The sequence below is a fragment of the Sus scrofa genome, chromosome 1 (genome assembly GCF_054392235.1).
Source record: "Sus scrofa isolate SSC_HxYL_T2T_F1_AM1 chromosome 1, Sscrofa_HxYL_maternal_Yorkshire_Landrace_v2.0, whole genome shotgun sequence".
NCBI lineage: Eukaryota > Metazoa > Chordata > Mammalia > Artiodactyla > Suidae > Sus > Sus scrofa.
The window spans coordinates 115,831,759-116,299,793 of record NC_139383.1 but is presented as its reverse complement, the minus strand read 5'-3'; the positions used below and the strand labels follow the sequence as shown (position 1 = coordinate 116,299,793).

Genomic DNA, 468,035 nt, shown 5'->3' with positions numbered 1-468,035 from the left:
GTCTAAAGTGTGACTCTTGGAGTTCCCGTCTTGGCTCAGCAGAAATGAATCCGACTAGCATCCATGAGGACCCAGGTTCAATCCCTGGCCTCGCTCAGTGGTTTAAGGATCCAACATTGCCGGGAGCTGTGGTGTAGGTTGCAGATAAGGCTAGGATCTGGCGTTGCTGTGGCTGTGGCGTAGGCCGGCGGCTACATCTCTGATTTGACCCCTAGCCTGGGAACCTTTGTATGCCACAGGTGTGGTCCTAAAAAGACACACCCAAAAAGGGTGACTCTTCATGTTTGTGTTTATGTAATTCCTCTGCTTATGTTAGAAAGCCTGCATTATGCGCAATTTTCAGCAGCCCAAATTCTCTACAGGTAGCCCCGCCCAACAGAGCTGCCTTGAGCTGTTCATAGCGCCCTCTGCCAAACACAGCGCTGGCTCAGTGTGAGGGGCCAATACCAACCCCTTCCTCCAGGGAGCTGCCTTCTACCATTGACATATAATTTTCTAGCGGGTGGACTCTTTTTAGAAAACTACTTTTTAAAAAACTGAACATAGGGAGTTCCCATTGTGGCTCAGTGGTTAACGAATCCGACTAGGAACCATGAGGTTGCAGGTTCGATCCCTGCCCTTGCTCAGTGGGTTAAGGATCCGGTGTTGCCGTGAACTGTGGTGTAGGTTGCAGATATGGCTCGGATCCCACGTTGCTGTGGCTGTGGCAGAGGCGGGCGGCTATAGCTCTGATTAGACCCCTAGCCTGGGAACCTCCATATGCCGCGGGAGCAGCCCAAAGAAATGGCAAAAAGACAAAAGTAAATAACTGAACGTGGAAAAAAATCTGTTTAATAAATTAACTGAACATGGTATTATTGTACAGCTGACTTTTTCCCAGGATGCTAAAAAGGAGATTTTTCTGAATTTCTTGGTGGTAAATTTGGAATGGGGGGGGTAAGTCCATTTCCTAGCCCAAACAAATCCATGGCTGGAGCTACTATAAAGCACACAGAGAAGATGAGGCCATCAGCTCCTAATGGCAAGAAGTTTTAGGTAATAAGACATCCGTGAGTTCTCTGGTGGCCTAGTGGTTAAGGATTTGGTGCTGTCACTGCTGTGGATTGGGTTAGATCCCTGGCCCTAGATGCAGATCTAGGTTAAATACAGATGATCTGCATGCCCTCAGCAAGGCCAAAAAAAAAAAAAAAAAAATTCAGAAAGCACATTCAAGGGAAGGGAACTGGGCTATAAAAGAATCCTGATAGTGCTAATTTGGCTGGTGCTCCAGTTTCCAGAAATTTCTCTCCCCTGATGAATGGAGTATGTGTGCATTTGAATCAATGAAATTACTCCAGGTTCTGAACACTTGGTGGTAACCATGATGACATTTCAGCTTTGAATGTTTTAAAACTGAAGTGATGAGACAAGCAAGTGGAGCCATTTGGTAGAAATCTAGAATGTGGGAGTGGCTTCCACGACTGAGTTAGGGGTGTGAGAGAGCTGATCCAGAAATGGGAGGAAGCAGGAAACATCTCTTCCTGTACCCCATGATCTCACTCTAAACCTGAGTAAGGAGACACCCCACAGATTAAGTCTGTGTGTGAGAGAGTAAGAGAGACAGATTAGCCTGTGGGCACTAAGAGTCAGAAGGAGCAGCCAGAGCCCTGCCTGGGAAGGATGGAGCTGGGGCACTAGAGGAAAATAGTCAGAGATCTGGTTAGTAAGGTGGCCAATGCCTGAGTCCACAAGAATTCCCGCGTGTGGCCTGGAAGACAATGCCACATGTGGCCAGGGGGAGGTTTGCTATACACAGGCATTGGGTCAGTGGCAGTGGCAGGAACTGAACCGAGGGACGCAGCCAGTGGTACCTTAGGGATGCGTTCCATATACTGCCATCTACTGCCTGTGGTTGCATCGGTTGCACCAGAAGTCCGCAAGAGGGCGCTGTGCGATGAGTCTTGCGGACAATTACACAAGCCCCAGAGTTTCTGACTCCTCCCACCCGGCTGTCCTTAGTGCCCTTTGTGGTCGCATTAGATAGAGATCACTTCCTAATTTGTCCAGCTGCTCAGTAAAGCAAGGTTGGGTCTTTAAGGCCACCCCTTGGGGAAAGACCGGGACATGCTGGCCATCCTATACCTGCCCTCAGCTCTTACAGATGACACACAAATGCTAAAGAAGCTGTTCAGTACTACAGACTCCCCCACCAGGAACCTGGGATGCTTTTCCGTCCCAAGGGAGAGCTTAAGAGGCAGCGTGAAGCCACAGGACGGGGTGTCCTTGAGGAGAGAGTCTGAGAGCTCACATGACAGTTGAAGGATGCCAGAGTCCCAGGAAGGGAAGCCAGATGTGCTACTATAGGAATGAGAAACAGCCTAGGGTTAAGAGAAAGGGATAAGAAACTTTCTCTTTAATGCAGATAGTCAATCTAGTAAACCAAGGGAAATAACAAAATAGGCTTAGAGATCAAATCATAAAATCCTTGGTTTCCCAACCTCTTCCCTCCAGGCAAGAGAGCTGTGGGATACTAACAAAGGGAAGAGTACAAGCATTTTATAAAGTAACTTGCCTAGCTCCACAGGGAAACTGGCAAGATTGTAAAGCCTCACATATTGAATTGAGCTCACAATTTGACTGGTCTAGAGTGGTCATCGTTAAGGTAAATTTAGAATAAGGGTCTCAAGAACTCTTGTTGGGAAAATAAGAAGAGAAATAAAGAAACAAGTGCTCAAAAAAGAACGATGGTATTGAGTTAATAGAAGGGGCCTGGTTGCTAAGACAATATAGGGAATGAAAGATATCCAAATAGATATTAGGATAGCACTAGAATCGTTCTGCATAAGCCTGTTCTTTTGTTTTTGTTTTGCTTTTTAGGGCCGCACCTATGACACATGAAGGTTTCCAGGCTAGGGCTCTAATCGGAACTACAGCTGCCAGCCTACACCACAGCCACAGCAAAGTCAGTTCTGAGCTGCATCGGCCACCTACACCACGGCTCACAGGAACGCCAGATCCTTAACCCACTGAGTGAGGCCCGGGATCGAACCCCAACCTCATGGTTACTAGTCAGATTCGTTTCCGTTGTGCCACAACAAGAACTCCTCTGTATAAGGCTTTTTAATCAATATATTAAAAGTTGGAGTTCCCGTCGTGGCACAGTGGTTAACGAATCTGACTAGGAACCATGAGGTAGGTTGCAGGTTCGATCTCTATATATATATATATATATATATACACACACACTATTTCACTTAATATTCTTAATTATAGTAAATACTTGGATAAGTATGTTTGTGTTAGATATGATTTAAAGCTATTGTGTATATCCCCAAAAGGCTCACACCCAGAGTAGATCAAGAATTCTCACAGATTAAAAAAGGCAAATAACCCAAAGGAAAAAAAGAGTTGGACACCTTGTAAAAAAGGATATTCAAAGAATCCATAAGCATATCAGTCATTAAGGAAATGCAAATTAAAACCACAGTGAGATATAAACAGGTGACTATCAGAATGGCTAAAACCACAAAGACAGATAATACCAAATGTTAGCATTGATGCAAAATAACTGGAATTCTCATCCTATTGGTGGGGGAGCCATTCTGGAAAATTGTTTGGCAGTATCTACTAAGGCTGAACATAAGCCTATCCTGTGACTTAGCAATTCCACTCCTTGTGGACACACATTCACCAAAAGACAAACTCACAAATGTTCACGGCAGTACTCTTCCTAACAGTCCCAAACTGGAAACAGCTTCAAAGCTGTCAGCAACAGAATGGGCAAATAATTTATGGACTAGTCACAAATGGAAAACCATGTAGCAGCTATTCCTGCATGCAACATGGAGAGCTATCACAACGCCTTGAGTGAAAGAAGCCAGATACAAAAGAGTATATTCCATATGCTTCCACTTACGTAAGTTCAAAACACACAAAACAAATTCATGGTTTTAGAACCAAGATAGTTGCTACCCTTGGAGGTGGTTTGGTGCTGATGACTGGAAGGAGCATGAGAGGGGTTTCTAGGGGTCTGCTCAGTTCCATTTCTCTATCTGGAGGCTGATTATGCAGGTGTGCTCAGTTTGTGAAAACATCAAGTACTACATTTATGATTTATAGATTCTGTGTGATATGAGGATCTAATTTGATCAAAATGTGGGTAAAATGCCAGTATACCATTTTAGCTCACATAGGCTTGGATTTATATTCTGATAAGCCTAATTAATTGGTTTTCTAAATTTCTCATGCTTGTCTATCCAGACTACGTAAGTAATCATTCTTTACACCAAAAATATAAAGCTATATAGACATAAACATGGGGTCTCAACTAAATTTAACTGTAATAACTAGTGTAATACATAAAATTCAGGCAATGTTGCAAACCACATGGAACCACAGAATTACTCTGCTTGCAATACCTGAGTAAAAGTTAGGGTGTGTATTTGATATCAGTAGTGAATAATTTATTATTTAGTGTCAGTTTAAACAGTAATTCTAAGATCACTAACTTTAAGAACTTAGGCACATTAATTAAGAAATGATTTTTGGCTAATGGACGCATTTTAAGAAATTAAAAGGAATAGACGGCAGCCAAGGGCAAGCCTCCCAGGGTTACAACCTCCATGTTCTCACCCAGGCATTAGCTCCCTAGAGGTAGGGCTGTTGGCCCCATTTAACAGAGCAGACACTAAACTCAGGAAAAATAATTTGCTCAAAGTCATATACTTGGTAAGTAAAGGAGCTGGGACATGACCCAGGCCTCTGTGTATTTAATCCAGTCATCTTCCTCCATGAAATGAACATATCCTTAACCTGCCTCACAAGGTTGCTGTAAAGATGAAACAGCATCTTTACTTTATATCCATATGGCCTTTAACTTTATATCCATATGGCCTTCCAGTGTGCTCTACACTATTCTCATGCTTTATATATATTATATAATATATATATTAAACTCATTCTAGTTCACTAAAACAGCATCCTGGGCCTTCCTCCACTGCTGTGGGGAATTGCTCTGGGCAGTGGTTGGCGGGTATGTGTACAATTTAGCCTTTAGCGCCTTTAAAATATGTCAACTTTTTTTTTTAATGGCCACACCCTCAGCATGTGGAAGTTCCCCAGGCCAGGGATGGAATCTGAGCCGAGCTGCAGCTACAGCAGTGCCGGATCCTTTAACCCACTGCACTGGGCCAGGGATTGAACCTACACCTCCAGTGACCTGAGCTGCTGCAGTTGGATTCTTAACCCACTATGCCACAGTGGAAACTCCTGTGTGAACTTTTGGACCAAGTCAAGTCTCGTAAGTCACGCAAAGGAAATAATTAAGGGTGTCTTTGAAAAAATTTAACCATAGGGTGATCACTGCAGTTTTTATAATGACAAAAAAAAATGGAAACACTAATGTTCAAATATAATGGGTTCATTAAATAAATGATAGCATATCAAGACAAACTGAACTGACATGGCTCAGTTTTAAATGGTGTGTGGCATACCCTTCTATGTTATCTGGCTCTGATTCTAAGGGAGTTATTTTACAACTCTGTAAAAGTACAACTGATAGCAACATGAAATATCTCTTGCTTAGGGACACGTAAGTCCTGCCCTGTCCTGTCCTGTTCAAGTGTCTTCCCTCCCCCACTGCAGAAGAGGCTGGGTTTGCCTCTGTTTGCAACATTCACGTCAATATTCTTGATCTACAAATGTCCGTTCTTTGGATTTTCTTTTGAACTGGTTATATCATCTTCCTGATTCTCTCACTGATTAATGAGTTAAATAAAATCTTTACCAAAGACAAAAAAAAAAAAGGAATAGAGACAGAAAAAAATACAAGTTCTTGAACACTGCACAAGTCACTAAAAGATCACAAAAGGCCAAATAAATGTATGATTCCATTTATATGAATGTCCAGAACAGGCAAGTCTACAGAGAAAGAAATTAAGGCAGGGGTAGTTGTTGGTAGATTTGAGGGGTGCCTCTAAAGGGTAACAGGGTTTCTTTTGGGGATTATAGAAATGCTCTGAAATTGGGAGGAGTTCCTGTCATGGCCCAGTGATAACAAATCCAGCTAGGAACCATGAGATTGTGGGTTTGACCCCTGGCCTCGCTCGGTGGGTTAAGGCTCCAGCATTGCCAATGAGCTGTGGTATAGGTCACAGACACGGTTTGGATCTAATGTTGCTGTGGCTCTGGCGTAGGCTGGCGGCTACAGCTCCAATTAGACCCCTAGCCTGGGAACCTCCATATGCTGTGGATGCGACCCTGAAAAAAAAAAAGAAATGCTCTGAAATTGGTTGCACTGATGGTCGCACAAATCTATGAACTTATTAAAAGCCAATTAAATGCACACTTTAAATGACTGAATTGTTTAGTGTATCAAATATATTTAATAAAGTTGTTAAATCATTTTTTTATGTACTCTTGTCTGTATGGAATTACTTTTTTTGTCATATTCAAATTACAAGAGTAAAATCAATGTAGTTTAGAGTTCCATCCACCACTCTGGATCTGCTTCTGTCTCTTCTTCCACAAGGTTGCTCATCAGACCCCAGCAGCCAAAATGGTGACGCAGCTAGAGACCAAGTATGCTTTTCAGGAAGGTTTGAACAGTGCAGGAGTCAAACTGCACTGTTTTGCTCCTGTGGTAGTCGATTTTCTCCTGTAGTAGTTTCTCTCCTGTAGTAGTTGATTTCTCAGCCATGTAGTATGGGCCTTGCAAAATGATCAAGCCTTTCTTCCATTCTCTTTCTGGAAAGAGAAAATCATAGGATTATTTCAATAGATGCAGAAAAAGCACCTGATAAAATTCAACACCATTTATGATAAAAAAAAACCTCTCAATAAAATAGGTATAGAGGGAACAAATTTCAACATAAGAAGAGCCATATATGACAAGCCCACAGCTAACATCATACTCAATGATAAAAAAGCTCAAAGCTTTTCCTCTAAGATCAGGAAGAAGACTAGGATGCTACTCTTGGCACTTTTATTAAACATAGATTTGGAAGTCCTAGTCAGAGCAAGAAGGTAAGAAAAAGAAACAAAAGGCATCCAAACCAGAAAGGAAGGAGTAAAACTGTCAATATTCTTAAGCCACTGCAACACAGTAAGAACTCCAGTCATATGATTTTCATTCTTCATTTTGTTACCGTGTCACAGTGATTTGTAGATGTTGAACCATCCTGGCATACCTGGGATATATCCCACTTCATCATGGTCTATGACTCTTTTATGGCTCTTTTAATAAATTGTTAAGTGATACAGAAAACTCTAAAGACTCCACCCCACCACTGTTAAAAAAAACAGTTAAGTTGCAGGATACAATATCAATACAATTGACCCCTGAACAACACAGGTGTGAACTTCATGAATCCACTTATATGTGACACTTTTTCAGTAAATATGGAGTTCCTATTGAAGTTCAGCAGTAATGAACCTGACTTGTATCCGTGAGGACAGGAGTTCGATCCCTGGCCTCAATCAGTGGGTTAAGGATCTGGTGTTGCCATGAGCTGTGGTACAGGTCACAGAGGCGGCTCGGATCTGGCATTGTGGCTGTGGTGTAAGCTGGCAGCTGTAGCTCTGATTCGACCCCTAGCCTGAGAACTCCCATATGCCCTAGGTGTGGACCAAAAATAAACAAAAATAAACACATACTACAGTACCACACAGTCTTGGCTGACTGAATCTGCAAGTGGGGAGGGCCAGCTATAAAGCCATACACAGATTTTTGACTATATGTGTGGAGTCAGTGCCTGAACCTCTACAGTGTTCAAGGATCGACTGTATTTTATATATATAGTTTTATATATATAGTTTATATATATAGTTTTGTTTCTATACACTAGTAACAAAATAGCAAAAAGAGAAATTAAGAACACAATCCCATTTACAAATGCATCACAAAGAATAAAATACCTAAGAATAAATTTAACCGAGGAGGTGAAAGACCTGTGTACTGAAAACTGTAAGATCTCAATATAAGAAACTTAAGACACAAATACATGCATAGCTATTCCATGCTCACATAATGGAAAAATTAATATTTTTAAAATGTCAATACTAGCAAAAGCAATGAACCGATCAATGCAATCCCTATCAAACTTCCAATAGCATTTTTTTTTTACAGAAACAGAATAAACAATCCCAAAATTTGTACAAACACAGAGAATATCTTGAATAGCCAAAGAATCTTGAGAAAGAACAAAGCTGGAAGCATCACATTCGCTAATTTCAAATAATATTACAAGCTATAATAATCAAAACAGTAAGGTAACTCATAAGACAGACACTAATCAATGGAACAGAAGATAGAGGCCAGAAATACACCCATGCACCTATGGTCAATTAATTTGCAACAAATGAGCCAAGTATACACAATGGGAAAAGACAGTTTCTTTGATAAATGATGTCACATGCAAAAGAATAAAATAAGACCACTATATTTTCTATATTTTTTTGTCTTTTGTCTTTTTAGGGCCACAACCATGCCATATGGAGGTTTCCAGGCTAGGGGTTTAATTGGAGCCATGGCCATCAGCCTATGCCAGAGCCATAGCAACACGGGATCCAAGCCACATCTGCGACCTACACTACAGCTCACAGCAGGCACCTACGTCCTCATGGATGCTAATCAGATTCGTTTCTGCTGAGCCACAACAGGAACTCCAAGACCACTATTTTACACCATACACAAACATTAACTCAAAATGAACCAAGTATTTGAACACAAGACCTGAAATAAAACTCCTAAAAGAAAACACACGTGGTAAGTTCCTTGGTATCAGTCTTGGCAATAATTTCTTGACACCAAAAGCAATGGCAATAAAAGCAGAAACAAACAAGTGGGGCTAAGACAAATTAAAAAGCTCCCATACAGCAAAGGACATCACTGAATGGAAGAAAATATCTGCAAATCATTTTTGATACAAATACCTAAAATGTATTAAGGAAGCATAAAGCTGAATAGCAAAAAAACAATTTAAAAAATATACATTTTTTTCAAAGAAGACATACAGAGGGCCAACAGCTACATGAAATGGTCCTCAACATCACTAATTATCAGGAAAACGTAAATCAAAGCCACAATGAGTTCACGTTTGTTAGAATGGCTATTATCAAAAAGACAACAGGAGTTCCCGTTGTGGCGCAGTGGTTAACGAATCCGACTAAGAACCATGAGGTTGTGGGTTCGGTCCCTGACCTTGCTCAGTGGGTTAGGGATCTGGCGTTGCCATGAGCTGTGGTGTAGGTTGCAGATGCAGCTTGGATCCCGTGTTGCTGTGGCTAGGGCATAGGCCGGTGGCTATAGCTCCAATTAGACCCCTAGCCTGGGAACCTCCACATGCCACGGGAGTGGCCCTAGGAAAGGCACAAAGACAAAAACAAAAACAAAACAAAAAACCAATTAAACAAATAAATTGGACATACATGTATGTCTAATTTCTTTCTTATATATAATATATACATATAATATTATTTCTCACATATATATATTTAGGGCTGCACCTGAGGCATATGGAAGTTCCCAGGCTAGGGACAGAATTTGGAGCTGCAGCTGCCAGCCTATGCCACAGCCACAGCCACAGCAATGCAGGTTCCAAGCCTTGTTTGTGACCTACACCACAGCTCAGGGCAACACTGGATCCTTAACCCACTGAGCAAGGCCAGGGATTGAACCCACATCCTCATGGATACTAGTCAAGTTCATTACCACTGAGCCACGATGGGAACTCCATAAATTTATTATTTTTGAAGGTGGTATTCTTGGAAAATACAGGAGAGTCAACTAAAAAACTATAATAGTAGGAATTTAACAAAATAGTGAGAACAAAATAAATGTAAAGAAAACTTTCATTTATACCAACAACAAACAAGATAAATTGAGGAGAAGGCAGTATAGCGGATCCTCGAACAAGGTAGGGGTTGGGGGTATGATCAACCCCACACAAACAGAGCTGAAAATCCAACATAACTTTATAGTTAGGTCTCTGTATCAGCAGTTCCACAGCCACAGATTCTACCAATCACTATATAGTACTGTAGTGTTTATTGAAAAAAAATCTATATATAAGTGGGCCCATGCTGTGCAAAACTGTGTTGGTCAAGGGTTAACCGTGTTTACAACTGCAACGAAAAAGAAAATACTTAGGAATGAACTTCACAATTAAGACCTACATAAACAAAACTTTAAAACTCTACTGAATTTGAAAGGAATAGTTAAGTAAAAGAAAGCATGTCATGTTCTTAGATAAGACCTAACACCATGAAGAGATGATCCCCCTATGATAATATATAAATGACATACGATCCCTATAAAAATTCCAACAGTTTTCTTCAATGGCCAGACTGACCCTAAAGTTCATGTGAAACTGGGGCACAAAATTAACATAAACACATTTAAAAATATACGAATTACTTCAAACATCTTTTCTGACAACCAATGACATGAAACTAGAAATCAACTGGAGGAAAAGAACTAAGAAAAAACTACTACATGAAGACTAAACAACAAGCTACTAAAAAAACCAACTGGTCAATGAGGAAATCAAAAAGGAAGTTTAAAAATAACTTGAGGCATTCCTGTTGTGGCGCAGTGGTTAACGAATCCGACTAAGAACCATGAGGTTGTGGGTTCGGTCCCTGACCTTGCTCAGTGGGTTAAGGATCCGGTGTTGCCATGAGCTGTGGTGTAGGTTGCAGACTCTGCAACCGCATTGCTGTGGCTCTGGCGTAGGCTGATGGCTACGGCTCCAATTAGACCCCTAGCCTGGGAACCTCCATATGCCACGGGAGCGGCCCAAGAAATGGCAAAAAGACAAAAAAAAAAAAAAAGGAAATAGGACAAACAACAATGAAAGCACAACCATACAAACTATGGGATGCCACAAAAGCAGTTCTTAGAGGGAAGTTCATAGCAATACTGGCTTTCCTCAAAAAACAAGAAAAATCTCAAATCAAAAACCTAAGCTACCACATAAAACAACTATAAAAAGAACAAACAAAACCTAAAGTCAGCAAAAGGAAGGAAATCATAAAGGTCAGAGAGGAAATCAATAAAATAGAGATTTAAAAAAAAATAGAAAAAATTAAAACCAAGAGCTGGTTCTTTGAAAGAGTAAATAAAATTGACAAACCTTTCGCCAGACATTTCAAGAAGAGAGAACCCAAATAAACAAAGTAAGAAATGAAAAAGGAGAAATCTCAACAGATGCTGCAGAACTACAGAAAACCAGAGTTCCCATAGTGGCTCAGTGGTTAATGAACCCGACTAGTACCCATGAAGACACAGGTTCGATCCCTGGCCTTGCTCAGTAGATTAAGGATCTGGTGCTGCCATGAGCTGTGGTGTAGGTTGCAGACATGGCTTGGATCTGGTGCTGCTGTGGCTGTGGCGTAGGCCGGCGGCTACAGCTCCAATTCGATGCCTAGCCTGGGAACCTCCATATACCACAGGTGCAGCCCTAAAAAGACAAAAGACAAAAAAAGAAAAAAGACATACAAAAAACTGTATTTAAGAGAATACTAGGAACAATTATATGTCAACAAATTTGAGAACCTCGAAGAAATGGACCACTTTCTAGGGACATGCAGCCCACCAAAACTGAACCAAGAAGAAATAAATAAATAGATCGATTACTAGAAATTAAATTGAATATGTAATTTTTTTTTTTGGTCTTTTTTTTTTGCTTTTCTAGGGCCTCTCCTGTGGCATATGGAGGCTCCCAGGCTAGGGGTCTAATCGGAGCTGTAGCCACTGGCCTATGCCACAGCCACAGCAACGCAGGATCCGAGCCGCGTCTGCAACCTACACCACAGCTCACGGCAACGCTGGATCTTTAACCCACTGAGCAAGGCCAGGGGTCCAACCCGCAACCTCATGGTTCCTAGTTGGATTTGTTAACCACTGCGCCACGATGCGAACTCCTTGAATATGTAATTTAAAAACTCCCTACACACAAAAGTCCAGGACCAGATGGCTTCACAAATTCTACCAAACATACAAAGAACTTATACTGATCCTTCTTAAACTTTTCCAAAAGACTGAAGCAGAAGAAACACTCCCAAAGATATTCTATGAAGCCGTCATCACCCTAATACGAAAACCAGACAAAGATAACTACCAAGAAAGAAAACAGTGGGGTCAATACCTTTGATGAATAGAGATGCAGAAATTCTCACAAAGCTTTAAGCCAACAGAATCCAACAACACATAAAAAAGATCATACAGCACGATCAAGTGGGATTCATCCCAAATTCACAAGGATGGTTCAACATGTACAAATCAATCAATATCATACACATTACAGAAAAGAAGTCAAAAACCACATGATCACCTCAATAGATGCAGAAAAAAACATTTGACAAAAGTCAACATCCATTCACAATAAAAACTCTCACCAAAGTAGGTAAAAAGGGAACACATCTCAACATCATAAAAGCCATTTATGATAAATCCAGAGCCAATATAACACTCAACGGAGAAAAGCTAAAAGCCTTTGCACTAAAATCTGAAACAAGACAAGGATGCCCACTCTCACCACTGTTATTCAACATAGTATTGAGGTTCTAGTTAAGAAGAAGGAAGAAGAATAAAGAGGAAGAAGAAGGAAGAAGAAGAAGAAGAAGAAGAAGGAAGAAGAAGAAAGAAGGAAGAAGAAGAAAGAAGGAAGAAGAAGAAAGAGGAAGAAGAAAGAGGAAGAAGAAGGAAGAAAGAAGAAGAAAGAAGGAAGAAAGAAGGAGGAAAGAAGAAGAAAGAAGGAAGAAGAAGGGTATCCAAATCAGAAGTTAAAATTGTCACTATATGCGGATGACCATGAAACTATATATAAAAAACCCTAAAGACTCCACACAAACTTGACCTGATAAATGAATTCAGCAAAGTAGCAGGATCCAAAATTAACATTCAGAAATTAGTTGCATTTCTGTATACTAACAATTAAAATATTGGAAAAGGAATATAAAAAGCAGTACCTTTTAAATTCACACACACACAAAATTAAATACCTAGAAATAAACCTGACCAAGGAGGTGAAAGACTTACACACTGGGAACTATAAAACATTAATAAAGGAAATTAAAGAGAATTCCAATAAATGGAAAACTATCCCATGCTCCTGGATTGGAAGAATATTACAATGGCCATACTACCCAAAACCATGTACAGATTTAATGCAATCCCTATCAAATTACCCATGACATTTTTCATAGAACTAGAACAAATCATGCCCAAATTTATATGGAACCATAAGAGACCCAGAATCGCCAAAGCAATTCTGAGGGGGGAAAAAACAGGAGGCATGTCTCTCCCAGACTTCAGACTATATTTAAAAGCTACAGTGTGGTACTGGTACAAAAACAGATATACAGGTCAATGGAACAGAATAGAGAGCCCGGAAATAAACCCATACACCTACAGTCAATTAATCTTTGACAAAGAAGGCAAGAATATAAAATGGGAAACAGTCTCTTTGGCAAGTGGTGCTAGGACAGCTGCACGTAAATCAATGAAACTAGAACACACCTTCACACCATGCACAAAAATAAACACAAAGTGGCTTAAAAGACTTAAACAAGACATGGCACCATAAAGCTGAAAAGAGCACAGGCATTTTATGACATAAAGCATATAAATGTTTTCTTAGGTCAGTCTCCCAAGGCAAAGGAAATAAAAACAAAAATAAAGAAATGGGACCTAATCAAACAAGCTTTTGAAAGGAAACCATAAAAAAACCCAAAAAGACAACCTATGGGATGGGGAAAAATAGTTGCAAATGATGCAACAGATCAGTCACAAGTACTGAAATTGAAACTATCATTAAAAATTTCCAACAAACAAAATTCCAGGACTGGATGGCTTCATAGGCAAATTCAATCAAACAGTGAGAGAAGAGCTAACACCTATCCTGCAACTCTTCCAAAAAACTGGAGAGAAAGGATCTAAAACTCATTCTGTGATACCACCACCCTGATACCAAAACCAGACCTCAAAAAAAGAAAATTACAGGCAAATACCACTGACAAACATAGATGCAAAATCTTCAACAAAATACTACCAAACCAAATTCAGCAATACAAGGCATAATCAAGTGGAATTTATCACAGGAATGCAAGGATTTTTAAAAATTCGCAAATCCATGTGATACGCCATATTAACAAATAGAAGAATAAAAACTTTATGATCAATCATATCAATAGGTGAAGAAAAAGCTTTTGACAAACTCCAACACCCATTTCTGATAAAAACCCACCAGAGGAGTTCCTGTTGTGGCTCAGTGGTTAACAAAGCCAACTAGGAACCATGAGGTTGCGGTTCGATACCTGGCCTTGCTCAGTGGGTTAAGGATCTGGCGTTGCCATTTGCTGTGGTGTAGGTCGCAGACACGGCTCGGATCCCATGTTGCTGTGGCTGGTGTAGGCCAGAAGCTACAGCTCCAATTATACCCCTAGCCTGGGAACCTACATATGCTGCAGGAGCGACTCAAGAAATGGCAAAAAGACAAACAAAAAAACACCAGAAAATGGGCATGAAGGGAAGCTTTATGAAGGCTACATATGACAAACCAACAGCTAACATCACTGTCAATGGTGAAAAGCTGAAAAAATTTGTGGTAAGATCAGGAACAAGACAATGATGTCCACTGTCAATTTTATTCAACATAGTTTTGGAAGTCCTAGCCATGGCAATCAGAGAAGAAAAAGAAATAAAAGGAATCCAAATTGGAAAGGAAGAGGTAAAGCTATCACTGTTTGCAGATGACATAATACTATACACATAAAGTCCAAAAGATGCTACCAAAAAACTGTTAGAGCTCATCAATTATTCCAGTAAAGATGCAGGATGCAAAATTAATACACAGAAATCTTTCGCATTCCTATACACAAACAGAGAAATATCAAAAAGAGAAATTAAGGAAACAATTCCATTTACTGTCACATCAAAAAGAAAAAAATACCTAGGAATAAACCTACCTAAGGAGGAAAGACTTGTACTCTGAAAACTTCAAGATACTGATGAGGGAAATAGAAGATGACACAAATGGAAAGATATACCATAATCTTGGATTGGAAGAATCAACATCATTAAAATGGCTATACTACCCAAGGCAATATACAGATTCAACACAATCTCTATCAAATTACCAATGGCATTTTTCAGAGAACTAGAACAAAAATTGTTTAAATTGCATAGAAACACAAAAGACCTTGAATGGCCAAAGCAATCCTTAGAAAGAAAAATGGAGCTGGAGGAATCAGGCTCCCTGACGTCAGACTATACTACAAAGCTACAGTCATCAAAACAGTATGGGGGTGCAGGGAGAGAACCAGAAATATACATCAATGGAACAGGAAAGAAAGCCCAGAAATAAACCCAGGCACCTATGGTCAACTAATCTATAACAAAGGAGACAAGAATATACAATGGAGAAAAGACAGTCTCTTCAGTAAGTGGTGCTGGGAAAACTGGACAGCTACATGTAAAAGAATGAAATTAAAACACTCTCTAACACCATACACAAAAATAAACTCATATGGATTAAAGACCTAAATGTAAGCCAATACTATAAAACTCTTAGAGGAAAACACAGATCTCCTAAAGCAATGAAAATAAAAACAAAAATAAACAAATGGGGCCTAATTAAACTTAAAAGTTTTCTTATACAGCAGAGAAAACCATAAACAAAATGAAAAGACAACCCAAGGAATGGGAGAAAATATTTGTAAATGAAATGACTGACAAGGGATTAATCTCCAACATATTTAAAAAAACTCATTTAGTTCAATAGCAAAAAAAACCCCAAACAACCCAATAAAAAAATAGGCAGATCTAACAGACATTTCCCCAAAGAAGACATATGAATGGCCAAAACCCACATGAAAAGATACTCAACATTGCTAATTATTAGAAAAATGCAATTCAAAACTACAGTGAGGTACTACCTTATACCAGCCAGAATGGCCATCATCAAAGAGTCTACAAACAATAAATGCTGGAGAGGGTGCAAAGAAAATGGAAACTTCTTGCACTGCTGGAATAATGTAAATTGGTACAACCACTATGGAGGTTCCTCAGAAAACTAAAAATAGAACGTATGATCCAGCAATGCCATTCCTGGGCATCTATCTGGAGAAAAACCATAATTTGATACATACCCCCCAATGTTCACTATAGCACTATTTACAATAGCCAAGACCTGGAAGCAACCTAAATGTCCATCAACGGAAGAATGGATAAAGAAGATGTAGTACATATATATAATAGAATACTATTCAGCCATAAAAAAAGAATGAAATAATGCCATTTGCAGCAACATGGATGCAACCAGAGATTATCATAATAAGTGAAGTAAGACAAAGTGAAAGACAAATACTGTATGATATCACTTACATGTGGAATCTAAAATATGATACAGGAGTTTCCGTCGTGGTGCAGTGGTTAACGAATCTGACTAGAAACCATGAGGTTGTGGGTTCAATCTCTGGCCTTGCTCAGTGGGTTAAGGATCAGTGTTGCCATAAGCCGAGGTGTAGGTTGCAGACGCGGCTCAGATCCTGTGTTGCTATGGCGTCGGCCAGCAGCTACAGCTTGGATTAGACCCCTAGCCTGGGAATTTCCATATGCCATGGGTGCGGCCCTAAAAAATAAAAAAAAACTAAGTATGGCACAAATGAACCTATCTACAAAGCAATAATGGACTCACAGACAGAGACAACAGACATACAATGGACTTATGCTTCCAAGGAGGGGAGAGGGTATGGGATAGACTGGTAGCTTGAGATTAGCAGGTGCAAACTATTACATTTAGAGTGGATACAATGTCCTATTATATAGCACATGGAACTATATCCATTTTCATGGGGTAGATCATGATGGAATGGAATATTAAAAAGGAATGTCTATTTATGTATTACTGAAACTTTGTTGTAGAGTAGAAACCAGCACAACGTTGTATATCAACCATAATTTTAAAAATAAAAATAAAAAAATTTTTTTAGTAGATCAACTTACAATCCATGAACAAGACTCCACTGAGAGGATCCTAGATGCTGGGAGAGACTGAGGCACCTGCTGCAACACAGAGACCAAGACTACCTCATTAGAAGGGTGAGAGGAACAGTAACCTGCTGACTGCTTTGCTTTTCACCAAAGCACTACCCTGAGGGGTCTCTATGACCCTACAGTCCCTTCTGTGGGAAAAAGAGAGCCCAGGGTGGACATTTAGTTCCTTGAGGACTGTGGGTTGTTTCTTGAGTTTCCACTTTAATCTTGCCCAACAGGTATTTGGGGGAATCTATGGGGCTTGTACTAATGGAAAGTGACTGTGATGGAGAAGGAGGAGGATTGCAATCAGCATTCAGATCCTAACTGATGAGTTCCTCCTGTAGCACCAAAACGACAGTCACAACCAGTGGCTTTGCTCATCTGCAGGGCCAGGACAGTGGTGTAGCCTGACCAGGGAATTCAGATCTGTATGGCTTGGGTCCTCAAAGAGCTTTATAGCCCCATGCAAGCTAACCTTCCCCACAGGGGCAGGGGTGCCGAGTCATAGCTAGCATGCTGACTGTAGCTCCCAGTCCATCCATACAAGAAAGACTGATCTGGTTCAACTGTGAGGCTGCTTGGAACTAGCCTGGACAGTGCTAAATCACAGCCCCACCCAGTGCTGCATACAGCCTTCAGCCCACTTGATCAGGGAACCTAACCACAGCACATAGGAAATAGGGTAGAGCATCCTATAGCTCTCCCTACAGGTATACTGGAACAGAGAACACAGCCTGTCTTTGCCCCATCTGCAGGGCAAAATGGTAGCCTCATCTGGCCAAGAATTCAGTGCAGTCTACTGGATTTGGGTTCCCAAACAAGTTGTGAAATCTCTGGAGCCTGTCCTGCTGCCAAAAAGGGGTTAATTCACAGTGCCATCTACTGCTGAGTACCCACGCCGATCATCTAGTAAGCCTGGCCAGAGAACCCAGGCAAATGTAGAGCCTATCCCATAGCCTTGCTTGGGTAGGGAACAAAACCATCACTCCTATCCAAGTATTCTCATCCAAGGGCATCTCCCCTTCCTCAACCCCGAAGCTCAGGCAGCAGCCTCACACAAAAATAAACCCTGATGGTAAACCCCATCTGTCTATTACCAACAAACACACCTAGAAACCCAAACGGAGCTGACTAGTGAAGAACTGTCTCAAGTGAAGTGAAAACTGTAAAATCAGGAAGAGGGAACAGTTAATTCAAGTGAGCAGATAATAACATGAGGAGTCAAGGACCACAAAAAATAAGGTAAACATGACATCAACAAAGAAAACTAATAAAATTATAATAACTGATCCTAAAGAAATGGAGATTTATGAGCTGTCAGAGAAAGATTTGAAAATAGTCCTCTTAAAGAAGCTTAGCGAACTACAAGAACACACAGACAACTAAATGAAATTAGGAAAACATTGCATGAACAAGAAGTTCAACAAGGAAACAGAAACCCTCAACAAACACAAACAAACCCTAGAGATGAAAAATACAGTGACTGAACTGAAGAATTCAATAGAGAGCTTCCAAAGTATGCAGAAGAGCATGCAGAAGAAAGAATCAATGTTCTAGAAAACAGGACATTTGAAAGTGTCCAGTCAGAGGACCAAAAGAAAAAAGAATTTTACAAACTGAAGAAAGCCTATGGAACAAATGAGAAACAATCAAAACAATAACTGTATGATGGGAATTCCAGAAGGAGAAGAGAAACAGAAAGCGTAAAAAAGTAAATTTAATGCAATAATGGCTGAAAAACTTACCAAAACTGAGGAGAGAAATGGACATCTAGATCCATGAAACCCAAAGGAACCAAAATATTCTGAACTGAACAAGGCTACACTGACGTATATTATAATTAAATCATCAAAGATCAAAGACAAAAAAGAAGCAAAGGAAAAGTTACATAAAAGGAAACCCTCATAAGACTGTAGGTGAATCGCTATACCTACAGTAAATAGAGATTTTTCAGGCCAGAAGAGAATGGAGTGATATATTCAAAATATCATAAGAAAAAAACAATCAACCAAGAATTATATATCTGACAAAGCTGTCCATTAGAAATGAAGGGGAATCAGGGAGTTCTGGTTGTGGCGCAGCAGAAACGAATCCAACTAGGAACCATGAGGTTTGGGTTTGATCTCTGGCCTCACTCAGTGGGTTAAGGATCTGGTGTAGTTGCAAGCTGCGGCACAGGTTGCAGATGTGGTTTGGATCTGGTGTTGCGATGGCTGTGGGCACAGGCCTGCAGCTGCAGCTCCAATTCAACCCCTAGCTTGGGAACTATCATATACCACAAGTATGGTGGGTGGGGAGGGAGAGAAAGAACAACAGGTATCATATGATATCATTTATATGTAGAACCTAAAATAGGATACAAATGAAATTATTTACAAAATAGAAAGAGACTTACAGACCAAGAAAACTTCAGTAATAAAGAGGAAAAGGAGGAGGGGAGGGATAAAGAATCTGATATTAACAGAAACTGCTATGTATAAATAAAAAAGTCCAATTGTATAGCACAGGGAACTCTACTCAATATTTTGCGGGTTTTTAAAAATTCATCTTATATATAATAGTTTGCCTCTGCTAATCCCAAACTCCCAAACTTCCTCTCCCCTACCACCCTACTTCTTCCCCTTGGCAACCACAAGTCTGTTCTCTGTATCTGTTAAGTCTGTTTTTGTTTCATAGATATGTAGAGTTGTGTCATACTTTAGGTTCCACATAAAATATCATATATTATTTGCCTTTCTCTTTCTTACTTCAAATATTATAACCCCTAGATCCACCCATGTTGCTGCAAACAGCAATATTTTCTTTTTAATGACTAAGTAGTATTCTACTGTATATAATACATCTATTTTATCCATTCATCCGTCCATGGACATTTAGGTTGTTCCCATGTCTTGGATTTCATAAACAGTGCTGCTATGAACACAGGGGAGCATGCATCTTTTCCAATGATAGTTTTTTCCAGGTAGATATACATGAATGGGATTGCTGGATCATATCATAACTCTCTTTCTACTTTTTTAAGGAACCTCTATACTGTTTCCCACCAACAATGTAAGACAACCTATTGTCCATCTTTTGGTCATCTTTGGAGAAACGTCTTTTTAGACCTGCCTATTTTTCAATTAGGTTGTTTTGTTATTGAATTGCATGAGCTGTTTGCATATTTTGGAAATTTAGGCCTTGTTGGTTGCATCATTTGCAAATATTTTCTCCCAGTCCATAGGTTGTCTTTTTGTTTTGTTTATGGTCTCCTTTGCTGTGCAAAAGTTTATAAGTTTGATTATAGCCCATTTGCTTACTTTTGCTTTTACTTAAATTGCTTTGGGAGACTGGCTTAAGAAAATACTAATATGATTTATGTCACAGAATATTTTGCCTATGTTCTCCTCTGAGTTTTATGGTATCTTATCTTACATTTAAGCCTTCAAGCCATTTTGAATATATTTTTATATGTGGTGTGATGTTTATGTAAACGTCACTGATGTACATGTGGCTATCCCACTTTTCCAACACCACTTACTGAAGAGACTATCTCTTTGCCACTGTTCATTTTTGCCTTCTTTGTCAAAGATTAAGTGTGAGAACACAACCACACAAAATCTGTGGGATGCAGCAAAAGCAGTTCTTAGAAGGAAGTTCATGACAATGCAGGCCTTCTTTAAGAAACAAAAAAAGTCTCAAGTAAGTAGCCTAACCCACCACCTACAAGAATTAGAAAAAGTACTAAAAGCAAAACCTAAAGTCAGCAGTAGGAAGGAGATAATAAAGATCAGAGAGGGGGTGGAGTGCCCGTCGTAGCTCAGTGGTTAACGAATCCAACTAGGAACCATGAGGTTGCGGGTTCGATCCCTGGCCTTGCTCAGTGGGTTAAGGATCCGGTGTTGCCATGAGCTGTGGTGTAGGCTGCAGACGCAGCTCAGAACCCACGTTGCTATGGCTCTGGTGTAGGCCGGTGGCTACAGCTCCCATTCAACCCCTAGCCTGGGAACCTCCATATGCCGTGGGAGCAGCCCAAGAAATGGCAAAAAGACCAAAAACAAAAAACAAAAAAAAAAAAAAAAAAATCACATCACCTTCGCAATAGATGCAGAAAATGCATTTGATAATTTCAATATCCATTCATGATAAAGCCCTTACAAAAGAGAGAATATATCACAATATAAAAGCTATTTATGACAACCCATGGCCAATATAATACCCAGTAGTAAAAAACCAAAAGTCTTCTTGCTAAAATCCAGAACATGACAAGGATGCCCACTCTGACCACTTCTCTTCAAAATAGTACTGGAAGTCCTTGCCACAGTAATTGGACAAGAAAAAGAAATAAAAATATATTCACATTGGTAGGAAAGAGGTAAAACTGCCTCTATATGCAGATGACATGCTACTATATCTAAACCCTGAAGACCCCACACAAAAACTATTAGAACTGATAAATGAATTCAGCAAGATAGCAGAATACAAGATTAACATACAGAAATCATTTGCATTTCTTTATACTAACAGCAAAATATCAGGAAGGGGATGTAAACAAACAGTCCCTTTTAAAATCAAACCAAAAAATTAAAAATAGGAGTCCTCTGGTGGTGCAGCAGATTAAGGATCTGACTACAGGGAGTTCCTGCTGTGATGCAACAGAAACAAATCTACTAGTATCCGTGAGGATGCCAGTTCCATCCCTGGCCTTGCTCAGTGGGTTGGGGATCCAACATTGTGTGAGCTGTGGTGCAGGTTGCAGATGTGGCTCAGATCCTATGTTGCTATGTCTGTGGTGCAGGGTGGCAGCTGCAGCTCCCATTCAACCCCTAGCCTGTGAACTTCCACATGCTGTGCATGCAGACCTAAAAAGCAAAAAAAACAAAAACAAAACAAAACAAAAGAATCAGACTATAGCAGCTCAGGTCACTGCAGAGATGCGGTTTCAATACCAGGCCCAGTGCAGTCAGTTAAAGGATCTAGGATTGCTACAGCTGTGGTATAGGGCACAGCTGCAGCTCAGAATCAATCCCTGGCCAAAAACTTCCATATGCTATAAGTGTGGCCATTATAAAAAACAAACAAAAAACATAAAAAGGTAGCATAAAACTCACTGGTAATGGTATAACTATACACACACAAACACACACATAGACATGCAAAACCAAAGTCAGATCCTATAATATAGTAATGGTGGTGCATACTTTACTTACAATTTTAGTTTCATAGTTAAAAAGCAAACATGGTAAAAATAACCATGAGTACAATAATCTGCTGTTGGTCACACAATATAAAAAATATGTCAACTGTAACATCAACAGCCTAAATTGTGAGGGAGAAGAAAAGTAAAACTTTAAAGTTTAGGAGTGCTATTGATGCTAAATTGTCATCAATAAGGGTGTTATGGTTTTAAGAGATTTTATGTAAAGGGTGTTATGGTTTTAAGAGATTTTATGTAAAGAGAGGACCCAATAACAAAATTATAAATGAAAAAGGAGACACTACAACTGATAACCCAGAAATAAAAAGAATCATTAAGAGTCTACTATGAAAATTTTATTTCGAAAAACTGTACAACCTAGAAATGGAAAAATTCTTAGAAATATACAACCTGCCAAGCCTGGATTTTCAAAAAGAGAGAGAAAGAAAGAAAAATCTGAACAGACCAATTACTAGAGATTGAATCAGTAATCAAAAATCTCCTGATGAAGAAAAGCTCAAGACCAGATAGTTTCACTGCTGAATTTTACCTAACATTTAAAGAAGGATTAATGCCAATCCTTCTCAGCCCTTTCCAAAAACTGTAAGAGGAGGAAGCAATCACAAACTCATTTTATGAGGCCAGCATTACCCTGATAACAAAATTTAAAAAGGACTATAAGAACGGAAAACTATAGGCCAATATTCCTGGCATATAGAGGTGTAAAATTTTTCAATTAACAAAACCTAAATTCAGCAGCACATTAAAAAGATCATTCACCATAATCAAGTGCGATTTACCACTGGTATCAAGAATAGTTCAACACATGCAAACCAATCACTAACATACATTAATTGAAAGAAAAAACTTGTATGACCATCTTGATAGATGCAGGAAAGGCATCTAACAATATTCAACATTGTTCATAATAAAAACTCTTAAAAGAAACAGATACTCCTCAACATAATAAAAACTATATATGACAAGCCTACAGATAACATCATACTCAATGGTGAAAGGTTAAAGGTTATCCTCTAAGATCAGGAATAAGACAAGGATGTCCACTCTCTCCACTCCTATTCAACTTATTGTTAAAAGTTCTAGCCAGAGCAATCAGGGAAGAAAAAAAAAATAAAAGGCATCAGAAATGGAAAGGAAGAAGTAAAATTTTCTCTATAGAAAATCCTAAAGACTCCACAGAAAAAGTTGTATCTAATTAATGAATTCAGTAAAGTTGTAGGATTCAAAATTAAACATTAAAAAATCAGTAGTAGCATTTCTATCTCTAAAAATAAGGAAAATTATTAAATATACAATAGCATCAAAAACAATAGAATATTTAGGATTAAATTTAACCAAGGAGGTGAACAAATCTCTACTTTGAAAACTATGAAACGCTGATGAAAGAAATCAAAGAAGACACTTTGTGTTTATGGATTGGAAGAATTAATATTGTAATTTTTTTTGTCTTTTTATGGGCACACCCACAGCATACTGAAGCTCCCAAGCTAGGGGTCTGTCAGGAGACAGGTTCTACAATCTTTTCTTAGCCTCTCTGTTTCTATTTTCTACACTAAAAACTCCACCTTGTCCTGCTTTACCTTTACCCTATATTCCTGCTTGAAAAACAGTCCAAGTGCTGGCAAATGACTTAAGCTTAAGAACAAAGGCCTGAAGGCATAAGTTATTCAGATGGTCAGCTGAATGGGGACATAATGTGTTGGTCTAGGCATGCCGGACCTGTGCAGACTGGCACACCATTTGCACAGCATGATATGTCCTGTTAAAATGAGAGAAAGAAGAACCTTATGGCCCCCAATGGTTTATAAGCAGTCGTTAGCAGACTGTGCATCAGCAAGGAGAATGAGGTGCAAACCTAGGCAAGGTCAGAATAAAAGCTAAACCATCTACCAGCTATGTGACTTTTAAAATAATAAAAGAACTTTTAAAAATAATAAAAAGAACCATATCCTGCACCTGTAACCCCCTCCTCACTTGATGAAATCCTAAAGAGCACAGTAAAAGCAGTGTGGTTTCTTGAGGTGCCACTCTTGGTCCCTGAGACCTTGAGTCCCCCCCAGTTCCCACTTTTAATCAAGATAAATGTCTCTGTGTCTTATTTCATGTTAACTTTTTCTTAAGTTCCATAGCACCTCTTCTTTAACCCTCACCTGCTGAACTGGTCTTGGCAGGAGTCAAATTGGAGCTGTAGCTACTGGCCTACGCCACAGCAATGCAGGATCTGAGCTGCATCTGTGACCTACACCACAGCTCACAGCAACGCTGGATCCTTGACCCACTGAGCAAGGCCAGGGATTGAACCTGCATCCTCATGGATCCTAGTCAGGTTTGTTACTGCTGAGACATGACGGGAGCTCCCTAATATTGTTAAAATGTCAATACTATCAAAAAACCATCTGTAGATTTGAGGAAATCCCTATCAAGATTCCAACAATATCTCTTATGGAAGTGAAAAAAAAAATCCTAAAATGTATATGCAAGCACAAAAGACTCTGAATAGCCAAGGTATTCCCAAGAAAAAAGGGCGAAGTGGGAAGTATCACACTTTCTGATGTTAAGCTATCCTTATAAAGCTATAGTAATCCAAACAGTATGGTGCTAGCAAAAAAACAGATAACATGCACCAATGGTACAAAATCAAAAGCCCTAGAAATAAGCCCAAGCATATGTAGTCAGATAATATCTGACAAGAAAGCCAGTAATACTCAATGGGAGAAAACACCACTTCCTCAATAAATGGTGCTGTAAAAATTGAGGTCCACATGGAAAAAGAATTAAATTATACTGCTATCTTACACCACTCGCAAAAATTAATTCAAAAAGGAAAGGGATCAAGATGGCAGAGAAGTAAGATGCGGTGCTCACCTTCTCCCATAAACACATAAAAAAAAAACCAAAAAACACACAACCATCTACATGTACAATGATTCACACTTAACATCTACTGAAGGATGGCAGAAGACCTCAGACCTCCAAAAAAGGGCAAGAAATCCTCCTCATAATTGGGTAGAACAAAAAGAATTTAAAAAAGAAAAAAGAGAAAAAAGGAATCAGGGTGGGACCAGCACTCCCAAAAGGGAGCTGTGAAAGAGGAAAGGAATCCTCACCCTAAAAGACCACCTAACTGTCAGGGAGATCAACCAGGACAGAGCAGGATCCTCAATACCTCGGAGAAAAGTGTAACAGACAATGAGAGGAAGGCAAAGCAGAGAGTGACCCTGGTACGACTGTCTGGGACATCACAGCCTAAGACACTTGGGTGGGGACTGGGCACTGAGACTTGATCTATAGAGGTCACTTCCAGGAAGAGGACTACGGTTGGCTGTGTGGAAACAGCCTGAAGGGAATAGGGAGCAGTGTGCCATGGGCTGGGGAGCAGTGCCCCATAGCTGAGAGAGGTAGGAGGAGGCCTGGGGCCACAGGAGAAGCAAGGTGCCACTGGTGGGGATGGAGTGAGGAGGAGGGGCAGGACCGACATAGGAACATCTTTCTCTGCACATGCACAGGGTCTTGGACAGCAGGGTGCCTTTTACATGGGCTATGGGGGTGGGGGCGGGTGCAAATGGCCACAGGAATCTCAGACTCCTTAAGTGGGTGCAGCCTGCCACCACTAAAGGTCTCATGAACAGGCACCAGCTATGGCCCCAGTCACCTGAGGGGTCACCACTGTAGAGGGTATTGCAACTGAGTGCCACCCACTGCCCTCACCCCCACCCCCCAGGAACGCATACCCCAGCTGCTGCCACTGCCAAAGGCTCTAGGAACAAGCTCCATCTCCCTGAGGGTCACTGCCACAATCCGGGGCCCTGAAACCAGGAGCAGCCTGCCACCCCCACCTCCCCATGGGTACTCGCCATTGCCAAGGGCCCAGCAACCAGGCACCTACAGATGCTGCCTATTGCCCCCACTTCCCTGGAAGCACATGCAGGCCATACAACTGCACACCCCTTATCAAGGAGATAAGAGCCTGCACAGACTAAGGAAAAAGACAGCAAGCATCCATGCCAAAAGTAGCCCTCATACCAAAAAAAAAGAAAGAAAAAGAAGAAAAAGAAAAAAAAAGCCCTTCAAGACTATAGTAAGTATTTTTTTCCCTAAACTCACAGAATAAGAAAAACATAAGCAAAAAAAAAAAAAAAAAAAAAAAAAAATGTAGGAGTTCCCGTCGTGGTGCAGTGGTTAACGAATCCGACTAGGAACCATGAGGTTGCGGGTTCAGTCCCTGCCCTTGCTCAGTGGGTTAACGATCCGGCGTTACCGTGAGCTGTGGTGTAGGTTGCAGACGCGGCTCGGATCCCGCGTTGCTGTGGCTCTGGTGTAGGCCGGTGGCTACAGCTCCGATTCGACCCATGGCCTGGGAACTTCCATATGCCGTGGGAGCAGCCCAAGAAATAGCAACAACAACAACAAAAAGACAAAAAGACAAAAAGACAAAAAGACAAAAAAAAAAAAAAAAAAAATAAGCAATCTGAAGAAATACAGGAACAATTCCTAGTTAAAAGAAGACAACTATCCTGAAGGAGCAAAAAGCAAAACAGACATTTGCAGTCTAGCAGCACAGAGCTCAAAAAAGAGGTAATGAAAATAGTGAAGGAATTAAAAATGTCTATCCACTTAGATGAGAAATCTAAAATAATCTATCTACAAATAAACCTATCTACAAAACAGAAACAGACTCATGAACATAGAGTACGGACTTGTGGCTGCCAAGGGGAAGGGGGGAAGAAGTAGGATGGATGGGGCGTTTGGGGTTGGTAGATGCAAAGTATTACATATGGATAAGCAATGAGGTCATACTGTACAGCACAGGGAACCATATCCAGTCTCTTGGGATAGACCATAAGATATGATAATATGAGAAAAAGAAAAAAATATATATACATATATATATATGACTAAGTTACTATGCTATTGGACAGAAATTGACTCAAGACTGTAAATCAACTATATCCTAATTAAAAAAGAAATTTAATTTAAAAAAGATATCAACAGTAATGCAGATTACTTTTTTTTTTTTTTTTTTTTTGCTATTTCTTGGGCCGCTCCTGCGGCATATGGAGGTTCCCAGGCTAGGGGTCGAATCGGAGCTGCAGCCACCGGCCTACGCCAGAGCCACAGCAACGCGGGATCCGAGCTGCGTCTGCAACCTACACCACAGCTCACGGCAACTCCAGATCGTTAACCCACTGAGCAAGGGCAGGGACTGAACCTGCAACCTTATGGTTCCTAGTCAGATTCATTAACCACTGCGCCACGACGGGAACTCCCAGATTACTTTAAAAAGGAACTAGCCACTATAAGGAAGAGGCAAGAAAAATTAGAAAGTTCATTTGAAGAGATGAAAGCTGAGTTAAAGGCACTGAATAGCAGAATGAATAATGCAGAGGAATGAAAAAGTGACTTGGAAGATGGAATAACGGAAATCACACTATCAGGACAGCAGACAGAAACCCAAATTAAAAAAAAATGAAAGTAATATAAAAAACCTACTTGTTAATATAAAGTGTGCCAATCTATGCATAATAGGGATTTCAGAAGGAGAAGAAAAAGAAAATGGGATTGAAAATATATTTGAAGAAATTATGGCTGAAAACTTTCCAAATCTAAAGAAGAAAACAGATACTCAGATACTGGAAGCACAGAGGGTTCCAAACAAGTTGAACCAAATAGACCTAACACAGACATACTATAATAAAAATGATAAAAGTTAAAGATAAGGAGAGGATTCTAAAGGCAGCAAGAGAAAAACAAAGAATTGATTATAAAGGAACCCCCACAAGGCTATCAGTTGATCTCTCTACAGTAACACTACAGACCAGAAGAGAGTGGCAAAGTAAGTTCAAAGCTCTAAAATGGAAAAATTTGCATACTAGAATACTCTATCCAGCAAGATTATCATCTAAAATTGGAGAAATAAAGAATTTCTCAGACAAATCTAAAGGAATAAAGCAATACTAAATCCATTCTAAAATAAATATTGAAAGGTCTCCTCTAAATAGGAAAGAAGCAAAAAGATATAGGATGGAGAAAATCATAATTGAAAAGTAATCACTTAAATAAGCCAGTATACAGATCAAAAAGAAAAAAAAAAAACTATTTGTGAACGCAATGATAAACAGAAGGAATAGCAAAAGGATAAACAAGCAGATATGAAAAAGGACATCGAAATCATAAAATGTGGGAAAGGAGATTAAGAAAATCTAGACTTTTTTAAGAATGTGTTTGAGCCTAGATGACTATCAGTCTGAAGCAAGCAGCCACTTGAAAACAAAGCCTATAAAGAAAGATACAGAAGAACATTATTTAATGATAAAAGGATCAATTCAAGAGGAATTACACTCATTAATATATACAGAAGCACCCAAATACGTACAACAAATACTGACAGACATAAAAGGAGAAATTGATAGGAATACAATAATAGTAGGAGAATTTAATACCCCATTCACATCAATGAATAGATGCTCTAGAAAGAAAATCAAAAAGGCAACAGAGATCCTAAATGACACAATAAAACAGTGAGACTTAATTGATATTTTCAGGACATTACACCCAAAAAAACCCCAGAATATACATTCTTTTCAAGTGCACATGGAATATCCTCTGGGACTGACCACATACTGGGGCATAAAACTAACCTCAACCAATTTAAGAGTATAGAAATTATTTCAAGCATCTTCCCTGACCACAATGGCATGAAACTAGAAATCAACTACAGGGGAAGAAATGAGAAAAAACTGACTATAAGAAGACTAAGCAACATGCTACTAAAAAACCAACAGGTCAATGAGGAAATCAAAAAGGAAGTTAAAAAAATACCTTGAGACAAACAACAATGAAAACACAACCATACAAAATCTATGGGATGCCACAAAAGTAGTTCTTAGAGGGAAGTTCATAGCAATGAAAGCCTTTCTTAAAAAACAAGAAAAAAATCTCAAATCGAAAACCTAGCCTACCACCAAAAAGAATTAGAAAAAGAATGAACAAAACCCAAAGTCAGCAGAAGGAAGGAAATAATAAAGATCAGAGAGGAAATCAGTATAATAGATTAAAAAATAGAAAAAAATCAATAAACCAAGAGCTGGTTCTTTGAAAGGGTAAACGAATTAACAAATTTCTAACCAGACTCACCAAGGAGAGAGAGGAAAACTAAATGAACAAATTAAGAAATGAAAAAAGAAATCTCAACAGATACTGCAGAAATACAGAAAACCATATGACAATAGTAGGAACAATTATATGCCAACAAATTTGACAACCTGGAAGAACTGGACAACTTTCTACAGAAATACAACCCACCAAAACTGAACCAAGAAGAAACAGATAATCTGAACAGACTGATCACTAGAAATGAAATTCAATCAGCAATTTAAAAACTCCCTACAAACAGAAGTCCAGGACCAGATGGCTTCACAGGCAAATTCTACTAAATATACAAAGAACTTAACACCCATCCTTCTTAAACTTTTCCAAAAGACTGAAGAGGAAGGAACACTCCCAAAGACATTCTATGAAGCCATCATCACCCTAATGCCAAAACCAGACAAAGATACTACCAAAAAAGAAAACTATACGCCAATACCTTTTAATTTTTCTTCCTTTTTTAGGGCCTCACATGTGGCATACCAAAGGTCTCCGGCTAGGGTTCGAATCCAAGTTGCAGCTGCCAGCCTGCACCACAGCCACGGAAATGCAGGATCTGAGCCAAGTCTGTGACCTACACCATAGCTCACAGCAATGCTGGACACTTAACCCACTGAGCGGGGCCAGGGATCGAACCCACATTCTCACAGCTACTAGTTGGGTTCATCACCACTGAGCCACAATGGGAATTCCCTAGGCCAGTATCTTTGATGAATACAGATGCAAAAATTCTCAAGAAGGGAGCTCATGTTGTGGCTTGGCAGGTTACAAATCTGACTAGTATCCATGAGGATGTGGGTTTGATCCCTGGCACACAATGGAATACTACTCAGCCACAAAAAAAGAATGAAATAATGTCATCTGCAGCAACATGGATGCAACTAGAGTCTCTCATACTAAGTGAAGTAATTCATAAAAAGAACAAAATCATGCCATTTGCAGCAAAACATGAGTGGAACTAGAAATTTTCATACTAAGTCAGAAAGAGAAAGATAGATACCATATAATATCACTTATATGTGGAATCTAAAATATGGCACAGATGAACCTACCTACAGAACAGAAAAAGAACCACAACATGGACAGCAATGAGTCTAGCAGCAAGGGGGAGGGGAAAAGAGTGGGATGGACTGGGAATTCAGGCTAGTAAATGCAAACTGTTATAGTCAGAATGGATAGACAATGAGGTCCTGCTGCACAGTGAACTATGTTCAATCACTTGTGATAGAACATGATGAAAGATAATATGAAAGAGAATGTATATAGATGAGTGACTGGGTCACTTTGCCAGGCTAGGGGTCGAATCGGAGCTGTAGCCAGAGCCACAGCAACGAGGGATTCGAGCCTTGTCTGCAACCTACACCACAGCTCATGGCAACGCCAGATCGTTAACCCACTGAGCAAGGCCAGGGATCAAGCCAGCATCCTCATGGATCCTAGTCAGGTTTGTTAACCACTGAGCCACAACAGGAACTCCCTATACTTTAATTTTTAAAAAATTAACTCAGAATGGATCAAAGACTCAACTGCATGATCTGAAATCATAAAACTCCTACCAGAAAACACAGGAAAAAGCTCCTTGACATAAGTCTTGACAGTGATTTTTTTGAAATGACACCAAAACATCAAGCAACAAAATAAAAGATAAACAAGTGGGACTGCATCAAAGCAGAAAGCTTCTTCACAGAAAAAGAAAAAAGAAAATCCACAAAATGAAAACATAGCTTTTGGATTGGAAAAGAAGTATTTGCAATCTATCTGATAAGGCATTAATATTCAGAATACACAGGAAACTTGCATAACTCAATAGCACACACACACACAAAAACCCAATTAAAAACAGGCAAAAAACCAGAATAGGATTTGTCCAAAATATAGGAATGACCCGTAGGTACACGATGATGCTCAGCATCCTAAGCATTAGGGGAATCCAAACCAAAACCACAATGAGGTATCACCTCATGCCTATTAGGACAACCAGCATCAACAAGTCAAAAGATAATAGATGTTGCCAAGATATGAAGAAAAGGGAATCCTTGAGCACACTTGGTTAGATTACAAATTGTTTCAGCTACTGTGGAAAATAGTATGGAAGATTCCTCAAAACATTAAAAGGAGTTCCCATTGTGGCACAGTGGAAATGAATCCGACTAGTATCCACGAGGATGCTAGTATCTGACTAGTTCAATCCCTGACCTCTCTCAGTGGGTGGGGAATCCGGTGTTGCTGTGAGCTGTGGTGTAGTTCACAGACATGGCTCGGATTCAGCATTGCTATGGCTGTGGTGTAGGCTGGCAGCTGCAGCTCCAATTTGACCCCTAGCCTTGGAACCTCCATATGCCACAGGTGAGGCCCTAAAAAGCAAAAAAATAAAATAAAATAAAAAATGAAGTGAAATAAAAATAGAATTATCAGGAAGTTGCCTTGTGGTGCAGCGGGTTAAGGATCCGGTGTTGTCACAGCTGTGGCACAAGCTGCAAGTGCAGTTCAGTTTGATCTCTGGCCCAGGAACTTCCACATGCCTCAGATGGGGCAAAATAAATAAATAAATAAATAACTACCAATCCCACTTCAGGAAATAGATCCAAAGAAAACAAAAATGTGTGGAAGCGATATTTTCATCTCCATGTTCACAAGTGGGTTATTTACAGTAGGTAGCCAAGACAGGAAAACTACCTAGGTGTCCACCAAATGGACCAATGAAAAACGAAGTTGTGCTACATATACACAGTGCAGTATTATTCAGCCCCAAGAAAGGAGGAAATGCTGCCATCTGTGACAACATGAATGGCCTTTGAGGGTATTATGCTAAAGTGAAATAAGGCAGGCAGAGAAAGACACTGTCAGATGCTTTCACTCATATGTGGAACTTCAAAAAAAAAAAAAATCATGGAAAAAGAGATACTGTGGTTATCAGAGGTGGGCAGGGGAGAGGAATTGGATCAAGGAGGTCAAAAGGCACGAGCTTCCAGTTACAGGATAAAGAAGAACTAGGGATGCATGGTGACTATGGTTAACACTGCTGTGTAAGTTGAGAGCATAAATCCTAAGAATTCTCATCACAAGGGGAAAAATTATTTTTCACTTATGTTATATCCATATGACACTATGGACGTTATCTAAACTTACTGCAGTAATCAGTAAGTCAAATATATGTCATTATACTGTACACTTTAAACCTGCTGTACATCTGGAGTTCCCGCTGTGGCGAAGAGGGCTAAAATCCAACTGCAGCAGCTTGGGTTGCTGCTGAGGCATGGAGTGTGATCCCCAGCCCAGAGCAGTGGGATAAAGGATTAGGTGTTAGCCACAGCTGTGGCTCAAACTGGACCCCTGACTTGGTCAGGAACTTCCATGTGCCTTGGATTCGGGCATTTAAAAAAAAAAAAAAAAAAAAAAACAGAAACAAAAATTTGCTGTACACAGTACTCTATGTCAATTACATCTCAAAATATTGGGGGAAGGAGATACACATACAGCAAAAGACCACATGAAAAGATGCTCAAATCATTAGTCACCAGAGAAATGCTTGAGGAAGCATTAAAAATGGGCATGAAAAAACTTTTTTGGGTGATGATTATGTTTAATATCTTGATTGTGGTGATGGTTTAATAGAGATATAACATATGTTAAAACATAGTGAATTGCACATTTTAAATACGTGCAATTTGTATATCTTTTATACCTCAAAAGAAGCTGTTTTAAAGCAAAAAGCAAGAAAGTGGGAAGACTTAAAAATGAATTATTTCTTCACTCTTTGAACATTTTTTAAAAGTTCTGAGCCATATGAATATATATTATCTACTTCAAGAATTAAGTAACAAAAATAGAAATAATATTTAAGCCAGAAAAAGGGTAGTATGTGTTGATATTCTTCCTGCTTGTAAGTTACAAATCCTCTCAAAGGACTTCCCTAGCCCACAAATTCATTAGATCAGCAATCCTTAGCTCTTTACTTTGCCCTCTTGGGTGACTGGGAATCCAATGACATGGTGGCTTTTTGTTCATGGTTATAGACTGAGAGCAGTGTTTTGTTAGGCCACTCACATACACACATGTTTTCTTTGACCTCAGAATCTAACATCTTAAGGTCATGATAAATAAGTGGGAACGCCAATGAAGTGTGAGAGAATGTTCCAGATTCAGAGACCAGTACAGATTTGCTTCTATGCTATCCTATCAATTTCAGCTAAGTAATTATTACCTCCGGAGTAAGATGCATAGGAAAAAAATAACTCATAGTTTTTAAATTATCAAAAATTTGGCCTCAGAACTGAATCAAATTATAATATAGCTGTTTACAATAAATATAAAAGGAAGAGAAATTCTAACATGAAGAGAAATCCAAACCTCCCGACCAAATACGGTGGTTAAAAAACCAGGGTGCTCCTGCCAAATTCAGGATATAGGTCACTCACTCCAGATAACCTATTTAGGATCTCCAGTTGGAAAGACTGTCAATGTTCCTTTGGCCCCTGATGCTGTTAAAAAAACAGTAGTCCTTCTCAAGGTATTGTCACAAGCCCAAGAATGTTTCTGTTTCTTCCCGCCAGGGGATTCAAGATATTAGATCTGGATTGTGAAGCCAAAGTGAGAGGGTTCCAGAGCCTACCATTTCTCATCATGAATCAATTCTCTCAAGTGTTAACAATCAACCTTTAGATTAGAGGTCAATTTGCCAAATGAGAATCATCTTGCAGGGTCATTACAAAATGGGTGCTGAGCCAAGCTTCATAATGAGTAAGCCAGCCTATGGAGTCCTATACAGGGTTTCTCGTTACCACCCACTTGGGAACTCTCACCTACCTTCAGATTCCTCATTTAAATTTTGTGTGACCAACATAAACGTGCATCATTAGTGAAGAGTTTAACAGAGGTGACACTAAGGACTCTTTCTAAAGGTATATTTATGGTTCAACTTTTTGGGAAACTTGCCTCAGGATTCCATCACTGCCAACATCTTGAGTAAATGTGAACCTAGAAGAGCTCTTTTCAATTTATTGGGTTTGTCCAAGACCAGACTGTTTCTTAGGATTTTGTGGCTTGGGGTGAAAATACTTTCATGATCTGCTCCAACAACAACAAAAACAAACAAAAACAAAATACACACACAACCATAAACCAAGAAATCCACTGGGCCTCTGAGATCCCCAGAGACCCCACAGGAGCCTCAACTCCTGCTAAACTAATACCATGATTGCTCTTCAAAATAACCTGGGGGAGTTCTCCCTCATTGCTTTCAGAGAACACAATCCCTTGTGTTCTGAAAGCTTCCCACTCCCCCCTCCATTTGACTCTACCTTCAACTTTCAAGACCATTTGACTCTACCTTCAACTTTCAAGACTATCTCAAATCCCACATTGTACCCAGGTCAATTCAAAGAAAGGAGTCCAGGCTGATACGAATTGTGCATTTAGAAAGCTTGAGAGCATACAGCCTGGTGAGCCTACGGGGGGGGGGTTGGGGTGGATCCTAAGAGCAAAAGAAGTCAGGGAGGGTTGCCAGCTGGAGAATGAGAGTTTATGTTTCCAACTGTTCGCCCTGGCTGGAGTATAGAGATTAGACTGGAGAAATAAGGAGGACTGAGAAGACAGGAGGAAGGATACAACAGCTGAGCCCTGAACAACTCAGGGGTTAGGGCACAAATCCTCACGCAGCCGAAAATCAGATTATAACTTTATAACTGACCATCGGTGGAATCAACCAACTGCAGATCCTGTACTACTGCACTAGGTATTTACTGGGGAAAAACCCACCCATCAATTCAAATTTGTGTTGTTCAAGGGTCAGCTGTGGTTACATTGTACCAGAAGGTAAGGACAGGTGCTGAGCCTGGAAAGTTTGAGAGTTTTGAAGGAGGGCCATCAGAGCTCCTATTCAACAGCGTGAAGCAAGAGATGGGTCATTTCTTGAGAGAGTTGGGGCAGTGGAAAAGATCTGCAGAGTCTGAGATACTTTGAAAACTGGCCAGAATTCATTAGGAGTGGGGTATGGGTCCGTCCCACCAGCATCCCTCAGCAGTTTGAAGGCCTGAGATTTGATTTAAGCAGGATCATGGAACAAAAGAACAATGATTAACTAGCAATACTATTTACATCCTAATTCAGAAAGTTCACTAGATGCCAAGCACACACTAGGCATTTCTGTATCTCACATTAACCTCCAAAGGCAGCCTTTCCAGAATATTATCATCACTTTACAGTTGAAAAACCTGTGGCTCAGAGAGATTAAGGAACCCGAGCAGAGTCACTGAGGCAGAAAGAGCCCTGTGTCCTAGGATATCTGGCTTCAGTGCCCCATTAGTCACCCGCCTTCAAGAAAAATGAAGGACACTTTATAGTGTCCTTCATTTTAACTTTTCAGGAAGAGATTAAAGACAAAGCTAGCAGTTTACAAACACGAAAGAGCCTGGGGGCCGCCAAAATAAATTAACGAGCAAACCTAAATGCTTAAATTTAACTCTACAAGCAAAAAGTTACATTTCCAGTTTTCTAAGTTAATAGTGTCACTGTAATGATAATTCCCACTTTTTGTTTGCAGTGTCAAATCGATTTTAAACATTACTGAGATTTTCTCAAACATTACTGAGATTTTCTTCGATTGCTTGACCGCTTCGCTATCTAGGCAAACACTAAGCTTCCCCTCCCCACACCCCAGCCCCCGTTCCCGGCCCTGGGTTGGGGAAAAGTGTCCTAGAAACGCTTACAGTGATTTTTGCCTCTTCTCTCTTCGAAACGTCTTGAGGAGCAAATAACTTTAGTGCATAAAAAAGCGCTAAAGAAGCCTGCGCGCTTGCTCCAAGATAACGCACGGAAAGCTGTGCTCAAACAAGCCTGAGATCCAGCCTCCCTTACTCACAGGGGAGGTGCCGCGCAGAACCGGAAATGTTAAGACCACGTGTGGAAAGGCAAAAGTGCCTGGAGACAACATGGCAACACGGAAGTTGCGGGCCTTGGGCCCCAGCCAGCGGCCCGCTACGGTGGCCCGCGGGGGCCATAACAGGGTTAGGACCGTGATTCGCTTCTGGCTCCCGGTGGAGCGGAGGAGGCTTCTACCCAGAGACTAGAACAACCCTGATGGGCGGGGGCGAAATATCGAGGACCGCAAGAAGAGGGCGCCCCAGCTGGGCGGTCTGAGGAGGAGAGAAAAACAATACCATTCACTGCATGCATTCATTCACTATAAGCACCGACAAATTTCAATTTGTTCTTGGAAGTGACTGTTTCCACGATGCTGTAAGTAAAGTTCTGCTTCCGGAAGGAGGTTGGACTAAACTGTCTGCCCAACAGATAATTAGCAAACGCTTACTGAGTGCAAGCTGTGCTGAGTGCCCTGGAAGGATGCCAGCATGGCATCTTACCTACATTCTGGTAGTGACATGTACGGGCCAGGGACCAGACACAGGGGGCAGGGGCAAGTTCAGTACGGGCTGTGGGTAGATGAGGAGCAAACCACTCTAGGAAAGAGGTTGACTGCTTTGTTTTTATTACTGGGGGTAGAAACTGCAGGAGGCAGGCAGAGGGTCTTGTCTGCAGTTGCCCTGGAGCTGTCGTCCCTTCTCTCACTTCCATTTCATGTGGTCTTCACTGGTGTTAGGAGAGTTTGTCCTTCCTTTGGGCAAAGAACGGTAAAGATTGGAGTTCCCGTAGTGGCGCAGTGGTTAACGAATCCGACTAGGAATTCGTTGCGGGTTGCGGGTTCTGTCCCTGCCCTTGCTCAGTGGGTTAACGATCCGGTGTTGCCTTGAGCTGTGGTGTAGGTTGCAGACGCGGCTCGGATCCCGCGTTGCTGTGGCTCTGGCGTAGGGTGGCGGCTACAGCTCCGATTCAACCCCTAGCCTGGGAACCTCCATAAGCTGTGGGAGCGGCCCAGAGAAATAGCAAAAAGACAAAAAACAAAACAAAACAAAACCAAAAAAAAAAAAACAGTAAAGATTTCTGCCTTCTGGCTTCAGTGTGGGTCATAGACATTTCAAGTGCTTCACAGAAATGAAAATACCTGGAGAACTGTTTGAAACCAAAAAACACACAAAATAATCATAATAATATACATTCCACTGTGTGAGAGATTGCATCAAACATTGTCTGACACCTTGCAGTGTGTTTTAACTGCCTCCCAATAGGCTATTCAGCTCCTCTTTTAAGCCAGCTGCTTCTGAGTAACGGGGCTTTTATCGGTCACTACTGTCCTGATAAAGCTGTGTAACAAAATGTTCCAAAACTCAGAGGCAACACAACAATCATTTATTCTCACTGGTCTATCTAGGAGTCAGCTGATCTGGACCAAGTTCAGGTGGGTTTAGTTCCAAGATGTAGACTGGATCCAGGTCACACTTCTATCACCTTCCTTGGACCAGTAAACTCTTCTCCTGATAATGGCAGGGGCAAGAAAACACACTCAACTGTACAAGCACATTTTTAAAAAATTTTTTTCCTTTAAATTTTTAAAAAATTTTTAATTATTATTTTTATTTTTATATAAATGCAATAAATTCATTGAGTAATAAAATTAAAAAATAAAAAATAAATTTAAAAAATACAAGCACACTTTAAACCTTCGCTTTTGTCAGCTTAAAAACTATGGATGACTTACAAGTTGAAAGTTGTTTTACTGGGGACAAAATGAAGACTACAGCCCAGGAGGCAGCATTTCAGATAACTTTGAAATTCTGCTCCAAAGAAGTAGGAGGGAGTGTCAGTACACATGTGATTTTGGAGGGGAAGTACATGCAGCCACACACACACATTTTATATAAGTTAGCTGCTAGCCTTGTGGAGGTTACTGCTAGTTACCAGGAGCAGATGTCACCATGAAGTCTTTTCTAGATATGAGATGTAAGAATTGGGCTCATAAAATCCTCTCCTGAAAATATTTAACTGTCGAAGACCTGTTCTGCCAGTTCTCCCAGAGCACAGAATGCCTCACTCCTGATCTCCACCCTGGAGACTTTCAGGGGGTGTTGAGGGTTGGCAGCCTGCAGTGACTCATGATTCAGTCTGTGTCGAGGCAGGTGGCAAGTACCAATCTCCACTTCACACTTTCATCACATCTGCCCATCTCCCACAGTCAGAAAAAATCCACACAGCCAAGCCCAACATGATTTAAGCAGGGAAGTACATTTTTCCCACACAGGAAAAGGACACACATGTGATTATTTTAAGCAGTAATCTAACTTGACGCAAAGCCCATGGTTACACAGTGAACACCACAGACATTTCTTTCATTGAAAATGTGTTCCCTGATTATAGCAGATGTTATGTACTGTGGAGATGGGCACGGCATTCTGTAAGTCCACAGATGCTGGTGCTACAGGCAAAAGGGGCACATCCTTAGGTGGACAATGCCTCTACAATTGAGAGGCATATTGCTGCCTCCTCCAGGGAGCAAATGTAATCTGCCAGCTACCAGCTGGCCACCTGGTCCCCCCCAAAGATTAGTATCTTAATCTTTGGTCCTCAAAGTTGGCTTCTGCTGCTGTCAGCCTGGGTCTTCAGCGGTGGTAGTCAGCCAGCCAGATCAGCCTCAATGAAGGGCAGTCCATGCAGCTGAACCCACGCATAGCCACCATCCCATTGCTAAATGGTCTCTTGGACCAAGAAGCTCTGGGAGGTCTGGGGGGGCAAGGCCAACCTTCACGGTTTACAAACACCTCCTCCGTACCTAATGCCTTCTAATGGGCATTTACAGGAGCAAGACGTCTTCACATTCTGTGCCTGTCCAGAGGAGTCCACCCACATACTTCCCCTGCCCAGACTGCACCTAATCTCCAGTCTTATTCTCCTCCAAGTCCCTGACCAATGGGTCAACCTTTTAGCCAGTGTCCATCAGCCCCTCAGGTCATCTCTATTCATGGAGGAAGCAGAAAATCATCCATCCATCAATGTTGTAGCAACTGAGATTTCCCTTTGCCACTATCTTTTCAGAGCCACACCCAAGTGAGGCTGTAATAAAAGAGCTGCCCACATCTGGCTTATCCCAGGATATCATGCAGATGTCAGGAGCTGGACAAGGAGAATCCAAGTCTGTAAGTGTGGAGAGAGGAAGTGGCAGCAAAGCAGTGGAGGCAGGTGCTATGGGAATTCTTGTGTACCTTTCTCTAGTCGTCCAGACCTGCTCAGGCCCCATCCTATATACACATCTTCCTTTTCACCACAGAATGTTTCTCTGTACATGCAATTTTATGAATCAGGTAAAACTAAATTCACGAAGGGCAGTTCAGATGACAGTCTGTTCGTGCCCCCTGACAGGTCCTGTGAACTTCAGTTGAGGGTGCAGCCAGCCTGCCATGAGGGAGCTGGAGGAATAAGTACCCTGACCTCACTCCATCCCTCCAGGTGCCCCTCCTGGGCTGTATCTGACCAGAAGCCAGACAGCCCATCCATGTGTCCACGTATGTCAGCTTCTGGGAGCTCTGAACAGGATGAAGAGGCAATTTTTGTCTGGACAGGCTGTGGTATGCAGCTCCCAATAAGGCCGCCTCAAGCCCCACCTCCTGTATTCACCCTTGTATAGCCCTCTCCCATACTGCACCAGGGCTGGTCTGGGCCACCAGAAAAATATAGCAGAAATGATGAAATGTCATTCATTACTTAGGTTATTAAAAGGCATTACAGCTTAGGTTTTAGTTGCTATGGCAGGCAGCTTCCCAAGATGGCCCTGGAATCCTCGCCTCCTGGTTTATGCCCTGGTGTAAAACCCTTTCTGTGAGTAGAAGCTGAAGCAAGTGACTTGAATATAATGAACAGAATGTGGGGAAAGTGGTGGGATATGAAGGACCATGGCTTCCCTGTGGTTGGCAGCCCGATAGGGGGCCCAGCTGGCAGGAACCACAACCTTCTGCCAAGAGTCAAGAGTGAGCCTGATCCTCTCCCAGTCACGCCATCAGCTGACTGCAGCCCCTGCCTACAACCTGGTTCAGGAGAGACCCTGTGTCAGAAGAACCCCCAGCTTAGCCGCTCCCAAATTCCTGGCCCTTAGAAACCATGTGAGGCAATGCATTTGCTTTGCAGCAGTAGATAACTAATACGTGGGCAGACAGAAGCCATTCAGCAAAGAGGAAAAGAGGAAAATCTATGAAACAGGGTGAAATTCTCTTAAAGTATCGGGTTCATATTTTTGATAGACTCTGAAGTTATGTACAGAGTTTAGAGTTTCTTTAATTACAAAAATATGTTTCTTTGACAAACTGGTATTCCACTAAGTTGAGAATGATGATGTTAGCCGCCCTTGTTTAGTGGCTATGACTGCTGGACAGTGAATTTAATCATCTCTCACAAATAGGGAAATTTAAGCTCAGACAGGTTAACTTAATTATCCCAAGACCCACAATAAAAGGCAGAACCAGAATGGTTTGAAGCCCTAGTTCTTTCCACATTGTTATCATGGCCTCCCTAATAGTGATGTCTTGTAACTTTAAATAAAAATAAACTCTATAGTACAAGTGACAAATACAGAAGTAGATTCATTCATTGAAGTTAGAAAGTTAAAGCATCTTCATATTTCAAAGCAGGCAATGAATGGGAAATAGGACTTAGCTGTGACTCTTAGCCCTACCTCCATCTCAGCTCATTGCTGGCGCTCAATATATTTGATGATGACATTAATTCCACCAGCATTCTACTATCTGGGATCTGGAACGAAATCCTGAGTCTGGTTTCCAGGAGGGCTCTGCTGAGTCCACAGGGACAGAAGGTGGAGGGCGGACCTAGAAGATTCAGCAGGAAAGATGGAGAGAGGAAGGCCCGAGGGAGCACGACTGCACCGCCCATTCCCGGCCGTCAGGATCCAGTTAATCCGCTGCAGGGGGGGTTGTCCCTGGGAGCTTCTCGAGGTCGCGGACGCGGTGGGGAGCCGGGTGGGGGATGCGAAAAGGGGCGGGGCGCAGGATCCGGAAATAGCCTCTGCCCGGCCCAAAGATGGAGGCCGCGGCGTCGATCGCCCACATCCTGAAACCTCCTGTAACCAATGGAGCAGCGACCCTTCGGTGACTTACTGCGACGACTTCTGCACTACGTTACATGATGCAACATCCGAGTTGAGGAAGTCGCGGCGGCACGTTGCGGGTGGTAAGGCGGCTGCTTGTTGGAGGTGATGTCCTTGGACGTGACCAGGGCAACCGCGGGGATGGTGCTTGGTGAGTGAGCTCGGGGACCCCGGGGTGTGTAAGTGGCGCGGAGCTCCCTGCCTGTGGCAGGAACCTTGTTCTGGCTGAGTACAACTCATACTCTTAAAGTCTGGCGCAGAGTGGGCGCCCCGCCACCGTTTACGTGAATGACGGGAGAGGGAAGGGGCCTGGACCTGCTCTGAGTCCACTCTCGCGGGGCAGGCGGGTCCCTTCCCCCCATCTAGAGATCTGGGTTCCTCGTGCTGGGGTGGCGGCCGCTCCGGGCCCTGCGCCATTGGGAGAAATCCCTTAATTCAGCTGAGATTTAGGCACGGCGGGGCATGGCCAGACCACAGGGCAGCCCCCAAATATGTGACTCTTCCAAGAGATCATCAGGAAATGATTTTGGAATGCGAATTATCTTTCATATACACTTGTTTATATTGAGATTTTCTGGGAGACCATATGGTGCAGTAGAAGAAAGTAGAGATTGAGAGGACCTGAATTTGTTATGGCTCATTTAATTAGTTGGGAGGCCTTCTGCGATTTGTTTAACCTCAGAGCTTTGGTTTCCTTTAAAGACCAGAGAAAACTGGTATTTATTTAATATCTGTCTTCTAGCACTAGGATATCTGATTTATGTTTCATTCTCAGTACTTCAAGATGGGTATTGTTTTCCTCATCTTATAAGCCCAGAAAGGTTAATTGAATTCTCCAGGGTCACTGGCTTTTGAGGTACGACATCCAAGTTTCTGGTCTGGTCTGGCCAATTTTACAGCCCTTGCTTTGTTATTGAGGACTCCAATAGCAGTATCACAAATTAAAATGATCAAAGTTCATTTTGAAAAGCCGAATTAATAATCTCTTTTTACAAGATGGATGCCATTGAATAGGGGAATGGGAAAGTAATTATAATTTATTTTGGACCTTGATAATTTTTACCAATCAGATGCTTGTTTTCTTTATAAAGAATGAATAAAGTAGCTGCAGTGTGAGGGGACTGATAATTATTGGCCAAACGAGTGACTTATTCTCATTTTGTAAAACAGCAGAGCTTTATGTCTCGGACCGAGAGGGAAGTGATGCTACTGGTGATGGAACCAAGGAGAAACCTTTTAAAACAGGTCTTAAGGTAGAGTCTCTTTCTCATTAGGAAAAAGACTTTGCATTTATTAATGACTCATGTCAATTGTTATGTGACTTATCAGGAGTGTTATTTCATGCACTAGGTTTGGAAGAGAATTTTCAGAAAATGGCAAGTAAAGACTGGATACAGAAAATGAAGTTTTAGGGTATTAGATGAGCTAAGTCTAAGCTTGTGTCTTCTTCCTTACCATGAGGCACTGCATCTTGGAATTTTTCTCTACAATTAGTCAGATAGCTGTTTTTTAAATTCTTGTAGAACTAGAAGTCAGCTTCCCTCAGTCATACTGAGTTCGTGTCCACATTTCTTCCAAACTGACTCTAAGGATTCTCTCAGTGAATTTACCACTCAATTCCAGGTGTGATCCTGAGCCTTGAGACGACTCAAGACCAGATTTACATCTGTCTACCAAGAAAGGACCCATTTCTCAGAGCAGACACTCAGGAACTCATGAGTTATGAGCCTGAAACCAGGGTGCTAATTTATTAATGAACTATTATTTCTCAGGGCATAGAAGCCTCCAGTGAGTTTAGTATATTCTTCCTAAGGAGACTTACATGGAAAGCCAAAGATGTTTCAGATGGGTTCTTGGAGAGAGCGACTTGGGACATGAGTGGGTAACTGATTGCAACATTGTGGGCCCAGACGTTCCTCTGAAAGTAGTCATGGCCTTGCCTGTTGACTGGAATGGCTGCAGCTGCCACATGAGGAAGATGGTTAAAGCCTTCTCCCAGGACAGCACTAGGAAGACCACTGCCCTGACACCCTTTTTTTATTTTTTGGCTGTGCCCACAGCATGCAGAAGTTCCTAGGCCAGGGATCAAACCCATGCCATAGCAGGAAGCCACCAGGGAGCTCCCTGACACTCTTTTTACTGTGTGACCATGTCTGGCCAGTCCACCTCCTTGTGAACTGTTACACTGTTTGTTTAGGTTATTGTCGAGTGTTCCTGTCCTGGGACCATTCTCCCCTTGTTTAGCTCCTACTCTGTGGTTATGTTTTGGTGTGTCAAACCTGGGTCTTATTTTTAATTCTTAGAAATCTCTTTTTGGATTGTTGGGGTGATTCCTCTGGCTCCTCAGAACTGTTTAGATGGATGCTTGCCAAATGTCGCTGCTTGCAAAAGTGTGTCCTTCTGATTTGGAGAATTACAGTTAGGCACTTTGAATTTCAGTAATAACAAAGAAAGGGTCAGTACAGACTGGCAGGTGATAAATGAATTCTCAATGGTTTACAAACATCCTTACAAAGTCTAATTGTTAAAAAGAGAAGCAGAGGAGTTCCTCTCATGGCTAAACGGATCCCACTAGGAACCATGAGGTTGTGGGTTCAATCCCTGTCCTCACTCAGTGGATTAAGGATCTGGCGTTGCCATGAGCTGTAGTGTAGTTCGCAGATGCGGCTCAGATCTGGCGTTGCTGTGGCTGTGGTGTAGGCCTGCAGCTGTAGCTCCGTAACCTGGGAACCTCCATATGCTGTGGGTGTGGCCTAAAAAGACCAAAAAAAGAAGGAAAGAAAGAAAGAAATGACTTCCCTGGTTTCTCAGTGAGGATTAACCATCTGGATGTGCCGTTAACTCTCTCTTCTGTTGTTGTTAGTGTACCTCCCATTGGTCCCCACAGCCACCTAAAATCTTTTGCTCCTGGGAGTTTCCACTGTGGCTCAGTGGATTAAGGATCTAGCATTGTTGCAGCTGTGGCTTGGATTCAGTCCTTGGCCTAGGAACTTCCATATGCCTTGGGTGTGGCCAAAAAAAAAAAAAAAGTCTGTTGCTCCTAGTCTTCTAGTATGGGAAACTATATACTATGTAACCAAACTTACTAGAATTATTTGGGAAAGGACTGTTCTACTTTAAGCAAAATATTCCTAGTATGTTCAGCCATTCCTTCTACCAACATTGACCCTGGGCTGGTGGGGTCTTTATGCTTTCTTCTTGGCTCTTGATTATGTTCTAAATGATCGAAGTTATGTCATAATTCAAGTGATATTTTGATTTTGAACACTGCAATGTTAAAGAAATGTCCTTTTCCTCCCTCCCTCCCCAAGGCTTTGATGACAGCTGGAAAAGAACCTTTTCCTACCATTTACGTAGATTCACAAAAAGAAAATGAGGTAGGATGAACCCAAAACTCTATAGAATTATATTTTGTGATGAAATTTTCATAAGAAGACAGAGGTGTTGAAAACAATATTTATTTATCCCTCTAGAGGTGGGATGTTATTTCTAAATCACAGATGAAGAACATTAGAAAAATGTGGCACAGGGAACAGATGAAGAGTGAATCCCGGGAAAAGAAAGAGGTGAGTAGTGGGTTTGCTCTGTGAGCATTTTTCAGATTTGGACACCAGAAGCTGTGTTAACCATTTTAATAATTGCCTGATTATTAAAACTAGGCGGAAGACAATCTGCGAAGAGAGAAGAACCTGGAAGAAGCAAAGAAGATTACCATAAAAAATGATCCAAGTCTCCCAGAGCCAAAATGTGTAAGTGTGACATCTGTCATTTCAAATATTGTAGACTTGCCACTTGGGACTGTTCTTTCTGTGTCTGAAGGGTATGCTGCGTGCTGTGGGGAGGTGTTTTTTTTTTGCACTGTTTGTCTCTTCTTTCAGAAGGGAGAGAGGGAAATAATGTTTGAGGGTTATGAGGCTGGTTATTATGGGTCTTATTTTTAAATAAAACTTAGTAATTGTGTGTTGAACGAGTTCTATCCCAACTAAAAGCTAGCAGCCCTGGGATCCAGGCCTGGCCAGGCTGTGTGGTATCGGTCAAGTGATTTTACCTTGCCTTGGTATCAGTTTCTTCACCAGAAAAGGAAGAAATGGATAGCCATGATTTTCATGATTTCTCAAACAGAGAAAGTTTTTTTGTGAAAAATTTTTTTTTTTGAAAGTGGATTATATCTATATTCTTTCTAGAACAGAGCACTGGGCTGTGAATGGACACGGTTAGATTTCGATCAGTTCTTACTGCTGCTGGATTGTCCTATTTTTCTTGCTTCCTTAGTGGTGAAGCTGTTTTCTTGGCCACATCCACCAACCCCTCCCTCTCCTCACCTCTCTCTGTCACCCACCAGACAAAAGGCCAGCCTTGGAGTTTCCACCACTCAGAGGAGCTGGAGGGTCACTGAGGTCAGGGAAAGGGTTCTGCAAGTCCTCGCTAGTGTGAATTCTGTTATTCATTGATTCGATACAGAAAATCTGAAATTCTGGGTGGTTCTCATCGCCAGTTTTGTACCAAGAGAAAGAAGACTTGGATTTTTTTTTTTCAGCTCCTCTAGTCCAAGGAAATTTTTTGGCTCTGACCTGCCATGGAGCAACTGTCTGCAGTTTCACACCATTTGTGAATTTTTAACACTTTCCCGCCATCCATCTAACATTTGTGAAAAAGTTGACCTGTGATAAATGACATGCTGGATCAATTGTTATGTCTTTTAACTTGACAGGTGAAGATTTGTGCATTAGAAGGGTATCGAGGTCAAAGAGTGAAAGTATTTGGCTGGGTCCACAGGCTGCGTAGGCAAGGTAACTGAAGTAGCTGTCTTGTGTCTCTTTAATTTTCAATATCTCTGGTCTTATGTGAAGAACTTAAAAAAAAAATTTAGTTGGTTTTTTGTTTGGGAATGCTAGCTTTTCTTTGTTTTTTAAGTTGAAGTATAATTGATTTACAATGTTGTGTTAATTTCTGCTATATAGCAGAGTGATTCAATTATACGTATATACATTCTTTTTCATATTCTTCCCCATGTTGATTTATCACAGGATATTGAATATTGTTCCCTGTGTTGTACAGTAGGACCTTACTGTTTATCCAGTCTATATATAGTAGTTTGGGAATGCTAGCTGTTTAAAGGAAATAGTGATTTATATCCTAAATTTGTTCTTTTTAAAAAAAAATTTTTTTTAATTGATTTTTGGTTTTTTGGCTATACCCACAGGATGTGGAAGTTCCCAGGCCAGGGATCAAACCTGTGCCACAGCCACAACCTTAGCCACTGCGGTGACAACACCAGATCCTTAACCCACTGCGCCCCATAGGAACCCCCAGATTTGTTCTTATTTATTATGACTGTTAAAACTTTTTAAATTATTTATTTATTTATTTACTTGTCTTTTTGTCTTTTTAGGGCCGCACCAGCGGCATATGGAGGTTCCCAGGCTAGGGGTCAAATCAGCCATAGCTGCCTGCCTACGCCACAGCCACAGCAGTGCAGGATCCTTAACCCACTGAGCAAGGTCAGGGATCGAACCCACAGCCTCATGATTCCTAGTCAGGATTCATTTTTGGGTTAGGGTTAGGGTTTTTATTATTTTATTTTTATTATTTTATTATTTTATTTCATGTCTTTTATTATAAGTGGTTATCAAATCCTTTGTAAAAAGAAATGGGGCTTAAAAAACCAAAAGAGTGATTCTCTGCAGCAGTGTATATGCACTTCCTGCTGAATGTACTGTACTAGGCATTGCAGAGATCAGTGGTGAATAAGACTGAATCCCTCAGCTCACGTGCTTACTGTCTGGCTCTCCCATGATCATGTGGGTCAGGAGGCTCACACAGGGTTTGAAAATACAATGAAGTTAAAATGCTTTACAAATACTGAGTAGTGGAGTTCCCATTGTGGCTCAGTGGTAAGGAACCCAACTAGTATCCATAAGGACACAGGTTCAATCCCTAGCCTCGATCAGTGGGTTAAGGATCCAGCGTTGCCGTAAGCTGTGGTGTAGGTCACAGATGCAGCTCAGATCTTGCTGTGGCTTTCCGGCAGCTACAGCTCTGATTTGACCCCTGGCCTGGGAACTTCCATGTGCCATGGGTGTGGCCCTGAAAAGCAATTAAAAAAAAAAAAAAAAAGCCAAGTAGTGATATTATTCATGGATGCTTTAGAGGAACAAGGACATGTGGGAGGTTTGAACTTTCAACATTTAACCTTGGTGGTTTCTTTATCTAAATTATGAGAAGGTACTTTCAAGTGCCTTGTGAACAGTCTAGCTAAGTATCTCTTTCTCATTTTAGGAAAGAATTTAATGTTTCTTGTGTTGCGAGATGGTACAGGTTATCTTCAGTGCGTCTTGTCAGATGATCTGGTAAACATTTTCTCATATTTATGATAGATGAAAATTAGATTTTTTCAATAGGTTCTTTCATTGTTGGTTTGGGGAATTTTAGGATCTGTATACTTATTTTTACGTTATTGTGGAAAATTTCCAACATCTAAAAAATGGAACAGTAGGAAGAAACCTCGCATGCTCATCACTCAGCTTCAGTAACGTGTTAGTTGAGCAGCTGTAACTAAGTACCATAAACTGAACAACGGAAATTTCTTTTATTTATTTATTTATTTTTTATTTTCCCACTGTACAGCAAGGGGGTCAGGTTATCCTTACATGTATACATTACAATTATATTTTTTCCCCCACCCTTTCTTCTGTTGCAACATGAGTATCTAGACAAAGTTCTCAATGCTATTCAGCAGGATCTCCTTGTAAATCTATTCTAAGTTGTGTCTGATAAGCCCAAGCTCCCGATCCCTCCCACTCCCTCCCCCTCCCATCAGGCAGCCACAAGTCTCTTCTCCAAGTCCATGATTTTCTTTTCTGAGATGTTCATTTGTGCTGGATATTAGATTCCACTTATAAGTGATATCATATGGTATTTGTCTTTGTCTTTCTGGCTTATTTCACTCAGTATGAGATTCTCTAGTTCCATCCATGTTGCTGCAAATGGCATTATGTCATTCTTTTTGATGGCTGAGTAGTATTCCATTGTGTATATATACCACCTCTTCCGAATCCAATCATCTGTCGATGGACATTTGGGTTGTTTCCATGTCCTGGCTACTGTGAATAGTGCTGCAATGAACATGCAGGTGCACGTGTCTCTTTTAAGTAGAGTTTTGTCCGGATAGATGCCCAAGAGTGGGATTGCGGGGTCATATGGAAGTTCTATGTATAGATTTCTAAGGTATCTCCAAACTGTTCTCCATAGTGGCTGTACCAGTTTACATTCCCACCAACAGTGCAGGAGGGTTCCCTTGAACAACGGAAATTTCTTTCTCACCGTTCTAGTGGTTGGAAGTCCAGATCAGGTTGCTGGCACTGCTGAGTTCTGGTGAGGGCCCAGTTCCTTTGCGTCCTCATCCTCACATAGCAGAGCAGAGAGGCAAGGCAGGCTCTCTCCTGACTGTCTGTCCTGAGAGCATAATCCCATTCACGAGGGCTCCACCCTCTTGCCCTCGACTACCCACCTCCTAATACCATCACGTTGCAGGGAAGCATTTCAACATGTGAATTTGGAGGGCACTTGCACATACATTAAGTTCCTAACAAGGAACAACTAAGATAATTTCTGGTTTACTGCTCCCCCCTTTTACCTCCCAGACATCATATATCATACAATCATACTTACATATGCATATCCAAGAAGAAATATTTTTAATGTAACCACACCACCATTATCTCTCTCTCTCTCCCACACACACACACACACACACACACTCCAGAGTTAACACAACTTAAATACCCTGTCACATTTTCCCAATTGATTCATGCCTATTTACAGTTGGTTCCTTTGAATGAGGATCCAGACAAGATCTACATCTTGTGTGTCTAAAATCTTTCTTAGTTTATAGCAGTTTTCCCTTTTCATTTTCTTCCTCCCACCCACCTTGCCATTTATTGGAAAAAACATGGTCATTTTTCCTGTGAAACTTCTCACATTCTGGATTTGGCTGATTGTATCCTAAGGGTCAATTAATATGTTCCTCTAACTTCTCTGTTATAAACTGGAGGTTAGTTCTGGTTGGATTCATCGTCTTCTTTTTTTTTTTTTTTTTTTTTTTGATACAACTACTTCATGAACAAAGCCATATTCTTCCAACTACATCGCATCACAAAGCACTCATAATTTCAGTTGTCTTTATGATTAGCGGTTCAGGTATTGACGGCCTGGTCACTCCTTTATAAAGTTCCCCAAAACATTTCTCCTAATGGTTTTTGTAAGCACTGATGATCATAGCCTATATGGACTCTGTGTGCTCTTTTAACAGTCTACATTTTAAAGAAAGAGAGAAACGAACTTTCCAGACACTTGTAAGAGATGTGGGCTAGTATTGTTTATGCATATGTATGTGTGTAAAGTATGTATTTACAATATATGTGTGTATCTATATATCGATAAATCTTTCTCCCACAAAAATAGCTGTTCTTTATTAATATTAAAAAATGGCCATCTTCTTGTTTTACTAGTTTTGGATAACTTGTTTTTAAATAATTCCCTTTGTGCTTTTCTGTATTTTAATGTAAATGGGAATAACTAAATTTGAACTTGATCTTTTTATAGTGTCAGTGTTACAATGGAGTAGTCTTGTCCACTGAGAGTAGTGTTGCAGTGTATGGCATGCTAAAACTCACCCCAAAGGGCAAGCAGGTGAGTGCCTTCAGTTCCTCCCTGGGTGAATAGGTTGTGTGCTTGTTTGTCTTCTACTGTCTTCATTGGTACTTTTGGCATTTGCTATGTAACTATAGAGATGTGATGCACATGCTAAATTTGGTAGGCTTATTCCTTTTCTGGCTAAATGTGTTTGCTGTACAGCTCATATGATGTAACAATCTCAGGGATTTTCAACACAAAGAGCTTCTGAATAATCTTCATGGCCTAGAATGATTTGCTTGTGTGCTAGGCAGAAATAAAAACTCTGCCCAAGTTTTTCAGGAAAGAACAGTAATCTAACTCTGAAACTTTTGAATAGAATTTGAAAGCCTCTTTAAAAAAATATGTATATATTTTTGTTGTTTGTTCCCCAGCCAACAGACATGTAACCTATCCCAGTTATAGTTACTTGATGGTAATTATAGTCCAAATTACAACTGTGGTTATATTTGTTTACTGAAGAAAGCAAACGTGACATATTAACCACCAGAGGGAGTCCATAGGGTCCTCCTAATACACTAGAAATATTGATAAAAGAGAATCTCCCAGAGATCATGTAAAGAACCTATATTAAGAGTGATTATCTGGAGTTCCCATCGTGGCTCAGTGGTTAACAAACCTGACTAGGATTCATGAGGATGCGGGCTCAATCCCTGGCCTCACTCAGTGGGTTAAGGATCAGGTGTTGCCATGAGCTGCAGCTTGAATCTGGCATTGCTGTGGCTGTAGTGAAGGCCGGCAGCTGTAGCTCTGATTGGACCCCTAGCCTGGGAACCTCCATATGCTGCAAGTGCAGCCCTAAAAAGAAAAAAAAAAAAAAATATGAATATCTGATTCAAGTTCACTGAATTTTCCTTGGAAGTAATTTGATTGCAAAATGGAATGGTTTTCATGATTGTTAACTTGCTGTCCAGTTTTTGGCACCAAGGTAACTATATATTCCAAACATGGCTTCTAAAATGCTTTCAATGGAATTACTAGGGAGAACTTGAATTTTTACTATATGTGTGTTCCAAAGAGAAAGAGCTTTTAGTATAAAAGGTTTGCATTTAAGGAGTTTTTCTATGTGGGTATTACTTTTAAATTATTGGGCAAAGGCTAGACACCTACCAGAGTTTAACAATAGTTAGTCATGGGATTATACTTTATTTTCTAGTTTGTGCTTTTCTATTTTTAAAAAATTGTGTTAACTTACTCTGAAGGAAATATTAAATATGTCAATATAAATTCAATCCTTAGATCTGTTTTTCGAAGAATAAGCTAATAATCATCAGGTTCTTAGAAAATTAGCTTACTAAAAACTTTGATATAAATAAAAGTCTTTAAAACTGCAAATTTTGTGTTTCCTCCCCCCCCCCCCCCTTTTAAAAATGTAGGCTCCAGGGGGCCATGAGCTGAGTTGTGACTTCTGGGAACTGATTGGATTGGCCCCTGCTGGAGGTGCTGATAACTTGATCAATGAGGAGTCTGATGTTGACGTCCAGCTCAACAACAGACACATGATGATCCGGGGAGAAAACATGTCCAAAATCCTAAAAGCACGTTCCGTGATCACCAGGTGCTTTAGAGAGCACTTCTTCGATAGGGGGTACTACGAAGTAAGTGTGCCTTCCTCATCTTTTGCAAATGATGCCTTGTGCAGGTTTTGAACAGTGGTGCTTTACTCACTCCTCCTCTCTATTTGAACAGGTCACTCCTCCAACATTAGTGCAAACACAGGTGGAAGGCGGGGCCACACTCTTCAAGCTGGATTATTTTGGAGAAGAGGCATACCTGACACAGTCCTCTCAGCTGTACCTGGAGACCTGCATTCCAGCTCTGGGAGATGTTTTTTGTATCGCACAGTCATACAGGGCAGAACAGTCCAGAACACGAAGGCATCTGGCTGAGTATGAAATAGTATTTTTGTTTTTGTTTTTAATTTTTTTGAAGAAAATATGTTTAGGGAGTTCCCCTTGTGCCTCAGCAGTAACGAATCTGACTAGTATCCACCAGGACACAGGTTTGATCCCTGGCCTCACTCAGTGGGTTAAGGATCTGGCATTGCCGTGGCTGTGGTGTAGGCTGGCCTGTGGCTCCGATGCGATCCCTAGCCTGGGAACTCTGAGCTAGTGCCTTGTTCCTCAGATACACTCACGTGGAAGCAGAGTGCCCTTTCCTGACCTTTGAGGAGCTCCTGAACCGATTGGAGGACTTGGTTTGTGATGTGGTAGAAAGAGTCATGAAATCGTCAGCAGCAGGCATAGTGCGAGAGCTCAACCCGGTAGGTCTGCTGTTTTATGAAAACGCAAAACTATGATACTGATTTGGAAGGCAGCAAAGTCTGTACTCTCATACCTTTGTTTTTTAGAGATATAATAGCTTGGTGAGCTTTTAAATAAGTGACTAATGTATATATATTTGTATATGTATTTCTTGAGGAGTTCCCATCATGGATCAGTGATTAATGAATCCATCTAGGAACCCTGAGGTTGCAGGTTCAATCCCTGGCCTCACTCAGTGGGTTAAGGATATGGCGTTGCCCTGAACTGTGGTGTAGGTTGCAGACGTGCCTCGGATCTGGCATTGCTGTGGCTGTGGTGTAGGCCAGCAGCTACAGCTCTGGTTAGGCCCCTAGCCTGGGAACCTCCATATGCTGCAGGTGCAGCCAGAAAATGACAAAAGATAAAAAATAAAATAAAAAATATGTATGTTTTTTGAGATATAATTGATATATAACATTGGTTTCAGGTGTGCAACATAATGATTTGATATATGTATATACTGGAAAATGTTCACCACACCAGAGTTGCAACTTTTTTTTCTTGTGACGCAACCTTTTCAGATCTACTCTTGGCAACTTCAGATTTACAATGCAGTATTATTAACTGTAGTCACCGTGCTGTGTACATTTCATCCCCAGGACGTGCCTGTTTTATAATTGGAAGTTGGTACCTTTTGACCCCCTTCACTCATTTCCGGGCTACTATTTTGAAGACTGCGACTGGATAGTAGTCATTGCCAATAATTTCATAATTTAATTTACATAGGAGAAACTTTGTATGTATTTTCCATTTTTAGGAATGTCCATATTGTTTTTTAGCCTGCAGTAATATTTTACAATAATGGCAAATAGTGTTTCTTAAAATGTTAATGGTTTCTTTATATTCACTGTATTTTTCCTTTCTCCTGTAGAACTTCAAGCCCCCCAAACGGCCTTTCAGACGGATGAACTATTCAGATGCTATTGTGTGGCTAAAAGAACACAATATAAAGAAAGAAGATGGAACTTTCTACGAATTTGGAGAGGTATTTCTTTCCAGTCATTGTTTCCATGCTGGTCTTGTGCTCAAGTGGATTGCTACTTCTAGTTAATTAACCAGTATTGCAGAAGGCATCGGCTTGTCATCAAATAAATGATAACCATGGAACCGTCTTGGGTTTGTCTTAGGATCCATGGCTTAATAGATGTAGAATATGCCTTAGAGCAGTGCCTTTTATTTACAATCTTCAGTAAATTTTAGCATCTCATCCTTCAGTAAATTTCACATCTCATCCTTTGTCTCTCCTCTTCCATGACCAATCCCTGGTCTTGACTTACAAGGTCTAATTGCAATTCTCTAGACTGGCTGGATGCTTCAGACAATTGTGAACTTTTTTTTTTTTTTTCTTTTTGTCTTTTTAGGGCCTCACCCACGGCATATGGCGGTTCCCCAGGCTAGGGGTCTGATCGAAGCTGTAGCCACCAGCCTACGCCAGAGCCACAGCAACGCCATATCCGAGCTGCATCTGTGACCTACACTACAGCTCATGGCAGCGCTGGATCCTTAACTCACTGATCGAGGCCAGGGATTGAACCTGTGTCCTCATGGATACTAGTCGGGGTTCGTTAACCACTGAGCCACAACGGGAACTCCATTTTTTGTTTGTTTGTTTGTTTTAGTTGTGAACTTTGAAATCACATGCCAAGCATTGGCATGTATATATATTTTGTTTTGTTTTTCTGGAGAAAAAGAAAATCCTTTTCTTTCAAAAAGTATTCCTTCCCCCAAAACAGTGAATTAAAACTCCTTCCTATGGAGATGACACAAAGAGGAAAATAGCCTTCCGTTAAAATGCAAAGCCAGGAAAGGCTTGGTGGGGAAGGTGGCAGGTGCCCCAGAGACATTGAGCTTGTCTGTCTTGCCAGCCACCACCCTTCCAGCATGTTTTGAGGTAAAGATTGCTAACATTACTTTCAGCCCCCTTCTCTGTGCATTTAATTTCTCCTTACATAGTATTTGCAAATCTGTTTTAGAGAAAAACTAGAATTTTGTTTTGTTTTTAGAAAGAATTTACAGAGAGGACAGACAGTGTACTAGGCCTATATAAATTTTGTTGTTTCATGAGTTCAGTTGAGGACATATAATTACCAAATTCGGTGCTGAAAACTTGAGAACTGTTGTTACTGAGTACTCAGCCAAGTAATGTGACTGAGTGGGAAAAACTCAAGCTTTGGAGTAAGAGGCCCTCCCAAGTGGAGGGAGTAGCTGAAGGCCAGTGACCACCCCACCCCCCACCCCTTCCCTATCTCTGCCCTGGAGGCACCTTGCAAAGCTGCAAGGACTTAATGAGCTCAGTGCCCAGCAGAGGCTGAGGCACAGAAAGCCCTCTGGGCTAGTCATTTACTGTATTGATGTCATCTCATACAGGAAGGCTGCTAGAGTAGTAAGAGGTCCTCAGATCTTTTGGAACATACAGTAAGGCCCCTTTCTCCCTGTTAAATCGTGTACAGGACTCTAGTATGTGAAGCAGTGACAAGCTGAGAGACAGAGCTCTCACTCACCTCCCGTTTCCTCTCTGAATCTCAGGAGGGCACAGGGCTCCAGGGACTAGAGCTTGAAACCACCTGTGCCAAGTGATTGCTAAATAAGCTCCCTCTTGTTTTCATATTAAACAAATCAGTGAGTCTTGTCCAGTTCTCTCAGTCAGTTTTTACTAGGACAGGAGTTTTCGGCTTTAACTTGAATTTCTGTGTGGTTTACTGAAGGATGTTTGAGAGGGAAGCAGAACTTGATTCATCGTCATCTAATTTCCATTGGCTAACTCCTCCAGGTGTGGTGACACTTAAAATTTGACATTGCTTATTTGTCTTAGGACTGTGACTTAACTACCATTGAAGGCATGCAGATTTATTATAATAGGAAAGAAGCAGAGATAACAGGAGAGTTTAAAGGCTGGTGTTATTAATAATATACTCTGTGTGTCGATCATTGATGCTGTGGAGCATTCACTGGTTATCTTATGCTTGTGGGACTGAGTGGACCACATTTGCTTCGACCTAGATAAAACTGGCCACTGAGGAGTTCCTTTGTGGCACAGCAGACTGGCACTGTCACTGCAACAGGTTCATTCCCTGGCGTGGGAACTTCCACATGCTACGGGTGCAGCAGGCCCCCCCCCCCCCAAAAAAAAGCTGGCCACTGCTGGGGGTGGGAGTGGGGGAAAAGGGACTGAGCAGAACCTAATCATGGCGGGGGAAACTTTGGTTTGCTTTGTGTGGGTCTTTATCCATTCCTCAGGCAGCATGGCACAGATACAGGAGGAGACGGTTCTGTTCACAGTTTACCTTAGAGAAACTGTCCCTTACATCATGTGGGTGTGTATTCTGGACTCCATGGCATGAGCAAGATGAAGGGCTGCCAGTGGGTCACAGAACTGCTTCAGTCGTTGCCTTTTGAGCTGCAAATGTTAATGAAGTCTCATTTAACCTCAGGATATCCCAGAAGCTCCTGAGAGACTCATGACGGATACCATTAATGAGCCGATCCTGCTGTGTCGGTTTCCCGTGGAGATCAAGTCTTTCTACATGCAGCGGTGTCCCGAGGATTCTCGCCTCACCGAATCTGTCCGTTTGTGACACAGTATTTGTGGTTTTGCTTTTGAATGGGGTGGGGACTGTCTTGGAATAAGATACAGCTCATGGCAAATATTGCATTATAGATCTGCAATATTTAAAGAAGTAGTTTTTGTCCTCTGAGTGGGTGTAACCTACCTTGTTAAATTATAGAATTGGAGTAATATTTGAATTTTGCATGATCACAGTACTCCGTTAGTTCTGAAATACGTGACTTTCATTTAAACTCTAGAGCAGTGCCATGACTGAGAGCCTGCTAGTAACTGCGTTTTATTTCCTCATTTTTAAAGGTTGACGTGTTGATGCCCAATGTTGGTGAGATTGTGGGAGGCTCAATGCGTATCTGGGATAATGAAGAATTACTGGCAGGTTATAAAAGAGAAGAAATTGACCCCACTCCCTATTACTGGTATACAGATCAGGTATATAAAAATTTTTTAAACACTACATTTTTTTCATTATAATAGTTCTGTATAAGTTGAAATTTTTAAAAAGGGTGGTACTTTGGCACTTGAATGAACTGTATTCAGTTTCTTGGTTATAATAATGTGTCATGAGTATTGCTGGTTTTGTCTGTGGCCATATGGTAACTTAATTTGGAAACCTAAGTAACTGCTGGCTTTGCTTGTTGCTACTGAGTTTTTAGAACTGTGTCATTAGATCCTACCAATAGCTGGCCTATATTTTATTTTCTTCTGATAAACGGAGACATTGGCTTAATTTATAAGTTTGAAATCTACTTTCCAGTGTGGCAAATCCCTGGTTTACCTTTCATACCAAATTATTTTTTCATATGTGGTCCTTGAAGGTATATAGCTTAAGGGTTGACTTTTTAACCATGTTAAGCTGACAGTAGGAAATTTTAAACTATTTTAGACAAGGTTTTTTGTTTGTTTGTTTGTTTTGCTTTTTAGGGCCACATCCATGGCATATGGAAGTTTGCAGGCTGGGGTTGAATCAGGAGCTGTAGCCGCCAGGCTGTGACACAGCCACAGCAATGCCAGATTAGAGCTGTGTCTGCAGCTTACACCACAGCTCACGGCAACGCCTGATCCTTAACCTACTAAGTGAGGTCAGGGTTGGAACCCACATCCTCATGGGTATCAGTCGGGTTTGTTTTTGCTGCGCCACAATGGGAACCCCTTTTTGGACAATGTTTTGAACTAAGCATTTATTCCTCTCTTTTTTTTTAACAGCGAAAATATGGCACCTGTCCACATGGAGGGTATGGCCTGGGCTTAGAACGATTCCTAACCTGGATTCTGGATAGGTATCACATCCGAGATGTATGCTTATACCCTCGATTTGTCCAGCGCTGCAAGCCGTAACCAGCTTCCCCTGAGACATTAAGAGAAGAACACAGTTGATGGAAGGAACAAACTGCCTCTTTAAACAAAAACAAAAAGCCAAAATCTTCCCCTTTTTATTCCACCGAGTTATATCCATTTCTGTTTTCCCTTTGTTTTTTATTCCTGCTACCACGAAAAGCAATCCAAATCATTGGAATATCAGGTGACGTTGATGTCCGTTTAAGAAAAAATACCCATAACAAAGTTTGGGGGAAATACGTGGCATGTAGCTCTGCCGTTATGAATACGTTTCAACATTTTATCCAGTTTTAGGTTATAATCTTTGTCATACATACCACATCTATAATTAAATAGTTTTCATTTACAGTCTGAGACATTCCAGTAACTTAATCTTTCTGCCCTTTTAAGTGTAACTGGAATTCTTTAACTCTATCGTTTTATTGTGTCAGTGAGTCAAAACAAACACTTTGGGGAAAAAATTGACTCTATGCTGTAAAAATCTGCTAGTATTAGGACAGACTATAAATCGTTAGTAAATCATGCTGGAATGAAATGAATACAGTCTTTCACATCAGTTGTTGTCTTTTCTAAATCTGATGGCCACTTATAATTCCAAGACACATGAATTGATTTGGAAGAATTTGTAAAAATATAATCGCCTTGAACAATTTGAGAGCAAATTTTTGGTTTTTGGTACTTCATCGAACAGCATTCTTCCTGGCATTAGTTTAGGCTAGAGAGGCAGAGTGATCCTCACTCTTCCCTGGTAGTTCCTAAGTAATTAAGAATAAATAAGTTCCAAAGTATTTGCAGCTGGAATCTTAATGTCAACTGTACATGGCTGTTTGAGTCACCCCATACAGTGTCTTTAGAGCTAATCTCTGCTACCTTTTTAACTCTCAGGCTTTTTGAATGGCTTCATTTCAGATTTGATTAATTTCTCCCCCAAAATGCATGTCATGTATTCTCAATAGGCTGATTCCCAACAATCAATAAATGAACACACATAAAAACTCTCTGCTGACTTAATTTTTTTAAAACGAACATCTCTGTCTCATGCCTTTTGCATTTTTTTATCTTTATTTTTCACAATTTGTATATGTGAAATTAGATATTACTGACTTTAATAGCTGTTACTAAAATACTTGGTAATGAAAAGAATGATTTTTTAAAATTAGATATGGGTCTTAGTTACATAATTTTTATAATCTTTTTGTGTTATTTTGGGAAAATTTGATTATGTCCTATTTTGCAGTTAGGTGGAATGGTCGATGGAAATGGGGCATGTGTAGTATATTCAGCCTATATCTAAGTTTAAAATACTTGTAAGAATAGGAATGAGCTCTAATTGGATTTACCTAGGCAATTCGTTTGATCAGAATTTAGGTGAAGAGGTTGAACTCAGCTTTAATTTTAATTTTATAGATGGATTGAGAGTTGTAAATACTGAGGGAGAGATGTGGGGTTAGGTGGGGAGAGTGGGACAGGGTTGTAGTGACATCACCCAAGAATCGGAGCAGCAACCCTCATGCATGTGGAGTTTCATTCCCCTCACTCTGATTGTCACTGTAGTCCTGGTGTCACAACCAGTCCCACGTCCCTGCCAGGGTCAAGCTCAGACACCCCAGTTCTGAGTTCCTGCTCTCATGGGACGCATCTCAGCTCTTTCCTGCCTGCAGCCTCTTCCTGATGTGTGGTTCTCACACCAGCAACCCCCTTTACCTTTGGTACTTGTGTGGCTGACCTCTCCACAGTTCTGGATAAGATGGGTACTAACGCTGCGATGGTTCAAATGACTTAACCTCCCCTCTAGAGTTGTCAGTGTCCTGCAGCCATTTCTGGCCACCCAGCTCCCCACCACCTGGCTGCCTCTAGCACTTTCTAAAAATTTCTTGTTTAGTATCTAGAGCAATACAACTCTATCAGAATCACCTTTCTGGAGTTCCCTGGTAGCCTAGAAGTTAAGGATTTGGGATTGTCTGTCTCATGCCTTTTGCTGTGGCTTGGGTCTGATCCCTGGCCTAGGAACTTCTGCATGCCATCGGTGCAGCCAAAAAGACAGAACAAAGCACACCCCCCCCCAAAAAAAAACCTTCCTGCACATCACTTGAGGACTATGAAAATACTGGTGCCTGGGCTTCATCCCAAACCAATAGAATTGGAGTTTCAGGGATGGGCCCAGGATGTATTCTAAAAGCCTGCTCAGGTGAGGCTGTGGCAGTTAGGTTGGCAGTCACTGAGTGGCTCCTTCCCACTTTTTTTTTTTTTTTTTTTTTTTTGCTTTTTAGGGCTCCACCCGCAGCACGTGGAGGTTCCAGGCTAGGGGTCGAATCAGAGCGACAGCTGCCGGCCTACCCCAGAGCCATAGCAATGCCAGATCTGAGTCATGTCTGTGACCTACGTCACAGCTCACGGCAACGCCAGATCCTTAACCCCCTGAGCAAGGCCAGGGATCAAACCCACAACCTCATGGTTCCTAGTCAGATTCATTAACCACTGTGCCACATCAGGAACTCCACAAAGATGCATTTCAAATGACAGAAAGAAGGATTAAACTCCAAAGCTTGAATTACTTTAAACTTAGAATCATTATTTCATTCAGTCCTTTTAAGGAAAAAAGAAAAGAAGTTATGTTGTACTGATCCGGTCATTCATAGTATTTGGTAATTGCTGGTCAATTAAATGATTCAGTTTCTTCTGCTGAAAAGTTTCCTTTTACCTCATGGATTGTCACTAATGTAATGATTACTTGAAGAACAGTATCTCTGAAAAGACATGGATATACTCTGAAGTTTAAGGATGCTGGTTTCTAGTATCAAAATTGTTTGTATTTAATACAGTTTAGCGCTCTGGCTCACAGAAATGTTGGTGTTCAGTGTAACTCTATGTCACTAAAAAAACCATGCTTATATCACTTTATTGATCCTTCTGTTTTAGACATTCTCTACTGCTCTTCTCTGGAAGATTTTGCTTCTTCCTTTCCCTGCCCCACCATTCATGTGTACCTTTCTCATCTCCCCATCTTTCCAGCTTAGTTAAAACATGATTTTGGCTCACCATGTTGTATATTACAATGGCTTTTCCTTTTTTTTTTTTTTTTAATTTTATTTTCCCACTGTACAGCAAGGGGATCAAGTTATCCTTACATGTATACATTACAATTATATTTTTTCCCCGACCCTTTCTTCTGTTGCAACATGAGTATCTAGACAAAGTTCTCAATGCTACTCAGCAGGATCTCCTTGTAAATCTATTCTAAGTTGTGTCTGATAAGCCCAAGCTCCCGATCCCTCCCACTCCCTCCCTCTCCCATCAGGCAGCCACAAGTCTCTTCTCCAAGTCCATGATTTTCTTTTCTGAGGAGATGTTCATTTGTGCTGGATATTAGATTCCACTTATAAGTGATATCATATGGTATTTGTCTTTGTCTTTCTGGCTCATTTCACTCAGGATGAGATTCTCTAGTTCCATCCATGTTGCTGCAAATGGCATTATGTCATTCTTTTTGATGGCTGAGTAGTATTCCATTGTGTATATATACCACATCGTCCGAATCCAATCATCTGTCGATGGACATTTGGGTTGTTTCCATGTCCTGGCTATTGTGAATAGTGCTGCAATGAACATGCGGGTGCACGTGCCTCTTTTAAGTAGAGCTTTGTCCGGATAGATGCCCAAGAGTGGGATTGCGGGGTCATATGGAAGTTCTATGTATAGATTTCTAAGGTATCTCCAAACTGTTCTCCATAGTGGCTGTACCAGTTTACATTCCCACCAGCAGTGCAGGAGGGTTCCCTTTTCTCCACAGCCCTTCCAGCACTTGTTATTTGTGGATTTATTAATGATGGCCATTCTGACTGGTGTGAGGTGGTATCTCATGGTAGTTTTGATTTGCATTTCTCTTATAATCAGCGATGTTGAGCATTTTTTCATGTGTTTGTTGGCCATCTGTATATCTTCCTTGGAGAAATGTCTATTCAGGTCTTTTGCCCATTTTTCCATTGATTGATTGGCTTTTTTGCTGTTGGGTTGTATAAGTTGCTTATATATTCTAGAGATTAAGCCCTTGTCGGTTGCATCATTTGAAACTATTTTCTCCCATTCTGAAAGTTGTCTTTTTGTTTTCTTTTTGGTTTCCTTTGCTGTGCAAAAGCTTTTCAGTTTGATTAGGTCCCATGGCTTTTCCTTTTTCTCACCAACTTTTCATTTTTCCCATAATTAATAGTCATCTTGGTTTTTTTTTTTGTTTTGTTTTGTTTTTTGTCTTTTTTCTATTTCTTGGGCTGCTCCCGAGGCATATGGAGGTTCCCAGGCTAGGGGTCAAATTGGAGCTGTAGCCACCGGCCTACGCCAGAGCCACAGCAACGAGGGATCCGAGCCACATCTGCAACCTACACCACAGCTCATTAACCCACTGAGCAAGGGCAGGGACCGAACCCGCAACCTCATGGTTCCTAGCTGGATTCCTTAACCACTGCGCCACGACGGGAATTCCATCTTGTTTTTTTCTTAATCATTAATTCAATCCCCAGTGATACTCGAGACACCTCGGGTGGTCCTTGGTTATATCTTACCTTAGAAGCTGCTCTCAGGCCCTGTGTACTTTAGTCTGAACCAGCCATACTCATCTTGAAATGGGTTGTCATCCTGGGATCTTACCCCATCAGTAGTTTCCTGAGAAAGGGTGCAAGGACCAGAAGGTAGTTCATTGAGAACTTGCCTATCCAAAAAATGTTCTTCATCTGTCATCACCCTTCAACATATAAAGTCTCCATATAAAATAATGGGTTAGAAAGCATTTTTTTCCCTCAGAATTTTGAAATCCTAGTTTCCAGTGTTATTCTTTTTAGCTTGCTGTTGAGAATTCCCAAGCATTCTCATACCTGGTCCTTTACATAAGACCTGTCTATTCTAGAAGTTGTACCTGTGTTCTGAAGTAACATGATGATATTTTTGGAGACGTTCATCCAGTGCGTTGGGCAATTGATAGGCTCTTTAAACTCAGAAAATCATGACCTTCACTTGTGAAAAAGGTTCTTGAATTGCTTGGTTTTTTGTTGTTGTTGTTGTTGTTGTTGTTGTTTTCTTTTTCTTTTTAGGGCCGCACCAGTGGCATATGGAGGTTCCTAGACAAGGGGCTGAATTGGAGCTATAGCCGCTGGCCTACACCACAGCCACAGCAACCTGGGATCCAAGCCACGACTGCAACCTACACCACAGCTCATGGCAACGCCGGATCCTTAACCCAATGAGGGAGGCCAGGGATCAAACCTGCATCTTCCTGGATACAAGTTGGGTTTGTTACCACTGAGCCATCATGGGAACTCCCTTAAATTGTTTTATTGAAAGTATTTCCTTTTTTGTTTGTCCCTTTCTTTTTACAACTGCTAGTAATCAGATAGTAGACCTCCTTTTATTTATTTACTTATTTATTTTTTGACAGTGCCCAATGGCATGTTGTAATTCCCAAGCCAGAGATCAAACCTGCACCATAGCAGTGACTCAAGCTGTTGCAATGACAACACCAGATCCTTAACCCACTGTGTCACAAGAGAACTCCTAGACCTCCTTTTAAATTTTATCTTTTTTGGGGGGGGGGGCTTGCTATTTTCTGAATAGTTTTCCTCAACTTTCGCCATCCCTGTTAGCATAGTAAATTTAAGGGAAAAAAATATTACTCTGAACTCAGAACGTTCCATCTTTTTTAGTCTTCTATCCAAGTTTTCTTCTTCCTGTATCATCCCAGTTTCTTCCGTGTTTTCTTCTGTTTGTTTGGGTCCGTCTTTTCTCTTAGAAGTTTTCCTCAGATGTCAGGTGATATTTGATTGCTGCCAAGAATTCCAAGTAGGAGATAAAATGCTTGAAGTGTGTGGGCAGGAAATGTGAGCCCTACTGTAAGGTGAGCCTCCTGAGCTGTTGAGTATGGGAGTCCCTGATGTCAGTCTCCTTAAGTCTTTCCTCTTGGGAAAGACTCCAGACTTTTCCCATCTCCTGTGGAGGGAAAGGGGTGAAGAGGGCTATGTGTCTACAACTTCAGTAACTCTAGTTCCCTGCGGAATCTGTCTCATTCTAGCATCTCTTTCATCCCACCCCCAGAGGTACCTGCTATTGCCAATCAGGAACCTACAAGGTATTCTCTCACATAAATCGGTTTTGTTTTGGTTTTGGCTGCACCTGTAGCACTTGGAAGTTCCTAGGCCAGGGAACAAACCCAGGCCAGAACAGCCACCTGAGCCTACAGTGAAAACACTGTATTCTTAATTTGCTGAACCACAAGGGAACTTGCTATCGTGTAAACCTCGGTGGTTCCTGTCCCTGGATGGCCATCTTTTTTTTTTTTATTGCCTGTCTTTTTAGGGCCCCACCTGTGGCATATGGAAGTTCGCAGGCTTAGGGTCAAATCAGAGCTATAGCTGTGGGCCTCTGCCACGACAACAGCAATGCCAGATCTGAGCTGCCTCTATAACCTGCCCCACAACTTATGGCAACACCTTAACCCAGGAAAACTGAATCTTAAGATGGCCGTCCAGGAGTTCCCTAGTTGGGTTTTTAACCCACTGAGACAAAGTGGGAACTCTTGAATGGTATACTTTAATCAAACTTTTAAGAAGACCCCCAAGTGCCTTTATCTGGGTTCAAGTCTCCAACTCCCATCCTTAACCTCACAGCTCTGGGTTTAAGACCCTCTCTCCTCCTTCCTCCCCAGTTCTGGTGCCCAGAGGTGTTCCTTTCATGCTGAGCTAAGAGATGGGAAACAATGCAAACTCCTGGATGGCCGTCTTAAGATTCAGTTTTCCTGGGAGTTCCTGTCATGGCTCAGTGGTAACGAACCTGACTAGTATCCATGAGGACACGGGTTTGATCCCTGGCCTTGCTCAGTGGATTAAGGATCCAGCGCTGCTGTGAACTGTGGTGTAGGTTGCAGTTGTGGCTGGGATCCTGCATTGGGGCTGTGGTCAGGCTGGCAGCTGTGGTTCTGATTTGACTCGTAGCCTGGCAACCTCCATATGCTGCAAGTGCGGCCCTAAAAAGAAGAAAAAAAAAAAAAAAGGAAAGAAAGAGAAAAGTCAGTTTTAAATTTCTATGTAGATGACCACTATAACTTCCTGCTGGATAGCTGTATTTGTTTGTCCTTCCTGCAACGTAAAGCATACTCAGGCAAAAACAAACAAGACTCTGAAAACAGCATCAGTGAAAAGGAACACTCATCTTTGTCTCAAACCGGCTGGCTGCCATGCTCACTAATGTTTCTTTTTTTGGCCTTACTGCTGCTGAAAATCTTTAGTTATCAAACTCTGATCTCCAGTGTTAGAGCAGGGTTAGATCAAGGTTACCTGCCTTTTACTGTCCGCTCTTTCTTCTTCAGTTTCCTTGGCCATATCCCTCAACACCTCTCCCATGAACTGCAGCCACTGTCTCCTATCAGCTCCTCTTACAAACTCTAGCCTGGCCCCTGCTTGCTCAATTATTCTCCTCAGATCACAGCCCCCCAAAGGCTACTCGCCTCTGTGACTGTCATGACCATCAGTGATCCTGTTTGCTGGCCAACAAAGGTCCAAGTCCTCAGCCTTCTCTCCCACCCTCAGGTATGAATGTTTCCCAGAGAACACCTGGCCTTGGTTATTGTGTGTTCTTCTGCTTCCAGTGTGTTCCCCTATCTTCACTACCTAACAAGCCTCCTTTGCTTGTAAAATACCACCTTGATGAAAAAGCATTTCTGTGTCTTCTCGGCCTGAAATCATCCTTCACTTTATCAGGGAAACTCCTGCTTACCTCTTCCTCCCTGACTATAAACAGGTAACTTTACTGGATAAATAGAATAATTCCCTACACACACCCATCCCTTAGCTCAGCATGAAAGGAACACCTCTGGGCACCAGAACTGGGGAGGAAGGAGGAGAGAGGGTCTTAAACCCAGAGCTGTGAGGTTAAGGATGGGAGTTGGAGACTTGAACCCAGATAAAGGCACTTGGGGGTCTTCTTAAAAGTTTGATTAAAGTATACCATTCAAGAGTTCCCACTGTGTCTCAGTGGGTTACAAACCCAACTAGTATCGCCGGCCTCACTCAGTGAGTTAAGGAACCAGTGTTGCCAAGAGATGTGGTGTAGGTCACAGATGTAGCTCAGATCCCACGTTGCTGTGGCTGTGGTGTAGGCCGGCGGCTGCAGCTCCAACTCAACCCCTAGCCTGGGAACGTCCATACACCTCGGATGTGGCCCTAAAAAGCAAAAAAAAAAAAAAAAAAGGTATACCACTCAAAAAGGGCCATATGTTATAAGTGTACAAGACCACACATTTTCATCTAATGAACACATCCTGTACCCAGCTTCTAGAATGCCCACCCCATGCCCAGAAAGGAAGGTGAACCAAGGGCTAGATCCCCTCCCTGCAGGAAGTGGGGCCTTGGGGGGCTGGCCTTTGTGAGAAATCTCCAGCCATGGGGCCCAGAGAAAGACAAGGAAGTCTGCCATCTGGACAGGGAATGAGAACTTGCTGGAAAAAGGCAACTGCCTTGGTTTGTTTGTACCTGCAAGGAGCAGGACTACTAAGCTGAGAAAGGAATACAAACCCCATGTAAGACAATCAGGACCCTGGAATCCTGGCACAAGCAGACCGGAAAGGCTCTGCAGAGACCCTCCCACCACCCTGGGGGCAGGACCCCTCTGGGAAAAAACACTTTCCCAGTATGACCTCACATAGAAAAAAATTAGAACCCTTAGGAGAAAGTGAACACATTTAGTCATGTGATATGTGTTCTAATACTGGCGCAAGAGCTCCACTTTTCTCTCCACCTCAGGCAAAGTGAACCTTTTGAACCCTAAGTATGGATCACTCCTTTAGAGGCTGATCGCTTGATAAGATGAAGTCTTTCATCGCCTACAAAGTCTTACATCAATCTGCCGAAACTCCTTCCCACTCCACCCTGCACACTCTGATCAAGAAAAACAGTTTTTTATTTTCACTGCTCATCCAGGCCTGTTCTAGGGTGAACTGTTCCCTCCACCCCCCAAAACTCTATATTGACATCCTTACTGCTGGGACTTGAAAATGGGACCTTAGTGAACAATAGATTCTTTGCACATGTAACCATGTTTAGATGAGGTCAAGAGGGGGGACTTCATCATCCAATGTAACTGGGGTCCTTCTCGAAGGGAAGATACTGTTATATGAAAGGGGGGCCAAGTAGACGGTCATGTGATCACAGAGGCAGCGATTAGAGAGATGCAGCTGCCAGGCAAGGAAGGCCAAAGCTAGGAAGAGATGGGGAAGGATTCTCCCCCACAGATTTCAGAGGGAGCACCACCCTGTTTTCACCTTGACTTGGCTCTCTAGCTTCCGAACTGGAGGACAATACATTTCTGTTCTTTTTTTTTTTTTTTTTGGTCTTTTTGCCTTTTCTAGGGCCGATCCCGCAGCATATGGAGGTTCTCAGGCTAGGGGTCTAATTGGAGTTGTAGCCACCGGCCTAAGCCAGAGCCACAGCAACATGGGATCCGAGCCGCGTCTGCGACCTATACCACAGCTCATGGCAACGCCGGATCCTTAACCCACTGAGCAAGGGCAGGGATCGAACCCAAAACCTCATGGTTCCCAGTTGGATTCGTTAACCACTGAGCCATGACTGGAACTCCTACATTTCTGTTCTTTTAAGCCACCTGCTCTGTGGTCTTTCAACACAGCAGCCCTGGGAAATGAATAACAAGCCTCCAAGGTGTGGCAGCACTTGCTTCTCCCTCTGCATGCAAAGCTCTTCCACAGAGAGCCTCTCTCACAGCCCACCACCTGCTCACCCGCCACCTTGGCAGAGAGGCCGTGTCCCACTCACCACAGACACTCACAGTTCCTGCTTCTCTCCGTTCCTTTGCCTCTTTTATTTTTCTGCATGGCTCCGAGTCATACCTGACATGTTATGTATGTGATCTCTCTTTTGTTTATTGTCTGCCTTGCCTTCTAGAATGTAAGTTCCATGAAAGCTTAGATAGTCTCCAATTCACTGCTGTAATGCCCAGCACCCACCACGTGCTCACCATAGGTAGGCTCTTCATACACATTTTTCTTTGGTCTTATATCATTATTATTTTAATTTTGTGGATCTTTTAAGTACGTATAAAAAGGATTAACATTTTCTCTGGACACTTTTTGAAATCAAACACATTAATATATCCACCACTGCCCAGTTTTTACAATCATAAGTCCATGTATAACATTGTTGTGATGTCAACCATGTATCAATATAATTGCAATAAAAAGGACAGCCCTTCCCAAACCCCTATTTCTTTCTTCCTTTCTTCCTTCCTCCCATTCCCCCCTTCCCCTTCTCTCCTTCACTTTTCTTTTCTAGGGCCGAATACACAGCACATGCAAGTTCCCAGGCTGGGGGTCAAATTGGAGCTGCAGCTGCTGGCCTACACCACAGCCACAGCAGCGCCAGATCCGAGCTGCACCTGTGACTTATGCCACAGAGTATGGCAACGTTGGATCCTTAACCCACTGAGCGAGGCCAGGGATCAAACCCGCATCCTCGCAGATACTATGTCCAGTTCTTAACCTGCTGAGCCACGATGGGAACTCTGCAAAGCCCTATTTCTTTTCAACAATTATCTCCAGGCATAGTTGTTTCATAAATGAATGAAGTACTGGAGAGCATGCCTTGCGTTTTACTTTTTTATCCTTCACATTGCCTGATACAATGCTTTACTCATGCTAGACTCAGCAAATATGTTCAGATGAATAAGTGCATGATTGAAGCTGGACTTGAGGTTCTGCGTGGTTAAGAGGGGCAGTCAACATGCACATTGCATTGTCTGGATTTGGTGCCCTCTTGGCTGTAAAACAATTACAGTGAACATTGATCAGATTTCCCTGAGTAATCAGAGCTCACTGTTGTCTGCCACAGGCAGCCACTGCTGCTCTTTCACTGAACACTCCCATCCCCCTTGCCCTGTTGTTTTTCTGATTAAGGAGACAGAATTGAGGAATTTAAATTTAGTTTGCGTAGCTCAGAGGTGCCAATCATGGCAAATAATGAATTAGAGGATCTTTCCCTCTCCCTCTTTCCTGAAGCATTGAGCTGAAACCAACAAATTCATTTTCTTGAGAACCAAAGGCCGAACTCCGAGTGCTGTGTGTGACAAGAGTGCTTTCTTCACTAATTAAGCCACCCGGGGTCAGACAAACCCTCGCCTGTGTGGTGCGGGTACCACTTATCTGAACTGGCCTAGAGACTGTGCCTTCAGATTAAGGGAAGTGGTGATAGTTTTGATACAAATATTTAAGCCAGAAAAAAACACATTTATATACACACTTATGTGTATGTGTATATATATATATATATACACCATCATATATGTATATATATATAAATAAATTAAAATGTTAAATTTAAATTAAATTTCATAATTTAAATTTTTATAAATTTCTTTAGCCTTGAAGGGCTTTCTGGATTTCTTATTAAACCCATATTTAGAACTCACAATTTCTGGTTTAAGGACTATGTTTTCTGATCAGTTCTTCTTTTTTCTTTTTTTTTGCTTTTTAGGGACACACATGTGACATATGGAAGTTTCCAGGCTAGGCATCTCCAAAGGGTTTTGAAAAGGGCTCCTATAAATCACATTATAGCTGCTTCCACTTCAAAAGAACATAAAATGTACTCATTGAAAAGCTGTTATATATGATGTTTGTAAGAAATAAGTCTTAGATTAGAAATAACAAATGTCATGAAACTCTCTTTGGGGAAAAAGCATAAAGTTCTGTTTACATTTGTAACCTGAGTCTTCATATGTACATCAAGAGTGTAGTTTTGAATGAGTTTTTAAAAAGTCAATAAAAATAAAAATACAGGTGTGAGGAAAATGTATGGCATGGTGCTAATTCATTTTTTAATTTTATTATATTGATATACTTAATAAAGCATGTTTTGCTAGTTCCCTTCTTTCTTTCTGGCCAGCTACAAATTTAACCTGTTTCAGTGCTGATTATGTGGGCTTTGCACCTTTCTGCCTTGTCACTAATCATCAGCATTTCCCTGGGAGGGGCCAGAAGACTCCTGTTATCTCCACTTAGCAGGAGGGGCATAGCACCCGGGATGGAGAGATAACATTTCCAGAGGCTCCCAGAGGTAGCTGAGGAGAGCCCACATAGCTCAACCATTACAAACTCTTGGCCTTTTCTAGTTCTCTTGCCTTGTCCACTTTTTCCAGCAGAACATTTCAAAATGTAGAGTCTGTTTGTGTAGTTTATTTAAAAGCAGTGGGTTTCAGGAGTTCTCATTGTGGCTCAGTGGGTAAAAATCCAACTAGTACCCATGAGGTTGCGGGTTCAGGTTCGATCCCTGGCCTCACTCAATGGGTTAAGGATTACGTTGCCACAAACTACTGTGTAGGTCACAGATGCAGCTTGGATCTGGCATTGTTGTGGCTATGGCATGGGCCAGCAGCTGCAGCTCTGATTCAACCCCTAGCCTGGGAACTTCCATATGCCACAGGTGTGGCCCTAAAAAGAAAAAAAAAGCAATGGGTTTAGGCTTTAGGTAGAGGAATATATTATCTATGAAGATCACCTCTCTTTTTTATTTATTTTTTGGCCATGCCCATGGCATGAGGAAATTCCCTGAACCAGGACTCGAACCCATGCCACAGCTCTAGGCTACCAGAGAACTCCTGAAGATCACCTCCTTAAAGGGCAAATTAAACTAATATAATTTTCATTCTGAGTTGATTTGAAGATCATGTAGATAATATGAAAGGTAATTCATTTAATTTGACATATTTACACTGAGCTTATAACCAAGGAGGACTAACTTTAATAATAAATAAACTAATTTAATCAAGAGAATACAGAAAACTTTTCCAACCCAATCTAGACTCCATCTTCCTGGAATGTTCCACATGGCATGCCCCCTACTTCCTCAGGTCTTTCACAAATGGCAGTGAGGACTTCTCTGACCTCTTTATTTCAAATTGCATTAGCCTCCTCTCTCTCATCTCTGTTACATCGCTTCTTTCTTTCTAACGCTCATCATCACCCTAAATAGTACATATTGTGATTATTTTCTGACTCTCCCCTAATCCCCATGTAAGCCCCTCCTCTGTTCTATTCATTGCTGTTTTCCAAGTGCACATGATAGATGCTCAATGCTTGTTCAGTGAATGAAAGAATGATGCCTGACACCTTTCTGTTCCAAAGGTTGGTCTTGTACTCTGAGACGCACTGAATTTATGGGTCAGGTGGGCGGGATGTAGGGGTGCAGGTGTAGGGATGTAGGAAAGGCTAAAAATGAAGGGGGTGGGGGCTGTCCCGTGGGCGGTTTGGGGTCAGGTGACTACCTTGTCAAGGTGCGCAGACATCATACTGATAAACTTCACCACACTAGCCTTCCAAGAAGTTGATTTGCTGGGCTGGCCTTCACTTTTCTTAACACGATCACGTTAGCTGTATAATGTTGGCTTTCTGGTCACAGCTGTCAAAATCTGCTGCAGAAAAATTGGATAATTATTCGTGAGTGTCTTATATGAAAGAATTCCTTTTCTCATTCTGAAAACAAAGCAAAAGAGTCAGCACAGTTGTTCTGTACCTAGGCAACGAAAGTGGAGAATTGAGGCAAAAGCATTCTCATTCTATGCGATAGTAACGGTAATGTCAAGAAAGTTCTTTGCTGAGTTGTGGTTGCAGTTCCTGCCTTGGTCAGGTGGCTATGTGCAACCAGGGAGACACAGAGTGAAGCTGGGCGCCAACGCAAGTATTTTTGGTGGAAGAGATGGAAAGGGCGGATAGTACAGTCCTGAGCCGTTTCTTACCCTGAAGACTGCCTTACGGCAGGGCAGGCCCCGGTGAGGGGCGTGCCTCCTCCTGGCCCCGCCCTCGATCCCCGCCCCGGTTCGGCAGCGAATGAGCGGGCGCGCAGCCTGGGCGCAGGGAGTGGCGGCGCATGATAAGGCAGCGTGGGTGGCTGGTGCTGCGCTCTGCGACTGGTCGTTGTCGGAGCCCGTGCCTGGCTGTGCTGCTGCGGGAGGAACCCAGGCCCCGGGCCGAGGCTGCCCCGGGAATGCTTTCAGTCGGCACAAACATGGCTGCGGCCCTGCGATCTGGGGGCGTCCTGCTCCGCGATCTGCGTAAGTGGGGTTGTCGCGGCCGCCGCCTAGGCTGGGGACCCGGTGACGGCGGGGACAGCAGGCAGCTAGCTGCAGGCCCCCGGGCCTGGGAACTTCCAGGAACGACGGCGGCTGCACAGGAAGCTGGGTTGTGGGGCAAGGGGCGGAGAAGGGATCCGGAAAGGGACCCTCCCGTGGGGCTTACTTGACGGCCCTCGGAGGCCGTGGGGAGGGGTCCTGGAGTCCTATTGGTCAGCTGGGTGGCCATGAGGAGTGGCTGAATTTCTCAGAGCCTTAGTTCTTTTCTGTAAAATAAGAATAATGATAGTCACAGAGTTGTGAGGATTACGGGAGGCAGAGTGCGTTAAGGGCCAGGCACAGAAATGGTAACGATGGCAACGTCACCATCATCATCACCGTAGACATCTACCCTGAGGTTCCCTCCCTGGTGGTGGAAGTCACACTGGGTCCACTGCTCCTCTCCCTAGCCCCTGGCGTCACGCAGTGCTCACTTTTGCAGCAGGACCCACTGCGGGGCAGCTGGGCTTAGTGTTTTATACAGGTATTTGGAGAAAAAGCCCCAGTGACAATCCTGCACATATCTGATACAGACGTGAACGTACTTTGCTGACAGAACTCTAGTTCAGACACTCCTGGCTGGGATACTAGCCCTGCAGCACTTCAGCAAGGGATTCAGTGTAGCTTGAACTTTGTTAAACGTAAAAGGAGAAGGTAATACCTCATAAGCTTGCCATGGGGATTAGCTGAATACAGATAACGCCTATAGCACCGTGACAGGCACACAGTAGATATATAGATACCCTCAAAGTGTTCAGTTATTGTTATGTAAAAGGCTGCCACCTGCTAAGATGCTAAATTAGTACCTTTGAATGGTTACTGGACACAGATCTGACTTATTTTTATAAACTCCCTAAATCATCCATTTGGCACCTTCTGAGAAGGCATCCATTCTAAACCTCCATATCTTATTACAGGTGCCTTTGTTAGGAAAATAATAAGGTCCTAGTGTACAATGAGGATCCAGTTGCTAAGGGTAGTGGGAGACAAAAGACATTGTCTTTTAAGAAGAGGAAGCACAGTGCCAGTAATGGAGCTGAAAGAGGTATCCAATTAGTCTTTTCTTTCATCCATCCTTCCTGTAGCAAAGTCTGGACAGGCTTTAGAGTTGAGGTTGTAGAACAATACGAGAAACTTTAAAGGATTTGTTGTCCGGGTTATAAGTAACTAAGCGAAAGGATTAGTTAACCATAGTGGAAGTAGATTTAGAGTTCAACTGAATTATGGACTCTGATTTTAAGATGTAGTTATAGTACTGAAATTATCTTGTTTTATATGAAGGAATTAACTTCTAATTAATTTCTAGACTGTGGAGTTCCTGTCGTGGCGCAGTGGTTAACGAATCCGACTAGGAACCATGAGGTTGTGGGTTCGGTCCCTGCCCTTGCTCAGTGGGTTAACAGTCCGGCGTTGCCGTGAGCTGTGGTGTAGGTTGAAGACGCGGCTCGGATCCCGCGTTGCTGTGGCTCTGGCGTAGGCCGTGGCTACAGCTCTGATTCGACCCCTAGCCTGGGAACCTCCATATGCCGTGAGAGCGGCCCAAGAAATGGCAAAAAGACAAATAAATAAATAAATAAATAAATAAATAAATAATTTCTAGAAAAAATTGAGTAGTATTTCTTGAATTCTTGCAGTAGAAAAGCAAAATTTTGCACTCACTTTGTATTTTTGCATATTAGAAAATTATAAGAAGCTCCCCAGTATAAATGTATATAGTCCTTATTTTTGAGTATTCTTACTTCTTGCTTAACCACATACATTGTGCCATTGTACTTTTAGAAAGTTGGTAGAGTAATCAATTTTTGTTTCTTTGTGCCTTTTTCTTTCCAAATTTTCTACATTAGGCACATATGTCTTTTGTAATTAGAAAAAATAAATCTAGAATAATAAAAAAGAAAATCAGTGTTTAAATTAATGACAGAATATTTTGGCTCCATAACAGCAAAATAACAATTCTTTTCTTAAAGCCTCCTCTCCCCAAGTGTTTATTAATAGTTATAATATAGGATCTTATTTCTGTTCATTTTCTTATTTCATTTTTTTGCTTTTTAGAGCCGCATTCACAGCACATGGAAGTTCCCAGGCTAGGGTCGAATCAGAGCTATAGCTGCCAGCCTACGCCACAGCCATAGCAACGAGGGATCTGAGCTGTGTCTGCGACCTACACCACAGGTCATGGCAACGCCAGATCCTTAACCCACTGAGTGAGGCCAGGAATCGAACCTGAAACCTCATGGATCCTAGTCAGATTTGGTAACCACTGAGCCACAAAAGGAACTCCTATTTCTGTTAATTTTTAAAATGGCGCACATTTTTGTTAGGATCTTTTGAAATAGTCGTCTCCTACATAATAGAAAAAGGCTCTATTAGGTACTTGTATACCTTGTTTTCTACTCTCTGTTGTACCACCCCCAAGCATCCAAAATATTAAATAATTTGGTTTTGGAGAACCAGTTATTCCCATGAACTTCTTAAGTCACGGGTATATTTTTGACTGATTCACCTATTGGGTTTCTCCAGGAATTAATGAAGTTTTGTTTTCTTAGGTTATCTTCTATTCATCTGCGTATCTCTCAGTTTTATAGCTTTTATTGTTTGTAGGCCTTCCAAAGGTAGACCAGTTGTCTGTGTCAAAAGTAGGGTTAGAATGACCTGGTCTTAGATCGTAAGTGGGCAAGTCCTTATTTTTGAGTATTCTTACTTCTTGCTTAACCATATACATTGTGCCAGGCAGTGTTCTTTGGGCTGGACATAGATTTTTTTTTTTTTTTTTTTTGTCTTTTTGCTATTTCTTGGGCCGCTCCCATGGCATATGTAGGTTCCCAGGCTAGGGGTCTAATCAGAGCTGTAGCTGCCTGCTTACGCCACAGCCACAGCAACTCAGGATCCGAGCCGCGTCTGCTACCTATGCCAGAGCTCATGGCAATGCTGGATCCTTAACCCACTGAGCAAGGGCAGGGATCGAACCCGAAACCTCATGGTTCCTAGTCGGATTCGTTAACCACTGTGCCATGACGGGAACTCCTTTTTTTTTTTTTTTTTTAAATTTCCTAATCTTTACAACAGCTCTGCACCTTTGGCCTTATCACTGTTTAACACACGAGAAAAGTGAGGCTTGGAATAACTCGGTGAGTGGCCTAAGAACTGTCACATGCTTATTTGGTCCTATCTGGAATTTCTGCTCAGTTCTCCTTGGCTCTAGAACACATACTGTCTATACCAGACATTGCTGCCTATGTGTTTGAATTTCTCTTTAGCTGTGATCTGGGTATATTCAGAAGTCTCAGTTGTTTCTTTGAATTGTTTTTTAACTCCTTTAGCTAGATTAATACTGATCATTTGGTAGGAGATACTCTTTCTCTAGAGTCTTCAGATCAGGGAGAGGAGTGGTCTAGAAAAGCCTTTGAGAGGTGGTTGTGTTAACCCTATGTCCTGAGCATAAAGGACCCATTATTAACAGCATTACCCTCCTTTGAGAATTTTTTTAACCTCAGAGAAGAGAACCTTGTAAGTAGAGGGTATAGCAATAGTTCAGAAGCTTGAAAAGCTACAAGCTCCCAAGTTATACTAGGAAATACTAATGTACTAGTTGGAGACTCTAGTCTCATTCTTTTTTTTTTTTTTTTTTTTTTTTTTAATTTTTTTTTTTTTTTTTTGTTGTTGTTGTTGTTATTTCTTGGGCCGCTCCGAGGCATATGGAGGTTCCCAGGCTAGGGGTTGAATCGGAGCTGTAGCCACCGGCCTACACCAGAGCCACAGCAACGCGGGATCCGAGCCGCGTCTGCAACCTACACCACAGCTCACGGCAACGCCGGATCGTTAACCCACTGAGCAAGGGCAGGGACCGAACCCGCAACCTCATGGTTCCTAGTCGGATTCGTTAACCACTGCGCCATGACGGGAACTCCCTTTTTTTTTTTTTTTTTGTCTTGTTAGGGCTATACCCGCAGCATATGGAAGTTCCTGGGCTAGGGGTCCAATCGGAGCTATAGCTGCCAGCCTATACCACAGCCACAGCAACTAGGGATATGAGTGGCATCTGTGACCTACACCACAGCTCATGGCAACTGGGTCTTCTCAGGTGGATCCTTAACCCGCTGAGCAAAGCCAGGGAGCAAACCCGAGTCCTCATGGGTACTAGTCAGGTTCATTACCACTGAGCCATGACGGGAACTCCTTTAGTCTCATTCTTATTGCCCCTCCTCCACCCCCTTTTAAGGTTTGCAAGACAAAGTCTTATTATATCACCAGCAGTCAAATTATTTAATGCCAAAGTTCTATTCTGATCCCCCATGGAATCTGATATAATCTCATCGATGTAAAGAATTGCAGACACTGCAGCATGATCTGATGGAGAACCTGGCTACATCACATCATGCAGTTCAGAATTGAACTCGTCTAAAACAAGGAGATGTGGGTTGGTTTGAAACTTCATTTGAGTGGAATTGAACTTCTTTATGTCAATCTTTGCTCTTCCGCTTTGAGTTAATAAGGATTATTTTTTGTTTTTGTTTTTGGTCTTTTTTTTTTTTTTTTTTTTTTTTTTTTTTTGCTATTTCTTGGGCCGCTCCTGCGGCATATGGAGGTTCCCAGGCTAGGGGTCGAATTGGAGCTGTAGCCGACGGCCTACGCCAGAGCCACAGCAACGCAGGATCCGAGCCGCGTCTGCAACCTACACCACAGCTCACGGCAACGCCGGACTGTTAACCCACTGAGCAAGGGCAGGGACCGAACCCGCAACCTCATGGTTCCTAGTCGGATTCGTTAACCACTGCGCCACGACGGGAACTCCTAATAAGGATTATTTAGCTCAAGCTCACGTAATTGGCTCTGTTGGGAATGTGCACAATCTGGATAGTTGGAAATCTAAGTGGCCTGGAAATATCCGCCTATATTTATGCCACTTGATAAAAAAAAAAATAATCAAAGCAATAGTCCCTATGCTCTAGACGCTTAAAAAGGAAAATGATACCGGCACTAATTACATGTGGTAGGCCCTGTGTAGAGTGAGTGCTTATCTCCTGTAATCTTTACAAGGAGGCAGATAGCAGGTTTCACCATTTTACATCTGGGGAAACTAAGGCTCAGAAAAATTGTAACCCAGCCACAGTCTCATTACTAGTAAGTGGCAGAACTGGATTCAGAGTCAGATCAGCTTGTCCACAGCCCGAGTCCCTCACCAGAACACCTTTGACTCACAGATAGGAGGAGGGTAGATGGAGACTGTTCTTAAACTGGTTTCGGACCTGCTGGTTTGAGAATGGGAAACGGAGGTCATGTATATACTGTGAGTATTGTAGGAACTTCTGTCCCACACTGTTGTCTTCTCTGTGGCTTCAGTTCCCTTTTATTCTGTGTTAAGGATGAGTACTCTTCATGCTACGCCTGGGTGTGGCCCACAGACTCCTCAGCTCACATAGGCTCTAAGAACACAGCCAACTCTCGTGGGGCCCAGGACAAGAGGGCAAACGGAGATCTGCGTAGAGCAAGCTAACAGGCTGTGAGATATGTTCTCTTCTCCTATGCTGATAAATAGACCTTTCTAGTGGCCTGGAAGGGTGAACTCTTGAACTCTTCATAGTTCCTCCAGGAACACTGCGGCCCTGAGAAAGTCACCTCAGGCCAGCAAACTTCCCTGCTTCTCTTCCTACTCCTGGCCTGCTCTGCATCAAGAGTCTGGTACATACTCCAGTGTGTATGCCCAAGTTCTCTTCTTACCCCATGAATAGCCACCCAATGACAATCCTTCAGGTCAAAATTGCTTATACTATGGTACAATCTGCCCTCAGGAGGATGGATCCAGGAAAGAGGCCTACTCAGACCTTGGAAGTGGGTGTGAGGCTTCTGGGCCAGGGATTTCTGGGGTTTTGGGTACTGGGAGCCTGAAGAGTCATGGACTCTGGGGGTCCATGAATCTTTGGCTGTGCAGATGGCCTATCCTGAGGGGCAGGGTGCAGTAGGAAGAGGGCCAGAATTGGTCTTCTAAAGAAGAGTCTCTCCTTGTCAGGGTCCAAGGGCAGTGCTGGCGTTCTCAGCATTGGTGCCTTATTGGAGAAGGTTTGTAGGCAGACAGAAGATCTGTGCAACTGCTGCAAATTCACTGGCCTACTTTCCACTCCTGAAATCAGTGGCCTTAACCTTTTCTACAGCCTCTTCCCCTTTCATATGAATGCGATGCTGCCATCAGTAACTTTCATAATACACAATGATTCTCATGAGGAACTGTGTCAAAATCAGCGGCCAGAGCAGGGAGAGGAGGTGTCTGTGGCTTCTAAAAAGGGTCCAGGCAGGTGCTGATAAGCCATCCTAGGGGACACTACCCCATCCCCTCAGAGTGGTCTTAAGAGCCTTCACCCACCTGCAGAGAAATGCTGGGGAAATCACCTCTGCGATAGCATCTCTTTAAATTTTAAATCCAGGAATTATGCGCTGAGGACCTCTTCAAAAGAAATTACTTTCCAGCTAGATTTCATGCTCCCACTTTAATTTTGTCACAGTGGTGTATGGCGGCTCAAGGGCCTGTCAGCCATGGAGGTGCCAGTTGGGTATGGCCGCCGCCGCCGCAGAAGCAGTCCAGCATGCCAGAAGCCCCAAACCTCAAGTTCAAACAGGGAACAGGTATGAGTCTAATTTTAGGTACTAATAAGGTTTTCTCCTTCTTGACGCAAATACCAGTGGATACCAGCTACCTAGGAGGAGAGGTTCTGGGAAAACCCAGTATGTAAGGAATGGTATGTTATTTTCTTGGCTTCCTTTCAATAGCTGTTAAACCACAGATTTCACTCCCGATTAAAGCTGTAATTTTCTTTTTGGCTACGCCCAAAGCATGCGGAAGTTCCGGGCCAGGGATCAAACCTGCACCACAGAAGTGACCTGAGCCACAGCAGTGACAATATTGGATCCTTAACTGCTAGGCCACCAAGGAACTCCCTTTAATTTTTTTTTTTTTTTTTTTTTTGCTTTTTAGGGCCGCACCCGCAGCATATAGTGGTTCCCAGGCTAGGGGTCAAATCGGACCTATAGTTGCCAGTCTACACCACAGCCACAGCAACACAGGATCTGAGCCGTGTCTGCGACCCATACCACAGCTCACGGCAACGCCAGATCCTTAACCCACTGAGCGAGGCCAGGGATTGAACCTGCGTCCTCATGGTTCCTAGTTGCATTCATTTCCCCTGTGCCATGATGGGAACTCCTTTTATTTTTATTTTATTATTTTTTAAATTAAAAAAAATTTTTTTTAAGAAATTAATTTTTTGACACTTTTTTTTCCCCCTTTTGGCTGCACCCATGGCATTCAGAAATTCCCGAGCCAGGGATAAAACCTGAGCCACAGCAGTGACCCAAGCCACTGCAGTGACAACACTGGATCCTTAACCCATGGAGCCACAAGAGAGCTCCGAATTTTGACACATTAAAAAAATTTATTTTTTTTCTTTTTATACCACACCTGCAGTATATTGGAAGTTCCCAGGCCAAGGGTCGAGTCTGAGCTGCAGCTGCAGCCTACACAACAGTTAGAGCAACACTGGATCCAAGCCACATCTGTGACCTATGCCATAGCTTGTGGCAATGCTGGATGCTTAACACACTGAGTGAGACCAGGGATTAAACCTGTATCCTCACAGTAAGTTTTTAACCTACTGAGTCACAATGGGAGCTCCACATTTAAATTTTTTTTTTTTTTTTGTCTTTTTTTGCTATTTCTTGGGCCGCTCCCGCAGCATATGGATGTTCCCAGGCTAGGGGTCGAATCGGAGCTGTAGCCACTAGCCTACACCAGAGCCACAGCAACTCGGGATCCGAGCCACGTCTGCGACCTACACCGCAGCTCATGGCAACGCCAGATCCTTAATCCACTGAGCAAGGGCAGGGACCAAACCCGCAACCTCATGGTTCCTAGTTGGATTCGTGAACCATTGCGCCACGACGGGAACTCCCACATTTAAAAATTTTTGATGAAAATTTTTTTTCTGGCTTTCTTGAGGTCTGATAAATAAAAATCCCACAGGGCTATTATTAAAGGACACAGAATTGGGTACAAACAGTCTGTAAATTATGTGGGAATTTAGTTCTGGAATATGTCATATAATACAAATTATGTGTATGCTAGAAATGTGTTTATAAACCTAACATAATTATACTTATGAAATACATGTCCTATGCAGGAAAAAGGGTAACGAATCTACCAAGAATTTCTGTGGTAAACTGTTAACCCAGTGAACATAATTGTAAATGACATAATATGATTTATAGTTTATTGAAGAAAGAAAGAACATTCCCTGCCTCACCTCTGCTATTTGCAGGTGGACCTCAGTAGGTATGGCGTTGCTGCTAGGTGTCCTCTTTAATATCAGAAGCTATAGCTGTTCTCAAGTCTTCCTCTGGTACAGAGGCAACAGAAGACTCTAAAGGGCCTTTTTAGATGAGCACACAGACAGGAGTAGCCCACTGTAACACTGGGCAGAGTGAAAGAAAGAGAATGGCTGTGAACCATTAATGCCTTGACCTTTCTGGTAGACCCGATGTTCTCTGAGAATTACAGCGCCATGAAAATAGGCGTATTTTGTATTTGCTACTTTTCATTGTGTAATCCTGGGAGTGATGATTGAGGACTTAGCAAACAGGTTTGTTGAGTGTAGGGCCCTAGGGTGGGATCCCAAATCATCTCCTTTCGACTCTCGGGCCTCCTAAAAGATGACCCGTGGGAGGAAGACAGGAGGAACAGATGCTGTCTACGTTCTGGGGCGTGCCCAGCAGGATGCCATTTCTCTGTGCTCCCCACAGCCCCTCTCTTCTCACCTCAGCCACAGTACAGAGTGCTTTAAGTACTTAGGGTTTAGAGTATTTGGTGTAACCTGAAGAACTGCTTGGATGTGGAACCCTGGAGAAAAATGATTTCATTACTATGTTATCCTAGTGGCTAAAGTCAATAATATAAATAGCCTTAAGATTAAATTACTAGCATAAGCAATGAGATCCTGTTATATAACACAGGGAACTCTATCTAGACACTTGTGATGGAACATGATGGAGGATAATGTGAGAAAAAGACTGTATATATATATGTGTGTGTGTGTGTGTGTGTGTGTGTGTGTATATGACTGGGACACTTTGCTGTGCAGCAGAAATTGACAGAACATTGTAAATCAACTATAATAAACACTTAAAAAATTAAATTATTAAGATTGAATTAAAATGTAAAAAGCTCCCCAAATTCTAGTAACTTTATATCATATTTATACAAAAGAAATTGGTTCATTTTAGAAAATATAAACAAGAAAAAAAATGAAAATCTCACCACCGAGTATTTAATATTTACTCAGTATTTGTTTACCATAATGTGACAATACTGTGTATATTATTTTCATAACTTCTTTTTATTTAATACTATGTCTACTGCATAAACATAGAAGGTCTATGTTTTTACTAGCCTGAGTATTTCATTAAATCATAATTTCTTTATCCAGTCTCATGCTATGGGATAAGTCAGTTATTTCTAGTTTTTAAATATTAGAGGTGATGAAGTGGTGAGTGTGTCTGTGAGTCATTCTGATGCCAGACTTGATGAAGGCATTGTGCTGCTCAGTGCTCAGACTAGATTAGACCAGACAATGCTTACAACAAATTTGTCTACCAAGGGCTGGACAGTACAGTTTCAGGCTTTGTGGGCCATTCGGTCTCTTTTGCTGCTATTCACCTTTTCCATCTTAGTGTGAGAGCAGCCGTAGGTGATATGTAAACAGACAAGTGGAACTCAGTTCCAATAAAACTTTATTTACAAAAACAGCCCAAAGTGTGTGTGTGCGCATGCAAATTTGGCCCATGGGCTGGAGTTTGCCAAACCCCGTTCTACAGGCAGCATCGATCCTCTGGCCAATTACCTCTTGGAGGTTTAATGAAGAGCTGGAATTTGTTTCTTATCTTGATGCTGATATATATAGTAGAATAGAATCATTTTATTAATTTATGAGCTCAAGTTTCAGTTATGGACAATTCATAGTTCAAAGGAAGAACCTCATATTTTGAGAGTCTAAGACTATAAATGACAAAATGTTGTAACCTTTTCGAATGAGTTTTCAGTATGTTTGCTTTTATGCTCAGACAAAGGGAACTTGACCGTTCAGACCTTGGTCTCAGATGTGCTCTGTCTGGAGGGGAGATGAGACAGCGACCCTTGACTAAAGCTTTGCACTTCACAGTAGAGAATAGAGGGGTGTTGGCCTAGGGCTTACTAATGCACCATTCATCATGCACCACACAGTTTTGAATTAAGTGCACATGTATTTAGGTATTTTCAAATTGTGTGTGTCTCTCTCTCATGTGTGAGATCAACATGGTTTGCAAAATGTGGGTTTGCAGGGTAGAGTCATGTCCCATTTAAAGGGACTCTTGTTATGAGCTCAGGTGTTATAGATGAAAAGCAGCTCTAAATCCCGTTTGCACATTGATACCCTCTATGGCTTAGGTAAGTCTCTTAGCGTGGGGTTTCTTAATCAGTAATCTGTTAACTGGCAGCAATCCATGGAAAAATGCACTTAATTTATTGTGAGTCACAGCTTTTGAGGATGAAAGGCTAAATCCTGGGAGAACACTGGTGGCCTCGTAGAAAGATTAAGGAATATTACAATTTCACAACATAATGAACCTGGAATTCTCAGGTATCAAAACAAGAAAACTAAATACCAGTTTATTAATTCATTACTGGACTTCAGGCCAGAGGGGTTGGAAAGGTTATGGAAAAATAATTTCAAAGTAGTTACTTGGTTTAGTGAAAGGATGATTAAATTTCTTCCTTTAACAGTGGTTCTGATGGGGGAGGGGGAGGGGGGGTTCCATTCTTGTCCCCTGAGACATATTTGGCAATTCCCAGTGATATTTTGGTTGTCACAGCTGGGGTTGGGTGTGTGCCATTGCCATCTAGTAAGTGGAGGCCAGGGTTGCTGATAAACCTCCTACAATGCACAAGACAGGCCCATAACAAAGGATCGTCCGCCCCAGTGTCAGCAGTGCAGAGCTTGAGAAACACTGGTCTAAGACAGTGATGTGAAAAGTGAACTCTGTTAATCTTTTTTTTTTCTTCTTTTTTTTTTTTTTTGAGAGATTGTGCAAAACTACTGTATTTACAAGAATGGCATACAAGTGAATTCAACAGTTGATGCACAGGCACACTTCATTCACATCTTCAACAACAAAAGGTCTTCTAACGCTACAGAACTGAGTCAGAATGCTCACTTCGACAGCAGCTGTTAAGTATGAAAATCACCCAAGTTACACCAAAATGGGCAAATATGGCCCAAGTAAAACTCTATTGTTAAAGCTGAAACAGATTTAAGGCCATTCAAGTTCAAGCACAGGGTACAAATCTTTTGGAGCCCCATCTATTTGTGTTTGAAATAGGTCACCTTCTTCTAACTTGTGGTCTTAAACGTGTTTTACAAAATTCAAAAGGAAACCACAGAAGAAATCAATACAATAGAGGTTACATTAAATAAGAGTAACATATAAAGCTATATACTTCAGATGAATTAAAGGAAGCCAAAACATTAAAACTATAAAACTTGCTTGTTACTTGTTGGAACAGCCTTACACTAGAAGTTACATAATATATGCAATTATTTTCAAGTAGATTACTTTATGTTGCTCTTAACCTGTTCTTCTCATCAGTGTACCATTAAACTAATCAAAACTCTACACGTGTATATTCCTTTCAGTAGTTGCACACACTACTGCTACCTGCAAAGCCATCACTCTTAAATGATTTAGTGAATGAGGGGAAATAAAAAGCTGAGAAGTAACATATTAAGGGAAAATCATGGGATTAGAAGATTCATGCAGTTCAGCTCTTTTAATCAGCCAGCTAGCTTGCTAGCAACAAGAGATGGATGGTTTCCCTTGAGGAAGGGCCTCTGGAGTGGGAATGTGGTCACCAGTGACCTCTGTCTTATCCGGGGCTGTGGGAGGAAGTTGCTTGTTCTTCATTTTTGCTTTAGCCGTGCTATAATCCCAAAAATCAAAATATTTTTGCCTGTTCCTGTCATGGCGCAGGGGAAGTGAATACAGCTAGTATCTATGAGAATGCGAGTTTGTTCCCTGGCCTTGAGGATCCAGCATTGCCATGAGCTGTGGTGTAGGTCACAGACACGGCTCGGATCCCAGGCTAGGGGTCAAATTGGAGCTGTAGCCACCGGCCTACACCACAGCTCACAGCAACGCCAGATCCTTAACCCAAGGAGCAAGGCCAGGGGTCGTACCTGCATCCTCATGGATGCTAGTCAGATTCCTTAACTGCTGAGTGATGACAGGAACTCCCCTGTAATGGTGTTTTAAATAAACCTCTGCCTGCTTATTTCTCAGCTGCTTTATCAAGAGTGAATGGAAAGCATATCCATACAAGGGAATATTATTCAGCCATATAAAGGAAAAAAGTACTGATTCAAAGTACAACCTGGGTGAACTTAGCATAAATGAAAATTTTATGCTAAGTAAAAGAAACCAGACACAAAAGGCCACACATTCTGATTCTTTTTTCTATGAATAGGCAGATCCAGAAGGTAGATTCGTGGTTGCCAGGGGTGAGGGGGAGGGAGAAGAGAGATTGGCTCTAATGAGCATAAGGGTTTTTGGGGTGATGAAAATGTTTAGGAATTAGATAGTTGTAATGGTTGCCTAACTTGTGTGTATTAAAAACCACTGAGTCGTACAGTTTAAAATGGCAAATTTTATGATATGTAAATTATATCTAAATGTTTACAAATGCAAAAAAAATAAAATAAATGGAAGAAACACTCCTTGTCCTTAACTTGCCCCAGCTGCAGTCTCTTTCACTGCTGTCACATGGCCAGCTCTTCAGGAATACATAAGCCCCTAGTTCGCCCTGGTTTTGTCTCAGGTTTTGACCTCATGGTTCTCTCTAGAGTCCTTGTCTTCTGGTGGCTCCCAGAAGCACAAGGGTAATACCCAGTCCTGCCCTGGCTCCATCTTGCCCCCTGGCCGGTTCAGGAACAGAGGCTCTGGGTGTTAGAGGTTTACATTTTTGATTAGGCCTTTTGTTTTTAAATTTTCCCAGAAGCTGCTTGACTTTCTTTTTTTTTTGTCTTTTCTAGAGCCGCACCTGCAGCATATGGAGGTTCCCAAGCTAGGGGTCTAATCGGAGCTGTAGCTGCCAGCCTACACCACAGCCCCACGGCAACACAGGATCCTTAACTCACTGAGCAAGGCCAGGATCGAACCTGCAACCTCATGGTTCCTAGTTGGATTTCTTAACAATTGAGCCACGATGGGAACTCCTCTTTTTGTTTCTTTATTGTTCATTCAATGCTTGATTCTTTAGCCTGGGACTAATTTGAATAATTTAGAACAATGTTTTTCAGGAATTACCTAAACCCTGGATTTTAGCCGAAGGGTGGAGAGGTGAGTGTAAAGTGAGAACTGTCCTTTATCACAGCAGTAGACCCTGAGAAGGAGTGAAGGCAGGCTCTGGAGGAGGAAGCAGAATAGCAAAAAATAATTCAAGTCAGTAATAATTTAATAATTAGCTAAAGACAAGGGAGTAAATAAGACAGTGAGAGCTGGGCTGCGTTTTCCTGTGGAGGTTTAGGAGAATTATAGGGAAACCCACGGCTTCTCTATGTGGACTAGAACTTACTGTTTGTGCCAGCTCAGGCTAATGACTAAGTACATTTATCCACTTGGGTCCCAAAATAACCTTTTGAAGTAGTTGGTGGACTCTTTATTTTACAGATGAGGAAACCAAAACTTGGAGAGATTCAGGTAACCTATGTATTCATGAGGCAGTCACATGAACAGGTGCTTTCAGCTTCAGGACAATTTTAGATTTATACCTTGATTCTCAGTCCCCAAAGAATGGGGGTCTTTGTTCAGGGCTGACAGTTTAATAAGAATTACATTTGGAGTTCAGGGAAGTCTAGTGCCAGAGATGGAGCTTGGAGGTAAAGGTCTGATTCTTCGACTGTGCGGAGCTAGAGACCTTGTGTGTTTTCAAATCGATGGCCATGTGATGGCAGTGAAAAGATGTGTAAGTTTTTAAACTTTGCACCAGACAGATTAGATAAGAGTTTGCTAGTTGAACCAAGATCTACCCCAGAGGAAAATGAAAAGTGTTAATGAATCAACCGTTACCTCTTGTTTTATGTAGGAAGCCGAAAACTGGAATATTAATGCTCAACATGGGAGGCCCCGAAACCGTCGGAGAAGTTCAAGACTTCCTTCGGAGGCTCTTCTTGGACCAAGATCTCATGTCACTTCCTATTCAAAAGTAAGATGCATGTAAATGCTGGTACTGCCTTGTAACCTGTGCAGTGCATTTTGCCTTACATGTATCTCAGTTCTATAGTTTCAAAAAAATGAAGGTTTTAGTTCATATCTGGTAGGGCATTATTCTTTTCTATTAGATATGAGAAGGCCATGATATCAGAGGAATTGTGGGGAAGAGAAAAAGAAGTCAGTGGGGATTCCCATTGGGCCCCTTCCTCCCCACAGCTCTGGAAGCTGCAGCGGATTTGTACTTGGCCCTCGGGGAAGCAATGAGTATTATTCATTCGTGCTGTGATATGGACTCTTGCTGTCCTTCTCTTCCTTTCATTCTTCCCTCCCTCCCTCCTCCTTTCTATTTACTTATTTATGTATCTATGTATTTATTTATTTTTGTCTTTTTTTTGGTCTTTTTTTAGGGCTGCACCTGCAGGATATGGAGGTTCTCAGGTTAGGGGTCCAATCGGAGCTGTTGCTGCTGGCCTACACCACAGCCACAGCAATGCCAGATCCGAGCCTCGTCTGCAACCTACACCACAGCTCACAGCAACACCGGATCTTTAACCCACTGAGCGAGGCCAGGGATCAAACCTGAAACCTCATGGTTCCTAGTCGGATTTGTTTCCACTGCGCCACGACAGGAACTGCTATTTATTTATTTTTGTCTTTTTGGGGGCCACACCCACGGCATATGGAAGTGCCCAATCTAGGGGTCTAATCAGAGCTGTAGCCACCAGCCTACACCACAGCTCACTGCAACTCGAGATCCTTAACCCACTGAGTGAGCCAGGGATGGAACTGCATCCTCATGGATACTAGTTGGGTTCCTTAACCACTGAGCCACGATGGGAACTCCCTCCTTTCTGTTTAAAATAGGTTTTTTTAAATAAAATTTATACAGGTACATGATAAAAAAATGCAAATATTTAAAAAGTGTTTATAGTAAAAAAACAGGTTTCCCTTTCTCTTTGGACTCCTGCCTCCACTCCCTGGAAGTCAGCACTGTTACATCTGGAAATAGTGTATGTATGGGTGAACTTCCATACACTTATATACAGCTCCTCCTTTTTACTTTTCTTTTTCGTCTTTATTTATTTATTTATTTTGTGTCTGTGCCTGTGGCATGTGGGATTTCTCTGGCCAGAGATCAAACCCTAGCCACTGGATCCTTAACTGCTAGACCATCAGGGAACTCTCTAGCCAACCCATTTTTACACAGATGTGAATGTACTTACATTATTTGGGTCTTTGCTTTTTTTTTTTTTTTTTTTTTTTTTTTAAGCTTAACAATATTTTGGAGATTATGCCATAAAAGGTAATACTCTGGCTCATTCTTTTTTTTTTCAGAATTGTACCAAATTGCATTGTATGGTCATGCCTTAATTTATTGAACTAGTGCCCACCGATGGACATGTAGATTGTTTACAGCATTGCAGTGAATGTTCTTGCACATATCTTTGCTCATGTGGGCAAGTGTATTACAAGATTAATACGCATTTACTTAAAAGGACTGCATGCGTCCTAATGTCTTATATGTCCTACTTCGTATTAGATACAGGATCAAGAGGTGTTAGATAGGAGTTAGCACACAGCCAGGGGCTCTGCATGGGTTTTGGGGGTCCTGAATCTTCAGGGCCTGCTGCTAGAACAACTTGTGGGGCAGAGGTTGCTGCTTCTTAGAGACTGTCTGGTTTTCTCTCTCTAATCTGGACCAAAAGAGCAGGCTGGTGTCAATGACTTTGACCTTCTGTTTTTAAAGCTTGATCTTATATAGGCTCTTCTTAAGATTTTGCTTATCTTCTTTTTTTACTGAGTAGAAAATGTTTCTGAGGTTGCTTAACTGGAATAAAATCTACTTACTGCAATTCCCATCATGGCTCAGCAGTAACGAACCCTACTAATATCCATAAGGACGTGGGTTTGATCCCTGGCCTCAATCAGTTGGTTAAAGGATCCGGTGTTGCTGTGAGCTGTGGTGTAGGCCGGCAGCCAAAGCTCTGACTTGACCCCTAGCCTAGGAACTTCCGTATGCCACGGGTGCAGCCCTAAAAAGCAACAAACAAACAAAAATCCACTTACCTACCTATGTGTTCAATGATTTAGTAAGCTGGGGCCATTCATCGCCAAACGCCGTACCCCCAAAATTCAGGAGCAGTACCGCAGAATTGGAGGCGGGTCCCCCATCAGGATGTGGACTCGAAAGCAAGCGGAGGGCATGGTGAAGCTGCTGGATGAGTTGTCCCCGCACACAGGTATGATGTTTCTCTGCTGACATCCCACTGGGTTTGTCCTTTTGAAGTGGTTATGAAATTCACAACACCACTGGATACCAAATACATTCCTGGGTACCAGCAGCTCTCCATCTGCGGGGGTTCCTCTGTGATGCCCAGCCACTGTGCTCAGTTCCTGTGGTGTTATCCTTTGTCCTAGGCTGCACAGCCTTTTCTGTGATTTCCTTACGTTACAAATTTTAAAAACTTAATTTTTGGCAGATTAGTCTCAAAAGGAAGTTGCCTGTGTGTGTTAAATTGAGCTGGATTATACGGAAAATGTGGCATACCATGGAAAAAGATGTGTATGTCATTGTCCTGGGAGGACGCCTTTGGGTAATGGGTGGAGCCTGGTCTGACTGCTGTTTCTTTCTGTGTGGATGCTGTTTGGCTCAGCACTTAGAGCAGGATTAGCTAGATGTCATCATAGCCATGAGGCTCTAAGCAACTTCCAGCAACTGCTTTCAGCCCTTGGCAATACCATCATCAAGAGGCATTTAAGGGCCTCATCAGGCATGGCACTAAACAGAGCATCGCACACATCTGGTGATGGTTCTCTGAGAACCTCTAACACAAATTATAATGTGCACAATGAAGTATTAACTACATGAAGGAACTCTAAGTGCCATATTTGATTGCATTGAAGACACCATTGATTGTAGGAAGTTCCATGGTTTTTATGTATCATGAAGACGCAAAAGCTCTGCCAGTTAATTTTAAGACAGAGTCTGTTGTGGACCGGCATAAGGTGGTAAAACAAACAAAAAAAATGTGCATCTTAGGACATATGAAACACATTAATTGAGGACAGGTTGGGGTTCAGGATCAGGACAGGAGTGTGACACAGTGGGGACCCTCAAGGAGAGCAGCCCCACAAGGCAGGACCAAAGCGTTTCATTGAGCATCAGCTCTAGTGACTCTGAGGGCCTCCTGTTTGCGTGGCACACGGAACTAAGGGCTCCAGCCCTTGGCAGATCCTCTCACTTGGAAAATTGTTCCATTTGTGCTTTTGAATGTTAGGTTTGCTCCCTGCCTTCACTCATGGCTGCAGGGCATTTCTTATGGTTCAGCCACACAGGACACAATGTATCTTTAAAAATAGTGGGCAAGGGAAACTTGGCTGACCTCCGCTCATACCTGGTGTGTGGGACAGGATAAAAATTCAGGAAATGTGAGCTTTTATTATTCATTGCTGGAATAGGGTTCGTGATCTGATACAAATTAAAAAGCATTAATACACTTCACACCTTCGTCTCAAATGTACAGATCAGGCATTTGAACTATCACATGTGCTAAATGAATGGACTGGAGAATAATGAAATTTTACTGTTTAAAAATCTAATTTTCCCATTTGTACCTTTTTCTTCCCTCTCCATTCTCACAAAGTGTGTTCCACTGGGCAGTGGCTCTGGGAGGAGACGAGGCTGGGCCAGAGAGTCCTGTGTGTGGGGCTCACACTGTCCAGGGGTGGTGCCCACCAGATGTGCTGCTGGTTGATAGCCAGGGAACCCCTTCCTCTCCCCGTGCTGCTGCAGGGGTAGCCAGGAACCTTTGTGAACGCTTGTTAGCTCCTCAGGGTAGACTAAGTTGGAAATAGTGCATTGTTCACTTTTTCTAAAATATGCTTTTGCAGGCCATCTGAAGTTGGACAGTTCAGAAAGCATTATCTCTTCATTCCAGAGTATTTTACTCTCTCTCACTTCCAAGAGTGATCACCGCCCTGCCTTTATCTGTGAGGGCAGCATCTGCACCTCTCTGAGTCTGTAGCATTTGAGGAACTCCCAGATCCCAGGCATTTAGGCTGCAACTTTCAACTACTGGGCAGCTATGAAAACAAGAGAAGCTGGTTGACTGTTTCAATCTGACCATTGTCATGTCTCCAAATAGATGAGAAAGCAAATTCCACTTCAGCCTCAGCTCAGAGCACCAAGAGCTCCTTAAAGATGGACTTGATGATATCATGGTAGTTGGCAGGATTATCACGAACTGTGTGTGTGATCTTTGAACAGTTCAATCAGTCATTTGGAGTTTGTTTACAGGGCCAGGCCCTCTGGTGTGTTTTAACTGTAATTCACCATATTTTATGCAAGAGACTGGAAAATTGGTAGCTTGGAAGGGAAAGACAGCTGAAAATGATTTCATCTGTGTCCCTTCCTTCCTCTTTTTGTGGTCCCCAACTGAAGAGCATCGAACCAGACTGTCCTTGCCATGCGCAGACTTGCTTCTCTCCCTGCCAGCATTCTGCTTCTCTTCTTGGCAACGTGCTCCATTGATTCAGTCCCCAGGGTCAGGTTATCTACAGATATATAAAGCACTCACATGTATACATACAACATATAAACTAATGATACATAGACATATATAGAGATGCACACAATAATTGTATTATCTTTTCCTTCACTTTAACCTTAATGTTTCTTGTGGCAGTTTTATTTCATGTTCTTAATTGCAGCCCCTGCTAATGCCTGGACAAGTAGCATCATCTTGGGTTTATGATTACTAAGTGTTTATAACAGTGTATTTTCAACTTCGTCCCTGAGTATAAATTGGGTATAATTATATGGAAAGATAAGGAAACAAGACTGGGTAACTTTAGGAAACTTTCTGTTTTACGATTTTATTTTATTTGTCCTTTTAGGGCTGCACCTGTGGCTTATGGAGGTTCCAAGGCTAGGGCTCCAATCAGAGCTGTAGCCGCCAGCCTCCGCCACAGCCCCAGCGATGCCAGATTCAAGTCTTGTCTGTGCCCTACACCACAGCTCACAGCAACGCTGGATCCTTAACCCCCTTCGCGAGGCCAGGGATCAAGCCTGCTTCTTCTTGGATACTAGTTTCCAACCACTGAGCCATGACGGGAACTCCCTGTTTTATTATTTTATAAATGCCTAAGAAGTTGTGTGGTTGTGGATGCATTTAAAATAGAGGAGGATAAAGAGGAAGTAAGAGAAGGAACTGGTGAAATGATGGGAGAAGGAACACAAAGACGTGCCCTACCTTGGGCCATTTAGGTGTCAGAACAATGATTTTAAAATCCACTGAGTGCCATCAGTTTAAGTGTTTGTTGTTGTTTTTTCATCTAAGTGAAGAGAATCATTTCAGTCATTTGTTATCAGTGAATTCTTATTGAGTATCCCAGAGCTTTTATATAAACTAGGTGGCCTGGGGTCTGAGGGAACAAGAGGAGGGGTCTTGGGTGCTGGAAGAGGAGGGGGAAGCGTGGAAGGAGCACAGGCTTTAGGATGGGGAGACCCATGTTATAATCTCATCTGGAACATCTGCTAGGTGTGACTTTGGGCAGGTTCATTAACCTTTCAGAGTCTGTTTCCTTATCTGAAAAATGGAATTTAAATGAGAATAAAACCTCCCAATGTCTACTGTGGTACCTGGTACCTAAAATGAGGTTATACTTTATGAATAAATGCTAGTTCTTTCCTCCCTTCTCTGGAGTATCTCTCATCTCAGCCAAGAGCAGAGAGAAAGGCACAGAAGTTTGAGGGTTATTTTCAAAATTAACTAATTTCTTTTTGGCTGTGATGTACAGCAGCTTGATGTGGGATCTCAATTCCCAGAGCAGGGATTGAACCCTGGCTGCAGCAGTGAAAGCACCATGTCCTAACCACAAGACCACCAGGAAACTCGCAAAAGTTTAAGTTTTAAAAACCATGTGCTAAGTAAAGGTGTTTGTATGTGTGTGTGTTGGGGGCAGTGTGCCGGGGGAGGTTGGTCACAGAAAATAGTGATTAAAAATCCGTATACTGGCAGAAGACTGGTTAAGATCCAAGGCACATTCTAAACTTGCCCACATTATCAGCATCCTAGGAAATTAGGTTAACTGTTCTTTGTTCTGGGCACTGCATTATGTTTGGAGTCTATATAAAGATGAATACTCTCTCCTTCTACACATGCTTCCTAATAGCCCCTCACAAATACTATATTGGATTCCGGTATGTCCACCCTTTAACGGAAGAAGCGATTCAAGAGATGGAGAGGGATGGGCTTGAAAGGGCGATTGCTTTCACACAGTATCCACAGTACAGCTGTGTGACCACAGGTAAGGCTTCTCTCCGACGGCAGGGGGTGGTGGGGTGGGTGGGGGTGGATATGGGTCCGGCAAGAATAACCAAGGAACCTCGGTATGGAGGAAAGCATAAATCATTTTTGATTTGAATGGCACATCCAGCCTGTCTTTGAAACAGAAGAGTTCAGTTCAGTCCATTTGAAATCTCATGGTTTACCTGGCCCTTGAGTTATTGGCCAGTCAGCTGAGAATCACAAATGGTGGGTGAAAAGCGGTGCCTTCTAGCGTTAGTGCTTCAGTGCAGCTGTATAATGGATCAGTGATCAACCTTCAGCCACTTTCTACGTTTGTGTAATAAACCTTATTTTTATGGCTACCCTGTTATTCTTACTAACGTACCACAGGTGATTGCTATTTCCATTGGCCAGGCAGAGGTGCACATATGACACTGGAAGTGTTGGTATGAACTCTGGTTCTGCTTCAGTTATGGATTGGTTCCCAGTTAAACCAAAGCCCAGTTTGGGGTTTCCTTTGCACACCTCTCTCAGTAGTCTAGATTTTGGAAAATATTACTAGGTGTTGTTTCCTATATATTTAACTGAAGCTAGTGAATAATCTGTTTTGCCAATCTCTGTACCATTTGGTAAGTCTTCCACTGTCACCCACAAATACATTTGTTTGCAATCTTTTTCAAGGATTGCGGTCAGGACATTTTTATTCACCAATTGCTTTTGGACATTAGTACCTTTTTTTTTTTTTTTTTTTTTTTTTTTTTTTTTTTTTTTTTTTTAGTCTTTTTGCCATTTCTTGGCCCGTTCCCACGGCATATGGAGGTTCCCAGGCGAGGGGTTGAATCGGAGCTGTAGCCACCGGCCTATGCCAGAGCCACAGCAACGCAGAATCCAAGCCGCGTCTGCAACCTACACCACAGCTCATGGCAACTCTGGATCCTCAACCCACTGAGCAAGGCCAGGGACTGAACCCGCAACCTCATGATTCCTAGTTGGATTTGTTAACCACTGCTCCATGACGGGAACTCCTAGTACATATTATTTTTATGACTATAAGGAGAAAACCAAAGGCTACTGGAAGAAATCTTGTAAGCCTGGTGTGTGCCTTAAATATTTGTTCAGAGCACCTGTGAAAATGCCCGAGTTCTCAGACACCCTCAAGAGTTCAAATTGTGATTTCTTTTGGAAATGTGCCTCTCCCACTTTAAAATATCTGATAATGTGTTATTGAAGAATAAAAACAGATTTTATAAATTTCTAAGTTATAGCTTTGCCCAGCTTTAAAAAAATATACCTCAACATGTAAATGTCTGCTCTCAGGATCAAACTTCTTAATCAAAATTAAGAAGATGGTTATTTATATGACAAAGGATTGACTAGGGTATCCTTTCATAGCTGACTCTACTGATGTGTTTAAAACACCAATGTCTGTGCAGTTTTTCTCTAGTACATCTGGTTGGAGGGCAGGTACATTTTCACTTCAGAGACGTGAAAGCCTTTGGGAGGCAAGCTCATTCTTTGAGGCCTCTAGAGTGTCACTTATCTGTTGTTTACTTAGACACATTGTGGCAGAGACAGTATACTCTATGTATCAATCACTTTTTTTTTTTTTTTTTTTTTTTTTTTTTGCTTTTTAGGGCTACACCTGCAGCATGTGGAAGTTCCCAGGCTAGGGGTTGAATCACAGCTGCAGTTGCCAGCCTACACCACAGCCACAGCAACACCACATCTGAGCCTTGTCTGCAACCTACGCTACAGCTTATGGCAACGCCAGATCCTTAAGCCATTGAGTGAAGCCAGAGATCCAACCCACATCCTCATGGATACCAGTTGGGTTACTGCTGAGTAGGATGGGAACTCCCACTTTTTTTTAAAAAATCAGGCAGTTTTTTAGTTATATTTTCCCCTTAATTGCCACTTACAGTAGTTTGTTGAATATTTCTGAGTGATCCAGGAGACCTGCTGTGGCTTCCTGAAGTTCATTTGTATATCTGAAAATGATATTTGCCTGTAAAATAAGGTTTGCAAAGTGACGGTGGTGGCAACTCCTTTGCAATTTCTGGAGAGATGAATTTTGAACCTGGAATGGACTCAATTTGGATTTATCTGATTCATTGTATTCTACTCAGCAAGACGGAACTCAATTTAGTTTTTTGAAAATTGAGTCTTAGCCTGAGAGTACATTTGATTTAAATATGGCTTTGTCCTGGTTAGCATTTTAAGTTGGAGACCTAGCTGATTAATGGTGCTCATATTAGAGAAAGCAGTGTTGTTGGGAAGCATGGCAGTGTTTTGGAGCATCTGCTCTCTGCGAAGACTGAAGAAAGGGCCCCGTGTTAGGGTTAGAGTCATAGGGTTAAGATTTGGCTCTGGTGCCAGCTCCTTTAGGCTGGCGAGGTGGGAGAGGGATGCACTAGGTTGACACCATCTGCTTTCCTTTAATCTTTAAATTTTCATGATTTCCATCGCTTGCTTAGAAATACAATACAGTTTTGTTAGATCACCTGCAAGGATTTGGTATCCATTTAACTTATTCCAGGGAATGATGATAATTTTATAAAGCAGGTAAAAATAGAGAATGCTCATAGAAACCTTGCTAAGTTGCTCTTCCTATCAACAAGCCATTAAAAATGATGGTTATAAAGCTTTTATTGTAATGTGGAAAATATTCATCTCACAACATTAATAAAAATGATGCCCTAAATACTCAGGATGCACAATTGCGCATATACCAAAATTACAACTGTGTAAAACAAAACAGTTGTAAAGAAAAATAATTGGAAAGCGCTACATTAGGATGAAACAATGACTGTATTAGTATCCTGGGGTCCTGGCTAATGTCTTTTTTCCTTTCTTTCCCACTCCCTTCATTTTCTGTAAATGGGGTTGATTACCTTCCTAATGGGAAGCAAAATTTAGCATGCTTTCAGTTGTAAGAATTGGTCCTTGCAAATAACCACTGCTTCTATTTCATAACTGCTGCCATTGTGCTTCTCTAGAGAAGTGGCCTTGATAATCCTTGAAGGCCGTTGGAATTGATTGCTTTTTTAGTGATCTTCATTTGCAAGGTAGTTAAATCTATATGCCTTTTCGGGTATTGAAATGATTGTAATTAAACTGATTCAGTATAGAAGCAGTTACCTACTTTGAACTTGTAATTACTGCCTTTACTAGTCAGTTTTTTATTTTCACCGTAATCCTCATGCATGTACTAAGTGGTCCTTGTATATTTCAGGCAGCAGCTTGAATGCCATTTACAGATACTATAATGAAGTGGGAAAGAAGCCCACAATGAAGTGGAGCACGATTGACAGGTGGCCCACACACCCCCTCCTCATTCAGGTAAGTCAGCTACTGCCTGCTGTCCCTGTCACCCCGGCTTCTGCAGTGGGTCAGGGTCTTAGCCCTGCCTGGTTAGCGGGCATGTTTCTGAGCTTTACTGTTCTCTTACTTACATTGTGTGCTGGGGATTAAAAAAAGATATTAGTCTTGATTTAATATGACAAGAGACAATAATTTAAAGATTAAAGGTTAAACTCTTTTCTTTGGATTAATAGCATTAGTTACAGACCATAGCAGAATTATGTTTTGAGCTTTGGGTTTCACAATGACCCAAAGAACTGTTAAAGATTATGCAAGGGAAAAAAAATTATGCAAGGTGTTTCATCTAATCTCTGTTCATAGATTGAATAACTGAAAAATAGATCCTCTGTTTTCTAAATCCTTTAAAATATCAAAAGGTAATAAAACTACATGTTCTCAGACATAGAATAAATTTAACATTTCAATTGAGAAAAATTTCATATATTAAAAGAAATTTCCAGAGTTCCCACTGTGGTGCAGTGGGCTAACAAGGTGACTGCAGTGGCTTGGGACTCTGCTTGGGTGCATGTTCCATCCCCCGGTACAGTGGGTTAAAGGATCACACCTTGCCCACAGCTGTGGCTTGGATTCGATCTCTAGCCTGGGAGCTTCCACATACTGTGGGTGTGGCCATTAAAAAAATCCAAATTTCCACTACATAGTTTATATTTACAATATTTATAGTAATAGATGCTTGATTTTATGAGAATCCATTAAAACTACAATTCTAAAGCTTTAAATTGGTGGTGTTATATATTTTTTTACCCTTTGAATATGGGAGTGCTATTTCTTATTGTCCTCAATCATACAACTATTATTTGATTCTGTTTGTGGAAGTTTCTCCCTTTGAGTTAGTTTAGGTAAGGGAAATAATCAGTGATTTAGATCGCATCCAGTTTATAATCCATTACTTGGGCATTCTCTGTCAAATTTTGAAGCCTGGAGCACTTAAAATAAATAACCACTAAGTGGCGCTAGACATCGTTAAAAGCTGGGCAGCTTGCCCCTGAGTAGACCGTGTTTTTCCTTAGGCACGTAGGTGTTGTCTAGGGTTAACGCTTCGGTTGAAATCCAGTTTTAAGTAAAAAGTGAGACGTGAAAGGAAGGAGCACCCCTCAGGGCTGGGTGTAGCTTTAGCGGGTTTCCCCCACTGGTCTGCTCCTTGCTGGGTCCAGGCCTAGCCTGGCCTGCCTGCTCTGCTCTGGGGGCCTGCGATTGGAAAGGAGGTCAGCACTGACATGTGGCAGCAGAGAACGGAGGGATCTGCACAGCATCTGCCTGCCCTGATCGAGTGAGTAATTAGATTTGCATTAAAATTCAGCCCTTTGAAAGGGGGGGAAGCAGAAAGATGGAAAGGTCTCTTAACTGAGGAAGTCTCCCTTCATAAAATGAAAGGGAATTTTAGAGGCATTTATCTGCCCTCCTGGATGTGTGATTGAAGGCTCTGAGAGCCGCCTGCCTCTTTCATTCTGCAGAGGGACTGCGCACAGAAAAGACCGCAGATGGATTTTAGATGGTTCAAGGAGCACTTCTGCTCACCCACGGCTCCTCGGTTTTGACGTTGGCTTAGAGTCTGTTGTAAGCCGTGACAAATTGTGTTTCTTCTTATAGTTTTGCAAGATGAGAAAAGGAAAAAATACTACTGAAATTTGGGGACAACAAAAATTTCTAGTTAGATTTTATTAATATTATGTAGATTACATGAAAAGAAGATTTGATGTCTAGCAGAAATGGAAAAAAACCCAAAGTAAATTCAAACTGTAGTTAAAAACTAAAACTAAAAGGCACGATTTTAATCTACATTTCTACTTATCATCGGTAGCAATTACTCAAAACAGTCCTTTTACTGCTGTTATCTAGCTGTTGGACTATTTGGAGTAAATGCATGTTCTAGGCTCCTATGTAAACTTTGTAGTGGCCTCCTTATCTAAGCTTTTGTCTCCAGATAATCTTTTCTGAGCATCCTTAGTCTCCAAACACTGCAGAGACCACCAGAAAATGTTTTTGTTTGTATTTAGTCCAGTCATATTGACTGTATAGGTAAATTATACATTTTTAAAAGGGAGCTAACTCTCTAGGCACTGTCTCATGCCTTAAAGTGTTAATTTATCAAATTTTGAAGGTTCTGGAAAGGTAAATAATATCTCAATATTCAATAGGGAATAATTTGCTCATCCTATAATATCAACCACTGAATATATCAAAATACCAACAAATACAAATTTACATGGTTCTGGTAAATTTGTCTCTTATAATGTTTTTAAAACCTTTTTACTTGGAAATAATTTTAAGCATGCAGAAAAGTTGTAAGACTAAGAATAGTATATAAAGAACTCTTGTCTCTTTATTTAGATCCACATATTATTAACATTTATCCCAGTTGCTTTATCATCTGCATGCTCTCTGTAAGGGTATGCATGTGTATGTGTGTCTATGTATACATAATTTTTTCCTGAACTTTTTGAGAGATATATATACTCACACACACACATACACACATAAAACCACCCTTTACACCTAAACAGTAGGGGTATTCTTTTCCATAATGATGATACAATATTCAACTTCAGCACATCTAACATTCATATTCCAGTTTTGTCCATTGACCCATTAATGTCCTCTGTAGCATTTGCTTTATAACTTAAATGACAGAATGATTAAAGAGTGAGATGAAAGAAAGCCTCTTCAGATCTGGTATTTCAGCACCTATTGATGCGACTTGGAAAGTGCCAACTAGACAAAGGGAATTAACTGAGGAGCCAGGACCTGCGTTCTAGCCCAGGTGCTACAGATGTGACTGAAGGGCCCCCCAGTTGGCCTCCTCCTCCTCCCCCTCCCCCCCACCCCCGGAATTGAATGAGAATTGTACAACCTCTCATCTGTTGTTATGAAGGTTGTTAGGAAGTCCAACTCACTGAAGAAAAGAAAAGGTTGTAAAAATAGAATGGTATTTTCTTATTCTCCTATTTCTGTCTAATGTATTTTAATGCGAGACGCCTGAAAGCCAAACTAAGGGAGATTTAGAAAGACCCTGTAAGCTGTTTTCCTGCTAACGGAGCAAGTGAGAGGCCTTAAAACAACTTCTCCTTCCCATCTGTGTTTCCTTTCCATCTGGAAGTGTGCCCTGTGCCTCCCGAGGGGCAGCAGATCCAGAGCGTTCATTTTCAGTGAGCCATTAGCGAGCTTTAGAAGTTTCCCATCAAATTCCCTAGGCCCCTGAAACTGTTATGAGCCATTTTGATGATGAACCAAAGCAAGAGAGACTGTATAGTTTGCAGTTTTTTTTTGTTTTTTTTTTTTTTTTTACAGAGACAGTTCTGGTGTTTGAAAGCCTCTCTTGAGATTTTTGGTGTTGCTCTCATTTCTAAACTATTTTCTCTTCCTTCCCACTTCCTCTTTATCGCCCTTTCTTGGTGTTTCTGCAGTGCTTCACAGACCACATTCTCAAAGAACTGGAACATTTTCCACCGGAGAAGAGACGCGAGGTGGTCATCCTCTTTTCCGCACACTCACTGCCAATGTCTGTAAGTAAGAACATTTTGTTGGATGACCCAGTGGTAGAGGATTTTGAAATGTGCAACATGGACCCAGCTTCCATTCAGCCTAAGCCTAGTGCAAGGAGGAATTCTTAATTTCTCAAACTGAACTTGGTGCTAATTTAACTAGACTCATTTCTTGAAACCTAATAACAATTCAGACGATAATATTGTGTATAGACGTTGTCTTAATAAATCCCTTTAAAATGATAACCTGAAGATATGTTCCTATATGAGAATTTTAATAAGTGGGCCAGTTAAAAGAAGACTGCTTTTGCCTCTCCTGTTGGAGGAGCTTCGCCTCATGTTTCAGGGTGTTGGAATGTGCACCTCCATATTCAGACTCTCAGCCCCATTCCTTTGTCCTGAAGACTTGACAGGGGCTGTCTGAATATCAGCAAGTGATTAGTTTTTAATTTGCCAAGATTTGGGACCACATTTTGGCAGGCGAATATAGAGTGTATCCAGTTATGATCGGCTTGCTCCATAGTTTCTCACATTACACTGGGTAGTCATTAAAATATGGCCTCTGGGAGTTCCTGGTGGCTCAGCAGGTTAAGGATCTGGCATTGTCACGACTGTGGCTCTGGTTACAGCTGTGGTGTGGCTTTGGCCCAGAAACTTCCATGTCCTCTGGGTGTGGCCATTAAAACAAAAACAAAAATAAAAACTGCATCTGTGCCATAGCTGGTGCAATTTTGGAGACAAGGATGATGGAGCTGGTGCGCCATATGATACAAAGAAGTGCTTGGGATAAGCGGCCAGTTTCATCCGCTCAGAACTGTCATTGTATCCTAAAAACATTGCCTTCAAAGCTGGAGAGGTGGAGAATTACATTTTCTTAGGGGTTCTTAAGATTTTGATTCCAAGGTTGATAGAGTAAACCCAAATTTTGGGGCCCGCTCTTCTGCTTGGTCTGTGCTGCCACCTGGTGGTCGTCAGGGGCGAGCCCCTTGCAGCTTTTCCTTTCCATCTCACCTAAGCCACAGCTGATTCAGCGGCAGGTAGCTCTGGAGAGAAATTTCTCTCTTCTGAAAGCCTGCCTCTCTTGTATTTTAACAGGTCCATATTCTCTTTTCTGGGACCACGCCAGTCCTCTTCACAGGTCCATCCTCTTGCTCCGCCCTCATCCTTTTTCTAACCATCCTGTGTGTGATGAGGCTGAGGCTCAAGTGCCGGAAAGGAAGCTCTTGAGCGGGAAAGGAGGAAACATTTTTGTATGTGAACGATTCCGCATGCTGCTTTCTCTTCTCCTGTCCCCTCGGGGACCAAGCACGCTGCTCTTAGGGGTTTTCTGCTGCCCAGGGTCCTGGTGGTACTGAGGAACACCAGGAAGTCGGGAGGATAAGGACGGGGTAGGGAACATAGTGCGATTTTTGAGCAAGAAAACTTCTTGAGTGCTCTTTTCCCCTGCATTTGCTTCTAATGACTTTTCCCCTTTAATGACTTCTTTTAAAAAATGTTATTTTAGGAGTTCCTGTCGTGGCACAGTGGTTAACGAATCCGACTAGGAACTGTGAGGTTGTGGGTTTGATCCCTGGCCTTGCTAAGTGGGTTGAGGATCCGGCGTTGCCGTGAGCTGTGGTGTAGGTTGCAGACATGGCTCGGATCCCACGTTGCTGTGGCTCTGGCGTAGGCTGACAGCTACAGCTCCAATTCGACCCCTAGCCTGGGAACCTCCGTATGCCGCAGGAGCAGCCCAAAGAAATAGCAAAAAAAAAAAGACATAAAATCACTTTAGACTTACAGAAAATTTGCAAAAATAATACAGAGTTCCCTTAGCTTCTCCTAATGTTGATATCTCACATGACCAGAGTCCAGTGATTGAAACCCAGAGCCGGACAGTGGGGCAATGCTTTTGCCCAAAGATGTCGCCTGGAGTTCACCGCTTATCCTTCCGTGGCCCCTTTTATGCTCTGGATCCAATCCAGGATCTTCTGTGGCACTTGTCACATCTCCTCAGGTTCATCCACTCTGTGACAGTTCCTCATACCTTCTTTATCTTTTGTGACCTTGACATTTCTGAAGAGTGATTTTGTAGAATGTTAGTTATTTTGTAGCACATGCCTCCATTTGGAATTTTCTCATGATTAGACTGAGGTTGTGTATCATGGAGGAAGAATACCCCCCTGGGATGCTCAGTGTGTCATATCGGGGCCACGTGGTGGCAGCAGGTCCTACTACTCATGATGTGAGCCCTGATCTTTAGTCTAAGGTGGTGGCTGCCAGATTTATCCATTATAAAGCTACTGTTTTTCTCTTTGTAAGTAAAAATATCTTAGGTGAGCTACTTTGGGACTGTGCAACTATCTTGTTCCTCAAACTCTTGCCCATGAATTTTAGCCTCCATCTGCGGATATCTCTGTGTTGCTCTAATTGTGACTTTATAGTCCCCTCATCCCTTCCATATTTCTGTTCCTAATAGCTTAACTAACTTGTAGTAATTTCATAGCATAGCTCATCATTTCATTTCAACAATGCTTATTGGACACCTATATTCCAAGCACTGTTCTATCCTTTCTCACAAAATATGGGAGTGAACAAAATAGACAAAAATCTTTGCCTCCACAGAATGTAGGGCTGGAGGGACTGATAATTAACATAATCCATAAGAAAATGGCATCAGATATTAGGAGGTAGTAAGTATTATGGGAAGAAATAAAGCAGGATAAGGGGGTTAGGGAGTTAGTACACTACTAAATATTAAAGCAGTAAAAGTAGAATATCTGTTGAACACTTTCAAAGGGAGTAAGCTGTCCTGACTATGAATAGCATCTCTCATATACCAGCTGTGTAAAAAGCATGGTGTGCAGTCCACTGAGTCTGCAAAGAAAGAACTAGGAGGCACAGATCATACTCTCAAGGAGCCTGGACCCACGTGCTGCTCTCTCTTATCCCATGAGTATTTACCCTTCTGACTCAGTGGTCCCCATAGACTCAGGAGTTGTATACACAGCCTGTACAACACTCTTTCAAATCCATTTCTAAAGTCAGCCCCTCAGGGGACTACCAAGAGTGAAGTCTCATCCCGTGTTGCCTCTTCCTTCCCAGCTTTTCTGTGTCATTTGCCCTGTTTCAGGTGGGGGATCAAAGAAACCCATCCTCCATTGACAGGCGTTGTCAATCTCCCATGAACAGCATGGAAGTAGAATTTGACATATTCCTAAGTACCTTAGAGATGATTGAGTACAGTGTTGTCCTTTGGGCATGAACTTGATCCAGGGAAGTTCTGCATTGAACTCCAATGGCGTGGTCATTAGTGCAGAAGACAAGGGGTCAGCTCCAGTTCAGGGCTCATGCCATCTCACCACACAGCCCAAGGCCTTCAGTCTTGGTGACTGGACACCCATGTCTCTGCTACAGGTGGTCAACAGAGGGGACCCCTATCCTCAGGAGGTGGGTGCCACTGTCCAGAGAGTCATGGATAAGCTGGGTTACTCCAACCCTTACCGACTGGTTTGGCAGTCCAAGGTAGGTGGCTTTCTCATGCCTGTCAGCAGTCAGCAATGTTGAGGATGTCAATTTTAGGACTGAGTTATAAGACAATGAGATTTGGCCCTTTCATGTAGCCAGAATGTTTTGTGACCTGACTGCTCGCATGAGCACAAAGAACTCTGCAAGCAGATAAGATGGAAGGGAAATCAAGTGACTAGTTGAATTCCATTGATTCCGTTGAAACAATAGGTTATTTTTAGTTGTAGTCACAGAAATTGTTTTTAGGTTTTTCCACCTTGTAGGAGGATTCCAGCTTCATACTGGAAATATCAAAACCCATTAGAGCAAGTGTAAAACATTGCCCTTGCTCTTACAGGGAGGGGTGTGCGTGCCCGGGGCGGTGGGCTGTGCTGTGCCATAGGCACAGGGAGATGGGGTCTCTGTCTGCATGCATCCTGCTTTCTCATAGGTTGGTCCGATGCCCTGGCTGGGTCCTCAGACAAGAGAGGCCATCAAAGGGCTCTGTGAGAGGGGGAGGAAGAATATCCTCTTGGTTCCGATCGCGTTTACCAGTGACCACATTGAAACGCTGTATGAGCTGGACATCGAGTACTCTCAAGTTCTAGGCAGTGAGGTGAGTGTAGTCATTAATCCCATTGTGATTTGTCTGAAAAGGAAACTCGCTCCATAATGATCTGATTGTGTCATTCAAAAATATTGTGTGGAATATATGTTTGCATATACTGTGGCCTCACTATTCTGAATAATACTTCATCTGAGTAATGATCTGAACACATCAGCTTAATTCAGTGTTAGTGGGAAAGCACTTTGGTGCCTCTGTGAAACCAGGGGGCTCAGGGATCACTGCAGCCAGCATTGTTTTGTTTAGTTTGAGCTACTGTACTCCTTGAAAGTGTTAAAAACTGCAAGGAAAAATAATTGTCCTTCTCACCAGTTTGGAAGAAGAGAATTTTATTGTTCTAGAACTCTTTTTTTCACCAAATGGTGCCCATCACTCAGGCGGTTACATTGCTTCTGGTTGGGTTTTGAGGCACATAGGAGCCATTGCCATTTAAGAGGAGCGCATGAGATGAACACGGGAGCTGTGTGTGTTGTCATTTTCTCCATCTCTTTCATGGCCTCTCTTAATTAGTGGTTTGCTACTGTGTTGTGATCAATCTGATTATTGAAATAGCAAATACCATCCCGAGAGTCTTATAATGTTAAGATGGATGTAATTGTCACTCAGAGTGGAGAAAAACTATTGTTGACCCATCTTATGGCTTCTGAGGGCTAGCCTGAAACCTGAGTCCACTTCATAGCTTGGTTTCCATGGGAACTGTGGAAGCCTTGGGTGCCAGGAGCCCTTCTCACTCATCTTTGACCAGAACTCCTGGTCCTGGTCATCTGATTTGTGATGGATGGGGGCCTGGCCTCGAAGACACCTCACCCTCTCCAGAACCTGGTGGAAGGGGCAGGGCAGGGGGGGAGCATGGGGAGGGGGAGAGCTTTAGCAGCACCAAACCCTACCTAGGTGTTTTGTATATAGTGCTAGTCATCAGTCACATTGATGAAGGTAGAAGGTACCTAAGTTACTTGTCAGTACTTCGGATAAGGAATTTATGGGCAAGTTGTAATGGCTAAAATGAGATTGTAGGGTTGTCTGTGGATTTCACTTAATAATACCTTCTGTATCCCAGCATGACCTTCTGTAATGGAGACCTTGCTAAAAAGACTGAAGTGCAAGTAGAGTTCATACCAGTGTATTTGGAAAACAAATTTTTATTTGTATTGCATGATAGTTGACATTCGTTCATATTACTAAACTGAGGTCATTCCATAGTAATCAAATGGATTATTAGTGACTAATACATTAGTCTCTATAGAGGTCAGAGAAAGCCTTCTAGCCACAATTAATTTCGTTATTTTGATGGGAGACTATACTGTGTTTAAAACTACTATCTCTAAAAGGTAGTTTGAGATTTTTTGCCCAAAATAGAAATTATCACTTTTTGATTATAAAATAATAATGAAATAATAAAGAGGAGTTCTGTTGTGGCTCAGTAGGTTAAGGATCTGGTGTTGTCACAGCTGTGGCTTGTGTTCAGTCCGTGACCCGGGAACTTCTGCATGCCACAGGTGCAGCCAAAAAATAATAATAAAGACCTCAATTCAGAAAAGTATGACATAGAAGAATTCACTCAGAATCTTACCCCTGTGAGATATGTTAGTATTCTGATAAAAATAAGACCCTCTTTCCCTCTGAGTGTGTGTATCTTAATGAAAATGGTATGCTTCTACCCATTTAGTAAAAACAGTATTTTATTCAAACTGTTTTATAATTTTTTCTAAAAATATATTATGGATCCAAATATAACTAGATCTATATAATTATTTGTGACAAACCTTTGATTGGTATACATTTAAGATGTTTCTAATTTTTTGCTTTCATAAACTGCTTTGTAATAAACGTCACTTACTTTTTTATTTTCCCAATTTTTGTCTTAGGAAAAATTCCTAGAAATGCAGTATAAATGTCGCTGCATGTTTTATTGGCTTGTCCTACAGGAATATATCCTTTAACTCTCCCATTGACAGTGTTGGAGAATACTGGCCAGCACTTGTGATTCTGCTGTTATTTCTACCTGAAGTTTTAGAATACCGTCTCCTTTTAGGTTGAGAACCATGTGTTTGCTGAATCTCACCATTTTCCCCTTTCCAGTCTTCTGACATTAGTGCTACTTAAAAGATAAAGCGACTGAAAAGCCTTCAGAGTTTCAGAGCGGGAAAGTGACCTGAGTAAATGATAATTTAGATATTTCTCACTTAGGGGCATAATTAGCTGGAATTAACTGGATATCTTTGGAGAGGGGGGCAGGGACGGTTGTGGAACAATTTTGTTTAATTTAGATTTTTCTATGTACGAATATATCTAGAAAACCAGCTCTGCATTGGATCCAATCTAGGTTCAGTATACATTAATTTACCTCTTTGGGCACTTGGAATCAAAACATGTATAAAAATTTGCGTAATTAAAGCAACATTCTGCTTAGGTAGATGCTGTAAAAGTATGCATCTGAAGGGTAGAATAAAAAAAGAATGGTAAGCAGATTTCAATTAGTTGAGTATTCTATCAGATACAACCTCAAAAATGGCTTGGAAACAAAGCACCATGGGAAGGTAATGGGATGGGGAAGAAATAGAAATTGAAGAGCAGTTTTATGATAAAGAGGTGAAAATCAACATCTATGCCCAGTCCCAGGGCCAGTTTTCATTTCTGAGAGCAGTCTGGGAATGCTTTGGTAGGAAGGCTTGAGTTGTGTGTGCATCTCTGTGCATGTCTATTTGTTTTTTGTAGCAGTCAGTTTCTTAAAAGAAAAAAAAAAAGGAAAAATAAGACGTGTGTTTTTCCTCCCTTTTCTCATTTGATTCAGTGTGGAGCTGAAAACATCAGAAGAGCAGAGTCTCTTAACGGAAACCCGCTGTTCTCCAAGGTATCTCTCGTGTTACAACCATTTTAGTAGAACATGTCGGAGAGCAGTCCTCTGAGAAACTCTTACAGAATATTGGTTTTCTCACATATTGGAACATTTCGAGTTCCAATTAATTACAAAAATAAAAGCGAAGTCCTTATCCTCTTGCTTTTTTTTTTTTTTTTTTCCTTGAGAGAGCCCCCGTTTTCTCATTTCTATACCTCTAACCGTGGCTGCTATAGAGTCTGCCTTTCAGAGACAAGGGTCAGTAGGTGGGGTAGGAAGGTTTCATTTCCTAAAACCTGATTTGAAACTTTTCTCTGAGCAGAGAATCCTTAGGGAAGGAAAAGATTGTAGAATTTGGTTCAGAGGGTTCCTAAGTCGAAGGAAAATACTCCCCATTGTAGTGCTTGTGTGGGCCGAGGGCGGGGCGGGTTTGGAACTGCGGGGTCCAGCTTCTAACCGGTCTCTGCTCCTCTGTCCGCCCCGCAGGCCTTGGCGGACCTGGTGCACTCTCACATCCAGTCCAATGAGCGGTGCTCCACGCAGCTGACTCTGAGCTGTCCCCTCTGCGTGAACCCCGTCTGCAGGGAGACCAAATCCTTCTTCACCAGCCAGCAGCTGTGACCCGCCAGAGCACCGCCGGGGTCAGATACGTCCCCGGTGGAGGAGGACGCGTTTAGCCATCAAGGGAGGAAGTTACATTAGTGTACGGCCTTTGCCGCAGTTGTCTGATTTCTTGAGGAGAGGACTCAGAAATCCTTATTGAGGGCTTTCTATTTTTATAGGCCAATACAATATGCATTTATACTCCCACGTTCTGGGTAAAGTTATTTGTTTGCGGTGTCCATGAGGCTATTTTTAAAAGGAGTTTGAAAAAATTTATTTTATGAGGCACGCATGTATTTTCATGTTTTGGTTTTATTACGCCCAAAACACCCTGCAGGGATATGGAGAGCCCCCACCTCTGTGGCTGTCAGTGTGAATGAGATCTATTTACAGTCTCACACGTATTTTTTTGAAGTGAACATAGTTGGGTAAATGAACTATAATTTGAAAAAAGAAAGGATACCTAATCTTTCCCTCAGCCTGTGGTTACAGATTGCTGGTCAGGTGATGTGGTTCCTAAGGTGGCTGCTTTGCCAGTGATGTCACTGTTCATTTTGGTCCTTTCGTGTGAACCTCAGTTTCCTTACCATCAGATGGAATCAAGTGTAGATTCCAAAAGCGCTCTGAGATTCCACAGACCCTCAGGGCGGATTACTCGGCAACCTGCGTTTGTCACCGGCTGGCCTCCCCGCTTAGTGGGACTGGGCGGTGCCACAGGAGGGGTCTTCCCCTCCCCATCTTCCCGCCTGCAAGGATGACGAAGCTGAAAACGCTGACAAAGGGCTTCGTGTTCAAAGCCCGTTTGTCCCAGGACTTTAAGGACCTTGAGCATCTTCTTTGTCTTGGTTGAATATCCCCTTCTGCGTATTCGTTTGAAGAATTATTTTTTAAAGTCAACTCTGTTTTGTAACGTCAAATTATTTCTTAATTTTAATTTTTATTATAAAATTTATATAACCATGCTATAGGAAATTTGGAAATAAAGGAAAATAACCACTCTAATGCAACAACTATTAATCATATTATTGTATTTCATATCCGTCTTTTCCTGTAGATGTGTTAAATGCCATTGTAACTTTGTGAGTGAAAAGTTGTTCTAAGAATGTAGAAATCATATAAGATCAGACTTGCATCTTCTACACCTGGATTAAATGGAGTTAAAAATCTCTGATGGATCCATAATGAATTTATAATGATTACTTTCTCTTTCCTTTAAGCCTTACAACTTTGTTCTTCAGAGTGTTTCTCTGATTTTTTTTTAAACCCAGTTCATATGAGTTCCTGTTGTGGCTAACTAGTATCTATGAGGATGTGGGTTCGATCCCTGGCCTTGCTCAGTGAGTTAAGGATCCGGCATCGCTGCCCAGGGCATATGTTGTTCTAAGAAGTGTTACCTCTGACTGTAATTAACCATAGATGGGTAAGTACCTGTGGTAGCATTCTGGAGGTTGAAATCAACAGTTGCTATTTTTAGAGCTAATGGTCTTTGAGAATTGTTATCTTACTTGTCAACTTTAAAATACAAACATTTGCCCTGGTAATAAGCAACGCACTGCTGGCAGTTTCTATAAGCTAGGGGTTACATACAGGCTTGGCTTTAAGTGATGAATCAACTTCTACAGCAGACTTGCAGGAGGTCTGACTGTGAGGCAGTTGAGCTTGCTAGGGTTGTTATAAAGCTCAGATCCCTGTATATTTAGCACAGAAGGAGGGAACTGCAGAATGTGCATTCTGGAACTACTTTTATTTTTATTTTTTGTCTTTGTGTCTTTTCCAGGGCTGCACCTGCGGCATATGGAGGTTCCCAGGCTAGGGGTCTGATCAGAGCTACAGCTGCCAGCCTACACCACAGCCACAGCAATGCAGGATCTGAGCCATGTCTGTGACCTACACCACAGCTCACGGCAACTCCAGATCCTTAACCAACTGAGCGAGGCCAGGGATTGAACCCGAAACATCATGGTTACTAGTCAGATTTGTTAACCACTGAGCCACGGCGGGAACTTGGAACTACCTTTTAAAATTAAAAGAAATTTATCCACTCAAAGAAAATTTGCTTTATATCAGGAGAAATGAAATTCATTGTTAAAATTTAAAAACCCATTATTTTATTTTGTATTTCTTTTTTTGACCAGGCCTGCAGCATGTAGAAGTTCTGGGGCCAGGGATCAAACCCATGCCCAGCAGTGACAATGCTGGATCCTGAACCCACTGAGCTACCAGGGAACTCCCTAAAAGCCCTTACGTGTACATCTGTGGCTTGTTGATGCTGATTGGTAAAAACCCATGACTTTTCTTGGCAGTACTGCAGAGTACACATCCTTGTGCAAGGAATCCCATAAATAGAATGTAACATTTCTCTAGGGTTCTGTCAAATTTTTCTTTATGGCTGAAATTATTGAGAAAATGATGGTTATGTAGGTATGACGAGAAAGTGAGTTTTCTGCATCAAGTGTCTCAAACTAAGTCTGTCAGAAGGTGCAATGTATTAACAGTTGTAAATTTACGTGATGTCATTTTACGCCTTCAGCTGATCTTAAAAATAGACTTTTCTTGGAGTTCCTATTGTGGCTCAGCAGGTTAAGAACCTGACATAGTGTCCATGAGGATGTGGGTTTGATCCCTGGCCTCACTCAGTGGGATAAGGGTCCGGTGTTGCCATGAGCTGTGGTGTAGGTCACAGACACGGCTCGGATTGGGCGTTGCTCTGGCTGTGGTGTAGACCAGCATCTGCAGCTCTGATTCGACCCCTAGCCTGGGATCTTCCATAAGCCGTTGGTGCTGCCTTAAAAGGAGAAGAAAAAAAAAATAGATTTTTCTTTCTTGATTTCTCTCAGGGGGCAAAATACAGTGATTGATTTGGTGGGTTGAGTCTGACTAGTCACTGCATTTTTTTTCCCCTCAGCTAATCTGATAAATTGGGTATTTAATTCGATAAGCCCCCCTCCCCCACTTAAGGTATGCAGGGGAGATCATTTGGTCCACCCAATACCATTGTATTTTTCCCACATAGGCTATTACACTATGAGGGTAAGTGTGCACCACTGATTTGGAGCAGCAATAAGACCTCTCTCCATCCCACAGTGGAGGAAACCCCATGGGTCTGTGGCCCTAGGAACTCTGCTGTGTTCACTCCTCCATTGTGGGGTTGAGGGCGGATGGGGTAAGGAGACAGCTTGTGTAGCTAGAGCTGGGGGGCAGAATTAAAAGCTGGTGGCCCTAAGAAAGAATTGACACCGGTGTGCACATGTGTTTGTCCTGGTGTAAGCCTGGAGCCCTTGACTGCATCCTTGGCTGCATCACTAAGCTCTTTACCCGAGCTGCAGAACCCTTTCTATCAGGATCCTGAAGATGGCCCAGGAACATGCTTCCCAACATTGGGTAGAAATGGGAAATTCATTGAGGTGTTACAAGCTGGAAAAAAAATTCTGAGTTGACCCTAAAACAAGTGTCCTTAGATAAGATCATTCAAGTTTCTTGGTCTTAATATGGGACTCCTCAGAGGAAGAAAACTATCATTTTTCATTATTTCTAAAATTTAAAAAATTAAAAACATTTCATCTAGATCATGTCCCAGACTTTGTGTATATCATTCCTAGCAGTTTTGTTCTAATTGCCTAATAATTAAGATTCCTTTGTAAGGAAGCCCCTTCAGTAACCTCTCCCAGTCCAGGCGGCTTTCTGTCACACTCAGATTCCTTTTTATAGAAGCTAGAACTAGCATCATAAGATTTCGGGGTACATACATTCAGTGGATTAAATCTGAATATCAGATTGCTCAAGAAACCTGAGTTCTGCTTAAATCATTGCTGGTTGAAATATTTAATCATATCATAATTATATTGAAGTTTTATGTGCTTACTTTCTAACATTCTTGATTAATTTAAACGGTGGCACCTGAAAACTTTCTTTTTTGTGTGTTGGATTTCTTCCACCTGGACAGCTGTTAGCTGACCTTTGCCTTAAAAGGCATGCTTCTTTTTGCAAGGCACTTATTTTGGAAAGTATAAAGTGGGCCGATCTGTACGGCACTGAGCTGAATAGTGGGTACTGGTGGGCACTCAAGAGAAATAAGCTGATTCTGTCCGTATTTGCTGAATGGCACTAATATGATGAGCAACAGCAGTGGGTGCCCTTTAGTGGAACCGCAGCTCCCAGTGTGAGAGGAGGCTGAGAAGGGCTGTGGGCCATGGGTGCCCTCCAGAGAACACATCTGTGATCAAGGCTCCCAGGAGAGGAAGAGAAGCTTTTGCTTTTGCTGCGGGAGTCTCATTAAGCCCTTCTACAGGGAAAAGGAAGTGGAAAACAAATGCAGCCGTGATAATCAGTTTCTTACAATATACTCCAATAGTACCGGCTTTGTTGTTTTTAGCTGAAATCATTAGCTTCCATTTTTAGCATAACAGCTACTGGCTAAATTAGTCTGCAGTAAGCCATTAGGAGGGATGTTGGAATTAAAAACATTTTTGGAAAAAAGCCCGGTTGGAACTTTTATCAAAAGCCCTTGGGCAGGAATCGCTGGGTCCTGTTCCAGGCTATTTGACAGCTGTCACTCTGATGTCCAGGTGCCCTCTCAGTACATGCTCCTGAAATGAAGATACACAGGCTGGCTTTTCTTCTTCCCCTCTCCCCAGTGGGATGAAGCTTTACTTTCCTCTCATGTTAAGAAACAAGAGGTTTTTACCCCAAGAATTCATGAGGTATTCTCTATAATTTTAAACATTTTATTGAAGTATAGTTGATTTACACAGTGTTGTGTTAATTTTTGCCAAGGTAGTCTATATTTTTGCTTTTTCCTTATAAAAAAAATTGTAGGAGTTCCTATTGGGGCTCAGCTGGTTAAGTTCACGATATTGCCTCTGTGAGGGATACAGATTCAATTCCTGGCCTCTCTCAGTGGGTTGAGGATCCCATGTTGCCGTGAGCTGCAGTGGAGGTCACAGATATGGCTTGGATCTGGTGTTGCTGTGGCTGTGGCATAGGCTGGCCGGCAGCTGCAGCTCCAATTTGACCCCTAGCCTGGGAACTTCCATATGCTGCAGGTGCAGCCATTAAAAAGAAATTTATATTTGGGAGGGGATTAATTGCACAGGCATACAAGCAGGGATTTCCTGGCCAATTGTTAAAATTTCAGGTTGTTACACATAACAATCATTAAAAATGTTATACCTTGTGATTAAAATAAAAACAAAAGTAGTGCATATTCAAAAATCATTTCGCAATTATTTTACTGCATTTTATCTTATTTATTCTAGAGGTTATTTATATCCATGATGCCTGTGTGGTGAAAATACTATATAATGATGAGCTATTATACCCTGTTTTCCAGCTTTGTTCAGTAACATTGTTTTGGTAGCTTGAAATTGGCTATAGTAGGGCCATTTATACTGGAAATCAGCAAACACTAGCCTGACTATATTGTTGATTACCTTGATTAAGGAAGTGATGGGGAAAATGGTTAAAGTTGTCATGTCTGCAGCCATTCTACTGTGACTAGTGCGAAAGCTCAAGGAAATATCTTCCCATTATGTGGAAACTGTTGTCTGGTTTATCCCAGTGAAGTTTTGACATACATTGAGGTTATTTCACATTTGTATTACCCATTACTGTAAATAAAAACATCAGCATCCATGTCAGAACTACATAGGTTGACTACAGATACAAGAACTTGGTAAAAAAATCAACGAAAGCTTTCTTTGAGAATCAGTTGACTATGAGGAATTTACAGTATTGTGTATTTTATTATGACTTACAAGTTGTATATCTCTATCTTTTATGCTGGTAAAATTTACAATAAGCACACACACCTATACAGAGACTGTCTTTTCAGAGAGCTGGTTGGTGGCCATTTACCAAAACACTGTTGCCTAAAAGGGAACAACTTTCTGGGAGGATGGAGATGGTCTCTGTGGACGGCACACTCGTGTTGTTCTTAGAGAAAGAGAGGCAGTTTGCTCTGTAGGTCACTGTCTCTACAGTGGAGGCTACCCCACAGGGACTAGGTATTTTAATCTTTTTGTCTCCAACAAAATCCCATGGGCTCTTTACTAACAGGGGCCCTGAAACAGGAAAGTGTCTCTCTCTGGATCAGTAGCCGCTGGTGGGCTGGGTGGAGGAGGCTTTCCAGAGGCAAAGGCCTGGAGACTGGGGCTTTGTTCCACTCTGAGTCTCACTCAGCCCCAGGGAATTGTCTGGAGCTCGGACCTCGGGCTGTAGTGGATTCAGGGTGGGCAGTGGCTCTGAGGGCTGCCCTTGTTTCACGGGGGCCTTTCTGTGCATCCCTTCCCCCACCCCACGAGGACCATGTCAGTGGAGAGGACCAGGCAAGTGCTGGTTCTCTGAGCCCAAGGCTGCCCTTTCCCCACAGTGCCAGCGTCACACCCATAGGGCCTCTTGTTTCATGCATCCCATTTTCCTGAAGCAAAGTGATCTTTTCTCGGGGCTGGGCTTTCATTTGTGTCTCTTTCTTTCTTTTCTTTCTTCCTTTTTTTCTTTTTCAGGGCCGCACCCTCGGCATATGGAGGTTCCTGGGCAAGGGGTCGAATCAGAGCTGTTGCTTCTGGCCTGTGCCACAGCCACAGCAGCACCAGATCTGAGCCTCATCTGCAACCTACACTACAGCTCACAGCAATGCTGGATCCTTAACCCACTGAATGAGGCCAGGGATAGAACCTGCATCCTCACGGATACTAGTCAGATTCATTTCTGCTGATCCAGGACGGGAACTCCTCATTTGTGTTTCTTATGTTGAGTCTGTGACACAAAAGAAAAAAAGACTATCAAATGGTGAATTCCAACCTCTTCTATGCCTCAGAACTAGATCAAGATAGAATCAGTTGCTCTGGCAGTCACTTCACCCTCCTGCCTGTCTGGGATGCTCTCTTTTGCCAACCCAGTCCTGTGTTATCCTTTGCTGCAATCCCTCCATCCCCAGGAGGTGGGGACGTCTTCAGGGTTTTATGCCTGATCTGTTCTACCTCCCTACCCAAGCAAGTATCCAGCTGAGCCGTGGCAATGCTCCCTGACAGAGAAGGTCAGCCCAGCCCTGCCTTCGTGGGGACCAACTGTCCCTTTGGGAGCATGCTCAGATGTGTGATGGCAGCTGTGCAACACGAGGTAGCATTTGGAGGGAATGTGGCAGCTCGGCATAGCCACTTTGCAAAGAAATTTAAATGGATTCCCCCAGACTAAGGATGCGCCTCACCGAATGCTTCTGCCTGTTATCTCTGTCTGCATCAGCACCATCTGGACCAAATTATTTCCTGATCAAGTTTCACTCCCAAGTGCAGAAAGAGCAGAGTCCGTTCATGAAGTGCCAGTGGAGGTGGCCCGTGGACTGGGAGCTAGAGCAGAGGCCAGCAAGCCGTCACACTTGCGGGCCCCTCAGGGAGTCTCAGGGCCAAGGCCATGGAGCTGTCCCAGACATGGCATCTAAGTGGTGAGGAGGACGCTCTCCTTGTTTCCGCCATCATTTGGGACCATCACATTTAGAAATTTAAAAAGGACACGACACTAGAGGGCCTTTCTTTATAGGAAACAAATTTAAGTGGCTGCAAAGAGGGTGGAGAGTCAGCAAACTGGCAAGTTTGTAAATATTGAAATAGTTTTCAAAATAATGTCACATCATTTCAAAACAACATTTACATCTTGCAGTAGTCTCTGTAGGCATAATCTTGTTTAAAGCAAGTCTGGATAGTTGACCTTCATTTCAATATATGGATTTCTATCTCTGAGACTATCCAGTGATGTGCTAGAAACTGTATTAATAGTTTATTAACTGGCTCTCTGGGGGTGGGGGAGGCCCTGTATATTGCCCATTTCCATGGTGTAAATACTCCCCACCTCAGTCAATTCCCAAGCTACCTTTGTAATATCACTGATGGTCGAGTTGGGCAGAGATGCCAATAATTGGCTTTTGAGCCAGCATGAGCCAGTTCCATCACACTCCTGATTCTGTTCCTCGTCTTAGACTTTGCTTACCATGTATTCTGGAATGTTCCCCCACCATATACACCCTACCTATTCTGAGCAGACCAGAATTCTGGAGAATCCAAGCACTCATGGAGGAAAAAGCCAAACCAGGAATGAGGCAGGTTACTTTGAGAGCCTTCGGATGCAGCCGTGGATGGGGAGGGCTTGGGGCAGCAGGTCTGTGGACCACAGCCTGGGCAGCCCTTCTCCAGGGAGATCTGTGTGCTGCCTGCCAAGGGGCTTAGGGAGGCTCTGGCTTCTTTGTATCATTCTCTCTCATTTCTTTGTATGTTTGAAAATCCCCAGAATTTCTTGAATACCCGCTCTGCCCACCCAAAAAGGCTTCTGTGAGAGTCAGCTGAGACAATATGTGTAAAACCACGTGGTCAACTCGGAAGGGGTCTGTGTGTGTAGTGGGCTATTATTTAACTAACTTCTATGAATATTTGAACATACTAATTGAGTCATCATTTTAAAAGTTATTTCCTATTATAAGAAATTCAAAAGTAAGATAAATAAAATGAAGGGAACTTAAGAATCACCCATAATCTTTGATGAATCTCATCTCATGTATTTTATGCACATATATCACACACATTAAATTTGTAAAAGTGTAATGTTCCTGCTCTTCTATACTCTGTGTTGCTTATTGAATACTACCTCGTGGACCTATTTTATCTGTCATTACATATTCTTTTCTGGTGTAGTTTTAAATGGGTAAACACAATTATGATGTATGGCTATATTCTAATTTGTTTACCACCTCTTTATAATTGGAAATGTTTGTTTTTTGCTTATATTTGATAAACATCTTTATAGACCAAAATCTTTGGATATCCTCAATCATTGCCTTTGGAAAAATTCCTAGAATTTTCTGGATCAAAGGGTATTTTTGCAGATTTTTTTAAAGATTAAATGAGATCACATGGATAACGTATTTAGTAAGGTGCAATGTGTGTGTTGAAGGCCCAGTAAATGGTAGCTGTTATTGACTTGAGTTATTCACTTGGTTAGCAGGCAATTGCTGTCTCGTTCTTAGTGTGACTTTATTCTGGGAGATGGAATTTTACTGCCTTTTTTTTTTTTTTTTTTTTTTTCCCACAGAGAGAGTGTGATGGCAAAACGGATGTTATCCTCCAGGTTCAGAGCCCTGACAGAGCCTCCGGGAATCAGGGATCAATTCTCTGGTCCAGGCTTTTATGTTCTTTGCAGCTTTTACTCTTGGTCACTTGCCCTGAGAAGGTCACAGGCAGAGGGAGAAGAAACAGGCTATAAAGCTGTCAATCCTTATTCATCTGTAACTTGGCAGAGAGTTTGAATGTTCAGAGAAAGTTTTCAGGTTAAAACAACTTGGGGGATTATATGTGGATTTCACTTGCCCTTTATGGGTCTGCAGGTACCCACGCGGCTGCCCCCCTCCCCCGCCCCCGTCCCTGCATGGCTCTGAGCGGGCTCACACAGGGCAGAACCGTCCATCAAAGCCAGGCAGGCCTCCAGCTCAGGTAACCACAGCACTTACACAATTGTCCCTTTAAGAAAGGTCAGCAGGGAATGTGTTCCTTCCTGTTTCTATGTGTCTAAAGGTTTTCATGTCCACACTGACCCACTGTGGACCTGGGCCAAGGCCAAGTTGCCCATCAATATTTGAAAGTAGTGGTGTTATAAAATTTATGGAAGACGCACGAAAGACAATTCCCTGAAGTGACTGGCCCGCTGAGAGGGGATATTGGCTGAAAGGAGATTTCCCACTTTGAAACAGCACGAGATCAAGTGCCCAGCTGGGGAGACCCTTTATACGCATGGGCTCTGAGACTGGGGGAGAAGGAAATCTGACCTGGTTTCAGATCCCACCTACAACTGTTAATTTATTTGGTTATCTATTAACAGTCTCCTGGCAGCTTACTTTTATGTTTAAAATTAAGTGCTTGATTGATTATTTTCTAGAACAGTGATGGGATGTTGTTCTATACTTAAGCCAACCCATTAGTGGGCTCTCTCATTACTGATCTCTTTCATTCCTTTCTTGGTTCATTGTGTGTGTGTGTGTGTGTGTGTGTGTGTGCGCGCACACGCTTGTGTGTGCACTTGAAGGTTGGGAAGAGTTGGAGGATGGAAGAAAGGAGTCTTTGTTCTGAAAGTGGAGGAAAGCTGGGCTTGTACATATTCCTCAAGCTACTCACCCACAAGGATTTTCCACAGTCCGAGGAGAGGCTGGTTAATCCTCAGCATAATTCACAGGTAGATGTGGAGTCCCAGAAATATTTTTATTAGGATGATTTCATTTTATCAAGAATCTTAGCCTAAGTTTTTATTTTTATTTCTTTTCTTTTTTCTTTTCTTTTTTCTGGCTGTGCCTGAGGCATGCAGAAGTTCCAGGGCCAGGGATCAAACCCGTGCCACAGCGGTGACAATGCCAGATCCTTAACCTGCTGTGCCACCAGGGAACTCCAAACTTTTATTTTTAAAAAACTGTACTCTCCTTTTATCTGCTTTGGAGGCATCTTCAACTATTTCTCTCTTTTTAAGATTTGCTTCTGATGACTGGGAGTCTATTATTTTTTAAATGGGGTTTATTAAATATTAAATAAGTACTAAAAATATTTGTAAGGCAGACCCTCCTGACTCTTGTGCCCAGGCAGTCTTCTTGGTATTTTGGCTTCTTCCTGCTCCCTCAGCCCTGGGGGTGGCCAGGTGGGGCCTACAGTGGCCAGGCCTCCCAGGATGTTCATCTGTGGCTGCCTGAACAGTGCTGTTCCTGTTCCTTGAAGCAGCACATGCAAAGCAGTATCTGGCCTGCACTCTACCTGAGAAAGTTAGGAAATGCTGGAAAATAAAGTGTTGATTCCAATACACATCTGTATCCACAGTACCTAGTGGGAGAAGTAAACTTTGCTGTTACTTTTCTAGGGTGCCCTCAATTGGGTAGATGTTCCTTCTGATTTATAGGTAAGAATAGGTCCAGGTAAGGATGATTCAAACCATCAGCCCTTCCTGCTGGTTTGTCTGTTGCAGACCCATCTTAAAAGGAAATCCAGAGCCCTTCAGCTCATAACCCGAGTGTTCATCCTGACTAAACAAGCAATCTGTGCCATGGACCATACTTTCTTTGTTTTTGGCTGTGCCCATGGCATGTGGAAGTTCCCAGGCTAGGGATTGAACCCACGCCAAAGCAGTGACAACACCAAGTCTTTAAAGTCTATGCCACAAGGGAACTTTTGGACCATACTTTTTAAAAAAAATTATTTACTATTATTATTATTATTTTTAATAGGCAAGAAATAGATTTATTAGGATAGGAGGCTTGTGAGAGATGCAAGTGGGCAGGCACAGAAGCTCCGCCCTGAGGATCCAGTGGGCTAGTTTTATCATCCAAGGGGCGTGGGGGTTGGAAAAACCCTCCTCTTCCTTTCTGGGAGTAGTAGCTCCTCCTTAGTATCCACTAAGGTGTGTATTCAAATCAGCAGAAGGGCAGTCCTCAAACCCTTGTCCCCTTGCTCTTGGTCTGAATCTGAATGCAGGCCTCATACCATCCCCCACCCAACGACCTGAGGCAATTCTCGAACCTCCACTAGTCAGGCCAGCCTGCCTCATGATGATGGCTTTCTTGCGCAATTTATTAATTTACAGTGATCTCCCAATGTCCCCTAAGTTTCCCTCTTTAAATATGGTCCTTATTGAGGCTTGGCTAGGGAAGGAGTAAAACACCTGGCTAACTGTCCCTTTGCTGTTGGGAGGGCTGTAAGCCCTGGTTAACATAATTTCCCAGCCACCTTAAGAGATGAAACAGCATGTGATGAGTCTCTAAAAGAAAGACAATAAACAGCAAAAGAGTCAATAAGAGAGGTTACAATCATGATCTTGGGGGCCGAAATCATTCTTAGCAGAATTTCCCCTTCCATATCAGTGCCCCATATGTAGTCTCCATATCGCATCTAAGGCTGTCTTTTGAACAAAACCTTAAGATCTTCAACAGGTTCACAACAACAGATGGGTTCGTTTTGTTTAATAGAATTATACGTTTAATCCTTGAGATGTGGATCCAAGAAGGATGCCCCTCTATGTTCACTGCAGTGGGAGTTGCTAATATCACTTTGTAAGGACCCTTCCACCTTGCTTCTAATTGATCATCTGGAGACCCTTCTTTCCAGCTTTGATTAAGACCCAATCTCCGGGATCGATGCTGACAGTATTTTGCTGGGTCTCTTTACTGTCTGGCAGTATTCTGTTCCCATAGTCTATTAGAGCCAGTTGTACTTGCCCTAAATTTATGGCATAATATCTAAGCACGTTTGTTTCTTCATCTAACACAAAGTCATTTGTTAAGAAGGGTCTTCTATACATTAGTTCATAGGGACTGAGTCTTAGTTTTTCTTTGGGGGCTGCCCTTATTCTCATTAGAACAATTGGTAGTATTTGGACCTAGTTTTCCCGAGTTTCTTGACACAATTTTGCTGTATTTTATTTTAAAGTATCATTCATTTTTTTCCATTTTCCTTGAGGATTGGGGTCCCCATGCTAAATGAAGGGAATACTTTATCACCAAGGTTTTAGCTACTTGTTGGGTAATCTTAAAGGTATAGATTGAGGTAATCCGAAATGTGGGATTATCTCCTTAAGCAAGTTCTTTGTTACCTCCAAGTCCTGTCCCGTCCATGTGGGAAAAGCCTCTACCCATCCAGTAAACGTTATCTACCATTACTAATAAATACTTGTATCCCCTGGACTTGGGCATCTGAGTAAAATCAATTTGCCAGTCCTCTCCTGGATAGTTTCCTTGATGTTGAATGGGTTTGACTAATGGGGGACAGGGTGGTGCTGTCCTAGGTTTATTTCGTAAACACGTGTCACATGATCTGGTAACCTGGGCCACTACTGTCTTCATTCCTTTACCCACAAATAATCTCCGTAATAAATTCCAAAGGGCTTCACGTCCTTAGTGGGTGGTTTCATGTAAAGCCTAATTACTTTCCATTGCCAGGTTTGTGGAATCATAATCCTTTCATCTGACATGCACCATCCCCTTTTGACTTATTAACCCCCTACTTCTAGACCAGTCTTCTTCCTCCTTAGTATAGTAAGGTTGTGGCATTTCTTCTATCAAGGCTGGGAGGACCATACTTTAAATAAGAGGCATGTTCCTAAAAACTTCTAAGGAAATGGTTTTGCAAGTCTAATTACATATAATGTGTATTTGGGAGGGAAAGGGGTCTAAAAGAAACCACTGATGAGGTCAAGAATCTTTCTTGCACACACTCACACCTTGGCTAATTTGTATCTGGGTTTAGGACTCAGGCTAGAACATACGTGGGGTCAGTTGCCAAGTCTTACTGAGAAAGAGACTAGGATCCATTAGTCAAAAAACAGATGGAACAATGGTCCATCATTGGAAGCTCTGTTAAGGCCAAAGAGCATGAGGTTGGCAGGTTGGGGTCTGGGCTGGGGGTGCCGTTCATTTACCAGGTGGGATTTCAGCTCTCACCCCTCCCACAAGAATGCAGGTTTCAGTTTAACAGAACCTGCTGCTTTGGCCTTAAGACTAAGTAACTGCTCTGGCTTCATGAGAAGGACTGTGTTGCAGCACGCAGATATGGTCAGCACCCTTTGGATCCACACCTAAAAAGGCACACAACTCTTCCGAGAGGAAATCCTTATTCCATCTTGTCTTAGTTTGCAAGGGCTGCTGTAACGTAGTATCTCAAACTGGGTGGCTTAAACACCCTGGAAATTTATTGTGCCCCATTTTGGAGAGCAAGTCCAAAATCAAGGTGTTGGCAGGGCTCTGTTCCCTCCACAGGCTCTAGGGGGAGCCCTTCCTTGCCTTGTCCAGCTTCTGATGGCGCCGGTGTTCCTTGGCTTGTGGCCACATCACCTCAGTCTCTGCCTTCATCTTCCCAGGGCTTCGCCTCTGTCTGCATCTATGACAAGGACATGTGTTGTTCAGCCCACCAGGATGATCCTGGGTGATCCCACCTTGAGATCCTTAACACATCTGCAGAGACTCTTTTTCTCAAATAGGTCCCATCCCAGGGGCTGGGGGTTAGACCATGCCCATATGTTTTAAGGAGGATCCTAATCAACTCCCTGCACCCCTCCCTTCTTGACTTTCCCAGAAACCAGTCCCACACATGCCTCAGGACCTGCCACACTCACATCTTCTCATGAGTAGGCATTGTATGGTCAGAGCATAGAAATGGGGTCTCACAATAAGGTCCTACTGAACAGCACAGGGAAACATATCCAATCTCCTGGGATAGACCATGATAGAAAGAATATAAAAAAAGTATATATGTGTGTGACTGAGTCATTTTGCTGTAGAGCAGAAATTGGCACAACATTATAAATCAACCACACTTCAATTTTTTTTTTTTTTGTCTTTTTGCTATTTCTTGGGCCGCTCCCGTGGCATATGGAGGTTCCCAGGCTAGGGGTCGAATTGGAGCTGTAGCTGCCAGTCTACGCTAGAGCCAGAGCAATGCAGGATCTGAGCCGTGTCTGCGACCTACACCACAGCTCATGGCAACGCCGGATCGTTAACCCACTGAGCAAGGGCAGGGATCGAACCCGCAACCTCATGGTTCCTAGTCGGATTTGTTAACCACTGCACCACGACAGGAACTCCCCACACTTCAATTTAAAAAAAAAAAAAGATGTGAAGGAAAAAAAAGAAGAAATGGGGTCTCAGGGCAGAGGTGCGTGGTTGCAAATACAGGCCTGGAATCCAACAGGACCTGGAACCAGCTCTGGCTCCCCATGTTCCAGACATGAGACCTGAGAAACCAAACCTCTCAGGATGCTGGTTCCGCATCTCCAGGATGAGAGTAAGAGCTACCAGCAGTTCTTGTAAAGATGAACCAAAAAAGCAAATGCTCTGGGCAAGAGTGATCCCTTACCATGGGAGCCACTATTACAGGCTGGGAATGGATAGACCTGGGCTTACATCCTGAGTCGTCCCAACCAGCCATGTGACCTCTGGTGGGTCCCGCCTTCTCTGAGTGTCTAAGCAACAGGTAAAGAGGTGGTGCTCTGACAAAGTGATGCCCAGCTTTTCCAGCCACAGTGACCTTGAAGCCTCAGCCCTACAGAAAGCACCCAGGAGCACTCCAAAGCTCTGGCAACTCTCAGTTTTGACAAGCTTGAGTAAAGTTCCTATATACTCTTAGACTGGACTTCCGAAAGAGCATGGAGAATTTTGCAGCCCATTTAAAAATAACGTTTGCTCCTCAGCTGTCCTTTGGAAAATGGTTTCAGTGGGTTGTATTTCACTTTTCCTGAGAAAGGAACAGGTTGTGGGACACCTGAGTTAAAGAATAGGGATAGAGAATCAACTATTTAGTCCATCCTCCTGTGTTGAGATAAGATTGTCCAGGAACCAAGGAATTAAGACAGGTTGGAGGTTATCCTGGCTCCTGGGCCAAGCCTATGCTGAGCAGACCTCTAGGAAGGCACAAGTGTGATTTGCATTTACAGATGAAGAAATCCAAGCTCAGGAGTTCCCATCGTGGCTCAGTGGTTAATGAATCTGACTAGGAACCATGAGGTTGCGGGTTTGATCCCTGGATTTGCTCAGTGGATTAAGGATCCAGGGTTGCTGTGGCTGTGGAATGGGCCAGCAGCTACACTTCCGATTAGACACCTAGCCTGGGAACCTCCACATGCCGCAGGTTCGGCCCCGGAAAAGACAAAACAAACAAACAAATAAACAAGAAAAAACCGAAAAAGAAATCCAAGCTCAGAGAGGTGAGGTGACCTTGCCAAGGTCACGCAGACCTGGTCTTCCAAACCCAAGAGCAGAATTCTTTCTTCGTAGGGCTCTTATTTCATCTGAAACTGCTTTGGGGTCCCACTGTTCAGGACACATGTTTATTCAACATAGTTGTGCTCCTGTTCAGATGTAGTTAAAAACATGGTTACGCCTCCCAGAGAAATGACAATGTGAGGCAAAGTTAAAAGGAAAGGAGGGAGCTGGATGAGCTAGAGCAGAGAGAAAAGTCTTCCAATTGGAGGGTCTGCGATGAGGATCTGGATGATTCTATATAATGTTTCACTTTCACTATAGAAAAGGAGGGACACACAGTTTATTTGCAAACCAAATCATCATTTAAAAGGTAAGTCATATTTTAGTTTCTTCTCTCCATGGTCTGGTCTCTGAACAGAACTTTGGCTCATACAAGGTTATTGGGCAAAGTTCTCAAGAGCTGTTTCCCAGAGCTAGCGTCTTGGCTGGCTAAGCTAGACACACACACACGTGGGTGTTTATTTTTTAAGGAAATCAAATCTCTATAGTAATGAACAATGGGAGCACCTCCTGTTGGCTCTGTAACTATTTGAATCATATGTCTCATCAATTCAGAAATTGAGAATTCCCGTCATGGTGCAGTGGAAATGAATCCAACTGGGAACCATAAGGTTGCAGGTTAGAGCCCTGGTCTCACTCAGTGGGTTAAGGATCCAGGGTTGCCATGAGCTATGTAGTTCGCAGATGCGGCTCAGATCTAGCGTTGCTGTGGCTCTGGTGTAGGCTGGCGGCTACAGCTCCAATTAGACCCCTAGCCTGGGACTTCCACATACCGTGTGTGTGGCTCTAAAAAGACAAAAAAAATTTCAGAAATTGGTCTGACCTTTGCCCACGGGCAGGTATGTCAGGTATTAAGGGCTGTTGAGGGACAATCTGTGTAGTGTGGGAGGTGACATCTGTTCTGCAGAATGTGACCTGCTTTGTGGGGCCAACATTTCACCTACCTGACAAGTCCTCATCTTTCTTATTGTTTGTCTGAGCCACTGCCTCTCAGCCTATCCTGAGGGTGGTTCTGGCAGCCAAGGAGAAGGCCCTTGGCCTGTAATGGGCCTCACACATCTGTCCATGGCAGGCTTTGCCACTGGGCAGATCTTGCAAAAAGAAATATTTGATTTTCAAATGGTGGAAGGGTATTGAGCAGCATGAGCTCGCGCTTGCTTCTGTGTGGGAGGAAACCAATTTATAAATCACATCTTGCAAATCCTTCCATTCAGAACCAGCTGTAAACTCGTTTCTTGGCTCTTCTCAAGCTTTGATTTATGTGGTGGGAGCATGGGTTTTGTGTCCCTTCTTTTGGCTCGAAGTTTGGATTTAGCCGGCTGCTCCATAAAAATGTTTGGTGATTTGCATGCTATGGGCTGATTGAGTTGCATTCCTCATATGACCATTTTTAGATGGATTGTCTCTGTGGACCTCTGTCCTTTTGTCTTCTGGGGTTCAGAGGTCATATCAAAAGCCTCCCTGCCTGCTGCCTGATGTGACCTTTGAACTCCAAAGGGCACAAGAGCACGAGGCCATAAAATCAGGCACAGATACTAAAGGTGTCATTCTGATTGTCCCCTGAGGACAGGAGTTCAGGGCTGAACCACATGATTCTGGGTGGAGGAAGTACTGAGAGAGCAAAAAAGCAGGGAACACCGCACATCTGAATCTGGATCCACAGCTAGGAAGGAAGTGAAAGAGCCTTGGGGGATGGACAATACCCAAACTGCTAAAAATGTCAGCCACATCTTTCTCAGCCTTTTCTGGAAGGACAGCCCAAGACAGCACAGCATGCCAAATTGGCAGCCTGCTGGGTGTAAGATGTTACTTTTAATTTTTTTTTTTTTTTTTTTTTTTTTTTTTGCTTTTTAGGGCCTTACTCACAGCATATGGCAGTTCCTAGGCTAGGGGTTGAATCAGAGCTGTAGCTGCCAGCCTACACCATTGCAATGCTAGATCTGAACTGCGTCTGCAACCTACACCACAGTTCGTGGCAATGCCAGATCCCAGACCCACTGAGCAGGGATCGAACTCATATCTTCATGGATACTATTCGGATTTGTTTCCTCTGCACCACAATGGGAACTCCACTTTTTAAATTTTAAATTTTTTTTTAGATGTGCCAGTGGCATGAGGAAGGTCCCAGGCCAGGGATCACAACAATGACAATGCTGAGTCCTTAGCCACTAGACCACCAGGGAACTCCAAGATTTATTTTTTAATTGCTTCACCTTAGTCAGGCTCACTTCACTGTGGTCGCCTGCCTTGACCAGCATGAAGGCAGCAGGAAGTTATTGGGAGAGGGTCTGCATTATGGCCTTGGTGAACTTTTAGGAAGGACCACAAAGAGAGGCTGAAATTTGAAGCAGCAGCCAGCATGGCTTGGATGAAAGAGTTCTATATTACCTGCTGTTTTGTATTTTGTATTTTTTTTAAAGGGGGAAGAAGCACTGGCTCAGCATCAAACCTCCCGAGTCTGTCATTAGAAAGGGGAAAAATCTATTTGGAATAATGATAAAGGTCTCCTTGTGGCTAGCTAGCATTTCAGGGCAAACCAAAACAAACAAGCAAGGGAAACGCAGTGGAGCCCTGCAGGGCCCAGGTTGAAAGTGAGAGCTCAGTCTCCTTGACACCAAATAAATTATCTAGAATATTCTAAAACCATAAATAGGCTTCTACTGCTTTATGCAGAGGTTTCCAAGATCTTTCAAAAATGCATGTGAGGAGCATTTACTGTCCACAGTGGCATGGGAAATGTTCCACAGCAGTAGAAAGGAGCAGGGCAGAACCAGGCTCAAAACCCACAGCGGCAAATAAGCTGTGCCCTGGTGGCAAAAAGCCCGGAAATGGGATCAGAAGTGGCAGGAGCAGGGTGGGGGACGTCCTTGGGAAGAGGTCTGGGTTGCACAGAGTGGGACATTGAGCCCCATGACAAAGGTGACCAGAGACATCCATCCCCAGGTGTGGTTCTTATGCCTGAACCAAGTGAAGAGAAGGGATGGATTGTTTTTGCTTTTGTTTTTCTGGGTGTGCCCACAGTGTGTGGTAGTTCCTGGGCCAGGGATGGAAACTGAGCCATTGCAGTGACAACACCAGATCCTTAACTCACTGCGCCACCAGGGAACTCTGGGAAGGGATGTTTTTGAAGGAGCAGAGATATGTGGAAAGCTGAGCTCTCCCTTCAAGGGCACAGAAAGGAATACTCCTGGCCTAAAATTCTGACGGGGACTATGCGTTTGAAGGCCTTAGAGGGCCAGGCTGATACTTGCGAATTTTATGCTAAGTTCTTGTGAGTCAGCTTCAGCTAAGAAATGAGGGGTCTGGGAAGACTTGGGAGGGGAGAATGGGGGGCCTGGGTGCAGCCAGAGGGCACAAGAAGAGCCTGAGGGAAGATGGCTCTTATTAGAATAGTGAGTTTTTTTCAAGCTTGGGAGGGATTTGCAAATGTGGAGACAGAGTGCAGGAAGTACATTTTCCCTGGAGGGACCGGGGTTTGTACTTACTTACTCAAGGCCCTGGTCACTTAGGAATTAGCTCCTGGGAAGAGCTGAGCTGCTGAGAAAAACTCTTATCTGTCTCTACCTCTTGGAGCAGCTATTTGAAAGGTGGGGCCCGGCTGGTTCTACTGTGAACTCACTGTTTAGTGTTTGACGCACCAGTGTCTTCAAAAGGTGGCGTCCACCCAGGGGTGAGACCTGGTCTCCTCTCTTCTCTGATCTGACATCTGCTCTCTGAGAGGTCATAGGGCTCCACCTGGGTCCTTGTGCTTTCTTTCATTTGGACCAGTGGCAGTTTAAGCCCCTAGACTTCCCTGGTTGTCTGATAGAGAAGGAAACCACCTGGTGGAGGAAGGTGCTAAGTCCCAAGGCTGTAGGAGAGAAATGGAGGGAGAATGATTCAGACTGAGGAGAGCTGCTGGAGCAGGTGGGGGGCTGGGCACGTTTTTCACTGTAGGGTGGGGAAGATGCATCTTCAAGCACCCACACAGCAGGTTACCTTGACCCGCGGGTCTGTGATGTGCCCCCTGCCTTCTCCATTCTTTAAAACCCACCTTTCCTCAAAAGACCTGGTTGGATCCCCTCACCTCCAGGAAGTCTTCCTGGACCAGTCAGCCCAGAGTGATCTTTCATTTTTGATCACGTGAAGTACTGTTCATTCAGCATGCATTATGCTTGGTTTCCTACTATCAATTAAATAGGACTGCCCATGGACATATGTATTTCTGTGTATATTTATCTGCATCTAAATCCTTTCTGCAGCTTAATTAAAGGCTCCTCCAGAGCAGGACATCCATCTTTCCTCTCATTCATCCCCCTCTCTAAAAATATTCCTTGGTTAATTGATTTATTGACCTCTTGGATGCAGACACATCTTCCTTTGGTGGACATTCGTTGTGTTAGAAGCTTATCAGGGGGAAGATGATTACAGATTCGCCCCCAATTGCCTGACTGCAAAGCTCCAGGAGTCAGAAGACATGTACAATGTCCACGCAAGTGACAGCACAGTCCCATGTCACTTCCACATAGTGGTGCTCTAGGAGAGCCTAGGGCATGAGAGAGTTCCGTTGTGGTAGGTGTATAGGGTGAATCAGGCTGGAAACAAGGGCTCTGATACCTGGACACCCCCTCAGAGATTCTGATGAAAGGGGTCTGAGTTGCAACCCTGGGGTAAGTGTTTCCTACCAGCTCCCTAGATGGCTCTAACATGCAGTCAGGCTTGGGATCGCTGGTTAGAATGGTGAAGTAAGACTGTCTTCTGGCACCTGTTTGTACCCACACAAGTCTGCAGTCTCTGAATCTCAATTCCAAGTAGTGGGAGCAGACATTTGATTGGCTGAGCTTGGGATCAGAGGTTCATTTTGGTCCCAGTAGCCATGACGGGGTGGTGGTGGTGAAATCATGACTCACCAACCTGGCCATTGCTGCTTCTTTAATTTTGGAGTTTATTTCCCAAGAGTGAAAGATTGTGAGCTGGGCAGACATCCCAGTAGATGATCTGTGCAAGTTCCTGTGCTAGTATGGTATCAAACTCTCCTGCAGTTGTTTTGAGGTCTGTAAGCTTTTCAAAGGCAGAGACTGTCATTTTGGGAAACCTCATGTGCTGATCTTTCTTTTTTTTTTTTAATTTTTTATATTGTATGATGCTTTGACATCTTGGGGACTTGCAGACCAGGAGAAACTGCCCCTCCCTGGGTTAGCTAATTCCTAGAGCTAGGGAACAACTGTCTGCAAGCATGCCTTTGATATGCAAACCAACCAATCCCAAGTCCATATACCCCATCTGCTTCCTTTCATCAGGCTCCAGCAGGCAGTCGAGGACATTATCTTCCTGCCCTAAATTACCCCAGGGCTGGGTACCTGGCAACTGGGGACCCACCGGGGACCACCTCGATAGCCCAGAGCTTGAGGAAGTTCTTTGGTCTAGCCTTCAGACTAATCGTAAGCCTGCTCAGCTGTCTACCTTGCCTCATCCATTCCTTCCCATGAAGACCAAAGACACTTGCCCTTGTTTTCCCCTCATTCCTTCTGCCCACTGACTGACCCTGTGTTCCCCTGTGTGGCCCTGCATAGCATGGCATGGTGTGGTGTGGTGGGTATCCCCATCTTGGGAATTTTAAGTAACAACCTATCTTTTCCTTTTACATTTGTATTCGCCCCATATAACAACCATGCAGAGCATCTTATGTCACACTTTTAGTATCCCAGAAAGTTCCTTTGTACCTCTTCAAAGTCAATACCTGCCTACCCAGAGGTAATCCCTATTCTGACTTCTGTAAGTTTTAGATGTCATTGAACCTCATATAGGTAGAACTCTTTTGCATCTGGCTTCCTATACATCATCATGATATCTCTAAGATTAATCCATGTTGTTGTGTGTATTCATAGCTTGTTCTTTTTTATTTCTGAGTAGTATTCCGTTGTATCAAGATGGAATCTATAGGACTGGCTGAGGGGTATCAGAAACTGTCTTTTCAGGGGAGCCATCTCCCGATCTTTTGGCCTCCCTGAACCTGAATTAAAACAAAAATCCTTAGTATATTAAAAACCAAAGCCAAAAACCAAAAAACCAGCACCTGGCACAAGACCTGTCAGAAGGGGAATGACTAATATTTACTGAATTGAATGAATTGGGTTGGATGGATATATAGATGAATGAACAGATCTTTGAGAATTCAGTGGGGGCATGGGTGTGATATCCTATGCCTGATGTGGCCTGGATGATGGATGCCTACACCTCTTCTCCTGGGCTCTTTACTCTGTTATAAGAAGAACTGTAGGTAATCACAGTGGAAAACAGAATTGCGGGACAGGTGACTCCTTGAAAAATAGCAATCAGATTGAAGACCCAGAAGAAAAGGTGAGTTCATTGTCCGTGATCTTGTAGGAGCCCTTCTCTGTGTTTGTAAATAGAAATGACGAATGAGCATATTCTGACATTTATGTCACTGTGCTAGCCTTTCTGTCCCCTTCTGCTCACATTCTCTCTCTCCAGGATAAAAGGCAGTTAGCACCAAAGAACTGTTTTCCTTCTGGTCAAATCTGGGGAACCTGACAGACTTGATCCTGGTTCATTAGAGCTCCCGATGAGTTATGGGAAGTGGAGGGCAATCGTGACTGGAGCACGGTTAATGAACCCAGGACTTCCAGTGATGGATGGATGGATGGAAATGAACATTAATCTACTCTCACTCTTTCCGATGATGTCATTTTTAACCAGCCCTGAACATCACCCAGTAACCAACCTGGAGCCAGAGCACTGATAATGGGGGGTGGAGTCACCAAGGAGAAATGGGAACCAGATTTTAGGATCCTGAGAGTCAGTCCTGCTACAAGTTCATTTAAATGCCCCATTTAGCTCATGAATTAAAATAAGACAGGGCTAAAACTTTAATCAATCCAGTTCAGCCACCACACTCAGGCATAGGCAGAGAATAAAATGAAGGTCACAGGAGAAGTCCAGGAGAGAGAATTTGACAGTCTGTGCAGATGAATGGGGTTATGCCAAATGGCCTTTGAGATGAAAAGGAGGCCCAGGCCGGCAGTTCATTTAGAACAGGAGTGGCAATCTGTCAATAGCTGGTGCTGGATTCCTGATCCCTGTTTTTCTAGCACATGCAGGGTGTGTGTGTGTGTGTGTGTGTGTGTGTGTGTTTCTCCTGCCCAAGTGGAAAAATAGGTAAGAAACTGCTACAGAAATCCCAAACAAAAAAAATTCTTCTTCCATCATGTTGACCTAATTAGAGATTTGTTTACAATAGTTAGCAACTAATTTCCATGGAAAGTTAATTCATATTTTGATGTTTATGGTATTTCTTCATATAACCTGATTGTTTTAGTCTGAATTCCTGAGCTCAAGGAAGGGGTGGGGATTTTGAAAGCAGTGCCTGTGCCTTTTTTTTTGTTTTGTTTTGTTTTGTTTCTTTTTAGGGCTGCTCTTACAGCATATGGAAGTTCCTGGGCTAGGAGTCATATTGGAACTACAGCTGCCAGACTAACCGCAGCCACAGCAACACCAGATCTAAGCCACATCTATGACTTATGCTGCAGCTTGTGGCAATGCCAGAATCCTTAACCCACTGAATGAGGCCAGGAATTGAACCCGCATCCCCATGGATACTAGTTGAGTTCTTGACCTGCTGAACCACAATGGGAATTCAGCAGTGCCTGTGCTTGATGGGCGAGGACCATGGCATTGTGAATAGGAGGGGACAAGGGGACGCCAGGGCCCAAAGACCAGTTTCCCCTTTGGATTTGGCTTTCATCTTATAGGCACCCCTCCACAAGGTACAGTGGAAACTAACTCTCTCATGTGTCTATGAGAGGCCAGGGCTGGGGAGAGGATAGTGGGAGGCCAAAGTGTGCTATGGAGACCTTGGGGACCTTGGCCACATCTGATGTGATTACAGCCCAGTCATTCCCCCCCTTGTGATGTTCCATGCTCAACACCTTGGCCCTTGATGTCCTAGAACTCAGAACAACACTGGGAAAGGAGGAGGGAGGCCGTGTCTGAGTAGGGCTGCCTCCATCCTGTCTGCCCAGAGAGCCCAACCGCACCTCTCCTCCCCTCAACCTCTCTGATTTCCTCTTTTCACCATCTCCCCCGCAACCCCACCCCTGTCTCTCTCTGCTCTGGCCACACTGGCCTCCTTACAGATCTGTCCATGCCCAGACACGCTGCTGTCTCAGGGCCTTTGCACTTCCTGATCTCACATCCTAGAACGATCTGTGCCCAGATATACTCCTGGTTCTCTTCCCACATTGCCATTTAAATGTTACAGAGAGGGCTTCCCTGATACCTCGTTTAAAATAACACCACCATCCATCATGCTCAGTTCCTGTTTTCTATGGTTTGCAGAGCCCTCATCACCAACATATATATCTACATATATACCTACTGTTGCTGTTTCTTTGTCTCCTTCCCCCGTTAGGATGTCAGCCCCATGAGAGCAAGGACTCCGTCTGTTTGTATGCACAGTGCTTGGTGCCTTCCTGAATGAATGGGCAAATCTGCAAAACCCCCACCCTCGCCCTCACTCTGCTTGTACAGGTGTGGAGCGCAGGGGACTGGGCTTCAACCTGCCCCTCAGGCCTTCTGTCACCGACCTCTGCCTTGGGGACCCGCCTTCTAAGCCCTCTCTTACTGGGCTCCCTCAGCCCAGAGAAACTTTATCTAGCCTGGGGCAGAGCTGTCTGGCTCTGACTGATCACGTATTCTTCCAAATCTATTATTTATGCCTCAACCGTATGCCCTGAGTCCTTCAGGCCTGAGGCTTCTTAGGCTCAAAAGCCAGGCTTTGAAACACATAAAGCTTTCTTCCCCCCTAAAAACTCTCGTCTCTGCTGTGAGTTTCCAAAAGCCTATTTTGTAACGCAGAAGCAAAAGCTTGATTCCTTTAACTGCATTTTGCAATGTCATCACTTTCCTAATGCAGGACTGGTGAATGTCCCTGTGGCCACCTCTATCAGAGGGCAGGCCAAAGGGTAAGGAATAAGGCAGGTAGTTGAGCAAATATTATCTGCCACATACTCTATAGTGGAGGAACGCCTACTAAGTGTTGCAATGAGCTCAGTAAAATCTCTTTAAAGCACTTTCTAATGGGTGCCTAGGAATTAACAAACATAACTTAAAATAGTAAAACCCAGTGTTGCTGGGGACATAGGGAAACACAATGCATTGCTGACACTGCACTCCTTTGTGCCAGGATGTCTAGAGAGCAGTCTGGCGATAGTAACGAACAAGAGCTGTGAAATAGTTAAACTCTGGTAATGCATTGATATTGCCCCTGGTCATCCCATCTGGGGAATATACTCAGTGAGTAGAAGCCAAAAGATACAAATGAAAAAGCATAGTTTGTTCCAGGATGGCCATGGCATTATTTACCAACAATGAAAACAATCCAGGAAAGCAGATGATGCTCTGTTAAGATAATGGGATAGTAGCTATGTCTTCAGGGTAGGATAGTTGCTCTAACAAAGAGTACCAAGCCTTGATGGCTTATCACAGAAGTTTATTTCTTGCCCACATCACAATCCTACTTGGGTTGGTTGAGGGAAGGAGTTTCTCTACTCCATAAAATCACTCAGAGACTCAGGTTCTTACCATTTAGTGGCTCCACCATTTCCTCTCTGCTTCTCATAGATGGATGAAGGGATGAGGGTAACAGAGGATAGAAGGGGAGATTTCATGGACCACATCTGGAGGTTTTACTTCTACGCACATTCTAGTGGCCATAATTCAGTTATCCGGCTACCCCCTAATTGCAAGGAAGGCTGGGAAATATATCACTACATGCCCAGAGTGGAAGAGCAACACGGTTTGGTGAACACAGCAATGACTGCCACTCATTAAAATGATGTGCATGTTGACTATGCTGACACATGGGAATTTAAATAATATTAAACAGGAAAAGCAGAACACAGAAGCACCATTTAGGACTAATTACTAATAAGTATATAATTGCAACTATGTATAGTCACCAACTCAGAAGTGATTTTAGAGCTTTTTAGATGTTTGGGGTCTTTTTATCTCCTGCAACATGAAAAACATGATATGGTAGAAAGAACGGGGGCGGGGGAGGGGATGTAGAATCATGTGACCGGACGTTGAATTCCACTATGCTGTTTACCTTTTAGAGACTTTTTCATGAAAATCACAGATGCTTTTCTCATTTTTTTTTCTGTCTAGAAAATAAATGCCACTCATTGTAGAAAATTAGAGATACACTTTTAAAAGTTTGTAATCAGGAGTTCCCCTTGTGGCTCAGTGGTTAAGGAACCTGACTAGTATCCATGAGGATTTGGGTTCGATCCCCGCCCTTGCTCAATGAATTAAGGATCCAGCATTGCTGTGGTGTAGGCTGGCGGTTACAGCTCCAGTTCTACCCCTAGCCTGAGAACCTCCATATTCTGGTGGGTGTGGCCCTAAAAAGGCAAAAAAAAAAAAAAAAAAAAGTTTGTATCATTTTTCAACTCACTGGTAACCACTGCAGACATGGCTTTCCAGTCTTTTTTTCTAGGCTTCTTTATATATTTGAGATCTTACACTATAGCCCATTTTCCAGCCAGCCTTTTTTCACTTAATGCTATCTCATAAATATTTTCCCTTGCCACTAAAATGATTCTAAAACGTTAATGTCTTTACAATATTCCATTCTATAGATGTGCTGTAATTTAGACAATTCTCCTATTGGGGGATATTATTTCCATATTTTACTGGTATAAATCACTTTTTAAGGATTTTTTTTTCTTTTTTTTGGGGGGTGGGGTTGCTGCACCCTGTGGCATATGGAAGTTCCTAGGCTAGGGGTTGAATTGGAGCTACAGCTGCCAGCTTACACCACAGCCGCAGCAATGCCAGATCCGAGCCGCATCTGTGACCTGCACCACAGCTCAGGGCAACACTGGATCCTTAAACCACTGAGCAAGGCCAGGGATCGAACCCACATCCTCATGGATCCTAGTCAGGTTCGTTAACTGCTGAGCCACGAAGGGAACTCCAGGTATTTATTTTATACACATCTCCACCCACATTTCTGATCACTTTTTAGGAGCGAGTCTTTCCTTAAAGAGGAATTACTAGGTCAGAGAACATAATTATTTTCAAGGTTCTTGATATACATTGTCAAACTGCCTTTCAGAAAGGTCATTTAATTTATATTCCTCTCACCTCATCTCTGTAGTGTCTGCTACTACCAATCTTTCCATATTTTACTAATTTGATAAGCAAAAAGCTGTATCTGGTGGCTTCGTGTTTCAGTTATTTGATTGCTTTTTATGGCTGAACAGCTTTTCTTGTGTGTATTCGGCAGACATATGTATTTTCTCTTTTGTAGATTTTTCATAACCTTTACCCGTTTTTCTAGTTCTTTTTCTTATTGATTTGTATGGATGTCTCATATACTAAGAATATTAACCTTTTGCCTGTCATGTATATCACTCATATTTTTCCAGTTTATTGTTTGCTTTGCTCTTTTTAGACTAGACATTGAAAATCTTTGTGTGGTATATAATCTCTCAGTCTTGTTCTTTGTGATTCCCCACATTGTTTTATGATTCAAGAATTCTTCCAGTTCAGGGATCAGATAAGTATTTACCTACATCTTCTCTCTCTTTTTTTTTTAATAATGGAAGGTAATATAATTTTAACACATCTGCCATTCATTTTATGATGTGAAATGAGGATGTAGATGTTTCCACCAAGAAAACCAATTTTTCTAAAATCACATTTGAATAATTCATTCCTTTTTTTCACTGACTTATTAGCCATGAGGCGCTTATCAAAGTGCGGATCTTAGAATCTGTAAAGTGGAAATAAGCATCTGTCACTCAGCATGCAGAGTTGTCATGATAATAGAGTGGCATAAACCTATGCGGAATGGTTTCTCAAAGTCTGAAATAGTCTATAAATGCTTTGACAACAATAGGCAAGTTCAGAATACCAACGAAGATGATCTGAAATCAAGTTTAGGTCTGCTCCATTGGGGAGCGACCTGGAGTTCTTCCTCCAAAGGAACGTAGGGACCATCGGGGAGAAGCAGCAACCAGCCAGAGACTGATGAGGAGTGTGAGTGCTGGTCAGAGTTGCTTGTCTGATCCTAGAAAGCTAGTTCCCTCAAACAGAAACTTAGGGATGGGAATAGCTCTGAGAGGGGAAGGTTGTGGGTAGGAGGAATGGGGCATCAGAGAAACAGCTGGACATTTTTGTGGTGTTTTATTTCATTGTGCTAACTATTAGATGAAAGTGGTTTTCCAAAAATTACATGCTCCATGTGTTTAATCTGCTGTGGGCAGGTGCACTGCTGGTAAACTCGATCTGCGATTTTTCTGGAACTTTCGTCTCACTGGGTTTTGACAGCGCCCCATGAATGGAAAAAGGCTTTCACTCCTACTTTCCTATGGCTTTGGCTATGGCCATCCCATCCTGCAAATCCCAGGGTTCTAGTGTTCACAGCTGTCCCACATTCCCAGCTTTTCTTATTTGATTTCAAAATAAGACAAAATCATATTGTTCGGTATTCAGAAATCTGTGAGTCTAAACAGGGGAATATTAATTGTCTCCCCCCCCCCCCCCGTGGAGGACAATAGTGAAAGATCTAACATCCACTGCACATGGCCTTGGGTAATTTTTTTTTCTGTCATCTTTAAGGATGATGCACAATGTGTGAATACGACCCACAACTGAGGCCTAATTATGATTCTCCAGTGAGTGCGCTGCATTTTGGAGGAAGTCTTAAGCGAGCACTTAAGCAGTAATGTCTCTGAGTACACCGCTGTGGATCTGGAGGAGAGCTTTGACTCCTGCACCAGGAGCAGACGACTCCCACGCTGCTCCCACAAGCACTTTTATCACCAAGTTATTAGACCATTATGGTCTACGATTGTCTTTTACCGCCTCTGATTTTTTTTCTCTTGTCAGACATGAGGAAAGTGATGTGTAATGTGATCCAAAATGTTCTTGTTTGTTTTAATCTACTGTTTTAATACATTATGGCTTCCTGCCATTACCCTCCTCTGGCAGGGCCCTAGGGCCCCTTGGAGACAGTGGGAACCTGCCATGTGCCAGGCACTTTGGGGCTTTGGTGCAGTGTGAGCATACATGCTCCTGCTGGGTGGGACTCGGAGGGCACCGGGAAGGGAGGTGGCCCACCCCGGGTGACTGGGTGAGTGGAAATGTCCCAAGAACTCTCAGGCAAGCTTTGAATTCCAGTAGGTGCCTGCACAGATTTGGGGTCCATAGCCTTCCTGGATTGAAGTCAAAGTTGCTGTCCCCAAACCCAGCTTGGCAGTGTTACGCAAAGACGCATGTCTCCAGGAAGAGCTTCACGGTGAGATGTTCATGGTTTAGGGGGTGTAGCAAGTGACAATGACACGTAAGCATGAGGACCTCTGGTCTTGGCTCTGTCACTAACTGGGCAAGTCCCTTTCTCTCTAAGGGCCACTGGGGCCCTCATTGCCAAAAGGGCTAATGACCAAGAGACTAAATGACCAAGGGCCCTGTCAGAATTCCCAGCCCTTTCCTGTAGACACCCCCTGCTCTTTCCCCAGGCTCCCCGGTGCTCAGTGAGTATCTTCCATACAGGCTGTGGTTCCTCTTCCATCTCATGAGAAGCCATTGGCTTGAGAAGCCCAGGGACCCAGGGAAGGCCCGGACCAGAGCTATCTGTGCTTCCTTTGCTTTTGCGGTGATTGTCAAGGTCATTCTGGAAAGTTCTCTAGGAGAGATGGCAGAGCCTGGTCCATTCTGCCTGCCAAGCTGGAGGCTGGCCGGGAGGTAGGTCAGCTCTGTTGGCCTTTAGCCACAGATCCATCAGGCCCTTAAAATGAGACAGGTGCCTTAAACCTGCTACTGAATCAACAAAATCTGAGTGCATGGGTCAACCAGTACATTGGCTCTTTTCCTCCTTCTTTGGCCCTGTGAGAAATGCAGAAAGAGTGTTAGGAACCATCGCCAGAACTGAGGGCAGCAACAAAGAGGCTAGAATCCATGTCTCTTCACTCTGAGGCCGGGGTTTTCCCCTACACTGCAGATGACAAAGCACAGACAACTCATATCCCTCAATTCCACCTAAGCACTCTGTAAGGGGACAGAGGGAGGGGAAAGGGTTGGCAGTGTCTCCAAGTACCCCTTAAAAATGTGTCCACTTACGGGAGAGGTCAGGGGATTCACTGGGAGTTTGGGGTTAGTAGCTGCAAACTATTACATTTAGGATAGATCAACAACAAGGTCTTACTCTAGCATAGGGAACTATATCCAATCTCCTGGGATAGACCATGATGGAAGACAATATAAGAAAGGAAATGTATATACATGTATGATTGGATCATGTTGTTGTACAGCAGAAATTAGCACAACATTGTAAATCAACCATACTTTAATAAAAAAGAAAAAGAAAAAAAAATAAAACAAAACAAAATGTGTCCACTTATCTTTGAAAAAGAATATTGGGTTCTACTGAAAATTTCATATGCTTTGGGCGTGGCCAAAGGCAAAGAAAGAAAGAAAACAAGCAGCACACAGGAGAAGATTAACATAATGAAAACCCAACATAAAAAGGGTACCTCAGGAACAGAGAGAATTTTTAAAAATCTTACTAAAATCCTCAGAGAAATTCAAGCTTGTATACCCATAAAACAGGAATAGGCTGGTATAAAAAAATCGCCAGAAAACCAAAAAGAATCAATGGAAATTAAAATTATGACTGCTAACATAAAAAATGTAATAAAATGGCTGAAGATGAATTTGATGAAATCTCAGAGCACAGAGTAAAATGATGGAAAGAGGAAAAATAGGAGAATTAAGAAACAAAAATCATCAGTCCAAAGGATATATCAGTCAAGTTATAAGGGGTCCAGAAAGAAGGAACATAAGGGGGAGAAAATGACAACATAAATTGTAGTACCATTTGTCTAACAAGAAAAACAAATTTTAAAATTCAAAAGGCCCATCAATTTTTGAGCAGGAAAGCAAAAAAAAAAAAAAAAAAAAAGGACTCATATCTTTAGGTGAAGCAATACACCACAGAAATAAAGATTATAGGCCTAAACTGTCTAGTAGAGTAGCCAGCTGTCACATGTGGCTATTGAGCCATTGAAATGTAGCCAGTCCAAATTGAGATGTGCTGCAAGGGTAAAATATATACTGGATTTCAAAGATTTAGTATGAGAAAAATATGAATTATCTAAAAAAAAAAACAACTTGTAAAATACTACATGTTCAAATTCTAATTTGGATATACTGGATTAAATAAAAAATATTCTACAAAATTAATTTTACGTGTTTCTTTTTACTTTTTAAAGTGGCTGCTAGAGAAATTTTTTTGGCTTTGCCTGCTTCCATATGGAAGTTCCCGGGGCCAGGGATCAAACCAGCTGCAATGACAATGCTGGGTCCTTAATCTATTGGGCCTAAGACCTCTTCTATAAACACTGTGGGAGAGAAATAATGGTCTTTAAATTTCTGAGACGATAAGAAGATATTAAATCTAGAATTTAATATCCAGTCAAATTTATCAATTAAGTATGAAGGTAAAATACTTTTCCAATCTTGCTGGATTCAGGATGAATTTAGAATCTACTAAGCAATCTTCCTTAAAAAAAAAAATTTTGAGCATGTTCTCTATCAAGAGTAAGAAGAGAAGAAGTTCCCTGGTGGCCTAGCAGTTAGGGATCTGGTGTTGTCACTGCTGTGGTGCAAGCTGTGGCATGGGTTTAATCGCTGGTCCAGGAACTTCCGCATACTGTGGCTGTGGCCAAAAGAAAAAAAAAGTATAGGAGAGAGAAAAGCAGCTCATGGTCTAAGAGACAGTGGTGGAATTCAAGAACAGAAAGGAATCTTAGGAAGACACCTCTGCAATAGCTGGAAAAACACAGTTCAAATTTAAAACACCAAGTCAAAAACGCTAAGAGGAATTTCTCCAAGAATAGAAAGAGGCAAAACAATTAAGAAGCTGGAGGGAGTTCCTGTTGTGGTATAGCGGAAATGAATCCAACTAGTATCCATGGCCTTGCTAAATGGGTCGGGGATCTGGTGTTGCCCTGAGCTGTGGTGCAGGCTGTCAGCTGCAGCTCCAATTTGACCCCTAGCCCGTGAACTTAGATATGCTGTGGGTGTGGCTCTAAAAAGCAAAAAAAGAAAAAGAAGCCGGGAGCTCTTAGCCCAGTGGGGAAGAAGACAATTTTTTTCTCTCACTGGGAAAAAAGCAGCCCAGTTAGAAATGATGAGAAAACAATTAAAAAATTAGAGAAGAAAGTTTTGGTTCAAATACAAAACCAGCAAAACTGTGGCCTGAGTACTTGATGGAACATATGTGTCCTTTTGACCTTAACCCTTAGGATATTCCCCTATGAAAGATTCAGTGACAAATAGTATTTCATTTTCCATGGATCTAATCACTCTACTGCTGCAGTGGTAGTTGCATAATTACATTTACATAATTATAATTAGAGGGTTACTAGTTTCAATTTTTATAATCAAAAGAGAATACCTAGGAATTCCCTAATGGCCAAGTGGGTTAAGGATCCAGCGTTGTCACTGCTGTGGTACAGGTTTGACTCCTGGCCTGGGAATTTTTGCATGCCGCAGGCACAGCCAACACCTCCCCCCTCCCCCCCAAAAAGAAGACCTAATTTTAATTTTCGAATAGAATGTGCATGTAATAAGTGTCTGTAAAGCTGATGGTTCAGCTGGCAGAATTCAAGTTGAGAGCAGGAGAAAGGAAGGGTGAGGGCAGGAGTGTGGCTTCCCTCATTTTTCTTTGGGATGAGACGAGAGACATCTTGGAAAGAAGATAGAACAAAAATAGAGGATCGTGAACATCGTTTAAAAGTATAAAAGCAACTAATAGAAAAACTGCACATGCTAACATAACCAGCAAAACTCAGAAGAGAGATGAGTGACGATGTTTCGAGCTAAATTCCTTTTCTAGGAGTTCCTGTCATGGTTCAGTGGTTAACAAATCCGACTAGGAACCATGAGATTGTGAGTTTGATCCCTAGCCTCGCTCAGAGGTTTGAGGATCTGGCCTTGCTGTGAGCTGAGGTGTAGGCCGGTGGCTATACCTCCGGTTCGAGCCCTAGCCTGGGAACATCCATATGCTGTGGGTGCAGCCCTAAAAAGACAAAAAAAAAAAATTCCTTTTCCATCAGAGAAAGGGAATTACTTGATGTTTTCTACAGCTGATAAGAAATTGAGGTCTTAAGCATATTGTTTAGAATGGTGGTGATAATTTATAAGAATTAAAAACAAAAGGTTAAAGAAGGTTTCCTCTGAAGTGTGTGACTGTTGGGGGAGGTGATACGGAGTTTGTGCTGTTTGAATTTTGAAACTGCATGTTTTTGAAAAGATACTTATAATTGGTGTTAATAGGTATAAAGAAAGCCCTAATTAAAGAGGAGTTCTTCCCTGCTGGTGACATTTGCTAGCTTGGGTCTTCAGCTAATGATGCATCATCTACTTGTCCTTTGGGGGTCCCTACTCTGCGGCTGAGTTTCTGTTCTTTGTGTTGACACTCCATCATTCTAAATCAACATGTGCACTTAACAGTGCTATTTAAGCCTTAATAAATATTGTATCAACATTTGCAGGAGACAGTATGAAGAGACGGGGGCTCGTGAGACAGGGATTTTTCTTATCGGGGCCACTGTGTGTATATTTGTCAAAGAGATGCACATGAAAAGGAAACAAGTTTTCACTGAGACTTTGGAAAACTGGATAGAGAAATTTACAGTGTCCTTATACATTTCCTTGGGAATGGGAGAAAAGCCAAGGGCTTTTGAGACTCAGGGCTCATCCTCCTGGTCCCAAGTAAATCTGCCTTAATTTGTCTCTTCCCTTTTATTTGCAGCCCCTGCATGTTCTTGGTTGCATGGCCACCCCGAAGCCAAGGCATCTGGGCGCTTCTCAGAGCCTTCCCAGGGGGAAGTGAAGTCTCTGCACTTTCACTTTCTGTGGCTCCAATGTGGGGCTCAGGGCCCCTCTCCCCCACAGAGCACTGCCCACCTCCTCACCCTTCGCCCTGCGTGTATCAGTTCTGTTCTCTGCTGAGGAAATGGCTGCTGACGCTTGGCTAGTTCCTGACCTCATTTCTCTTGATTTTTTGGGTGGCTGCTAGCTCCACTTCCTCCCAACCCTGCCCAGGTCTGACCCTTCCTATTTTCTTTATTTCCTACTTGCCTCTAAGTCTCCACCCGCCCCCATGACAAGACAGGTAAGAGGACGAGAAGAGACTGATGTTGCAAAAATAAGATTCAGCCCTGCTTCCATGCAGCTCACAGGGCAGCGAGAAGGAGTTGTCAGGCTCGTAGGAACACAGGGTACAAGGAAGTATTCAGACCCCTAATCCAGACATAGGTCTTAAAGAAGTAAATAGGAGTTCATCATCCAACCCCACTCCCCCCCCCTCCCAAACAAAAGCAAAAGGTATTTCAGAGAAAGGAAAGAGAGGGAATGGGCAAAAGAGTAAATGGAGCCTTTCAGGTACCTGTGACAGGCACTCTAAGATCAGCCTCTAGGGTGGAGGCTGAATGGTAGGTAATGCCACCAAACCAGGTTCACTTTGCCCAACGGACAGCAAAGCCAAAATGCTGAGGCACCACCGACGTTGGCAGCAAAGACAGGGTTTATATGCAAGGTAGCCAAGCAAAGAGACAGACGAAAGACAGAAGAATAAGCCCCCAGTCTGCATCCCCAAGACAAGGGGGAAGGGGGCTGGGGTTATTTATAGGATAATGGATAAAGACTCAGGGCGGGGTGGTGTGAGGCATGGGGGCTGTGGGGGAAAGGTGATTTGGGAAGAGGTATGATAATCATCATCAGGTGCAGGTGTAGCTAAGCTACAGTCCTCTGCATGTTCGAAAGATCACCGAGCAGACCCTGGTGCACGCCCAGCTGAAGGATTTCGGGGGTCCTATCCAATCTCAACCAGCCGAGCTCCAACTAGACACTGGAACACAAGTCTTATTGCTAAGGTTAGGTGCAGCTTGGAAGATACGTGTCTTCAGACGAGCTCGATTAGGGAAGGCAGGTGAAATGGATTTGACTAATTACCCATGGTTTAAGTAACAGGTGAGGCTGGAGGCGTGGGCAGATTTCCGATTGAGAAAAGCCTTGAAAAACACGCTAAGTATTTTGGACTTTACCCCTGGAAGATTGGAACCACTGAAATTGTGTAAGCAAGGAAGGGACAAAATCAGATTCATGATTTAGAAAAAGTGATCTGTTTGCAATGGGAACAGTGAATTGGAAGGAGGCCGTCCTGGAGGCAAGATTGGTCAAGACCAATCACTTAACTTTCCCCTCATTAACTCTTTTTTTAAAATTAAAATAAAATTTATAATGTGCTAATTTCTGCTGTACAGCAGAGAGCCAATCATACATATATACATATATACATTCTTTTTCTCATATCATCCCCCAAAATGTTCTATCAAGACACTTTTTTGTTTGTTTTTTTGTTTTTTGCTTTTTAGAGCCATACCAGCAGCATATGGAGGTTCCCAGGCTGGGGGTCAAATTGGAGCTGTTGCTGCCATCCTACTTCACAGCCACAGCAATGCCAGATCTGAGCTGCGTCTGCGACCTACACCACAGCTCATGGCAACACCAGATCCTTAACCCATTGAGTGAAGCCAGGGATCGAATCTGTGTCCTTGTGGATCCTAGTCAGATTCATTTCCACTGAACCACTATGGGAATTCCAATCAAGACGTTTTTAAAAGATCTAATAATGAAATGGTGTGAGGCCTTGAACCCAGGCAGTGAGACAGAGAAAGGGGGCATATCTGAGAGAGTTGGAACAAATGGAATTTTCACCAACTAGGGAAAGAAGAAAATGGGTCCTAAGTTGAGTCCCAGTTTCCAGATTGGGCCATGGAGTGGCATGGTGCCATTCTCTAGGATGGAAAACACAATTAGGGCTGATGTTGGAGGAACAACAAAGAGTTGAGTTTTAAGTAGGTTTTCTGAGTTTCAGATATCTATGGAATATCTAATACACCATTAGATAGGTTTATATGAGGCACAGGAGAAAGATTTGGGCTGTCAATAAAGTTTTGAGAGTCATCAGCCAGTGATATCAGCCAGGAAGACTTTATTTTTGTATTTTTTGTATTTTTAGGGCCGCACCTGCAGCATATGGAAGTTCCCAGGCTAGGGGTCAAATCAGAGCTGCAGCTGCTGGTCTACACCACAGCCACAGCAATGTGGTATCCGCAACCCACTGAGGGAGGCCAGGGATAGAACCCATATCCTCATGGATACTAGTCAGGTTTATTACTACTGAGCAACGATGGGAACTCCCCCCCCCCCCCCCGCTTTTTTAAGACTCTTTAAAGAACACTAGGGAATTTAAATGGTTGGTCTGAGGAAGGTGAGCCCAGGGAAGAGATCAAGCAGAAGTGGTCAGGGATGTAGGATGGCCCAGGAGAAGGACCATAAATGTTTCAAAAAGGAGGGCTTGGTTAACAGTGCCAGATGCCACATAAAGGATGAGTAAGATGAGAATTGAAAGGGTCCATTGGGTTTACCAAGCAGGAAGTCTTTAAATTTCTTGGCTGGGCATTTTTTTTCAGAAGGGGAGTCCAGATGGACATCAGATTGCAATGGGTTAAGAAGTGAATGAGCCTTGAGGCAAGAGTGGTTGTAAACTCTTGTTTCCAATGTCTTGATAATGTAGAGATGGAGAGGAAGAGGGTGATAGAGGGAGATACAGAATGGATAGTTCGGTTTTAAAAGTTTTGTTTATTTCTTAGGAAAGGAGAGTGGAGGCAGACATGCAGAAGACAAGGCAGAAGACAGGGCCAAGGTGATAGAGGCAGGACTTAGAGAAGGAAGAAGGGGTATCCAGATCTCAAGGGGATGGTTTAGGCTTAGACAGAATAGGCAGTTCTTTCCTGAGATGAAATCGTGGAAGAATGGAGGCAAACACAGATAAGTTTAGAGGTTGCAAATTTGTTGAGAGAGTTCTTAGAGAGTATGGGTAAAACTGAGAGTAGGGGGTCAGTGGGGAAGTACAGGAGACTTGAGAAGAATGAAAACCTCCTGTAAAGCCTGGGCCATGGTGCAGAAGGGGATTACTAATATTGAAAGCCCCACATCCGTGGTGGCACCAAATGCACTGCTCTGTGATTTTTTTCTTGGGCCCAAGGACCCAAGTAGGAGTAGAGGCAGCAGAGAGTGGGGTGAGTTCCAGGATGGAGTGTTTCATGATATGTGGAATGGAAGCCAGCAGAGGCAGAGGGGTTTCAGAGCTTGGAGAGAGTATTGCTAGAGAGTAAGTTCAGTGTTCTAGACTGGATAGGAAAGGAAATTAAGACGGCAGGAGGCTGCTAGATGGAGAGAAGAGAACAGGTTGGGAAAACCTCCTTTGAGAATAGTGTTTGTGATTATTGTTTAAACTCATTCTCTAGTCAAATCTGCTGAAGAAGGTGGCTAATCAAAGAGGAAGCTGTCAGATTAAAAACAACAACAAAAAACAAGCTCTAATGTTGAAGTAGAGAAGCTGGTTTTCTTTTGTGATTATTAAAGTAGCACTGGAGTGAGTCCTTCAAAACGCCAAACACAGGAGTTCCTGCTGTGGCTCAGCAGTAATGAACCTGACTAGTGTCCATGAGGATGCAGGTTCGACCCCTGGCCTTGCTCAGTAGGTTAAGGCTCCAGCATTGCCATGAGCTGTGGTGTAGGTCATAGACGCAGCTCAGATCCCAAGTTGCTGTGGCTGTGGTGTACACCGGCAGCTGCATCTCCTATTCAACCCCTAGCCTGGGAACCTTCTTATGTCTCAGGTGTGGCCCTAAAAAGACACACACACACACCAAAAACACCCTCCAAACATGTGTGAACCACGGCACCAGCATAGGTATGGGAGTTTTGACCCTCACACTGATCACTTTGTGTGTGTATGTGTGCTATTATGATTTATAATAAAAAATATGTATGTGTCTCTGTCCCAATTCTGGCACAGAGCTCCTAAATCCTTTGGAATTTCCTAAGTGAAGACAGCTCAAAGTTGTCTCTTATGTTAATAAGGTGACTTTTGAAATGCTCCTGAGTGGGAGTTAGTTGCCAGGAGAGCCAACCAAGTGATTAGAGGGTTGGAACATTCATTCCTACCCCAAGACCTCCTGGGAAGGGAGAGGGCTGGAGATTGAGTTCAGTCACCAGTGGTCAGTGGTTTAAGCAATCATGCCTAAGTAATGAAGCCCCCATAAAATCACAAAAGGAGAGTGTTTTGGAGAGCCTTCTGGCTGGTGAACATGTGGAGATTCTTAGAGCAAGGGAGCTCCGTTCCCTTTCCCCGTACCTTGCCACGTGCATCTTTTCGGTCTGGCTCTTCCTGAGTCCAGTAAGTACAATGTTTCTCTGAATTCTGTGAGCCCCTCTGGCACATTAATCAAACCCAAGGAGGAGGGGGGTCTTCAGAATGTGAAATTGACAACTAGTTGATCAGAATAGGTGGTAACTGACTCTGAAGGGGGGCATTTTTGTAGGACTGAACCCTTGCCCTGGGAGTCTGGTGCTATCACTAAGTAAATAGTGTCAGAACTGTGTTAATTGTAGGACATCCAGCTGGTCCTGAGAATTGCTTACTTCTTGGATGTGTGGGGAACCACCCTCCGCAACACTGGAATTTGGGTGTAGAACCCCATTTGCATGTCTTAGAGTGCTTGTTTAAAAACATTCGCATTACTTTCTTTTTCTTTTCTTTTTTTTGTCTTTTTGCCATTTCTTGGGCCACTCCCACAGCATATGGAGGTTCCCAGGCTAGGGGTCTAATCAGAGCTGTAGCTGCTGGCCTACACCAGAGCCACAGCAACGCGAGATCTGAGCCGCGTCTGCAACCTACACCACAGCTCACGGCAACGCGGGATCGTTAACCCACTGAGCAAGGGCAGGGATGGAACCCGCAACCTCATGGTTCCTAGTTGGATTCGTTAACCACTGCACCATGACGGGAACTCCCTCACATTACTTTCTAATGTTATTTAAGCATATTAGGTATGCACCTTAACCTCTAATTGGGTTATGAGCTCCTGAAGGAAAGTGGATAATTTAAAACTTTTTGTGTGGTTTTGTTGGCTAACATAGATGCCGGGCCCTGAAGAGAGTGCTCATGATTATTTGTGAAAGGAATAAGAAGACATACCTGAGAATAAAAACACAGTAAATGCTGGGCTGTCTGGACTTTTACCTGAACAGGGATGCGCTGAGAGTGGGTGTTTTTGATCCTCACTATTGCAGATTATTGAACATGATCATTGAAATTCAGCTGTGGTGCCAGCACATTCAAAAGAGGTCTGATCAATATGCAAAGTTTATGCTGCCTCCAATGACTTCAACTAAGTAAAAATAAGCCTAGAGGGGGAAAATAAACTTTTTTTTCTAAAACTTCACACAGGGAGAAAGCAGAGAGTTTCCCAAGTGTCTGAGAAATAACTGGTATTTCCAAAATGAAGTTTGATTAGGAATGTTGAGAAGCTGAAGGTGGTTGTGAAAAATAATGAGGCAAATGGGAAGCAAGGGTTGCCTTCATCAGGCTCAGAGGGAGTGATAGAAATGCAAATCTAAAGCCCATGCCAGATCCCCTGGCTGGACAGAAACTCCTAGAGGCAGAATCAATTTTACTGTTAGATGACGACTGCATTATCTATAGGTTGAAAGCAGAGGTAGCTCACCTGCAAAGGTCTCAGGAAATGACAGGTCCGTGGATTACAAAATCATGGCTGTTGCCAACCCACCCTCCCTGGCTTTTTCTTTACATCTGCCTGGTTCTGGATACAGTTTTGCAAGCACAGGCACTAATGAGCTTATGATTATATCCTGACTTAGGAGTGGGCAAGGTGAAGAGATGTAGGGCTGGTGGAGAGCAGGCCAGTGTGGGGAGCTCAGCATGTGGGGAGGGCAGGGGCACGTCTGGAGAGGGCCTGAAACCGCAAGAGAAAGGGCATCAAAGGTAAATGCCATCTGCTTCAGAATTTTGCTGAGGGCCTGCTCCACATACACACTGCGCGCATGTGTGTATTATTGATCTGATGATTGCTTTTTTTTTTTTTTTCTTCCTATCTGTGTTGAGGATTAAAGTGTATTTGGGGAAAGTTGTACCAAATTGCTGAGATTGGAACTTTTGGGGGAACTCTGGGACTGTCATATCGGGAGATGAATAGGCAGGTAACTTCTCACAAACATAAGGCTACTCCTTAAAGCTTGGCCGAGCTTAGAAGGGCCCAAAGGCGGGAGGAAAGCAGATCTGTGGCTCTGGGTCACTGCAGGCAAGCTCTCAGCCCTCTGTCTAGAATTGCACTGAGCTGGAGATTCGGAAAAGATGGGAAACTGGCGGGGGAGGGGGACAGGAAAGGGACCCCACTCCCCTCAGCCCACATGTGGGCTGCACGCAGTGATTTCCTTCCAGAGGGTATGGCATGGAGAAGAGGACAAAAAATCACTTGACAGTGAACAAAACTGACAGACACTCTCCTCAGCCAGGTGACCAAGGTCAACATTCACAGTGGGAGTCACATTGACGGTATGAACCCTTGATTTGACGTGATGAGAACAGCACTTTACCTCTGCGGGCTTCCTCCCCCAAACCCGTAACCTTGGTCTAATCAGGAGAAAAACATCAGATGAATCTCAATAGAGGGATCATTTACAAAATACCTGACTAGTGCCCCTCAAAACTGTCAAGGTCAGATCCAGGAATTCCACCTCTGGGTATTTATCTGAAGAAAACAAAAACATTAATTTGAGAAGATATCCGCACCCCATGTTCATCATAGCATTATTTACAACAGCCAAGCTATGGAAACAACCTAAATGTCCCTTGATGAATGAATGAATAAAGAAAATGTGGAATTCTCTTGTGGTGCAGCAGGTTAAGGATCTGGTGTCATCACTGTGGCACAGTTCTTGGCGTGAGTTCCATCCCTGGCCTAGGAATTTCCACATACTGTAGGCATGACCAAAAATAAAATAAAATAAAATAATGGGCTTTTAACAATGAGTTTCATTTCTCCTGATATGAAACAAATTTTCTTTGAGTGCATAAATTTTTTGTGATTAAAAAAACTAATAAAGAAAACATGGTAGAATATTATAATATTGATAGTTATTAGGGAGGTCCCCAGTAGTTCAGTGATCAGGTCTTGGCACTTTCACCATTGTGGCCTGGATTCAATCCCTGGTCTGGGAACTGAGATGCCACATCAAGCCCACTATATACCTTGACCGAAAAAATTTATTAACATTATAACGGAGGAGTTCCCCTTGTGGCTCAGCGGAAATGAATCTGACTAGTATCCATGAGGATGTGGGTTTGATCCCTGGCCTTGCTCAGTGGGTTAATGATCTGGCATTGCTGTGAGCTGTGCTATAGGTTGCAGACTTGGCTTGGATCCTGCATTGCTATGGCTCTGGTGTAGGCCAGCAGCTACAGCTCTGATTGGACCCCAAGCCTGGGAACCTCTATATGCCGTCACTGCTGGTGTAGCCCTAAAAAGATTAAAAAGACAATATTGTAATGAAATATTATTCAACCATGAAGAAGGAAAACTTGCCATTTACCACAATATTGATGGCATTATGCTAAATGAAATAAGTCAGAGAAAGACAAATACGATATGATCTCACTTATATGTTGAATCTAAAATAAAAGTAAATAAACAAGATGAGCTCATAGATACAGAGAGCTAATTGGTGATTACGAGAGGCAGGGGTAGGTGGGGTGGGCCAAATGGTGAAAGGGGTTAAAAAGTACAAACTTTCCCTTATAAAATAAATGTCGTGGGGGTGTAATGCACAGCATGGTGACTACAGTTAATAAATCTGTATTGCATATTTGAAAGTTACTAAGAGTAAATCTTCAAAGTTCTTATCATAAGAAAAATAATTTTGTAACTATGGTGTTAGATGTTAAGTAGACTTACAGTGGTGATCATTCTGCAATATATGCAAATATCAAATCATACTGTATACCTGAAACAAATACAATGTTATATGTCAATTATACCTCAATTTCTTTTTCTTTTTTTTAGGACCACACCCGCGGCCAATGGAGCTTCCAAGGCTAGGGGTCCAATTGGAGCTATAGCTGCCAGCCTACGCCACAGCCACACCAATGTGGGATCTGAGCCATGTCTGCAGTCTACACCACAGCTCATGGCAATGCCAGATCCTTAACTCACTGAGCAATGCCAGGGATTGAACCTGCCTCCTCATGGATGCTGGTCAGATTTGTTAATCACTGAGCCATGGCAGGAACTCCAAATTATACCTCAATTTAAAAAAATGGGGAGTTCCTGTCATGGTGCAGTGGTTAACGAATCTGACTAGAAACCATGAGGTTGCAGGTTCAATCCCTGGCCTTGCTCAGTGGGTTAAGGATCCGGTGTTGCCATGAACTGTGGTGTAGGTTGCAGATGCAGCTCAGATCCTGCTTTGCTGTGGCTCTGGTGTAGGCTGGCAGCTACAGCTCCAATTAGACCCCTAGCCTGGGAACCTCCATATGCTGCAGGAGCAGCCCTAAAAAAGACTAAAATAAAATAAAATAGAATAAAAGGGAAAAAACCTGTCAAGTTCATCAAAAGTAAGGAAAGTCTAACTGCTTAGTCTAGAGGGTCTTCAGGAGACATGACCAAATGTAATGTGGAATCCTGAAGCACAAAAAGGATATTAGGTAAAAACTGAGGAAACCTGAATAAAATATGGACTTTAATAATGTGTGTTATTGATTCACTAAATGTAAAGAATGTACTACATTAATGTAAGATGTTAATAGTAGCAGAAACTGGTTACTGGGTATACAGGAATTCTCAGTATTCACAAATTTTCTGTAAATCTACAACTATGCTAAAAAATAAACTTAAAAAAATTAACGTCCCTGTGAAAAGAAGCAATATGACTGATGTCCTTGTAAAAAGGGGCATTTTGGACTCACTCCCATCCCCATATGCAGAACAAGCCAAGGAATGCAAAACGTTGCCAGCAAACCCCCAGAAGCTTGGGACCAAACATGCCCTGGTGCCTTCGGAGGGAGCCTGGCTCTGCCAACATCTTTGCATTTCTGGCCTCCAGAAGAGTGACATAATAAATGTTATTTTAAAATGTCAAGTTTGCCCTACTTTGTTATGCAACAATAGGATATTCATTTGCACCCCCCCACACACACCCTGAGTCCTTCTCTAGATGACCAGTCATAGTCCAACAGGAAATTGGGGGAAGGAGCAGAGCTGACGGGCCTGCACTGCTGATAACTGGGAGCATGAGTGTGTAAGAAAGTGGCCTACCTCCTTTGACGATTTTGTCTAGGGTATCATAATTCGCTCTCACACCGCTCCTTTTAGGTCTATTCATCGTAGTCTTTTTTTTTTTTTTGTCTTTTTGCTATTTCTTTGGGCCGCTCCCACGGCATATGGAGGTTCCCAGGCTAGAGGTCGAATCGGAGCTGTAGCCACTGGCCTTCGCCAGAGCCACAGCAACGCAGGATCTGAGCCGCGTCTGCAACCTACACCACAGCTCACGGCAACGCCGGATCGTTAACCCACTGAGCAAGGGCAGGGACCGAACCCGCAACCTCATGGTTCCTAGTCGGATTTGTTAACCACTGCGCCACGACGGGAACTCCCTATTCATCGTAGTCTTAACCGTCATGATCATGTATTACCTTAAAAAAATTTTTGGAAAGGTACCATTTTGAAAGAAGTGCTCAGCAACTATTTCCCAGCTTTCTCTGGACCATCAGCCTGCACTCTGCACACAGTGTTCATACTCTGTCCCCATCCCCCGCACAGGCTAGTCTTCAGCACAGCTCTGCCTCCCAGATGCAGGCCAGTCACATCTTTGATATTTAAAGAGAATAGAGCCTCTTAGTGTTCTATTTCTGATCTTCAAGAGTCCTATCCAGCTGTTTTGGGGCACAGGGTAGAAACCGAGTCTTACCATGGAATACCTCAGTCTCTTGCTATTTAAATAATCTGTTTTGGGAAACAGCTGAGTCTTTTAGATTTCTTCTCCTTTTCTTCCTCCTCCCCCAAATGAGTGTCTGGCATTTTTATAGAAGGGGACAGGGGCATGGAGGAACCCCGTAAGTAGATGTCTTAGGGTAGGTTCCTCGGAAGGCAGACTTAGACCCCAAGATCCACATGCAGGTTTAGTGGAAAGTACCTTGGGAGCGACCCCTGTGACAGGGGAGGAAAGCAGGACTAAACCAAGGGACACACTGGCTGGCAGTTTGGGGGGTGAGTTCCACTTGGGGGGATTATATTAGGAAGCCCCTTTGATAGGGATGGAGGAGGATAGTTACACAGGTAGTTGTAGAAGTCCCAGGAGGGGACCATAGATAGAGAGGGAAACCTAGGGAACTTTGGGACACCCTGTAAGTTAATAATTACTCAAGAAAGCCATCAGAAAGTCATGGAATGAAGCAAGTCTTGCTTAACTAAAAAACCACAAATAAAAGCACGAGATATGGCTCAGGCATTATGTGAAAGAAAATGAGGCCTGCATTCAAGTTCAGCAAGATAATGATCCTTGGGACCCAAGACAGAAATTCAAGGGAAAGATGACATTCCAAAGTAGGAGAACCTCATTATATGGAAACCTGAGGTGATTCATCATATTTTTGCATAGGTTACCACCCTTCTGCTGATTTGAATAAGTACAGTGACAGTCCTAGTTTGATCTCATAGGGTCAAATGCCCTCTTACCCTATATGAAGGAGGAGCTAATAATGACGTAAGCCTGATGTCTACCTGAAGAATAAGGAAGGAGGCGGTCTTTTCCCCCTCCCCACTTTCCTTGGATTATAAAATCGTAGCCCACCTAATCCTCAGGGCGGAGCCCCTGCCTGCCCACTTGCATCCCTCATGGTGTCCTATCTTGAAAAATCTATTTCTTGCCTATCACTTTGCTTCTTGCTGAATTCCTACTGTGCTGAGACACAAAGAACCTGAGCCTCAGTAATTCCAGACACCAGGCAACTGATTCTAATTCTAAAAAAACCCTGTGGATTTAAGTTCCCATCTGGTTTGAGTCTCAGGTGTGTTGTTTTCACCTTTGGACACAAATCCAATCCATGTTCTCCAATTCAGCTCTACCAATAGACTTAAAAAATTTAATGTTTGATTTTTGTGTCTTATTTCTTAATTAGTTCTGAACTCGAGGAGAAAACAGGAGAGTTATTTATTGGTTTCCTGAAAATCCAGCCAGAGTGCTGAAGGTGAAGGTAAAAATGACAATAATGATGATGATGATTATATTGAGGACCACATAAAGGGCAAATTAGGTTACTAAAAATAATTCTGTTAGATGTATTTGTACCCACTGGTTTGTACCAATACCAACAACTTTTTCTTTGTGGTTTTAATTCTGCAGCTCTAAGTATCCTTTAAAAATTAATTTTTGAGGGCACTTTAAGTACCCACAGCCAGGAATGAAATCTTACCTTCTTCTGGGTCTGGGAAGTCCCAAATCATTGCTTGTCAGCTCTGTGGGGTTCCATGCATATGTCCTGGAACTCAGAGCTGTGAGGAAATTCTGAGCCATAACCTACAGCATCATGGCTGTGGTCACATCCTGTGGAGACACTGGAAGGACATTTGAACTTTACCCACTTCTGCTGCTTAGCGATCAGGACTTCCTGTTGAAAGGACCTAGGAGTAGGAGCTCCAAGCTGTGACTGTACCAGTCTACATCCTGCCATTAACCCAAGGAAATGCTACACAAATAAGAGATTAGCCTTAGGAGTCAGGCTGCCTCGGTGTGTGACCTGTAGCAAGCTACCTGAACTCTTAACACCTGTTCAATCATCTGCAACGTGGAGATAATTATAGTACTTGCCTCATAAGGTGGTTGGGAGAACAAGATGAGATAAACCATGTAAAGTGTTTAGGACAATGTCTAGCACATAGTAAATATCCATCCCTGTAAGCTGCTATTATTAGATGAGTATGATTAACACAACACTGTAAATCAACTATACTTAAAAAAAATTAGATGTGTATGAAACTCTGCACACTTAATTATTCCATGAAAATAATGATACCTGCACTATTGGTTGCAAGAAAAAAATGAGATGAATAAATAAAGGACTAGAAAAGTATTTTAATAATGCCAGTGTAGGAGTTCCCACCTGGCCCAGTGGATGCGGCATTAAAGGATGCGGCATTGCTGCAACTTTGGCACAGATTCAATCCCTGGCATGAGAACTTCCATATGCCATAGGCAGGGTCATAAAAAATGCCAGCATAAAGTATCATTATTTATATTGAAATTAACAGATGCTCTCCAATATTTTCTAACATAGGATGTGGATAAAACCTGACCTGTGGTTGTAACTACTGTAACTTAGTATAACAGGTCTAAGCATAGATAGTGTGGTGTAATGTATGTGTTGGTTTGTTCAAACTTCAATCTGGGGGCAGTAAGTTGTCCTTATCAAGGACATGCAGCTCTGGTGGTCCCAGAACATTGTTTCTGAAGGGTGTCCCTCCAGGGCAGCCACCACTCACGGCAGTGCTTCAACCGTCCACCTTTCCATCAAGGCTAAGCTCTGCTAATTAGCACATTGGATGCCAGCAGTGGCATTTTAAAGGTGAAAATAGTAGCCTATCATTTTGCATGAGCAATGTGACAATGGGACTTTGGTGACAGGTAAGATTAAAGGCATTAAGATAGGTGGGTTGGAGAACCTCTCCTGCCCTCCCATGCCTGCACAGAATGTAAGGATGCAGTGAAACATTTTGTCTGAACCCTTGGGGAATGCAAGGGAGGCCTGATCCCTGAAGGATCCTATGATCCATCTTTGGTTTAGGAGGTTGCCTGTTGTCTGATGGGCAAGGTCTTACAAAAGCCTGCCTCTGGAATATTGCTGGCTCTCTCTGGAGTGTGGTTGGAACTCCCAACAGAACAGAGCACTCAGGCTTTGTTGTGCTTATGCAGCAGGAATTCTGCATAGTGTTGTGCCTGATTTGCTAAATAGAATTTGTGAAACAAACATCTGTGACAGTTTTGGCCTTGGAATCAGTTTCTTTAAAAATCTGGCAGGGAGTTTTGGGGAAAATAGGTAACCCAAATCTCAAAAGCTGATCTCAAACCTTCAGATGGCTACCATTAGCTACCGGAAAGAACCTAAATGTTGTGCATGATCAAACTGGCTTAGTCAGTCCTTGACAATTTGTATAAATAGTGTTTTCAAGGCCGAACAGGTAAGTATATTCTTCTACTAGTTAAACTTCTATTGTCAAGGCTAATTGTTAAGTAAAGACATGCCTTGGTATTCACGGGTACACATTGCCACAAGGGCCATGATATGGTCTCTCCTTTCATTTGCGGAATCCATGTTTAATAGGGAATTTCATGTGTTTTCAGAAAGGCTTTGAAATTGATAGTTCTGGGCTCAAATCCTGGCTCTGATACTTTGTAATTTAGACCAAGTTACCCACCCTCTCTGAGCCTCAGACTTCTTTTCATAAAATGGTAGCTATCTTTAATAGCTTACATCCATATATAGCACATGACTGATACAATAATTTTGTGACCTAAGCAGAACAGTAACACATTGTTACATTCTTAATCTCTACTTAAGCAAACACACACATTCAGAGAATGTAAGTGACTTGCACATCTTAGCAGGATATTAGAATCTCTAGGAGAGCTTTAAAAAATAGATATGGTAGTAGATTGAAAACATGGCTATAGCCTTTCACTGCTCCTTTGGCAATACAATCAGGCTGTGCTTCCCATCTCTTTCCACTCCTTTCTCTATGGATCTGGGCTGGAGCCGTTGTTATGCTTTTCTTCGATCAGTAGGATACAGCAAAGTAATTATACCAGTTCCATGCTTAGGCCTCAAGGGTAGTCCAAACAAAGGCCATCCTAGATCAGCCTGTCCCCAGCCACGAGTGCTGTGAAGCATGAGTGATCCTAACTGAGACCAGAACAACCCAGCTGAGACCAGTCCAAACTGACAACCAACAGAACAGGGAGCTATAATATGGTTGTTTCTATGTTTTAGTCACTCTGTTTTAGAGTGGTTTGTTATATGGCAAAATCTGATACATAGATACTTGGGGTTTATCTCTGCTGAATCTGATTAGTCTGGGATGGACCTAAGTATCTGTATATTTTCGAAGCTTTCTGGGTAATTCTACTGTATATTCAGAATAGAAAACCACTAGCCTAGATAAAGGCACTTAGTGCTTTATGGACTCTGGGTCGTAAGTATGTTTTCACTTAGACCAAAACTTTACCTAATGGAACTCCTTTGAAGCTCAGGGATATTTAAGGTTTTTTTTTTTTTTTTGACACCTTCTATAGTGTTTAATTACATAGCTGAACAAAACTGAATAAAACTGTCACTAAAAATGAAATAGAAGTTTAGATAATTAAATAATAGATTCTTTTTCAAAGTAATCTTTAAGAAACAATCATTTAGTTTTCATTATAATGTTTTCTTAGTAATGTGAATTTCTATTTTTGAGCATTACTAGTGATTAAAAATTATTATTTGAGGGAGTTCCCATTGTGGCACAGTAAAAAAGTATCCAACTAGTATCCATGAGGACACAGGTTCAATACCTTGTCTCGCTCAGTAGGTTAAGAATCTGACATTGCCATGAGCTGCGGTGTAAGTCACAGGCCAGGCTAGGATCTCATGTTGCTGTGGCTGTGGCGTAGTCTGGCAGCTGTAACTCTGATTTGACCCCTAGCTTGAGAACTTCCGTGTACTGAAGGTGCAGCTCTAAAAAAAGAAAAAAGTTATTATTTGGAAAAAAATACTGACCTAGCACTAGTGACATTTTCTTTCCTTTTCTTTTCTTTCTTTTCTTTTTTTTTTTTTTTTGTCTTTTTGCCTTTTCTAGGGCCGCTCCCAAGGCGTATGGATGTTCCCAGGCTAGGGGTCAAATTGGAGCTGTAGCCACTGGCCTACGCCAGAGCCACAGCAACGCGGGATCTGAGCCATGTCTGCGACCTACACCACTGCTCACAGAAATGCTGGATCCTCATTTTCTTATATAAATATAAATATAAATTCAATTTAAATGAGACTTTAGCATTACATAATACCCAAATTTTGCATATATTTAGTTCTTTTTACAAGTTGAGAGCATTTTTCAAACTGAGATATAATTGACATATAACTATATAATAATTTTTGTACAAAGTAATTATTTTGGTAAAATATCACAACAAGTCTAATTAACATCCATCATCCACATATTTACAATTTAAAAATTCCCTTTTCTTATGATAATAATGCTCAATATTTACTTTCTGAACAACTTTCAAATATAAGATACAATATTATTAACTATAGTCATCATTGTACACCAGGCAGAATTTATTTATTTATTTATTACTCAATGAATTTATCACACCTGTAGTTATACAATGAAAGGTTTTTTTTTAATATTTAAGTTTAAAATGACAAAAATAACTCTTTAACTCTCTAAGTTACAGAAACCTAATAAGCTAAGATATGACCTATACTATAAATATCTTCAAAATTTTTTGACAAAAGATAAGGGACTTTGTAATAAACCATCCTAATTCTAATGCAGAGTGTTTAAATGACTTGCTCAAAGCCATATCACTAATTTGTGGCAGAGTGTAGATTCCGTATGGGGGCTTTGGCTCCAGTTTGTTTTTCTAGATTCTTCTATGGTGACAATAATGTGATCCTCTTTTTAAAAGCACTTATGACTTCATATGGACTCTATATAAGGATAAGGTTAGGACAGTTTATCTCTAAAGTTTTAAGAGATTAGGGTTAAGAATAAGGCAGTCTTTTTTTTTTTTTTTTTTTTTTTTGCTTTTTAGAGGCGCATCAGCGATCTACACCACAGCTCACGGCAACACCAGATCCCTAACCCACTGAGCAAGGCCAGGGATCAAACCTGAGTCCTCATGGATACTAGTCTGGTTCGTTAACCCCTGAGCCACCGCAAGAACTCCTAGACTAAGGCAGTGTTTACAGGGGCATAACTAACCTTCTGTGACTAATAGCATGGACAACAGATTTGATGATTATAAAATGTGCCTTGCATCCTTTCAGAGGTAAGAAGTTGCGGTGTTAGTAAGCAGAGCAACTCTACTATTCTTTATGAAACCACAGTGGGATGCCATAAGGAGAAGGATGCTGAATCCTTTCTATGAAAAGAGAAAGAAACCAACTGAGACATGGTTAATGAATGAAAGCAGTTTATTTGACATTAATTGCAGAATTTACAGCACTACCATTTAATGATAGGAATAAAAATAGAAAGAATCCAGTGTAAGCAATATTGCAGACAAAACATCAGGGTGGGAAATGAGCAAAATTGAAAAGGCAGTTAACATTCAAAGAAATCTTCCAAAGGACTGGGAGCTTATCAAGGGTGAGCAGTCCCCTGATAATTTTGTGTAATCCTCATCCTCACCAGGATTTCAGGGCAGACTGTGAACACATACCCTGTTGACCATCCCTGGGAAATCTTTCAGCACAGTCTGACTTAACATGTCTGAGATAGGGCAAAGTCTGGGTTAGAATATGCTTTGGAAATATAGCTAAGGGTGAAAAGAAAATAAGAATGTGGATTACTAGTGTGGGCATTTTCTTTCTCAAAATAGAAGGGAGTGCAAATTTAGGAGTGTGTTTTCCTGATTTTTAAGTATGAGAGGTGATGTCAAGGAGACTGACTAAAGATAAAAGTTTTAAAGTTTTCCCCTATGATTTTCTTGGAGATAATATCTGTAAAAGCAAGGAAACAGAACAAGAAGAATGTATGTAGCTCTTTGTGATCACCTGTCATCTTGGAATCTAGATAGAGACCTATGCAAGGTACCTGAATTTCTAATAAAGGGCTGAGTGTCTGGAAAAGTTGACCTAGAAGCCACTTGGTAGAGTATAGGCTCTGACAGGGAGGGTTAACCATGGTATAGCCATTTTCCCATGGCTTAATGGGTCTTTTCTTTCCATCTTAAAACTTTAAATAGAACTGGGGCAAATTCTTCTCTCTTTCCCTCTTCTTTCTTCCATCATTTTATAGTTGGCTTTAAAACCATAAAGCAACCAAGAGGTTGGACAAAAGGATTCAAGCCCACAGGCCAGCATGTGAAATTAAAAGGTGTTTTTTAATACCTGAAATGAACACCTGTGAAGTGAGGGCCAAAAGTGAGAAAACAGCCTAAACTATCTCAATCCTGAGAACAAAAAATAATGAAAGAGAAGATATGGGAATTTGTTCTCACTCACTTTGGTGGGAGGATATTCTTCTAGTAAAAATTCATTGACCAATAAAGAACATGCAGCACCTGTACCAATCAACATTAATTGGGGTAGAAATATAAGAATAGGAAGGATCAAAGAAACTGGCCAGGCTCTTTCTCTGCTGTCCAGTAAAACATTTTCTTGGAGAAAAGCAAAGGATGAAGAGGAGAACTAATTGAAATGTTGGTCAATCCCTAATCATCTTTGTCCATGACATTCTTTGGCATCTGAGATCAGGGGAAAAGGGACTGAACTGGTCTAGGATTGAGGGGGGAAAAAAAGCAAGAGTTGGTGGTGACTGGAGATATGGATTAAAGAGAAACCAGCACCAAGAGTATACCTGTATCATCTAAGTCCCTGCCTGCCAAATTCAGTTGTTATCATTTTGTCAACATGAAGGTTGTCCTCTTATTTTCAGAATTCCAATTTGCCAGATGTCTTTCATGGTAAGAAGATTGCTGGCCCCATTTAGACTTGTGTAACACAAAAGGACATAGTAAAGAAAGGAAATAATATTTGGCTTCAAGGAAGTATCTGTTAATGTTATGACTAGATTGAACAGCTAGATGGTCTTCGAAGACTTAACCTTGCTTCCCAGGCAAGTTTACCATAATTAGAACCCCCCCCCAAAAAAAAAACCAAAAACAAAACCAAAAAAATTTCCTAGATAGTAACCCAACTCTTAAGCTAGGTGCCACACTGGGTTAAAGCAAGGGAGGTGGGAGGAAACCCACCAGTTGAACAGCTTTTTGAAGAGACTTTCAAGCAGAGGTAAAGTAGGCATTGCTGGGCCATTGTCTTGTTTGGCTTAATAGCTGTGGTTCAGCCTGTCCTGTAAGGAAGACACTGTGCATGGCCCTCTCAGAGAGGCACAGGGGTCTCCTTTTCTCTCTGTTTTCCAGATCAAAGAACTGGGAATAGCCAAAATATAAACCAGAAAAAAAACAAAAAACAAAAAAAACAGAAAAATCCATTCATACATTCGTTTTCCAAATAATTGTCTGCAAAAGTTACAGACTAGCTAAACTGGGATGCAGAGGAAGAGGAATAAGGGTGATTCTGGTTTGAAACAGCCCCACCAGATAGATCATGGGAACCTGGAGCCTCTGCAGCAGTCAAGGCAATGGCCCAGGTAAAGCAAGCAGATAGGCCACCACAACCTTGGCCAGTGGAGCCCAGCTTGAGGACAGGAGAGTGCCTGGTGGGCAGGCAACAGAAGATTGAGGATTGCTGTTTTCTCTTCCTCACCTTTCCTGTCAGAATGGCCTCTGCCTTCATGCTGACATGTGTTTAAGGCCCAAGGATGTCAGAGAAGTGTTGGGGGCAAGAGGAAGTGAGGTCAGAAAGTTTGGACCCAGCTCTCTTCAAAGCTGATAGTTATGGAGATCTCTTCCTAGAGCCCAAATTTTCTAGCCCATGAGCTTTCATTTCCCAGGCCAGGCCCACATTCTCACATGAGAAAAGAAGTGAAATCCAGGCCCAGCTGAGGTAATTCCATAGTTCTGTGTCTCCAAGGAAAAGGACATCCACTGGCACAAAGCATTGAGTAAAAACCCTTTAATAACAAAATAACATTCACGATGTAGCTACTTCAGTTGTCTGGAAAACTCAGCTTACACTTGATTCAACATATCACTTTCCACAAAATTAAAAAAAAAGAAGGACATAAAATGGCATAACAAAATATACCTCGAGTTTCGTAAGACAAGTCTTCTTGGCAAATCCTACTGAGCCAGACCCATGCATCTCTCGTAATAAAAAGCTTTGGGCACACTCGTGTCTCAGACACTCCTCTGTTTACTTTGGATCGAAAATACATTTGAACTTTGTAGATTCTACAGTATCAGCATTAAGAGGAAGAGTGTACGGATTTGTGAGTGTGAGGAGAACTTGACTGAATCAAACATCGATTTGGTTTATTGCGGAAGAACATGTAAAGCTTTCTGGAAGATTAAACACTATTACAATCATTAACTGTCTTACAAAACTTAGAATTCTTATATCCATTCCCATCTTTGGCAGATTAGTAAAGGGAGAAATAAAAAAAAGACTATATATTACAAAGCTTTCATTATCACAATCTATAAGGCCAAATAAAAATGTTTCTTTGTATTATTAATGAAAGCCCATTCCCAATATATCCTCATTGACAGGTGATAGGAATGCTTTACTCATGGTGATATCCAATATTGTGCATAGCAGACTGCTGGTTTCCCATCGCTGTTTCCCAAGCTGCACTCCTATGCAAAATAAAGTATGTGTGGCAGTTGATTTGGCTTTATGTCAAGCAAATTGATTTGGGGAATAGGTATGAAACTTGAGAATGGGTCTCAGAACCCAAATATAGAAAGAACGAGTTTGCCCAATCTACTGCACGTGAGGCCTCAGATAATTAGGGCGTTTAAACAAAGATGGTTTTCCTAAACTGGGTTTCAAAACTTCTTATACCCCCTTTAGGACAGATGTAACATTGTTGGGCAGGAAAGAGGAAGTTAGAATCGTCTCTCTAGGGAAGAAAAACCATGGTATAGTTACACAGGTGACGCTGTGGGAATGGCCATCTATTTTTGCCCAAATCACCGGAATGGTTTGTGGAGTTTTCCAGGAGAATGGACAGAAAAGTCAGAGAATAATTACTGATATTGATGCTGTTTGAGTGTCTACCTGACAACAAAATACTTTTGTATCCTTCCCAGAAACCAAGCACAATCAAGGTGGCCATTCCCAAGCAATGATCTAGGAGAGGCGAGAACCAGATGAATTTACATCTCCATACACATGGCCAGGTAGGTCTCAGGTCATGAACATAAAGCCAAACTGACTCTTTTTAGTGGAAATTAAAAATGCAGCATTGTTTTTCAATGCTTGTTTCCAAACCCCTCTCGAATGGAGTGATACAACTTGAGTTGGCAAATTCAAACTTGGAATGACCCTTCTCATAAAATTTGACTCATCTTGAAATCCCAACAGAGGTCAAAGTATTTTCGAGGTGAGACATCTCCCAGTAAAACCAATATTACCACTGTCTGAGGCTGAACTGTGCACATTTTCACAGTTTAATGTATACACAACTGTTCACAACCGCTAACGAACAATCGGCGCTCATGCATAAATAAAGTCCATTGAACCAAAGGGGAAGATCTAGTTCAAAATGAAAAATGTTGCTATTAAGACCACAATGCATCACACTGCTAAATTTTTAGCCTCATGCATAAAATTATAGCACTGATTGGCAGTTGCTAATTATAATACTACACTGTTAACACAGAACAATTGTTCAGACCAAGTAGCACAAATGTAGAAAATAATAATTTTTTCTCAACAGAGCAAATGAACACAGATTGTTTCTTCAGCAAAATATGAAACTGTAAACTTTGGGCTCATTCTGCAACTTTCCCCAATCCAGAATAAATAAAATCCAAAGGGGGAAAAAAAAGAACATACATTTTTTTAAGCGCACCTTTTCATCTATTACAAAAGCACAACCTAAAACGTATAAAGCTTTTTTTTTCTTTTTTCTTTTTTTAAATCACAGTTACCAAAAGAAACAGTGAATAATTTATTACATACGCTATAATAACATTACTCTAAACACTATTATCTATGAGGTATATCTGAGAAAATTCGGTAAGGAATTGCGCGGTCTGCATTGCCAACATGCCCAGGTTCATATTAAAGCTTTGGAACCATGAAGAACTAGAAAAGGGAGAACAGGGGAGGCAGAAGGAGACAGAGAGAAAGGACCTTTGGTATTAGTACAAACCTTGTTCTTTGCAGGGTTGCATTGCAAAGCACCACAGTACAATAAGCCCACCAATTTACTGTATGGAGGCCCAGTGGAAGCTGAGGTATTCACAGGAAGGATTAAAAAAAGCACAGAGAGGTCCAGACTGGCTAAATCGTTGCTTTGGTTCAAGCAAGGCACTCGTCCCGTGGTTACATCACACTTTGCAAGTGAAGCATGAGGCTGAGGGGGGGATTACTGAGGAGGGGTCTGCCAATCGGGGATGTTTTCTGTGTTCAGGCTGCCATTGGTCTCTCTAGGTTCCCTCTTCTAGGTGCGTGATGGTCGGAAGGCTGGGGAGGGTGGTGTTTGCTTACAAAGAAGCGCTCTGCTGCTCAGTGACCAGATCTTCTTTGTTGTGTCTCCCAGGTATGTGGAGAATTCTGCTTCCAATAGTAATTTGGGAAGAAAACCAAATCTGTTTGGAAGGTGGGCCTTACACATGTGCTTGGCATGAGGAGTCGGGGGAAGATGGAACTCTGAGCTTGTTTGGACGGAGAGAACTCTCACATGTGTCAGTATAGTGCTTGGAAACTAGAGAAAAGGGATACGTGAGTGTTTCTTAAGGCCTGTCAACCTATCTTCTGAATTCCTCTGCTAACTACACCCTGTGGATGCATGGACTGGATGAGTTGCCTGGTCTCTTCCCTTCTTAGCTTCTTTGTCTAAATGGTCCTTTAAAAGCTCAAAGAGAACTGCAGTGCATGAAACGCAAAATACTAGACTCAATAAAGAACTATACAGGCTAGAGGCTGATCTTTGCGTATGTCTGGAACCCATTTGGTCAAAAGCTGAGAATGACTCATTGGCTAACAGGCAAATCACTCTGATGAATGAATCTTAATAGTGATTTAATCATTTAACGGAATAAAAATAAATTTAAGACTAATTTTGTAAGTAAGAAGGGAAGAGAGAAGCAACTCAAAATATCCATTTCTTAAACTGGCTTATCCCTCTGAAATTTTGGAGTCATCTTTTGTTTACAATGAATAATTTCTCATTATCCAATGATAAAAGGCTTAAACTTCTCTCATACAGTGTTGTCCTAGAAATGATCTATCAATGTGTAAAAGTCAAGAGAAGGAAAAAGCTGAACAGCTTAAATGTCACGTGTGTAAAGGGTGATCAAATTCTCTCTCTCTGACAAATACTGACCTAAGATACTCAGAATAATTCAATCCAACAGACCAAGAATGAACTTTCTCTTCTCACTGAGTTAGAAGATTATATAGATACCACTTTGGAAAGGGGAGGTTCAACAGTGATCACACTGGATCAATGTGTACTTCCAGGGTGAAAACCCTTCCATGACCTCTAGTAAGTCAAGGCTGGCCACTTTTACATGCAACTCAACCTATGTGACTTTATGTTGAGATTCTAACTAGACAGACACCAAAATGCCTGTGAATATTTATATAGAGTGAAAATACATGACAAGCCCACGGTCCTCCTCACTGCTAAAGGATTGCCACCTTCCTCTTTGCCAACACACGGCCCACCACCTGCAGAGGCAGCATTGAGCAAAGGGCACAGCAATGGAGCAGGAGGCAGGAGGCATGTCTGGGCTTCGCCCCTGGATAGTTATTTACCTTCGATAACTACTTCACTCCTCCAGGGCTCAGGGCTGGATAAAAGAGTCCTAAGGCCCCTTCTGGCTGTACTCTTTAATGAGTAGAATTTCTATGGCCCAATCACTGGAAAACTTGACTGTGATAGCTCCAAAGTGGGGACAGAGGTCGTGGCTGGGACTGAAGGCCACTTTCAACGAGTTTCTTCACCAATTTGGAATTGGAATTTAAGGAATTACAGCAGCATCTGAACTCATGTCCTGAATATGTAGAGGGGACAGTGAACAAATGAGAGAAACACAGAAAATATCCCTTTCCAAATTAGCAGCCACCGTCGCATAGATAACTATTTCTTTGGGGTATCTGAGCTGTGGCTGTACATACCATATATCAGAGATAATAGTTAAAATTAAAAAAGAGCACAAGCAAAATGCAGACCGCACAGAGAAAGAAATCTTTGGTATCTTTGGTGTCATCAACACGATTAAAATTACAAATGGAAAAAGTCAGTGAGGTAGCCTTCTTTGGTTCTCACTAGAAATAGAAAGTTTTTCCTTTTTTTTTTTTCTTTTTTCTGCTTTTTTTTTTTTCCTTTTTTGTTTTGTTGTTTTACACACACAGAGTTCATTCTTGGAAGCAGCTAGTGTAAGGGTTTCTCTTTTTGCTGTTCTGATTTTTTAAAATTTATTTTTCCAGTTTCTGTATAGAAGCCCCGAAATCCAAGCTGGTGGAGCAGGGTCTCTCGGCTTATGTTTTCTGAATGCACAGGTTCAGGTTGAATAGTCATTGCTTGTCCACAAACTTTGCTCTGTTGTCCTGACAGCAAACAAACTGCAATGCTGTTGTTTTAAATAAAAAATATAAACTATATAGTGCATCTTTTGCAGATGCTGAATAAGTTAAATAAATAAGTTACAATATGAAGGCTCTGAGGCCCAATAATTAAAAGATGAAGTTCGCCTGGTACCAAGTGGGGCTGCGAACTTAAATTAAATAATTTAATAACTGTTATTTAAACTATTTTCAAAGTTAATTCAAGAAGGAAAAATACCTTTTTTTTTTTTTTTTTTGTAACCTGTATTTCTTCCCTGTCTGTAACAGAATTTCACTGCTTTATAAAGCAAACTAACTTTCAAGGGAATTCTAAAAGGGATTTTGCATCTCTGATGCACCAATGGTTTAGATTTTGATAAATAACCACAAAGAACAAAATCAAAGTAAAGAAAGATGATTAAATAATTACCAAAATCCTATACATTTATGTGCTAAGAGCTAATTTAAATAAGTTAATTACATTAATTGTACTTAGCTTGTTGGGTCATAACCCAAAGAAATAAAAGAAAAAAAAGTTTCTTTTGACTGTCTTCATTTTTTGATGGACAAAATGTATAGCCTCTTTCGATAGCCTAAATAAAAATAAAGTAGGAAATTATAACCTCTAAACTGTCTCATGTTCATAAAGACCATTTTAATTGACAAGCATGAAAAAAAAAAATCACCATTTCCCCCCTCTAGCTGGTGTAACCACAAGACCACTTCACTATCGTCTCAACCCTGGAAACCAGAGCCCACTTTTTCCTTATTAGTTTGCACTTTATTTTGCTATTTTTTCCTTCTTTTTCCTCTCTCTCTTTTTTTTTTTTTTTTTTTTTTTTTTTTTTTTTTTTTGGTGTGTGTCCTTTTTCAGGTCTTTGGATTTAGCTTTAGTTATGAGAGATCCAGAATAAAGCTATTCAACCGAAGTCATCAAGCACATGTGTCATTCTTGCAAAGATGATTAAATAATATCCAAGTTTTCTTGAAAGTTGAGTTTATCTTGGATGTGCCCAAAAGAAAGTAATTCCAAGTGCACAGAAGGAAGATGCTGGGATACTTTTTTTTCTTTCCTGCACTTTAGTTTTCCATGTTACAATAAATAATAAAAACAATGGACATTGCAGAAGTACCACATACATGTTAAATGATCATTTAAAATGTGTTTATTGTAACAGAGGACATTATGGGTGGATGGATGGATGCAGGTGCCTGTGCACGTGTCTGCAATTTACACACTCATAGGCAATGTGTGTTGCTGTAGGGACATACATGAGAAGATATGTTCGAAAGATGTATCTAAACCTGTATACATCCAAGCTGACAGACTCTATAAGGTTTAGGCAAACTTACCTACCAGAGTTTATGCTGTGGGAAATGCCTGCTGCTAATGGAACAGAGTGGAAGACTTCTAGGGAATGAACAGACAGACCTGTGGCAATATCTTTTTCCCCCTATACACCTGTGCCCCACTAAAAAAGAATTAGCTGGTTAATTCCAGGCAACCAAACTAAAAAACCTGTAAGGAAAGCTTAGGCTTTAGCCCTAATCTGCCTCAGTCTCAACAGAGCCTTTTTGGTAACAGAACAATGACCATTTCTGGTCCCCATGGGCTTTATGCACTAGCCTGGCAGTCTCAACTGTTAGATCTGTATCTACTTATGTAAGGTCCTATGTTATTTTAATAATTATTTTTATATTTTATAACCCATTCTGAGACTTTCTAAAACAAATACAGTCTGCCTTTCCCCTGCCTTTGGAAAGAAACAAATCATAGGTAGAAAATAGGCATTAGAACATCCATATTTAAAGTCAATGTCATTAACTTAGGAGATTTATACAGCAATCTGGGTGCACCTTCTTCCTTTAGAGAAGGTTTCTTGGCCTTATTCGAAAGCTAGAATTTCCTGCTGTTTTAGAGGTGACTTGCTCTTAGCTAAACATACAAAATTATTAATCTCTCCAGTTTTACAGGTAAACATCAGAATGTTGTAGGGATACCAGCTCTACCCCTTCTCTGTCTGCCATCTTCCACTCTCTCTTCCTAACAAGTCTGAATCCCAAGGCATCAGCCACAACAACAAAAAATCAACTCTGATCTGTTAGGAACCATGACAGTTATTGTCACAGTATGTGTGTCTGGGCTTTGGGGTCAACCTTGATCACACGTATCTGTCTCTTTTTCTCTGATTTTTGTTTTTTGTTTTTTCCATATACTCCATTATTCTTCAACAACATTGGAACCGAGCCTGTTATTTTTCTCTTTTTTAAAATCTCTACTATACAACCTCCTGATTTCAGAGTTCACCACAAAGGTATACTGTCATGACACTTTAGTAACGATAGTCAAATAGACACTTGTGTAATTCCACCAGCATTTTCAACAGTGGGAAACTGTCCCCTCTGCACCTGGGTGGTAGTGATAATTTCTTAAAAAATCTGTTCAACTTTAACTTATTGGCACGAATAGGTGGGCACCTAGCATAGATAAAGTAAAATGGTCAATCATCTAAAAGGTATTTGATTGGCTTTGAAATATGTTGTTTGACTGAGAAAAATTGTGTGTGTGTGTGTGTGTACCAAATTGATCTTCCTAATTTTGGTTTTACTTTAGCTAGAAATAAAAATCAGCTTGAACTTCCAAAGCCCACGATTGCCAAGAGCCTGCAGGAAAAGAGACTGCAGAGGCAATGCTTTGATTTCTCCAAAGTGTCACGCTGGTTCCTTCATGCCTCATTCTCACCTGTACAACCTACATGCTATTTCACATTTTGGAAAAGCCTTTAAATATTGTGGATGAGTTTTTATTGTTGTTGCTGTTTTCTTTTAGAAAAGAAATATATTGGCTCTTTCTTTAATAAAAATTTCCTGGAATGAAAGATTATAACCACAGTACCAGAATCACTTTGAAAACAAAAGTAAAGCAAATCTATTTCCCTAAAGAAATAAAAGTACTTTCCACTCAATAACCTTTGGATTTCTCTTGCCTCGAGAATGTGAATTTTGGTTCAGAACTGTCCCTTCTCACTGCCCTTTTCATTACTGATGGCTGAGACACACTGGGAATTTTTCTTGGATTGAGGAAATGGATTGTAAACTATAACCAACTCCAAAGAGAATTTTTTTTCCTGAAATTATTAACTTAAAATAGGTTTTTAAATGCTTGAGGACACTTACTTGGTCAAATTCCATTACCTTCCAGTTTTTAGGGGTTTTTTCTTTCATTATTTTTTTTTCAGTCATGCCTGCAGCATGTGGAAGTTCCTGGGCCAGGGATGGAACCTGCACCACAGCAGTGACCAGAGCCATAGCAGTGACAATGCTGGATCCTTAACCTGCTAAGCCACAAGGGAAATCCTTCTTTTAGATTTTTAACAAATTGAATTCTGTAGGGGTTAACTTTTTGCTACATAAATATATAGATACATGCAGGTATTTATATATGTATGTATATATATTTTTTAGAAGCAAGCACTTCTCTCTGTATGGCATTACCTGGTATGAGACATTCATCAAAAGTCCTTGGAAGGAAGTTCTTGCCGTTTTTACATTTGACACCTTCCTCTGGTCACCAGGAACACTGAGAGAGTATGTGTCTATACCTGATTTGACCAGGGTTGAAGTCTCAGGCCACAGAGGCAGCCTCTTTTGGCTCAGACATCTTCAGAGGATGCCAGAGACCCAAATGCTGAGATTAGCATGCCAAAGAATCACTAACCACACCAAGCAGGTTTGGTTCCTCAATCCAATCTCGAGAAGAACAACCATTTCCACTGGCCACGAGTCACAAGCATTCATTTAGAAATACCCAAGGTGAAATTCATTTTTACCAACCCATAGGAATGTTCCCGTGCTGAAATATGCTCTTTTCTTGGTCATTTGACAAAGGAGACATGGAGTATGAACAAGAGACAAAAAGACACAGGGCAAAGTCAAAGGAACATCCCCAGGTAGGAAGAATTATAAAAGCCATGGAAAGTCTCTGTCATGGCTCCATGGCTGCTGCCCTTGCAAAGGGAGACATGCATGGTGGGAGCAAGGAGGTGGCACAATGGACAATGGGGCTCCCAAGGGCAGAACTCCATGATTCTCCCCAAACCCTGCTTTGTGTTTTCTCTCCAGGACTGAGACCCCACTCCACCCCCCAACACCACTGCCTCACCCCAGTGCCAGCTGTGGTTGCACACAGGCTTGTCTAAACGAATTGGTAATTACCACCCTGAGGAAACCTGATCAACCCACTGCAGCAGGAGTTGGACTTCCCATATGAGAAGTCTCTTTGGTGGATCTACTCACTGAGGGGGATCTGGAACACCCTGATGGGACACGCAGGCAAGTTCCTGGAGAACAGATTTCTGGGCTGGTCTCATCTCTGTAACTGGTGGGAATGGACCACCAAGCTTTCCCAGCACTTACAGAAGACGAGCACCCCACTGGCCACGGCCCAGGTCTGTTTGATGGACCTCACTCACCACCTTGATCATGGTTGAGGCATAGAACAGAGATGACTCAAAACACAAATAAAACTCACTTCTACCATGGATTCCTTCATCAACAGGTTGAATAGTGAAACGCTTGAACTGGACTTTCAACCTTTCCCAGGAATTCTTGCAGAAATCCGAATACTCCAAATCATCCACAGCAGCAAATGTGCTCTGGGATGGTAGGAGAAATGAGCAAAATTCTGAATTGAATACTTAAGAAATGAAGCACTTGATAAAAACAAGACATGAATTTGGACAGCAATAATTTGGGGTTATTACCAATGTCAAGTTGAATCTATATATGTATTCATATATTATATATATATCTTTCTTTAGAAATGCAACTTTACAGCTGATTTTTAAAAAGCTAATAGAAAAGTAGAAACTGACAATTATTTTTACATGTTTCCCCCCACCCCCAAATGAAGCCCTGTTAGGATGTAGCAATAACATGAAGACGAGGCTCGTCATTTCCTCTATAAATTCTTTGGTTCTGTGGCTCGGGAGAGGATGTGTCACCAAGACCCCTACCCCTGACCCCTACTCCCCTCTCCTCCCCTGATGATGAGACTCTGAACATAGAAGGAACCAAGACTAAGGGTTAAGCAAAAGAACATTCAAGTGACAACGGTATTCCCCACCCTCTGCAGAGCAGAGAGAAGTGTTCAGTATCCCAACATCCTAAACTTAGAGTCCATGGAACCTCTTGAGAGATTCCATGTTGGGTAGAAAGCCGTAAAACAAAGTTAAAGGGAAACAATAAAATCAAATAAATGACCCTTTCCTTTTGTTGCTCAGAAACAAAATTGATTACCTTTACACAGATCAATGGCGCTATTAGTATTTAAGCCAGGCAAGAGGAGATAATGAACTGAAACAAAAGGTGTGAGAAATCCTCATCTTTGGTATTGTAGCTGTTGAGGTTTCTGTTGCTCTGTTCCGTGTTCTTTTGAAAAACTGCATAGGCACAAATTAAAGACAATCTTCAACTTTAAGATTACCGTGTGAGTTGTCAAGTGAAGCAGCAGCCACGGACGCTTTTCCTTATTTCTATTCCTGTCTCAACCCTTTCTTTAAAATCTGCTTCCAAAAAATGTCCCAAGAGGTCTGTTTGAACACAGTGTGTCTCGCTGTTTTTCTGTTTCTTTTCTTTTTTTTCTGGCGTGCTTCCTTCTTGTTGGTGGTGATTTTCATTGATTTACGTCTTTATTTCTTTATTCATTTTAATGGGACAGTTTTGTTTGTTGCAGAAGTAGGTGCAGAAAAAGTTTCTTTGGTTTCGATTAAGTAATTCATAAAAAAAAGTCAGTCTCAAGTGTCTGTAAAGAATCACTGCAGCGTTTGGCTTGCTTTGAACACCCCCGTGGTGCCCACCTGGGGCCATTCACTGGTAAGTATGCACATGGTGACCTTTGCAATCTCCCAGGGTTCTGTGGGCGCTCTCCTGCTTGTTGTGGGAAGGTGACAGCCAGGAACCAGAAAGCCACTCTGGCTAATGTCCTTGGTGTAGCCGGTCCGCTCGGCCTGATGGTGAGCCAAATGCAAGAGCTGAATGCCATTTGGAGTTGCAGAGGTTTTCTGACTTCTAAAAGTAATCACAGTATTTTTTAGGCTAGAAAATGGCAAGTAATAAATGTCTTTGGTTTGCAGTATTCTGCTTCTTTGGTGTGCTGTGTTTTCCCCAGATTTATTCAGCTGTTTTGTGAGGATGATTCAACAATGGAAGAGATTCCAGACTAGATGACGCTTATGAGGAACACGTGTGGTGGTTTGAATGATTTCTTTTTTCCTTGCTAGGAAACACTGAAAACGTCCCTAACCAATGGGATGGATGAGGGGACAACCCAAATCTGAAAGAGTGAGAATGTATTATGTGGTGATCATATGGACAACAGGAAGAACCAGGTGATGGATGGATAACCAAGAAGGATACGTTAATGATCTAAAAAAATCTAGATCTTTTAAAATGCTGCATTTGCTCCACGTACCGTAACAGTTAAACTGGCCTCCTGAGTGTGCATCTGCATTATGTACAAACAGAATTTGTAGCAAACTGCAAAATGTGCTTGAAGCCATAATTCCCAATGATTCTCTAATGACTTCACAATTGGCGTCTTGAAAATCCAGATGCGGCGAATTTAGAACCTTCCTTAATTCTCTGTTTATCTTCGTTGTGCTTGATATTTTGAGCTCAAGTGAACTGATTTTTTTTTTTTTCCTTTGATGGATCCAAGACCACATGAGGTTTCCAGGAGGTAAGGAAAAGGAAAACATAAACTGGATCAATGTAAAGTTTTCTAAACCATTCAATGAAAAAGATGCCTGAGTTGGAAAAACAGGTCCTCGGATTTTTTTTTTTTTTTTAACTTCCTTATTTAAAACTTGTGCTCAGTAATTGTCATTCTGATGGTTTTTATGTCATGGCTGTGAACGTTAGTGTACTATGGTAGGATGAGGCTAAGCACTTAGAAAGCAAACGAGGTCATTCTTGTTGCTAGATTCTTCTCTTACTATAGCATCTTGGGAGCTCAAACTCAGAGTCCCTACACAGGCCAAAGTCCCACTATTACTCAAGGAAACTCTGACTGCAAGAGGCTGAGAGGACCCAAAGTCGGACTGTTGACATTCTAAGCAATCCTGAGCTTGGCTGACACCACATTGAAACTGACTTGCTCCAGGAAGGCCCCAGTGGGGTTTCCGGGGTGCTTAGCACGCTCGCTCAGAGGACAATGTCCGGTTCGAAGAGATTAATGTTCAGCTTGCACTTGGACTCCATAGCCATTAAAAACAAATAAACAAAAAGAACACCTGGCCTATGATTACAGCTAGAATAGAAGTTTCAAGAGAATTGTGCTTTCAAATCACCAGTGAAGGGCCCCAGCTAAGAATCCGGTGTCTTTTTCCTTTGCCTTTTCTTTTGGTATCTGTGGTCCTCATTTGGAGGCGACTTGTGCCCAACTGAGAGTCCTTCCATCACGCTTTGGTACAAGTGCTGGAGGTGGACGAGGAGCCCCCTGTGCTCAGATCGTCCTGCCACTTCTCCAGGCTGCGGCGCCGGGCGTTCATGAAGAAGTTGCTGACGGTTGTGAGCTCCAGGCCCAGCTGCTGGGAAATGGTGATCTGCATCTCTTTGGACGGGCGTTTGTTCTCCTTGAAAATGGCGAAGAGCGTTCGGCGTTGGAGGTCAGTGAACACCAGGCGGGATTTCTTCTGAGAATTGTTCCTGTCTTTGTTTGGTTCTTGTTCTTTGCGTTTGCACGCTTGAAGGGAAAGAGAAGAAGGACAGAGTCAGTGGGAGCATGAGAACTGGCACCAGAGAAGGTGATCCATTGAGAACATTGACCAAGTCGTAGAGGGGATGTAAACTGTTAAACGCTATCGTGCAAATTGCCCAGCTGTCAATAACCAGCCTCCCCACGTTCATCTCTCATGATGGAAGGCATCGCCTGGTGGGGGAAGGGAGAAAAGAGAAAGCAGCTCTGTCTCACACAGTCTAGTGCTGAACCAGTGCTGTTGCTTTCTTTCACCTGCTACCCACCCCCACCCCCACCCCCACCCCCACCTGCCTCAAACACTTCATCTGGGAAATCAGGTGCTGTGAAAGAACGATGACTTCGAACGACGACTTCCCCAGGGGGGAAGCCTGGTTAGGCAGTTCCTCTTTCAGAGTCACCCGCTAGAATTGTTTACAGCTGAGCTGAAATTACTTTCTGGAGTCAAAACTTGAAAGCACATAATTTTTCGAAATCAAAGCTTCCACTCACAGAACTGAAAAAAATGGTTAAAAGAATGAAATTAGAAGTGACAGAGGGATGGTGTCATCCCAACTCAAATCCTCTTCTTTCAGACTTTTGAAAAACAAAAAAATTAAATCAAACAGGGAGGGAAAAGACTATGAAAAAAATTGGCTTAACTAGTTCTAACTTGGTTGGTCTGAAATGAAGCCACTACAAGGAGATCAGGACTGAGGGTGGCAGAGAACCCAGATTTACCAAGACAGAGTCCTCAGGCCCTGGACATGTCAAGTGGTAGATGCAGAGTCCCTGACGCAGTACTACATCTGGGGTCACACGCAGCCAGGACATTAACGTATGGGCCCCTACCTCTGCCGACCCTACAAGTCGCTAGAAGGCAGGGATCAGGTCTGTGTGATACTTCTGACTGGCTCTTTTGGAGCCACGGACATAAGTGAATGTTTGGGATGCTGACGACAAGTGGTATCTTGACTCCTTCAGGAATTTGTATACTTTGTAGACAGATTGGGTCTCAGCAAAGTGACTTGGAAGGGTTATACAACACAGTGCATACAAATTTAAACAGGAGAACAGGTGTTAAAAGTCACTGAACAGAAACCTCAGCTCATCCAGGGGTGTTGCACAGCCTCAACAAACTAACCCAGGAAAGGCGAGGCAGAAGCAGAGGCCCAGCTTTGGGCATCCTTTCCCGAGTCAAATTCTGTTGGACATTCTGACCCCAGGGTGAGAATCTCTTGTACTGACCTTCCTCTAAGGCTAGCAGTCTGGGAGCCTTCTCATCTTCCCAAAGCCCTGGTTTGTGAACTTTGCTTCTGAGCTTTGGGCCTGGCCATTTTCGACTTCGCACTCTGCAGGGAGCATCGGGTGTGGTGGGGCCACTACAGTTTGAGAATCAGGGGAACATCCTTCAAACTGACAGGTCTTAGGATTTAACCTGAGGACCAACACTCACAGAAAAGCTATTCTGGGAGCTGAACTTCCCCCTACCCAAATGGCCATCCTCCCTGAAGATTGCTATCTGCCATAAAGGAATCACACCTGAAATAACTGAGAAAGCACAATACTTTCAAAGGACTAGAGCAGGAGATCCCTCAAAAAGGAAAACTGTTGGACTAAATAGGCTTTGCTAAACTCTTCCTGATTTTTCCTTCTCTCATTTTATTTTTTTTTAATTTTTATTTGTCTTTTTGCCTTTTTCTAGGGCTTCTCCTGCGGCATATGGAGGTTCCCAGGCTAGGGGTCTAATCGGAGCTGTAGCTGCTGGCCTACACCAGAGCCACAGCAACATGGGATCCGAGCCGTGTCTGCAACCTACACCACAGCTCACAGCAACGCCGAATCCTTAACCCACTGAGAGAGAACAGGGATTGAACCCGTAACTTCATGGTTCCTAGTCAGATTGGTTAGCCACTGAGCCATGACGGGAACTCCTTCCTTCTCTCACTTTAAAAAATAAAAGTAATTTATTACCTTTGAAAATGAAACACACAAAACACACACACACACCTATAAAAACAATCCGTTTTCATCCTAAACCCCATTTCTCTTGGGAGATCTGGACTTTCTCAGTTAAGGGACACTTCCTGTGCAATGGGAACCCAGACAGAAAGGGCTGAGATGGCTTATAGTTACCCTCCCACAGGAATTTCCCAGGTAAGATTTCTTCCAAAGCTTGTCTGGAGACTTCCCCTCTGTAGTGCAACCTTCTACAACAGTCCTTCTAAGCTTCAAAGTGCACAGGAATCATCTGGAGAACTTGTTTCATTCAAATGCAGACTCTGAGGCAGTCAGCCTGGGCAGGGCCCTAGAATCTCCATTTATAATGAGCTCCCAGCTTCTGCTGCTACTGCTGGTCCTTATGGTTCAATTAGCAAGCAACCACCTGGTTTCTCAAATCTCAGAGGAGTACCTGGATGGAATGGAATGCTCTGGAACCAGACATGCCTGGATTCTAATCTGGGCTCCTTCAACTTCAGGATTTGGGACCTCAGCAAATGACTTAACCTCTCAGTCCCCATCTTCCTCATCTGCATAATGAAATAAAGGTGCTCACCTGTGTACAGGCTTACGTGTGTGAATGCTCCCTTCCCACCTTCCCTCTGGCTGGATTACCTCAGAAATCCTGAGGTAGATAAACAGGCAGAAGCATTCTCATTTAAAAATGAAATAAGTAGAAACCTGAGGGTGTAAGTGATTGACTTGAGGTCACATTTCAAGTTGGCTGCAGACCTTGGGCAAGAATCCAGCCCTTGGCTCTCTCTATCCTTCTCCTCTGCAGAAACGGCACCCACGACCATTGGTGCCTTAGAGGGAATCTGTCTGTCGGGCAGCCTCTGGGCCTCTACCCTTGGAAACTCTGACTTTCACTTTGTGGGTCAGGGTTCTGGAATTTGTGCTTTTACAAACCTCCAAGGGTGCTTCTGAGACACAAGAGCTTCTCCATGCAGCTACTTCAGATGCCTGGACTGTGGTTCCCTCTCCCCACCTCCCAGGACACCAGTGCCACGCCTTCATCTGGAGGCTTCTGAATAAACAGGGGTGTGTGGAAATCTCCTGATAACAAGATCTGGGCAAATATCTTCTACCAAGATTGGCTGAGATCCTCTGTCAATTCATACTCTTTGGATTAATATTCAGCCCTAAGTTTTCATACTGATATTGATTATTCTTCAGATGCTTTATTTCTGCTTTTAAAAGAGTGTTTAGACAATACTGATACAGGTCCACGTTGGCCTGTTGGAGTATTTTTATCACTATATATTACATATAGTAATATATAGTATGCTATATATATATATAATAGTATACATATCATACACACACACACACACACACATCTAATTTATGAGACAAATGTTAATGGTTTAATGTTCAGCCACCTGAAGAAAAAGAACAGATCTACAGACCCTGTGGATTCCCAACAGCTTTCCAAAGCCACCAGATTCCACTCCAACAAAATCAAAGCTGTGTACAGCCTGTGGTCTGTCAATGTACCTCAAGCCCAAAAGCCCAAAATAACAAAGCAGCACGTATATAACCTGCCAAGAGTCCTAACAACTGGCAGTGACAACGCCATGATCCTTACACACAAAAGCAGCTGGTCAGGAGCTGAAGGAACGAAAAAACAAGAGGGCAAAGGCCTGCTCTGAAAGTCTAAGAAAGGAGTTCCCATTGTGCCTCGGCGGTAACGAATCCAACTAGCATCCATCATGAGGACTCGGGTTCAATCTCTGGCCTCGCTCAGTGGGTTAAAGATCCGGCGTTGCCATGAGCTGTGGTGTAGGTCACAGACACAGCTCGGATCCTGCGTTGCTGTGGCTGTGGTGTAGGCTGGCAGCTGTAGCTCTGATTGGCCCCTAGCCTGGGAACTTTCATATGCCTCCAGTTTGGCCCTAAAAAAGAGAGAGAGAGGGAAAAAAAAAAAGGAAAGTCTTTAAAAAAAGTAAGACAGAGCAAGTGATCTGCGCTGCTATGAAAGTGGGAACCTCTGAATCTCTTAGACAAGGTGTGAAGCCCGGTATTCCCAGAGGCACAGTCAGAGTGGAAATGGTTTTGGTGTTAAAACATTACACGATAGCGGCAAACACTCATTTCAAAACAGCAAGGGAAATGCCCATTAGCTCCCTACAGCCCAGGAACACATGTTAGAAACCTAGCAGGTAGTGTTCATAGCGGTGTGGGTGGAGTAAGCCTCGGCTGAGACCTTGCCACTCAAAGTAAATTCTGGCCCTGGAGGGTGCGAGGTTAGTCTAGGCTCCTTGGGCCCTGGGAGCTGCCTCTTCTGCTCCCTCTTCTAGGATGGGAGCAGGGAGGGGATGCCATGGGGGGTTGTGTGGCCTGATGGGAGGTGCGGATAAGGATGTGGAAAGCCCTAGCCATTCTTGACCTTTCTTCCTCTCATGGGAAAGTGGCCCCTGTGTGAGCTGTGCAGCTTTGAGAGCATTTCTATTTCAAAGACTGGGAGAAATCTTTGTCTACCTACAATGAGGCTACCTACTGAGGCTCTGGTGCCTCTCCCCCTTTTGGGGGGCAGAAACAATGTCAACTCAGAGGGAGAACACTGGCTGTCTCCTGTGGACCAGGAGAGGTGTACACACCTGGAACTGGCAGGTGTACACAGAGGTGACAACCACTGCCCAAGACAAGCAGGGTCTTAGGTGGACACATTTTTCAAACCATTGGGTTCCCAGGATGAAATAATAATAAGGGCAGCTCAGGTTCAAAGCATCAGCCCACCCCAAGATCTTGAGATGCCAGCTCATCTTTTCCCTGGTGGCCTTTGTGATTTTTCTCTCTCAGAGGGTCAGAAATAGGACAAAGAAAGAGCATCTCCAAGGACGTGCCACTTCCCTGGGGCTGAACTTTCTAAACCTGAAAGGAGAGAAGCACTTCTCTCTACCACTGGTCTTCCCTCCCTGCTCCCCCCATGGTCAGGGTGCTCCTGGGTGTCCTCAGGAGCCCAGCTGTCCTCGGGTGCCTGGGAGGACACGCCACAGCTCTGTCCAGTGCCGGTGCACAGGCACTACAAAGCCATGCAGTCGGGCAGGTGGCAGGCTCAAGAGCCAGAAGTCCTTCCCATCAGGAGGGCAGTGAGACAGGGTGAGGAACCGTACCAGAGACTCGAGAAAAATATTAAGGAGGCCACGAAAAGCGATGCATCATGCTGGGCTTTCCTTTCACGAACGGCCCACAGCCTGGGTGGGCCCTGGTGCCGACCACAAAGATCAGTGATTGTGTGGTTTCTCTGACAGAAAAGGCCCATCTTTACCCATGACTAATTTTCCTCTTTGAGATAAAGGTCTTTGGTATTTGCAAGCTAGGGGGTAGGGAACTGTGGGAAGCATGGGGGAGGGGAAGGCAGGCAGGGGAAAGGCAGGGTGGTGGTGGGGGGCAGGCAGAGCGCCACCCCTGTCCCCTGTCTGCTACCTGCATTTCCCCTTGGTCTTCCCTGGGAGGGTCTGTGTCTGGACACGGGTAGAGTGGCCTCAGCTGTGTCTGCAGGGCATGGGGGGACAGTTACAAGTTGGGACTACACTTGAACCGATGCCCCTTTCCACAGGTACAGTGGCTTCAGCTCTTTAAGAAACCTTCTCATCTTCTTCCTCCCATAACTCGCTCCTCAACTCTGAGTCACAAAACGCCAAGGCTCCTGTCAGCATCTGGGGCTGCTGGTTTTCACACGTGGGTAGCAGGAGGCCACGTGGGTGAGCCTAAGCTGCACCCACATCTGGGCCCCCATCGGCACTTTCTTTCTACCACAACTTTGACAGGAAGGCAGGGCAGAGGTGTGGAGTCCTTTTTTTTTTTGGCTGTGCCCTGGGTATGTGGAAGTATTCAGGCCAGGGATGCAACCTGCATGACAGCAGCAACCCAAACCACAGCAGTGAAAACGCCAGATCATTAACGCACTGAGCCACTAGGGAACTCCGTGGATCCCCATTTTATCATCAGTGAAGGATCACGGACTTGTTTAGGGTGACATGACTAGTGCTGGGGCTGAGAAGCAGGCCTGGAAACCCCCTCCCAGCCTCCCTCATCCTGAGGAGTCGAGAAGTAAGAGGCACCCAACACTGGGTCCAACTTTGGCCTCCCTGCTCTAGAGCTGAAGCTCCCTCGCTGCTGGGATTCTGCCCCATGGACTCAGGCCCCTGCTGAGCAACCTTGACTGTATAGGCCTGAAGTGCTCTCACCTGCTTTGGGGGAATCCGACCCCATCTCATGATTTGCTGCAGAATTTATGAGCACTGGAGGGTTCTTCTGGTTCCTGCACAGCTGCCTCAATTAACAAGAAGGGAAAATATCTCCTGGAAACGAATTACAGGCCTAAGACTTGAAAGAAAAGACTCTGTAGTTTTATTTTTCTTGAGGCAACTAGAGGGGGAAGAGCAAAATAGGCAGGGCAGTTCCCATCCAAGCTAAGGTCAAACCCAGCTCTGGCTGTCACCAGCCGTGTGACCTGGGTGTGATCCCCGTGCTGCCTTCCTCTCCCTTGAGGAAACCAAACAGAAGCTGATGCCTGGGGCCCTTCCATCCTCTGACGATCCGCCTTCTACTGGACCATCCTCTCCCTCTGCCCCGAACCAGTTGACTTATTTTCCCAAATGAAAGGCAAATGCTGTCTTTCTCAGTGACATTTCCTCGATGGTCAGAAGAACTGTGGAGGTTGTCAGTGGCTAGCAGTTGAAGCTGCTATTGTGACTCCATCTGCCTCTCAGTCCCACATGGAGCTGGCGCCTCTCTGGGACATAACTTACCCATGAGCCTAATGGGAAATGGAACCGGGGCTTCTCTTCCCTTCCAGACGGGACGCTTCAGGGTTTGGGAGTAGGGTCTTTAACTGCCGGGACCACCTGGCAGGGGTCGTGAATTATCTGTTGGTGAAAATGGTCTGAGCAGGTGCTGAGTGCGAGTTGGCAGCAGGGCATGTGTGGTACGATCTGGTCTCCTGGGTCTGGAAGCATCCGCCTCCTTTGGTTTGTCTTCTCATCTCCGACCTTTCAGATTTGATTTTTAAACTTCCATCTCTCCCATTTCCTCTCCACTTGTTGCCTCTTTCTCATGACCTTTCTGACCTGTCCCAGTCCTCCAGGCATCTGGCAGTTCCACTTTGCCCCCTCCGCTCCCCATCCTCGTCCTTCCCCTCCAGCTCCCATGACACACCTCCCCTACAGCCCAGCACCATCTCCCAGGTCGACCAGTTAGCCCCAGAGTCCTGCGAAAATGGGCTTTTCCTTACGGCCCTCCTCCCCGGAAACCACAAGTATGTGGGCCAAAAAGAGGTCCTTGCAGAGACCTGTGGGAGGGTGAGGGGGATCCTGGCTCTACCAGTACAACCTGATGTCTGAAAATGCTTGAGGCGGGGCAATGGGGAGCCAAGCCTGAAGATGTATCCGGAAGGAGCACGAGTCTCTGGTGCAGGAAGAGAAGGGTTTTTCTTGGTATGGTTTCTGAGACTACTCTCTCCCCCAGGCTGGCTGCCCTGCCCCCAGGCTCCCCTCCTGTGCTGACTGATGCTGAAGGCCGCCTGCCTTGGCTTAATCAGGTCAGCTGAAGGCTTAACTCCTGCCAGACCGACCTGCCCCTCTTCCCCTTGGGAAGAGAGCCATTTAAATACTCCTCTGTGGCCACTCTGCTCCTCAATACAAATGAGAGCCAGAGAGCAAGCGTGTAGAGCAGGGAGCAGAGGGTACTGAGGCTTACAGGAAGCAGGTGTCCCCAGGAAGCAAGGCAGCTCCACAGAGGCGACCTGAGACAGACTGATTGCTGCAACACTGGCCCCAGTTCTTCCCCTCCCACCTTCCCAACCCCCAGCAATGCCACTCTGCAGCCTCTCCCAGCATTAAGTGGAGTCTGGGTGCCTTTCTGGATCTGGGCTGGTCTGGGGGTTTGCCTTGACCAACTGAATGTGGCAGAAGGGGTAGCTCAGGCCTCAAGAAGCTGTGTGCTTTGTTCATTCTCTCGGAGCTCTGCCTGGCCACCAGAGGCCAAGCCCAGGCCAGCCTGGGTAACCCACCCCGGCCATCTTGGTGCTGACTGCAGTGAAGTCAGTCTGCAGCTGAGACCCCTGCAGTGAAGCCTGGATCAGCAGAACTGCCCAGCGGACCCACAGACTCCTAGGCAAAAATGAACGATGATGGCTTTATGCCATGGGTTTTGCAGTTCTGTGTCAGGCGGCATTCCTGTGGCGATAGAGAGCTGATAAAGAAGCAAAGGACAACCACTGCCTTCCTGCCCAGGTGGTGAGTCAGATGGAGGGTAAGAGTCTCAGCTTGAAGTCAAGACCTGGTTTCAAATTCCAAGTTGGCCACTTATCATTCGTATGATCCTAAGCCTCAATTTCCTGATCTGTCAAATGAGAATATGAATGCAAACCCTTCTGGACATCAAGGAGCTAGCTGTAAGGCTCAGTGCATAGCAGGCTCTCAGTAAATGTAAGCATTTACATTTCTATATGAAGTATTTCATACATACATACATTTGTAATACTATGAAGTATTACATTACATAGATTTCTCTATGAAGTATTCTTCATAGAGAAAGAAGAAAGAAAGAAGAAGGAGGCGCAAGAAGGTGAGGTTAAGAATTCATAGCCTGAAATATCTGCCAAGGTTTACTCAGTAGTACATGAGCAGTCCAGAGGGCTTATGGCAAACAAAAGGTTAAAGATTTTTGTTTTCCTTGTGAAGTTGTCTCAGAGCCAACTGCCAGCCTCAGAGCAAAGGTAAGGCTGTGATGCGTTTTTACATGCGTGTCAGAGATCCTAATAGGTTTGGACCACTGGTGTTTCCTAACATCACTAATTTATGTCCAAATACATTCTACATATGATGGGTATTGTTAGCCCCTAATAAATAATGCAGATGTGCTCTATTCTCCCTGCATTCAGTAAATACTTTCCCTGAATAGTCCAATGTGATCTTGCCAGGGCACTGGGCGGGAGCAGGGAAGGAAATCATCGGGGTGTGCATTTGTCAGTGCCATCACTTAACCTCCAAGTAAATGGGCTTGAAAATGATGCCTAAGGAGAATTATCCCACTCTTTCAGCTGGAGAGCCTGAAGTGGCCCTCTTCCAAGGGCTTGTGCAAACGGGGAGAGTGACCCTCTCCAGCAAGAAGGGCACACACAGGGGCTGGAGTCGGATGGAAAGATCAACTGAGGCAATCAACTGGGCTGTGTGGGAAAAAATCAATCACAAAAGTAAGTTCTTATTTTACCTCCTGTCTTGTTCCAAGAAACCTGGGGGTTTTGAGGTAAGAGGGGAAATCAACTCCCTTTATTTCCCTGGTTTGAAGAGATGGCCCTTTGTTACTGCCAAGATGACAAGCCCATGGGAGAAGCGAAGGTGTCTGGAGGGCCCCCTTCCTCCAGAACTAATTTGCATATCCAAGAGCTTTTAAAATAATAATTGCGTCCCTTGCATTTAAATAGGGGAGCAAGAATAGAAGAGTTACAAACTCTGATAATATGTATCTAATGTTCAGGAAGCCATCAACACTGATAAGTCTTACAATGCATGCTTTTTGGGCCAGCAAAGGGATAGCTACTGGCATATTGCTGCAGGGACACTGAGAGGAAGGGTCCGACACACAAGACTTGGGCACAGGCTCTAAGCATTGGCCACTAAGGGCCAGAGGGTGGCAGGGGCACTGATCACCCATATGGGAGGCAGGAGAGCTTGATGAAGGAGGGGGAGCTGCAAGGGACAAGACCTTTTCATCATTTGATTATCTTTTGCTTTCTAAAATTTGGAAACTTTGCAGTTACATTTTCTTCTTTCTTTTTATGGCTGCATTTGTGACATATGGAGGTTCCCAGGCTAGGGGTCAAATCAGAGCTGTAGCTGCCGGCCTACACCACAGCCACAGCAATGCTGGATCCAAGACACATCTGCAGCCTACACCACAGCTCATGGCAATGTTGGATCTTTAACCCACTGAGAGAGGCCAGTGATCGAGCCTGCATCCTCATGGACATTATGTTGGGTTTGTAACCCATTGAGCTACAAGAGGAACTCCTGGAAACTTTGCAGTTAGATGCTTTGCAGTTTTTTTCTGCTTCTCTGTGATTCCAGACATTACTGAGTGCCAGCTTGGTCCAGATGACCCTGGATCCAGAAGGGTGAACTTAACCCCTGAGAGCTAAGCTTCCCTCTAGTTTCTCCAAATGTCTCTGGCCTGAGTCAGGAAACTTAATGGCTATGTCTCCAGTTTGGGAGCTGGCTTGCATCACAGACCAGATGCCAATCCACTCAGGCAGCAGAGCCAGTGACATCCAGACCCACATCCATTTAGGCCAAGAGCGGAGAGAGGGAGGTCGCATTGAGCAAATGGACTTGGAGTCTGTCTCAGTTGCTGGGTTTTATCCCTCCTTTCACTTCCTTCTAACTGTGAGTGCAAAGATCTGGTGAGAAAAACCTCTAAACCACTTGGCAAATTATCCTGGACAGCCAAGGCACTCTGGGCTGAACAACCAAGATGCCAGGGAGATAGCTGCTACCCGGCTTAGTAGAGCAAATATTACGGATGGAACATGCTGGAGTAGGAGGGAAAGAGGAGAGAGAGGAAAGAGGGAGGAGAGATTAAAAAAGAGAGCAGGGGACCATGCATGCATGAGCTATACCCTTCGTCCTGGAGACTCTGGAAGAGTTACATTCAAAGTTCAGAGAAGCTGGCAGTCCCAGGGAGCTTGGTGTTGCTCAGGATGCTCAAGCCCCACCTCAGACGTCATCTTGACCTGGGACACATTCCTGTCCATCGGGGTATCCCTGTGGTACCCTCTTCCTCCCATTTGGAAAATGTGGGTTATAAGCGATAACTCTCAGCGCTTCCTCTGCACCCCATCCCTGCCTTCATTTGGGTGCTGGGAGGGTTATAAGCAGGTTGGTCATGACAAATGTGACAGCAACTCTCCCAGGTCTATTTAGTGTCACATGAAAGGCAGCCAGACAGCCACCATGCCCAGTTCCTGAGCCTCAAACACATTCTCTGAAGAAGACAAACTTTATTTCCTATCCCTACTTTCTCCTTCCATACAAAGTCACCAAAAGGGACTCTGGAAATGGGTCCTTGAATGTCTGACAACTTGTTTTTGAAGAGGCAGGGCCTGACAAAGGCCCAGTGTGGCCTGAGGGCTAATCCCCAGAGGAGGGCACTGCCCCACTCCTCCAGCAATCTCTCCTTCTCTGCTTCCCCTTCCTAGAAATTCTGAGAGTAGAAGTGGAGCCCAAGAAACAGGCTTCTAGCAGCAGATATTCCAGGCAAGCTGGTAAAACCACTGAGACCTAGAACGGCAGGACTTTAGAGCCCATTTGGTCTTATCCTTTATTTTAGCTATAAGAAGTCTGGGGTTCTTAGAGGTGTCATGACTTGCTCAGCACTGACCACAGAGAGTCAGTGACCGAGCCCTGAGGACCTAGATTCCAGTGGATGCAGAGGAACTCATATCAATTCTAGTCCGTGGGGCTTTTATCTCCCCCTTGGCTAGTAGAATAAATCTTTAGAGGGCACTCAGCCATTAGAATCCCAGTTTCTGGTCATCTATTCTGCCTGTGAAGAAGTCTGACAAAGAAAGCTCCTTAGTTCTGCTGCATAGCTGTATTCCTGCAAGCTATTCAGGAAGCTGTGAGTTGCTAAAACAAATATTTAATTCTGGATAGAACTATCTTGCTTAAAATGGTTCGGAGAACCCAGTATAGCCTCTCCTAATTTCCCACTAAAATCATCTCAAGGACCTAGAATAAAAGATAAAACTCACCAAACTGAACACTAGGACTGCAGTCAACCTGCATGGGGGCATTTCTGAGGAATTTTCACCTAGACACAAGGCTACCAGAACAGGGTTGAAAAATAACATCTGGATAGAAAAAAAAAAAAAAAAAAAAAAAACACCTGAGTCCTCCAACTGTTTAGAAATTCAAATTAAGCAGCCAGTCACTCAGCTTGACAGGTGATGCCTTTAGAAACAACTGGAGTTGGAGTTCCTGCTGTGGTGCAACTGGATCGGCAGCATCTTGGGGGGCACTACGACACAGGTTTGATCCCCAGTCCAGCACAGTGGGTTAAGGATCCAGCATCACTGCAGCTGCAGCTTAGGTAGCAAGTGTGGCTCAAATCTGATCCTTGGCCTGGGAACTCCATGTGCCGCAGGGTGGGGGAGGAAGGAAGGAAGGGAGGGAAGGGAAGGAAAGGAGGGAAGGGAAGGGAGGGAGGGAGGAAAGGAGGAAGGAAGAAACAGTCAGAGTGATGTCAGCTCTCTTCTACCTATGAATTGAGAACTGCAATTGTCAGAAAACAATTGGGCAAAAATTTGAGGGTGGGGTGGGTCGACGAAGGACACCAGTGGTAGTAGATCATATCCTGGGAGGGGTAGTTTCCAAAGAGTGCCCTAGGTGAGCGTAAAGACAAGAGAAGGCTTTAGTGTGTGTTATATTGGGGATTGATGCACTACACTATTTAACTAGCTTGTCAGCAACCTAGGAGTGGATGCAGGAGATGAATCCATGTCAGTCCAGCAGAGCCAGATTATAAGAAAGTTAATTAGATGGTAGGAACTGGGTTAGATACTTCAATTGGCAATTTAGCGTAGGTCTACAAGGGTAGGTGGACCAATATCCAGAAAGGAGGTCATGAGGAAAACACAAACCCTTCCTACTAACCACATCAGGCCTGACTGGGTCTTTTTCATTTGAGAATGAATAAGTAGGACAAAAGGAAAGAGGAAAAATACCGGAAAACAGAAAAACAGACCACTATCTGAAATCAGAGAAAATCTATCTGAAAATACATTGTAGAAACTTAAAGAACATTTTAGAGAATCACTTGCTATCTCAAGGTGTTGCAAAAAAGAGATGGCTTCTATGAAACAGGAACAGAAGCTGATTAAGAAGAAAACAAGACAGAACTCTACAAGTAGTAATATGGAATAAAATAACAGTAAGAAATCAGATGAGAAAGATTAAAAAAACTTGCAGAAAAATTAGAAAAACATAGCATGGAGCAAAATTAAGAACAAAATTGATACAACAGTTGTAATGTTAGAATGTATGCTGTTCAGGTGGTATTTCCTCCAGGGAAGCATTCTTAGTTATCTAGTGACTCAAAAAGTATACCTCTATACTCTTTATGAAAAGAAAACTGAAGATGTCATCCAGCTTCCTTGGAATATCATCAAAATAATAAGCTCAAGAATGTGATATTTTCCTAAAAAAAGACTGGCCAACAGCCCTGTGTGCCTGTGAATACTCCTAAAATCATCCCAAATATCCAAAGGAGTAGCATTACATTAACAAACAGCATCTCTTTGGAAAGGCTATACCTATGAACCTGCAGGAAGGTAGAAGGGTCAGTGAGTCCTTTTGCAACAGGATCTCAATGATGTTTAAAAAAGAAATAATTCCATTATTAATGGTTTTCATCATTATTTAAACAGCATCATCTGAAAAAAGGAAATTTCTCTGGAAGAGTATCTCCCTCTTGCAGAATTTAACACCAGATTCTTAAGTCCAGTTAAAGATGATTACATATATATCAACTGATGAAAAATAAAACAATTACGCCTAAAAAAAAACCTAGAAAGAATATTTCAAAGTGTTAAGTTTCAGGTGAGGTCTGAAAGCACTACTATCATTCAGTAGCCAATGCAATAAAATATAAAAAAAAGTGAGAAGTAGAAATTTAGAAAAGAATGAAGCTAATTGATAAAATCACAAAAACCAACATAAGCTACGTACTCATAATTCGATAGGCACTTTTGAAGTTGTACTAACTCCTTTAATTTTTACAATCAACCCATGAGGTGGTTTACAGTTAATGATCCTGAGTCACAGAGGATTAAGGAAAGTACTTAAGGTTCCAGAGAAAGTAATGGAATTGGGATTCAAATCTGTGTCATCAGATTCCAGAATCCTTGTACCCAACAGATACCCTATACAGCTTCTCTAGGCAGAAATAGAACCCTTATAATAAGTTAAAATGATTTTTTTAACCTAGAGAACCCAAGAGACTCAATATTCAAATTATTAAAACTAATGAGAAAGTTCTGTAAGATGGTCAGTTATAAGATGAACGCACAAACATCAATATTGATCATATATCCATAGACAATCCAAGATGATACATAAACTATCAGAATTAATATAAGAATTTAGCAAGGTTCCTAGACTCAATATACATAGAAAAAAAATCAACTGTATTTCTACATAACACAAAATACCATTTATAATAGGATTAAAAATCAAGTACAAAGAAATAAATCTAACAATAGGTATGCAAGTCTTTGACACAGAAAACTATAAACTTTTTTAGAGAAATTAAAGAGTACGAAATAAATGGATTGGAAGACTCAATACTGTAAAGAGTTTAATTCTCTCCATATTGATCTAGAGAACCAACCAAATCTTTAATAAAAATCCTAGAAGATTTCTCTCCTTCCCTCCCTTTCTTCTTTCCTTTCAGTTTTTGGAATTTGACCAACTGATTCTAAAATCTATATGAGAATGAAAAAAAAAATCAAAGAACAGTCAAGCTGTTCTTGATGAAAAAGAACAGATGGGAGGACTTCCTGTATCAACTAAGATGCTAATGGTAAGGTACTGGGGCAAGGATATACAACAAGACCTGTGTAACAGAACAGAAAGCCTACAGACAGATCTATACACATTGGACATGGGATTTAATGAAAAGACTGGCACTGCAGAACATGAAAATATTCCTTCTAAAAATGGAGCTAGGGTAGCTAGGTAGGCATTGGGGCAGGGCTTAATTCTTGACCCCCTACTTCATGTCATACACACAAATTAGTTCTATATGGATCACAGACCTTAGTGTAAACAGAAAAACAGCGAAGCTTTTTGAAAATAATATAGGGTAATATCTTTATAATCTCAAGAAAGATTTTTAAAAGAAGACTCAAAAAACACTAACTCAAAGGAAAAGATTGATATCTTAGAGCACATTAAAATTAAGAACTTCTATATATTGGAGTTCCTGTTGTGGCTCAGTGAGTTATGAAACTGACTAGTATCCATGAGGATGTGGGTTTGATCCCTGGACTTGCTCAGTGGGTTAAGGACCCCACATTGCTGTGGCTGTGGTGTAGGCTGGCAGCTGCAGCTCCCATTGGACCCCTAGCCTGGGAACCTCCATATACCTTAGGTGTGGCCTTAAAAAAAAAAAAAAAGGAACTTCTGTATATCAAGGCACACAAATGAGGAAGGGGTGGGGGAGGGAGTGAAATATCAGGGATATTTGCAGCACATATGATTGATAAAAGGTCTGAATCCAGAATATATAAAATCTCTTGGGAATCAAGAAAAAGTCAGACATCCCAGCAGGAAAACAGGCAAAGAATTGAATGAGCACTTCACAGAAGGACAAATCCAAACTCTCAACAATTATATTAAAAGACACTCAAAGTTACTAGTAATCCAGGAATTATAAACTTAAAACAACATTTTACACGGCACACTCTCTTGGCCGTCACTATTGTAGTGTATACCAGCCTTACTTCCAACTGCCAGAAACTTCATCTCTTTGTCTAAGGGCCTTCTCTGGATGCCCCACCCTGCTATGTTTGTTATATCGGGCAGGCTAGAAGGGCTGGGGAATTAATGCCCCTATCCAGAAGCTTACCCCAATCAGTGATCGTCTCCCAACCAGTGAATGATGAGAAATGCCAGATAAATACTCCAACATTCTCATTTTCTAGGTGGAGAACTTTGAGGCACACTTTTCATGTACACTCTCAGAGATACTGGGAGGATTAAGCTCCAGTTGCCCACAGTGGGAAAGCAACTCTAATTATATTATAAACTTATTATAAAGCGACTCTTATTTGTGTTTCTTCCCTTCTGTCTTCTTCAATCCCACTAGTGCTTTCTGTGATCACCTTTCATGTAAACTACCTGCACTTGAATCTTTGTTTCAAAGTCTACTTCTGGGGGATCCCAACCTAAGAAAATACTACAGAAACAGATACATGTTCAAGAATTTTCAGAGGATTTGTGTTTGTAATAAAATTGGAAACAACCCAAGTGCCCCAACAGGAGAAATGGATAGGTTATGGCATATTAATTCAATGGAATACTACATAGCTATGAAAAAGAAAGAACTACTGCCTCTATGTGCAGCAACATGTAACAACATAAAGAAAATGTGGAAGAACGAAAGTGCAAGAAAGGCTAAAAAACTGTAGAAACAAAAAAAAAATGAAGAGAGAAAATATGCCCTACCAGATCTCAAGACCTATCATGAAGAAAAAAAAATTTTTAATGGTATAATGTTGAAATGGTAAGTAAAAGCTCAATAAAACAGAGTGAAGTTCAGAAACAGACCCAAGTATATAAGTGAATTTAATATATAATAAAGTGGGATTTCCCATCATGGCACAGTGGAAACGAATCCAACTAGGAACCATGAGGTTGCGGGTTCGATCTCTGGCCTCACTCAGTGGGTTAAGGATTCGGTGTTGCCGTGAGCTGTGGTGTAGGCCGGCGGCCACAGCTCCGATTGGACCCCTAGCCTGGGAACCTCCATATGCTGTGAGTGCAGCCCTAAAAAAAAGATAAAAGACCAAAAAAAAAAAATATATATATATATATAAAATAAAGTACTGTATTTCTAACTTTAAAAAAGGGATGAATTTTTCAGAAACTAATGTTGGAATAAGTGACTATCCACTTAAGAAAAATAAACCTCATGTGACTTAAAAAAATAAATTCTTGACAAATGAAAAACTAGATTGAAGGTAACATCACATTTAATGGTGAGAAACCTGAAGCTTTCCTACTAAGATCAGGTACAAGGCAAGCATGTCCCCTTTCACCACTACTTTTCAGCATCATATTGGAAGTCCTTGCTAACGCAATAAGGCAAGAAAAAGAAAAGGGATATAGATTGAGAAGGAAGACATAAAACTTTGTTCTCAGATGACATTATCACCTATATTGGAAATCCAAAAGATCTGACAAAAACACCCACAAAACCTCATGGAACTAAAAAGTGATTATAGCAAGGTTGCAGGATACTCATTAATATACAAAAGTATATGCTTTCCTAAATACCAACAACAAATAAGTATAACTGGAGATTAGGAATACAATACCACTTACATTAGCACCCAAAAAATGAAATACTTAGGTATAAATGTAACAAAATATATGCAAGATCTATATGAGGAAAGTTACAAAACTCTGATGAATAAAATCAAAGAAAAAATAAATAATTGGAGAGATATTCCACGCCCATGGATAAGAAGATTCAGTACTGTCAAGCTTTCAATTCATCTTGGAGTTCCTGTCATGGCACAGTGGAAACGAATCCAACTAGGAACCACGAGGTTGTGGATTCCATTCCTGGCCTTGCTCAGTGGGTTAAGGATTCGGCATTGCCGTGAGCTATGGCGTAGGTCACAGACGTGGCTTGGATCTGGCGTTGTTCTGGCTCTGGCATAGGCTGGCAGCTATAGCTCCAACTAGACCCCTAGCCTGGGAACCTCCATATGCTGTGGGTGCGGCCCTCAAAAGACAAAAAGACAAAAAAATTAAAAAGATTTCAATTCATCTCAACTTGATCTATAGATTCAATGCAATCCTAATCAATATGCCAACAAATTATTTTATGGATATTGACAATCTGATTCTAAAGTTTGTATGGAGAGACATAAGACCAAGAATAGTCAATACAATGTCAAAGGAGAAGAACAAAGTTGGAGGACTGACATTACACTTTCAAGACTGACCATAAAGCTAAAATAGTCAAGACTGGTGAAAGAATAGACAAATAGATCAGTGGAACAGAATAGAGCCCATAAATAGATGTCCATAAATACAGTCAATCAATTTTTGACAAGGACGTAAAGGCAATAAAATGGAGCAAAGACATTCTCTTCAACAAATATGCTGGAACAACTGGATTTCCATATGCAAAAAAAAAAAAAAAAAAGGAAATCTAGACACAGACCTTCCACTCTCCTCAAAAATTAACTCAAAATGGAATCTAGACATAAATTTAAAATGCAAAACTATTTAACTACTAGAAGATAATATAGGAGAAAACCAAAATGACCTTGGGTACAGTGATACCTTTTTAGATACAACACCAAAGACATGATGTATGAAAGAAATAAATGATAAGCTGGACTTCATTAAAATTAAAAATTTCTCCTCTGTGAAAGACAATACCAAGAGACAAAGAAGAAAATCCATAGACTGGGAGACAATATCTGCAAAAGACCTATCTGATAAAGGACTGTTATCCAAAATGAGCAATGAACTCTTAAAACTCAACAATAGGAAAACAACCTGGAGGGAGTAGGACAGACTGGGAGTGTGTGGTTAGTAGATGCAAACTATTACATTTAGAATAGGATGGCCAATGAGGTCTTACAGCACAGGGAACTATATCCAGTCTCTTGAGAGAGACCACAATGGAAGGTAATATAGAAAGGGACTCTCTCTACATATGACTGGGTCACTTTTACTGTACAGCAGAAGTTGACACAACATTGTGAATCAGCTATAATTTTAATTTTATTTAATTAATTAATTAATTTATTTATTTTTTGGTCTTTTTGCCATTTCTTGGGCCGCTCCCACGGCATATGGAGGTTCCCAGGCTAGGGGTCGAATCGGAGCTGTTGCTGCCAGCCTACACCAGAGCCACAGCAATGTGGGATCCGAGCTGCGTCTGAGACCTACACCACAGCTCATGGCAATGCTGGATCGTTAACCCACTGAGCAAAGGCAGGGATTGAACCGCAACCTCATGGTTCCTAGTGGGATTCGTTAACCACTGCGCCACGACGGGAACTCCGATATAATTTTTAAACAAGTAAAAAAAAAAAAAAAAAACCAACAAGGACCTACTGTACAGCACAGGGAACTCTACTTAATATTGTATCGTAACTTATAATGGAAAAGAAGGTGAAAAAGAATCTCTTTCTCCCTCTCTCCCCCATCTCCCCTCCCATATATAATCACTTTGCTGTATACCTGCAACATTGCAAATCAACTATACTTCAATAAGTAAAATTAAAAATGAGAAAGCAACACAATTAAAAAGTGAGCCAAAGACCTTAGCAGGCACTTCACCAAAAAAGATATACAGATGGTGAATAAGCATATGAAAAGATGCTATATATCCTATGTCATCAGGGAACTATGCAGATTAAAACATTAATCTGATACTACTACATGCCCATTGGAATGACTGAAACTCTAATGTCAGCCCAGATCACTGACAGCGTCAAATGCTAATGAAGATGTGGAACAACAAGAACTCTCATACATTGTTCATGGTATGAATGCAAAATGGTGCAGCTACTTTGGAAGACAGTTTGGCAGTTTCAAACAAAATTAAACATATTCTTACCATTCAATCCGGAAATTATGCTTCTTGGTATTTACCCATAGGAATTGAATAGTTATGTCTACACAAAAAGTTACACACGGATATTTAGGGCAGCTTTATTCATAACTGCCCAAACCTAGAAACAACCAAGATGTCCTTCTGCAGGTGAATGGATAAACAAACTGTGGTACATCCAGACAACAGGATATTTATCATTCAGCACTAGAAAGAAATGAACCGTCAAGCCATGAAAAGACAGGGAGGAACCTTATGGGTATATTATTAAGTGAAAGAAGCCAATCTGAAAAGGCTACATACTGTTTGATTCCAACTATAGGACATGCTGGAAAAGGCAAAACTATGGAGATGGTACAAAGGTTGCCCTGCGGAAGTTGCGGGAGGAGATAAATAGGTGGAGCACAGAGATTCTTCAGAACAGTGAAAATACTCTGTAGGAGACCGTAATGGTGAATACATGCCACCACACACTTGTCGAAACCCAGAGAAGGTACAGTACCAGGAGTGAACACAGGTAAACTATGGACTTTGGGTGATTATGATGTGTCAGTGGAGGGTCATCCTTGGTAAAAAAATGTACCATTCTGGTGAGTAATGTTGATAATGGGAAGGCCATGTATGTGTGGGGGCAGGAGGTATATGGGAAGCCTCTGCACCTCCCTCTTAATTATGTTGTACCTAAAATAGCTTTGTAAAAAATGAAATCTTAAAAAAAAGAAAATCTAAAAATGCTTAAAAATAACCCAAGAAGCAAAATACATAAAGCAAAACAAAAAGATAAATCTGACTGAAAGTTAAACTTTGTTAAATTTCAAAAAAGCGTGGGAGAAAATGTTTGCAGTATGTAAAACAAAGAATTACTAGCATCTGAAAGAAAGAAAGGAAGGAAGGACGGAGGAGGGAGGAAGGAAGGAAAGAGAAAAATCAGTGGGGGGAAGGGGCAAAAGATATGAATAGGACATTCTCAGAACAGGAAACATATATATGACTGGCAGGTACATGAATATATTCAGGCCCACCAGAAATCATGAAAATATAAATTAACCACAAAATGCTACTTTAACATCTATTATGCAAAAAGTAAATATGTGTGCGTGAGTATATATGTCTACACACATATACATATATATAAACTGTTGGCTAAGTGTGGGGAAATAGGTGCCTCCCCACACTGCTGATGGGGAGCCAGTTTGGAGAACAGTTTGGAAATATCTATCAAAATTAAAGCATGTGCTTCTTCACGACCCAGCAGCCTACATCTCAGTGTCTAGAGGCACATACAACGGTGTTCACTCACACTGCTTAGAAAATAAGGCAAACAGCAAAATGGGAGAAACTAATCGCCCATCCACACAGGAATGGTGAAAGCATAATGAAAATGCTCATGCTATAGGATTCCATGCAGCTAACTTGGGTAGGGGGAACCTCAATTTCCTGTAGAAACTGGTAGTCATAGTATTGAATGAAAGAAGCAAGCTTCAGAAGATGCATGCTGAGTGACTCAACTCCTTATTTCTTCTTCTTCCTAGGGCTGTGCTTTCGGCATGTGGAAGTTCCCAGGCTAGGTGCTGAATTGGAACAGCAGCTGCCAGCCTACGCCTCAGCCACAGCAATGCCAGATCCGAGCAGCATCTGCAATCTGCACCACAACTCATGGCAATGCTGGATCCTTAACCCACTGAGCAAGACCAGGGATTGAAACTGCATCCTCATGGTTACTAGTGGGGTTTGTTACTGCTGAGCCTCAACAGGAACTCCCTGACTCAACTTGTGTTAAGGCAAAATAATGCACAAACCTATGAGACAGAATTCATTTCTCTGAGTATATATGTAGGTAAATAACGGCATTGGAAATGCCTGGGTTGGCCAACGCCATCATAGCCATGAGAGTGTTAGTGCTGGGAAGTAATGGAGGAGACTGGAATCACAGAAGGTGGGCAAAAGGGACTTTACCTCGATCATTAACATTCTGAATTTTTTACAAGGAGAAGGTTTTAATGCATTACTTAAGTAATTAAAAGATAATTTTAATAAAAGCAAAATATGAATGTGGTTCTCTTTGAGTGGCTGAACTTTTTCTCTATTTTCCTATATTTAAAAAATTTAAAAAATTGGGAGTTCCTATTGCGGCTCAGTGGAAACAAACCCTGCTAGTATCCATGAGGATGCAGGTTCAATCCCTGGTCTCACTCAGTGGGTTAAGGATCCGGCGTTGCTGTGAGCTGTGGTGTAGTTTACGGATGTGCCTCAGATCCTGCATTGCTGTGGCTGTGGCGGTGTGGGCCAGTAGCTATAGCTCTGATTCAACATCTAGCCTGGGAACTTCCATATGCCACACATGCGCCCCATAAAGAAAAAAAAATTAAGCAAGCGTTATAACATAAATGACAAATAATCTTTTTTTTTAAAAAAAAAACCTGGTAAAATAAACATTAACTAAAATTACTATTTTAACCATTTTAAGTATGCAGTTCAGTAGCGTTGACTATATTCACATTGTTGTGCAACCAATCTCTAGAACTTTCATCTTGTAAAATGGGAAAATGTATATCCACCAAACAATTCCCATTCCCCCTCACCCCCAAACCCCTGGCAACCACCAATAATTCTGTTTCTATGAATCTGACGACTCTATTCCCCATATACATGGAATCATACAGTATTTGTCTTTTTGTGACTGGCTTATTTCACTTAGCATAATGTCCTCAAGATTCATTCATGTTGTGGCATGTGCTAGAACTTCTCTCCTTCATAAGGCTGAATAATATCCTGTTCTATGCATATATCACACTTTATGTACTTATCCATCGATGAATGCTTGGGTTGCTTCCACCTCTTGGCTTTTGCGAATAACATTGCTATGAACATGGGGTACAAATATCTCTTTGAGACCTTGCTTTCAATCCTTTGGGATATATACCCAGAAGTAGGAATGCTGGATCATATGGTAATTCTATTTTTAATTTATCGAGAGATTGCATATTCTTTTCATATCAGCTGCACCATTTTATATTTCCATCAATAGTGTACAATGTTTCCAATTTCCCCACATCTAACACTTCTTATTTTCTGTTTTTGTTTTTTCTCCCCCCTTTTCCTTCTTTTTACGGCCGCACCTGCATCATATGGAAGTTCCCAGGCTAGGGTTTGAATCAGAGCTGCAGCTGGCGGTCTACACCGCAGCCACAGCAACACCAAATCTGAGCCACACCTGTGACAAATGTTGCAGTGGCAATGCCAGATCCTTAACCCCCTGAGAAAGGTCAGGGATCAAACCTGCATCCTCATGGACACGATGTCAGGTTCTTAACATGCTGAGCCACAACAGGAACTCTGTTTTTCTGGGGTTTTTTGATAGCTGCCATCCCAAAGGGTGTGAAGACAAATAAACTTTTAATAAAAAGAGCTGGCAGGCAGAGGCCTGAGGGAGAACCCGACTTCCAGAGGCTAGCCAGTGCCCAGCCACACATCTGCTAAAACCCAAGAAAATGTGTTTTCCTTATTCCTTCCCACGTACAGGTTCTCAGGGTGGACTTCTCTTAGCATTATCCTGTCCTTACCTCAGGTTCCAGAAGAGGCTAAAGTGATGCTTGCCTCCCACTGGGAACTCTGCCCTCTCTGCTGCCCTGGACCCTCTCCAGAGGACTAGTCCTCAGCACAGGCTTCCCTCTCTCCCCGCATCCAGAGGGCAGGGGCGAGGGTGCAGCTGTAACCAGACCCCTATCAGAGCCGCCGGAGATGCGCCTGTGGATCAGAACTAATGGCATTAGGCGATCACTCGGGGAATAGAGCTGCAATTACCCCATGGATGCTTTCTCCGAGATGACCACATGCAGAACACCAAGAGGGGAGAGAGTAATGAATCACCAAGTGAATTAACTGGAAGCCACTCTAATTAGTGTTATAATTTTTCATGAAAACACTAATGAATATGAAATAATGTGGCCATGAAACCACTAGGACAATTAATGCTTTGGAGTAATTTGGGGTCAGGAAAGGATTCTAGAGACTGTTTAAATAGATTTGTGTGTGGAGAATTTAGAGGCCCACGGCTTCAAAATCTTATATTAGTAGATAAGTTGCTATTTCAGGAAAAGCAGCAGCAGAGTGTCTGTGGGTTTTCTTCCTTTCTTTCCTTGCTAAGGCTCCTGGCTTTGGGAACGATGATGCTATGAACCAAAACAGGAGCCCTTCGGGGAGTTGGATGAGAATGAAATGAACGCACAGTGAGTGGATCTGGGGAATGTGAGGAAGAGGCAGGGTCCACGCATATTGAAGCCAGAAAAGAGGAAACAGTACTGAGCACTTTTAGCCTCCTGATGACCTAGATGTCTGAGAAAAGAGTGCTCAGAAATGAGTCTCAAACCTTCAATTGTGATGGAGCCATGAAATGAACTGTTGGCTGAACTGCAATTTTTATATGTAGAATTGTACAATTTGATCTAGAGTTTGTGCTCAACACATACCAACACTTACAAAATGGACCTTGTCCCAGCATGAGTCAGTAAAGATTCTGTCAGAACCTACTGCATGCCCAGCACACTCCTGTGTTCTAAGCATGAGCTTAGCAAAATGCTCATAATTGTTAAGAGAGTTTTAAAAGGACAAGGGGGGTGGTGAGGGGAGAAGAGTGGCAGGAGTAAAACAGTGCTGCTATATATTTAACCTTTTTGCAAGGAGAGTACCCAAAGACCAATGTAGTGTCAGGCCACCGTGTCTTTCATCATAAATTCCATCAGTGAAAATGACATCAATTATACTGAAGAATAGCCGTGTCCATGTGAAATAGGGGGTTATCCTGGGTATAAAGGAAATAAAAGGTAAAAGTGCCAAGTGCAGGGCTAAATAGTGTGGTATCTCATTTGATCTGCATACCAACTAGACGATGTTGGGTCCAACCTTATCCTCATTCTATAGAGAAGGCAACTGAGACTCTCTGTAGTTAATGACTTGTGTGAGTTCACACAGCTAGTAAGTGGTAGCTGGGAACCAAACCCGATCTGTCTAACCCCAAAACTCATGTTCTCAATGACAATGCCAAGCAATACTCTTGATACGTAAAAACTATGGAAGAGTCGGTGGTAACTCAGGACAAACTGGGGTTATGTACATAAAAGTTACAAAGGCAATGTTAATCAATTAATAATAATAGAAATGATAGCAACTAAATTAGCAAGCATTCACTGTGGACCCGTTGTTCTAAGCATCTACATGCATTAGCTCATTTAAGGCTCACAATTACCTTATAATATACTTGCTCTTATTTGAGGCACAGAGATTGCTACAGGCTGAAAGTTTGTGTCCCCCCAAAGTCATATGTTGAAACTCTAACTTCCAAAGATGATGGGAGAGTAGGTGGGGCTTTGGAAGGTATTTCAGTCATGACAGTGGAATCCTTATGAATAGGATTAGTGCCCTTATAAAAGAGGCTCCAAAGAGCTCCCTAACCCTTTCCACCAGGTGAGGATACTGAGAAGTCTGCAACCTGGAAAAGAGCCCTCACCTGACCATGCTGGCACGCCGATATTGGTCTTCCAGCCTCCAGAACCAACTGTGAGCATCACATTTCCGTTGTTTAGAAGCTACCCAGTCTGTGGCGTTTTGTTATAATAGACTAAGACAGAGATAAACAAGATAAAGTTTGAAGACCTTGAAGATTCTAATGAATTCTGAAATGTTTAAAGGCTAATTAACAATGCAACAAAAAGTTCTTCTTTGGAACTTTTTTTTTTAAATATTAAAGCAGAGCTTATGGAATGTCAATTTTCCAATAACAGCTCTACTACCATAGGTTCCATGGCCATGGAATTGAATGGGATGGCCATCTCAAGGACAACCCAGATAAAAGATGAGGGTCTGTTCTTCCTGTTTCAGAGGCAGGGTGGGTGGCGCTGAGATAAGGCCTTTCTCCTGGGTTTTGCTTCCAAATATACAAAACACACAGTTTCCACTGGGGCTGAATCCTCAGACCACTCACCCTATTTGCTTTCAAACTGGATCTGGAATCCTAACCCCCTCTGCTATGCAAATAAGATTTCTGTTTGCCCTAAAGGAAGCAAGCGGCCTTGAGCTGGACTGTGAATTTGTAAATAGGAGTCCCAGGACTCCAGCTAATCCGTGAAAGAAGTTACAGATTCTTTTCACAAAGCTCAGAATTCAAATAAATCAGCCTGCCAAACCTCAGGCACAGAAACACAGGGACATTTTGGAATTACAGGGTGAACGAGTTCAGTAACTAGGGACAGCTTGTCATGAATAACAGGAGACTACATTTGCCTACTAAGGGCATCATTTCTTCACATCCCTGGGAAGCATAAGCACCGGGTATTGATTCACAGGATGCCATTTCATATGTACGCAGAACAAACCCAGCTAAACAAAGTTATCTGCCTGATGGAACTCAAAAATATTTCTCAATTTAATTTTAAACAGACCTCTACGTGAAGGAAATTTAATTAGGTAAGTAATATAGAACACAATGAAATGTCCATCAAAATTGCTTCCAAAGGTTTAAAATGTTTTCCTTTTCAGACAATGTAGTTAGAGCTGCTGAGATATCTATGTTAGTACAATGCCTTGAAAAGTGGGCCTGGGAAATCAATGTGATCACCTCTCTGAATTAAGTATGCGCAAATGAGAGCAACTGAGATCCATATAAATCAGCTCAAGTAGCCCTCTGTGTACCAGACCATTAGGGGACAGGCAGGAGAAGGAAGATGCAAATAAACACATTATCAGAGGCATACTCACTAATGGAAGGCATCTCTTAACACCCACATTAAGAACCAAGACAAAACCCCTCAAGTATTTTTAACACTGCTTATGATGAAAAAAAATAATATAAGCGTGCCAAATGCAGAACCTAAGGTTAAAAACAAACAAACACCCTCAACAAACCTTAGACATTGTTAGAGTCACAAATGCGTAAGTCTCTTGATCTTTTTAATAGCACCTACAAATAGCTTCTCTATTCACCGGAAAAATGAATAAAATGCTCGCATTGTTTGCATTTTGTCGGGGCACAGAATAACAGAGATCTGGATTGGATGGCTTAACTTTTGCAGGCAACTGATTTGGACTTCTGTTCCTCAGATGTTTGATAATTGTTTCAGTGGGAAAAAAATAGAAAAGTTTAAAAATGAAATCTTATTTTAAAATACATGTACAGGAGTTCCCATCATGGCTCAGTGGAAACGAATTTGACTAGTATCCATGAGGACACAGGTTGGATCCCTAGCTTCGCTCAGTGGGTTAAGGATCCAGTGTTGCCGTGAGCTGTGGTGTAGGTCGCAGACGTGGCTCAGATCCCGCATTGCTGTGGCTGTGGTGTAGGCCTGTGGCTACAGCTCTGATTAGACCCCTAGCCTGGGAACCTCCATATGCCATGGGTGTGGCCCTAAAAAGATAAAAAATAAAATAAAATAAAATAAAATAAAAATAAAAAAAAACATATAGAGCTACATGTGGTCATCTGGTGAGGCTGGAAGGCACCTCCTGTTAGGACACCAGAGCTCTGAGACCCTGGGGATCACCTGCATTTACTGAGTGCCTACTGTGTGTCAGGCACCATGCCAGCACTAGAGGGAACGTGAAGGAGAGTACTTTTGAGTCCCTGCCTGCTACCATCTAGACGGGTCCACAGGTCATCCCAGTACAAAGAAACATGGCTTCTAACAAGCTGGGCATGGTTTGTTAACTTACTTAAAGTATAAAATAATAAGGGATTTTGAAATATTTCCACATTTTTTTTCTATTTGTTGACAAATTTGTTGTCTTTATCCCATCCCCACCATAGGAATGACTCTTGGTTTCCGCAAGAATGGAAGTGAGCTAAAACATGTGGTAGGAGGTAGATGGCAAAAAGAACAACAACAACAACAAAAAAACCGAGAACTCAAAAAGCTCCAATTCACCCTCTCCTATACCCAGGCTTCTTGCCATGGAACCTGGTAGTGCCTCCCGCTCTGTCCCCAGGCTCAGCTATGTGGTTTGCTTTTACCAATGAGATGTTACAGAGTATGTTATTGCTTGTGTGTCCCCCTTTTCCATCACAATGAGGACATAACCAGCCACCCCAGTGGTCCCAGAAGAGGATGGGAAACATGGAGCAGAGCTACCCATAGACATATGATCAAGGCAGTCAGACCACAGGTGCATGTGCAACCCGAGCTGGAACCAGCCTAGATCAGCTGAATTCTGAGATATGCGACCAAAAAGTGTTTTTTGCTGAACATCCTAAGTTTTAGAGTGGTTTATTACTTAGCATTCTATGGCAATAGATAACTGATACACAGCACATAATAAAGTTCAATAAAATCTGTACCTAATTTCCTTTCTATCCTCCCCCCCAACATCCAAGGCCATCTTGTCCCTCAGGTCATCACTCTAGGCAAGGGATTCTGTGGAGAAGTCCTAAAGACAGTTCATCGGCCTGTCACCTGACATTTACTTTATACAGATCATCTCTTGTATCATTCTCCAAGATGGACATATTCCCACTTTATAAAGGAGAAAACTGAGATGCAGAGAGGTTAAATGAGAGCTAGTAAGTAGCGGGGTTATAATTAATGCCTGAGCCTGTCTGACTCCAAAGCCAAAGGTCATTTGTTCTGCTCTGGTACCCTGCTGCTACTTGTGTAAGATCAGGTGGAGAGAAAGGAAGGCTTGGTGTCTCCAGTCCCTTCCCAACAGCCTAGGAGAGGAGGACCTGGGTGATACCGTTCCCAGGACCTGTCACAGATGCCCTCTCTCCTTAACCTGCCATCCTGCCTTCTTCTCTGATAGGGATGCTCATACCCTAGGGACCTCCCAAGCTCTGGAGGCAGAACAGGGGCTCCTGAGTCCATGTGGCTTATGGGAGAAAAACCCATCTATTCTATTGTAGATTTTCCTCTCTTCCCCCTCCAGTTCAATCACCTACCTACTCCCCACTCTGCCATTTTGTTGTTGTTGTTGTTGTTTGTTTTTTCATTTTAGGGCTGCACCCATGGCATATGGAAGTTCCCAGGCTAGGGGCTGAATCAGAACTGTACCTGCTGGTCTATACCACAGCCACAGCAATGTGGTATCTGAGTCACAACTCTGACCTATACCACAGCTCACGGCAAGGGTGGATCCTTACCCACTGGCCAAGGATCAAACCCTCATGGGTACTAGCTGGGTTCTTAACCCGCTGAACCACAACGGGAACTCCAACTCTGCCATTTTAACTGACTTTCCAGAGTCTGTCTATGGAAGCCCGAATCTAAGGCTCTACCTGCAGAATGAGTCAGGGAGATGAACTCAGTAGTTCTGATTCCTCCAGGTCTCAACTAGTTCCTCTGGAGGATGGCAGAGGAGGAAGACGAGGGACCAGGAAGAAGGGAAAAAAGGAATGGGGCAGTCTTTGGTGCCAGTCATGTCCAGGTCATGGTACCCCAGCTGGAGAAGAAGATGACCTCTGACTAGGGTCTAAGGCTCTTCAGAGGGGCCTCAGAGCTGCCTCTTTTTTTTTTTTTTTTTTTTTCTGCCCAACCCTGTAAGTCCCTGCCTCTGTGTCAAATGGAAACTTAGCTTGGCTATGCAAGGCACACAAAGGGTAGTCACTTAGGTCAACTGCTTACCAAGCATACCCAATTATCATGCAGCACAGCAATGTAGTCAATTAAAGACATTAAAAAAAAAAGGTCTGGAATGTTTTAATTTTAACGCTGTTCATATATGCATGGTCTTCATAGTTTGTTACTCCTGTAATATGAATGTCAAAACATAACTGTAAAAAAAAACTCCATGCAGTATATAATTTTCACATAAGACATATAGCAAATTATCTTAGTTTAGTTCCTCACTAAAGTTGAGATAATAGGAAAAACCTCTTTTGACTCAATCCTATATGGATATTGTAAAGATGAGAGGATTTATCCACTCAAATCTTAAAATTCCAGTAAAATCAAAGGTGAAAAAAGCTAGTTAATTTACTTCCATGCATTAATTACTTAGTTCAGTACTGTGTAGGCAGAACTGTGTATATCGCTGAAAATTTTTCTTTTTTCTTTTTTTTTTGTCTTTTTGTATTTTTGGGGCTGAACCCATGGCATATAGAGGTTCCCAGGCTAGGGGTCTAATCAGAGCTGTAGCTGCCGGCCTACATCACAGCTACAGCAACACCATATCTGAGCCCTGTCTGCGACCTACACCACAGCTCACAGCAACGTCAGATCCTTAACCCACTGAGTGAGACCAGGGATTGAACCCAAAACCTCATGGTTCCTAGTTGGATTCGTTTCTGCTGCGCCATGAGGGGAACTCCTATCTCTGAGAAATTTTCAACTACAGGGTTTCAAATATATCAAATAACTTTAGGTTCTCATTTGCCAAGAGATAAGGAAATGAGAAAGAAAAAGGATAAACTTAAAAAAATGTTTACCTCTTTTTTCTTTACAGGAAAATTTAAGTCAATAACAATCTAAGGATTTGCATACATCAAGTAATTGCTATTTAAATGCAAATTTGGTTTACTAATGATTATAATGACTCAAAAGGAGAAGACAGTTTCTCTGATTTGCTGATGTGTTTGCAGGCTCTAATAGTCTAGAATAGGCAACATTTTCAGCTTTGTGTGGAAGTAGAACAACCTTTGTTATTTACAAAGCCATTGTGAGCATTGTTTTCTCCATATTAAGCTAATGTGTCATTTCAGATTAACACAGGAATCCATTTTTGGCTGTGTAAGCAGGTATTTCTGTCAATGATCAAAAGAATACCCCTTTTAAAAGATCAGAGGCTAGAAAAGAATGCCAGATATGAGAAAACATACACAACCCCCCCCCCCCGCCCCATGCCTTGAGTGACTGAAATTAGGACTATCCATAAAGACAGGAAGGAATGCATCAAATGATTCAGTTGAAAAAAAAATGAATACCATGGATTCAGCCATGGACCAGCAGCTGTGGGAGACACAAGAATATGGCATCTCCCCTCCAGAGCTAGAGGGAAGGGATACAGAAGAGACCTAGAGAGTGATGTAAGACCCCAGCTTAAGAAGCTGTTATGTCATCTGGAACAGATGACTGCAACCAGAGTTGAGGAAAGGGAGAAAAAAAGGATGGGCTAGAGTTTGCTGGGAACACTCAGAGATGGAGGACCTGAGGTGGCCAGGAAGGATAGTGAGGATCTGGAGAGGAACAGGTAAGACAGTTCGGGTAGGAGGAAGAGAGTGTACAGAGACATGGACTTAGCGAAGAGGGCAATGTATGAGCAGAACAGCAAGGAAAATGACCTGATTCAAGCAGGTTACCTTGGCAGACTAGAGTCAACTGGTAAAATGGGTCCCTACTCTAGTGTTTATCCATATCATTTCACATCCCTCGTGTCATTGGTGATAATTGGAAACTTTAGGTAGGATTTAACCCCACTTCAACATTCCCTCTGAAATTCCTACATACTTGGAGTATCTTAGCTTAGGAGGAAAATGACATTAATGAGAACTTGGTATCATGAAACACGAAATATTGTTCCCAAATGATGCACCAACACTGACAATTCTTCTTCAAATACCATTTACTAACTTGGGGAGAGTAAAATGAGCAGAAGCAGTGTCATATAAAAGTATTCATTAATTTATTCACAGATATATTGGCTGTCTATCATATGCTATACCCAATCTTTGCTTTCATAAAATTTACAATGTGGGGTGCGGGGGAACACTGACAAGTAAGTAAGTGATGCCTATTTGTATTCTATGTGAAATGGGAGGGATAGTCCAAGGAGATCCCAATTTAGGAGACCAGAGAAAACTTCCTAGAGACAAAGACCTCTAAGCCAAGATACAAAATTGAGCTTAAGAGAGCTTAGTGAGAAAAAAAGTGTTCTACGCTAAAGGAATGGCCTGGTGGAAGTACAGCATGTCTGGAGCACAAAGCCAATGAGCTGAATGATGGGAGATGAAGCCGGAGGTGAGCAGGGGTTAGTCCACTCTGTTCAGGGATCTGGACCTTCACAAATGGTCAAAGGGAGCTAACAAAGAGTTTTAAACAATGGTGTACTGTGGTCAGATTTGGGTTCCAGAAAAACCACGCTGTCTCAAGGTTGGAAATGGATGAGAAAAGGCAAGACAAGAGAGGCTGATCAATCAGGAAACTGGTGCTGCCCCCAATGAGGGCGGCAAAGGAAAGGATGGAGATAGATATTTAGGGGGTATAATCCACATGGCTAGGATGGTTGACACATGGGGTTAAAAAGGGAAAGGAGAGAGTCTGAGGTGACTTCCTGGTGTCTGGCTTGAGATTATTACAAGGAGATTATTGAAAGAGAGAGAATAAAAGAGGAGACTCATGTTTAGTGGTGGTGATGGTGATGAGGGAGAGAAGATAAGAAAAATGAGTTCACTTTGAGATAGGCCGAATTTGAGGACATCCAGACAAAGATGATCAGATGCAGAAAGAAATAGGGACCTGGAACTCAGAAGAGATATCAGGGCTGTCCTCAGCATAGAGAGATCACAACCTAATGGATGCAGTCTTCCAAGGGGAGTATTTGAGTGACTAAATAAAATAGCTTAATCCTGAATGCTGAGCTAGATGGACAGAGTAAAAGGAGCCCAGAAAGGAGACTGAGAAGGAATACCCAGAATGCCAAAGAGGAAAATAAGAGAGTACACTATTTCAGAAGTCAGAGGAAGAAAGGGAGAGGAGAGGGTGGTGAGCAGCGTGTGGCATGCCACAGAGAGGCCAACTTAGGATAAGACCTGAGAGGCATTTATTGGATTTGGTGACAAATCCTCAACAGTGGCTTTGGTAAGAGCAGGTTTAGTAAACGGGAGTGGCTGGAACCAGACAGCAAAGGGCTGGGACTGAGGGGGAGGTAAGACACAGACACTGAGTTATAGAAACTCTTTCTAGGTGTAAAGGGAAGAAAGAGCTAGAGCTAAAGCAGGTGTTGGGAGAGCATTTAAAAAAAAAATAGGAGAGTTTGGAGCACAAAAATTCAAATGGGAAAAAGCTAATGAAGAAAAGAGTTTTTTTGGGTTTGGGTTTTTTGTTTTATTTTTTCTTTTTCGGCTGCCCTGTGGTACATGGAGGTCTGGGGCCAGGGATCTGATTTCAGCCGCAGGTGCAATCTATACTGCAGCTACAGCAACACTGGATCCATTTTACTCACTGTGCTGGGCCAAGGATCGAAGCTGTGTCCTGGTGCTACAGTTTAAGCACAGAAAAGGATGGGTGTACTGAGAAGGCAGGAGAGGCAGGGACCCAGAATAAAGTCAAGTAATTGGTTTTCAACAGGAAGAATGTCTCTTCCTTTTCAAATGAAAAAAAAAAAAAAAAAAAAAAAAAGAATTCACTCTCATGCCTTGAATATGAACTGATGTAGACTATGGAATACAACAGGAAGCTTCTGAACCCAAGACTTTAAAAAAAGCTTTTAGATTTGGAAATCTGTTGTTCTGTTTCAGGAAAGCAAAAAGTTTTCTCTCTCTCTATATATATATGTATATATATACACACACACATACATATGTATATATACATATGTATGTATTTGGAGTCAAAGAAGATTACAGGAGAGGTCCTGTTTACATTGTAGTCTTGTCAAAAATATCTTTCAAAAACCACACAGAGCTCACTAGAAAGGAAATGCATTTAGTTACATAAGCTCCTGGAGAGTGGACTGACTTATTTTAATAAGATGCAGTGATGCATATAAAACAGACTTAAAAAAAAAAAAGGCTTTGCTTACTGTCAAATCCATGTTTTACTGGAAAAGGTTTTTGATAATGTAACCCAGCAACTAGTTACATTGAATTTGAATATCATATGACTTGAAGAAACTGTTTTAATCGGTGTTTATCAAATGGATACAAAACCAATTCTAAGGTCTGATTCAAACAATATTCCTGTTCACTTATAGGACAAACATTTAGGTACTTGGACACAGAACATGATTTTTTTTTCAATACTGAAAAATGTCTGGGGCTGGATTTTCTTCCCTTCATCCAAGAGCCACTTGGAATTTAAAGATGCATTGTCACAGGGAGAAAATTTCATTCATTATACTCTTGACTTTCTTTTAAAGTGGATACACTTGTTCCTATGCTCCACCTCCCTGAGAACCACTCTGACAATAAATTAGGCTTGAAATGAAGTTCTCTCACATAAAGCAAAGGTTTTACATTTTAATTAGCTTTGGAAAGTCAAGGGCCATTTTACTAGAAACCTAAAGAGATGGGAATTGTGCCCAATCACAGACCCAAAAGGACCTACATGCCTCCTTTCTCGGGAATAAAAACACGAATAAAGCAGAGCAACTGGCTAAAAATGTCCAGAATAAGGGGTTAGCACCTAATGTCAGCTTTTACCCTGGCCAGGGACATATAACTCCATTGCGTGGTCTCAAGGAAGTGACTCAATCCTTGGCCCACAGAAGCAGTGGAGAGGTTCCTCTTAAATAGAATCCTACCAAGGAAAACTCTCAAGAAATCAAACCTACTTTCTAGATTTATTGGAGGTAGTGATGTTCCATTGTTGGCTCTCCTGGCAACATGATGGCTGATATAATGTGAGAATCTGTTAAAGAAAAGCTCATTTTCAAAAATCACGACTAGGTATATGGTGGGGAAAAAAAATCCATTTTTGTATCTCTGTGTGCAGGGCACCCAGACCATAAACCTTGAAAGTAAATCCTAAATGTGAAGTACTGTTGAGAGCTGCAATCAGTGCATTCAGAAGTCAGGAACATGGAGAAAAACAGTTCAACCCTCCCCCCACCCCCAGTAATGTTTTTTTCTCTTCAAAAGGAAAGGGTCCTTTAGCATCTTTTGTCCTCTTACTGCCACAACCTCCTCTTGCTTTATTATTGCTGATAATCACACACAGATAATCAAAGCCATGGACTGCTAAAGGAAAATCTGAGGCTCTGTTCTGTTTGGGGCTCTGAGATCTAGAGAGCTGGAGCTACTGATTAGGGTCTTGCACACATTTAATCTGGTAGAGGACCCATCTCCCTTTTTTGGGTTGAGATGCAAACTCGCTCAGACTGCAGCTTGGGCGAGCAGGCTCTTGAGCTGTTCCATGGCGCTGTTCGTGGTGCTGAAGCCTGCACTGGGGCGGGAAGGCAGCAACCCACCCACAGGTGCGCTGGGCTGCCAGGGGCTCCGGAAACAGCTGCCGCCCACAGGGCTACAGTCAGCTCCACAGTTTGGCTCTGAGTGGCTTACTTCTCTGCAACTGCAAAACAGCTAGTTCACTTTTTCTCTTCCCTGGGGTTTCACAGAGCCTACCTCTGGCTCCCTGATTTGGTGTCTCTCCTGATGTCCTCCCTGCCCATACTAATTTTTTCACCTTCTCTCCTTTGTACAAAATTTTGTCTTTGCAGGGCACCTTACTGTCGGTACAGCCCTCACTGGCACCATCAACTGAGCCATTTCTCTTACACGCATGTCTGTTCCTCTTCTCTCCCACAGATATTTCTTGCTTTCTCTGCCCCTCCTCTCCCCACTTTCTAACTAAGCAGGAAACTATACAATGTACAGGGTGGGTGAGTCACCTTATCCATCACAGCAAAACTGCTGATTTCTCCTTGGCAACAAATGAAAAGAGGCAGAAATTTCAAGGAAAAAAAGAGTGGTGGTCAGGAGGGTGGAGAATGGAGACACAAATACTACGAACAAAGTGAAGGAAGGTGCTTGGGCCTTGGGGGTGCAAGGCTTACTGCAGTTAGAAGACTCCCAGCAGGTGGCAGTCTAGCTCAAGGTGTTCTTGGTAGAAGCCTCGACTGTGCTTCTGGCTCCACCTCAAGGCTTCTTTCTGCTGAACAACCCCCTCAGCCCTGTTTGGAGATCTGTCTTCCTCTTGATCCAAGCACTTATCCAGATTTTATTCCTGCTAAAAAGCAACGTCTGCACAATTCTGTTTACTGTAATACACAATGATGGAGGGAACAGAAATAGAAAAGAGAGGGTCAGTGGGAGGAATTTTTTTCATGTTGTGATTGATGGTGCTCAGATCAAAACTGTGTAATCATCAATAACATGATTCAGCAATTGGGAAATGTAAACAAGTTGTGCAAATGCTTGCTTTGGTCAAAGCCCCGGGCCCCTGGGGATCGGGCCAAGCTCAGGGAGGGTGATGCCAGCAGGATGCCTCTTCCCTACTACTCCGGCAAAGCTGGCTGCGCCTACAGCCCGACTGGTGTGACCTTTGGCTTTTGCAACACGCATGCGGTTGGGCTGGGGTTAATGGCACTTTGCAAGGAGCTCCAATTGAGTAAACAAAAAATGCCTTGCCCTGGTTCTAATGGAGCACATTATTCTGAGGCCTAAGCCTTCATCCAGGCCCCTGCAGCTGCTCTGCAGGTCAGTGCTACCAATAAAGCAATTAGCCAATGAGAAAACTCTTCTTCCCTGAGGGGGACTCAGGGGTTTTGTTGCAGTTGCTGCGCTTTGCTTTGGGTTTTTAAACAAGCAATCCAAGGTGATGTGAGCCTCTTACATCACGCTCCAGGATGAGGACAGTGAAATTGTGTGTTTGTTGAGTGTGATATTTTAAGGGACTGGTCCCTTGTTCAACACAGCCTGGAGAGCTCACTGGTTCCTGTTCAATTAACCTGAACCATAGCTGAACTCTGCCCTTTGAACTCACTCAGTAGATAAATACATTAGCTCACCTAAGGAATCATTAATATTTTTCAATCACATAAAACAAACATGAATGTCTGAACACAACCCAAGAGATAGCCAATTAGGAATAGTGCATGGAACATGTTGAAAAAAAATCACAAATGGATTTTATTTACAGAACAAAAGGGGTCAAGGAAGAAATAAAACGATCATGCCAACAGTCCTGGAAACAAAGAGGACTTTCATTTTCATATCTGCAAACATGAGGGATACTGGGCAATATTTAATAACTCCCGTTCCATCTACATTGCTTTATTAAAAAAAAAAAGTATCTTACTCCTGGTCTAGTTTCTACACACTTCCAACTCTAAGACCCTTCTCTTTTAAAGTGACTTCAGTGTCCATGCTCATATACAGAGCCCCCAAATTTGCTTTTCTGGGGACAATCTAATTCCCAATTTGCTACAAATGGACCAAAATAACTTTGTGGTGATATTACCGCTTTTAAGTGAACCAGTTTAAATGAATCAAGCTAGTGGCTTGATTGAAATAATTTTACAGTAGAAAATGATGTGTCTCTGATGTTGCTATTCTAGCATATAAACAGATTTTGTTTCGGGGAGAGAGAGAGGGAGGGAGAAGTGGGGGGAAGAGATGCTAAATGCATCTATTTTGTCTTTATCCCTGCATGTCATCTTAGAAGAATGAGAAAAACATCCCCAACCGAGTCATTACACATTTCAGTTTGATTCAATTTCACTTTCCACAATTCTGCCTCCTGACTCCTCTCTTTCAACCCCCTTTTCATTTTTGTTTGGTTTGGAGTGTGGGCTTAATGCCCAGCTATCCTAGATGAGAACACTTAAAGGAATATCACAAGCACGAAGGGTAAATCTATTGAACAAGGGTCTTTAACTATGTGGTTTCCTTAAAGGGAAAGGTTGGATCAATAGGATCAATATGAAAGGTTTCCCTGGCCCTGCATAAAAGGGTAAGGGCTTCTCTTTTCACTGGTTTAACTTTACTCTCTGACAAATGCAAATCAATGGATCTGTGTTTACAACAGATTCCCTAACAGACCCAACTTGGGTAAAGCCCAGAGCCTTGCCCTGCGGGTGGGGAGACCAAGCTTGCTCTAGAGAAATGCTCTACAGCAGAACTTCGTGCTCAAGGCCCTGGGGGTGGAGTAGGCTTTCTGCCCACTGGGATCCTGCTGCTGCTGCCTGTGGTCTTTCCAAAAAGGATAGAAAAAAACGGAGCACCAAATAGGTCTCCCCAAAGATGTCTCAACCCAAAATAAATATAAAGCCCAGATTCCTATGATCTGGTGAGCCAGTTAACCTTGTCTCCTACAACACAGATTTGGGAGGGTGACTACACAGAGGAAGCTGGAATAGGATACCCACAGTTGGAGCAGCCCAATATTTGAGCTCTAGAAGGCTCCCTCTGCCCTTTCTTAGGTGGTAACTGGCTCTCTTAGTTATTTATAAGGCAAACCACTGAAACATGGCTTCTTTTCCCCTTAATTTTACCTTTCCCTTTAAAAATGTGATGCTTTCCAGAGAATACATGATTTCAAGTCAATACCAGTTACAGAGAAATTATTTTTCTTCCTGCAGGAGAAAGTATATGTATATTTGATTACATGAGCCAAAGTCCAATGCTGATTAAATTACGTTGGAGGTGTGCTTCCAACCCAAACAAAGTCTGCTTTCTACAGAAGAGTAATGGATCTTCAAATGGAGAGAGAGGCGCCAAGGTGGAATGCAGTACCTCCCTTCCCTCTGGGACAATTTGTGGGGGACAGTTTTTCGTAATAAATGCCCACAGCTTCTAGGAAACCTGCTCCCCCAGTGAGACTATCCCTGTCTGTACAGCCCACAGTCTTCCTCCACGCCTTGCCCATCTGCACCTTGTCATCAGATGGGCTGAGTTACCCAATCAACCTTACTAGCTCCCCTAGCCCTGCCTCTACAGAAACCTGTGTGCATTCCTCAGTCTTTGCCTGGAGTGAGACCTGGAATCAAAGTCTTTCCCAAAGGCACTGAAGTGCATTAGAGGGGTGGGCTGGATGATGAGGGTTGCTGATGGGCCCACCTTGAGTAGACTTTGTCCTTGACAGCATAAGTGACCCTGTGGGCTTCCTCATAATGGTCTCCCCCACCAAGAAGAGTGTTCCCTGGGAGGAAGCAACTTTTCTTGGGTCAGAAAAAACAAGGATCTCTGAGAGCGTTGGGGATGAGGGCAATCCAGCGTCTGTAGGTGAAGTTTAAGGCCCAGGCTTCCTCAATATTCACCCTTTCCCCCAGGGCCCTTTATCCAGACAATTATTTCTATTTATTCCCTCCTCATTTCCCATCCTTTGGCAAGAACCCAGAAATGAAATCTCTCTGCTTCTCCTCTGAGGTTTTCATTCCTCCAGGGGCACCCGGACATGATACCACTTTTTCTCAAGACAGTTGCTGCCAGCAGCAGCCACCAGATAGTGTGGTGGGGTGCAGTACTTCCTTCCTGAGAACTCAAATCCTTCCCTCTGAGCTTCTGTTAGAAACAGGGTTTAAAGGCCAGAGGACTGAGAGGTGACCCCAAAGTGAAGCTAGGGGTTGAAGACATCAGGAGAGGCGGTCTCTTTTTCCTTCAGGGTTCAGGCCTGGAGCTCCAGAAGGTAAATCCAGCCTGAGGCCCCCATTACCTCTGGGCAGACCTGGGTCTCTGGAGAGAAGTGGGGCCATTCTGCTGCTAGAGACACAGAGAATCTGGGGGGCTCAGTTCCCCCTGCCCTACCCTCACCATTCCCCAGGAACCCAGCCCTGTCTGGGGTTCTAAAGTGGGGTTGGGGGAGAGTCTAAGATCCACTCTTCCAAAGCCCACTCATCTCTCCCAGAAACTAAGGTCCCTTTAGCTGGGGAGGGGCCAGCTGTCTTCCACAATAGAAGGAAACCCCCACTCTCTTTGGTTTCTGTATCTGATCACCTGACCTAGTTTTCTGCAGGTCTTCAGGAGGGGGTAGGACTTGTTCTGACTAGGAATCAAGGAGCTGTATCAAAGCTCTTTTCTTCAAGGAAATCCTCTGGTGGGGAGATGACTTTGATCTCTGGGGAGGACAGAAAGGAAGAACCGCTTACTCTTTGCCACATCTCAAAGCAGAACATGAGATATTTTTTTTCCCTCTCTCTCTCTCTCTCTCTCCTTTTTCTTATTCCATTCTTAGAGAAAGAAAGACAACACTCCTTTCCTTCCGAGTTGAAAACTTCTCTTGAAGGAAAAGCTATGTTTTCTCAAATTGGAGAATTTACAATTTCAAAATACCCAAACAATATGGTTTTCAACTCATCCACATGATCCACCATCCCAGCTCATTCATTCACCTTAGTGTTCCTTCTGGAAAAATAAGCCATTTGGCAAAAAGAATGGTTGGCTGGCGGGGTGTACTGTCTCCCCTGCCAGTAGAAAGGAAGAGCTTTGAAATTCTTTCTTTCCCAATCAATGCAGGTGTCTCAGAAAAGCTCTCCACCTGGGCCAGGCATGAGTCCCACTTCTCCAGCTGGTGGGAAGGGGAAGTGGAGGTGGCTTCCTCCAGTCTGGTTTTCTTTACTCCTGCCCCATCCAGGGTGAAAAACTAGATTCTTCCCTGGTTGACCCAATTAGCCCAGAGCAGAGCAGACCATCCTGAGGGAATGAATCCCAGGTCATTGTTACTGGGGCCTCATTTAATTGTCCAACTAATGCATCAGTATAAAAAGTCTGCGAATGGGAACATTTAACAGGAATGGTCTTTTTAAAATCAAAACAATTAATGTAGGGGATCCTCAGACCAGAAAGCTGCGAGGTTAGTAGGCAGCTTTAGGGACATCGTTTCTAAAGTTCAGCTTGGTCGTTCCCGCATATTGAGAGGGACCAAGTTTCCTAGATGGTTTCTATGGAGGAAAGAAATTGCACCGAGCCCTGCTGGACCAGATGCGGGCCGCGCGGGGTGGAGGAAAACGGCAGGACCCGAGGACTTGGGCGCCGTGCTGTGAGACGCCTTCCAAATACTAACCCCCTGGAGAGCCGTTGACTCGTGGCTGGGAGCGCAGAAAGCGGCACGTGGGGACTGGGGGCGAGGGCAGGCAGCCCCGCAAAGGAAGAAATCCTCGGGTAGGAAGCGGCGGGCGGGGGCCTAGCGCGGGCCGAGCAGCGGTCAGACCCGAGAACCGGCCTGGATCTGGGGAAGCGGTGCGGAGAGAGCGCCGGGGAGCCGGGCCGCTGGCGAGCGCTCTGCTGGGAAGAGGGCGCCGTCGGGCTTACTGGAAACGCGCCGGATCAGGTTCCAGATCAATGAAATCTGGGTCCACACGTTTACGTTATTGTTGCCAGCATTAATGCTCTTTTAATCTTCTAAACATTATCAGCATCGATCTCCCTCCATATACACATTTGTTTGAGAAAGTGACATAACCACACGGTGGAAAACCTGGAATAAAAATAAATGCGCAGCCTCTTGCATCCAGGGCGCCAGGCGGCCTGTGCCACTTCTTGTGCGCGGGTTCACTAGCCTGCCTCGTGTCCTACCGGCTCGCCCCCGCTCCAGCCCACCCTATGCGAATTAGGAAGGTGTTCTCTAGACACCGGGACTTGATCAAGCAAGGAAGGAAGCGAGCTTTTCAATTATTAATCCAACCAGCCAGCAGGAGAAAACCTCATGTATTCCCTACCAAAATGTCTGCATTCGGCCTCTGCGGCTTGGGTCCCGAACTAAACCGCTGTGAGAAATGGGATGAGCCTGGTCGGGGAGCTGCCAGACCCAAGGGAAGGGTGGGGGTGGGGGTGTCTCTGTGGACGAGGTCCCCACCCTGACCCTAGGCTTAATGCTGCTTGAGGACGTCCCAGCACCAAAGAGAGAGTCGCAAAGACACAAGCGGTGCCCCTGGCAGACGTCACGGCTTGCTGCCATGGCCACGCTCTGCTGCTGTGGGCATCAGGGAGCCCAGGCAACGCTTCTCCAGGTTGGTTTAGGGCCCTGTGCTATCTGAACAGAGTTGGCTCCAGGTTGGCCAGTTGGAGCTGCTGCCTAGAGGGAGCCAGACATCCGTTCTCTCTCTGCGGCAAAGTACTGAAGGCAGGCTTGGGACCGGCCGCAGCGGGAGTCCGGATCATAGGAGGCGCAAATCTCCAAAAGGTGTTTTGCCAGGGGGCTCTGCCCTGTCTTCCGGGCGTTGGAGGAGACCACTCCCACCACCAGGGCCTCAATCTTCCTCTGAGAGCCGTCCATCCATTTTCTTGCCCGGGGTTCTCTGAGGCCCGTCCTGCTTCTCGTTAGTGCTTGGTTCACAGGCCTTTTGGGCTTAAAGCCAGAGAGGGTTTGTACTTGAACTCGCTGCTTGCCAGGTCAATAAAAACTTGCCCTGGGGGAGCCAGCCCTGGGGACCAGAGAAAAGGCCCAATCCTGCAAGGTTGCAGTTTCTGCCTCCGCCACACTTTATGAACGAAGTCATGCATTTGGAAACAATTTCTCTGAAATCTAATGTTGAGGCAATCTGAGTTTCCCAGACATCTTCTCTCTTCCCCTTTGAAATGCTACCCCAGGCTGGGGATACACAGAGGCAGTGGGCAAGGAGAGCTGTGGGACATGGCTGGGAGAGGAGAGGAAGGACCATTTCTGTCCTGATGAGGTGTACCTCACCTAACAGTGAGGTTGTGGGTGCTGGCCCAAATCAGACATCTTAATTCTACAGTCCCTTAAACCCCTGCCTGCTTGGGCCTCTGGCAAAACCTGAGAAATAGAAAGGGAACTAAAAAGGAAATATAGATAGATAGATAGGGAGTGTCCTGATCTTGGTGAGATGGGGGACCTGGAGCAAGGTTCAGGCCTGGGAGTCAGGCGCAGCCTCCCTCTGGAGTAACTGGGCTTGTTGATGTGGTGTGGGCCCTCAGCAGCCTCCCAGCGCCATTCCAATCAATACTCCTGGAGGAGAAGGCCTCAGCTTTTCTTTTCCATCTGCTCCTGTCCCCTCACACTCCTGAGCACATAATACCTACTCACCAGTCCCAGCTTCTGTGTCAGCGTCTGAAGAGACTGATCTACTGACTCCAAACTGAAAAGCCTCCTATGTAATAACCACTCAACACACTTGTAGTTGCTGATAAAATGGCCAGATAAAAAGGCTAAAGCTCTTGTGCCTTTTCAGTTCAGGGGTAATAAAACAGACACATATTTGAATGCTTGAGAAAAGTGGGGTCCTTGGCAGGAAATTCCCACTCGCTGAAGGAGGCTTTGGGTGTCCCGCTGAGGAGGCTTTCCAGGCTCCTACTCGGATAACTCTGATGCCTAAAGCCAGTTCCTGAGGAGTGGCCCCAATGGCGGGTGGTGGGGGGATACCACAACCTCCCTCATCCCAGAACAGCTTAAGGTTGTTGTCAGAATGCTTGAAACCTGCCAATAGGCAACATATTACTTTCCACATCACTTTCAGAGGTAGGTAAGCAGAAGGCACATGTTTTTAAAAAGCTCTGTCCTTTGCAGGATAGGCGTGAGGGGGCGGCAGCACTCTGAAAAGGCTTGGAGTGGAATAGCTGTCATCTTGCCATTAGCTGAACCCCTGGCTCTCCTTCCCCAAGACCAGCTGCCAAGTTTCTACAGGCTGCCTGTGCCCAGATAGCCACCTCTTGCTAAGACTCACCCAAGAGGGACTGAGGGCATTTTGATGGGCCTAAGACAAAGGGGCACTACACTGTTGGCAACTGTCAGTAAGCTTCCAGTTTGTTACTCTCTGTTCAAGCTTTCCTAGAAACTAAGAGCAATCAGAGAAAATTGCAGGAGTGGATGAAGAGTAAGCTAAATTAGAAGAAAGGTAAAGTAGGTTTCTAAATCTACGCAAAACTATTCGGAGTCCAGCGATTTGGGGACGCTCTTTGGGAGGAAAACTAATTTTCTTTGGCTTTTCAGATGAACACTGCGGGGAGATTACTAACTGGAGGTGGGACCCCTCCAACAGGAGGCTAAGGCGGAGGCCTTCAGAGTGGAAACGCCCCTTCCCCAAGCCTGGGCGAACAAGATGCCTGTCACATTCCCCAGCCCTGTCCGGCGTCGGCAGAGTGCACCCCCATAAACCGCGCTCGGCGGTGTGAGGAAAGACCGAGGAGCCAGAGAGGAAGCCTGAGTTCTCAGCCCCGGAAGCGCGCTGTGTGCAGCCAGTTCAGATCCACGGGCGACCCACTACTCGCGCCTACGTAAATCACTGCCACCACGAATTGTCCCCCAGATAACCTAGCGTTCCGGAGAGGCAGCCTCAGTCCAAAAGAAGCTGCCCATCTCGGCGGCCTGTAGTCGGGTACCATGTGTCCTTCCCAGTGGGGTACCTGGACACTTTACCCCTCTCGGTTCGCTGCAGGGTCCTGGGCAGCGCCATTGCCACCGGCACCGCTCTGGGTCTGCGCGCACAAAAGCGCGCAACTGTGTGCCAGTCGCAGCCGCGGCTGCGTCTTTCTTTCTGGCTCCCGCCACCCACACAGGAGGTTTCTGCGCTCCTAGAACAATAGAGGGCTGTACCTCGCGGCTCCGCCGCTAGAGGAGGCACAAAGAGCTAAGCTCGCTCCAGAACAATGTAACCCAGCGCGTCGACCCGTCCCCTCTCGCCGGTCGCCAGCCCTCCCCGCAGCGGAGCTAGGCGCACAATCAGCGTCCGCTTAATGCAAAGGCGGAGCCTGTAGCCCATAGCCAAGATGCCTTTAACTAACCTGCATTTTAATTTCTCAGCACCTCTTCCCTCTAGCTTGGGCCTCTCCTGGAGGCCAGCCAAACCTCGGTAAATCCCGGCAAACGCTGGGAGAAGGACCGGCAGGACACTCTCCACTCGTAGTTTCTCCTCTCCGGTCCTCCAAAGAGGTGAATGTAGCAGTCCCAATCTTCATCCTTGTACCCTCTCACTGTGGGCAGTGACACGAGAGCTGGCTCAAGCCCTTTCTTTCGATCATAAAGTCCCTGCGCCAATGTCAAGGCCAGAGGTGGGCTCGGGAAGTGCTGTTGTATTCTGGCCACCCGTTATCCTCTGGGCAAGGCTGTGACTCCTGTCAGTGACCAAATAAGTTTGCCTGATAGGTAGGTAGGAGGAGAGCAAAGAGACCTTTTTCCCTTCTGAAGAGTGAAGTCCCTGCCCTCCTCCCGTCCAACTGCCTCCATATAGGGATACTAGGCAGCTTGGAAAACTGAAATGTATTGTATAAGCAGGAGTTCAAGTGCACGAGGTTTCAATAAAGGCAATCCCCGGTCTCTGTGAGTCTCAGAAAGAGAGGGCTCCTAGCAGACAGCGCACACACGCTTCCCACAACTAGGTAAGGTCGGAAAGGGAGGGCAGAGTTGGCATACTGAGCAGAGTGTGAATGAAAAGAGGCTGAAGGTCGGGCAAGGAAGCTGGGGAGACAAGGAGGTAAGAAGGAAGAGAAGTATGGAAAAAGAAGAAAGAGAAACGGAGGATAGAAAGAAGAGAAGAGAAAGAAAAAACGGAAGAAGAACTATAGTAGAGAAGAAATAGGAAGTGTGGAAGGGTAGAGGAGTGGCTAGGCGCCCTCAGCCGGAGCCACAGGCACCCGGGAACCCTCATTCAGCAGCCCGGCTCCGGGCAATCCTCTGGGCTTACCTGCCAGGCGTAAGGCGGACATGCGCTGGAACTCGGGCTCCTGCAGCCACTTCCACATCCTGCGGAAGGTCTCCCTGCCAGATTTGAGTTTACTCCACGGTTTTGGGTTCCGGAGCAGGTCGGAGAGAGTCCCCTGAGACCGGCACAACACCCTCTGCGCGAAGATCGCCTGTGGGATGCTGTAGCGCTTCAGCTCCGCGGTGATGCGCTGGGCCACCTCTTTGGTGTTGATTTCCTCCAGCTGGCCTGACGTGGCCACCTGCGATCCTGAAGAGGATGAGGGTGGCCTCTCGCGGCTGGGCGCCAGCACCGGCCCGTGGGACTGAGCGTGGCCCGGGTGGTGCAGCCCGTTGAGGTGCGACATCATGGCTGCGGGCGGGGTGCCCAGGCCGCGGGACAGGTGTTGCTCACCGCGGGTAAGCATGGCAGTGTGGTGCGCCTCGAAGTTGGGGCTGAGCATTTTGTCGTGGCCCGGGGGCCCGTAGTTGGGCAGGCTCTGCTGCGCGTTGTGGAGGCCGCCCAGCCCGTTGCCCAGCGGTGTGGCGGTCAGCGGGGACAGGCTCTGGCTCATGCCGGGCATCTCCTTGTAGGGGCTGTAGAGGTTGTTCATGGCCGGGAGCCCGCGCTCGTCGCGCATGAGGGTGAAGCTGCCGCTGACGTTGCCCGACAGGCGCTGGTGGTGGTGGTGGTGGTGGTGGTGTGGGTGGTGGTGTGGGTGCGGGTGGTGGAACTTGTCCGACACGGTGGAGATGGGAGGCAGCGGCTGGAGCGGCGTCAGCGTGGTGTAGGTGTTGCTCATGCCCATGCCGGGCGGGGACGAGTCGCAGGACATGCTCATGGCGTGATGGAGCGGGATGGAGAGCTCGGGCCGGTAGTCGCCGCCGTCCAGTATCGAGGCCATGCTAGTGACCATGGCCGAGCGCGACGCCGCCGCTGCTGCCGCTGCCGCCGTGCCCAGTTCTTGGTGTGCCGTTGGCGGCGGCGGCGGCGGCGGGCCCCGCAGCGAGCCAGCGGCGCCGCGGCCCGCGTGGTGGGGGCTGGGGCTGGCCAGCAGTTCTTGATCATGGCCCGGGCCCCCGCCGCCGCCCCCGCCGCCCCCGCCGCCGCCCCCGCCGCTGCCGCCGCCGGCCGGCCCGTGCAAAGTGCCCAGACTTTCCATTGTCAGCTCCGGGTTCATGGCGCAGCCTTCTAGGTCTTTGGTGAGGCATCGATAGGCGGTGTAGGCAGCCTTCATTCAGTCCATCGGGGCCCGGGGGCGGCGGGGGCGGCGGGGGCGGCCGGCGGGCTGGCAAAGCGCGCGTGGCGGAGCTCGGCCGCGGGAGCGAGGGAGGGTGCAGGAGTGCGTGAGTGTGTGGAGGGGGAGCGTGCGTGAGGGTGTGCGCCCCGGGCTGAGGGCGGGCGGGCGCGCCCGGGGTGGGGGTGGGGTGGGGGCGGACGGGGCGTGCGTGCAGGAGAGGGGAGGGGGCGGGGAAGGAGGGAGGGATCACCGGGCCCCGCCGCTCGGGCCGGCGCGCTGCCTGGCCATGTCCGAGCCCGCTCTGGCGCCGACGTCTTCTGTTTGGGTGAGCGGGAGCTGTCCAGAAGGGCTCTGCCGCTCGCCGGGGCAGCCAACCTACCCTCCCGGACCCGGGGCGGGGCAGTGTCCGATGGGCGCCGCGAGCAGCCACTCCGCGGGTGCGGCTGCCCTGGAGGGCGGGTCTCCTACGCTGAATTGCCAATAGCTGAGGAGGAGGCGGGGCCACACGTTTCATGTTTGGCTGACGGCTCTGTGCCTTTTTTTTTTCCCCCTCTTTTGCCATAGGAATCAAACGTCAAGGAGAGAGAGGGAGGGGGAGAGGGGGTAATGGGGAGAGGGAGGCGAGAGTGTGAGTGAGGGCGAGAAATTACGTTAAAGATGGTACTGTGTGTGTCTTCAGATCTGCAGCAATCTGGGCTAAAGGGCTTTTGCTTCAGTTCCCTTCGCTTCACCCCACAGCTTTTCTCGAAGCGAGTCTTAAAAGACTCCAGCTACGTGCTGGTGTAAAAACAAACCCACGTCTCCAAACAAGCCGCTTCCCAAGCGTCTCTAACTGGGAGCCGGTACTTTAGCCTTTTAAAATTCAGGCGCAAATGTATTCTAGTTCAGGGTAAATTCCCGAGACTGAGGAGTGCATAATCTACAAGGCGAAGGGAACTCCAGCGCCCTAGCCGCCTGCGAGCTGCGGCCAGCAGACGCAAGCCCACCCTCGGCTCGGGCCGCCGTAATGCATGCAAAGTTAACACAATAACATCATTTAATTACCTAGCGAGCCCATAAATCTCTCAGTTATGAGCCTTCAGAAGGGCACTGCTAGATTGCAAAACAAAACTAGAACTCCAGGAGCTGAGGTTTCAAGGTGACCAAATGCTTGCCGCGCGAGCGAGTTGGAAAGAAGTATGTGCGAGTGAGGAGTGGGGGCAGTGTACCGCAGGGTTGTTGCCGTTGCCTGTAGTGAGCAAACTTCTCCTTGGGGCAGGGAGTATGTAAACCACCCAGGACCTTACCCATTACATGCGGATCTTTCCACACACACACACACACACACACACACACACACACTCACAATCTTCTCTAGAATCCCGGGAGAGGAACGCCCGGGATTTCGGCACTGGGTAGATGACTTAGAGGTGATATCTGCATATTCAAACTCTGCTTCTTAAAAGACCAGAGCTCTGGCGAGTTCTTAGAACGCTCGCAAGCCGAGGCTTTGAAAAGTGCGCCTTCGTCTACCCGGGATTTCCGTTGTTTGGTAACCCTCGGTCAGCGAGTGGCGCTGAGTATGGACATTTGTGCGGCCGGGGTTGTGGTGGTTGACGACAGAGAGCGGCTCGGTTTCGAAAGCCTTAAAAGTAACAGATTCTTCCAAAGCAGGTTGAGCTCGGTCTGCCTCCGAAGATTCAAGCTGGCTGAGGTTGCGCAGATGTTGCCTTTGTTTAAAGAGACAGTAATTAAGGACAGGGTGGACATAAGTTTGAGAAGCGTGACCTATTTTCTTTTGATCAGCTGTCAAAAGAAGAGCAGGGGGTATCCTTAAGACAGACCCCTCCAACCACTTCCAGCTGCTAGAGAAAACTTGATAAGAAAACAGGGACACAGTCTGGAATACTGCATAAGCCTTCCTGGCGCTAGAGAAAGGTTTAATTCATTTGTAAAACAGTTCTTAGTCTAGGTGACCTTTTACGCCTGCCCTCCCCTCTCTTCTAGTTGCCGAGCAAAAAATTCCACCCCCCTCCCACATCATCCTGTCACATGAATATACTATTTATAGATCAATAGTGACACTATTTATAGATCAACTTCATTGAGCTCTGGCCAATATCTTGCCAATTCTTCTTTCAAAAAGCTTCTCTCTGTGATTTCGAAGCCTGGGTAAGAAGGTGGACGATCCCCTGCTTTACCGGACATACTTTTCTAGCTATTCATGTTTTTAATGTCACTGCACTAGACAGGTAAAATCACCCAGTTTTCTGTTACTCTGACTTTCCTATTTCTCTGACTCTCTGCTACTATCTCTCTTCCTACTCTCTACTTTATACATGGTGGCTGGACATTTGGGAAACAGTTGTTTGAAATACACATGGAGTTGAACAAAAGTTCACAAAAGTGCAATCTCCTGTTGGTCCAGGAGTGCTCAGAGACTAGAATAGGGCAGGAGAAGAGCAAGGCAGGGGAGGAATCTGTTTGATGTGCCCAGTGCTGAAGGCAGACCCCTCTGCCAGGCTTCAGTCTCAAAGAGTGGCCAGTGACCACAGGGTGAGACGCTGAATAGTCACTGCCTCCGTTCAGAAACCTAAGCATATACATTTCCATTTAAATAATTTTTGAAAATGATAAACTCATTTACCAGGGTAACAAGATAAATCTGCTCCTGGATATTGGATCTCAGAGTGCCTGGGAGCAGTCACGTGCTGGGGAGTTGAAAGGTGAGTTGCATATTCTCTCTGCCTCACTCCCTCCCTTCTCCCTCCTCCCTCCCCCCTTCCCTCGATCAATATTGGCGATCTCGGGGAAATCATGAAATCGTATTGGCTTCTTTGTGTATAATTTCATTGGGCTAGATTAAAGCAGATTTTTCATGTTGTTTTTCTAATAGTGGTTTGAGGCTTTATATTTCAATCCCAAACCCATTTAACATAAAAATTAATGTGCTTGTTTAGTGAGCATCCTAATTTTTATTGAATTGGGCTTTCATGTCCTCCCCCCATTCTTTCTAAACAGAAAAAAATATTTAGTATCTACTTGAAGATAAGTTTAAGCATATCAGTATAAATAAGATTTCAAAATATATTTTGAAATATCTGATTTTTTTCTCGATAGTTCCTTGAGAAAATGAAAAGCAAGAGTTGCTAACTTCTCCTTCTTTAGCACACATGCTCTAGCCTTCAGAAGTTCTGCCTCAGAATTTCTTCTTTTAAGTTACTCTTCTGTTCTCCTCAACCATATAGAAATGTGGCAGCAGGAGTGCTAGTTCATGACTATTAGAATATGTACAAACAGTTGCACCAGCCATTATATCAGGAGCAGGATATCCATTTCTTAGAATACCCCATCTACAGGGCTGATTTTCTTCAAGATCAAACACTTAAATGGGTCAAAAGAAGCCTGTAAAATAAAATGCAGCTTTGACAACAAATGTAAGCTGTTGTACTGTAAAAGGAAAAAAAAATTCCAAATTAGAGTTAGCAAATGCAGAAAAAGACTGGAAAATTTTACTATTGGAGTTTTTCACATGTGTTTTTCACATTAAGGTGTGTGGTTTTTTTTTTTTTTTTTTTTTTTTTTGGCTCTGTGAGGGAGTGTCCTGAACATTCAATTAAAAGAGAGACCTATAAATTATTCACACACAAAAAATAAACAGACCACAAGTAAACCCAATCTGGATAAGGGGCCCAACAGCTCTGTTTTAACAAAACAACAGTAACCACAGCTCAAACCCTGGGGGGGGGGGGGGAGTGCTGCTTATTTTCACCCAAATGTTCAAAATCCTGAAGAAGGTTTTGTGTTGGATGGAACACATTTGTGCTACATCTAGGTTTATAGAGCAATACAAAAAGACATAATGGTGGGTTGATTTGGACTATTTTATTTTTGTCCTTCCCCAAACCATCTGGCGTGTGAGTGTAGGGGTATTGATCAGGATCTGTGAGCTGCAGACCCCATGCCAATCCATAGCGTTTCTGGCAATCAGCGTCGCCCATGAATTGCAGCTGTCTGTGTAGCTCCGGAACAGAAATCTTCAAAAAAGTGCCCCCCCCCATCAAACACATCATCCGTTCAGGGGTAAGTCAATATCATTTCTTTGTCATTCCGTGAGCGGGGATTACGCTGGAGAAAGTTTTTGTTGTCTGTTGTAGCTGCTGCTGCGCCAGCCTTTTTTTTTTTTTTTTTTTTTTTTTTTTTTTTTTAAGGAAAGAGAGCAATTTTCTAGCCTTTGAATTGGTAATGGTTTCCCAGAAAGGCCTCAAGCGTTCGTAGAGATCGGACAACAAACACTGATTCAATATTGTGGGGGAATTTTAAGAGGAGGGGGAAATTCTTATGTTGCTAAACACCAACAATAATAGTGATAATAGAGGGTTCTTTTTAATGACGGAGAATTTTCTCCCCTTTTCTCCGAGTCCCTGGTGATGAAGACACCGCCAGTCTGTGATTACACTTGCAGATGGACGGTGGGTGCTGGTGGCAGGAGTCTCCCGAATTGTGGCTCTGTTTGATATCTCCATTAGCCGCAGTTTTCTTCTGCCTGAAAGGTGTGCCTGTGGTTGAGCGCAGGGAGAAGAAAACTAAAACAGAAGCCTAGCCCCACTAACTCCCTTCGGCCTTTTAGCTCAGAAATTCATTGACACTTCTCAGATTCCAGGTGAATCTAGTGAAGTTTTTAAAAAAGTTTTCTAGATGGTGAGGACTTTTTTTTTTTTGTCCGCTCTGGCTCTGCGTGGAAGTTGTTAAAATCGAAAACGCCTAGTTAGGAGAGCTGGCAGGGGACTGCCCTGAACTTTTAGGTGTACAAAGGACATTTTGCGCCGGGGTTGGGGCAGAGTTGGAGCTTGTTAGCGTTCTTCCCACCCTCAGCCAGCCTCTTAGGAAGAGAAAAACGTAGCCACCAGAACCCTCCCGGCCGCGGGGTTGGGGGCGTTCTTTGAGAACCCCAAGACCGGTGCCTGGATTCGAAGGAGGGGAGTAAGGCTGCGGCGTGAACGCAGCGACGTGGCGGAGCCTGGGCCAGACCCATCCAGCCTCAGTGGTTCGGGCGCGGGGAGTGGGTGGGCTTGGGGGAAGGGAGCGGTGGAGGAGACCCCCACCTCATAGGGCGTTGGCAATTGCAGGTGCCAAAGGGCGGCGACTCTGCAGAAGCAGTGGTGGCCAGAACCTGAGCTACGAGCAGCAAAGCTTCTGGCGCGTTCAACTGCCTAATTTTAACGAAAGTCTGGGACGAGGTCGACCGACTTTGATCGCCGCCGTCCACTCCCCACAGTTTTGTGTCCTCAGGGACACACACGCACACGTTTCTTTCTCCTTCCCTCCCCTCTCGGGGTTCCCCAGCCCCCCTCGCGGGAGGAGTTTGTGTGGGTGCCCCGGCCTCTGATCCGGACCCGAGGTGAACGTCGCTGAAACTGGGTGCCGGGACTGCGGCTCCTGTCAGGGTACTTTCCTTTCTCCGAATTCGGCCCCCCACTTCCTGTTCTGTTACCGAGACTGCTACCTTAGCGGAAGATGGTGAGAGAAATAGTTTGACTCTTGAGGAGAATGAAACTCAGAAAAGTGAAGGGGAATTGGAGGAATCTGTTTAGAGCAAAAGGATTTTTTTTTTTTTTTTTTTTTGGTGGGAGTACAGGGTTACTGGGAGGGTACGGGGGAGCTGGGAGAGTGGCGAGAGTGGCTCTCCCAATTACACATCTTTTTTTTTTTTCCCCCCTAAAAGAATATTGAGCTTTAATCAAGCAACTTGTTAGCCTGAGAACGACGACGAATTTTCTCCTTACCGGCCTTCAGTTCCTGTCCCATGATTTCTCTCCCCTCCAAAGCCCTGAAGCCTTGGTTTTAAGGATCAGCAGTCCCATTTTCTTTTTACAGTGGGTTTCCAAAAGTACTTAAAGTTTTCCTCTCCTCCAATTGTCACCCCACAAAAGAAAAACTGGCGTGAGGTCCTTTTGTTCAGGTCAACTTGGGCGTGAAATCTTTTTGTTGTCCTTCAAAAAGGAAGGCAAAAGTTGCAGTTGATTTTTAAAAGGACAAATTTAACTCTGAAAATGGAGCTGTTTTCAAGTTGCTCTGAGACACTAAGCACGGGCGTCGCTTTTTATTTATTACCTTCTTAAAACAGTCATTTATTTGCTCTGGACGTAACTACTTTTGATTGAGGATTCAATATTGTTTACTCATTAAATACCTAGCACTTCCCCTTTGTATGAAAATGGAGTTTAAAAATCTTTTTGCGTAATTTCAATCGTCTAGCTATCATTGAATTAAAAAATACAGAATATTAAAAAAAAAGATGAAGAGTTGGCCAGACTTTAAACTTGAGAAATATTACTTCCGATTTCAGAAGATAACATTTCTATTGGAAAACTAAGAAAACCAACCGAGGGGTTTAAAATATTTATGCGAATCAGACCATTTCTTTTTTTTTTAAATCACATGATACGTATTTTTCGATTCATCGAAAATCAGCTTCCAAAGACGTTAATAGCCAAGTGACTCTGAGCTGCTCTTTCAAGGTGATAGGAACAGATGTATAACAGAAAGCACGCTCGGGTTATTTTAGGAACCTTTTATCTTTGGAAAATTGCTTCGATGCCAATTTCGAGAAATTTTGTTTTGCTTCCAAATGTGTAAGAAAAAGCGACTCTGGCCGACCTCAGAATTCAGGGGCGGCCGTGGTCATTCGAGGAGCAGGGCAGGGTCCCCGCGGGCCACTAGATCCACCGCCGGGCCTGGCCTGGCCGGGCACAGGTGGTTTGGCTGCTTCTAAGGATGCTGGACTCCGAGGATGTCCTGCCGCCGGGGTTGAGGAGCGATGCCGGCGGCGCGCCTGACTCGGGGGAGACCTGTTGGCCTCGAGGAAGCTGGGCTAGCGCGGACCCGCCCGTGCGGCGCAGAGCCTGGCGTCGAGCCCCGGGCGCGGGGTAGCTGCGCGGGAGGCGGTGAGAGGCTCCCTTGGCGGCCCGCGCCCTCAAGCTGCCCCGGGCCTGCTCTCTAGGCCCGGAGAAGCCCGGCGACCCCGGGGCCCGCGCACAGCCGCTTCCCAAGGAGGGGGCTGCGCGGCCCCGCGGCTCCGGAGGCGGAGGGAGCCGGCCAGGATTGATGTCTAAATCAATGCCGTTTCTAGGCTCTTCTCTCTGCTCCTCTCCATCTTCCTCAAAGGCAGATCGCCTCCTGAGGGTGAATTTCTTCTCCCTTCGCAAAGTCAGCAAGGGGAGAGTGTCCGCAAGAAACCGAAACCGAAGCCCCACACGAGGCCCCCAAAAGGCGGGGGGGAATCTGGAATAAACAACAACGCAGAGGAAAACTGCGAACCTGGGGGCCTGGCCTCGGCGGAGTCTGCTTGTCCCTCCTCGTCCTCATTTTCCCTCCAGGCTGCCTCCCCTAGTTCCCTGCACCCGAGCTTCTGCTTCCCTCGTACACCCCGAATGGCGCCCCGGCCTTGGACGCCCTCCCCGCCATGGCACCCGGCGAGGCCGGTCCCCTGTCCGCCCTCCTAGCTCCCAATAGGGTTCCCAGTTTGACGGAAGGGGACACCCCTAGTCTCCTACGCCAAACCTGGCCCTGCTCCGGCCGGCCTGGCTGCTTCTGATTTAATTATTCACTGATAAATTAGACAGCTGCAATTGTCGTGAAAAATCAGCGGCCACTATTGATTCCCGGAACGAGTAGGGGGTGGGGAGGCCGTGGGGCGCGGGGGAAGGGCAGGGAGTCGGCTCTGGCCCCCGGGTGCCCTCGATCCGGCGGCCTCTCCCGGCCCCGGACCCCTGCCAAGCACGCGAGTCGGTCGGGTCTCCAAGAGCTCAGGCTCCCCTCCTCTCGCTAGGCCCGGAGGGGTCCGGTGCGCGTGGGGCCGCCAGACCTGGTCCCCCTTCTCGGGCCTGCACTGGCCTCCTGCGGAGGAGAACTGAGGACAAAGGGCAGGACCTGGGAGGGGGCGCTACACCAGGGCCCTTGGGGGATGGCCCGGGGTAAGTCCCCAAGCCCCTGGGGGACTCCTCCAGGCCCAGAGCGGCTCCCCGGCCCACGCAGGCATCCTGGAGGCGGAAGGGCGCACTGGGGACGTTTCCGGTTCCCGCACGCCGGGGCCGGGGGCTTAGTGCTGCCGCTTCCCGGCTCCAGGCCCCGCCCGGCTAGAATCCCAGTCTCGCAGGGCCGCGCCGTACTCCGTGCTGCGCCGCGCGACGGCTGGCCGGGCCCCGGGATGCCGGCTCCCGGGACAGGCAGGGCGAGCCACCTTCGGTGGACAATGGTGAGTTCCCGTCGCCGCTGCCGCCAGAGCAACAAGTCCTAGAGGCGTCGAGGCAGGAGCACCCCAAGGGCAGGCGGTAGTTGCCATTTCCCTCCTCTTTGTCCCAAACCTAGTCAGAATGTGTGTCCTGAGGAGCAGTGTCTGTGTGCCTTCAGAACAAGGAGCTGCCACTATGGCATGGAGAATATATGCTAAAGAAACCTTTATGGTTCTGACACAAATATGTAGAGCCTTGATGTGTTCCGATAATGTCCCCCCCACCCCCGCCGCCCCGTATCAGGGAAGTGCTGGCAGCCAGAGACCTACACATTTTATGTTGACTTCTTTGGACATCTTCAAGACATGTGGCTTTCCATTACAATTTGAAATTATTTTTCATGCGACATTTTATAGGAATCACAAATCATATAGGAAAATTGTAGGCTATGTAGAGCAAAAGTGTTATAAACGGTGTAAGGCTCCTTCTTCCCAATGCTTCATTTTTCTCTTTTATTCTAAACCTAAACTCTTTTAAGTATTTGCTGTCTTCCTTTGTTGGAGGAATGTGTTCTTCAGACTTCCTCCTGGAAAGAGTTGAGCGCTGGCTCCCTGGAGATCCGATATTAAGTCAGAAAGGGATCTCTCACTACATTGCCTGCTTCATAATCCATGGGCTGAGTATAGGTCACTGAACACAAAATGGCCTTACCTCTCTTGCTTACTGAGATGGTTTAATGGATTTTGTAATGGTTTTCCAACTATCAGACTGGACCTGGTTTGAGGGCATTGTGTTCACATAAGCCAAATGCAGTATACTATGTCAAATTCTATACCTTATCAACATAAATTGTTGACAAAGTAAGGGAATTTTCTTAGGACAGTTTTGAAACATGTTTAAATGTGTGGAAAGTCTTTAAAATTTTCCGTGTAGTTGATCCTGGGCTTGGTGAAATTTCTGAAAATCCTTTAAATAATATTCTAAATATATCTGCTACAAAACTCTGATATTTGCTCTGGTTGCGGTTTTTAGTATGTCTCCCCCAACCTTGACAGCCCCCCCCCCCAATTTTAAGTAGGAGATTTTGCACAGGGAAGGAGTGAATTACGGTGAATTTCAGCCATCAGTTAAATAGAGATGAAGTGAGTGGAAACATTTTAAGGACTTACAAACTAACTAAAATTACCTAGATTCATATTATTAAAGCAATTCTTTTTGTATTTGGAAGGATGTAGTTTTTGCCTTTGCAGATGCTGTTCCCTCAATGATGAACCCTTTCCATCCTCAGTGCATTAGGTGAATGCTAGCTCATATCTGAAGTTTCAGTTGCCTTTTTTATACTTCCCTTTTGAAATTATTTGCATATTTGGAAATTTGGACTTCCTTTGGAAAATTTTTAACTTCCCTTTATTCTCATACTTCAGTTTTTCTCTCCAGCTCTTACTCTCAACTTCTCTTTTGAGAGTTATGACTTAATCATATTACTCATCACACTTAAGTGATACCACTCCAGTGGTGACTAATACTGTGACATATCATGACATGCTTTGGGAAATGACGTGGAACCCTAATTTAGTTAATTTTTTTTTACTTCACTCTTGGATCAAGTAAAAAGTATTTGTTAAATATTGTAATTTAAATATTGGAACTTCAATGGGGTACAATACTCAGAATTGTGAGAGTTCTTGGAAACTGTAAAGTGTTATACAGAAAATTAGGATGATAGCCAATTGGTTCAGTAATTTATTTGTTCATTTAAAAAATATTAATCAAATACTGTGTACCTATTGGATAATGGTTTGGTTGCAAGCAAGAGAAGCTGCTTTAAACTAAAGTAGAAAAGAACTTCCAAAGAAGAAACCAGGTATAGTTCACAGAAGCAGTAAGAATGCAGGAGATTTAAGCTTGGAATGCAAGCAGTAACTGAGGGAGGGTAGGAGCAGGGACAGTAGCAGAGTCAGGGCCATGCCAGGCAGTAGACTGGCTAGGAAGCCTCTGTTCCTGCTGCCAAAAGTAACTTCTAAGCTTATCTCTGTGTTTTCATTTTGACTCTGGGGGGCATCCTCTCCAGGATCCTAGCTCCCAGAGAGTGAGAGGCAGGCACTACATTCCACCAATACTGCACATTTTAGGGAGGCATTTCAAAATAGGAAGTGGATTTGAATAGTGGGTAGCAGGAAAACCAGACAAACAAAAAACCAAACACACACACACGGAAAACAGACAAAAGCACCCAGAAATATGTTGCCATCTAGGTGCTGGAGATAGCACAAAGAATAAGTTAGATGTGTTCCTTGCTTTTATGAATCTTATATTTTAGTGAAGTGATGGCGATCACTGTTTTGTGTGTGTGTGTGTGTGTGTGTGTGTGTGAATGAGGAAAAGAAAACACCAAAGAATTATTCAGACCCAGTCTTAAAGTAAGGAGCTCAAGTTTCCCCCTATTTTTCTTTTGTTCTCTTTGGGATATAGTTGGATATTGGACAGAGAAAGTTAGAAATTACCAAGTAAGGAGGTGCTGTGTTAGTCCACCACCCTCAATCTTAAGGTCAAGAATGTGGTGGAAACAAGCTCTGGATCTGGAGGCTGGAAGAAGAGCCCTATTTGCCAGTCCCAATCCTATTATCCTATGTGACTCTGAGTTCCCTCCTCCTGTAGATGCTCTCCAAGGGCTTTCCTATACTTCAAGTCTAATTTAATTTGGAAGCCCATTTTTATCAATGGGGTTATTACAAAGACTGGGTTAATTTTCTGAGTTTTTTTTTTTTTGTAGATATCATAAATCAGAATCCAAGTAGTTATGGGGCTTGTAGTCTTTTTTTGGGGGGGGGGAACCCGGGAGGGGCTTGTAGTCTTAAAAAGCTATTTCTTTTTTTTTTTAAATTGAAGTATAGTTGATTCACAATATTGTGTTAGTTTCAGGTGTACAGCAAAGTGATTTGGTTGTGTGTGTGTATATATATGTATATATATATATTCTGAAGGAGATTTTAAGTTTTATGTGAAAAAATTACTTGACAGCGCTCAATCCTTGTTTAAACCTTGTTTATTTCAAACTGGAACCATAGCAGTATTTACTATATCATCAAAGTGTCCTGACTGGAGAGATGTGGGAAGAGTTTCAAGGGTCATGTTTAATGTTAGGTTTGTTACGCAATATAAGCAAACAGCAGCAACCCTAGATATTTTGTATTCTTGGTATTCTGAGAAAAAATTGGGTGTCAATCGAAATAAAACACATTATACAAGGGTTGCTTGCTTTGTAAATGAAACCTCTGTAAGGACCCATTTTAAAAGCGAATAATCCCTTGGAAAACCAATTAATCATTAAATAAATAAATAAATAAATAAACATTGATTTCTGTTTGTTGGGATTGCTTATAGTAGTGAGTGGTTAGGGTGGAGTGGATGAAGTGAAGCAAGCAGTGAAAGAAGTTACATCTATAGGAGTTCATTTATCCATAATGGGGAAGATTTTTTTTCTTAGTTTATTCTTCCCTTCTCTATGATACTTCAGATCCTACCATCCTTTAATATTGAGTTTGTAAACTTTCTGAGTGATGGCCACATTGGGAAATGGAGTTTATATTGCAACCCTAGTACATATATATATATATATACACACACACACACATATTTCAGGAAGGAAAGATATGTATGTATGTATGTATTTATATGGCCACACCCCTTGCATATGGAAGTCCCCCATCAGAGACTGAATCCCAGCTTCAGTTGGGACTTATGCCTCCACAACTGCAGCAATACTAGATACTTTAACCCACTGCACTGGCTGGGGATTGAACCTGTGCCTTCACAGTGACTGGAGCTACTACAGTCAGATTCTTAACTCACTGCTCCACAGTGGGAACTCCAGAAAAGGTATCTTTTAAAATACCCTTTTGTAGTCAGACTTGTATTTGAGATTGATTACTAAAGTATAAAGCCTTTTCTGATGATTTTGATCTGTGTTATTTTTTTCTCTGCCTAGCATTTGTTTTTCTTCCTGCTCATTCAGTACATGCCATCTAAAGCTTGGTATTGTTGTTTATTTATGAGGTTATTGGCTATAGTTAGCACTTGAGGATGTGTTCTTGGAGGGAAGTTTCTAGTGGTAGACCATAGGGCTTTTGATCCTATCTTGTTCAATATTTTTTATTAAAGTCTTTCTGAAGGATAAAAGGGCTGCTCATCAAATTTGTAGGTGACACAGAGCTGGTGGTCATAGCTCATATGTTGAAAGACAAACTCAAGATTCAAAATAAAATATGAATATTGGAATGAAAATCAACGTGATGTAATTGAACAAAAACTGAAAATAGAAGTTAAGGGAATTTCCTAGATTGCCACAACGCATGTGCAAAGATGGGGATAATTACTAGAAATGCAAAATGATACAATAGTATTATGTTGCATAAAAAAAGCTAATGTAGGAGTTCCCATTGTGGTGCAGCGGAAGTGAATCCGACTAGTATCCGTGAGGATGGGGGTTTGATTCCTGGCCTTGCTCAGTGTCAGGGATCCGGCATTGCCAGTGAGTTGTGGCGCAGGTTACAGACGCGGCTCGGATCCCACATTTCTGTGGTTGTGGTGTAGGCTGGCAGCTGTAGCTCCGATTTGTCCCCTAACCTGGAAACTTCCATACACCACAGGTGTGGCCCTAAAAAGAAGAAGAAGAAGAAAAAAAAGCTAATGTAATCTTAGGCACACTAATAGAAATGTGGTTCCCTGTATTCTGGGCTAGAGGTTTATCTAGCTCTAGCTACCTCATTTTAATATAGATATTGATAAACTAGAGATTAGTATAGGATCTCAGGGTGTGAGAGAAGAACAACCTATGCTGTATGGGGGAGAGTTAGAGCAAATGTTTAGGCTGGAGAAGAGGCAAATGGTATGGTCCATGCTTGCCACTTCAAATATTTGCCTAGCTGTCATGTGGTAAAGAGGGCAGAGTAGTTTTTCCCGATCCCCAGGGCAGAGTTAGGACCAAAGGGTAAAAGCGACAGAAGAGCTGACTTTGATGGTAATAATTAAAGTTGTTCAAGGGTACAGCATCTTGCCACATGAAAAGTGAATTCTTTGTCCATAGGAGGATTCTGCAAAGGCTGAGTGACTATCTGGTCAGGAAGCTATTAGTAGGGATCAGCTGAGTCAGGCAGCAGGTTGAAATAGATGATCTTTCGGGTTGAATTCCAGAATTTGAATTATTTAAAAATATTGTGATTTTATATAGATGATTTTAAGAGGTAGATTAATATTAATACTCAAACTTATAGGAGCCTTAAGTATAGACGATAGAGCATTTTCTGTCTCAAAGCTCTATAAAACCAATCCCTTATTTATGAAAAATATAGCGACTTTGAGAAGGGAGGATTTCCCATAGTGTCTGTACCATTTTGCTTTCCCACTAGCAACGTATGAATGATTGGATTTCTTTGCATCTTCGCTAGCTTAAGCATTGTCGATATTTGTGTAGTAATGTCTCATTATAATTTATTTAAATTTTATTTTTTGTTTATAATTTTATTTTTAATTTATTTTTAAAAATTTTATTGGAATATAGATGACTCACAAAGTTGTGTTAATCTCAGGTGTACAGCAAAGTAAATCAGTTATACATTTATCCATTCCTTTTCAGGTTCTTTCCCCAAATAGCTACCACACATACTGAGTAAATTTCCCTGTGCTATACAGTAGGTCTCCCTTAGCCTTCTATTCTGTATATATCAATCCTAACCCTGTAATTTATGCCCCCCCCTTTGGTAAACATAAATTTGGTTTCAAAATATTTGAGTCTATTTCTGTTTTGTAAGTTTTATTGTATCATTTCTGTTAGATTCCACGTGTTAGTGATCTCACATGATATTTGTCTTTGTCTGACTTAGCATGATAATCTCTAGGTACATCCATGTTGTGAATGGCATTATCTCATGCTTTTTTATGACTGAGTAATATTCCATCACACCCTCCCCACCACCCACACACCCACACTCACACCATGTCTTCTTTATACAGTCCTCTGTTGATGAACATTTTGATTGCTTCCATGTCTTGGCTTATTATAGATAGTGCTGCAGTGGACATTGGGACACATGTATCTTTTTGAATTATGGTTTTCTCCAGATATGTGCTCAGAAGCGGGATTGCTGGACCATATGGTAGTTCTATATTTAGTTTTTTAAGGAACCTTCATACTGTTCTCCATAATGTTCTCCAGCTTATGTTCCCACCAACAGTGTAGGAGGGTTCCCTTTCACACCCTTTCCAGCATTTTTTATTTGTAGACTTTTTTTTTTGGTCTTTTTTGTCTTTTCTAGGGCCACACCCATGGCATATGGAAGTTCCCAGGCTGGGGGTCCAATTTGGAGCTGTAGCCATTGGCCTACAGGAGAGCCACAGAAACTGGGGATCCGAGCCACATCTGCAACCTACACCACAGCTCACGGCAATGCCAGAACCTTAACCCACTGAGCAAGGCCAGGGATGAATCTGTGTCTTCATGGATGCCATGATGGGAATTCCTAGAGTTTTTGTTGATGGTGGTTATGACTGGTGTGGGGTGATACTTCAACGTAGTTTTGATTTGCATTTCTCTAATTAGTGATGTTGAGCATCTTTTCATGTGCTTAAGGCCATCTCTCTATCTTTCTTTGGAGAAATGTCTGTTTAGATCTTCTGACCATTTTTTAAATTGAGTTGCTTATTTTTTTATATAAAGCTGTATGAAATGTTGGTAAATTTTGGAGATTAATCCCTTGTTGGTTGCTTCATTTGCAAACATTTTTTCTCAGTCTATGGATCATCTTTTAATTTTGTTAATGGTTTCCTTTGTTGTGTAAAGACTTTTAAGTTTAATAAGGTCCTATTTATTTATTTTTGTTTTTATTTTCATTATAGCAGGAGGTGGACCAAAAAAGATGTAGGACACATATTGTCAAAGAGTGTTCTGCCTATGTTTTTCTCTAGGAATTTTATAGTGCCTGGCCAAACATTTAGGTCTTTAATCCATTTTGAGTTTATTTTTGTGTATGGTGTTAAAGAGTGTTCTAATTTCATTCATTTACGTGTAGCTGTCAAGTTTTCCCAGCACCACTTACTGAAGAGACTGTCTTTTCTCCATTGTACATTCTTGCCTCCTTTGTCGTAGATTAGTTGACCACATGTGTGTGGGTTTATTTCTGGGCTCTCTATCCTGTTACACTGATCTGTTTGTCTGTTTTTGTGCCAGTTTCATACTGTTTTGCTGACCTGACTGTAGCTTTGAAGTATAGTCTGAAATCAGGGAGCCTGATCCCTCTAGCTCCGTTTTTCTTTTTCAAGATTGCTTTAGCTATCCGGGGTCTTCTGTGTTTCCATGCAAATTTTGTTTTGTTTTGTTTTGGTTCTGTGAAAAATGCCATTGGTAATTTAATAGGGATTGCAGTGAATCTGTTGATTGCCTTGGGTAGCATAATCATTTTGATGATATTAATTCTTCCAGTTTAAGAACATAGTATATTTTTCTGTTTGTGTCATCTCTGATATCCTTCATCAGCTCTTATAGTTTTCAGAGTTCAGGTCTTTTGCCTCCTTAGGTCAATTTATTCTTAGGTATTTTATTCTTTTTGATATGATGGTAAATGAGATTGTTTCCTTAATTTCTCTTTCTGATCTTTTGTTGTTAGTGTATTAGAATGCAAAAAATTTCTGTGTATTAATTTTTTATCCTGCTACTTTACTAAATTCATTTATAAGCCCTAGTGGTTTTCTGGTAGTTTCTTTAGGGTCTTCTGTGTATATTATTATGCCATCTGCAAACGTGTATTATATCATCAAAATTTATGTAGTAATGTCTTATTATAGTTTTAATTTGCATTTCTTTAGTGGCTAATGATGTAGAAGATCTTTTCATGTGCTCATTTGCTATCTGTATATATACATTTCAATGATTTCAATGAAATGTGTGTTCACATCCTTTGCCCATTTTCTTCTTCTTTTTTTTTTGATAGGCAAGAAATAGGTTTATTAAGATAGGATGCTTCTGAGAAATGCAAGAGGGCAGGCAAGGAGGCTCTGCCCTTTGCCCATTTTCTGTTTGAACTATTTGTCTTTTACTATTGAGTATTGAGTTCTTTTTTTTTTTGTCTTTTTTGCTATTTCTTGGGCCACTCCCGCGGCATATGGAGGCTCCCAGGCTAGGGGTCAAATTGGAGCTGTAGCCACCGGCCTATGCCAGAGCCACAGCAACGCGGGATCCGAGCCGCATCTGCAACCTACACCACAGCTCACGGCAACGCCGGATCGTTAACCCACTGAGCAAGGGCAGGGACCGAACCCGCAACCTCATGGTTCCTAGTCGGATTCGTTAACCACTGCGCCACGACGGGAACTCCTGAGTTCTTTTTTATTCTATTCTAGATAGTAGTCCTTTGTCAGATAGGTGGCTTGCAAATATTTTCTCCCAGTCTAGAGTTTGCTTTTTCACTCTCTTAAATAGGACCTTTCGCAGAACAGATAGTATTTTTGATGAAGTCCATTTTATGAATTTTTCTTTTTGTAGACCATGCTTTTGATTTCAAGGCAAAGTTTGCTTTGCCTAGCCCTAGATCTATTTTCCCACATACTTCTTTTTTCTAAAGTTTTGTGTTTTTACATTTAACATTGAAATCCAAGGTCCATTTTGCATTATTTTTTGCAAAAGTGTGAAGTTTAGAACAAAGTTCTTTTTCTTTTTATTTTATTTTATTTACTTTGCACTTGTGGCATTTGGAAGTTTCTAGGCCAGGGATTGAATCTGAGCTGTAGCTGTGACCTGTTCCACAGCTGCAGCAGTGCTGGATCCTTAACCCACTGTGCCAGGCTGTGGATCAAACCCATGCCTCAGCAGCGACCTGAGCCATTGCAGAGACAGCAACGGATCCTTAACCCACTCCTATTTAAATGTAAATTTTTTTTTTTTTTTGCCTGTGAATATCCAGTTGCATCAACTTCATTCATTGAAAAGCTATTTTCCTTCATTGAATTATGCCTGCACCTTTGTAAAAAATTAGTTGGACATAAATATGTGGGTCTACTTCTGAGTTCTTTGTTCTATTCCACTGAGCTATGTGTCTGTCTCTCCAGTGATATCACATAGTTTTTTGTTTGTTTGTTTGTTTGTTTGTTTGTTTTTTTTTTTTTTTTTTTTTTTTTTTTTTTTTTTTTTTTTTTGCTTTTTAGGGCCACATCTGCAGCATATGGCGGTTCCCAGGTTAGAGGTCTATTCAGAGCTACAACTGCCAGCCTAACCACAGCCACAGCAATGCCAGATCCAAGCCGCAGTCTGAACCTACACCACAGCTTGCAACACCGGATCCTTAACCCACTGAGCAAGGCCAGGGATTGAACCCATACCTCATGGTTCCTACTTGGATTCATTTCTGCTGAGCCACGACAGGAACTCCTCACATAGTTTTGATTATTGTAGCTTTACAAGTCTGGAAATCAGATTAGTTCCTTTATTTTTCTTTTAAAGTATTTTGGCTCCTTTTCTTTTTCATATACATTTTAAGATAATTTTATCTCTATGTACAAAAAAAACTTACTGGGTTTTTGATAGGAATTGTGTTAAATTTGTATATACATTTGGGAATAATCGACATTTTTACTATGTTGAGCTTTCCAGTCCATGAACATGGTATGTTACTCAATTTATTTTCATCTTCTTTATTTCACCCTGATGTGTGGTTTTCAGCATACAAATCCTATACACATTTTGTTGTATTTTCCTCAAGAGTTTCATTTGTGTATCATTTAATTCATATTGTATTTAAAATTTTGGTATCCATGTGTTTATTGCTATATATAGAAATATAATTAATTTTTATATGTTGTCTTGTCTTTGGCAACCTTGCTGAACTCATTTATTGGTTTTTGATTTTTTTGGTGAAGTTCTTGGGATTTTCTATGCAGGCATTCCTTGTCATTGTCATTTTCAAATAAGAATAGTTTTATGTATTCCTTTATTATCTGTGTAAATTTTATTTCCCTTCTTGTATTATGGCACTGGGTAGAAGATTTCTAGTACTGTGTTGAGTAAGAGTGGTAATAAGAGTGGACATCCTTGCCTTGTTGCTGATCATTAGGGGAATACATTCAGTCATTCACCATTTAGTATAATGTTAGTCATAGATGCTTTTTATAAAGTTGTATAATGTTAGTCATAGATGCTTTTTATAAAGTTGAGGAACTTTGCCTAATTTTATGAATTTTATCATGAATGGGTATTGACTTTGTAAATAATTTTTATGTGTTGATATGATCATGTAATTTTTTTCTTTTGCTTGTGAATGTGGTGGGTTACATTGATTGATTTCCTAATACTGAACTTGCCTTGCATCCCCAGAATAAACACCATTTGGTCATTGTGATGATAGTTTTATTTATAAAATTGTCTGGGCTAAGGGGTGACCAGATAGCTCATAGAACACTATTTCTGAGTGTTCAACATCTAAACATTTAAAAATCAACACATAAAATGTTTGACTGAAAAGTGACTATCAACGTGGTATGGTCTCATGGATTGATTGATGGTTTCTGAACTTTTTGCTCAACAATTACTCTTTTCTTGGCTTGCCATGGCATCTGAAATTTCCATCTCTTTTTACTTCCTTAGTTTCAGCCAGTGAAGACCTTGTAAATAAAAGTGATGTCACACTAAAAAGGCACATATCACCCACAACGGAGACTTCAGCCCTAGTGCTTCGATGATCGATGGTTATATTTTTCCAGTGTGCAGTGGCACCTGAGCAAACAGAGACCACCAAGGGTGTTTCCAGGTACTTCACAAAAGCTGGGGTCAGGTGTGGCTACTGGGATTTATGGGAATCCTTGCCCCAGCTTAGTGAATCATACAGGTCCTTCAGTGTGATATCAATGTAGATCATTAATGTGAAGAAACAGCATTTTATAATGGGGATGATTTTTTAAATTCTGCAGTATATTTCCTCTGTGAAATGGAGACTGGTCATTCAAACACTGAATACCACTTTAGGTAATTCTTATAGAACTGTTACAGTATTTCCAGAATAGCCAGTGGTTGCTCATGCCTCGGGTTCAGTCCTATGGCAGGAACTGATGCTGAACAAAATTCGTGGTCTGGCCTCTGAGGGTTCATTTACCTGGGGTGGGGGGATTCCAAGTTTCACAAAGAGGGATGGTTTCTAGAAATTGATGTGTATTGAGAAGGCATAGATAGGAAGTAAGATTGGAGGTGACTCTAGGAAGGAAAGCTGGGGGTACTAACATAGGAAAGAGAAGAAGATGAGGGGTAAGGACAAAAGTTAGCCTTACTTACAGCAAGGCGTTACAGAGTTTAGGGCTGTTTAAAGGTGAGATTAAGTGGAATTATTGGATTGATGGAGTTGGATTGATCATCCTGATCTGGCTTTTGTAGGAGTGTTTTTTGAATTTTGATCTATGTGTTTCCTTATACTATATGCCAACATTGAAGTGGTTCAGTGACCCATGGATCCAAATTCATGGAATCCCTTTAAGGAGACAGATAGATGGATTTCTAACGTTGTAGCTATTTGGCTACATTCAGGTCCCACTTAAGAATATTACCCGGATTTAAGATAATCCTCAAAGGATTTGGGTTCCATTAAAAATTTTGAGCACAGGATAGATGTAATCCTTGATTCCCCATTTAATAAAATATAAAGGTAAATGGGTGCACATACACACATACACCAGCACCCTGAAGTAACAGATGATTACAAATAACTTGATTGGAATACATTCAGATAAATAGAAATACATTTGAAATCTTTGGAGAAATGTAGTTCCCCCCTCTCATTTTTAATGCTGATGCAAAAAAAAAAAAAAAACCCAAACCAAAAAACTCTCTTTGACAGAATATTATAGAAGCATTTATACTTGCTGATATTTGTAGGGTGCCAAGGCCTGGTATTATTGGTCCGTATCTTGAAAGTCAGGGAAAAGCATCTACCAAGTGGCACACACTGCCCTTATTGCTCTGAAGTTAAATGAAATGGAAGAGAAGGAGCCTGTTCTTAAGAAGACAAGGCCAAGCCTCTGAAAAAAATATAAAAAATTACATATTAAATCTATTGTGTTGTAATAATAATTGCTGACATTTTTGTACCATGTTACAGTTTCAAAGTAATTTTGCAAGCTTCTTTTCATTTGATACTAGCTAGATATGGAGTGTTTACTGTGTGCCAGATACCATAAAATATTATCTCATTTAGTCTTTCTAAGAATCCTCATTCTAAGAAATAGGTGTGTACTATTATCTTTACAGATATGATCCTTGTGGCAGTTCTGATAGTAGTCCCAACAGGCTTTTAAAATAGTTTAGGAAGTTCCTGTCATAACGAATCCAACTAGGAAACCACAAGGTTTTGTTTTCGATCCCTGGCCTTGCTCAGTGGGTTAAGGATCCGGTGTTGCTGTGAGCTGTGGTGTAGGCTGCAGATGCGGCTCAGATCCTGCATTATTGTGACTGTGGCTCAGGCTGGCAGCAACAGCTCTGATTCAACTCCTAGCCTGGAAACCTCCATATGTTGTGGGGGCAGCCCTAAAAAGACAAAAGACCAAAAAAAAAAAAAAGTTTAAGAGATGGGCTCATGGAGGTTAAATGACGTAGGGTTATTTGACCATAATGACTTAGTTTTCTTAACTGTTTCTCATAGTCTAGTCTGCAGTAATACCAGCATGTAAACTTTCTGACTCCAAATGTCCTTAGTGTACTGTCTTTACACCAACACTTTGTTTATATCTTTATATTTAAGCCCAACATTTTATGTTGGTAGAAGCAGGATACTATGCAGAAGACCTGTACTTCTATGGCAGTGGGACCCCAGATGATTTCTGCAGGGAGCTCTGGAGCCAGGCTGGCCCTTCAGCATTGTCCTATATTGAGACATGGGCACCAGACCTTTGATTCCCTTCATAAGTCAGTCATTGGCCATAGGTCATCCCCTTGGAGGAGCCATCATCCTGGATGAGGCAGATCCCTGCAGCTGAGGACAGTTTCTGGTGAGGAATGCAGCTGTGAGTTACAGCACCCAGTCTTCTGAGCAGCTGGGGTATGAGTGTGTTTGTCCTGAAGAGGAGGTGTGGGTAGAGCATCTTAGTGTGCTTGTGCCATGCAGGTCCACTTGCTTTTTATAATACATTTATCCTATCTGGGAACATTTTTTTTTTTTTAAATCAGAATTTGGCTGGTCTTGTTTCCTGGAAACTCACAAATAAGGTTTAGTAGGAAATACTATACCTCTTGCAGCTATAGTTGATCTCAAGGCTGAGGTGATACTTGTAATGATCCTTTTTTACCTTTCATTCTAGACTTCTCTCAACTCTGGCTAACCCCTCTGCTGAGCAAGGTGGCTCACCTCCCAGAGGGTTCTGAACCCCTGCTTACCGTGCCCTTCTTGGGCTATGGCTGCCGTTCTTACCCATTTACCATTAAATGGGGCCGTCAAGACTTCTTGGTGTCAGGATAAATGTATACCACCTGATTGCCGGACATGTTCTTCTCTATTTCCACTGTTCCACTTACCCTTGCCTGTGTGGTTGATTCCTTTGCTTGCTTACTGGTCTCTTGGCCTGAGGATCCCAAAGTAATTGGGTGGCAGGTGTAGCTTAAAGTTCAGAGGGACTCCTACTGTGTCCCCAGGTAAGAGTTTCCCTCCTTTGAGAATTAGGAGCTAGACCCACAGAACCTCTTGGTTCCTGGGCCCCTGTATTCAATGTAATGGGGACACAGAACCACATACTAGTCATTTAGAGCACGTCTGGAGTCCTGGAGGATCTTGTGTCCTCCTTAGAACAGCATCTCCAATACAGCCCCTCAGCCAGGTCACTAAGACATTCCACTGCTCTTTCAGGACAGAGACCTCTCACTAGAACAGTTTGTGATAGGAGCAGCGATTCCCATGATCATGTGCCCCCTGCCACGACACCTCTGCTCTACGTGGGTCCCTTGGTTGAGGTAATGTTTTGTAGAATCCCATGCTGGTGGATCAAACACTCTTGTAGGTCTTTAGATAGTGATACTGTCCGGGCCTTTGGACAGGAATGGTAAATGTGCCTGGAGTGGGTGTCTCTTCTAGGCAAGAGGGGTCACAGCCTTCCCTAGGGTAGAAGAGGTCCAGTGCAGAGGTAGACTTGCCCCTGAATGGCTGGCTGATTTCTTTGAGGGATGATGCCGTATGTTGGATATTGGTGATAATTTGTGCTGGCTCTTGGTAGGCAGGAGCCTGTGCTGTTGATTTCATGCTTAGGTTGCAGCCCATCCAGTCATGGCTGCTAGATTTATTTATGCGTTGTCCCAGCACTGGGGTGGCTGATGACAAAGGTGTGTCAGTTCACTTTGTCCACCTGGTTGTTTCATGTCTGCCCTCTGTGAGAGTTAACCTGTAATACAAAGGTCTTCATCTTTCACGCCCTCTCCCATAGGTCATCCATATGCCTCTTCCCAAACCTCTTTCTCCCTGAGCTTCCAAATTTTCTCCTGCCAGGCCCCTGACTAACCACCTAGGTCCATGAGCTAATGTATATTCTAGCCTCTGATCACTTGTCTTTGCACAAAGTAGAAAACCTGTGTATCACTTGAAGCTCTTCTCTCTTGGGAGATTACTGTCTTCTGGGCCACCCTGGGGTGGGCTGTCATACGGCAGCAGCATTGCCTTTTCTCTTCCACAGCACTAGGTCCTGAGAGACTCCCTCATGCAGCTGTGGGAGAGGTGCTGTTGCAATAGTCCTGGAGGACGTTTGGGTCTGTGTCACTTGCTCACACAGCCCGCATGTGCTCTCTGAACCCACTCATACCTGATTCTTGGTGGACCAATTCCATCTTTTAACAAGTCCCTTTCTTTCTTCCTTCCTTCCTCCCTCCCTTTCACTCTTTCCCTATCCCTCTCCCTCCCTACTTCTGTTCTTTTTTGTCTCAAAATGATATGATGGTACCACGCCATCTGGAAAAGTTCAAAGACCTCATAAATTCTGTATTTCCTGCATTAAGCTTAAGTAATGGCTTATAAGAATAAATGTTGGTACCAGTTGCTTATAATTCAGCTGTATTTAGGAAATTTTGCCATGCTCTAGAAAGAGAATTTCAGAGAAATTGAAAATACTTCTGGTGTCCAAACAGGTAGGGCTGTTTTTGAAGGAGGCAACTTTTTTTTTAAATGTAATTTTGTACTTGAGTGTTTTCATAGTAAAAATTGGAAAGTACTTGGTTTTTGTGTTCAGAAGACTTGAATTAAAACCTTAGTGCCAGTGCCTTCCACAAGTGTGACCTCAGGAAAAGTATTTAACCTGTCTGAGGCTCAATTACTAATTGTAATTAGTAGTACATATTTCATAGGGTCAGGATTAAATGAGATATTCTTTTTTTTTTTTTTTTGTCTTTTTGCCTTTTCTAGGGCCGCTCCCATGGCATGTGGAGGGTCCCAGGCTAGGGGTCAAATTGGAGCTGTAGCTGCTGGCCTATCCCAGAGCCACAGCAACGCGGGATCTGAGCCACATCTGCAACCTACACCACAGCTCACGGCAACGCCGGATCGTTAACCCACTGAGAAGGGCAGGGACCGAACCCACAACCTCATGGTTCCTAGTCGGATTCGCTAACCACTGCGCCACGACAGGAACTCCCAGATATTCTTTTTAAAGTGTTTAGAATCATGCCTGGCTTATAGGAAATACCCTTTAAATGCTGAATAAATGATGGGAGAAATGATTGTTATTTTGAGCTGATATGTGTAGGTACTCACTGCATACCTGTTGTGGAGGAAAGGTCAGGGGGAAGAAGAAAGAGGATTAAGATGAGCTGGAGTTGCCTTGAATGTCAGAGTCTCTGCAAGCTGAGAGGCAGCAGGTACTGAGAATGTTTTGGATCTTGGAGCCATCTAGAACCACCACCCTGAATTCACTGAGGAATTGTAGGTAGACCTGGAGGCTTGTGCAGTGAGGGTGAGAAGGATGAGAAAGACCATTTAAGGGGTGATCTTCTGACACATTTATATTCCTTGAAACTCCTCTTTTCCCAAATTCTATCTTGCATTTGAGGTCCCACCATCTAGACTTTGTCAACATGATGTTCCATCGTCTCCTCAGCCTGCTCCCTGGTTTGCTCAAGCTCTTTTCCTCTTCACTCCCCCCCTTTTCTGATATGTTTCCTCTATTTGGATTGTCTTCCTTTCTTTTGTGCTCATCAGAGTCCTTCTTATTCCATCTTCTTCATTCAGCCTTCTGGGATGAATCCAGTTCATGTGAACCCTTCTCCTTCTTACTTTGTACCAAATAGTCAGGCGACCAGTTAGCACAGGATGGGTCTCTGCTTACCTTATTTATGTATTTCTCATTTCTCCGTGTAGAGTTTCTGGAGAACGGCCATCACACTGCTCAAAAAAAAAAAAAAAAAAAAGTACTGGCTCAACACATATTTATTGGATAATTATCATTTGTCTATTTAGATTAACAGGGAAGCCCTGAGTAGAGGATATGATTCATTTTCAGAGTGTCTTTGGAGACACATGTTACTTCCCTGAGCCTCAGTTTCATAAATTGAGAGTGTTGGGTATGAACACCAAGGTCCTTTTCAGTAAGAAAAGCACATGATTCTGTGAAATACGAAGCAATAACTCATATGATGTCAGATATTTGCATGGCTGGCTTCTTGTCATTCATGTCACCTAGTTATTCTAACATATGACCCCAGCTTTTAATTTTAGATAATGATAAGGCAAGGAGGAATTGCCTTCCTCAGTCCTTCTCCACATCATTGCTTCTTTCTTTCCTCCTTGTTTGTTTATTGTCTGTCTCTCCTCACTAAAATGTGTGCTGCAGGAGGTCAGAGCCGTCTTATTCACAACTGTATGCCCAGCATCTAGTAAGTGCACAGTAGGTGCTCTGTAAATATTTATTCAGCGAATGAATGAGGTCCATAAACTGGATCAATCCAATTATATTTGGACTGTTAGTAGCCAGACTCCTTACCACTAGAAGAGTTCATTCCATATTTCATCTATAAGTACACTTAAGTTGTCTGAGTAAATGGGCTTCCTTGTTGCCTGAAAGTCCCAAGGCAAGAAGTCCCACAGCACTTTTAGCACCTAGGCAAAGTGTCTGACATGTTGTTCCTTTTGACTTTGTGTTAGTGCAGTGGCTTCTTAAAGCCCCAGCTTTAGGAACTATATGTGTTGGCAGCTCTAGCCCTATGAAGCGGATTTGTTTCAGTTTGTGAGTTCTTTGGACCAGTCTTCTCTTCCTTTCAAACCAAGTCTGGAACCACCAATTAGTGAACCCTGTTGATACCTTTCCGTCTCCTACTTGTTGTCTCATACACTGTCTGGTTTACATGGTCTCCTACTAGATTGTCAGCTCATTTGTGGTTTGCTCCATCTACAGTGCTTCATTATTTTCCAAGAAAAATAGTGTTCGCCATTGAACATGGTTGTAGATCTTGCTCTGCTGAGATTCTTGAGCTAAAGCAACTCCATAGATGAATGCTTGCTTGAGGCGCAGGGCTAGAAGAATTGAATTCCTCTCTGAAATTGAGTGTTTGGGGTAGGGTGGTTGTCTGTAAGAGCTAGAACATCTAGGGTAGAAACAAGGGTCAGTCTTAGTCGAATTTAGAACAAAAGCAAGGAGATGTGGGAAGAATGATGAATATTGCGTTGTGCACAATTTTCTCATTTAATCCCCTGGCAAAGCAAAGGAGAAAACCAGTGCTCCTTGATTTAAATGACTGCCAGTGAACACATGGAGCTAGTGACTCAGCACAGACCTTACTGACATCAAAGGCCATGATTTTTTCACTGTATTGTGCAGTGCCCACAACTACACTGCTACACTGGGGCATCTTCCCTGAGTGAATGAATGAATAGTGACCAGGCTTGTTTTCATTGCTTTGTGAGTTCCATTTTGATGCCTCCTTTTCCACTCTACTCTGGAAATGTTTGGCTGCTTAGCTCTCCTCCTTGACTTTGGTGCTCAAGGTGGTCTGTCATTCTCATAACACTCTGGGCCATTTTCACCTTGCATCCTCAGCTCCCCACCTGTCTATACCTTCTGGTCTTGTTCCTCTTCTCTTTAGGACCTTTTCTAGGAAGTTGGAAAAGTAATGTGTGCCTCAATGTTTATGGTGCTCAGTATGTGCTTACCTTCTGGAAGAATTGCTTTTATGTGAAGCTATATCTCTGGTCACAGTTGTTTCAGGGACAGTCGCAGTTAGGTAGAGGAGCTAGACTTTGGGTGGGAGAGAATTCGAATGTCTTTCAGATCATCCTATACCATCCTGCTGCTTATTCTACTTCTGCTGAATGAAGTAGAATTGAGAGGGAAGCTGAAGTGCAAGGAGAGTGTATGTTTAGGGGATGGAACAGGGGACGTAGAGTATTCCATCTGTGAAGGAGCCATCAGCTGGCAGACCGAGACTTTTAAGTTTCCACTGCTGAAGAATGAGAAAAAATTCTCTTCTCCCAACATATTCCCTTAAAGAATTTATTGAATAGAAAGGGAATTTTGTTTTCCTAGCCCTTTAAGACAATGTGGCTCTGTATATAACAATCTATACTGTTATAAGGACCTATCCATCATTAACAGGGAAGTTTAGGTGCAGTTTTTTTGTTTTTTTTTTTTGTCTTTTGTCTTTTTGCCTGTTGTTGTTGTTGTTGCTGTTGTTGCTATTTCTTGGGCCGCTCCCGCAGCATATGGAGGTTCCCAGGCTAGGGGTTGAATTGGAGCTGTAGCCACCGGCCTATGCCAGAGCCACAGCAACGCGGGATCCGAGCCGCATCTGCAACCTACACCACAGCTCACGGCAACGCTGGATCGTTAACCCACTGAGCAAGGGCAGGGACCGAACCCGCAACGTCATGGTTCCTAGTCGGATTCGTTAACCACTGCGCCACGACGGGAACTCCTAGGTGCAGTTTTGACCTCTAACTTAAAGGTTCCAAAACCACTGCACCAATGGTGCTCACTTTGCCCTACTGTCCAGCCCCCTAGGAGTATCTATTTACTGAAGACCAGCCCCAGGAGCTGAAAAGTGTAGAATCTGGCCATTGCTGTTTTCCCCGGGGACAAGAATCTCTCTAATAGTTTCTGGCATCATCTTGAAAATCTCCCAGGCAGCCCATTCAATTGCTTTCAGGCTTTCCCTGCCTTTTTTTTTTTTTTTTCTTTTTGTCTTTTTAGGGCCGTATCCGAGGCAAATGGAGGTTCCCAGGCTAGGGGTTGAATAGGAGCTGTAGCCGCTGGCCTACACCACAGCCACAGCCACAGCCACAGCAACTCAGGATCTGAGCTTCATCTGCCACCTACACCACAGCTCAAGGCAATGCTGGATCCTTAACCTACTGAGCGAGGCCAGGGATTGGACCTGCATCCTCATGGATGCTAGTCGGGTTCATTAACTGCTGAGCCATGGCAGACACACCAGGCTCTTCTTGCTTTTGACTTACACCCCTTAGTCTGTGTTTGGCCCTGGGAAGGAGAACGGGCTCAGTCCTCTGCCTCTGCGAAGCACAGCTCTCCTTACTCAGCCTGCACTTCAGAAGAAAAACCCAAAAGGCAGTACCAAAACAGTAGCTTCTAGATGATGGTCCTTTGACCCACATCCCCAAACACATAAATGTGGGTGACATAAACAAATGTGGATCATAGTTTTTCTGTTGCCTCTGGGACAGAGTCTCTGCCTCTGAGCCTCTGCATCTTCATTTGAAGTTTCTGGCTCTATGTTCAGTGACTCTAAGCACTATGGAAATAATCCCTGCTGTGTGTGTGTGTCTGTGTGTGTGTGTGTGTGTGTTGAGGGGTAGTGTGGGGGAAGTGTTAGGAAGGAAGAGTGCCAGACATCTAGATGATTCTATAACTGACGAAGTTTCCTTTCTGAAGTTTTTGCAAAGTCCTCGTGTAAAGTCATTGCACATACCATAGCTATGGTCACTAAATTTCATTAATCATTGAAGATAGAGTCCAACTTTCAAATGTTCTCTCGCTGGACACAGCATCATTTATATGTTTAATTGGTATTTATTGAATGTTCACTGAATGGACAGTCCTATTACTGGTTCTGCATGGAATGAATTATCTAAGCCACCTGTGAGTTTGAGGTTAACTAAGAGAGAAAGTCAGCGATATCAGTAAAATCATAATAATTTTAGGTCATTCAGTGAGTGCCTACTCATTAGACAGATACTGTATAATCCACATAAACCCCAATTCAGCATTCCTCACTGTAACATCCTTGCAAAGTGGATATTATCAGAGGCTCTAAGACCAGTTTGTGCCAGACTTGGGACTGGAGTCCAGCCTTTTCTGACACATAGCCTTGGTTCTCTCCATGAAGCCACAGCACGTCCCCAAACAAACAGGAGCAGAAACTGGTCACAAGGCAGCAATAGCACTTCTTGTGCTGAAAACACTGAGTTCAGCCTCACTGAGCTTGCACACGTCTCATAGAATAAGTTTAGTCTAAGCAGATATCCTGGAAGAGGGGTCTCCTTGGCTAAATCATACAAGGAAATGAGAATTCAAATTCACAGGGAAATCAGCTTGGGCTTGTCTTGGCTTTGGTTTGCTTAGGGATCAAATGCACCTGATTAATGGAAAAGCTACCCTCGTTCCTCTCCTCTCCCTTTTTCCTTTAGTTAGGAGAAGTCTGACTTAAAGGAGGTGGGAGGGGGTCCTCTGCTTCCGGGTCTTTCTTTTTCCTGCACTGAGGCAGGAAAACCCATTTCTCTTCCATCTTCTTCCTCCCTCTCCTCTCAGACTGGAGTTCCCATCCTGCACTTTGTGGTTTTCACTTAACGAATGTTAATGAGATGGCATTGTAATCACCGGATTTTATAAATATCTCATCCACAAATTGGACCACAAAACCCAAATGAGCCAGCTGAGCATCTGTATTCCATGAGCCTGTGTTTTCCCTACAGTCTTAACCAAAGGACGTAAAACGTGTTCTTGCTTTGAAGCTGTTCAGGCCCATGGGTGTTAGATGCCGAGGACAACTGCTGTTTGCCTGGCCCTAACTCAAGTGGCTTGTTGGGTATGAGCCTTGCACACAGTCCTGGGTGATGTAAGGGATTTAGGCTTGATCAATTATACCCTTTTCAAGTTAACGCTAGAAAAATGAGAAATTGATTTTTTTTTGACGAAACAATATTTTAGAAATTCAGGATATAAAAATGGGATTTGACCTCTCTTATTAAGTCAGCTATCATCATGATGATTACAGTCTACAATTATGCCATATTTTGTATGTCACGGCCTGATGCCATCAGTTTGTCAGATTTGTTCCTGGAGAGGGTAGAGCCATGATAAAGCATCCAGCTGTGACTGCTTTGTGGTGTGAGGGAGAGAACCTGGAAGGATCCATCTTGTTCAGCAAATCTGCTGGAATGACCATCCTCAGACATGGGCTTCAGAATCTCCCAGTCCTGCCTAATCTCTCTGCAAAGATCTAATAAGCTTTAAAAGCTGTATCGAATGCTTTTTTGGGTGTTTCAGGTTTTTACCTGGTATTTCTTATTTTTACACCAAATGCTCCTATTACTATGCCCAAATCATTACCAGTCAATGAGCAAAGAGATAACTTATATTGTAGACATTCTCTTGACTTTCTAATAGGCTAACAGCATTTTGAAGGCAGGGCTAGGCTTTACTCATTTTTGTATCCTCAGCACCTAGCACAAAGCTTGGCCCATGGAAGGGATTCCTGCTCATTGAATATTTGTAAGTAATAGTCTAGCCTTGGAACTATCTGAAGACTAATTCCCAGGCTTCTCCACTATAGTAACATGAAAGAAATCCCAATTATTAAAAATTTGCCAGTAAAAAATGTTGCTTGCTTTGAGTAAGTGACTATTTGCAAGGTGATTAGTTAATCCAAACATTTGAATGATCTGGAAACAAAAGATAAATATAATGGAAGGATAACTTGAAAGATTTTGTTAAAAACAACTTCCACCATACCTTTCCATCTGTGGGAACCTGAATGACTATAACTTTGACTTTCTTAACTATTCTTTCCCAAATACTGGGCCTTTTTTACAATAACATTTATTTAATCACTGATTTAAAGTGTTGTTATAATCATATACTGAGTTCTTGGATCTGCTCTCAGAATTTCTGTTCTAGAACAGAATATGTTGATTTTTCTGTCTATTCATTCACTAATAATACATGTTTAATTATGGTAATTTCTATGTTTTAATATCAGCCAAAGCTAGTCATTCATCCCTAATTGTCTTTAAATAATTTTTTGTTATTTTTTTGCATAGCTATGCTTTAGGCTGAACTTAATAGTCATTTTGTCAAGTTTGGTTGATTTTCCTTGCTCTCTGCCTTCTATTCCCCAAATCTAGTTGGAACTCTTATTGCAACTGTGTTAAATTTATATACTAATTTGTGTGAAAATTGACTGATTTATGATGTTGTATCTCTCAATTTGTGTATCTCCCTCTACAGAGGCAACAATCCAGAATATAGCAGGGAAACAACCAGACTAAGAGTTAAGGCAGGTGAGGTCTAGTGTCTGCCCAATTGTAACTCTGTGCCCATTTATGCCACAGCTTTCTCATTCCAGCTGCGGAAAAACATGAATACCTTTACATATCTGAGGTTTTATTACTTATAAGGGTTTTAATGGTATATTATACATTGTTTGATAAAATTTAGGTACGCTTCCCTCAATTCTAGGATTTTGTGTCAATAAAAAATGAGATTATAGTTCAACACATAGAGGGCTTTTAGTTCTGATTAAGGAGTAGGAATTTATAAGAGATCACTGCTTCTACTTCAGAAAGGTAACTGAGCAAGAAAGCTATAAAATCATAACTGTAAAAACTCATCAGACACAAGTCTCCAACCAGAAACTATTAGAAGTAATAAATGAATTCAGTGAAATTGCAGGATACAAGATTATTATACAGAAATCTGTTCCTTTTCTATATACTAATAATGAAAGAGAAAGCAAGAAAATAACTCCGTTTAAAATCACATTAAAAAATACTTAATAAATTTAACTAAGGAGATGAAAGATCTATACTCTGAAAACTATAAAACACTGATGAAGAAAATTGAAGATTATACAGAGAAATGGAAAGATATCCCATGTTCATGGATTGGAAGAATATTGTTAAAATATTGTTGGAGTTTCTGCTGCGGTGCAGTGAGATCAGCAGTGTCTTGGGAGCACTAGGATGCAGGTTCGATCCCAGGCCTGACACAGTGGATTAAGGATCTGGCATTGCTGCAGCTGCAGCTTAGGTCATGTCTGTGGCTCAGATCTACTCAGTGACCCTGGAACTCCATATGCCTTTGGGAGGCCAAAAAAATAAAATAGGAAAAAGTAATTAAAAAATATTCCTATCACCCAAAGCAATCTACAGATTTAATGCAATCCCTATCAAAATTCCCATGACATTTTTCATGTAACTAGAAAAAATAATCCTAAAATTTATTTGGAACCACAAAAGACTTCAAACAGCCAAAGAAATCTTGAGAAAAAAGAACAAAGCTTGGTGATATCATGCACCCTGAGCCAAAGCAGTGCCAACACCAGATACTTAATCAACCGTGCCACCAGGGAACTCCAGGCAGAACATTCTTTGACATTAATTCATAGTAATATTTTTTGGATCAGTCTCCTTAGGAAAAGGAAACAAAAGCAAAAACCAACAAATGGGAGTAATTAAACTTAAAAGCTTTACACAGCAAAGAAACCATTGACAAAACAAAAAGACAGCCTACTGAATGGGAGAAAATATTGGCAAATGTTAGGGGTTAATATCCAAAATATACAAACAGCTTATATAATCAATATCAAAAAACCAAACAACCCAATTAAAAAATAGACAGAAAGCCTGAATAGATGTTTTTATGAAGAAGATACACAGATGGCCAACAGGCACATGAAAAGATGCTCAACATTGCTAATCATCAGGGATCTACAAATCAGAACCACAGTGAAATATCACCTCACACCCATCAGAATGTCTATCATCAAAAAGTCTATGATACCAAATGTTAGTGAGGATATGGAAAAAGGGGAATCCTATGAACACTGTTGGTGGGAACGTAAAATGGTAAACTGGAACACATAAACTGTGATTATGGAAAATAACATGAAGTTTCCTCAAAAAGCTAAAACTAGAACTATCATATGACCCAACAATTCTAATCCTGGGTGTATATCTGAAGAAAATGAAAACACTAATTTGAAAAGATATATCCCCCTAATGTTCATAACAGCTGTTTATCTACAATAGCCAAGTTATGGAAGCAACTTAAGTGTCCACCAACAGAGGAATGGATAAAGAAGTGATATAACACACACACACACATATATATCATATATATATATATATATATATATATATATGATGGAATATTACTTATCCATAAAAAATAATGAAATTTTGCTATTTGCAACAACATGGATGGACCTGGAGAGTATTATAAAGTGGAACAAGTCAGATAGAGAAAGACAAATAGTGTATGTTATCACTTACATGAGGAATCTAAAAAATGAAACAGACAGATGAATATAAACAAAACAGAAACAGGCTCCCATATATAGAGAACAAACTAGTGGTTACTGGTGGGGAAAGGGAAGGAGGAAGGGACATGATAGGAATAGGGGATTAAGAGGCACAAACGACTATATATAAAATAAATAAGTTACAAAAATATATTGTACAGCACAGGAAATATAGCCAATATTTGACAATAACTTTAAATGGAGTGTAATCTATAAAAATATTGAATTACTGTGTTGTACAACTGAAACTAATATTGTAATCAATTATACATCAATAGAAAAAACAAACTCATTAGACACAATAGCAACCCAAATGTCCATAGACTGACAAAATGTGATATTCACATACAATGAAATATTATTCAGCCTTAAAAAAGAAGGAAATTCTGATACATGTTGATGTAGGCTGCAACTTGGATGTACTTTGAGGACATTATGCCAAGTGAAACAGGCTAGTTACAAGAGGATATATATGAATAATTCTTCTTATATGAATTATCTAGAGTAGTCAGACTCATAGAGTCAGAAAGTAGAATGGTGATTTTCAGGGGCTAGGGTGAAGGAGAATGGGAAGTTGTTTAATGGAAATGGAGTTTCATTTTGGGAAGATGAAAAAGTTCTGGAGATGGATGATGGTGATAGTTGCACCACCATACGAATGTACTTAATGCCACCAGAAAGAAACTTAAAGGAAATACAGTTCAGAAGTAATAATCTGTTTCTAGGAGGGAAGAGCAGGGCAGTGGGAGGGAGATAAGCACACTAGAGGCAGGGATAAGAAGCCAGCTTAGCTTCAGATAACTTAAAAAAATTAAGTGTTTTATTGATCTACAATTGACATACAGTGCATTTCAAATACTTGAAGGGTAAAATTTGGTATGTTTTGACATTATTATATACCATGAAACTTTCACCACAATCAAAATAATGAACACAGTTTCTCCAGAAGTTTCTTTGTGTCGCTTTCCTTCTCAACCCTCTCCCTTCACTCTACTTCTATCCCAAGGCAACCAGTGATCTGATTTAATGTAACTATGAGATTAGTTTGTATTTTCAAAAATTTTGTAAAAATGGGACTAAGCAGTTGAACTCTTTTAGATTTAATTTTAATTATTTTGAGGTTTACTTATATTGTTAAGTGTGTCAGTAGTCCATTTCTTTTTATTGCGGGGTAGTATCACACTGGCTACACCATGGTTTTTTTTATCCATTCTTTTTTATCCATTTTTTATGTCATTGGCTGGCGGACATTTTAATTGTTTCCAGTATTTGCCTGCCACAAGTAGAACTCTATGAGTATTTGTGCACAAGTCTTTGTATGGACATATGCTTTCTTTCTTGGGTAAATGCTAAGGAGTGAAATGGCTGAATTGTAGAGCAAGTATGTGTTTGACTTTCTAAGAAATTGCCAAACCATCTCCCAATGTAGTTGTACCACTTTACAGTCCCACCATCAGTGTATAGGGTACCACTTTCTCTATGTCTTCATCAATGCTTGGTATAGTCAGTCTTCTTAATTTCAGCCATTTAATACATGAGTATGTAGTGGCATTTTATTGTGTTTTAATTTTCATTTCTTTAATGACTAATGATGTTGAGCAATCTTTCAAGTGCTTATTTGCCATCTGTATGTCTTCTTTGTTGAGGTGTGTATTCAAATCTTTTACCCTCAATGAACTTTTAGTGGCCATATGTGGGTTGGTGTGACTAATTAGTATCTTAAGGAGCCGCTGCCACAGATCAGGTCTGCATCCACACATAAGTGCTTTATAATGGCTTCATTGAGTACATGCAGGTAGCACTCTGTATTGGGTTCCTAGGGCTACCATAACAGAGTGCCACCGAGTTGCTTAAACAACAGAATAGAAAACAGAGAGGATCGTAGAGCAGTGCAATAACAGAAGGAAAGAAGAGAGAGAATGGGACAGATGAAATATGTGAAGAAATAATGGCCAAGAATTTTCCAAAATTGATAAAAACATTAATGCACAGATCCAAGAATCATCAAGAATTCCAAGTCAAATCATCCCTAGGTACATGTTAATCAAGCTGTTGGAAAACAAAGATAAAATAATCTTAAAAGTACTCAGAGAAAAAAGAATATATTACATACAGGCGAAAAACAATAGGAAAATAGACTACTTGTCAGAAATAGTGGATTGCAGAAAACAATGAAAGAATAACCTTACAGAGATGAAAGATAAAACATAAGCTATACAACTAGAGTATTTTTTCTAGTGACAGTATTCTCCAATAATGAGGTAAAGACATTTTAGACTGACCAAAGCTGAGAGATCTACACTACAAGAAATGCTAAAGGAAGTTCTTCAGGCTAAAGGGAAAGCATAACAAATGGAATCCTGGATCTTCAAGATTGAAGAGCACCAGAAGAGATAATTATCTGGATAAATGTAAAATGCTTTTTAAAAGTTATAATAAACTATATGCCAATAAAATTTATTAAACAAATTATTAGCTAGGTAGACACAACTCTGTGTGTGTGTATGTGTGTATATTTACATTTCTTTAAAAGAATACAGACTGCTTAAAGCATAAACAAGGATAACAAGCTATTCTGGGGGTATAACAAGTCGAAGTAAAATACATGAGAATTAGCGCACAAGGGTTAGGAGAGATAAAAACTGTATTATGCTGTTTTAAGTTTCTTACAATGTTAGTAGGGTCTTTGAAATTAGACTGTATAGTATGTATCTTTGAAGTTAGAGATACATACTATAATTTCTGGGGTGACAACTAAAAAGACAGTACCGAGGAGTATATCTAAAAAGACAATAGGGGGAGTTCCTGTCGTGGCTCAGTGGTTAGCGAATCCAACTAGGAACCATGAGGTTGCAGGTTCAATTGCTGGCCTCGCTCAGTGGGTTAAGGATCTGGCATTGCCGTGAGCTGTGGTGTAGGTCGCAGACACGGCTAGCATCCCCCGAGTTGCTGTGGCTGTGGTGTAGGCTGGCAGCTACAGCTCCGATTAGACCCCTAGCCTGGGAACCTCCATATGCCACAGATGCGGCTCTAGAAAAGACAAAAAGACAAAATAAAATAAAATAAAAAGACAGTAGGGGATATAAAATATATTACTAAATATTCTTGATTAACATGAAACCCAGATAGGAGGAACAGAAACAAAGAATGGAAGAGACAGAGAACAAATACCAAGGTGAAAGTATTAAATAGATGCATATATGATTACATTAAATGTAAATTATCTGAACACCTTACATAAAAGGTGATGGTTATCAGATTGGATAAAACACACACACACTCATACACACAGTCTGTGTACTATTTACATGGAACACAATTTATTATTTTTAAAGACTTTTAAATGATTTTTATTTTTTCCATTATATTTGGTTTACAGTATTCTGTCCATTTCTACTGTACAGCATAGTGACCCCATTACACATATATATACATTTTTTTCTCACCATTATCCTCCGTATGTTCCATCATAAGTGAATAGATGTAGATCCCTGTGCTATACAGCAGGATCTCATTGCTTATCTACTCCAAATGCAATATTTTGCATCTATTAACCCCAGACTCCCAGTCCATCCCACTTCCTCCCCCTCCTCCTTGGCAACCACTAGTCTGTTCTCCAAGTCCGTGAGATGAAACACACTTTAAATATAAAGACACAAATGGATCAAAAGTAGAAGGGTGGGAAAACATATACCATTCACATTCTAAGCATGAGAAAGTCAGTGTGACGTAATACCAGGAAAGTGACTTCAAGGCAAGAGTCTTAAGGAAGTATTGAGCATTTCTTTAGCATTTCTTATAGGGCAGATCTGCTCAAGATTAGTCCTCTCAACTTTGACTGTCTGAAAATGTCTTTACCTTAATTTCTGGAGAATATTGTCACTAAGTAAAGGATTCTAATTGTACAGTTTTTGTTTTATCTTTCAGTTCTATAAAGTTACTCTCACGGTTTTCTATAATCCACTACTTCTAACAAGAAGTCTATTTTACTATTTTCTCTTTCTATATATATGTGTAATATATATATGAAGAAGGATATATTATAATAATGAAGGGGTCAGTTCAAATATTAAGAAAATTTAATATTCCTAAGTCTGCACATATCTGAAAAGAGAACGTCAATATTATGACACAAAATTGGTCTTTCTAAAAGGAGAAATAGACAAAACTACAATTATAATTTGTGATTTTGTGCCCTCTCAGAAACTGACAAAAAAAGAAACCAAAAAAAAAAAAAATCAGTAACTCTGAGCTTCCTGGATCCGTGGTTTGCATCATAAATTTTGGAAACTTCTTGGTCCTTATTACTTCTAACATTTCTTCTTCATTTTGTTTCTTCTCCTGGTTCTAATTATGTACATGTTGTACCTTTTGATGTTGTCCCACAGTTCTTGGATTTTTTTTTTTTTTTGTCTTTGTATTTCAGTTTGGGAAGTTTCTATTGACCTATCTTCAAGCTCACTGATTCTTTCCTTGGCTGTGACCAGTCTATTGATGAATCCATCAAAGCATTCTTCATTTCTGTTACAGTGTTTTGATTTCTAGCATTTCCTTTTGATTCTTAGAGTTTCCATCTCTACCCATCACCCATTTGTTCCTGCATATTGTCTTCTTTACCATTACAGTCCTTAACATAATCATAGTTATTGAAAACTTCCTGTCTGATACTTCAACATCTGTGTCACATCTGAATCCGGTTCTGATAATTGTTTATTTGGACTTTGGTTCTTCTTTCACTTTGGTTTCCTTGTAATTTTTTCTTGAAATCCAGACATATTGTTTTGGATACTAGGAACTGAGGTAACTAGGCCTTTAGTGTGAAGAGTAATGTTGACTAAGACTTAGGCTGTGATAATTGACTGAAAGGTGATAAGTGGAAATTTCAAGGTTAGTTGAATTTTCTTTCGATCGAAATATTTTATATGTTGTTTTGGGTATCAGAATCATGGAACTGCACACTTAATATTTGTGTACTTTATTGTGTTTATATTTCAATAGGAAAAAAGTGGAAATCCAGCCTGTAGATGTGGAAAAACATATCCACGAAACAGAATTCCCATTGTTTTAAGAACCCAACATAGTGTCCTTGAGGATGTGGGTTTGATCCCTGGCTTTGCTCCGTGGGTTAGGGATCTGGTGTTGCTAAAAGCTGTGGCATAGGTTGCAGATACAGCTCAGATCCGGTATTGCTGTTGTTGTGGTGTAGGCCAGCAGCTGCAGCTCCAATTTGATGTCTAGCCTGGGAGCTTCCAAATGCCGCAGTGTGGCCATAAAAGAAAAAAAGAAAAACACAGTGGTGTTAGCAAAGTGTCTGTAATCATAAAGATACTGATAAAAATGGAGATACTGGCACAAGCCTAGGTGAATAATGTGGGAGAGGGAGGGTGATGTCTAGCCTGGGAGCTTCCAAATGCTGCAGTGTGGCCATAAAAGAAAAAAAGAAAAACACAGTGGTGTTAGCAAAGTGTCTGTAATCATAAAGATACTGATAAAAATGGAGATACTGGCACAAGCCTAGGTGAATAATGTGGGAGAGGGAGGTTCGTGCCAACAAGTCATTTTGTGAGCTTATGTCAGTCACTTCACTTGCCTGGGTTTTAGTTTCCTCCTCTATGAAAAGAAGTGGCTAGGACAGGTAATCAGTAAGTAGGATGATCTTATGTACTGTTCACACCATGGTATTCTTTTTTTTTTTTTTTTTGTCTTTTTGCCATTTTTTGGACCATTCTCGTGGCATATGGAGGTTCCCAGGCTAGGGGTCTAATCGGAGCTGTAGCCACCTGCCTACGCCAGAGCCACAGCAATGTGGGATTGGAGCCGCATCTGCAACCTACACCACAGCTCACGGCAATGCTGGATCCATCCTTAACCCACTGAGTGAGGCCAGGGATCGAACCTGCAACCTCATGGTTCCTAGTCGGATTTGTTAACCACTGAGCCACAACGGGAACTCCACACCATGGTGTTCTTTAGAGGGAGGGGAATCTCTCTTACTAATGAAGCCAGGAGAAAATTCATAGACTGCTCCTATCCTGGGCAAATGGGGATGAATAACTGTCCTATCAGTAAGGGTCTCTAAAATGTCAAAGACCATGCAAGGTGACAGCCTTGGTATCAGCAGCAATCTGGATCTAGGTGTCGGGTTTTTGTGTGATCTCATGATGTATCTGGGTCTGTCAGCACAGCTGCATGCAGGTCAGTGAGAGGAGTTTCTATTTAGAAAGGTCTCCAAGTCTTCCAGTCAGTGGGCTGTTGCCTTCCATGCCTGCAGAATAATAAAGACTTTCTAGTAGAAAGACATTGACATTTCTAGGTTAAAAACTATTGTTGAAATGAAGCTAATTCTCAGTGGGATGAAAAATGGATCCTGCCCTCTCTTGCTCTAATAATATGAAAATAATGGGTCTCCTTTACAACAGTCACCCTTTCTTTTTGATCTTTGGAGGCAACTGATTAACCTGTATTTATGAAACTCATAGAGATTGTAAGCTATTAGGGTCACTTTTGTGCTGCCAAAGTTTTTTTTGTTTTTGTTTTTTTTTTTGTCTTTTGTCTTTTTGGTTGTTGTTGTTGTTGTTATTGTTGCTATTTCTTGGGCCGCTCCCGCGGCATATGGAGGTTCCCAGGCTAGGGGTTGAATTGGAGCTGTAGCCACCGGCCTACGCCAGAGCCACAGCAACGCAGGATCCGAGCCGCGTCTGCAACCTACACCACAGCTCACGGCAACGCCGGATCGTTAACCCACTGAGCAAGGGCAGGGACCGAACCCGCAACCTCATGGTTCCTAGTCGGATTTGTTAACCACTGCGCCACGACGGGAACTCCTTGTGCTGCCAAAGTTTTGAAGGGACTGGCAAGAAAGTTCTAAGAGACTAGGATTCTGGCCATTCTGAAAAATAATGTCATGTTGGTGGAATTCAATTTACTAGAATCCATTCCTAGAGAGAATTCAATGGGGACCATGTATTTGTATATAAGAGTGATAGAGAGTAGCAGATATCCTGAAGGTGACTGGGAAATGCCACCCAAGGTTAGCAAGCCTCCTTAAGGTCTTGGGAAGGGTGTGGAATTCTGGTTCCAGGTCTGTGCTGGGAAGATCAGATCCCTTGGTGGTTAAGTGCATTATCTTCCTCAGTATGACCTTTGGAGGTTAGTAACCACTTGAGAAGATAGTAGAGAGGTAATGAGATAATGTCTTAAAATCCATCAGTGTTCTCTCTGGTACATTGTTCTATAAATCCCAGTACTGCAAACCTAAGATTCTCGGATTCTTCACGGCACCTCTGTAGTTCTTAACCTTTTCTGTGCTGTTGGATCTCTTTGGCAGTATAGTGAAGCCTGTAGGCCATGTTTAATAATTTAAAAAAATGCAATTGGTGTTTGTGCAGTGGGGCAGGGGTTAAGAATCCAACTGCAGCTGCTCGGGTCACAGGTTTGATCCCTAGCCAGGAGCATTGGGTTAAAGGATCCTGTGTTGTTGCAGCTGCCGCATAGGCCACAGCTGATGACTTGGATTCAATCCCTGGCTTGGGAACTTCCATATGCCACAGGTATGGCCATTAAAAAAAATGCAATAATTATATTGTATATTATTATCAAAATAGTAAAAATAAAAATTTTGATATAGTAATATATTTTTCTTTAATGAATTAAATGAGATGTAGTGGCAGCTTTAATACCTATTTATTTCAAAGTAATGATTAACATGATATTTTAAGATATTTACTGCAATTTAATACATGAAAATATCTGGATTTCTATTGGTCACATAATCACATATTTGCTGATTATTGCTAATACCACTGTGATTTGTTGCTTATTTTCTTTCTTTCTTTCTTTTTTTTTTTTGTCTTTTTGTCTTTTTGTCTTTATAGGGCCGCACCCGAGGCATATGGAGGTTCCCAGGCTAGAGGTCTAATCATAGCTGTAGCCTCCAGCCTACGCCACAGCCACAGCAACACCTGATCTGAGGCGTGTCTGAGACCTGCACCACAGCACACGGCAATTCCAGATCCTTAACCCACTGAGTGAGGCCAGGGATCGAACCTGCAACCTCATGGTTCCTAGTTGGATCTGTTTCCACTGTGCCACGACGGGAACTCCTGTTGCCTATTTTCATAGTTGAAAGCAATTTGTTAATTTCATAGAGGTTAGTCAAAATAAAGATGTAATTTATTTTTCATCCAGATTCATGGACCTCTTAAGTTCTATTTAGGGAGAACTCCTATTTCCTAGAACCTAGAACTTTTCAGTGCTAAAATCAGGATGCTCCCATGCACACCAGGCAGTTGGTCACTTAGTGGACCCCAGTTTAGGCTCTGGGAACTCCACAGTAAAATGCAAATTTCCTTCTCAAAGGTAAGATATTATCCCACTATTACATTTTCGTCTATCAGGAGGAATTAGAATGAACTTCAATGACCAGACTTACCAAGTGATGTAGTTCCTTTAAATATACTTTGCTTTAATTTTTAAAAAAACTTAAAAATTTAAAAATTTTTTATTAAAGTGTAGTTGACTTACAATGCTGTACCTATTTCTGCTGTCAGCAAAGTGACCCAGTTGTACATATATATATATATATATATATATATATATATATATTCCTTTTCTTATTTTATCTTCCATCATGGTCTATCCCAAGAGACTGGACATAGTTCCCTGTGCTATACAGTAGGACCTCATTGCTTATCCATTCTAAATGTAATAGTTTGCATCTACTAACCCCAAGCTAAAAAACCTTTTTGTTTTTATTTTTCAGTAGACCCCATTGTGTTTTTACTGTTTCTGTTGGAATGCTGAAAAGTTAATCACTAATTAAAGCATAAAAATGATTGCTTCAAATCTAAGCAGTTGCCGTTTGGTTAGAGTTGTCTGGAAGCCAAGGGGTGGGAACAGAAAAGCCACATAGGCCACTGTAGCCCAGGGTGGAGGAGGTAGATGCCAACAGCGATGCAGGAAGGTGAAGATGCACTTTGTTTCTGATGTCCTTGTCCTTTTCTCAACACAGTCACGCCCAAGGGCCAAGAGTAAAGAGTCATGCGACTTAGATTTTAGTCTTGCATCTATCATTTACCAGCTGTGTGACTTAGCTGTCAGTCCACTCCTCTGAGCCTCTGAAGTTCCTTCCAGTGTTAATATCCTCTGATTGTCAATCTAATAAGCCATTCATCTGGAGCATATCACCCCTTGACGTCCTGTTTCTGGATGGAGGGAAGGAAGCATGCTGGGGTTGCTTTGACCAAGACATTTTCCTTCTCACTCCTCACTTTGAGCCAGATCTCAAAATGCCATTAGTCATGGTTCATGGAGCTTCTGGTTTCTGCTCTGCAGGTCCCCAACAAGGAACACTGTAGAGTATTAATGGGGCATCCCTGGCTTCCAGTGGAGTGAGTTATTTGGGACACCTCTCAGTGGAGATTGATATTCCTGTGTATGGCTATTAAAGTGTGTGGTCCTATTGGTTTTTCCTGTTTAGCTTCTGTTGTTTGGGTGAACAGTTTAGCTGATGGTTGAAGAGGCTTTACTTCGGGGTCCTAGTGCCTCACTCATTACAATGGTCACTTATGGGGAGGGCTGAGCCATAGGCCAGGCCTCAGTATCCCTGGAGGACATTTTAGATTGTGTTCAGAATGGAATCATGGGGTTTTCTGGGTGGGAAGGAAAAGAAATAAAATGAACATTTTTTTCCTCATCACAGAAATAAGTGTTCAATGGAAAAGATTTAGAAAATTATAGAAAGGCACCAATATTTCACCATTCAGGGACAGCCATTGTTAATGAGGGAAATGCCATAATCAAATATCTGATGGGATTTCTGAGTATATCTATTTATGAAAACTGTCTCTACTATCACGAGAACTACATGCTGAAATTAAGTAGTATATGCTGACTCCCCAGAGCTATTTACTTTAGAAGAAAAGCATTAATAACCACAACAGAATATTCTTGCTGGATAGGACAGGCCGACCACAGAATAGTAAATTTTCTGACGTGAGGCCGTTGTGTGCCAAGACCATGCACTGAGCTGCACCGTCTTCCTGTCTCTGAAACCAAATGAGCCATTTCCGCTGATTGAAATAATACAGCCAAGGAGTTGGGACCAGCTGCTGCAGGGGCTTTACAGACACAACTCTAAGAAGAGCCACAGGGAAGTCTGAGCAGTTGTACAATTAACAAGCATTTACCAAGGGCCTCCTATGAAGGAGTCAGAGTAAAGGTCATGAGGAGATATAGGATGTGGTCCTTGTTCTTATGGAGCTTACATTAGTTGGGTTACAAGGTGCAAAGCACAAAATACAAAGCAGAAAGAGCTAAAGGTCAAAGAAGCAGCAAGCAGTAAGTAAGGAATGCTGTCAGTGGTTGGCAGTTTAGGACATCATAGGAGGGAGACTAGATCCCATGTCAGGACAAGGAAGTGGAAGTGGGGAATGCATGCCTACCTGCAGGAGGTAGGCTCTGTAGCTGAATCCCGAGAGGTTAAATGGGAACAATTTCTACATGCCCACCACCTTTTGGTGGCACCTGGTTTTGAAAGTTTAAAGTCTAAGATATTGCATTAATCGAGGTTACATTTTGGTAATACATTAACCCCCAAATCTTGGTGGTATAACAGCTTGTCTTGGCTCAGTTGGACACTGCTGTGAGAGAAAAAATCATGGACAGGTTGCTGAAGATGCCATTTTTCTATGAGGCTATTGGGAATCTGCCCCGCCTAGTTTCCTGCCTCTCTTTTCATGGCCACTTTCTCCCTCTCAGAGGGGCCAAGTCTATTTTTCTTTTTTTCATTTTATTTAATTCCTGGAGCGTCTTCTGTGTGTCCCCAAACTAGAGTCATAGGAGGCCAGACTCTTAGTTCCAGCTCCTGGGGTTATTGTGATAATTCTGTATTTACATGGGCTGTCTTGGGGGTACCATGGGCTTGCTGAGTCATGTCCCAAGGGCCTGTGGCTTTGGGGAGCATAATCACAAGCCTGAGATTATTATGGTTTGTGCATCTCAAGGGCAATACCTGGTTGCAAAACAAGGTGAAATCTGGATTGGCATTACTGCCTCCAGCCCAGGGGCAGATGAAGACACCAAGCTGGGAACTGAGGGGAAGGGGGACTCTGGGGAGTTCATATGTGAGGAAAGTCAGTGTACAGAGAAGGAAAGGAAATGAGGAACTTTTCTAAAGCTGAATGCTGGGACCATTTAAAGGAGCCGCCGGACAGAGGAACAATCTAGGCATTCAGCAAAAGAAAAAAAAAATCCATAGAGAATTACAAAATTCTCTGGACCCTTGTCCCTGGTTCATAGTGCATGGTTTTCTTCTGTAGATAGTATCCAGATCAACCCAGCCCTCCTCCTTTTATTTTTTATTTTAAAATTAAAATTAAATTTTCTTTCTTTTTTCTTTCTTTTTTTTTTGCTTTTTAGGGCCATACATGTGGCATATGGAGGTTCCCAGCTAGGGGTCTAATCGGAGCTACAGCTGCTGGCCTACACCACAGCCACAGCAATGCCAGATGTGAGCCACATTGGTTACCTACACCACAGCTCATGGCAACGCCAGATCCTTAACCCACTGAGCGAGGCTAGGGATTGAACTTGCAACCTCATGGTTGCTAGTCAGGTTCATTACTGCTGAGCCTCTGTGGGAACTCCCAGCCCTCCCTCCTCCTTGTATACCAAAGATTCACTGAACTTACCTCTTCCATCATCTGTTCTCTCTGCTCTAGTGTTTGCTGGATTCATTACATGGTGAATCCTATCTCTTAGTTAGGGCTGGATCCAAAGAGTGAGAATAGACAAGTTGTGTAGTGTTCCCTGGCACGAGAGGATCACTTCTTGGTCTAGAACATCTATGTGGGGGTAGGGGGATGTCTTCCATCTGGGAATCCTCAGCTAGTAACAAGAAAGACCATTTAGGTCATTTAAGCTTCTACATTCCATGTAATTTTGTCTCCTAAGAATGAAGGCTTCACATAGTCATTCTGGTCTTGACATACTTTAATGCAGAAAACTTTCTTGCATGTCTTCCATTTGAAGGATGTAATGCTTCTAAACTGGACGAAACAAATGTTTGTGGCCATTTCAGTTTCTGATTTTCTATTTGACTCTGAAATTTCTCTTTTTAAAGTCATTCAATCACCCTCCTTTACTTTCTTCTACACTTTGTTAAAGATAGTTTTTGTGTTCCATTTCTCAGAAAAATATCTTCAACAAAATTTCCACCTTAGTTCCCAAAAGGTTTTGTTTGCTGATTAGGTCACAAAGGTTTCTGGAAGCTAAATCAGATGTATTAGCCTTTGTGACTAAAGTTGTTTAGATCTATATCTATATATCTGTGATATCTGCTGCAAGATGAGAATGAGTTTTACATTGGTCTTTAAGTGTCGAACAACTGTGTCCCCTGAAACATTTTAGACATTTCTTCTGAACTTATCACTTTGTGTCATAGGTTGATCAACTTTCATATTTTCTTCATATGTTTTTTTTTTCCCTCAATGTGATGTGTGTACCCCAGACAACTCATTCATCCAAGACAAGTATCTCTGGCAAGGACCATCTCCTTGGTGTGGGAAATGAGTTCCTGTATACTAGGAATGTATTTTACAATTTGTCGATGTTGGTGGTGATGATTTGTTTCTGAATCCACTGTTGAAAGCACATGCATTTACTGCTCCAGAGAACTTTTTTTTTTTTTTTTTTTTTTTTTTTTTTTTTGGCTGTACCCGAGGCATATGGAAGTCCTGGGCCGGGAATCGAATCTGAGCCACAGCTGAGACAATGCCTGACCCTTAACCCACTGTACCAGACTAGGGATCAAACCTGTGCTGAGACAATGCTGTATCCTTAACCTGCTGTGTTACAATGGGAACTCCCGATACCAGAAAACTTTATAAAATATAATTTGAGGGCGTAACTTTAACCAACCAATGAAGCTTTTGCAATATGGATTTGTTAACTTTGAAGGGTTGTAATGGAACCTGGAGCACATAGAGTCTGTGCATCGATGAATCGTGTTCTAGTTCTCCATGGCTCTTCTCTATGGGTCCTTGAGGTACTTAGTGGATAGGGTAATATTGAAAACAGATGTGGTGGGTTGAACTGTGGCCCCCAAGAGGTATGTCCACCTGAAATGTAACCTTATTTGTAGTAAGGGTCATTGCAGATGTTGAGATGAGATCATCCTCGATTAGGGAAGACTCTAAATTTCTTATAGGGCAAGTCCTTATAAGAAAAGAGAAGGGAAAAACCACTGAAAATCATAATACCTACCAATGCAATGGAAAGATCTAACCTTAGAAATTATTCTGTATTTTAAGTTGTCTTGATACAGAAAGGTGTTTTCTACAAGCTTTTTAAATAGTATTGGAAAAATTCAACTTACTATGTAGTAGAAAATTTTAATTTTACATGTATAATTGAGAAAGAACATAATAAGTTAAAGTCACTTTAACCAAAGTTCTTGGTCAAAATGCTACATAATGAAATTAAAATTATGTTATTAAAGGGATGGTTCCATCAAAAGACTCGTGAAACTTTTTATAAGGCACAGTTAAAAACACACACCTGCAGAGATAACCTCCTAACAGGTTTATTTGCAAAAAGATGAAAACCCAAGATGATAATATTAAAAAAATTAGCTGATTTTCTGTAAAATTCAGATTTACTTTGATATGCCTTTATCAATTATAATTTTGTTTAAAAAAAAGAAAAGAGAAGGGGATGGAGGTTCCCTGATAGCTCATTGGGTTAAGGATCTGGTGTGGTCACTGCTGTGGCTCTGGTCACTGCTGAGGTATGGGTTCAATCCCTGGCCTTGGAACTTCCACATGCTATGGGCACAGCAAAAAAAAAAAAAAATACACACACACACACACACACACACACACACACACACACACATATATATTAGGAAAAGGAAAAGAGAAGGGGAAACATACAGACTCAGAGAAGGCTGTGTGAGGATGGAGGCAGATTGGAGTTATGTTGGTAAGCCACCAGAAGCAAGGAGCAAGAATTCAAACAATTCTCAATGAGAACTTCCAGGAAGAATCAACCTTGCTGATACTTTGAATTCAGACTTCTGGCTTCCAGAACTATGATAAAATAAATTTTTGTTGCTTTAAGCCGCCAAGTTTGTTGTAGTTTATTATGGCAGGCCTAGGAAACTAATACAATAAATGTTGTCATATGAAGTATTTTACATACAGGAAGGAGCATGTTATTTAAAGGAAGATTTAGCAAACTATAACCTGCAGGCCAAATCTGGCTGCTGCTTGTTTTTGCAAATAAAGTTTTATTGGAACACAGTTGCAATCATTCATTTATGTATCATCTATAGCTGCTTTTGTGTTACAACAGCAGAGTTAAGTAGTTGTAACAGAGGCTATAAGACCAACAGTGGTGAATATATATATATATATATATATATATATATAGTGTGTGTGCATGTGCAAATACAGATTTACTTAAGAGACGGAGAATGATAGGGAGTAAGGAATTCTCTACTTATTTCATTGGCCACCCATAATATACCTGCTTTGAAAATCTATATGTTCAAATTTTGAATTTGCTTAGAATCACATCTCTCCTGTAGAAGTGAAGATACTGATTCTACAAAGTTCAACAAAACAATCGATCTATAGGCTTTGTGTAGCCTCAAGGTAGATTGTTTACTTCAACCTCCTCATTTTGACTTCTTGGACTTAGTGTGGATTGGAAGTATTATTAGGTTGGTAGGATTAAGTAAGCAATAAACACTCTTTCAGAATAAGGAAAAGAGGTATCTATCATTGTATTGAAGGTCCGTCTCTCCCAGACAGTCCTGGGTGCTTCTTATTTGATTAGCAATGAGGCTGTGATTGGATGGGTTTTTTCCTTTGTCTCTTTTTCTTTTTATGGCCGCACCTTTGACATATAGAAGTTCCCAGGCCAGGGGTTGAATTGGAGCTTCAGCCATGGCAACACCGATCCAAGCTGCATCTGTGACCTGTACTGCAGCTTGAGGCAACACCAGATCCTCAGCTCACTGAGCGAGGCCAGTGATCAAACCCACATCCGCCTCATGGACACTGTGTCAGGTTCTTAACCCGCTGAGCCACAGTGGGAACTCTGGGTTTTCTCTCTTGAGGAGAAGTTCTTGCAGCTCCTAAACAAGAAATATAGTAACAGAATTAAGCAGCACACAACACAAGTTTATTTCTGTGCTGTAGCATAGTATATAAATAGGCATTATTTCTCTGTTGAGGACTCATCCACCTTGATGAGGTATGCTTTCTTCCTCAACTTTTTGCCTTTTAAAATTTTCTACTGAAATAAAGGTTTAGAAGTTTGGTGATTGAACTTCTGCTTAAACATTTCTGACTGGCATTGAAGATGACTTCTTTTACAAAAATTTGTCATGCCTCTTGAAAATCCATATCACAGGATTTATACAAGGAAACAATCATGGATGTTCAGACATTCAATTACAAAAATGTTCACTGAAGCACTGTTTACATAATGAAAAATGGCAAAGAACCCAAGCCTAAATTTTAAACAACAATGGAGAATTGGTTAAATAAGTTTTAGTGCTTCTATTCTGCGATCTTATCAGAGAATATTTAATGACATGAAGAACTGTTCTCGATATATTTTTAAATGGAGGGAAAAGGAAAAAACACAACAGTGTGCATGGTTTAGAATGAACACACAGAAAAATGGGTGAAATTTTTAGTTTTTTTAATTATTCTTTTACTTATCTCTTTTTTCTAATACTTTGTCAAAGAATATTTTTATAATAACATTAAAAAGTTAAAGCTAAAATGAGCAGATTGTCCTTTCAAATATTTTCACTTAGATTGTAGAATTCTTAATTGATATAAAAATAACTTTGTCATTTGCCTGCCAGAAAAATATAGAAAATACTTAAATTGTGGCTCACTAGGAAAATACCTTTAGATATGTCACTTGCCCTCCAGAGCCTCTGTTTCTTCATCTGGAAACCAGAACATAGATTTCACTGAATCTCTAAGTTCCTGGTCACCTATGACATTCTGCGTGGTTTGAGATAGTATTCAGAGCAGCCTATTTGTCAAGCTGACTTATCCATAGCACTCAAAATGAGGGACACCTCAGTTGTTGAAGTTGGTATGGGCCATCTTGGGCCTTTGGACCCTGGGGAAGGCCCACGGGAGAAGGAGCCCAACTCTCGCTTAAACCAGGGCAGAAAGCCTACCTCCTTACTATCAGGGGCCTCGGGTCAAGTTGGCCCTTTGAGGAGTGGGTTTTTTTAAATCTTTGCCTTGATCAAGCAGTGGCAATGCATTTTCTTAGGGAAAAAAGTCTACTTTAAAAACGTAATTTATCTTAATTGGCCCCAGGCAAAGAGAGCCTGCAGTAAACTTGGTGTTGCTTTCATGTTTTGCCCAAGTTTGTGAAGAGTTTGTTTTGTTTTAGAACAACTTACTACTTCTCTGTGAGAGGTGGGGATGGGTTGGCAGGCTGGGAGATGGAAATACCAGTTTGTCAAGTAGTTTTCAGAAAAGATAAGAGTGTTACATCTGGTCTCTAAAATTTTTCTTGTCTCCACTGGAAGTCAATGGGCCCATCATTTACTCTGTTTCTCTCCATCTGCCACCTGTATCCCAAACATTCCCTGTAGCTGCACAGGATAAAAGCTGTTCCCCTGTAATGTGTTGAACTGTTTTCCCAAGATGACTTTTAAGTTCCTTCAGGATAGGCATTGTGATTTTGTTCATTTTGAATCCTGTTCATATTCTGCACGGTGTATATATAGTGATCAATAATGACCTCTGATTTGAGTTAAAGAGTTCTGCAGCAAGCCCTCCCAGATGCAACCCTGTTAACTGAAGGTGTGTGTGTATGTGTGTGTGTGTGTGTGTGTGTGTGTGTGTGTGTGTTGGGGGTCCTTTCTAATCATACTGTATTTTTTTTTTTTTTACCTTACACAATTTTCCTTTTGCTTGAAATTAAAATCAGCCAAACACAAGAACAGGCTGTGCTTTGGAGCATGAATATGTAGAGACATTCTTTTTTTTTTTTTTTTTTTTTTTGTCTTTTGTCTTTTGTTGTTGTTGTTGTTGTTGTTGCTATTTCTTGGGCCGCTCCCGCGGCACATGGAGGTTCCCAGGCTAGGGGTTGAATCGGAGCTGTAGCCACCGGCCTACGCCAGAGGCACAGCAACGCGATCCGAGCTGCGTCTGCAACCTACACCACAGCTCATGGCAACGCCGGATCGTTAACCCACTGAGCAAGGGCAGGGACCGAACCCGCAACCTCATGGTTCCTAGTCGGATTCGTTAACCACTGCGCCACGACGGAAACTCCTGTAGAGACATTCTTAATGTTGGAGCATGGATATTGAGAAAAACAATTCTAGGACTGTCTATTCAGTTAGTCCACAAATACTTATTCATGATCCTATCTGAGGCAGCAGAGTCAGAGCAGAGTGAGGACTTTGGTGTCTGTGCTATAGGCACAAAGATGGGAAGGGCAAAAAAAAAGAGTAGAAGTGATACACAGACTCTGGTGTGTCCTTCCATCCATCCATCCATTTGTCCAACAAATATCAGTTAATAGCCTATTAAGTTTCTCACACTCTTATAGGCATTGGGGCATAGTGTGATTAAAACAGGCAAAATTACCTGCTTTACAGAAGTAAGAATTTATAATATAGTGAGAGAGAGAGAAAAAAAGCAATGAGCAAATAAATAAATACTATCATTTCAAGTGAGGAAAGAGAATAATATGAAAAAAACACAGGGTAAGGTGATGGAGGGTGATGGCAGGCGCTAATGAGGAGGTGGTTGGAGAATGATTGGAATAGTGTGAAGATGCAAAGGAAAGAGCCCTGGACCCAGAGTCAGGTTCTCATTTTAACTCTTCCAATAATAGTGCATCAGAAACCAAGTCCTTAAGCATCTTTCTCACCTGATTACTAATGAGATAAAATGGTGTATGTGACTGTAACATTCAAGAGTAATGAATTAATAATGTTATTAATAATGTTAAGACCCATTGCATGATTTGCATTTAAAGGACCTAGGAAAAAGTTGTACATTATGCACGATTAGCATTTGTTGCTAGCTCATAGCTGTAGACAGCCAAGCTCCATCTTTCTAGAGTCCTACAAATCTCCAAAGGGAATCCCTCAAAACACAGGGAATAAAGAAAAGGAGGATGCATTTAATCTCTTCATTGGATACAGTGTGTTAGTGTTGTGTGTGTGTGTGTGTGTGTGTGTCTGTGTGTGAAGGTCTTCTGAATGGAACAGAGACAACCAGCAGTGTTTTCTAATGCATGATAAAACAGTTTATTTAAAAACAACGCATTCAGTACTGTGTTTGGCACAGGAGGCAATGAGGCAGGCACATTCATACTTAACAGGGATATTTGGGGAGCTGTCGAAGCAAATCATTGCATTTTCTTCACAAACTACAGTCACAATATACACACGATTATCTCTACAAAAGAAAAAGATGGTCGTCCTTGTTCACCAAGAAGGCAGGGATTATGCACATGTTCCTCAGTCCAGCATGCTGGCTTCCTTCAGGCCTCCATGGCCTTATCAGTCTGGCAGCTTGTTTCTAAGAGCTGCTGAGGCTGCCTCTCGCAAGAGATGTGAGTCTGAGTCCTAAGGGTTGAAGCATCTTACAAAGAGCAAGAGGTCTTCTCATCTGTCTGGAGAGGAGTAGGACCTTCAGTGTGAGTCTCTCCGCATGAAATGGCATTTCTGAAATGAGTGTATCCGCTGTGTGGGGGAGGGCTCCATAGTTATACCAGCATAAGAAGCGTTTATTTTCCCTGACACATGCTTCTTGCTCATTTCTTTAATAACTTAACATTCACTGTTCTCCTACTCTTTGATCTTTTGGTTCATCGTTATTCTATAAAGAACTTGGTTCCTCATCTTACACTGATATAACATTCTTTAACATGATGCTAAAATGAAATGGTGAAACCAAGTAGGTTAAATGAGAGAAGATAATCACACACATTCTTTTGTCTTAATTTCTGATTTAAGTGGATTATCAACTTACCATCTAAAGAATGGAGGCCACGTGGTGTGGTGTAGAAGAATCAGTGGTTGGGAGACTCAGACCTCTAGCTCCATTTAACTAGCTGGGCAGTTATGTCACTTCCTACTTTGTGAACCTCAATTTTCTCATCTTCATATTGAGAATATTCACCTAGAATCTAGATCCGAGATAATATCTTGAGTTGTGAAGTTCTGCTATGAACTTGGTGACTGTCCTATGTGAGTAAATGATGCTGCATTGTGATACTTCAGTGTTTTTGCTCAGAGTCTTGGGAGAACTCCAGTGCTAATTGCTGATGCTTGGTGTTTGAATCTCATTCCATCAATAAACCTCTCCCAGGGCTCTTGGCTGTAAGGCTGCTTTTCTGCCTAGTACGGGCTTAGTTCTGGATCTTGAAATGTGGTTAAAGAGCATTTCTGTCATTATTCTAAGTCTTAAAAAATGGTCTAGATTCTAGATTTCAGAGGGAAACCTCCCCTTCCTTTTTGCAAATACTTATGATTTTATTTCAGCTACACATGTTGACCAAACCTCATTCCCATTATCTACCAATTTTTCTTCCCTACTTCCCTAGATAAATAAAGGTGTGGGGCTGGTTCCTTAATGCTGGTTTTGCTGTTAATATGTTTGTAATAAAATGGAGCCTACTGTTAAATTCCTCCTGTTTGCAGCTATGGACTTACCTCTTTGGTGTCCAGAAAAGCCAGAGGATGAAGGCCTACTTTGTGCCCAGGCTATAAGCAAGTTGTTCTGAATACAGAAAAAAAAACATTTTAACATATACCTAACTCATTTAAAATAAAGTATAGTGTATTAATTATAGATAAATAGGCTCCTTTTGAGAACTATTAATAAGAACAGAAAACAGAGGTGTACCCTGGACTTTTGAGCATTAGCGGGAAAATATCCAAGTTGAGTTTCAAACATTTACAGTCTAGAAATGTTTTACAGAACCTGTAGAATATTTTACTATAGCAAGGAAAGTAGATTTGGTTCTTTATGATTTAATTTTGATTTTTTATAGGCAGAATAAAAACTTATGACCACTTATTGTGTGTGAGGAATTTAGTACATTTTTTTTCCAGCATTGCCTTCTGGAGGTTTTAATTAACTCACCTAAGAATGACTTTCATCAGAAAACCTTTAATTTTCAAACAAAGCTTGTTCTGTGGCTCACTAGTGTATCTGATTTATAAACTCTCAGGGAATAGGGCTTTCACTTACAGCCAGTGGTGAGGAAGAAGGAAAGCTGTGCTCAATGGCCAGGGACTGCAGTGGCCAAATGTTTGCTGGTAGATTTTTTTTTCAGGGTCTAGCCTTACACTAGCTTAGCTAAGGGCAAGGCATCACATAATGTCTTCCTTTACAGTTTTCCTGGTTGTATTCTTATTTAGAGGTGTTTCTAGCCCATTACAAATTTTCTGAGTGCAAATAAAGTCTAACAGAGTGTATATCCAAGTCCTGGGCATGATGCTTAGCTGAGTGTCCCCCTGGTGAAGTAGAGATGCTTAGCTGAGTGTCCTCCCTGGTGAACCATGGAGCGTCTCCAGGTGTGATGGGTCCAGGTAAGCTTATTGGAGGTCTTGTTCTTTCCTCTGCTTCTCCACAGGCACTGATTTCTGGATGTTTGTGAATTTGTGCTGTGTTGGAAGGTTGAGGAGTAACTGGACAGAGAAAATCAGACAACTGGGGAAATAGCCGATGGAATATATAGGTTATGAGAAAAGATCAGCCAAACATGGTTTAACCTTGTGTTAAAGAATGTTTACCAGGAAGGTCACCTTTAGAAATTAGACAAGCCACGGCTAGTGATTTTCTAAGGTAATGAGGAGTTTGTTCAGAGGTTCCTAGAAGTCACATGGCTAGGAGATATTTTGAACTCTTTAGGGTCCTTAGTCTCAAAGACCCAAAAATATACTAAAAATCTTTAGAACTGATCAAAGTGGAAATTCCTTTTTGTGGTAGAGGGCACTTGAGAGACCCTTTAAAGCCATTGTCAGCTCCTCCTATTTGGTACTCACTGACTTAGGAATTGTCCAGGCAGTGCTGTGCTGGAGTCAGGTCATGGTGGCTCATGAAAAGATATTTTGACGTTTTTAACTGGCTGACAACAAGTTCGTAGTTTGAACTTAACTTCGATGAGAGTATTTACACCATGGAAATTGGCAAGTCCTAGAAATCAGGACTCCACCATTCTTCAGAGCCAATTGTTAAACATTTAGCAGTGCACCAAAGAGCTAAAGCTGTTTCTTAATCCCACAAAAGGGAATTCAAAGGATATCTTTAGTATCTCTGATGATTAAAGTCTCTGCATGTGCACAGCTAAGGAAAGGAGCCTGGCCAAAAATTTATTAGGGTAGTGGCACTTTATTCAACAGAGGCTGGTAAAAGGCAACCAATGCCAACTATCTCTCTTATACTTAGTTGGTCTTAGAATTTTAGCTCCTTGATTTTTCTTTTTTGAATGATTTCATTTTAACCCCCAGAACTTTGCACTTTGGGCATTACCTTGAAGTTGAGAAATCAGACCCATTTAAGAATACTTTAGGCTCTGGGAATGATGTCCAACTAGAATCTGAGTGAATTAACTTCCCTGTTTCTCAGTTTATCTGTTTATAAAGATGAGTGACCTGAGATCTGTCTCCTAGTTTGAAATGTAAAGAGCTGGCCTTGGGGTAAAGTATGTTAAAACCATGGTCTCCACTCTGACTGTCTTCAGGCTTGCATCCTTTCTGACTAAATTGACCAGTTACTATTCACTTACAAATTCGTGACTGGTCAATTTAGCCAAAATAGTTGAATGGCTAAATCACTAAGACTGTGTCTATATGACCATGTATCATGATAACTTCAGGGAATAGATCTGATATTAACTGCATGAGGAGGGATAAACATTAAGCTGCTTTGGTCAACATGCTATATATATATAGCAACTTTACTATATATTTCTGGTTCCCAAATCATGGCCACATCAGGATCACCTGGGAATATTTGTGAGCTGGACTTATTCTAGGACATTCTTAGTCAAAGGTCTGGGGTAGAGAGCAGGAATTATATTTTAAAGAGCTCCTCATGTCCTACAGCTTTGTTTGCTGGTGGATTGGCAGCGTAATCCAGGGCCTCACCCTCTAAGCCCACGTAATCTCAAATCATAGCCAATTAGTCCACGCAAGCTCTTCACCTTGACTCCATTGTAATCAACAACAAGGGAATGAGCTTCACTGAGGATAAAACATCTATTCAAATACATATATCTTCAATAATAAGTCATCACAATAAAAAGAAATTTTAAGAAATACTGCATAATACAATAATGACATTCTAAAATGTTTCCTACCTCAAATGTTATATCGATGTGGCAAAGCAGTCAAAGTGTGAGAGAGACATATTTAGTTATTTTGGTCCTTGATATTGACTCACCTGTGGCCTTGATTAATTGGGCCACAGAGCCCAGACAGGTCCATCAGGTGGCCCAGGGGCTCTAAGTTCCCAGCACCTATGATCTTATATCTGGGCTCTTCAGCCACATATACACAGCTCCAACTCTCTTTATAAGCAAAAGCTTAGTTCCACACATTCAGGGAGAAGTAGAGGCTAAACAGAAACTTTTGGGTGGCACAGTCAAATAACTGGGGGGAGGGGAAGGATTTAAGGACCCAGAATTATCAGAAAATCGCTAAGTCTGTCACTTTGCACATGAAGACCCAGCTCAAATTATTCATTATTATTTGCACATCTTCTTAGCATATCGAACTGAATGCAATAATGTGAAGTCTGCTGTTGAAATTACAATATAGAAGGCATTGACAAATGTATTTTTACTTCAAGAGGCCTCAACTGAAAGGTATACATATGGAAAAGTACATAACCATTCTCAGCATTTACCTTTTAAACTATGCATACCTATTACTAAAATCAGGTTTTATTAAGATGAATAGATTATTAGATGGTATTCCAGCTGTCAACTGGGAACTGTCAGTAATTGAATTGTGATTTACAAGATTTATCAGAATCATGATTTACTAAGAGTATTTCCTCTCATTTGGAGGAGAGGATGTAGGTTATTACCAATGGACTGTTGTATACCTAGGCAAGCATCTCCTTTTCTGTTTTGCATCGAGAAATAATTTTTTTTTTTTGGTGCGGGAAGAATCTTTTTTCCTCTTTTATAGCTTTTCTGTACCTTCTGGGCCCCAGACCAAATCGCTTTTCCTTTGAGCCCATCTTTATTTGATGCTGTTAAGACTAAATGAGGAGTCCGAATTTCTCCACTTATTACCTGTGCAATCTTGGGAAAAATCACTTAGCCTCTGTTTCCCCACTTCTCATCTGAAAAGTCAAGAATTAGGACTAGCTACCATTGGCCTCAAATTAACACCTCTTTGCTGTCTGAAGTGTCTAATAATTAGTACTTTGCCCTAAGTCAGAAGAAATGCTCTTCCATTCGTCAGTTTCCTCACCAAATTAGATTCCTCCTGGCACCCACATTTATGGATAACTGGAGGCCTGGGCACAAGGAGGCTGAGAGGGAGCCTCTCCCTTTGCATGTCCTGGCTGGTAGCTGCATGGTCAGGTGCCTGACATCAAAGTTATACACAGACAGATGGCACAGTGGTCACAATCAGCTCTGCTAGGCACACACTACTAAACACATAGCACTTGTACAATGGTCAAAGACACTGAAGACACAGAAGCAAAGGCAGAGGAGAATAGATGTTTAATCATCAAACCTGGGTGTGGGAGAGATTCTTCGTGCCACACTTGAACCCCATTTCCCCTGGATCTGCATGTCTGCATGTGACATTCAGACAAACTGATACAGACTGAGAGACTCGCATTAAGCAGGTTGCTAAATGTTTGTGGGGTTTTTTTTCTTTGAAACTGTATTGGTCATTTGTATTGGTGTCATGTGTAGACAGACTTGGGGGCTTTAAGTTGACTCTAATAGATGAGGGTGGACTTCGCCATGAGTATCTGAAAAGAGTAGCAGTTCTGACAAAGGATGCACTTAACCTCGAACCAGGAAAGCAAGAGCAATGCAAAAGCCAGAGGTTTGTATCTGTAGATACAATCCATTGCTCTTGACCACACAGGCCTGGAAGTTCTGGCTACTTACACCACTGCCTTTCTAATCTGGACTCACGGGACCCACCAACTCTTTTGGCTGTGACAGTGGTTGTGTAGGCGTAATCTTTGAAACAATCTTTAAAAATGAAAAGAGTTTTTGTATGATCAGCTAGAGGCTGTTTTTCTCTCTGCTGGAACGGTAGGTCAAGGGCATAACTAACGGTAAAAATAATACTAAAAACTGCCACGTATTGAGTCAGTTGACTGCATGTTGAAAACTGGGATAGATCCTTTACCCACACATTGAACTAATTTTTCAATAAGAGGGTATAGGCTGTATACACGGAATTTATAAATTATGAGAATTTTGGTGAGCCACCATGGGAGGACTTGGGATTTTCTTCGGAGATTTTAAAGAAGAAGGAATGGTGGTCTTTTTGGATCAGCCCCAGGAAGCCCTGCCTGGAGACAGGGGATGAGGCTGATCTCTGAACCCTTCTAGTTCTGGGGGACAAGTCTGTTTCCTCAACATTTTGAGGTTTTATGAAAGGGACAGATGAAATGATGTTGGGAGATGACAAAGTCTTCTCACTCTAGGTCAAGATGGAACTCAGAGTGAAGCAAGATTTAAAAATCTCCCTGAATTAAAAAAAAAAATCCCCAAACTTGGCATTTAGATTTATTTATTTATTTATGTCTTTTTAGGGCCGCACCCATGGCATATGGAGGTTCCCAGGCTAGGGGTCTAATCGGAGCTACAGCTGCCAGCCTACGCCACAGCCACAGAAACTCGGGATCTGAGCTGCATCTGTGACCTACACCGTAGCTCATGGCAACGCCAGATCCTTAACCCACTGAGCAAGGCCAGGAATCAAACCTGTGTCCTTATGGATACTAGTCAGTTTTGTTAACCACTGAGCCACGACAGAAAGTCCAATGAGATCTATTTAAATGGTCCACTAATGGAACAATTGACCAGTGTTAGGAATTCTGGTCTTTTGCTCATTTAACCTGCCCAGTTCACAGTGTCTACGTATTTATATTTAGTAAAATCTAATGGGAACATTGGGATTAAAACTCCAGAGTCAGAATCTGGCCCATATAATATTGGCATTAATATTACTTAGCTGTAACCAAATGAACTAACTGCTTAGGAAGAGCCAACTAAACACTCCTGTCAGTTATCCATCTCCCAGTGACCCCAACAGAGAAAGGGGGTCTTTTCTAGGGCCGCACCTGCAGCATATTGAGGTTCCCAGGCTAGGGGTCTAATTGGAGTTGTAGCTGCCTGCCTACACCACAGCCATAGCAACACAGGATCTCCGAGCCTCCTCTGCTACCTATACCACGTACTACTCTCCTCTTTAATGTGGCAGGAACAAGCATGGTGTGGTTTTGGTGCCCATCAAATTATACCACTGGATTTTAAAATGTTTTTAATATCTCCCCTTCTCACTATTTCAAGTATTGAGCTGTTTTAGTATCTCCCATTTTAAACATCTCTTCCCATTTCTCCCCATCTATTTGGACGATTGCCACATATACAACATTGTTAAGATGTGTCACGGTCAAGAACACGTTTGAATCTCTGATTTTTCTTTCACTGGTTAGTATCTGGAGCTATGTAAGCTGCTCTGATTAGCATTCTGGAAAAAATTAGAATAAATAGCTCCCCTTTAGGAGCAGGCAGAACATGAGCATAAGGACTGCGTCTTGTTGTATTTGGTTTGATTTTAGGCAGGATGATACCTTCCCACGGAGGGGCAGTGAGCTGATTACTGAACTACAGCAATTATTTTAAACAGTATTTGTAACATTACAAGCAATCTAGATGAGATTTCTGGAAAAGAACAAGCTACCCCCACCCAAATGTATTATAAATGTGCTTGACTGGCATTTGGAAAGGAAAGAAACTCTTATTAAAATTTAACATCAACTTGGCCAGACTTTGGGCTAAACTGGAAGAACAAAGTGCTGTTCAGTGAAAAGCTGGGGATGGGAGTCATGTGATTTCTACTCCTAAGGCTGAAATAATGAAAAAGAGAATGGCCACCAATTCCTCTGTAGCGGGCCTACACATCTTCAATTCCAAGGGTTTATTTAGTCCCAATTTTGTCACTATACAGTGGCTCTTCCTTTTGAAATGCTTAATTAAAGATCTGATTTCAATAAGAAGAGTGGATAAAGAACCAGTGTCTAAACTTGTCTTGAAGTTCTGAGCAGTGCTGATGGCACAGTGATATGCACAGTGACCTCGCCTCAGCGCTTTTCACAAGGAGGCCCATCCTGGCCAACCTCAGAGCTTCTGCTCTGCTTCAACCCTACTGGTTCAGAGGCCCTGATCATGGTCACAACACTTTAGGGGATATGGGATCTGTAACAACTTCCAAGTATTTTTCATTTTCCTCTATATGTTCCAGGCTCTTAGGCTGACTCCTTGCCTCTATATTCTGAGAGAATTCCCAGCCCAGTGCTTGGGTTAGAATTGTGGGAGGCACTCAACCCAGGCTGGAATATCCTTGCAGATGTGGCAACAGAATAATCTGCCACAATAGCACTTACGTCAACAGATGTGGTGCCACCCCCGACATGGGCTTTCTCTGTGATAGTGAAAGATGCGCTCATTATAGGCCACTCACCGCAGAGGGACCACTCTGCTGGGGAACGGCTGCATGGACTGGTGAGAACTCCTTAAGAGGCATTTCTTATCCAAGTCATCATAAGGGAATCAATCATGATGGGCTCAGTCTGTCATGAATCAACAAAGTTAGCCAGAGCCTTGAACATATCAAGGGCAGATGCAAGATATACAAGCAAAGGTATTTCAGTATGATTCCCAGCAAATATCAAACTTCACGGTGGTGGGGCCAGGGGAATGAATGGTAAGGAGAGAGAGAGAGAGAGAGAGAGAGAGAGAGAGAGATATGATATATGCAAACCAGTTTTTTATATTTTCACTTTGAAGAGTCTGATCCCACCCAGGCAAAACTGAAACCCTGCCCAAATTGGCCAGAGGCCTCGGATTACGAGGACTGTGTCTGAGTAAAGCTGCAGAAACTACAGCTCTAATCCTCATGAAAAAATGGGAGGCAGTTTATTATTAAAATACAAACATGAAAATACTTTAGACCATTTCATTATCAGCATAGTTCCAAATGCAACGTTCCCTTTATCAGTCAAGTTTAAAATCGTGTGGCTTCAAAGCGTCTGTCCTGCTGAGACCCTTCAAAGAGCAGTGCAAAAAAGGGAGAAAAGACACCTTTCCTTTTAAATGGCAGACAGTCCTTATAAGAAATTCTCTAGGGTTCTATTCTGACTATTCAGTGTGACTTGGGGCACTTTTAAATCAGCCATTTGGCACTTTCTGTTCGGAGTTTTTAGGCACAGCGAGACACAGTCAGCTTGGTGAGCCCTTCCCCGTGCATTCGGTATAGCAGCTGAAACTCAGCAGGCAGCTGGTGGGACTCCTGCCACTTGGTGGTAAATTTGGTTCCTTTTTTGTCATAGTAATGGTATGGAAGATCTTCCCTTGTGTTGGGATCAAATCCAAAAGGCCAAAATCCATACAAGTGGATCTCTTCACATATTGCTGATGCAAGGGTGTACATAAGAATACCTGTGCTCAGCCGTTTGGGTGACAAATGTTTGTTTTTCCAGTACCTGTGGAACAATAAGTACAGGTGGATTCAGAGGCCAGTACTGAGGGTTTCAACCAGAGGGGTCAATATGACTGGTTTGGGAAGTGAATTTAACCAAGTAACCTAAATAGTACTTGCTTTGAGTCTGTCTTTTAGACCACAGAACACCTTGGGGTAGGGCCAGCTACATAATTTGTGAGATCCAGTGCAAAGTGAGTGTGGGCCCTTATTTCAAAAATTATTGGGAATTTCAAGAGGGCAGGCAGAGTAGCTATTAATAACAGACGGCTCCCGTGCTACTCTAGAGGCAGCACATGTCTGAAGCCGTCCCTTCCTTTGGGTTGTCCTGTGAGTGGTGTCTCTGACTCAGTGGTGATGCCACAAAAGCCCACCAAAGGGACGACTAGGCTCCCACACAGAAGGCAATGGGAGTGGGGAGGAGGTTGTTTAATCTCAGGGGTCCTCCTCTGTTAGCTCCTCACCCAAACCTGGGGACTAAATCTTTCTTCTTGTGTTGGGAAAGATTGTGGGGACTTATTTTTTTCTACCTTCTTATAAAAAATCATAATCCCTGTTCCTTATCTTCTACCCAGGGGCTCTGAGCCCTTCTCGGGTGTGCCAGGACCTAAGAAAAGTATTTACACACTTCTTGAATTTTGTTTAATTAATTAATTAATTATTTTTAATTTTTTTGCTTTTTAGGGTCACACCCACGGCATATGGAGGTTCCCAGGCTGGGGATCGAATCAGAGCTATAGCTGCCGGCTTATGCCACAGCCACAGCAACCTGGGATCCGAGCCACATCTGTGACCTACATCATAGCTTATGCTCACAGCAATGCCGAGTCTCTTTAGTCCACTGAGCAAGGGCAGGGATTGAACCTGCATCTTCATGGATCCTAGTTGGGTTCATTAACTGCTGAACCATGAAGGGAACTCCAACTTCCTGAATTAAAAAAAAATTCTAGGAGTTCCCGTCGTGGCGCAGTGGTTAACAAATCCAACTAGGAACCATGAGGTTGCAGGTTTGGTCCCTGGCCTTGCTCAGTGGGTTAAGGATCCGCTGTTGCCATGAGCTGTGGTGTAGGTTGCAGACGCAGCTCGAATCCCATGTTGCTGTGGTGTAGGCCGGCGGCTACAGCTCCGATTTGACCCCTAGCCTAGGAACCTCCATATGCTGCGGGAGCGGCCCAAGAAAAGGCAAAAAGGCAAAAAGACAAAAAAAAAAAAAAAAAAATCTAAATATGGTTGTTCTTCCTTCCATATTTAGAGAGTAATTTGAAGCCTTCCTACCTATGCTGCCAAAGAGTTGAGCATGCCGTGGAGTGTATGTATGTGAGTTTATGATGGCTGTACAGGCATATTCAAACTGTTCATGAATCAAGTTTCCATGGACTGCACTTCTTTCAAGTTTTCATTGAACCAATGCATTTGGTTCTAGCCTGAGTGGATGTCATGGCTGATTCTGTGGCCTGCTGAAAGGTTGAGGGCAGTGTGGGCCACACAGGCCGCTTCCTGAAGTTTCTAATATGTCTCCTTCTTCACTACCTGAGGCTTCAAGGGACATTCTCCTTTCTAGTTGAAATCTAAAAGTTCAGTCTAGGTTTTAACTTTTTTTTTTCTTTTTAGGGCAGTTCCTGCAGCATATGGAAGTTCCCAGGCTAGGGGTCAAATTGGAGCTACAGCTGCTGGCCTACGCCACAGCCACAGCAACACAGGATCCGAGCTGCATCTGCGACCTACACTACAGCTCACAGCAACGCCAGCAACGCCGGATCCTTAACCCAGTGATTGAGGCCAGGGATTGAACCTGCATCCTCATGGATACTAGTCGGAATCATTTCCACTGTGCCACAATGGGAACGTCCTAGGTTTTTAATATTCTTACCTAAGGAGTTAGAATGACTTCTGACAATTCTTTTGGTACAGCTGAACTTAAATGGAGCAAGGAGGGAGCAAACTGATGAGGTCAAAAGACCACAGGGCAGGTTGGCAGGAGGCCTGGCTTCTAATTCTGGCTCTTCCCATTTTGGGCAGTGATGTTGGGTAGATGACTCATTCTTTGTACCTGAACTGACTTGTCTTTAAACTTAGGAGTTGGGTTACATGACTTCTTAAAAAAGTAACCATACATCCCAGGAAACTGGAAGTGTCCCAGTTTTTGTCTGTTATCTTTGTTATAATTCTTTAAAAATTGTTTTTCTATTAAAGTATAGTTGATTTAAATCTTTTGTTATAATTCTTAATAGTGCCCTTTTCCTTTCAAAGTGAAAGTTCCAGTTTGGACTGAATTCTGACATCACCCTACCTATTAGATACATACCAGTTGATCACATGATGATTCCTCCCTCTATGAGAGATCAACTACACAAATCTTAAATTTGGAAGACTTTAGAGGACTACCAGTAGTGAATAATCTACTATGGGAAAAAAATATTTAGAATCTTTGTTTACCAGAGCTCCCAGAATCCACTCTAACTTGCAGATTATCTGGACAGTACGTTAAGGCACTGGGGCTTCTCACATAGGGGAGATTAGAGTTGAGGCAGTTTCCTCAGATTATTTAAAGAAAAAAAATTCTGCAATTAATCTTGTTTTTATAAAATGTCCTGCATTATTGTCTCTCAATTCTGACTGCTTCTTAGAATCATCTGGGGAATTATTAAGACATACTGAGTATCTGAGCCTCTCCCTCCCCACCAGACAAATTACACTAGAATCACTTGAAGTAGAGCCCAGACAAGAGTATTTTTTAAATCTCTCCAAATGATTCTAAAATAGAGCCAGAGTTAAGACTCATCAGATTAGAGGAGAATATTGCATTTCTGGTTACTCCATCTTTTTGATTACAAGGGACAACAATGAGTTGATAAAATACTTTCCACATGTTTTGGCACTCAAATCCAAAATTATAAAAGTAGACTGTACAATTTTGATTTATCTAGGTGGTTTTCTAATCTTGGACATCTAAAAACCACCCAAATATCAAATAAAAAGGAACATTTAAAGTCAGTTGCCGCTTTTTTTTTTTAAATCTTGATTTGTCTACTTTAGTCATTGGCATTATTGGGACATAGCTGTCCATTAAAAGAAAATTATTGATTTGTGGTGATTTCCATGACTGCTTGTTAGGCATACCACCAAGGAAGGGGGCAGGAAATAGAGAGGGGAGGCTGATGAAACACCAGTCCCTCCATGTGGTTACCAGCTGGGATAGAAGATTGAACATGTTACCCAGAATGAGTCATTCATTCATTACAAAATATAAGAGTTTGCCCTAAAGTACTAAGCTAACCACAACAACTAACTAATCAGATAGCTCCCACCCCCAAGAGATTACAGTATTGATTTGCCATCTGGTAGGGTATGAGTTAAAGGCAATAAAATATACACACCTGTTGACATGTTGCATTATATTTCCAGGCCAAGCCAATTGGACCTTTAACTGACCTCTGTGTTCAACAAAAAAGTCAACTAATGTCCTGGTAACAGTTGCTGAGGTATGGAAGAAAAATGCAGGGATCCAAAGAATGGCCCCATCGAGCTTTTTTAAACTGAGAAAAAAGTTGTTACGGTCCTGAATGGTCAAAAGATTGTTGTAATATTTTTCCAGGATGCTGGGGTTGAAGGTGGTAAGGTTGGTTTTCCTTCCAACATCTCTTTGGAAAGCTTCCGTAGGGGCGAAATTGCAACGGAAAACAAAATCTGATTTATCTATTTGTTGTCCACACCGGCTCCCTGTCAGGATCCCACTATTTCCAACCACAGCACAAATATTATAATGCTTATTCACAATGGGTGACACGTCTGGAAGCAGTGATCGGAAATTATTGCTAATAGAGAAAACATATTTATGGCTGGAATAATCATAGTGCATCAGTTGTCCAATCCGAACACTATTCTTGGTCAAAGAAAAATTTTTTATTACATCGACATGCTGAAGAATTTCTTGCCTAAAATAAAAAGAAATTCATTAAATGTATCCCATTCAAAAGAATTGGTTTTCCATCTTATGTCTTATGCTGCCATTTCATTCAGACAAGAATCATAGGCACACTGAATCCAAGAAAGATTATACATTCATAATAACTGTGGTCTTTGAAGGGAGAACTGCTTCAGAATTTGCAGACATGTGCTAATCTCTCTGTCAAATTTTGGGTGTAATCCTTTGAGGACTGCAAATGTAGCGACTTACAGTTTCAGCTACCAGATTTTTGGTTTTCTGCTCTACCTGCAAAGTGTATTTGATCAAGGGGGAGGCATAGGCCAAACTGTGTCAGAAAATACAGCAAGACAGTTTACACAGGCCCCAAAGAGCTCACATTAATGCATAAACATTGGTAACTTGGAGTTTGTAACTAGAGATTACTTGTTTGCTATTGGACTGCAGTGTTCGAGGAGTATCAAATATCAACATTGTCCAAATAAGAGCCAAATAGATATGAGTCAGTATAATACTATCTATTATTAAAATATGAAAATGGTCATAGCGGTGGGAGTAGTTGAATATTTAATAGAAATGAGATGATAATCTCATTAATGTCCTTTGAATAATGAAACAGGAATATTTTTCTACTTTATTATATAGAAACACAAATCAAGTTAGAGAAACCTAATCCTTAGGAAAAGAAGCTATTGCAAATCCTGAAAAATGTGTTTATAGTCTAAGAATTCAGAAGATCAACAAGGCAAGGGTGATACTTAGCACTAATTCTGCCTGCTTTCATGCTGAGCTTTGAGTGAAATTAAGCATCTCCTCTTAGTCTTGGCTATTTAAAATATTTAAGAGAGACCGGTTACTCTTCTACTAGGTTCTCCAGCTCTAAGAAATAACATTGACTCTCCTGTGTCTTTTGTCTAAAAAATAGCAGGAATGAAACAAAATGCTTTGCCTATCATTACTTTACTTGGAATTTTATTTTTTTTAATTGTTTCATTTATTAAAATTAAGAGCAACATAAACTGAAAACTTTAATCCAAAAGTTACTAATATCATTCTTTACAAACTGTTATAAAGATATAGTAAGTTCAAAATGACACTGGGAAAGTTAATTAAAGATCACTTAATAACTGGATTGAAAGGAGGAAAGTTTTGAGAAATTGTTCTAACTGGTTATTTGGAACATATGGTCTAGTGTCAGAAGGATTTTTTTTTTTTTTTTTTTTTTGCTTTTTAGGCAGCACCTGCGGCATATGGAAGTTCCCAGGCTAGGGGCTGAATCCTAGCTGCAGCTGCCAGCCTACACCACAGCCACAGCAATGCCAGATCTGAGCTGCATCTGCTACCTACACCACAGCTCATGGCAATGCCAGATCCTTAACCCACTGAGTGAGGCCAGGGATCGAATCCATGTCCTCATGGATACCAGTCAGGTTCAAAACTGCTGAGCCACAATGGGAACTCCCATAATAATATTTTTATTGAGTCAGAAATATGTTTTGGGAAAAGGTATAATGTATTGTACCAATGAAAGTTTTCTGGATTGTATATAAAATTAATATTGGATTAAAACCATAAAAGTTAAAAAAAACCTTCAGAGTTTTAGAATTAACCAATTATTGTCATGGACTAATTTCTAAACAGTGTTTTAAAGTTTTTAACATAATCATATGTATGTCAGCTTTTCAAGTAAACATTTTCATGACACCATGAATATCTGCTGAATTTAATTCCATCATTAGATTAAAGTAGAAGAGTGCAGTAACTAGAAATTCTGTGACCAAAACACACCCTAAATAGAGTGGTAAAATAAGTATTCATAGCCCTAATGAATACACTAGATGGCTCACATTCCATTTAGCAGCATAATAATCCCACTGAAAAGGAAGGGGTAGTGACTTATCTGGGATTGCTAAGAGTAGACCAGAATCATTGGGGAGAATAAGTATATTTGAAAAAATTTCAACCTTCTTCCCTCACCTCAAAACACAGAGGAAAAAAATCCCAGCACACATACACACAAATTCCTTCACGTATAAATGAGGCTGCTACAAGACTACTAAGAATAATGTTCGGTAGCTTTTACAATATGTTAAAAGCTACTAAAGTTCAATGAGAACAGTTTAAAAAAACAAAACCATACTTAAATACCTGTATATATTTGGGCTGAGATTTTCACTAGTAATTTGTTAGGGAAGAAGTGTAGTGTTTTCTGTGTTTCAATGAGACAATACTTTTTTATTTTTTTTTCAAGTTTTTCCAGTGGGGGAATAAAAATGCATTGGGTGTTCTTTTTGTAATTAATCTTTAAAAAAAATTTAAATGGCTTTGGCAGTATTAGTCATACATGTTAACTGTAAATCATGGTGCTCAATTAAGCCTAAGTTAGGGAGGATACTGGAAATATATTTTTTTCTTCCATTCAAATTGGTCTTCTTGATGTTTTCTTTTTATGAGAGGGCACTACATAAATGTAAAAGGGTTACTAACTAGACTTTGTGCAGTTAGTCCAAGAAGTCAGTGCAAATACACCTCAGGTTGGGGGCGGGTGTGTGTGTGTGTAGGTTTTTGTTTTGTATTACTTCGTTTTTTGAGCTCCAGAATTCAAAACATCTTGGATCTTTTTCCCCCTATCCTACCTTTGATGTAAAAACGCTGTCCGATTAAATGTCCACTTAGGTCTGTCTTGGAGTTCGTGAGTCAGAGAATGCGGAAAGGGCACAAATGACGGATCTAGAAACTTCAGCGCAAATTGTGACCTGGAGAGGAGCATGAGTACACAGACAAACGTGCTGGCCTCAGCTAGGGGAAGTCAAGGTAGCCATTAAAGTCCAGCCGGTTGGGAGCGGGCGGTGATGGGGGGCAGTTGGCACGCGCGCACCGGCTACATCCCGCCCCAGAACCCTTTCTCTTTTGCCCCACCTTCTGCTCCCCACCCACGCCCGGGAGGAATAAGGAAAACTGGGGAAATCCGTCTCTATTGTCCATCCCTCCGGGTGCGGGAGAAACCATAAAATGGCCGTCTCACGGAGAGCAGGGGCGGGAGCCGCGCGCTCCGCTAGAAGGTGATGAGCAGAGAGGAGCGGGGAGTCAGCACCGCGGACAGCGGCCGCACCACCCCCTTGCCAGACCCGCGCCGCCCCCGCGGTCCCCGCGGATTGATTTTTGGAGAAAGGGCAGAGGAAACTGGAGACCCAGAGGAAGGAGGGGGGTGGCTTCTTCCTTAACCTCTTCCTTCCCGAGCCTGTCTGATTTCACTCTCTGTCCTCTGACTGGGGACCTCCCGGAAACCGCTGGCCAACTCCACTCCTTGCCCCGGTGGAGCTTTTCTAGGTTTCACACCTCGGGCCTGGCTTGGACCACAGGATGTAGTTTGTAGTTGCCCCTCAGAGGCTCTGCTGGGAGAACTCCTAGGGGGTCACAGTAGGGGCGGAGGCTCTTCACGCGCCTCACTTTGCCTGGAGCCTTTTCAGTCCAGCCTCGCGCCCTGCTTGGACCTGGAGCGAGGATCGGCGGCTCTTAGGAGGCTCGCTTCCCGCAGAGGGCGGGGGAACTGCAGAAATCCCGGAAAGTGGGGGGGGGGGGGGGCGGTGATGGCAGCGGCGGTGGGGAAAGGATGGATGTAGAATACCCCAGGGGCTTCAGGAGAATAGACCCGCGCATCATTTGATGGGGTAGGGGGTGGGGGAGAGAAAAGGAGGAGAGCGCAAGAGGAGTCCGGCGCCTGCGCCATTAAATCGCCCGGGACAGCCCAGAGCCCAGCTGCGGAGTCTGCGGACAGGGCGCAGGTTAGGCACTCACCTCCCGCGTGTCCATCTCTCCATACTCCCTCGCAAATACACGCAAGGCCTCTCCCTCCACCATCGTTCTCCTTAAACCCTCCCCCAATTTTCGAAATGGGGGAAGGGATGCCGAAGAATACGAGAATGCAATCAACACTATTAGGACAACGGCTTTTAGGAGCTTAGGGGGCCGGGGGTGGGGAGTCAGAGATAGGAACGCAAGGACCACGCAGTTATCTTGCCCAAAGTGTCTCGGAGAAGCCAAAACACCAACCCCCGCCCCCGACCTCTCGCCCCCATAAACCAGATACCTGAGGGCGCTCAGAGGCCCGCACTCACCGGAATCCTGCGTGGAACATGTACATTCGGGGCGCCCCCGGGTTGGCGTACTTGGGAGTGGTGAAGATGTTCTCCTTTTTCAGGGACACGTAGCTGATGAGCGATAAAATCAGCAGGGCGACGCTGAGCATGACCAGCCCCAGCACGCTGGCAACCCGGGCCATTTTGCAATTTCTCATCCCGGGCTGGGTTGGGATCAAGAAAAGCGGGGAAATCGGTCCATTGAGCGGCCAGCAGCTCGCTGGCGTATCAGTGTATGTGAGTGTGTGTGTGTTCGCGTGCGCGTGTCAGCGTGTGTGCCGAGGGAGGGGGACCGGGCAAGGGAGCCGCGGAGGGCCAGAGGGTAGAGGCAAGCAGGAGCCCCAGAGAGAAGCCAGGCCCCCAAGGCAGGGGCGAGCCGGGGCCAGGAGGCTGAGCAGGAAGATGGAGGGTCTGGGCGCGGCGGCGTGGCGATGGAGCGGCGCACGGTGCGTCTCCGGCCGCCGGCTCAAGCTCCCCCGCGCGTTTCCAGCGAGGCTGCCATCTCCTCTGCCGCCTGCAAGATAAATGTGATTGGAATAATGTTACAGTTCGATCTAAGCGCAGGATTTAATTAATGAACTCTAATCTCCCAAATAACCGTGGGAGGGGCGGGAGAGGGAGGGATGAAGGGGAGGTGGCAGAGGGAGGGGAATTGAGGCTGGAAGGCTGCAGCCCACGTCAGCGGCCTTCCCCGTTGAGAGTGTGGCCGAGGGGGTGGCTGTGGCGAGACAGACACCCAAACTTAGTTTAATGGGCAATTCATTACTTCATAAATATGTAGTGGAATATAGAGATAAATAACTGGATTTGCTGTCCTGGAGGATACCACCAGCTGGGTGCTTTTGCATGCAGGGAGAGTGGTTTTAGGGGTAGACATTTAAAAACATCTCTCCTCAGCACTGAGCACAGCCCTGAACCCCACAGATCAGCACCCGCCCCAGCACCCCAGCAGGGAAGCCCTAAATAATGGCTGCACCTTGTGAGCACTAAAACCTCTTTGGAACTTTCCAGAATCTCCCCTATCCACTTTCTGCCCCTAAAAGATGGGTAATACTTAGCAGTGTTGTGAGGTAAGCTGTGAATGTGGAGGGCCTGGCTCCTCCTGCCTTGTCCTTCTTCCAGTGTCAGACTTCCAGCACACCTCAGGCCGGGGTCACAGCATGGGCGCGGGTGCCCCAGAGTTGACCTGGGCCTGGAGCAGTTCACCCTGATTTAACTTCCCATTGCCCACTTTTATGACTCATCCTTGTGTCCAGGCCTTCAGGATGGGTCAGCCAACTTAGCCCTGAAGCTTAGCTTAGCCCAGAAGCTGGGGCGTTATAAACCTCTGTCCACTATAAATGCCTAGAACTCTCTTTTGGAGAAGCCCAAGTACTAGGTAAGAGAGGCTGCCTCTAAAGGTGGAAGGAAAGCACACCACCTAACACCTTGTGTTGCTTGACCTTCAATTTGTTTTAGCATATTCACATATTACCTGTTTTAATATCCATTGGAAATAAAAGTTAATTCATTTTTCAGTCATGCTGCTGAATGCTCAGAAGGCAACCCACATGTTTCTTTAGCTCTGTCCTTTGCAGTTAGCTTGTGGCTTCTTCCCCTTAGCTTTATTCTTGGCCTGGTCCTCCCAAAACTGGTCAATAAGCACCAAAGAAGGAGGCTGAAGGTGAGAAACTGGCCTTCAAGAGCCTTTTCCAGTAAAGCAAATTGATATTTTCCAAGGTGGCTATGATTTCTTTTTCTCTTGAACTTCTGGTTTTATGGGCTTTGGTGGACCTGATGTTATGGTCTGTCTGTGGGCCATGAATTCCTCAAAGTGGTGACCTCCTGGGCTGTTAACTCTTGCAGAACTAGGGCCATGTTTTCTGCCCTGTTTCCACATACTACCTGCATCACTGTCTATGGAGAGGCATGCTTAATAAATGTTTGAGGACTAAAGCGCCTAAAGAGCACCCTGTGAAACATATTTCTGGTTGTGGATAGCAGTGCACAGAATGCAACTGCCTGTTTCTAATGGAAAGGTAATTTTGCACCTACTGAAGAATTTTGCACTAACCAGAATCTAAAAATGTGGGTCAAGAGGACATGAATAATTTTTTCTCCATGGGAGTCTTGACTATGTAAAAACTTTAGAGAAGTCCTACATGGTGAATACTTGAACTATATTTTTTGAATAAATCTTTTTTTTTTAAAGAAGGTCATATGAATACAGTGTAAGATGCCAAAAGGAGTTAAGATCTTATGAGAGCTGTCTAAGAATTATATATGTTGGAAAAACTTTTCTTGAACAAGAAGTGGGGGGATACACCATAGAGGCCAGAGTACTGATTACATGCCAGGCTCTGAAACCAGCAGGACAGCACTTCAAAGGCTGGCTCTGTGACCTTGGGTAAGTTGTCAGCATCTCTGGGCTTTAGGCTCCTTATCACCAGAACCAAAATAAAAACCTCCCAGGATTTGGGGGAAGATTAAACAAGACATGTAAAGACCTTGGCACCGCTCCTGGCCTGTATTAAGCAGTTAATAAATATGAGCTAAACAGCTTGGGCAATTTTTAGTGTCTTTCTCTGACCCAATAAATATCCTGCTACAGAAGGCATAGAGAAGGATGTACTTCAGGAGGCATTTTCCTACAGAAAATGGCAAAGATCAAGAAACTCTTTGGTTCTCTTTATAAAATAGCACTGCAGGCTTTCCTAGGACATATGATATGGACTCATTCTGCCTGTATTTAAAAATTGATATATTACCTATGCCTAGCACACCTCTGTGAACTTTCTAAATAAAATCTTACTAGGATGATTCCCATTTTGCATGTGGATCACTGAAGGTCATGTGATGTAAAGGACCCAAATTAGCCAGAGGATAAACAGGCACACAGGAATCCTGTGCCAGGCCTTAAGGTGACAATGATTGTTCAATAATTACCAGAGGGAAAAATCTTGGATATACTGCTTCAAAGAGCAGCTGCAGCTACTAGATATGGTATTTTTCAGGCCTGGGATTATAGCTCCTTAGTAAATTAAAAAAAAGGATATTTTTTTCAAAACATCACTTTCAGCTTTCATTGGAAATCAGACCTCTACAGGAGTATAGGAGGGTGAATACAAGAAATACAGAAGTGAAAGACTCCTTTGACTTAATGTTTTCTAGGGAAGTTGTTATTTTGGACACACATATTTCCCTCGCCCACTTTTTGTTTGCAAAAGTATCTACCTTTTGCAGACATGGCTCTGTTGCCCTGTGTTGTAGTTCCTTACCAATCCGTACCTACCAAGAATAATTTATGTGCCCCATTTAGATGGTTGGATGGGAAGGCTGGGAGGGATGGTGTCTTTTGTTAGATATGGCATCGTTCATTTATTTACTTCTGTTTTTTTTCATCAATCAATTAAATTAAGTGATTGGTTATCAGACATCCTGATGGACAGGCACAGGGGTTATAAAATCTTCCCCCGCTTTTTAATTTTTTTTATTTTTAGGCCTGCACCCGTGGCATATGGAAGTTCCCAGGCCAGGGGTTGGGTTAGAACTGTAGCTGCTGGCCTACACCACAGCCACAGCAATGCCAGATCTTTAACCCACGAGCGAGTCCAGGGATTGAATCCACATCCTCATGGATCCTAGTCGGGTTCCTTGACCACTGAGCCATGAAGGGAACTCCTATAAAATCATTCTTGACCTCCTAATGCTTATGATCTTGTCGGGGGAGAGATGCTTTTTATACATTATCTGTAATCTTTGCCTTGACCTGGTGAGGAAGGCATAATTCTCACTTTATAGCTGAAGAAACTAATGTCAGGGATTTGCTCAAGGTGCAGTCTCTTTGACTTTAAAGCCCACCCTTTCCACTGCTGCTGCATACTGCTTGTGAGCAGGTCCAGAGATGGAGAGCTGGAAATGTGTGCAGGCCTGGAAAGTTTGAAGGCATTGTCCTTTGACAGTGAGAACCAGTTAATACTACCACCATTGATGATGATCATGATATCATCTCACTTTTATTGCACACCTGCTATGTATTGGATATTATACTAGGCATCTTACATAACTAATTTCATTCAATCTCTGTTCAGTCCCTCTGATGATACAATGACTACTGCCATTTCAAGAATGAGAAACTGAGGCTCAGAGAGATTAAGAAACTTGCCAAAGTCACACAGCTAGTGGCTTCAACAGCTTTTACGGTATTCCAGAGCCAAGAGGAAGAAGGTTTTATTTTTTATTTTTTTATTTTTATTTTTATTTTCCCACTGTACAGCAAGGGGGTCAGGTTATCCTTACATGTATACATTGCAATTACAGTTTTTCCCCCCACCCTTTCTTCTGTTGCAACATGAGTATCTAGACATAGTTCTCAATGCTATTCTGCAGGATCTCCTTGTAAATCTATTCTAGGTTGTGTCTGATAAGCCCAAGCTCCCAATCCCTCCCACTCCCTCCCCCTCCCATCAGGCAACCACAAGTCTCATCTCCAAGTCCATGATTTTCTTTTCTGAGGAGATGTTCATTTGTGCTGGATATTAGATTCCACTTATAAGTGATATCATATGGTATTTGTCTTTGTCTTTCTGGCTCACTTCACTCAGGATGAGATTCTCTAGTTCCATCCATGTTGCTGCAAATGGCATTATGTCATTCTTTTTGATGGCTGAGTAGTATTCCATTGTGTATATATACCACCTCTTCCGAATCCAATCATCTGTCGATGGACATTTGGATTGTTTCCATGTCTTGGCTATTGTGAATAGTGCTGCAATGAACATGCGGGTGCATGTGTCTCTTTTAAGTAGAGTTTTGTCCGGATAGATGCCCAAGAGTGGGATTGCGGGGTCATATGGAAGTTCTATGTATAGATTTCTAAGGTATCTCCAAACTGTTCTCCATAGTGGCTGTACCAGTTTACATTCCCACCAACAGTGCAGGAGGGTTCCCTTTTCTCCACAGCCCCTCCAGCACTTGTTATTTGTGGATTTATTAATGATGGCCATTCTGACTGGTGTGAGGTGGTATCTCATGGTAGTTTTGATTTGCATTTCTCTTATAATCAATGATGTTGAGCATTTTTTCATGTGTTTGGTGGCCATCTGTATATCTTCTTTGGAGAAATGTCTATTCAGGTCTTTTGCCCATTTTTCCATTGATTGATTGGTTTTTTTGCTGTTGAGTTGTATAAGTTGCTTATATATTCTAGAGATTAAGCCCTTGTCAGTTGCATCATTTGAAACTATTTTCTCCCATTCTGTAAGTTGTCTTTTTGTTTTCTTTTTGGTTTCCTTTGCTGTGCAAAAGCTTTTCAGTTTGATGAGGTTCTATGGGTTTATTTTTGCTCTAATTTCTATTGCTTTGGGAGACTGCCCTGAGAAAATGTTCATGATGTTGATGTCAGAGAGTGTTTTGCCTATGTTTTCTTCTAGGAGTTTGATGGTGTCCTGTCGTATATTTAAGTCTTTCAGCCATTTGGAGTTTATTTTTGTGCATGGTGTGAGGGTGTGTTCTAGTTTCATTGCTTTGCATGCAGCTGTCCAGGTTTCCCAGCAATGCTTGCTGAATAGACTTTCCTTTTCCCATTTGATGTTCCTGCCTCCCTTGTCAAAGATTAATTGACCATAGGTGTCGGGGTTTATTTCCGGATTCTCTATTCTGTTCCATTGGTCTGTCTGTCTGTTTTGATACCAGTACCACACTGTTTTGATGACTGTGGCTTTGTAGTATTTCTTGAAGTCTGGGAGAGTTATGCCTCCTGCTTGGTTTTTGTTTCTCAGGATTGCTTTGGCGATTCTGGGTCTTTTGTGGTTCCATATAAATGTTTGGATTGTTTGTTCTAGTTCTGTGAAAAATGTCATGGGTAATTTGATAGGGATTGCATTGAATGTGTAGATTGCTTTGGGTATTATGGCCATTTTTACAATATTGATTTTTCCAATCCAGGAACATGGAATATCTTTCCATTTCTTTACATCTTCTTTGATTTCTTTGATTAATATTTTATAGTTCTCGGCATATAGGTCCTTTACCTCCTTGGTCAGGTGTATTCCGAGGTATTTGATTTTGTGAGGTACAATTTTAAAAGGTATCGTATTTTTGTATTCCTTTTCTAATGTTTCATTGCTGGTATACAGAAATGCAACTGACTTGGAAGAAGGTTTTAAATCCGCTCTCTTGGTTATTGTGTCTCATGGTTACTGAGGAAGAGAATGCATACTACCTCTTTTATTTATTATATTTTATTTTTTGTCTTTTTAGGGCCACACTTGTGGCATATGGGAGTTTCCAAATCGGAGCTGCAGCTGCCAGCCTACACCACAGCCACTGGCCTACACCGCAGCCACAGCAACACAGGATCTGAGCTGCATCTGTGACCTACACCACAGCTCATGGCATTGCTGCTTAACCCACTGATTCAGGCCAGGGATTTAATCTGCATCCCCATGGATACTAGTTGGATTCGTTATAGCTGAGCCACGATGGGAACTCCCATGCTAGTTCTTTTAAAAGCCATTTAGTCACAAGGGTGGAGGGAGGTTGGCAATAAAGAAAAGACTAGAGTGATAGATACATCTAAAAAGCAGTGGCCTGCTCTGGGGCTGGGAGAAGGCTGGGTAGGGCTGAAGCTGAGTGTGTGTGTCGGGGAGGTGGGGGTGGTGGGGGAGGATGGAGAGGGTGCCCAGCCCTCCTATGGAGACAGTCAGGAGACAGCATCTTATTCTCACTGTATCCTTTAGTGTCAGCCCAGCACCCAACACAGCTGATGCTCAGTGTGGGAAGAAAGCAAGGAGCTTCTCTGCTCTATGGCATACCTGAGGTCCAGGTTCGGGAGAAGGTCGGTCTCCAGTACTGACAATGGAGAAAGATTGTTCACCTTGATAGGGGTGGGTGCATTGGCTCACGTATTGAAGAGATGTTTAATTAAATACAAATGGAAAGCACAGGAGGGATGCACCTCCCTCCTGCCCTTATCTCCCTAGAGATGCCACTGTTGGCATCCAGAGGTGCTCTGTGCCTTCACAGGCATTGGAGTATGTATTCATTTTTTTTTTAAACATAAATGCTGAGACCGGTTTGAAGTATTTATACAAGGTTCTTATCTGTATCTTGATAAAAGACATTTTGCATAAAATTTTAACATTTCTGATTGCAGTGATTGCATTTTCTAGAAGCTGAGGAATTACTCATTTTGCACCTACAGACTTAAAGCTCAGTGAAGCATCTCTAGGTGAAAGGAATACAAGAACTTCAAATAGCCTTTTCTTCAATGAATAAATAAAATATATTTGGAAAGCTGTCTTAAGGCTTTTTGCGGCCCAGTCCTTAGGAAATGATTTGGAAGGAGCTATTGTGTTCAATCGTGTTAATCTCTTGGGTCCTTGTATAGAATTTTGACTTTTCACATGTTTTCAGCTATTACTTTTTCTTGAAGCTAAGGTATTATACTTGGAGAAGCATGAAAAATAATCTTACAGTTAAGTATTAAGCTATTCTTCTGTCTATTGTGTCTCTTTATTGCATTGACTGTGGGTACAGGAAATCACCTGTGGTGAGAACAGCCACAATACCATTGCCTAGGTACCATCAGGGAAGGTGTTTTAAAAGAAATCTAATTTTAGCCTTCATCTTGAGTTTTGGGGCAGTTTTTGTCCCTTGTGCTTCTGAAACTGTAATTATCAACAACATATCTTTGAGAGCAGGGGAAAAAAAGCACTTTTGTTTGTATAACAAAAACAGTAAAATTTCCATGTAATTTTAAAAAACGCACTACCGCTTGCTGATTTATTGATGAGTAGGGCTTCCACAGAGGAAGTATCCCCTTTTCTTTCTGGACCCCTCTCCTGATTATAAGCACGTGCCTCTGGGTATTGTGTTCACAGAGAACACAGGAAGAGGTCTCTGGGTCTCCCTGTACTGGAGAACGCAGCCCTGGTAGGGCAGTGGGAACTGAGCTACACTCTGTTGATACTATGGACCTGCCTGTTGTAGTGTCATGTTTGCGACCATGCTCTATGATGGTATTTTTATTCCTTTCCCTAGATATGGGGAAAAGGGACTAAGGGGGATTAAATAACTTTGCCAAGTTCCCAGCACCTTTATTCAAAATGGGATTTTAGGAGTTCCCATTGTGGCTCAGTGCTAATGAACTTGACTAGTACACAGATTCGATCCCAGACCCTGCTCAGTGGGTTAAGGATCCAGTGTTGCCATGAGCTGTGGTGTAGGTCACAGATGAGACTTGGCTCTAGCGTTGCTGTGGCTGTGGTGTAGGCCGGCAGCTGTAGCTCCAATTCAACTCCTAGCCTGGGAACTTCCATATGCTGCTGGTGCGGGCCCTAAAATAAAATTCAAAAAAAATGAAAATGAGATTTTAATATCGGACTGAATACCTGCATAGTACCTCTTTTTACCAAACTTGTTGCTTCTATGCCAGAAGCTTAGGGTCTATACGCTGGGGCATGAAAGATGCTTCCTGAAAGGGCGGATGTTTCACACTAAAAAAGGAGCCAAGGTTGTAGTGTCCATTTTGGCTTCTGTATTCCTTTCTCCTCATGGTCACTTTTTAATAAGGATGTTTGAACACGAGGAAAGTGGCTTCTCAATGGATGAGATGGCTGATGTAAACTTGGGAAGAATCCTTTATATCTTTGTTTCAAAATTCTATTTTGCTCTGTCGTTTTACACTTTTATGTGCAAAGGGCTCTAAGTCCTGTTGGAGGTGGTCTAAGATGAGGAAGTGTCTGGCTTTGGGTATCTGTACTTGTGTTTTGAGGAGGGCAATTTTGGTGTAAGCCTCTTTGCAGGTAGAAGAGGTTCAGTGGAGAATATCAGAGGAATTGCAGGCAGATAAAGAATGTAATTCGCACCTTCTCCCTGACAGCAACCCGAGTAGAAGGAGCCTGGGCAGGTTTAGAGGCGAGAGCAGGTAACCAATCTTCCCAGCACATCACTGATGCTGACACCAGTTATCTGACTCCTGGCTTCATTCCTATGTAGGAGTTTTATTCTTGCTCTGAGTTCAAGCCACTCATTAGAAAAAACCTCAACCATTAAGTATATTATTTCCTTGACAAAGAATTGTGTTTCTTTGTATTTTTCCTGAAGGAAACATCAAACAAAAGTGAGTAGTGAGCATGCTGTAACACTATTTTGTCACATCTTTGACCATCTATGATTACAGAAAGCCTCCTGATTGGACTTCAGTCTCTGTAAATAGGTACCACTTCTCACCTGGCAGCAGGTGCTACTTCAAGGGCAATCAGAGTGTGGAAGACTGAGAATATTGGTTCATTTCTTGGAGACCCGGCATGACCTATAATATATATGTAGGCATATCTAGGTTCCTGAAGTAGACCCCGGTTTGGTTGCTGAATTCTACTGCTGGTTTTGGCTTAGATCTTGGACAGTCTTTCCCCATCTGCCAGGGGAGTTAGGCTCTTCTAACCGTGCAGCATTGTCTGTGCTCTCAGACATCTCCCATCCTGTCCTCTGCTTTCCCCATTCTCTGTGACATTTAGGATTGACAGCTAAAAGCGGGGGGTGAGCCCCGTAATATTAAACTTACTTTTAATCTTTACAGCAGCATCCTTCAACTCTTTAGTTTTATGTTGGATGGCTATGTATTTAGCAGTTTTAGGTAGGATTTGCAAGACTGTGGAAACTACATCTATTACAGATCTGGTGCAACGCTGGCTGTGAAAAAGTGAGGTTGCAGACAGCATTAGACCTTTGGATAGTGACTGTGAGCACTTATCAAAGGATGCTCTCTTTGTGAGCTCAGTGCGGAAGGGGATGCTGCTTCCACATAGGTCTTTGCAGTTGATAATCACTATCTTTAGGGCCATCTTTGGGGAAAAAGACTGACAACCACATAAATCTTACATTTTTATAGTACTTCAGTCTTTTTTCAAAGTACTCTCACATCTATTATCCCATCTTGACCTCCCAAGGAAACTGAGTTGGGAACAGCAAGTATTTCTATCCTGATTTCATAGATAAGACACAAAGAGGTTAAATCACACAGCAAGGCAGAAGGAGACGAAGGCTAAGCATCCATGTCTGATGTTAAGACTGCTAGTCTCTCTCTACCAAAGGAAAAAAAAAAACCCTCTCCTTTTTATTCTCTCCAATTTAGCCTCTACTGTTGAAATCTACTTATTTAAAGCAGAGTTTCTCAACTCTACCTGCACATTTAAATCTCCTGAACAACTTAAAAGTAAAACAGATGCCCAGGCCCCATCCCAAACTGATCGCATTAGGATCTTAGAGGTAGCTCCCAGGCATCTGTAAATTTTAAAGCCCCTCAGGTGATTCTGATGCACAGTGAGGATCAAAAACCATTACTAGAAGTTGACCAGTGGCAACCCTCCTGTCAAACCCAGTGGCCTATCCTTCACTACTAGCCTGGAGCTATCCAATGTTAATTTCCTCTTTAAACCCACTCCTCCTTTGGCTTCCATAAGTGACACTCTCTCAGTTCCTTATTTTTCTCTGATAGCGGCCTCCCAGTCTTATTTCTTCCTCACCATCTTTATTTTGTCTTCCCAACTTGCATGATTTCAACCTGCCTCTTTCTCTGCATGGTCACACGGGGTATGGGGAATACTGTGGGGCTTTGTGCCAAGGGTCTTTTTCAAGGGCTTAGATATTAGAAAGCAAGCCAAGCAAGAGGCTTTATTCTTTTTTCTTTCTTTCTTTCTTTTTTTTTTTTTTTTTTTTTTGTCTTTTTAGGGCTGTACCAGTGACATATGGAAGTTCCCAGGCTAGGGGTCAAATTGGAGCTATAGCTGCTGGCCTACACCACAGCCACAGCAATGCAGGATCCGAGCCTCATCTCTGAACTTACACCACAGCTCACAACAAAGCCGGATCCTTAACCTAGTGAGCGAGGCCAGGGATCAAACCCCCGTCCTCATGGATACTAGTTGGGTTTGTTACCACTGAGCCACAGCAGAACTCTCAGAGGCTTTATTCTGATGACTGCTATAGCTCTAGAACCTAGGACAGACATAGGCTTAATAATCAGACGAATGATCACATCTTGAGTGAGTCTCATATCTGTGTATATGTCCTGATCTGCAATTGAATCTTATCCCTCTAATGCCGTGTCTTGGATATGCTACCATCTTAAATCTACCTTCTTCAAAACAGAGCATTTCATCTTTTTCCTTTCTACTAACTAGTCTTTTCAAGTGGTTTCCCAACCATCTCACTGCTTCCAATAGCCTCATCCTTTTCATCCTGTAAATCAGCTTTGAATCTTCTTTCTCCTTACCCTGGCTTTCTTCATGATCTTCCCATTTGGCTGACCCTGCCCTGCCCATGGCTCTGGTAGGAAGCAGTGCTGGGCTATGCTCTGGGCGCTGACTGAACCAGAAGTTGCCCATATGGTGACCAGGGAGAAAGGCTCTTAATTCCCTTGGGACTTGGAGGGAGAACATGGAGAACATTGGAAGAGACTGAGGAACTGCTAGAATGACAGGGAGCCAAATTACTTGGAAACTGAATGGCTTTCTAGGTTCAGTCTGTGTCCTGTGATTCCTTTATAGACATTCAGTTTTCTTACATTTTGCTGGCCTGATATTCTGTTTTGGCAACACTCATGCACAATCAATTATGTCAGTGTTAGTACTAGTATTTTTTCCTTTGAAAGTAGTTTTTTGTTCTGTTTTTGGGGTTTTTTTTTCAATTTGCCTCCTCCTTTCTTTTCATACTACCTAACCAAGGACCTATGTATCTCCTACCTGAACCAGGTAATATTTTCTGGCAGGTGTACTTGAACTCATCTTATTTGTTATTCCTTCTGCCTAGACTTCCTAGTTCTTGTTTAAACAGGTGGGAACTCGTGTTTGCCCCATTGGAAAGCTTTTTCACGATTAAGCAGGAGGAATAGTCCAGCGGCTAAGTATAAGGATGAGTCTGGAATCAGCCTGCTGGGCTCAAATCCAGGGTTAACTAAATTGTTGGCCTGGGAAAAGTTGTTTCACTTCTCCATGCCTCACTTTCCTCACCTTCAAAAGGAAAGAGTAGTACCTATGTCAGAGAACTATTGAAGGGATTAAATGAGTTAATTATGTAACACACTGGGCATGTAGTAAATGTCAAGATATCCTGGCTCGTTATTGACACCTCCTCTGAGAAAGCATCCTGTTCCTGCTCATTCCCCACTCTCCACCAAAAAGTTAGAATCAGGCACTTCTCTGCTCTCATCAGTGATTGAGTTTCCATTATTTTATAAGATAGCAAGCTTTTGCACCCTGAATTTTACAGCGGAATTACACTGAAATTTGGCTAACTTTGTACCTTCTACCAAATACCTCAGAACAATGTGAGAGTCTTGGCTGGTGCCAGTAAACCGGCGCTGTTGGCAAATTCCCCAACCCCCATCCCCTGGTCCAAGACAGTTCTTGATGAGTTTAATCCCACTATGGTAATTCCATTTTCTTGCCACATTTGACTTTGCTCTGGCCAATGAGACACGAAAGGAGGTCTGTGGGAGGAGTTACCTCTCTTTTTAAGTGAGACTTGAAGAAGATCAGACACTCTTCTTCCCTTGGATATTGTCATGTTTGTTGTGAGGTTGAAAAGTTGGCAGCCACTTTGTGACCATGAAGGGAGGTAGCTGAAGAAATCTAACACAGAGGATGATCAGGTAGAAAGGCAGAGGGAACTGGCTCCTTGAGAATATTGCAGACGACTGGCCTTACCACTTCCCCTTACCAGGCCCTCTAGCTATGTGAGAAAACAACTCCTCCTTATTGTTTAAACCAGTTGAGTCTGGGTTTAATTTGGCCAAAGCCATCTTAACGGACATGGTGCTAGGCCGCATTGTTGAAACCTGAATAGTTCAAGGTAATGTGGGTCAACGTGGCAGAGCTAGGGTGATCTCCTAAGCATTTGGACTCTGGGTTCAGAACCTCCCGCCATCTCAGCCACCCCAGCCACTCTGCTCTTGTCCCTACAAGGATGGCTCCTCTCCATCTTCATTGTTAACCCACTCTTGTGCCTGGCAGTTCACTGCAGAGGATCCATGCCCAGAACCCTCTGAGTATGCACACCAGGCAGTTATCCGTGATTTCATATTTGTGCCACGTGCAGCATCACACTAAAGCCTCGGGGCACTGGGGGCCCAGGAACCACACCAGGTCCTGATGAAGTTCCAAGGCAGGGACTGTAATTACCAGGGATCTATGTGACCTGAATGGTCTCTCCTTTCAGAAAGCAGGACACAGTGTTCTGTTGCCGAGCCTGCTGCCAGCAAGGGCTGCCTTCCAGGAATGGCTCCTCTCCAGGGTGTGTGCAGGGAGACATCCTCTGTGAGTGTGGGCCCATTGGTTTGAGATGCAGGAGCTGTTTTCCAAGGGGTTCATCCTGAGAACTGTAAAGTACAGACAACATGGGGCTTCACTCAAGCCTGTCTGTTAGAAATAGTGGCATTTCTTGATGATGAAGAGAACTAAGAACACTGTAAACCAGCTCTAATGGAAAAAAATAAAAATCATTATGAAAAAAGGAAAAAAAAGATGAAGAGAACTTAGGAAGAGTGACCTAGTAATACAAAGGGCAAACTGATATTTTATTGTGTTTATTATGTCAGGCACTGTTCTGAGCATTTTAAACTGAATTTTTACAACTTTCTGCCAGAGCTGCAGGTATTATTCTGACCATCCATCTACATTTCCTGGGGCTTTTCATTCTGCTCCACTCAGGTGGATGCCTGTCACACCTTCTTCTCTCTCCCTAAGCCTCTGCACCTCCTTTCTCATTTTCGTTCTCGCCCAGTAACTTCAAGGAGGAAATGGGAACCAGGACAGAACTTCTGCACCGGCATGTTTCCTACCCCTGATGTCCTGGGTTGACCTGATACCATCTACTCTCCCTCCCTACCCTCCCTCCTGTAACCATAACTGTAACCGTTGGGGAGCTGCAGCCTTGGTTCTCACGCTGGACCCTCCCTGACCTTGCCTACTCAGGAGCATGGTGGGTTCAGCAGCGCTCCTCTTGTGCATCATCAAAACGATGCTCCCTGCTGCTTTCCTCCCAACAGCCTGCCAACATACTTTAATTTCTCCTCTCTTAAAAATTGTTTTCTCTCGACTCCATTTACTCTTCCAGTTGCCACCCCAATTTTCTCTCCCCCTCTTTTACACTGAAACTTCTTAAAGAGAGCTGTCTATTCTTTTAAAAAACTTTACTAAGGGATAATTGACAAATATAATTGTATATTTTAAAGTATACAACGTAGTGATGTGACATACATACACATTTAGAGGGATTCCCAAGATCGAGATACTTAATACACTCATTGTCTCACATGGTGAACATAGTTAACTCCTTGCTCCCCTTCTTTTGTTTTTGTGGTGAGAATGCTTCCAAGCGACCCTCAGTGACTTTCAAGTATACAGTACCTTACAGTTAACAAGGCGGTGTTTTCAGTCCTCCTCAGAACCTACTCCAGTTGGGCTTCTTGCCTTTGCCCTTCCACTGGTCCCTCCCTTGCCAAGTTCACCGGTAATTTCTCTGTTGCTCAATCGAATGGTCCCTGTTTTTTCTTTTGTCTTTTTAGGGCCACACTTTCGGCATATGGAAGTTCCCAGGCTAGGGGTCCTATCAGAGCTGCTGCTGCCATCCTACACCACAGCCATAGCAACATGGGATCCAGGGTCCGATCTGCATCTGTGACCTACGCCACAGCTCATGGCAACGCCTGATCCTTAACCCACTAAGTGAGGCTAGGGATCAAAGCTGCACCCCCATGGATACTAATCAGGTTCTTAATCCACCGAACCATGACAGGAACTCCATTGAGTGGTTCATCTTTAGTCCTATGCTTACTGGGCCATTAGCATTATTTGACAGGTGATCACTCCCTTCTGGAAACATTTTTGTCTCTGGATTCTGGGACTTCATGCTCCTGTGAGTTTTCCTCCCCCGTCACTGATTTTTCCTTCTCATTTCTTTGCTGGATTCTCTTCGTTGTCCTAACCTCTCAACCTCAGGGAGCCCGGGGACTCAGAACTCAGATTACTATTTTCTATCTACCCTCTTTCCCTGGATGAACTCAACTAGTCTTATGACCTTAAATACCTACATGAGCAGACAGTTTTCAAATTTACATTTCCAGCCTGCACCTCCTTCTGTATTCCTGGCCTATTTCTCCTCCATAACACTCAGCACTATCTATATATTTAACTTATTCTTTGTTTATTTTCCCACAGTCAAATGTAAACTCTAGGAGGGCAGGGATAGTTTTTCAGGACTTTTGTATTATGAAACATTTCAGGTATATAATAAATTCCTTGTATCCATCATTCAGCTACAATAATCACCAACTCCTGCTGAATTCTGTATCATGTACAGCATTCCTCTGGATCCACTGGATTAATTTGAGGCAGATTATAGCCATTATACCATTTAATCCATAACCACCTCCATATGTATCTCTAAGATATGAGGACACAAAATATAACCATAGCAATTCCACAGTATTATCAAATATCCAGTCAGGGTTCAAATTTCTCTAGTACTCTCAAATGATTTTTTAAATTGTAGTAAAAATATACATAGCACAAAACTGACCATTTAAATAAGTTTAAGGGTACAGATCAGTGGCATTAAGTACATTTACATTGTGCAACCCCTACCACCATCCATCCCCAGAACTTTTGCATCATCTCCAACTAAAACTTTGCATCCATTAAACACATAGATTTTTTTTAGTAGTGTTTGCTTTTTCCATCAAAACATGTAAGATCCTGGTAACAAGGTGTTCCAGGCTCATAGTTTTTATCTCCCTCTTTATCCCCCCACTTTGTAATTATTGTTAAAGAAACTGGGTAGTTTGCTTTGGATCTTACTGATCGTATTTCCATGATATCATTTAACATGTTCCTCTGTCCCCTGTATTTCTTGCAAACTGGTAGTTAGATCCAGAGGCTTCTTCAGATTCAGGTTTGGCTTTTGTTATTTGCCAGGAGTACTTCATAGGTGGTACTGTGTCAGGAATCACAAGGTGTCTGATCATCTCTTTTCGTGGTGTGAGAAGCCATTGATGGTCATGCCCAGATTTATTGACTCACTAGGGTTTGTAAGATGATGATATTTTATTATTTCTTCTCCATTTACTATCCAAAACCTTCCTGGAGAGTGAAACATCCCCTCATCAACGATTGGGTTACCTTGAGATACAGCTCAGTTAGGAAAGTTGAGTTAAATGTGTTATATATATATATATATATTTGTTTGTTTGTTTTTCAGAATAATACACTTAGCATCCTCATAATGTGGTCATTTAAAAATATCTATGAGTATGAAATCACAAATTTTTACAAATATGATACATTTCAGTCCATGGCTGTTGTTAGTCTTATTGCTCTTCCTCAGCCAGTGGGAGTCCCTTCAATTTGGGTCCCAAAAATCTTTTGACAGGACTTTGGACAGCTGCCTTGTTTTCTAGGGTGACAAGGTGTTCCAGGCTCATCCTGTACATATTCTGCTCTAGACCTGGGGTCTTTATTTGTTTTGTTCACTGCTGTGTCCTCAGCATTTTTGTATATGCCAGAATAGTGTATGGTGCATAGTAGATGCAAAATACCTATTGAATGAATGCATACATCCCCATTTCTATCTTTTCCTTTCTTTTCTTTCTTTTTTTTAAGGGCTGCACTTGCAGCATATGGAAGTTCCCAGGCTAGGGGTCGAATTGGAGCTGCAGCTTCTGACCTACACCACAGCTGCAGCAACACCATATCCAAGCCACATCTGTGACCTACACCATAGCTTGTGGCAATGCCAGATCCTTAACTCACTGAATGAGGCCAGGGATCAAACCTGCATCCTCATGGATGCTAGCTGGATTCTTAACCCGCTGAGGCACAACAGGAACTCCCATTTCCATTTCTTTGATAAGGAGGCAGGCTGAGATAGTAGGGACTTGTTCACAGGCATGCAGCTAGCATGTGGGAGAGCGGGATTTGGACTGAGGGAGTCTGCTTTCTGATTTTGTGCTCTTAACTGCAACAAAAATGGCCAATCACTGGGCCTTAAGATGGGCCAGGATGAAAATTCAAATTGGTCAGAGAGGATACCTGAAGGGATCCCCCAGCGCTGTTATCCACAGAGACTCATACTTACTTTGCACCAAAGTAGACGCTGACATGTGTGACTTCCTGTACACTTTGCAGCAACCCTGAGAGCTATAGTATCTGAATTTAACAGATCAGGTAGCTGTGGTTTGGAGGGTGGTGGCGCTTTCTCTGGGTCATGGCCAGGTGGTGGTAGAGCCAGCACTGGAGACCAGGCCTGATTCGAAGTCAAGGCATGTTCTTCCCATGGTTTCCTGTTTCCAGCAGATTTTGGGACAAGATACTCCATAGGGCAGCCCTTCCAGCATATTGTGTTAACTATTTGGAGACACTTAGCCCCTCTGCTCAGGGCCCTGTCCCACAGGTTAATGCCCTGCTCATCCTTTGGAGGCTAGCTCAGACCCACAATCTCTCAGCTCTTCTGTCCTGGCCCCGTGCTCCATGACTCTCCTACCCCCCCCACTGGCTGCCTCAAGTCTGAGCTCTGGGTGGCAGAGGGCAGTGGCGATGGAGTGCTCTGGAGAGCAGGATCCACACCCAGCCCACCCAGTGCCAGGCACACAGCCATCACTGAGGCACTGAGAACCGCTGCAGAATGTGTAGGCTGACCCTTCAAGTTGAGGGTAAGGGTTAATTCTCGCATCTCTTCTTCCCACTTGCAGGCACATTCATCCAGGTAACAAAGACTTCACATCTGAGATTAATGGCTGAACATGGCATCTCAAACAAAGTTTAAGGAACAAATGAGTAACAGACAACAAGGTTGCTTAGAACCATGGTACCCAGCCTGGGTTGCATTTGATGATTGGCTGGAGTAGAGAAAAAGATTAGACCATTTATTTGTATTTAATGTTTAACTCATCCTTCAAAAATGCTTATTTTTTATATATACTTTATAATGTAGGAATATATAGGTACAGTTGTTTATAATTTAGAAATGTTATTTTATTTTATTTTTTGTTTTTTTATGATTTCTATTTTTCCATTGTAATTGATTTACAGTATTCTGTCAATTTCTACTGTACAGCAAAATGACCCAGTCATACATATATATATTCTTTTTCTTCCATCATGTTCTATCACAAGTGAATGGATATAGTTCCTTGTGCTATACAGCAGGATCTCATTGCTTATCCACTCCAAATGCAATATTTTGCATCTATTAACCCCAGACTCCCTGTCCATCCCACTCCATCCCTCTCCCCCTCAGCAACCACAAGTTTATTCTCCAAGTCCATGAGTTTCTTTTCTGTGGAAAGGTTCATTTGTGCCGAATATTAGGTTCCAGATATAAATAATATCATATATTGTTTGGCTTTCTCTGACTTACTTCACTTAGTATGAGAGTCTCTATCTAGTTACATCCATGTTGCTGCAAATGGCATTATTTTGTTCTTTTTTATGGCTGAGTAGTATTCCATTGCATACATATACCACATCTTAATCCATTCATCTATTGATGGACATTTAGGTTGTTTCCATGTCTTGGATATTGTGAATAGTGCTGCAATGAACATATTGGTGCATGTATCTTTTTCAATGAAAACTTTGTCTGGATATATGCCCAAGAATGGGATTGCTGGGTCATATGATGGTTCTATATTTAGTTTTCTGAGGTACCTTCATACTGTTTTCCATAGTGGTTGTACCAGTTTACATTCCCACCAACAGTGTAGGAGGGTTGCCTTTTCTCCACACCCTCTCCAGCATTTGTTATTTGTTGACTTGTTAATGATGGCCATTCTGACCTGTGTGGGGTGGTACCTCACAGTCATTTTGATTTGCGTTTCTCTAATAATCAGTAATGTTGAGCATTTTTTCATGTGCTTGTGGCCATCTGTATATTTTCTTTGGAGAAATGTCTATTCAGGTCTTTTGCCCATTTTTTCAATTGGATTGTTGGTTTTTTTGCTGTTGAATTGTATAAGTTGTTTATATATTTTAGATCTTAAGCCCTTGTCAGTTGTATCACTTGGAACTATTTTCTCCCATTCAACAGGCTGTCTTTTTTTTTTTATGGTTTCCTTTGATGTGCAAAAGTTTGTCAGTTTGATTAGGTCCCATTGGTTTATTTTGCTTTTATTTCTGTTGCCTTAGGAGACTGACCTAAGAAAACATTTGTACGGTTGATGTCAGAGGATGTTTTGCCTATGTTCTCGTCTAGGAGTTTGATGGTATTTTGTCTTACATTTAAGTCTTTAAGCCATTTTGAGTTTATTTTTGTGCCTGGTGTGAGGGTATGTTCCAGTTTCATTGATATACATGCGACTGTGCCGTTTTCCTAGCACTTGCTGAAAAGACTGTCTTTTTTCCTATTTTGTATTCTTGCCTTCTTTGTCAAAGATTAATTGACCATAGGTGTCTGGGTTTATTTCTGGGTTCTCTATTCTGTGCCATTGATCTTTATGTCTGTTTTGGTACCAGTACCACACTGTCTTGATTACTGTGTCTTTGTAATATTGCCAAAAGTCTGAGAAAGTTATGCCTCCTGTTTGGTTTTTGTTCCTCAGGATTGCTTTGGCAATTCTGGGTCTTTTATGGTTCCATATAAATTTTTGGATTGTTTGTTGTAGGTCTGTGAAAAATGTCATGAGGGAGTTCCTGTCGCTATGCAGTGGTTAACGAATCTGACTAGGAACCATGAGGTTGCGGGTTCAATCCCTGGCCTTGCTCAGTGGGTTAAGGATCTGGTGTTGCTGCAAGCTGTGGTATAGGTTGCAGACATAGCTCAAATCCCAAGCTGCTGTGGCTTTGGTGTAGGCCAGCAGCTACAGCTCTGATTAGATCCCCTAGCCTGGGAATCTCCATATGCCATGGGTGCGACCCCAGAAAAGAAAAAAAAAAAAAAAGTCGTGGGTAGTTTGATAGGGATTGCATGAATCTGTAGATTGCTTTGGGTGGTATGGCCATTTTTATGATTTTTTTTTTCAACTCAGGAGATGGAATATCTTTCCATTTCTTTGAATCCTCTTTAATTTCCTTGATTAATGTTTTATAATTCTCAGCATGTAAGTCTTTCACCTCCTTGGTCAGGTTTATTCCTAGGTATTTAATTTTTGGGGTGCAATTTTAAAAGGTATTGTATTTTTATATTCCTTTTCTAATATTTCATTGTTTGTATACAAAAATGCAACCAATTTCTGAATGTTAATCTTGTATCCTTCTACCTTGCTGAATTCGTTGATAAGTTCGAGTAGTTTTTGTGTGGAGTCTTCAGGGTTTTCTATATATAGTATCATGTCATCTGCATACAGTGACAATTTTACCTCTTCTCTTCCACTTTGGATATCTTTAATTTCTTTTGTTTGTCTGATTGCTGTGCTTTATTTAGAAATTTTAAAATACATATATGTTAAAACTGCACCTAATATTTTTACTTACAGAGATAAATGATAAAAAAAACTTTGGACAGCATTGATTTTAAGAAATTCTCTGCTGGAACCATCAGGAAAATTCCAGGCTTCCACTACTGGAGAAGAGGGGGAAAGATGCAATTATTCTGAGGCACCAAAGATTTGAGCAAATGTTTTTGCAAAATCTGGCAGAAGTTCCTTTATTCCAAGGACCCAAGTAGCTGGATTTGTTTCTCTCTGGAGCAAGGGGTCAGCTCTTGGCTGGATGAGGACCATTGTTTAGTGGGAGGTGCCAGCCCTTCCCCACTGGAGCTGAACACCTTGGTGCCCCTGGAAAGACAGCCTGTACAGATGTTGAGGCTGGTTGCCTGCACACATGGTCCCTTCCACCACACCTTTTCCAGCTACATCCCAGTTTGTAAGTTGTTCTTTTGTTGCTTTGTTCTTTTGTTGCTTTGCTCAACACTCTCTCCCACCCTACCCCATTTTTCATTTCTCCAGCTGTCCTAGGTATTCTCTGGACAGATTTATCTAGATACAAAGGTTGGAGGGAAGAAGCTGGCCAGGGTGCCCTGATCCAACACTGCCCCCAGGCACTGAATTTTGAACGGTTTCAGAAATACACCCCCTCCTCATAGGTGCTGGGAAATGGGGCTCTGTGGGTCTAAGGACAGCAATAGGAAGTCCTCTAAAACTAAAGGAGGTGTTTGGGTTGAAGAGACTACCCAGGCTGTGTCCCCAAGAGATGGCCAAGTGTAAATGTAAAAGTGACAACTGGGGACCAGAAGCAGGTGCAGAGAGCAAGCACAGAAGGTGGATGGGAGGAGGAGTCCTGAGGGACCCCCTGGTTTGCTAATGGTGCTGTATGTACCCTCCATAGGAGGTGTCACATGTGCTGGGGATACTTAAAGCACAAGATGACTGCATCTTCCTGGGTACCAATTTTACTTGAAGAATGGGGGAAAGATTTTCACACTGATATAAATATAGAAAGAGTATGAAATAAAATACAGAAAGCTCATGCATTTTAAAGGTGAAAATAGATTTTTTCCTGCAGCTCTTTTTATGCCTCTTTCCAGACCCCAGAGGACCTGCCTTCCCCATCATCTGCTTGTGGGAAGCACTCCATCCGAACATACATCTGTGAGTCTTGTGGTGTGAAGGGCCAGATGCAGACAGAGGCCACCTTCAGCCCCAGGAGGTGGGCTTGAGTGGAGCCTCCCCGGCCTCCCACACCACAGCTGGGGCCAGGAGTAGAGCCTGGGCATCACCGTCGGTCTTCGCTGGGGAAATCCGATCCCACCCAGGTGTGTGGTTTCATCCTCTCCTCTCTGCAAGCTGCTCTTGCTTCTCAGTGTCACTTGCCCAGGGAAATGGAACTGGAGGAAGTTTCCACTGTATCAGAGCCAGGCCTTTTCTGGGGGAGGGGAGAGTTATTTTGGATGGGGTCAGGGCTGCTTGTTGGGCTATAGAATCGCTCAAGGTCAGAGCAGTGGGGTACCTGATAAGTCCTCTGCCTGATGCCATTGTCATATGGGAGCTTCCTGCAGCCCTGAGAGGCAGTTAGCTGGTTAGTGCCAGAGGTGGATTCACAATAACGTCTTTTTATTTTGTTAATTAAAATTTTTAGACAAAGTTTTCAGTGAACAAACGCTGTGTTACTCTCTATAGACACAATATTGTAGGGTAGGTTTCTAGAATTTATTCGTCTTGCATAACTGAAATTTTACACTCATGGATTAGCAATTCCCCATTTCTCTTTCCTTCCAGCTTCTGGCAACCAACATTTTAGTCTTTGTTTCTATGAGTTTGCTTATGTCTGGTACCTCATATAAGCAGAATCATGAAGTATTTTCCCTTCTGTAACTGGCTTTTTTCACTTATCGTAATGTCCTCAAGATTCATCCATGTTGTCACTTACAGGATTTCCTTCTTTTTAAAGGCTGAATAGTATTCCATTGTATGCACATACCACATTGTCTTTATCTGTTCATTTGCTGCTGGACATTTAGGTTGTTTATAAGTATTGGTTATTGTGAATAGTGCTGTTGTGGATATTAGAGTGCTAATATCTCTTTGAGATCCTGACTTCTGTGCTTTTGGATGTATACCAGAAGCGGAATTGCTGGATCATATGGTAGTTCTATTCTTAGTTTTGGGGAAAACTCCATACTGTTTTCCAGAGTGGATGCATAGTTTTACGCTCCCATCCACATTGTACAAGGGTTTTAATTTCTCTGTATCCTTAACAGCACTTTTTGCCTTTTTCTTTTTTTTATTAATAGCCATCCTAACAGATGTGAGTGATCTTTATCTTGTGGTTTTGATTTGCATTTGTATGGTTTTTTTTTTTTTTGTCTTTTTGCCTTTTCTGGGGGCCCTCCCATGGCATATGGAGGTTCCCAGTCTAGGGGTCTAATCGGAGCTGTAGCTGCCGGCCTATGCCACAGCCATAGCAACACGGGATCCAAGCCGCATCTGCGACCTACACCACAGCTTGCGGTAACGCCAGACCCTTAACCCACTGAGTGAGGCCAGGGATTGAACCTGCAACCTCATGGTTTCTAGTTGGCTTTGTTAACCACTGAACCATGATCGGAACTCCCATTAGCCCACTTTTTAATCAATTATTAGTTTTTTTCTATTAAGTTATAGGAGTTCTTTATATATTTTGGAAATTAACCTTTATCAGGTATATGGATTGCAGATATGTTCTCCTGTTCTGTAGGTTGCCTTTCCACTCTGTTGATTGTTTCCTTTGCTGTGCAAAAGCTTTTCAGTTAGATATAATCCCACTTGTCTATTTTTTGTGTGTGTGTGATCTGTGCTTTTGGTATCATATCCATGAATTTATTGTTAAGATTAATGTCATTCATTTCTCCAAAGAAGATATGCAGATGGCCAACAAACACATGAAAAAATGCTCAACATCGCTGGTTATAAGAGAAATGCAAATCAAAACTACCATGAGATATCACCTCACACCAGTCAGAATGGCCATCATTAATAAATCCACAAATAACAAGTGCTGGAGGGGCTGTGGAGAAAAGGGAACCCTCCTGCACTGTTGGTGGGAATGTAAACTGGTACAGCCACTATGGAGAACAGTTTGGAGATACCTTAGAAATCTATACATAGAACTTCCACATGACCCCGCAATCCCACTCTTGGGCATCTATCCGGACAAAACTCTACTTAAAAGAGACACGTGTGCCCGCATGTTCATTGCAGCACTAGTCACAATAGCCAAGACATGGAAACAATCCAAATATCCATCGACAGATGATTGGATTCGGAAGAGGTGGTATATATACACAATGGAATACTACTCAGCCATCAAAAAGAATGACATAATGCCATTTGCAGCCACATGGATGGAACTAGAGAATCTCATCCTGAGTGAAATGAGCCAGAAAGACAAAGACAAATACCATATGATATCACTTATAAGTGGAATCTAATATCCAGCACAAATGAACATCTCCTCAGAAAAGAAAATCATGGACTTGGAGAAGAGACTTGTGGCTGCCTGATGGGAGGGGGAGGGAGTGGGAGGGATCGGGAGCTTGGGCTTATCAGACACAACCTAGAATAGATTTACAAGGAGATCCTGCAGAATAGCATTGAGAACTATGTCTAGATACTCATGTTGCAACAGAAGAAAGGCTAGGGGGAAAATGTAATTGTAATGTATACATGTAAGGATAACTTGACCCCCTTGCTGCACAGTGGGAAAAAAAAAAAAGATTAATGTCATTAATGTCTCCTATATTTTCTTCTAGGAGTTTTGTAGTTTCATATCTTACATTTAAGTCTTAAGTCCATTTTGAGTTGATTTTTGTATATAGTATAAGATAAAGGTCCAGTTTCATTATTTTCCATATGAATAACCAGATTTCACAAAACCATTTGTTGAAGAGACTGTCTTTTCCCATTGTGTATTCTTGGCATGGTTACTAAAGTAACATCTTGGCCTCTCAATCCAGGGCTGTTTGCACTCCTCCAGTGCCTTTCATTTGAGATGAACTAAAAGGTCCATCTGCTCCAACAATGCCACAATGATTAGAATTTCCTAGAATAGTCTTTTTTTAGAGATTTATCCTAACAAAATAGTGACTTACAGAAAAATATATTCACAAGGATCTTTATAGCAACATTTTGGAAAATAGTAAAATTCAAAGACAAATCAAAAGGCAGATTGGTTTTATCCATTTGGTAGCAACCATCCAATGTAATAGTGTATATCATTAAAAATATTCTTAGAAAGGGTATGCACTGGCTTAGGGCCTCAGTGATGGTTCCAGGGTCAGTCGAAACAGTGGTGTGATCTTCTGGATGCTGGACTGTGGGTGGTTTCTACTTTCTTTATAATTTTCTGTGGTTTTTAAGTTTTATGCAATGGACATTCATTATATTACTTTTGTATTATTTTACCTTTGAAAATAAAAGTGAAATGTCTTTTTGACAGACTGTAGATACTAGTTAAAGAAAGTTGCCAATGTTTTCTATAATTCCTGAGTTCTTTGGGTAGCTTACCTCTTACCGCTAGATGGATTTTTCTTTTTGCTGAATAACACTCTTTGGTGGTTCATGTTGAGAGGAGGTGTGGGTGGTAAAAAAAAAAATTTTTTTTTTGTTCATTTTTGTATACTTAAAGTGTGTTTATTTTTCCCTTACTCTTTTTTTTTTTTTTTTTTTTTTTTTTGGTCTTTGCTATTTCTTGGGCTGCTCCCGCAGAATATGGAGGTTCCCAGGCTAGGGGTCGAATCGGAGCTGTAGCCACCGGCCTACGCCAGAGCCACAGCAACGTGGGATCCGAGCCACGTCTGCAACCTACACCACAGCTCACGGCAACGCCGGATGGTTAACCCACTGAGCAAGGGCAGGGACCGAACCCGCAACCTCATGGTTCCTGGTCGGATTTGTTAACCACTGCGCCACGACGGGAACACCCTCCCTTAACTCTTTAATGATCATTTAGCAGAGTATATAGTTTTAAATTACATTTTCCTTCAACATTTTGAAGATACTATCCTCTTGTCCTATGGCAGCCATTATTGCTGCTGAAAAAGATGGAGGTCAGTTTAGTGAGCATATTTTTTGTAGGTGTTCTCTCTCTCTCCATCTCTCTCTGATTGCTTTTATGATTTTTGTTTTTAATATTCTTCAGTTTCACCATGCTATGTCTCAGTGGAGGTTTCTTTTTGTTTACTCTGCTTGGTGTGTGGCATATCCTTTCAATCTGAGGCTTCATAATCTGTCATCCATTCCTAGCATTTCCTCTTTGGATATTGCCTTGCCATCAGTTCCTCGGTTCTCTTCTTCTAGAAGTCTGACCACTTGCATGTTTGAGTGTTTCAGTCTATTCTCTGTTTCCCATTTAAGACTTTTTTTTTTTCCTTTTGGCTTTTTAGGACCACACCCGAGGCATATGGAGGTTCCCAGGCTAGGGGTTGAATTGGAGCTGTAGCTGCCAGCCTACGTCACAGACGCAGCCACGGAGGATCCAAGCCACGTATGCGGCCTATACTACAGCTCACGACAATGCCAGATCCTTAACCCATTGAACAAGTCCAGAGATTGAACTTGCGTCCTCGTGGATGCTACTCAGATTGGTTAACCACTGAGCCATGTTGGGAACGCCTAAAGCATTTTTAAATTGAGGTAGAGTTTTTATACAGAGAAATGCATAGACATTAAGTATACAGTTTTGATAAATGTATGTACCTATAACCACAACCCCAATTAAGATTTAGAACATATCCATCACCAAGAACATTCCCTATGCCTCTGTCAAGAAATTCTCACCTCATAGACCAGTGTTATGTTTTTTCCCACCATATGTTAGTGTTTCTATTCTTCAAATTCTTATAAATGGAATCATGCAGAATATACTTTTTTGTGTGCAGTCTCTTTCACTCAAAATATTTTTTAAATTCAATCATGTTGTATGTCCCAGTAGCTCATTGCCTTTATTTTGTCAGAGTGATATTTTATTATGGAAAAATGCAAGAATTTGTTTATTTTCCTGCATCATCTGGGGGGAATGAGGTCCATTCTATTGATTGCTTTTTTCCCTTGAATATTAATCATATAGACTCAGAAAGTCATTGAACTCAGAGCCATATCGCTTCTGCCTCTGATTTCCTCACTCTCTACCACCTGTTGGTACCTAATTTTCTTCTCTTACCCAGCTGTTCAGTGTCTCCACTGATTTCCTTTGTCACCTAGTAGGGAAGAACTCTGATTGCATCATTCACTCACATAACACATTGGGGACTGTGGTAGATAGAATAACGCCTCCCTCAAAATGTCCATGTCCTAGTCCCCAGAACCTGGGAGTCTGTTACCTTACATGGCAGAGATAACTTTGTAGATAGGATTCCTTTAAGGTTTTGAAATGGGAGGATTCGCCTGTGTTGCTGGGATGGGTCCAGTGGAATCACAAGGGTCCTCATGAGATGGGGGCTAGCTGGTCAAGGGCAGGGAAGGAGATGTGCTAAAGGAAGCAGAGTCAGAGGAGGTGATGTGATGATGGCAGCAGAGAGACAGAGACAGAGATTGGAAGATGCCCTGCTGGGGCTTTCACAGTGGAGGAAGGGGTCATGAGCCAAGGAATGCAGGCAGCCCCTGGAAGTTAAAAAAAGCCAGGAATGGATTCTTTCCTAGAGCCTCCAGAGAGAGGGCAGCCTTGCTGACCCATTTTAGACTTCGGACCTCCAGAAATATGAGAATAAGTTTGTGTTGTTTTAAGCCATAAGTTTTTGGGGATTTGTTATATAATAATAAGAAACTAGTAGAGGGACGGACTGAAGGTTTGACCTCCCTAGAAATGTTTGAAATCTACAATAGGCCCAAAGGAGCAGGGGATAACTTAATTTAAATGAATGACTCTGTAATGATGGGTTTCAGCCATGCAACATACCTCACCTACCTGCTTCTGGAAAGATCTTTGCCTCTTATAATGTCTGCTCCTCCTTCATCAATGCCATTGCTTTGGAATATGGTCTTATTTCTCTAATAAGGCTCCTTCTACACTGCTGTAGAGCTGGGACAGTTCCTAGCACTGGGGCAGGTTTTAATTTATTGGCCTCAAGACAGACGCAGTGAAGGGAACAGGCTGTGAAAACATGAGAGCTTCTCAACCTAGAGGCAGGAGGCCTTGTGGGGCCCTGGACCCCTCAGAGAAGATGCAGGATTGGTGGAAGGAGGCGCCCAGGTCCGAGGCTTGGCCCAGCGAGGTCTCACCCTATGGCCCTACAGGCCTAGTGAGATCACGTAACTCCTCTAACAAACCGAACAGAGGAACAAGGTGCAGTAAGAAACAAAGGTGATTTTGCTTCCGATTCTTCAGAGATAGCAATATGTCAGCGGCCCCCAGAGAGGCTGAAAGTAAATGAATCAGTGCTAGAAAGTGAAGGATACCATCCGCACTGAATGGTGAAAAGGACTCTGAACAGTATCTTCATTGATTTTTTCTGTAATTGACACAGCATCTTGGTTTGCCTTCGGGCTTCAGAAGGAGAAAATGGGGAGCCTGTGTACACAGCTTCCTTGGGTTGGAATTTAATAAAAAAATTCCCCTGAATGAGCTTCCTTCCCTTCATCGTTTCTCTTTCTCTTTGTGTTGCCTCTCCACTCTTTCCTTCTTTCTGCTTTCTTCCTTCATTTCTTCTTCCTTTCCCACTCCTTCCTTGCAAGTCAGCCCCTCCCTGCAACCCCCCCTCCTCATTTCCTTCTGTACAAGTAAGAGTTTAGACAATAGATGCCACAGTATGGGTACCCTATTTCTGCTGAATGTGACATCCAGGACCTTAGGAGAAAAAAATAACACATTCCATCTTTTGTTGGCTTTAATCTTATCAGGTCAGAAGCTCTTTTTATTTATTTTTTATTTTAGGGCTGCACCAGCGGCATCTGGAAGCTCCCAGGCTAAGGGTCAAATCAGAGCTGCAGCTGCCAGCCTATGACACAGCCATAACAACTTAGGATCCAAGCCGCATCTGTGACCTGCACCACAGCTCACAGCAATGCCGGATCCTTAACCCACTGAGGCCAGGGGTTGAACCCTTGTCCTCATGGATACTGGTCGGTTTCGTTTCTGCTGAGCCACAACAGGAACTACCTCAGTATTTTTTTTTTTTTTTTTGGTGGAAAAATCTCTCTCATCATTGCCATATCTGAGCAATTGGAGTGGGAAGCAGGAGAAGACCTGGGCTCCCTTCAGGGGCTCCCGTGGGCCCATCTCATAGGAGGTGGAAGGATCACCTTCTCGCCTGCTGGGGCAGCCTCACTCCCCAGTCCAGGCCTCAGCCTCCTCCATCTGGTTCCTGGCCATGTTGCTGGTTATGGATTTCACAAATGGGAAAAGCAGAGGTCAGCCAGATAATTTTCAGGAGAGCTTCTCCTAATGATTCCCTCTGTAGGGCAAGTCTGGCTCCTAAGCCAGAGGGAAGAGCTGTCAGCAGATTGCTCAGCAGCCTCTGGGAAGGGCCAGAGAAGTAGGATCTGGTGCTGGGGATGGCAGATCATCCCATAATCTCTCTGTGTAGCAGAGCTGCTGGCCTAAGTGTGCTTGGAGGAATGGAAAGCGTTTCAGACGTTCTATCATAAAGATAGTCCTGCAGGCCCAAAGCTCATCTTGGTGAAGAAGAGTTTCTAAAATTATTTAACAAAAAGTAAAGTGAACCTCAGAGTTTGTGGTTGTTTGTTTTTAAGAGCTGACCTCAAATTGGCCTTGGTGGACCACATGCAACAAATCTTTATAAAGTTCCTGCTCAGTGTCAGGTACTGTGCTTTATATGGTGAATATGAGTCAGCAACAAATCAGATGGAACACCCTATTTTCCAAGAAAATGTAAAACTACCTGTATGCCAGCTGCTGGGGGGTGGGGTGGGGTGGGGTGGGCACAGGAGGGTTAATGGGAGGCTGACCTGGTCAGGGAGGTCAGGAAGCAGTTCCCCGAGGAAGCAGTGACTTGGTGCTGGGAACTAAAATCTGTAGGAAGAGTAGGGGTTAATGAGGGGAGGCTGGCGAGTGGGAGAATGTCCAAGATATAAAGAGAGGCATGGATGAGGCCATGTGGCGTGGTGGCTTCAAAATGAAAAGAAGCCCTGAATGGTTGGCCATTGCCAAGGGGGAGAAAGGTAAAATGTGGACTTGGAGAGTCGGACCAGGGTGAAGATTTTGGTCTTTATCTCAAAAGCATTTGGAGGGTTTGTTAGCGGCTTTAATGTGTGTGTGTGTGAGAGAGAGAGACGGAGACAGAGACAGAGATAGAGATAGAGAGACACAAGAGATACAGAGAGACAGCGACAGAGACAGAGAGGGTATCAGAAGTCAGTGGCATTGGCTGGGGCTAGGGTGGAGGTGGAGAGAAGTGGATAGAGACTGTGGATATTTTAAAGAGAAAATTGGCTGTATTTGGTGATGAGCCGGATGAGAAAGGTGAGTGAGGGGAAAGAATTAATGACTCCCGGGTTTCTGGACTGAGCAACCGTGTGGACAAAGGGCGATGTCATTTGATGATGCAGAGACCTCTGGTGAAGGACCAGTTTTGGGGAAGGGCATGAATTTGGCCTTAATCATGTTGGGTTGGAGGTGCCCTTGAAAAATCTAAATGGAAATGTCAGATTAATGTCCCCATGTCCTTCCTGGTTCTTCCTGGCACTGACTGAGAGCTACTGCCATACACAGTTTCATCTGACACTGCCCCCTACCCCATTATATGCATGTGGGCAGAGAAAGTATTGTTCTCGCCTTTAGATAAGAAAACTGAGGCTCAGAAAGGGTAAGTTGCTTGACTGAGGTCGCACAGCCAGAAATGTGTAGAATTGGGGCCAGTTTCATTTTTTTTTTCTTTTTGCTTTTTTAGGGCAGTACCCATGGCATATGGAGGTTCCCAGGCTAGAGGTCCAGTCGGAGCTATAGCTGCCAGCCTACACAACAGCCACAGCAACATCGGATCTGAGCCTCGTCTGCAACCCACACCACAGCTCACGGCAACACCGGATCCTTAACTTACTGATCAAGGCCAAGGATCAAACTGGTAACCTCATGGTTCCCAGTCAGATTCGTCTCCACTGAACCATGATGGGAACTCCCCAGTTTAATTCTTTTGACTCCATTGTGGGCCCCTTCTCATCTTAACGCACTGCTTTCTAGTGATGCCAGATGAGTAATGATGAGCTTCCTGGTGCTGTGGCAGACTGCCGGGAAAAGATATTTTGGCAAATGCGGGCTTCTGCCTGGGTGGTCCCAAAGTCTGTCTACAAGTGAGGCTGATGCCACAGGACATTCTAAGTGCTAGTGGCAGCAACTGATAGTGTCACACTGCTGCCATAGAATGTTTAGTGTGTGGTCAAATCACATTCAAGATTCAAAATTCAACTAAGAGGACTAACGTTTGCTGTTGCCTCTTTGCTCCTCCCCAGCAGCTCTGTGATATGGGGAGGTGGGTCTCTTGATCCCCATCTTATGGACAGGTAAACTGAGGGACATTAATGCAAGTTACACGTCCAAGGTGGCTCAGCTGGAAAGTAGTCAAGCTGGGACTGAAACTCAGGTCGGTCTGACCATAACTCCATGCTCCTTCAGTGAAGCCCCACTGATTCCTTACGGGCCAAGTTGAACCAGATGACCATGAAGGGACCTTCATATGCTCCCATTTAATGATTTGAATCATGAAAAGATTGTTAGGGAAAAAATAACACCAAACATGGTTCTAAGGTGAACGGGTTGTTGCTTTATGTCATTTTTCCTTGAATACCAAGGGTCACCTCTGTGGTTGTATGGAATACTAATGCCTGTTTTCCCCTGATCATATAAAAAAAATCAGGCTCCAAATAAAGCAATAAAACAATTCTTATGGAGCTGTCTTAACAAGGAGAAACTAGTCTATTCTGCTTCTTTTTCCTTTCTAGCAGCCCACTTTGAGCTTGAGGGGAGTAGGTGGGGGAGAAAGGATTTACTAGGGAAGATTTAGCAGCAGCGTAAGGACCAGAAGCAGGACAGGTATCAAGCACCCCCTTGGGGTGGGGAAAAATTTCCCTGGCCCCTTATACCTTTCTCTTGGGACTTCCTCTTCCCTTTCCTCTTTCCCGAGTGTGGCCCCCAATCCCCTTTCTCCACGATGTGGTCAGTGCCTTGCATCAAGGACTTGCTGCCCCAACCACACATTACAGTTGCGAGGGGGACTTTAAAATACATGTAGATACTGGGCAGCATCCCAGACCAATTGATTCAGAGCCTTTGGCACTGGGATGGGTGATTCTAATGTGTCCCCAGGGCTAAGAACCACTGCTCGAATGTTTGTGCCCCCAAAACTTTCTTGGTATTTTGGAGGAGAGCTAATTCAGGAGGTGGGCATAGGAAGAGGAGCAGTGAAGGTGACTGAGGCTGAGTTCCAGAGCTGCGGGTGTGTCTGACGTGTGACTGATGGCAGGGGAGGATGTGCCAAGGTGGGGGGTGGTCAGGGCTGTTTCAGGAGAGAGAGGGAGAGAGTGGGGGAGACTGGGGAGCAGGGAGAGCTGGTCCGGTTCTGAGGAGCCCAACTGGAGTCATCTTAAGGGGTGATGGGGGGATGAGAACCTGCCTGAAGTGAGGAGGAATCGGGAGCTGAAAGAAAAATAAAGCAGCACTAGGAAGGTTATGCTTCTCTTTCAAGGAAGTTGGTGGCAGAAGAAAAGAATTCTTGAAGCAGTAGCAGGTTGTGGCCCAGGTGACAGCAATCTTTTTATTAAAGTGGAGAACTTGAGCATGTTTATGTGTCAAGGTCAGCACCCAGCAGTAGTGAGGAGGTTTGGAAAAGGTGAAAGTGATGGACAAAGATTCTTCCCAGGCTGGGATCTGATTTATTTTGTTAATCTTGTTACTTCTCTGTGCCTCAGTTATCATATCTCTAAAAACAGGATAATAATAATAATAGCTGCTTCAAAAGGCTGTGGAGGGCAGTGTGCCTGGCACATAGTAAGCATGATGTGATATGTCCTTGCCATCATCTGTCCTCCTGCCCTCCTCCATCACATTCTTTGTTTGCACTCTCTCTGTCCCAGGACACATCCACCTGGGCTCATCATGGCATGGGGAAGTGGTACTGCAGCCCCCTCCCATCCTGGATGGGATGGGTGGTCTGCATGTGCTGCAGAGCAGAAGAGGACAGTTTAGCTCTCCTGCCTCTAACTCTGGCATTTGGATTATTTCCTTTATAGTCTTTAATAGCCATGCTAATTTTGTCACAAAAATATATACTTGGTCCTTGCAGCATATGGTGCGATGACAAAACTCTCAGTGTAGCAGAGTGATGGAAAAGGCTCATCGCCAGGACTTTTCATTTAAAAGGTGTTTTAGATGTGGGTAACAGCACCCCAGCCCTCAACTGGCTGTCAGTTCCCATGTCCATCCCTGCGTGGGGCTGTGGGGAGAGCTCAGAGCTGGACACCAGACCACCTGGGTTCCAGCCCTTAACCTAGCAGCAAGCAGCTGTGTGACCTCAGGCTGGTGGCTTCACATCTCTGGGTCCACGTGACTTCCTATGAGGGCACTGAACCTCAGTTTCAGTGGTGGATGCCCAATTCTTGACCTTCTTGGCTGCTGTTGCTGCTGCCATCCCTCCCAGAGGTCAGGGGGCCTCACATCTCTCCACTGAGACTGCTCAGCAAGGCCAGTGGTGGCCACGAGAGGAAGCCATGAGGAAAGGCAGGGCAGGATTTTAGGGGATCACAGAAGGCCTAGCTACATCCCCAGTGGGCACCTTCTCCTCAGGGAAATCTATTTGTACTTGATTCCTTTTGTTTCAAAGGTGAGGTCTGCGGAACGGGGCATCCTAGTTCAAGTCCTTCCCATCTCAGCAGGAGTCTATGTCAGGTGCTTTCCTGAGAGCACCAGAGCCTTGAGGGAAAGGTCTGGCAAGTGGAAAGCTGGTCACAGAGAGGGGAGAAGGGGGAAAATGACTTGCTTGTGGTTTGCTGGAGGAGGTGTGTCATGTCTGTCAGCTGTGCCGTGACTGTAGCTGTCTTTTATTATGTTCTGGGTTGTGCAGCCCAGTGGCTCAGAGCTGGGCAGATGGGGTTCGCCGTTCCAGAACAACTTATGAGCTGAAGGATCTTGTACCATTTCTTAAAATACTGCTCTGCACCTTGGGTTCTGCATCTGCAGCCTTCCTCACAGTGACAACAACAAATATCTGGGGGGCACTCACCATGGACTGGGGTCTGTTCTGCACCCATTCAGTCCTTGCAGCCCCGCCGTGTTTCAGCTTGGTTATTATCCTCAATTTACAGACCAGGAAACTGACTCATTCAGAGAGGCCACGTGACTTGGGGCAAGTCAAACTGTGGCTCAAGGTCAGGCTGGGCTGCAAACCCAGGCAGGCTGGCTCTGACCTGAGCTCTGAGCTCTTGTGCATACCACCCACCTAAAGTCCTGGCACTGATCTCATGCTGTCCTCCTCCTCCACTCACTTTCCCACCACATTGGTCATTCACCAACTCCACACTCCTCTCATTCCTTGAAGACTTTGCCAGGAGGCTGGCCATTATGCTTGCCTGTCTTGCTGCCTTAATTCCTGGTAGATGATCCTTTCTGCCTTAGCATACCTGTTCCTTGACCTCCCCAGCTTCCAGTCCATCTCACTCTCCACCCTGCCGTCCTCCCGAGTTGTCCCCTTGACTCTCAGTAACTATCACCCGTCCCTCAGTTCCACTTACCTTATTCTGTAACCCTAAGTCACATCAGTTCACATCACACCCTTTGTTCCCCGAATCTAATAGGTAGCCCTCACTCAGGCCCTGCAGCTGACTGGGGCTCCCACCTCCCACCTCTCACTGTTCCCCATCTCCCCCCACCTCCCTCTCTCCTCACCCATTGTCAGTTTCATGGCCCATTGTTATGTTTACATTCGTACATACATGCTCCCCTGGTTAGCTTCTCTTTCAAAATTCTAACCCTGGTGAAATCCAGCCGTCCCCTTGCCCTGCAGCTATGTCCATGCAGCTGAACAGGTTGGGAGAAACATACACAGCCTCTGGCCTTGAACCCACAACCGCGAACTTCCAGTGAACAATTCCACTGCATCTCTTGTGTCCACTCACACTTTCACATTTGACTAATTTCTACTTCCTCTCTCCTCGAAGCTTCCCCATGGTAGTACCAGTTGATGAACTTGGCTTGCTATTGCATTGAGAGGATGGAAGCCATCAGGAGAGAGTTGGCACACACTGCCACCATCAAACCCATGTGCCCACCTCATCTGTGTCCAGTGTGAAAAATCAGATACAGAATGGAGACCAGACTTGAAACCCCCTTAGCAGACAAAACCATTTCAGCCACATACGCAAAACTAAATCTAGCTTATGACTTTTTTTTTTGTCTTTTTCTAGGGCCTCACCTGTGGCGTATGGAGGTTCCCAGGCTAGGGGTCCAATCGGAGCTGTGGCTGCCAGCCTACACCATAGCCACAGCAACATGGGATCTGAGCCACATCTGTCACCTAAACCACAGCTCACAGCAATGCTGGATCCTTAACCCACTGAGCAAGGCCAGGGATCGAACCCTCGACCTCATGGTTTCTAGTTGGCTTCATTAACCACTGAGCCACGATGGGAACTCCTAGCTTATGAACACAAGCAAAACCTAACTTAGGTTATTTATTTAAATTCTTCTGATCATCATAAAAAAAAAAAAAACTTGGTTGTTTCCCTGAAATGGTGTGAGATACTCATTTCTAAACAATTGCCTGCTTTCCCCAAACCCAGATTGTAATAACTCATCCTTGTAAAGGTTAAACCAACTTCCTCATTTTCACTTTATAAGCCATACCGTAAAGAAACTTGCCATCTTCCTAAAATGGTATGAGATAATCATTTTAACCAATCCCCTGCTGCCTGGAAAATCCCATTGTAATAACCAATTACTGTAAAGGTTAAACAGCTTTCTCATTTCTCATTTCTCATCACGTGCTAAGCCACCCTGTGATGTCACGCCTCTGAGTTTCACATCAGTTTTGAATTTGACGGCTACTAATGCACGATCTATTCTTAAATGCACAATAAACTCCTACTGAATATGGTTTTCTTGAACTGGTGGATTTAATTTTGCTATTTTCGTTTTTTGACAAATTCTGACATCAGAAATGGGAGCCAAAAAAGATCACCTGTGACCCAGGGGCCAGTGAGCTATGAGGGGCTGGTTCCCACAGAGCCTGTCGAGGTCACTTGCCAACCTAAAGTTGGAGGGCAGGTCTCTCTTGGATCTGAGCTTTGCTCCCTTTTCGTTTTAAAAGATCTGACTTTACTGTGCATAGCTATGTTTTGTTTGTTGAAACTTCTTGGTAAGTCATCCTTTTCTTTTTCTTTTTTTCTTTTTTTTCGTTTTACGGCTGCACCTTTCCAGTGTGTTGTATTCTCTCAAGGGTTTAATATACCTTTTGGCAGCTACTCGTGAACCAAGTGGTATCCCTCAGCATTAGACAACTGGAAGAACTCAACAATAACCATACAAATGATGATAATAACAGTGAGACAGGACTCTCTGTCCAGATGATTCAACTAGTAGAAACAGTGACTATGATTTTCTTCAGCTTGGCTATATGAGAAGTGGTAACTTGAGAGTAATGCTTTGCTAGTTGCTCATACTCTCAGCCTGCTGAGAGAATGACCAGAAGCGGGGAATTATTAAATTAAATACAAAATGATGGAGTTCCCATCGTGGCTCAGCAGTAATGAACCCAACTAGTATCCATGAAGACATGGGTTCAATCCCTGGCCTTGTTCAGTGTGTTAAGGATCCAGTGTTGCCGTGAGCTGTGGTGTAGGTCACAGATCCTGTGTTGCTGTGGCTGTAGCATAGGCTTGCAGCTACAGCTCTGATTTGACCTCTAGCCTGGGAACTTTCATATGCCACAAAATGTGGCCCTAAAAGGACAAAAAAAAAAAAAAAAAGAGAGAGAATAGACTTGAAAATTTCCTGAGCATGGAAAAACCATGTAAGGCACCTAAGCAAAACTAAGTCAAGTTTATTTAGTGAACTAGGTGTAACATAACTCAGGTTATTTTCTGTAAATGTCCCTGATGATCACAAGAGAAACTTGAGTCATCCTCCTGAAGTGGTATAAGATACTTTTAACCAATCCCCTGCCATCTTGAAACCTCTATTGTAATGACCAATTATTCCAAAGCTTAAACTACTTCCTCACTTCATAAGCCACCTGCAGCATAGTGCCCCTGAGTTTCATATCAGTTTTGAATTTGAAAGCTCCCAGTTGGCAAACTCTTCTTATATGCAAAATAAGCTCTAACTCAATACTAATCTTTTCATCTGGTGCTTTAAATTTTGCTGTTTCTGGGTTTTTGACAACAGGAACTTCTGCTTGCCCTCTTTTTGATGTGGACGAGCAACCTCTGCTCCTTTTGGTCCTAAATCTCAGCTTTTGCACTGCATTCCATCATCTCTCTTCTATTCAAGAACATAGTTCCTGAAATTATCCTTCTCTCTCCTGCATTATTAAAATTTTCCCTCTTTACTGGGTCACCCATCATCATGTAAGCATGCTATAATTTCTCACATTCTTACTAAAACACAGGACTCTTATCCATTGCCTCATCTTTCTACTCTCCTTCATGGCAAAAACTCTGAAAGTTTGTCTCTACTTGCTGTATTCAATAGCTTTCCTCCATTCTCTGTTGAATCTACTATAATATGACTTTTGCCTCCAACAATCCAAAGATATTTCTCTCATCATGTTTTCTGATGACTTCCATGTTGCTGAGACCATTGAGCAATTCTCAGTTCTTATTTTATTTGCCATAGAACTAAAGTCGTATCTCCTTTACTTAGGGTATCCTTCTCTCCTATGTGGCATGTTTTCTTCATTTGAGTCTTTGGCGCTTCATTCTTCTGGCTTCCTTCTTACTTTGCGGACTACACTTTCTTAGAATCCTTTGCTGGTCTCATCATTCCTCCAACCCCCAAATGTTGGCATGCCCCAAGGCTCAGTCCTTGGACCTCTTGTCTTTTCTTTTCTTTTTTTTTTTTTTTTTCTTTTCCCACTGTACAGCAAGGGGGTCAGGTCATCCTTAGATGTATACATTGCAGTTACAGTTTTTTCCCCCACCCCCTCTTGTCTTTTCTATCTTCTCTCTGCCTCAATCATCTTATTTGGGGTCCTCGCTTTAAATATCTTCCATATGCTGATGTCTCATAAATTTCTATTTCTAGCCCACTTCTCATCCCTAAGATCCAGACTCATATTTTCAATAGCCATCTCTATACCTCTCTTTTCATCTTCAGAACTGAACTCCTGATCTTCACCTCCAAACTTGCTCTTCCTTTATGTTTCTTCATCTTAGCTTCCACATGGAAATTGCATCTTCCAAGGGTCCAGATCAAAGCTTTTGGATTCAGTTATGATTCTTTCTCTCATGTTGCACATCTAATTCATCAGCAAATCCTATTGGTTCTATCTTAACAGTCTATCCAGGATTCAAAATGTAGATGCCTAAAACCACATGAAGATTCCTGGCCTCTCTGTTTTTCTCCTACTACTCTATTCTGCATCTCAGTCAGAGTAATCCTTTCAAAATGCAAGTTAGACTATCTGACTTCTCACTCAAAAATCTTCTAATAGATTTCCACCTACCTTCAAGGCCCTATGTAATTTGTACTTTCAACTGCCTGTTACATCTCTGTTTGTAATTCCCCTCTCGTTTTTTTCTCTATAGCCGTATAGCTTCCTTGATGTTCTCTAATCATACCAAGAATGCTCCTACCTCAGTATTGCTATTTCTTATACCTGAAATTCTCTTTCCACAAATATCCACATGGTTTGCTCCTTCCTTCCTTCTTTTCTTCCCTGCTACCCTAATTATGATTGCTAGCCTACTTTATTTTCTCCATAGTGCCTATAATCATTTGACATTCTATATATTTTACTTATTTGTCTTATTATCTGTCTCCCCAACCAGGATGTAAGCTCCAAGAAAGAAGAAATTCTTGAAGTTTTGTGTGGGTGTATGGGTATATGTGTGCATGTGTAAGTGTCTGTGGGTGTGTTGATCTCAAGCACCTAGAACAATGCCTCGCACCTAGTAGTTGGCTCAACAATGATCTTTTTTTTTTTTTTTTTTTTTTTTTTGTCTTTTCTAGGGCCTCACCCTTGGCATATGGAGGCTCCCAGGCTAGGGGTCGAATTGGAGCTACAGCTGCCAGACTATGCCAGAGCCACAGCAACGCCAGATCCAAGCTGCATTGGTGACCTACACCACAGCTCATGGCAACACCAGATCCTTAACACACTGAGCAAGGCCAGGGATCGAACCCACAACCTAATAGTTCCTAGTTGGATTCATTAACCACTGAGCCATGACGGGAACTCCTGGTCTATTTAATGAATGGAGAATCAAGACAGATTCTTCTACCATTGACAAGTTGTTAGATTAAGTAATATAGAGCTTGTCACATATTAATGCTTAATAAATAGTAGCAATTATTATTAATCTCCATTTCATCAGGATGAAAAGAAGCAACTATGATGGTGATCATATCCTATATTGACTGTAACTTTACATTTTTGAGGAGTTTGGTTAAAAGTTACTTGTGTGATCAGGGCCATAGGCTATATTTTTAGATATAACCTATAGCCCTTGAGGATAGATTATGAAGAATGGCAAGAACTAAGCCATATTATAAAGGTTAAGAAAACCTTGAGAAAAGAGATTCATGGGGGGAAAGTAAGTTGCCCAATTTTACATAGTAAGTGAGTGTGGTGTGGTGGAATTAGAAACAAAGTTTGTCTGAAGCCAAATTGTGTTCACCGACGTCATGCCCCTCTCCAAAGATTTAGAGACATGGATTTAAATGCCAGGGAAGGAGAGTAGGGAAAGTTTTGGTTAGCTCATGGGGTCTTTTTTTATAGACTATATAATTTGTCTTCTGAAACTTTGAAGCATAATAGGCATGTAGTCTAATGACATTGAAGGTGATCTCATATACCAATATGAGAACTCATATACCAATGTGAGAACTAAATGCCTTTTCATGGGTATTTCTAGTGCTAAGACTATGGTTCTGTCCTTTTGGTCATGAGAATAGGTTGATAAGATAAGAAAGAATTTAGACAATCAATCTATTGGCTGTGCAGACTCAGTGTACTCTGATGTGCTTGCTGTATGAGTCAGTTACTAATGGAATTCATTTGGTTGTTTCTTTTGTGGAAACTTGATGAGTCTTCTGAGTGGTCCTTCCAGACAAAAGGAGAAATTTGAGGCAAGCAGAACTCTTGATTGTCCTTGGTGTCCTACAGGAGCCAGTCCACAGTTGTCTGGAGACTGGCCCTCATGAGAGAAAGAGGCCTGGATCAGAGGCACAGCTAGATAAGTATCCCTTTTCCAGGTTACCTGGATGGCCCTGGGGAATCCCAAGGTACACAATGGAGGTGGTTCAGGGCAGCTAATTTATGTACCCCAGAAGAGAGAGGATGTATAGATGAACAAATGAAACCCCAACCAAGAGCAGAAGCCAGCTCATAGGCCAGGCAGTCAGGAGAGTTCCCGTTCTGGGACCTATTCATGGTAATCCCAATTGGAATTCTGAAAAAGACCAGGAAAAAAAGCTGGTCTGTATAGAACTTGTGTCCCTCCTTGACAGTTGTGAGGCCAGAAGCCCTATCCAATTCATCTAGTGTGATGCCCAGCATACAGTGGGTGCTCAGGAAACCTATAAAAATGAATAAATTATTCAGAACTGTGTCTTTGCCAGAGAGCTAGAGAAAGTGAGAGATTGGAATGCTCATTTACAAGGCGGTATTGGGATGCAGAGGGATTGTCTCTTTGAAGCTGGTTTGGGGTAAGGGTAGTTACATATCTGAAGGTATTTTTTTTAAAAGCCTATTTAGCCAGAGCCTGTTTGTGTGCTGGGGTGTGAAACTCTATGAATGTATTATCAGCAGGGCCTTAGATGGGTTGTGTGATTTGCTTTGGTTAGAAACAGGCTCCTTCTTCACACAATCCCTGGGGGCAGAGAGACCAGCCAGACCACCTGCTACTCTAGTGATCCACACACATACATCCCCAATTAATGCAGGCAATGTTTTGGTCTTTAAAGGAACAGTCTCAGCTTTCTCTAAAGGTGCAGTGTCCAAAATGGTAGCCTCTAGCTATACGTGGCTGTTAGCATTGGAAACGTGGCTAGTCCCAGTTGAGATGTGCCTTGAGTGTAAAATAGCCAACAGGTATTTAAGGCTTGTGATGCTATAGTAAGGCCAGTAATATTACAAACGAAAGAGTGTAAAATCCCTCATTAGTAATTTTAATATTGTGTAGAAAATGAAATGATAATATTTTGGATATATTGCATGAAGTAAAATTTTAAAATTATAATAATCATTATCCTTTGAAATGTGGCTTCATCAAAAAACTTTAGATATGTGCTCACATTGTATTTCTGTCATCTTTAGAAGATACTTTATCAGGGAGCCCATTCCTAGAATGCTTGTTTTTCATTTAGGTCTTAAAGATATTATAAACTCTAAATAGGGGAGAGGAAAATGGGATCCTACATGGGAAAAATGCAAAGACCTGATACCACAAGGTGTATTTAGCAAAAGAGAGTAGACCAGTTGGCTACAAACCTACCCCTAGCGTTCCCTGTATTTGGTCTTGTTCTCTGAGGACTCAGGTGTCAGTTTCACCATCATTTCAATGTCCTGGGAAAGAAAGCACGATGATGACAGCTAACATTATCGAGCTGAGAACTTACTGTGACTGTTCTGGCTGTGTTCTATTGCTGAGAACTTGCTGTGCGCCTTGGGCTGCACTAATGACTTTATCTGACTTCTGCATTAATGAAGTAGGCACCTGACTACCCCTATTTTACAAATGAGCAGAGTAAACAGATGGTATGCAGAAGGATGAAGACAGTGAAAATTACGGTGAGGGACCAAGAGTAGTTGCAGGTGCTGCCCAGTTCCTGGCTTGACCAGTAGGTAAATGCTGGAGCCTCGCCAGGTGGGGGATGGAAGGAGGGACCGGTTTCCTTGGTGTCCTCCCAGCAGACGCCTGGCAGAATGCTGTGTGTAGCATGTGCTTATTAAACATTTGTCCATTCACCACCTGAGCCTTCTCCCTTCCCCCTCACTTTAATTGTGCTCTTTCTTGTTCCTGTCATCTCTTCCCAGGAAAGCGTCTCCGTTTTTCTTGCCGTGTGGTGAACAAAGGATGGTCGTTAGAGTCAGATGGACTCAGGTTTGGAGCCAAGTCCTGCTATGTACTGGCTGAGTAAGTGGGAGGAATATCCCAGTTACAGTTTCCTCCTTTGTGAGATGGGTGGAAGTAACACCCACCTCCCAGGCTGTAATGGGGACTTAATGTCATGTTGAACATAATGAAACTACAGGCATACAGAAGGTGCTAGAAAGTATTAGCTAATGTCATTATTTGTCCTTTCCTTGAGGAAACCTCTGGCTCTTTATTTTCCTGATCGGAGTGGCTATGTGAGGGGGTGAGACCAATGGCCTGGGGGCCTAGGGATTAGAAAGGAGTGACTTCTGTGCTCAGGTCCACTGGGATGTCCACCTCAGGGCAATTCACTTCTTCTTCCACCTGTAAACTCCTTGAGCAAGACCGAAAGAGAGCCAGTCTCTTGGTCTCAAAAGAGAATTTTTTCTTATGCAATTCTTTCTATAAATATTTTGAGGGCTTTTTCTCTTTTAAATATCTATGTGTAATTAGTGATAATTAGCGGTCTGGGTGGCTGCCTTTTGGAAACTGACCTGCTTTGCATGTGCACATAGCAAAGAGAGGGCAGAAGCCATGTCAGCAACATGGTTTCAAATGTGACTTTCCCCTGGCCCTTCATTGTCAGGGTCCTTTGACCAGCCATTGACCCTGGCACTGGGGAGCTGACTGAGGTTACTTTCTTCCATTGGGGGGAATGGGGATATTGGGGGCCAAACCTAGCCTAGGGCTATCAAACCTAGACTTCCTTGGTTGCTGCACTCACGTGCAAGATGGCTTTGGGCAAATGTGTTTTCCTCTCTGGATCCTGTCTAACAAGGGGGTTCCGTCTTAGGATCTCAGCTCCCAAGCCCCTTAGGGGGAACTCCAGAAGGCAAAGCCGTGTACTTCCTGTCTATAGCTGGGTCCCTTGTGCCTCACAATGTGTCTAGCATGTAGTAAGCACTCAATACATGCTTGTTGAATAAATGATACTCAGCAGTCTCAGCTGAGACCATCAATAGATGCTGTGGATCCTAGAATATTTCTTGGGAGAGATGAGTAATAAGGGGATTTAACAGGCATGAAAGTTGCTTTGGGCAAGCTGAGTGGTTCTTACCATTTTTCATCTTTCTTTTCCCTATGCGATATTCATACTCTGCCTGAATCTACACACTGCATAATATAATAAAAGGAGAGATAATAGTAAAACTGGTGAATTCAGTCAAAAACTCCTGAGTATACTGAAAACAATAAATAGGCTGTCTGTGTTTAGTTTACTTTTTTGTTTGGTATATAAAAAATACTACCCTACTTGGATTCAAGAGAAGGAGCCAGAAAATGCTTAGTAAATTGTGTCAGTTTGTATTTATGGAGCATCTCATGCACACGCTGAGTTGCCATGGGCTGTGATTATTTGGTTGACAGACTTGCGAGAGAGATTTCCTTCTCTGCGGCTCACAGACCCCTCTCAACGTGTGTACCCCCTGAAGGTGGGCAAGAGTAGCTGAAGGGACCCGTAGACTTTACCTGTGAGGTCCATTAACTCTCATCCCTTAACCAAGCCAATGCCTACAGACCCTGCTCAAGGCCATTTGGTGGACAGCAGGCCCATGGAATCCTCTTTAAGAGGAAAGGGGGCACACTGGAATGTTTGGTCCAGGAAATTGCTCAGTGTACTCAGCTCCTGATGAGTCATAGTCATTAGTAACCTAGGATTGAAGGTACAAGGTATCCAGAGCGCAATAAAGGGGACCCTGAAGTTCTGAGCACTCTTATGTTCAGCTCTCTTCAAGCAGGTTGGGTATTGGGACCCAGGCAGGCATGACTCAGCAACGGGGGGCAGATGAAACAAGGCTTTGGCTTGAGGAAGGACCATAGGAGGGGCCCTGAAGCCCATAGATTTCTCTGTGGCTCTCCCTCCCACCCTCCTTTCTGCTTCCTCGATTCTCTGAATCTCTCTACACACACACACACACACACACACACACACACACACACACACACACACCAGCCACTCGGAAGTCTTGCCAGACCAGAGCAGAGAGACACACACAAAGATGCACAAAGAAATGACACAAGCAGAAGGGGCATCATCGTAATTGGGTGATTTTCATCCTAACCCCTGTCTGATTTTACTTGCTATTTATGGTCATTGTCACATTTAATCCTTTCTATTTTCTAAACTGCTTCTCTCTGAGAGTCCAGGAGGGATTGCTTCTCCCCAGCCTCCTTTCCAGCTCCCAGGTGAGCTCTGGGCAGTGCTAGGACAGGGGCCAGCATAGGATGTCGGCATGGGATGTGGGTGCTGCTGGCTGCCGGTGCTCTGCGCTCCTGGCAGGCACTGTCATTCTGCCTGAGGCTGCTCAAAAGCTGGAGCAGTGGGGCTGCAAGAGCGATGACTCTCTAGAGCCCAGGCTGCTGCTGCAGAAAACTTAGTCCAGTCCTCTTTTGTTCTGAGTGAAAATGAGTCCCTGCCTTGGGCATTGGATGGACGCTGTAGTTCTGAAGTGTCTGAATCTGCCCCTGAGAGAAGCAGAGTAGCTCTGTGGAGCTAGGACTGGGCTTTGAGCCCAGGACTGGCTTCGGGAACTTTGAGCCAGGCCTGTCGCCTCACTTGCCTCATCATTAAGGGAAAAGGATGGTCTAGATTGTGCCACAGTCCCGAGAGACACTCCATGAAAATAGGGCTCAGGACCAATGCAGTGGACAGCACAGCCCATTCTAGCGGTAGCCAACACTTATACTGGGCTTGGTTTTGGTATTAAAACGTATTAACTCATTCAGTCCTTGTGAAGCAGGTGCTATTGTTATTCCTATCTTACAGATGAGTTACAGAGAGGTTAAGGGATGTGCCCAAGGTCACACAGCCAGTAAGGGACAAAGCTGGGGTTCTTGCCTCCGGATTCCTGCTCCTCACCATTGTGACCCTCCACGCATATCGCAATTGTGAGACAGGGCTCTGAGAAGTTTCGTAGCAACAAACCAGTTTAACTTTGACCCAGCAATTCCCAAACTGATTTGACCAAAGAACTCTCAGGAAGCATCAGCATGATGGCTGAAAGCACAGAGTCAAGAGTCAAATGTGACTGGGTTTACATCTTTCTCTTCTACTTATAACTGTTGTGACTTTGGGCAGTGCTCCACATCTCAAAACATGGTAAAATCTATGATGATGATAGGGTTGCTGGGAGGATTAAAGGAACCAATGCATGCAAAACTCTGCAGAGTGCTCAGCTTATTGTATGTGTGTCAGCTTTTATGATAGATAAATAGATGATAGATAGATAGATAGATAGACAGACAGACAGACAGACAGAAGATAGAAATTTTCCTGAGTTTCACATGCTGCTGTTATGGGTCAGCCTCTGACCTTTGTCCTCTGTGGCTAACTTTCCATTAACATTTTGTGTTCCCCTTTCAGAGAGCTATTGCTGAAAATTGGCTGACCCACCAGATATATATCATAGGTCTCATCCCCTTTCCATCTCTGAGGGGTGGTGAACTGACATTAGGCCAGTGGGACGTGGGAGAAGTGATGGGGCCTGGACTGTGTAAACTTCCATGGGATCCTTGCCCACCTTTTCCTGGGTTGCTGGGTGGGTGATGGAGCCCTGACTAGCCCTGAAAGGCATGTATTAGAGACAATGGAACCCTGAGAGCCTGGGGCCCTGAATGACTGTATGGAAAAGAGTCCCACCCCCACTCCTGCTGCCCAATGGCTTTAATGTGAGCAAGAAGTAAACTCCCACTGTGTTAAGGCACTAAGTCCAAGTGTTTTGTTACTGTAAGCCAGTGCCCCTAATACATATTCATATTCCCTCAATCAGTGACATTCCCCAACCTTGACTCTAACTCAAATTTACCTCTATTTCAAGTCCTCCTGACCTCCCTGATCTCAGTGTGCCCTGTCCCCTGCATTTCAGTACCTTGTGTTGTCACACTCAGGTGGTTCCCACTTTGTTACACATGGGCTCGTAGCGCTAATTGACAGAGACCTTGTTTGGTACTCATTCTGCATTTCCCAAAATGCCTAGCGTCAAGCCCAGCAAACAGTAGGCACTCAATCAATACTTGTTGATCGATTTGAGAGAGGCTGGAATGATCCATATCAAACTCCAAGCATCATCTGGGAGCTCACTGATTAAATAAATGAATCTTGCAGCCTTTCTTTAATGCCGCCAACCCAGCCTTTGCTGCAGGGAGTCTCCTGTCTGAGCCTCTAGCCTGCAGAGCCCTCCTTGTCGGCCGGTTCCTGGCTGACTTCCCAGGACCCAAGGCGCTCCGGGCCTTTCTCAGATGGCCAGGACATCCATCAATGACCCATCGACTGAAGGTTATTCTTTGTTCTCTCTGATCCTTCCTGCTTAAAAAAAAAAAAAAAAAATCCAACCCACGGTGGACCCCTTTCTCTAGGGCTCTTGTTTCTCTTTCTCTACCTATCCGGGGAAGAATGGGCTAGAGGTAGCTTCCAATTGCTGTACCTGTACTTTTATATATCTATATATCTATCTGGTCTATATATACTTATGTTCTAAAGTTTTGTGGAAGTGTCATGACGGGGCTGTGGAAGCTCAGACCCAGGACTAGGGGCTTGAACATTGGTTAGAAGCATACTTCAAAGTGGGCGTTCCTGCTCTAATACTATAGCTGCTGACAGGTTAGTGAGAATTCAGCCACCCCAGGTGGTTGAACCATGGTGATCAAAAATGTTTTAGCATCACTACACTTAGTATCATTCATATACTGTATTTTTTCATTACTTTCTGTAGAGCAAGAAATATTTGTGTAATGAAAAATGAGAGAATATGGATAAGCAAACCAGCTTTTTTTCATGTCACTTGAATTTCTGTGAATCAAAGATAGTTCACTCTGCATATTTTAGTATACATCTTTTCCAGACTTAGCGACACCAAAATATGTATTTCTAATATATGTACTCTACAATACTGTTTTATAAGTTGGCTTTTACATAACATTTTTCTATCTTAAATTTAACAGTACCATTTTAAATAACTTCATATTGTTGCATCTTTTAGAAGTGCACCATAGTCCAGAAAACTATCGTTATCTTTGTTGGATATTTGAATATTTTCTGTTTGTTTTGTTTTGCTATTATAAATTCTTTGATAGACATTCTTATAAGTTTGCAAGCTTGGGATAAGTTTTCCTTAGGATATACTCATAGATGTGGAATTACTCGGTCAAAGAGAATGTAGAGTTTAAAGGTGTTTTATACCTGTAGCCAGAAAGGTCACACCAATTTACCTTCCCACCCATTCTAGCTAGTTTGAAGTTTATTCAGTCAAATAGGTTTGTATTATGTGGATACAAATGGGAGACGTGGGATGGGGAGAAAGAATTTAAACAGCTAATGTATTTTTCAAACTGTTTATCTTAATTCAGTCTGCTCTGGTTGAATTCTGCTACTCTTTAGAACAGACTTGTGGGTTTAGATCCAGTTTTTGTCTGATGCATGCCCATTTGCATGAGGGTAAAGGAGATGGGCTGATTATCAGCATATGCAATGGACACAAGCCCTGGGATCTGGAAAGCCCTGTGTTGTGTGTGGGTGGAGGAGGTGTCTGTGTTCCTCCTGTGGTTCGGAGCCTTTGAGTCAAGGGCTGGTTGTTTCAATAGGGAAAAAAAAAAAAAAAAAAAAAGAAAGAATTCTCTTTTTAAGATGCTCAAGGGACAGAAAAAGCAAGGTGAAGTGTGGGCTGTTTTATCTTGCCAGGAGAATGTTGGAGCAGGAAAGAGCTACATTTGGGAACTGGCTTTTTAGAGTGTGCAGATGTATTAAAATTTTTCTACTTGGGGGTTCCTGTCATGGCACAGCGGAAACAAATCCGACTAGGAACCATGAGGTTTTGGGTTTGATCCCTGGCCTCTCTCAGTGGGTTAAGGATCTGGTGTTGCCGTGAGCTGTGCTGTAGGTTGCAGATGCGGCTCAGATCTGGCATTGCTATGGCTGTGGCGTAGGCTGGCACTACAGCTCCGATTTGACCCCTAGCCTGGGAACCTCCACATGCCACGGGTACAGCCCTAAAAAAAACAAAAATTTCTTTTTTCTACTTAATGTGTCAAAAAAATCTCTTTTCAAAGTAAAAAATAGAAACAGGTCATATCTCCCCCTCCCTCCTCCCTGCCACGCTCCCTTCTCTTGTCTGCCTTGGACTCCCAGGCTGCCAAGCTGCGGTTGGATGGTGAGAAGGCTGGTCAGCATCGTGGGTGAGCACAGATGCTTTGTAGCAGGGAGCACCTCTGCCTGTGGACAAGACCCTTCACACTGCCCAAGCTCATTTGTCCTGATCAGCTTGGCCCCCAAGAAAGGGAAGGAGTTGGCTTATTAATGAATCCGTGAGTGGGATCAATTCTGGAAGTAGGGTGCCAGCTGTCATTCGGGGAGCAGAAGCAGAAGTAGCTTCTGGTTCAACCTTGTCCTGGGAGGTCCAGTCAGCTGTCCAGATTATGGGTGTGTGCTTCTCCAAAAATAGGTTTGAGACAGTGTCACACAAGGGGAAGAGAACTGGAGTGGAGCCAGGAGTCCAGTGTGGTGACTTTACCCAGGTTAGTCAACTACTCTGAATCTCAGAGTCTTAGCATGTCAAATGGTGATGACAGGGTTCTTGGTGAAGATCAAGTGGGCTAATCCTTCTCCGCCCACTGACTCTGTGATAAAAATAGCCCTTGAATTTCCAGTAGAAGTTGTCTCACCCATCCTTCCCTCTTTGGTACACTTCTAGCACACTGTTAATGTAGATCTTACCACACTGAGTGATGACAGCTTCCCTAGTTTGTACTCTTTGCCTGACTATTATGTCGACTAGGGGAATGCTAGTGGCCGCCAGGAATAAAACTTGAGTTTTAGAGGCTTAGCACTATAGAAGTTTGTTTATCAATTACTGGATGGATGAGCACTGTCTTGTAGGAATTCATCAAATCCAGGTTCCTTCTGTCTTGTGGCTGTTAGCCCCTAGATCCTTGGAGTCATATACACATCCATCCAGAAAATGTGGGATGGATGTATGGAGAATGCACGCTTGCTATTTAACTATCTTGGCTTCCAAGTGACTCATGTTACTTCTTCTTACATTTCATTGGAGAGAACCGGCACCTGGTTCCACCCAAGGGCAAAGGCAGCTGGGAACTCCAGTTCTTGGCTGGGCAGCTGTACCAGAGACGACCCTATTCAATGAAAGGGCAAGTCTTAGTCTTTGGTGGATGGTTAACTGTCTCTTCCACATCCGAGATCCCTGTTGGGACAGGATGTTGTCCTCCCCTTATGTCTTAGTACCCTGCATTGTTCCTGACACAGATGTCCAGTCCAGTCACCTGCATCATCTATGTACTTAATTTTTATAAATTTATCTACAGAGAGAAAGAGAGGGAGAAAACCATCAAAATCACGTCTGTGATTTTATTGACCAACCCCAAGCAATGGGTGGACAATTAGAAAGGGGTCTTCCAATTACAGACTCTGGGTCATACCCTGCCCGCTGCCTCTTTTTATAAATGAAGCTTTATGGGAACATAGTTATGCTCATTCATTTCCTTATTGTCTATGACTGCTTTCCTGACAGTGGCAGAGTTGGGTGGGTACTTGTGACAGAGACGGAAAAGCCTAAAATATTTGCTATCCAGTCCTCTTCAGAAGAAGTTTCCTGACTCCTGCCCCTGAGACTATAAGATGGTAGACCTCAATCTGCCCTTCTCGTTAGTTTTTGTTCCCTTGAGCCCTCAGAGAGCAAGCATCTCCTTGTGCCAAATGTGACTATCCATCTGATGGATACATGTTTTTAATAGTGTCCAAATGCCAACCAACCACTTGGTGAATGCACAGACCTCTAGTATGGTACTTTATAGGTTATTTAAGGAGTTTTTAGGGTTAATGTTTATCTTACACACTTTCTTAGAGCTTACTGCTGCTGCTTCTTCTTCTTCTTTTTTTTTTTTTTGGCCTTGCCTATAGTATGTGTAAGATCCCAGGGATCAAACCCATGCCACAGCAGTGACCCAAGCCACTGGATCCTTAACCTGCTGTGCCACAAGAGAGCTGCAGAGCTTCCTGCTTCTTATTAAATGTAACACTACTGTAAGAGATGTTAAGTGTATGCATAAGTGAATACCACAACTGTTTGGAAAGTTAAGTGGATCCTACAAATCACAGCATTACAGTTCCTTTCATTTCTTACTTATTGTATTTCAGGAAACAGAGAGAACCCCTCTCTGAATCCAAGGAGAAAAACCTCTCAACCCCAAGATGTTCATTAGGAGTTTATATCCTGCTGGGTTTGCAACTGATTGTCTCTCTCTTCTTGGTTAGTTCATTGTCATAAACAAAAAAGAATAGCTTAAAAAAAAAAAAAGAATAGCTTTGAAAAAAAAAAATGGGAACATTATAGATACCCTGTCCTGCAAATAGTGACAAGGAATTTGACATCTAAATACTTGCCATAGTGACAATCTGGACACTTTGGCACCTTATTGGCCTCCTTCCCTCTCTTTGCTCAATTTTCTGCACTCCCACTGATGCTTCCTAGGATCAACTCCCAAATAAACCACTTGCACTCAAATTCCTGTCTCAGAGCCTGCTTCTGGGAAAACCAAACTAAGACAGTTTCTTCTTTTTAAAATTTATATCATTGCTCAAACTGACCATGGACTCTTGGAGGTAGAGAAGGAAAAGAAAGAAAAATTTGAAAAAAATTCCAGTTTCAGACTTTCCCAATTTTGAAGCTTTGCATGGAGAGAAACCAAAGAAGTATTCAGGGAGAAAAAGACTAAAAGACTATAAAATCAGACATCCTCAAGTTTGAGAACACTTATGGAGCACAGTTGTGTTAACAGTATAATTTGGAGAATTTCAAAATTATTCTTTCAATTAGAAAAATCACATTTCCCCTAATAGTAGAAATAGTTACTCAACAAGATTTTAAAAATTACCACAAATAATCCTGACATAAATCCAAGACTGAGAATTACTGCTCTATACATTTAAGCCCATGACATTAAAATGACATCATAGTAGCTAGTGTTTACTGTTGGTTTCTCTGAGCCAGGCAGCATGCCAAGTCCTTTGCCGATGCTGTCTCATCTATTTCTGACAGCAACTGCTGGGCAGGATTTTTTGTTATCTGCATTTTATAGATGGTAGGCCAATATCAAGAGAAGTTAAGGAATTTGCCTGAGATTGCACAGTCCTTGCTTTGTGTCTGAAATTCAGGCTGAAATTTAGCCTCATGTCTTCCTCAAGTACCATGTGTTCATGTACTTTCTTTTTCTTAGTCAATTTGCTAAAGATTGGTCTCCTCGATATACCAGTCTTATTATTATATTGATTAACTTATAATTTCATTTTTTTCCTTTTACGCATCTTTTCTTCTACTTACTTTGGATTATTTGTTGTTTTGTTGCTATTTCTTCCTGATTTGAAAGTTGAGTTCATTTATCTTAAATCTATATTTTATATTAATAAACTTGTTTATTACTCTTCATTGACTTCTGTGTACCACTTTGGCCACATTCCATAAATTTGGTCAGGTAGTGCTTTTGTTGTTGAGTTATAGTTTGTAATTCGCTTGTATTTCCTCTCTAGCTTGGGAGTTACTTAAAAACATGTTTTAACATTTTAAAGTGTCAGAAGTCCAGAAGTAGCAAAATTAAAACCACTAGATCAGTAAAATTGTATTTTTAAGAGTTTATTGTACATATAAGAATAGCTCCTGAACTGGGAGCTTTCAATTTCAAGACTGACATGAAACTCAGAAGCATAACTTTATAGGATGGCTTATAAAGTATAAGTGAGGAAGCAGCTTAACTTTTACAATGATTAGTTATTACAATAGGAGTTTCTAGATGCAGGAAATTGATTAAAAGTGATTATCTTGTGCCATTTTTTTGAAAGTGACTTAAATTTCTGTTATGCTCATCAGAGAGATTTACAAGAAATAATGTAAGTTAAATTTCACTTATTTAATAAAAAATAAGCTAGATTTAATTTTACTTACATGGTTTAAATTGCCTTGTTTGTGTGAAGGTTTTGTTTGTTTGTTGTTTGTTTTTGTCTTTTCAGGGGTGCACCTGTGGCATGTGGAAGTTCCCAGGCTAGGGGTGGAATTGGAGCTGTAGCCTTCAGCCTACACCACAGCCACAACGACGCTGGAACCTTAACCTACTGAGCGAGGCCAGGGACCAAACCTGCCCACATCCTCATGGCTGCTAGTCGGGTTTATTACCACTGAGTCACAATGGGAACTCCCTGCTTAAAGGATTTTTAAGGCTAGTCTCCATCTTATTTTATTTTAACACAAGTATTGATATTTTTTGTAGTTCACTTTTTGTTGTTGATTTCTAATGTCTTGCATTGTGGTCTGTGAAAATACTCTACATAATGACAGTTTTTCCTTTTCAGTCTGTAACAGAAAAAGAGAGATTCCAGATTTTCATCTGAGAGATTCCAGAATTTTCATCTGGATGGATGGGAAAGCCATGCCTCCATAGATTTTACCTAAAATTGAGGAACATAAATTAGCCATGTTAAAGAGTGGAGGGGGTGGCTGAGGGAGATTATGGGAAGACTAAACCTTTCTCCCTGCCCTCAAACCTGCCAGTGACGTAGATTTAATTGTCTCTGTATCTCCTTCCTACCTATTGTATTATCCAGCTTGGTGACTTGATTAAAGTATGTCTTTAACATATGTTGAATTGAATAGTTACACCCATCATAAAATAATTAGCCTTATATATTAATAGAAGAAGTATCAGCAGTGAGAGCAAGAAGAAACTGGAGTTCAAGGTGACCAGGTGTGTCATCAGGTGCATGAAGGAGGAACTGAGACCAGACCAGGGCCCTGCAGGATGATTAAGGTGAGGCAAAATGGAGGAGAAGGGAAAGTGTTTCTAAGGCAGGAAGACGTACCATCAACCTGTAGGCAGTGAGAGCAAACGAATCATGTTCATTTGCATGAAGGTGGAGAGATAACAAGGAGAGGTTTTTTTTGTTTGTTTGTTTGTTTGTTTGTTTTTTGTTTCTAACAGGTAGTTTGCAGCAAAGAATGCTTTAGCATAATGGGAACCCTAGGTGACTAAGAGGATAGGGCTGGCATGTTTAGGGATTTAAAATTTAGAACAAGGACTTTAGTTTCATGTGGAAAGTGGAAGTCAATGTTGGAAAGGCCCGGTGAGTGTTTTAAGGAGACGAACCCATCAGTGATGGGCAAGATGAGTTAGTAAGGAGAGAATGGAGTGGTAATGAAGAGGATAGTGTGAGCTGGGAAATGTTTTGAAGGAAGAATCAACAGGAGTTGGGAAATAATTGAATGAGTAGTCTGAGAATAGAGAAGAGTCAAAGAAAATACTTTGGTATCCAGCATGGTAGGCTGTGAGATGGTAATGACATTCAAGACACAGGAAAGTAAATTTGAAAGGAAGACTATGAATTTGTCTTTAAATATGTTGAGGTTGAGAACATCCAGAAGGAAAGGTTTGAAAGTCATCAGACTGTAAAAGAAAGAAATGGTAGAAAGGCTGCAGAGAAAGCTGCAAAAACCAGGGGGAAGGAATTTCAAGGAAGTGTGTTTGGAGGGGGAGGCGTTGTCAAAAGTGTCAAATGCTGTAGAGAAATGAGGGCAGGTGGTAAGATGAAGCACTTGAGATTTGACGTTAAAGAATAGAGTTTTAGGCAATGTTACTGACAATCAAGTTGCAAAATTATGGAAGAATAGGCAGCAAAGCAGGGGAGGCAATGGACCTAAGGTAATATCACCTTGTCTAATCACCTAGTTCCTGTCACATCTCCAATAGCTTTAGACAAAGATCTTAGGAATGGGATGTCCTTGGGGGAATGAGTAGCTGGAAGAGGCGAGGAGATAAGCCTGAAAAAGTGCCATAGAAACCAAGAATGAGTGCTAGGACTTTGAGACAGGTCACAGGGAACATGGCAGAGAACAGAGGGCTGTAGGCCATTGCACAGTTGGGCTAAGAGGAGAAATGTATCCACTGAAAGCTTCCAGATTGGTAGAAAATGGGTCATCAGGAGGAAAAATGATGAAAGGACAACATTGGGGCCAGTGTGGAGGGCATGGACTCGGCAGGCTGGGTGCCCAGTAGCAGCTGGTGGACTCAGGGACCACCTCATCTTTGGAGAAATGGGGTGAGAAGGTGAGGCAGCCCTCCCCGCCATGGCAGCAAGAGGTGTGGTGATTTGGGGGTTCTGTGGTGGTCAGAAGTCACCACTCACACCTTGATGCTTTGCACTTGGGAAGGTTTCTCTCTTGGAAGGCCCCATTGGCTCATTAAGATTGGGGCAAGAAAGTTAGATTTTTTTTCTTTCAGGTCACTCTTAGCACGGGTGTTAGGCTTTATGAGCTGCACCTCCATCTGAGGGGAAATCTCTCAGGATTCAATATTTATAGTTCAGGAAACCTAGGGTGCTTCCCAGAGGGACTAAGTGGAGGTAATGTTAAGTCCTCGCTGCAAGGGGTCTGAAGGGAGATGGTCAGGTTTTTAAGACAGGGAGGCCTTTGCTCCTCCGACTGAGTTGCTGGGGTGACCCAGGCCTGTCTGTCACGCACATGCACTCACGTTGCAGGCATAAGCATGCTGGCTTGTGGTAGGGAGGACCTGGTTCTAGATTCAGCTTGCTGCACTTGGCTGAGTCATTTACGCTCTCTGGGCCGTGGTTTCCTCACCTGTAAAAGGGTGGGCATGGCAGCAATATGGAAAAGTAACCTGTTGAACTTTTTATCAAGATAAAGGTCTCTGTGTCACCAACGGCAAGGAGAATGAAGCAGCAGTCTGCCTTGTGGGAAGGCTCTGTCCTGCCTTGGAAGACTTGGAGTCTAGGCCCAATTCTGCCCTTGTCAATGACAAGTGGCAATCCCCTCCCTCAAGCCTGTCTGTCTGACTTAGAATAGAGGGTACAAACTATTGTTTAAAAATGCACAGGACTACTTCGGGTCATTTTGTAAGAGACAAAAAGCACATGGCTTAGAAGCCTGGTGGAACTTAGCTCTCAGATTCCACAGGGCAAAGGCTGTATAAACACTAGGAATCCTTGCATCGGGGGACTGGGGCCTATGGAAGGAGACCCCTGTGCTTCACAGGACAAAGGATTTGAACATCATTATGTGACTGGTTGGCCAGTCATGATAGCTGCGGGGCATGTCAGTGTCAAAGGAAGAGCTTTGGATTTTACTTTTTTATCTGGAGAATTTTCCTGCCAGAAAAGCCATACATTGATGGCTACATAATAGCTTGTGCATGTATACATGTGTAGAGGGAGTGGGGGAAGGAGTGTACATTTTTAAAGAGGATGCTCTCTACAATCACATATCTTGAACTTTTTCCATTTCTATGATGGAATCATTCCAACACCAGGAAAGACATCTTCCCAGATTCTGTGTCCCTGTCATCTATCACCCCTTGTTCTTTCCTCCCCTTCATGAACTCCTTGAAAGCCTCAATCACATTTGCTATCTCCGGTTCTTTATCTGACACTCAAACCTCACCCACTCCCAGCTTCCACCCCCATCACACCACAGAAATGTTTCTCACTAAGGTCTCTGTGCAGCTAAGTTTAAAAGACATCTTTCCTTCTCTTAACTCCTCAGCAGGATCGAACACAGTTGACCTGTATTGGATCACACTTTCGCCAATGCAGTAGGCTATGGTATTCTTTCTCTTTGTCTTAGCCATTCTCCTTGTCCCTTTGGGGGCTCTCTAGTCACTAAATGATACTGTTCAAGAACTACCCCCGCCTCTCATTCCTGCCTCACATTATGCTCCCTCCCTAGGCAATTTCATTTATGTCCTTGGCTTTCATAATCCTTTAAATGCCAACTGATACCCAAATTTGAATCACAGCATGATCCAGCATGCCCACCTCAGGGTCAGAATGGCTTTCCATTTCTGTGCCAGTGCCCCATGAAGGCCATGAAACAAACAATTCTATATAAAATCAAATTATCTCTCTTTTCTATTTAAGCTAGCAGAATGGAGTTGGTACTTTTCATCAAGATAATGCAACCTTTAATGTTAGGGAAAAGCTTAGCCTCACTCTGAAGAAGACTACAATGCCATTGGAAAGATCCAGTATGTGTATGTGAAACAATGCATCCCAAGGCAAGCTGTGAAGAGTTTACAGAAGAGATGAGGCCATGAGCAATATTATGGCAAAAATAACTAAATACACTAAATGAGGTGCTGGAGTCCTTCCGTTTGCACAAAGACCCCTATTACTCAGAAAGAGAACCCAGCATTCGATAATATTCTATCAGGAATCATACCATCACCAGCTCTCATCAAAATAACACATGAACAGCTCATCTAAAAGCTATTTAGCAGAATCACTCAATATTACATGCGAGGTTTGAAGATACCCACTTTGAAATTCCTCCTTTTAATCACGGACTGAAAGCAACGAGATGTAGGAAAAATTATTCTTGCCTCAAATTAATTAGGAGCCTCTCTGTTGAAAGCTTTTTCAATGAAAGAAAAGGAAAAATAATTAATACTGCAGAAAAGATGATGTTGGAAGAGGGCTATGTATGAATGCAGTGATGATTTAAACCACTTGATGCTTGCAAAGGGCCCAAGGGTTTCTTCTGGGATGCTGGGCATGGACCAATCAGGAGAAGGATTCCTTCTACCTCTGAGCTAGTGGCTCTGAGAGCCTGTTAGAAGTGGGAGAAACGATGTTGTAGCCATAGATTCGAAATTGTCCAAATTGTCCAAAGGTTGATGCTGGCAAAGAAGCCTGGCTGAAGGCAAACCTGAAGCAGTGGAGGCTTCTCGAAGCTGTTCCTTCCCTGCTTTGACCCCCACTATATTCTGGTCTCAGAGCTCTCTCATTAACCCCTGGGACCCTGGTCCTATTGTGGAATCATTATACCTGGCTGAACCCCCACACCTTCCGTCAACCTTCTTCCTCCGTCGCAATGCATTTGTCCAAGGCTCCATCTCCTCACTCCCTAGTTGTCTGTGTTCTGTTACCTTAAATTGGTTTTTACTTGAACAGTGGCCTCCAACAGGTAACAATGTAGCCCAAAAGAGTGGCCTACAGGGAGAAATTTTAGACCACCTGACAAGTAAATCCCCTGTAACCACAGCACATCCAGAGTTGGGGGAAGAGTGTTGACCTTGAAGTAGAGCAGTCTTGATTCCAGGTGGGAAGTCCTACCGCATCCTTGCTGGGAGCACTCAGCCTTGTTGCTTAACCTCTGTGTGCCTCAGTCACTTCATTTGTGAAGGATAGACAGTGGTATCTACTACTCAGGGTTGAAGAAGATAGTGGGGAGTTCCCATCATGACTCAGCGGTTAATGAACCTGACTAGCATCCAGGAGCCTGACCTTGCTTAGTGGGTTAAGGATCTGGTGTTGCCATGAGCTGTGGTGTGGGTCGAAGACATGACTTGATTCCCGTGATGCTGTGGCTGTGGTGTAGGCCAGCGGCTACAGCTCCGAATGAATCCCTAGCCCGGGGACCTCCATATGTTGAGGGTGCGGCCCTAAAAGACAGACAAAAAGACAAAAAATAAAAAATAAATGAAGAAGATAGCGCTAATGGGCTCAGCCAGTGCCAGGAACAAGGTTGATGCTTTTTAGCCTAAGTTGTAATTGTGTAGACCACTGACCTTGCCTATGGAAGTGCCATTTTTTATAAAAATTCTCCTGATCTGGTTGATGGAAGAGTAATGATGGGGGAATGATGGTTCTGCACCAGCCAGGTGCCTGCAAGCCCATGCAGCAGTTGGGTGTTCATGCTGGCTGCCAGGGCAAAGAGAGTCCCAGTTCCATGTTCCAATGGAAGAGCCCTCACTGATCCAGGAGTTAGGATGACTGGGTTCTAGTTGGTTCCGCCTCAAACTGGCTGTCTGGTCTAGGGTAAGTTACATTTTCCTCTGAGAATGAAATGAGCAATGAAACGTGAAAGCCTTTGGAAAGTGTGAAGTGCTCTGTAAGTGTTGGCTGTGAAGAACAATGTTTCCAGTTTGGCCACACAGAGTCTTGAGGGAGGTCAAACCATGTTCAGATGCACTCAAGTTCACAGCCTAGGAAGTAGAGGAGAGGGTAGACTGCAAGGATTGTCCACAGAGAGATGGGGACTTTTATTTTCAGGAGATTTTGCAGAGATTATTTCTCAGACCTGAATTAGGTACACATTCTCTTCTTCCTATAGACATTTCAGTTCCCATAAGGAAGTTCCATGCAGTTGCTTCCCTTGGATCAGGAAGAGGAAGAGGAAGCACTTATGAATAGCTTAGAAAGGATACCCTTGCCCAAATGCCAAGGTATAATTTTAAAATTTGAGATGTAATTGACACACAACATTATGTTGGTTTCAGATGTACAACCTACTCATTCAATATTCTATATGTTGAGATATAATCACCAAAGTAAGTCTAGGTAACATACATCACCATACATAGTTATAGGTTTGTTTTTTTTTTTTTTCCCTTGTGATAAGGAATTTTAAATTCTATTCTCTTAGCAACTTGCAAATATGTAATACGGTATAATTAACTACAGTTGCCATGCTGCATATTAATCCCTGTGGCTTATTTGTAACTGAAAGCTTGTACCTTTTGATTCCCTTCACCCATTTCTGACCCTTTCTAAAGTGATGGGGGTCATGGGGTGGTTTTAAAATGATGCCTCTCAGTCAGCCTTGGAAGAAGAACCCAACCACTGTGGATTTTCTGGCCTAAAAGTCTTATTCTCAGACATGGATATTAGCAGGAATTCCAGAACAAGAGGAAAACCCTGCTTCACATTAGGTCACCAAGTTTCTTTGCCACCAAGTATTGGGATAGCATATTTGGTAAGTAGGGAGTCTTATGATGTCATTCACACTTACTTAACCAGAGGCCCACAGGGGTGTATTGTAATTGTGTCACACAATGGCCTGGCTCAACACCAGCAAAACCACCAAGATGAGCATAGACTGAAGTATTGAAATATTTTCCTGCTTAGCCATTTCTGTCCCATTTCATTAATATTTGGTGGACGCCAGCACTAAGTCGGTGATTACAATCCATTGGGGGGAAAAATGCAAATAACCAGAATGCTGGGCAGGATGGGAGATGTGCTAAAGCTGGGTGAGAACGTCAGTGCTGTGGAAGTGCAGAGGAAGAAGCCAGGAATTCAGACGGGGCAATCAGGAATGGTTTTGGGAAGAGGAGGCATTTGAACTGGCCTTGAAGATGAGTCCAGTGTGACAGGTAGAGCAGGTGGGACATGTTTAAAGGTGTATGTGGATGAGAAAACCTGGTCCAGACTGATGATGTAATAGGGGCCCAGTCAGTAGTGACAGGATGGGTGGGATGGAGGAGGAAAGGGGATTGGAGAGACAGCAGAAGGCAGGGCTTGGGCAGGAGTCTTGAGACAAAGAAGCTCCCTCCAAGAGGGACCTTGTCTATTTGTTCATCTCTGGGTTTTTGGTTTTTGTTTGTTTGTCTTTTTAGGGCCACACCCATGGCATATGGAGTTTCCCAGGCTAGGGGTCCAATCGGAGCTGTAGCCACTGGCGAAGACCTAGCCACACCTGGCACATAGTGGATGTTCAATAAAAATGTATTAAATATAAAAATGACGAGGTGAAGAGTTCTGAGCACATTTTCATGCTTTAAGATAGTGGCTGTGGAGAGTTCCCGTCATGGCACAACAGAAATGAATCCAGCTAATCCATGAGGATGTGGATTCGATCCCTGGCCTCATTCAGTGGGTCAGGGATCCAGCATTGCTGTGAGCTGTGGTATAGGTAGTAGATGTGGCTTGGATTCCGAGTTTCTGTGGCTGTGGTGTAGGCCGGCGGCTGTAGCTCCAACTCCACCCCTGGCCTGGGAACTTCCATATGCCATGGGTGCGGCCCTAAAAAGAAAAGAAAAAAAAAAAAAAAGAAAGGCAGTGGCTGTGTTGGTGCAAAGGGATGAAAGAATCATGGTGAGGTCTCCAGGGTGGTGGACGTTTGTTATTAATTACCTCCGTCCCAGCTGGCCACAGGGCTCCTCCTCCTTGGGCAGAACCTGTTTCTTGTTAGCCAGTGGCCCAGTGATTAGTCTACAGTGGGGGATATGCCTCAGTCGAAGCCAGTGAGAACCTTCCCTGGAACTTTTCTTGCCAGAACTGTCAGCACCTGTCCGTTTCCACTGGGATTGCTAAACCAGGGGCCCGGGAGTGTAGGGCTGCCAGCAACTGTCTTGCCTAGCATGGCAGGGGACTGCAGTCAGGCAGCAGGACACAGAGCTGAGAGACGGAAAAATTGAACCTTGACAAGCCCGGATCCTGAGTCTGGATCCAGTTGTGCCTGAAGTCTCCACAAGGCTACATTTTTCAAGTCAATAAGTCCCCTTTTAGCTTAATTCACTTGGAGGTGGAGCTTTGTCCCCTGTAACCATGGGGGTCCTAAGGAGGACAATTTACTCAGGGATGATTTCCACAGTCTTGACAATGGCTCCAGTTTGACAGCAAGACTAGATAGACTGAAATCTACTGCAGAGGCACTTTACTGGATGTTTAACCAAGGGGCTCTGTCTTAACCAAAAGTCAGAGTAAACCCAGTGGTGTTTTCATTCACATGCTGTGTATGTTTTATCTTTGCCCCATAAATCTACACAGTGCCAGGGACCCGGTAGATGTGGTGATGAGATGGGAAGTATGATCTTCTGGGGGTTGTTATTCCTGCAATTCCTTTGTTTACTTTTTACTTGTCCCCATTCCTGTTCTCCATCTTCACCCCGAGGAGGCAGAACCTTCTGGGTTGGAGGAGGGGAGAAACTGATGGGAAAGAAGACAGGGTGTTAGGTTCAGAGTAGGGAAATCACCCTTCCTTCATCTTGAACTCCCTTTTAAATGTGGGAACCTGAGGGTGGAAAGGACCCGTGTGAGTCCCTTCTAGGATGAAGCCCAGGGACTCGGCAAAGCTGAGACAAGTCCCCAGCAATCAGGGTGGGGTAGCGGTAGAATGGAACTGATGGTGGGATAAAGCGTGTGCAGGCAGGAGAGGGCCAGAGCCATCCCTAGGTTTCCTGTGGGAGGGTGAGAGTGGGCTGGTCTGTCCGGGGCTTTCTTGTGGCCAGAACCAGCAAGGATGAGCAGAGCATCCATGACTTGGCTACAGAGAAGCAGAGGATGGAGATGGATCAAGGCTGGGAGGAAGTGGTTCCCACCCCTACCGGGCAGCATCGACCTTGCACAGCCCCGTTACAGCCCCCTCCCCTGGAGCTTCGCTGCAGAAGACACCAGGGAGGGCGGGGAACCCCGAATGTGACATATTTAGGCCTGAAGTGGTAGAGACATCACTGACCTTGAGAATTTTCCTGAAATTAATAAGACTTGCCTTTCTGGTCATCTGGTAGAAATGAGTTATGGAGAAATCCTGTTAGAGGAAGAACCCCTGAGTTTATGATTTAGGAAATTTGTACCTGTTACATACACTTTTCGGTACTAATCTTCAGTAAAGATTAAGCTTTGGTAAAGGTCAAATCTTTAGTAAAGGGCATATAGGGTTGACGAGTGGCAAGCTCACCAACAAGGACCCCCTTCTCTGCCTATGCACCGTGGCCAGCCCTGCATGTTTGGCCATCTTTGCTGTGCAGGCTTCTGTCTAGTGAGCTGCCATCCTTTTCTGGTGAGGGAGTAACCAGCTTGCTTGCCAGAGCCCACAGCCGCTTATTATAGGAACCAGACATTTCTGAGGAACCCTTAAACCTTTGCTAGCTCTAGCTCTGATTTCAAAGGATAGGTTTGCCCAGGATTGATTCATTTGTAAAATGAAAACATTCAAGACCTTTCAAGCAGTGGTGCTCAAATTTCAGTGAGCATCCGAGTGACTTGGTGGGGATGGGGGCATGGTGTTTGATGAAATGCAGATCCCCAGGCCTGGCGCCGGATTTAGATTTTGACGTAAGTGATTTTTGGAATGCGTTTTGAGAAACAGTCTTAAAGAGTATCATATACCCTTTGGATTTCCTTTAAGGCACTCAGAATGGACAACTAACTCATTCAAATCCTCTCCTGTGGATCAATTCTAAAGGCAAACCAAAGTTGTTAAGTGTATGGTGGGGGGATCATGTGAAAGGTAGTTTCTCTAGAAAGTTGACAGCAACTAGGAGGAAGACGTGCCTGGAATAGACATGACATCTTAATCATCGGTATGGAGGAGCTGTGATGCCAGACTATAGAAAGCTTAAATAAAACTGTAGCTCTTTTTCTTTTATTAAAGAAAGAAAGCCCAGGAGTACAATAGCAGAACAAGAACTAATTCGGGAAGCTTGCTGGTATGATATTGTCAATCACACCAGTGATGTGGATAAAAGCTTTTAGCACATGAATAATTTCAGTGAAAGGGCTTTATCGCTTTTTATTTGCTGGGCATTTACAGGAGAATAAACATTCTGGTATATATTATATATGGAGTGAAAGTCAGCAGCAAATGAAAGCAAAGACCCGGGACCCAGTTACCAGAACAGACTCTGGTTGCTTAGCAACCAGGCAACTGGAGAATTTTCTCTCCCTTTCTTTCTTTTGTTTTTAGATTGCAGTAACCTTTGATCAATTTTGGCTCCACAACAAAAGCCTTGGATATTTTGCGCGAAGGGTACCTGCTAATTTGTAGTAGAGGGACATAGACCATGACACCACTTTCTCTTTCCAATTTCATGTTAAACAGCAAAACAGTCTAACATTCCTTTTAAAAGTCTTTAGTGCCAGTGGGCTGGGTCCCTGATGAATCAGAAGTTACATGATAATTGCTTCCAATTACTCTCAAAGATGTGGCTGTCTGTCATTTCACTTGATTCTTCTGCTCCCTGGTCAGCTTTGGAAGCCTAGTTCTTGGTTCTAAATCCAGTTCCCAAGAAGGAGCATCTGAATGCCCAAGTTCTAAATCCTTGGGAGACTTCAAATGGCCATTCCTTTCAAAACCGTCATGGAATTAGGGAATACTGTACTGGAAAGGGCTTTATGAACCGTCCCTCTGGTCCTTTCCTTTTTTGTAGGCTCTTTCTACTCAGTCTCACCAGGCAACTTGCCAGTGTCCACAGGCCCAGCTACTATCCACAAAAATTCCCGATTCTTCTCCCCTTCTGGGAGCTTTAAAGCCCTGAAGAGCAAAGAAGGTACAGATAATGGTCTGATGCAATTGTCTGCCCAACACAGAAGGGGAATATGTGCCAGTTTGCATACAGCATGTCAATACAGCTATTCCATGGAATAGCACAGTTTCTGGCCTCCAAGAATCAAATCTCACAAAAGTCTGCTGTCAGTTTGGATTCTAGAGGCCGAGTGTATTTCAGTGAAATTAACTTTTCTGAATCCGTCATCAGTCTAGGACTGCTCATAGGCCAATAGCACTATCTCCCTAGTAGGAAAGAGATATGGAGGAGGTAGAGGGGGAGGAGCAGAAGTTAGGGCAGGTGGGGGCCTGCATTTTGAGCTCTGTGGCTCTTCCTCTTCAAGGTCTTCTTTTGGCTCCAGATGATGGAGATCATGTGAGCAGGGCAGTTATTTTCCTCCTTAAAAAGGAAGGTAAAGAGTAGCTTTGCAGCTGTAGGTGCTCTTGGTCTTGGATCAGCTATGGAGTATGCTTTACCTTCACCTAGTTTTCTGCTCTGAAGCCCCCCCATCCGTGTTTGTCACCAGTCACTTTACAGCAGCTCCTTGTCCTTGGCTGAAAAGAGGATGAGCAGTGCTCATCTGCCCTGCAGATCCTCAGAGTCTGAGCTTGTTCTTGTTAGGCCGGGGTCCACAGCACCTGTCACTTTTCTCCTTGTCCTCAATTACTGCCACCTGAGCAACTGCCTGGGCGGGGAAGCACTTTGAACTTAAACTGTCTTTGTGTCTGCGCCTTGAGCCCAGCCTAATTGCGATTCTCCACCTGCTTCTGCATTCCAGGAAACCTCTGGGAGCCCTCAGGTAGCTCATTTAGAACCCAGAAAATCCCAGAGAGGCCAGCCCCAAAGGCAGAGTCCTGGGGAAGAAGAATCTGCTGTTCCTTTCTCTGTGGCTTGCCGCTGACTCCCTAACGAGCTGATTCCTGTTTCTGTGAGCAGATTAACATGGGTGACACTGCATTTTGATTATCACCACTTCCTAAAAGAGGATTTAGGATCATGAGGCTACGGTTGCTAAAACACCCCCCGCCCCCACCTCCTCTAGCTGCAAAAGGAGCCAAACACCAGAAATAAATAGGTCAGTGGAACAGTCAGGCTGTTGAAAGGCTCACAGACTCAGAGCAGTCACAGAGGGACCTGGTTTTGAGTGGTTGAGTTAAACATTTTATAGCCAGGACCATTTCATTCTAAGGCCTGAACATTTATATGTGAACCTAACCCAGTTGCCAACAAGAACTCCTCCTAATGCACTCTTCATGCCTGGCTTGATGCTAGAGCTGGTCAATTCAGTGTGAGGACAATTTAATTTAGTAAATAGTATCAACCAAATTGGTAATTCTGTGGTGCAGGGGCAAATCAGGAGCCTGGCTGACTCAATTCTTGGCTTCCCCCCAAGTTGAGTTAGAATCATGTAGAGGTCACCCGTTAGCCTTTGGATCTTTATCCTCAGTTATTAATGGTACACTTGGGCACAGGAAGTCAGAGAATTGGCATAATGGAGGAAGGGGGCAACTTAGAAAATGACAGCAGAGATATACATTGTCTGGGGTTCAGAGACCTAGAAATCTCTATTGAAAAGTGAGGTGGGTATGTCATCCGGAATATATATTCTTTGTCATTTTTGCTCCATCAGCTGTTGGAAATAACATTTTCTTAAGGAACTTTCATGGGATTAACCCTTTGGGTGGAGTAGGCCAGTCTTTAATGCAGGTGTTACCTTTGGGTTTTAACCATTTATACAAACTTTCAGTTTGGGAAATGGACATCTGATTAAGATATGACTCAAAAGCTTGGCTTGATTGACTACAATTCACATCAAGAAAAGTGAATAGGTGCCACGGAAACTTCCACAAAGCAACTCAATAATTGAAAGGAGAATTTGGAGACCCAGCACAGGGGGCCTGCAGAGGAAATTCCTAGATTCATTCCATAGAGCCCAAAACTTTGGGTCTTGGCACACACCATGCCAAGGAGGAAGAGGCCTTTCAGGAGGGTGCTGGACAACCCAAGGGGGTTTGTGAAGAGTGGCTTGCCAGCCCCGCTGGGTATGAACCAGACACTGCTATCATTTAGTTTGTCTATCAACCATAAAGAACTAGGGAAACAAAACTGCTTATGGGATGTCTTTTCCACATCCAAATCCTCTGACCTGAAGGGGAAAAAATGTAAGGAGGAATTAGGGCTTTTTCTGGTCCCCAAATTTCTGGTTTCAGATATTTCCTGAAAGGTGGGAGGAGAGTTGTCCCCAGGTCTCAGAGGACATTTACAGAGAACAGGTGGATCTCCCCAGAGCAGGGGTAGGCAGGGCACTTGTCACAGGAGAATGACACCAGCCAGGTCCTCAGGCCACCTGTGAAGACTTTGACCAGATCATCATGGAGCTGTGTTCTACCCGCCGGCCTCCAGCAACTCCTTCCTCTCATTTTCCTGCATTTCCCCAAAAGACGGTGGTCTCATGTATTTGCAACTGGACATTCCAGCCTTATCAGAGAGCTGGTCAAATGTTTGTCTTTTATGGACCTAACATTTACTTATGGCGCAAGGCTAACCATAGCACAACCGTCTCTCAGTTAATGCAATTGCTATTCCTTTATGAAGCTCCTAATTTCATCCTAGACTCTGGAATCAGCCTGCCTGAGGCTGAATCCTCCATCAGCTACTAACTGTAGGTGAGTTAACCTCTTTGTGCCTCAGTTTCTCTGTCTGTTAAATGGGAAGTCTTAGAATTTACCTCACAGGGCTTATCTCAAATGATACAATACAGGTGAAGGACTTGGAATAGAGCCTGGAATATGGTAAATGGTCAATAAATGTGCCTTAATATTACATGACCTGATACCGATGGACACTGAGAGTGTTCCTATATTAACTGGGGAAGGAATAGAGAATTACTTGACTTCTTTTAACACAACTCCACTGATCCTCCTCACAGCCCTAGTTATTCTCCTTGGTTATAAAATAGTTCCATTACCTCTTTTAGGACCTGGTGATGCATTGAAAGGACCCACAGTGCGAAGACCACTTCTTGTAAAGCCTAGCAGTGGGGAATAGAACGCAATCATTCGGGAGTCAATTAAAGTAATCTTTGAGACCCCCTTACAAGCCAGCTTGGCATCACCGTGATGTGATGCTCAACTAGCCTGGGGGCTGGAGTGGACTCTGTGGTGCTCTGTTTTGACTCCTGCATCCTGAATCCTCCATCCCCCCAAATGGGAGTGTTTCTGCTAGAAGTCACTTTGGATATTGGGAACACTTTAATCCCCAGAGGGATAAATCACAGGACTAGGGAGGGTTGTGGAGAGGGAATGGAAACAACTGGGGAATTCAACTGGGGAATTAATTCTCACAAATTAATTTCTGAGACAGCTGAAGTTTCACCATTGAATGCACATTGTTTCAATCCTTGATTTTTCAAAATCATCCCGAGCCTTTTAAGTCTTCTTTTGGCTTTGAAAAGTCCAGTCTTGCAGCCAGAATCAAATGTTTACTGAGGATCATGTTGGACTTAAGGTGCTCTGTTTTCAGTGCCAGTGCTCACCCTGCTGTCCTGCAGATCCAGATGTGGTGACTTCTCTGAGTTTCGGACCTGCAATCTGTAACGCTGAGATAACAATAGGGCCTGCCTCACATAGTTTAAATGTAAAGTGCTTAGTGCAGTGCCTGGCACGAGGTGGTTACTATGCCAGTGTTTGCCACTGTAACTATTAAACATTCTTTTTCCAGGGGAATAGCCTCTTAACCAAAGATTCAAGTTAGGTGGGTTCTGGTTAACTGAGATTCCTCTATAGGTAGGCAAGTCTTAAAACACAAGTCTCCGTTTCTAACAAAGGGAGGTAACGATAGAGCATGACGCAGTAGGATTCGGAAGTACAGGTGTATTTGGGTGAGAGGCTTCTTTCCAGGAGAGTGTTGTGTCTATGCAGACATCCCTTAAATACCAGACCTTATTTTATCCCCCCAGGCTTGGGTGGCAGGGCAGGTGATGCCACAACTCGGGAATTGTCTCTTTCCCTTTGCTGGGTTTGTGTAAAGAGGCAGTTCTTTTGCCAAAAGATCATGTCCCTCAAAACTGTTTCACTATCTGCAGCTACCTCCAAATTGGCCAAAGGCTGGGAGCCTGTTGGAAGACAGAGTTTAGCCCAACAGGAGAAGACGGCAACTCTATGAAAGTCGGTGGCTAGGGCCAAGCCAGAAACAGCTCCATGTTATACAGTGTCCAGGGCCCGTATGGCTGCCTTCCAGGCTCAGTAATTGCTATTAAGGAGGCTCAAAAAGGTGAGCAATCAATGCCTGCTTATTTATGATACCCTTGTCCTTGCCATTCTTATTATTATTGCTGTGCCTAATGTATTCTGGTCTGCTCATAATTATTCCAGATGTCATCCTTTATATATTTAATTGTTAAGAAATAAAATTTTAATTAAAAATTGGAACTTTTAAATAGGGACCTAATATAGAGCAAACTCTCATGGGAAATAAGATCAAGACATTCATGGATTTTTCAACCTGAGCATGGATGGCAGTGAATTACAGAGACTCTCTTTCCTGCAGTTCAGTGTCTTCTGCCTTATGGCAAAGAAGGTCAAAGTAGATTGGCATCCTGATGGGAACCAGAGTTTTGTGATTAAATATGCTATCAAAGGCTGTGTTTTCTAGTGCTGTGAAGCCAGGGAATTTAAAAACAAGTGTTAGAGCATGTAAACAACTCTCTATCAATTGAGGAGATCCAAGCTATTGGTCAGTGCTATTGAACATTTTCATTGTTTCATTGTTCCATCTCTCTACAAAGAAGTAAAGAAATCTATGTAGGAAACAAAATCTTAACTAATTAGTAAGGCCTGGCCTTCCGCCCCCCATAAACTCATTTATCAGATATGTTCCTATTTTAGCCAGTTATTTTAAAAAGCAAATACTCTTTATCAGACATGTCTCTATTTTAACCAATTACTTTATTGCATTTTTATTACAAGTGCAAAGGTTAGGCAGAGTTGATGCCTGCCGTCTACATAGCCCTTAGTCACAGCAAACACTGCTGGTCAAGGAACTTTGGAACCAGGCTTCTTATTGTCCAAACTGTCATTAGTGCCTAAGTAATTATTATAAATGTCTTTTATATGTCAACCATTATGTTGAAAGTCTTCCCAAGTTCAAGCACAGGGGTGGGGTTGGGGGGCAGAAATCACCTCCACCTTGGATTCCTCTGATAATCTTGAAAGATTATTTTTTTCCAACACTAAATGGATATGTATAAAGTGGTCTTTTGTGAAGTAAACCTTATGGCACTACCAGGTCATAAATAGAGATTGATAGAGGCTCAAGTATTAATTATGCATTGTGTTAACTTGAGCTAAAAGTATCCATTTGAATTTTAAAGTTTATTGAGCTATTTGTCTAGTTTAACCAGTCTTTTGCTCATTCCAAAACCACTTACACAATGGATTTCACAGTCTCAGACAGGAATGGAAAGAGGGGACACAGGGAAAATAAATGGACATAGATATTTTAAGGGTTTCGAGTGCTCCCAATGTTAATTCAGAGAATTCTTGCCCTGAGTTCTAATCTCCCTCTGGTTTTGTCCCAACTTTGTAGAATAGGCTGAGCCCTGTGGACCACTGAATAGACCATCTTGGGTTACTTTGGGTCAGAATGATGGAGTTCTGGTGGGTTTTACCATGGCTAGTTCTGTGGTACTGGGTTAGTCACAGCACTCTTTTTTTTTTTTCCTTTCTTTTTCTTTTTTTCTTTTTAGGGCCTCACCTATAGCATATGGAAGTTCCCAGGCTAGGGCTTGAATCAGAACTATAGAGCCAGCCTGAGCCACAGCCACAGCAATGCAGGATCCTCAACCCACTAAACAAGGCCAGGAATCAAACCTGCATCCTCATGGGTACTAGTCGGGTTCCTTACCACTGAGCCACAATGGCAACTCCTATTACATACAGCACTTCTTCTTTTTTTTTTTTTTTTTTTTTTTTTTTTGTCTTTTTGCCATTTCTTGGGCCGCTCCCGCAGCATATGGGAGGTCCCCAGGCTAGGGGTCGAATTGGAGCTGTAGCTGCCAAACCTACGCCAGGGCCACAGCAACGCGGGATCCGAGCCGCGTCTGCAACCTACACCACAGCTCAAGGCAACACTGGATCGTTAACCCACTGAGCAAGGGCAGGGATGGAACCCGCAACGCTATGGTTCCTAGTCGGATTCGTTAACCACTGCGCCACGACGGGAACTCCCCATACAGCACTTCTTGAAGCCTTATTTTTCTCATGTGTATTTCAGAGGATCTTACTGGATGAGTCTTACTCCAAGTGTGGCACATTAGCTACAGTGCTTGTTGAAAATGAGGCTTCTGGCCGATGATGGCTGGGGTAGGGCCTGAGAATCTGCATATTTAACAGCCTCAGGCGCTGTTCATGTGCTCAACCTGAGGAGCCCTGGCTAGCTGAGCCCTAAGGCTCCCTGTGTGCTTGCAGTCCGATGCTGGCGGGGCCAGGTGAGGGTGGCTAACACAGGTGCTGGTACAGTGGTTGGGGCTGGCCTTGGCTGGTAGCAGGTTGCTTGATGAGGAGTTAGTATCAGGAGACAGGGGGACGGTCTTCTGGCCTGTGGTCGGGGCGGGGGGGTGAGAACTCAAAGTTCTGGTGGCTTCCACTTTCTCTTCCCTGAAACTCACCACCTTCTCCTACTGGGTGAGTCTGGGTGAGGCCTCGGGCAACTGTCTCCACATTTTGTTTGGCTCCTTATAGACCAAGAGGGTTTAACGATCAGGTATCCTCTCCTGAGACATCGTTCCCAGAGCCCCAGTGCAGCCTTTCAAAAAATCCACAGTACCACAGTTTCCATTTTTTCAGTCAGCTTAGATGTCCCGTTGTCTAATCTTGGTTTGGCTCCTTCTAGATATTTCTGGTGAAAACTTGCCTCCTGTAGAACTTAAATGGGCTCCTGTGTACACACATTCATCTGTTCAGTTCTGAGAGCTCATTGTCAAGCCTGAAAGCAGATCTCGACATTGCTGAGTTTCTGTCCTTCCCAGATCTGTTCTCCCAACCTCTTCTAATCCCCGCCAAACCCAAGCAGTCAGCCCGAGAACTAGGGATTTTCAAATTCTGACCTTCTTCAAAGGCTCAGAGATATTCCCAAGTGTCACTTTGGAGGCCTCAATCCATAGAGTAAGCAGTGAAAGAATCATTTCCCCTTGGAATTAGCCATGAAATGGAGGGGGTCTTGTTTTGGGAGGGAATTTATTGCTAACCATGTAATTATGGCAGAATGTGTATTAGGTTTTTTTTTTTTTTTTTTTTTTTTTTTGCTTTTGCTTTCTAAGGCTGCATCTGAGGCACATGGAAGTTTCCAGGCTAGGGGTCTAATCAGAGCTACAGCTGCCGGCCTATGCCATAGCCACGGCAACACGGATCCGAAGCCGTGTCTGCAACCTACACCATAGCTTACAGCAACACCAGATTCTTAACCCACTGAGCGAAGCCAGGGATCCAGCCAGCAACCTCCTGGTTTATAGTTGAATTCATTTCCACTAACTCCAAAGAATGGTTATTAGTAATAAACTTCTCAGAGTGTGTTTTAGGACTTAGAGTTGAAAGAAATAGTAACGACATCTCCATTTCCTCCTTCCTGTCACAGTAGCACTGACTGGCCTGGGAGGGGGGTCTAGTCCACTCTCAGCAGGTCCAATGCAATCCTGCCCCGGGTGTGTTCCCTTAGCCTCAGCCTCTGGGAGCCAGGTGTCTGCTTCTGCAGGCTGAATTTGGCTGTAAATTATGTTTTGTTTTCTGTCAGCTGCCTGACAGCTAAAATCATATTTGCTGTCAGAGGTGACAGAGGCCACAATGGTGATGTATTAAAGTGCTGCAGAGTCTATGGGGGTAGCAGTGGGGGAGGGGGGCAGCGGTGGGAGCTGGCTGGACAGGTTCCTCTGGCCCCTCTGTTCTTCCCTGCTTCCTGCAGTGTGTGGCTGGTGCATGAGGGCACCACCAAAGAGATACAGTCTCATCTGAGTCATCAAGAACATGGCCAGCTTCCCTACGGATCTCTCAACAGGCTTGAGACATTGGTGAAACCCTTCCTCTTAATTGCACTGTCTGACAAAATGCAAAATCCATCACCATAATTACTTCCAAGCCCTAGATTCCAAAGTATTTTGGCTGTATTCAAATGGATATTTAAACTCAGACAACAAGCTTAATTTTCCCCAAATGACTGATAGTGTTTGGTCATTGTCCCAAGCCCACCCCCGCCTCCACCCCATGAGGATGCCTGCTTTTGTCATTGCTAGAGGCCAGAACAATGTGATAAGCCCAGATTTATGGCTTCACTACTCATCAGATGGAACCAGCATTCTCTTGCTAGTCTAGCCCAGCCCCTTCTAAGCTGATCTCTGGCTGCTTCTCCTCCATGTCTGTCTAGACCCATCCCCTCTCCTTTTTCTGGATGCCTACTGGAGTCACCTTACAAGTTGGAATCCAGCCTTCTTCTAAAGCATTACTGTTGGAAACCCCTCACCCTAGGGGGCAGCTCTCACTTTCTCAGCCCCCGCTGAGGACCAGCCCTGGTGTAGAAAACTGCACCCCCAGCCACAGACGCCCAGGGCACAAGAGGTCCAATGGGAGAACCAGAGTTGGCACTGAGGCCAGGCCCCCTTCCAAAGCCACCTGTCTTCCTCTGCTCCAAAGGTCACAAGGGATGAGTCCAAAGGTCTTTATTTTGAACAACAGGCACCTTCGGTCTCGGGTTGGCTTCACAGGTGTGTAGCCATATGGTCACCCAAGGCCCCATGCCCAGAAATGCCTTGTGCTTGGGGGTTGATGATCTGTGGTTGCCAAGCCTTGAGATTTTTTACTTATTTTGTTTTTGAATTTGTGTTTTGTAAGCGAAGTCCGATGGGGCAATGACACATGTGCTGCCTCTGGGGCCTCCCTGCACCCCCAGAAAGGTTGTCAACTGCCTGTTTCCCAGAACCTGGCACCCCAGGCCCTGCGTAGCACCCCCTTCCTCTCCGTCACTGCCTGGATGTTGCCAGTGGAGGCCCAGGTGCCCCTGCTGCCCTCAGGCAGGGCCTGAGTATGGATGCAGGGAGGGTGGAGGTCAGGTGTGTACCTTTGAGCAGCTTGGGTTGGTGGTGGCCACCCCGCCCTGGGCTGGCAGGGCCTCTCATTCACCCCCAGTCCAGGTCCTTAGCACATCCCAGGGCAGCAGTTGCCAACCTCGGGAGGTTGCCGATTTGTGGAGAGTTGGGAAACCAGCCTGTGGGGTGGACAAGATAGCCTTCCTTGCCCCTGGTAAGGGTGCTGCATTTTTCTCCTGCATTAGCCTAGCTGGTGATGTGGCTGGCTCTGCTGAGGCCCCCAGGTATATAGAAGCAGCACTATTAGGAATAGAACATAGTGGTGATGGGGGGCCGTGGGGTGAGGGCTCCTGGGGGGAGGGGTCCCAATGCCTTGGCCTCACCCAGCTGAACTCTTTTGGAAATGTAATAGGTCCTGGGTTTCCTATTTGGAAAAAAGATATAAGGCCATGGAAAAAGAGTGTCTCCCTACAAACCTCACAAACCAGAGAAGCAAAGCAATTGCAGTTACCAGATGGGAAAGGAATAGGTATTAGGTTTCAATTTCAAGACACAGAATTGTGTCCTTTTGATTTTTTGGTTTCTGCACAACAACCCAAGGAGGTCAGCGTGTGTCAGCCTCTGGACCTGCAAAAAGTGACCATAATATTCACAAATGTGCTTGTCTGCTGTCCCAGTCAGGGTCAGATCAGACCCTGATGTTCTCATGTGGCGTCTTGACTGGTGTCTTGGAGTGTCACAAACTCCAGAGTGTCAGGGCTGGAAGGAAACTTATCCATGCATACCCTTGTTTTCAGGAACTGAAGTCCAGGAAGACGTGCTTTTCTTCCTCACATACTTAGGAGGAAGACCCGAGGTCTCACAGCTCCTAGTCCTGTCTCTTTACCTGAATTAAAGGGGCCATTGTAGTGAGAACTGGCACTGAGTAGTCAACATGCCCTTGGGACAGAGCGAATCCCTGCATTCAGACCTAAGCTCATTTGATTTTCACAAAACCCCTCTGAGGTAGATTTTTCCAGGGAGGCTCACCAAAAGGGTATTTAACTTGGGCATATCCAGCTGTGTATTAGTTTCCTAGGAGCTGCCATAACTGCCATACTGCAAGCGGGCAGCTTAAACAACAAACATTTAGTGTCTCACAGTTCTGGAGGCTGGAAGTTGGAAATCCAGGGAGGTGTTGGCAGGATCGGTTTCTCTTGAGAGTTGTGAAGGAGAATCTGGTCCAGGGCTCTCCCTTAACATCTGGTGGTCTCAGGCATTCCTTGGCTTGTAGACGGCCCTCTTCTCCTTGTGTCTTCATGTCACCTTCCCTGTGTATGTGTCTTTGTGTCTAAATCTCTCCTTTCTATAAGGGCACCAGTCATATTGGGTTAGGGTCCATTTAATGACCTCATTTTAACTGAGTGCCCCATAAAGATCCTGTCTCCCTGTGAGGCCATGTTCTGAGTTGTGGGTGTGGGGGGTTTGGGACTTCAACATTCTTTTGGAGGGACAGGATTTAACCCATAACACATTGGAGAGACAGAGAGAGAGAAAGAGAAGGAGAGAGAGAAGGAGAGAGAAAGAGAGGGAAGGGGAGAGAGAGAAAGCGTGGGGGAGGGAAAGAGAGAGAGAAGGGGAGAGAAAGGGAGGGAAGAAGAAAGAGAGGTTGAGGGCAATTCCACCATGTCTCCACTGCCACACAGATGGCCGTGTGGCAGAGTGAGACAGGAGACACCAAACCCTTTTCTCCCCAGGTTCAGTTCCTCAGTACCTTCCAAAGTGTGAGCATCTCACTGGCAAGAATGGAGTTGTCATATTTTGGGAGAGTTGTGTTTCACGTGACAGACCAGCTGCAGACCCTCTTGATGACCTGAGGAAAGCCTGACCTGTGTTGTGAGCCATGCTATTTTATCTCCAGTGTGGAGAAAGGACACTCTGTTGCTGGACTGTGGACAATGTAAGGGGTTTTCAAGGGATGGTCTGACCAATATCGAGTCCTTCCTTAGGCAGCAATCTTAGAATTCAACCCCAATAAAACTCAAACACTGCTGCCTTGTCTCCAGTGCAAAAATGGTGTCCAGAAACTCAGAGGGATTAAATAAGGTCCTTCCTCAGGATCAGGCAGCCAGTACATGGCAGAGCTTGAGTTTATAGCCATTGTGTCCAGGCCTGACTGGCCCCAAAGTCCATGCCTTATCATCCAGAGTTTGCCACTTGCCCAAGGGAGTGACTGCATGTCCCCTCCTACCCTGGATTCGAGGACCCAGCTCCTGGGCTTGAGGCTGGGGCGAGATTTGGAAGACTCTGTTTTCCCTTAGAAGAAAGAATGTTCGTTCTTTATTCAGACTTGCTTTTTTTCCCAGAGATCACTGGGTGTCAGCGGCCCCACCTGGAATGAACCCTGCCTTCCTTCTCTTTTGAGATTTTTTTTTCCTTGCTTTTTTGGGGCCGCACCCGTGGTATATAGAGGTTCCCAGGCTAGGGGTCGAATTGGAGCTGTAGCTGCTGGCCTATACCACAGCCACAAGCAACGCAGGATTGGAGCCATGTCTGTGACCTATACCAGAGCTCATGGCAACGCTGGGTCCTTAACCCACTGAGCGGGGCCAGGGACAAATTCACGTCCTCATGGATATTAGTCGGGCTCTTTACCTCTGAGCCACAACAGGAACTCCCTCTCTCTGGGGATTTAAGAGTAGGCAGAGACAGTACCTTTGTAATGGGCTCTAGGGAACAATGTTTTCTCCAGAGATCAGTTCCATGACTAAGTTCCCACAAAACCCAACATTACTAATCTTACTCAACATTACTAATCCTACCCAACATTACTAATCTTACTCAACATTACTAATCTTACTCAACATTACTAATCTTACTCAACATTACTAATCTTACGGGTCAAGGAGAAGAAGCTGCTGACCAAGAACTCAGCTTGAAGTGAAGGCAGAGGGAGGAGAGGTGGGAGAGAAGGCGTAACAAAATCCAGATCAAACCCAGATCAGCTATCAGGAATGAAGCCATGAGACAGAAGGTTGCAAATTTTGGGACCTATGGAATGGAAAGTGTTTAGATGTTGATTTCAAGTACACGTTTATTTTCCTGATCTCTCTGTAGGGTTTTCCTAAGAAATCAATGAGATAAAAATGTTAAACCAGAGGTTCTGTTGTGGAGTGGAGATGAATCGGACTAGAATCCATGAGGATGAGGGTTCGATCCCTGGTCTCGCTCAGTGAGTTGGGGATCTGGCGTTGCCATGAGCTGTGGTACAGGTCACAGATACGGCTCTGGTCCCATGTTGCTCTGGCTGTGGTACAGGCCGGCAGCTGCAGGTCCGATTAGACCCCTAGCCTGGGAACTTTCATATACAGTGGGTGCAGACCTAAGGAAAAAAAAAGTTAATCCAATCCAGTCCTTGGTTTGCTCTTGCTTCTTTCCACTGTTCAGGTTCACAAAAGGTGAGAGTTAGTAGGTGTGTGCACCCTAGCAGTGCCTCCAAATTCAGTCGTATGACAAGGCAACTCCTCATCTGCAGAGAGCAGCCTTTGCCAGGCTCCTCACACACTGACACTTGGAAGGCCCTGCGGGGGCCTGATGCCTGCCCTGTGGCTTGCTGGACTTCTCACCTACAGCCCTAAACACATACCCAACTCTGTACTCACTGTCCACATTATCTGATAGCCTCTTAAGTTCCACAGAGCAAAGGCTGTAGGTACACAGGAGGCTCAACAAATGTCCATGGAATAAATGAGTGTCCATGTTACAGATGATGAAAGGGGGTCACCAAGATAGTCAGTAACTTTCCCATGGTCTTACAGCAGAACCAGAGCCAGTGCTGGGTGCCTGCTGGTTCAGTTGCCTTTATTCTTCCCCATCCTGCTTCTGTGACCAAGGCCCTCTCTCCCTGCTGCATGGCCCCAGGGACGGCCACACTGAGTGCACATGCTCTTCCTTCCCTTGTTTGGCTCCAAATCTGCATCCAGGGTAAATTGCTTTAAAACCCACTTCCCTGACAGCAAAATGGCAGCCAGCACCCCAAGAAGTGTTAGAAGGAGAGTGGAGAGGAGGCTGGGAGGGTGCAGGCAAGGATTTGGTGCCTTGAGTGTTTTCTTGACTGTGCTGATGGTGGCCTCTGTGAAGCAATCATCAGAACTGGTGTTTGCTCAGGCTTTGAATTGAAGAGGATCCCAGACAGTGGCTAATGGAGCCCCCCAGGCCAGGGTGTCCCACGAGGCTGGGATCCTTCCAGTACCAATCTAGCAATGACCAATCCCTGTTCTAGGGGAAAAGTGCTGGCCACGTGGAAGCAGTGTTTTAAACTCAGACAATGCATGAAACATGCAGGAAATGGAGACTTGGTGCCCTTGGGAGTCATTAGCTAAGGCTTCCTCTTGGAAAGTGATGGGGTAATGTGTCCCTCAGGCTGGGTAAACGGGCAGCTCAATTCCCTGCTGGGGGTGATGACAGCAGTGACAACAATGGCAGCCTGTCCTCATAGAAGGGGACTCAGGCTGCAAACACAATGCCTTGAGGACTGTCCCCAGAGGGCATAGGAACCAGGTCCCTCGGAGAATCCTGGGAATAGGGTGTCAAGTGGTATGTGTCTGTGGCATCACAATTGGCATCCAGGATCCCCAGGTGAAGACAAAAGTTCTGAGCAATTCAGGGACCAGGATATCCCAATGACCCATTAAGAGATGGCCAATGACTTGACCACCCCCTGACTCTTACCCCAGAGCCCACTCCCCGCAATTTCCCCTCCTCAGTCAATACCAAGAAACAACTAAGCAGTTAAAGTGAGAGAAGGAAGAAGAGCTGGTAGGAATTTGGAGTTTATTGGTCCAGTGGAGATGCAGTGATTTGCTCCTCTCCATAGTGGGTAGGAAAGGGGTGCCCCCAGACTCCAGGAGTAGGGACTTTGAGAGGGTCCCTCATGGAGATTGGGCATGTTTGAACGAGGGGAGCCTGACACCTCATCTCCTGACTGCTCATCCCATGCAGCAGACCCGCTGCTCTGACCCTGTCTGATTGAGGAGGGGTGAAGGGACCCCGAGAAAGATGGCAGCTGGGCAGAGAGCCGGCGGCAACACAGCTTCCTGAACACCTGTGGTTTGGTGAGGTTTGGTGAGGCAACAGTGTATGGTTGCCTGAGGGCCAAGCAGATACGGTGGGAGGGAGCTAGATTTGAGCTATTCACACAGCCAAGAGGCAGGAGCTGCCTGGGGTTAGTCCTTCTCTCACCCTAAAACCCCCTCAGTGACTCCCACAAGTGCCCAACAAGGGGCCTGTCACCAGGGCGGATGAGTGGTACGTCGGCGTTGGTGAAGAGAGACCTCTCTGCCCTCATGCATCAGAGGAGGTGGGGCCCAGAAGGTCAAGGAGGAGAAAGAAGGGAATGGGCAGACCAGGAGGCTGAAGTGGGAGAGAAAGGAAGAAAGGATGACACATCCTTGTCTCAGAACAAAATACTGGGGCAGGGTGGGTGTGAGTGTCACATTGGATGAGATCAAAGTTTGACCTGGATTAAATTGGAGTGGATGGGTCTTTTTAATTAATTGAAAGTAATTGGGAAGCTACCCTGAGGCTGCACCTGTGAAGAAGTGATGGTGTGAAGGGGGGCGGTGAGACAGGACTGGGCAGAGGGAGTGATGGAGCTGTGGGGCAGTTTATCCCAAGTTGTGGATTGAATTGTGTCTCACCCCAAATTTATATGTTCAAGTCCCAACTCCCAGCATCTCAGAGTGGGACTTTATTTGGAAATAGAGTTGTTGCTGATGTAATTAGTTAAGATGATGTCATCCTGGAGTAGGATGGGCCTCTAATCCAGTATGAGTGGTGTCCTTCTAGAAAGAGCACCATGTGAAGATAGGAGTTACGATGCCACGAGCCAGGAAGCTACCAGAAACTGGGAGAGATACCTGGAGCAGATCTTCCTCTATCACCTCAAGAGGGAGTCTGGCCTTTCTGGCATCCTGACTTCTGACTTCTGGCCCCAGATCTGTGAGACAATGCATTCCTATTGTCCTAAGCTGCACGGTTTGTATCACGGTTATGGCAGCCCTAGGAAACCAATAGAGCTGATGCCATGGCCCTTGGGGTTGTCCCAGCTGGTCCTGGGGGTCGTGCCTTTGAACCTCCTCATCGACCACTCAATGGGTCTGGGCTGCCCGTGCCCACCCCCCATTCTCCACTCCCCCCCCCACCCCCGGCCTCCAAGGGGCATAAACTGGGGTGAGGCAGATCCCTTCACTCAAGGGTGATTCCTGCAGAGGTGCTCAACTCTTGAGTTACCAGCAGCCAGCACTCCTGCCAGAGCCAGGACCAGGGTGAGAGAAGTGAGGCACCTTGGCCCAGGATGTAAAATGTCAGGGGGTGCCAAACCTCCGCAGCCAAGATAAATAATATTTTAACATCAAGTTATTTGGAATTCCTATCGTGGCTCAGTGGTTAATGAATCCAGCTAGGAACCATGAGGTTGCGGGTTTGATCCTTGGCCTTGCTCAGTGGGTTAAGGATCCGGCGTTGCCATGAGCTGTGGTATAGGTTGCAGATGCAGCTCAGATCCCACGTTGCTGTGGCTGTGGCATAGGCCAGTGGCTGTGGTGTGGGCTGGCAGCTGCAGGTACAATTGGACCCCTTGCCTGGGAACCTCCATATGCTGTGGGAGCGGCCCTAGAAAAGGCAAAAAAAAAAAAAAAAGATTATTAAAAAATTACAATGAACACAACCATGCGCAATGAACAAACATCTCTCAAAATTTTTAATTAAAATTTTAAATCAGTGGTATTGATTTGTCCTCTTGCCGTGGACTGCAGAATGACTGGGCATGGCACTGCTCCTTGCAGCTAGAGAAAGGAGAGCATGGTCCTGGAGGCGACATCTGGATGGCATACCACACTACGGCCACTGTACCCAGGAAGAAGGAAAGCCAGGTTTAGGACCTGGGTAGTCAGACTCCATAGCCTGGGTGCTTAACCACTGCCCTCTACTGCTTGGAGGCATCCTAGAGGAAGTATATAGAAAGAAAGGAATGATGGAAGCCGTAAAGTTACAAAGTCTGTGGTGTGGCAAAATCACATCTCCTCATTGTTCTGTGAAGTGCCAACAGGGCCACGAACAGCTGGATTGTAGTGTTCTGGGCCCCACGTCTATGAGCACGTGGCCCCTTCTGGACTCAGAAGAGATCGGAGTCCACCTTAGCTGCTGAATAACTGTGTGACTGACTATACGGTCCAATCAAGGTCATGATGTGCAAGGACAAGGACGTTTGCTCGTCCTCTCCTGCCATCAATCCAGCCTTTTGAGTGATGGAGGGGGCTCCCGCCTAGCATGTTCTCTGCTGCTTTAATGACAAATCCGGTAGGTTTTATGTCCCGTGTGCTGCTTCTCTGAACTCACAGCAGATAGGCTGCAGGCTCAGAGGGATGGCTGGATGGTGTCTGTACATTGACCTCTACCCTTCATCCCAAAGACTGTCTCCCCAAGGCCACCTGAGTAATTCACTCCTCTCCTCCCCCGCCCCTGACAGAGCCTAAACCCGGAGACAACCTTCCTTTGCCCAACTGTTATAAATTCCCATCCTAGCAGATCTCAGGCTGATTGTTTGGGCTCTGCTGTCTGTCTGCAAATGAGACTCCTCGCACATGATGGACGGCTCCACGTTTGGGACCTACACTTGCCCTAAAAGGAAGCAGCCTTGCTGTTTAACAGTATTGTTTTGGAGCCAACTTCTTTGGATGGCGTTTTCCTTTGGTTGATCATTTCTGATCGATAAAAATTGTCCGTGGGAACCACTAGCTTCCCCCTCATGTTGAATGGTGTATCTTGGCTTTGAGTTCCCAGAGACCCTTGCCTCCTGAATAAACATCACGTCAAAGGTTATCCTCTGTTCTTCCCGTTGAGCCTAAATTTAGCAAAATTAAGATATGGATTTTCCTTTATTCTCTGTGATCACAAATGTAATGTCAGATTTTTTCTCCCAGAGAGCTTTTTCATCCCACCTCTCCTCGGTGTCAGGATTGTCAGAACCATAACTTATTCATATTTTTGACCTCTGGGGAGGACAATATCCAAAGGGTCAGGGAGTGTTATTGGATGTCAGGATGAAAATTCACTGCTCTGAGCCATTTACAGCGTTACATTTAATCAGGCCCTTGCGAATGAGGCTGACACGGTGGCTGCTGTATTTAAAGAGTGAGTCCTTCCTTATTAGCAGTTAGGCCATATTTGTGCATTTCCCAAAGTTCTCGGTGTGGGGAACTCTCAGAGCCTACTGGGTTTTCTCCATAAGGAAGTAGAGGTCTATGATATCTGCCCTGTGCTGGAGTCACCCTCCTCGCCTGCCCGGAGCTGCTGTGAGGCCAGCCAGGAGGGCTGGGGGGCCACGGAGCATGCCGCTGTGAGCCCGGCCATCTCATTCCTGTAGTTCCTCTTCTGGCTGCTTAACCCTCGCAGGGCTCACAGTGCAGCTCTTTACCTAGAATGTCAAGGCCTGGGCAACCCTGGAAGCTTAATGATTTTCTGAGAACTGTGTGGAGAGGCCTAGAGGGCTGGAGGAACAATTAATCAATGCTAACTAATAACAATAGTTATTCTCTGATTCACGGATGGAATAAATCCCTCATTCCTAACCTGCAGTAGATACAACCCAGACATGCTTGGCAGAGCCCAAAGGCTCATTAGAATTCTTGCCAGTCAGCATCTTCTGTGTTTTCCAGAGAGTTCTATTTTCCCAGTCACTTCGAATGGCTTGGAAAAAGCTTTTATAAACCCTACTGTCTTTCAACTGGCTTGTCTCCATTGCTCTGAGGCAGCTGGTGGGTAAGGTTCTGACTGGGTCAACTCTGGCTGCAGGTGAGAGAGGCAAGCTCAGGGCTTCAGGACAAGGCAGACCTGTGTTTATGAACTGGACCCACCATTTTTCTGCTCCATAACCTTCACCATGTCACTTAACTGCTCTGAATCTCAGTTTTTCTCATTTGCAAAATGAGAGCAATAATTGTTCCTATCCAAAGGGCCCTGGAGAAGATTATGTGAGATGCTGAATATGAATTGAGGTGAACATTTTCTCTTCCTCGGAGCTGGTACAGAGAAATCCTCTGATGTGGAAAGAATCCCCTGATTGACTCACTTGGAGTCGAGCCCCCAGAGCCTGGATATTGACAGTCACATTTCAGAGAAACTGTTCTGCCGAGTAGAGGGAGAGGAATTGGGAGCCAGGGTGAGGGTGGGACAAGGAAGAGCCAATAAAATAGGAAATGGTGTGTGGAATGCCCTTCCAAGTGACCCTCCCCCCCTGCTTTTTCTGGGAAACATTCTAGAGATATTGGTGAAGTTGGATCCCTAGAAAATGCTGGTGAAGAGGTAGTAAGTAGCCTTGGGTCCAGGTGGCCCAGGGCCCAGTGTGGACAATGAGGGGCAGAGGGAAATAGGGGTCGAGGGGCAGGGAAATTTCACCTCCAATTCGAGGGGCAGGGTTCCCCCCTCAGCAGACAAGCTTCACTCGGTGTCTGGCTTCTGGTAAAATGCACAGTAAGTGATGGTTGCTTTGGTAAATGTTAGTGTTTTGCTGTGAGCCCAGAGGAGCTGGCATGTCAGTCCATTCCTGAGGTGAAGCAGGGCTGGAGAAGCAGAGTCTCCTGCTATCTCATTCCAGGTCGGAGGGCTGTGAAGAGAACTACAAAGCTGGACCACTGAGACAGGACTCCAAATATTCATTTTATCCCATCTTATTAACCATTGGTAGGCTTTTTGTGTCTTATAGGTATCAGTATAAATCATTTGCATTCTGAATTTCTTTTTTGAATTCAAATGCACCTGCTCAAGCTTCTGGAAGCTCAAGAAGGGAAACACCACACTCCTTTGTTGCTCTCCTTCTAGAGAGCATAGCCAGGGTTTCTCCCATTGCCAGTCCCCTTGTCTCTGCATGTCTGAACCCCTCCAAACCTGCCAGGTTCATCTTGGATGCCATTTCACCATAAATATTTCCCTGACCCTACAGCCAGTGGGTGCCTCTCACCTTGGCATGCCTACTGCAGCTGGAGTTTCCAGCTCTTGTGGCACTTGCCACTGTGTACAGTGCCCGGTGGATACATAATGGGCCTGCGACATTCACAAAGGATGCAAATCACAACTTCCACTCATCACTATGGGTAATGTTTCCATAGAACTTGGATTTTCTATCCAAGAACCATCTTTACTTTCTTTTCACTTTCCTTATCTGTTCAAGCACTTACTTTCTTATGGGAGCCGTCTTGTTTTTACAAAGCATCACCGTTTTTACCCCTCCACTCGAACGACTGCATTGACTGGTGCTGTTCGATAGAACTTTCTGCAGTGATGGAAATCTATATCTGTGCTGTCCAATAGGGTAGCGACCTATGTTATCGAGCACTTGAAATGTGGCTAGTGCAACTGAAGAACTGAATTTATCATTTTATTTCATTTTAATTTATTTAATACTACATTTAAATGGCCACATCAAACACGGGGCTGGTTGTTACCATTTGGGACAGTGCAGTCATAGGCACGGGCAAAAGGGAATCACACAGTATGTTGGTGGCTGGGCTCCCTCGGTGGCTGAGGAACCCGCTACTGCCCTTGTGTCCTTGAAGAGTGCATGATTCCAATACATGCAGAATTTCAGCTTGCCTCTCAAGGAAGAGATAGCAGGAGTTAAAAATCTTGGCATGACAAAGGTGAGCCACTTTCTTGCTTTTTTCTTTACCATCACGACTTCAGGTAAGCACATTAAATTTTTTCTGTAGGAGTTCCCATTATGGCTCAGTGGTAATGAACCCAACTAGGATCTAAGAGGATGCAGGTTTGATCCCTGGCCCCACTCACTGGGTTAAGGATCTGGCATTGCTGTGGCTGTGGTATAGGCCAGCAGCTGCAACTCTGATTTGACCCCTAGCCTGGGACCTTCCATATGCCACAGGTGTGGCCCTAAAAAGCAGCAAAAAAAAAAAAAAAAATTTATTTTTCCGTAGCCTGCACAATGCCTTTCAAAAAGTGTGTGTCTAATAAATATTAAGAGGGGAAAATGAATGGGGATGTTATGCTTTTGAAAGACCAGCAGCCACTGTGATTCTCTTTTAGAAACAGATACAGTGATGTGTGGGGCGAGGATATTGGGAGATTGAAAAGAATCATTCAATAAATATTGATTGAAGGCACCTTTAATACACAGTGATTATAGTGGAAGAGGGGACATGAAGGCTATTTCTGTTTTCCTGTACAGCCCAAGAGTCTGGATGCTTCCTTTAGGGAACTTTGACGAGCTTATTGGTGTGGTCTGGAGTTATGGCTTGAATTGTGTTCCCCCAAAATTGAAGTCCTAAGCGCAGTACCTCAGAATGTGACCTATTTAGGAGCATAGTCATTGTGGATGTAATTAGTTGAGGTAATGAGGTACCTCAGTGAGAACTGGAGTTGAGTGAACCCTTAATCCAACAGGGCTGGTGTCCTGGTAAGACGAGGGAAAATTGGACACAGAGGCAGAGACATACAGGGAAGGCCATGGATTGATGGCCACCACCAGGAGCAGGGAAGAGGCCAGGAAGGATTCTCCCCAGTCTCGAAGGAGGCATGGCACTGCTGGCACTTTGATTTTGAACTTCCAGCTTCCATAGCTGTGAAAGAATAAAGTTCTGTTATTTCCACCCACCCAGTTTGTGGTGCTTTGTTACAGCAGCTCTATGATGCTAGGAAAGCCAGCTTATGCTGATGGCATGGTGACACTGATACTCACAGGGACTTTACTGGCTGGGCAGCGAGGATTCACTGGGCTGCACTATGGCTGGGGGTGGGGGTGGGGCACTGAGGAGGTGCAGGAAAGGTTCTGTCCCTGCAGCCACCAGCCCCTGAAGGAAGCATCAGCAGGGGCTTGCCCATGTTCTGTCACCAGTGGGGCAGAGAGGCAGAGCTTAGACCCGAATTGTACTTCCTAACCCCCTTCTAGGTGCTCAGGGCTTTTGGGGGGTTGATCGTTCAAAGTGCCATGGGCGCACTGGTCATATCTACTCCACTTACTGCTATAGACCCAATGCCTGGTGCTCAGTCGAGGTTTACTGAATGAGTAGTACATTTATAAATGAAGATCCTGTGCTCATCAATGAGTTAGTGAGTGGCACCCAGGTCTGTCCCTCTCATGGTACTGATGCTCACTTTGGGGACAGGGGAGGGTATCAGGGATGATATGCCACAGAGTGCTGTCAATCTGGATTGCCATCAGCAGAGGGGGAGCAGTAGCGAAGGACCAGGGGCCTCGCTATTGACCCCCAGCTCCACGGCCTTCATTTTCCATCTGCTTGGAGTCAGAGAGTGGATGGCAGAGAAAGGGGAGGCCAGTCCGGGCTGGGTTCAGAAGTGGGTGGCGAGGCAAAGTTGCCTCAGGGAAAGGGTGGAATGTGGTGAGATGTGGCTTCCCTGGATTGATGCAGCCTGGACAACGTCTGAGTATCCCGATGTGCTGAAAATGACCAACCAGATGCAATTATCAGCCCCATGACTGAGATCAATCATAACGCAGACAAATAGCAAGAATAGTCTTTCTTTACGAGAGGGTCCTTCCGCCCTCCCTCTCTTCTTCCCTTCTTTTGAGGGCAAACCAGACGGAACATCTTTGTGTTTCCATCCTGTGGCCCAGCACTCACTTGGAAATACATTTCGATCAGATTCGAGCGGGTTCACCTCATTAGGTTTTTCTGTTCATCCTTGTCAAGATTTCCCACTTGGCCACTGTGGCATTATTTCCTTAGTTGGCCATCTCAGGGGAGAGGAGGCCTCTGCTGAGAAAGGAAGGGTTTAACAAAGAGTTGCTGCCTCTGCAGCCCCCACGGAAAGAGCACGCTCTATGTAACAGGGAGGGCAAGTTGCAAACCCTGTTGGGCCACCCCTCTCATCCTTCCCCACACTCCCTTCTCCTGGGCACCAGCCTCTTTGGGGGAGGGAGGCGGCTGGCCTTCTTGGTTTGAACCTGACCTGGAAACAGCTCCTGCCAGCTTGGCGAGCTCTGAATAGAACCGCTGGCTCCCTCTTCTTCCAAAGGAAAATTTACAGCTCCAATTTTTACAATTTACATCTTTCATTTAATATTCCAGCCTTCTTTCCCCAAGGCTTCCGGCACAGCTCATGTCAGAAGGGACTACTTATTTCCCCAACCCTTTTTGCATTATTAGTTTCATTTATTATTTTTATGTTTTCTATTGGGTCCATGTACATATCATTTCTCTGAGATCCCCGGAGCAACTGACAGTGAGCTAAGAGCCGTCATCTCTCAGGCGGGGACGCCAAGATGCTGTCATGAGTTCTCCAGGGAAAATGTTTCTGGCTTGTGCATTTCAAATTAGCCCCAATTAACCCCTCATCAGCCGGCCCCAAAATGTCCATGCAGATGTTGTCAGACCTGCTCCCCATTCCTGATGGCTCCGGACAGTGGAGAGCTTCAGGGAACATGTGATGTTTTCATTTCTCAGAAAGCTAAAAAATGCCTTTCTCTCACATCCATTTATCTTTTGGAGATACTCAAAGTCAGAGAAGACAGGAGTTTAAAAAAGCATCATTTATTTTGAGAGTAGAAAGGCAAATGAATTTTACTTTGCCTTTGAAAATCGTGGTATTAAATAAAACAAAACAGCCACAGAGCAGCCCTGTGTCTTAGGAGACCCAGTGGGCCACTGCAAAGGAGCCTCTTGCAAGGCTGTGCTTGGTGGCAGTGGTCTTTCCTAGGTGCCCACTGTCACTTTCTGAACCATCAGAAACCTTTGATGAAGTCACCTTCTTGACTGGTATTTAGCAGGCATCTTTTGAGTTATCATGAGTGCAAATGAATTCTCATGCAGTTTCTGAGGAGCATTTCTTAGAAGAAATACTCTTGAGTGTCCCTTAGGAGTATTTCTGTTTGTGGGCAAGAAAATTGTTGAGAGCACATGTTCTGGCAACTCAGGGCAGAAAATTGCTTCTTTGGGGCATAGAAAGACCCAGAAGAGTCACAGTGATTGTGTGCGGATTGGAAGCTCTTTTCTAGGAAGACCTCTGTCCCCTCACATCATCTACAGCGATGCCATAGCCTGACCTCCTATGGGGGGATATGGCTAATGTTCGCTGATCTGGTCATTCCATTTCTCCCTGTTACTTTGTAAGGCGTGACAAGGTGTCAGCCAAGAGGGGTACAGAAGCATAGTGGGCCTGAGGGGATCAGCCCCTCCTGAGTTGGGGCAGTTTTGTTTCAGGTGCCTTTGGGTCCCGTCATCAGCTCCCCTGCTAACCTGGGCAGCTCCTAAGTCCTCCCCTGAGAAGGCTCATCATGTTTGGTTGTCAAGCACTTGAGAAGCTCAAGGTTAAATGGAAGGCCCTTATTCATTTGGACCAAGCTATTCACATATTCACCTATCCCTGGACTCAGCCCCATGTACCACATGACTTAAAAAGCTGCTTCTTATTTCCACTTACCCAGGGAGATTTTGAAAAGCTTAATGTGAACAAATGCAGTTACATGAACATCAAGTTGAAGGGGAAGTTCACGTTTTCGTGTTTATGTACTCAAAGCACTTCTTCACCACTTCTACTCATTTATACCTCCTTAGCCCATCAAAAATGACTCATTTTCTATGTCACACCGGATCCTTTTAACAAAATGCTCTTTGAAGTTAAGATACTTGAAAAAATAAAACTTTGCCAAGAATGAGGACTAATCTTAGAAAAGCTGACTAAATTTGGCTCAGATGCGTTGATATAGAAGAACTGATTCAAACTGTGCCGACATGTCATCATGTGACGTGTTTATTTCTTAGACATAATAGTAAATTAAGAACAATAAAAAAGAGAGAGGTGTGGTTTTTAAAATATGTATCTTTTTGCAAAGCACCATGTGTTGCTCCTTGGGAATGGACTTCTATCTGTGTTGAGGCTTGGTGACATGTTTTGATGGCCGTTGTTCTACCCGCAAATGAATAGTAAGTCTCTGGAGCGGTACTTGCAATCCGTAATACTATTACCACTCGGTCTGCTGTGGGGTCCCTCAGTCATTTTTTCAATTAAAAAAGGCCTGATGCTCTATTAACCTTTTGTCTGCTGCCCCATTCTTCATGCTGCCATTGCCCCGAGATGACGAGCCATGTATTAAAAAAGGCATATATTATCGTAAGCTACCTCCACGTTCTCTGTCATTAGAAAGATGAAGTATCAGTTTTTCATTAAAAAATATGAGACTGTTTGTCAGACAACTGCAGGGCCTGCCTGCAATCTCTTTGTTACAGGACATGAGAGGTGACTCCCACACTCAAAGTCCCGTGGGCAGGAAGCTCTACTGAGCTGCTCCCTATGGAAGATGGGCCAGCAAGGGGTTTTGTCCTCAGGAAGTAAAGCTGTGGCCTATTGACAGTTTTTTCTAGTTTTTTAGCTGATCTTAGGTGAAACGCTGGCCTTGTTCTACCAGATGCCTGAGCAGTAAATAAAACTGCACATTTCGCATCAGCTATAGCTGTACAGAAAACCGGGGGTGTTTCTAAGACCCCGTCCTGCCTTCTCTTGAGGGAGGCAGAGAGCATCTCAAGGAAGCACAAAGTCTAGGCCCCACATTCTGCGCTGTGACTCTCTCTTTTTCTTTTTTTTCTTTTCCTCCTCCTCCCCCTTCTCCCAGCCATTTAGGATCAGTGTCTTGGCTTCAAGTTTCCAGAACACTCAAGGAATTGTCTTTCTCTTCCCATCCCACACTTTTGGGGAAAGGTACCATTGGGTCTTTGGAAGTACATCTTGGCTACATCGACTTGGGTGTGGGAACAGGTTTGATCATGACTGGTGTTAAAATCTCTGTGGGGTCACACCTACTGGATTTCCATGCAACCCTCTGCTTGTCCGTCCAGACAACCATGCTTCTCCGTGTCTCCCCTGCTTTCCCCACCTCAGACTCTCAGGCCCTCCTAATCCCTCAACACCTCAGGCAGAACTGACTCCTGGGAAAGGAGCTGGCTTCTCATTCAATTTGGCAAGCACTCACAGGCCATGTTGAATGGCACCATGACGAATTTATGATTTCTGACCTCCCTTGTGAAAACGGAGAAGCACTTCTTTCATCCATCTCTAACTGAACACCTTTCCTGGGCTACCTGTGAGCTCTTCCAAGCCCCGCTCTTCCTCCTCATCAAAGGGACATCGTCATCTTCCAGCTTCTGTGTGCCAGATATTGAGGGAGGCAGGTTTGTGTAGCGGTTCGTATAGGTGCCACACTGCTCGAGTTCACATTCTAACTCTGCTAAGTGCTAGCTCTCTGCACTCAGAAAAGTGACTTGACCTCTCTGAGATCATTTTCTCACCTGTTAAATTGGGCTATAACAGGGCATGTCTCATGGGGTTACTGTGAAGATTTAATGAGGTTACCAAGAAGTCTGTGCCTGGCACAAGGTTTTGTGCTCAATGAACTCTAGCTGCTATTATTTTCAGCTACTCACCATCACATACTTACCTCTGTAACCCTTATGAGAATCCTTTAAAGTAGGCATTTTATCCAGTTTTCAGTGATGAGGAAACTAAGGCTCAAGAGGGTAAATGACTTCCCCCAACTTTCCCAGTGGGTAAACTGTGGAGCTGGTAATCACAGCCAAGTCTGTGGCTTTTCCAGTGTATCTTTTCCCCACTGTAACCTGAGGTCCTCAGTGCTGGAAACTCTCATCTTCTGCCTGGACTCTCAGCAGATGTTACTTACTAAAAATAAATGAATAAATACCCAAATAACATGTACTTTAAAATAGAAGCCCCCACCCACACCCCCACCCAAGGCCTGCAGTTCGCTTCCTCAATGCCTCTCCATTCTACCTCCAAACTCTTCATAGCTCACCCTCAGTCATCTCTCTACTCCATTCCAAGGCTACCGTGCTTATCCATCCCCTTCATCTTCCTTCAGAACTTGGCTCCAAGAATTTTCGCTGTACTCTTGCTCTCGTATCTTCCATACCTCCCTCTCCATCACCTCGGTCTGTTGGCCTTTTTCCTTTTAACAACAGTCCCGATCAACAGCAACACATTTTAACTTTCATGCATTGGTGGGCTGCAGATAACTCCTACCAGCTCACAAGAGATGATTAAATTGTCAGGAATTTTGCAAGACAGTTGACATAATGTTGGTAGCTTGAAATCAGCCGTGAGTATTTATATTACAGAGATAAGCGAATGCTACAAAGCAGGGCTTTATGTTTTGTGTCTTGAGAATTGATTGTTAAAAGTTTACCAGCTATCAGTATTCCCCACTACCACATACTCAACTACCAGCATATCTCCCCTTCTCTTTATTTTTAAAAATGTATTTATTTTCTTAAATATAGTTGATTTACAAGGTGCCAATTTCTGCTGTACAGCAAAGTGACTCAGTTATATGTAAATATATATTCTTTTTAAAATTCATTTTTATTTTTTTAAATATATATATTCATTTTAAAAATATTCTCTCCTTTAAAACCAAGGTTCCTGAGTGTCTTATACCTCTCTACCACTCTTTCCTACCACTCCATTACGTCAAATATGACCCACATACTCTTTTTTTTTTTTTTTTTTTTTTTTTTTTTTGTCTTTTGTCTTTTTGCCATTTCTTGAGCCACTCCCGCGGCATATGGAGGCTCCCAGGCTAGGGGTCGAATCGGAGCTGTAGCTGCTGGCCTACGCCAGAGCCACAGCAACGTGGGATCGGAGCTGAGTCTGCAACCTACACCACAGCTCACGGCAACACCAGATCCTTAACCCACTGAGCAAGGCCAGGGATCGAACCTGCAACCTCATTGTTCCTAGTAGGATTCGTTAACCACTGAGCCATGATGGGAACTCCATGACCTACGCACTCTTAAATCTTGTAGCTGATGCTTTAGGTACAACACACCACATCTCCTCAGCCCACTAGATTTTAGTGCACCTGTGCTGAACAACTCCATGCAGACCTAAGAATGCTCTGGGTGTCTCTTTACTTTCCTGCCTCAGAACTTTTTCGGAAGCTGTGAAAGGTCAAGCTTGGGTGTAGGAAGTATGAGAAAGTTAAGCCTTTCTGGGTCCAGCCCTCAACAGATGGGGGATGTAGTAAGCGGATGCTTGCTCCAGCTTCCCGTCTGTGGAGGGATAGTTCTGAAGTGGTTACTACCTTCATATAGCCTCCGAGAACTTCTGGTGAGACCGAGCTCTAGTTTCCCATTGAGATAAGCAACTCAGTAACACACGCTTTATTGACTTTTCTTCCTTCCCCATCCCTCTCTTCCCTCTCCTTTACTCTGCTTCATGGCATCACCTCCCAGGTAAACCACCTGTACCCAGTCTTGTCTTAGATTCTCCTTTGGGGGAAACCCAAAGTAGAATATCCATGCATGGTGGAAGTTTCAGGGCAAGACTCATTTCATATCTCCAGATCCATAGTACCTATAGATGTGCATGGTCTCAAGATCAACATGACCCAACCTAGCCCATCATATTGACTTCTGCTCCTGTCCCTACATTGATTTCTGCCTCTGACACTCTCTACACTCTGGGCCTCTCGGTGTTGGCATGATCTACTCCAAGTTCTCAAGCCAGAAATCCCAGAGCATATTTTTCTCTTTTATTTCATCTACTACATCAGATTACTCACCAAGTCTTGTAACTTTGAAATGACTCTTCAATTTGTCCCCTGGGTGGAGGAGAAATTGGTGGAAAATCCTCACTTCACCAGAGGCTCTTTCTCCTCCAGCAAAGAAATTACGCAAGCCTCCTCCTGGCTTCTGAAAACAAAAGTGGCATGAAGGTTTTGCAGGTGCAGGATGCTCTCGGAATAGAAGGATGAGTATGTTTTATCTACAAGTAGGTATGCTGTAGCTGAGGACTATACTGTTTCTTCCTTCACAAGAAGTGGCTGTTGGTTCAACCATGAAATCACAGGAATTGCGGCTTACCTTGAGAAGCTTTGTTTTTGAAATGCCAATCAATTGAAGAAATAATTATAAGTTAAATAACCAATATTGCCTATTGGACCAGTCTCTCCTCCTCAAACTTCCATAATCTGGACCCTTCTTACGAGCTCTGGTGTCCTGGCACATGTTTAGGTAGAAGCAGTAAATGGATGCATGCTTCTGATGCCCCCAAAGCTCTCCTGCCAGGCACTGCTCTGTTTTGGGAACTGCTAGACAAGAAGTATTTCCTCTTCAGATATCACCATTGAAGTATAGCAACCCCTTCCCCAAGGACTGCAATTTTCTAGACCAACAGTTGACCCCAGATTCCTCCTGAGACAATAAAATTTCCCAAGAATATGGAGTTGAGACTCAGAGGGGCTGGCTCATTTAGTTGCCAGCACTGGCCCTGATGTAGCACTGTTAGCCAGGGCAGGTTATCTTGATTACGGAGGCCATGTTGGGGCCGCCATTTTGAGGCAGTCGTCAGTGATTGCCATCGGAGTGACGTTGAAAGGCGTCAGGAAAGCCAGGCTACAGAAAAAAGCAGAAGAAAGATGCAGAGAGAAACATAAGTGAGCACTCAAGAGAATCCAGAGAGAGGCGCATTCTAGTTTTATGACATAAACAATGCGTGGGAGAACATCCTTGCACATTCACATCTTTCCACATCTCTGATTACTTCTTTATGATAGTTCTACAAATAGAGTTTCTGAGTCAAAGAATATTTACATTTTAAGAATTTTGATATAGGAGTTCCCTTGTGGTGCAGCTGATTAAGGATCTGGTGTTATTACGGCAGTGGCTTGGGTTGCTGCTGTGGTGTGGCTTCGAACCCTGGCCCAGAACTTTCATATGCCACAGGTGTGGCCAAAAAAAAAAGGATTTTTATATATATATGCCAAATGATCCCTGAAAAAGTTTTTTTTAATCAATTTTTTTATCCCTGTTTATAGTCTCTCTCTGATTATTATGCTCTGATACTCCCTAGATATTATCCTATAAAGAAAAGTTTGGAACAGTTTGAATAACATAAACATACATTTCATAGGAAAGGAGATAAATGGTTGTTTAATAGAAGGAATGATGCCTTGACTCACTTACAATAGAAGAAATGCAAGTTGAAAGTATCCTGAGATACCACATTTTACTCATCCATTTAGTAAGTTCCAGAAGCTTGCCATCATACCCTGTTGGCAAGGCTGTGGAGAATAAGGCACACTCATGTATTGGGGAGGGGGGGCGGTAAATTGATAAAAACACTTATAGAAGGCAACTGGCAACATTTTCTGAATTAAAAATGCATATATCCTTGGCCACAGTAATTTCACTTCTTGGAATTCATTCTACAGATACCCTAGCATATTTGGGAAATGATGTATGTTCAAGGTTATTCATTGCAGCGTTATTTGCAAGAGTAAAAGACCAAAACCATCTAAATAAATTATTGTCCATCTATATAATAAAAAACTATGTTATGCTAAATAGAGATGTTCTTAATATACCCATACTAAAAGTTGTCTAGAGTATATTGCTAAGAGGGAGAAGCTAGGTGTGAAACTTTATGTATAATATGTTATAGTTTATTTAAAAGGGCAGAAAGTGAATAATAATGCATACTGGTATTTGCTTGTATATTTGTATATAAACTTTGGGAAGGTACACAGAAATTCATAGAAGTCATTGCCTGCTTGGGGCGTGGTGAACCCTGGCAGATGGGAGTCAGAGGTGAGAGGAAGACTACTCATTGTTTTCACTGTATTCTTTACTTTTTGATTTGGGGGCCATATAAATATACTTTCTTTTTTAAGGTGATTTTTATTTTTTGCATTATAATGGTTTACAGTGTTTTGTCAAATTTCTACTGTGTAGCAAAGTGACCCAGTCACACATACATAATATAAATTATTTTTTGTCACATTATCATGCTCCAACATAAGTGACTAGCTATAGTTCCCTGTGATATACAGCAGGAGCTCATTACTTATCCACTCCAAATGCAATAGTTTGTATCTATTAACCTCAGACTCCCAGTGCATCCCACTCCTCCCCCCTCCCCCTTGGGAACCACGAGTCTGTTCTCCAAGTCCATGCACTTCTTTTCTGTGGAAAGGTTCATTTGTGCCATATATTAAATTCCAGATATAAGGGATATCATATGGTGTTTGTCTTTCTCTTTCTGACTTACTTCACTCAGGATTAGAGTCTCTAGTTCCATCCATGTTGCTGCAAATGGCATTATTTTGTTCTTTTTATGGTTGAGTAGTATTTCATTGTGTTTATATACAACATCTTCATAATCCATTCATCTGTTGATGGACATTTAGATTGTTTCCACGTCTTGGCTATCGTGAATAGTGCTGCAATGAATATTCTTTCTTCCTTCCTTTTCTTTCTTTGTTTCTTCCTCTTTCTTTCTTTTTTCCTTCCTTCCTTCCCCTTCCCTTTTCCTTCCTTCCTTTCTTCCTTCCTTCCTTCCTTCTCTCTTTCTCTCTTTCTTTCAGCTGCATTTACAGCATGTAGAAGTTCCTGGGCCTGGGATTGAACCTGAGGCACCACAGTGACCCAAGCCATAGCAGGGACAATGCCAGATCCTTAATCCTCTAGGCCAACAGGGAGTGCCTGTACTTCATTTTTTAACAAAATATAAAATGAAAAACTGCAAAATCCACTCACTTTTAGAATTTCCAATTTTGATGTGCTTTTAAATATTTTGTAAATTTGAACATTTTTTTTCATAAATCTATTGGCCATTTGCATTTATTTGGGAATTATATCATTGGTATCCTTTGAGGATTTTTTTAAAAATTAAAGTTTCTTTTCTTATCAATTAGAAGTGCATCCTACAGCTTAAGAATACTGGCTTCTTTCTCTCACATTTGTTTCATGTTTTCCCCAGTTGTGTATTATTTAAACTTTAACAGTATTTGATTTCCTATATTTGAGTTCGCAATTTTTATAGAGTTGAGTCTATCTGTTCTTTTATTTGCAAACCTTCCTTTGCAAATATAATTAGAAATGTTTTTCCTCTCAGATGAGATATTCACCTATATTGTCTCCTAGTTCTTTTAGGATTATTTTCATGTTTTAGGATTATTCTCATGTAAATCCTTGATTCTTTTGGAATTTATTTTTATGTACCATACAAAGCCAGAATAAAGCTTTTCTTTTTAGCACATTGCTAGCAAGTTGTCCCCAAGCTAGTTGTTGATTAAGTTATCCTATGCCCACAGCTGGAAACATTGCCTTTATCTTAAGGTAAATTATTTTTACTCATGGGCTTGTTTCTTGGGCTTTCTATCTTGTTCCTCCACTGACCCACCTAGACCTGTACAGGACCCACCCGGCACTTGTTAAGAAACAACCATGTTCACGGAGTTCCTGTCGTGGTGCAGTGGTTAACGAATCCGACTAGGAACCATGAGGTTGCAGGCTTGATCCCTGGCCTTGCTCAGTGGGTTAACGATCTGGCGTTGCTGTGAGCTGTGGTGTAGGTTGCAGACGTGGCTTGGATCCTGCATTGCTGTGGCTCTGGCGTAGGCCTGGGAACCTCTATATGCCCCGGGAGCGGCCCAAGAAATAGCAAAAAAACAAAAAAAAGAAAAAAAAAAAGAAACAACCATGTTCAGAGTTCCCTGGTAGCTCAGTGGGTTAAGGCCCTTGGCCTGGAAACTTCCACATGCTGCTCTGTGCTTCCACATTGCATTTGCTAGACCCTGGGCAGGACCTGAGCTCTCCTCCCTGAATCCTGTGGTGCCTTATCATATGCTCTGTTGGGGATGGGTGGACTTGCTCTCCAACTCCCACATCTGAAGGGCATTTTATCTCTATCCGCCAATACATGAGCTCTTCAAATAGAAGTCTATATCTTCTATTTTTCACACTTTCCCTATGTGCCTACCATCTAGCAAAAGCACACAATTTTGGTTTCAGTTATAGAACAATGGAGAATCCACTAAATTTCTGTTTGGCTACTTAATAGCATTTTTGTGCTACCTTGGAAAAGAAACTTAGGCACTCTGACCCTCAGAATCTTTGCCATCAAAATGAAGAGAATAATCCTTATCTCATAAAGTTAGTGTGAAGATAAAAATAAGTAATACTCTTAAACATTCCTGGCAGAGGCCCTGGTATAGGAGGGCCTCAGCAAAGGTTCATTTATTCATTCATTTAAGGTTCTTGTTCATCAAATATAAATGAATATTTTGATTGATTCATTCTGTCTCCATCATCACAAGCTTGACTGTGCTGAATTAACTTTTTCCATAATGGCTTCTTAGGCAAGGGACTAGCAAGCCAGCTGATGGGTTCCAGATGGCTTAAAGCCAGATAAGATCCCAGACCATTTCCAGTTGGGATTTTGACCACTTTGGGGTGTTTATAGAAGAATAGGGGTGAGGGGCACTGAGCTTGGTAGGGAAGCAGGGGGCTCTGATATGTGTATGTGCGTATATATGTATGTATGTATTGTGTGTATATATGTATATACATATATGTGTGTATATGCATTTACATATATTTAATGCATTCAGTTTTTTTGTTTGTTTCCAACATTGCCAGAGAGTACACATTCTGGAAATCTAGCGAGAGAGAGAGAGAGAGAGAGAGAGAGAGAGACACGGAAAGAGAGAGAGAGAGTTTCAGGTGCCCTCAGGTAAGCGGTCTGCTTGGCATTCCCTTTCCCCTCCCCCTCTTTCCTCCTACCTTTCATTTTCTCCTTCCCACACCTGTGCTCCCTCCAGAGGACTCAGAGCAGCTATCGTGTCTCATGGGAGCTCCCAGAGCTTCTAAACTGAGCTGTCTGTCAAACTTCCCTTCTCTGGAGAGCGGGTGGAATCTGTCAGGTCAGGGAAGAGGGTGGGGAAGTGGAAGGAGGCGTGGGGCTCAGATGTGAAATGTGCACACAGCCCTGGGAGGACAGAGAACAGGACACGGCCCTTCTGACCTCCTGCACAGCTGGTCTCTCCCTCCTCCAGGCTCTGCGCACTCCTGGGTTCACCTCTGTAATAGTGTGTCTGTGAGGCTGTTTTCTCACTAGGTAGTGAGCTCCTCAAGACTGGCTATTGATTTCTTTTCAACCCTTGATCCTAGCCCGGGGCTTGGAATATAGTAGACACTCAGTAAACACCTGCTGATGGATGAGTGAGTGAACAGATATGAGGTGTGCTCTGTGAGTCAGTAGAGAGTTCTAAATCAGATGTGATCGTGTCACTTACCCTCTGGTGAGTGTCACTCACCCACAGATGAGGGTACACTATGCTCCCTAAATCAATCCAGTGACCTATTCCTGAGCGTCAGGGAAGTGGCTTTGGTTTCCTTATCCTCTCTGGGAAACCAACCTGAAATGTGGTTCCTGGACTCTATGGAGATGAAGAACATGTGGGTTCTTCATGCCAACTGCACTGCCTCCCCCCCACAACCCAGGATGAAGAATCTCCCTTGCAGTTTGCAGGAGTTTTAAAGGAGGGGCTTTTAGAAAATCAAGGAGGGCCAAATCCTACATCTACCACCTAAGTATCTCTGGGCAATGACTTCACTGCTCTTATCAGCACCTTTTAAGTGGGAAGTAGAACCAGCTCAAAGGGCTGGGGTCAGGATTCAGTAAAACAGCACCCGGGAAGTGGTGAGCACAGAGCCAAGTCTACAGCAGGTGCTCTGTACATGTGTGAGCAGTATTACTAAGCTACATCACAGTGTGAGTGAATGGCCTAGGTCAGAGTAGATGAAAGTGGGAGGGAGGAGGGAGAGGAAGAAAGAGAGGGAGAGGGAGAGGAGGAGGGGAGAGAGAGAAGGAGGGGGGACTAAGACAGGCTGATGGGCTTTACCTCCCTGGTTCCCTAAAACACACTGTGTGACCAGCGAGGCTCCTGGCAGTGGGGAGGAGGGTGAATTGAGGTACGGGGCTCTTTTCCAGGCCTGTCATCACAGCCCACGAGAGTTCTCAACTAGGTTACTGAGGGAGACTGTTTTCTGCTCTCTTCTGTTTTTTGGGTCTGAACACAGTTCTCAGGATGGAATGGTTTCTCTACCGATCACTTGGATCAATGATTGAACACCTACTGTCTGCCGGGGGATGCAAAGATGAAGTAGTTCCCACTCACCCCCCTCCCCAGGAGCTCCCAGCTTACTTGTGGAAACAAGGCAAAAACTCAGAAATAGTTAAATCTTAACCCAAGAGTTGAATCACCAGGTGGGGTGGACTGGTGAGAGAGCAGCCCGGGACACAGAGGCTGAGCTGGAGTGTGGGCCCCCACAAGGGGGTGTTCTGGGGGGCGCTGTGGGGGAAATGAAGCTGTTTTCTGAGGCCGTGAGGGGACCAGTCTGAAAGGAAAGAGGAGGAAGGCCTGGACCGGCGGTGCTTGAGTGCTGAACCTGGTGCTTGGAATGTATTTGGAACCACGGGTAGCTTTTGAGCAAGGAAGTGAGTCCACGAACGTGACGTTTCCAGAGCTTCTGCTGAAGACTTTCCTGAGCATTCACACCTGCGCGGTGAATGTGAGACTCACACTCGGGGGAAGCTGGGTGTCCCCACCTAGACGCTCTTCCTGCACCTCCAAGACCGTGAGGGCCTGATTGCTGCTCTCTCAACCTTCATCCCATTTTCTCGGACCTCTTCTCTCCACTCTTTTGTGCCTAAAAGGAATCATGGTCTCATTTGTTCTTTGTGGAGTGTGAGTGACTTGCAGAGTACGGTGCACAAGTGACTTGCCCGGTTTACAGGCTAAGTTATCAGCAGGTCCAGGGTGCTCCTGGACTCACATCCACATTTCCTGAGCCCATGTCCAGGGTACCGACTCCTATGACACAGCTGCTCGGGGGGCCGTGCCCAGTCCCAAGGGTTGGATGCAAAAAGCTGGCGTGAGCTGAAGTCTCTGCCTTGAAGGGCATTTTATGTCATCATAATAGAAGCCATTTTCCCCAAATTTGTCTTCAAAATAGCTGACAGGGATTTAGGAAATAACTCAAGTAAGAAATGGTAGTCAAGGGAATTCCCACTGTGGCTCAGTGGGTTAAGAACCCAACTAGTATCCATGAGGATGTAGGTTCAATCCCTGGCCTCACTCAGTAGGCTAAGGATCCAGCACTGGTTGCTGTGAGCTGTGGTGTAGGTCACAGATGTGGCTTGGATCTGATGTTGCAGGGGCCATTTTGTAGGCCGGTGGCTGCAGCGCTGATTTGACCCCTAGCCTGGGAACCTCCATATGCCATGGGTGCAGCCCTAGAAAGGCAAAAAAAAAAAAAAAAAAAAAAAAAAGAAAGAAAGAAAGAAAAGAAAAATAAATGGCAGTCAAGGCACCCCAGAGAAATTTGCTTCAACCCCTCCCCAACCCCATAAGCTGAGGTCTGGCCATGAACCTCAGTGTAGGACTGATGACCAGGTGCAGGAGCCAAGCAGACGATGGTCCTTGGACCCCCAGAGGGAGCAGCCTGTCCAGTGAGCCTGATGGCAGAGACCAGGGTTTATTGCTGGAAGCAAATGGTTGCCATGGATACAACTGGCTGGGTAGCCTCAGGGCCCCCCTGAATTGACCCAGGAAAAAAAAGCCCATTTCAACCCCTGTGTGGCCCTTTTCGAGCCAGGCCTGGAGACCATCCAAGAAGCTAAATAAGGAGGAAAGCGAGGCTACAACAACCCAATTTGGCAATTAGCCTGCATCGGGCCAGGCAAGATGGATTTTCAACTTCAAGGAAATTGGCAAGAAGAGCAGAGGGAACCCTTACATTTTTCTTTTCCCATTCTGGATCTCTTTCCAGTGAGTAGAAAAATCTATTTTGCAAAATATATGGGCCCAGATAGAACCCAAACCTAAGAGTTTTTGCCATTTGATGTATCATCCCCTTTATTTAAAATGATGAAAGAGAGAAAATGTTTTTCAAAGTGACATCATTTATCTTATGATAATCAATGAAACCCTCATAAACTAATGTATTAAAGAAAACATTTAAGTTCAAACCAAGCAAAGATGCGAGAGGTCTTTGAAGGAATCCCAAGGCTCTGAGGGGCGGCTCAGTGGTCTGCTTGGTTCCCCTTTCTTAGGTCTGTTGCGTTGGGTGTTTAATTTTCTAGACCCTCTTCCCTGCCAGCCGGGGTGGCCGATCACTAATAAACCACAGGTCTGGTTGCTTCTAGCTCTTCCCCTGCTCACACTGTCATAAATACAAGACCCACTTGACACCCTCTGCTTGGGACTGACCTTGATTATTGCCTAGTGACCAGGGGCCAGGACATCTCTGCCAACCTCTCTGGGCTCCCTGCCTTCCAGGGAAGCCGGCCAAGCAGGTTTGATTTCCCTGGAAATCCTTGGCCACTAGAACATGGGGCCTCAGGCAAAAAGCAGTTTCATCCTTTGCCTGCCTTGCTGTTTAAGGCCCATGTTGTTTATTCATGTCCTGTGATTCCCCTGGCAGAGAGGAGGTGTTGGGAACAAGCCTCTGCCTCCCTCCCCCACCTGCGCCCACCAGCCTGCAGGGGAGGCAGCAGGCACAGAGCCTGTCAGGAATCGCTTCTGGGTACTTTTCCATTTTCAACAGTTTCTGACCCAGTTTGGCATGCAAATGCCCCAAGTGCAATGAAAAGCCGCAGTGCCTGTAGGTTTGTCTTCTCCTTAGAGCTAACTGCCTTGTAGTCAGGAATAATAAGGCGTTAAGCAGGGTTTAGCTTTATGTAGAAACAGAGGGGTTGTTACCTTTCTGACTGTGATCTGAGGGCACTGGAAAGCTTCCTGTCACCAAATACTTTACTTATCAAAACCTCTCAGCATCTAAAACTTCACCATGGTGTTTTATGCATAAGGTTATTGCTTGCTTTAAAGTTATCTATCTGTCTATCTGTCTGTCTATCTATCTACTGAAGTCTCTGTTCTTGAGAATTTCTAGGCATCTTGTAAGATGCAAGACTTCTTAAGGACAACACATTGAGTCTGTAGATCCTACGGGTGAATGAGTGGGCAGAAGCTTTTCCCTCTGAGGTCTGGGGCAGTAGAACTTCTTTAATCTCTTCCCTGGACCCTGAGGATAGTAAACGCTTCTGGGACACAGTGGTCGCTTCTGTTAGCTGCTGTTATAATAATGCTCTAACAACATTTCAGGCACCATAGTTAACCCTTTTCATGCACTAACTCATTTAGCTCAGTAGTGTATAAGTTGTATGAAAGTAGGAATTTGTCAGTACTAGAACATAGCCCCTAGGACACAGTAAGAGCGCAAATTTATGTTGAATGAATGAACGATTCTACTCAGCAATCTTGTATTGTTACCATAAATATCTTCATTTTAGAGAGAAGCCAGTTGTCCTTTAGGAAGATTAAGTAATGTTTCCAAAATCTCCCAGCGTGTTTGTTGGGATTTGCTGAGATTTGCGACCCCAAATCAGTGCTGTAACTACTAGTCCTCAGAGTGACTGAATGGTAGAGAACTTGTGGAGGATCTCTGGGGAGGTGGGGGGGTGAGACTAAAGTGGCCGTCATTTCTCCATCTCACCAAGTCCACACCAAGGGAATCAGAACGTTGCTCTAGTCCCATGTCATTCCTCTTGCATGTTCCTTTTGCTTCAAGTTGACTTTATGGATCAGAAGTAGATCAACCTGATGATAGAGTCAAGATTGAAGTTCTAGCCCCAAATGCTTGTCACGTGATGACCTACAGACTGACATACTATGGCCATCCCAACCCTAAAGGTGATGACACAACTACCAGCAGAAACCAATGGAACTTCCAGGGAAATGTTTTCTTCTGTCTTGAAGGAGCCAGTCTTCTTTAAGAGAAGACATGTGCTACATCTCTGGGGGGAAAACATGGTTCCTTGATCCATAAAACAGCATATCATCCTCCATACTTAAAATTACACTTGCCAATGTGGGAAGAAGGACAGTGGGAGGAAACTCCCCAAAACTCTCCACAGTGAAACCCTTCAGGACTGTTTATTTATTCACTAGTTTGTCAGCAGGTACTGGTTCTTATCTTAAACTACATAAATACCTCCCTCGTAGCTCCTATTATAATGAGCATACAGTGGAGGATTGAGACCCATATATGAATATAGGAACTAATTTAATTTTTAAAATGCCTTGAGGGTCCTCAAAATAAATGTTGCAAAAAAAAAAAATAAGACCTCTAAAAATCTGTATCTTATTCTCTTATTCTTTGTCTCTCTGGGCTTATACAAGGACTAGCACATAGTAGGTGCACAAGTAAATTTTGCTGAAGAAAATGGATGAATTCTTTGGTTTAATGTTGACCCCAAGCACTCCTGTTCTTATGGCACTGATGGTGGAGATGGTGGTGAGGTTAGGATGCATAGTAGAACCCTTTGCTAGAAAAGGAAGCTGGATTAATCCAAACTCTTACTTTTATCCTACCCCTAAAGGCATGACTTGCCTCATTCCATTGGAATGCGCTCAGCTTCTTCTTAGTCCAGCTGGCTTTTACCCTGTATGAGTATCTCCCAATATTGTCAGATCCTTCAACTTTTTTTTTTTTTTTTTTTTTTTTTTTTTTGTCTTTTTGCCATTTCTTGGGCTGCTCCCGCAGCATATGGAGGTTCCCAGGCTAGGGGTCGAATCGGAGCTGTAGGCGCTGGCCTACACCAGAGCCATAGCAACGCAGGATCCAAGCCACATCTGCAACCTACAGCACAGCTCACAGCAATGCCGGATCCTTAACCCACTGAGCAAGGCCAGGGATCGAACCCGCAACCTCATGGTTCCTAGTCAGATTCATTAACCACTGAGCCATGACGGGAACTCCAGATCCTTCAACTTTTTAAAGAGAAATTTAACATCTGTGTTTGTATGTGAAACATATCCATTTTTATATGTTCACAGCTGCAGCAGGCACTGTAATTGTCCCTAAAAAAATATTTTTTCTTGCTCTTACAGAGTGAGACAGTTTTTAGGTGAGAAACACAACCACTGAGAATAAAGACTATATCTCCCAGCCTCCTCTGCAGCTAAGGATTGCCACGTGACTAAAACGTGGCCAAGAGAATGAAGTGGAAACAGTGAGTATACATGGCCAAGCCTTGCCCTTAAAGGGCAGGGTGTGCCCTTGCCTTCCCCTCCCCAGCATTCCTACTGGCAGGATACAGACATACTGGTGACCATTTGGACTTATGTGGACAAACTATAAACCCTGGGAATGACATATCAATAAGACAGCAGAATTCTGGGGCCCTGGATCCATCTAGATTTGATGTGATGTAGAAATAACATTTCCATCTTATTTGGGGTGTGTTAATTTGGGGTGGCCTTGTAACTAGTTAATATAGTAACTCATTCCATTGTTTAAAATGCTCTGCAGGTCAGAAAAGCAGGTTTGTTTTAAGACACATGTCACTGTGTTTAAGACACATGCACTGTGTCGCACTGATTACCCTCCCCTCTGCGACAATTCTGTGAACTGATGGTTTGAAGAGAAGTCTCGGTATCCACTCTTGGGAACTAATGTTTTCCAGGCAAAACCTGGAAGAGAGGTTAGGAAGTTGGTCTCTCTCTGACCCTGCTGCCCGCCCCACAGAATGATGTGATTCATGTGGCCAGTAGCTGAAGGAATTGGTTGAGAGCCACATATATGGGCTCCTCTAAATCAACCCAGATGTTTGGGGTGTGATTTCTTCTAGTTCTTCTCCTTCCCCTTTCCTTTCTTCTCCTTCTTCCCTTCCTCCTCCTCCTTTTCCTCCTTCTCTTTCTCTTCCTTCTTATCAAGAGTCCATGGAAGGGCCTGTATCTCTGAGAAGCTGGCTGTGGGATGGTGGGGAGATTGGGAGTGGGGAGACCCTGGGAGCAGGTGGTTTTTTCCTTCTCCTCCGGGCCAGGAGTTTTCTCCGTAGGAGGATCATGAAGAATCTCCTACTCTAGAAAACAAGTATCTTGAGACAGTTTCTCATCTGTAAAGGGAGGATTGGGTTTACATGTCCCTCTGCTGAGCATGACAGTAACAAGGATGGACAAGGATGGGGTCTGTTTGGGAACTCAGGGTGATGGTGGGGACACAGTAGGAGCAGACTGTGTGGAGTTCAGTCGCCTGGTGCTGATATGTTTGGGTCAGACAGGCACAGCAGAGGCACATCTGGGGCAGAGACTTTAGAGAACAGGAAGTGAGGCTCTGAAGGTCCCTGAGCAGGACCTACTAGTGTACAGACTCTGCCCAGAAAGCATCTGGGGAGGACTGTGCTCACAGGTAGAGGAAGCGCTCTGATCTTGGTCATCTCCAGCTGGTGGTCGGGCCATCATTCCTTCATTCACTCCCAACTTACTGAGTAGCCTCTGTGCTCCAGGGACCATGCTAGGCACTGAGGTTAGAATGATGACATGCTTGGATCATGTCACCGAGAGGTGGCAAGCATAAAAGAAAGGCCAAGAGAATCACAGAGAAGCCTGCTCTGACCTTGCTGCTGCAGAAGCAATTCCTGCAGTTCTGAACCTTCCAATTTCATTTATTTGAACCCGCTGATGTTAGTATAGGCCCTGTTTTCAAGGAGTCTTATGTGGACAAATGACATATGAGTGGATAAAGATATCAAAGAACAATGTTTAGGGTGGGCAGGGGACACAGAACAAGGGCGCTGTGCTGGACATTTCCAGAACTACTTTCTGTCCTTGTTCCCCTGCTCTGGTCCTGGGAGGTGGACCTGGGAAGTCTGCATTCAAGGGCTTCCTTGTCCTCTGGCTTCTGGCTGGGCTGAGCCAACAAAAGTCTCTGCCAGGAGATCAAAGGCTGAGATGAGAGCCAAGTCGATATCGGGGTATTTACTTCCTCCACCCCGACTTCCTCCGTGAATGGGCCACCCTGGGGAGTGGGTGAGTCCTCTGAACAAAGGCAACAGCTTTCATGGGCAGCCCTCTCTCATAGCTACACTTGCCATTTTTTCCAAGTTCTAGACCTGTTTCCTCCTCTAGACCTAGGGATGGAACCTCTCTCTGCTGTTTTAGCCCCTCAGCTGCTGTCCCTTAACCCTCTCCATCCTTTGTAAGAGTCCCTACATCAAACTTTCCCCCAGGTACCCTGATCGAATGTGCCATCTACTTCCTCTGGGCCTGACCATGCTGGTCCCTGAAGCACACTCAGCCGCATCATGGCGCTGGGCAGATCTCTGAAATCGCACTGGTGCATATGAAATAGATGCTCTTACATTACTATCATCCTTGGTCCTCATAAGAATCTGGTGATAAAAGCAGAAGGGAAACTGAGGACTAGAAGATGACAGGTTGCAGAAGCTCACGCAGCTAGTGAGCGTCGGGGCTGGCAGCTTCGACCCGGAATGGCAGCCCCTGCACCAGAAGGAGGGTGGCTTTCCTCTGTCTCAGAGCCCTCTCTGCTGCAGGGACCCGGCCGCACCGCCTCCCTGAGCTTCCATTGTACGTGGTGCACCCTCGACTCCCCCCACTGCTCTGCAGAATGGGAAACACTGTCCCCAGCCAGCACCAGCCCTTTGTTCCACACTAACGAAGCATGTTCTGTCGGGAGCTGGGGGTTCCACTTCGATTTTCAGGATCTACAAATAACCCTCTACAGCACATTGTTTGCTCGAAATTACCCAGAGTTCAGCTCTTCCGCGCTCATTCTGCGCTGCGGAAAGAAGCCACAGCAACAATCAATGCGTTTTCCATGGCCTCTGACTGTCCACTAGCTCTTATTTTGCTGGCTTTATTTTGCTTATGCAGTCCCAGCTGTGATTATCAATACGTGCATTCAAAGCGCTTCTGGCTCTGATTGTAGCAATAGTAATAAGATTTTTTTTGCGGGGGTAGGGGGTGTCGATCTACCAGTCTCTGCAAGGCTACAATTTCTGGACTGAGGGAGGGTAAATGAGGGAGCAGAAAGCAGGAAAAGAGGAAGGGAGAGAAAGCGGAGAGAGCTAGCGGTGAGGGGAGCTTCAGGAGGAGGGAGGAGAGAAAGGAAGGGAAGGCAGAGGAGACTCAGTACCAGCAAGGCAGTGCCCCTCTCCATTGCAACCCACCTTGAGTCCTAACACATCCGTGTTTGAGCTTAGGCTCTCAGCATTCACAGACCAAACCCCTCTATCCAGTTGTTCCTTGTCACCCCTTCAATCCTTTAAATACAAGTGGATAAAACCAGCAGGATAAATTAACTTGTTCAAGCAATTACCACGGCTTTATGATAATGCAGTACAAGGGGCTTACTCATTGGGTCTGGAGGAGAGAAAATGAACTTCTGAATCCATCACATTGCCTTTAAAAGTCTTAGAGCAAAAAAGGAAATATTTTCCTGGTCAAGTGGGGTTAGGGGTGAGGATGGTGCAACCAACTGATTTGCAGTTCCCAAGCTAGTCAGAAATTTCATGTCTAATCTTCAGTTAAACCCAGGTTTCTTTAGCAAATATCTTCCCATTGAAATTATGCAAATGTTCTTATTCATCTCTCTTATAACTCACTTAACTGCTTAGATTTAGGATTCTCTTGGATATTCAAAACTGGTCAATAGTTTGTCTAGGACACTACGTGAGCCTAAAAATGTCTTACGGTGTGTGAGTGAGTGCTGTGTATATGTGCGTGAATATTGCTGGGAGCAGTTATGTGAGTTAGACATGGCCATCAGAAACATGCAGAATTCAATCAGTTATTATATTAATATCCATACAAGTTGCATAGCCCAAACAGAGAGGAAGAATAAAAAATAAATCAGAATGGAATGGAGTGGCAAATAGATTATTGAACCCAGTAGAATATGTGGTTACCTGAGGAGAGGTTATAGATACTGCGTGACTTAAAAATTAGCTAAAATCTTAACCCGGGGAAACGAGGGCCACATGACCACTCTGTTCTTGGAGTTTTGAAGACCAGGAGTGGTGACTGCAAACATGGCTTTAGTCTGGATGCTGGAGTTGCAGATAAGAATCTGGTCAAATTCTGGTTAACACTCTTGATCATTTAAGAAAACTCAGTTGTAGAGACGGTGGGGCGGGGGGAGAAAAGGAGAAGCCTGGGAAAGTAACCTTCAGATTTGTTTAGGACAAAATTGTTTTCCTAGAGTGCAAACATGTTTTAACATTGAAGTCTTTAAAATTAAAAATATGAACATCTAAGCGTTCTCTTGTGGTGCAGCAGTTAAAGATCTGGCATTGTCAGGGTGGTGGCTTGGGTCGCTGCTGTGGTGGGAATTTAATCCCTGGCCCCAGAACTTTCACATTACCACATGCCATGGGCATGCCCCCCACCTCTACCAAATGTGAACATTAAAAAAAATCAAATTTATAACACTGATATTTTCATATTAGGGAATTTTTGGCATATTTGGTATCTTAATTTGGTAATATTGAAGAGAATTTGTCTTCTGTAGAAACAGTTCAGTTTTGTAATCTTGGAACTGAATGATTCATGAGGCTGGTGATCTTAAATGGAAATTTTATAAAAATTAACCTGTAGGCTTAAAACATTTAGGAGAACTTAGGGGTTACCATACTCATAAGTTTAATTTATTAGATTTATAAGAATGTAAGTAGCTGGGAGGTTTTTGTTTATTAAATCAGTCAAATGAGGTGCTTAAAAAGGAAAGAGGACATAGTAAATTTATAACTGTGGTTTAAAATGTTTAAAGGAATTTAATTAACCAAGTTTATAAATGGAAGCCACCATGAATCAAAGTCTCCCTTAAAGTGGTTTTTAAAATGTGTTAGACTTACACATAAAATAATGAGATTTATAATCTAAATGTAAAGCCTAAGTTAGAGGCAGGTTTTTAAATTTGGCTCTTTAAAAAGAAACAGTGGAACATAGTAATTGAGAGCTTGGTTGCTAGAGCCAAGCTGCCAGGGTCTAAAACCAGCACTACCATTGAATTGCTGTGTGATCCAGGGCAAATGAAATCACCTGACTGTGCCTCAGTATCGTCACCTGTAAAATGGGCAAGCTGACACTAATGGCACAATATTAATAGAGCATTAAATAAAATAGATGTAAGCTCTTAAACCAGTCCCCGCTGTATAATAAGAATTCATTAAATGTTAGGATTCATTATTAATAAATTGAAAATCTTCTTTCTGAGTAACTTTTCTGCATACAAAAATCCACCTATGAGAGCATCAGAAACCTTACACAGTGTCCATATGAGGTGCTTCTGACACAGTCCAAAGGAGTCCTTAGAAAAGTGAAAATATTCAGTCAGTTAAGCCTTTCCTCCCTCTTAGTTCTAGGTACTTGGCACTAAGTTGGTTAACTTGCCTGGGCTGGCCAGATATCAGAGGTGTTGGTTCAGGTGGCACCATCTCCAGGTGCGCCTCCAACCCCTGCCTCTGTTTCAAGCGCATCCGTGAGCCTCAGGCACTTCCAATATGAGAACCTCTGCCAGAATCAGAACATTGTGTTAACACTTCATTAGGGCACAGCCATGTCTGGTATCTAATGATTTAAGAGTTGTGTCGTGACCCAAAGGCATGTAGATTTGAGATCCCTTTCTTTTCTTGCATTAAAAAATTATCATATTATGAGGAGTTCCCATTGTGGCGCAGTGGTTAACGAATCCGACTAGGAACCATGAGGTTGCAGGCTCGATCCCTGCCCTTGCTCAGTGGGTTAACGATCCGGCGTTGCCGTGAGCTGTGGTGTAGGTTGCAGATGCGGCTCAGATCCCGAGTTGCTGTGGCTCTGGCGTAAGCTGGCAGCTACAGCTCCGATTCGACCCCTAGCCTGGGAACCTCCATGTGCCGCGGGAGGGGGCCAAGAAATGGCAAAAAAAAAAGGATAAAAAATTGTCGTATTATGAACATTTCCAAATATACTAAAATATTAAAGATGATAAGAGGTTTTGCCTTTTGTAAATGGCAGACAAAAAAATCCAGACTAACCCTCTTACTTAGAGAAGCTGGGCATAACTTGAAACATACCAGTTTGGAGGCACTGGAGGGCTAAGAGAACACTGAAGAATTGTGATGCCAAAGCAGAAGGAAGTCTAGAGAGCTGAGCCTGACACCAAAGTACCTGCTTATTTCAAGAAAGAGGGGCCATGAAGCTGAGTAGAGTATATATGGCAGGGAGATGAAAATCTGGGGGCCTAGCAAGGAAGGGAGATCCTTAAACCCCACCCCATGTTAGAGCTAGGACCCAAAGGGCTAAACCACAGAAGTGAGGCACGACAAATATATACCATTCCTTATAAGGATTGGACACTTAAAGAGGATAAATGAGATGGAGAAACTTGTTACTAGATATTAAGATGTATAAAGCTAGGATAATTAAGACAGTGTGGAATTGGCAGAAAGATAGACAAAGATAGGCCAAGCAACAGGATAGGAAGTTTAGAAACAAACACACATATGCTGACAATGCAACTTTCACAAATACAGACCAGGGGAAAGGATTTTCTAAAAAAAAATATCAAATGCAGGAAACCTTGATGCTAATCAAAACAAACAAACACCCCCCAAAACAAACAAACAAAAAAACCCCCATTCCAGATGGATAATGGACCTAAAGAATACTTCCAGAAGATAATGTAGAAAAACAACTTCATGAATTTACGGTAGGCAGAGATTCCTTAAACAGGATACACAGAGTACTAGACCATAAAACAGAAGATTAATACATTGGAGTACATTAAAATTTAGAAATTCTGCTCATCAAAAGACGGCTTTAATATACAGCAGAAATTGGCTCTAACATTGTAAATCAACTATACATTAATAAAAAATTTTTTTAAAAGACAGCTTTAAGAGTGGCAAAGCAAGCCACTGTTGAAATACATGCAACACTTATAAATGACAAAGGGCTTATACCTAGAAAATGTATAGATATTCTCACTAAATAATAAGAAAATGGCAGATAGTAAAATGGACCAGATACTTGAACAGATACTTCACAAAAGATCATTCTAAATGCTCAATAAACATATAAAAATGGGCTCAAACTCAATAGCCAAGAGGGAATTGCAAAATAAAACCATAACGTAATATACTGTGTACCAACCAGGAAGGCGAAAGTTAAAGACTGATCATACCAAGCATTGAAGAGGATGTGGAACAATGAGACACTCATAGACTGCTGGTTCCACAGCAGGAACCGCTGAAAATATGGACAACCTCTTACCTAACTACAATGCCACTGCTGAACCTAACAAAATGACAGTAATTACTTGTGTAATTTAATATTTGTGACCATTTTAAGGGATTGGTGTGATTTTTTTAAAGAAAATCACCATAGTTCCCATGTATATTTGAGAAACATTTATACTCAGGAGAAGAAATATAAGTGGCCATTAAATCTATGACCATTTCTTCTTTACTAGTTGTCAAAGGAATGTAAATTAAAGTAGCAGTGGGGGTGTCGTTTGCCACCTTCAGATTTGAAGATAGCAAAAAGTGTGGGGAAAAAAAGAATGGTATTTAGTGAGAGCTGCATTGCTAGTGAGATTTATACATAGGAACTTTCCTGGAGAACTTTCTGACAATCCATAACAAAGCCTTGGGAAGGTGTGTATCTTGTAATTCCACTTCTAAAAGTGTAACCTGAGGAAAAGACCAAACTGTGGAAAGATGGGTGAGGGTGAGCATTAAACCATTGTTAAACAGGGTAAGTTCCAAATATTTGGATTTTAAAAATCTAGATATCCCGATTATTGTATTGAGTATTGAGTGTATTAAGTATATTGAATGTATTGAGTATATTTTTATTATCATGGAGCTGGTTACAATATAATTAAATGAAAAGGATTATAATACAACTTGTTATAATTCATTTTTGTCACATATATCTGTGTGTGTGTGCATGTGATGTGGTTGTGTGTTTAAATTTTAAAGATACTCCAAAACGCATATGGTATTTTCTGCTTGATGGTCAGAATAAAAGTGATTCCAATTCTTTTTCTCTTTGCTTGTGTGTATGTCATATTGTTCTATAATTATGTTTTTCATAATAAAAATATTTTCATGAAAACCCCTTGCAGATATATAAGTCAGTAACAATAACTAACATTTTCTTAGCACTTACAGCATGCCAGGCACTACAACTATGAAGCTATTGGATCTTATAACAAACTTATGAAGTAAATACTGTTATTGTTCCCATTTTACAAATGGGAAAACAGGACAGCTTTGTGGTAGACATGTAAGGTTCTCAAGTATTTGCTCCTCCTCCCTGCCTTATTGAAGCCTGGTTTGGCTGTGTGATTTGCTTGTGCGAGTAAATATGATAGGAGTGATGTAAACCATTTTGGACTAGAATCTTTGAGTTATTACGTGATTCTGCCATCTCCCTTTCCATTTTGCTGCAAGGGTAGCATGTCACGGACAGAGGTATGTTCCTTAGCTTAGGTACCAGTGGCAAGAGCTGGGATAGTGAATGAGAAGTAAAACTTTTTCGTTTGCTTGTTTATGCTCCTGAGACTGGGGATTGTTTGTTACTGTAGCATAACTTAGTCTAGGTTGACTGACACAAAAGAGGTCAAGTAAGTTGCCAGTCACCCAACTAGTAAGTATATAAAGTGGAATTCAAACCTAGTCGGCCTTGGACCAAAATCTATCCTATTTATTTAGTCTACTAAATAAATATTTAGTTGTACTTATTGTTCTTATGGTTTGGGGGACCCTTGCTATATAATCCTATAGCTTCCGGGTTCACTTTATTAAATTTATCTTTAGTATTTTTACCCAAAGCAGCATGTAGAAGCAATCTCAACCACAGAGTATCTCTCCATTCTTGAACTTCAAATTTTGGCAGTGGACTAGAACTTCCAAATAGCTACTGAATTTTAGAAGACTCCCCATGAACTCTGAGACCTAACATATAATCGTCTCTCTTGGTTTTTGTGTGTGTGTGTGGTTTTTTTTTGTTTGTTTTTTTTTTGGGGTTTTTTTTTTCTCCATTAGTTTCGAGAGTCTGTGCATTTGCTTAGACTCTGTACAAGTTTAAAATTACTTAGAAAACTGGAAACTCTTTGCATGAGATGGGCATGGAGAAGATGGTAAAGAAGAGTGGTAATTAAAGACTTGGGCAGGAAGAAAGAGGAAGAAATTTTAACTTTGGGATTAGATGTAAAATTATTCAGGATACTAACCCAGCTCAGTGGAGGCACCTAATGCAACTTTTTAGAACAAACCCTTCTAATTGCTGAATTCAACCAGAGTCCACCAAGGAGATAAACACTAAAATACGTGAATGAACAAAAAACAAGAGAGACAGTTAGATGACCTCCCCAAACTCCACTTTCTTTACCAGCGTGTCACTCTGGTTCCATCTTGGCCTCAGATAATCCTGTCTCCTCCATCTCTGCTCTTAAAAAATCACCATGAATTTTTTAAATAATATAGTTCACCAACAAATTTATTTTTACAGTAACCGTCTTCAAATGTGAAAGACAACTCTACTTAAAATTACAGTGTTATAATGTTAGCAGAGACCTTGGGTATCATCTTAATCAAATACCCCCATTTTAGAGATTATTAAACTGAGGTCTGGAAATCACTGGTGACTTGCCCTGGGTCAAATTTGAGCGACTTAATCATAGACCCCAGATGAGACCTCAGGCCTTGTATTCCAGGGTTCCTCTCCATCTACCATATTGCTTTGCTGGTTCAAGTATACAATGAACAGGGTTTTTAGGGGATGAGTAAAATATTCTGCCTCTAGAAAGAGGAGCTAGTGACACAATAATGTGCATGTACTAAATGCCACTGAATTGTCCACTTTAAAATGGTTAATTTTATATCATGTGAATTTTACCTCAATAAAAAAAATCTTAAAAGAAAAAGAATACAATGAGAATGGATTATGTCAGAGCCCACTATTAATTGTACAGGAATAAATCCCCTTGAACAGTGTTAACCCCCCAAGGCCAGTGTTATTAATTCAGTCCCCCGATATCATGGTGGTCTGCTGTACAGAGCTGGGTAAATAAGGCTCTCTGTGTTGTCTTTCATCTCTCTTCAGTTTTAAGACCAGCACTGTTGTTTCCAGGGTACAGTAATGTCGGGGAATTATATTTAAGCCATCCTTAACTCCTCCAGCCCACATTGATCTTTCTCTTCTCTGAAACTCCAGCACTTACAGCCTGAACCAGATGATTTAGAACTTAATTATGTTCTCTCTTGTGCGTTCTTTAATTGTTTGATGTAGGATAATCTTGTCTTGCAATAAGACTCTAAGAACTTTGAAGTCAGAGATTCTGTCTTATATGTATTTAGTAATGCACTCATGCATGCATTCATGTAGGCATTTAATAAACACTTTCACCACCAATTATGTGCCAGGTGTTGGGGACACAAAGAGTATGACACATCAACTGATAACAAGGAATTCAGGTTCTGTGTATACCCTTAGGGCCTGGGGTGGTGGCACAGGGCACAAGAGCACAGCAGCATTTGGGCTTACAGGTGAGAGACTTCTTTGCTCCGAATTGGAACGAGGGCCCCCATTCCCCCTTGGTCCCTTATCCCAGGGAATGACCACACAGCTCTCAGGCAGGGCAGCAGATGTCCTTTCTACTCACCTTCCCATGTCCCTCTTTGTCTCCATCCCCACTGATGCTCCCTGGTGCATCTTTGGCCTGGGCTTTGCAGGTGCCTTCAACCTGATCTCCCTGCTTCCAGTTCCTCCCTCTCTGCTCATGTCCTCCCCTCACTGCAGTCAGAAAGATCTGTCTCAAATGCAGATCTGAGCCCTTCACTTCCCACTGGGGCTTCTCAGGGCCCTTAGGAGAGATGAAGCCCAAAGCCCTAGCCAATGGGCTAAGCCCTTTGTGATTTGTACCTTCATTTCTCCAGTCTTATCGCTTCCCATTTCCCCCATCATCTTCTGTCCAGGCTCTAGCTGAACTTTTTACAGGTCCTCATGCTATGCCCAGTGGTCCCCAGTCCTTTGTGCATGCCTTCCTTCCTCCTGGGGCCCTCTCCTTCCCTCCCCAGCCCCTCCCCATTGTCTTCAAATTCCAGCTCATCCTCCAAGTTTTAGCTGAGATGTCACTTCTTTCCCACGGATCTCCCTTCCTGACCTCCCTCAAGAGCTCAGGCCTCTGACTGCAGCCTCTGCTTCTCTTGCTGATGTCTTTATCCCATTGTCCTAGAATGTTATGTTACCCTATCTGCATCCCCTTTCATCCTCCAGACTATTTATTCTGTGAGAGTAGAAACTAATTCAGCTTGTTGATTACTATCATCCTAGGACCTTGCACCTGATAGATGCCCAGTAAATACTTGTTAATATAATTGAATTGGATGTACTATAGATATGAACAAAAACCACACTTGGATGGCTACTCATCCCTGAAAAATAGGAACCATCTCCTTTCCAGACAAATGAATTGCAGAGACCAGTTCCATTAGTTTCTTAACTCTCATCCAAAAGAACTGTCTGTAGCATGGTGGGACACTTGGCTGTAAATGTGAGAACCTGAAGCCAACCTGAGGCCCAGGGTGAAAAAGGAGCCCATGAAGACAGTGGAAGGACTGAGAGCCTGAGCCCAGGAAAGGATGGTCTCAGGCAGCAGGAGAGCTGTGTGCATATATTTAAAGCGTAACCTACAAAGACAGTTCAATGTGGAGTTTCCTGGGCACCATCATTCCCCCACAATGAGCTGGCACCATTCTGGAGTTTTGTAGCCACTGGCTGCCAGCACTGTCAAGCCTACTTTGCCACTCTGGGGACAAGGAGTGGAGTTCAACCACAGCAGTGCCCAGCGCACATCAGGACCCTCCAGGTAGGCTGCACACAGGTGACCAGCTATAGGGTGTGGTTCCATCCAGAAGGCCCAGGTCTCCAAAAATGTCCTCTCATGTCTAAAACCCCACACCACCCACCTTAGTTAGGGCTCCCTCCCTTTAGCTCAAGGCTTGGATTGCAGTGATGATGCTGATTGACCTTTGGATGGACACCTGGTGGAGAGCGAGTGAGAGATCCAAGATGGGGCTCCAGGATAGTGTGGTGGAAAACCACGGAAAGACACTGGGGCTTCAGCCAGGAGGAGTGAGGAGATACCCAGGCTGGGGGAGCAGCAGACTCTAAGAAGCAAAGCCAAAGCCCTCTCCTTTCCTGTCTGTGAGGTCCGGTCCTGATCATTTTGGGATGCTACTCAACCAGGAGACACCGTGGGCTCTTCCTCTGAGTAGCCCTGGGTGGTGACCAAGAGCTGCTTCTGTGGGAATGTAAATTGGCACAGCCACTGTGGAAAACAATATGGAGATTCCTTAAAAAAACAAAAATTAAGCTGCCATATGATCCAGCAATCCCACTCCTGACATCTATCTGGAGAAAACTCTAATTTGAAAAGACACATGCACCCCAATGTTCATAGCAGCACTATTTGCAATAGCCAAAACATGAAAGTGTTCATTGACAGATGAATGAATAAAGAAGATGTGGTACACATGTACAGGGGAATATTACTCAACCCTGAAAAAGAATGAAATAATGCCATTTGTAGCAACATGGATGGACTTAGAGATCAACATACTAAGTGAAGTAAAACAGAGTGAAAAAGACAAATACTATATGATATCACTTATGTGTGGAATCTAAAATATGACACAAATGAATGTATCTACAAAACAGAAATAGATTCAGACATGTAGAACAGACTTGTGATTTCCAAGGGTCAGGGGAGCAGAGGAGCAATGGATTGGGAATTGGGGATTAACAGATACAATCTACTATATACAGAATGGATAAACAACAAGGTCCTACTGTATAGCACAGGGAACTATATTCATTATCCTGTGATAAATCAAGATTGGGAAGAATATGAAAAAGAATGTATATATATATGTGTGTGTGTGTGTGTGTGTGTGTGCACGCCTGGGTCACTTTGCTGTACGGAAGAAATTAATACATTGTAAGTCAACTATACTTCGGAAAATAAATTTTAAATAAAGGGGGCGTTCCCCTCATGGCTCAGTGGAAATGAACCTAATATCCATGAGGTTGTGGGTTCGATCCTTGACCTTGCTCAGGGGGTTAAGGATCTGGCGTTGCCGTGAGCTGTGATGTAGTTTGCAGATGCAGTGCAGATCTGGCGTTGCTGTGGCTGCAGTGCAGGCCAGCAGCTACAGCTCTGATTGACCCCTAAGTGATATCTGGTCCAAGTTCCTTCCTACCCTTAGTTAAATCCTGGAAGATGCCTCAGACTTGCTCTCAGGTTTAGTGTATTATGGGATGCCAATGCCAAGCTGGAGGATTTTCCCACCAGGGTAATAGCGTGATAACATTTCTGCACTGACAACACCTGAGACAGACCCAGAGTCCTGGCCCCCCCGGAACAGTAGGGAACCCGGAGCAAAAGAAAAAGAAGGCAACAGGGCTCGCTCTCCACTGGGAAAAGGTTGGTTTTCTTCATGATGAGAAGCTGCACTTTGCCTATTACGGAGGAGGGGCTGAAAAACATTCCCTCAGTGCCAGTTGGGTCTTGCTCAGAGAAAGATGAGTCACTGTGCATTTATTTCTACGTGGGCTGGAGGGAGGGTGCTGAGCTGAGTCTTAGCCTCCGTCATAGCTTCCAGAGAGAGAGCATACAAATAATACCAGCCTAATCCCCTTAATCACCTAATGGGTATTTTAAGTCCAGCTTGTTAATGCCTGTTCTTTCCTATTCCAAATTACTTCCCACCTCCTTTTCCTCTGTTTTGGGGCTCCGGAGTCAGGGCTTTCTCACCCAGGGAATGTGAGCTGGGAGTGTGGCAGATTTACTTAGGGACGTCCCCTCAGAAGTGAGTTAAGCAGCAGCGTGGCGGGGCTTTTCCTGCCACTTCTCCACCTCCCTGACTATTAAATTGATCAGAGGGGAGATCAATGGGTCCGACTGAAATTTTATTTATCTTCCTTCCTCCGTGGGGTGTCTCTGCTGCATCCTCCCAGCTGTAAATGGAATTCAGGAACGGGCTCCAGGGGGCAGTGGGTGTGAGAGAAGGCACGCTCAGCAGGAGCTGATGTGGGGGGGTGTTGGCTTTGTCAGCGTTCTACTGAATGATATCACGACGTGTAATTTTACATCAAGGCGTGTCAGAAATCAATAGGCCCCATGGGGGGTTGGCAGGTGGGAAATGGGCAAACTGGGGGGAAATGAGAGCTTGACTGGGCTTAGCCAGTCGCCAGGGCTTTTTGCTCTAAATCCCCCTTATCAGAGCCGCACAACGCAGGAAGAAATGTTCATCTGTTTAAAGTCTGGCATCCCCCATTAAACAGTGAGCTATGTGAGGGCTGAGATTGAATGAATGAATGAATGAATGAATTTGAAAGTAATGGGGAGAGACTGCGGGCCATGACGACCCAGCTCATTTGATGCCATAAAGCAGCTGTGGGGGAGGGGAGATTGGATGAAGGTCATCAAACCATACAAGCTTCTACTTTTACCATAAATAGGTATTAAAGATGTAATATACAACATGATAAATGCAGTTAGCACTGCTGAAAGTTATATATCACTGTTGTTCAGAGAGTAAATCCTAAGAGTTCTCACTACCAGGAAAAAAATTTTTTCTTCTGTTTCTTTTATTTTGTATCTCTATGAGGTGATAAATGTTCACTAAACTGATGATGATCATTTCACAATGCATGACATCAAACCATTTTGCTGTACCCCTTACACTTTTACAGGCTGTTTGTCAATTACATCTCACTAAAACAGAAGAAAAAATTTTAAATTAAAAAAAAAAATGACTTAGGGAGTTCCTGTTGTGGCTCATTGGGTTAAGAATCCAACTTGTATGCATGGGGATGTGGGTTTGATTCCTGGCTTCGCTTATTGGGTTAATGTTGCTGCAAGCTGTGGTGTAGGCTGTAGATACGATTCTGATCTGATAATGCTGTGGCTGTGGCATAGGCCAGTAGCTGTAGCTCTGATACAGCTCCTAGCCCAGGAAGTTCCATATGCCACAGGTGCGGCCTTAAAGAGACAAAGAAAAAATGATTTACATGGGTTGAGAATTCAACAGGATGAAAACATGGCCTTTTAAATGTACTCATATAACTACTGAAATGCTTATCATAAAGAATGAAGTCATATCTGTACAAAAAAAGAGACCATTAAATCCATCAATAACTTAGTCTGTCTTAGGGTAATTTGTCTATGCATTGGAAATGTGGATTAATTGCCTTTGTGCCCAAACTGAATGAAATGACTCTATATTTTGATCTTATATAGATATTGCTTCTGGCTTAATTAACATGGATAGATCCTGGGTAGAACTGTCCATTCTCAGAAACAAACTCCTGAGCTCAGTCATTTGGAGAAAAACCCTTGGAGAGAATTCAGTTCTTCTTGGGAGTAGTTTGGCTCCAGCAGAGTTCTGGGAATGCAAAGTGGGGAGTTTTAAGGATTTGATGCTGTTGCAGGTTAGGTCGTGCCCCACACAAGTCTAACAGCTGCCCCCTGTACAACCCACCAGGACGCAACCATTGTACAGGTGGGCATAGGTCTCCAGCCCCAGCTCTCTTCTGGCTTCCACAGATTCGCTAGACTACCTGCTCCTTCTGAGTGGGCCACCTGCTGACCAGAGGCTTGGAGATTGGGCTGTCTGCCATGAGTTTATTTTCTGGAGCATGCACCTCCCTTCTTCATGATTGTTCAGCTTCTTTGTACAGGGTGTTTTGACAGATTAGTGACTCTCCTCCTTTTTGGCTAGATTCTTACTCAGGAAAATATTAAAGCTGCCACAGAGCCACTGAATAAGCAAGAGCTCTTGTTGATCCTTCCCAGCCAGTCTTGCATTCTAGTCTCATGCCCTTGGCCCTTACCTCTGCCAGGGATGAGCAGGGGCAAGACTCCTGTACAAGGGGTAAGAAATCACCAGGATGAACCCCACAGCTGTGACCAGCTGTAGAGCCTGAACCCACATCATTCTGAGGTTTATCCCTCCACCCAGGGTGGACTTTTGGGCCTCTAGCAAGGCTCTGTCATACCTGCCAGGGACCAGCTCAGCTGCTTGCATTGCAAAGTGACAGTCCCCTGGCAAGGAATGGGCACAAGTTTAGGAGGAAGGGGATCAGAGGAAGGAGGCTTGCCAAGAAGACCATGTCCATGAGGGGCCCTGGGAAAGAAGGCAGCAGGCATTGCAAGGAGGAATAGAAGAGTGGCCCCAAGAATGCCTTCATCCTTCAGAAAAGGGACAGTGCATGCCTGGGCATGGCTACTCAAGCCCCAGACAGTAACCCAGAAACTGACACTCCCTGGATCAGTAGGAGGACTTCCAAGTTCAAGGGCTTGTCCATTGCACAGACAACTGAGCAGCTCCTGCTGCTGGCATGCATCAGGGGACTGTTTCAAGCTCACCCAGGATAACACAGACACACCTCGTAAACGCCACGGGTTGCATCCCTCTCCTGCTCTGCTCAAGTTCCCCCTTTGCCTCTTTGCCCTGAGATTTATTATTCTACAGCGATGGGGTTGAATTGCATTTGAAATCAATTAGCACAGGTACTCAAAGATGGATGCTTAGGCTCTGAAGAAAGGTGATGAAAACATACCATTTAAATAGAAATCAATTTTCCTTTCATGTATTTCTTCCTTGCTGCTGCCCCAAAATTAATAGTTTTTAGATATTTGCGTGTAAAGGGGAGACTTCTTTCACATAAACCATTGCCACCTCCTCCTGCCTCCTTGCACTTGCACTGTAAGGCATAAGCCCCCCCTTGTAATGTTACTGGCTCGCTGTCTCCACGGAGATACTTTATGCTTCGGTCATTTGAATAAGCGCAGCAGCTCAGAGAGCTGGGTCAGCACAGGGGGTGGGGGTGGGGGGAATGCCTTTGGGCTTCTAGTGTTTTGTCAACAGCAATTATGGTGCAGGAGGCAGCCATTCCGTTCCCACAGTATCAGATGTCAGGGCAGCAGACAATAAAGTCCCTGAGACCCACCCAGCCCATTCTCTGTCTGGGTCTTGATCAGAAATCCTAGGTGAAACAGTTAGACTCTGGATGAAGAAGAGATGCTGGTAAAGAGATGGAGAGGAAGTGTCACTCTGGGGAATCAGAACCTTTTCAAACGCTGCAAAAAGAGAAAGAGGAAGAAGGGGCCCTGCAGGCAAATAAGAGGTGAGTCAGCTCAGGAAGTGTTTGTCCAACTTCTCCCCTCCCTGGGAGCTGGACACTTACTATATTCCCAGCACTCTGCTAAGGATTTTGAATATCCTGTTGCTCTTGAACTTCTCCCCAAGCAGCCAAGGAAGGGGCTACTATGATGCCCATTTTACAGATGAGGAAACCGAGGCACAGAGATATGAAGTAACTTTGCTTGAGGTTGTGATGGTTGATTTTATGTGTCCACTTGACTGAGCCATGGGGTGCCCAGATATTTGACAAAATATCATTCTAGGGGTGTGCGTGTTGGGGGAGGGTGTTTCAGGATGAGAGAAATATCTGAGTTCATAGACTGAATAAAGCAGATGGCCCTCCCCAATGTCACTGGGTCTGATCTGTTGTGTCGGAGGCCTGAATCAAACAGAATTTGCTCTCTGCTTGTGTTTAAGCTGAGGCCTTCTGCCTTAGAACCCAGACTGGAACCTGCACCAGCAATTCTCCTGGTTCCCAATTCTTGGGACCTCCGTAATCATGTGCGCCAAGCCTTTATAATAATCCCATTTCCTTTTTCACTCTGGCATCCTCGAATCTCAGGCCACATTCGTGTATTATCTAAGCTTTTTAGGATCTTACCCTTTCCATTTGTCTTTGTTATTTTTCAAATTGAACTTTGGGTTTTAATTGTAGATTCCAGTGTGGTTGTGAGAAATACTACAGAGGGATGCTATATGCCCTTTGCCCTGTCTCCCCTGGTGGTGACATCCCACAAAACTTAAGCACAATAGCACAACCGACATTGATGACCCTTCCATTTTTCAAAAGAAAAAATGTGAATTGAACCTTGGTGAAAGGGTATGAAAACTAAGACCTGCAGCTATGAACGGTAGACACATTCACACTCGGCCTCCTGTTACATGGTTTCCCTAGATCCAATGGTTAAATTTTCTACTTTATGTGTTCTCTATGACCTCATCTTATTGGGGGGGGGTGGTAAATAAATAAACGAAGGTAACGTGGCTATTGTTAGCAACTTGAGATGGGCTGTGTGGATGGCTAGGCTTTCTAGACCCTGACTTCAAGGTGGTCTCATGCCTTGCATAAGGCTCAAAGGGGCAGGGTCTCAAGTCCTGGACTTTAGGAGAAAATACGGGACTATTAGGGCAGGCGCCATGCCTTATTAGGGGAGCATCTGGACCCCTGGATGTGGGCGGTAGGTCTTCCTGAAAGTGTTAACAGCAGTGTCTCTCCTGGTGATCACCCTCCGAGACCAGAGATACAGCTCATTTTGACCCCAGCTCTTTGCATTTAGTCATGGATAGCTGTGGCCTGGCCAAGGAGGAGTGGCTACCCTACTGGTGCCCTCCCATGTCTGGGCTCTGCCATGTCCGACCAACAGTTCCTCAGTCAGGTCCCCCCAGGGTTGAGGAGGTGGGATGGACCACATCATCTTCCTTTGTTGTCTTAGAGTCCAGAGAGGGAGGAATCCACTGCGAGGCAGGGCGCGTCATTCACATTCTTCACTGAGCTTCGGTCCATATTTAATCCTTTTAAAAAGTGGAAGCAATGGGGTCCTACTGTACAGCACAGGGAACTATGTCCAATCTCTTGGATTAGAACATGATGGAAGATAGTATTAAAAGAATACATATATGTATGTATATATATATATATATATATATATATATATATATATATAAAACCAGATCACTTTGCTGTACAACAGAAATTGAAGGAAAATTGTAAATCAACCATACTTTAATAAAAAATTTTAAAAATACAAAGTGGAAGGAGAATATAAATTCTGGTTTCCTTTAGATGTTTTAGAAATCTTTTTTATGCTAGAACTTTAAAATGTACTCATTCAGCTGTGCTTTCAGGAACATGTATTTCTCTCCTGCCAGCCCTTTCCAAAGCATACTGAGTGGAGAATTTCTGTCATTCCACTGCAGAATGTAATTATTGTTCAGACCCATTTCAGATACATCTGGCACTCATTTTCTCTCTTTATTCTGCCTCATTAAAATGTGTCATTAAATGAAGGGGTTGGCACAAGTGGAAAGAAAAACATCCTGGTACCCAAAAGCAGCCTCTCTTCCTTAAAAATATGTCAGGAGCCCTCAGGAGTGTCTAGGGAGGCACTGGCTGGGATGCTGGGCCTCTGAAATCAGACTTCGGGGGAACTTAAAGCTTTATCCCCTACAGAGGGTGAAGACTTGAGTTAACTCATCAGGTTCATCCTGATCTTAACTTCTGGTGAAACTGACCAGTGTCTCTGGACCCAGAAGAACACTGAGACCCCTATATTTTACAAGGCTAAAGCAATCCTAGGACTCAGCAGCATAATATAGGCTCCCTGCTAAAGTGCCCTTTTTCCCTTGCTGTGGAGAAATAATCTAAAATCTAAGATCAAAGCTCATACTATATGGCTAAATTATGGGTTACTCTGCTGTACAGTGGAAATTGACAGAACATTATAAATCAACTATAATTTAAAAAATTAATTTAAAAAAGACTGATAATAGCAAGCTCTGGCAACAATACAGAGCATATGGATCACTCATACATTAATGGTGGGAATACAAAATAGTACAGCTACTTTGGAAAAGTGTGGCAATTTCTTATAACAGTAAGTATATACTTACCATGCAGCCATGTAAACAATTTTAGCCTTAGGTATTTGCCAAAGAGAAATGAAAATATATGTTCACACATAGATTTGTATAGTTGACCCCCCCCACCCCCCCACCTGAAACAACATGGGTTTGAATTGCCTGGGTTCACTTATACGTGGCTTTTTTTTTTTTTTTTCAATAAATCAGTACTACAGTACTGCAGGATCTTAGGCTGATTGAATCTGCAGATCGGATCTGGAGGGCTGATTATAAAGTTATACTCAGAGTTTTGACTGTGCAGACCCCACATTATTCAAAAGTCAACTGTACATGAAAGTTAATAGCAGTGTTACTTATAACAGCTAAAAACTGGGAACAACTCAAATGTTCATTAACAGATGTGTATGTATACAAATTACGGTATGTCCATTCGATGGAATCCTCTTCAGCATTAGAGGAGAACCTATTGATACATACTGACGGATGAAATTTCAAAACATTATGCTGAATGCAAGAAGCCAAACACAAAAGGCTATGTGTTTACATTTATTAAACTCTGAGAAAAACCAAACCTGATCTATAGTGACAGAAAGTGGATCAGTGGTTACTTGGGGCTAGAGTCAGGGGAGCAGCAATTGACTGAGAGGGGACATAGAGGAGCTTTTAGGAGTAATGGAAACATCCCCATCTTGATTATGATGGTGCCTGCATGGGTACATACATGTGAAAACTCATCAAGGTATACACTCAAATTAGTTGCAATTACTGTGTATAAGTTATACTGTGGAGCAACAGGATTGGCAAGAACTTCATAGACTATTTTTTAAAAATAAACTAGCATCGTGGGATCGCTGGGATGCAGGCTTCATCTCTGGCTTGACACAGTGGGTTAAAGGATCTGGTGCTGCCGCATCTGCGTCTTAGGTCTCAAGTGCAGCTCAGCTCTGATTTCTGGCCCAGGAACTCCATATGCCATGGGGCAGCCAAAAAAAGAAAAAAAAATAGAGTCTATGCCTCATGGTCTTGGGACCTGAATTACAGAGTCTCAGATGGAAAGAGGGTATCACAGTTCTCTTAATCCCCACCTCTCATTTAACAGCAGGACAAGAGAGGGTGGCACGTGTCCATCCTTATTCGGTTTCCTGACTCACTGTACAGTCTTCTTTCCAGTATATGCTTTGGATTCTCAGTCAGGAAGTAAAAACAAGATGCCCTAATATGTCAGCATGTTCTAGAAGTGGGGGGCTTGGCCCCATGAATCCTGGCATGGAGTCTTGAGGGCAGGCCTCTCCACCTATCTGGAGAAGCCTTCTCCCCCACTTCTCTCTTCCCACTGTCCAAATCTTCCATATCCTCAAGACTTACCTCATAGGTAAAGCCTCCTGGGATCACCCCAATAACTGCTTTCTCTTCCTAAACCCCTCAGTTGTGCACAAGTGACAAACAATTGCATCAAAATATCTTAAATTGCTGTTTAATTCTTTCATTACTATTTTAACTTTTATGTTGTATCTTGTTTCCCCAACTTCACTACCAGTTTCTGCACAGCCCGGACAGTGTATTATTCCCTACACCATTGAACATTTCTTGAATAAATGAACCATTAGTTGAGGACATCCTCTGTACCCAGTGATTCTGAACACTGAGGAAGACCCAGGAGAACAGGAGAGAAGAGAGGTCTAGTCCTTGTCCCCAGGGAACTCAGGTACCAATAATCTAGAAGCCAGATCTCAAAGGAGGTGGTAATATTAAAACCACTGGTGTGGTTCTCAACCTTGGCTATAGGAATCCCCCCAGGATGTCCTAAATAATATAGATGCCTGGGTCCTACTGTCACTATCCTGATATGATGGTCTGGATGGGGGAGGGAGTATAGGAATTCAGGGCTTTTTACATTTCCCCAGACCATTTCAATAGGTAGCTGAGGGGCAGAACCACCGAGGAAGAAGGTAAAATCTGGCCTTCTAAACTCCACTCATTAGCAAAAATGAGACTGGGTCCCAGGAGCCTTCTGTGGCGGGAAGGTGGGCTACCAGAAGGGGAGTCAACTTTGCCTCCCCAAGTCCCAAAGAAGCTTCATGATGTCCTCCTGCAACCTTTGCCCCACTAGCTGCTCTAGTAGGATTCCCAAGAGAAGACAGAGAACTCCAGAATGATCATTCAAAGCTTTGGCAGGCATCAGCAGATTTGAATCAGACAAGAACTCATTGCTCTGTGTGGCAAAGGAGGAAAGCAGCTGATACTAAAAGCCTTGGGAAGCTGCTCCTTTAAGAGAAGTATGATACTTGGTGCTTGTTTTCTGAGTTAAACGTGCCTTTCTGCCCTAACATCCTGGGGGAGATTGTTCTAGGTGATTCAAACACTGTCTCTTCCACCTTAGTACAGCGTTAATCATTTAGCTCTTATGGAAGGGCCTAGAAACCCAGCCAGAGTGGGATTCATCACACAATACTACAAAAGGAAGCACGAATAGGCAGAAGCCTCTCCCAGGAGGTAATGTACAGCATGGTGACTATAGTTAATAATACTGTATGATATATTTGAAAGATGTTAAGAGAGTAGATCTTAAAAGTTTTCATCACAAGAAAAAAAAATCTAACTCAGGAGTTTGTTTTGTAGCTCAGAGGTTAAGAACCCAGCAGTGTCCGTCAGGATGCCTGTTCGATTTCTGGGTTTCCTTACTGGGTTAAGGATCTGATGTTGCTGCAAACTGTGGGTGTAAGTTGCAGCTGTGGCTCAGAGCCAGTGTTGCCCTGGCTATGGCATAGGCCTCAGCCACAGCTCCGATTGGACCCCTAGCCTGGGAAATTATGGCAGATGCGTCCATTTAAAAAAAATTGTGGCGTTCCCATCATGACTCAGTAGTTAATGAACCCAACTAGTATCCATGAAGAGACCTCATTCAATGGGTTGGGGATCCAGCGTTGCTGTAGGCTGTGGTGTAGGTTGCAGATGCAGCTTGGATCCCACATTGCTGTGGCCGTGGTGTGGGCTGCAGCTCCTACTGGACCCCCTAGCCTGGGAACCTCCATGTGCCACAGGTGCAGCCCTAAAAAGACAAAAGATAAAAAAAAATTGTAACTCTGGGTGGTGACGGATATTAATGAAACTTATTGTGGTGATCATTTTGCAGTATACACATTTATCAAATGATTATGTTATATACCTAAAACTAATAAATGTTATAGGTCAATTGCATCTCAATTTAAAAAGAAAAACAAGAAAAGAAAAAGAGAGAAAATGAAGGGAAGAAACTATCTTCCACAGCAAGAGTTCTCAAAGTGTGGTCTCAATCATGGAGGAACTTGTTAGAAATACAAAATCTCAGGCATCCCCACCAACCCGTGTGAATCTGAATTGTCCAGCCCCCTAAAGCTCTTCAGGTGATTCCCATGCAGCTAAAGTTGAAAAAGCATTGTTGATGGCATTCTCATGGTGTCTCTTAACATGGTCCTCTCTTCTGTATAGTTAATATAACTCATAATTAGATTGAAAGGTTAGAGCACAGTCAGAGCTAATTTTTTTTTTTTTTTGCAAGACTACTTCATAGGTAGAATTAACTCTCTGCTTTGGATCGAATTTGTATTCCTATCTTAGCTCTCAATGCAGTGCTTTGAAAATAGATGGGTCGATATTCTCAGATCACAGAGCAAATTTCTTGCCCGACATCATTCTAGCCATTTTTCAGTACAATTTCTACATACTTCCTTAATTGTTCCACTTTAAAACTAAATTTTCAACTGAAGCAAACATGAGTCAACAACTTGGGAAAGGATTCACAGCTACTTGCTTGGGCCCTATCAATAAGAGCCATTGGTTACTTTCATGAGGTGATTTATGATGGAACTTGGGAAAAAATTATACCTAAAAACCCTATTGGTCCACCATACTGCTGGAAACTCCACCAGCTGAGATTCTTTCCTTTGGGTTTAAGTCATCTGCTCTCCAGTTTAATTAGATTTAAAATGTGTTAAGAGATTTATCCATTTTCAGTGACTAGCCTCCCACTGGCTATATGAGTTTGCTAGAGCAGTCATAAAAAAGTTCCACCAACTCAATGGCTTAGCACAAAGTTGTTCTTTCTAGTTCTGGAGTCTAGATATCTGAAATCAAGATGTCAGCGACCTGGCAGGTCTTCCAGCTCTGGTGGCCCCAGGTGCTCCTTAGCTTATGGCAGCATCAGTCCAATCTCTGCATCACTCCATTGTCACCTGGCCTTCTTCTGTTGTCTCTTTGTGTCCTCTTCTCTTCCAATAAGGAAACCAGATTCAGGGCCTACCCTAGATTTAGAAAGATGTTATCTTAAGGCCCTTGACTAATTATATCTACAAAGAATCTGTATCACATTCTGAATTTCTGGGTGAGCATGAATTTTGAGGGAAGGACACACTTTTTTTTTTCTTTTTTTTCAGCCCTAAGGAAGGACACTCTTTGACCCCCTACTTTGGCAATATATTTTTGACCAGGTTGTTGTTGGAAGTGGGTGGGGGAAGTTGAGGAGAGCTCTGAGGCACAGTTAACTGTCCAGCTAAAGCCCCACATAGGAAGCTGGCTTCATGCTAGGGTCCCAGTGAACTGGGAGGACCCACAGAGGAAGGAACCCCAGAAGGCCTGAAATGACTCACAGTGACAGCCACCTGCTCGGATGCCCATGGCAAGGCATATCATCTTTCTCATCTCACTAATCCTAAGTAGGATATGCTTTTGCACCAACTCTACCTGTTACCGTGTTCAGATGCTTTCTGACCAGCTGCATCAACGAGTCCTTTAATCTTGTTCTTAATTTAACAGTAGCTAGGGGTGCTCATTGTTTACCATCTTAAAATCATGTCTACCAAAAACTTCTCCTTCTCTTTTTTTTTTTCTCTGCTTCCTTCATAATCAACCATGGAGGATAATGGAAAGCAAAATGCCTATTGTGTGACAATGCACAGTTTTTTCTTCTCTTCAGTCTGAGCAGCTGTAGCTTCATAATTATCCGGAAGTTAACTTCCTAGATTGGTCAAGAATTTCAAATATGGAGGACTTCAGCCTCAGCTTCTGTGGCCTTAGTTTCCTTTCTTCTAATACCTTTCTTAGCTTGTTCCATTTGTCACATTAGTGGAGCACCTATTGTATGCAGGTTGCCATGGAGACACCGAGGTGAGCCCAGCAAGTACCAGTCTACAAGGGTCTCACAACCTAGAGAGTGGACCAGGGACACAGCAATATACTGACAACTCAGACATGTGCATAAGAGAGGGGGATGAGATCTGAGATTTGGAAAGAAACCTGCCCTACCCCCTTTTCCTTGATGTATGTGGACTATAACATACCTCTCTGATCCCAGGGTCCCTCTACTCTGGACGCAGAGGTGGAATGGAGGGGGCAGGGATCCTTTTTCACCTCCTCATCTCCCTGAGAGAAGGATTGAAGCATTGATGATAATAGCTAACATCTAGTAAATGCTTACTACACACAAGCTTTTGTTTTCAGTGTGTTAAGTGTGTGACCCCTGTAATTCTCAACCCACCTCCATTTTCCAGGCAAGGAGACTGAGGCACAAAGAGATAAATGGCTTGGTCAAGCCCCAAGGTCGCACAGCTAGAAAGTGTACCCAGACACCATATTTGCTCAGACATCAGCACTCTGGCTGTTTGCTGTAGTGCCAACTGACTCTACTTGGCCCTCTAAAAGCCCTTGAGAGAGAGGTGAACCCAACCCCTCTTAAATAAAGGCAAGCTTAGCTGAGGGCCAGAGTGAGGCCTCCCAAAACAGACAAGGAGGCTCCGAAGGCTTTCCACTCAGACCTCTTAGAGAGGACAGCGCCAGGAGCTGAGTTTGGGCCATGTGTAGACAAGGAGGCAATTCCTGTTCCCCAGCTTACCCAGCTGTCTTTGTAAAATACCAATAGGTGGTCCAGGCTGGTCAAGAAGAGAAAAGAGGGTTGAGGACAAGGCCTGCGGTAGGCCCAGTTTGAAGATGGAGTTGGAGAAAGCTGCATGGGAAAGGAAGAAAGATACAAGGAAGGCAGAGCCCTGGCCTGGAGGCCCAGGGAGGGCAGGGATTCAGGAAGGATGGTGTGATCAGAGGTTGTAGAGAGGCAAAGAGGGCCAGGAAGATAAGACCGAGAAATGGGCCTGGGCCCTGTGTATTAGGGCACTTGGAAACTTCAGGAAGGCTGACTGGTTAAAGCATCGTGGGTGAGTCTGACCATGGTGGGGGCAAGTGACAGATAATGAGTGGGGATGGAGAAAGTCCTAAGGAGCAGCTTTTTGGAAGACAAAGAATAAAAGGGGGGAAGAGGCTCAGGGTTAATGAATCTGACTAGGAACCATGAGGTTGCAGGTTCAATCCCTGACCTTTCTCAGTGGGTTGAGGATCCGGCATTGCCATGAGCTGTGGTGTAGGTCACAGATGTGGCTCAGATCTGGCGTTGCTGTGGCTCTGGCATAGGCTGGCAGCTACAGCTCCAGTTAGACCCCTAGCCTGGGAACCTCCCTATGCCATGGGTGCAGCCCTAAAAAGATGAAAAAAGACAAAAAAAAAAAAAAAGGAGAAAGAGAGTGATCTTGGGACTTGGTGGAGGGGCTACTTAGTCTAAGAAGGGATCTACGAATGTTTTATGTGGATGCCTTGTGGGCTAAATGGTGGAGCACAGGCTTGGAGGCAACAGGGAACAGGAAATGTCTGCAGTACCCACCAACAGGGCGATGCAGCAAGGCACAGCCATGTGTTGGTATAGTTTGCAGCTCTGAAAAGTCACATTTTAGGAAGATATTTAACAACATAAAAACTATTTAACAACATGAAAAATTTCCCCATAAAATAATGTAGGGAAAGAAGGATAAAAAATGAGGTTAGGCTTGTGTGCATTCTAAGAAATATATTCATATTTCAATTTTAAAAAAACCCTATGTTATGATTCCAATTTCCTTGAAAACATGTGCATCTTTGCACTGGCAGGAAATACACCAGAATAGATGTGGCTTTTTAAAGTTATTTTCTGTATGTTCCAAATTTGCTAAGACAAACATGTGTTACTTTTTCGAGGCCTAAAAGGAGTACAGATGGCTGGTGGCCTTGACTAAATTATTGGTATTATTGTGCCTTTGATTCTGTCATCTTTCTGTCTGGGAACTGGGAGGAAATAGCTTCCTCTGAGGTAAGGTCCATGAAGCAATGACGTGCTGAGTATCCACTGGGTCCCCTCCTCTGGGCGAGATCATGGTGTGGGGAGAGATGGGCGATGTGTCGTGGGCTTTAGAATCTAGTTGGAGAGAAGGAGAAGCAGCCAAGGTGGTGGAGGAAGAGCCTCAGCCATAAGAAAGAAGGGACTCCTGCCATTTGTGACAACATGGCTGGACCTCTAAAACTTCATGCTAAATGAGATTAAGTCAGAGAGAAAGACAAGAAAGTAGGAGCCCACTTATCTATGCAATCTAAAAACACTGAACTCATGGAATTCCTGCCCTGGTGAAGTGTGTTAAGAATCTGACTACAGTGGCTCAGGTAACTGAGGAGGTGCAGGTTTGGTCCCAAGCCCAGTGCGGTGGTTAAAGGATCTGGTGTTGCTGCAGCTGCAGTCCAGATTCACTGAGTCCCTGGCCTGGGAACTTCCACATGCCAGGGGTGCAGCCATAAAAATTAATTAATTAATTAAAAAGTAAAAACACAAACTCAGGAAAATGGGAGACTGGTGGTTACCAGGGGCTGGAGAGAGGGGGAATAGAAGAGTTGTTGATTAAAGAACAAACTTGCAACTTGTACATGCTGAGTAAGTTATATGTCAAATATATTTCAATAAAAACCCAAACAATCAAAAAACAAAACCCCTGAGCTATAGTAAGGTGGCTTTTGACCTTTCAGAAAAGGGGTCTGTGTATGAGGGCTGGAGTTGATGGGCAAGTGGGACTTGCTCTAGACTGTGGAGAGTGAAAAAATTGCAATGAAATGTCTGTCACTTTGGGCCGGAGTCATTGATCATGGGCTTGAAGGTGGGGGGAGCCAGAGGTGTGCCAGACTGGAAGGGAAAGAGAATGCCGTTCAGCTAGAAATGGGGGTATTCCTGGGGTCCTGGTGCCTGCTGGAGCAGTCACTATGGAATCTCCCAGCTTGGGGGTTCACATGAGGCAATGCCCTGGTAGAGGCTTGGAAGCACCCCTGGCTTCTGTCCCTCCCTCCACTCTGCTCTCTGTTAACTCTGAAGAAAGGATAGTGCCGGTGAGATGACATGAGGAGAAGGGGAACAGAGCTTGAATGTCATTAAAGCTGGGGGAAGGGGAAGGGAGAGGAAGTGGGGAGGGGTATCTGCCATCAGACATCCTTCAGTTCTGTCTACAGGGACGGGGGCAGGAGATGCCACATGCCATTTGTAGCCATGTAGACTGTGCAGGGGATTTGGTGTCTACAATCACCTCCTCCTTTGGTCCCTGAATTATGTGTTTCCTGCCACAGAAGTGACTTTTCTTCCTTGCCCTTCTCTCTACACCCTCCCTGTAGGGGGAACATGGAATGCCCACCACTCTAGGCTGCTGTTGGGGAAACTCTGGAAGAAAAGCCATGCCCTGGACTCTATTAGTATCTCTGCCAAGAGTTAATGGAGGAGGCAGGTCTTTGGGCCATGTTCTTTGGATCAAAAAGGCAATGGTGTCACTCCATCTGGCATCCACTGAGTGCCTGCTCTGAGCCAGGGACTGCTCTCTGTGCTGGAAATAAAACAATGAGCACAGGGACAAATCTGCCTTCCTTGATGGAGATTATATTTCCAGTAGGGAGAGAAATAAGTAAATAAATAATCTAAAATGTACAACACATCAGCCATTGACATCCATTGCTGTATTGTTTTGGGGAGAACATCTAAGCAGGGGAAGTTGGCTCTTCAGCTCTGGAACTTTCCTCACTGGTGGCCTCAGTGTTGCTATGATGATATTTTGTAGACACGGCTAGCATATATGTAAGATGGCTAGCAATCAGTTGACTTTAAGGAAAGGAGCTTATTGTTGATAATTTTTGGTGGGCCTGACCTAATCAGTTGAAGGTTTTAAGAGCAAAAACTGAGATTTCTTGGAGAAGAAGAAATTCTGCCTTAAGACTACAGCATCAACTCCAGCCTAAATTGCCACCCTTTCCAGCCTGCCTTACAAATTTTAGCCCTGCCAGCCCAGGCTCCACAATTTCATGAACTAGTTCCTTGAAATAAATCTATCAGACACCTACCTACCTACGTACCTACCTCCTATTGGTTCTGTTTTCTGAAGAACTCTGAGTGATACCATTAGCCCAAACTACATGGAAGCCACCTGGCAAAAGAGTTTGAGAAATGTCTACTTGTGATTCTATGGAAAGTAGGGAAATACAATTAGCATAGTCTCTTACCTGGAGTGACATTCAGAATTCTTCTGTTTGATATTTTCCTGGAATACTCCTTTCCTTTGCAGTTCCCAAGTATTTGCACAGCAACAGTAGTAAGCATTTCTTGAGCACCTGCTATACACCAAGCCCTGTACTTGACATATATTATCTTGTCTAATATACTATTGTTATTGAGTATCCAGTGAGGCAGATACTATTGTTATCTCTACTGTACAGATAAAGAAACTAATTGATGAAGGCACTGAACATTTAGATCACATGCCCTGTGGCACACAGCCAGTTAGTGGTGGAGCTTGGACAGTATCCCAGCCTTTCAAATGTAGGAGTGTAGTTAAGTGATGATCATCTAGGAAGCCCACAGTCCTGGGTTTGAGTCCAGGGTCTTCTATTTACTGTGTTTGTAATGTTGAGCCAATCCAGGAACCTTAATCAGATTTTATTTACTCATCTGTAAAACGGGGCCATCAGCAGCATTGAAAGGACTGGGTGAATTCATGTCTGTCCAAGTGCTCTACCCCAGAGTGTACCACAAACCCAAGCATCCTCACTCACCTTTCCATCCTTTTCTCTCCCACTGAAAGGAGTTACTGTACATCTCTCTCTTTTCACCTTACACTGCTCTGATTTTCATTTTCTTTCACTCAATTTATTTCAACTGATTTTTCCCTGCTTGACACCCAAATATACTGTTGAGTGGTATCTTGGACATGTCACCATCAGCCAGTCCAAGGGTTGGAAGAAAACAATGAATGATTTTCATGATTTTCTGTGTCTAATGCCAGTGTGGTTAAAAAAAAAAAAAAAAAAAGCGCACTGGGAGTTTCCTAAAGCAGTAATATGGCATTTTCCAGAGGCACTGAATTTACTTCCAACATATTCTTACTGGCTCCTTTCATTGAAAAAAGGATTTGTCTCTACCTCCTCCTAGCCCTGGAAACCTGTGTTCACAGTTAGCTGCTTTCTTGCGCTTAGTGCATGGGTCATGCAATAAAACATGGCCTTTTGGTTTCTTTTCTCCAAGTATTGATCACTGTTCTGAATTTTCCATTCCAGCTTTGTCCTGCTATGATTTATTTGTAAAACAGGAGGCAGGTCATTCCTTCTCAAGCTTCCCTTCCTTTCTTTTGTTGTTTTTCATTTTCGCCTACCTACTAAGAAGAGAAAAATAGTCATTGAATCCTAGAATATTAGAAAAATAATCCAGGCCTGTATTTCTCAACATGGACAATACATATCTCTAGGGGCTATGTGGCCATGTATCAGGGGGTAGTTTTTAAAATACAAGTTAAGCATGGAACAGCTTTCTGGAAGATATCCTTCATCCAAAGATTTAGCAGAGAATATTTTTATATTAAAACAAACTTAAGGGGAATTCCCATCATGGCACAGCAGAAACGAATCTGGCTAGGAACCATGAGGTTGCAGGTTCAATCCCTGGCCTTGTTAAGTGGGTTAAGGATCTGGTGTTGCCATGAGCTGTGGGTGTAGGTCACAGACATGGCTCGGATCTGGCATTGCTGTGGCTCTGCAGATTAGACCCCTAGGCTGGGAACTTCCAAATGCCACTAGTGCAGCCCTAAAAGGACAAAAGACAAACAAAACAAAACAAAACTTAAATGTATTATGGAGTTGATTGCAAAATCTGCATACATTTTTAGGTTAAAAACTAAAACCCTGAACTCAAGGACTTCGAGTCGAGTCAGGGCATGTTGAGGCATACCTCCAGCTTCCAGGATGCTGGGAACTGACATATTACTCCAGGTGGAGATGGAGGGCTTCTTCTATGGAGAAACTGAAAAGCCCAGAGTGAAGACCATCTTTAATAATATTTGGGGACCTACCCAATCTGTTATTTTTACTGCACTTTCAAAGATGAATGAACAGCCCAGATCACTGGAGCTTTGGATGTGGTGGGCTCTATCTCTGCCTTCTGCTCTCTGGAATGTGGCAAGTCAAAATCTGCATTTCCCAGACTCCCTTGCAGCTAGGATGTGAGAAGAGATTTGATTACCATTAAGGAGCACTTGGACAGTTTGGGAAGATAAAAGAAGGTAGAGGCCATCTTCCTGTTGCTTTGGGCTATTGTTCTGCTAGTGAGCAGCCTACAGGAGTTTCCAACAGCAGCACCCGCACCCCCCAGGACATGTCTCTGGCTTTGTTGGAAGTGAGTGAGTGATGAGGCTCTCATAAGTTGAGGCAGCTTCTTGTTGCTTACACTGCATTTCTGGCAAAGTGTTCTTGAATTTAATTTTTACATGGAAGCCTCCTGGCTCCCTGTCTCTCTGAATGTGGCATAGTCATAGCTTGTGGCAATTAGTTCCCTGAAGTTGCTGGAAGCTCAGCACAGAATCCTATAGCCCAGTCCTCTGGCACTCCTACTGATTTTGAAAGAACTCAACTCCTTATTTTTTTGTTTTGTTTTGTTTTGTTTTGTTTTGCTTTTTAGGACCACATCCATGGTATATGGAGGTTCCTCAGGTAGGGGTCTAATTGGAGCTACAGCTGCCAGCCTATGCAAAATGAGGAAACAGAAGAATATGTTCCAAATGAGAAACAAGACAAAAGCTCAGAAAAAAGAACCAAATGAAGTAGAGATAAGCAATCTACCCAATAAAGAGTTAAGGCAGTGATCATTAAAATGCTCAATTAATTCAGGAGAAGAAAGGATGAACACTGTGAGAAGTTTAACAAAGAGTTAGAAATATAAAAAAGAACCAAACAAAGCTGAAGAATATAATAACAGGAATAAATAATAGACTAGAAGGAATCAACAGTATGATACAGAGAAACAGACCAGTGAGCTGGAAGACTGAGCAATGGAAATCACCCACACTGAACAGAAAAAGAAAAAAGGAATTTTTAAAAATTAGGACAGTTTAAGAAACCTGTGATACAACAACAAGTATACTAACATTCAGATTATAGGGGTCCCAGAAGGAAAGGAGAAAGAAAGTGACAGAGTGTTTATTTAAAGAAATAATAGCTGAAACTTCCCTAACCTAGGAAAGGAATCAGACATCTAGGTGCAAGAATCACAGAAAGTCCCAAACAAGATGGACCCAAAGAGGTTCAGACCAAGACACTGTGTAATTTAAATGGCAAAAGTTAAAGTTAAAGAGAAAATCTTAAAAACAGCAAGAGAAAAACAACTAGTTACATACAAAGGAACTCCTATAAGACTGTGTACTAACTTTTTAGCAGAAACTTTGCAGGCCAAAAGAGGGTGGCATGATATATTTAAAGTGATGAAAGGAGAAAACCTGCAACCAAGAACACACTACTTAGCAAGTCTATTATTCAGATTTAAAGAAGAAATAGACAAGCAAAATCTCAAAGAATTCAGCACCACTAATCCAGCTTTATAAGAAATGTAAAGAGACCTTTCTAAGTGAAAAGGAAAGGCCACAGATAGAAAAATGAAAATCACAAAAGGGAAAATCCCATTGGTAAAGGCAAACATACTGTAAAGATAATAAATCAACCACTTATAAAGCTAGTAGGAAGGTTAAAAGACAAGAGTAGTAAAATCATCTATATCCACAAAAAAGCAGTTAAGGGATATGCAAAACAAAAAGAAGTAAAATATGATGTCAAAAACATTAAACACGGTGGGGGAGAAATAAAAATGTACAGTCGTTAGAATGTGTTAGAACTTAAGAGGTCATCAGAACTTAAGAAAACAAAGGCTATAACAAGAGACAAAGAAGGACATTACATAATTATAAAGGGATCAATTCAAAAAGAAGATATAACAATTGTAAATAAAAATGCACCTAACATAAGAACACCTGAATTCATAAAGCAAGTATTAACAAACATAGAGAGAGAAACTGATAGTAACACAATAATAATAGGGACTTAACACTCCATTTACATCAATGGATAAGATTGCCCAGACAGAAAATCAATAAAGAAACACTGGCTTTAAATAACACATTAGGCCAGATAGAATTAATAGATATGTATAGAACATTTCATCTAAAAGCAGCAGAATATACATTCTTTTCAAATGCACATGGAATGTTCTCCAGGATAGATCATGTAAGGCCACAAAACAAGTCTCAATGAATTTAATAAGTTTGAAATCATATAAAGCATTTTTGCCAACCACAATGGTATGAGACTAGATATCAACTATGAGAAAAATGACTGCAAACACCACAAACAAATGGAGGCTAAACAATAATGCCACTAAACAATCAATGTGTTACTGAGGAAATCAAAGAGGAAATTTAAAAATACCCAGAGGTGAATGAAAATGGAAACACAACAATCCAAAACCTATGGGACACAGCAAAAGCAGTTCTAAGAGGGAAGTTTGTAGTGATAAAAGCCTACCTCAGGAAACAAGAAAAAGCCCCAACAAAGTATTAGTAAACAAAATCCAACAATACAATAAAAGGATCGTATACCATGATCAAGTGGAATTTATTCCAGAGATTCAAGGACAGCTCAATATCCACAAATTCAATCCATATGATATGCCACATTAACAAATTGAAGAATAAAAACATATTATCATCTCAATAGATGCAGAAAAAAACTTTTGACAAAATTCAACATCCATTGTGATTAAAAATTCTCAACAAAGTGGGTATATAGAGAGCATATCTCAACATAATAAAGACAATATATGGGAGTTCCCATTGTGGCTCAGCAGAAACAAATCAGACTAGGAACCATGAGGTTGCAGGTTCGATCCCTGGCCTCACTCAGTAGGTTAAGGATCTGGCATTGCTGTGGAGCTGTGGTGTAGGTCACAAACGCGGCTCAGATCTGGCATTGCTGTGGCTCTAGCGTAGGCCATCAGCAACAGCTCTGATTAGACCCCTAGCCTGGGAACTCCGTATACCATGGGTGCAGCCCTAAAAGGACAAAAAACAAAAAACAAACAAACAAAAAAGAGATAATATATGACAAACCTATACTATAGCCAACATCATACTCAACAGTGAAAGCTGAAAGCATTTCCTCTAAGATCAGAAACAAGAGAAGCGTGCCTGCTCTTTCACTTTTTTCAGCATAGTATTGGAAATCCCAGTCACAACAATCAGACATACACACAAAAACTGAAAGGAATTCAAAATAGAAAGGAAAAAGTAAAACAGTCACTGTTTGCAGATGATATACTATATGTAGAAAATTCTGAAATGGGCACCAAAAAAAAAAAAAACTATTAGAAATAATAAATGAATTCAGTAAAGTTGGAGGATACAAAAATCAATATACAGAAATCTGTTGCACTTCTATACACTAACAGTGAACTATTAGAAAGGGAAATTAAGAAAACAATCCAATTAGCAATTGCACCAAAAAGAATAAGATACCTAGGAATTAATCCAGCTAAAGAGGTAAAAAGACTTGTACTCTGAAAACTATAAGACATTGATGAAAGAAATTGAGGATAACACAAACAAGAGGACAGAAATACAATGCTCATGGAATGGAATAATTATATTGTTAAGATGGCCAATTCTATCAAAGAAATCTACATATTCAATGCAGTCTCTGTCAAAATACCAATGGTGTTTTTCGCAGAACTAGAACTAATAAATCTAAAATTTGTATGGAAATACGAAAACCCTAAATAGCTAAAACAATCTTGAGAAAGAACAAAGCTGGAGGTATCACACTCCCTGATTCCAAACTATGATACAAAGCCACATTAATCAAAACAGTATAGTATTGGAGTTCCCATCGTGGCTTAATGGTTAACAAATCCGACTAGGAACCATGAGGTTGTGTGTTCAATCCCTGGCCTTGCTCAGTGGGTTAAGGATCTGGCGTTGCCATGAGCTGTGGTGTCGTTTGTAGACGTGGCTCGGATCCTACATTGCTCTGGCTCTGGTGTAGGCTGGTGGCTACAGCTCCAATTAGACCCCTAGCCTGGGAACCTCCATATGCCGCAGGAGCGGCCCTAGAAAAGGCAAAAAGACAAAAAAAAAAAAAAACAAAAAAAACTAGTATAGTATTGGCACAAAAAGAGACACATCAATCAATGGAACAGACTAAAGGGCCCAGAAATAAACCCATACTTACATAGTCAATCTATAAAAGGAACAAGAATATACAATGGGGGAAAGACAGCCTCTTCAATAAATGGTGTTGTGAAAGTAGATGGCTACATGCAAAATAATCAAAACCCTAATAAGATATCACCTCACACCAATCAGAATGGTTACCATCAACAAAAGAGGTAACAAGTGTTGATGAGAGTGCACAGAAAGGGGAACCCTCCTGCACTGTTGGTGGGATTGTAATTTGGTACAGCCACCATAGAAAACAGTATGGAGTTTCCTCAAAAAATTTAAAATAGAATTGCCATATGATCAAGCAATTTTACTCCTTCTCCCAAACAAAAGCACTTGAAAAGATATAGGCATTCTGATGTTTATTGCAGCATAATTTACAATAGCCAAGATGTGGAAGCAAACTAAGTGTCCATCAAGAGATAAACAGATAAAGACTTGTGTATTTGTATGTGTGTGTGTGTGTGTGTACATATGGAGAAGATTAAGAGTGTGTGTGTGTGTGTGTGTGTATATATATAGAGAGAGAGAAGATTAAGAGGTACAAACCTTCAGCTATATAATAAATAAGCTATGGGAGGTACATACAGTATAAGGAATATAGTCAATAATATTATAATTTTGTACCAGGACTGATGGTTACTAGACTTATTGCAGTGATCATTTAATAATGTATGCAAGAGTAAAATGTAGTACACCTGAAACTAACATAGTATTGTGTGCCAATTATATTTCAATTTTAACGTTAAAAAAAGGGAGATTATTGACTCCAAGATACACCCAAAAAAGGAAACGTAATAATAGCACACTACTCTGCTTGACAGTAAGCAATCATATAACAATGTACACTTTGAATGTTGAGTTAACCAAAAGTTGTGATGTCACTATGTCAGAAGGGGGACACAGTGAGTGGAAAGGGGGGAGCGAATGAGAGCCTCCTTGTCGTATTCCTAAATAAAAATCAGTAGACAATACAAAAATCACTCACATCAAGACATGTAGCATCAGCATATCATTTGAAGATGAATAACTGAAAACAGCCAAAGACTTTTAAAAAATGGCTGCCCAGCGAGCAGGACTTTGGGAATGAGAAGGCTCAGGGTTGGGAGCCTGTTGTTTTTTTGATATGTTTATCTTAAGCACTCTTTAAAGTATATGCTTGTCTTATTTTTAAAAGTAAACTTTTTAAAATAAAATCTTCCATTTTATTTATTTATTTATTTGTTTGTTTATTTATTTATTTATTTTTAACCCAGAAGGGAGAGGGGAGAATAATGATTTATGCCTCACTTATCACTCCTAGGCTCTTGATACAGTTGTCACACCTGATGGGCTTCTCTTTAGTTTAACTTCTTTAGCCATTTCCCCGTTTTCTCGGGTATTTCCCTAACCAGTTAATGATTTCAACCATTTTTTCTGCACTCACTCCATCTTCCCCTCACCCTTCCAGAGCAATGGGGCTGAAAATCACACAAGGTTGTCTGTGGGGCACTGAAGAACGTTTGCTTTCTGACTAGATGGTATTCACCTTATGCCATTTATTGAAGCCATACAGCTTCTCCTGCCATCTGGGGGTCAATTGAAAACTAGATTTAGGTCCCATTTAGCCCTAACTTGACCTACAATCTTGACAAAGACCAACCATGTGTTCAGTTTCATTGCTGAATTTTTGTCTTCTCCGCCCCCATTGCAGAAGGCCGTTTTCTGTACCTTGTTCAGCTTTTCAACTTGGTCCAATTTGTTATCACCCATGGATAGTTTGCATTGATAAAATTCTGTCGTCTAGACTACAGACAGAGATGGGAATCTGAAAAGCATCTAATCTATTTTGAACTGACTATCTGAATTCTGAAAAAAGTGGCAACCATTGGGAGCAGGAAAGATTCTGCTTTGTTAGGGTCAATATGGTATAAATATAAACTGGGTTCTGGCATCTTGAATGGATGGAGTAGCAATTAGCCAAGTATTTGTTGCTTGTCTGTTTGCAGTGGAGGAGGTAGACTGGGGTTAAACTCCCCAGTGCCAGTCTCCTAAGGTGGCAGCTCCTATGCCTGAGAATCCATCCATTCATTTATTCAACAAACAGTTATTAAGTGCCACAGTGCACAAACCCAGGAGGCACAAAACAAATGCTTGTCAAATAAAATTGTATGACAATGAACTTCAACTCACTGAGGCAACAGAGCGGAGAGGCCATGGCAGGAACTGGCTTCCCCGCCATCTTGTATGAGAGCTCTGGGGTTCTTGACCCTTGGCCTGAACCATAGCAAGCGGGCTTGTCACTGAGCCTGTCACGTGGGGCAGAAGCAAATGCTTTGCTGAGGTCTCAGGTCGATTACATCTATTGCTTCCACCTTATCTACATGGCCTGTCACTCTATCATAGAAGGAAATTAAATTGGTCCGACTTGATTTACTCTTTACACGGTTGTGTCCATAAGCTCCCCAGGCCTTGCCCCCTTCTGGCTGACTGCACATTGATTGCTTGATGATTTGTTCTAGCATCTTCCCTGGAAACCAGGTTAAACTTATCAGGCTGTAAGAAATGTGGTCATCTTTTTTCTGCTTCCTAAAAGATGGGCATCGTGTTTGTTCATTGTGAACCTCCTGAGGTAACGCCCCTTTGCTGGGAAATGCTCAGAATAATTGCTGGGCCCTCCCCAGTGGTGCCTGCCATTTTCCACGTCCATTCAATTGAGTGTGTGAGTCCTTGTAGGCTTAGTTTCTGACAGTTTTTTGCAAAGGATGCTCCACTGTATTTCAGGTCCACAGGCCCCAGCCATGTCACACGGGGTGGGGACTCCATGCTTGGAAAACAAACCCAGGGGTAAAGGCCAAGGGAGGCTCGAAAAAGAAACCTGCTGTACTCATCAGCCACAGTGGGGCTAAAAGATCAGAAATCTTGATAATTATTGGGAACTGTTTCCACATGAGACAAAATGTCTGATTGTGGTTGCTTTCTGAGTGTAACCCACAGACCTTCCGTCAAAATAGAACGTCTTTGCTAAAGACAGGAGTAAAAATACACATTAAAGCCTCTGCTATTTTGAGTCCTCCTGTTACCTGCTTGCCCTCTTTGCCCCTCGGGAATGATGTTTGCCTGGGTTTTTCTTTTGTGTAATGTAAATGAAGAAAGATTCTGGTGAAATCTCATGAAAGCCTGTCTAACCTTCCTGCTCTTGTGCCTCCATGGTCAGGCCACTTCTTTGTCTCTCAGCCATTTGCTTTTTTCCTCCTCTTCTCTCCCTACTCTGGCTGCTCCCACCTGCCCCCTTTAGGTCCCTGAACACAGCATCATTTTGCTACATTTCCCATCCGTTGTAAGTGCCAGTGTTTTTTCTCAGTCCCCTGAGGTGATCATTTATTTATTTATTTATTTTGCTTTTGAGGGCTGCACCTGCAGCATATGGAAGTTCCCAGGCTAGGGGTTGAATCAGAGCTGCAACTGCCAGCCTACACCACAGCCATAGCCACAGCAATGTGGGATCTGAGCCATGTCTGCAACCTATCCCACAACTCCTGGCAGTGCTGGATCCATAACCCTCTGAGCAAGGCCAGGGATCAAACCCGCATCCTCATGGACACTAGTCCTATTCGTTTCTGCTGTGCCACAATGGGAACTCCCCTGAGCTGATAATTTAAAGGGCATTGTTTCCTCCCATATTTCTTTAACTACTTGATCCTTTTCCGCCATGAGATTGTAAGAAACCCCTAACGAAATCCTCCAGGTTTAGAAATCTGCTTTTGAAACCCTCTCTCTGGGTCTCTCCGTTTTTCTTCATTAATAACTCCTACTTAGGATCGTAGCCTTGTACCCAGTCCCAAATCCCTAGTTCTCTTCTTCCAAAGAAATGAATCAAGATGAAGTGAATTGCTGCTAATGTACCATTAGAATCTAGCAATTCTTGTCCTGATTTATTCTGCAGGCAGTTTAGTGTAGAAGAGGTTTTCTGCTCTATCAGACACACTCTCACTCCTCACCCAAGATGCCAATGAGCATTTCTTTGTGAATATCATTTCCCAGAGCAACCTCTGGATTTGTAGATTGTGTAATTCGCACTCGGTAGAGGAAATGATTTCACTCTCTTCCCATGAAGAAACCAAGAAACTCCTACCACAGCCTAAAATCTCCTTCCAGCTTTATTTTCTTTCCAATATTCTCCTTTCCGTACCTCCTCCCCACAATACGATTTTTCCCCAAATGTCCTTCAAATTCTCCTTCTTCAATTTCTTCCTGCAGATCCTGTGCAGGTAAAACCACTTGTGAAATCTGGGGCATGTTAAAAGCCTTGTTTGTCTGCCACTGCCTGGACCCCTGTCCTGTCCCACTGCCTAGTCTCTCTCAATTAGTGCCATCCTCTTGGGAAACACCTGGTCTCCAGAAGGCTCTGGGCTGTATCTAACTCCGTAAGCTACGATCATGCCCCAGCACATCAACTTGATATCATGTACCAGGACTCTGAAGAATTGGGAAATGGGACAAGTCGCTTCGATGACTCAAGAAGGAGACTGCCATCTGCTATGTCAAATGGGGAGGTGAGATCAGAATGAGGATGGTACCAAGGGCTCAGTCAGTGGTCCTTGAGGCTCTGAAAAGGAGACAGAAAGATGAGAAATCAAGAGGAGAGGGGCATGGACATGTTCCACAAGTACCATTTGGCTGGAGGACAACACTGAGTTTCTCCATAAAAAATATAAAAGCCAGATGGGGAAGACCCATGGAGTGATTTGAGCCAAGCCATGCCAACATAGAGCAAATGGTACACGTCTTCTTGGAATGCCTTAAGTTTAAATTATTGAAGTGAAGGGATGCCTGGTCCTTCACTGGGAAGACAGAGCATCTTTCCAGGAGGTACCAATATTGGAACATGGATTCTTCCACTTAGGCAAAATTCTCCTATGCTTGTTTCCAGTTAGTAATGACTCCTTGTTTCCAGTTAGTAATGACTCCTTCCTTGAGTGCTGGGATTTTTGGTGATGCACCTCAATTTTAGTAGTTTGCAAAGGGAAATTAAGGTAAAAGCAATTGCTCTTCTCCTTCCTTCCTCTTACCCCTGGTTAAGTCAGTGCCGTGAGGCTGGCTCATGGGCTTTCAACTTAGGCTGCACATATAATCACTGGGGGAGCTTTTCCAATGCCCACCCAGGCCTGTTAAATCAGAACTTCCAAGGGAGCACCCCATGCAACAAGACTGCTTGGGTGACTGCAACACGCAACCAAGTTTGAGATCCTCTGTGTCTGCTGGCTTATATTCAAGCAACACAACTTGGTGCAGCCAAGACGCCTTTGGGGTCTTTTTCTTTCCCTCACTATCTCTGTCACTTCATTCCAGTGGTTGTCAAGCTGTCTGTGTTCATGCTACACTTTTGAACCCTGAGATTTTTGGCAGCACACTTGTAATGATTCAAAGACTCAAAGTTGCACTGACCAGCTGGCACATAATAGAGCACAGTTGGCACCAGATTATTTCAGTGTCTCTGTAAATGGCTGTAAGTGCCCTTGAGTGAGTCACCATTTCCCACTGGGTTGCAAAGCCTCAGCCTGGCCTGTGTCCTCTTAGACACTCTCAAGGCAAAATTCTTACTTTCCCTAGTGAGCACGCCTTCTTTCTCTGGCATTGGCCTGGCATTATATTATGCCTGTAATCCATTTCTCTCAACAGATTCTACCCAGTTCTATGCCAGAGTGTTGGAGACACTCAGGCTCCATCTGAAAGACACCGAGGTAGTGTTAGTTGGTGGCACAAGAAATATGTCATAAATGTTGATTGAAATCAAGCATACTCCTAGGGAGACATTCAAAAAGGAAGCTGCAAGAGAGCAGTTGAGATCGCCAGTCCTAATAGCTGCAAACAAGATCTCCCCCGTCTCTGGCCTGGTTCCCCCTTTTAGGCAAGGTAGGCACTTACCTCCCCAGCCCCTGCTTCCTGCAGGCTCTAGACTCCCTCTACCGGGAGCTGGTCCCAGCCCAGGAGGAACCTTGAAGTAAGTTCTCTATGTAACTGGGAAACTGCCCCTCTCCAGGGCTGTCCTTGTCACTGATGACACCTCTCTGGTCTCCTGCCTTTGGGCCTGATTTTTGATTCCTGGCCTCACCTCACCCCTGTTTGCCTGGTTACTCTTCCCATTTGCACACTCCCACCCTGACCATGAGCCCTCAGATTCCAGCTCCTCCTATCCTGCGCCTGGGTCCTGCCTACTTCCCTTGGCTCCACCTTGATTCTCCTGGCCAGGCTGATTGGCATGGCTTCTGATTGCTCGCCACCACCTTGAGCCTGTAGTCAGTCCCGGAATGCTGCTTTTCTCCACCATCTGTCCAGCAAGTTTGCCATGTTTGTCCTGACCTGGAATCCATGTGCTACCTTCACTTCTGATGGGCTCCTCTGCTTCCTTCTCTTGGGCCTTGCTTCCTCTTTATTGTCAACCTTTACACTTCCCAGTTCTGTTTGGCCCAGAATGTGATGGGGACCCAGATCCCCAGAGGCAGGGTTGGAAGAGACCTTCTGTCCTCTCTATCTTGTGACCCATTGCCAAGGGCTGCAATCCCATGTCCAGGCAAGGTTGTGCTCAGGAACCCGAGACAGAAAGCAAATCTTCTCTGAGCACTCCGGGTCGCTACTTCTGCCCTCACAGTCCAGGGTTGCTTCCTCCTCAGGATTCTCTAGGCCCAGAACAAACCAAGGGGTTGACTAAAGAGAGCCAGGAGTTCAGGCTCAAGGAAGGGCACAGGTCCCAGTGGCTGTGTTCTTTCCTCCTGATGTGTCCAAGAAGTCCCAACTTGGAGACCCGGAGACTGAAGGGAGCCAGCCAATCCTCCTGAGATCAGCACCTGGTCATGAGTCCACACTGTTGACAAAGAGGCAACCATTTATCCTCTCTAGGGCTCCTTCAGAATCCCCAAAGCAAAGAGAACAAAAATATGTTCCCTGGGATGTGACAGGAACTCATGAAGAAAGTTAGCTCCCTGAAAGGATCCTTGGTTCCTTCATTCACAGATCTCTTGGTGCTTTGTTAGAGTATTTTGGCCAAAACAGCTTGGCTTTTGAAGAGGGAAGGGGAAGAGCTTCTCTGTGTCCTCTGGGAGAGCGCTCTCCACTTAGCTTCCACCACCTCCTCTGCAGATGAAATAATCCCAGATTCTGTGGAAAAGGTGAATGAGGCCAAGCCCCAAATCATGGAATGTTGGCATAAGAAAGGAGTTTCTGGACCATCTTGGAACAAGACAGTACACTGGAAGACCAACTCCAGCCAACTGGTAGTGTCTGCCTGGAGAGGCAGGTTAAGGGTTGTGAGGTTGCCATGTGGACTGGTTACAAAGAATTCAGTGATTAATTATCAATGTCTGCCATAGATGCAAGAATAGAATTATGTGCTGTATGTTTACTCACTCGGATCTGGTTCAACAATTTCATTTCCAGAGAGATGAGGTGACTTGCCTGAAGTCACAAAACTAGTTAGTGGAACCAGGAATTGAACTGAAATTGCTGACTTCTGGTCCATTGCCTTTGGGCGGCACTTTCCATGGTGTGCCATGAAGTTAAATGCCCATATTTACAATAGACACTTCTCATGTGAACTGGGCCTTCCTACAAAGCTCCATTATCTCAGTAGCTCTGGGTTCTCTGTGGGGACATTCTCAGCAAAGCCTGTCATCTTATTGTCTCTCTCCCTTTCTTCCTGTTTTTCTGCTACTCAACCGATGATTTTATTTTATTTCATTAAGAACATTTAAGTTTTACTCTCTTAGCAAATTTTAATTATATAATACAGTATTTTCAATTATAGTCACCATGTTGTTATTCATTAGATCCTCAGACTTTATTCATCTTATAAATGACAGTTTTTACCCTTTGACCAACCTTTTCTCAACCCCCAGAACCTGGCAGCCAGTTTTCTATTTCTTTAAGTTCAACTTTTTTTGGTGGGGGGGATTCCACATTCCACATATAAGTGTTACGACGCAGTATTGTCTTTCTCTGTTTGGTATTTCTCTCTCTCTCTCTCTCTCTCTCTCTCTCTCTCTCTCTCTCTCTCTCTCTCTCTCTCTCTTTTTTTTTTTTTTTGTCTTTTTAGGGCTGCACGCATGGCACATGGAGGTTCCCAGGCTAGGGGTCCAATCAGAGCTGAAGCCACTGTCCTACACCACAGCCACAACAATGCCAGATCCAAGCCGCATCTGTGACCTACACCACAGCTCACAGCAATGCCAGATCCTTAACCCATTCAAGTGAGGCCAGAGATTGAACCTGTCTCCTCACAGAGGCTAGTCAGATTCATTTCTGCTGAGCCACAGTGGGAACTCCTGTTTGATATTTGCCTTATTTCACTGAGCAGGGTGAAATTAAGATTCATCTGTGTTGCTGCAAATGGTAGGATTTCCTTATTTCCATAGCTGGATAATATTTCATTGTGTATATATCACATCTTCTTTATCCATTCATCCACTGATGACACTTAGGGTGTTTCCATGTCTTGGCTATTGTAAATAATGCTTCAATAAAACATGGGGGTGCAGATATGTCTTTGAGATACTGATATAGTTTCCTTTGGCTGTATACCCAGAAGTGGGATTGCTGGATCATATGGTAGTTCTATTTTTTTTTTATTATTATTTTCCCACTGTACAGCAAGGGGGTCAGGTCATCCTTAGATGTATACATTGCAGTTACAGTTTTTTCCCCCACCCTTTCTTCTGTTGCGACATGAGTATCTAGACATAGTTCTCAATGCTATTCAGCAGGATCTCCTTATAAATCTATTCTAAGCTGTGTCTGATAAGCCCAAGCTCCCGATCCCTCCCACTCCCTCCCCCTCCCATCAGGCAACCACAAGTCTCTTCTCCAAGTCCATGATTTTCTTTTCTGAGGAGATGTTCATTTGTGCTGGATATTAGATTCCAGGTATAAGTGATATCATATGGTATTTGTCTTTGTCTTTCTGGCTCATTTCACTCAGGATGAGATTCTCTAGTTCCATCCATGTTGCTGCAAATGGCATTATGTCATCCTTTTTTATGGCTGAGTAGTATTCCATTGTGTATATATACCACCTCTTCCGAATCCAATCATCTGTCGATGGACATTTGGATTGTTTCCATGTCCTGGCTATTGTGAATAGTGCTGCAATGAACATGCGGGTGCATGTGTCTCTTTTAAGTAGAGCTTTGTCCGGATAGATGCCCAAGAGTGGGATTGCGGGGTCATACGGAAGTTCTATGTATAGATTTCTAAGGTATCTCCAAACTGTTCTCCATAGTGGCTGTACCAGTTTACATTCCCACCAACAGTGCAGGAGGGTTCCCTTTTCTCCACAGCCCCTCCAGCACTTGTTATTTGTGAATTTATTAATGATGGCCATTCTGACTGGTGTGAGGTGGTCTCTCATGGTAGTTTTGATTTGCATTTCTCTTATAATCAGCGATGTTGAGCATTTTTTCATGTGTTTGTTGGCCATCTGTATATCTTCCTTGGAGAAATGTCTATTCAGGTCTTTTGCCCATTTTTCCATTGATTGATTGGTTTTTTTGCTGTTGGGTTGTATAAGTTGCTTGTATATTCTAGAGATTAAGCCCTTGTCAGTTGCATCATTTGAAACTATTTTCTCCCATTCTGTAAGTTGTCTTTTTGTTTTCTTTTTGGTTTCCTTTGCTGTGCAAAAGCTTTTCAGTTTGATGAGGTCCCATGGGTTTATTTTTGCTCTAATTTCTATTGCTTTGGGAGACTGACCTGAGAAAATATTCATGATGTTGATGTCAGAGAGTGTTTTGCCTATGTTTTCTTCTAGGAGTTTGATGGTGTCCTGTCGTATATTTAAGTCTTTCAGCCATTTGGAGTTTATTTTTGTGCATGGTGTGAGGGTGTGTTCTAGTTTCATTGCTTTGCATGCAGCTGTCCAGGTTTCCCAGCAATGCTTGCTGAATAGACTTTCCTTTTCCCATTTTATGTTCTTGCCTCCCTTGTCAAAGATTAATTGACCATAGGTGTCAGGGTTTATTTCCGGATTCTCTATTCTGTTCCATTGGTCTGTCTGTCTGTTTTGATACCAGTACCACACTGTTTTGATGACTGTGGCTTTGTAGTATTTCTTGAAGTCTGGGAGAGTTATGCCTCCTGCTTGGTTTTTGTTTCTCAGGATTGCTTTGGCGATTCTGGGTCTTTTGTGGTTCCATATAAATGTTTGGATTGTTTGTTCTAGTTCTGTGAACAATGTCATGGGTAATTTGATAGGGATTGCATTGAATCTGTAGATTGCTTTGGGTAGGATGGCCATTTTCACAATATTGATTTTTCCAATCCAGGAACATGGAATATCTTTCCATTTCTTTACATCTTCTTTGATTTCTTTGATTAATATTTTATAGTTCTCGGCATATAGGTCCTTTACCTCTTTGGTCAGGTGTAATCCGAGGTATTTGATTTTCTGAGGTACAATTTTAAAAGGTATCATTTTTTTGTATTCCTTTTCTAATGTTTCATTGCTGGTATACAGAAATGCAACTGACTTCTGAATGTTAATCTTATATCCTGCCACTTTGCTGAATTTATTAATCAGTTCAAGGAGTTTTGGGGTTGAGTCCTTAGGGTTTTCTAGGTATAGTATCATATCATCTGCATACAGTGACAGTTTGATCTCTTCTCTTCCTATATGGATGCCTTTTATTTCTTTTGTTTGTCTAATTGCTGTGGCTAAGACTTCCAAAACTATGTTGAAGAGCAGTGGTGAGAGTGGGCATCCCTGTCTTGTTCCAGATTTGAGTGAGAAGGCTTTCAGTTTTTCCCCATTGAGTATTATATTTGCTGTGGGTGGTAGTTCTATTTTTAATTTTTTGAGGAAGCTCCATACTGCTTTGGGTAGTGGCTGTGTGACTTTACATTCCCTTCCAAAAATGCACAGGAGTTCTCTTTTCTCCATATCCTCAACAAGCCTTGTCATCTCTTGTGGTTTTGATGAGAGCCATTCTTTTTTTTTTTTTTTTTTTCCTGTCTTTTGCCTTTCCTAGGGCCACTCCCGTGGCATATGCAGTTCCCAGGCTAGGGGTCTAATCGGAGCTATAGCCACCGGCCTACACCAGAGCCACAGCAACACGGAATCCGAGCCACATCTGCGAACTACGCCACAGCACACGGCAACGCCGGATCATTAACCCACTGAGCAAGGCCAGGGATCGAACCTGCGATCTCATCGTTCCTAGTCAGATTCATTAACCATTGCGCCACGACGGGAACTCCTGATGAGAGCCATTCTAACAGGCGAGAGGTGATATCTCATTGTGGTTTTGATTTGTGTCCCCTGATGGTCAGTGATGTAGAGTACCTTTTAATGTACCTGTTCACCATTGAAAAAATGTCTGCGGTCTCCTGCCCAGGTTCATTTTTACTTTTATTTTTTAAATTTGCTTGTTTTTATTTTATTTTTAAAATTTTTTGGCCATGCCCGTGGCTTTGGAAGTTCCTGAGCCATCGATCGAACCCATGCCACAGCAGTGACCAAGCTGCTGCAATGACAAGATTGAATCCTTAACCCACTGTACCACAAGAGAACTCCTGCCCATTTAAAAATCAAATTGTTTTGTTTTTTGCTATTGAGTTGTATGAGGTTTTACATACAGTCAGCCCTTCATACCTGCATTACATCAGTTTTATATGGTGTAAACATTGAGTACTATGTTTATAATCCATGGTTGGTTGATTCCACAGATGCAGAACCTACAGTTATGGAGAGCTGATCATGAGACTTGAACATCTGTAGGTTTTGGTATCTGCAGTGGATCCTTGAAACTTTCCCTTGCAGATACCAAGAAATGACTATTTTTTAAATATTAGCCCCTTGTCAGATATATGATTTGCAAATATTTTCTCCCATCTGTAGGTTGCCTTTTCACTTTGTTTTTAGTTTCCTTTGCTATGGAAAGGGTTTAGTTTGTCATAGTCCCACTTGTTTATTTTTGCTTTTGGAGTTAAATTTAAAAAAAAGGCAGGAGTTCCCTTTGTGGCTCGGTGGTAACGAACTCAACTAGGATCCATGAGGATGTGGGTTTCATCCCTGGCCTCTCTCAGTGAGTTAAGGATCCAGCATTGCCATGAGATGTGCTATAGGTCACAGATTCGGCTCAGATCCCAAGTTGCTATGGCTGTGGTGTAGGCCAACAGCTGTAGCTTCTATTCGACCCCCTGGGAACTTCCATATGCTGTTGGTGCGGCCCTGAAAAAAAAAAAAAAGCAAAAAAAGCCAATGCCAAGACTGATGTCTGGAAGTTTAGCCTCTATGTTTTCTCTAGGAGTTTTATTGTTTCAGACCTAAAATTTAACTTTTTAATCCATTTTGTGTTGATCTTTGTGTATGATATAAAATAAGCCTCCAATTTTATTATTTTGCATGTCACTGTCCAGTTTTCCCAATACAATTTATTAAAGAGACTTCCTTTACCCACTGTATATTCTTGGGTCCTTTGTCATAAATTGATTGATCATTAATGCATAGGTTTCTTTCCAGGCTCTGTATTCTCTTCCGCTTATCTATGTTTCTGTGTATCCTATCTCTGGGTATGGTTTATGTCAATACTATACTGTTTTGATTACTATAACTTTATAATATAATTTGAAATCAGGAAGTGTGCTGCCTCCAGCTTTGTTCTTCTTTCTCAAGATTGCTTTGACTATTTAGGGTCTTCTGTGATTTCATACAAATTTTAGAATTGTTTTTCCAAGATTTATTATATGGAATTGGCTCATATAATCACAGAGGCTAAGATGTCCCATGATCAACCGTCTACAAGCTGGAGACATTGGAGATCAGATGATATAGTTTAAGTCCAAATCTGAAGATCTAAGAACCAGAAGAGCCAATGATGTCATTTCCAGTCCAAGTTCATGTGCTGGAAAAAGACTCATTTCCAACTGGAAAATAGTCAGGCAGAGAGAGGGAGTTCTCCCTTACCCTGCCTTTTATTCTGCTCAGGCCTGCAAAGGATTGGATGGGAACCACCCACACCAGGGAAGGCAATCTGCCTTATTCAGTCTGTGAATTCAAATGTTAATCTCATCCAGAGATGCCCTCACAGACACACTCAGCATAATGCTTAACCAAATACCTGGGCACCTCATGGCCCAGTCATGTTAACACATAAAATTAGTCATCAAAGACCATTTGATGGAATGTATGATGAAATAAATCCAACCATTGAAAATGACGTAGAACAATGTTTATTGACACATGATATATTCCTGAGTTAACAGAGTATGTTCCCAAAGAGTCATTGTTGTCTGATACATTTTTAAACTACACAATGTGTAGAAAAAAGTCATGAAAGAGTACGTAACTAGTTAAAATCTTCATGATAAAATTGCCTATGAAATGTGGCATACCTGCATTTTCTGTTTTTTTCTACCCAAAACACAAATTACTGCCAGGTAATTGCCAAGATGGCCCCCAAAGATCCCTACCTCCTGGTTCATGTCCTTGAACCATCCTTTCCTTTTGCAGGAGGTCTGGATTCAGTGATTTGCTTCTAGAGAATAGAATACATAGAGCTGATGGGATGTCATTTCCAAAATCAGGGTATAAAAAGACAGGTTTCCGTCTTGGGCACTCCCCCTTGCTTTGAGGGAAGCCAGCTGCCCTGTTAGGAGTTGCCTTATGGAGAGGTTCCCATGGCCAGCAACTGTGGGGGCCTCTGGCCAGTAACCCACAAGGAACTGAATTTCATCAAGAACCACATCAGGGAGCCTAGAATTGGGTCCTCTCCAGGTTGGGCCTTCAGATGAGACCATGGCCCCATTGAAGCCTTGGTGGCAGTCTTATGATCTCTTAAGCCCAAAGCACACAGCTCAGCTGTGCCAGGACACCTGACTGACAAAAACTGGGAGAAAAATAACTTATTTTTTAGCTGTTTAGCTTTGTGTTAATTTGTTGCACAGCAATAGGAAGTGAAACACTTAGGTCATGACATTTCATTTACTTATTTTTATTTTTGGTCTTTTTAAGTTCACACCCAAGGCATATGCAAGTTCCCAAGCTAGGGGTTGAATCGGAGTTGCAGCTGCCAGCCACAGCCACAGCCATGCCAGATTCAAGCCGCATCTGAAACTTATGCCACAGCTCATGGCAACGCCGGATCCTTTAATCCATTGAGCGAGGCCAGGGATTGAACCCTCGTCCTCATGGATACTAATCAGGTTCATTACTGCTGAGCCACAATGGGAACTCCTGGAATGAGTTCTTCATCTTTACTCCTTGCATTTATCCTTCCACTTTTTTTCTCCCCCTCACTTCAGATATAGACGCTCAAATATGAAGTTCTCTATTGCTGGAGAAAATAAATGAAGCAAAAATGCAGCAGCCCCGAGGAGGACCAGGACAAGGTATTCCAATGAGCCAGTAAGACATAGTGTCAGATCTAGGGAGCCCCTCACTCCTTCCTCCATCCTCTTCAACTCGTACAAAAAATTGGAATAAGTTAAAAAAAAAACAAAAAAAAAACCTGCAGTCAAACCACTACACCCTACATGAAGTCTCTCCTGAAAGTTCCAAATCTGAAGAAATAATTGCTTGGAGCCTGGCCTCTGGGTAAAATTTAGTTCTGCCTAAGAAAGAGGGACCAAGATGAGCTTCTCAAAGCCCTCCACTCTGTAATTTTTCTGTACTTCGGGGCTCTTGCCAACCAGGCATGATGTGAAATTGGAGTGACTCTGAGCCCAAACCCATTAAATGCACCGGAAAGGTACTTCTGTAGTCACTAACGGAATTAGCACTCGGAGGACAGAGATCAGATGAATACCTCGGCTTCCATTCCGTAATCCTAGGAAAGTGATCTGATCAGGAGCCCAGTTAAATGAGACAGAAAGTGCAGAGCCCTTTAAGTCCTCTGGATATCCAGAACCAGTCTATTTTCTCCTCTAGTGTGGCTCATTGCAGAAGCCAAAGACAATCCCACAACAAACCAAAAATGGTATATTTTGAGGGTGATTCAACACTAAATGTTGGCCAGGACAGAGATGTAAGTGGCCCAGGCAGTCATGGGATACTGAACCTCACAGAAAACTGATGCCATTTGGGACCCACTTTTGTTTAGTTTCCCCTTACGCTCTGATGCTAAGCTTCAATGACGCTGCTGAAGTTGGTTGGTCCATTTCTGACTCTTCCTGTGATGATGGTTCTTCATCTCTTGGCAAGGTCATTATCTTCCTGTGAGTTCACAACAGAAGTAACAGAACAACAATAATAACAACAACTGGGTGATAAATATATTTTTAAAGCATATTTATAACCTCTTAAATTTTAAATGAAATTAAATTTTAAATTAATTTTAAATTGGTAAATCCATGTGAAGAGAAGAGGAGATTGAAGCATAAAATATTAAGTCATCTCCAAGGACTTAGTTTTAAGTGGCAGGCCAGGGATTCAAGCACAGTCTGTGTGTCCATGAGCCTATGTTCCTTCTAGGGGATGCTGAACTACACTGCTTGTGGGTACTGTCCCTAACCTGCAGCCTCCTGATGGATGTGTGGTCACTTGATGTCCTGCACCAATGTCATCTTTCTTGGAAATCCCCTTGAGCTATGAGAGAGATGAATGGTCAAAGTCAGTGGTTCCCAACCTGGCTCAACGAGGAATCTGCAGGAATGCGAAGGCTCACCCCACCTTCAAGATTTTCAGGCTCAGGGGCCAGGTTTGGGGCCATAAATTGGAATTTTGTTGACCAGGGCTCTGGTTGGTACCGACACAATCAAATCACAGATTAACATGCTACAACCACATTAACATGTTGAGTGATCTTTAAATTCCCTTCCAGAACTAAGTCTCCAAGGCAGGCGAGGCATTAGGATAGCTGCCTGGTCACGTGCCTCTCTCCTCACCCAACACTGTCCTGGGCTGCTCTTCCCCATCCTGACCCTCTTTGACTCCCTCCTGATCCAGACTAGGAACACACTGCAATAAACACACTGGCCCAATGGCAGGCTCCCACCCCACTTCCCTGCTCTGCCTGAGCTCTCAGTAACTCTTTTCTCTGTCTTTTAGTTCCTTCTCCCTGTCATCTAATCCTTCCAAGCCTGTATTTTTTAATAGGTAATACATACCTACAGTACACATCTCCAGAGTTACAGAAGGGCATATTGATAAATATTTCCTTCCTTCCCTATAATCCAGACACCCAGGTCTTATGCCCAGAGGGACCACCAGTCAGGTTTTACAAAAAGAAATACAAATGGTAGCTTGCTATACACAGCGTTTTGCTGGGCTTATTTTGCGGAAATTATGCCTTGAAGATTATTCCAGACCCATGCATAGAGAGTTCTGCAGCTTAATTCCTTGTCATGCATATTGTCGACTTAAAAATATATGCACAACCTGAAAGTTGAGGGTAAGTTCTATTTGGGGCAAAATGAGGACTATAGCCTGGGAGACAGCCTTTCAGATAGCTCTGACAAACTGCTCTAAAGAGGTTGGGGGAAGGTCAGTATATATGTGATTTTGGTGTAGGGGAGGGACATGCCACCAAGCACACATTTTACAGAAGGTTGCTGCTAGTCATGAGGAACAGATGTCACCATGAAGGATTTTAGTGCTTTTCTAGACACAAGGACATGCAAGAATTGGGCTCATAAAATCTTCTCCTGAAAATATCTAACTATCTGAACACCTGTTTTGCCAGTTTTCCCAGAGCACAGAGCACATCACTGCTGATTTCCACCCTAAGCTCCTTTCGGGGAGGGGGGATGCTATTGAGGATTGGCACCTTCAGTGGCTCATGATTCAATCTGTGTAGAGGCAGATAGCAAGTGCCAATCTCCAGTTCACAGGACTTCCCCATGGTCACAAATTCAGTCATAGTTTGGGGAGACTTTTCATGACCATTTCACTCCATGGTGCTAGGAATGCACATTCCCAGGTGGGGTGAAGATTTCATTGATAGACCACTCAGTGGGCATTTACTGGACTAGGGCTTGTTAACAGTAACCAAAATTTTCTACCACACATCTTGCTTGTCTGTTACAGTCCAGGAAAATATTCCCTCTTGTTTCATCTTCCCATATCTAGAGTTATACTATTACAATCATTGATCTGGTAAAAACTATGTTTGATCAACTGCTTCAAATCACTTAGTCATCATTGCTTTTTTTTGGAGGCTCAGTCACACATTTGTTAATACAAGACACAATAATCTTGTAAAACAGGCAAAATACAAACAATATAGCTAATAATATTAATTGAGTTTTAAGTAACTATTTAAGCCAAGAGCTTCCTAGCCAAACAAGTTTTTGAAGTTGTGTGAAGAGAGCCACTTAAGACAGCATAGAGACCTCAGAATTCAGTAGACTAGTAGCCTGGTTACTATAATTTAAAGTCTGCTGAGTGAAATGTGTTAAGGCTTCAGTATGGCTGATTACACTCTCCAATCCTATTGAAAGTAGAAGATAGTTGCTAAATGGTCATACCTGTGGAACATAGATCTCGTGACCCATCAGGCTCATATCAGTGGTAGATTGGCTGTGGTCATCTTTAAATTGTTATATGTATAACCTTGGGTCCAAGGGAGTCCTAGAGTACATCTTCCTATCCATCCTGGTGGAAGCCAAGGCCATAAATTATTACTACAAATCCACTGAGTTCTATTAGGTGTGACCCAGTGACTCTCCAGTAGTCTGACCATACCAGCCTGTCTGTCCCATACCAGCCACTATCTCTAAGGGTAATAAAATATAGGCATTATTCATAAGGTACCCAGCATGATTTCCTAGTGTCACTAGGCTGATGGTCCTTAGGATGATTTAATTGTTCCCAACATAGAGGAACCTTTAAACTTAAAAGACTGTGGCCTGATGTTTACCACATAGGTCCATCCCACAACTGTGAGAGGTTCCCTTCTAATAAATAGGGAATTTTTGACAGAGACTTAGTTCACTGTCCTGACTGAGTTTGAGTGACTCTAAAAGAAAATTCATATTTATAGTCAGGGTCAGAATAGGTATTATTAATTGATCAGGTGAGAAAATCCTACCTAGTAATAAAAATAAATTTCCTAAGGGCTATCCAATAAGAGCCTTGGAGGGGAGAAATCCACCAAGGTGGATACAGGTAACTAATCACAAACCCAACAATTGGATTGATTTTTAAAATTAGCATAGGATCATGCTCATGATAGAAAAACATTTGATTCATATGCAAAAGTCCAAGAAGTCAAGAAACCCCTGTAATTCATCATACAAGTCAGGTCCAGCATCTTAGGACAGCTGTCTACTTCTCATGTCATCATCTTCTCATCCTGGTGTAGTTTCTCCTCCATGTGAGCATTGTTTTGAGATGGTTTTAAAGTCAGCAGTCCTCTGTATAGACCAGTCTGGTGCAGGGGCCCTTTTTAAAGTGGGAAATATGAATCCCAAGTATCAATTCTCTTGAGTTTTGCTGCACATGAGCTAGTTAAGGGTACCTGGTGAGGGCCTTTCCATCTGGCTTGTAAATAGTCCTTTAAATTTTGTCTTTTCCAGTATGTATAATCCCTTGGTTGCAGGCCCTGGGGCATCTGATCCTCATCCAAAAATAGATTAGTGAGATAAGCTTTAGAAACGGGATTAGAATGTCATTTTAGAAGCTCATTTAAACTCTTGCAACAACATAGTATAATAGCAAACTATCTGGGAAATGAGTCTTAGTGAACACAGACCTCAATTAATAGAATTATATGAACAGATTAACAGGTGTCCATTGAAATATCTCTTTCTCTCTAAAAATACTCTCATTTGGGGAGTTTCTGTCATGGCTCAGTGGTAATGAACCTGACTAGTATCCATGAGGACGTGGGTTCGATACCTGGCCCTTTTCAGTGGGTTAAGGATCCTGTGTTGCCATGAGCCATGGTGTAGGTCACAGACACGGCTCGGATCCCACGTGGCTATGGCTGTGGCATAAGCTGGCAGCTGTAGCTTTGATTTGACACCCAGTCTGGGAACTTCAATATGCCATAGGCCATAAAAAGACAAAAATTTTTTAAATAAAAAATAAAATTAAGTTACTCTCATATATACATATATATTTTAGCCATATATATATATATATATTTTATAGCCAAACTAGGAGTTCTGTTGTGGCTCAGCAGAAATGAATCTGACTAGTATCCATGAGGACACAGATTCAATCCCTGGTTGCTCAGTGGGTTAAGGATCCAGCATTGCCATGAGCTGAGCTGAGCTGTAGGGTATGTCACAGATGTGGCTTGGATCTGGCCTTGCTGTGGCTGTGGCATAGTCCAGTGGCTATAGCTCTGATTCGATCCCTAGCCTGGAAACCTCCATATGCCACAGGTGTGGCCCTAAAAACACACACAAAAATATATGTGTATAGCCAAAATAAAACTAATTTATTTGCAAATTAAGTCTGGACACAACAAAATTGGCCTGATGATTTATATAAATAAAACATCACATAGTCTTTTCTGAAAAATTGCCTTTGCTAGAAATTTTATAAGGAATCTCAAATTGAGCTTTAAAGGCCTCTCATGCCAAGGGCATGTCAGAGATTTTGCCTTATAGATTTAGCTGAATTCATCCCTTTTCAAAGTCCCCAAAATACCTTGAGATTACCACATGCCAGCTTTGAGGTGGCCTTCCTAATTTATCTGATAAAGCTGTGGAGAAGTTAAGATCTTATTTCCAGGAGTTTCCAAAGAGTTTCCAATCTCTGAAGGGATCTGGTAGAGAGAAGAGAGAAACATTTCAATTCTGCTTACAAAGGTATAATTTACCAAGTTACTATAAGTCATGATTAGCTTGAGGGGAAGAGTTTCTTTATCCCTGGAAAACACAGATGATAAGCCAGTACTATTTCAGATAGAATCCGTAAAAATTATAATCATATTTACCAGTTCACTCAGTCCAATGTAACTAATCCTTTGTTAACAGTATATGAAGCCATCAGATTTCCCATTACCATTCTGTAATTTCTTAGCCAGCTCAACATTATGGTCTGAAAGTCAGAAACTTTTACTCTTCAAAAAATCCTTTCTATAGGTCTTCTTGAAGAGGAAGCATTTTTGCAGAGGCACCAGAGTAAAACCGTTAACTGTCTATAATGTCAAAAGACTTAAGAAGGCATCTTTAAAATCCAATTACAATGAGGTTGACAAAGAAACTTGGTTACTGCTATGACATATAAAGCTTTAAGATAATAACTAGAACTATATCATAATACCGGGACATATATCCAAATTTCAAAAACAATATGGTTTCTAGAATGTCTATATTAATAACATTCATTCATACTGTATAATCCGAGAAGGCTTATCACTCATTTGATAATGCGCCATAGTTTGTTTTAGCCATTCTCTAGTGATGAACATTTAGGATCTTTCCAGCCTCTGGCTATTACTAACAATGCCACAGTGAAGATTCTTTTATGTCTGCCATTTTCCTTATGTATGAGAATATCTGTAGAATAAAATTCAGGGGGGTGGAATTGTAGGTCAAAGGGTGTATTATTCTTCGTAACTGCAGTTTCCCATCTTCTCAGAGGCACCCTAGGTAACAGAACCCAGCCTTCTGATCATTTATGTCCTAAGTCTCTAACCTGGGTTCCTGATTTCCTGGGTCTGGCGACTCCAGGGGCATTTCAGTGGGTCTGGGCAGCCAGTGTGCTCACCCTCAACTGCCCAGTGTTCTCCCTGCCAGGCCCCCGCCTCAGCCTTGGAGACTCAGCCTTCCACAGCCCAGAAGGCTGTGAACTTTCCCCTCCCTCTATGGGCTTGTTCCCCGAACCCTGGGATGATGGCCTCTGTCTAGTTGTAAGTTCCGCGCATCCTTTCCAGTGCTAACTAACCTTCTCAATAGTTATCTCTGTGCATCCAGGTTCCCTTTTGTCTACTTCAACCAACTCTTCATCTCTTTTAGCTGAGCAGCCACACTGAAACCGAAGACCTACAAGTCCCATGAACTGGACCATCTCTAGATAAAACCGCAAGGTAGGTGACGTTTATCTTGGGCCCTTTCTGTACATTTTCTCTGGGTCCCTCTCTGCCCTCAAGAGGCTCTCTGGCTGCTCAGAGTTTCCTCTGGGCCTCTTGCCCGGATTCGCTGACTGTATTTAACAGTGCTGTGTGCAGATTCCTCTTTCCATCCTTATTTCAGAATGGGTGTCTCTTGTCTCTCATCTCCTAAGGGTCCTATTGGATAAACTCTTCCTCAGTGGTAGATATGTCATCAATGTTATAATCCACCTAGGGGTGTTTTCATCTTGGTTTGGGGCTTCCCGAAATAATCTTTGCTGAATGATTGGCACTTCAGGGGTAGAAGAAGGTCAAGGAAGATTTGAGGAAAGGAGGGGTGGCTGAGAGAGGTAGTGTGGTCCATGGTGTGGCAGAAGGAACACACCCAAAAACTGGTGTTCTGGGTCACCATCTCTGACTGTGTGATGCCTTTCACTTTGCGGAACCCAATTTTCCTTGTGTTACATTTTTCTTCATGTTGTTGAGGTCAACTACGATCATTGATATGGAAGTACTTGCTAAGGTACAAGGTGCTGTGACTCTTCCGCTAGCACCCCCAAGCCCCGAGTGTGGAGCTGCCAAGAATGCTGCCCCCTTGCAAGGTAGCCACATGTCAAGAAAGGAAGACAAAATTGTTCTATGCTTTCATTCTCTAGAAAGTACTGACAGCAACAGATTAAGCAATGAAACCCTTGTGAAAAATCTTTCCATCATCAGGGTCAGCTCTAATGTTTTCATCTTGCCTCAAACATTAACTTAAATTTCTTAGATTTGTGCAGTAACAAATTCTTCCTTCTTATAGGTAGCTCATCTCCTTAAATTTGTTCTGGTGGATGCTAAATATTTAAGTGTCCTTTTTTCCATCGGCTCAGTTCTCTCTAATTTTGAGAAGACATTTCCTGGGTCTGGTATTCACACTGTGTCTTTCTGTTTATTCAATTTGCAGTGGAATCCCAGCTGTCACAGGAGGTCTCAGAACAGCCTAGATGAGAGCTGACAGCTTCCCCTCTCAACGCCGCCTTGGGATTCCCAGAGCACTCCTGCCACAGCTTCTGACCTGAACTGCACAAACCCAGGTGACTTGGATTCGGATGCTTTCTTTGTTTCTCTGTATTGTTCTCCTGCTTTTGTTCTGATTTGTACATGTCCATTACTACCGGTCTAGGTCACTGCATCCCTGATGTCCTCCTCAGGGGAAGCAGGGATTAGAGGAACAAGCATTTGGTCCCCTGCCTAGAGTCACATGAAATGAAAAGAGGAATAAATGCTCCTTTTTACAAAAGCTTCAGGGACATCTTTGGTTTCTCTTTTCCCCAAGCCAACTCAAAAGAAAATCAAATTCTCAATCCCAAAAGCTCATCCCTCTTTGCAACGTTCTCCATGGTAAGCCTATGACAAAAGTTTTTGGGAAACTAGAATCCTGAGAAGTTAAAGGATGTTTTTTCAAGGCCAAATGCTTAGTAAGTAGCCTGACTAGAATCTAGGAGCCATCAGTGGAAGGATGGGATCCCATTAGCCCTGAAACCAAGTAAAACCTGGGGCCAGTGTACATGGTAGGAGAAGACTTTGCTTGTTTGGAGAAAACTATATCTGGAAAATTATTCTCTATCAAAGTACATAGAGAGTTCTCTAGCTTCATATTTTGTTTATGGCAGTGTCCTAATTTATTGTTATTATTGGAGGAATTGCTATTAATATCAAAATCACCATAGTGTTATACCCACCTATAATTTGCTAATGTGTAAACATGTAGGAGTGAATAGTTAACAAATTATTTCTGTGTATACATGTATGCATATATGTATATATATATGTATATGGCATATTTATTCATAGGCTATTTGCTCACATAAGTTGTAAATAATCTTTTATTCATTCATCCATGGTGTTGTTTTGGTTCTTTTATTTATTTATTTATTTATTTATTTATTTATTTATTTATTTATTTATTTATTTATTTTGCGTTTTAAGGCCACACCCGAGGCATATGGAAGTTCCCAGGCTAGGGGTCCAATTGGAGCTACAGCTGCTGGCCTATGCCACAGCCACAGCAACACAGGATCTGAGCTGCATCTGCAACCTACACCACAGCTCACAGCAAGGCCAGATCCTTAGCCCAGTGAGCAAGGCCAGGGATGGAACCCGCAACCTCATGGTTCCTCAGATTCGTTTTTGCTGCTCCACCACGGGAACTCCTTAGTTCTTTTAAATGAATTCATTTGTTCTTTTATCATCTCTAATTAAGAATTTGTCCCAGTTTTGTATGTATATTCTTTTAACCAGTTGCTTCAATATCAAAATGTAGTGCTTCTTTAAAATTAAACATATACATACACTATATACAATTTTATGTATATGTAATTTTAGCATTTGGTTTTTGGTCTTCCATATTTATTCAGTTCCCCATCTTCTCCATCCCTCTAAAACAAGAGTATCACCACTTTTTCCAGTGAGGAGTAGGTCATATTGTATTTTCTGCATCGGTGCACAATTATTTCCAACACAGTGTTCTAGCTTTTGGGGAGGCAAGGGAGGAATTGAATTCCCACTTGGGCATGTCAAGTTGGAGATGTCTGTTAGACATCAGGAGGAGGAGATGTCATGCATATATCCTTGAGAAATACTCTGCTTTTCGAAGTCTCTCTTTTAGGAGTTCCCATCGTGGCACAGTGGAAACAAATCCGACTAGGAACGATGAGGTCTCGGGTTCAGTCCCTGGACTTGCTCAGTGGGTTAAGGATCCGGTGTTGCCGTGAGCTGTGGTGTAGGTCGCAGACGTGGTTGCAGCTCAGATTAGACCCCTAGCCTGGGAACCTCCATATGCTGTGGGTACGGCCCTCAAAAGTAAAAAAAAAAAAAAAAAAAAAAAAAAAAAAAGGTCCTCTTTTATGTGGGACCAGAATTAACCATAGGGTTCTTCCAGATAATGGCTGACCAATAAGAGGGCTGCTTGTTTATGTATGATCCTTAGAGGCTGTAGCAGATGTTACTGGAGTTTGTATCCCTTGAGCCTTACCAGTTTGGTGCATGCCAGTCTGACTTCTAACTGCTGGGCTTTCTCTGGCTGCCAGAACCCATTGGGACTGTGCACAGTCAGAAGTGCCAAGGAATACTACTTAGCCATAAAAAAGAATGACATAATGCCATTTGTAGCAACATGGATGGAACTAGAGAATCTCATCCTGAGTGAAATGAGCCAGAAAGACAAATACCATATGATATCACTTATAACTGGAATCTAATATACAGCACAAATGAACATCTCTTCAGAAAAGAAAATCATGGTCTTGGAGAAAAGACTTGAGGCTGCCTGCTGGGAGGGGGAGGGAGTGGGAGGGAGTGGGAGGGATCGGGAGCTTGGGCTTATCAGACACAACTTAGAATAGATTTACAAGGAGATCCTGCTGAATAGCATTGAGAACTTTGTCTAGATACTCATATTGCAACAGAACAAAGGATGGGGGAAAAAATGTAATTGTAATGTATACATGTAAGGATAACTTGATCCCCATGCTGTACAGTGGGAAAATAAAAAAAAAAAAAAAAAAAAAAAAAAAGAAGTGCCAAGGAATGAACCCTCCCCACGGGAGCCTTCGATAAAGGGCAGATGGGTTTGGAGTATAATTACCATGGCTCTCACACCCCTCAGCCAGGGTGACCCTGGTGCCAGCAGCATCCAACTCCTATGACTCATATAGTTACTGGCTTGCTGCTCACTCTTTCTTGGCTCCTTCCCTGTCCCACTTCCTCCACCCTCTATGGGAGGAGGTGTCATGGGGTCACCTCCCCAATTAATTACGTGGACTGGAACCCTTATCTTGGGTTCTGCTTCTGGGGGGATCCAGACGAAGACAGAAGCTACTACTGCATCAGCCGTCTTAGCAGTCACATGAGTCTGCTGCTTCATCCTGATTTTACGGTCCAAGAAATCTCCAACCTCTTATTCATGTCAACTGCTGCCAAGTCATACTTACCTAGTGCTGTGCCTTTCCCATTGATTTTCTTAACCTAAACTCAGACTTTGTGTTGTTTCCTGTTATACTCTTGGTTTATTTCCATATACCAACCTAACAGAATAACTTTGAATATTGATTCGTTCTTTTGCTGTGTTAACTATCCCTCCCAGACATGAGTCATATTTGTAAATCTGATAAGCGTGTCTTTTGTGCTTTCATTGACTTCTTTTAGAAAAATGTTAAACAAGATAGGGCCAGGAACAGAATTCCAAACCAAGTTCCTCCTTGTGTTCACTAATCAAAATCATTTCAGTAAGAATCCTTGTTGATAGTGATTCAAACTATATAGATTTAACCTAGAATTTACAAATTTGCCCATAAGAATATTGAGCAAGATCAGCTGAGTTGCTTTGCCAGAATCAAGATGATCCACAATTATGTCATCCTTGTGATACAGAAGCCTAGAACCCTATCAGAAGGGAAACAGTGTTAGTTTGAGTTGTTATGCACAAGTCCATGTTAATTACTGAGAATCTCTGGATTCAGTTCAAAAAAGCCCCTGAGCTTCCTTTTAATAATCTATTTTGGAGGGGGAGGGAGTGGGATGGACTGGGAATTTGGGGTTAATAGATGCAAACTATTGCCTTTGGAATGGATAAGCAATGAGATCCTGCTGTATAGCCCTGAGAACTATACATATATCTACACTTATGATGGAGCATGACAATGTGAGAAAAAATAATGTATACATGTATGTGTAACTGGGTCACCATGCTGTATAGTAGAAAATTGACAGAACACAGTAAACCAGCTATAATAGAAAAAATAAAAACCATTATTAAAAAATAACAGATTAAATTATGCAGGAATTGTAAAAGTAAATAAATAAATAATAAAATAGAATACAAAATAATAATCTGTTTTGGAATTTACCAGGATTCAAGTTCAAGATTTCTAGCATTTACCCTTTCTTATCTGTTGTCTTATCCTCCTTCCTTAATTTTTTAGCAACAGAAAGTAGTGCTAAGGTCACACTTGTATGTTCTTTTAGGAGCCTGGTATGCATTCTATCGGGCAACATCACCCCACATTGAGGGGTCACACACTCCCTTATGTCCTTCACTGTCTCCCTAGTGCTGTGTGTTCCCATTACTAGGAAGCCTGGTTCTTGCCAGAGAACCCAAATAAGCCCCATGGCTCCATAATCCCCAATCAGCCTTCTCAAACCTAGACCCCTCCCTTTCCCATTTATCTTCTTACACCAAACACATGGTTTAGAGCCTTTGAGATTCTCTTTAGCCCTTTGGGGACCCAAAGTCCTCCCAACTCAGTCTCCCCACCCCCACCCCACAGTGCATCAGCCCACTCTCACCTGACTCCCCAAACTCACACTCTGAGCAGCACCAGGGGTTTTGCTTTTTGTTTTATTTTATTATGCCTCTCACTTCCTTTTCATTTTCACCACAATCCTTCCCATTCAATAATTCAATTCATTTTTCCCCTCTCCTATTCCCCATAAGAAATACTTCCTTTCATAATCTTTTACCTTGGGATCAAACCGATTTTTCCTCTGAAACACTTGAGGTGAGGTGGGCATCTCCTCTTGGCTTTGATCTTACCCACCCGCCACCAGCTTTCTTCTTTAGGGTTCTTCAATTGTGCTAGAATTGTGAGACATTTTCAGGCCACTTCTGTAGTCTGTAGTCACCCTATAAGGGCAAGGATGAGCCTGTATTCATGTCTATGCCATCGCAGTGCTTGGTTCACCCAGCCTGATGTGCACAGAATGTTTGTGGGATGAAATGGCATAACTAGAGGCCTTCCTCCTTGCATCCAGGATGAGGGTTACTTATGTGAATCTTGTCTAGCACTGGTTGGGGGAAGGGATGCTACTGGCCACTGGGGAGCGAGATTTTGATTCCCTGGCACATATTCCCTTACTTCCTAGCAGCCCAGTCTGCCTTCTCAGGAACCCTGGGGAATCAAGCTGGCAAAGGCATCACCATCAGACGGCTTTCTGCTGACCGGCTCAGGAAGAGGAAGCCAGCTTGCAATCTTCAGAGTATCCACAGCCCAGGGAGCTGCTGCACTGCGAGGCTGTAACAGACACCTGCCTCAGGCAGGCCAGTGGGGTGGAGCCCTCTGAGGAAGAGGGGGGAAGGGGAGGGGCAAGAGGACTTGGGAGGAGGAAGAGAAAGGAAGGAAAAAGGCAGAGAGGGAAGGAGTAGCCAGTCAAGACCCCTGACTGCCCCTGAATCCTTTTGCAGAGCCATTATCAAAATTGATTTTAATAAATGAAAGATTTACCTGGGTCGAACATTGTTTTTAACTGGCGGCAATTAATTAATTAACCATCACTAGCCTGGACAGCATAATGGGATGATATTTTGATGCTAACACATTATTGAAAAGGACAAGCCATGTTTTGTTTTGTTTTTTTCCCAAGTAATCAATTAATCAGCCCCAAATGAAGATTCAGACCACTGCCTATGCTCACAGGCACTTTAATAGCTTCCTTTACCAGGACCCCAAATACCCTCTTTAAGACTCTGTGCCCCGGGAAGCAGTTTGAGGTAAGTCAATGTTAACTCAGTATTTAAAAATTACAATAGTTAACTTTAAGAAATCTCTAAAACATCTTCTTCATAATTAATAAATGAAAAATGTTCCTGCAGCTAATCAATAAAGTTGTTAGAGAGAATTGATCGGATGGGGAACTCTTTTTGTGGGTACAATTTTTCACCTATTCAGAACAAAAGACTCCCTGGAGCACGATCAACGTGATAGACACTTAAGAGTCTGACCCAAAAGAAAAAAAAAAAACACAGAAAGACGATTAATTAAAATCTCCAGGAGTGACATTTGCTTCCATCCTGTGGGCGAAGAGCCGGGTCAGGTGTGCAGGTGGCTACTGTGAAGCTTCAGGAAGGTTAGAGAGGCAGAGGTGCCTGGGGACGACCATCACCCTGAGGCTGTGCCCTGGACATGCTGGAGTCCCAGCCTCCTTGGAGAATAAAAACAGAGCTGGTCCATGGAGGTCTGTGTTCATTCAAGTTGGTCAAGGAGCATGGTAGCCGTAATCTCACAGGTGGGTGCATAACATGCATGCAAATATGCTGGAATGGAACAGCATCTCTTCTTTTTTTTTTTTTTTGTATTTTTTGATTGTTTTTTTAGTGCCGAACCCATATGGAGGTTCCCAGGCTAGGGGACGAATTGGAGCTAGAGCTGCCAGCCTATGCCACAGCTACAGCAACACAGGATCCTTAACCCACTGAGTGAGGCCAGGCGTCAAGCCCGTGTCCTCATGGAGACTAGTCGTGTTTGTTAACCACTGAGCCACGACGGGGACTCCCCTGGAACAGCATCTTGCAAATTCTTTTAATGCATAAGATATTCGGCATGTTTGGCAATGGCCTTGAGTGCCCTACTGGATCTCAGACTTGACAGTGCCCCAGAATTAACTGTACAGTTTATGAGGCCTATGCATACCCACTGAATCAGAACCTGTAAGACCTCGGCCTGGGAATCTGTGTTTTTCGAAAAACGTGTCCCAGTGATTTGACCCTGGTTCACATCAGGCTGACATGATCACTGATTTTGTCCATTTACTTATCTCCAGGTATAGGTTCAGGCTGAGTGATAAGTGAAGTGTCCCCTCCTCTTTGTCTTTTGTTGGACGAGTCATAACACAAAATATTTACTGAGTGCTCACTGTGGGCCAGGCGTTGTATTCAGCACCTAAAGGGCATTGGTCATTTACTCTTCACAGCAAGCCCAGGAGATGGGTGAAGTGATTATGACCATTTTACAGAGGAGTCATCTGAGACCTAGAAGGGGGGTGTCATTGGCTAAAGACGACATGCCTAATAAGAAGCCCTCAGGTAGGTTTTGAAGCCAGGTTTGTCTGATTTGAGGACATTGCTCTAACCATGAGGACACCCTGCCCCAAATGAATATTGGGCAGCTGGGACGGCACAGAGCAGAGCTGGGCCTGGTAGCTCTGAACACACAGGATTGAATGAGAGAATTCAGATCCATGAAGCTTTACCTCATGTAATTAAGTAGATTAATGTAATATTTTGTCCCTCTTTCTAGAATGTGGACTACCAGTCTTCTTCAAGCTGAGAAAGGGTGAAGGTTGTTGAGAAGGCAGAGCAGAAGGACAGCTATAATTTGCCCAAAGGATTTTTGTCCAGAAAGCTTACTCTTTTATTAGAGTAACCAGAATCTAATTAGCTGATAACTTTACAGTATTCTTGGACAACTGGGGCACGTATTTAAAATGCAGGTACTCCAACCCAAACCAGAACTACTGTCATAGGCACTTTGCATTTTTAACAAGCTCCCCGTGTCATTCTGATATCTTGTTAAGTGTGACAGCCAGTGATGTAGCACCTCCACCTTAGCCCCATCTCCCATCCCCAATGAGATGCTGGTGGGTGATATCTTAGGGATGTACACAGGGGGTATTCAGGTTGTTTATTGTGGTATAACAAACCACCCCAAATGTAGTGACTTAAAATCACTCAGTGCTAAAAACAAACCTTTATTTAGCCCACCAGTCTGTGGGGTAAGCCCATCTCTGCTCCGTGTGGCATCAACTGGGGCTGAAGTATTTACTGCCAGGATGACTTATTCCCAGGGCTGGCAAGTTGGTACTGGTGTGGGCTGGGAGTTCACGTGGGACTAACAGCCAGGGACCTTGGTTCCTCTCCACACAGACCTCTCCACAGGCTGCTTGGCCTTCCCTACAGCATGGTGGCTGGATTCCAAGAAGCCAAGTTCCAAGAGGAAGAAGGTACAAGCTGCTGGTTTCTTAGAGTCCTGTGCTGGGAAACTGGTTCAGCATCACTTACTTCTGCAGTCATTCTGTTAGTCAGTCGACCATGGGGCCCAGATTCAAGGAGAAGGAACAGAGACATTCTCTCAATGACAGGAATGTCAAAGAATCTGGGGACATGTTTTAAAACCACTACCATCCAGATGTCTGGCATGAACCCACCTTTGCAATTAATTAGTTTTGTCATGGTAGAGGATCCCTTTTCTTTTCCAGTCTTGAGCAAGACAAATAGGTGTGTGTACTGCTGTCCAAGGACCTCTGATGCTATGTCTACACCTCACAAACAGGAGAAATAGAGAACATGGGGGCAGGAAACTCCTCTGTAATGTTTGCCTTAGTTCTTCAGTGGTTAATATTGTATTGAGATTCCTGCACACACACCTGAAATCCATGTCCTTGTGGGGCTTATTTAGCTTGGCTGCAGTTTTAGGTCAATTTCAGAAATCCTCCCCGAGTTCCCGAGAGGGCTGCGGAGGTTAACTCAAGCATTGGGATACAGACCTCGTTACATGGCCATTCCCTCCCTCAGGTCTGCCCAGCATGAGGACACAATCATACAACAGCTCGCTCAGAATCTAAAGGTCATTCTTCAGAAGAATGCAGATAAAAAGAATATCTGCTTCGGTGTTGCTTTAGTGTCTTCGGAGATCTGCTCAAAAGAGCATCAAATATCCCCCAAGTTAGGGAAGAGCCAGGGAGAAGAGAAGAGGGGGAGTTGGCCAGTCCATCTTACTTCCTCATTCCGGCAATGAAAGATGGTGTTACTTCCCCCTGACAATGTTAAAGGGATCAGGGGGATCAGTGAGGTCCCTCCATCATAGCGATACCTGGGACACGCAATGCGGGACTCGTACCAAGACCTCAGGTAGGTGTGCAAAGTGAGGGGTGAAAATGAAGCACCTTCCAAACCACCCAGAACAAATGGAGCAGCAGAGATGTGGTTCCAAAACTCACATGGCTGATTTGACACATAACCATGAGAAAGATCATCATTTTCCATACGGATGACTACCAGGCACATGAAATAATGCTCAGCATCTCTAGTTATTAGAGAAATGCAAATCAAGACTACAATGAGGTACCACCTCACACCAGTCAGAATGGCCATCATTAATAAGTCCACAAATAATAAATGCTGGAGAGGGTGTGGAAAAAAGAGAACCCTCCCACACTGTGGGTCGGAATGTAAATTGGTGCAACCATTATGGAGAACGGTATGGAGGTACCTCGGAAGATTAAATATAGAGCTACCATATGTTCCAGCAATCCCACTCGCGGTCATCTACCTAGACAATATTACAGTTCAAAAAGATATACGCAACCGCATGTTCATTGCAATACTGTTCACAATAGCCAGGACGTGGAAACAACCTAAATGTCCATTGACAGCTGAATGGATTAAGAAGATGTGGTACTTATACACAACAGAATACTACTCAGACATAAAAATTAATGAAATAATGTCATTTGCAGCAATGTGGATGCAGCTAGAGATTGTCATATTAAGTGAAGTCAGTCAGAAAGAGAAAGACAAATACCATATATCACTTATATGTGGAGTTGAAAATATGGCACAGATGAACCTATCTACAGAAAAGGAACAGACTCTCAGATATGGAAAACAGACTTGTGGTTGCCAAGGAGGAGGGGGAGGGAGTGGGATAGACTGGGAGTTTGGGGTTAGTAGATGCAAACTATTACATTTAGAAAGGAAGGGCAGTGAGATCCTACTGAATAGCACAAGGAACTGTATCCAATCTCTTGGGAGAGAACATGATGGGGGATGATATGAGAAGAAGGATGTGTATATCTTTATGACTGGGTCACTTTGCTGTACAGAAGAAATTGCCCAACATTGTAAATCAACTATATTTTAGGTTAAAAAAAAAGATCATTGTGTTCATGTTTTCCAATGGGTGTTTGCAGGGCACCCCTCTCAGAGAAAGGTGATTAGGGGAGAGAGAAAGGGCAAGCACTGAAGACATGTTGACCTTGCTTATTAAGTAAATTCTAGGTTCTGGAGCACTGGAGGAATCATGAAACAAGTGTAAGTCAGACAGACATCTCAGAAAGGGAATGTTCACCAAAACAGGTGGGTTTTTAATATTCCTCTTCACTTCTCATTTGAATATATGATTGTGTCCTTTACAAGCTCATCTGTCTTTTCATAATAGATGCATTCCAAAGAATTCTAAGGAGAGATATCTTTATAAGTAAGTTTCATTTCACATGTGCAGTGAAAAGTGCTTATTTAAAGGGCCTTTGAGATAAATTATGTTTCTAATGATCTGGATTGTCAATGTACATTATCTTCTTCCTCCATGATTTTATCTGTAAAAAAAAAAAATCAGGATAATCTTTGACATTATTTTCAGTCCTAATACTTCATGATCCTAGGAACTTGTGAAAACTTTTTAGAATCTCAAATTCAATAAACCAAAGAGGCCCTATTCCTGGGTTTGAGAATGTCCTGTTCATACTGTGGTCATACCTGGTCTTTTTAAGCACAGAACTACAAACATTTCTAACAATAAGAAAAGAAGGTTAGGGGTTCCTAAACATTGGAGGGGACTCTATTGCAATTTCGTTGAAAGCTAGGGATTGTATTTATCAGATCTCTTTCAGTTTAGTTTCAGATGACCACTACCCAATTTATCCTGGATTAAACAAAAAAAACAGTGGGACTGCGTGTGGTTACAGAAAAGTTTAAGAGATGAATCTTCAAGAACAGGCTGATCTGGGGTCTCCAAAGAGATCATCAGCCATCATCTCTCTCTGTTGGCTGTGTTGTCCTTTGTGTTGATTTTTTTCTCAGCAGGCTTCTCTACACTGTGGCAAAGAGGGCCACCAGCAAAAGCAGCCTTGTGCATCAGTGTGGCAACTTGAGTGGAAAGGATTCCACAGAAAATCTCAGGACATGACTTGAGTCACATGTCCAATCCTGAAAAATTGCTTGGGTGACTGGTTGTGCCTGGGGCGTGGGACTGGGGATGGGGTCAACCCCATTCTGAACCCCTTTGAGTAAATAAGCTGGAAGGAAACTGGGGTGCTGTTACAAAACAAAGGAAAAGGAATATTGGGCAGGCAAAAAATAAACTCGTTGCCCAGTAAAAATGCACATACCTTGTATTTGTTTCCTAGCACTGCTGTAGCAAATTGTCATGAACTTAGTGGCTTAAAACAATAGAAATTTATTCAGTTCTGGTGCCCAGAGATCTGAAATCCAGGGGCCAGCAGAGTTATGCTCCCTCCAAAGACTCTGGGGTTGGGTCCTTCTTGCCTCTTTCAGCTCCGGTGGCCCCAATGTTCCTCGATTGTGGCGGTATCACTCCACTTCCTGCCTCCCCAACCCTCCTGTGCCCTTCTTCCCTGTGTATCTCTGCATGTCTTCTCCCCTTCTTTGCAGGACACTAGTCACTGGATTTAGGGCCCACCCTAAGTCCAGGAAGGTTTTATCTTGAGATCCTTAACTAATGACATCTACAAAAACACTATTTCTAAATTAAGATCTCATTCTGAGGTTCTGGGTAGACATGAATTGAGGGAGTGGGAGAATGCTACTGAAACCACTACGTGTCTCATAAACACACACACGTAAAATCTGCCATCCATTGTCAGCAGGCTCATGGATTCACTCAGTTCCATTAGCAGGTCATCAAAAAGGAATATGAACCAAAGATTAAGATGCCTAGATTAGAGTTTCTCAACCTCAGCTTATCAACATTTGGGGCTGGAATAAGTCTTTGTCTTGAGGGTTGTCTTATCCATTGTAAGATGCTACTTGCATCCTTGGCCTCTCTTCACTAGATGCCAGTAGCACCCTTCCCAGAAATGACAATCGGAATATCTTCTGACATTGCCAAATATCCCCTGGGGGCCAAAACTGTCCCCAGTGGAAAACCATTGACCTCAAATATATCAGGATGGACAGTGCCATTCTAGTGATCCAGCAATCCTGGGTACATGTGCCAGTGACATCACATAGAGTAACAGATGCAAGAATGTTCAACACAGCATTTTCTGTGGCAGCTGGTAATGGGCATACACTGCAGGTGCCCATCAATGCAGGGAATTGAGAAGGCAAGTGTGGTTTAAAGAAGCCTTGTATCCCACATGCTCCTTTATCCTCAGACACGACAGTGTCTCCACCATTAACTGTGTCACTGGGCCAAGATTTCAAAATGCCTCAAAGCTTCAGTGTGGTGTTTTGACATATAAGTTCTGTGGCCAGCTTTGCTCAGCCTTTCGCTCAAGGCTCACACCCTTCTATTGTTCACAAGTTCCTTTTTAGGGAAGAGACTGTTCAATCCATCTTTGCCTCCAGAACTTGCTTGATGCTTTGCACTCAAACACCATCCAGTACACACTACATTTGTTAAATATGTAATAGTATTACCTGGAATTTATTTGTTAACTCTACATAAGATGTATGGAGATTGCTTGAGATAAAAATAAATGTTTGATTCTTAAGAAAATAATCTATTTTTAGAAAGTAAATAGAGTTTAACTTGGTTGTCCTGCATAAATAGGAAATCAGATTATTCTTTGATCTTACTTTTCCTTTTTAAAATTTAATTCATGGAGAGATGACCAATTGTGGATGACCCCAAAGCTTAATAACGTATCTGTTAGTGTTCTGGGGGAAAAAAGCCAAAGAATTAAATTAAGTATTAACGGGGTTTGAATTGATTTGAGGAACTAAAACAAATAGCTATCCTACCTTGTTGTGATCTAGTTCTTTGTAATTTTACTGCTAAGATTGACTTCAAACTTGGAAATAAAGAGAACTCTTTTCTTGCACCTTGGGAATCCACTTGCCTAGGGTTACGTGATGGTGCCAGATACTCAGTTAGATGTAAATTATAATTAACACAAGAGCCAAAGTAGTAAGCAAAGTTGGACCATATAATTACTCATTTATTCATTTATTCATCTGTTCACCCATTCGGTGAGCATCACGGTGCCCCTACTGGGTCAGACACTGCTCTAAGTCCTTAGAGATTTAGAGACACACTAGAAACATTCCCCATCCTCAAGAAACTGCCAGGATGATAAGGAGAGGCAGGCATGTAAAAAGACTGGGCAGCACCCTCTCACTGGGGCCGTGGTAAGTTGTGTATGGAGAACGGTGGAGACACCAGGCGGGCAGGTCTATTGAGGCAGGGGCAGGAAAGTTCTCGTAGAGAAGATGACCTTACATTGGCACCGCAGGGCTTGAAGAACATCAGGAGATGCCCAGTGAGAAGGTGGACCCTGAGATTTGGAGAGTAGAAGAAAATTCTATCCTGGAGATCCCGACCTGAAGGTCATTAGCTTTGAGGTGGTTGTGTGAAGCTGAGATGCTAAGACCCTGAAGATGGCCCCATAAGTCACCTCAGAAAATGAAGGTGGGATTCTTTTGTGGCAAAGCTGGTTAAGGATCTGGCATTGTCATTGCAGCAACTTGGGTTGCTGCTGTGGTGTAGGTTCGATCCCTGGCCTAAGAACTTTCACATGCCAGCCCCAAAAAAAGAAGGAGGAGGAGGAGGAGGGGGAGGATAGGGTAGGGAGGAGGAGGACAAAAAGAGCTGGTCTGAGCCTTAGCCGGTGGAGAAGACCAGGGCAGGACCTTTGGAACTGAGGGCCAGTTTCTGAGGCCAAGACACCAGAGGAAGCTTACCTTCATTGTCTACGAACACAGGCTCTGGACTCAGACAGATCTGTGTTCTCATACCAGCTGTGTGGCCTTGAACAGATTGCTTAAACTCTGTTTGGCTCAGTTTCCGTAACCACAGAAAAGGAGCATTAATAGTACATACCTCAAAGCTGTTGGAAAAAATAATGACATAATATTTATAAAACAATGCCTGGCACATAGCAAATGATCGTTGAACACTAGCTATTGCTATCATTTTTATTATTAAAATGGATGTGAAGGAGTAGGGGGAAACTTTAACCCTTTAACTACTACATTGTAACAAAAGCTTTTATTTATTCAAGAATTACTTATTGAGGGCCTGTGAAACACCAGGCATGGTTTTTGGTGCTAGTAGGCCTGAAGAGCTTCGACAGAGGTTAAGAAGTCAAGGAAGTGGAATTCCCATTGTGGCTCAGAGTGTTACAAACCCGACTGTTATCCATGAGGATGTGGGTTCTATCCCTGACCTCACTCGGTGGGTTAAGGATTCAGATTGCCACCAGTTACAGCGCAGTTCACAGGTGCAGCTCAAATCCGGGGTTCCTGTGGCTGTGGTATAGACCGACAGCTGCAGCTTAGATTTGATCCCTAGCCTGAGAACTTCCATATGTTACAGGTGAGCCCCACCACCACCAAAAAAAAAAAAAAAAAGGAAAACAAGTAAAGGAATTTATGAACTTAGGGAAGAAAATGTGTCTTTGTTTTCACTGAAGTAACTGAACTTTAACAAACCACAGTATTAGCATGACCTCTGGTTTGGCACCAAAAGAAATAAATATTTTCATATCACACTACAGAGTGATATGATCCATTTAGGTCTCTGATTCATTTTGAGTTAATTTTTGTGGCAGGCATAAAGTCTGTGTCTAGATTAATTTTATTTTTTCCATGTGAATGTCCAGTTGATCCAGCACCATTTGTTGAAGTCACTGTCTTTGTTTAATTGTATTGCCCTTGCTGCTTTGTCAAAGATCAGTTGACTATATTTATAGGGTCTACTGTGTTTTCTTTTTAACTTTTTATTACAGAAATTCTCAAACATACACAAAAAAAGAGTAGTGAAATAAATTCCCTTGTAACTGTCACTTAACATCAACAATTGTCTGGTTTAATTAGTTTTGTTTTATCTTTATTCTTTCCCCTGTCACCCAACCCTGTGCAGGAAATTTCTGATGGAACACCTACAGCTTGAGAGCAAAAACCCAAATAACCTGAACGAAACATAGGCAAAGGACCTGAGCAGACATTTCTCCAAAGAAGATGTACAAATAGTTTAATGAAAAGGTCCTTATCACTGATCCTCAAGGAAATACAAATCACAACAACAATGAAATCCTCTCACACCTGTTCAAATAACTCTCATGAAAAAGACAAGAGAAAACCAGTGTTGGCGAGGATGTGGAGAGAAGGGAAACTTCTTGCACTGTTGGTGGGAATGTAAATTCATGCAGCCACTGTGAAAACAGCATAGACGTTCTTCTAAGAAATAAAAATAGAACTACTATATAATCCAACAATCCTACTTCTGAAATCAGTATCTTGAAGGGTTACCTGCATTCTCCATGTTCATTGCAGCATTACTAGAGCAGCCAAGCTCTGTAGACAACCTTAGTGTTTGGCAGTGGATGAATGGATAAAGAAAAGGTGATGTATCTATACAATGGAATATTGCTTGACCCTAAAAAGATGGAAATTCTGCCATTTGCAACAATATGGATGAACCTGGAGTATGTTACACTAACTAAAATAAGCAGACATAGAAAAACAAATACTGTATTATCTCACTTATAGGTGGAAACTGAAAAAGTCAAACTCACAGACGCAAAGACTAGAATGGTGGGCTGGGGGATGGGAAGATTTGGGTCAAAGGTCACAAACTTCCAGTTGTAAGATGAATAAGTTCTGGGGATCTAATGTGTAGCATGATGATTATAGTTAATAATATTGCATTATAAGTTGCTAAAAAGGTAGATTTGAGGTGTTCTAACCACACACATGTACACATACACACACACAGTAATGATATGAGGTAATCCACGTATTAATTAACTTGAGAGTGGTAATCATTTCACAATGCATGCAAGTATTAAATCATCACATTGTACACCTTTAAAAAATCATGTTGTGCAACCTAAATATATATGATTTTTATTTGTAATTCATATCTCCATAAAGCTGGAAAAATTCCAGACATTGTATCCTTTCATCTGTGAACACCTAAGTGTATATTTCTAATCTAGAAAAACTTTTGAAACAAAACCACAATACCATGATTACACCTAACAAGAGTCTTTGATCAAATTTTCCCACTTGTCTCAAAAATGTGGTTTTACAGTTGGTTTGTTCAAAGCAAGATCCAAACCAGGTCCGCATATTGAATTTAATTGATATGTCTGTTAAGTCTCTTTCACTCTCATAAAAAAGCAACCCAAAAACCACATTTGTGGTCAGGAAGGCCCGGCTCCAGCCCCCTACAGCAGCGTGACCAAGCCCTCCTGTGCCCTTGGCACCACCCGCCAGCCATGTGGCTTGCTACATTCGCTTGCTGATGGTCCTAAGTGGGAAAAACTGCTTTCATGGGGGGGATGGGAATGATGGGCATCTGCCTGACATCTGACTTGTCTGTTTTGTCTGCACAGCACCTAACACTATGTAGCAAGTGATCAATCCCACTGGACAATGCTGTTCAATCAGAACTCTTCTGACAGTGGTTTTTTGGGAAAAAGAAGGGCTGTTCTTTTTTTTTTTTTTTTTTTTTTTTGTCTTTTTATGGCCGCACCCAAGGCGTATGGAGGTTCCCAGGCTAGGGGTAGAATCAAAACTAAACTGCCAGTCTCTGTCACAGCCACAGCAACGCCAGATCCAAGCCATGGCTGAAACCTACACCACAGCTCACGGCAACACCAGATCCTTAACTCACAGAGCAAGGCCAGGGATGGAACCTGCAACCTCATGTATGCCAGTCAGATTTGTTTCTGCTGAGCCACGACAGGAGATCCAAAGAAATGCTGCTCTTAATAGCAGGAATCTGCAAGGATTTCAAACAGCAAAAGAGCAAAGTGTAAGTCTAATAAACTCATGTCAAATTTCCACATGCTGAGCATGGTTCTAAGCACTTTGTATGTACTAACTCATCTAACCCTCACAACGAACTGATAGATGTGGGTACCATATCCTGATTCACAGGAGGGGAAATTGAGGTATGGAGTGGTGAAGTGACTTGCCCAAGGTCACACAGCTGGAAGGTGTGGACAAAGGGAACCCAGGGAATCTGGCTTTTAACCTTCACACTGTCTGCTTGGGACCCCAGAATACAAGCTGTAGGGTTTAGTTGTGGGCAGAGGACCTGATTCTGTACACGTGAGGGGACCTCAGGAGAGGGGCCGGGATCTGACCTTGTGAATGTTTAATTTTGCCATTTGGATGGGCAGGACCATAAACCACACACGGGTGCTAGGGGGCATGGGTGGCCTTGGGCTGAGGTTGAAAGGGTTGGGGTGATGGGGCAGAAAAGCCAAGGGAGACCCCACATTTGGGAGGGGAAGCCCATTCTCACCTTGCCTGGGCCAGACCTTTCTGCTGAGAGCTGAAATACTCCAGAAGCCCAACCTCACTGTTACCAGTTTTTAAAAGACTGTGAACTCCAGAGCTCGAAAACCAGAGATGAGGAATGTACTGCAAACAGGGTTTCTTGGAGGGGAAAACGCAAGGTCATGCTTGCCATTAGCTTCCATCTCTGCCCCACCCAGAGCGCCGCGGCAGGAAGTGGTGGTCAGGAAGGCACCCTGTGGCCTCCAAGAGTCAAGGCTGGGCCTCCGAGGGAGCCTGCCTCCTGTCAGTGGTGGGCCCAACGAACTGGCTTAATAAATGTTTTCACTTTGGCATTTGGAGGAGGGCAGACCCAGGCCAGGCCCCAGGAGCGCTCCGAAGTGCCGTGAGCCCGCTGACACTTCCCTGCCCTTTCCAAGGTGTTCTCCTGACAGCTGCTACCTGGGGGCCGCCGGGCTGAAGGAACTACCGTGCAAGGTGGTGACCTTCTAAATCCGGATCAGTTAATGAACCTGGCCGGCCCCGGGAGCCCCGGGAGCCCCGGAGGCTGCACCCTCTGTGGTGGCTTCTGCCAAATTCCTCTTGTTGTTTTTGATTCCTTTCTTCTTCCTCCCCCTTTCCCATTACGCCTGACATTTCTAAGGCCAAGTTTTGTTACAAGCAATTAGCCTGTGTCAGGGATCTGGGGAGAAGAGCTCTGAGCCAAGACACAAGCTGGGGTACAAAGCGCATACATACTGCCTGGAAGCCGGCTGCCAAGAGATCCTGCACAGCTGAGACAGCTGTCCCTGCACTGATAGTGGAGCAGGAGGCTCCCAGGGAAGGGAGGGGATTCCAGGGTGCAGCCCCCCTCCCTGTGCAGCCCAAACAGGGGTCTGCCATGCTCTGTTCTGGAGCCCTCTTCCTCATTCTAGCCTAGAAACTCATTCTCCCAACCTGAGCTTCCCAGACCCTGGAAGTGCTCAAAGGCCAGAGGTCATGACCTATTTTCAATTGCTGAAAAGAAAAAAGGACATCAGGCATGCATATTCACAATAAGCTGTATGGACATATATATAATATATGCATATATACAGACATATATATATGGACACAATATATAAGCTGTATAGGTATATATATATATAAATATATATACAGAGAGAGAGAGCTTATAGGCATATATATACAGCTAATAGACATACACACACACATACACACACACATTTGTCATTATTTTTTCAAAATTTCCTCGAATGATTTGTCCACTCAGCAAGGTTGTCTAGACACACAGTTATCAATTTTGTGTGCTGACAAAAACTAGGAACATGACATTTCTTTTTTTTTTTTTTTTTTGTCTTTTTGCCATTTCTAGGGCTGCTCCCGTGGCATATGGAGGTTCCCAGGCTAGGGGTCGAATCAGGGCTGTAGCCACCGGCCTACGCCAGAGCCACAGCAACGGGGGATCCGAGCCGCGTCTGCAACCTACACCACAGCTCACGGCAACCCCGGATCCTTAACCCACTGAGCAAGGCCAGGGACCGAACCCGCAACCTCATGGTTCCTAGTCGGATTCGTTAACCACTGCGCCACGACGGGAACTCTGGAACATAACATTTCTGAATCAATGAATTTCATGGAGGAGTCAATGCCCTTCACGTGCAGGGTGCTCACGGGAAGACATCAGGAGGAGAGGTGCTGAGACACTGACCATTCAACATGGACTTCCCCACCTCAGCCTCAGGGCTTCCTGGCCCCACTGGGTGCCCCTGCCCCAGGCCTCCACCCTCAGACCTCCCAGAGGATGTCCAGCCATTCAAACCCAACCACTGGGGTCTTGGGTTTAAAACTCAGCCATTTGCACAAATGAACCTATCTATAGAACAGAAGCAGACTCACGGACATGGAGAACAGACTCGTGGTGGCCAAGGGGAAAGGAGAGAGAGTGGAATGGACTGGGAGTCTGGGGTTAGTAGATGCAAACTATTACCTTTAGAATAGATGGGCAATGGGGTCTTGCTGTATAGTCCAGGGAACTCTGTCCAATCTCTTGGGATAGAACATGTTGGGGGATAATGTGAGAAAAAGAATGTATATATGTGTATGACTGGATCACTTTGCTGTACAGCAGAAAGTGGCACAACACTGTAAATCAACTATGCTTTAATTTTAAAAAAGGAAAAAAACACTCAGCTATTCAAACCCAAGCACTGGTTTCAATGACTTCATCTCTTCAGTATCCAGATACAATGAACCGATTTAAAAAAATCTACATGCACTCCTGAGGGATAATCTGACCTAACCCTTCTAGATCACACAGGAGGATTTCGGAAGTGACATTCTCGCTGTAGTTTCCATGTTTGTTGTGGAGCCGCAGGTGAGCATCTCAGGAAGATGAGGGAACTGAGGCTTGGAGAGGCCATGCACATGGCCTAAGGTCACATGGGGTTTTGCAGATGCCATGACTGAGCTTGGGTCTCGAGCCCACGTACAAAACTCTTCCCACTTTGAGAAAGGCAGTGGCTCCCTGCCATTTGCATTCAATCCATGTTTCATCTACAATCTATGAAGGGAATATAAAATGAGAGGCTGCAATAGCAACAAGATCCAGACACCCAGAAATAATCAATTTTAGTCCTAAAGCAAATAGTGCTCTCCTAAAATCCCTTGCAGCCATGCTCCTAACTCTACTAGACCACAGGAGGCTGCCTGCCTTTCAAGGGCAAGGGCAAGGGCAAGGGCAAGGGAGGAACAAAGACGAAGAGACAAGGAAGAGAAAAACCTAGGTGGAAGCTGAAGGTGAAGAGAGTTGCACCAACTTCTTCCTCGGTGGGAGCTCTTTCTCCCCAGTTAGATGAGGTAGAGGGGCTGGGAGCCAACGGATCTGTCCTCCTGGGGGAAGGCTGTGAATGGCCTGATTGTAGAGAGTATTGGTTAATGGACCTCCAACCCTTCCAAGTAGCCTGGACCACCTTGGCTGATGGCACTCCTGACGCCACTCAGAGGCCTTTCTTTTGGTTGTGCTAAAATAACACCGCTTTCTGGACTCTGGACCCCTCTTACTGACACCAGATCAATGGCAACCATTTGCACCCTGAATAGGCATTTTCCAGACCACACAATGATGCTCTAGCCCAAAAGGTTTGCTTTGAAAGATGGGGAAAATCTCTCTTCCATGCTGTCCAAAACAGAACAGCTGTGACCATTCAGCCTCCCTTTCCCCACTCTTAACACCTATTCCAACTTTTCAGGTCAATAAATTGACATGACAGTTTTGACCACCAGGACAAAAATAATATATTAGTGGAAGAAGCAAGAAACATGCAATCAATCACATTGTAAGAAATAATGCAATCAGTCTCATGAGTGAGAAGGCCCCTCTTGACTGTGTGTACCAATCAGTGACCCAAGCTCCTCCCACAGCTTAAAGCTGGGCCACCCTCTACTGTCCCATCTATCTCTTAAGATCCCCATTGGATGGGTTTCTTTTTCTCAGTCATGGAGCCTGCCTGTTACATGGTGACAACTGATGACAGGTCTAAAATGCCAAACCTCCTTGAATGCTTCCTTTCTTGCTCTTTCTATTTGGAGCCCCATGAATTTAGTGCTGCAAAGGGTGGAGGGAACCTAGAACATGTTTAACCCTCAGCCTTCATTAAGAATGCTGCCCAAATCTGGCATCTCCACCAGCCAATGGACCCTTCACTGGAGGGACAGACAGGAAAACTTGTATGAATAACTGAGACCAGCTGGGTATTTGTAATCATCAGTGAATTGGGGTGGGGTATGACTAGCACCCAAGAAATGACAGCTGAAGTTCCAAAGATTGAATAGATGGGAAAAAGAAACAAGGGAGAGTTTTCTTCCCCCTTCACCCCTCCTGACAATCATAACAAAACAGGCAAATAGCTAATATCACCTTTTATGTGTAATAGGGATTTGAAGAAGAGCCATTTCCAGGAAGTGGAGATAAAATGAAATAGGAAGGGAAGCATTTCTGACCCCTCCCCAGGCAGAGCCGGCTATACGGTGGTTCTCCACTTTGGCAGCCCCAACAGTCCTGGGAACTCTTTAGGAACACAGGTGCTCAGGCCCCTCTCCAGACCCACTGCACCAGAAACTTGGGCGGGGCAGGGCGGTGCGGGGGGTGGGGGTGGGGTCCCAGGTGTGTATATTTCAACAATATCCTCCATCCAGGTAATGCTGAGGTTTGTTCAAGTTTGAGAAGCTCTCAACTACAGCCACACCCGTTTCCTGCATGGGGGTCTATTCAAACGGGAGTGGAAGATCCTCCCAACACGGGCTCCCTGCCCCCAGCTGCTCTGTCCCACCCACACCCCCTGCCTGTTCATTCCCTAGGCCTTGTCTACAGAGGCATCAGACCCCTTGCCTGTTTCCTAGCTTTCTGTCAAAAGCAAATTCAAATCTCTTCCTCCAAAGACCCTTTCAGCCCTGGGAACTGCTCCCTGTTCAGAAGCCATGTGCGCTAATATCTCCGCCTCTCATTCAGCACTTGCCTTTTTTTTCATTTTTAGGGCCACGCCCATGGCATATGGAAGTTCCTAGGCTAGGGGTTGAATTGGAGCTACAGTTGCTGGCCTACACCACAGCCAAGGCAACAGCATATCTTAACCCGCTGAGCGAGGCCAGGGATGGAACCTGAGTCCTCAGGGATACTAGTCAGGTTCCTTACTGCTGAGTAACAAAGGAAGCTCCCTTTCTTGTCTATTGTAAATACTCCTTCCCCAGACAGGCTAGAAGAGCCGAGGGGAGCAGCATCCTTGCCCTGGAATTCCCTGTGTCTGCCACCCCATGATCCCACACGCCCTGGGCGATCCCAGGTGGGCCCAGCAATCTTTGCCTCCAAAGGAGATCCCCAAGTGAGTGTGTAAATCAAAAAGGATGGCCTAGGGGCAGGGGGACCTCAGGGTTTCCTCCTAGGACTGTCCTCCCAGGGCACAGCCCACTGAGCCCTCCCCTTCAGGTCCCTTCATGTTATTCCCCACGTGGATTAGAGGCTGAACACAAACAGAATACAAAAGACAAAAGACAGGGAGCCTTTGCTGCTGTCAGAGTCTATAAAAGTCTTGGAAGTGACAGCAGGAGCTCTTGCCTGCTGCTGCTGCTGCTGCACTAAAACCCAGAAAGAATCAATTTCAGACCCTGGGCCAAATAGTGCCCCAGGAGGCGTGCCTGTGACAGGCCGTGACTCCGCCCAGACCCTGGGACCCAGCCCTGCCCTGGATCTGGAGGGGGAGGGGTGGGAGAGGGAGGTAAGGGGGAGGGGGAGGAGATTTTACAAAGGGAATGGCCCTCCCTCTCTCCCTCTCTCTCTGGCTCCTCTTTCTCTGAAATCCTCTTCACTCCTCATTGGAGTCACTAAAATAAATCCTTTTCTTTCTTGCTTCACGAACCCTAGAATGTGATCCCACGATAGGGACTGTGCTACCTTCCTCTTTGGATCCCAAGTCCCCTAAAAACATATTCGTTTTCAATAAATGCATAGATCATTGATCAGGGCTGTTTAGGGCTCCAGAAATTACATTCATTTATCCTTCCGGGTTGTAAGAAAGGAATTATCTATCAGGGATCAGTGAGTGTGAGTGTGTGTGTGTGTGTGTGTGTGTGTGTGAGAGAGAGAGAGAGAGAGATGAGATACCCCAAGATATGCTCTTAGCTTTATTTACTTTTTACTTATTTATTTTCAGAATTGTTCATCATATACGTTAGTGATTTACATCTAATAGAAACAGAAAGCTCCACGGCTTGGGTTGCCAGATTTAGCAAATAAAAGCACAGGCACCAGTAAATTTGAATTTCAAATAAACAACAAATATATTTTGAATATAAGCAGATCCCAAATACTTCATGGGGCAGATGTATACGAAGCCAGTACTTGTTTATCTGAAATTCAAATCTGCCGAGAGTCCCATATTTTATTTGGCAACACTATCTCAGGACAATTCAAGCAGAGAAGGACAAAGGCACTGGTAGTTAAGAAAAACTTTAAAAATTGTATTATACTTCATTGCATCATTTTTTAAAAAAAGAACAAAACCAAAAATTGCTTCCGCAACACAATTCTTAAAAGCAGAAATTAGGCTCCTTTTATGTGAGTGCAAACGTAGGTGCCAAGCAGGGGTCTCAGATGGAGTGATTTTAAATCTCAGAAAGAGCTTAGCTGTTTTTGTAAAAAGGAAAGTTGGCAAGTGATTAGTGCCGATGTGGCCCAGCTGCTCCTTTGTACTTTGAAAGAAACAATTAAAATGGCTGGGACATTAAACTTTAAAGAGCTAAGTCTTTCATATTCAGAAGCTAATTTTAAAAGGAGCCTGATACCTGGGAGAGAAAGGGACATTTTCCAAGAGGATATAATTTCTGACCTCCTCTTCTGCCTTCAAGGCTCTAAATTTTGGAAAATCATTTTAAATAGCCAGAGGTAAATGTTCCAGGTACATGGATAAATACTGGACTAAAAAAGCTTTCTCTTGCTTGGTCGTGAACATGCCAGATATAATTTTTTTCACATTTTTGATAATAAAATGCACCGTCTGAGAAAGTGAAAGCATTCCAGAGTAGACAGATCCAGAACTACTTTCTTTCTACAAATTGCTGAGCCTCTGTGATGTGCCAGGCACTAGGGTTAAGGGGGAAAAAAAAAAAAAAAAACCTGAACAAAGCAAATCTGTACCCTGGAGGAAGCTCACATTTAAGTGGGGAGGACAGATGGAGCAAAGACAGCTCCCTGTGCAGGAGAGGCAGTGTGGAGCCAGAGT

The 468,035-nt window shown here is 43.0% G+C and overlaps 4 protein-coding genes and 5 long non-coding RNA genes across 33 annotated transcripts; 3 read left to right on the top strand and 6 right to left on the bottom strand.

The window, feature by feature from the left end:
- Window positions 1-5,854: 5,854 nt before the first annotated feature.
- LOC146406312 (uncharacterized) lies at window positions 5,855-36,242 on the bottom strand. Its single transcript, XR_014809913.1, has 2 exons — window positions 36,068-36,242; window positions 5,855-6,723 (listed from the first exon to the last, which is right to left on the bottom strand). It is a non-coding gene; the product is annotated as an uncharacterized LOC146406312 (long non-coding RNA).
- Window positions 36,243-36,829: 587 nt separating this feature from the next.
- On the bottom strand, window positions 36,830-41,050 carry LOC146406311 (uncharacterized). The gene is made up of 2 exons (XR_014809931.1): window positions 40,915-41,050; window positions 36,830-36,972 (listed from the first exon to the last, which is right to left on the bottom strand). It is a non-coding gene; the product is annotated as an uncharacterized LOC146406311 (long non-coding RNA).
- Window positions 41,051-41,376: 326 nt separating this feature from the next.
- On the top strand, window positions 41,377-58,238 carry NARS1 (asparaginyl-tRNA synthetase 1). 2 transcript variants are annotated; one of them, XM_005659487.4, is made up of 15 exons: window positions 41,377-41,494; window positions 42,517-42,596; window positions 44,655-44,720; window positions 44,817-44,909; window positions 45,003-45,092; window positions 46,055-46,133; window positions 47,623-47,693; window positions 49,948-50,034; window positions 51,414-51,635; window positions 51,727-51,926; window positions 52,165-52,300; window positions 53,212-53,325; window positions 55,772-55,903; window positions 56,203-56,334; window positions 57,109-58,238. In XM_005659487.4, the coding sequence occupies exons 1-15, from the start codon at window positions 41,452-41,454 to the stop codon at window positions 57,238-57,240; spliced, it is 1,677 nt and encodes a 558-aa protein (XP_005659544.1). In that variant the 5' UTR covers window positions 41,377-41,451; the 3' UTR covers window positions 57,241-58,238. The 2 variants fall into 2 exon arrangements, with proteins under 2 accessions (XP_005659544.1, XP_003121503.3); XM_003121455.7 differs by having other exon boundaries at window positions 42,514-42,596.
- LOC146406310 (uncharacterized) lies at window positions 47,927-52,721 on the bottom strand. Its single transcript, XR_014809968.1, has 2 exons — window positions 49,015-52,721; window positions 47,927-48,704 (listed from the first exon to the last, which is right to left on the bottom strand). It is a non-coding gene; the product is annotated as an uncharacterized LOC146406310 (long non-coding RNA).
- Window positions 58,239-60,286: 2,048 nt separating the features above from the next.
- LOC110260892 (uncharacterized) lies at window positions 60,287-71,057 on the bottom strand. Of its 2 annotated transcripts, XR_014809923.1 has the most exons (3): window positions 70,800-71,057; window positions 70,552-70,698; window positions 60,287-61,896 (listed from the first exon to the last, which is right to left on the bottom strand). It is a non-coding gene; the product is annotated as an uncharacterized LOC110260892 (long non-coding RNA). The 2 variants fall into 2 exon arrangements; XR_014809925.1 differs by lacking the exon at window positions 60,287-61,896 and having other exon boundaries at window positions 69,092-70,695.
- Window positions 70,998-107,549, top strand: FECH (ferrochelatase). Of its 7 annotated transcripts, none has more exons than XM_084977595.1 (11): window positions 71,185-71,337; window positions 77,892-78,012; window positions 85,553-85,918; window positions 87,712-87,920; window positions 91,855-91,989; window positions 95,203-95,309; window positions 98,756-98,854; window positions 102,230-102,337; window positions 102,771-102,935; window positions 105,736-105,795; window positions 106,267-107,549. In XM_084977595.1, the coding sequence occupies exons 4-11, from the start codon at window positions 87,857-87,859 to the stop codon at window positions 106,399-106,401; spliced, it is 873 nt and encodes a 290-aa protein (XP_084833721.1). In that variant the 5' UTR covers window positions 71,185-71,337; window positions 77,892-78,012; window positions 85,553-85,918; window positions 87,712-87,856; the 3' UTR covers window positions 106,402-107,549.
- A 62,671-nt stretch (window positions 107,550-170,220) lies between these two features.
- On the bottom strand, window positions 170,221-217,210 carry ONECUT2 (one cut homeobox 2). The gene is made up of 2 exons (XM_021093679.2): window positions 215,845-217,210; window positions 170,221-171,276 (listed from the first exon to the last, which is right to left on the bottom strand). Exons 1-2 carry the CDS (start codon window positions 217,076-217,078, stop codon window positions 170,990-170,992), a joined length of 1,521 nt encoding a protein of 506 aa, XP_020949338.2. The 5' UTR covers window positions 217,079-217,210; the 3' UTR covers window positions 170,221-170,989.
- Window positions 217,211-225,208: 7,998 nt separating this feature from the next.
- Window positions 225,209-459,245, top strand: LOC102164252 (uncharacterized). 14 transcript variants are annotated; one of them, XR_014840282.1, is made up of 14 exons: window positions 225,209-225,317; window positions 306,091-306,478; window positions 307,140-307,367; window positions 352,469-352,656; window positions 380,899-380,992; window positions 387,216-387,337; window positions 436,555-436,641; window positions 443,161-443,231; window positions 444,202-444,331; window positions 449,160-449,784; window positions 450,984-451,095; window positions 451,936-452,012; window positions 452,584-454,146; window positions 458,894-459,245. It is a non-coding gene; the product is annotated as an uncharacterized LOC102164252 (long non-coding RNA). The 14 variants fall into 14 exon arrangements; XR_014840293.1 differs by lacking the exons at window positions 352,469-352,656; window positions 380,899-380,992; window positions 387,216-387,337; window positions 436,555-436,641 and adding exons at window positions 235,925-236,087; window positions 280,983-281,059; window positions 284,179-284,316 and having other exon boundaries at window positions 449,160-449,330; window positions 449,723-449,784; XR_014840281.1 differs by lacking the exons at window positions 380,899-380,992; window positions 387,216-387,337; window positions 458,894-459,245 and adding an exon at window positions 235,925-236,087 and having other exon boundaries at window positions 452,584-454,504.
- ST8SIA3 (ST8 alpha-N-acetyl-neuraminide alpha-2,8-sialyltransferase 3) lies at window positions 273,554-286,170 on the bottom strand. 4 transcript variants are annotated; one of them, XM_021093623.2, is made up of 4 exons: window positions 285,621-286,170; window positions 284,139-284,258; window positions 280,955-281,512; window positions 273,554-277,581 (listed from the first exon to the last, which is right to left on the bottom strand). In XM_021093623.2, exons 1-4 carry the CDS (start codon window positions 285,797-285,799, stop codon window positions 277,299-277,301), a joined length of 1,140 nt encoding a protein of 379 aa, XP_020949282.1. In that variant the 5' UTR covers window positions 285,800-286,170; the 3' UTR covers window positions 273,554-277,298. The 4 variants fall into 4 exon arrangements, 3 of the variants coding, with proteins under 3 accessions (XP_020949282.1, XP_020949291.1, XP_084873000.1); XM_021093632.2 differs by lacking the exon at window positions 285,621-286,170 and adding an exon at window positions 285,301-285,382; XR_014840272.1 differs by having other exon boundaries at window positions 276,991-278,293; window positions 279,222-281,512.
- Window positions 459,246-468,035: the final 8,790 nt, after the last annotated feature.

What these genes read in the sequence shown, in the direction of transcription:
- ST8SIA3 (XM_021093623.2), bottom strand. Translation starts at nt 285,799, where the DNA reads ATGAGAAATTGCAAAATGGCCCGGGTTGCCAGCGTGCTGGGGCTGGTC. An exon ending in ACAGCGTTTTTACATCAAAG is followed by an intron (nt 281,513 to 284,138) that starts GTAGGATAGGGG and finishes TTTTTATTTTAG; the next exon opens with GCAAGAAATTCTTCAGCATG. An exon ending in ATAATGCAACATGTCAACAG is followed by an intron (nt 277,582 to 280,954) that starts GTGTGTATATTT and finishes ATTGTTCCACAG; the next exon opens with GTACTGGAAAAACAAACATT.
- NARS1 (XM_003121455.7), top strand. Translation starts at nt 41,452, where the DNA reads ATGTCCTTGGACGTGACCAGGGCAACCGCGGGGATGGTGCTTG. An exon ending in TCGATAGGGGGTACTACGAA is followed by an intron (nt 51,636 to 51,726) that starts GTAAGTGTGCCT and finishes CTATTTGAACAG; the next exon opens with GTCACTCCTCCAACATTAGT. An exon ending in ATTACTGGTATACAGATCAG is followed by an intron (nt 56,335 to 57,108) that starts GTATATAAAAAT and finishes TTTTTTTAACAG; the next exon opens with CGAAAATATGGCACCTGTCC.
- ONECUT2 (XM_021093679.2), bottom strand. Translation starts at nt 217,078, where the DNA reads ATGAAGGCTGCCTACACCGCCTATCGATGCCTCACCAAAGACCTAGAA. An exon ending in GTCCGCCTTACGCCTGGCAG is followed by an intron (nt 171,277 to 215,844) that starts GTAAGCCCAGAG and finishes TTTCCCTTCAAG; the next exon opens with CGTGCAAACGCAAAGAACAA.
- FECH (XM_021065988.2), top strand. Translation starts at nt 71,114, where the DNA reads ATGAGCGGGCGCGCAGCCTGGGCGCAGGGAGTGGCGGCGCATGATAAG. An exon ending in CGTCCTGCTCCGCGATCTGC is followed by an intron (nt 71,338 to 85,552) that starts GTAAGTGGGGTT and finishes TGTTTTATGTAG; the next exon opens with GAAGCCGAAAACTGGAATAT. An exon ending in GTACAGCTGTGTGACCACAG is followed by an intron (nt 91,990 to 95,202) that starts GTAAGGCTTCTC and finishes TGTATATTTCAG; the next exon opens with GCAGCAGCTTGAATGCCATT.